The 565,811-nt window shown below is 40.7% G+C and overlaps 2 protein-coding genes and 2 long non-coding RNA genes across 5 annotated transcripts; 3 read left to right on the top strand and 1 right to left on the bottom strand.

Annotated features, from left to right (window-relative positions):
- The first annotated feature begins 137,225 nt into the window (after window positions 1-137,225).
- On the top strand, window positions 137,226-231,655 carry GATB (glutamyl-tRNA amidotransferase subunit B). 2 transcript variants are annotated; one of them, XM_002815216.5, is made up of 13 exons: window positions 137,226-137,458; window positions 139,340-139,490; window positions 183,428-183,541; window positions 185,866-186,064; window positions 186,807-186,929; window positions 194,815-194,928; window positions 197,643-197,727; window positions 198,716-198,760; window positions 201,088-201,277; window positions 213,792-213,925; window positions 222,659-222,737; window positions 229,618-229,752; window positions 231,208-231,655. In XM_002815216.5, exons 1-13 carry the CDS (start codon window positions 137,283-137,285, stop codon window positions 231,334-231,336), a joined length of 1,674 nt encoding a protein of 557 aa, XP_002815262.3. In that variant the 5' UTR covers window positions 137,226-137,282; the 3' UTR covers window positions 231,337-231,655. The 2 variants fall into 2 exon arrangements, with proteins under 2 accessions (XP_002815262.3, XP_009238647.3); XM_009240372.4 differs by lacking the exon at window positions 186,807-186,929 and having other exon boundaries at window positions 137,249-137,458.
- Window positions 174,197-181,005, top strand: LOC134761308 (uncharacterized). Its single transcript, XR_010139805.1, has 2 exons — window positions 174,197-179,826; window positions 180,745-181,005. It is a non-coding gene; the product is annotated as an uncharacterized LOC134761308 (long non-coding RNA).
- A 7,219-nt stretch (window positions 231,656-238,874) lies between the features above and the next one.
- Window positions 238,875-495,466, bottom strand: FHIP1A (FHF complex subunit HOOK interacting protein 1A). Its single transcript, XM_002815215.4, has 13 exons — window positions 495,130-495,466; window positions 423,097-423,221; window positions 341,451-341,677; window positions 329,763-330,389; window positions 320,984-321,142; window positions 318,895-318,981; window positions 277,815-277,982; window positions 262,874-262,953; window positions 255,741-255,931; window positions 251,898-253,034; window positions 246,068-246,246; window positions 245,580-245,718; window positions 238,875-239,999 (listed from the first exon to the last, which is right to left on the bottom strand). Exons 3-13 carry the CDS (start codon window positions 341,553-341,555, stop codon window positions 239,746-239,748), a joined length of 3,126 nt encoding a protein of 1,041 aa, XP_002815261.1. The 5' UTR covers window positions 341,556-341,677; window positions 423,097-423,221; window positions 495,130-495,466; the 3' UTR covers window positions 238,875-239,745.
- Window positions 495,467-550,137: 54,671 nt separating this feature from the next.
- Window positions 550,138-561,032, top strand: LOC129058830 (uncharacterized). The gene is made up of 3 exons (XR_008524242.2): window positions 550,138-550,719; window positions 555,176-555,413; window positions 557,487-561,032. It is a non-coding gene; the product is annotated as an uncharacterized LOC129058830 (long non-coding RNA).
- The last annotated feature ends 4,779 nt before the right edge of the window (window positions 561,033-565,811 follow it).

Raw genomic sequence — 565,811 nt, 5'->3', positions numbered from 1 at the left:
CCATTTTCTGTCTCTGATAATGTGTGTGTGTTTTGTTATATTAGCCCAACATTTGGCAAATGGTTTCCAAGTCCAAACATTTGGTATTATTTTATGCTAGGTGAACGTGGCGCTCTAGGCAGGCTCAGGCTTGATTCAGAAATCTGGCTATGAGTGTGCAATAATTTGTCTGGATCGTTTTATTTCACAGCCAGGCTGTCCTTGAAATGCTTAATTCATAAAGAGGGAGAGCTGCTATTTGTTTTAGTAGCCCACAGTCAAGGAGAGAAAGTGGGATTGAAAAAAGGCACATGTCTCTCTTGCCAAAGACCTGGATTGCCTAGCTTGGTTTCTCCCAGTTTTGGCCTGATAACCTCAGTCATATAAAAGTTGATAGGCATTGACTAATACCAAGAGATACAAAGTAGCCATAGAGTATAACTAAGGAAAGGTTGTTATTGTAACTAAGTCCAGTTACTATGTATAACTAGACTATACATAATAGACTAGTTAGAGAACTGAAGCATGTAAATAGGGTGCCATGAGGAATAGTACCAATATTTTAATCAGGCATGTAATTAATCAGCAACTATTGATAACATCAATCCATTATTTTTTCAAAAATGTGAATTGAATGTCTTCAGCACCATGCCAGGTGCTGGGAATACATCAGTGAATTAGACACTAGCCTGTCCTCAAGGAGGTCACAGTCCAATTGGAGAATCTTAGAAGTAAATCAACAATCACAGTACACAAAGACAAGGGCCATGATGGAAAGTCCAGGCAGCTGGAGGAGTACGAAGAAGGGTTCCTAACTCAGTTGTGGGGGAGAAGAATGGCAGAATCAGAGAACACTTCCCAGGCCAGACAATATCTACTGAGCACTGAAGGGCGGACGATAACCAGTTGGTAGCTAAGCACCAGGTATCAATTAGGTTCACGACCTACTCTGGTGCAAAGAACTAACTGGAAGCAAAAGATGAGCACAGGATGTGTGGTTTAGTGCTGTTGGAATTCAGAATTGAGCAAAAGTCAGAATTTCCAGAGGATTTGATGTGGGTCCAAGAAGATTGAAAAGTTTCACCCAGGTAGGCAGAAGAGAAGAAGGCCCTCTATGAAGGAAACAAATTTACAGGAATCAGAAATAGGATGCTTAGAGGTCAATAAATGTTCATTGAAGAGTACATGGTTCTGTAGGAAAAACCAAGTCATCTATGACATGCTTCTACCCCCAACAGCAAGAGTCAATAAACTTTTCCATAATGTGCCAGATAGTAAACATTTTAGCTTTATAGATCATACAGAATTGGTCCACAGGCTATGGTTTTCCAACCTCTGCTGTACAGGCTCACACTCTTATTGGGAACACAAAATAGAGATACAAAAAATTTATAAAGCCAAATGACCTTGCCCGGAGTCTTGGAAGATTAATCTAGTAACAAGGCCTGGGTCAGGCTGTGGAGAGCTTTGAACATCAAACTCAGTGTTTGGATGTCAGCTGGTAAGCAGTGAGGCACCATTGACGGCTTTCAGCAAGGGATTGTTTTTTGGAAGATCAATTTTGCAACAAGATGCAGAATGGATGAAAGCATAGAGAGCCTGGAGGCAGGGAAACTTGTAAGAACTCTGAAGTGGTACTCAAAGCACCAAGTGAGAACTCAGATTCTGCAGGTAGTGGGGGAATAGAATGGGAAGTACAGGGTGAGAGATATTTCATAGTTTGATGACCGGATATGAGGTCTGAAGGAAGGAAGGAAACACAGATTCTTTGGGTGGCTAAACGGTGGTGCTGAATGAACAGATACAAACATTTGGTAAAGGAACATGGTATGAAGGGACAATTCATTTATCTCAATGTATGTTACTTTAGAATTGACAGTGGTACATCCACATGAACCTGTTCATCTAAAATACTAGGAGAGCTCATCAGTGTGGCCAGTACTGCAAAGTAGAATTTTGGGCCATGCATGAAAAATCAGTAGCAACAAGAGGTAAGAAGTTTAGTAACAATGGACACTCATGGACAGTCGTTATCCTGCCAGGTATTGCTTTAGACATGTTACATGGATTATCTCCTTTAGTCACCCCTACAGTCCTCTGAGGCATATATTATTATCCTTATCTTACAGATATGGAGATTGAGCCTTAGAGAGGTTAAGGGATTTGCCCAAAGCCACACAGTTAATAAGGTGTCACACCACAACTAGAAGTCACGTGTCTCTGCCTTGGAAGGCTGTGCTCACAACATCAAACCTCAGCCTCTTGGTTCAGGGGATTTCCTTCCTGCATGCAGAAGTTTTCTTTCCTCTCCACTAGCTTGTCGAACTCAGAGCCTGTGTTCACTCTTGGTTTCCCAATGTATATGGAAAAATACCCTCTTTCTTCACTAAATTAAAACCCCTGATGGTGCTACTCACACACCTACTCATCCTTTGCAGGTCTGACTTCTCTCCTGGAGGCTCCCTCACTCTCTTCTGCCAGAAATGAGACCCGGGACAAACAGCGGTATCATCTATATCCCTGCTGTAGTTGAGGTCACTGAATTCCCCTGATCAGTCCCTCTCTCACAGCTTAATATCTAGACTTCACGGTCATGGCCTCTTCCCCTCACCTTGTCTGGCAGCAGGGCCGGTTCACACCTTGCATGTGTTCCTTCATGTTTTAGCTCCCAGAGGTAGATGGCAAAATAACCACAACCCTTCTTCTTCCTGCAACCATGCCCTTGAAACATGACTCTGAAGCCCCTTCCATCAAGAGGTAGAGTCTGTTTCCCTACACTTTGGGTTCAGGCTCACCTTGTGACCTGCTTTGACCATTAAAATATGATGTAGTCATATTTTGCCCATTCCAAGCCTAGGCTTTAAGATTTCTTACACACATTCACTCTCTTTTGAAACCCCTATCTCTGCCTGGGCTAGCCTGCTGTGGGAGAAGAAGCTATGCGGAGCAGAGAGGCATAGCTCATTGTCCCAGCCAAAGCCTGAGACATGAGACAGCCCAGCCAAGATGAACACAACCACCCATCCACCCAACACACCAACACCACTGACTGTGGGTGCCTGACGGGGCAAGCTGTGCCCAGACTAAATTGATGACTTACAGAATCTTGAGCTAAACAAATGGTTGTTCATTTTTTTTTAAACTACTAAGTTTAGAGATTTCATAGTGGTATCTAATATACTACCCTTTTCTCACTAAGATATCAACAATATCTACATTTGAGTAGCAATCAGCTAACCGCATTTTATTCTAGAACTTCCTGGACTGCACATGTTTGAGGACTCAGTCACCGACTTGCCTGTGGTTGCTACGAGTCGCCTACAGAACTGAAAATGGGAAGCAGAACTAGGCTGGCTGTACTCCTAACCACAAGGACACTCTCCTTCTCAAATGAAAAGGCTCTAATTAAAAGGCAGGAAAGATCAGGTATCTCTGGAGTTCACTGTTAAAATTGTCAAAAAAAACCTCAAAGTCGCTTTGCTTCTGACTATTCATACATTGGAAGACTAATTAACTATGACAAGCTGACCAGTGGAGACCATTTTCATAAGGATGACATGATGATGGATGGGTCCATGCTGTTACAATTTCATTGCTAAAAAAGACGTGATGAGTCCAAGTTCCAATTACTAAGATTCATATACAATACAGAGGTCTTTTTCAAGCCACAGAACCCCATTGCAACAGGCTGACATGTCATCTTTTCTGTATTTAAGAGCCACATTCATGGGCCGGTGACATACTGAGCTATGGATGCTAGGCCTTCTCTGCATCTGGCAGCTGGAATGAGACGCAACTAAGTCTTGTTGCTTCAGGGCTTTGGGTACCAAATGAGGCATTAGCACAATAGAAACACCCAACCCAGAGCAATGTTTTCCCATCTTCAGACTTGGAGGCCAAGAGGCCATAGCAAGGACATTATGTAGATATTTATACAACCATTTAAAACATAACCACTCAAAAATGTCAAAACCATTCTTAGCTTACTGGCTGTAAAAAGTAGGCAGCTGGCTGGATTGGGCCCACGGGCTATAGTTTGCCAACCCTTGCCTTAAATAAACAAACTTGTTAGATTTCTCACTAGTGTTATATTTCTGCAGCTAAAGTTCTCTTAGTTACAGAAAATTTCTCTTAGGTACAGAAAATCTGGTCACAAGAAGTTTGAAAAATAAATTAACATAAAATTATATACAGTCACATATTACTAAGATATGTAATGTATTATATTAGTATATGTTATTATAATATACAATTTTATATTATAATAACATATGATATATATTAATATATTACTTGTAGTAAATTAATATATGGATAGACTAACATATTAATATATAAATATGCTAATATATTTTACATCAACATAAAATATACTATAGTAATAAATTATATACAGTAATATATTAATTATTATTTGTTTCAGCTAAAGTTACAAACTGTTTTCTTTCCTTCACACAAAAGCTAAAGCTCCCTTATATGGTTCCGGATGTTTCTACTAACTCACAGCTTACCTAAACCTCTCAGTTTTGTAAAACAAAAAATACTCCCTTGTTTTACAAAACAGGGAGATTTGTCTAAAAAAAGCAGCAAACAAACACTGATTTCATTATTGGAGGTGGATGGAAGGAAGAATTTTGCAGTCTCCTATTTTTGTCATCTGTTGATCTAAATGTCTTTTCTGTAAGAAAGTTGAATACTCTGTGACACTAACAGTTCGAATTTAAAATTTTTACTTGGGAATACATACACATGATTCAAGAATCAAATCCATATAAAGAAATATCTTCTAAGAAATCCTGCTCTTCCTCCATTGCCATCCACCCTGTAGATAATCCGGTATGTGTTTCCAAGGCAGTTCCTGTTTGCCCCCTTTTATTTTCCAAAGGTAGCCTATTGTGCGTGCTGTGTTGTACTTTCCTCTTTTTTCCTTTAACTTAGGATCTGCCCTAGAAATCTTTCCATATCAGTACATAGAGATGTGGGGATGGATCTAAGATAATTGAAATTAAGCAGATTTATGTTATAAGCAGTTTACTGAGATATTTTAACTCTATAGGGGTACAGAATTGAAATAATGTTGTTTTCCAAACTGTCTCTAATTCTGCTGAATCCAGTCTCCTTTTTGCACTGGGTAGTGGCTCCCTCAACATTTCAACCTGACTCCAAAACTTGACAATTACTTCTGTTTATTAAAATGGTCATTTTCAGTTTTTAACAGTGGTTTAAACACTTATTCCACACACTGTCCCACGGGCCAGATTTAAGTCTCTTGAGGCTTGGTGTGGAGCAGTCATTGGGTGGCAGGGGTGGAGTGTCTGTACTCACACTCTCCCCCTTTCCCTTCAGTGTTGGGGTAAGAACGGGGACAGGGAGGGAGGACTTTCTCCTTCTGTTGTTGCTATTGAGAAGCTGAGGCTCTCTTTTGGGGCCAGTCACTAGCTGCTCATCTGGCTCACTACCTGTGGGCTTCACAGAGACAGGTGGTGGTGGCTCTAGCTCTTATAGGCAGTGGCGGTATGTAAGGGATAAAATGCTGTTATAAGTAGCAGAAAATCCAAACAATCATGGCTTAAGTAAGAAAGAGGTAATGAGAAGTCTGGGGCTATTACCATGGCTTCACAATGTTGTCATTGACTTAAGCTCGTTCTGGCTTATTGCTCTGTCATCCTAGGGTAGTGCTCTCATCCTCATTCTCACAAAATAGCTGCCAGAGCTCCAGCTATCTCATCCAAGTTACAAGGAAATAAGGAAGAGTGAAAAGAGCTAAAGGAGGAAAGAATATTGTCCATCACAGGAAAACAAACCTTCTAAGATATCCCCAGCAGACCTCCCCTCGTTGACCTATTTTACTTGAACAACCTGAGCTGCAACTAGGCAATGCAATTTTTAGCCAGGCATTTTAGCCAGCAATGTTTTCTCCAATAGAATTGGACTTCTCTTCATAAAGTAGAAGGTGAGAGTGGCTGTTCAGTACATAACACACCATCTTTGCCATATGGTTCCTTGCAAGGTTCAGCCACATTTTCCAGTGAACCACCAGCATGTGACCTCCCAGTACCCTGCTGGCCGTGCCTCTTGCAAAACTGTAACCAAGTTCATCCACCCTCTACTACCCCCACCTCCAGAATCTACTGGTGTGTGTGGTGTGTGCAGGATCTACCCTCAGTCCTCCTCAGACACCAGAAACTGCAGAGCGTGCCCTTGTCCCCTGTCTGCCTGGCCATCCTGCTATTCCAGCCCTCTCACCTGCCTCTTCCTCCAAGTGCCCCCTACAGTGCCAGGCACCCTACCCTTCTGGAGGTCGGCAGTTTGCAAACAACTTAATGAAGGGGGATAATTGGGGCAGCCCAATCTTTATGAGGGGTCCATTCAGGAATCACTCTCCTCTCAGCAGCACTGCACTTCCCCATCAAGGCACCTGCCTTCAACCCAAGTTCTCATAGATTACCAGAGGGCTGGATAGTAGTACTGTGACTAAAACCAGTCACAGTCGCAGGTGGTTTCCTGAACTTAGTTTGTCATCAATTTAGAGCCTTTTATTCCAAGTCTTAGGCTTTAGATGAAACTCTGGAGTGACCAGAAAATTCCCCTTGTCTCCCAAACGTGCCCTATTATACTTTGTGTGGACTTTTTCACACCCGTCTGCTCCCCACAAAAGATGCTCCCTCACCTCCCTAATGGTGCAGTTCTAGGGTTAATGGACTATTCCGACCTTCAAGCCCCATTATTTTTTTCACAAGTATTTATAACTACAGATGCATCAGCCATAAATGTACATCCCAACCACCTCAAATCAGAGGGAAGCTGCGTGGCGAAGCTCAAGTCCAGTTAATGGGTTTGAAACAGTTGTTGGACTTCGAGCCTCATTGCTTCTATCCTTTTAAAAAGCTTTAGGGTAGTAAGTCATACCAGAGGAGATGCTGTAATCCATGTCACAGATAAAATGCCTAGTTTATTTTTTCTTACATTCTGAACTTTATTTAATGCATCGGGGCTTTGGGAGCTTCGAGAGGGAACCAGGGTATATGTGTAAGTGCTGGGTGAAGCTAAGAGAAAAGAAAGAAGAATCTCAAGTAGTCTTTTCATCATCAAAACTCCTGCCTCTGCAGGCTCCCTCTTTCATCCTATTTGCTGTTACCTTCCCCCAACTTCCTCCAGGGACAGATCATTCCCTTAAGCTCAGACTTTCATTCTTCAACTACCATAGCAATTTGGGTTGTTTTTATCGTGAGTTCCACAAGTGAGCAACATTTGCAGCCTTGCCTAGGAGACCTAGGTAGTACCAGAAGGGACTGATTCTACAAAGCATGCTTGGCCAGAGGCCTTCACGGAGGCAAAGTCCCTTTGGAGAGCACATGAGGAGTTCCAGCAGAGGCCAGGCCTGGCTGACCCACCCCAGTTCCTGGGCCCTGGATCCTGGCCCAGTCCAGCTCAGCCCTGAGGAGACAGGTCCTGAGAAATGTCCTGCTCTCTTCCCTGATCCACTGCAGACCTAGAGACTCCGGGATCAAAACTTATGTCTTGTCTGTTACCCCTCCTAGAATGTAAGCTCCATGCATGCGGGGAATTTTGTTTGTTTAATTCCCTACTGTAGCCCCAGTGCCTAGAACAATGCTGTCACACAAAAGCACAATAAATAGTTGTCAGATGAATGACAAATCTAAAGTCTAGATTTATCTGTACACTTTGGGTAGTCTCCATTGTGCCTGCAAAATAACTGTTCTCTTCCATTGAGATCTTGCACAGGGTTCCACAGGCTGTCCCAAGTTGCTGGTTGAAGGGGCCAGGTGAGAGGCAGGCTAGACTCTCAACAATAGGGTAAGAGGGCACAAGAGGAAGCCAGGCCTGGGCAAAAAAGAGTGTGGGAACATGAAGTTCTGCAGCTGACTTAGGGCTTAGGCCTGGATCCTGGTCACAAGTGGATCAACTGGAGCAAGTTCAGATCTGATGGGTCCCATTCGGGTGTATGCACCAGAGGCATGTCCAGAATCCTACAGAAATTGTGGAGCTGGGTAATGCCCTCATTACTTTTCATCTCTGCAGCCAGTGGCCTGGGATGGAGCAGAGACACTGAATGAAGAGTGAAGGCCATTCCCCTCAATCCGACGACATTCACCTCCCTGGCGTGGCTGGGTCACTGTGTTGTTATTGCCTCTCAGAGCATTATACCAAGTCATCTCAGTGCACAGTTTCTTGTTCCAGACAAATAATTCATCTCCTTTTTAAAAAGTGAGGATAATTCAACTCACTGATCAGGCTTCCAGATGAGTCAGCTGGGCACTGAAGATAGTTTCACTATTACACAGAAAGAAAGAGAAGGTGGGGGAAAAAAGACAAGACTGAAAAGAAAGGCTTATGTGGTTTACAGTTTGAAGTATTTCTTTTCTGAACCCTTAGAAAATTTTCCATGTGAGGCTTAGTACAGCAAAGGCTAGAGTAGAAAATGTACTTATCTGAGATCTCGGATGCCAGGCAGCCTAATAAATCCAGGCCTAGGTTAAGATTAACATTGTCTGAAGCCATAGTGTCTTGGTCTAATCTATAGTCATAGGGGTAACCAAACATCTTTCATGTGGATCACTGCTTAGTTTTTAAAATCGCACAAGTAGGACCAAAGGAAAACTTTAAAGCTGATGTCATTGAACTTTATAAGCTGAAAATCACCTGTATCTGCTGAATGGAGAAAATGAAGATTTGCATGAACTACCAAAGCAGCACGCAGAGAAACCCCGAATTTTCCTAAGCAAGACTCATCCTGGGTCCCTAAAAAGCTTCTAGAGTTAGAGTCCAGGATGGGATTTGGGAAAACTGAGGCAGATAATTATTGATTTAATGGAGGGTAAAAGACTTTGGAATTGATTTTCTCAGTGCTTAAAACCCTGCACTAGCTCCCCGTTGTAAATGGAATGTCTGTGTACCCAGATTTCGTATGTTGAAAATCTAACCCCCAAGGTGATGGTATTAGGAGGCGGGGACTTTGGGAGGTGATTAGACTTAGATGAGGTCAGGAGGGTGAGGCCCTTGTGATGGAGTTAGCGTCCTTGTAAGAAGAAAAGACACCAGAGCTGCTTCTCTTTGCCACGTGAGGACACGGCAAGAGGGCAGCTGACTACAAAGCTGGGAAGAGGCTCCTCACCAGAACCTGACCATGCTGTCACCCCGATCTCAGACTCCCTGGCCTCCAGAACTATAAAAAATAAATGGCTGTTGTTTAAGCCACACAGACTACGGCATTTTGTTATGGCTGCTCGAGCTGACTAAAACAGTCCCCCATTCCAGAGGCCTAAACCCACCTACAGGTGCTGAATCCTCTCCCCACTTCAGCTCCCCCTCATTTTCTCTGTTCTAGCCAACTGACCAGGCATACACCTACCTCAGGGCCCTTGCACTGACTGCCCCTTCAACTAGAATACTCTCTTCCAGGTACTCATAAGGCCCAGCTCACTCCTTAACATCTCCTTGGTCTTTCCTCAATGTCATCTTCTCTGTAAAAGCTTCCCTCACTTTATTTAAAATCACAGCAGTTACCTCACATTGCCTGCCCTCTCCTCTGCTTTATTTCTTTCCATAGCATTTACATCTTTTTCTCACTTCATCGTTTTTATTGTCTATCTTCTCCCTACCAGATCATAATATTCATAAGAACAAGTATTTTTGTGTTTACTGCTATAACCCTAGCACTTAGAACAGTGCCTGGTACATAAGCCCTCAATAATCTTTTTTACTGAATGAATGAATCAATCAGTTCTAAACATACCTAAATCTAAGGTCTAGATTTATCTGTACACTTTGGGTAGTCTCCATTGTGCCCGCAAAGTAATTGTTCTCTTCCATTGAGATCTTGCACGGGGTTCCACAGGCTGTCCCAAGTTGCTGGTTGAAGGGGCCAGGTGAGAGGCAGGCTAGACTCTCAACAACAGGGCAAGTGGGCACAAGAGGAAGCCAGGCCTGGGCAAGAAAGAGTGTGGGGAAATGAATGGGGCCACGGAGATCACCTCCAGAGAGGACAGCAGGCATCTCAGAGGGCATCGCATTCCCGGTTATCCTGTGCATCCCAATAGGATTCCTCGCACAGCAGCAAGGAATTCAGATGCCAATCAAATAGGCAAGCTGTGGGCTTACTTCCAGAAAATCTGTCCATATTGGACAGGACTCTAGCCTGGGGCTCAAGGGCAGAATTCAGCCCTTAGGGGAGGAAATTGGCCAGAAGGATGGATGGTATCAAAGCCTTAGACAGACAGTCCTAGAAGAGTATAGACAGTGAAGAAATTAAGAGGCTCCAAAGTAGTTCACCCCAGGACCTAGGATGGAGCATGTCACCTGTGGGGAGGGCACCTAGGGATGGGGTAAGGACAGGAGAAGCCCCTTAGCTGGCCCTCTGGCCCATTGGTCTGAGAATGAGAAGTGGCCACTTCCTTTGATCTTGCTTGCTCAGGAAGTAAAATAGATCTGAGCCTGGGGGTACAGACAGCCCATGGATTTGGCTGTGAGAAGCTGGGTAAGGCAGAGGAAAGGAAAGGAACCGGGGCTGCTGATACCACTATGGTTGTTCTAATATTATTATCATCTTGTTCCTAAGGGGGGCTTAAGGAATTGCACTTCTGTTCTCAAGAGTTGCTTCCTAACAGTACTCTCGTCATTTAGCTTTTTTCTCCATTCCTGGTGCTCTATTCTGTTCGATGGATGAATTTAAATTCACTATTTTAAATACCGTTGCTTTAATGAAAGCTTACCCAGGGTCCAGAGGACTTAACCAGCCCCCCAGAGTCACAGCTAACATTCCATTCAGAGCTCAAGCCAGTGGTAGATTAATTAATTCTACCTTTAAACAAGAGAAAGAAAAACCCTCGCCTTTCTTTTAGAACCACGATAAACTACTTCTTTATTTTTTGTCGGTTTTATCAACCTTTTTTTTTTTTTAAGAGCTGGGCTCAGCTTTATTGGTTTTTTCTGTGCCCTTTCAAGTCAAAAGAACTTTTATTAACACTGTTCCTTGCCTGTTAAGCACCCGGGCTTCTAAATAGGATCTCCCTGGAAAGCCCTGAGTGATAGATAGCACCCCCGTGCTGTGCTGGATTTGCACTTGGCTGCCTCAGCTGGGGAGCCTGTTCTTACAGATGCCACAGGGCCCCAGAGACTTCTGTATTGATAAAGGTACAGATGTTTGGAAAGTGAGTGACAAAGGACAGAAGAGAAAACACTACCCAGAGCTCGGCTCCTTTCATACCACTTTGTGCTGCCCAGCTTGGATCTGCTTCCTAATTTGGGGCCAATCAGAAGAACAAACTGCTTTAATCAAATTTATTCCACTGCTTCCCGATGCCCTACTCCAATGAGCTCATCCTGAACGGCTTCTGCCCGAGGATCTCCAAGCTGCTCACAAATGCCAGGTCATTCTCATAATGCTCTTTCTCTCCCTGCCCTGCCCAGCTCCTCTCCTAAGGAGCTCTGTATTGTTTTCTGAGGAAGAAGACATAGTCTGCACCGATCATTGCTTTTCTTAAGTCACCAAAATGTAACAGGGCCTGGACATCAGTCCATATTCAACCCAGGTCCTGGGGACCAGCTAGGCCAGCTGCTCCTGCCCCTCCTTGGTGCCTTCACTGCAGCCAGAGCCAAATTCCCCTAGTGCAGGCCTGAGTCCCTCTAAGCCCCAATCCTAGGATGGACTCTTGATTTCTTGATTTCTTCTCTGTCCCTATTCTTCCAGAACTGCATATCTAAGGACTTGATACCTTCCAGGTGCTGGTCAATTTCCTTACCCAAGAACCAGATTCTGTCCTTAACCACAAAACACTGTGATTCTGGCCTCCCTGAAGCAACTGGCCTCATCGCAGCCCTCGCCCTTTGGCCAATCTGCAGCAGCCACGCTTGGGGTACATTGCCCAACTGTGCTTCTGCATCCAGCCCCCTTCCCCCGGCCATGGCAGAAAGAAACACTGAGCTGTGCAGCCTGGCACCCATTGTCTTCTTGGACCTGCCTGGCCACTGGGTCTCCTGGGTTGGCACCTGCTGGGAACAGCTCTTCCTGAAGAGATGTTTCTGCTACTTAGCCTCCCAGGACAGAATTCTTGTCTCTCTTAATTTTTTTTCTGAGCAAGCCAGAGCCAATTGCCAACCACCGTATCTCTGTTGCAACTCTGCACTGCTTTTCAAGGTGGATTTTATGGTTGTTCACAGCAGAGACTGCTCCCAGCTCTGTTTTCTGTCCTATCCCCCAAAGAGCCAGGCTTGACAAAGTAATTCTGAACAGCTCCCACCAGCAGGAAGAACATCAGCAGTTCAGACACAATACAATAAAAACCACCAGCTTGTTTTCTCACCAGTCGCCTTGTAACTAAGTGCTAATGGTGTCTTCTGTTGAATTGATTAGGTCTGTTGGCTGGGTTTCTAATACCCTGGCCGATCTGCAATTATAGAACACCCGCTGCTTTTTCTGTCTTCTTACCTAATCATAACATAGCTTCTTAAGGCAAGGTAGGACATTTCCACCCACTCTTCTGTTTGGAATGAAGAAACCAAGGCATTTCACGTAAAAAGCCCATGGCAGAATTGAGCCAATGACCTTCCAACGTTCACCGGAGCACTTTACCCACAGTCCTCTGCCATCAGCATACTTTAGTCAATTACACTAAACAAGCCAATTTCCCTGCCCCTTGCAGAGACCCCTCAGAGCATTGTATGACCTCACCATCATGCAGCCAGGGGGACCTCTTCCCTGCCCTCAAAGCTGGCCAGTAGCCGATGCAGTGGCCTGGAGTGAAAATTTTGCCAAGTAACAACAAGGAGTTTGAACTCAGAATATACAAAGGGGCCAGGTGCAGTAGCTCACACCTGTAACCCCAGTGCTTTGAGAGGCTGAGGCAGGAGGATTACTTGAGGCCAGGAGTTTGAGGCTGCAGTGAGCTATGATCAAGCCACTCCGCTCCAGCCTGGGTGACAGAGTGAGACTCTGTCTCTTAAAAAGAGAGACAGAGAGTAAAGAATATACGGACCATCCTGGCCAACATGGTGAAACCCCATCTCTAATAAAATACAAAAATTAGCTGGACATGGTGGTGCATGCCTATAGTCCCAGCTACTCAGGAAGCTAAGGCAGGAGAATCACTTGAACCCAGGAGGTGGAGGTTGCAGTGAGCCGAGATCACACCACTGCACTCCAGCCTGGCGACAGAGTGAAACTCTGTCTAAAAAAAAAATTTTTTTTTAAATTAAAAAAAAAAATATATATATATATATATATATACACACACAAAGGTAGGATCAGTTTTCTTCAGGAGCTGCAGAGACTGTGGAAGCAGGGACAGAGGAACTAAGCACTAAGACTTCATAAACCAGAGAGCCACTGCAGTGACCTGGCCTGCTGCTACTGCATCCCCTGATACACCTGGCGGCCGTGGGATGAACTTCCTGAATGTGCCTGCAGTTAAGTTATTGGTGCTTCCTTGAGGCCCCTGGAAGTTTCAGAATTCCTTATTTTTTCATGAATCCTTACCATCAGCCCTCATTATTAAGATAAAACAACCACTGTCACCTGAAAGAACCCAGCAAATATTGGCAATCATGGAAACAATTTGTAATGTCTGCATTTCATTTGCTGATATGCCTTTTTTTTTTTTTTTTTTTGAGATGGAGTTTTACTCTTGTTGCCCAGGCTGGAGTGCAGTGGCGTGATCTCGGCCCACCGCAACCTCCGCCTCCCCGGGTTCAAGTGATTCTCCTGCCTCAGCCTCCTGAGTAGCTGGGATTAGAGGCGCTTGCCACCACGCCCAGCTAATTTTTGTATTTTTAGTAGAGATGGGGTTTCACCATGTTGGCCAGGCTGGTCTTGAACTCCTGACCTCAGGTGATCTGCCCACCTCAGCCTCACAAAGTGCTGGGATTACAGTTGTGAGCCACTGCGCCCAGCCCATTTGCTGATATACATTTTATTAGAACCATGGAAGATGTTTGAGAATCATATCAGGGTTTATACTTTTAAAATGTGCAGGTGCAGGTCCTGCCAGCCTTCCTGAATTAAATCACAATTGAATAGGTTACTCTGGTTAATATTTGTGGGAGCAGCTAGTACAATGTCTGGAAGCTAGTTAGGAATCCAGTAAATGTGAAACTTTAATTTGGATATTGAAACTTATGATTGGCATATGACAGGAGAAATCTGAGTCACAGTTTCTGGAGGAAAAACGGTAGAATGGTCCCCGGGGAGCACCTGGCCCAGGTGCCTCAGGCCTCTGAGTGTGGGCACAGCCTCCAGGATGCTGTCAACCACAGGACAGGGCATTGGGAAGGGCTGAGGAGCCAGGTTCCAGGTCTTCAGGCAAGATTCATCTTTAGTCCCTATTGGCTCCTCTGATGATCTATTTTCTCTAGAGCAGGACTGAAACAGAAGCAAGGAAGTGGATGAAGGAGACAGAAACAGAGAACATTCAAGAGGTCTAGAGCCCAGGACAGGACATGCCAGAAAAAAGAAAAAAAAAAAAAAAAAGAGCTAGAAGGGGAACGAGGGATGAATGAAAGAAGGATAAGCTAAGCCAGATCTCTGAAGCTCAGTGGGGATAAAAATTCAGACTAGGTTTTAAAGTTGCTTTTGCTTCTTTAGTTCAGAACCAGCAAGCAATGAGTGCAAAGGCTACCCCAGTCATAAATACGTGTGATGGGGCTGAACTCTGGTTCCTCGGGGTTCAGTGGTCTCACTGGGTCGAGGAGCTCATTGCACAGGCTCTTTGCCTTTAAAGCATATGGCCAGCTACAGGACCACATTAGCCCTGTAGCCCATAATGTCTTCCTAATCCCACATAAACAAGTTCATACTCTGCCATGGTTACCTCCACGTCACACTGTTTTTATAGGTCATCAGGCCTATCTGGTGGTCATGGCCCTCCAACAGGTCACAGCTGCCAGAAAGTAACTTGGCCTCCAGCCGGGTCCTCTGTCTCCTGCACCCTGTCCCATCATCTCAGTGGGGGGTGGGGGAGCGGAGTGAGGGGGGCGGAATGTCCTGGAGATGACAGTCTCTGAAACTAAGCCTGTGCCAGGAACAGTTTCCCGGCCTTCTCTTCATTTTCCATCACCAACGCAGGTCTGGATGATTTATACAACCCCTTACAGGAAGGGAAGAGGATAATCAACAGTTCTAGGGCTGGGTAACTGGTATTTTATATGCATTACCTCATTTAATTTTCACAGACCCTGTAAGAGAAGCATTATTACATTATCACCCCATATGACAGACAAGGAAACTGAGGTGTTGGGAGATCAAGCGGCTTCCTCAAAATCACAGAGCAAGTAAATGCCTTTAAAACCCAAGATCATCTGACACCAAATCCCAGGCTCTTCCTACAGCACCCCGATGCCCTACAAAATTGCCCAGAGCTACACAAGTTTATAACCTGTAAGTGTCCCCGAACTACACTGGCATTCACATACGTGGCTTAATATTAGATGGTGAGTGTATTTGGTTTATTTCAGATTTTCTTTTTCCATCCTTCCAATTATTCCACTCTGTTTTTTCTTTCTCTCATGCCCCATATACAATCCACCAGGAAATCCTGTTGGGGCCAGTCTCAATGATTTATCTAGAAGCTCACTCTCTACTGCTACCACATTGGTCTAAGAAACCAGCCTCACTCTCCTGAATTCATGCCATAGGACCCCTGTCCCCAGTGCAGCTACAGATGGATTTGAAACCTAAGTCAGACATGCCACACTGCACTCTCAACCCTGCTGTGCCTCCCCTGTTCATGCAGAGTCAAGCAAAGTCTCTGATCTGGTCTACAAGGCCTTAGGTGGTCCAGCTCTGTTTCTCTCTCTGTTGTCTCTTTCTCCCTTGCTCTCTCTACTCCAGCCACACGGGCCTCCTCGGTGCTTCTCAGCACTTTCCCACCTTTGAGCCTTTGCCCTGAGTGCCCCTCCCCCTGCATATCCAGTTGGCCAATTCCTTCACCTCCTCCAGTCTTTGCTCACATGTCACCCTCTCCCCGAGGTCTCCCCTGCCTATCTTTCTTAATACATTTCCATTTCCACTTACCCTGCTCCAGTTCTTCTTTCTCACTTATAATCTTGTATCTTACTTATTTACTGTGTTTGTGATGTACATCTGCCTCCCTCCACTAGAATGAATGCTCCATAAAGAACAAAAATCTTTGTCTGTTTTGGTCACTGATAAATCCCAAGTGCCCAGAACAGAGCCTGACACTTGGTAGGTGTTCACTAACCATTGGTTGAAGGAATAAAATGGATACAAAGCTGACAGGATCCCAAAGTCTTTACATTCACCTCTCCCTGGGTCTGACTGGGCACAGCTGCAAATCCATAATCCCAAATGTTCACTTCTAGGGCAAGATGCTGGCACATCGTCGACTTCTCTGCTTCTCTGCTTAACTTCTTCTCTCTGGGAGGAAACTTCCTATTATGTATGTGTCTCGGTGAGCTATCTCAGCCCTCCAGTTCTGTTAGAAATGCAAAGCATTTTGCTCTCACACAAGCGCAGCTCTTAGTTCTCTCCATTCACAATGAATGAAGACTTGAGGCATCTGAAACTCCAATCAAGTGAAGACAAAACAGTGCAAATCCCAGTGTGCATTAATGAACAAAATCCCCCCTGCGATTCTTTTTATTGTAGTCAGAAATGGCTAATGGTGAACATCATTAGAATAACACAGGCTTAAAAACTGAATGTGGGTTAATGTTCATAACAAAAGGAATAATTAGTTTCTCCACAGACATTTACACTTAATTTCTAAAGCTTATTATTTATTATATTTTGTCTTGTTTAGGGCCGGCCCTTGGTAAACTGCTTGCATTTAACAAGTTGTTTGATTCTCACAAGTCTTGTATTTCATACTCGAGAAGTCAAAGCAACACCTTTGATCAAAGTAGAATGCTTTAATTAAATAATCATAAAATTCTCCTCAAGGAAACAATTACACCCAAAAGCGCGGTTAACATAATTTCTTGTTGTTCCTCTCAATTCTTGACATTGGCCTAGTCTCGTCACTATCCTACTGTAACATATTTATGTGAAGTTCAATGTTGTCTTTTTCACTCTAGTATGCTAGGGCAGTGATTGCCAAGGTCATCATCAAAACCTTGGGAGTTTCCCATGAATAAGGAGACTCTGGAGGCTCTGATCCAATATGCAGGTGATGGGGCCCTGGAATCTGCTCCCTGGAAAGCTTCCTGGGTGTTGCTGGTGGAAACCCAATGTGGGAACTTGTCCATTAGTGACTTACTCCAGAAGGGACTAAGCAAGGCACTTTGCACATTACAGTATTCACTCCAAAACATGCACTGACTCAGGTAGAAAGAAGCGAGCATTACCGAGAGTTATGGAGCATTCAACATGGAAGCTCCAGTGTTGTGGGAATCAGAGGACCGGAGAGACCAATATCAGTGAATAAAGGAGGATGTTTATTAAGGTGTGCACCGACTCAGTGGATTCACATCCAAAAAGCTGAGCATAGAGTGCTTGTACTCCAGGAGACCAAGAACGTTGCTAGTCCTATTCATAATTTTATCTCCAGTACTTTGCATAGTACTGAGAACACAGTAGGTATAATAAAAATCAGTTGGATAGGCGGAGCAAGGTGACTCACACCTGTAATCCTAGCACTTTGGGAGGCCAAGGTGGGCAGATCACCTGAGATCAGGAGTTCGAGACCAGCCTGGCCAATATGGTGAAGCCCCGTCTCTACTAAAAATACAGAAATTAGCCAGGTGTGGTGGTGCATGCCTGTAATTCCAGCTACTTAGGAGGCTGAGGCAGGAGAATTGCTTGAACCCAGGAGGTAGAGGTTGCAATGAGCCGAGATAGCACCACTGCCCTCCAGCCTGGGCAACAGAATGAGATTCCATCTAAAAAAAAAAAATCAGTTAGATAAATGAACCTACTCTATGCCAATCACTTTATATACAGTAATCATTTAACTTACACCTTATAAAATCAGGTAAGGTAGACCCTATCTGACAGGTGCACATGTTAATATTCCAACAAGTTAAGTCAGTTGCTCAATTACCCAGGAAGTGACTGAGAAAAGATTGGAACTTGGGTTTGTTTAGCTTCAAAGCCGTTACCTATTGCATACTCCGGGGTGGCCAGGTGGGCAGGTCGCAGTGGGTTCAAACTGTCCCAGTTATTGACTCTCCCAGGTCCACCTGCTGCTGTAGCTGAAGACCTCCACCCTGCAGGTTCAGTCCACTCACCTCCTCCAAGGCCCATCCTGAGCCCATGACCATCAGAATGTAGATTCTGGAGTACATCACACTGCCCTGAGTTCAGATTCTGTTGTACTCAGGATAGCCCCACCCGTCCAACATGTTCACAGAGCTGGGCAATCCCCATCTTGTCTGCTTTCTTCCCACTCCCTGCCAAGAGGGACCTGTCTATAAAATACAACTTCTCCTGGGTCCTTTCTTGGAATTCTCATCTCTAGTCGGGCAGCTTGACAATCTGTCTGGCCCTTATTAATTCCCTTCCCAAGCTCTCCAGCCCTGCACCTCTCTCCCCACCTTCTCCTGGTCAGATTCTACTCATGTTCAAGAGCTCCTTGGGCTTCCTTTGGCACATTGTCCCAGACTCCTTATTGGTCTCCTGGCTTCGAGAATTGTTCCACCCTCCAGACTCTCCCAGTCTGATTTATTAAAGTACACTTTAAGCCTGGGCACTGCCTTGTTTAAGATCTTTGAAGGGCTCTCTTCACTTACAGAGTATTGTCCCAGCTCCTTAGCAGGGCACATCCATCTTTCCATGATCTGGCTCCTGCTTCTCTGGCTTCATTTCTTGCAAGCCATGGTGTTTCCACATATCTTTGATGTCCTTGCTCTTTCCTCTGCCTAGGATGTCTTCCCTACTGTTGTACAATTATAACTCTGTTTGACTCATCTTCTAAACTTCAGCTCAAGTGTCATCTCCAGAAAGCCTTTCTTCCATTCCCATCCAGGCTTGGCTATCTGTCTTCCATGCACTCATAGCAACCTTAGCAGGTTATGTTGAAGCCATCTTGTAAGTTCCTCAAGGGAAGGATCAAGTTTAATTCATTGCTAAACCTAACATGGTGCCTGGCACATAACTGATATCCAAAAATGTGTGCAAATCTAATTACACTGAAGTCTAGTGGAAACCCCACCACCACCAGAGAGCTCAGCCCTCCCTCCTACAAGCCTGAACACCATTCTAGCTTTCTGGAGACTTCTGACCACCTGCCCACTAGATCAGTACCTCATGGTGTCAAAGAGAATCTGGAGCTAGTGCAACTTTTTGCACATGGAGACACAGACCTTAGGCTTTTGCTGTGTGGCGGCTTTGTGGGCAGAGGGTCCTGTCCACTCCCAGACTTTCCTCCATGTTAATTCCTGCCCTCAAACCAAGCCCAGCATAACCATGAGCTCCATCCTTCACACAGACCAGGGCAGAGGCCACCTCTAACCCAGGTCACACATCTAGCAAACAAACATCACTTTTAGCAAAGGACAAGGAAGGAAGGGCTGGTGGCTCAGCACACTCTCTACATGAATAACTTTAAAATGGATTATCTCCTGAGTGGAGGCCAGGAGCTTCCATTTTCTACAGGAGTAATAATACATCAATACGGTAACTCTGGGTCAGTATGGCCCAGTTTTCTTACATCACGGGAACAAGAGCTCCAAGGCACCCCTAAAGCTCCAACCCCCTCAGGTTCCTATCGCTTCTGTGCCAGGGTCCTGATGATGAAGGATGATGGTGATGGAGAGAGTTTCCACGCTGCTGAGATACTCACTCCACTCCAACACTAACATCTTAGAGCCATAAAGGCACACTGTATTTTCAAGGCTTGCCTGATCCTATTTCTTTGTAAATTGAATTAAGCTCTTTACTGTGTATTACCGATATTAAAAAAGAATGAATTCACATCTTGCAAACACAGCAAAAAGCAATCGCTCCCATGACAAGGAAGTCATTGGCCAGCATCCACAGAACTCAATTTTAACTTTCGAGCCCAGTCAGCAGGCAAACATGCCGGTGTATGGCAGGGTCAGCCCTAGGCAGCATCCCTAGCGGGGTAATGTGAGCTGTCAACATCCCAGGTCTCTTGTCTTTCCTCTTTTTCCTCACCTTCCCCTTTCAATGCCTCTTCAGCCCAAGCTCTCCACCCTATTATCCTTCCAGGTCTTTCCCATGTCTTGGAGAAAGGGGCCTGTACAGTTTCCACATGAAGGTGAGGTAGCTAAGGAGCATAACCCAGGTAAAAAATGACTTGTAAAGTGCTGGACAGGAATAATAATAATGCCTTCTTTGTGAGTTGTCTCTACACTTTGCAAAGCCTTCTTGTCATGGTGGTGTAGGAACTTCTATTAATGTTTTATCCCCACTCCTTTATACCCCCAGTTCCTCTGCATTTTAGAAGAGGATCCTTGTGGTAAAGAATGAAGAAACAAAGGCACAAAGAAATGAAGGTTAAAATCTCATAGCTTCAGGAGAGCAGTGATTTTGGGTACAGCCTAGAAAAGGGTCAGGTAGCTTTCTGCACTCCACAAGTTGCCAGAAGACAGTACCTCCCTATCTGTCTTTTGGCTTTTCTTTGAATATTTTAATGATTGGGATCAATAAAAGGGGGAAAGGAGCATGGCCTACTTTGGTATGAAATTTCCATAATCTAAACTTCCATGCCAAGAGAATGATTAAATAGTATGCATCCACTAAAGGAATAAGGTAGATGTATATGTACTGACATGGAAAATTCCCCCCCAAAAAAGCAAGTAACTGAATAATGTATCTAGTACAGTAGGATCTCATTCACACACACACACACACACACACACACGTATAAGCCATGTCTATATGTTACATATGTTACATATGTGATAATACATAAAATAGGTCAGGATGGATTCACCCCAAACTATCAGCAGTGGTCATGGATGGGGAGGGGAATGAGATTATAGGACTAAGGATTAAAGGGAATTTTTATTGTTTATTCTATATACTGCTGTATTGTTTGAATTTGGGCTTATAAGGAACATGCATTGATTTTGCAATTTTTTTACAAAAACAATAAGATATTTCCACACCAAAGGAAATTTAAAAACCGGTCCCCCAAGGTCAGGCATTTATGACAGCCATGTGAATGGCCCCAAAGCTGGTCTCATGGCTCCAGTGAGCTGAGCACTTACTTGGAACCTGTACACCTTCATTGTGCCCAGAAGAAGACCTGCAGATTTGGAGTCTGGATAGAAAATTCCAGAACTTGCTTGTACTATATCTAACTGGAATACCAGGCCCTAACCGTTCTTCCTGATAGAATTCATGTTGAGAATCAAGGAAAATATTTTGCACATCTTTCTGTGGCAACTGGTTAAACACATACACATACAGAGTTACCTGACTAATGATCTTGTTTTAGATTGTTTTTTCAAGGAGCTGGGAGGAGGGTAATCACAGAAATTGTACCTTCACTAGGAAAATGCTGTCAGGTTTTAATCAAATATGTGCAGAATATGCCAACTGTGGGGTGTGTGTATCTATTTCTTCCTTACATTGAATGCAAGTGAAAATTCTGATTGATGGCTCTCAAGTGTGTGCCCATCCATCCTGCTGCCTACATCACTAGAGACGGAGGGGACCTCCATCTCTAGCTCTCCCTGTGATGGCTTCTCCAGGCTGAGTCTCCAGGCATCTGCTTTTCTGGGATGGATATTTGGCCTAAGCTATGGCAGGGCCAGAATCTCCTGTTTTCTGTCTCCTGCCAGGCTTACTCAGGTAAATACCCATGATCTCTCTGCTTCCAGCTTTCCTTCTAAGAGGAGAGAACATATGGCTCTCCAGGCTACAATAGGGTCAGGCTGCTCAACCCCAATGTGACATAATTTCTAAAAAGGTCTATGTTTCCTTCCTGACAACCCTATAGAAGCTACCTATTGTTTCTCCTTGGGGCTCTGGGTAGCCACTGCCTGGAAACATCAGTGTCTATTGGCAGAACCTTGCCCAGGGCAGTTAGGAACCCAACAGTAAGAATCATTGCAATGAGATATCCAAAAAAGGTAGAGGGAAAGGTTTGCCCTGGCTGCAGGCAATCACAGCCTGAATTAGGGATGAATTATTTATGGAGATTGACAAACAATGATAGAACCAACTAAAAATTCGTCTGCTTTGTATTATCATTATGCAACTGGCAATTCCAAGCAATTTCAAAGAAAAAAATACTCATCCCTGTTTAGGTAGGCCACTGTCAAGTCCCACCCCTTCCCTGTTCAGCAATGCCCAGGAGCCTCATAGCATAGCCAGGTCAAGAACCTAATGTAAATGACGAGTTAATGGGTACAGCACACCAACATGGCACATGTATACATATGTAACAAATCTGCATGTTGTGCACATGTACCCTAGAACTTAAAGTATAATAATTAAAAAAAAAAAAAAAGAATGTGAGTTCTGGGATGGATGCAGTGGCTCATGCCTGTAATCCCAGCACCTTGGGAGGCCGAGAGGGGTGGATCACTTGAGGTCAGGAGTTTGAGCCCAGCCTGGCCAACATGGTGAAACCCCATCTCTATTAAAAATACAGAAAGTAGCTGGGCGTGGTAGAACACACCTGTAGTACCAGCTATTTGAGAGGCTGAGGCAGGAGAATCGCTTGAACCTGAGAGGTCGAGGTTACAGTGAGCCGAGATCATGCCACTGCACTCCAACCTGGGTGACACAGCAAGACTCCATCTCAAACAAACAAACAAAAAGAATGTGAGGTCTGAAGTTAGTCACCCTGGTTAGAATCCTAAGCCTATCACTTATTAACTCTTTGAGTTTGGCAAGTTACTTAACATCTCTGAGCCTCAGCGTCTTCTACCATCAAATGTTAATAAAATATCTCACAGGGTCATTGTGAAGACATAATAAGAGAAACTACGTAAAAAACTTTGGTAAACTGTTAAGTGATGTAAAATGTTATATAATTTGTAGTTAAAATTAGGTTTGAGCTTAATATGGCCAACATTTTTGCTCTTCTGTGCTTTTACACATGTCGTACCCTCTAACTGTTAAGCTCTCATCCTCTTTATCTATATAATCTGTATTGTCCAGATGTCCCCAGCCTGCCATTTCAAAATGAGGCCACACTTCCTTTTTAAACCAAAATTGAGTTGGCCAAAGCCCCTACATCACCAGGTAGGGTATAAGATCTGTCTTTACCTGGATTTTCCCTTTCAGGGATCCCAAAGGATCACCTTCACTAACTCATAAATCAGTTCCCCTTGCCACTTACCTACTGTCACCCTCCAGGAGCTCAGACACCCTCCAGGCTAGACTCTGCCACCATAGGTTATGGTCAGACCCCGGGCCCTGTGGCCAAGTGAAGTGCTGCTGAGGGCCTTGTTGGAGCACAGGTGATCCACACAGATGCTGCTTCCTTCAACCTGCATGAGCATGAGCAACCTGCATGAGCAAGAGCCAACAAAATGGCCTGGGCTCCAGGGGCACAGTTCTGAGCATTCCCTCTTCTAGGTGACATTCACTATCATTCCCCAAGGCTACCTCATGGTGCCAGGTGACTAAGCCAGAGGGGCTCAAGCATCATTTCCTTCCCCAATCTAGGACAAGTGGCTGAGTCCAGGTTATTCATCCACATCCCCTCCCTTATGTGGAATGCACTACCCAGCTCCATCTGTGCAACATTTGAAAGTGACCCCATTCTCTGAAATAATCCCCTATTGCACACTGCCTGTTATTTTACCTGAATGAATAAAAACCTGATCCACCTCTGACATGACTTGGGTGCAGCACTTAGGCCAGGTTTAATCAGGTTGACGCCCACAGTGCCAAGCCCCTGGGCGGTTCCATTGCCAACACTCCTGAGACATCCCTAGTGGCTTGATCAGGAATCTGGCAAAGCCTTAGGGCATTAGCAGGCCCCTACTTCTCCTCACACTGTGCAGCCCATCACTGAAGCGAAGGAAATTGGACTCTGGCTCAGCCTACAATGAACTATGAGAGGATGAGGAGTCAGATCATGTCCTTTTGAACTATCTTAGGCTGTTTTGCTTCTCCAAATGGGTATCCTTTATAGCTAGACTTAAGAAAGAAAACCTTCTTTGACCACTGTTAGAGGTTGAATTGTGTCCACTCCCAAAATTCATATGTGAAGTCTCAACCCTCAGTACACCTGAAAGTGACCGTATTTGGAGATAGGGTCCTTAAAGAGGTAATTAATATTAAATGAGGTCATTGGGCTGGGCCGTCATCCAATACATCTGTTGTTCCTTTAAGAAGAGGGAGTTTGGACATAGACAGGTACAGAGAAGTGACCATGAGAAGAGGCAGAGAGAAGACGGTCACCCAGAAGCCAAAGAGAGAGCCCTGGAACAGATGCTTCCCTCACAGCCCCCAGAAGAAACCAACCCTGCCAACACTTTGATCTCAGGCTCTAGTTTTCAGAACTGTGAGAAAAGAAATTCCTGTTATTTAAACCACCCAATCTGTGGTATTTTGTTACAACAGCCTTATCAAACTACACAACCACTTAGTCGGGGAGAAAGAACTCCATGAATCAAGCAAGCTTGGGGCCTGAGGCCCTCTTCTGGTCCACTGCTTCCCCATCTGGGTGGCCACAGTGCTCGCCAAGGTTATCCCAGGCTGCAGATCTGCATTTGATTCCCCCAAACACTCATAGTCTTAGCTCCTCATTTTTAACAATAGGTCTTCCTTGCAGCCACAGGAATTTGAAGCAAGACCGAAGTGCAGCAGATTGCAGGGTGGGGTCGTGGTTTGCTAGCAAGGCAGTGGAAGTGGTCACAATCTCTCCCTTCAATGACTGTTAAACCTTCGTCGGAGTCTGACTCCCTTGCACGAACTACTCAGGCAGATGCAAACAACCAACCAGCCTTAGAGACAAATGGACCAGCGAGGAGAAGAGAGTTGTGTGGAGACTGGAGAATGTGTGCTGCCAGCCTGTTTCTAAAAATGGAATAGAAGAATGGTGAGTATCCTTGAGGCAGAGAGAAAGAAAGAAGCTCTCCCGCGAATGCTGCTGTAAGGGAAGAGGCATCTGCAACTTGCCTTTCTAACCTACCCAGACTTGTGTTTCACAACTGGCCTGATACTTGCACAGGTAACTAGCCAAGAGAAAAAGGAATCATTTGGGTCTGGTGCTTCTTCCATGTTTTTTTTTTTTTCTTAAAAGAAACATTATAAAGCTGAACGTCTGAAATGATTTTGGATTCACACCCACTGTCTATGGAACAGCTTGAAGCTGACTAGTTTAGCTCGTTGAAACACTCAGATCCGCTCAGACACTGCCCACACACAAGAGCTTGGCACTAGCCAGGCTCCAAGAGATCTGATTCTTGCAATCAGCTCCTTTGGCTTTCTCTCCTTCTGTCAGATTGGGCTGCTCCTTGCCGTCTTTTTCTGGGTCTTGAGGGCAGCTCTTTCCATCCCTGTCCAAGCCCCTCATTTCCAGCTTCCAGGATATGCCAAAATTGACCACTCTACCTCCCTAGGCTAGTCCATAGTGCCATACTCCTATTCTCTCCCCTCCCCTTGATTAAACTTGTATTTCCACACATCTGAACAGGCTGCTACACAAGCTTCCTTCTCACTCACTTACTTCCCACTGGCCCTTGTTCTGCTTCCTCTTCTCTCTCCTATAACCAATTCACTCAGACAGAATGGATCTTAGGTAACACGCCTCCCTGTCACTCCCCCAAAAGGTGGCTTCCAAGCTCTGGTTGAACCAGAGACATCTGCATTTCCACTTGCAGAAACAAACACCATGTGGGGCTCCCTGGCACCTCTCCAGGGCTGTGAGATCAGGCACACGCTGAAAGAAGTGCTATCCTGCTTACAACCCACAGTCCCTCCCTGGGCTACCTGGTCACAGATTACACGAGCAATTGTCACATAATTGTCCTGTAATGTCTTCCCAGAGATTTCAACTGGCTCCAAATTGTTTTGGCTAACAAAAACTAAGGAGATTTGCAGGAAACTCCAGATGCATTCAAACACTTGGGGGGATTGAGCAGCCTGAAGGCAGATGAAACTTAACTCAAATAAACATAAGGTAATGTGCATTGGCAAAAGTAATCTAAGATGTGAGTGTACATCTGTGCACTCCAAATTTGCAGCCGCCTCTGAGGAAGGAAATCTGGGAATAGCTCGTAATGGATGAAGTGGGCAGAGCAGCCAAGGCTGTCCCAGAGTAACTACTCCTTGACAAGGAAAATCGGATCTCATTTTGTACAGACCCCATCAGTGGTCCAAACTGGACTGTGTGGCTTGGTTCTGCTACAGATTCCATAGTGTCACTCTTAGCTTTCAGTTGTGGGAAGACAACAAGAAGTGGTTTCCAGGCGCTAGCCTCTGAGGCCAGGAGGCTATGCGGTGTTCCTGATGGGGTAAGTTGAACTACGTGTCTGTGTTTATCCATTTTTACCATTGATCGCCAAATCCTGGAAGGTGCCGAGTTATCTGCACCTGCTGATTAACCCCCAGGACCGTGTTTAAATGAAGGGCCAGCTTCCAAATTACAGCACCCCCTGACTTCAGACAACTCTCTAATTTGCTACATAAAAATTACTGAAAAGCAGTGTTTTGGTGTGCTGTAAAGGGAGTTTAGTTCTTGGACTGGGGGAATATATACACACATACATATAAACACACATAATAAATATATACATATATGTGTGTCTGCACACAAACACACACATACATCTGCTAATTGTGATTTCTATGGGTATGACTCTGTGTGGTCCAAGAAACCCAGTAGACAGGTAAGTGACTTTACCGGCACTTTAGAGGTACCACTGTTTGCAGGGCAGGGGGAGGCCAGCACAGGCCTGCCAATCATGCCTTGTTCAGCCAAACCTCTCTCCTCCAAACCTCTGAGAGATAGGGGCAGATGGCCACCAGCCCCACATCTTCAGCCTCCTCAGAAAGGTGCTGATACCTGCAAACAGGAGAGGGAGCAATGGCCTGTCACTTCCCTCTTGCTGCAGCAACAGGAGCTGAATAGAGTCTCAAGTCAGCTTGGCTTACCTCCCTTCTCCCACAGTAACCATGCACAGAAAAGGTGCGATAGCACTGAGGAAGGCTGTGGATTGGGAGGAGAGGTGGGGTCTGGAATATTCTCCCTTCTAGAAAGTAGCAAAGGAGTTCCAGTGCCTGGCAGTCCAAAGGCCCCTAGTGGCATAGAGGAGAAAGGGAGACATGGCCACAGCCCCAGCACCAGGAACTAGGCAGGTCCATTTGGCCCACACATTGCGCATGGCTGTATGTCATTATTATCCAGCTGATCATACAAAAGTCCCACCTGGCACGTGGGAGCAGTTCACAGGTCGATGTATAATGTGCAGAGATTCCAGGTGTGTGAGAGCCAGTCACTGAGAGCTTTGGGCTTCTTCCTCGGTCCCCAAGAACTGAAGCCATTGCTCCTCTTCCTCAGTCAGCACCAGTGCTTCCTGGGGACTGTATCCTCAGGCCTGCTGGTAAGCAAAAGCCTCCTCAATTTCTCTGGTACCGTGATGCCACTGAAACAAGCATACCACCCCATTTGAGGACTTTAGGAGTCTTTTATTTTTAATAATATACGGAATGGATTCATTTTGTTTATGCATCAAATATTTTTCTTCTGCTCCATACAAAACACTACACTAAGAAGTGTAGAAGACAGTATAGATTTAGCAGCCAACTGGAAAAGAGAAACTGTACACAATTTGCGATGTCCGTAAGAGCAACAAAGCAAATAAAATGCTCTGAAGAGCAATTTGTCTTGGGACTAACAAAACAAAAATTTACCTGTGAAGTTCTAATAAAGAGGACACCAAGCAATGTCATAAATGAGAAATTGATCAGTTCTCAGATTTTGCTGTGATCACTGGAGAATCTGGTTTTAAATGTCTGAAATATGGCTTGAGATTTTGCATGTTTCTTTTTTTTTTCTTTTTCTTTTTCTTTTTTTTTTTTTTTTGAGACTGAGTTTCGCTCTTGTTGCTAAGGCTGGAGTGCAGTGGTACAGTCTCGGCTCACCGCAACCTCCACCTCCCGGGTTCAGGTGATTCTCCTGCCTCAGCCTCCAACATAGCTGGAACTACAGGCGCCCGCCACCATGCCCAGCTAATTTTTTTGTATTTTTATTAGAGACGAGGTTTCATCATGTTGGCCAGGCTAATCTCAAACTCCTGACCTCAGATGATTCACTTGCCTTGGCCTCCCAAAGTGCTGGGATTACAGAGATGAGCCACTGTGCCCAGCGGATTTTGTATGTTTCACAAGCTCCTCGGTGTTGGTGATGCTGCGATGGTACTGGTTGTCAGACACACTTGAGTAGCAAGGCTCTAGACCACGTGATATTTCACTAGGCTGTCTTATACAAACTCTCAGTACTGGCTAGTGGTGTAATTATACTGGGCAGTCTGGCCAAGGTAGCCCACACCTATAATGCCAGCACTTTCAGAGGCTGAGTCAGGAGGATTGCTTGAGGCCAAAAGTTCGAGACCAGCCTGGACAACATAGTGAGACTCCATCTCCCCAAAACAAAAATAAAAATTAACTGGGTGTGGTGGTGCCTGCCTGTAGTCCTAGATGCTTGGGAGGCTGAGATGAGAGGATCAATTGAGCCCAGGAGTTCAAGGCTGCAGTGACCTATGATCAAGCCACTGCACTCCAGCCTGGGTGACAGAGCAAGACTCTGTCTCTGAATAATAATAATACGGGGCATTGGCACTCAACTCCAGCAATGCATTGGAGGCTACTATGACACCCAGGTAATCAGCTCCCTACCAACCTGGTTGTACCCAGAAAAAGGTTCAGAATATTTAGAAGAATGGTAGAGTGAATAAGTTTTAAAACTCTTCCTAAATATCATTTTTCCCAGTCTAACTTCTTTATTCTTAGCGGGCTACGAACTCAAGATGGTCCTCCCCAACAGATAACTGGAGAGCTACCAGGGCACCCTGGGAACGTAGGCCAGGGGCAGACATCAATCTCCTAGGAAGCCGAGGGAACTGGAAGGGATTGGCCTCAATTCACAATGACAAGGATGTGGGTAGGATGAGGAGGGAAGAAAGGACTTTCCAGGTCCTTTGTATAAGCCACTAACGCAGGAAGAAAACCATAGAGTGCTTAGAAGACACTGTTTGCATGGAACACGCCCGGGCCCCTTGCCCCCACTGATATGTGTGGCTTGCTCCCTCACTCCCTCACCCTTTGAGTTCTCTGCTCAGATGTCCCCTCCTTGGGCCACCCCATCTAAAACAGCCTCCTCCTGCCCCCGCCGGGACTCACTAGCCCCTTATCCTGCTTCACCACAATTATCACCACCAGAGCTCCGATCAGGTAGTTGAAGAAAATAAAATTATAAGTGGAGGACACAGCAAGGGCAAAAGCCTGGGGCAGGAACACACTGTTGGAGTGCAATCCATGAGGGCGCGAGTGTATGAAAATGCTGTCAGAGAGGACGTCCAGGACCACGAGGTAAGGCTTTGGATTCTGGGTCAATCAGCTCTTGCTGCATGGCAACGACAGATGTTCAGTGGCACACAGCAGCAAGCGTCTCACTTACATCATCGGCTCAGCCCGGACAGGCCTCCTCCACGTGTTTCATTCTGGGACCCAAGCTGCAAAAGGCAGGGGCAACTGCTCTTGTTCTTGTCCTGGCAGTGGCAGACATGAGGAGCGTAAATCCAGCCGCACAGGCTCATGACAAGCACCTGCTGGCGTCAGGGCCACTGCCGTCCCAAGGACAAAGCACATGATGCGACTAAGTCAAATCAAGGGACCGGAAATACACCAGGGCCACAGTGAGGCTGCGGCAGAGTACGAGTTATCGAGTATCATGAAAATAGGGACAGGAATTCATTCTATCGCAGGGTAACGTGACAGGGGGGCCATTGTGTGTGGGAGGAAGGCATTGGGCAGAGCAGTGGCATGACTGGATGTGCATTTTTTGGCATCCTCTCTGGCTGTTGCATGAACAATCAACCCATTCCAGGGGGCCACAGTGGAGGCAGAGAGACCCTGCTGAAATATAGCCAATGATGAGCACCGAACATAGGCTCACTGAGGTCTTGCTGTGTGCCAAGAGGATGTCGACCTTGCCTTAGACACCCTGCATGAAACTAGGGGGCACCAGGAACCACAGCCTTGAGGAAAGGGATGACATGTTCGGTTTTTATTCCCATGGTACTCCCAGCCCTAGCACAGACCAACTAGATGGGAGACCGAATAAGAAAGCAGGAGGCCCCTGCTCCAGTGCCAAGGTGGCTGATAAAGGCCGCTGTGGACATCATGGGAGTGGAAACAGCCACGCGGTCTGGATGGGAACAGAAAGACCCCTGGCAGTACCCATGGGTGTGCAGTGCTCAAAACGAAGGCTGAAAGCGAGGAGGATGGCGTTTGCCTCCTTTTCGCTGTAAAAATAAGACAGCAGGATGGTGAGTCAAAAGAAGCCGGCTGGCTTCACACCTTCCAGAAAGATATGCAAGGGCTTCCCATCTCATCCCATCCCACTTCAACCCTGCGTATGTCACGGCTCAGATCTCCCAATAGAGATGGCAAAGTGAAATGCTCTGAGAAAGCAGCCTTTTGGAAAGCAGACCGTTTTTATAAAAGGAACACACTGTAACCAGGAATTTTTATCTGTGGAGAAATAAACAAGTTCTCTGTGAGAGGGTGGCGACAAGCAGAAGCTGTAGCAAATGTCAAGGCAGAGAGATTCCTGAACTGGGCAGGGTTGAGCAGAGGGGGTTGCTACCTTAGGCTCCTCTGGATCCTGGGTAGCAGAATCAAGCTGATCAGCAGCAGGTGGACAGGCAACAGCGTTGATGAGATAGCCTCTTTGTAGCACCACAGAGACTTGCAAAAGAAGGACAGCATTTTAAGGTCCAAAAAGAAAGCCACGTTATTCAAAATTTCAAATTAACAGAAATATCAAAAAAATAAGCACACACAACCAAAATGGAAACAGAAGCCATTCAATGTGTCAGATCAAGTCACAGAACTTCTTTCAACTTCAGCTTTTTTCATCTTTAGAATGGGGTGTTTGGACCAAACTACATTTTAACATTTCTTTTACTTCTGAAATTCTGTGATCTATTAAAGGGCACCTTGTAAGAAACTCCAAAGAATGTCAAAAACAAAAACAAGAAACTGAGGGTATTCATGGAATGCACAAAGGAATGAAAGAAAAGATAGAAGCGACAATGCATTAATGCTTTGCCTTGCCCTTTACCAAGGAAGATGCATGCCCTTGAAATGGACAAGTTGGAGCATCCAATAAAATCGTAGTAGATGCACAGAATGTTCTAGTCTTCTCTGACAAAACAGATATCAATAAATCACCCAGACAGGATGTGATCCACCTAGGAATTTCAAATGAATTCAAGGGCAGAACTGTGGTACTGTCGACTATGATGTGAGACCAGTTGTTGCAACAGCTGCGGTGCTGCAGGACAGTCGGGTTACCAGTGTTAAGCCTCAGCCTGCGTTTCCAGAGGGGACCCTGAGAAACCAACTGTTAGTTTCTCCCTTCCATACCAGCCAGGCTGCTGGAATAAAGTACAAATTTATCTTTAAATAAAGTACAAAATTGCAGAAAGCTTGAATCAACACACCCATGGAGACAAACGCAGGATGGGTTCTACACGGAGGAATCAGGTCTGATTTTCAAAGTTCCTTGGGGGTACACAGGGTAAGGGGAGTGAGTCATTTTGCGGGCTTTGAAAATGTCTTTGACAAGTGTCTACACTAAAACCCGATTATGGGTGAGTAAAGAATGAATGGATCACCATAGGAGCCACAGACTATTCGAAGTGGACAAATAATTAAATTTCAGCAAGGAAAACTGGGTAATAAAAAAGACTCATTTCTTTGTAAAAGGTAAGCGCTCTCAGAGGTCAAGAGGTGCCAACCTTTGGTGAATAATTTTATTAAGAGATTTGAAGAACTAGGTGTGCAGTGAAACTCTCAGAGTGGTAGATGACCCCGAGATATTCTAAGTGAAATGATAAGTCAATAGGAGAGAGAGTTTTCGAGGCTCAACAGAAAGTGGTACAGAAATTTCAACTTCAGGGCAAGTTCAAGTTAAAACACTTTAAGAATAAGCAGTTGTAGAACAATAGCCTAGAAATGACCTATAATGCCAGGAGAAGACCCTGGGAATTATTTGCTCTCCTGAGAACATTAAGCCTAACACAGGACAGTAGCATCCAAAACAATAAAATGCCAAGCACTCCATAAATATTTGTGAAATGTATGAAATGCTGAGCCATCAAAATGACACGCAATAGGAAATATGTCCCAAACCTGAACAAAACTATTTGTAACAGGATGTTAAAATGGAACTCTTCTTGCCTCCCCTTCGGTTGATGCACGAAAACAATGTTACCTTCCAAAGTGAGACCATTATTTTTTATGGGACTTGGAAAAAGGAGATGGCTGACAATCTCAAAAAGATACATACTGAATGATTCCGTAAAATAACAATTATAGAGATGGAGAACAGATCAGTGTTTGCCAGGTTAGGGACGAGAGGAGAAGGGAGTACGCTATAAAGTGGTAGAGTGAGGTCCTTGTGGTGATGGTACAGTTATGTATCTTGAACGTGGTGGTGTTTACATGAAACTACACATGTGAAATAATTGCACAGATTTGCAAACCACACACAATTGACTGCATGCATAACTTGTGGAATCTGAATAAGCTCTGTGGATTGTAACAATGTCAGTTTCCTGGTTCTGATATTGCTCTACAGTTATGCAAGATGTTAACACTGGAGGTGAAAATTACATGGGATGTCCCTGAATGTTTCTTTGCAATGCAGCTTCCTATAAGCCCACAATTATGTTAAAATACAACATTTTTTAAAAAGAGGTGGGGTATGAAAAATCAGTTTCAACCCTGAGCTGACCATCCACCTCTAGCCCATATAAGAGATTACAGAAGTCAAGAAAGGAGAAAGTGGAGGTTGAGAGAACATTTTTAGAGAATGCTCTATGTATATTATGATTCTGATCCTGTCCTTGAAGTAAGGACTAGAGTGCTGGTCCCTCATGTTAAAATTAGTGAAGAGCCTTCAATAGGAACACTCTGAAAGCATGGTCTGTGTCCCCTGCAGTTGAGGGACACATTAAACTGTGCCTAACCCCTAGCTGAGAAATTTCAAGAGCAAGAGTTGGTCTGGCCATCTGCTGACATACAATACAAGGAGAAGGGGCTGTGTTGGGGGCCTGCTCTCACAGTGTAAAAAAATACACTGTTGCTTTCCATGAGCCAGATGTGGACCATAGTCTTATCCAAGAGGGCTGCCTGAGAGATGAAGAGAGAGCAGCAGAGATAAGACAGAGATAATGCCAAATTCCAGGAAGCGGGGATAGAGTGTGCAATGAGCTGGAGAAGAGTGTCTTGCCCATGTTAATGGACTGCAGGTAAGAGAAAGGTCTCTGGTGATGGGAATGTCCTAAAACCCCACAGGATACAGATGAGAACGAGTCAGCTTTAAACACTTCCCAAGCCCAGAGAGGGCAACACCAAGCTCACAATAGTACTAGGCAAGATAAAACTTTTCTGGCCAACGTTATCTTTTCTCCCTTCCCATGATCCACTGAATAGGGGCCAGAAATCACAGTTAATGAGATGGAGGAGGGAGATGGGAAGCACGAGGTGAAGAAAAGTGAAAGTGAGGGTGTATTCCCGCTCCCAGCTGCCAGACTCCACTCGCAACGGGTCATGATCGGGAAAGGAAGGGAAAACAACATTGAACCAAGTCCAAAGTATTATCTGTTACATGAGACTGGATTTTTAAATTTATTGATTGGAGAATGCTGTGACTAGAAAAAACCTTCCTGAATTTTTATCCAGACACAAGAGAAGAACTAGGCCCACATAGCAGATTTAAAGGGACAGTGGGAGGCAAAACGTTAGTTCATGGTTATACGCCATAGTCTTGCCTATTCAATGTGATTGTTGCATAGAGTGCGTACCGAGGACTGTGTGCATTCCTATTTCATTAAGAAAGATGTCACACAACTGGAGGGGCAATGAAAAAAACCATAGCTTGAGGGGAGGGAGGAGGGCATACATGAAGAGATTTAAAAAGATGAAGACTTCAACATAAAGGCAAAGGTTGAAATGGAAAGTTTATTGAAATCAATACAATCATAAATGATATGAATAAGGTCAATAAAAATCTTTGCCAGACCCCAGAATACAGTAACAGGAGGGCATCACTCAAGGTAAAAGAAAGACCCAGCAAGGACAAATATTCTTAGGGAAAACATCACTCTTCAAGAAATGATATAGGTTAAACACACAAATGGATATCTTTAAATTTAAATTCAATTGAACTTGAAAAATAAATACATTTACAGTACTTTTAGAGAGAAGGAAGAATCCAAAATTATATAAACAAGATGAAAAGTACTGAAATGCAACTAGAAGTATCCATACTATACTGATATTTAATGTACTTTAATAATAAGCATTAATTTAAAAAATATATCCTGTGCAACTCTTTTATGGAACAAGAGATATCTATGAGTTACAACCACACCAACAAAGTTCACAGTAATAACCTGAAGTATCAATAACTACCATATTTACAAGAACATTTATTTCATGAATACATAAAACCACTAATGGAATGTCACTAACATTGTTCCTTTCATTGATGTGACCCAGATTATATTTCACCCCATCTGAACAGGCTACAGAAGACTTTTAAAAGTTTGGGATCAGTGGTTCTCCACCACAGTGTACATTGCATCAATCTGCCCCAAGGTCCTAGTGGGTACATCCTCTTTTCCTAGAATGCTTGCTCCCAACCTCTTGCATCAATCATGTTTCTGCTCAAATGTCCCCTTCTCAGAGGGACCCTCCCCTTTTTCAACCTATTTACAATTGCTACCATTACCCATCACCACCTGAAATTCTATTATTTATTTTTGCTTATTTATTGTCTGTCTCCTTGCTGGAACATAAGTGCCAGGAGGGCAGCAGCCTCGCCTTTTCTTCACTGTATCCCCAGGGCAGTGACTGGCACCTAGCAGGCTGTGGCAAAGGCTACCAGTTTCCCACCTAACGTCCATGCTCCCTTTCTTCCTTAGTAATGGAGTCCCTATATTGTCAGGTTCAGCAGTTGTGCCCAGCTATACAATTATATCTACAGCCTCTCTTGTCAACAGAAGTGGTCAAAACAGAAGACGTGGAGTGGAGCTTCTTGGAAAACACATTGAAGGAGGCTTACTCTTTAAAGAAAGTATACCCTTTTCCCCTTGCTCCTTTCTCCTTCCTACTGCCTAAAACATGAATGTAATGGCTGGAGCTGCAGCAGCCACAGTTGTAACCACGAGGTAAGCTCACTTAACGGGAATGATTCTAAGAGGGGTACCAGTCTTCGATGACCATACCAGGCCTAGGCTGCATACTTCTTGACTTCTTTCCCATGGTAAAATAAACTTCTACCTGTTTAAATCACATGATTAGTGTTGTTATATGTAGCCAAACCTAATTCTGATGTAAGAATGCTTAGTAAATATTTGTAGGATAAATGAATGTGTTTTTTTTCTTTTTTTTTTTTCGATGGAGTTTTGTTCTTGTCACTCAGGCTAGAATGCAGTGGTGAAATCTCAGCCTACTGCAACCTCCACCTCCCGGGTTCAAGCAATTCTCAGCCTCTGGAGTAGCTGGGATTATAGGTGCCTGCCACCATGCCCAGTTAATTTTTTGTATTTTTTGTAGAGACAGGGTTTCACCATGTTGGCCAGTCTGGTCTCAAACTCCTGACCTCAGGTGATCCACCTGCCTCAGCCTCCCAAAATGTTGGGATTACAGGCATGAGCCACAGCACCTGGCAGTGTTTTTTCTTTTAAACTCTTAAAAACTTTATTTAAAAATATACATTGCTACATTCCCCACTCCAGATCTCTGATTAAGCAGTTCTGGAAGTAGGAACTGGGTGATTGTGGTTACGAAATTAGTTTGCAAACCACTAGCTGGATGACTCTTCCATTAGGCTAGATCTACACAGAGGAGAATCAGAAAGAGTTCTGGGATCCTGGTGCAGTCACTTACCTGCTAGCTGTGTGACCTGAGGCCATCGCCTCTCACTAAACCTGTCTTACCATCAGTAAATCAGGTCAATGTTGTAAGTAGATGCTTCATAAATATTTATTGTTGTTGTTATACGAGCTCTAAGGCAAATGAGGATGTTATAAGAAAATGCCATGGCTTTCCCCAGATGGCTGTCTTTGAGACAATGCTGGGAAAACCACATGGGGAATCTAATCTATCATGACAATTCCCCTGCTCTAATGCTTGAAGGAAAAGAAGGTGAGTCATATATACAGAACTGTTTTACATGCAAGCTACAGAGACCCATTGGGACTAGCTAAGTTAAGTTGGGAAATTTTGCTGAGCCTTAGGAGCAAATGAACTAGGGATTGAACATCCTCAGTCTCTCTCCATCTCTGTTTCATATCCATAGGTCCTCTCTTTGTTTCTGCTTCATTCTTCTCTTCCTCTCTGTAAGCTTTCATCCTCTGCTTTCCTGGTAATTACTGGGGGTAATTGAGAGATTGACCTGAATTAAGGCATCCTGGATACTGCACAGACAATTGAAGGAGAGGTGACTGGTGAATAGAGGGCTTGCAGTGCTCAAATGTTTGGTTTGATAAATATTCAACCATAGTTTCCCTCAAACACCAAAGGCCTGTAATGGACTGAACATAAGAAAAAAAGGATGTTTCAGATCAGCCAATTTTAGCCTATCTTATCTTTGGAAATAAAAAGACTATTTATAGATCGTTCATCCTCTTCTGCAAGGGCTGCTTTGAAGATGATGTGCAGGCAGTCTCTGCGCCCCTCCTCTAATGCAGCTCCCACTGGGCAGGTGTCCTTCCCCACTGAGCTCCAGAACCCCGGCCCCTCCCCCGGCCCCATCAGGTCCAGGATTAGTAAGAGCACACCTGTCACTAGTCTCTGAGTCCTCAGTGTTTTTTGCTGGTTCCTCTAACTCTGCCCACACCTCCATAAGTCTCTTCCTTTGAGAACGAAAAAGATGATGTGTGTATTGTCCCTAGGCTATCAATGGACAAATGGCTTTCTTGCTTTCCATTTCACTGATGGTTTACTTTATGTATCCATCAGTGATATCTGGCTTGCATCACAATTCTGCCTCTCAAGGAAGGTTCCTTGGCAACAGTGCTCTGATGCCTGTACCAGGGTCTGGAGCTTCTTCAGTGGCCAGGAGCATCATCACCCATGAGTTCTCTGGGCCACATGGAAATAGCTGTTCCAGAAAAGACATTCTGTAAAGGTGGCTTAATCTCTTTCTAGATAGACCCCTCCAGGACTTTTTATTTTAACATTGATAGAAGCTTATAAGATCTAAATAGCCTAATTAAAATCAGGAGTAAGTCTCCCTGTGACATCCGCTTCCGAGGGAGTAGAATAGGAAACACTTTTGAAGTTAATGCCATCGACTCTGAGAGATGTTGGAGGCCTGAAATGCAGGTAAAAGGAAGAGGAAGTCCTATCTGGCCTTGCTTTTGTTGAAACATCTATTGATTCTCTTGCAGCTCATGAATATGCTTGGTTTTGAGGTTGCAGGCACCGGGACTTGCACTCTGACTCTAACTCTCAGCACTTGCAAGTCCTGAGGGAAATTTCATAATTTCTCTGGGTTTCTGCTTCCTCTTCTGTGAAATAGGATTAGTGTGAGGATTAAATGAGATATCACGTGAAGACTTGATACTGGGCCCAGCACAAAGTAGCATATCAAGTAAATCACATCTATAGTTGAGAATACAGTTGAAATAGCAAAAATACATCAGACTTTCAGAAGATCTTAAAGATCTTCTGCATCTCTGCGTTTCTTAAAATTTTCTCTTGCATATTAATAATGCCATGAGTCCTTGTCTCAGAGGGATGTTGCACTCACATCTACAGCTGAGTTTGTCTGATCATGGTGCTCACAGCTCTGACATCTGTTAGGCTTGTAAGACTGTAGAATCTGGGGTCCCACCCCAGGTCTCGAGAATGTGGGGTCCAAGACTCTGCAATTTAACAAACACTGTAGGTGAGTATAACATATGAAAGCTTGGGGACTTCTGTGCTATATGCAATGGATTTTTTAATTAGTGATTTTTTTTCTAAAGGCAGAATCAAAGAAGTGGCGGGCGGGGGCATGATGCTTTTAGCTGGTGAGGATTATCTTATGATGGCTGGGGGAGGTTCCCCAGGCCCTAGTCCCTGGCTGCTGGTTGGAGTGATAACCATACTCACATTCCCAAGAAAAGATGCTCTCCTCCCTAGAAAATGTGTCCAAACAGCCAGGAGCCCACCCCAGATCGGACTGTACTGTCAAAATTTCATAACATTTTGGAATTTCTTTTAATTCAAAACTACTTTCTCCTTAGCAAATTTCAAGGTTTATACTACACCAGCAAATTCTTATCAATAAGAGAAACAAGCCTGAGGACTCAGTAAAAGTGAATCCCCCTCCAAATGATCAGTCTAAAACTTTTAGATGCATAATAGGTAAAAAAGTACCCCTGACTGTTCCTTATCGAAAGGCAAATTGCCAGGAGACCTCCTGACTTACATTTGGGTACCAGTCAGGAAGCACAATAGTTTTGGTATTTTGTGGAGTTCCTTTTCCTTCTTTCCTTCCTTATTTTTTTCTTTATTTCCATTCATCAAAAAATGCTGTGCACCGTGGTCTAAATATTAGGAAGCAAATGCTGTCTGAGGCCATTTCAAACTAGCACGCCCGTGCACCCCCAGCTTCTGTGCATCTCCTCAGCCTTGATACCTGTTTGCTGATCTCTTGCTTCTAACTAATGAGGAACAAGCAGTTTTCTCTTCCAGATCTCTGTTGAATTGTCCTTGTCAAACAGATTGGATCACACTCAATACAAGAGGGTCTTTGTGATCAGAGCCACCAGGAATTAAAGACCCTATTTTTTTTTTGAAAGGATCAAATCTACAGTTAACATAAATAAAAATAAAAATAAAAATACTTTTTTTTACTGATAGTCCTGCTGCTATTTGCCAAAGTAGATCTGTAAATAATTAACTTCTATGTTATTTCCTAATGGCTGTCTAGGAATAACATTGTGAGGGAAGATGAGGATTATCTTGGGGCTTCTAAGATGCAGAACAGCATGAAGAGTACCCCAAGTTGGTGCTTGAGCAATATTACTCTACTGGTTCATAAAGTCTTCTTTTTGGGTGACTCCAGAACAATTGCTCCTTAATCAGCCCTCTTTTGTTGCCTCTAAAAAAGAAAAACTGAATGTGGTTAGGTCATAGGGGAGCCATGCCTACATCTAGTGATGAGCTTTGTAACACAGCTGATTATGCCAAAGTTTTCCATCTCACAATAGCTTGTGAGAAGGAGGCAGAGCCATTTATCTCAGGGATTTGTTCTCACCACGTGTATTTATCTGATGACAAAAGTGACCAGGAGAGAAGGATGGATAACTTATTCAATATTCAATAACTCATTCAACAAATATTCACTCTATTCTAAGACAGGCTCTGCACAAGGCACAGGGGTTAGAGTGATGGACAAGGTATATTTCTGCCCTCAAGAAGCTCACAGGCTAAGGGGGAGATGGACCAAGTATTACAGTGAAGTATGAGTACAGAGTGATCAAGATGCGATAGGAGTGAAGGAAGGGAACACCCAGCCCTGCCTGAGGCAGCTCAGACGATCAGCCAACTACCGAACGCAGAGCTCCAGACTCAGATCCATGGCAGTAGGGTTACTTTGTAGTCAAAGAAGGGCATCCTTAGCATAGTCATTTGAGTGGCAGGGGAAGAAAGAGTTGCCTGTTGCTCCTGTAAGCCCTGACTCTTTGCTCAACATTATGGAAAATTACAGCCTACTTGGTGGAGATCATTTCTCCCTGATATGGGAAATCATGTTCCTGTGAATCACTCCACACCCCACAGCCACTATTTTTCATCACATATGAGCTATTATTTCCAGCTGGGTGTTGACAAGACAAAACTGTTCCCTAATGCTTAAGTAATAGAGTGGAAAATAGTTGACAAAATATGAAAATGTTGATTTTGATTATACATAAAATCTCTTCTTTTAAGAACAAAATGTACTTGAGCAAGCATGAATCATTCCTTACAGGGCTATGAAGTGATTTATATATATTTAGATAGTTATTTAATTGGTTAGTTTTAAAATAACAACTTTATTGGTTTTTTGCATACCTATTATAAAAACTCAAGATATATACAAAAAATCAATGCATTACTCAAATCCCACTACCAACAATTCTGGTGTTAATATATGATGAGCACATATAGACATAATTCTATCTATAATTGGGTGAAGGAATGGATGAATGGATAAAAATAATTTTATAAGAATGTCATCATGTTATGTTTCTCTTCAAAATAAAAATACTAAATTTAGATTTGCATGAACTTATTAGGAGACAAAAGAAACTAAAATGAAAATAAAGGAAATACTAAAATTCATAGAATTAATTCATATTAATTCATTGAATCCACAAAAAAAAATGAAATATTGACTATTATTATCCCCATTTTACAGATGAGAAGACTGAGGCACAAAAAATGTTACTTAAGTAACTCGCCTAAATTACAGAGCTAGTAAGTGGCAAAGCCAGGATTCAAATTCAGGCAGTCTGACTTTAGAGTCTGTGGCCTTGAAAGCTTTCTTCAAGAAGGTTCTGGGTGCTATATTTCCTGAGCACTATTACATTTGCAAATGCTCTCCTTGTTGCCTTCACACATGGATAAAAATTTGACCAAATAAAAATATTCCAGGTCACAGTTCTTTTCCTGTGTTAGCTATTTTCCTAGTGTTCTCTGGTGCTAGGAGGTGATGGGGAGGAATCTGCAGCCCCCTTAATATTTTTCCCCTTTTACTTTTCCTGTTGGATGGCCAAAGAATTCTTTATCTTAGAGGCTGATTATCTTAATCATTGTGTGACTCAATGTTGTTCATTCTGCATCAATTATGCCTAGGATACAGTTTCATCTTTCAAGTGTGTATTAGTCTGTTCTTGCACTGCTGTAAAGAACAATCTGAGACTAGGTAATTTATAATTTGTAAAGAAAAGAGGTTTAATTGGCTCACAGTTCTGCAGGCTGTACAGGAAGCATGGCTGGGGCAGCCTCAGGAAACTTACAATCGTGGCAGAAGGCAAAGGGGAAGCAGGCTCATCTTTCAAGGCCAGAGCAGGAGAAAGAGGGAATGTGCTACACACCTTTAAACAACCATATCTCCTGAGAACTCTATCACTTCTCATGAAAACAGCACTAGGGGGATGGTGCTAAACCATTAGAAACCTCCTCTGTAATCCAATCACCTCCCACCAGGCCCCACCTCCTTGTAGTGGAGATTACATTTCAATATGAGGTTTGGGCAGGGACACAGATTCAAACCATATCAAAGTGCTGATTCAGTCCTGCCATCACTTCAGGAAAAGTTTCCTGTATTATGTTTTTCAATATTTTTCCTGTTTTATTTGTTGGGTTCTTATCATGAATATCAAATATCCTTATATTGAATTATCTTTGAGCTTCTTAATTAGTAGCTAATTCTTTTTCCTCTGTATTTGCTGTGATCCCAAGTGCTATAATTAATATGATTTTTAGTTATATCTACTATCTCTTTCTATTTTTAAGTTACTCAATTTTATTTTGTTCCTTTAGTTCTTTGGTATCCTGTTCCATCTCATTTTGTTGTTTTATCATCTTTATTTTGATATTTTGTTTTATTTAACTTGTGTTCTTATTAAGTTCTTATATAGCCCAATGCACTTACAAGGAATCTTCTTGCTGTTTTGGTTTTGGGTTCCTCCCAGACAGGATTTTTCATATGTTTTTAACAAATATTATTTTCTTAAAATATTTTATTGAGATTGTGTGATTTATTTTCATCTTACTTATGCCTAATATGGACAATTCTGAGTGATTATATATCGCTTCAGTGGAATACAGTGTGGGAGAATTTCCCTTGTCATCCCCCTGCCTTATATAGACTCTTTATCTTCCCCACCCTGACCCCATTTTCAAGTGTCCATCTGGCGGCATTTAGTACATTCACATTATTGTGTGACCATCACCTCTATTTAGTTCCAAAGTGTTTTCATCAACCGAGAGAAAGCCCTGTACCCACTGAGTAGTCACTCCCCATTCCCTGCCTCCCCACCAATCTGCTTTCCATTTCTATTGGGTCTTATTTCCAATCCCCTTCTCTGTAGCCTGAAAAGGTGGGGATAAGCAAGAATAGTTTAGCCAGGCCTGAGCACAGTCCTCGCTTAGAGCCCAGTTCCACTCCTTTTTGAGATGAAGCTAACTTTTTACTGGTACCCAATTGATCTAGCCGAGAGTACAGTCCACTCCTCTGGATCTCAGCTTGTTCCTGCAGCTCAACATATTGACCTGATAGCCCTTTCTGCCTCTAACAAAGCCCCCAGGGTCAATCACGGAGAGTTCTTTTCTCAAGGACTTTTCCCGGAATTTTCCCAGAATTGTTTACTCACTCCTTCAATCTGTTTCTCTTGAAGCTGGAGAGCATTGGTGAGAGTCATCCGGTTTCCATTAATTGGCCATCCTTCCTGTAAAGGGCTTGGCTTTGGGGAAAGGGAAGGAAAGGGGCTGTGAGGTCAGGAGCCCTGTTCAGCTCCAACAGCATCTTCTGTTTCTTTTTGTGGCTGCTTCTTCTTGACACTTATGGCATAAAGTTGCTCCTCCCTCCTTGTTTATTTGGTGCTGGGAAATCAATCAATTAATCTCTCACTCACTCATGCTACTTTCTGAGCATTTTATTAGATGGTAGGGAAAAGAGATTCTATGATTACTACTACATTTTGTCATCCTTGTTCGGATTTTTGAAACAGAGAAATTTTCTGCCCAGCTTACTTTATTTCTTAAAAGTAAGGTAAAATTCACATAGTAGTCATCATTTTAACCATTTTCAAGTGTCCATCTGGCGGAATTTAGTACATTCACATTGTTGTGTGACCATCACCTCTATCTAGTTCCAAACTGTTTCCATCAACTGAGAGAAAGCCCTGTACCCCACTGAGCAGTCACTCCCCATTCCCCGCCTCCCCACCAATCTGCTTCCCATTTCTATTGATTTGACTATTCTGGGTATTTCATACAAATGGAACCATGCAGTATGTGATTTTTTTTTTTTTTTGATCTGGCTTCTTCTGTTTAGCATAATATTTTCAAGGTCATCAATATTGTAGCATGTCTCAAAACTTCATTCCTTCTGTGGCCCAATAATAAAAACTAATTATAAGAATATAACACATTTTGTTTATTTAGATATCCATTGATGGACATGTGTATTGTTTTCATCTTTTGGTTTTTTTGAACAGTGCTGCTATAAACATGTGTGTACAACTTTTTGTTTGAATACTTGTTTTCAGTTGTTTTGGGTATATACCCAGGAGTGGAATTACTGGGTATACAAAATTGCACGTGGTAATTCTCTGTTTAACTTTTTGAGAAACTATCAAGTATTTTTCCATGGCATTGGCACCATTTTACATTTCTACCAGTAATGTACAAGGGTTCCAATTTCTCTACATCTTTGTCAGCATTTGTTATTTTCCTTTATTATTATTATATTATCCAGTTTGCTTTTTAATAATTTTGTTTTTAATATTATTAGACGAACATCCTGGTAAGGATTTATCAAACCTTGGTCCCCTATTTACCTCAGTATTTCCCATATTGGTCCCTCGGTTAGCCTGAGCAAAGCCATTTGTCATGCCTTACACAGACATTTGTTGACTAAGTCACTAAATATTTATTGAGTACCTACTGCATGCCAGATTCTGACTAGACACTGGGGATAAAGGAGTGAGGGATGCAGGGTCACCTTCAAGTTGCTCATTAGAGAACAGAAGAGACAGACATTTATTAGTTTCCTGTCACTGCCATAACAAATTACCACAAACCTAGTGACTTAAAACAACACAAATGTATTATCTTGAAGTCCTCTAGATTAGAAGTCCAACATAGGTCTCAAGGGGCTAAAAATCAACATGTCAGCAGGGCTGTTTTCCTTTCCAGACACCTTGGGAAAGAATCTCTTTCCTTGGCTTTTCCAGCTTCCAGAGGTTGCCTACTTCCCTCGACTCATGGGCTGTTTCTTCACCTGCAAAGTCAGCACTGAAGCTCCTTTCCATTGTCACATCTCTTTCCCTTACCACAGCTAAGGCAAATTCTCCCCTTTCAAGGATTCATGTGATTAGGTTAAGACTATTTGGAAAATCTGGGATAATCTCCCCTTCTAAAGGCCTTTAAAAATCCCTTTTGTTGGATTCCCTATTTAATAAATAGTGTTGGGAAAACTGGCTAGCCATATGCAGAAAACTGAAACTGGACTCCTTCCTTACACCTTATACAAAAATTAACTCAAAATGGATTAAAGACTTAAACATAAGACCTAAAACCATTAAAACCCTAGAAGAAAACGTAGGCAATACCATTCAGAACATAGGCATGGGCAAAGACTTCATGACTAAAACACCAAAAGCAATGGCAACAAAAGCCAAAATTGACAAATGGGTTCTAATTAAACTAACAAGCTTCTGCACAGTAAAAGAAACTATCGTCAGAGTGAACAGACAACCTACAGAATGGGAGAAAATTTTTCCAATCTATCCATCTGACAAACGACTAATATCCAGAATCTACAAAGAACTTAAACAAATTTACAAGAAAAAACAACCTCATCAAAAAGTGGGCAAAGGATATGAACAGACACTTCTCAAAATAAGACATTTATGCAGCCAACAAACATATGAAAAAAAAAAAGCTCATCATCACTGGTCATTAGAGAAATGCAAATCAAAACCACAATGAGATACCATCTCACGCCAGTTAGAATGGTGATCATTAAAAAGTCAGGAAACAACAGGTGCTGGAGAGGATGTGGAGAAATAGGAATGCTTTTACACTGTTGGTGGGAGTGTAAATTAGCTCAACCATTGTGGAAAACAGTGTGGCAATTCCTTAAGGATCTAGAACCAGAAATGCCATTTGACCCAGCAATCCCATTACTGGGTATATGCCCAAAGGATTATAAATCATTCTACTATAAAGATTTTTATAGTAGTTTATTGCATTCTGTTCACTAGTATGTTTATTGCACTCTGTTTGCAATAGCAAAGACTTGGAACCAACCCAAATGCCCATCAATGGTAGACTGGGTAAAGAAAATGTGGCACATATACACCATGGAATACTATGCAGCCATAAAAAAGGTTGAGTTCATGTCCTTTGCAGGGATATGGATGAAGCTGGAAATCATCATTCTCAGCAAACTAACACAGAAACAGAAAACCAAACACCGCATGTTCTTAACTCATAAGTGGGAGTTGAACAATGAGAACACATGGACACAGGGACGGGAACATCCCACACTGGTGCCTGTTATGGGGTGGGAAGATAGGGAAGGGATAGCATTAGGAGAAATATCTAATGCAGATGATGGGTTGATGGGTGCAGCAAACCACCATGACACGTGTATACCCATGTAACAAACCTGCATGTTCTGCACATGTATCCCAGATCTTAAAGTATAATTTTTTTTAAAAAAGTCCCTTTTGCCATGTATGCTAACATATTCTGGGGTTTGTTTCAGAATATTCTATTACAGGTTCCAGCGATTAGAGACTAGGGTGTGTACATCTTTGTGGGGCATTATTCTGCCTACCATAGACATGTAAACAAATAATGACAATAAAAACAGCTGACATTTATTAAGAGATTACTGTATGCCTGATACCCCTCTAAGGATTTTACCTGGATTAACTCATTTAGTCCCTACAATATTTCTATGAAATAGAAATTATTACTACTTGGATTCATAACTGAGGAGGACGCTGAAGTACAAAGAGGTAAAATGACTTGTCTGAGGCCCCACAACTGGTCAATAGCAGAGCAAGAATTTTAACCCAGCAATCTAGCTCCAGAGCCTGTGCAACTGAAAGGAGGTCCTCTACCTAATAACATTGGGAACGCTTGTCCTACAGTGTGGAGTCTTTCCTAATCAGGCTCCCGTCTTAGGTCCTGTCTGGCCCTCCCACTCCCTCAGGTGTGGCTGTGCACCAGTCAGGGAGGTGGTCCCATGAGCCAGGCTCCAGAGCCGAGCCAGGCTCCAGAGCCAAGCTAGGTTTGGGGCTCCCACCAAGGATAGCCAGGAGCCCTTAAAATGTTGTGAATTCTGACATATTTATTGTCTTTATGTCTAGCCATTGATTGAGAAAATATATAATGACAAAAAGACACATTAAATATTGACACTCATTTATTAATGTATCTCTTATTGATCAGTATAACCATACTTTTAAAATAAGACAAGATAGGTCTACCATCTCTTATCCACTATCTTGAACTTCACAAAGCACTGAAAACAGGATTTTCTTTTGGTAACTTTGTCACAAACTAGTTTTTTGGGACAAAAGCTGACCTGAACTAACATGAAGCTATTTATAGTCTTTCTTTATCCCATTAGTAGTGAACATTCCCATATTTAACTGCAGAACTATTCGTGTGTTGGATTATAGGGTACTGCTCAGACTCTGCTGGGAATATTATTAATATATGGTGTATGTATATTTATATATCCTATTACCTTTCTACAACTTGAACTGACTTCCAAAACACATTTGGTCCCCAAGGTTTGAAATAAATACTTGTGGACCTGTAGGAGGTATATGTGTAAGATATGTTATTTGTTTAGTCTATAATCAGTGCATAGTGCACACACGAATCCATTGACACCTTGCAATAAGTTCCCTCATGGGCACAACAAGCTTCCTGGCCTACTTTGCAGTTTTACCTAGGGTCTTTTGTCCTAATTTAAAATGCCTGACTACCTAATCCAGGAACTACCTCATCTCCTAAAGACTAGTACCCCTCCATTTAAAATAAATACTATATGACTCCAATGCATTTAAAGGAAACATTTCAATATAAGAAGAAGCTACCATGCTGCAACTACAGAATAACATAGAATGGCTTATAATCACCATGTGGAATTACAGAGAAGAGTAGGTCACTGCAGATTATTTATTATAGCATGACTTAAACAGCGACAAAGAGTCGAACTCCCTGGCGTAGAAGGCTCTGATCCTCTGATCCTATGGAGCACGGCAGAGAGAAGGAGCACTGGCTTGAGGAACACAGATCCCGGATTCTAATTCTGCCTCTGTCATCTCATGCTGAGTAATTGGTTCAGGGGTTGCTTTTCCATTCTGGGCCTCTATTTCCTCGCTTATGAAAGGAAAAGAAATGGGTTCGATTAACGCTGCAATGCTAGATCCTGTGATTCTAAGAAGCACCCTTCGGAGGGCATATATGCATTCAGGACCACAAATTCTAATAGCATTCCAGACCCTCATTTTTAACCCAAGTCAGCTGCCTGTAGAATGAAATGTATGTTTTACATAGATAAAGTTTTAAATTTCTACCAACTAATACAACATGTTCATTTATATGCATGTTATAACTCATAAATAACCAAAGGAATCAACAGTTTATCAAATGTTTATCTGAGGTCAGTGAGTGGACAACTCCTTCTTACTTTTTCTGGGACTGTTGTTGAGAAGTCATCCCAGCTCAGAGTTGCCCCCCAGTGATGAGCTCATTAATTCAGTACTTGCTGTGCATTGAACACTGTGCTTGGGGGAGGAGAAGGAACGGATGTTTTGCATTTATTGGCTTGGGGGACTGAGTAGCTATGTAGATATTACAGAATAATAGTAGCTGCTGTCCCCCTAGGTCTGATAATGATGGAAGGAGTTGTTGATTGGCATGTCAGTTGATTCCCACCCCTTTTTGATGTACCACAAATAATTATGGTATAATATTGATGGTAAGGGGATTATTCTGGAATCGGGTTTTGTTTGTTTGTTTTTAAATCAGAATACTGATTTTAAACTGACCCTCTGAATGTAGAAAAGCATCTCATTATAATTGCCTCTACCTAAAGCAGTGGGCTTCACTCAGGGGTGGCAGCGCTAACCATCAGACCCAATTGGTCATGCACCTGGCAGCAAGCTCAGGGCCTCTCAGCAAGCTGGGGGTGGCTGGGTTGTGGCCTCCTTGGCACTGTCTGTGCCCTGCCTAGAACAAGCAGAGGACATCAGCTGCCCCAGAACATGATTCATGGCCAACTCCAGCGCCCTCTTCACCCACTCCACAGCTGCAGAGGGACAATCGGGCACTAGTTTCAGCCACATCTGGCCAACAGACCTCCCTATGAGATTTGCCCACTCAGAGAAGCAGACGGCAGGTGAGACGGGCTGAGTTTTTGAGGCATATGGCACTCTTGGCTCTCTGAACCTTATGATGGCTGGCAAATGGGGACCTGGGCGTGCTTTGGGGAGTGAGAACCTACTGAGCAGAAGAGCTGCCTGCCATGGCCCTCGCTGAGAGTCCTGGCTGCTGCCTTACCTACTCTCATCTTTCCCATGTTCTGATTTCCCAGGTAGATGGACAGCACCGCTGGCTCCTGGTACCAGCCTTTTCTTGCTAAGAATCCATTCCTGGGATCTGTGCTAGAATTACCCATGAAGGTCAGGGATTGAGTGGATTTGAGAAGCTGGCACAGGGTACATCCGAAGCTTGCTGGTATGTTTGTTGAGAAACACTTTCAGTCCTCAATCCTAGGGCCTGATTCCTTTCTGCTCCTTGGGGACCAGGTAGAGGCAGTTCTCAAGTCTACGCTGTAAAGCTCCACTGTAGGCCTGGTTAATCCTCTACCTGTTACTATCACCCAAGACTGTTAACTTCCCTCTCTCTTCTTTTTTTTTTTCCTTGTTTCAGGCTCCCTCCTCCCTCAGATACCCAAGATTCTCTTTCCATTCTCTTCTTTTTCTGCCCCATGGGTGAGGCATTTGCTGGAGGACTCAGTCATTTCCTGGGAGGTTTAGGTGATTTGAGATGTTCTTCATCTGAGGAAGATTTACATTTGAAAAGAGACCCAGGAAGAAGGGCACCACTTACCTCTGAGGAATAAACCAAAACCAGTGACATTTCAGCCTCCAGAGATGGGCCAAAGAGAAATTACTTTCAGATTGGAGCTGCCATATCCTAAATCAAATCACAGAGACAGATCCTTCTTCTCTACACATAAGCCTGTACTGGTTCATCTGCAAAGTGGACTTGAAAAACTGGGAATGAAGCCCAGGCTCTTTATGCTCTGAGGCTGAAGCTAGATTGCAGTGGCTGGTGGAAGGCTTGGAGGGCAGGTGTCCTTGTGAACCTTTACCCCCTCTTTTTTCCCAGACATTCTCCTCTACTGGTTCCCTCTAAGAGGAGCGTAGGAGTACGTTTGCCTTCTGCCATGGCCACTGCAAACCTGGCTTCTTGCTCATGCTGGGCTGCAGTCGGGAGAGGGAGTGACACAGGCTGCTGTGGGGATGCTGCACAGGAGGCTGTCGCAGGAGAAAGAAAGGCGATGGAAACAGTGATCAATAAATTCCATTCATCATCTACCCTTGCCCACTGGCCCAGATGTTGAACTAAGTGGATAATCAAAGATAAACCCAAAAGGGGGTGGGGGTCTCCTGAGCTGCTTTTAAAGCTGAATCTGCCCCCTCCCCTTCCTCCCATGTAACATAGACCCCTCTGGGTGATCTGCTTTGACTGGAGAGGGAGCCATGGGCAATCCGGGGAGGCAGTGCGGCCACGTGGAACTCTCTTAACATCGCCGCATGCAGAGCAAGGAGGAGGACCTGAGGCCATCTGCCTTATCCTCCAGAAGCCCACTTGCTGTGTCTGTACCCAGCTTGTTACAGAAACAGCAGGTCATTTTCCTCACCAGGCTGGAGCTGGAGAAGGAGCTCAGTGGAAGGGGCAGGCAGTGCCCTCCCATGTGCTGTCAGGAGTAGAGGGCAGACTTCCTCGGGGTGCTTTCGATGGTTTGTTTTCTACATGATTCCTCCCCCTCTATCAGCCATTCTCTTTGTTAAAGCGAGTTACTTTCTGGGCTGGATTTATTGGCTATATCTAGAATCTATTTTCTCCGAAGGTGTTGTGGCAGATTCCCACTCTTACATTCTATCCTGGGGTGTAAAGAGATCTGAAACAGACAAGGAACTGGAAGAAATGTAAAACCTAAGAGAAAACTAAGCAGAATGATACAGGACAGCCAGGTTCTGCCTGAGTCAGATCATTCCCACTACTGGTGCGGCTGTTTGGCAGAAAGAAGGATTTCTCAAATCCATTCCCCTCACAATCCTGCAGAAAACCTGATGAGCGAGGCTCTCTTATGGGTTAAAAAAGTTTGTTTTTTTTTTTAATCTTCTCCATTTCCTTAATGTAACAGATTCAGCGCATTTGTGGGAAATCCCAGCCATGTGTATATCCAAGAGGCAAAGTCTGGATTTGTGGGATCCCACTCATTTATGCAGTAAACACTTTTATGTTTGGCCGTGGAGATATGATGTGTTGATGGATTGGATATGAGGGATTTTTGTTCAGTCACCCCATCGAATTGTGAACATCCCAAAAGTAGCAAAAAAAAACCTTCAAAGCTGTCCATTTCTCTCCATCTTTACTGATATCATCTCCGTCAAAGCCACCATTATCTCTTATTTGAGTTACAATATGGCCTCCTGTTGTACATTAGTTAGTACATAGAAATCTTTCCATGGATTTCCATGGCATCTAAAATGAAATCTGAGCTCCCTGACATGACTCCTGTTTGGGCCCTTGTTTTTTTCCTACCCTCCTCTCATTTCACTAGTTGTGTTCCAGTTTCCTGAAAGACGATTTTTCCACAGACTGGGGGTGGGGAGGATGGTTTAGGGATGATTCAAGCACATTACATTTATTGTGCACCTTATTTCTATTATTATTACATGGTAATAGATATAATATTACATTGTAATAGAAATAATTTTACAATTCACCATAATGTAGACTCAATGGGAACCCTGAGCTTGTTTTCCTATAACTAGATGGTCCCATCTGGGGGTGATGGGAGACAGTGACAGATCATCAGGCATTAGATTCTCGTAAGGAGTGTGCAGCCTAGATCCCTTGCAAGCACAGTTCACAATAGCATTCATGCTCCTATGAAAATCTAATGCGGCCACTGATCTGACAGGAGGCAGAGCTCAGGCAGAAATACGAGCGATGGGGTGTGGCTATAAATACAGATAAAGCTTCGCTCATTTGCCCGCTGCTCACCTACTGCTGTGTAGCCTGGTTCCTAACAGGCCATGGACCAGTACTAGTCCATGGGGTTGGGTTCCCCTGCCCTACTGCAGTGGTTTTTTTTCTTCTTTCTTTCTCAAATATCCTCTAATAGAATTTTGAAAAACTAATATATCCCTTATCTTAGTTCACTTTGTGCTGCTGTAACAGAATACCCTGGACTGGGTAATTTATAAAGAATAGAAATGTATTCTCTCACAGCTCTGGAGGCTGGGAAGCCCAAGATCAAGGCACAAGCATCCAATGAATAGAAGGATGGATGTTGTGTCCTCACATGGCAGAAGAGTGAAAAAGAGCAACCCCCTCCCAAAAGCTCTTTTTATAGAAGCCATAATCTATCTATGAAGTCAGAGCCCTCAGGACCTAAACATCTCCCAAAAGGTGACACCTCCCAACACTGCTGCACTGAGGAGTAAGTTCCCAACACATGAATTGTGGGGGCACATTCAAACCATAACACCCTTCAACACATTTATAACTTAGTATTTAAATTCTTCATTTGTAAGTTTAAATATTTGCAAAGGATGTACTATTTTGCATTATTATTTTAAATGCAGGCTTAAAAAATCATATCACTCTTACATTTATCTAATTGAACTTAAATACTATTTTGGTGCCCATCATTTTTTAAAGTATGTAGATGTGATCTTCCCTTACAGTTCCAAGTTTTACATCATTCTTATTTCTCTTTGAACTCATATTTTTATTCTATTTTGCCCACAGAATTTTATACTAGTATGAACTTCTTGGTAATAAAATATCAATATATTATAAATCTTGGTAAGTAATTGTTAAGAGGCAAATTTTATCCAAAATGCAGCTTGCAATGAGATAAATGAGGCTTCTTTTTTCAATTATTGATGAATCTATGGATTCACATTACTTTTTGCTAGAATAAGACAGTTTCAGAAACAATTTTACTTCTACTTACTTTGTTTTAAAATATAATTGCTGAGATACTTTCCTCATATAAATACAGATATTTATGCATTCATGAAAGGTATGTATGGAAGGCAAATATGCATGTTTTAGAGATACTAGTCAATTCTTTAAACCCTTTCTGATTTTCATTCCATGAATAACAAAGTTATTCTTTCATCATAAATTATTTTAATGTCTGAGAGCTGACAACTCCATTAAGTCCTCCCTTAATGTTATTGAAAGCAAAGAGTTGAAACCCACCCAACTAACCAAAGAATTTGGTACCCACTTACTAGAATCATCTGCTTTCTTAAATGCTGAGACATATACTAAAAAGTTTCTACCAAAACTTATCAAATTACTATCTTTTTTTAACTGTACAATTCCATTTACATAAATAACAAAAAAGAAGGGAGAATTAATCTGTACTGGTACTGATGAGGATTGTGGTTCACCTTAGAGGGTGGGTAGTGATTGGAAAGGATCACAAGGAAGGCTTCTGAACTGCTGACTTTGTTCTGTTTTCTGACCTGGCTGTTGTTACACAGGGGTGTTCAGGTTGTGGGAATTCATTGTGCTGTATGCTTGCAATCTGTGCACTTTTTTAAGCTTTTATTTCAAGTTCAGAAGTACATGTGCAGGTTTGTTACATAGGTTAATGTGTGTCATGGGAGTTTGTTGTACAGATTATTTTGTCACCCAGATATCAAACCCAGTACCCACAAGTTATTTTTTCTGATCCTCTCCCTCCTCCCACCCTCTACTCTCTGATAAGCCCCAGTGTGTGTTGTTCTCTTCTTTGTGTCCATGTGTTCCCATCATTTAGCTTCCACTTATAAGTGAGAACATGCAGTATTTGGTTTTCTGTTCCTGCATTAGTTTGCTAAGGATAATGGCCTCCAGCTCATTCACGTCCCTGCAAAGGACATGATCTCGTTCTTTTTTATGGCTGCATAGTATTCTGTGGTGTATGTGTACCACAGTTTCTTTATCCAGTCTATCATTGATGGAATCTATCAGTAGGTTGATTCCATGTTTTTGCTGTTGTGAACAGTGCTGCAATGAACACATGTGTGCATGAGTCTTTATAATAGAACGATTTATATTCCTTTGGGTATATACCCAGTAATGGGATTGCTGGGTCAAATGGTATTTCTGTCTTTAGGTCTTTCAGGAATCTCCACACTGTCTTCTTCAATGGTTGAACTAATTTACACTCCCACCAATAGCGTATAAGCATTCCTTTTTCTCCACAACCTTGCCAGCATCTGTTATTTTTTGACTTTTTCATAATAGTCATTCTCACTGGTGTGAGATGGTATCTCATCGTGGTTTTGACTTCCATTTCTCTAATGATCAGTGACATTGAATTTTTTTTCATATGACCATTTGCCACATGTACGAAATGACTGTCATTTGTACAGTCTACTCACTCACTGAGGAGTACCTTGTTTAACCTGATACACACATAAAGGATTGGGAAAACCAAATTATTGCTTATTTCACTAGGCCTTTTCTAATATTTATATTTCTTATTAAATGCCTTAGTATTATCACGTTTTAAATATTTTTAATTCAACTTAAGAGATACACGTTTACCTCGCTGATTAATAGAAAATGTCTGCCATATAAAAGGTCCTCATTGCCAAAGCAGTCGGCCAAATCAGGCTTACTTTTTGTCACACATATCTGGCTTCATTTATTAATCCAAATAAATGTGTTGAGACATATCTCTGTAACAGCCGCCTCTACAGATAGACAGGTAACCCTCCCAGCCTTACCATTGAAAAACATCGTGCCCCTGTTATTCCTTTTCGGAGTCACAGGGATCTCCTTCAGCAGGAAATGTTTCTTCAGCAATATGTGGATTATGGAAAATTCAAGGTCCTTTAAAAAAAAAATAGTGTACTCTATGCAGCCATAAAAAAAGGAATGAGATTATGTGCTTTACAGGAACGTGGATGGAACTGCAGGCCATTATCCTTAGCAAACTAACGCAGGAAAAGAAAACCAAATACTGCATGTTCTCACTTATAAGTGGGAGCTAAATGATGAGAATACGTGGACACAAAGAGGGGAACAACAGACATTGGGGCTTTTCACAGGGTGGAGGGTGGAAGGAGAGAGAGGATCAGACAAAAATAACTAATGGGTACTAGGCTTAGTACCTGGGTGATGAAATAATCTGTACAACAAACCCCTATGACATGAGTTAACCTATACAAACCTGCACATATATCCCTGAACTTAAGATAAAAGTTAAAAAAAAAAAAAAAAAAGTAGAGGTCTGGCTGAGGTGGGCAGATCACTTGAGCCCTGGAGTTAGATACCAGTCTGGGTAACATGGAGAAACCCCATCTCTACAAAAAGTACAAAAATTAGCCAGGCATGGTGGTACACACCTGTAATCCCAGCTACTCAGGAGGCTGAGGTTAGAGAATTACTTGAGCCTGGGAGATTGAGGCTGCAGTGAGCTGAGATTGCACCACTGCACTCCAGCCTGGGCAACAGAGTAAGACCTTGTCAAAAAACAAACAAACAAACAAACAAACAAAAAACAAACAAACAAAAGGTAGTACAAAAAAAGTAATGTATTTCTACTTGTCCCTTTGTTTGGAGTCACAGAGTTTTTGACATCCTGGGCAATGCACTGTGGTATGCTTTGAAATAGGTGACAGACACTTGCTTTTCTCTAGTGAAGTAGAAGGGAGACTATTAAAGGGAATATGGAAGAGAGAAACAGTCTTGTTTTCAGGTCACCTCTACTTAGTTTAGAAGAAGTACATATGAAAGTTGAGGAACTGGAAATAGAGTTCCTTAAATCTAAACATGCCTGTGTATCTCTTGGAAAGCCTTCATGGACCTCCAGATTTGAAGACCAGGGCCCTGTTGCTTCCCGGAGTGGTCTACTTTGGGCTGCAGACTGAGCCAAAATCCTCCCCTACGATAGATCCAGACAGCCTCGGATGATTAGGAACCACCAAAGGTTTTCCCCTTCCATCCTGCTCTGGACCTGCCTTTCTTCTCACCATGTCCAGAATATGAGCAGTGGCCACAGGGAGGGGACTGCTGTGGGACCAATTACTGCTGGATACTTTGGGTTTAGGAGCAGCCGTTCTGTTCACTGAGATGGCTCCATCTTCTTGGAATGGGTAAAATGGGGAATGTGCTGACCTCCTGGCATCTGTATTTTCAGCTCAATATCAACCCAAGGGACTTGCTAATTTTACATTCAATGACTAAGTCTAAATGAGTCAAAGCAGTTGGTTTCAGTAAATGAAAACTTTACCCAGAAACTAAGTCAAAGTAGGATACAAAATAGAAATGAGATTTTGCATTTATTATCCATTGGCTTGTTAATAGTACAGTTTCAAGATGCCAAACATTTTGCATAATTATACTTAATCCTCTCAATGACCCTGCAAGGAAGCTATTATTACTTCTATCTTAAAGCTGAGGAAATGGAGGCTCCGTGAGGATGGTTATCTTGCCCTTTGTCTCATGGCTAGCCAAGGGCAGACTCAGAGCCACAAAGCCTTGCAGTCTCCACCAGGCTCTGCTGCCCCTGCATCCTTTGCCCACCATGGCCACCACACACAGGAAATGCAGCTGCATCAATAATAAGCAGTTCATGAATCTTTCTTTTTGGCATTCTATGCCAATTATTTAGACTTATGAGTCATGTCCCAATTAACTATAGAAATTGAATAGCATGGAGAAATTCAAATCACATGTAATCCCCAAATCTCATTTTGGCCAACAATCTCAGCTTCCTATTCCATAAGGACTTTTAAAAGAGTTTCTAACAAGTGACAGTATTTGACAGATTCTATTTTCACCACCTTGCTTTTCCATCCCTACCCTTGGGTAGAGATAGTAGCATGCAGAGGGGATATTTGAAAGTTAAACAAGAAGAAGAAAGAGAGAGGAGAATCTAAGGATTTAAATTACATCTGTATAAGATGTAAGATGGCTATTGTGATGTTAGTCCTCACTTTGTTAACTTTAGGTTAATATCTATTTTAAATTATCTCCTTAGTTAAAAATGTACAATCAAATGCATTGATGGGCCAGGCGTGGTGGCTCACGCCTGTAATTCCAGCACTTTGGGAGGCTGAGGCGGGCGGATCACGAGGTCAAGAGATGAGACCATCCTGGCCAACATGGTGAAACCCTGTCTCTAATAAAAATACAAAACTTAGCTGGGTATGGTGGTGCGCGCCTATGGTCCCAGCTACTCAGGAGGCTGAGGCAGGAGAATCACTTGAACCCAGGAGGTGGAGGTTGCAGTGAGCTGAGATCACGCCACTGTACTCCAGCCTGGCAACAGAGCGAGACTCCATCTCAAAAAAAAAAAAAAAATGCATTGATGATAGCCATGAGGCCTAAATCAAACTGCTGAGCATTAACTGAGTTCCAGTTCACAGTCAGAGACTGCAGCAGACACCTCTGGTACCCACCTTCTCTCTCCCCATCATTCCACCTCAATCCACCTCTGACTTTAGCAGTAGCTGTAGCAGACAGCCCTGAGTAAATGCCAGACTCACCTTGTTCTGTCATTGTCCATCTCAAATCAAGGTTTCATGAGCCTTTCTGCAAGCCAGTAATGAGCAGGGTTCTCTGATGCCAAGGAGTACTCTGTCCACACAAGTGCACAGCCCCAAAGTCAGGGGCTCTATATGCTAATGCCCCTGGGGCAATGCAAAACCAATAGGAAGGGTGCCAGTGCAGAAATGCGCCAAATTCCCATACTTCAAAGTGACAATTCTGGGACATATTTGTACACTTTTCTGGGTCCTGGTATAATCAAGACCCTGTTGCCCATAGTGTGACCTCAATAACACACTCATATATTGGATTTTCCTCCTTCCCTGTCTTAATCTGTTTTCTCACTCCTCCTTCTGAGACCACCTCCCAGATAAACAATCTGCTTCCAAGTCCCTTAAACTTTGTTTTTGAAAGAATCCAAACTAAGACCCAGAATTACCAGATATTATTTACAAATGGGCCATTCTCCATGGATGCAGCTAAACAAGGCAAAAATTAAACAGCAACACAGATCATTCCAATAAGGCAGTAATTCCTGACTCACAAGTGGGTAAGTCGTGAGAGAGAGGGACACGTGCCCCAAAGGATGTGTATGAATCTTTAAGGGGGCTTTTTAAACCATACTCTGAAAATTCCAGTTTATCTTTGTGGAGAGTTGCAGAATTCCCTCCCTCTGAAAGAATCACAGCCTCATCAAGTCACTGTCTTGTCACCAAGACTGATGAAATGTGTTGTGTGGGGCACAAAAAGAAGGTTGCTGCAATGACAGCTTTTTAAAGACATCATTTTTTAGATGCAATTTGGTGCTTTACTCAATAGTCTTAGTTATTTTTAATTGTAGTTTAATTTAACTCTGGCCTTTTTGTCCCCATGCTTGGCTTGTTGGAGCTAAATAAAGAGAAAGCCTAAGCTTTTCTTTCTAGCATTTGTGTTGAACTTGAAAAGCCCTTATCACTCCTCTAGGCCCCTTCTTGCTTTCTAAATGAATCAGAAGATACCCATGTCATAGAGTTGCATCTCTGCTCTGACAGCATAAGACTCCTGACCTGTTTTTCCATTTTGTCTTCTAAAGAAAAGCAAAACTGTCTTTTCCCAGCAACTTTCTAGTAAGAATTTGCCAACTTGGAATTTGCACATAATTCCTTTAGCAACAGTCTGGAACCCTGCAAAATTTACAACTGCACAAGAGAGTTCCACGTAAGAAAAAAAACTTGCAGAGAATACTATCTTTAGTTAGAATAAAACACTGGACACAACAAATTTAAATAAGGCCTTTTGGCATATAGATTTAAACTGGCTTTATGGTAGGCATATATTTCTCAGCATTTTAGTTGCAAGCTTGTGGTTGTAGAGAATGCTTAAGCCAGGAATAGTAAAACCTGACACACATGCACACAACCTGACAATTCTGGGACATATTTGTACACTTTTCTGGGTCCTGTATAATCAAGACCCTGTTGCCTATAGTGTGACATCAATAACACACTCAATAACAAACCTGACACAAAGATAAACTGGACCACTGCAGAAAATATTAGTTGATCAAAGAACTCTTTCTCACTGAATCTGAATGCAGTGTCCGTATTCTTCTCAACACAGCAGTGTGGTTGATGTTCTTAAACTACTGGAAAAAAAGTCAGAGAAGGGAAATATAAAATAATATTAAGGCTACAACCATGAAGAAAACAAAGTCTTTGCCCGTGTGGAGCTAGTTTCCAGTGGCGGAAACACAAAATAAATTGATAAACACATACATATTTAATACTTGGAGCAGAGTTACCTAATGACATTCCTGTTCTCTGTTTCTCTCCCAAATTAACAGAATAATGATTTTTATCAGGGCACATGGCCTCCCAGCTAAAAGACCACATCTTCCAGCCTCTCCCGTAGGCTACGTATGGCATAGAAATAAATTCTGATTAATGAGATGTAAGCAGATATACTATGTAAAAGTATAAACTTTTGGAATTTCCTCTAGCAAGTTTTTTCTTAAAAAAAAAAAAAAAAAAGTGGCAAACTCTTCTTCTTTTCCACCCTGCTGCTGGGAAACTACTGGATTTTATGGCTGGAGAGACCCAGCAGTCGTCTTGAACGTAGAGGATGAGCACCACATTCTATACTCTGTGTTTGAAAATCTGGAAGAATCTTTAGTTCTCAATAACCATGGAGGCACTCTACTGGCCCGGGGCTGTCCAACTCCATACATTATTTTTTATTAAGAAATAAAAACATTTCTACCTTATTTAAGCTACTACTTTTCAAGTTTCTGTTATAACTTAACCTAATTCTAATGGATAATTTAAAAATACGTATACATACCATACATAATATTGAACTAGACACATAAGAGTGAAATAGATGTCCAAGAGCGGATATCAATTGATTATAGAAGAGAAGCAGGCTTCAGTGTTTCAAGTGGAACAAACAATTGTAGATTTAGATTTTGAAATTTGGCAGGAGTAAAAGCACAATTTTCTTTTGTGTTTTTTTCAATTTTTTGTGGTTGTAGATTGTATTTATGGGTAGCATCATCTCTGAAAGTTGCAGTGTTTGCACTGAGTAAATTAATGAATGGTTAAGCTGCTATATTAAATTGAGGTATTGTTTTATGTTTTAAAACAGTTTACAGAGCTATAAATTTCCCATTTGCATTGGGTAGTCCAAGGAAACATGTTTCATCTGCATTCTTAGCCCTCTTTGTCTTCGTTCATCAAAGCATCAGCACCATTGAAATGCCAGTGCTGCAATCCTATTCTCTTGTTTATAAGCACCAAAGCCAACTTGATTTGCATATTAGTTGGCATAAATTTGAATATTAATTTCAATAGGCATTGTCTCTAAATCCAGAAAATAAACACAGCCTGCTGCAATTATACAGATAACTGGTATTTAGGGCTCATGAGTGCCTAAAAGTTTTAAACCTTCTACATTTATACTCAGATTATTCTTATACATACTCACACAAACTCACTCACACAGTGGTCAAATTACAGGTTGTGAACTTTATAATGAATTTATTCTCTTCATTTATTTCCAGATTTCCAGATGTCAAAGTTTCTGGTTTGGAAGATCTGATGATCCAATTTCAGGAATATATTAGTCAGAACCACTTTTTTTTTAAGCTACAAATGACAAAAAACTAACCTAAAACTGCTTTAAGCTAAATTGAATTTACTGGCTCGCTCAACTCGGAAGTCCCAGGGTTGTCTGTCTTTGGGCACAACTGGTCTCAGGTGCTCAAATGATTTATCTGTCTCTACCTTTCTGCTCTGCCTGGCTCCTCTGGCTTCATTCTCAAGCAGATTTTCTCTACATATGGTAGCCAAGATATTCCTGCCAGTCCCAGTCCCAAGCCTATATTTTTCCTGCACCTTAGGATTTCAGAAGAATAAAGACCCTCTTCTCTAGATCAATCCCCAGGAGAAAAAAAAAATGTTTCTAGCCAGCCTCAATCAAATGCCCAGCCTGTATGGCTGACAGTCTTGCCAGAATCACATGCAGTGAGGAATTGTTCCCAAAAGGAAACAATGGGAGTGGTCAAAAAATTAAAGAAAAAAAAGCAATGAAGGAAAGCATAGTCATTCATTAGCTATTACTGAAATGAGAATGAGATCAACTTTTCACTGGGCTAGAAAATCTGTGTCCCTTCTTAGTAAGTTCAGGCTTCTCCCATGGGAAAACCACTAGGGAAATGGTGGTGTATACCAGTGCTTCTCAAATCTTCATGTGCAAGCAAATCACCTGGAGTTTTGAAAAATGCATATTTCTGATTCAGTAAGTTTGAGGTAGGGCTCAAGATTCTGTAGGTGGCACAAGTTTCCAGGTCATGCTGATTCTTCTTGTGCATGGGCCACACTTTGAGTGGCAAAGGTGGACCTTGATCATTGCTGAAATTCTGTCTGACCCCAAGAGTGCAGTTCCCTGGCTTCTTTTCTTCAGAATTGTTTCACCATCTTCACTTTGCCAGAGCCCATGGATAAAGCTGTCTTTACTGCCACCATCTGAGGGTTAACATGGCTAAGGTCCCGGCCTTTTTTAACCTCCTAGAGCAGTTTTACTGGCTTCTGCTTTGGGTATAAAAGAATCCCTAGTGGGCGAGAGCCTTCTCTGTGACTGGCACCTGTCGAAGCTGATACACTGTGCTGTGCAATTAGGCCTTGTGGCTGTTTGACTGCCTTTCAGTTTGCATTCTCCTAAATTACGGAGAGTTTAGAAAAACTGTACTACTGACAGCGCTACTTTCTGGACATACAAAATTACTTTTTGCATAATTTACACCAAATTCATAAGTCTTACTCAGCATCTGGGTGTTCTTGCTCATTTAGCATGCAGGTATATAAAAGATGTATAGACCTTCGCTGGGATGCTCTCCAGACATAATACCCATCAGCCGCATCCTGAACAACAAGAATTTCATCTAGGCTTTCACACAGGGACATGAGAATGTGAACAATGAGTGGAACAAAGCATTATTTGGCTGAACGTTACACTTCTGTGCCTCCCTCGCTGCTTTTTTGCAGGCATAACCTGACTTACTCCCCCACCACCTCCCCACAACTGAGCCCACATCAAACTTTCTGCTTGTTATCTCTGTGAAGGAGCAAGGAGTGAAGAAACAACCTAGCAGGATTGAGGAAAATCACATCATGTACTTTTCTCCAACATCTTTGATAGGTGAGTGACAATGAACTTCAAGGATGGTCTCAATGGGGGAGGAGAATTCTTGAATGGTACATGCGGAAGCAGAGAGGCAATCCCACTCTTACCTGGGAGATCTCAGGAGTTTATGGGCTGACTGTATGTAGAAGAGTATATGTAAATTTTACTTGGAGAAGTCATCTCCTCCTTCTCTGCTTTTCTCCCTCTCTGAGTCACTGCCCAAAAAGCAGCCATGCTGAAGAAGAAAGCAGGACATGTGGAGTTCAGGCAACACCAGCCGACTCCCTCACCGCACCCCATTCCCAGCCCTCCAGTTCAGAGTTGCATGCACCACCCTCTCACAAATATCTGTCCCGGAGTCATAGCTCAGTACACAGTGCCTAAGAAGACGAAAATGTCAGGCTAGTCAAGTGTTTGATTGCAGCCACTTGCTTGAGGTACAGGATTCAATTTCCTTTACGCAAAATAAGCCGTTCTTGGGAATCAAAAATTCATACCACATTTTGTGTAAATCTGATGGGAAATTTTGTCTGGGGAAATTCTTGCAACTTAAGATATGCAAATTCACTATTTGATTGTAATGCCAACCCACGATCCAGTGCTATTACCCTGCCTCTTATAAGATGAGAAACTATAAACACCAGTATATTAAAAATGTATCCACCAAAGTAAAATTAGTGCTCAGCAGACGCTTATTTTTCTAGAATTTTATTTCTCAGATGGTTTGGTATAATTTTTAGTGGTATGTATTGCCAGCCTATAATAAATATGTAAGCCTATCAAAACCTGATAGAAAACTCCATCAGATAATACACTGGGAACTGGGGATTAATTCTATACTAGCCCCGGGGGATGCACCTCGTGACCTAATAGAATGTTTCCAATTCTAATTTCTCTGGTTCTGTGAAATCAATTTTTCTACAAACTATAACCAGTACATGAGTATTCTGCAAAAACTAATCGTATTGGCATAATAAGCATGTCAGGTTACGGTGAAATGGACATTCTGTTGTTCTTTTATTGAAACTAATGGGCTACCATTAGAAGGAATAAAATACTGGAAATGATAACAGTTTATGGCTTTGATTTTTTTAGCTTTTTAAATTTGATGGTATAGCATATTGGCTCTCAATCTCCTTTTATGAGTATTTGAGTTTGACCCTGTTAAAAATGACAAAGAAATTGCTACGAAAAAGCATTTTCTCACTATCTTACCCTCAGCAGTGCAGTCGAGAAATAGCCATGCTATGGCATCTTCATCTGTGAGGTTCATATGTCAGCAGCTGCTGCTGGGAAGGTTCAGTGAGGGAGAAGAGTTACGAGGATAAGTCTCCTGCTTTGTAATGTTGACAAATTAGCCGATCTCAGCTCTTCGTCTCAAAAATACTTCTACCCAAGGAGAATCAGATGAAATTGAAGTTGGTCATGCCAACCCAGGATGACCTTGAATGAAATAGATCTCTCTGTTTACCAGGCATAGAGATTACAGTGGACTCATCAATCAGGAGGCCACCAGTGTCATAGATTTACCTTACTCATTTGAACTTCCCAGGCATTGGAAGCTAAATCCTGATTGTTAATTATGATTGTTGTTGTTATTTGATGGGATTCGGAAGCCTCTCCCAAAACGGATGGGCTTTCATGTTTGATACTTTCACAATTGTGGCTGATAAATAATTTGGGGACTATATATTTAATGTGTGACTCCCCCATGAGCCTATAAGTTCTATGAAGGTAGAACTACATTTGGCCTTTCTAACCATACAGCTCCAGTTGCTAGCCAGGTGCTCAGTAAGCAGAGGGTCCAGTTTGTTCAATAACAGTTTTCACATGTTGTCCTGACATAAAATATTATAACACTTGTTGTCCTGACATTAAAATATACAGTCACATTAAAATATCATATGTTGTCCTGACATTAAAATATACAGTCACTCTCTCAGTAAGTACGTGTTAGATGGACGAATGGATGAGCCAACACTGGGCCATGCTTGGAAATGACACTGGGTTTGGATCAAAAGAAACTGGATTGAGTCGTAGCTCTGCCCTGTATCAGTTATATGACTTGGACAAGTGACTTAAGCTCTTTTCTTCACAGTGAAATAGGAAAAAGAGAAATACGATGTCCATCACATTGTAACTTCTCAATAAATATTGATTTTCTTCTTTAATTAAGTCAGCACTATCCAATACAGGAATATTTCATTGTATTGCACTTTGCTTTATTGCATATTGCAGATATTGCTTTTTTTTTTTTTAACAAATTGTATGTTTATGGCAACGCTGCGTCAAGCATCTTTCAAGCATTTTTCCAGCAACGTGTACTCTCCTCATGTCTCTGTGTCACATTTTAGTAATTCTCATAAATATTTCAAACTTTTTCATTATTTTTAAACTTGTTATAATGATCTATGATCAGTCTTTGATGTTACTATTATAATTGTATTGGGGTGCCATGAAACATGCTCATATAAGATAGCAAAAATTCATAAATGTGTGTGCTCTGACTGCTCCAACTGACTATTTCCCATCTCACTCCCTCGCCTCAGGCATCTCTATTCCCTGAGACACAACAATATTGAAATTAGGTCAATTGATAACCCTACAACAGCCTCTAAGTGTTCAAGTGAAAAGAACAGTTGCATGTCTCTCACCTGAAATCAAAATCTAGAAGTGATTAAGCTTAGGGAGGAAGATATATTGAAAGCTGAGACAGGCCAAAAGCTAGGCCTTTTGTGCCAAACAGTTAGCCAAGCTGTGAATGCAAAGGAAATTAAAAGTGCTACTCCAGTGAATACATGAATGATAAGAAGATGAAACAGCCTCATTGCCAGTATGGAGAAAGTTTCAGTGGTCTGAATAGAAGATCAAACCTTACAACATTCTTTTGAGCCAAAGCCTAATCCAGACCAAGGCCCTAACTCTCTTTAACTCTGTGAAGGCTGAGAGAGGTTAGGAAGCTGCAGAAGAAAAGTGGGAAGCTAGCAGAGGTTGGTTCATGAGGTTTAAGAAAAGAAACCATCTCTATAATATAAAAGTGCAAGGTGAAACAGCAAGTGCTGATATACAAGCTGCAGCAAGTTATACAGAAAATCTATGTAAGATAATTGATGAAGGTGGCTACACTAAATAATAGATCTTCAATGTAGAGGAAGTAGCCTTTTATTGCAAGAAGATGTCATCTAGGACTTTCCTAGCTAGAGAGGAGAAATCAATGCCTGGTTTCAAAGCTTCAAAGGACAGGCTGACTCTCTTGTTAGGGGCTAATGCAGCTGGTGACTTAAAGTAGAACAGTGCTCATTTACTATTCCGAAAGTCCTAGGGCCCTTAAGAATTATGCTAAATCTACCCTGTCTGTGTTCTCTCAAAAGGACAACACAAGAGCACATTTGTTTACACCAAGATTTATTGAATATTTTAAGCCCACTGCTGAGACCTACTGCTCAGAAAAAAATGTATCTTTCAAAATATTACTGCTCATTGACAATGTTACTGATCAACCAAGAGCTCTGATCAGAAAAAAATATATCTTTCAAAATATTACTGCTCAGAAAAAAATATATCTTTCAAAATATTACTGCTCATTGACAATGTTACTGATCAACCAAGAACTCAGCATAGGTCTAAGGGACTCCATAGGTTTTAGAATCCCCTTGTTGGGAAATTACAGAAATGGCAAGTTATATAGAACTTTCAGTAACTGTTCTGGGATCTTCAGCCTCTAGGATTAATGAGTATATTTCAGTTCCTTTTGTGAATCATGTATTCTGGGGCTGACCAACGTGCATTATTTTAGTAAGTTATCACCATTTGGATGATTGTTAACTTCTTTAGAACCCAGAACAGTTATCTAAATAGCACACATCTGATATGAAATGACTTTTCCTTTTCACCCACGAGAGACAGACCCCTGGAGAACCTTCACCTTGTCAGAAGAACCATAATTTTACAACACCACTTGGCTACATTAAAAATTGTGAAGCCAGCAAATGCTTTTTTACTTATGACATAAGTAACTCATAGTTGCTTGGACTTTTTCCTAGTTTTGGTGAACAATATTTTAAGCAATTTTGGTCAACCTTTTTAAATTTTGGATTTACATTTAAATTTGGGGGAGATAAATATGTTTTGTTCAATTAAGATTACAGACTCTCACATTAGTCTTTGAGCAATGGATAATTTTTCCCTTAAGGTGGGAGGAAAATGGCATGGTACATTTTCACTGGAGTCTAGAAAAAATTAAGAAGAATAATTATTTTTGACACTTTACCTGGAAAGGGGTCATCATTTAAAAACTCGGATGAGTTTTCTCAGTATCTACCTACCATTTAAACTTGTAGTCATGAATCATTCACTCAAACCACAGTAGGAAACTGCATTGTGAGCTGATTTCTAAAGCATTTTGTATACATAGTAATATCAGAGCTCATGATCACTACAGGAATCACATGCGTACTGGTTACCAAATACTCAGTACTGAACATTTCAAAAAACTGAAAGGCGACCAAATCTGTATTTTTAATTTGTTTGAATCAGTAGTAAAACTAAGTTTCTCTAAAGATAAAGCAAGTTCTTTTTTCACTACAATATGTGTGAAAGGACCAATAATACCTAATTGGGCAGGCTGGCAGACTGCTGTTCAAAGACAGTTGAATTACAGCAGCTATAATTTTGTCCCTTTTAGGTTACCTTACGAGTTTTCTTCTTTATGGATGCCCAGAACTGGCCTTTCAGAATGTGCCTAGATGAGAAATTCATTTCTAGTCATTATCACCACAACTTTAGCTAGGAAACCAGCTCTGTTCCAAATCAGGACGAAGTAAAAGCATAGGTTTTCTATAGGCAGATGCAATTTTTGACTGGCTGTCCTCAGAAGCCATTGCCCCTGGTTGCCGGGTCTTTGCTGATGGAAAGCCAAGCCAGGCCACATTATTAGGTAGCTCAGTAGCAGTTAATTATTAATTCCAGTGGAGAGTGGTTCATGAGATTACTGTATATGCTGTTACAACATGATTAACTCTCTGCTCATCAATTCAATTTTTTTCAGAAGTGTTGCTGCAAATATGGCATAAATTTCCTGGGCACAGCATTCAGTTCCACCTTATTATGCAGCATAGCTTCAAAGATATGAGGTTCCATGTCTAATCTTAATTTAATTTTAGAAGTTAGCTCTCTGGCTTGCTACAAGCTGCATTCCATTTCTGATGTTATCCACAATTCTGAGACCGACTAGAAATACCTGTGTGGATTGTGGTAGAAAAGAATAACCCTGGATCTGGAATAAAAGTGTAACCTCAGAAATTTCCTAGCATTGAATCACAAGGTCAGGAAATCGAGACCATCCTGGCTAACATGGTGAAACCCCGTCTCTACTAAAAAATACAAAAAATTAGCCAGGCGTGGCGGCGGGCGCCTGTAGGCCCAGCTACTCGGGAGGCTGAGGCAGGAGAATGGCATGAACCCAGGAGGCAGAGCTTGCAGTGAGCCAAGATCACGCCACTGCACTCCAGCCTGGGCGACAGAGCGAGACTCGGTCTCAGAAAAAAAAAAAAAAAAAAAAATTCCTGGCATTGTTGAGTCTGTGCTGCAACAAAGGTAGCTGGATTCCACAGCACAGTTTACATGTGGGTATCAGCATTTGTACACCCTCAGAATCTCCTATGAAGAGCATCACGCCAATTGCTAACATCTCACAATTCCCAGAACCAAGCCACTGGCCTTTCAGGAGAGAACTCTGTGTTCAGAGAAGTCCCTCTCTATTAGAGGAAATAAGTAAGTTGATGCCTTTTTAATCTGAGCAGATGCATAGAATTTCCTATGGGGGATCCTCACAAGGATGTTTGTACTTGAATGTTTTTCTGCAAGAGAGAAGGAAGAGCCTGGTGTTCTTCTGGATCAAAAGTAGGGGCTTTTCATTAATTCGTGATGAACAGCTATGTATCAAATCTATATCCACTTAAAGAGGTGGAAATTACTCTCTTGGTTTATTGGACCAGACAAGGACTGTGGGTCTCATTGGTTCTTAACAGAGCCTCAACAAAGCCATAATTACAGAAATTCTTCCAGGACCATGGACATTATTTAGGCTTTCTATTACCTAGAATCCTCACCAGGAAAATTATGTGCAAACGCAAATCAGACATTTTCCTGGGATTTATTTGTCGAGTGTTGCTTGGAAAGAATTCCCACAGCATAAAAATTATGCTTGGAGAAAAGAATGGAAGAATCAAAGTGAACCATGCTGCTTTTCGCAGGAACAAAGCAATATAAAAAATAAAGCCTGCGAAGAACTATTTTCCTCCCCACTGCTACTCTCTTATCAAGGCATCTTCTTTCCATTTGTTGACCAGCCTCAACGTCCAACGGCTTCTTGGACCAATACTGCCACACTTCCTGCCTCTACAGAATTTGAAAATATGCTGAAGCTAACAAACAAGGAGTCTTTATATAAGTACCAAAAGTCTTTATATAGGTACATATTTGTGAGCGTGTGCGTGAATGTGTGCACACATACACATGTGGGAGCGATGAAGTTTACTTCATGTAACCTGTTAAGTGAAAATAACATTAAGCACCTCAAATTCAAGCTGCTAATTTGTTCCTCCATGATTTGGTGAAAACTTTGCAAAATTATCCAATTGCTCATTTAGAAAAAGAAACATTCAAGAAGAGGCAAGAAAAGGATTTAAAAGAATAAAGGAGAACTTACTCTACTCAACTTTAAAACTTATTATAAAGGTGCAATAAATCAAACAGTGGGATGGCAGCACTAGGCTATACCAATGGAGCATAATGAAAGCATACATCAAAAAATTACATGTAGTTTCTGCCTTGAGAGAAAGAGAAAGAGCACTCATATGTGTTTGTGTGTGTGTGTGTGTGTCATAGTTTATGATAATGTTGGAATTGTGTGATAGAGTAGAAAGAGTATGAACTTCAGAATCAGATAAATTCAAACCTGGATTTGAATTCCAGTCCATGCACTCTTGAGCAAGTTAATACTCTTACTGAATATTAATTACCTAAAATGGAATGGGGATGGTGATATGTATCTTTAAGGTGTGAGGATTTGAGAATCAAATGATATCCTACATGTATTACTCAAGGTTTTTAGTTACAAGTGGCAGAGACATACTCTGGCTAATCTGGGCAGATGAGGAATTTATTCAAGGCTCTTGTGTTGCTTACAAAATTTCTGAGAAGGGCAGAGAAACAGTCTTGGGAAAAGGGAAGAACAAGGAAGGCTAGACAGCAACCAGGACCACAGGAATTCATGCCCCCAAAGAGCATGTGAGGACTGCCAGCCCCACCACTGAATCCTGGGTGTCACTGCTGGCATGGCCACATATGCTCCAAGACAGCAGTTGTTGCTGGATCACTCATCAGAATGGCATTGGCTTGGTCCACCCTCTTTGAATCAATAGATCCAGTTGTAAATTCCAGAGAGGGTCTGTTGATTGGTTGCTCCTAACCTAAGTGCAGAGGAGTCTAGGAAAATAAGTTCTTGGCATTTTCAAGTTTTATAGTGAAGGCAAGCTCTCCTTCCCTAGCAAGATTCATAAGGTAGACAATTTATCAAATGCAGGAAGGAATTTCAGATTCTGAGTCACCTAGAAAAGGCACAAATCCATTACAAAACATATCAAAGCACCTGATACATAACAGATATTCAGGAAATGGTGACAACTGATATTTTCACAAATCAGTGGGGGAAAGGAACAATTCATTATTCAACAAATGGTGCTGGGACCATTTGTTATTTGGAACAAAAAAAATCTAAAATTCACCAAAATAAACTCCAATTGGATCAAAGATTAAAAAGAGATTTTTTAATCAAAGATTTAAATCTGTAAAAAATAACTTGACCCACTGTGCCCATCAATTCAGCCTCCAGATCCACCTGGAAAGGATGTTAATTTAAGCTCAGTGGGTTTTCTAATGGTGTCTCTTCCAGTTCTGGAAACACAGGAGAGGCCTACAGCCCATCACTTAGAACACATTCACATGCCCCACTCTTAATTTTGCATCTGACCTCCAGTTGAAACCCTTCTCTTTTATTTACTGAAAATAAAATGTTAAAATAGTTTCTCACATGCTTAACTTCTACAAGTCTTTCTTTGGGTCATTCAACCAGCGTTGTGGATAATGTTACCAAGAGTGCTTGGTGGCTTGGATTCTATGTCTCCACTAAACTATAGGTTTCAAAGGCAAGGGGCTTGTTTTACATATCTTTTTTTTTTCTATTATGCCTGGTACAATGCTTTCAACATAGGAGGTGCTCAATCCATGATTAAGGAAGAAAACGGAATTGCTGGTTAGCTGTTTCAAAATGTCTGGTAATGGTTTCAGCTTTGAGCACTAACTCAGATAAAGTACTAACATTTCTGATCCTCAATTTCCTTTTCTTTAGAACAAGAACACTTACATTGCCCTTACTCCCCCAAAACGTCACATAACAAATATTGATCATTTTGGGCTTGATGAAACAATTCATAGGTGACAGCTCTTAAGATCACAGATGGACAGCTTTCCAGAAGGTATACTACTCTTTCTCTTCTCTTATCTATAATCTTTACTGTTCCCAATTTCCATCTGCCACTTTTATGTCCAGTTCTGAAAAGCTAGTCAAGGATGAGTGAGGCTGGCCAAAAATTTTTCTTTTCTAGCTATGTTTCTTGGCGGTTACATTTTTCCTCTTAATTTATTGCTTTTCACTATTGTTAGAATAGATATGTGATCTCAAACATCAATTTCCTCATGACTTAGGTGAATCTTGCTTTCTTTTTTGCCATCTAAAAGATCCTAATATTATTTATTTAAAGTTGAGAGAGCACTTTGTGTCTCTTGGATGCAAATAACTGTGAGTGTGTATATTATTATTATTTCTATTGCCCAAAAGGAAAAACTTCATTTCTTATAGATACAGTATATTTATTTTTAAATGTTTAGAGAGAAAAAAAAACCATTAGCCATGATATATCCCTAAATAACACATGAGTAAGGGTTCACTGTGTCTGAAAAATTCTACTCTGCTCCAGATCTGAAAAAAGACCATTTGTCTGGCCTCTCTGATTCATCCCTGAGAATGAAAGGACCAAAAGTCAGTTCCTTTTGGTACAAACTCTCTTTCATGTTTTATTTTCTAATGCACAGCTAATTTCTAAATTAAGACCATGCTTACAAGAAAGGTTAGGAAGTTATTCACTTCAATCCATTAGTAAGTCTGTTTTTGATTGAACTTTTAAATAACTTTTGATAATTAGTACATCTTGTCTTTTGGATTTCAAATAAGATAAAATAATCAGTTTTCTTTTTGATTTAAAATTATGCCAGATTTAGCCCAGTCAAAAGATTCCAGAATTTCTCCCAGCAAGACAAACACTTTGGAGAATTTTTTAATTCCCCACATGCGTGCTGACCATATACCCCCATTACCAAACTTTAAGTGATCAAAGTGTTGAACTCTATTTGTGATTAGGTCAGGGGTCAGCAAACTTTTCCTCTAAAAAGGCAGAGGGTAAATATTTCCAGCTTTGCAGCCATTCGGTCTCTGTCCCAACACCTCAACTCTGCCATAATCATGCAAAAGCAGCCATTGATAATACATAAGTGACTGAGTGTGGCTGTGTTCCAATAAAACTTTATTTATAAACACTGAAATTTGAATTTCATATAATTTTTACATGACATGGCATACTATTCTTCTTTTGCCTTTTAAGGTAAAAATGCCATAGTTTGTGGGTCATATAAAAATAGGCAGTGGGCCAGATTTAGCTGGGGTGACAGTTTGCTGACCCCTGCTTTAGGTGAACTGGGGATGGGCTTCTTGAAAAGTTTTCACTAAATAGCATATAACATTTATTTCAGAAAAACTTAATCGTGCTTTTTCTCTGCTCTCACACCACAAAAAACAATCAACACAGAAGACTTCTGCGACCAAATGTGTGGGTTTTTTTCCCCACCACGAAGCAGTGGACACCAGCTGGGTGTCCTCCAAGTCAACTCTGACACTACCTGGAGATAGCTTCAGATTCCACAAATTGAAGGCTCCATCACTAAAACTGGCCCCCACCTTTCAGACACCAGTCGAACTTCTGACCCACTGGCTTCAACTTGGGGCTCCCATGACCCCTTCTTAGATTAATTTGTTGGAGGGGCTCACAGAACTCAGGGGAACACGTTTACCAATATACTATAAAGGATATTACAAAGGATACAGATGAAGAGGTGCACAAGACAGGCATGAGGGAAGTGGGCAGAGCTTCCATGCCCTCCCTGTGGGCACCACCCTCCAGGAACCTCAATGTGTTTGGCTATCCAGAAGCTCTCCAAACCCAGTCCTCGTGGATTTTTATGGAAGCTTCATGATGTCAGCATTCCTTCCCCAGGGTATGGGGCTGGACCCTCTCTAGAATGAGGGGCTTATAACTAGCAATCATAAAGGCAGGGAAGATTAGAGTCCTGCCTTGGGGAAAGTGAAAGGAGAGCAGGAGAAGTTCAGATAGATTCTGTCTTCTGAGGCTTAACACACCCATCATTATAACAAAAGCCTGTAACAGGGTTTATGGGAGTTATGAGCCAGAAACCATGGACAAAAACAGATAGATAGATAGATAGATAGATAGATAGATAGACAGATAGATAGAATATATATATGTAATATATAATACATGTAATAACACCACAATATTGAATTCCAAACTTTACCATATCTTCCATAATTCAAGCCCAAATTTCTTCCATTTATGCCGTGTACTCATTAAAAAGAAAGATGTAGCTGGGTATGAACTGAAATTTAATGTTCCCAAGTTACATGTGTGCAGTAGACCTTTGTTTGTGTTTATAAAGGAAAACTTTATATACATATATGCCTCTATATCAGAAATGTGTAACAGTAGTTGCATCCAAAGGGTCAATTAGAGGACAAGAGTGGGCAGGTGACTTACTTTTCACCATACACTATTTTGTACCTTTAGACTACTGCAGTACTTAAATGAAGCTATTTTTATATAATATATTCATTTTTTAATGTTTAAATGCTGAAAGAAATGACTAGAGAGGTCCTGAAATCAGTGCTTAATATTCTCCAAATTAAAAGAATTGCCAATTCTGAGCATATTTTATCAGATGACCTCTAGCTGATGAAAGGAGCTTGAACCAACAGCAGAATAACAGCCTGGACTAAAAAGGTAAACATCTTCATAAGTACAGGGGCATATGGACAAGAAACCACTTTAAATGGAGAGGAAATTTTGACCTTTTTATAACTTTTGCCTTAAATTTTTAAAATCGCCTCACAACCTAAAGATTTTTCAAAAGAGAAAATAAACAGATGAACACACGAAAGCAGGCCCAGCGACACTTCCTAAATTTTGTCATTAATTAGTGTTTCTATACCCGAGAACCACCAGATCAGCAGAGCATAGCATTACCTGCATGCACTTAGAATTGGGGTCATCCTAAACATCTGTGGGCCTCAGCAAGTGTGCAAACAGAGGCCTCAGCCTATGGCTCACACACTTCTCTTCCTATACCCACTCCCTGCAGCACCAGGAGAGCTGGCATGCCTGCATGTGGACATCACAGCCTGGGTGTTTGTCAGGCCTCTGAGCCCAAGCTAAGCCATCATATCCCCTGTGACCTGCACGTACACATCCAGATGGCCGGTTCCTGCCTTAACTGATGATATTCCACCACAAAAGAAGTGAAAATGGCCTGTTCCTGCCTTAACTGATGACATTGTCTTGTGAAATTCCTTCTCCTGGCTCATCCTGGCTCAAAAGCTCCCCCATTGAGTACCTTGTGACACCCCACTCCTGCCTGCCAGAGAACAACCCCCCTTTTTCCTTTACCTACCCTAATCCTATAAAACAGCCCCACCTTTATCTCTCTCCACTGACTTTCTTTTCGAACTCAGTCCACCTGCACCCAGGTGAAATAAACAGCTTTATTGTTCACACAAAGCCTGTTTGGTGGTCTCTTCACATGGACGCAAGTGAAATTTGGTGCCGTGACTCGGATTGCAGGACCTCCCTTGGGAGATCAATCCCCCCTCCTCCTGTTCTTTGCTCCATGAGAAAGATCCACCTATGAGCTCAGGTCCTCAGACCAACCAGCCCAAGAAACATCTCACCAATTTCAAATCCAGTAACTGGCCTCTTTTTGCTCTCTTCTCCAACCTCCCTCACTATCCCTCAACCTCTTTCTCCTTTCAATCTTGGCGCCACACTTCAATCTCTCCCTTCTTTTAATTTCAATTCCTTTCATTTTCTGATAGAGACAAAGGAGACACGTTTTATCCGTGGACCCAAAACTCCAGCGCCGGTCACGGACTGGGAAGGCAGACTTCCCTTGGTGTTTAATCATTGCAGGGACGCCTCTCTGATTATTCACCCACGTTTCAGAGGTGTGAGACCACGCTGGGACGCCTGCCTTGGTCCTTCACCCTTGGTGGCAAGTCCCGCTTTTCTGGGGGAGGGGCAAGGATCCCAACCCCTTCTCTCCGTGTCTCTACCCCTTCTCCGCCTTTCTGGGGGGCAAGAAACCCCCAACCCCTTCTCCTTCACCCTTAGTGGCAAGTCCTGCTTTTCTAGGGGAGGGGCAAGTACCCCAACCTCGTATCTCTGCACCCCAATCCCTTATTTCCATGCCCCAACCTCGTATCTCTGTGCCCCAACCCCTTCTCTGCTTTTCTGGAGGGCAAGAACCCCCCATCCCTTCTCCGTGTCTCTACTCTTTTCTCTGGGCTTGCCTCCTTCACTATGGGCAAATTTCCACCTTCCATTCCTCCTTCTTCTCCCTTAGCCTGTGTTCTTAAGAACTTAAAACCTCTTCAACTCTCACCTGACCTAAAATCTAAGCATCTTATTTTCTTCTGCAATGCTGCTTGACCCCAATACAAACTCGACAGTAGTTCCAAATAGCCAGAAAATGGCACTTTCCATTTTTCCATCCTGCAAGATCTAAATAATTCTTGTCGTAAAATGGGCAAATGGTCTGAGGTGCCTGACATCCATGCATTCTTTTATACATCGGTCCCTCTCTAGTCTCTGTTCCCAATGCAACTCATCCCACATCTTCCTTCTTTCCCTCCCACCTGTCCCCTCAGTCCCAACCCCAAGCATCGCTGTCTTTCTAATCTTCCTTTTCTGCAGATCTATCTGACCTCTCCCCTCCTCGCCAGGCCGAGCTAGGTCCCAATTCTTCCTCAGCCTCTGCTCCCACACCCTATAATCTTTTTATCACCTCCCTCCTCACACCTGGTTCGGCTTACAGTTTCGTTCCGTGACTAGCCCTCCCCCACCTGCCCAGCAATTTACTCTTAAAAAGCTGGCTGGAGCTAAAGGCATAGTCAAGGTTAATGCTCCTTCTTCTTTATCCCAAATCAGATAGCATTTAGGCTTTTTCATCAAATATAAAAATCCAGCCCAGTTCATGACTCGTTTGGCAGAAACCCTGAGACACTTTACAGCCCTAGACCCTAAAATGTCAAAAGGCCGTCTTATTCTCAAAATACATTTTATTACCCAATCTGCTCCTGACATTAAATAAAACTCCAAATATTAAATTCTGGCCCTCAAACCCCACAACAGGATTTAATTATCCTCGCCTTCAAGGTATACAATAATAGAAAAAAGTTGCAATTTCTTGCCTCCACAGTGAGACAAACCCCAGCCACATCTCCAGCACACAAGAACTTCCAAATGCCTGAACCTCAGCAGCCAGGTGTTCCTCCAGAACCTCCTCCCCCAGGAGCTTGCTACAAGTGCCAGAAATCTGACCACCAGGCCAAGGAATGCCTGCAGCCCAGGATTCCTCCTAAGCCATGTCCCATCTGTGTGGGACCCCACTGGAAATCGGACTGTCCAACTCACCTGGCAGCCACTCCCAGAGCCCCTGGAACTCTGGCCCAAGGTTCTCTGACTGACTCCTTCTTGGCTTAGTGGCTGAAGACTGATGCTGCCTGATCGCCTCAGAAGCTCCATAGACCATCACGGACACCGAGCTTCAGGTAACTCTCACAGTGGAAGGTAAGTCAGTCCCCTTAGTCAATACGGAGGCTACCCACTCCACATTACCTTCTTTTCAAAGGCCTGTTTCCCTTGCCTCCATAACTGTTGTGGGTATTGACAGCCAGGCTTCTAAACCTCTTAAAACTCCCCAACTCTGGTGCCAACTTAGACAATACTCTTTTAAACACTCCTTTTAGTTATCCCCACCTTCCCAGTTCCCTTATTAGGCTGAGACACTTTAACTAAATTAACTGCTTCCCTGACTATTCCTGGATTACAGCTACATCTCATTGCTGCCCTTCTTCCCAATCCAAAGCCTCCTTTGCATCCTCCTCTTGTATTCCCCCCACCTTAACCCACAAGTATAAGATACCTCTACTTCCTCCTTGGCAACCGATCATGCACCCCTTACCACCTCATTAAAACCTAATCACCCTTACCCCGCTCAATGCCAATATCCCATCCCAGAGCATGCTTTAAAAGGATTAAAGCCTGTTATCACTCGCCTGCCACAGCGTGGGCTTCTAAAACCTATAAACTCTCCTTACAATTCCCACATTTTACCTGTCCAAAAACTGGACAAGTTTTACAGATTAGTTCAGGATCTGTGCCTTATCAACCAAATTGTTTTGCCTATCCACCCTGTGGTGCCCAACCCGTACACTCTTTTGTCCTCAATACCTTCCTCCACAACTCACTATTCCATTCTTGATCTTAAAGATGCTTTTTTCACTATTCCCCTGCACCCCTCATCCCAGCCTCTCTTTGCTTTCACTTGGACTGACCCTGACACCCATCAGTCCCAGCAGCTTACCTGGGCTGTGCTGCTGCAAGTTTTCAGGGACAGCCCTCATTACTTCAGCCAAGCTCTTTCTCATGATTTACTTTCTTTCCACCCCTCCGCTTCCACGTTATTCAATATATTGATGACCTTCTTCTTTGTAGCCCCTCCTTTGAATCTTCTCAACAAGACACATTTCTGCTCCTTCAGCATTTATTCTCCAAAGGATATCGGGTATCCCCCTCCAAAGCTCAAATTTCTTCTCCATCCGTTACCTACCTCGGCACAATTCTCATAAAAACACACATGCTCTCCCTGCTGATCGTGTCCAATTAATCTCCTAAACCTCAATCCCTTACAAAACAACAACTCCTTTCCTTCCTAGGCATAGTTAGTGTGGTTAGAATTCTTACACAAGAGCCAGGACCGCACCCTGTAGCCTTTCTGTCCAAATAACTTGACCTTACTGTTTTAGTCTAGCCCTCATGTCTGCGTGCAGTGGCTGCCACTGCTTCAATACCTTTAGAGGCCCTAAAAATCACAAACTATGCTCAATTCACTCTCTACATTTCTCATAACTTCCAAAATCTATTTTCTTCCTCATACCTGACACATATACTTTCTGCTCCCCGGCTCCTTCAGCTGTATTCACTCTTTGTTAAGTCCCACAATTACCATTGTTCCTGGCCCGGACTTCAATCCGGCCTCCCACCTTATTCCTGATAGCACACCTGACTCCCATGACTGTATCTCTCTGATCCACCTGATATTCACCTCATTTCCCCATATTTCCTCCTTTCCTGTTCTTCACCCTGATCACGCTTGATTTATTGATGGCAGTTCCACCAGGCCTAATCGCCACTCACCAGCAAAGGCAGGCTATGCTATAGTGCAAGCCACTAGCCCGCCTCTCAGAACCTCTCATTTCCTTTCCATCGTGGAAATCTATCCTCAAGGAAATAACTTCTCAGTGTTCCATCTGCCATTCTACTACTCCTTAGGGATTATTCAGGCCCCCTTCCTTCCCTACACGTCAAGCTCAGGGATTTGCCCCCGCCCAGGACTGGCAAATTAGCTTTACTCAACATGCCCCGAGTCAGGAAACTAAAATACCTCTTAGTCTAGGTAGACACTTTCGCTGGATAGGTAGAGGCCTTTCCTACAGGGTCTGAGATAGCCACCATAGTCATTTCTTCCCTTCTGTCAGACATAATTCCTCAGTTTATCCTTCCCACCTCTATACAGTCTGATAACAGACCAGCCTTTATTAGTCAAATCAGCCAAGCAGTTTTTCAGGCTCTTAGTATTCAGTGAAACCTTTATATCCCTTATGGTCCTCCATCTTCAAGAAAAGTAGAACAGACTAAAGGTCTTTTAAAAACACACCTCACCAAGCTCAGCCACCAACTTAAAAAGGACTGGACAATTCTTTTACCACTTCCCCTTCTCAGAATTCAGGCCTGTCCTCAAAATGATATGAAGTACAGCCCATTTAAGCTCCTGTATAGATGCTCCTTTTTATTAGGCCCCAGTCTCATTCCAGATGCCAGACCAACTTGGATTGTGGCCCAAAAAACTTGTCATCCCTACTGTCTTCTGTCTAGTAATACTCCTATTCACCGTTCTCAACTACTCATACATGCCCTGCTTTTGTTTACACTGCCAGTTTACACTGTTTCTCCAAGCCATCACAGCTGATATCTCCTGGTGCTATCCCCAAACCACCACTCTTAACTCTTAAAGTAAATAAATAATCTTTACTGGCAAGGCTATGCTGAACCTCCTTAGGCACTCTCTAATTAGATGTCCTAGGTCCTCCCAATTCTTAGTCCTTTAATACCTGTTTTTCTCCTTCTCTTATTCCGTTTAGTTTTTCAATTCATACAAAACTGTATCCAGGCCATCACCAATAATTCTAAATGACAAATGTTTCCTCTAACAACCCCACAATATCACCCCTTACCACAGAATCTTCCTTCAGCTTAATGTCTCCCACTCTAGGTTCCCATGCCGCCCCTAATCCCGCTTGAAGCAGCCCTGAGAAACATCGCCCATTATCTCTCCATACCATCCCCCAAAATTTTCGCCATCCCAACACTTTACCACTATTTTGTTTTATTTTTCTTATTAATATAAGAAGACAGTGTTCAAACTCTCTCTGCCCTATTACCACCCTGTACAAAAAGCTGCCCCAGGCCACCTCATAAGGCTGGGATATGCACACTAGGTGAAGTTCAGGACAACAAATTCTGGATGCTCAAAGCCCAAGAATCTGGAGCTTGGTCTATAAGGAGAGAAACTGGACTCCAGTTGGGCAATTATCTTTGGTGGGACAGTTTTCTCTGAATAAGAGGACCCTGTGGATTGTACTGATTCTTATAATAAAACTGCTGCAAGCAAGACAGGAGGCCAAAAAGACTACATAAAACTCTAGCACCTGTGCAGTAGCTCATGCCTATAATCCCAGCACTTTGGGAGGCCGAGTGCAACATTTAAGTGTTGCAGTAGTCTAAAGGTACAGTCTAAAGGTGGAGCCAACATGGCAAAACCCCATCTCTACTAAAAATACAAAAATTAGCCTGGCATGATGCCTGTAATCCCAGCTACTCGGGAGACTGAGGCAGGAGAATCACTTGAACCTGAGAGGAAGAGGTTGCAATGAGCCAAGATCGGGCCACTGCACTCCAGCCTATGCGACAGCATGAGACTCCGTCTAAAAAAAAAAGGAAGGAGAAGAAGAAGGAAAAACGAGCTAGGTTTATTCAAGAGGCTCCATGAAAAAAGAACTCTGTAGACAATAAACTTGGATGCTATATTATAGATCAGCACTGGACAACAAAAATATAATACGCACCACAAATGCAAGTCATGCATATAATTTTAAATTTGCTAGTGGCCACATGAAAAAGAAGTAAAGAAAAATAAGTAAAATTAACTTTAATAATACATTTTATTTCACCCAGTATATCTAAAATATTCATTCAACATGTAATCAAATAAAAAATGTATTGAGCTCTTAAAAAAAAGAAACCTTTAACACCTGTGCTTTTGCAAAAAAAAAAAAAAAGAAAAAAGGAAGAAAGGAAGGAAGAGAGGGAGGGGGGAGGAAGGGAGGGAGAGGGGGAGGGAGGGAGGGAGGGAGATGTTTCTCTAACTTTCCTAACAATTTCCTAACAAAGTCCCTTAATAACAAAAAAGGGTTGAAAAGATAGTAATAGAGGCTTGGGCATGAGTCCAAAGCTAAAAATTCAAAATGTCTTTAAGTCTTATATTATCTTGAAACTTCATGTGATTTTCCTCCATTCTGTTAATAATGGCCTTTCATATTTTAAAACATTTGAAATTAACTTAACACTTATGTTAATTAAACTTTTTGCCACAAACCTTTCATTAAAAGTGGTGACCCAGGAAGACACATCCTGTTTACCCTTTCTTTTCAAGTGCTGCCAGCACCCTACTGAGTAGCCCAGCTTACAAATCACAATGTGACCAGCTTTATAGTCCAAAGTGAAAGTCAACAGAACCTCAAATCTGCCTCTGATTTCCAGGGTCGGTCTCACCTATAAAAGTGAGACACAGGTAATACTGAAGCACAGGCTATAGGTTCTTTGATGGGAGAAAAAAATTAGCTTGTGTCTGCCATAATTGTATTGAAGTCCCTTGTGCTTATTTTCTTGATGGGAAAGTAATCTTCACACAATAAAATAAGACAATGAATTTTAAAGTGCCTGGAAGAGTCCTGGCTTATAGTAGGCCCTCAATAAATAGATGGAATTCTGATTTGAATCTGAAGTCTAGATAAAAACCTTTACCAATGAGTATGTTTCTGGTGGTTTAGAATGGGAGTGGATAAATTATAATTCATGGGCCAAATCCAAACCAAAGCCTGGGGAGAAAAAAGAGAGAGAGCAAGCAAGAGAGAATGCAACAGAAACTGTATGTGGCCCACAAAACCTAGAATATTTGCTGTCTGAGCCTTTACAAAGTTTGCCAACCCTTGGTTTTGGAGCAACCATGAGGGCAAATAATGCCTTAGAGATCCAGTCCCAGAAAGAAATCAGGTAGCAAACTGAGACAGTATCAATGAGCTATTTTCACAGCAATGCTGCATAATAAACCATCTCAATTCTCCACATCTTAAAATAACAATGTTCATACATCTGTGGGTCAGCTGGGCTCAGCTGAAGCAGCTCTGCTGATCTTGGCTGACTCGCTCCTGCATCTGTGGGTTGGATGAGGGAGTTAACACAGGCTGCACTAGGCTGGGGAAGTTGGCTCTACACTGCAAGTTTGTGGGTCTGGATCCGGTCAAATCAAGCCACATATGGGATCCCAAAGTGGAGCAGTGGGGAGGTATTCTCCTCCAGTAGAGGAGCTGCCTGGTCGTACGGCAAAGATGTGAATAAGGGAGGGTGGAGAACCTGGGCCAATAATGTAAATTTAAACTCAATTCAATACTTAACTAAGCACCACACAGACCAAGCATTCTTCTAGGTCCTGGGGATTTGTCAGCAAGCAAGACTGTTTATCGTCCTTGCCATAGGAGCTTAGTTCTAATGGGATGTGGAGGGGGTTTAATATTCCATGCTACCCCTTCTTGCTCATTTGGCTCTGGTTCACTGGGGGGTTAGTTGTTGGCATATCTGTTGCTGGCCAGCAGGAATCATCTGGCCTTGACCAGCTTTCTGTCCCCCAGTATTCAGCACTGGGCTTTGGGCAAGGTAAGTGTTCAATAATAAATGAATGAGTGAGTGAATGAAGCATTTTTTTAAATCTCTCTTTTTTAGGAATCACTGAATCCCTGTCAACTCATCTACTGGTGGAAAGGAGGAAAACAACAGAAATTCAGATCTCCAGATTAGCAGACAATGCAAGGCTGGGATGCAGAGCAAATGACAAGTGACAGTGAAACTGGATTTAAGAGAATTTGAATCATTTGGGCAAGAGAGCCCGCAGATGGCGCATGCTGTTCGGTGTGGAAAAATGGGTCATTGCTCCCAGAGCAATTACCATAGCCTGAAAGAGCTGTGAGAAGAGCAGAGCATTTGTGCTGTAGGCTGATCAGGGAAGAATTAGGGGAGATTTGTAGGGACTCCAATGCTGTCACAACAGCACCCACGTGGCTCATGCCCACACAGGATGATAAACCAAGCTCAAGAGAGTGCCGTGCCCAATGAGGTCTGTGGCTGTGGCCTTCCCTGGATAAAATGAGGGCAGCCCCACCGCACAGCAGAGAACATTTGTCAAGGCTGGCCCGTGAGCACAGTGCTGCTGCCGTCATGGTGCCGGAAAGCTAGAGTCTGTGGAAAACCCAGTGTGCTGAGGTGGCCCTGGGGTGGCCACAAGTGCTCTGTACAGGAAGCTGGACATCTTCATTCTGGTCCCCGCTCTGCTCCCTGAAAAAGGCTTCCTGATCTTAGTTTCTCTATCTGTGAAATAGATACTGAGATACTTGCTCTGTTTAGGTTACAGGATTTTAGTGAGGATTGAGAGAACCAGCAAGTGCAAAAACAAACCAGAAACTGTCAGCCTTCAATGAAAATAAGGATGACTCAGGGAAGATGAGTAGGATTTGGTCTCATCTCAAGCAAGACAACGATGCTCTGGGTTTGGGGAAGGGATGGAATGTGTGAGGATAAAGAAATCTTCAGGATCATGAAAGAGACTCTTTTCAAAGTTAAAAGTAAGACATCCTTCATATTAGGAAAAAAATAACTGTAAGAAATTGTTGTTTGAAGCTTGAAGAGTGAAAGTTTCAGAGGCTCAACTCCTCTCAGGAGGATAAGTATGGAAAATAAGTTACTCTTGAGGGTAATTAATTGAAACAGAGGGTGAATGAGTCCAAAATGCACCTATATCCCTTTCAAATTGAAGGGAACAGAGAGCTTAAGAAAAGAGGGAAGGTGCAAGGAGGTAAAGATCAATGTTAAAAAGGCAAACATGCTCTTTTCTTTAAATGAGTGTGACCTCAGACATGGGGTTAGCACAGACAGGCGTGTCCCAGCCCCATAATTCCCTTTCTAACCTACTAGCTGTGTTTGCGCAGGCGCCTGCCATTGGGAAGTGCTCTGCGAGCTTTCCTGGGATTGCACCTCACGAGCCATCACCTGTCACTACTTGTATTTCAAGCCTACCTCTTCCTCTCCCTGACCTGTGAGATGCTAAGAGGAGGAGGGATGGGGTGTCATGCAATATGGAAACCACTTTAAACATCCACTGGGCTGATGGCAATAATAAAATTTATGTAATCCATGAAAGCACAGAATTGGGTAATAAAACTGGATAAATCATTTCTCTTTGTAAAGCAAATTCTCACCAACTGCCATCCAGATCATAACATATGAGGAGCACTGCTCTTCACCTGGATGCACCTGCCCCCACCAAAAATGAAGTGCCTTGATGCCTCTGAGGTTTATGCAGATGTGGGCATTATTATACATCTGTGTGATGCATCAAGTATCAGAAGGTGTCTCCGGGCATGAGTCACAAGGCCTCTAAAAGCAATGACTCTTTTACAGGGTTTTAGATTATGGTGATTTTCCGTAAATCCTGCCAGAGTCACACAACAGGCCAAGAGCAATTAACATTAATTAAATGATCCCCATAAAGAGGTTGCCTCGCTGACACATTGATAACCTCTAAATGCACTTAGCCTGCTACATTCTTGAGGGTGTTCCTTCAGCTGCTCCGGGGGCACTGGGCAGGCAGGCTCCTGCTGCCCTGGGCGGCTGCACACACACGTGGAACACCACTGTTCCTGTTGCGATGTGTGCATAAGAACTACCTGGAGATCATGCTAAAATGAGATTCTGATTCAGGAGGTCACAGATGGCACCTGGGATTCTGCATTTCTAACAAGCTCCTTGATGATGTTGACGCTGCTCGTCCCCAGACCACACTTTGAGAAACAACATTGTACAAAGCCCCGGACACAGACCGGGGGAGTTGGGGGAGGGGGTGGCCTGGGTTAGGTACAGGAGAGCAACTCTAAACATCCAGTGCATTGCTAATGTGCTGGCCTTTCCAGCCTGCTTTTCTTATCCCCTGGGAACTACCAGTGAAGAGAACTAAGCAAGCAAGACATTGTGCAGATGCTAGGGTTAACATCAAAGCTGATCAAAACCAGCTTCTGAGAAAAAAAAAAGGAGTCCAGGAATAGCTCCACCCTCAGCCCCTCTGCATTTTGCACCTGTCTTTTAGAGAAATCACCTGGGATTTTCTAGAGAAAGCCACACCCCACCATTATGAAGGACTTGGAGCTTTTTCCAAGATGGAAGGGTGGGGACCAGAAGACAACCTCTTTAGTGGCGCCAAGAACCCCTGTCCCTAGGCAGAGAGACACTTCTCTGTCTTTACACCGCAGGGCACGATGATGAAACTGGATTTAAAGGCTGGCCCCCGGCCAGTAATGAGGGCCAGGGTAGGGAGCTGGGGACTATGAAGGCCAAGAAATCAGTGTGTAGAGAGAGGAGGCAGGAAGAATGTGAGTAGTGGGTGCGTCAGGAATGGGCAAAGGTCAAACATTTGAAAAATAGCTGGAGAAGCTTTGGCAGGGACTTCCTGACTGTGGAGTGGTGACAGCCGTGAGGAGGTGACCCAAGTGTGGCACCCAAGTGTGGCAGCAGAAGGAAAGAGCACTCCGTCAGGGCTGGGATGGGGAATTTAGAGAAAATAGTACAGAGAGAAGTTAGGAAGCTACCAGGGCCCATCTCACGGAGCAGATGTGAGTTTGTTGCAGCCCCATAAAATTGTAGGCCAATCAGTTGTAAAATTATATCACAATGTTGTAAAGATGTGGCTGCAGAAAGCATCAGTAACAACTGGGAGTGGAAGGTTTCCATTTTAATTCAGTAATGACATGAATGAAGTTAGAAATGTCTCATGAGTCCACAGAAAGGGGTTTGGATACTTTTCTTAAAGTAACCTTGTAGCATTTCCTGATCAAAAATAAATTCATGCATGAAAATACTGGGGAAGGAAAAAGGGGAACGTTCACTTTGGTGGATGGGATCTTAGAAAAAGAAGTCACAGGAGAAGCGGAGGAAAAGGCCCAGGGATTTTACACAGAGAATGCTTGGGATTCCTCAGAGACTGGAGTCATCTGACCAAGAAATGTGCCCTTGGGTCTGTAGCCTTTTTCTTCTCTCTGACACCCTTCCTCCATGGATTTTCAGTGCAACAAGAGCCAAGTTGGCTATTAATAGACTAGCAAGAACAATTTTACCACGGGATGTGGTGTTTAATTTAAAGAGACGTCAAAGAGTGAGGGGCAGATGGCTGGGCAGGCAGTGCTTCCCAATGACCTTGGTGAGCCCCTGACTCATTCCCAAATCTTACAGATCCAGAAATATGCTCTGACGAATGAGCCCTGAGTTGATCAAGCTTTAGTGAAAAAACGAGAAATGGATAAGCCAGGGGCCTGTTTATTAATTTCTAGTAGATCTATGGGCAGCTTGAGAAATGAGAACCGTTATCAGTTCGGGTGATCATTTCTGGAAAGGTGTTCAACTCAAGGGACTCGATTATATATCTCAAGATCACCAGCATGTGGAAGATCCCAAACCTTAAAGTTCAAACAGAAAAATTAGCAAGTAATTCTCAAAACACTCCTTCCTCATGCCATAGTGAAAGAATGACCAATTCTTGTTTATCCCACTCTACGTTCCCATAAATTTAGTGCACCCCCCTCTCCTGCAAGCACAGCTTCACTCTTACTGGTTATTTGATTGGTTTCCTAGGGCTGCCTTAACAAGGTACTATGATTCAGCAGCTTAAAACCAGAAGTGTAGGGCTGGGCGCGGTGGCTCATGCCTGTAATCCCAGCACTTTGGGAGGCTGAGGCAGGCAGATCACGAGGTCAGGAGATGGAGACCATCCTGGCTAACACGGTGAAACCCCATCTCTACCAAAAATACAAAAAAATTAGCCGGACGTGGTGGCAGGCACCTGTAGTCCCAGCTACTCGGGAGGCTGAGGCAGGAGAATGGCGTGAACCTGGGAGGCAGAGCTGGCAGTGAGCCGAAATCCCGCCACTGCACTCCAGCCTGGGCGACAGAGCGAGACTCCATCTCAGAAAAAAAAAAAACCACCAGAAGTGTATTCTTTTCTTACAGTCTGGAGGCCAGAAGTCCTAGGTCAAGGTACCAGCAGGGCTGTGCTCCCTCTGAAACCCATAGGGTTTCCCCTTGCCTCTTCCTAGCTTCTACTGGCTTGCTGTCAACCTTTGGCTTTCCTTGGCTTATAGCTACCAACTCCAATCTCTGCCTTCATTGTCACATGGCATTCTCCCTTGTGTGTCTCAGTGTCTCTTCTCTTATAAGGACACTAGAAGTCTATCCTACTCCAGTATTTCATCTTTTATCTACATCCATTATCCTCATCTTAACTAATTACATCTGCAACAACCTTATTTCCAAACAAGGTCACATTCTGAGGCACTGGGGGTTAGGACTTCAACCTTTTGGGGGGACATAATTCAACCCATAACATAACCATAATCATAACCATAACTGTTATGCCACAGTGTGGTTCAATTTCCAGGCCGGTGTTGAGATAACCAGGGCTAAGTCCAGACCCTGCCTTTAAGGATTCCACACTCTATTGAAAGATATATATATATATATAAAATATATATATAGTAACATATATACATATATAGTTACATATATACACACATATATACATATAATTATATTACACATAATGTAATATATGTAATGTAATCATATATATATATATATATATATATATATATATATATATATATATATGAAAATTTAGTTGGCAATTTTCCCCTGGCTCCAGGAAAAATCCCCAGACCAATGAAACCACAAAAGCCCTGAGCTGGATCCCAGCAGAATCAGTGTATATTTTAAGTTTCCCTGGTGTAATGATTAATTGTATATCAACTTGACTGGACCACAGGGTACTCAGATACTTGGTCACACATTATTCTGAGTGTGTCTGTGTGAGTGTTTTGGGGTGAGATTAACACTCAAATCAATACACTGAGTGAAGCAGATTGCTCTCTCCAATGTGAGTGGATTTCTTCCAGTTAGTGAAAAGCCTGAATAGAACAAAAAGCCTGATCCTCCCCTGAATAAAGGGAATTCCTCCTGGCTATCGTCGAGCTGAGACGCTGGGTTTTTTTTGTTTTTTTTTTTTTTCCTGCCTTTGGACTTGAACTGAAACATTGGCTCTGTTTAGGTCTTGATCCTTCTGGCCTTTGGAATGGAACTTCACCATCAGCTCTCCTGTGTCTCCAGCTTGCCTACCGCATATTTTGGGACTTTTCAGCCTCCATAATTGCATGAGTCAATTCCTTATTATAAATATCTATCCTGTATATTCTTTTATATATACATTCTGTTGATTCTGTTTCTCTGGAGAACTCTAACTAATACACCAGATGGTTCTAATATGCAACCAATGTTAAGAACCACTGACCCATAAATCACAGATAAGAGAATGATTAATTCTGTCTGCAGAGGTGGCTTCATGAAAGCCATCACATTTGAGGTGGGCCAGAAAAAAAAATGAGTATCATCTGCCTTGCCAAACAGAAAGAGGCAGAGGAAAGAGTATTAGCAAGAGAAACAAAGAAGAGAGGGTGGGGCCAAAGGAAGGAATAATTGGAGATGAAATGGATGGGTTGGGCCTGATTCTGCCTTGCTGCAAATATCATGGTTAAATAATAGAGGGAGCTACTGAAAAGTTACCCAAGGGAGCAATGTGCCATTACTGTACTTTAGAAAAAAAAATCTGAAAGCTATGTAGATGAGGGGAGAAAAGATTGAAAGTGAGAGGGAAATTTAGGACAACAGGGTAAAAGCCTGTTATGGAATGAATGTTTGTATCTTCCCCAAACTCCTATGTTGAAGCCCCAACCCCCAATGTGATGGGACTAGGAGGCAGGACTTAGGAAGATAACTAGGTTTAGCAGAGGTCAAGAGGGTAAATGGGGCCTTCATGATGGGATTAATGCCCCTATAAGAAGAGGAAGAGGTACCAGAACATCCTGTCTCCTCCATGTGAGGACACAACGAGAAAGCAGCTGTCTGCAAGCCAGGAAGAAGGCCCTCACCAAGAACCAAGTCTTTCTGCATCTTCATCTTGGACCTCCCAGTCTCCAGAAGTGTAGAAATAAATGTCTATTATTTAAACCTCCCATTCTATGGTATTTTGTTATAGTAACCTGAGCTAAGCAAAGCCCAAGTAAGAGATGGTGTGGTCCTGGACTAGCTAAAAGCTTTTTCTGTATGTTTTAGAACCAGATTCAGCAGGATTTTGGTGACTAGGCTTGGGAAATGGGGAGGAGGGGTCAAATATATCTTCAAAGTTGTTAACATGGGTGACTGGGAAGATGGTTGTGTTAAGATTTGGAATAGAGGAGAAGAAGCAGATTTTGTGGAGAACATAATGAGTTCAGTTTTGGACACTTAACGTTGAGGTGCCGCCAAGTATTTGCTTAGACGTGTTCAGTCAGCTGATAAAAATAGATGAGTAAAAGCTCCCCAAGGCCTCCCCAGAAGCTGAGCAGATGCTGGCACATTCTTCTTGTACAGCCTGCAAAACTATAAGCAATTAAACCTCTTTTCTTATTAAATTACCCAGTCTCAGGCATTTCTTTATAGAAACACAAGAACGGCCTAGCACAAGTGTACTTACTCAAAGCTAGATGGTATAGCCCACTACATTGGGCTATATGAAGTAGCCCATTGCTCCTAGGCTTCAAACCTATACAGCACGATATTGTACTGAATACTGTAGGCAGTGGCAACACCATGCTAAGTACTGGGTGTCTACATATACCTAAACATGGAAAAGCTACAGTAAGGGTACACTATAAAAAATTTAAAATGGTGCACCTGTATAGGGCATTTATACCGTGAATGGAGCTTGCAGGACTGGAAGTTGCTCTGTGAGTCAGTGAGTGAGTGGTGAGTGAATGTGAAGGCCTGGGACATTACTGCACACTACTGTAATCTTTATAAACTTTGTAGACATCAGCTACATTACATTTATCTAGAAAATAATAAATTAACTTACAGCCTTCAATAATAAATTAACCTCAGCTTACTGTAACTTTTTTACTTTATAAATTTTAAAATTGTCAAAAACTTTTTGACTCTTTTGTAATAACACTTAAAACACTAACACATTGTACCAATGTCTGAGAAATATTTTTTCTTTATATCCTATTTTAAAAGCATTTTTCTATTTTTAAAATTATGTATTTTTTTTTACATTTTAAACTTTTTTGTTAAAAACTAAGATACAAACACAGACTAGCTTAGGCCTACACAGAGTAAGGACAATGAATCTCACTGTCTTCCACCTCCACATCTTGTCCCACTGGAAGGTCTTCAGGGGCAGCATGGAGCTGTCATCATCTATGCTAACAATGCCTTCTTCTAGAATGGCTCCTGAAGTAACTGCCTGAGGCTATTTTGCAGCCAACTTTTTTCTAAGTAGAAGGAGTACACTCTAAAATAACGATTAAAAGTATAGTGTAGTAAATATATAAACCAGTAACATAGTTTATTATCATGATCAAGTATTACATACTGTACATAATTGCATATGCTAGACTTTCATGTGGCTGGCAGCACAGCAGGTTTGTTTACACTAGCATCACCACAAACACGTGAGTAATGCGTTGTGCTACGACTTTCCCACGGCTACAACCCCTCTAGGTGATGGGAACGTTTTAGCTTCGTTATAATCTCATGGGACCACCATTCTATATGTGGTCTGTTGTTGACAGAAACGTTGTTATGTAGTAGTATACGACTGTATATTCGTCCCACGGAGGTCAAAGGGGAGGGACTTAAAATATTTGCCGAAAATAATATAATCTAAAATTTAAAAAATGATTGATTTTGTCAAGTGTTTCAAAGATGTCCAGTAATTAGAGGGAGGGGAGGGGAAAGGAGGGGAGGGGAGGGGAAAGGAGAGGAGTGGAGGGGAAGGAAGGGGAGGGGAGGGGAGGGAAGGGGAGGGGAGGGGAGGGGGAAACGGGGATAGCCTTGACTATCCCTGGAGTAAGTGATGAATAATCTAAAACATTATATTTTATTTTAAAACAATTATGAATATGTCATAGAGTAGAAGGAAAGGTTAACATAAATTTTAAAGATTAAGTGGAGAATTCAAGAAAAAGTATTTTCAGGTACATTTAGAACTAGAGCCTAGCAGCACGCATCCTTCTCTTCTGCCACTAGGGGCACTGTGCTGGGAAAGTCTGAGGCAGCAGCCATCTTCCTAAGAAGATGCTCAGGAACCTCAGCTGAAGAAACTACCCCGTGAGCCTAAATACCAACCCAGGAATTTAGAACAATCTTGGTCATCCAGCGACTTTTTTTTCTTTTTAGAAAAGGGAAATTGTTGAAGGAAATTTAGGATTTTGCAGGAGTCATGAATCTTGCTGGTTCCCAGGATTTCTTTTATTTCTTTAAAGGGAAATTATTCGGTGGTACAAAACACCTTTTAACAATAAGCCTATAAAGGAAAAGAAACATCCTCCCATTTGGCTAACTGAGAATTCAGATAAGTGGTACTCTGTTCCTCTTGTCAAGTCATTCCAGTGATTGTTTGATCGGTAGTGACCTATTATACTTTGTCTAAAAATACAGCATATCCACATTCTCTGGGATATGCTATATTTTTGAAATTTTTGAAAATTGGCCACTACCATTTCAAGACCTTTTTCTCTACAAAATATATATGGTTCCTTAACTTGTCTCTTCTTTAAGAGAAAACCCAGAGCATCCACACGGCCCCTGTGGACAGTAGTCATCAGGACCTCCGTTTCCTCAATGAGTTGGGCTAGATGATCTCTACAGTTCTGTCTCCAAGGGTCTCAGAGTCTGTAAAAGAATTGCTAGAATCAATGCTCTGCCTCACTTGCTATAACAGTTCATTACATTGATGGCCCCCAGTGAAACACCTCTCCTGGTGTACATGCCTCCTGGAAGTCAAGACCTCATATACTCCACTCTGGGTTGGGGATGTGACTTGCTTTAACCAAGAGAGTGCAGTGGAAGTGATGCTGCACCTGTTTCAGGACTCAGCCTTAATAAGACCTAGCAACTTCTACTTCTGCATTCTTAGGAGCCCTGAGGTGCTATAGAAGATGTCCAGCCTCTCTGCTGGAGAGATCATTTGGAGAAGTCCAGGCCCCTGAGTTCTCAAGACGAGAGACAGAGAGAAAGAGAGGGAGAGAGTGAGGTCCAGCCATGCCAGCATTCCCGCTGAGCCTAGGCCACTGCTGTCCAGCTAGCTAAATGCAGTCATATGAGTGACCACTGGCAAGGCCAGCAAAAGAACCACCAAGTTGAGCTCAGCTCTAATTGCAGAATCATGAGCAAATAAACTGGTTATTGTTTTAGGTCACTAAGTTTTGGGATGGTTTGTTACACAGAAAATAGATAGCCAAAAAAGAAATGCAAGTGTGATTCTATAAAACAGAGGTTGCAAGGATTGTATTATAGGTCAAAGGTCTGACCCTTTTCCTTGTGGGGATGACAAAAGGAGGTATAGCTAATTTACTCCCAACCTATAACTGTATTAATCATCTTTTTATTCTGTATTTTTGATATTTTGATATCTCGGGGCCTTGCTGACCCTGGAGGGACTGCTCCCCCAGAGACAGCCATGCTTAGAGATAGTAAACATGGGAACTTCCTTTTCAAATGCAGATCAACCAATCGGAGCCTATACCCCCAACCACCCCCTTTATTAGGCTCTCACACTCTGGGTCAGTGTCCACCTGCCCTAATCGCCCCAGGGCCAGGAGCCAAGCAACTAGAGACAGCTCCTGTGCCCTGGAGCCACTAAAATGGTTCAAACCAGCTAGTCCTAAGCCTGCTTACCCTGCATGCCTGTTCCTTCACAGAAACTACAATAAATACTCTCACCCACATCTTTCCCTCTCCCTCTGCCTCCTGACTGATCCCAGTGCCTCTCCAGGTGGCCCTCCATGGTGTGGGGTGCCCCTCCCGTTGGGATCTGTAAGTGTAACAAACTATCTTTTCAATGGCCAGTTGTTCCCTCATCTGTTAGCCTTGTCATTCGTGAATTATAATAGAATCTACATTTTAAAACAATAACCTTTGAGTATAATTAAGTGGGCAAATCCATAGCCAGTGTGACTCTCACAGGTAACTAAGATGGTCTAGGCAGAGGTGACTGGGAAGAATCCGAACATTGTGCCACTAAAAATAACAACTATTATTTTTTAACGTTCCCCATTGATCCTTTAGATAACTCCAGGAGGTGGATTTTATTGTCCGCAATCATCCAGAAGGGAAAATTAAGGCTTAGATTGAATAATATGCCACTAGCAAGTGGCAGAACTAGGATTCCAACCCAGTTTTCCTCTGATCCAAAACCAGAACTCTTTTCCTAAGCTGTCCCAAGGAATGAGTTTTCTATTTTTAATTACCTTTTTCTGATTATAAAAGTAATAATTCTCATTGACAATTTGAAATAGAAAGAAGAAATGTAAAATCACTCATTTAAGTACTCAGAGATAACCACTGTCAACATTTTGGTGTGTGTCTTTCCAGTCTTTCTTCCATGCGTATTGTATAGATTTTACAAAACTTAGATTAAACTCACTATCTCTTATCACCTACTTTTAAATCTATCAGTAGATTGTGAGCATTTTACCATGCCATTAAATGTTCTCCTAAGATGGGAACTTTAATGGCTAAATTTTAGTTTCCCAGTTTATAAATACAAGAGCCATTTATTAATCCTCCATTTGTTATCATGTGAATTATTTATAATATTTTGCTACTGAAAGTGCTTTGATGAGCATCATCATCTGTCCTGATACATAATATTTTGTGAGCATCTCTGATTAAAACTTTAGGATAAATTCCTCAATGTAGAATTGCTGAGTCAAAGGATATGCATTTTTGTTTGTTTTTTGTTTGTTTGTTTTAATTGAGACAGTCTCACTCTATTGCCCAGGCTGGAGTGCAGTGGTGCAATCTTGGCTCACTGCAGCCTCTGCCTCCCAGGTTCAAACGATTCTCATGCTTCAGCCTCCCAAGTAGCTGGGATTACAGGTGCTCACCACCACACCCAGCTAATTTTTGTATTTTTGTTAGAGGCAGGGTTTCACCATGTTGGCCAGGCTGATGGTGAACTCCTGACCTCAAGTGATCCACCCACCTCAGCCTCCCAAAGTGCTGGGATTACAGGTGTGAGCCACCACACCCAGCCCTGGATATGCATGTTTTTAAGACTTTTGATACTTGTTTGTCAAATTTCCCTCCAAATATGTGGTACCTCTTTCCACTTATCCCAGAGTTCTTGTTTTTAACATAATATGACTTCCTTCTAGGGACTGCTCTGTGTATAGTTTTGCATGTGTGTATGACTGAAACACACACAGGGTCCTTTGCATACTCAGTTCAAGCAGAGTGTAGTCTTCGATTAATATCTATAGTTGGTAAATAGAGAGGCCCCTTACACTTGAAATCTCTATTCCAAAAGAGAACTCGGTTTCTCAAAAGGGCTCACTAGCCTGGTAGTGGAGTAATTATTGTTATTCAGTCATACAGAATTATGACACATGACTGCCTATATTGCTTAAATAACAGTTGTATGTGCACTCCTCCAAGTATATTCAGATTATGTGTACTGTAGCTGTGTACAGTAAGTTCGGAGGGAAGGCCAGTAAGCAATGCATCCCATTTCCACAAAGGAAGGGTGTCTGGAAGAGGTGGCATTTTAACCGATTCTAAAGAACTGAAGAGACTCACAGAGTCCCAGAATTCAAATAGAAGGCTGTATCACTCCCCCTACATCTATAGGCAAAGGAATATGCTATTTACCTGGTATGACCTGAAGTGTCTCCCAAACAGACTCATTCTCCCAAATATCACTGCTGACACACACCTGCCTTCTGTGCCCTAAATTCTAAGTAGTAACACTTCGGCCTTCAAGCTGAAATTTGCCTGTTAAGATGCAAATAGATGAGTCAGAAGGGCACACCTTACACCATTAGGTGCATTAACAACCTAACTCAAATGAGCTTATCAAACAGCTGGAGTCCCCTACAGAGGCCCCAAGAAAATGAGATCAGAGTATGTGGTATTACTACTCAGTGTCCAAAGTCAAGGTAGAGTGGCAAAGAAGTTTCCTGGATGACCATGGAGAGAAGGACAGCTCTGGTGCAAAAGAGACAACATAGAGTGTTTTTGAGGACCCTGAAGAGAGTTTCCAGTGTGGTTCGGGCAATTAGTTGGACTCGTTGGACTGAAACTTTGATCCCATTACCTGCTGATAACCACACTAGTTTGTAGCTTCTATTTTCTGCCAACGACAGAACTTCCAGCAAACAAATTATTCTAGGTGGACACACCTTTTTCTTCTTCCTCCCACAGGTATATACAGGTAGGTATCTGAGACAGGCCCTGCAAAGATCAGGTCACATCTGTTAACAAGGCACTGGTTATATCAATGGCAACTCTGAGATGATTTCTCTGTGCTGAAGTAAGGCACTAAATATAATAGCCTCTTAACTGGCACATTGTTATCAGTATTATTATGGCTTTCTCTTCATGCCTGTCACTGGATTATGGTAATTTTTTTTAGTCATAGGTTTTAATCGGAGTTGAAGTCTCTGAGTTACTGACAGCTCGGGAGAGCTGTAAATGCTCTAAGAGTGACTTCCCACTGTCACAAAATCATAACACAAGCAAAAAGTAGAGATTCTCTCAAGCCTCCTCATGCCAATTAGAAACAAAGCAACTTTCTAAACAGCAGGCTTATTTTCCAGCGGGCTTCACATCAAAGGAGAGGGAGGCAGAAGGCACCTACCTCTCTCCTCGTCCTTCCTCCGAGGTTCAGTGCAAGAAACAATGACCCTGGCAAAGACGATAAGAGAAGCAGATACTGCAATTTAGCTAATGGTGTCTACAGGAAGCTAGAAATCATTCCTTTGACATGCTGTGATACTGAAACAGCATCAGGCCTTGGTGAGTTCTCCTGACCTTGCAGCAGCTGCTCACAGACATTGACTATGGTCACTTATTTGAATAACCACAGTAGAGCTGGGAAAATGAGTCATGCTAACTATCCCCTTTGGAGGTTATGAAACAGAGGCAGTGGCACCTCTGGCCTTGTCTTCTTGTCACCATGGAAGTTCCTTCCTGACCAAATGCCACCCCCAGCTGGGAGGCATCTAGGATTAGGCCAAGTGTTAGAGATTACTAAATCTCCTTTCTGTCACCACGGAGAAGTTGTATGAGACCACAGTACCAATCTTAGATAAACTCCATCTATTTTTTCATTTTGCCTTCAGGGTCCTTCTACTTCTTCCATTTGCAACCCTTTCCCCCCTTCTAGTACCATCATCCTTAGGCCTCCCATGACCAGAATAGACCATTCTGGCATCTAACTTAAGTTAGTCCTTTACATCCATCCAAATCCTTATTTGCCTGAGGTCCTGTTCTCGATTTAACAGGATTGAAAACTCAAGTAATTATCACAGAATGAGATGACCTGAATATATCAGCCAGGATAGGCTAGGTTATGCTGCAGTGATAAACAACACTAAAATATAAGTGGCAAAAATGAGGGTTTCTCATTCATATTGCATATCCACCACAGGTTGTCAAAAGACTCTGCTCCCCAGAGAAACTCAGTAACCCAGGACACCATCAGTGATCCAGATCACCATCTTAGAAGTCACCACCATCATCCCCAAGAGAGGAAAGGAACTAGAGTCTTATTCTGGCGATTAAATGCACTGGCTGAGAAACTGTATTACTTCCACTCACAAGTCATTGGCCAGAATTCATCACATGACTTCATCCAACCAAAAAGGGGCCAGGAAGTACAATCCTCTTTTGTGCATCAGAAGGCACACAGCCAGAAATATTTCATAGGTTGCATAAATGATGAACATGACAATTATTTTACACTAAGGAAAAAATGAAGATTTGCAGAGTAAAGAGTTACCCCTCCTAGTGCTGTTTGCTATTACAGTAAAGCTTACTGTGTTCATTTCTCTTGCACTAGGCAGGATTGACCAGACAATGGAAAAAAAGAAAAACCTCTCCCCAGTTCAGACCCTATGCTTGCTTTATTTGCTCACAGTTCTCAAAGTGGTTTGCCAGAGTGAATCCAAACTTATATAAATATGTGCTGAAGATGAAAATAATAAGGATGAGAATATGTGCTAATCAACTTAAATTTGGTGGGGAGGAGGGAGGTACAATGGAAGGAGAGTGAATTGGAAGCCTAGACAGAAAACTGAAAGGGATTTTGTACTTATCTGAGATGATAAAAACAAAGATGGATAAGGATAATTTTTGCTACTAGCTGCTAGCTTTCTGGAAGCATGAAAAAAAAAAAAAGCCAGGATGAAGATTGCATCAGTCTAAACACGAAGCAGTTCAGGCTTGGGCAGAATTTGAAGGAAAAAGACATCTGAGATGATGGTGGAGGAATAATGAATGCAAAGAGGTGATGGTGTGTGGAAGAATGGAGACGTTTGTTGTTCTTGTATCCAGGAGAACTGCTGAGCTTTAGTGGGAACGCCCTGCAGTGGCAGCACAAAGTTCAGTTTCAGAAAACAGAATTGGCAGCAGAATCATGTTCTTGTGCCCTAGCAAATGCTATATATGTGCCCAAGGCAAAAACAAGCAAAGGAAGACGCAAACCCCAAATATGACCAATATTTGAGCACCTATCATCAAGGCCAAAGCAGGTGGGAGGAGAAATCTCAAAGATCTTTGTGTACCTTGTAGCAATTCCAGGGAAATGAGACTGTGAAGTGATCCCACATCCAATCTGTCAGCAAATTCTGTTGGCTTTACCTTCAGTATATAACCAAAAGTAGAATCCACCTTAACACCTCCACCTGCCACCTTCTTCCAAGCCACTCTAATCTATTGCCTTGATTTGTACAGTAGCCTAACTACTCTCCTATTTAAACCCTTGCCTCCCAATTATGTGTTTTCTATGAAGCAGCTGAATGATCCTCTCAAAATGTAATTTCTCTGCTTGAAACTCTCTGATGGCTTCCCATTCTTCTCAGAGGATCCCAAAGCCTTCCCTTGACCTAGAAAGGCAATCTAAGATCCAGTCCCCCAAATATTCTGGGACCTCATGCCCCATCACTCCCTTTCTGCCCACTTGACTTTGGCCACATTAGCCTTGCCGCCCCCTCCGCCAAGCCTTCTGTCTCAGGGTTTTTGCATAGGCGGCCCTCTGTGCCTGGGGGGCTCTTCCCCCAGAGACCTGCATCAAGACTGTTCCCATGCTTCCTTGGGGTCTCTGCCCAAATACCGTTTGATCAGTGAAATCTTCCTTAACCATTCTATTTAAAAGAACACACTCCCACCCCCGCCCTGAAGGCCCTCCTAAACTATCTTTCCTTAGCTGGTTTTGTGTGAAATGGGTTGTCACACGTACTGATTTAGTTGTAGTTATAAGTACTCCAAAAGGGCAGGAAGGATTTTGCTTCATTTGTTCACTGCTGTAACCCCAGCATCTAGAACAGGACCTGCCAACACTGTGAGCTCAATAACTACAAGTTGATTGAACAGATTGAAATTCATCCCAACCCTCCCACTACAGGGATCTTGTGTCAAAGAGATATTCAAGGAACAAGGCATCTCTCTCTCTCTTTTATAATACCCTATGAGGATTCCTCCTACCTGATATCAGCTGCCATGGATACAGGTTTCTTAAAGGGGTCAAGGATGCGACAGATGCTTCGTATTAGCGTTTATGTCCTCAATAAAATTAACAACAAGCAAACCTTGAGTAACAAAGCTGTAATTCTGTCTTGCAATTGTGATTTGATATAGACTGTAAGAGCTTGGCTCTTGAGGCTAAAAGCTGTTTCCAGAACCCTCAATGGAATTATACCTCTGTAATTCATTTACTGTTATTCATTTTATGTATGTTTACAGATAGAGCCAAAACAATCATAGAGCCAGCAAAACCAAAGCAAAGAAGAAAAGATACCTAGTGGTTTTCATTTTTAAATTACAATCATTATGTAAGTTACAATATTTTGCCATACTACAGCACTTCTAGGCTAAATAAGAAATACACTTAACAGCAAGGTAAACATAATAAGATAGCTTTCTAAAAAATGAATATTTCCTTGCTCTGTCTTCAGGGATGTTATTTTCAATAGCAATATCAAGTCACAAAGAAAAGTCAAGAGAATAATTATGGATGTTTAGCCAATAGGGCTGGTACATGTAAACAAGATCAGAAAAAGTACTGGATAATACCCTTGAAAAGCCTCTAAAGCTATTGTCCCACTACAGCCATTTTCAACTACATGACCAAAAACAATCCAATAAGCTTTCATCGTTTATGTCCAAATTTCTAATGAAAGAAGCCTTTTGAAAAATAAACAAGTGTACAGATGGGCTTGGATAGATCTGGCATCAAATCTACATTTTATGTTTCTTTATTTTATTTCATTTTAAAATAATTTAGGATATTCAAAAGTGGTCTGTTAGAAAGAATTATTGGAGGGACAACAACATTTTTCTAGCACCAGACACAAACTAGATAATGATAAGATGTATACACTTTGCTCACCCAATGAGCTAAAACTCCATTTAAGAAGGAACATCAAGGACTTAGAAGGTTCTCTTGTGCAGATCTCTTTCTTCTTTAGACAGGGTCTCTCCTGTCACCCAGGTTGGAGTGTATTGGTGCGATCATAGCTCACTACTACAGGTTTAAACTCCTGGGCTCAAGTGGTCCTCCTACCTCAGCCTCCTAAGTAGTTAGGTTTACAGTTACATGCCCCCATGCCTGGCTAATTTTTTTTTTTTTTAATTTTTGTAGAGACAGTCTTGCTACATTGCCCAGGCTGGTCTCAAACTCCTGGCCTCAAGCAATCTTCCCCTCAGCCTCCCAAATCACTGAGATTACAGGCATGAGCCACCGTGGGTCACCTTGTGTGGATTTCTGTTTACAGGACACTTGGCTGCCACTTATAGCCTATTTCATATATAGACTGCTGAACAGCTTCCAGACAGGGTGTGTAAAATTTTACAAATGTTTTTCTTATTTCAATCAGGCATGACCTTTAAATATATAAAACTGTACATAAGAAAGGTGCCCACAAGACTTCCGGAAGAAATGAGCAAATTCAATTCACAAATATTTTTGAGCACCTACTAAATTTGAAGCACCTTTCTAGGTACTGAGGATACAATTGTGAACAACATAGACTTAAAACTCTTCAAGAAGCTTCTATTCTAGTGTATTGGGGGACATGGAGAGGAAGCAAAATAAGTAAATGATGTATTTTTCAAGTGAGAACTGCTAGGTGCTCTAGAGAAAAATCAAGTGAAGAAGAGCCAGGGAAGGTGGAGCAGGGGTGCAATTCTAAAGAGAATTAGGGGAGACCTTGCTGGAAAGGAGACATTTAAGCAAAGACTTGATGGGTGCCAATATCTAGATGAGAAACTGCAAAAGCAAAGATCCTGAGTGGAAATGTGCCTGGCTGTGACTGAGTGGAGAGCAGTGGTTGAGGTCAGAGAGGCTGGGGGGCCATATCCTACAATCACGCAGGGCACAGGTGACTTGACATGACCAATGTTTTCAAAGCATTACTGGCTGCTTTGTCTGGAATAGTTGGAGTGGGCTAGGGGGCAAAAGTAAAAGCAGGGAGACCAGTTAGAAGGCTTTAGAGTGAATGCAGGTGGGAAAGTTTGGCTGCTACCCATGGATCAAGGTGGTAGCCAGTGAGTGGTTGATATGATATAGTCAGATTCTGGATATCTTTTGCAAGTATGCAAAATAGGACAGGGACCACAGGATTAGGACACTTCCAAAGATTCATATGCCCAGTTTAGGTAGCTATGATCCTTTCCCCACTAGGGCCAGAGCAGTGTTATTTACAACATCACTCACACACCAAAACTTAACGGGCACCAATGAAAATCTTTTTTTTAAGAGACAGAGTCTCGCTCTGTTGCCCAGGCTGGAATGCAGTGGCATGATGCTAGCTCATTGGGCTCAAGCAATCCTTTCACCTCAGCCTCCTAAACAGCTGGGACAATAGGCACCTGCCACCACACCCAGATATTTTTTATTTTTTTAATATTTTTGTAGATACAGGGGCCTTGCTTTGTTGCCCAGGCTGGTCTTGAACTCCTAGGCTCAAGCGATGCTCCCACCTCAGCCTCCCAAAGGGCTGGGATTATAGGCATGAGCCACCATGCCTTGTCTATCAGTGAAAATCTTAAAAGATAGCTGAGAAATATGGGTACTTTGGGAAGATTAAGAACCCATGTTAGAATGAAAGGGTTCCTGAGTCAACAGAAGGTGTGATGTGTCTGCTGCTCAATGTGTACACATTGTTAGGGGGAAGTGTGTCGCCCTGTCTCTCTTCTTGTCACCCTTCCTCTCGCTGACCCACCATCATTCTGGGAGCTGTGAGCAGTAGAACCATAGAGCACTATTACTGTGCTCAACAATTCCCAGTTTACTTGGAGAGGCCTGTGAAACTCCCTCCTCCTTCCTTCTTTGATCCGCTTCCTCTGTTTTTCTTTTCCTCCTCTGCCTCTGTCGGATTTCCCTGGGAAGCTCAAGGCACCAAGATGCTGTCTCAGGCTCTTGGCGAGACTGACCTCCACGGAGACTGTGCTTGGGGTTTTTCCTGTGCTCTTGTCTGCAGTCTGACATCAATTTCAGTAGTGTCCTTCTCAGGAGGGGCACGGCCCTGCCTTGCACTTTCCTGTATTTCTTCTCTTGGCCCCTGGTTAAGGTAAAATCCCAAACCAAACAGGACCTGGCCTTAAAAACTCCAGGATCAACTCAAGACTATTGACAGTGTGGCCTTCCGCGGGGCCTTTAACTTAGATGCTCAGCGTGCCATGGGCCTGCTCCTACCGGGGAGGAGGGAGAAGTCAGGCATGCCGTTTCCAGCAGCCAGATTCCATCTTCCAGGTTGCTTGGACCTTTCAGTGAACAAACCCTCCTGGTGCCAGAGACCTGCAAAAAGTCGTCATTATTTTAGCTCCTGATGGCTTTAAAAATACAGCTAAGATTTTATACTGCGGATCATGTGGGCCACGGAAACCTGAATTTTACTATTTAGTTTGTAAACTGTGCCTTTTAAGCATATGCTGCGGCAGATGGTAGGTGATATTGTGGTGTGTTTAGTTAGATGGGATCCTTGCTAAAGCTCCCCCATCCCATCTGCATTCTCTAAAGGCCAGGATATTCTGTTACCTGAACTAAGAAATCCATCAGAACCAAGAAAACGTTTAAAATGATAAATAATAATAATGGATCTGTGCTGGGTGTGTGCTAATAAAAATGCAGAGTTTCTTCACCCTGAGTGGAAAAAAACCAAGGTAAACCCAGTATCAGCGATTCTTCCAGAAAGGCTGTCACTGTGATCTGTGAGGCACTATCAAGATGAAATTGGAACCAAGTGTACTTTATTCAGGACATCTTTGAGATAAAAAATATAATGCTCCTTTTCTATCTTTGTGACACTGTTCGCAAAGATGTGATTTGGCTGTTAAAGCCACTTGCACTGTATCTCAAGGCTAAGGCTGACAATTCAAATAAAAGCCTCTCTCTCTCTCTCTGGTTTGTTATCTGAGCCGCAGCTAGCTGTCATGGCCATCTACACAATGGGGCACCTGGGAAGGGGTGAGGCGTGTGCCTGGCCTGCCATCACATCCCACCTGACTCCATGCTTCTGAGCTCCATTTAACTTTCTGGAATTCTGGGAAATTTCTGTTTTGTTTTGTTGGATGACTTCAAAACCAGGTGCAGTGTTAAAAGGCAAACGATGGTGTTTAATTTTTAATAATTTTATTGTACATGCCTTGTAGAAAATTTAGAATACATATTGGTACAAAAAAGAAAATAGGATCCCATCATTTTAGATTAGCACTGTGAATATTTTAATGTATTTCCTTCTGATCTTTTCTTGATTCAATATGTGTATGTTTTGTTTGTTTGTTTTTGTTTATAAAAGGGGTGGGGGTGTTTGAATGAACAATTTTGTGAATTCCTCATTAACAATTTATGACAAACATTTTCCAACAGCATTTAATTCTCAACAGATGTGGGCACACTACTTTTTCCCATCATCATTAGTCTGCAGAGAACACCATTCCAGATGAGTATCTCTGAATTATCATAAATCACTTTAGAATCTTCATTAAAAGAAACACTGTGAAATGTCTCTCCCTACAAAGATGCAGTGTCACAAAGGCAGAATCTGATCTGAAATACTCAAATCCACTGACCCTTCTGACTAGCTGCAGCAAGCACTGTATTCTTGTTTGCCCAACCTCAAGTCCCCTCAGAACCTTGAGTCTGCCTAGTAGTGGGGCCATCCTGGCCTGCAAAGGGTCCCTCAAGATGCCCTACTTATTACCCCTTCTTACCTAAGAGTGCCTCTGGCTTTCTGCAAAGTGAGTCATCCTTACAGCTAAATTCAAAAAGACTATTTCCCTATACAAAGGCCACTTTCAGATAAATAAATGTGTACATTTCTCTTGGAGACACTAGGTTGTTGAATTGGTATTGAAAGGTATTGAGAACCCATTAAAGATCTGTGGCACTAGGAGGGTGGGGAAAGAGGAGCAGGTTAAATGTGAGAAAATGAGCACTCTAAAGTCACTCATTGGGATCTAGATTTGGCTCATAGCTATTCAGTCAGCCCCAATGTTTGATATTCACTGGCTTGTGACATTGTCTTTTAACTATGGCATGTTCCCAGTAAGACACTCTGAGGGAAAACTGTAGTGGATTGCAGTGGTTTGAGGAGGAGCAGTTTGGCCTCCTTGAAAGAAATTTCACTTTTGGAACAAAAAAAAATAGTGTGCGGTGCACTCACTTGTCTTTTGTCCTCTGAGCTGCCTTGCATTAAATTCAGGCCAACTGGAGCACTTGGCTGAGATTTCCATCTGGGAGGTGGAGTGGTTAGGACCAGCCAGAGGCTGCCAGGGTAAATGTAGGTGTCTGAGACCAATGTTCTCATTGAAATTTTAGGCGGAAAGGTGCCTGCTTATTTTCTTTTGTTCATAGTCAACATAGACATTCATTTTTAATCACATACAAATTTTTCACCATTTTGACGGGTGGAGGCAGAGAAATGAAGGCATCCGCATCAGGAGGAGATGAAGAAAACCTATCGTATTAAGTTGTTTTCTTCACCTTTCCTGGGTTGTGGAAAGGGAGGGAAAAGAGGGGTTCTCAACCTTCACTGGGACGTTGACAAAAAATCTTGTCTAAGATGCAGCTCAGTGATTGCTAATAGAAAAAGTTGCACATGTGTCGGATCTATAATAGATTTCTTATTTTAGGCAATCAGCAACCGGCTATGGCTCTTCCATCTCTATCTCTGATTGTTTGCTTCATTCCTTTCATCACTTTCAGCTATTCCGATGGGCAAATCCCAGGCTTCTAAACAACAGAGTTAATATACTACACTGGTACATGCGACCTGAACTAAACTCATTGATTGTATGGTTAAAAATCCACAATCCCTAACAGCAGTCTCTTAGCCAATTGATTATACTTTGTTATGTTAGTTTTCATGCTAAAGATAATGGACAATCGAAGTAAAAAAACTGTCAAAATGAGTTAGGGAAAAAAAACTAGAAAACACAGCTTTCAAAATAAATAAAATTGAGCTGAAGACCCAGCACAAAAATTAGGGAAAATAAAACAAAATTTTATTTTTACAGAACAGGTCAGGGTCAAGGGTACTTCCATTAAAAATAATATATAAGCAAGGAAATCAGCCAGTTGTTCTCAGGAAATGTTGCCAGAGCTAGGAAGAAACTTGCAGGTGTTGACATTTTCACTGGGTAACAAATTCTGACCAACAAGGAAATACATCAATAAATTCCTAACCTAGAAAAGAAAAAAAGGGAAATTTAGAAGAGAAAGACTCATCTTCAGAGAAAAACCTAAGCAGTTCTTAGAAACCAAGAAAGGGGGAGATGGTTGGGAAACTTTAGAAGAGAAGGAAATCTCAGATTAATCATGCCCATTTGGTGGTATGAGAACAGGAGAACTGTAAGAAATGGACAAGCTGATGAAACAGAACTTCCAACTAATGTATGTAATCAAAGTTGTTTAAAGTACAATTCATTGAGGGGAATTGCCTGAGTCAATAATGTAGGTGCCTCTGCCATTGCCTTGGGAAGAAGGCAGATTTTAAGCTACAGCTTGGAACAGTTGTTTTCATTTCATAAAGCCTGTATCACTGGAAAACTGGGTTCCTCAAATTGAGATTCTTTTGGTTACATTAAGCTTTACCACCAACTTTCCTGTAATTGTAGAGGGGTAATTTATTTGAACCATTCAGAAGTCAAGGACAAGCTTGCAAGGTAAAAATGAGTCAAAAGTTTGAAAATTAATTGAATAAATCAATTTGATAAGTAGTCAAACAGTCAAAAAAAAACACCACTGATTTTGTTTTCAGGAAAAGTAAATGGTGTATCAATGAACAGATTTGAGATTAAAAGTAGTCAATTTTCAATTATCAATGCTAATGGAGAACAGGCAGGAATCAGAAACAAGATCCACAGAGAAGCCTGAAGCCTCATTTCCATTTCAATCTTTTTATTGAACTAATTTGAGATTTAAAAGCCCTCTGTTTCCATTCGAGTAATTAAATAAACATGTATCAAGGGCCTACTGTGTGCCAGCCCCTTGACAAGTCATCCAGGAGAAAGTAACCTGGCCAAGAAGCTGACTAGGACCCTAACAATAACCAAGTTGGCTTCAGTTGTTTCTTTTTATCATCTCAGCAAAATGCAGAGCATAAATTAGAATTAATGAAAAGGAAAAAAGTGTCCTTACTAAATAAGGATATCTTTATCTCAATTCTTCTGTAAAATAAAGTTTTTCACTAGCTCTTATTTTTTTGTGTACGTGTTTAACTTCAGCTCCCACATTCTTAATCCTGATCTATGTATGAAGAAGAAAATGGCAACTAGGGAAAAATGGAGAAAGGACAGAAACTAAACAAAAAGGAAAAGAAAAATGTATAGAAAATAAGACAAAAAAATAGAAAAGTAGAGTATAACTTAGGAACAACATTAAAGTTGACCCCAATTTTTCCTATTAGATAAAAAAAGATACAAATGGATTTATGCATGTGAATGTTATGATTGACAAGCCAGAGGATAATGTGGAGATAATGTAGAAATGAGACAGAAATAATGTCCATTCCAGCAAATAGGAAGAAAGGCAGCTGCAGAGACCAGTAAGCAGGAGAATTTGGTCTGTATTTATTACAGAAGTGACTGGACAAGAATGTCTAGGAAACAAGAAGTCAATCAGGGAAATTAATGATGAGCTCCTTCTAGAAATCATTTTCTTATTTACTCATTCCACAAACATTGGAGGTGCACCTACTGTGAGACAGGCACCCACAGACCCTTTCCAACTCAATGGTGTACAATAAATGTGGTTTTTTCTGAACCAAGAAATAAAAGAAGAAAATAATGAATGAATAAGCCAATAAAATAATAGATGAATAAGCCAATACTTCAGAAAGTCCGCACATTGTTTTTCACCTGGAGCCTTCTGTTAGGTGCCTTTCCTTGGCTCCTGTTGGACTCTTTCTCACCTACTCATTAATAAGGAATCTGAAATCCCAGTTGTCATGATTTGAAACTCTCATGGGCCATGCCAACCAAGTGAACCCAAGTGAATCTGGTCTACTCATTTTAAGGAATCTGAATAAAGGGGAGGCTACAGAATTTCAAGAAATAAGATTAATGATTTTATGCTTAATTCTATCAGTCATGTGCAAAATGAAAATATAAGCATTAGGTTACCAAATACCACAGAGACAGCAGACGTCTTTGTTAGATAGTGCTAATCTCTTGTAAAGAGATGTGCCCTCCCTTGAGCCCTCATCCTCAGTACCCCACCTTTCTGCTGTAATAAGAAGGCATTATCCATGATATGATCTTGGGCAATGCATTAGTGCTCGCTCAGACATCACGACACTGGGCGACACGACATTGCAGGTTTTATGGTAACTCAGTTATCCCGAGCTTCTGATGGTGTAGCACATCCTCAGGCTAAAGTCAAATCTGTGATGCCAAGGGCTGAGACGAGAGGATGGGGAGGACCACAGGCTGAAGAATATCTCTCAAATGCAGGAACAGAATTAGCATGGACTCAATTTGATGACAGAAATCCAAAAGGAATCCTTCCAGAATTCAGCACCTGATCAGTGCTTTCCCAGAAACTAGGGCTTAAGTAATAATAAACTCTTACATACTGACATGTATATATGCCTTTTACATGCCCCAAGTGATTCTAATGTACAGCCAGGGTTGAGAACCACTGCCATGGTATGAGAGAGAAAAGTAATACCTTTTCCTCACCCATCACAAGGGTCATGGCTGACAACCCTATAACGAAAGACAGGTTGACAAGAGAAAAGCATAACACATTTATTTAACCAAAGTTTTATGTGACACAGGAGCCATCAGAAATAAAGACCCAAAGACCTAAGGAAAACTGTGTATTTTTATGCTACATCTGATGAAAAAAGTGACTAGTTATGGAGAGACATGAGTGGAAAAAAAGGAAGTATGGGCCGGGCGCAGTGGCTCACGCCTGTAATCCCAGCCCTGTGGGAGGCCGAGGTGGGCAGATCACGAGGTCAGGAGACGGAGACCATCCTGGCTAACACGGTGAAACCCCGTCTGTACTAAAAAATACAAAAAAATTAGCCGGGCGCAGTGGCGGGCGCCTGTAGTCCCAGCTACTCGGGAGGCTGAGGCAGGAGAATGGCGTGAACCCGGGAGGTGGAGCTTGCAGTGAGCCAAGATCGCGCCACTGCACTCCAGCCTGGGCGACAGAGCGAGACTCCGTCACAGAAAAAAAAAAAAAAAAAAAAAAGGAAATATGACCTAATGGTAATAAACTTAGGGGCATACAGAAAGCCCTGTTGGTTCAGATTGCTTGCTGTGTGTCTGTAAGACATGCCTTCCTCCCAACCCCTGGTGTGGGGCAGGACACAGGAGGGAGGGGGGAGGAGAATGTCCTAGGTCTTATAGCTTGATTTGGGGAGAAGAATTCTAGTTTATATGACCAGCTTAGGGGAAGAAAGCAAGATGGGAGATAGGAGGACAGAAGATCAGAGGGACCTTCTTGTTTCTGAGGCGCTCCTGTCTTCTTCAGCTCAAAAATACTCAACATGCCAAGGTGCCATACTTGGGGATATTGTGTTCTGATTCCTGACAATGACATCAAAATAAGATTCTAGTTCTTCCTCTTCCCTCCTCCAGGCTCCAACATGAAAATGATAGGTTTTTAGAACATTTTAAAAATCACTAGATAAGGGTCTCTGAGAATGTCACAAGCTTTACCCAAGACTAAATCACTTAGAAGATGCTTGTCAGTCTGAAGTAAATGGGGAAAACTGCAGAGTAAAATTAAATGGTTGGCTGGTCAAGGCAGTGGTAAAATGTGGTCCATGCCTTAATGAAGAGAATAATATGGTCTCTTTGGGGCCCTCCTGCTAACTTTTTCCCCCTCCAAGGCTGTTCAGTGGGCTGGAAAGCCCTCTGTAAACTCCCCACCAAGTTACTCATGCTGTCTCATCACCCAATTGATTTATTCTTTGGCACTTGTCACTGTGTAACTTGAAATTACTTAGTTTATTAGAAGAGTTATTTTGAAAATTACTTAATCAGTTTTTTTGTTAGTTTTTGTACTGGTAGGCCCAAGGTATCCATCTGCCTGGCGGAGATTAGAATTTATTGTAGAAGTAACAAAGAAAAAGGGGGAGGATGGTATTCACTTCTGACATGCAAAATAGGATTATGCAGCAAAACAACAGCTTTACAAGCCAGGCATTTGTATTGAGAGGATTTTCCAAATTCCTCTAATATCCATTTTATTAAGAGCCTATATGGAGCTCTTCTGTGGTAAGAAGCTATCCCTTTCCCCTAATACAGGTAAGCCAGCAAGGCTTGTCGCCCCATAAGAAGAGGATGTAAGGCAGGGGATGATAAAAAAAACAAAAGCCTGGGTAAGAGTGAGGGAGTGAGGAGGAAGAAGAGAAAAGGAGAGAGTCAGTGGGCCAGCTTTGGATCAGAGAAGGGTATTTGCTATAAATAAGTGAGGATGGTGAGAGCAACACCAAGGGCAAATTTGAGCACTTGCCCTCTGCTCAGTCCACCCTCTACTTAGTACTGCGTAAGAGACCACCCAGTGTAGGGCGTGGCTCCTTCAAACTGACCTTGCAATGCCATCAAGCAGAGAAGACTCTGAGCTTTTGCTTTTCTGAGCCACTCTCAATTCCCATTAATATAAATTCTGAGTTAAGTGCAAGGAAACTTGACATTTTGGTTAGCCTGTACAGCCTTTCTCTGTATACACATGCCATTTCTATCAGGTTTATTGAAATATTGGAACTAGTTTTATGAAGTGACATTGTAGTGTTTGTTTGTACCCACTGCAGTTAACATTCCAAAGGATAATGGATTATAGACACCCAAACAAGATCCTGGGGTCCTTCTTTCTATCAAACGTCAACATTTCCCCAAACCCCAACACAGTGATTATGAATAGGCATAGTATGCTTATTCATTAATCAGTCATTATTTACTGAGCACTATGATGTACCAGATGCTGAGATATATATAGACGATAGAGAACCGTCCCAAAGTGCTCGGAATTGAAAATGCCTTTGCAAAAATCATGACAGTGAAAGAAATCTGACATAGTTGACTCCACCTTGCTTCTAATCTTACAAGCTAACTGCCTTTGTTAACTTTAAAACAAAGATGATTATAGTCCTTTTCAGAAACTAACCCTTTTTGCTCAGGGACCAAAACCACCTTTGTAAGACTAATGAAAGGCCACAAGTTTATGTTTATGGACGGGGACTACATTCTGGAAGGCATAAGCATAGTTAAACAATAACCAGTCATTGTTCCCTATCTTGCCTTTCTAAAATCCCTTAGTGCTCACGAGTCATGGAGCTGAGGTCACAAGATTTGTGACTTCCACAATTGGCTCCTATAGATAACATCACTATTGTCAAAACCCAAGATAAGTATCTCACATAATTTTCAGACTTTTGCATCCTGACTGACTCCACCAGACCCATAACACATATCAAGGAATTGATTTAACCAGTGACCATCACACAGCCACTAACTCAGTAGGCATAGACAGTTTGGACACTGTTATGATTTCATCCCCAACCAATTAACAGAACCCATTCGAAAGCCCCCTGTTTGCCAAATTAACCTTAAAAATCCCGGCCTCCAAGCTCTCAGTGAGGCAGATTTGAGGAAGGTCTTCTCTTCTTCCACTTGGCTGGCCCTATGATAATTAAACTCTTTCTTTCCTGCAATACTTACTGTTCTCAGTGCATTTGCTTTTCTGGGCAGTGGGCAAGATGAACCCATCAGGCTATTACAAAATAAAGTAAAAAAGGTAACAATGTAAAGAAAGATTATAATACTTTTATGGATTAAATTGTGTCCCCCAAAATGATATGTTTAAGTTCTAACCCTCAATACCTGTAAATGTGACTTGTATGGAATGTGATCTGAGAGACCAGAATAGATGCCCATTTGTCAAGATGGACCCAAAGATTAAGGAAACAAAGTTAGCTATGGTCAAGGGTTCAGGTCCAGGGTTGCATGACTAATTTCTAAATTCCTATGGCTAAACTGCCTAACAACAGGTTCTATGGGCTCTGATTTATAACCCAGACCACTACAACTCTGATTGCACAGCAGGACCAGCCTTAAAAACATTCTTTTCTGATAAGCAATTGCAAACCTCACACCAGTTTCAGCCAGCTTATAAACACCGTGCACAAACTGTCATTGCATCCCATAGTTTACCTTTTGACATAAAGAGCCAAATTCTACCTCATTTTAATCTAAAATCCCTCCCCAAAGTGAACATGGAATGTATGTCACATATGCATTTACTCATTACAAATGTGCTCAGTTCCCCTCATAAATATATACAGCTTCTCTCCTGAACCTGCTGAATATGTATGACTCTATTGTCTAATACAGGCCCTAATGAAACCCAACGTGCCCCCCTTCCCCTCTTCAAAAAGAGAGCACCTTCGGTCTACACTGGAGACTTCCTCTGCCTGGCTTGCAAACTGATATCACCAATAAACGTCTCCTTTCTACCGTTTAGCCATCTTGGTGGTCTTTCGGACAACAGTAAATAGGGTCCTTGCAGATGTGATAAAGTTAAGATGAAGTCATACCAGATTAGGGCAGGGCCCTAATCCAACATGACTGTTGTCCTTATAAGAAGAGGATAAGGGACATAGATACAAACAGGGGAGGATGCAACATGAAGAAGTAGACAGAGGTGGGAGTTAAGCAGCCACAGGCCGAGGAAGGCCAAGGCTTCCTAGCAAACAGTAGAAGCCAGGAGAGACAAGAAATAGATTCTCCCTGGGAAACTCCAGCAGGAACCAATCCTGCCAATGCCTTGATGTTGGACTTCTGGCCTCCAGAACTGTACAAGAATAAATTTCTCTTGTTTCAGGCAACCCAGTTTGTGGCCGTTTTTGATGGTAGCCTGAAGAAATGAACAGCAATACTCTGCAAGGAAAAACTTCAATAGGGTATTCACCCAGGACAAGGAAGAACACAGAGGAAACAAAGCCCCTTGAACAGAAAGTGGGATATTCTCTGTCTCTTCACAGGTGCAGAAGTGGTTGGAGGGTGTAGCTGCAGGTGGGTTGTTAGCTCAGCCAGAACATGGGGGGTATCTAGAAAAGACTTCTCCATACTCAGAAACTGTGCTTAGTGGCTCCAAGAGGAAACAAATATAGGTGAACCAAGATGGAACTCAACCTTAAGCACAGGGCAAGAAGTTTTCCAACTGTATAGTTAAAGGTGATGAGGAATCAACGATAAAGCTGGAAACAGGGACTGGGACAATGATACTCCAAGCATGTGTGAGTTGCTTTTAGGGCCTTAAGTAAAGATGCCCAAGGAAATGAGGCATTGGGGAGCAATGTAAATTCAAGATCTGAAGATTCAGTACAGCTGGCCCCCGGTGCTCTGTGGAAAAAAGGGGATGAAATGTTGCTCAATCTGTTTTCCAAGGAGATATTATCATCTTTGTTATTATTACTTCCACCAAGTTGACACTTTATCTGCCAAGCTGATATTTCAAGAAAGGCTTTCTTAGTCAAATGGATTCCTATCTTTTTTTTTTTTTTACCAGATTCCGAAAATAAATGCATACCCCAGAGAATGTATATTTAGAATTCCAAGGAATTTCCTAGGTAAAATCTACTCTGCCATCTTTTAAAACAAATGAGTTCAGTTGCACAAATACATTCATGCCAAATCACTTCAAAAAGAAATACAGTCAAGCTCCATAGATCATATTTGAGTTTTTATTCCAATATTAGATGTCATTGTAAATTACAGAAAGAGTAGGGGTAGAAAAGCTAGAGCAATTATTTCACATTGCAGGAAATGTTAGTTTTTTTCTAGTTCCAGTTTAATTGAAATGATTGACCAAATTAAATATGTTTTCCTTGCAGGTAAGTGCAGGAAAATGTTTTAAGATAGAGGTAGGAGGAAACACACACATTTTTCTCAGTAAGACTATTAAGTAGTGTCTTTGTTAAGTCTTCTAGGAAAAAAATTAATTAACTCTCAAATTTTCAGAAACTGATGATCCACATCTGTCTTCCTTCCTTCTAGTGACTGAATGAAGTCAGAGAGAGAAGCTGGCTGGCTCAGGAGCTCCAGGTCCTTCTTGGTCCTTGCTTTTAGCATATTGGCATTTTACACTTTACCTCTGTTAAAGGGATTTCCTTCGGAAGAACTATTTTATGTGCCATGGCCTAAAACCTCAGCACCCAGTAAGCAACATTTTCCTCCTGTTATGGGTAAGGCCAGTTCTGCAAATCCAGGAATAAGTGATATTAGAATGAAAGAAGCAAGACAGAAAATCTACATGTAATTAAGGACCCTAAGTCCAAATGGCTGGTTTTGATTAACATGTACCCTTTTTCCTAATGCTAATTCATTTGTTCATTTGTTGGAGTTTAAAATTGCACCCTGTGCCCTCCAGCCTCAGCAAACAAAGACATAATTTAAAATACCAAGACACAAATGTTCTATTTGTTCCTGTGTAAAAGAGCCATTATTACAGTGACTTATTTTTTTTTCTTCAGGAAACTAGCTCTTTTCAAGTTGTTTATCATGTTGTCAATTATTACGATCATTAATAATGATAATGATAATCATTGAGAACTAGCAATGTGCTGAGAAATAAATGGAGCTCAGAGCTAGGCATGGTCCCAATCTAATGAAACAATGACGATTTTGTCTCATCCCCAATTTCACAAAGTGGGGATGGCAGATATCAGGAAAGTTCTTACCCAGTATACTCCCTCATTTTTTTTGTTTTTTGTTTTTTAAAGCTCCCATTTTGCAATTCCTTGTGCATATATAGGGTGTGAATTCACAGTCAGCCTCTTATGCATGACCTGGCATGCGAGGCCCCCAGCCCTTGCAGTCCTTTGGGCTGGCACTAATTGCCAGACTTCTCCCAGCTGAGAGGGACTGGATGTTAGTCCCAGTGGATACACTATTAATGGAATCTGTTATCAAGTCACAAGACAAGATGCCAGTCTGGCACTATTCCGTGAACTGGAAGTGCATGGGGGAAACACAGACACTCTGTCTGACGATGAATAGCTAAGCTGTGAAACCAATTGACTGGGCACCTACTAGAAATTAGCATGTCACAAATGATTGTACTGTATGAGATGGAGCATCAAGTGTGTGTGTCTGTTTGTCTATCTATTTGCATGCGTGTGCTTCCTTCAGCTTCATAAATGCATGTGTACATATATAAGGAAATAATAACTGAAGTTCTTGGGCAGTGTCTTGCTTGGATTAATGTGTTCTGATAACATTATGAATATAAATCTAAGTGAAACATTAGGGGCAAGTGTAGAAATTGTATAAAAGCTCTTTTCTGAGGAGAAATCACTTTGGAATAATTTATTCTCACACTATTTTCATGGATGCCTAGAATAAATATGTAATTTATTTTTATCATTTTATGGAATTTGACTTAAGACACACTTAAAGGTACACCCCTTAACCCAAATGTCAATGATTTTCATTCTGGGATTTTGAAGCTGAATTTTAAACATAAGGAATATGGCTATGGAAGAAAAGTAGAAGACCTTATTTTTCTTCTGCCCCACTACTTGGCTCAGGCATCTACAGAACAGGGATCAGAAAGAAAACCAAGCAATGCTAGTGGAGGGAAGCACTGGTAAGGTAGACCCTCATTGACAGTGTGTCTGTTTCTTGGCTTCAGTTGCTGTTTGTCCCATTTCCTGGCCACCAAAAGACTACTAACTAATCACAGAGGACCAGAAGTTCCCACCACTACCACCACCATCACAGGAACCCCTAAAACATAAGTTTTTGTGAAAGCCACAGGTGGAGACTATTACATGCATACGTGTTAAAGATCAACTTCTGCCCTTGGAAAAACACACATTATTCCGAGATCCAAATACCACCTTGGCTTTTGCATAATGATCACAGTGGGAGTTATCTATGTGCATCAGGGTGAAATTTGGTCTAGGCTAATTAAGTTTGTTTCCCTTTTTATCATGTGGACAATGTAGAACAGTATCTCCAAAATATGTTTATTATGTGTTTAAGAAAGAATTTTTCCTACCCACACCTACATGTTAAAAGTGCTGTGGCTACCTAAAGTAAGGACTTGGTTGTCAATAGCTCTCAATTTTTTCTTCACTGGGAATTATGGACCTAGATCAGATTATTTCTGACATATGTTTTCCTTCCATTTTTAGAAGATAGAAAAGATAGGAGTATTGAGCTTTTTTATTCAAATGACCTGAGATTTGTGCCTTTAAACTTTCAATTACAGGGCACAGATTTGCTGTGAACCTTCTGTAAACCTATCAGTTAAAAGCCTGTGCAGTTTTATGGCATGTCACCTCCAGCTTCTGATTAGCAAATTGCAGGCCAAGTTAAAACACTTAAGCAATGCTGCTGCTTGTCTCATTTTGGAGAACTAGATCATTACAGTTTAGTAATTTAGATAAATCCTTGCAGTCTATCCTTCTTTCCTCTGTAGAGATCTGTTGCACAGAGAAGGCACTCAGGGCCAAATTACATACTACATTTCCCTTATAGGAAAATTCCAAAAAGTTTGCATTGATAGAATTTATGAGGGTTTTTTTTTTGCACTCACTATTGAAATTTCCTTGTTCATTTATTCATTTATGGCTTGTTTCCCTCTATAAAATGTAAGCTCCATGAGCTCACAGATCTCATTTTTCTTGAGCACCGTTATATCTCCAGATCATTGCTTGGAGCTCAACAAATATTTGCCTAATGATAAATTCATTCATTCATCCATTCCTCAAATTACCCAGATAACAAATAAGTCCCCTGCCTTTGAGGGGTTCACAGTTTTTTAAAGGAGGCACAAACACAACACCCACTACAGTGCAAGTGCCATGAGCTTAGGGTAGGGGAGCAAACACTACATATTACCTTTAAAACCATAAGCTAGATATTGCCTTGATATAGCAGACATATGATATGCTAGGAACACATACATACTCAGTATATTACCTCCTAGGACCCCCACTGGTTATTCATTCAACAAAATAGTCATTGAGTGCTTAGGCAATGCTGCCATCCTTGTAAGTTGGAACCAAGCCACAGTGTAGAGCTGGCAGCCCAGTGCGGAGGCACTGAGTAGCTCTGCAGCCTGATGAAGCTTAGGGCAGCAGTCCCCAACCTTTTTGGCACCAGGGACCCATTTAGTGGAAGACAAATTTTCCATGGACTGGGCTGGAGGTGTGTCGGGGGGATGGTTTCAGGAGGAAACTTTTCCACCTCAGATCATCAGCCATTAGAGTCTCATAAGGAGCATGCAACCTAGATCCCTTGCATGTGCAGTTCACAATAGGGTTCATGTTCCTACGAGAACTTAATGCCACAGCTGATCTGACAGGAGGCGGAGCTCAGACAGTAATGGTCACTAGCCTCCTGCTGTGAGGCCTGATTCCTAATGGGCCATAGGCTGGTACCAGTCTGCGGCCTGGGAGTTGGGGACCCCTGGCTTAGGAGATCTCCATAGTCCATCCAGTCACTGGGTGGAGTGGCCAGCTGGTATTTGGATATCTGAAGTCAGGAAGGCAAGATTCAATCAGTTCTATAAGATCTCAGTTTTTGCATCATATGGAAAGGCCATCGTGTCTGAAGCTAATTGGTTATGCCCATGAAATCTGGAAGGCTGATTTGGAGATAGTTGATCTTTCTTCCCTTTGTTGTTTTTTCAATTTAGGGCCTTTTCTTTTCAGAATCAGAATCAGGACTTGGCTCAGAGCCCTGACACCAGAACGTCTTCAAATGTTCTCACCCCAGTCCTGGTTTAAGGACCTATGGGAGCAGGAATACAGAAGTGGAGACCCTTTAGATAATGAGCCGCACGACATTAGGACAAGTAACTTCTATTTATTTATTATGTGCAAATTTACTGCAGCACATGCTGATCTGAATAATTGCATCCCCCCCAAATCCACGTGTTGAAACCTAAACCCCAACGTGATGGTATTAACAGGTTAGGCCTTTGGGAGGCGATTAGGTCATAAGAGTTCCACCCTCATGAATGGGATTAGTGCCCTTATAAAAGGGGCCCAAAGGAGCTTGTTCATCCCCTCTACCATGTGAGGACACATAGAAGGCATCATCCATGAGGAATGGGTCCTCACCAGACACTAAATCTGCAGGTGCCTTGATCTTAGACTTCCCAGCCTCCAGAACTGTAAGCAATAAATCTTTGTTTATAAATTACCCAGTCTAAGGTATTTTGTTGTAGCAGCCCAAACAGACTAAGACAACACACAAATTAAATTGCAACTTTATTTGGACTCTGAATGATGACTCAATACATGGTTGAAATAATTGCCTTGCTTATAAGCTAACAACAATCATAATAGCTAATGTTTATTAAGCACTGATTTTTATGTACCAGGGCTCTATTATAGATACTTTCCATTAACTAACATATTTAATATTCACAACCACTAGATGAGGTGGCTAATGTTACTGTCCCATCTTACAGATGAAGAAAGAGATACAGGGAGGTTGAGCCATTTTTCCCCATATCACTTGACTCATAAATGACAGAATGGGACAGAACCCAGACAGCTTGACTCCAGAGCCAGTGAGCCTAACCACTGATAGTTGCTACTGTTTATTGGATGCCATCTATGCACCAAGGGCTTTACATTTATTTTTGTCTCTGTAAGTCTGTTCCTTAAAGCAATACCACAAGGTAGGTATTATTTTCCTCATTTTGCAGAAAAGGATATTTTATGGATGATCCAGAAAGTCCTGAAATCAGGGTGTGAATCTTGTCTGTCTGTCTGAAAGGCCTCCACTCCATCCACTGCCCAGAGCTTCCTCTGTGACCTTCCTTTCCACTGATCTTGCTACTATCTTACTGGATTCTTGCCTTATATTTTCCCTTGGCCAAAAAGAGCAACAGCATATTCTAATTGAGCATTCATCAGGAAGTCCTATGTTCCTTTTGGAGAATTATAATCTTTCACATTTATATGCCACTACACATCTTTCCAAAAATCTTCATTTACATGCCTTCATTTGTTCATCGAGACAAGCCTGAGCTATAAAAAGTGGGTATTATTGGCCTTCATCTCTGAAATGAGTAAACCTAGCAACAGCGAAGGTGGATAATGTGCCCAAGGGGCTTGCACCTGGTCCTGCTCTACTTTCATTTACTTGCCTTTGTTTCTATTTTGTGTAAATACCCTAAAGAAGAGTTTGATAAGTGGGAGAATCAGACCAGAAAAAAAAAAAACCTGGTGCTCATCTCAGACATGTCGTATGGATTTCTACAATAGTTTCCTTACCTGCAGTAAAGTATCTGAAAAGAAAGCAGAGGATTCCAGTTAAATGCAGAGGACTGGACATATGCATTTACCATTACTTCTTGAAATTATGTAAAAATGACAGAAATGCATAAAACAAAGCATAAAGCCACAGTATCAAAGATATTGAGAGAAAAGATCAGTCTAGGAGGCTCAACATCCAATTAGTAGGAGCTCTGGAAAGAGAACAGACAGGAAGAAATTACCAGGGAAATAATTCAAAATTTTTTTCCAGAACCGAAAGTTATAAATTTTCAGGTTGAGCTGATCAACAAAATGTCCAGCTCAGTACATGAAAACAAGACCCACATAAATTGACACTGTTATGAAATTCGAGAACACTACGAATAAAAAGAAGATTCTAAAAACATCCCAAGAAGAAAAAAAACCAGGTGACATAAAAGGACTGGGAAGCAGAGTGACATAGCACTTTTCAAAAGGAACACTATTGAGAAAAACTCGAATGGCTTAAAACATCTAGGAGAAAAAAAAAATCTGTTTTTAAGTCTGGGGAAAATTACTTCCAATCTAGAATTCTAAAACCATCCAAACTATCAATCAAGTATGAGGCTAGAATTAAGAGGTTTTCAGATATATATTTCAAAAATAGTTATGTTCAATGTGTCCATTCTCTGGAAGATACTAGAGAATGTGCCTTACCAAAACAAGAGAACAAACAAAGAACGAAGACATAAGATGGGAACAAGGAAATAGGAGACCCCAAACATGCAACGAGTGAAGGTAATTCCCAGGTTGAGGATGATGGGATTGCTCAGGAAGACAGTTATGTATCAAGACCAGACAGCAGATATTCCAGGTCAGAACTAAAAGAAACAAAGGGATCCAGAAGCATATCCCTCAAACAAAAATGAAACTGGTAGACAAGTTTGACGGTACTGAGAAGCAATGTATACTTAAATTAAAAGCTCAGGAATAAACTAGAGACATATCAAACTAAGCAAATAAAAAATAATTTAGTGAACTTTTTTTAAATTTAGGGATATGTAATTACAGTATACTACATGACTCAGCTTTGAATAATATTAACATTATCATAACAATATAAACTTTGAGTGAATAAAATTATGACAATTATTTTGGAAAAATGGGTGAAGGGAAGTGGAAGTGGTATGGGAATAATGGTACAAGAGAGGCAAAATCCTCATTTCATCCTATTTAAAATAAGGAAATAATGAATTAGCAGCACAATGTTGTTGTTGTCTGAATAGGAAATAAATTCCAGGAAAAACAGTCAAAAGAGCTAAAAGTAGTTGCCTCTAGGGAGTACAATTAGGGTAAGAAGGAAGATGGCTCAGGAGTCCTTCTTAGAAATGATGCCCACCACTCTTCCCTTTGTTCTTGGTAATAAAACCCCAATTTTACTCATAAATGCAGTAGGCTCAGATAAAAATCCATGCTTCTCAGGTGCTCTTGCAGCTGGATGTGGCAATGGGACTTTATTCTGGCCAGTGAGATGTAAGCAGGAGTTATCAGATAGACATGCCCCTTTGTTTTTCCCCCTTTTCACCTTTCTGCTACCTAGAATGCAGACATGAGTGACTGGAGCTTATCTGACTAAGGATGGAGAAACAGAAATATAGAAGGAGCCTACGGTTCCAATAACTTCAGGAACTGCCAAACAAGCCCTGGACTGACTAGCATGAAACAGCTTTTACTATGAGTGAGTAAGCTTTATATATTTAAGACCCTGTTATTTGGAGTTTCTGTTAAATACAGATGAACCTAATTCTAACTAACATATATACCTTAAGAAACTATCTAACTTATTAAACTATCTATGCATAACATGGATAAAAATTAATATTGAAAAAAGGGAAGGTCAGCAAATGCACAAAAAGAGTAAGTCCCAAACACCCACTTTGGAAAACTTATTTAGGATCCCTAATGCCCACCTCGTGAATGTGCTTCTTCCTTCACACACCTCACTGTGAAAGGCATATCTGAGATGAAAAATACACTGTATGGTACTCATGGCAGATGAAACATTGCAGAAAAAAAAAGATTAGTGAACTTGAAGATACAGCAACAGAAACTATTCAAATAAAAATGCACAGAAATTTTAAAAATTTAAAAAGCCTCATTAAGCTGTGAGATAACTTTAAGAAGCCTAATATATAAGAAATTGAAGTCCCTGAAGGGCATGAGGGAGGAGGAGGCCAGAAAAAATATTTGATAAAATAATCACTGAAAATTTTTCATATTAGCAGAAACCTATAAATCCATCAATATAAGAGCTAAACAAATCTCAAGCACAAGGCACAACAAACAAAATTGCTTAAAGCCAGTGATAAACAGAAGATCCTACAAGCAGCCAGAGAGAAAAGAAATTATATACAGGAGAACAATGATAAGGACTACAACTGATTTCTTGTCTGAAACAACGGAAGTAAGAAGACATTGGAGCAATGTCTTTTAAAGACATAAAAATAAACTAGCTGTCAATCTAGAATTCTACATATAGCCAAAACAAAAAAGTATTTAATAATGAAGGCAAAATGAAGACTTTTGTACACATACAAATGCTTCAATAATTCATCAGCAGCAGACTTGCATATAAGAAATGTTAGAATCCCAGCACTTTGGGAGGCCGAGGCGGGTGGATCACGAGGTCAGGAGATCGAGGCCATTCTGGCTAGCACTGTGCAGCCCCATCTCTACTAAAAATATAAAAAATTAGCTGGGCGTGGTAGCAGGTGCCTATAGTCCCGGCTACTCGCGAGGCTGAGGCAGGAGAATGGCGTGAACCCGGGAGGCGGATCTTGCAGTGAGCCGAGATCACGCCACTGCACTCCAGCCTGGGCGACAGAGTGAGACTCCGTCTCAAAAAAAAAATTCAGCTCTGCCTCTCCCTCTCCCTCTCCCTCCTCTCCCTCCTCTCCCTCCTCTCCCTCCTCTCCCTCTCCCTCTCCCTCTCCCTCTCCCTCTCCCTCTCCCTCTCCCTCTCCCTCTCCCTCTCCTTTCTTCGGTCTCCCTCTGTTGCCGAAGCTGCACTGTACTGCCGTGATCTCAGCTCGCTGCAACCTCCCTGCCTTGGGCTCCTGTGACTCTCCTGCCTCGGCCTGCCGAGTGCCTGGGATTGCAGGTGCGCACCACCACGCCTGAATGGTTTTTGTATTTTTGGTGGAGACGGGGTTTCGCCGTGTTGACCGGGCTGGTCTCCAGCTCCTGGCCTCGAGTGATCTGCCTGCCTCGGCCTCCCGAGGTGCTGGGATTGCAGACGGAGTCTCGCTCACTCAATGCTCAATGGTGCTCAGGCTGGAGTGCAGTGGGTTATCTCGGCTCGCTACAACCTCCACCTCCCAACCGCCTGCCTTGGCCTCCTAAACTGCTAAGATTACAGCCTCTGCCCCGCCGCCACCCCGTCTAGGAAGTGAGGAGCGTCTCTGCCTGGCCGCCCATTGTCTGGGATGTGAGGAGCCCCTCTGCCCAGCCGCCCCATCTGGGAAGTGAGGAGCGCCTCTGCCCGGCAGCCATCCCGTATAGGAAGTGAGGAACGTCTCTGCCCCGCCGCCCATCGTCTGGGATGTGAGGAGCGCCTCTGCCCGGCTGCCCCGTCTGGGAAGTGAGGAGCGCCTCTGTCCGGCCGCCCCGTCTGGGAGGTGAGGAGCGCCTCTGCCTGGCCGCCCTGTCTGGGAGGTGAGGAGTGCCTCTGCCTGGCCGCCACCCCGTCTGGGAGGAAGTGAGGAGCACCTCTGCCCGGCTGCCCCGTCTGGGAGGTGAGGAGCGCCTCTGCCCGGCCGCCACCCAGTCTGGGAGGAAGTGAGGAGCGCCTCTGCCCGGCCGCCCCGTCTGGGAGATGAGGAGCACCTTTCGCTGGCCGCCACCCCATCTGGGAGGAAGTGAGGAGCGCCTCTGCCCGGCCGCCACCCTGTATGGGAAGTGAGGAGTGCCTCTGCCTGGCCACCCCGTCTGGGAGGTGAGGAGCGCCTCTGCCCGGCCGCCACCTCGTCTGGGAGGAAGTGAGGAACACCTCTGCCCGGCCGCCCCGTCTGGGAAGTGAGGAGTGCCTCTGCCTGGCCGCCACCCTGTCTGGGAGGAAGTGAGGAGAGCCTCTGCCCGGCCGCCCCGTCTGGGAAGTGAGGAGCGCCTCTGCCCAGCCACCCCGTCTGGGAAGTGAGGAGTGCCTCTGCCTGGCCGCCACCCTGTCTGGGAGGAAGTGAGGAGCGTCTCTGCCCGGCCGCCCATCGTCTGGGATGTGAGGACTGCCTCTGCCCGACCGCCCCGTCTGGGAAGTGAGGAGCGCCTCTGCCCGGCCGCCCATCGTCTGGGATGTGAGGAGTGCCTCTGCCTGACCGCCCCGTCTGGGAAGTGAGGAGCGCCTCTGCCCGGCCGCCCCGTCTGGGAGGTGAGGAGTGCCTCTGCCCGGCTGCCACCCCGTCTGGGAGGAAGTGAGGAGCACCTCTGCCTGGCTGCCCTGACTGGGAGATGAGGAGCACCTCTGCCCAGCCGCCCCGTCTGGGAGGTGAGGAGAGCCTCTGCCCGGCCGCCACCCCGTCTGGGAGGAAGTGAGGAGCGCCTCTGCCCTGCTGCCCCATCTGGGAAGTGAGGAGCGCCTCTGCCCGGCTGCCACCCCGTATGGGAAGTGAGGAGCGCTTCTGCCTGGCCTCCCCGTCTGGGAAGTGAGGAGCACCTCTGCCCGGCCTCCCCGTCTGGGAGGTGAGGAGTGCCTCTGCCCGGCTGCCACCCCGTCTGGGAGGAAGTGAGGAGCACCTCTGCCCGGCTGCCCCGTCTGGGAGATGAGGAGCACCTCTGCCCGGCCGCCCCGTCTGGGAAGTGAGGAGCACCTCTGCCCGGCCGCCACCCCGTCTGGGAGGAAGTGAGGAGTGCCTCTGCCAGGCCGCCACCCCGTCTGGGAAGTGAGGAGCGCCTCTGCCTGGCCACCCCGTCTGGGAGGTGAGGAGCGCCTCTGCCTGGCCGCCACCCCGTCTGGGAGGAAGTGAGGAGCACCTCTGCCCGGCCGCCCCGTCTGGGAAGTGAGGAGCGCCTCTGCCCAGCCACCCCGTCTGGGAGGTGAGGAGTGCCTCTGCCTGGCCGCCACCCTGTCTGGGAGGAAGTGAGGAGCACCTCTGCCCGGCCGCCCCATCTGGGAAGTGAGGAGCGCCTCTGCCCGGCCGCCCTGTCTGGGAGGTGTACCCAACAGCTCCGAAGAGACAGCGACCATCTGGAGCGGGCCATGAGGACGATGGCGGTTTTGTTGAAAAGAAGAGGGGGAGGTGTGGGGAAAGGAAGGAGAGATCAGATTGTTGCTGTGTCTGTGTAGAAAGAGGTGGGCATAGGAGACTCCATTTTGTTCTGACTAGGAGAAATTCTTCTGTCTTGGGATGCTGTTGATCTATGGCCTTTCCTCCAGCCCCCTGCTCTCTGAAACTTGTGCTGTGTCAACTCAGGGTTAAATGGATTAAGGGCGGTGCAAGATGTGCTTTGTTAAACAGATGCTTGAAGGCAGCATGCTCTTTAAGAGTCATCACCACTCCCCAATCTCAAGTACCCAGGGGCACAAACACTGCAGAAGGCCGCAGGGACCTCTGCCTAGGAAAACCAGAGACCTTTGTTCATGTGTTTATCTCCTGACCTTCTCTCCACTATTATCCTATGACCCTGCCATATCCCCTCTCCGAGAAACACCCAAGAATGATCAATAAATACTTCATAAAAAAAAAAAAAAAAAGAAATGTTAAAGGAAGTTCTTGAGGCAAAAAGCTACTGATAACAAATGGAAATATATATATCTACACAAGTGAGCAAGGAGTGCCAGCACTGCAATTATAGAGGTAAGTATACAAAAACAAATTTTTCCCTTAAGATTAAGAATCAAGTAAGAATGTGCATTCTCACCATTTCTATTTAACCTTGTCCTGAATGCTCTAGTCAGTGCAATAAACCAAGAAAAAAATGCATCTAGACCTTAAAAGAATAAGTAAAACTCATTTTACTTGACGACAACATGATTGTCCATGCAAAAAATCTGATGGAATCTACCAAAAAACTCAAAGAATGAGTAAATGTTTTCAGCAAGGTTGCATAATGCATTTCAACATTAAAAATCAACTATATTTCTATGAACTCATAACAAACAATTAGAAATTGAAAATTTAAAGCAATGCCATTTATAATGGCACCAAAAATCATATAATTAGAGAAAAATCTGACAAAATTGTGTAAGACAAATACACTCAAAACTACAAAATATTGCTGAGAGAAATTAGAGAACTAAATGAAAAGAACTCAATAAATTAAACATGACTCAAATTGTTAAAATATCAGTTCTCCCCAAATTAATCTATAGATTCAATGTAATCTCAATCAAAATCCCAGCAAGGTTTTTTTGGTAGAAATTAGCAAGTTGATACTTAAATGTACATGGAAAAGCAAGGGATAGCCAAAATGAATTTGAAAATGAACAACGCAGTTAAAGAATGAATGCTAACCAATACCAAGGCTTATAATAAAGTTATAATAGTTAACACAGTATTGTATTGGTGGAAAGATAGACATATAAATCAATGGAACAAAGCAGAGAGCCCAGAAATAGATCTATGTAAACACAACTGACATTTTTTTGCAATGGTGCAAAGGCAATTCAGTGGAGACGTGATAGTCTTTTCTTCAAACGATGGTGAACAATTGAATATCTATTTTTTAAAAGAACATTGATCCATACCTCACACCACATATAAAAATTAACTCATGTATATTATAGACCAAAATGTAAAACCTAAAACTATAAGATGTCTAGGGGAAAACATAAAGGAAACTTTGTGACTGATTCCCAGATCCATAATTTTAGAATTCCTCTTCTATAATGAAAAAAATTTCTTTACATACATAGAGTGACATCTGGTCATCCCATTACCCTAAAATGGGAGAATGGGATGTGAGGAACCCACGTGGTTATAATAACTCTGCCTCTGATCCAGAAACCTCATGTTTGCTCCCAAGAAAAAAAAATAAATATATCTACTAAAAACTTTTAAAACATATTACACCTTCCACCCCTGATATGGGTAACCCCATCACTCCATCACTCTCACATCTTCACTACCACTGATCTGATGACTCTGAAACTTATCTTTTCAGTCCAGACTTCTTGGCTTTCAGACTGGTATTTTCCACTAGCCCTGCATACATCTCCTTAGATGTCTCACTGACATTTCAAAGCAATGTCCAAAATTGCAATTAATATCCTCTTCCACACATCTGCTTATTTTTCCATAGTGGCATCACCTCCACTTAGCCACCCATTCTAGAAACCTGGTGATCACCAAAAACATGTGACAACACCACTGAGTAATCAGATAGAATTTCAAAGTTTGAGGCTGGAATGACTGAGAGAGTGGTTTGTCATTAACAGAAAAAAAAAAAAAAGTCCAGGGAAGGAACATTTCTTTCAGGAGGGAAGATGCTAAGATTGTGGACCTGTCAATTTCAAGGTGCTGGCAGGGGATCAAGGTGGAGATTTCTAGCAGTCAGTTGGAAATGCCGCTGTACATGACAGAACGCTGATCTTGGTTACAGGAATGAAAGCTCAAGAGCTTTTCTGTAAAGTTTAAGCTGTGGTTTGACAGGAATCATACTGTTTATAAGAGTAAAAACATTCAGAAGCATTCAGCTGTAGAGGACAGACCATCAGGGAGGAAGATAAAGAGAGGGACATTGAGAAGAAGGAGGAGTGGCATTTAGAGTATGCTTTCTTGGCCAGTTAAGGGACAGGAGCACAAGCCAAATTTTTGTGGTAAGTCCTCTACTAAAGGGTTCCTGAAAACATGGCTTTTTCTCCTTTGTTGCTTGATAAAAACTCTTCCCTCTGTTTTCTCTTCCCTCCCTTGCTCCTTTTTTTTTCTTTTTTCTAGCCTGGGAGTGCCAGCATGGGGGCACACAGTGTGAAGGACAAGGGCCTGGCTGTAGGTTTTTCACTCCAGTGCATTAGGAAGGCGGATAGTAAGGAATAGGCTAGCAGAAAAAGTCTTCAGGCTCTGGCTGCCTTTTTTGATTTGTGCATTAATGCTGCAGAGTCGACAGCCTGCCTGAGAGAGGCTGAAGGGACGTGTGTTCTGTATGTCTGGAATTTATTCCTTTGGCTCTGTAAGATGTGACACTGCATAATGGCCACAAAGAAGTAATTTTGATCCTGTGACTATCTTGGCAAAAGTTCCAGAAAGACATATGGACATAATCTTCTGGACATTTGTAGAAGAGCCTTCCCTTGGGGACTGCAGGCTTGCTCTCACTTCCAGTCTTACGGCTCTTACCTTGGCTTTATCCTGTTTTCACTTAAGAGATAAAAGGCTAAAGTGTATTCAACTGAAAGGACAAAAAATATATTAATATAAGAGTAAGTCATCATTATGACACATATCAATTTCTTACCTCAGGCAGTGTACAAAAGCAGGGCTCTGGATATTAACCCAGCCAGGATTAGAGACAAAAAGGTCTGGATAGCTCTAGATACACACTGGGAAAATATGAATTTTCTCCATGCTGGGATCCAGCATCTTCATCTATAAATTGACAGAGAGGTGACATTTTTAAAAACAAAATCTTCCAGGAACAATGATTTGCCTAAATATTATTCTGCAACAAGTGCTCTGCATCTACGACCCTAAATTTTAGGTATATTTTGAGAAATTATTCATTTCTCATTGGAATAGATTTCTTTTTGTTTTGTTTTGCTTTTTGAGACAAGGTCTTGCTCTGTCATTTATGCTGGAGTGCAGTGGAGTGTTCTCAGCTCACAGTAACCTCTGCCTCCTGGGCTCAAGTGATTCTCCCACCTCAGCCTCCAGAGTAGCTGAGACCACAGGCCACCACACCCAGCTAATTTTTTAATTTTTTGTAGAGCTGGGGTTTTGCTAATGTTGCCCAGTCTGGACTCAAGCTCCTGAGCTCAAGTGATCCACCAGCCTCAGGCTCCCAAAGTGTTGGGATTACAGGTGTGAGCCACCACACCTGGCTAGAATAGATTTCCATCTGTACACATCTTTATTATAAAATACTTGACATAACACAATATCCAGCTAATTTCCTCCCAAGTTTCTGTGTATAACTGGGGAAGTAATCACTTATTAAATTTGAATTTCATCTAAGTCCTTCGATTTACCTTGATCCTTCTTTATTTCCTTGAAGAGTCTAATAGGGTAATAGAAACAAACTCAGAAAATACCAAAGCCCAGGTGCTGGTCTATGAACACTGACTGTGTCCTGCCCCTAAAGTTGCTCTTTAAAGCTGGCTCCCTGAAGAATGCCAGTCAAGAGGTCTGCCAGGAGCTGATCTTTACTCATTTACCAGTGTTTTGTAAATCCTCTTTGAGAAAATTACTGGGAGTCGTACTATTGGGAAAAGGAGAAAGAGACTGAAACTGTGAAGATGGAGGTTCCCTAGGATATGAGGTCCTCTTTACTTGGACCTTAAGCGGTTTTCCCCTAAAGAAGCACTCAGAATCATCTTGCAGTTGGAATGCTAACAAATTGCCTTGACTGATGGTTAGCTTTAAAAGGATAGTTTATTTGTGTTTTGTTGTTTCATTTTGTTGTTATCTCAGTGGTCACCACACTATCAAGATCTAAGCAAATGACTGTTCCATGAACCTTAACCAAGATAAATGAGTAATCAAGAACTCTTTTGCATTTTTACACATATATGGCTATAGATTAGGTTCGTTTTGTAGAATCTGGTCATAGGCTCAGAGAACTACAGAAATGGAAAATGCTCAAGAGGTTATCTGTTCTAGCTTCCAGAGCCTCAAAGCTAGTGGACAATAAGTTGCAGGTCAACAGAAAGACTAGCAAACTATTGGTACCTTAGCTGATACTTGGGCCATTGCCAGCACATGAGATACAATGAAACGATGTGTGTTCAGCCCATCAATGGCATTCATCACATGGCTGAAAGCAAGCCAGCTGATAGGTCCCCAGTTTTATCCAATTGGGACATTTTTTTTCTTAGTTTTGGTACAAACAAATCAACCAGAAATGTCTCAGGTTTTACCTGCGTTAGATATTCTCTTCCCCTAGGACTCGATAAACCATGGCTGGTGTGGGAGGTGGGAAAGTCAGCACAGCTGGGCATGAAACCTGTGTGGTTGCACAGGGACCTCTGCTTAGAAGGGTCTTATGTTTGGCATAATGCTTCTGCCATCTAGAAATTCTTAATAATTTTGAACATGTGATCTTGCATTTTAATTTTGCATTGAATTTCACAAATAATGTAGCCAGCCCTGGCACGGAGTACTAGATCAGCTTGGCAGTTCTTAACATAGCCATGTGGATGGGTTTCGGTGGGGATGGGAAAATAGTTCCGAGGAGTGGTGGGTAGATGGTGGCCAGCACAGCTGGTATAGCCCTGAGAACTGGAAGGACACTGATCATGGACGATATGGTTCTTGCCCTCCAAAAATCTCAGTCTGGTAGGATAAATTTTATTTTCAAAAAGTTGTTTCTCCAATCCCCACATATCCAAATGAATATATTATATTTCTACCAAGGAAGTGATTCAGGGAAGAAATTTATTTCTGTCTCCATCTTAATTGACAAAGATTAAATATCTATATATATATAATATATATTAATATATATTATATATATAATATATATTAATATATATTATATATATAATATATATTAATATATATTATATATATGATATATATGATATATTATATATGATATATGATATATTATATATTATATATGATATATATGATATATGATATATTATATATTATATATTATATATTATATATGATACATGATATATTGTATATGATATATTATATATTATATATGATATATGATATATGATATATTATATATTATATATATTTATATATTATATATATTTATATGTATTTATATATTATATATTTATATATTCTATATATATTTATATATTATATATATTTATATATTATATATATTTATATATAATATATATGTTTATATATATTATATATATTTATATATTATATATTTATATATATTATATATATTTATATATTATACATATATTTGTATATATTATATATATTTCTATATATTATACATATATTTGTATATATTATATATTTATATATTATACATATATTTATATATATTTCTATACATTATATATATTTTTATATATTAATATATTATATATTTATATATTATATATATTTATATATATAATATATATGTTTATATATAATATATATTTATATATTATATATTTTTATATATTATATATTTATGTGTTATACATATATTTGTATATATTATATATATTTCTATATATTATACATATATTTGTATATATTATATATTTATATATTATACATATATTTATATATAATATATATTTATATATAATATATATTTATATATTATATATATAATATATATTTATATATTATATATATAATATCTATATTTATATATCATACATATATTTATATATATTATATATTTATATAATATATATTTATATATATATTTTTATATATTTATATATCATATATTTATATATATTATACATATTTATATATATTATATATATTTATATATAAATATATATTTATATATTATATATATTTATATATCATATATATTTATATATTATATATATTTCTATATCATATATATTTATATATAATATATATTTATATCTATAATATATATTTATATATTATATATGTTTATATCTATTATAGATTTATAAAATATATATTTATATCTATTATAGATTTATAAATATATATTTATATCTATTATAGATTTATATAATATATATTTATATCTATTATAGATTTATATAATATATATTTATATCTATTATAGATTTATATAATATATATTTATATCTATTATAGATTTATATAATATATATTTATATCTATTATAGATTTATATAATATATATTTATATTATAGATTTATATAATATACATTTATATCTATTATAGATTTATATAATATATATTTATATCTATTATAGATTTATATAATATATATTTATATAATATAGATTTATATATAATATATATTTATATAATATAGATTTATATATTATATATTTATATAATATAGATTTATATATTATATATATTTATATAATATAGATTTATATATTATATATTTATATATTATATAGATTTATATATTATATAGATTTATATATTATATATATTTATATATTATATAGATTTATATATATTATATATTTGTATATATTATAGATTTATATATATTATATATTTGTATATATTATATAGTATATATTATATATTTATATATTATATATTATATATTACATATTTATATATATTATATATTTATATATTATATATATTATATACTATATATTTTTATATATATATTTATATATTATATACATTAGATATTATATATATTTATACACATTATATATATTAATATATTATATATTTATATATTATATATATATTTATATACATAATATATATTTATATATCATATATGTTTATATATAATATATATTTATATATCATATATATATTTATATATAATATATATTTATATATCATATATATTTATATATAATATATATTTATATATCATATATATTTATATATAATATATATTTATATATCATATATATTTATATACATAATATATATATCATATATATTTATATACATTATATATATTTACATATTATATATATTATATATTTATATATATTATATATATTTTTATATATTATATATATTTATATATATTCATACATATTCATATATATTATATACAATATATATTCATATATATTATATATATTATATATTCATATATATTATATATTATATATAGATATATATATTATATATTATATATATATTATATATATAGAGAGAGAGAGAGAGTGAATGGGAATATCCAACTACCATAGAAAAGTGATAAATAGGAAAAGATAATATAGGGAGAACATCCACCTTTGCTCTCAACATCACAAAGACTAGCTTTATCAAGTGCAAGCCAGTCTATGATTACAGATAGTATTAAGAGTCTCTTGTACAACAAGAGGGACCCCACTCTAGCGCCAGGACTTAATATTACAAACTGCTACAAATACTCTTTCTACCAAGGTCCATAAAGAATAGGACAACGTAAGCCCTGGAAGGGTGCCTGTAGCCTTGCAAGGACTCAATGAATAGAGTCCAAAAAAGAAAAGAAAGTTAAATGACAAAGAAATGGAAGGAATGCAAGGGAAGGAGGGAGGGAAGTTGACCAGTTAAGTTTTTCAAGGTACCGGCAGGTTATCTGGGAAGATATAAAACAAAGGGTAAGCCATATTTAGAGCAATAAATTTTGTGAAATGTTAATTGGGTTTACTCTCAGAACTCCCCTTTTCATTATTACGTTTAATACCAAACACTAAAAAATTAATCAGGAAATTCCATCTGGCCAACAATTTCAGTTTATGAAATTTCTTTTGCTTCAGACTAAAAGCAATCATCTGAGTGAATTGAGTATTCCAAGACAGCCCGTAACATCCCCAAACAAAGACTCAAGAGTATCATTTTCTTTTATATTGTAACATCTTTGAGTCACTTGCAATCTATAAATAAACTTGCATTTTACAGAAATCCCTCTACAGAAAAGCAGCAGCATGCTGGAATCCAATGCACGAGACTATTTTTAAAAGTGTTTTGATTTTTAAAAAATTAATTATAGGCCCTAGATAACACAAGTTATAACTTGGCTTATCACAAGTTTAATGTTTCTTAACAACACTTTGAAACAATCCTTCTACATCTGTGCTTTAAGTGCGAGTTTGGTACAAGTGCAATCTTTAATGTTAATTGAAGGTTTTCTTGATTATGGCTGCCCTGTTCTATAATGAGGAAAATGGAATCAGTAATATTGTGAAATCAGTAATATCCTGAAATCGGCAATTAATGTTGTTTATCTTTACAAAAAAAAACATGTTGCTGCTATTTTTAGATGTCTTGGGTTTCCCTAGGTGTAACTCAAGAAGTTATCTGACACCAAAATGAATCTTTGAAACAAAAGCCCTCCCTTTAAAAACATATAAAAGAGAAAAGCAAGGAAATGTGGGGGCAGTGTTTTCTTCCTAGAAGCCATGTGCAACTGTAAATCTATGAAACAGGAACATTATGAATAATAAAAACTTTGGACCTAGATATATTTGTTCAACTGAATTTGTTAGTTGATTCAGATCAAGAGAAGAGTTCATGACATAGATCAGATTTATGTGAAACCACGTGCTTGAGAAGCATTATGGTCTTTACCTTACACAAAAAGGCATAGATGGTATAATACAGAAGTAACATTTGGAAATTTTAGGCCTCAGAAACTAAATGATAACTTCTCTTTCAAGAGTATGTTGTTTAAAAGTACAGGAAGAGAGGAAGTGATTCAAGGAAGAAATTTATTTCTGTCTCTATCTTAATTGACAAAGATTCAATGTCTAGGTCCTATAGGTTTTTGCTCTAGTAAAAAAGTCTTTGGTTGATTTTCTCCTAAGAATTCCTTTGGAGAGAAGTGGACATTAGCTACAGTAACCGGAGACAGAACAAGACCTCAGATACATGACTCTTGTAACAGAAACTAATTGATTTTCTGTAATTTGGCCTGTCTGGCCACATTATATTTCAGACAGAGTGAAAATTACCATTTCTGTGCTCGCTGTTTCTTGACAGTTGAAAATGAGTAACAGCATTTTTTAAAAGAAAAAAGAGTAAACACATTTGATTAAATGGTGGCATAGAATTCCAACCCAAAACACATGCTCAATTTTATTTTTCAAGTTCATGGACAACTTCTATTAACTTACGCAGTGAGAACCACAGTTCATCTGTTCCATTGTACAATAAAACCAATGCAAAAGGATATTATCACTTCGAAATAAGTGATAACCTTATATCTCTGTGGGCTAAAGAGAACACAAGGGCATAAGGATAAGCCTAGTAGAAGTTTCTAGAAAGAGTTAATAAACAATGTAGGCCAGTTGCAAAATATTCTTGATCTTCCTTGGAGAAGTAACCAGAATTGCTATAAGAGGGATGGTTACAGAGCAGCTAATATCCTCTAGTCATAGATCCCAAGAAAAACGCCTCAGGTACCTAAGATGATGGCTGGCCTAGGGTAGGGGTCCCCAACCCCTGGACCACCGAATAATACTTGTCTGTAGCATGTTAGGAACTGGGCCACACAGCAGGAGGTGAGCGGCAGGTGAGCAAGAGAAGCTTCATCTGTATTTATAGCCACTCCCCATCACTCACATTACCACCTGAGCTGTGCCTCCTGTCAGACCAGCAGCAGTATTACATTCTCATAGGAGCACAAACCCTACTGTGAACTGCACACACAAGGGATCTAGGTTGCATGCTCCTTATGATAATCTAATGCCTAATGGTCTGTCACCATCTCCCATCAGATGGTGACAATCCCAGATGGGATTGTCTAGCTATAGAAAAAGAAGCTCAGGGCTTCCACTGATTCTACCTTATAGTGAGTTGTATAATTATTTCATTACATATTACAATGTAATAATAATAATAGAAATACAGTAGGCAATAAATGCAATGCACTTGAATCATCCCAAAACCATTCCCCCACCACCCCACCCCCGAGTCCTTGGAAAAATTGTCTTCCACAAAACTGGTCCCTGGTGACAAAAAGGTTGGGGACCACTAGAGAACTAAGCAAGGCAAATGTTTTCTTTCCTAAACTCAAGATTTTTCATTTTGACATTTGCTAAAGACACTAAATTCTAAGAAATTGTGAAATGTCAAACTGCCCTCATAAACGATGAGAACATTTCATGAGATTGTGTATTTCAATGCAATAAGTAGAAGATAATGCATTTATTTAATAAACCCATGTAAAATGTTAAAATTCGTTGTTCTCTGAAGTATTACAAAATGTTTCCCAAAGATATCATACCAGTATGCTACGGCAGCCAAAAGAAAGATAACAGCTATAGGGAATAAACACAAACAGAATATTGGGCTAGACAGGCTCCTGTTTGCTAGAGAGGCATTTTACATATTCTTACTTTCTTTTGCCTTTTGAAAAACACAGTATCCAGTCCCATTCTTAACACCATTTATCTTCATTCTTACTATACGTGAAGGAATGAAAATGCCTTTTAGTAGCCAAGCTGATGTAAGTGTGGAATTCACATCAACTGAAATCACTGCTAGGCCAAGTCATCAAAATCTTATTGTTGAATTAGAATCTAGACTCAGACTCTAAGGAGACATGAATAATGTGTGTGCTGGTCTTTCCCGAATTAGTATTCATGAATCCCTGGGAATTCTCTCTCTCTCTCTCTCTCTCTCTCTCTGCATTTATCTCAGTGGTTGTTTCATCTGATTGTTGCTTGATTTTAATTCAATCTGGCACTTCTTCATGGAGCACTAAATTTCTTCTCAACGGCTATACATTAAACTGTGGTGAGCGCTGAAGGCTCTGCCACCTACATGAGTTCAGCCTTTATTGCTTTGTGCAGTCCATCCATTCTTGGTTCAAAGGTGGCCTAGAAACAGAGATACCAGTTCAGATACGCACAGGTAATGACACCAATTACAGGGCAGGATGTGTAAGATAAGCTCTTCCATTCTCTTCTGTACCATGCTGATGGACTCTGATACATCTTCCCTTCAATTATAAAGTAGGAGTTCATTCACTGAAAGGTCTCATCAAAGTCCACGTGTCTTGGTGGTGGAGTTCTTTAACGCCATACTTTTCAACATCTTTAGGCTTAAAATCAGGAGAACCATCTGACATACAAAAACATCATCTGTTTTGAAACCTAAAAGTTCCTATTATTGGAGCTCCTGAATTAAGCTATTGCTTAGAAGTGTGTGTTTGGTTATGTGTGTGTGTGTGTGTGTGCACAAGCTCTCTAACTTTGAAGGCCAAATATCGAATTCCAAAACACAAAAGAGAGAATTTCTTGGTGCATAGAGGGATATGACCACATGCAAAAACATAGTTTATAGAAACATGGAGTTTAACGTGTTCTACCACCTATTACTTACAAATGAGGAGTATCTTCTTTCAAGTACGTCATGAAGCAAAGGATGTATGCAAGTGGAGCTTCTCTCTTATACATTATTCTTGTTGGCTCTGAGGGAGTTGCCAGATTTCTAGAAATTTCTAGAAAAAGCCTGGGGAAAGAGCAAACCATCCAAACCATCCCCTGAGATTAGATAGAAGAAGGGAGACCACAGAGAGCTTCCAGTTTATGGTCCAGTCATAATAGCAACAATGTGCCGGCCTCATCTTCCCCATATGGCCCTTCATCTCTCAAGGACATTGAACAGGGTGTTCTATTTCCTTGCACTGGAAAGGAAAAAGGAGTTATAGATTTCTTTGCTGCAAAGAAATCTTCTAGAGAAAGCAATTGTTCCCTCTGCATCAGTATTTTATCAGAATCAAGACTTTAATGGTAAAATAAAAGGAAATGAATCCTGTTTTCCCAATTGCTCAGCATGCATGTATTCCCAGTCTTTCTTTTTTCCCCTAATGACACCTAACTGGATTTTAAAATGTAGTTTTTCTAAGAAGGAACTTCATGTTTTCAGAATGCTTTCTCAAAAACAGGAGCTCTTCTAGTTACAACATAAATGATGCTATTAATTTCTGTTATATGTACATCATCTTATGTGGGTTTTGTTGTTGTTACTGCTGTGGTTTCTTTCTCTTTTTTTAAGAGAATATATACTGACCTAGCCATCTTCCGTCTCTACCATGTGGCATAAAGTTTCAAGACAGCAGGCTGAGTTCCATAGCCATAGAACACATAGAAACTCAGAGCCAAGACAGGGATCAAGCTCACAACTGTGCTAAGAAATACTAAGATAACCATCTGCTTCCAGCTCTGTTAGACTACAAGGGCCGTTTTGTTTATTAGCCTGCTAAATGCTTTTAAAGCATTGCCTTTGTTTCCACAGGACAAAAGTAGTTAATCAAAGACTACATTAGTTAATGCAATGCAATTTTAACTGGGAAGATGTATATAAATAGATTTCGAGATACATTGCCAGGATAGTGGAAACTGTCTCTTTTTCAGTTTACTTGCAATTTTAATGTTTCTATTGAAATTATTTATTTCATTTAAAAAGTGGAAACTTAGAACCACCTGTATTATCCCCTCACATTGTACCCACATTGCTGAAGAAGCTATCTATCCTAGGACATTGGGTTTTCATATTATTTCCCCCAACATGAACTAGTGAAAGGGAATGATTACAATTAAGCACAACTTAGATTTGAGAGAAAAATAATCTGTGTTCAGAAATCAATGTGGTTTTATTCATAGTTTTGAGTAAAATACAGAGGTGAGCCAGTTCATTCCAACTCTGACATTCAAAGACCCACTGAAGAGCACTAAACAAAACCAAGCATGTTATTTTAGACATATCTAACTACTGCCATTTATAAGTAACGACTCGAAATTCTGCTCTGCTTTACATAGCTTTTTAAAAACCTGTTCTAAATCTATTTGTACTGTGTATCAATTATATGGATAAAATAAGAGCCAAGAGGCTCTCCCTAAGAAAAATGTTGTTTTTGCTAGAAACTTTGCCCAGCTACCTTCTGAGTTCCTTGAAAATGAAAATCTCTGTGTCTCCCAGATGACAGCCACCTTGTCGGTGCAACCAAAATAGCTCTCGCAGCTAGAGAGCTGTCTGTCAGCAATAGTTCTGACGGATATCAGAGTTGGCATGCAGCAGGAAGGCTAGAAATGGTCCCACAGAAGGCGGTTTGGTGGGAGTATGACCAGCTAAGGAGCAAGGCAGGGGGAGCACTCAGAAAACAGTGCTCCTGTTTTCACAAGGAAAACTACAGGCATTTTGGGAAATGACAAATAGTCTTGAGGGAGAGGACAGCCAAAGAGATGGTTATTGACAAGTCTCTTTCCACGATTAGTTCCATGGGATTTTTGAAAGGGCAATGATTAGATAGAGACAAGATGCAGGAAACTGGTTGGTTTCCATTTGTGAAAGGAAGCAAATACACTTACATGCATAGGATTTTTATCTCCCTCTAGTGGTGGGGTGGGGCCTTTGAGGCGATAGCCTATTAATGAATAATACTGCTTCAGAAACAAAGATGAGCTTCCCTTACAGCGCATTTTACCCGTAAGATTAGGATTTTCATTAAATGTGTTACTTTCCCTTACGGTGGTTTTCAAAACATTCCCAGTCTTCCATTTGATGGAGTGAATTGCCTTTTAAGGGTGCTGATTACCAGCGATGAGGTAACAAGTGTCTCCCTCTCTTTTTAGCTACAGATACAAGATTCCATTCTCCTCTGTTGTCCTAACAAAAGTGAAGCCATTTTGTGCTCAGAGGCAACTCTCCTGACCCCTGGTCTGGGCCAGAAAAACCTGAGGAGCTAAATAAGTAAAAGAAAGCTAGCTTACCTAGAGTAAAGGCGGAAAACATGGAAACTCAGAGAGAAGACTCTAGTAAAAGATGTAGAGAATCATCTGAACCTTAAATAAAGGGCAATAATTGGAGAGAAATTTTGGAACAAGTCTCCACCACTCCCTTCCAGTCCCTGTCATTTTTGTCATTTTCATCCTTGGTCAAATGAACAATACTTCTGGTGTAGCAATTTAGAACAGTGATAGTGGATGAAAAAGTAGAAAAGATAGAAAAAATAAATGATGACAATTTTAAGGAGAGTAACTAAAGTTTCCTTCTTCCATATGAATATGCAATTTAAGTGTATTAAAGGAAAAGATCAAAGGTTACAGCCATCTAATCAATGGATTATTGATCAATAACTGAAAACCTATCAATGTGAAGTATACAAAATATGCAGCTTTTCCCCTTGCCCTGCTCTATACTCAGAATTAGGCATCACTGATGTCTACTTGATTTCTCCTCTTGAATGTCTCCAAGGCAACCAAACTCATATGTTTTCTTTGCAAACCTGTTCTTTTTCTGGTTTCTTTATCTCGGTGGATAACTTCATCAGCCAGTCGTGCAAGCCAGAAATCCAGGAATTATTTGTTCCTCCTAGCCTTCCACCATCATATCCAATCCATGAGTCCTTCAATTTTACTTCCTATATCTATCTCAAACAGATCCATTTCTCTTTGGCTCTGCCACCACCCTAACTCATCATCTCTCCCCTAAACAATTACTGCTCCAAAGGGCATCCACTCCATCCTTTGTCAAATGCATTCTCCACACTGCACTACTTTATTCAACAAATATTTTTAAGGAATCTACTTTGTACTGTAGTGAATAAGACAGACAAGGAATTTGTGGAAATAGAAGATAAACATCAGGTAGTCAAAAGCACTACGAGGACAATCAAAGTAGGATGATGAAATAGAGAGTGGCTAAATGACTGCTCTAGACTGTGTTCAAATACAAGAAATCGGTGGCAGTTTTAACAAGGGGTATTAGTTTTGACACAGGAAAATAAAGGAAGTCCTCTGGGACGATGGTATCTGCTCCTAGCATACAAGGACTGTGTTTCTGATACTGGCCAATAACAAAAAGGAGGTTAAAATGTACATGAACATTCAATCTAGGGCTGTTTGTCTCCAAATACCTCCGCTTAAACCTAGCACTTACTACCTATATGGAAGTATCTTATTTTTGTTAACTTCTGTATGTCTCCCTTCTTTAGAACGTAAGCTCCATGAACATACGGGCCATAACTGTCTTGATCTCTGCAGTAACTACAGTGCCTAAGAACTGAGCCTGGCATTACGGTAGGCATGCAAATAAGTATTTGTTGCATTAACGCACAAATTGCTGAGTGAAGCAGGAGAGTAGACAGAATATAACGGATTGGGTTTGGGGGCTGAGGAAGTCTCTGCTGAGATGTCAAGGTCATTTTCTTGCCCTTGCAAGGTTAACTGGGTTATAAAATCCCGGCCACGCTTCTTAGCACCGAGCACCAAGCGCTCACACTCGAACTTATACACACGCTCACAGCCACAAACCTCTCCAACTCCCCGCTAGGAGGAGTCACACCTCCCCACCCAGAAACCCTCCCACCCTCTCTTCTATTTCTCCTTCCCTCCCCTCTCCGCCGGGTTCCGGCAGGCTTCGAATCACAATGCTCGCCGGGAATAGTAGTCTTCCGGTCCGAGCCTATAGCGTTTTTAATGCATTTCCAGAACTACGCTTCCCAGGGAGCCTCGCGGCATAGTGAGGCTGAGTCACCTGACCAAGACTCTGGCGTTACAATGGCGGCGCCCATGATGCGCTGGGGCTGCCGTGGAAGACGTTGGGCTTTCGCCCGCGTTGACGGCGGTTCTTGCCACCGAAGAGGGGCTCCGACTGGGTCCACATCCAACCGGATTAGGGGACAGAGCTCAGTGGCTCAGCAGCCCCTCCACACGGCCCAGAAGCCGAGGAAAGGGTATTCTGTTTCATACATTTCTGCACACTTAACTGTGAGGTGGAACTGCAGGACTGGGGAAATAATGGCAATTACGGCCCAGCTTCTAGACGTTTTGGCTGACGGGAGGGCGTTGAGTTATAACGTGGAGCCCCGAAACCTAAATAAAAGCACAAAACAGACTCTCTATCAGCTCCGTCCCCATATAGAAACCACTGTTTTCAAATAGACGTAGTTGGGGAATTCGCGAGTGTGAAATAGCAAATATTTTCTTGAAAGGTGCACAGACAGAAGAGTGGATTCGGTCATCTTACTAATAGCACTAGTAGTGGGGACGGTGACACGAGAAGCGAGATCATTATTTAGCTGATTTTATTTAGCGCTAGTATAGGCCGGCACCTTCTAAAGGTAGAAAGGGAACCTTTACCCACAAGCTGTTGGTAGTGGTGGGTTATTGTCATTAGTCAGAAAACCCTAGCTATCTGTGCAGGCGTTTTATGTTGAATATGTGTGACTAGACCTAGGAGGACGCAGCCAAAAGAAGAGATACTCCCCCTGGTTATATGGAGAGTTTTGCTTATTTGGCCAGATATCCCCTGAACAGCTGTTTATGCTTCATTATGTAAGAATTAAATAGTTTCTCTTTAAATACAGAAACATATGGCAAGTTTCTAATATTTTGTTTATTCTTTGAGACTGGTTGGCATTATTTTTACTTTCAGTTGGAAGAACAGAGGGAAATTGTCCAGAAAGAAGTATTCAGTTTTGTATTCTTTTCGTGAATTAGATTGTTTCCTTGTGAATGGAAAGTACATTTTTTCTCTCATGTAATGGAAATGCAAAAATACTTTGAATGATGCTTTACTGCATGCAGAATTTCTAATGAGTTCTTACTTTAATTCCCCTCCCTTATGAGCTGTGTTTCCAAACTTTAAAAAGAAGGACTTATTCTTGCAGTACTTCAGATATAGAACTTTATGTGTTGAAATGATTGAAACAAAACGATGTAAAATATGTATATATATATATGTATATACACAAAATTGCTTGGGAGAAGAGCAGGATAGGAACATACATGGATTTCATAGGGAATAAGCACATTTATAAGGACCTGGAGAGGCGTATGTACAGACCCAACAGAGTAGGACTGACCAGATAAGAGAGATTATTATAGCATTTGACAGCTTCTTAGATTTGATAGCAAATAAGCATGAACAAACACAGTAACCTGAAATTAGGTCTCAGGAATTGAAAGTGATTTGGGGGACCAAAAATATGCCGCATCAGATGGTTTAGTGTGGTGGAGTTTTGCAAAATTTTTTCAAGAGTATCATTTAGTGGTGATTTATTTATCTGTGTCTCTCTGGTTATTATACATGCAAACCAAAACATGGTTGAGAATTTCCTTTTTAAATAAGAGACGTGGAACTATTTATCATTATTTCTCTAGTAGTAGAATGTTGCCATTTATGTTAATTCTAAATAATATGGGAAAGATCAGCTTTCATCATTTACTGAGTGATTACTTGATAAGGTACAGTTAATTTGTTAAATGCTGCTTTTCACTGAAGTCAGCCAAGCAGTTGTCACCTGATACCCATTTCTAAATTGTTTTAAGACGCCAAATTGTTCCATTCTCTATTGCCTTCATGTTTATATCATCAGCCTCCTGATGCCATGTTGTAAATGAATTTTAGTTTGCCAATCTCAGTGTAGGCGCTTATTCTGAATTGTTTTTTATTTAGTCACTGATAAAATATGACATATTTTTAATGTGAGGATATAACATTGTAGTAAGTTTAAAACACATGTAGGAAATTAACATTTGTGGTTTGGACTTATAGAAATTCATCCATGGTGACAAATATAATTACATCTTAACCATTATCTCTTTCTTCTTAGTGAACACAAATGGGCTGCTGTGGTAGGTTTGGAAATTCATGCCCAGATTTCCTCCAACTCTAAACTCTTCTCTGGATCTCAAGTTCGCTTTTCAGCACCTCCAAATTCTTTGGTTTCTTTTTTTGATGCATCTCTACCTGGAACTTTGCCGGTAAGATTCTTATTTAATCCTATTTTCATTAGAAAAATGTTTATTTTATATTGAACATGGAAAATTATTTTCTTGTTTTAATAATAACACAACTCTTTGGAAATACTTATTTAGGGAATTTTGGGTGAGGTGGGAGATATTAAATGTTTTCTGAAGACCCATCTCTGTGATGCTGTTTCTAAGTCTGAGTATATTCATACACGTATTCATCACTTCACAAACATTTTAGCATGCCTACTAATACCAGACATTGTGCTTTGAGCTGGGTCATAAAGATGATCCTTGCCTTTAAGGAGTTCAAAAACCAGTAGGGGAGATGTGTCTTATAAACAAATAGAGGACAGTGTGATTCCTTCTTTGAAGGTAATATGCAGAGGATGGTTTTGAAACCCAGAGGAGGGACAACTAATTCAATAAAAGAAAGGACTGTTGTGAGAAATTGAAGTAGGGGTACATTAGGTTAAGGAAGGGTTGCTGAAGAGGTGGTGGCCTGAGCTATTTGAGAAGCCCAATAAAATTTAGGCAGATAAATGAAGGAGGAGGAGGAGTCAACTCAAAGCAAGCAGCGTATATCACATGATTTTACAGTGTAAGGCCAGTAATGATTGTGGTTACTGCAAATTAAGAAACGCTCAATAATGTAGAAAACAGCCATAATGTGCAGTGAGTTAACTATTGTACTCACTTAACCACTCATTTTTACTTGATCCTGTGGAATGACTGGGCCCAGTATACTCATCAGCAAGACTTTTGGCATATATTTTTAGATAATTGGTTGAATTTTTAAGAAAAGTATGAAGGGAACAATGTAAATGTTTTAGCTAATAAATAGCATATGGTCTGTGCAGGACCTATAATATCAACTGTGTTTGGGGTTTCCTGCCATCTTTGGAGGAAATGTGTATCCATGGTGGTGACAAAGGTGGGGAGGGGCAGACATTGTCATGGGTGAATTCCATGCTCTCAAACATTTAAATAAGAGTGGAAGCTGGTTGAGGCCGGGCGCGGTGGCTCACGCCTGTAATCCCAGCACTTTGGGAGGCCAAGGTGGGCAGATCACAAGGTCAGGAGATCGAGACCATCCTGGCTAACATGGTGAAACCCCATCTCTACTAATAGTAAACTGCAAAAAATTAGCCGGGTGTGGTGGTGGGCTCCTGTAGTCCCAGCTACCCGGGAGGCTGAGGCAGGAGAATGGCGTGAACCTGGGAGGCAGAGCTTGCAGTGAGCCGAGATCACACCACTGCACTCCAGCCTGGGCGACAGAGCGAGACTCCATCTCAAAAAAAAAAAAAAAATCTGGAAGCTGGTTGAACTGAGCACTGGCAGGCTTGCAGAGGCAGAGGTATACTTTTCTCAGTCACTGACCAAAGTGGAAGATTCTGGGCAGTGCCTCCAGTATGCCTGCCTCACTCAGCTTTGGTTGTATTGGGGCAGCATCTTTGTCTTGGAACTTTTCTCTTACTCGCATTTTCTGTCATGGAGGACTCCCATCCCTGCAGACCATATCAAGGATCACCTTTGATTTGCTGCTGGGTCCCTCTGGGAGAAGATAGATGTGGAGGTGTGCCCTCTTTCTCTCTCTCTGACTTAGAGATCTATCTACGGAAAGATTTTTTGTTTATTTGAGAAGAGTGAATTTTTTGGTTATAAATATATTACATCTTTTTTGGGCAGAGATTCAGATATAGTAGAAATACAATAATATTTATTGTAAAATGGAAGGCAAGTTGTCATAACACCTCTACATTTTCCCTTCCAGATTCAAAACATTTTTTTCCCATGTGGTAGTTAATTATCAAGAGATTAGGCATAAGCTCTGAGTTCATCCTAGGTTTTTCCAGCTGTGAATGTGATGGCTATCAGGCCATACTTATAGTTCACTTTAGAAACAGATCCATTTGCAGATAAGCATGTTTTCTGTAAATAGACTCTCCAGCTGTACCTAAATTTGGTCAAAAATTAGACCAAATTAGAAAAATTCAAAATAATTAAAATGCCAACATTTTAATTGCTTTGTAAAACTTGTCATGCACCAAAAAAGAAGGTGCTTGTTCACTGATAAGCATATGAATAACACAGTGAAGGTGTTTGGGACATTTGAGTGTTGAGAGCTTGGCTTACATTAATTAAATGGCAGACAAAGTCTGGAAATACAGTTTTGTATGAGCTAGGATTTGTTTTCCTCTTCAGAGCCTACAATGCTTATGGTATAAGTAGCCTAAATGGGTTATTCTGTAGACAGAGCAGATCTACCTCTTCTTCAGAAATGTTTCTGCCTTTAAGGGACCTCATTTAGTACATGAGCAACATTATACCCAAACTCCTAGAATTAAGCATTGCCACTCAAAACATTTCAAAATCTTTTGATTTACCTCTAAATAGATTTAAAATATACTAAAACCTTTAGACAGTTGTCCTTCCCCTAAGCCCTATGGAGATGTATAAACATGCTCTGATAGCCAGACTCTGCTTATAACTCCATTTATAAGAAACCAATAATTTGAGAATATGTTTGTGCTTCCGAGGATTTTAGTAGAACATTATGTTATTGTTTCGGTCAAGTAAACCAAAGTGTAAGTGTGATTCATGATGATACTTGAAACTCTTTCTGCTCAGGGCTTATATTGCTCCCTTCTCTCCTGCTGCTTCCCCGCCCTCTACCTGGCTGATTGTGCCTTCTCACATGGCTGTGTTCTGCCACTCAGCCCTGAAATGTTAGTTTCCCATGCCCTGTTGTTTGGCTCTCAATTCTTTTGTTCCCTGTGTTCCCCTGAATAATCTTTTTACCCTCAAATAAAGCTCCCCTCTCTCTTTTAGGCAAGAAACCTATATCTATTGTGTCCTACTATACATTTCCAGCTGAATGATTCATAAACATCTTAAATTCAGCAGTTACAGTGTTAAGCCTGTTATCTTTTCTCCCCAAAGTTTCACTGCCTCCTGACGAAAGAATAAACCAACAAGGGAAAATATTTGTAAGAAGAAGCAAAAATCAGTGGGAAAAGGATAAGTTATTTAACTGATGGTTTTGGAATTGGTTAGCTATTTGGAGAAAAAGTATCGCTCATTTCACACGTCAAAACAAAGTTCATATATATATAATATAAGTTAAATGTCAAATTAAATCCAGAAATATCTAGGAGAATATTTGTTTGTCCTTGGGTTGGGGAGAAACTTTGTAGGCATAAAAGCAAGAAAAAACAGCTAATTAGGCAAGATGGCAATTTGACTACTTTATTCGCCCAACATATATTTATTGACCTAGTAGTTCTTTTAGGAATCTGTCCTTGGAAAATAAACATGTGGGCAAAGACTTACATGCAGAGATGTCTATAGCAGATCTATTTTTAAAGGTAGAAAATTGGAAGTAACCACAGTTTCTCAGTGATGGGGGAATCATTGAGTAAATTATAATACATCAGTAAATGCAACATTATGAAGCCACTGATAATGTTTATAATAGACTTTTAGTGACATAGGAAAATGCTAAAGATAAAAATTCTAGTGAGATGAATAGAATTTTCACGTAGATTACTTAATCTTCTTTGCATCAGTTTCTTATAAAATGGGGATAATTGACTCATTGGATTTGTGTGAGAATTAAATGAATCAGTACCTTCAAAACACTTAAAACAGTAATTGCATGTAATAAGTGCTCTTATTAATTAACAGGTAATTAACAAGTAATAACAGGTAATTAATTAAAAAGCTCTTAATAATAGGTAAGGTGAATCTTACCTACTAGCATACCCATAATGATTGGTGGCTTTTATCTTTACAAAGGCTCTCCTGAGTTATTGTGCACAGTTATGTTGCCAGTGAGAGCAAAAGTAAATGCTACATATAACAATTTGTCACTTAACCTTGATTTCACTAGTTAAGTGATCTGCCAACAAAAACTAACCTGGGGTTCTCATCACCTCAGAGATGTGTAGAGAGTTAAGTAAATAATAAAAGCCAGTAAAAACTAGTATATTGGATAAAATTATTTCTGAATTAGAAATAATTACTTTTATTGCAAAAAAGAAGGCTTATGAGCTTTTTTTTTTCCATCTGTAATTATTTGGAGTGTTTCTTTGGTTCAACATGGTATTGGCTCTTGATTTAGTAAAAAATTAGGATTGTCCCTTAAAACAATTGTGATAATGTATAGTCTTTCTGTAGACATTTCATTCTTCTTCTCTGTCGGTTGTGTCTTCACTCACTCAGCTGGCATACATTGGATGCCCATGTTGTGCTAGCCCTTGTGTAGCTCTAGTGACACAGTTTTGAACTTGGTAGAAGATAGATATGGGTGTTGCCCACATGGAGCATGAACAAGCAGGCAGTTGCACTACCTTTTAATAAACATGTTAGTCATGGAAATACAAGGTGCTTGAGGAGCACATAGGAAGAGTATTCAACACAGATATAAGGAATTGATGAAACTGGCCAAGTAACAAGTGAATAGGATGTACAAAGACCAGAAGAAAAACATGACTTGCTCTAGAAACAAACGTTTTTCATGTGTTGTAGCATAGAACTTGAATATGGGCATTGCAAGAGGTGAGGCTAGAGCAGAAAGCATAGCCTGTACCCTGATAAGGGGTGTGGATCCCATTTGCAAAGAGGTAAGAAGACGTAAGGAGAGTGCAAGGCCAGAAACTCCAAGGAAGTGAGTGTTTTGAGAAGGAGGGAGTACAAGAACGTTGGATGCTACTGAGAGGTCAAGTAAAGTGAGGACTAGGAAGTGCCCATTGGATTTATTAAGAAGGGTATCCTTTGCAAGAACAGAGTTGGGTGACGGAAACAGAAGGTAGGTGGCAGTGGATTGAGAAATGTCATGGCGTGGAGGAAGAAGTGAGTGTGGGCAACTGTTTCAAAAAGTTTTACTATGAAGGACAGCAGAATGCAGCAAGCGAAAGGAGACATGGAATCAAGAGAAAACATTTTTTGGTCATGTCTTTCTTAATATTGGAGAGACTTGGGAATGTTTAAATGCTGATGAGTTATATAGTCTATGATAATGTACACTTAAAATGTGTTTAAGAGGATCTCATGTTAAGTGTTCTTACTGCAATAAAACAAAATTTTTAAAAAATACTGATGAGAAGGAGCCCATGAAGAAGGGGTAAAGACAGGAGAGGCTTTTGATTAATATGGCCAACTGAACACACGCATTTTAATCCATCCTCTCTGTAACCCAAAGAAACCCCACTGAAATGATAGTGAAAGAATGCAAATATGATAAGCCTACAAAAGAACGGGAGAGGAGACAAGAGTGTGTGAGGGAGAGATGGTAGGTGGAGGAGGGCCTCACTTTGCAGAGGATGCACTGTGACCTAAGCTCCTGCAGGAAGGGACACTAGCGAGACCTGAGATGATGTGTCCTACACAAACTCAAAAACGCTCAGGATGTGGGGGTGTCAAGTATTGTGGAAGGCTGGCTGAGGTGAAAACAAAGGGGTTGAGTCAGAGTCTGAGTACAGTGCAGTGAGATCTGAGCTTCTCTACCTGACCCTGGGCAGCTGCCCTACCCCCACAGGAATGTATAGTCTTTGGAGAAATTCAGCTCATGACACACTTTCCCTGAGGCCACCAGTCAGAGCGAAAGGCAGTGTCAGACAGCATCTGTAGTGAACTCCAGGACCTACCCAGTTCTTTTCCCTACCCCAGTGCGGGGACTCAGGTGGCCTGGTATATCCATCTCTCCTCTTCCCCTCCTCCCCCGAGCAAGAATCTGCAGGAGCATCTTTGAAGACTGTGTGACCCTAGTGGGAAGAACATGAGACATTGACATGGTGGGAGGTCTCTCAATTTAAAATCTGTCTGGCCACCTGATTGCTTTAGAGTGAAGGCCACTGATGAATAAGTCCTGGGCATTTACATAGGACTTTTAATTGGCATTTTAGTATCTTACTTTAAAATATAGATTGAGAGCCAAAAATCACCAGGCACTTGAGGAGATTCTCCAACATGATAGACAAAGATCAAAATAAAAAAGAAAACTAAAGGAAATAGGAAGCTATAGATAATGCACGGGGTAAAAGAATACTTAAAAAATTAATAGCTTTTATAAATGTCCTCAGAGACATAAGGGAAGGTAGCTGCCTCTTTGAAACAAGAACACAATACTACTTTTAAAAAATGAACAAACAGGATAAAAACGAGCTCTTAGAAATTAAAATTATGGTGCCTCTCCTTCCCCTGGGAAAGTTAGAAAATAATGTCTAGAAAATCTTCCAGAGATCAAAATCAATGTGCAGTGCATTGGACAATAGAAGAAAAAAATAAGCAAATTAGAGAATCAGTCCAGGAAGTTCAGCATCTGATTAATAAGAGACCCGTGAAAAAATAGAAAACAGACTCGAGGAAACTCTCAAACAAAACACATGGATTAATTTCCCAGAATTGAAGGACATATATCTCTAAATGGAAAGGGCCTGCCAACTACCCAGCATGAGGAATAAAAATAGTCTCACATGAAGGCATGTCAAGAAATTTATTAACACTGGGAATAAAGTTAAGGTCCTAAAACTTACAGAGAAGAAAAAAATAATCAGGTCCACATACAAAGGATTGGGAGTCAGACATCAGACTTTTCAACAGCAGCATTTACACCTGTAAGAGAATGGAACCGTGCCTTAAACATTATTAGGGGAAAAAAATTATAATTCTAACCTAGAATTCTGTACCCAACAGTGTCAGTCAGGTGTGACAGTAGAAGAATGGTGTTTTCAGACAGACTCTCAAAAAGTTTGCCTTTCATTATCCCAGGAACCTGCTGGAATAATAGAGAAGTTTCAGGTTGCCAGCTCTACCATGAGACCTGTTGGAAGAGGAGGAAGGTGGCTCCACAATAAAGAATTCTAGGTAAAAATGAGAGTAGGGAATTAGCAGGTATCTGATTTGTGTGGAAAAAAGATTTCCATATAATCTAGCCTTTAGAGGAATGAGCAATAGGTACATAAAAAATGAAGCACATGAAAACAATGAAGGACTTAGCAAGTCTAGGGAAAACAAAATGTTCAAGAAAGGAAATGTAATCATAATGTTTTATTAGCTTAGGAGAGAAACATGTAAATAATAATAGAAGCACCGGCTACTGATTTCATAAAAACTGTGATATAACTTGGATATTGGGAAAGAAAAGAACTAAATTCTTACCTCCCATAATTGGAAGTCATGTTCTAAATTGGTAAAGCAAGAAAAAAGTAACCTAAGTATAGGCTGTAGGAACATTTTTGGCCACTGATTGCAGGCCTCTTTCTCCTTTTCAGGCCTTAAGCTAGTAGATGGGTTTTATTTTGTTGTGTTTTTCTTTGGTGGTGAGGTGGGATGTGGGATTGTTATTGTGTTTTGTTTTGTTTTTTAATTAGGTGATGGGTAAACGATTTGGAGCTCCCAAGAAACAGACTAGTAGTCAAAAGAATTTTTAAAAACAAGATTTATTTTTATTTTATATGCAAGATAACGTTAGGTAATAATCAAACATTAGCTGTACTGGTTTCTCAGCCTTCTGCTGGTGAAGTGCTTTTTGTTTTGTTTTGTTTTTTGTTCTCAATTCCCAAATAATGAATCCCCTACCACACCCCTGTTCTCACAACTCTTACCCTTACCCTGATTTTAGGAGAAATAGACTCATCCACATTCTAGATCCATCCATACTCAAGCTCATGCATGTAATGGCTCTGTCTGCTTCCCTGGGGGAGACGTGACCTACCATCCTTTTTTCTACCTGACTTTATGGACTTTTATGTTACCCAACTTATCATGGTAGGGCTTTTAGGGAGTGGGTATATTTTATTTTTGGATAGAAATATAATTTAGCAACTGGGCACAGTGGCTCACGCCTGTAATCCCAGCACTTTGGAAGGCTGAGGTGGTTGGATGGCTTGAGCACAGGAGTTGGAGACCAGCCTGGGCAACATGGTGAAACCCTGTCTCTACAGAAAAAAAAAATACAAAAATAAGCCGGGCGTGGTGGTGTATGCCTGTAGTCTGATACTTGTGGGGTTGAGGTGGGAGGATCACTTGAGTTTGGGAGGTGTACCATGGGCACTCCAGCCTGGGTGACAGAGTGAGACCCTGTTTCAAAAAAAAGAAAAGAAAAAAATACAATGTAGCAAGCTTGGGTAAATTCTGTGATAAAGTAAGATATAAAAATATTGCAAAATGTCTCATATTGTTATTCTCTTACCTTGTAACTTATCTCAGTTATCTCTCAGAAATGGAATGGGCCAAGTCTTAGGAGTCCACGTTCTTAAAACAAGTACACTGTGTCATTGTGACAGTTTATCAAATCTGTCTTTTTTCCAGATTAAGGAAGGATTGTCACATGGCAAATGGCCCGGAGCCTTGGCCAACAGGTGATGGATTTTCCAAAGGTCCCCTGGCACAGCATATTATTTAAAGATAGGAAGATAAATACCAGACAAGACAGCTCAAAGATCCGAAGGTGGTTGCTGCCAGGGAACAGGACGGGACCTAGGAAGAGGTGGGGCAGGGGACTGCTGCTTTTCATGATCAGTTATTTAAAAATACATGTCTGTGATATTTTGTTTAAAAAACTTAAGTTAGGGGCCGGGCGTGGTGGCTCACGCCTGTAATCCCAACACTTTGGGAGACCGAGGCAGGCAGATCACGAGGTCAGGAGATTGAGAACATCCTGGCTAGCACGGTGAAACCCCATCTCTACTAAAAGTATAAAAAATTAGCCAGGTGTGGTGGCGGGCACCTGTACTCCCAGCTACTCGGAGTAGCTGGAGTAGGCAGGAGAATGGTGTGAACTCGGGAGGCAGAGCTTGCAGTGAGCCGAGATAGCACCACTGCACTCCAGCCTGGCGCGAGAGCCAGACTGTCTCAAAAAAAAAAAACCCTGAGGTTTAAAGGAATAAAGATATAAGGGGGAGGGAATTCTTGATAGAATAAGGTTCCTAAGAAAGCAGACAGTGTCTCCAGAGCTGTGGAGAAAGAGCCCTCTCCTATTGTAACCCGAGGGGAAGATGTGTCCCTCTGCCCCCAGGTGTGAGGAAGTTTTGAGGTTTGGTTGTCAAAGGTTGAGGAAACACCTCTCTGATTTTTTTCTTTTTTCTTTTTTCTTATATATATATATATATATATAAATAATTATTATACTTTAAGTTCTAGGGTACATGTGCACAACGTGCAGGTTTGTTACATATGTATACATGTGCCATGTTGGTGTGCTGCACCCATTAACTCATCATTTACATTAGGTACATCTCCTAATGCTATCCCTCCCCACCTGCCACCCCACAACAGGCCCTGGTGTGTGATGTTCCCCTTCCTGTGTCCAGGTGTTCTCATTGTTCAATTCTTACCTATGAGTGAGAACATGCGGTGTTTGGTTTTTTGTCCTTGCAATAGTTTGCAGAGAATGATGGTTTCCAACTTCATCCGTGTCCTTACAAAGGACATGAACTTATCATTTTTTATGGCTGCATAGTATTCCATGATGTATATGTGCCACATTTTCTTAATCCAGTCTATCATTGTTGGACATTTGGGTTGGTTCCAAGTCTATGCTATCGTGAATAGTGCTGCAATAAACATACGTGTGCATGTGTCTTTATAACAGCATGATTTATAATCCTTTGGGTATATACCCAGTAATGAGATTGCTGGGTCAAATGGTATTTCTAGTTCTAGATCCCAGAGGAATTGCCACACTGTCTTCCACAATGGTTGAACTAGTTTACAGTCCCACCAATAGTGTAAAAGTGTTCCTGTTTCTCTACATCCTCTCCAGCACCTGTTGTTTCCTGACTTTTTAATGATTGCCATTCTAACTGGTGTGAGGTGATATCTCATTGTGGTTTTCATTTGCATTTCTCTTATGGCCAGTGATGATGAGCATTTTTTCATGTGTGTGTTGGCTGTATACATGTCTTCTTTTGAGAAGTGTCTATTCATATCCTTCGCCCACCTTTTGATGGGGTTGTTTTTTTCTTGTAAATTTGTTTGAGTTCTTTGTAGATTCTGGGTATTAGCCCTTTGTCAGATGGGTAGATTGCAAAAATTTTCTCCCATTCTGTAGGTTACCTATTCACTCTGATGGTAGTTTCTTTTGCTGTACAGAAGCTCTTTAGTTTAATTAGATCCCATTTGTCAATTTTGGCTTTTGTTGCCATTGCTTTTGGTGTTTTAGACATGAAGTCCTTGCCCATGCCTATGTCCTGAATGGTATTGCCTAGGTTTTCTTCCAGGTTTTTTATGGTTTTAGGTCTAACATTTAAGTCTTTAATCCATCTTGAATTAATTTTTGTATAAGGTGTAAGGAAGGGATCCAGTTTCAGCTTTCTACATATGGCTAGCCAGTTTTCCCAGCACCATTTGTTAAATATGGAATCCTTTCCCCATTTCTTGTTTTTGTCACGTTTGTCAAAGATCAGGTAGTTGTAGATGTGTGGTATTATTTCTGAGGCCTCTGTTCTGTTCCATTGGTCTATATCTCTGTTTTGGTACCAGTACCATGCTCTTCTGGTTACTGTAGCCTTGTAGTATAGTTTGAAGTCAGGTAGTGTGATGCCTCCAGCTTTGTTCTTTTGGGTTAGGATTGACTTGGCAATGCGGGCTCTTTTTTGGTTCCATATGAACTTTAAAGTAGTTTTTTCCAATTCTATGAAGAAAGTCATTAGTAGCTTGATGGGGATGGCATTGAATCTATAAATTACTTTGGGCAGTATGGCCATTTTCATGATATTGATTCTTCCTACCCATGAGCATGGAATGTTCTTCCATTTGTTCATGTCCTCTTTTATTTCCTTGAGCAGTGGTTTGTAGTTCTCCTTGAAGAGGTCCTTCACATCCCTTGATTTTTTTCATTTTCTAGCAAATATTGCTTCTTACATCTCACTCTGCTTTTGGGCACCGTGTTCTTCCTGTGTTGGTGGCTCTTGCTTTCCAGGTCTGTGGGTGATGAACTCTCTTAGTCTGTATGTGCCTCCAGCTGTTTCTGTTTCCCCCTCACTCTGGAATAGTAGTATAGAATTCCAACTTGACATTTATTTCCTGTTGACACTTGAAGACATTTTTCCATTGTCTTTAGGCATCTGTTATTGCTGATGAGAGGTCTGCATCCCTTGTCAGTAATCTGTTTTGTCTCTCTGATAGCTTTAGCCGGGTTGTGTCCAGATGTGAATTTGTTTTTATTTATTCTGCTCAGTGTGATTTTTAACTTAAGTACTGTACCCTGGACTATGGAGGTATCTCTATGGAATGAATTCCTGGTGGCCTCTACCAGGGCCCATTGGGCTTTGTTGAATGAACCGGTTTGTATGTTAATTTCTTGGCCCCCTAACTACCACACAGCTTAGATAGCGCCAACGTCAAGCTGCACACATCCAAGCCAGGTACAGGGACAAGGGCTCAGATTTCTCAAGACTCTTTTTCACCTATGGCCTAAGGTGGCTGGCCTCCTCCACAGCAACCCCTCCAGTTGGTGGCAAAAGATTTTCTAACTGGACTAGAATTTTTTGGCGCACAGCTTTATGCAGGAAGCCATCCCAGCTCCCTACCACATGGGCTCATGGCCTTGACTTCTGCCCCCAAGGTGCTTTAAAGCATTGACATCCGATGTCTCATCAGCCCAGTTAACAATAATAATGGTAGTAAAATCAACTACCAAGTACCAAGTGCTTACCATGTGGCAGGCACTGTTCTAGGTGCTTTATATGTATTAACTTATTTTAACCTCATAACAACCCTACCAGGCAGTTGCTGTCCTTATCACAGTTAGAAAGTGAGTAGAAAATGTGTTGTCCTGTCTCTTGTTGTTACCCCTGGTGTCACATGGCTTTAAACTACCATTACTTCTGTGGCCCCAGGGGATTTTCTTGCTTGCTTTAAGCTTGGCTCTGGGCATTGCACATCTGTGTATTTGTAAATTTATATGTATATATAAATGTATGTGTGTATAAATAGAATACTTCATTTCTGTCTCCTGCCTCCATCTCCCTGTTCCCCAGCATGTCTGGAGCACACCTGCTGTCTTGACCAACCCCCTCCCCTTTCTGATTAGTAACCCTTATTCTGAATGTGTTTTAGGATCTTTTTATTTTCTTATTTTCCCTCAGTTTTAGGATTTTATGGAAGCCCATCATAAATCTTGAGGATGAAAAGGTCAGCCAGCCCATTTCACTGCTTATAGGTAGGATTACAGCTACACTAAGGACAGCATTCTTTGTTTTTATTAGTAGGGATTCAGCTTCACTCATTATTTTGACCTAGTAAAATCTCTTTACTGTGGTGCAGAGTCTTCCTTAATTTATTAAGTAATTATTCACCTATAGGTCTATAGACAGGATCTTAGGTTGTTTGCTTAGTTATTTCCTATTTAACAATATCATTCCAATTTTTCTACTTGTAATACTTTGTATATGGATGTGAAATGGGAAGAAAAATAAGAAAGAAAATACATTTGTATGGTAAAATGTCATGGGATTTACAAGAATGTTTCATAATTGGCCAAATATTATTTCCAGTAATGGTGAGATTTCAGCAGTCAAGTTTGTTTGAAATTTTTGCATGTGCAAACCCATGTTTACACATACACACACACACACACACTCACTTTTTGTCATCGGAAATGCTTGCCCTCTCCTGGTGTCAGTTCCCGCGCAGGAGAAAGGGGAGAGGACACTGTCGCCTCTGCCGTAGCTGGCTGGTAGGAATGCTCAGTGTGGCACAGTGGATAACTCCTGATAATCAGGCTGCGCTACAATTCCATTAATAAGAAATGAGGAACTCTGCTCTTGTTTTGCTTGTCTGAAAGCTCTTATCTGTATGTAACACAGAACTCCCTAGCAACTATGAATGCCTCGTTCCAGAACTGGGGAAAAGACCATAAAAGCTGTTTTTCACACATGTATGCAAGAATATTCTCCTCTTTTCTCAGGATCAGCCTGTCTAAAAAAGCATTCAGGGCTTTCCATATCAAAGGTATTTAGAATTGGCCCTGGAAGCTATGGAATGAAAACAGGAATGTTGTTTACTACATTTTACAAAACTTTTATTTTATTCACAAGAGTGCATACTATTATTAGCCAGAATAAGGGGAATGAAGAGGGGAAGAAGTATGATGTGAATAAATATGATGTGATGCCTGCCCTCTGGGAACTAACAAACAATGCGAATGCTGTGCTTTCTGCTAGAGATTCCTTCTGGAACATATGTATGCACATTGCAGCAGAAGGGGTCTTGCCTCCCTGAAGAAATGGTGATGTGAACGCTTTTCTAAAGTACTTTGGAATTAATTTATTTTTTAGATTCCTTATGACAGATTTCGTTCAAGCTAGGTAAATGCAGCATTCTGACTCTGAACATAGAAGATATTGGTGCTAACTTTTGTTTTGAAGAACCTACTAGATTTAGAAACACTTGACTAGTCCAGGGAGCATCAGGCTTTCTGAAATGCTTTTCTGACTGTTAATTCTAAACATAATTATAAAAGTTGTTTTTAACTCAAAATGTAGAAATGAAACAGAAATTGAAGATAGCATCATTAGGGAAAAGTCTTTAAATACGTACATTTGTAATCAGATCTATATTTATCTCTCTGTCCATTCACACTTAGATGATGTCTAACTATTTAAGAAGACAAAATGTGACCATTTTCTATGAAATTTCTTTCCATTTCAATGATTTGCTTTAATGTAATCTGAAAGATTTATAATTATATTGTATGCTCAGACTTGCTTCTTGCCAGTCACTCTCCAAATCACTTCTATAGTTATCCTCCATGCTTTTGAGAGTGAGGTGTTGCAGGGATGAGGTGTTTTGTACAGTGACCCTTGTCACCCTAAAAGAGGTATGTGTCTGTGAGCTCATACCCACAAATGTGGAAGGTTCCTTTTCAGCTCTCACTCTGCTGATGGTCTAAACCTGCCTTATAACTTAGTTAACTGGATGTCTCCCATGAACTCAGTGACTCATGACAGTGATGACTTTCACATTCAGCAGGCAGCATGGTCTCACCTCCCTCCCTGTGAGAAGCATTTGACTCCTTCCCTGCCATATATCTTTTTCTAACTTTCAGTGGGTTCTTGAAACCCTCTCTCTTCACAGCCATTTTCACTTCCCCACCTCTCTACCAGTTTTGCATGCAATATTCCCCACCTGAAACCTAACCATATTAATAATAATGCTTCTACTATTTTTATTTTTATTATTTTTAGAGACAGGGCCTCACCATGTTGCTCAGGCTGGGTTCAAGGAGTCCTCCTGCCTGCGCCTCGCAAAATGCTGGGATTATAGGCATGAGCCACCATGCCTGGCCTCTTACTTTCTATCAATATGTATTTGTTTCATACAGTTGACTGAACATCTTTTTATGTTTTATGTATGTTATTTATAAGGATTTCTGTGTTTGATTATAAGCGTCTAAAGAGCAATTCATGGATCTTTCTTGGGCCACTTGACAGTATCTTGCATAGAACATGTGTATAGCACCCCTAATAAATATTTCCCTATATACTTGCATACACGTGCATACACACACGAGGCATCCATATGAAAGGATTTTCCTGTCTAAAACCCTTTAGCTATTTTTTAAACTTCTTTATGGGTCTCTTGTCCTGGCTGAACATAAGACAACCTTTTCTTGATTACCGAAGCTTATCGGCAACATCAGTTATTGCTCAGTGTTATAATGGTGCCTTCAAGGTCTATTGAGGTGTGTAAAGCTTTTTGATCCTACAGTAAATGGCTAAAGATAGCCATTGTTTTTAGGTTTCGTATTATAGTGTTTTTCCCTGCTGTTATAGTTATGTGTTCCTCACCAGGTTTTTAAATCTGCTGTCAGTATATTTGGCTCTAGGAATCCCTTCTTGCTCATTTTTCACTTCTCAATGATTATTTCTGATTAGTTCACAAGTCAGATTATCACTTTTGTAAATATAAATAAGAACAAAGCTCTGAGTAGAAACCTGTCTTGCAAAATAAAGTACATGGATGCTATGAAAGCTATTTAGCATCACCATGTGACACTAGAGTAGGAAGAGGTCCTGAAAATCATTCAGTTCAGTCCTTTTAATTTCCAGATGAGAGAACTGCTGTTGGGACTTGCCCATGGTCACACAATTTCTTAACATTCCATTCAGATTAGAACCAAAATTTCTCACTTCCCGTTCAGTGATTAGCTCCCAACCTGTTCCACTATAGTTGGAGTTGCTGGAAGTCAGATTTATGTAGGTGGCTGTTATTTTACAGACATGTATATATGAGTATACATCCAAAAACATTAATCTCATTAACAGATGTATGTGTAATATGTTTATAGATGTATGTCCACATGCTTATACACATACAGAGGCATTGACTACACAGCACTGATGCTGGTTGTATGCACCATGTATTATGATGCCCTCTAGGTGTGAGATCTAAACCTAGGGAGAGAGCAAAGACAAGAGTGCTGAGTCAGAAGAAGAAATGGATAAAGGAAATCTCACCTAATTAGCCTCCAATTCAGGGCCCTGTGTATCGGATTTCCCCAGACTCACCATGAAGAAAGCAGGCCTGTCTATGGGCAGCTCTTAGCTGTACATATCACCATGCAAATAGTGGTCACGGGAAAATTCTTTTAGGACCTTTTCCCTAGGCTTCATTCTGGCCAGTTTTCTCTACACTGACTTCTAGTTCACTAATTTTCTTTATGGTATTCACTCTTTTACATATCCATTGAGGTTTTTAGTTCACTAGATCTTTCAATTACAGAAATTTTGTTTTTCTGTTTTAAATTTCTGTAGCCTTTTGAAAATATCTTGTTCCTTTTTCATGTGTTCTGTTCTTTCTTTCATAATTTTACAGCTACTTATTTTATAGTCTGTATTCAGTAATTCCATTACCTGAAGTTCTTGGGTGATCTTATTATGCTTTTTGCTTGACTGCTGATTCTGGCTGGCAGTAGGTGATTTTCTGGTATATTTTGTAATTTTTTTATTATGAAGCCATATCTGACAGGGCTTAGTGGGATCTTGTTGAGAGTGCATCTCTTTAAAGCACTTTTGCATTGGCTTTTGCCTGATGCTGCAGGTCTAAGCCAGGGCCATTTTCCATATTTACCTCTTAGCTTGGGGGCTTCTGGACCACAGAGTTAGTACATCTGACCCCAAGCCTGTCTGAGAGCAGACTATCAATTCTTAGGGCAGACCCCCATACCCCCTGTCCCATTGCCACCCACCAAAATCTAAAATCTGGCTGAAACTTTATTAAGGTTGAAACCTTATAGAAGGGAGGGGATGAAACAAAGGCTGTGAATATGGGTGACTCAGAATGGGGCAGGGAAGGCACCTTTAACCTCTCTCTGGCCCCCTTGCCCTCTCCCATTAAGATATCCCTCCCAGCCGGGCGCGGTGGCTCACGCCTGTAATCCCAGCACTTTGGGAGGCCAAGGCGGGCGGATCACGAGGTCAGGAGATCGAGACCATCCTGATTAACATGGTGAAACCCCGTCTCTACTAAAAATACAAGAAATTAGCCAGGTGCGGTGGCGGGCGCCTGTAGTCCCAGCTACTCAAGAGGCTGAGGCAGAAGAATGGCATGGACCGGGGAGGTGGAGCTTGCAGTGAGCCGAGATAGTGCCACTGCACTCCGGCCTGGGCGAAAGAGCGAGACTCCATCTCAAAAAAAAAAACATATCCCTTGCTTCCCATTGTAATTCTTCTGTGTTGTTGTGTATGTATTGCAGTTCACACTAGTTAGGGCCAAGATTGGTGCACATCCCAGTACCTCTTATCTGTCCTCTCATCACAGACACGGATCAGGTGACTGAGCTCTTTCCAAATTCCCGCTAGATGTGCAAGGATGCACTCTCTCACCTGTTGCCTTTAAAGATGATCATTTTCCCAAAAAAAAAGCTTCATCCTTAATACAATGATTCCCTTAAACTTTGTGTAGAAATGATGATGCCATCTCACTCCTCATAAAGAACAACAAAAAGCAATATGATGGTGTTGACGGGAGCAGCTGGCTCTAGTGGGAGAAATCAATGAGGAAATTGAGAGTTCGCTTTCCTCTCCACCCCAGCCTTGGCGAACCTGAGGGACCTCGTCTGGCCTCCCCCTGGGTGAATCTTCTGGGTCTGCAGAGCATCTCCCTGACTCAGCAGTGTTTCTCAGGAGCTTGGTGTTCCTTTCCTAGTAATGGAAGTCTCCAGGCAGCTTGCTCAGCTCCCCACAGATTCATTCCTGAGCAAGAAACTGCCAGTATTGTTTGGGAAAGGTTTTTCTCCCATTTCCACATCCTTTTATTGGTTTGTTTTCCCTCAAAAATATGCACATGGATGAGATATGGAGCAAAATAATAAGCTCTTATTAGAGAAGACAGTGTTATACTTAGAATTATTAACTGTTCAAAATGAATTTTGTACTACTGCAACCAAAAATCCGTAATACAATAGTACTCCCTTATCTGTAGTTTCACTTTCTCTACTTTCAGTTACCCTCAGTACAGGAGAATAAGATATTTTGAGAGAAACCACATTCATATAACTTTGATTACAGTATATTGTTCTTTTTTATTATTGTTGTTAATCTCTTGCTGTGCATAATTTATAAATTAAACTTTATTATACATACCTATGGATAGGGAAAAAAATAGTCTATGTCGTACTTGGTACCATCTGAGATCTCAGGTGTCCCCCAGGGGTCTTGGAACCTAGCCCTCATGGATAAGGGGGCACTCCTGTACTGGAAAGAGAGGTAGGAGTGTGCAGAAAATAAAGTATGAACACATTACCAAAGATGCCTGGGAGTACAAAAGCTTAGGAGTCTTTTGGTGATATAAATATGTAGTAGTCCAAAAAAAAACCTAACAGTGTTCTGTGACACTATTTTTGTCTCTGCCATTCGAGTATCTCATACAGGCTTTGTTCTGGTGATTTATACTAGAAGCCTATAATAAAAACGCAGCCTGAAATCATGCAGCTGGGTACCATTCATTTTTCTTCCATGGACAGTTCCCGAACTTAACAGATTACAGCAGGCCTGGCAAAGCTCTTCCTGCAAAGGCAATACATGCCTGGCCATGACAGCTGCCCTCTTGGGTTTCTTCTGCTTTGTGGCATCATTGGTGATGCTGCAGGGATTGCTAGATGGTTTTTATGAGTACATCATGTACTGCATAATGACATTTTGGTAACAACAGACTACATATATGATGGTGGTCCCATAAAATTACAATGGAGCTGAAAAATTCCTATGGCCTGGTGATGTCATAGCCATCTTGTCATCATGGCATAATACATGACAATATGTTTAGATACACAAATAGTTACTGTTGTGTTACAGTTGCCTACAGTATTCCGTACATAACATGCTGTACAGGTTTGTAGCCTAGGAGCAATAGGCTATATCCTGTAGCCTAGGTGTGTAGAGGGCTATCCCATCCAGGTTTGTATGAGTACACTCTTACGATGTTCATACAACAGCAAAGTCGCCTAACAAGGCATTTCTCAGAACATATCTCCATCGGTAAGTGATGCACGACTGTACTAGGAAAGAGTTTCTAGGAAGATATTGTGTAGTTTTAGTGGGTCAATAAAAATAATACTCCCTTCCTGTCTTGAGTCAGAACCAACTGAGAAATCAGCACAGAAGTCAGACAGATGGAAATGAACATACCAGCTTTATTACAGATAATAGCTTGATTGAAAAATGCAACGTGATGTTTAGCCACATGCTTTTTAGTACTTGCTGCCTCTGTTGAACTCAGCTCTCCAAAACTGCAGGCTTTTCACTTGTAGAGGACGAACTTGCTTCTGCAGAAAGCTTATCACATGGCCAGAGTAGAGCCGACTGTCCTGTCATTGTGGGCATGTTGATTAGAAAGAACTCATGCAGGCTTTGTCCTGATAATTTATACTATAAGCTTCTGTAGGAATGCTCAGCCATGGGGCCAACCCACTCATGTGGTTCCATTTCCCAAAGTCACTTGTCAGAAAAGTCACTCTTTTGGGGACAAGAGAATACAGAGTAGAAAGCAAAGTCCTGTCACATGGAAACCTAGGAGCAGGGGAATGACTGTTGCCCAAATTGTGCCCTCAAAAGCATGAAGCCAGTGTCACATCATGTCTGGGAGTAGATGTGAGAAGCTCTTTTTGGATGAGTCTTGCGGAATTCTTTGTTTATACTGCAAGTAGATGCACTTGTCATCTGAGGCCATTGGCTTGGCTTTTCTTGGCAGTTTTTATGTGTGTTTGCGGCTTCACGTGTAACATTGTGGGGAGAGTTGGCTATTTTCTATGCTGCAGCATCTTGGGGAGTTTTTTTCCTCAGCTCTTTTAAAAATCTTGGCAAAGTTAGGAAGTCATTTTGCCATTGGCATACCAGAGATGACAAATGTAGGCTTGGTGATTCTGGCATGGGTAGGTAGTCAGGCTGGGCTCCTCCGAAGAGCATTCTGTTCCTCATGGCAGAGGGTTCTTGCTAGTGAGCCTTTGTGTTCCCCAGCCTTTTACCACTGGGTACATCACTGTAATAAGGACTGGAGCTGGGGCAGGGAGAATAACTGGGAATCAAAAGGCATTAGTGCTCCCGGGAGCCTTAAAATATTCTATTCTAAATTTTGATGCATGAATCTCCTTTTACAAGTATAGAAGCAAGAAGCGTAATCAATCAAGGGTCTTTGTCATGCTTTGCAGCTTTCTTAGGAAATGCAGACAGGCAATAATATGTGATTGTCAATAGCATTTTGAATTTTCAGTGATATTTGCCAACTCATAGGCCATCCCAATGAGCAAGGTCAGGGGCTCCAACCCCAGTTGATAGGAGAGGAAACTGATGGTCTTACTGACTTATCCAAGGACACAAAGAGGTCAGGAGCCCAGCTAAATATAGAAGTGAGAATTGCCTGGTCCCTATTCTTAGTATAAGCACCAGATTACATTCGCTTCTGCAATACTTGCTAATTGTTCATTTCCGGCAAAACATAGCAGGGAATTTTTCCTTTATAGCTGGTTGTAAACATTTAAGATGCCTGTAGTCACTGATAACCTCTGTTTACTTATCACAGCCAGTTAGCTATCTTATTTACCTTATCTCTGATTCTTTTTCATTTTCACATCTGTGCAGAGAAGTTAATATATGTGAAAGCACTTCATAGACTCTCAAGTGGCACATAAATTTTATTTGGTGTTATTATAATACTTGTATTAGTCATTTTTACACTGCTAATAAAAACATACCTGAGACTGGGCAATTTACAAAAGAAAGAGGTTTATTGGACCTGGCTGGGGAGGCCTCACAATCATGGTGGAAGGTGAAAGGCATGTCTCATATGGCAGCAGACAAGAGAAGACAGCTTGTGCAAGAAAATTCCCATCTTTAAAACCATCAGATCTCATGAAACTTACTCACTATCACGAGAATGGCACAGGAAAGACCTGCCCCCATGATTCAGTTACCTCCAACCAGGTCCGTCCCACAACATGTGGGAATTCAAGGTGAGATTTGGGTGGGGACACAGCCAAACCCTATCATTCCACCCCTGGCCCCTCCCAAATCTCATGTCCTCACATTTCTTTCTTTTTTTTATTTTAGTTTATTATTATTATACTTTAAGTTTTAGGGTACATGTGCACAATGTGCAGGTTAGTTACATATGTATACATGTGCCATACTGGTGTGCTGCACCCACCAACTCGTCATCTAGCATTAGGTATATCTCCCAATGCTATCCCTCCCCCCTCCCCCCACCCTTCAACAGTCCCCGAAGTGTGATGTTCCCCTTCCTGTGTCCATGTGTTCTCATTGTTCAATTCCCACCTATGAGTGAGAATATGCAGTGTTTGGTTTTTTGTTCTTGCGATAGTTTACTGAGAATGGTGATTTCCAATTTCATCCATGTCCCTACAAAGGACATGAACTCATCATTTTTTATGGCTGCATAGTATTCCATGGTGTATATGTGCCACATTTTCTTAACCCAGTCTATCATTGTTGGACATTTGGGTTGGTTCCAAGTCTTTGCTATTGTGAATAATGCCGCAATAAACATACGTGTGCATGTGTCTTTATAGCAGCATGATTTATAGTCCTTTGGGTATATATCCAGTAATGGGATGGCTGGGTCGAATGGAATTTCTAGTTCTAGATCCCTGAGGAATCGCCACACTGACTTCCACAAGGGTTGAACTAGTTTACAGTCCTACCAACAGTGTAAAAGTGTTCCTATTTCTCCACATCCTCTCCAGCACCTGTTGTTTCCTGACTTTTTAATGATTGCCATTCTAACTGGTGTGAGATGGTATCTCATTGTGGTTTTGATTTGCATTTCTCTGATGGCCAGTGATGGTGAGCATTTTTTCATGTGCTTTTTGGCTGCATAAATGTCTTCTTTTGAGAAGTGTCTGTTCATGTCCTTTGCCCACTTTTTGATGGGGTTGTTTGTTTTTTTCTTGTAGATTTGTTTGAGTTCATTGTAGATTCTGGATATTAGCCCTTTGTCAGATGAGTAGGTTGCGAAAATATTCTCCCATTTTGTAGGTTGCCTGTTCACTCTGATGGTAGTTTCTTTTGCTGTACAGAAGCTCTTTAGTTTAATTAGATCCCATTTGTCAATTTTGGCTTTTGTTGCCATTGCTTTTGGTGTTTTAGACATGAAGTCCTTGCCCATGCCTATGTCCTGAATGGTAATGCCTAGGTTTTCTTCTAGGGTTTTTATGGTTTTAGGTCTAACGTTTAAGTCTTTAATCCATCTTGAATTGATTTTTGTATAAGGTGTAAGGAAGGGATCCAGTTTCAGCTTTCTACATATGGCTAGCCAGTTTTCCCAGCACCATTTATTAAATAGGGAATCCTTTCCCCATTTCTTGTTTTTCTCAGGTTTGTCAAAGATCAGATAGTTGTAGATATGTGGCATTATTTCTGACGGCTCTGTTCTGTTCCATTGATCTATATCTCTGTTTTGGTACCAGTACCATGCTGTTTTTGTTACTGTAGCCTTGTAGTAGAGTTTGAAGTCAGGTAGTGTGATGCCTCCAGCTTTGTTCTTTTGGCTTAGGATTGACTTGGCGATGCGGGCTCTTTTTTGGTTCCATATGAACTTTAAAGTAGTTTTTTCCAATTCTGTGAAGAAAGTCATTGGTAGCTTGATGGGGATGGCATTGAATCTGTAAATTACCTTGGGAAGTATGGCCATTTTCACGATATTGATTCTTCCTACCCATGAGCATGGGGTGTTCTTCCATTTGTTTGTATCCTCTTTTATTTCATTGAGCAGTGGTTTATAGTTCTCCTTGAAGAGGTCCTTCACATCCCTTGTAAGTTGGATTCCTAGGTATTTTATTCTCTTTGAAGCAATTGTCAATGGGAGTTCACTCATGATTTGGCTCTCTGTTTGTCTGTTATTGGTGTATAGGAATGCTTGTGATTTTTGTACATTGATTTTGTATCCTGAGACTTTGCTGAAGTTGCGTATCAGCTTAAGGAGATTTTGGGCTGAGACAATGGGGTTTTCTAGATATACAATCATGTCATCTGCAAACAGGGACAATTTGACTTCCTCTTTTCCTAATTGAATACCCTTTATTTCCTTCTCCTGCCTAATTGCCCTGGCCAGAACTTCCAACACTATGTTGAATAGGAGTGGTGAGAGAGGGCATCCCTGTCTTGTGCCAGTTTTCAAAGGGAATGCTTCCAGTTTTTGCCCATTCAGTATGATATTGGCTGTGGGTTTGTCATAGATAGATCTTATTATTTTGAGATACGTCCCATCAATACCTAATTTATTGAGAGTTTTTAGCATGAAGCGTTGTTGAATTTTGTCAAAAGCCTTTTCTGCATCTATTGAGATAATCATGTGGTTTTTGCCTTTGGTTCTGTTTATATGCTGGATTACATTTATTGATTTGCGTATATTGAACCAGCCTTGCATCCCAGGGATGAAGCCCACTTGATCATGGTGGATAAGCTTTTTGATGTGCTGCTGGATTCGGTTTGCCAGTGTTTTATTGAGGATTTTTGCATCAATGTTCATCAAGGATATTGGTCTAAAATTCTCTTTTTTGGTTGTATCTCTGCCCGGCTTTGGTATCAGGATGATGCTGGCCTCATAAAATGAGTTAGGGAGGATTCCCTCTTTTTCTATTGATTGGAATAGTTTCAGAAGGAATGATACCAGTTCCTCCTTGTACCTCTGGTAGCATTCGTCTGTGAATCCATCTGGTCCTGGACTCTTTTTGGTTGGTAAGCTATTGATTATTGCCACAATTTCAGATCCTGTTATTGCTCTATTCAGAGATTCAACTTCTTCCTGGTTTAGTCTTGGGAGAGTGTATGTGTCGAGGAATTTATCCATTTCTTCTAGATTTTCTAGTTTATTTGCATAGAGGTGTTTGTAATATTCTCTGATGGTAGTTTGTATTTCTGTGGGATCGGTGGTGATATCCCCTTTATCATTTTTTATTGCATCTATTTGATTCTTCTCTCTTTTTTTCTTTATTAGTCTTGCTAGTGGTCTATCAATTTTGTCGATCCTTTCAAAAAACCAGCTCCTGGATTCATTAATTTTTTGAAGGGTTTTTTGTATCTCTATTTCCTTCAGTTCTGCTCTGATTTTAGTTATTTCTTGCCTTCTGCCAGCTTTTGAATGTGTTTGCTCTTGCTTTTCTAGTTCTTTTAATTGTGATGTTAGGGTGTCAATTTTGGATCTTTCCTGCTTTCTCTTGTGGGCATTTAGTGCTATAAATTTCCCTCTACACAGTGCTTTGAATGCATCCCAGAGATTCTGGTATGTTGTGTCTTGGTTCTCATTGGTTTCAAAGAACATCTTTATTTCTGCCTTCATTTCGTTATGTACCTGAATGAAATGAACATTTCATTCAGGAGCAGGTTGTTCAGTTTCCATGTAGTTGAGCGGTTTTGAGTGAGATTCTTAATCCTGAGTTCTAGCTTGATTGCACTGTGATCTGAGAGATAGCTTGTTATAATTTCTGTTCTTTTACATTTGCTGAGGAGAGCTTTACTTCCAAGTATGTGGTCAGTTTTGGAATAGGTGTGGTGTGGTGCTGAAAAAAATGTATATTCTGTTGATTTGGGGTGGAGAGTTCTGTAGATGTCTATTAGGTCCACTTGGTGCAGAGCTGAGTTCAATTCCTGGGTATCCTTGTTGACTTTCTGTCTCATTGATCTGTCTAATGTTGACAGTGGGGTGTTAAAGTCTCCCATTATTAATGTGTGGGAGTCTAAGTCTCTGTGTAGGTCACTCAGGACTTGCTTTATGAATCTGGGTGCTCCTGTATTGGGTGCATATATATTTAGGATAGTTAGCTCTTCTTGTTGAATTAATCCCTTTACCATTATGTAATGGCCTTCTTTGTCTCTTTTGATCTTTGTTAGTTTGAAGTCTGTTTTATCAGAGACTAGGATTGCAACCCCTGCCTTTTTTTGTTTTCCATTTGCTTGGTAGATCTTCCTCCATCCTTTTATTTTGAGCCTATGTGTGTCTCTGCACGTGAGATGGGTTTCCTGAATACAGCACACTGATGGGTCTTGAGTCTTTATCCAATTTGCCAGTCTGTGTCTTTTAATTGGAGCATTTAGTCCATTTACATTTAAAGTTAATATTGTTATGTGTGAATTTGATCCTGTCATTATGATGTTAGCTGGTTATTTTGCTCGTTAGTTGATGCAGTTTCTTCCTAGCCTCGATGGTCTTTACAATTTGGCATGATTTTGCAGTGGCTGATACCAGTTGTGCCTTTCCATGTTTAGTACTTCCTTCAGGAGCTCTTTTAGGGCAGGCCTGGTGGTGACAAAATCTCTCAGCATTTGCTTGTCTGTAAAGTATTTTATTTCTCCTTCACTTATGAAGCTTAGTTTGGCTGGATATGAAATTCTGGGTTGAAAATTCTTTTCTTTAAGAATGTTGAATATTGTCCCCCACTCTCTTCTGGCTTGTAGAGTTTCTGCCGAGAGATCTGCTGTTAGTCTGATGGGCTTCCCTTTGAGGGTAACCCGACCTTTCTCTCTGGCTGCCCTTAACATTTTTTCCTTCATTTCAACTTTGGTGAATCTGACAATTATATGTCTTGGAGTTGCTCATCTCGAGGAGTATCTTTGTGGTGTTCTCTGTATTTCCTGAATCTGAATGTTGGCCTGCCTTGCTAGATTGGGGAAGTTCTGGATAATATCCTGCAGAGTGTTTTCCAACTTGGTTACATTCTCCCTGTCACTTTCAGGTACAACAATCAGACGTAGATTTGGTCTTTTCACATAGTCCCATATTTCCTGGAGGCTTTGTTAGTTTCTTTTTATTCTTTTTTCTCTAAACTTCCCTTCTCGCTTCATTTCATTCATTTCATCTTCCATCACTGATCAACTTCCAGTTGATTGCATTGGCTCCTGAGGCTTCTGCATTCTTCACGTAGTTCTCGAGCCTTGGCTTTCCACTCTATCAGCTCCTTTAAGCACTTCTCTGTATTGGTTATCCTAGTTATACATTCGTCTAAATTTTTTTCAAAGTTTTTAACTTCTTTGCCTTTGGTTTGAATTTCCTCCTGTAGCTCAGAGTAGTTTGATCATCTGAAGCCTTCTTCTCTCAACTCGTCAAAGTCATTCTCTGTCCAGCTTTGTTCCGTTGCTGGTGAGGAACTGCGTTCCTTTGGAGGAGGAGAGGCGCTCTGCTTTTTAGAGTTTCCAGTTTTTCTGCTCTGTTTTTTCTCCATCTTTGTGGTATTATCTACTTTTGATCTTTGATGATGGTGATGTACAGTTGGGTTTTTGGTGTGGATGTCCTTTCTGTTTGTTAGTTTTCCTTCTAACAGACAGGACCCTCAGCTACAGGTCTGTTGGAGTTTCCTAGAGGTCCACTCCAGACCCTGTTTGCCTGGGTAACAGCAGCAGTGACTGCAGAACAGCAGATTTTCATGAACCGCGAATGCTGCTGTCTGATCGTTCCTCTGGAAGTGTTGTCTCAGAGGAGTACCCGGCCATGTGAGGTGTCAGTCTGCCCCTACTGGGGGGTGCCTCCCAGTTAGGCTGCTTGGGGGTCAGGGGTCAGGGACCCACTTGAGGAGGCAGTCTACCCGTTCTCAGATCTCCAGCTGCGTTCTCAGATCTCCAACTGCTCTCTTCAAAGCTGTCAGACAGGGACATTTAAGTCTGCAGAAGTTACTGCTGTCTTTTTGTTTGTCTGTGCCCTGCCCCCAGAGGTGGAGCCTACAGAGGCAGGCAGGCCTCCTTGAGCTGTGGTGGGCTCCACCCAGTTCGAGCTTCCTGGCTGCTTTGTTTACCTAAGGCTGCCTGGGCAATGGCGGGCGCCCCTCCCCCAGCCTTGCTGCCACCTTGCAGTTTGATCTCAGACTGTTGTGCTAGCAATCAGCGAGACTCCGTGGGCATAGGACCCTCCGAGCCAGGTGCGGGGTATAATCTCCTGGTGCGCCGTTTTTTAAGCCCATTGGAAAAGCACAGTATTAGGGTGGGAGTGATCCGATTTTCCAGGTGCTGTCTGTCACCCCTTTCTTTGACTAGGAAAGGGAACTCCCTGACCCCTTGCGCTTCCCGAGTGAGGCAATGCCTCGCCCTGCTTTGGCTCTCGCACAGTGTGCTGCACCCCACTGTCTTGCGCCCACTGTCTGGCACTCCCTAGTGAGATGAGCCCAGTACCTCAGATGGAAATGCAAAAATCACCCGTTTTCTGCGTCGCTCACGCTGGGAGCTGTAGACCAGAGCTGTTCCTATTCGGCCATCTTGGCTCCGCATCCTGTCCTCACATTTCAAAAGCAATCATGCCTTCCCAACAGTCCTTCAAAGTCTTAACTTATTTCAGCATTAACTCAGAAGTGCACAGTCCCAAGTCTCATCTGAGACAAGGCAAGTCCTTTCCACCTATGGCCTGTAAAATCGAAAGTAAGTTAGTTACTTCCTAGATACAATGGGGGTATGGCATTGGATAAATACAGCCATTCCAAATAGGAAAAATTGGCCAAAACAAAGGGACTACAAGCCCCATACAAATCCGAAATCCAGCATGGCAGTCAAATCTTAAATCTCCAAAATGATCTCCTTTGACTCCACGTCTCACATCCGGGTCACACTGGCTGATGCAAAAGGTGGGTTCCCATGGTCTTGGGCAGCTCCACTCCTGTTGCTTTGCAGGGTACAGTCTCCTTCATGATTGCTCTCACAGGCTGGCATTGAGTGTCTGCGGCTTTTCCAGGCACACAGTGCAAACTGTCAGTGGATCTACCTTTCTGGGGTCTGGAGGAAGGTGGCCCTCTTCTCACAGTGTGGTACCCCAGTAGGGACTGTGTCTGGGGGCTCTGGGGGCTCTGACTCCACATTTCCCTTCTGCACTGCCCAGCAGCAGAGGTTCTTCATTTTGACCCCGCCCCTGCAGCAAACTTTTGCCTGGACATCCAGGCGTTTCTGTACATCTTCTGAAATCTAGGTGGAGGTTCCCAAACCTCAGTTCTTGACTTCTGTGCACCCAGAGGCTCAACACCACGTGGAAGCTGCCAAGGCTTGGCAGCTTCCACCTTCTGAAGCAACAGTCCAAGCTGTACCTTTGCCCCTTTTAGTCACGCTGGAGTGGCTGGGATGCAGGGCACCAAGTCCCTAGACTGCACACAGCAGGGGCACCCAGGGCCTGGTCCACAAAACCATTTTCTCCTAGGCCTCCAGGCCTGTGATGAGAGGGGCTACTGTGAAGACCTCTGATATGCCTTGGAGACATTTTCCCCATCTTGGGGATTAACATTCTGCTTCTCATTACTTATGCAGATTTCTGCAGCTGGCTTCAATTTCTCCTCAGAAAATGGGTTTTTCTTTTCTACCACATTGTCAGGCTGCAAATTTTCCAAACTTTATGCTCTGCTTCTTTTATAAAACGGAGTGCCTTTAACAGCACCCAAGTCACCTCTTGAATGCTTTGCCGCTTAGAAATTTCTTCTGTCGGATAACCCTAAATTGTCTCTCTCAAGTTCAAAGTTCCACAAATCTCCAGGGCAGGGGCAAAGTGCCACCAGTCTCTTTGCTAAAACATAACAAGAGTCATCTTTGCTTCGGTTCCCAACAAGTTCCTCATCTCCATTTGAGACCACCTCAGCCTGGACCTTATTTTCCATATCGCTATCAGGCTTTTGGTCAGAGTCATTCAACAAGTCTCTAAGAAGTTCCAAACTTTCTCACATTTTCCTGTCTTCTTCTGAGTCCTCCAAACTGTTCCAGCCTCTGCCTGGTACCCAGATCCAAAGTCACTTCCACATTTTCAGGTATCTTTTCAGCAACACCCCACTCCTGGTACCAGTTTACTCTATTAGTCCATTTTTACACTGCTGATAAAGACATACCTGAGACTGGGCAATTTACAAAAGGAGAGGTTTACTGGACTTACAGTTCCACCTGGCTGAGGAGGCCTCACAATCATGGCAGAAGGTGAAAGGCATGCCTCACGTGGCAGCAGACAAGAGAGGAGAGCTTGTGCAAGGAAATTCCCAGTTTTAAAACCATCAGGTCTCGTGAGACTTATTCTCTATCACGAGAACAGCGCGGGAAAGACCTGCCCCCATGATTCAATTACTTCCCACCGGGTCCCTCCCACAACATGTGGGAATTCAAGATGAGATTTGGGTGGGGAACAGCCAAACCATATCAGTACTCGTGTTTTTAACTTTGCATCATTAAAATGTGAGCACAGATATTTCCACTTAATAGTGGCCAATAGAGTTGGGCTGGGAGTGGCAGTGGTAAACACTTACATCATACTCTCCTGACATAACTTAGGATGGCATGTATTCACAATAGTATGAGTAACAATTAATGAGAAGTTTTCGGTCACAGTTGTCTTTCAGAGAAGCACAAATTGACAAATATACATGTACATTTACATAGTGAGGCAACAGAATGGAAGCACTGATAGATAATAAGACACACATACAACTTTGGGGGAAGCTAAAAGTATTTTCAGCTAGAAAAGATATAATTGGGGAAAATTATTTTCCTACCAGTTAAAAGAACAAATCTTCCTTTCATACTCTCGATTATGCATGTATATGGTGTCTGTTTGCAGGGTTTATATACTTTTCTATAGATACTGTGGAATTCTCTTAACAGATTTTGGTTGCACCATACTTGATTACATACACAAGGGCCTTAATATATCCCATAGCTTAATTGAATCTATGGCATAGGAAAGTTTAGGTAGATAGCTTTAATATGTAATGTTTTCTTTCTAGAGCTGATTTTCAGCAGCAGTGAATGGAAGTGGCAGGATGTGGGGTTTACAAGTCAGCATTAGTTTCTTCTTTTTTTTTTCTATTAGTTATTGGGGTACAAGTGGTATTTGGTTACATGAATAAGTTCTTCAGTTGTGGTTTGTGAGATCCTGGTGCACCCATCACCCGAGCAGTATAGACTGCACCATGTATGTTGTCTTTTATCCCTTGCCCGCTCCCCACTCTTCCTCCGAGTCCCCAAAGTCCATTGTATCATTCTTACACCTTAGTCTCCAGTCCCATCCAGGTCATTGCAAATGCTGTTAATTTATTTATTTTTATGGCTGAGTAGTATTCCATCGTATATATATATATATATATATACACCACAGTTTCTTTATCCACTTGTTGATTGATGGGCATTTGGGTTGGTTCCACGATTTTGTGGTTGTGAATTGTGCTGCTATAAACATGCATGTGCAAGTATCTTTTTTTTCAAATAATGACTTCTTTACCTCTGGGTAGATACCCAGTAGTAGGATTGCTGGATCAAATGATAGTTCTACTTTTAGTTCTTTAAGGAATCTCCTTACTGTTTTCCATAGCAGCTGTACTAGTTTACATTCCCACCAGCAGTGTAGAAGTGTTCCCTGAGTGCTACATCCAGGCCAACATCTACTGTTTTTTGATTTTTTGATTATAGCCATTCTTGCAGGAGTAAGGTGGTATTGCACTGTGGTTTTGACTTGCATTTCCCTGATCATTAGTGATGTTGAGCATTTTTTCATATGTTTGTTGGCCATTTGTATATCTTCTTTTGAGAATTGTCTATTCATGTCCTTAGCCCACTTTCTGATGGGATTGTTTGTTTTTTTTTTTTCTTACTGATTTGTTTGAGTTTGTTGTAGATTCTGGTTATTAGTCCTTTGTCAGATGTATAGATTGTAAAGATTTTCTCCCACTTTGTGGGTTTTCTGTTTATTCTGCTGACTGTTCTTTTGCAGTGCAAAAGCTCCTTAGTTTAATTAGGTCCCAGCTGTTTATCTTTGCTTTTATTGCTTTTGCTTTTGGATTTTTGGTCATGAAATCCTTGCCTAAGCTAATGTCTAGAAGGATTTTTCAAATGTTGTCTTCTAGAATTTTTATAGTTTCAGGTCTTAGGTTTAAGTCCTTAATCCATCTTAAGTTGATTTTTGTATAAGGTGAGAGATGAGAATCCAGTATGATTCTGCTACATGTGGCTAACCAATTATCCCAGCACCATTTGTTGAAAAGGGTGTCCTTTCCCCGCTTTATGTTTTTGTTTGCTTTGTTGAAGATCAGTTGACTATAAGTATGTGGGTTTATTTCTGGATTCTCTATTCTGTTCCATTGGTCTATGCCTATTTTTATGCCAGTGCCAGGCTGTGTTGGTGACTGTGGCCTTACAGTATAGTTTAAAATCAGGTAATGTGATGCCTCCAGATTTGTTCCTTTTGCTTAGTCTTGCTTTGGTTATGTGGGCTCTTTTTTGGTTCCATATGAATTTTTCTAACTCTGTGAAGAATGATGGTGGTATTTTGATGGGGATTGTGTTGACTTTTTAGATTGCTTTTGGCACTATGGTCATTTTCACAATATTGATTCTACCCATCCATGAACATGGGATGTGTTTCTATTTGTTTGTGTCATTTGTGATTTCTTTCAGCAGTGTTTTGTAGTTTTCCTTGTAGAGGTCCTTCAACTCTTTTGTTAGGTGTATTCCTAAGTATTTTATTTTTTTTTTTGGCAGCTATTTTAAAAGGGGTTGAGTTCTTGATTTGGTTCTCCATTTGGTCACTGTTGCTATATAGAACAGCTACTGATTTGTGTATGTTAATTGTATCTGGAAACTTTGCTGAATTCTTTTATCAGTTCTAGGAGCTTTCTGGAGAAGTCTTTAGGGTTTTCAAGGTAAACGATCATATCGTCAGCAGACAGGGACAGTTTGACTTCCTCTTTACCAGTTTGGATACCTTCTATTTCTTTCTCTTGTCTGATTGCTCTGGCTAAGACGTCCAGTACTATATTGAAGAGGAGTGGTGAGAGTGGCATCCTTGTCTTGTTCCAGTTCTCAGAGGGAATGCTTTCAACTTTTCCCCATTCATTATTATGTTGGCTGTGGGTTTGTCATAGATGGGGCTTTTATTACGTTAAGTTATGTCCCTTGTGTGCCAGTTTTGCTGAGGGTTTAATGATAAAGGGATGCTGGATTTTGTCGAATGCCCTTTCTGCATCTATTGAGATGATCATGTGATTTTTGTTTTTAATTCTGTTTATGTGGTGTATCCCATTTATTGAATTGCATATGTTAAACCAGTTCTGCATCCCTGGTATGAAACCCACTTGATCATGGTGGATTATCTTTTTGATATGTTGTTGGATTTGGATAGCTAGTATTTTGTAAGGATTTTAGCATCTATCGTTCATCAAGGATATCTTCTTTTTTGTTTGTGTCCTTTCCTGATTTTGGTATTAGGGTGATGCTGGCTTCATAGAATGAATTAGGGAAGGTTCCTTCTTTATCTTGTGGAATAGTGTCAAAAGGATTGATACCAATTCTTTGAATATCTGGTAGAATTCTTCAGTGAATCATCTGGTCCTGGACTTTTTTTGGTTGGCAATTTTTAAATTACCGTTTCAATCTCGCTGCTTCTTATTGGTCTGTTCTGGGTATCTAGTTCTTCTTGATTTAAGTTAGGGGAGTTGTATTTTTCCAGGAATCTATTCATCTCTTCTAGGTTTTCTAGTTTATGTGCCTAAAGGTGTTCATAGTAGCCTTGAATGATCTTTTATATTTCAGTGGTGTCAGTTGTAATATCTCCTGTTTTGTTTCTCAGTGAGGTTATTGGGATTTTCTCTCTTCTTTTCTTGGTTAATCTTGTTAATGGTCTGTCAATTTTATAGATAGACCATTAACCAGTTTTTGGTTTCATTTATCTTTTGTATTTTTTTGTTTGTTTCAATTTCATTTAGTTCTGCTGTGATCTTGGTTATTTTTCTTTTGCTGGGTTTGGGTTTGGTTTGTTCTTATTTCCCTAGTTCCTTGAGGTGTGACCTTAGATTGTCTGTTTGTGCTCTTTCAGAATTTTTGATGCAGGTGTTTAGGGCTATGAACTTTCCTCCTAGCACCTTCTTAGCTGTATCCCAGAGGTTTTGATAGGTTGTGTCATTATTGTCATTCAGTTATAAAAGTGTGTCCAAAGTTTCCTGAATTTTTTATTGTTTTTTCTTTAAGCTATCTATTTCCTTGAATATTTCTCCCTTCACTTCTTGTATCATATTTTGGATTTCCTTGCATTGGGCTTTACCTTTCTCTGGTCCCTCCCTGATTAGCTTAATAGCTGACCTCCTGAATTCTTTTTCAGGTAAATCAGGGATTTCTTCATGATTTGGATTCATTGCTGGTAAACTAGTGTGATTTTTGGGGAGTGTTGAAAAGCCTTGTTTTGTCATATTACCAGCGTTGGTTTTCTGGTTCCTTCTCATTTGGATAGGCTCTGTCAGAGGGAAGGTCCAGGGCTGAAGGTTGTTATTCAGGTCTTTTTGTCCCATGGGGCGATCCCTTGATGTAATACTCTCTCCCTTTTCCTGTGGATGTGGCTTCCTTTGAGCTGAACTGCAGTGACGGTTGTCTGTCTTCTGGGTCTAGCCACCCAGTGAGTCTTCCTGGCTCCGGGCTGGCACTGGGGGCTGACTGCACAGAGTCCTGTGATGTGAACCATCCATTGGTCTCTCAGCCGTGGATACCAGCGCCTGTTCTGGTGAAGGTGGCAGAGGGTGCAGTGGACTCCGTGGGGGTCCTTAGCTTTGGTGGTTTAATGCTCTATTTTTGTGCTGGTTGGCCTCCTGCCAGGAGGTGGTGCTTTCCAGAGAGCATCAGCTGTAGTGTGGAGAGGGACCAGTGGTGGGCGGGGCCCTAGAACTCCCAAGATTATATGTCCTTCATCTTCCGTTACCAGGGTGAGTAGGGAAGGACCATCAGGTGGCAGCAGGGCTAGGCATGTCTGAGCTCAGACTCTCTTTGGGCAGGTCTTGCTGCGGCTGCTGTGGATGATGGGGATGAGATTCCCAGGTCACTGGAGTTGTGTGCCTAGGAGGATTTATGGCTGCCTCTGCTGAGTCATGCAGGTTGTCAGGGAAGTAGGCGAAAGCTGGCAGTCACAGGCCTCACCCAGCTCCCACACAAATCAAAGGACCAGTCTCACTCCCACCACACCCTGAGTCTGTTTCCAGGCAGAGGGCAAGTAGGGCTTGAAAACTTGCCTGAGGCTTTCCACCTCCCAGAGTATTTGGGGTGTCTCCCGGGTCCTGTAGGAGCAGTTTTCTCAGGATTGCTGGCCTGCTCTTGCAGCTGATCTGGAGGTAAAATTCACAATGCAAGCCTCCTCATGCTGCTCTGTCTGGAGCTGCAGTCTAGTCCTGCCTCCCGTCCACCATGATCCGACCAGCATCAGTTTCAATAGCTCCTGTCTCCTTTAGGGACTCTCCTTCTTCTCTTCATAGTTAATAGATTCCTTGAGTTTTGTGTGGGAGGCTTGTACCATCTCACCTAGATAGAAGAATTACCCAACCCTTCCACTCTCTTCAACATTTTTTATTTTGAAAAAATTAAAACTTACAGAAAAGTTGAAAGAATAGCACAATGAAATCCATCCTGCACCTAGATTTTTTTTTTTCTTCCTTTGGACGAGCCATTTGAGAGTAAGTTGCAGACATCATGGCACTTCCTCTCTAAATATCTTAGCAGCTATCTCCTAAGAATAAAAATGTTCACTTCCATGATCACAGTATGATTATCACACTCAGGAAAGCTAACGTTGATGGAATACTGTTATTTAAAACGTAGTTCATATTCAGGTTTGCACAGTTTTCTCAGTATTGTCCTTTATTTTTCCCCCAATAAAAGATCCAATCAAAGAGCACCCATTGCATTTAATTGTCATGTCTCTTTAGTCCTTTTTCTTTTTGTTTCTTTTCCTTTCCTTTCCTCTCTCTCTCTTCCTTCTTTCCTTTCTTCATGACATTGACAGTTTTGAAATGCCCAGGCCAGTTATTTTATCTTACTATCTACTCCTAAAGCAAACATAATTAAGGAAATAGGGAGTTTGCCCTATGAAAGTTTGCAGTTTTTTCTTTCTTTCTCTTACAAACCTCCATGATTTTATGACTTACTAAGAAGCCTCTAAGATGGTGCTATATGCATTCCTATTGGATGTATGAAATTAAAGGTAGCTTTTTCTTCCTAAAAGTCTCTGTCCTGATAGACTCTTCCAAAGACTCACTTCTCAGGACATTTGTGAGGCTGGTGAATATATAGCAGGTGCACTTTTGACAAAATGGCACATATCTCTAGGAATTTGTTTCTGATATTCACAGGCCTCGTTCATACCTGATCCTGTATTCATATCAATAGTGAATACTTAGCTGCATTTCTTACTTAGAGTTTGGTTGGTTCAAGACAGTTGTTTTGTTTCTTAGCAATAGTCGAATCTTTCAACTTAATGCTAATCTTATATATAAAGAAGAAAGTAAATCTCATTCTGATCATTAGAGCTTTTCAGTCATGAAGTTAATGTTTCTTGTTACTATCACTGATTCCTCTTGAGGTTGCAGTGATGTGAAATAGTTTGTCGTTGCATCAGATCTCTCCAGGTGTACAGTCTGTTGAGTAAATTTTAGGACACATCAGAAAAGACTTGACAGTTTCAGTATGGGGCAAATCTAAAATGAATGAGTTTGTGTTTTAGCTTTTTAAATATTAATATACTTTTTTTAAAAAAGTTATAAACAAGAGAAAGACAAATATTCAGCGTTGAAGTAGGAGAAATCTTTCTTCACTAAAGATCTTGGCCATATCCTAAAGTTGTATTCAAAAAGAACAGTATTTTTGATTGTTTGGTTTTGTGTTTTTACATGATTCCCATGTCCTTTATACATCTCTTCTTCATCAATTCTCATTGAATTTCAAAAGTAGTTACTAGCTTAGAAGACAGGAAGTTACAGATGTGTGGCAGGCAAGAATGAGATGGGAGTAAAAATTGGCTCAGTTAACTGGTTTGTAACTTCAGCCTGTTAGAAGCTCATTTCTTTTAGTGCACATGGGAGCTTTTTTTGGCCATGGGAAAGCATACAAGGTTATCCAGGAAATTTTTGCTTCATTATAAAACAGAGAAAATGAAGTCATAATAAGCTCCCTGAGACATTAAGAAATATGGTCTCCAGTCCACTGGAGATAACACAAGTAATTATCATAAAAGGTGTTGGTTATCATTCAAGGGGGAAATATTATGTTGACATAATACATAATTTCAGCATCTGTTGTGCCTTGTTTTGGATTATAAATCCAGACTAATGGATCTATGGAGCTGTTTAGCCCTTTTCACATCAAATTCCCATGCCTCCTGGAAAAGTTTACATATGAAAGATTCGATTGAGATAGGCACTTTGCATTTAATAACACTTTCATTCTGAAACTAATATTACTAAATGTCTGCTATGTGTGAAGTTATTTTATTTAATTCATAGAACAATACTGCCAAATAACTATTCTTCCCTAAACAGATAAGGAAAGTGAGGCCTAGAGAGGTAAGGTAATTTGTACAAGATAACATGGCTAGTGTGAGGAGTGAGATTCAGATTCTGTTCTTTCTGACTAAGTTTTACCCTAGTTCATCAATTAGTATAAGTTTTCTCAGAGATCAGGTTAATCACCAGTGAGTAATGCCAGATTAGTAACTGTTGAGAATGTTGTGGGAACAAGGAATAGAGACCAGTTAACCTACACACCCAGTCTTGTCTTTTACTGGCCGCCAACCACTGTAACCTCCCTATCGAACATGGCTAACTGGCCAAGTATGAGACTTCACAATTGTATGCCGTAGTAGTTGGGCCGTTGGCCTCCAATCCCAAAGTGAAATTCAAGCAAACCAAACTGTATCATGGGAGAGCTCTTTTCATCCAGGTTAGGGGTGGACCTAGGACTGATGTAGGCCAAAGATTTTTCTGTCCTTTTTCTAAAATCCCAGAGGTAAATCTCAGATCTTAGTATTCCAGTGATCCATGGAAAAGCAATAAAGGGCCAGGCATGGTGACTCAAGCCTGAAATCTCAGCACTTTGGGAGGCAGAGGCGGGCACATCGCTTGAGCCCAGGAGTTCAAGAGCAGCCTGGGCAACATAGCAAGACCTCGTCTCTTCAAAATATAAATTAAAAAATTAACCAGGCATGGTGGCTCACACCTGTGGTCCCAGCTATTCAGGAGGCGAAAGTGGGAGTATCCCCTGAGCCTGGAAGTTCTAGGTTGCCTTGAGCTATGATCGGGCCACTGCACTCCAACCTGGACGACAGAGTAAGACCTTGTCTCAAAAAGAAGAAAAGAAAAGAGAGATAGCCCCAGTGCCAAAAGCCGTGCTGACATCAAGTGCCTCATGGTGACCGTGGCCTCCTGAGCTTGCTAGGTAGGCAAAGGCAGGAAGAGGATGGAATCTCCGATGAGAAAAATGTGAATTTTGACACTCTGGACCAAGGAAAATTTCCTCCCCTTGTTCCTGACCACCCCTGGGGAATGGAATTAGTATAAGAGAGCTCAGAATAGGAGAAAACTGGGAGCTGAGGATAGTTGAACCTGCCAGACTACACTTCTCTTCTTTGGAATCAGAGTTGCTTCCTGTGCGATGGCTATTTGATTTTCTTTCCCCTTCGGGAAAGAGGGATTTAAACAAAAGAGGAAATGTAGCCTTCACATTCTTCTTGTCTCTAGGCAATGCCTGTGCTTAAGGATAAAGAACATATATATTTATGTGGTTCTGTTAATATAAATACTTAATACCTGCATAAAAGGAATACCTTTGGATGGTAAAATTCCACTTTAAAAAATTAACTGACCAGTTTCAGCAAGCTTAATTATTATAGCACAAGAGGTTTTGTATTTGTTTTAGGTGATGATAAAAGGGCTCAGTGGTGAGAAGCGGTGTAGGGGTGCGGAAACAGGGGAGCAATATTCTCAACTGTAATGAAAATTTATCCGTGTGGTAACTTTTGCTTTGAATATGAATCAGAGGGAGTTCATGCTTTGAGACAAATTTATGGTTAGCAGTAAGATAAAGGCCTATTTTACTGCCTTCTTTTTACTTAATAAATCTTAATTGCTTTCCCTCCATAAATTAAAGCATTTACCATGCTATATCCTAATTATCAGATTTGTCATGTATAGCATCAGTTTCACAGAGTAATTGCCTTGTGGGCTTTTTGGAAAACATCACCTTCTACTCTTTGACGTCTGAGAGGAATTGCCAGCTGGATTTTCAGTAAGGACTCTAGTCTTGCCATGTCGCCTCAATTTTTTAAGGATGTGCTGATACTTATTGGACTAACTTTGGGTGTTACAGCATCATGGGCTCACCAATTGAGGGCAAAGTAGGAAGGGGAGAGAAATGGTGTGAATTGAGGACTATTTAGAAAGACATTCAATTTTATTCCTTTGAAGTACATAACAAGATATTTCTCAGTATAGATCCTAGAGACTGGCTTTTGTGAGTAGATTTATTTGTAATTAGTGGAATTTCACATAAAAGTACTAAAATCCTAGAGAATATTTTATGGACTTAAGTAAGTTACATAATCTTCTTTATTCTGTTAATTTGCTTAGCAAAGCCTTTCCTGGTATTTAATGTAGATTTATAGTTGAGTTCAATCCAGATGAGTTATCACAAATGTTCCTTATAAATTAGTTGGATTTCATAATTCTTGGCTCCACGCATGTGAAAAGGGTGTCCACAAAATGTTCAGTTTCAAGTTGATTGGACAGACTAGAGAGTGGCATTGTTTTATTGAATAGCTGTTTATTTATCAAAAGAAAAAAGGACAGAAATGAACATAGAACTGTATGTATTTGCTGTGGTAGTCATGGCCTGTGTGTTCTCAGCTCTGTGCTACACCACTTTGCTGTTCCACTTGAATGGCAGGGAGGCTGCTTCTGCAGGCTACAGATCCTAGAGCTCCAGCTCTGCTGGCTTCTGGCTGGGTTAGGCCAGCAGGAGGCTCTGATAAAAGACTAGAGGTAGGAGGAAAGGAGCAAGAGGGTATTTCGCCTTCGCTCTGCCTCCAGCAACATCTCTGATAGAGGATGGGTCTTACCCATGGCTCCAGCTTCTAGTGTGTTTCCAGCATCCTCTGATGGCCCTAATACCCTGTGATAGGAGTGGCCTCCTGCTGTTGAGAATCTCTTAACTTGCCCAAATGTGCCCTCTTTGATGTTTCAGCTCTTCTCTCGTGTGTAATAAAGTGTCTGTGTTAAAAGAGTGGTTTCCTTTTCCCGATTCATACATTTTGTAGAACAATTTGCTTTTATGTCACAGCTTATAGTCTTTTGGATGTTGATAAAGGAAATGTTAAATTATTCATTATCTCATTTAATCAGCATGGTATTATATTTAGGTGATGGGGCAAAGAAGAATAAGACAAAATGACCTGATTGCCCTCAGGGAACTCAGTCTGTTTGGGGAGACAGTGTGTTCCCCAAGTGCCAGGGGAGCTAAATGGAAGAAAGACCTAGACTGTAGTAGTGGTGGGAAAGATGTCACAAAAGAGGTGACATCCGAAAGTCTTGCCAGATGCTAAGATCTTGCTCAAGCAGATGAGGATGAAGGGCATTCCCAGCGGAAGCAGCAGTTTGTATGAAAGCATGTGTCAACGTTTGGCTGTAGGAGCATGGTGGCCAGGGGGACTGGAGGAAGAGGAAGCTAGAGAGGTGGTCGGGGTAGACCGCCAAGAGCATTGAAGCCTCTGCCAGGCAATTGGACTTTATCCCGTTAGGACTGGGAAGCAGTGAAAAGGATTTTAAGCAGACGAATTACATGAACGGATTTATCCTTCAAAAAGGTCACCCTAGGAGAGGTGTGGAAGAGAGACTAGAGGGCTGAAAATGGAGGCAGAGAAACCTCCTGGCCAGGTGGTGAGTGGCAGAAGTCCTGGTGGGAGTGGGTGGTGTTTAAACAAAGACCTGAATTAAAACTGAAGGCAAGACGAGGAGGGGAAAAATCAAGAAATGTTAAGAAAGTAGAATGTGTAGAACTTGGTGATTTGTTTGAAAGTGTTGGGAGTTGTTGTTAAATGATGGTCTCAGGGATCATGGAATGTTTGTCTGGTTTAGCTAAATAAATGTTAATACTAGAAGCCTGTTTCTCAAATTGGGGTCGCCGTGTCCCCTTACAGGTCTCATGCAAACTCTGAGTTATTTATGCTGCCTTATGAGCTGGATGTATCTTAGGTTTCAAACAAGTTATGATTGCAGCACTACTCAGGTCTTACAATAAGCCAAACAAGCAATTCTTTATTAAAAATCATTTGCTACTCCCGCCACCCACCACCCCAAGATCTTTTTCCTGGCCATTATGTGCCTTATCTCTCTCTACTAGTCATAAAATTTGTTGGCCACCCACTGTGTATTTATCTCATCTCCTACCTCTACCCATCACAGCTTTCTCGTCTTCTGATTAAATAGAAGAATTAGCCTCTTATTTGATAAATCATTGTATGGGTACCTGTGTCTAAGGGTTTCTGAAGTCTAGCAATAGAACATCCTGTGCTCTTTGAGAAAACATGTAGGCTCACCCATCACCAAGCACTCCACATGCCAGAGACCGCACTGAAAGAACACTCAATTCTTTCATGTAGTTAAAAGAACACAATTCTTGCCTTCTGAGAGTTCAACATCTGGAAACAAATCTAAAGAGAGAGAAACTGGCAAGAAGAAACATATTAGAAATAGCATCTGCCTTAAATGATGTACAGTAGGATTTGGGTTGAGGTGCTGCTCTGGAGTTATGGCCTGGTGTTAGTAGTCTTGATAGCTAAAGCTAACATGTTTTTTTCTTGTTAAGATTTCAGATTGAATATAGTGGTTGAGAGCCTGGATTCTGGGGTCTGACTTCCTGGCTCTGCCACTTCCATGTGTCACCCTGGCCAAACTGTGTCATCTCTATGCTTCCCTTCATTGTAGGATGAGGATCATAATAGTATCTACCCTAGGAATGAGAGGATTCAATGGCATGTGTGTGTGATGTGCAGCACACCTCCTGACACAGTGTCAGTGCACAATAAATACTCGCTGCTGACCCTTCCTGAAGCCAAAAAGAATCCTCTGAAGGCTCAGCTGAGAAAGGTGTGCTGCGTGAGTACCAAAGATTGCTGCCTTCTTTCCAAACGAGAGCTGCTATGGCTAACCCTGAGATCCTTTGTAGTCATTTAATTACAAAGAAATTCTGGAACATACTTTCTTCAAGCCAAGTTAGTCTTTTTAGTTTTTAAATTACATCTTGATCGTATCACACACAATCAGTTGTCACTTCAGGGCACTTCCAGAAACAAGTTTGCAGGCCAGCATGTGGCAGGTAACACCTTAGAGGAGACTGGGGCATCACTGCCTCTCTGAAATCGTCCATTGATATCATCCCCTCCCTCCTCCTTTGAGTTCAACACACATTAATCAAGCACCACAATTTTTCAGGTTCTGTATTAGGCTCCAGGGATACAAGGGTGAACAGACAATTCCCGTCCTCATGAAATGTGCAATTGTGTGGAAATACATGTGAACAAATTCAATCCACTGTGATGGAAGCCCCAATGGGAGTGTGTAGAAGGTCAGAAGAGGTACATAGAAAGGACAACAAGGAAGGCTTCACAGAGGTGGTGACATCTCACTAGGATTTTGAAGGGAATAAGAATGGGGAGAATCAGATCAGCACGGTTTGCACAGAGGAACTACAGCAGAGGTGTTGTGGGGGGACGTGGTAGTAGATGAAATTGAAGACGTAGGCAGGAGTTTGACCATGTAAGAGCTTGGCCTTTGTCGTGGGAACATCAGGGGCCATTGAGGGACTTCAGGTAACAGAATGCCACAGATTCACAATTTTGGCAGGATCACCCTAGTATGAAAGACAAACTTGAAAAGGGTTTGCAGATGCTGGCAGGTTCATGTCACCACTGCGGATTCATTGAGGGCAGAGACAGAGTCCTATTTATCTCTGTACCCCTAAAGTTTAGTGCTTTATAGACATTTAAGAATTTTTTTTTTTTTCAGAGTGAAGACAGCCCAAGTTGAATTTTCCCATTCTGTATCCTATCCGCAGAACATGCTGACCTGGACCTCCATCTGTCACAAGCAGCTTGACTAAGATCCTAGGAAATTCCTTTTTTTCTTGGCATTCTTCTAACTGGCACTCTCTGTTTACTAGGCCCTCTGTGCAGCTGTAACGTGTGATGATTGATGCTGACCTTGAAGTACTTCATGGCTTCTAAACCATCAAAAAAAGATTAAAGCATATTCTCAGTATCATTGTAATGTTTGTGTGTTTTACTGCCTTCTTCTCTGGAAAGTGGTGGTTTATGAAGTGTCCGTGCACTTGTGTGCACACGGACAGTGAGAGTCTGTGATGGTCCTCAACTCTTCTCCCACAGGGAGGCTATGGTGCATGCTTGAAAATAAACAAACAAAATAACCTGGGCTCTCTTCATGCCTAGAAGGAGGAAGCAGCTTGGTCCCAGGGGCAAAGAGCCTTGAAATGAGAGGGAAAGCAGTGGTTAGGAAAGCAGAGGGAATGATGAGGCAGAACTGGTACAGACCAGGAGTCAGGCAGTTTACGAGCCAGCCCTGGCTGGCTGCATTCTGACCCCAGGAAGAACAAAGCCCGGGGTCGGGACTGCAGCTTCATGTCCTGTGTGCCTGAACCTGAATCATCAGGCTTGGATTTGGCGGGATTCTCCACCAGCTATATTAGTATCTCGGTAACAACCGCTCAGTAAAATGCCAAACATTAGGCAAGTGAAAACATCAATAATTAGAGCCTCCTGTTCCCCACATATCTTTTCTTGAAAACCTTTATTGCTGCAGAGCTGACATTATTAGGCACAGAATGAAGAACTCCAAATAGAAACTGTGAAATGGCTCCATCTTATAACCTGAGTCCTGAAAAATAAGGGTGAGATGTTGTCACTAGGCGGGAGATTTGCTTAGGTTTTCTTTTTTTCTTTTTTTTTTTGAGATGGAGTCTCGCTCTGTCGCCCAGGCTGGAGTGCAGTGGTGAGATCTTGGCTCACTGCAGCCTCCACCTCCCGGGTTCAAGTGATTCTCCTGCCTCAGCCTCCCAAGTAACTGGGACTACAGGCGCCCGCCACCACACCCAGCTAATTTTTTGTATTTTTAGTAGAGACGGGGTTTCACTGTGTTAGCCAGGATGGTCTCGATCTCCTGACCTCGTGATCCACCCGCCTTGGCCTCCCAAAGTGCTGGGATTACAGGCATGAGCCACCACGCCTGGCCCTTGTTTGGGTTTTCTCTGGGGACCGTATATTGCAGTAAATAGAAATGCCCCTTCCATTTTGTCATACAAATTTGTTTTTAAAATCTGTGTTTGGTCTACACTCGTCATCCCAGCCTAAAGAGCCAGTCCCTGAACCACAGAAGTTCTGTTTGCCGCCTCTTGGCCAGGGCATGTGTGGGCTTTACAGGCAGCTTTACCACTTGCCAGTTCTGTGAATTTGGGCCAATGTTTTAGACTCTTTGGGTCTTAGTTTTGTTTTTTTAATCTGAAATATTGGAATAATACAGATTCCTGATTTTACAGGGTTGCTGTGAGGCTGAAATAAAATGGTGGATGTGGAAATTCTCAACTAGAAAGCCCTATCTATATCAATAATAGTATATTAAATATGCTAAAGAACATCATAAATATCCTAACAAAAATAGAAATATATTTCATCTGCAAACATGACATCCTCCCAAATTGTCCCAAAGTAGAGTAGGGAAATGAACTATTTATTGAATCTCTACCTTAGGGGGAGGTGTTCCAGCTATCACTTTATCTGTTCTGCAAAGTAGATCTTAAATCCCACTTTTAGACACAAGGAAACTGAGACTCCTAGTCACAGCAGAAGTGGGATTTGAACCTGACTCGAGAACTTAATGCTCCTTCTCCTTGGCTACATTACCTCGTTGTCTGTCTAGTTCCAGACCCCCAGTGTTCTTAAAAGCTGTTCACATTCTTTGGTGCTGGGAAGTGTGCCAGCCATTTCTTGGTCATTCACTCCTGTAAGTGGGACAGGGTGGCACCCAGAGGGAACTGGAGCACCAGGTGCCCCCAGAGAGACCAGGTGCCCCCAGAGAGACCAGCAGCATGGAGTCGTCCGGTGTGTGGGACAGGCCCTCCGTCGGCGTTCCACTTTTAGGGAGTTGGCCTGGCATGGACAGAAAGCCAGGCAACAGCTGTGCCACATTTCCTAGCCCTTGAGAAAATGGCTATGGCCCTGTCATTTTCAGAAGTTCATTCTTTTTCTGTCAAAGTGAAGCCACCCTTCATCAGGACTCCTCTCAGGAATCAGCGCCTCTTGCGTATTCTGACCGGCCCCTTATTCTGTTTGTAGAGGGAGTGAGATTAGATTTATTCTACGTAGTAACCACTCCGCTAAGCTTTTCTGCGACTCTTCCTGTTAGCTTTGATGCCGGGCATTGGGGGAAAGGGTTCCCGATGTGGCAGTTCATTAAGTGCCTGGTGGGACCCACTGCTGCATGCATTTTCTTCTTTATATCCTTTCCCTGATTCCCAGGCAAACAGAGTCGGCTTGTGAACTGGAGCTGCCCACCCAGAGAACCAGAGATAATGCCTGTTGAAGGGCCAAGTTCCATATTCAGCGAGGATGTCAGTGTGTGGGAGAAGCATTTGTTCAGCCTGCGGTTCTGAGAGGAGCTGTGCGTTGTGTTCCCATAGGTTCTCAACAGGAGGTGTGTAGAAGCGGCGGTGATGACAGGCCTGGCTCTGAACTGCCACATAAACAAGAAGTCCTTGTTTGACAGGAAGCACTACTTCTATGCAGACCTCCCTGTAAGTACACTTTGTGATCCACCCCACTGCAAGTTCTCAGAGCTGGGCCAGCCCTGCTGTGGGGGGTCGGAGCGAGGGAAAGGGGCTGTGCCTCTCATGTTTTCAGCCAGCACTGTGTCCATCCCAGCAGGAAGTTCTGCCCAGCGCTGATGCAGGCAGGTGCCCGTGATGTTTACTAGATTGGATGCAATTGTCCTGATTGCTGACTTCTTGCTTACCTCATGCTTCTGGTGGCTCGCTCATAATTGCACAGGGAGTAGAAGCCAGTGTTCGCAGGCTCAGCCTGGCCATGGTATTTGGTGCTAATTGCCTGTTAGTACAAAAGCTAAGGCTCTGGCTGATGCAACAGTAAATGCATACTGTAGTTCTGTCAGCAGAGCGTCTCGCTTTTAAGTTGAAGTTCCTAATAATAGGGCTGTCTCCTTTGGAGACATTTCTGTCATCTCATAAGGAGCAAGTAAGTGGACAATAGTAAGCGGAAACATGAACCAGAAATCTGGACCAAGAACAGTAATTGGCTGAGCAGTAAACTCCATATTGACCCGCTTTTTTCTGAAAATTAAAAAGTTTTTTTCTTTAAGCCACACCATGTGAGTGAGAGCCAATTTTTCATACTGTTGAACTGGAACAAAACTGAAATGTTGAATGGGTTTCCCAAAATAATGTTTCTTTTGGTCTGATTTAGAAAAACAACAGTGATGATGTTGCTTCACCTCATTCTCCTTGAACTGAAGATTGGGGCGAGCTGTTTTTTAGTGGGTGACGACACAAGTAGAATTAAATAAAAAATACAAGTAAGACCTGCGTTCTCCAGTAGCTGCTGCTTTTCCCCTCTGGCCTCTAGCCTCTCAGCAAGTCTACTGTTTGGTAGCACGGAAAGAATTAAACCGCCTTTCTTTGTCTTTTAAGAGTGACAGTTTGGTTGAGGTGGGAGATTTAGTAATAATATGACTAAAATGAGATGTTTTGGTCATCTGTGGCTTTCTGGTCTTTCTGGCCCAGATAGTTCAAATAATCCAGAGTTTCATGGGACATACTCATATAATAAAGCATTTGTTGTTTTTTCTGAAGTTCAGATTTAACTGGGTGTCCTATATTTTATCCAACAACCCTACCCAGAGCTTAGTTTTACAAATTGAGACTTCCCGTCTCAGCATAGAAGACAGGTTAGCCTTTTGCGGGATTCTCAAAGTGTGGTCCCCAGGGCACTGACATCATCATCTCCCGGGAACTAGTAAGAAATATAAATCTTCAGGCCCCACCCTCGACCTACTGAATCGGAAACCTTTGAGGTCGGGCCAAGCAGTCTGTCTCTTGACAAGCACGGTAGTATTTCTGATGCAGTTAAAGTTCTTAAACTGCTGGCCTGCCAGGTGGTGAAAGACACGGATTTTGGAGCCTGACCATCTGAATTCAGACGTTGACATTGATGCTCACTAGCTCTGTATGTGGCTGTCAGCAAGGTCCTAATCCCTCCGTGCCTTGTTCCTCCTTCCGAGGGTTGTTGTGGAATTAACTGAGTGGAACACAGTGAGAGCAGCGCCTGGGACCTAGCAAGTGCCACAGATGCCTTTGCTTTTATTCTCTGTTCTTCTCCAATTCTCCCCATTGACCTGCTATCTCTTTAGTGCGTATCGGTGCCTCTGTGCGTTTAAAAGTAATTCTTCCTTTCCACTTAGAAGCAGGTGAGGGATCCTTGCAGGATCCATCAGTGCTTTAGTACCATGTGCCTTCCATTAACGGAGGGGGAGTGTCACAGCACTGTGTGACTGGAGGAGCTAGGGAAGTTGGGTCAGGGAGGGCAGCTGCCATGATTGATTCCTTTAAAAAGCAGAAACAAAACAAGCTTAAACACACACTAGCAACTGCTGTTGGCCGTGTGGAGAGTAGATGGCAAAACGCTTAGCCAGCATTCCGAATGAGGGTCTGCCAGGAGCCTGGTAATGAGATGCAGAGTTTAGGCTAATGAGCTGGATGGAAACAATAAATTCTTTTCTTAGGGGTCCCTGACAATGATATTATTGTTATTCCCCAATACAGCACTTTAGTGAGGGCGATGGGATGAATTCGTGTTGTTTATTGCATCGTTATCGGGGGTGGAGGATTTGGGGAGGGTGAAGGGGTGATGGCAGGGGCAGAAGAGACCAGGCTCAATGATGGCTGCAATGCAGCAACTAATTTTTTTCTCCTTTTCCTTTTTTTCTTGTTACTGTTTTTGCTTTAAGTAGGCCTGTCATTGTGTGACATTGTAAAAGGGATAGTAAACTGGATCCCAGCTTTTATGTGTGGACCAGTGACTATGTTTACCCTATGTTTGTGTGCAGGCAGGCTACCAAATTACCCAGCAGAGGCTCCCAATTGCTGTGAATGGGAGCTTGATATATGGCGTCTGTGCAGGGAAGAAGCAGAGTCAGGTGATCCCCAAGATGGTAAGGATCAAGCAGATCCAGTTGGAGCAAGACAGTGGCAAAAGCCTCCACGATGACCTGAGGTCTCAGACGCTCATTGATTTGAACAGGGCAGGTAGGCTTGAAGTGTTTTCATTACTTCTTCCTACTTCAGTTCTTGGATTGCAGTCCCTTCTTTTCACCACTAGAGTTTTCTTAAACAAATTGAGAAAGCAGTCACAGGAGCCTGACAGATGGAGACCAAAATATCGGCATTGGGATTGGCATAGCTGACTAGCGAACATGGCTTGAACTGTAATTATTAGGCTTGCTAATAACTCACCCTGAAGTTAGACAAACTTATCCACCTAGTCACCGACCCAGCAGCTGGATATTTTAAGCAGTCATTAAAAGAAGTGAAACATTTAAAAATCAAAACGTGGAGTCTAGGGGCCTACAGCTGTAATGCGACTCAGGAGGCTGTGGTGGGAAGATCACTGTACACAGAGTTTGAGATCAGGCTGGGCAACATAGCGAGACCTACTTGCCAGAAGATTAACAGCCAGGTGTGGTGCCATACACCTGTAGCCCCAGCTATTCAGGAGGCTGAGGTGGGAGGATCACTTGAGCCCAAAAGTTCAGGGCTGCAGTGAGCTATGATCATGCCACTGCACTCCAGCCTGGGCAGCAGAGCAAGATGATGCCTCTTTAAAAAAAAAAAAAAAAAAAAAAGGTGGGAGGGAAGAGAAATGATTGAGAGGCTAGAACCACTCTGAGAGTCCTTCAGTAAGACAGGGTTTTCCTGAAACTTAGGCCTAATTTTTCTGTTGGTGAAATTGGAGAGCTGCAGTGAGGCTGACTCTGCCCCTCTTTGGTAGGAGTGGGCCTTCTGGAGGTGGTCCTGGAGCCCGACATGTCCTGTGGAGAAGAGGCGGCAACAGCTGTCAGGGAGCTGCAGCTGATCCTTCAAGCCCTGGGGACCAGCCAGGCAAACATGGCAGGTAGAAGCCACAGAAGCAGCATTCTTCTTTCCCTCTCCCTTCCTGCCTTCTAGAACCTCTCTGACTTTAGTTTTATTTTCTGTCAGTTATATTGAGGTTGTTTGCAGCCATTTTTTCCCCAGCCTTTTGCAACCCTGGTTTTGTTTGTTTGTTTGTTTAGAATTTTCCTTGGATTCTTTGATGAGCCCCCAACCAAATATAAATATACGACCAACAACATTGCAGAGACACCAAACTCTTAATGAAATAATGGCTTTGAACAATTCAGTCTTTCTCAGGAAGAAGACACTGTGTTTATCAAGAACAGTTCTTAGTGAGTTCCGTATAGATAGCACTTCATAATTAGTTGCCTCTTTTCCTTTGAGTCTGTTTCTTTCCTTTTGTAGATTTTTCATCCATATACAGCGGAAGCCAAATTATATTGACTATAAGCCAAGATTATGAAAACTTTACCCTGAAATAAAATCTTAATTAAGTTCAGTGGAAATACAGTGGGAAACTAAAACAAATAAAAGAAACACCTGCACCCTTGGGACCAGACCACACATTATAAGCATTTGTAAATTACATATAAATATCATAGGTTTTGGTCACACCCAATTTCCTCATGGCTCTAGGTGTCCTTTGCCCTGGTCTGGTACTGCTTTGCTCTCCCGTGAGTCCGTAAAGGGTAGCCTCTGCTATCATTTTCTCCTGCACTCTGTTCCTAGGGACTTTTTGAAAACTTCTGCCACCCTCAGAGCACACCCTGATGGAGAGGAGACAAAATATAGTTTCTGAATCTACAATTGCATTTTTCCATAGCACGGTATAATGGTCACAGCAGGTGCCCAGGAAATCCCGTTGATGATGATGTTCGTCTCCGTGCTGGTTGATAATACTATTTACCAAGCTTAGCATGTCACATAATGTATTTGCATGTTACAGGGGGACTTCTGGATTTGTAATGCCACATTTGTCACATAGGATGTGTAATAAGCAACAAATTATAACATCAGAGCCCTGGTACATGTTGAATCTGAGGACAGAACTTGCTTATTTGCTATTTTCTTTAAAGACTGGAAAAACACAGCCACATGAGTTTGAGTGGCATAAAGGTTAGCTGCCTACAAGTTTCTTTACAGAGACAACGCTCTCTTTTAGAGTAAGAGAGTTCTCAATTTTAGATTTATCGCTCATGCCACTTTTTTTTTTAATCCACAGAACATAAATGAAATGTGGGCAAGTTGGATGGTTATCCATTTATGCTCCAAGTGTTGATTGCTTTAAGAAAGTTTTTATTATCCCATTCTTCTTCAAAATAACTGTGATTCCTACCAACCCTATGGGATCATAAATAGACCACCTGTTAGCTGAGAAATAGTCCCATCTGGGTCCTTGCCAAGAGATAAACCACAGTGGCAAGAACTCATCAGTCAGTGACAGCTGAGAGTGTTCATTAAATCTCATTTGTTGTGACACTTTTTGTTTCTTTTAAATACAAATCCAACAGCTTTTAGCACCGCAGCCGAGTGGCTTTGGTTGTTCTAAAGTTCTGTGGGAGCTGAGGTCTGCCCGGAGTCTGCAGGGAGTCAGCTCCTTTGGTGCTGTGAGCATTTTATCAGCCCCCTGTCCTTTGCTCACCCTTCTGTCCCTCCCCCAACCCCTTTAGGTCCACTGTGTTGGCCTTGGAGCCTGCAGCTTAGGAACTGAGGGCCACCCTGAAGAGGTGACACTGAAGACTAGTGGACACCCAGGGTGCTGTGGAATGAAGCCTAATTGCTTCTGGGCTGTGGTTCAGTGAGTTCCTGATAGTTTTGCTGTTGAGCACAGACCAGCTCAGCCCAGGTTCCAAGTCATTTCCTTCTCAGTAGACAGCCTTTTGCCCCTGTTGAGGAGATGCCCAAAGTATTAATAGTTTGGTAAGTTGAATGTGTGCAGAAGTAGACATGCTAAGTGTTTCAACGATAATAATATCTACCAGTTGGAACATTTAATATATGCTTCTCAGTTCACTAGGCATTTTTAAATTAATTTGACATCTCATTTAAATTTTATGACATTGCTGAGAAGTAGGTGGTAGTGTTTGCCTGTTGCAGGTGAGGAAACTGAGGCTTAGAGAGGTGGGAGTTATTTGCCTAAGGCTCACAAGAAGTGACAGAGCTGGGACTTGAGCCCAGGTGTGTCTGGGTCCAAGAGCCCTTTCTGTAAGCACAGCATTGTACCACTTTGCTAGTGGCAGCCATGGCAGTGTCATGACCGTCACAGGTGCTGACTTAAGAGAGGCAGGATAGCAAGGTGGGGGGTGCCAAGGGCTGCCAGGTCCCGGATCTGGCTTGGAATCCTGTCCTGCAACTTCTAGCTGTAGGTTCCCAGGCTTTGATTTATCTGAGCCTCACTTTCCACACTTAAAAAACATGCCCCCAAATAATTTTGTACCGAAGGGGAAAAGAAGAAACCAAAGAGGAAAGGAAGTCATCAGGGCCATCTGGTAGAGCTGATGGAGTTGCAGCAGCTGGCTGAGAGGGATGACTTCGTGGGAGAAAACATAGAATTCCAGTTTGGGCAGGTTAAGTTTGAAAGGCCTCGGGAATAGCTCAGTGGCTTTGTCACCAAAACCAGCAGTCCCCAACCGTTTTAGCTCCAGGGACCAGTTTCGTGGAAGACAATTTTTCCGTGGACTTGGGGGGCCGAAGGCAGGGTGGTTTCAGGATGATTCAAGTGCATTACATTGATCATCTACTTTATTTCCATTATTACATTGTAATATATGATGAAATAATACAACTCACTGTAATGTAGAATCAGTGGGAGCCCTCAGCTGGTTTTCCTGCAACTAGATGGTCCCATCTGGGGGTGATGGGAGACAGTGATGGATTATTAGACGTTAGATTCTTATAAGGAGCACAAAGCCTAGATCCCTCTCATGCACAGTTCACAATAGGGTTCGTGCTCCTATGAGAATCTATTGCCATGGCTGATCTGACAGGAGGCGGAGCTCCGATTGTAATGCGAGGGATAAGGAGCAGCTGTAAATACAGATGAAGCTTGTCTCTCTTGGCCACCACTCACCTCCTGCTGTGCCGCCTGGTTCCTAACAGGCCACAGACCAGTACCTGTCCATGGCCACCGGGCTGGGGACTTGTGACTAAAGCTGTGTTACAATGAATGTGCTAATGTCAAGAAATGTACTAATGAATGTACTAATGTCTAGAAAACTTAGGACAGGGCCTCGAAAACAGCCTGTGCTGGGTACATGTTCGGTGCTCTTATTAACAGTAATAAGTAGTAATACTTTCAGGGAATTGCCACTCATCTAGATGAATGAGCTTTGTAAAATACGTTCAGTAAAATTTGGTCACTTTTTTTTTTGGTCAAACCTTGTTATTTTCAGTGATCAGAACGAGATAGCTTAACAGACCTTACCCAGTGCATCTTTGGGCTCCTGCTGTTTGCAGAAACAGTTTTCTATCTTGATGTTATATTTCTGTTGTGTGAATGTGTTTTAGAGAAAAATATGAAACTGCACTTTATCACTATGCTTAGTGGTATAGTTTTTTTTAGTTTTGCTGTTATAAATCTCTACTTCTAGAAGATAGAAATTGAGCCGGATGCCATTCTCATGATGTGTGAATGAAGGCTGTCCCTCAGTGGTGCAGAATGCATTGAAGTAAACCTAACTAGTAAAGCTTTTGTGCACTTGAGGCAATTTAACTTAATTTGTTTAAAAGGTATTTTGTCTTCACTAGATAGCACGTCTTTTGTTAATGTTTGATACTGCATTTGAATCCAGGCTGGCGAACTCTCTTTCAACACTGCAGGATACTAAATGATTCCTCTCAGGTATTTATGGAGTGTAGTCTTCTCTGGGAGAGACCGAAACTCATGCTTTTATTCCTCTTCCAAATTAGAATTCTAAATTGTGAAAGATGCTTTCATTTTTAAAAGCAGGCGAGGTCCAATTCATGGTTCCCTGAGTTCAAAAAAAGTTGTCTCCCAAGTATTGCAATTTGGTTCGATGGAGCTCAGCACACTTTGGAAGTTTTCCTTTGAGCTTAATGGGCCTTTCAGAGGTTTCTAACTGCAGATTAGTCCCATTCAGACGGAACTGTAGAACTTACCGGGAACCTACTGTGAGACAGAAACCAGTCTGCTTACTCATTGCTCAGGAAAATGCCAGCATTCTGGCATTCATTGCTCAATAAGATTTCATTTATTGAACAGTCACCAAGTGCCAGACCCAACTCTAGGTTCCACAAAAGACATTGTTCCTGCCACATGGACCTTATGTTCAGGAGGGTGACAAATACATTAACAAATAAAACAAAATAATTACAGCAACAAATGCTTCAAGGAAATAAATGGGGTGCCATGCTACAGAGTAACATTGGAAGGCGACAATGTTGTTTTTTAAAGGCCCTCAGGGGAGGTGACATTTATTTAAAACCTGAAGAATGATTCAAGGCCCAGGCAGCATAGAGCCAGGAGACAAGCATTCCAGAAAACAGCTAAGGCCAAGGCCCTGAGGTGAGAAAGAGCTAGGAATGGGCCCCGAGGTAAGCGAGGTAACACAAGGCCACTGTGCCAGAAGCAGAAGGAGCAGTGGCATCAGGTGACACTGTAAAGGCAGGCAAGGGGTAGATCGGAGATAATGGCAAGAAGTTTAGCTCTCAACCCAGGTGCAGTGGTAATCACTGAAAGGCTTTTAAGCAAGGGAAAGACATAGTCTGATAAATGTTTTAGAAAACCGCTGTGGCTGCTCTATGGGAAGTGGATTTCAGATGGGTAAGAGTAGAAGCCAGGAGACCAGTTAAGAAGCTTTTGCAATAGTTCAGATGGAAGATGATGCTGTTTTGGACAGCACTGGTGGCAGTGAAGATGAAGATGGAGAGACAGGAGAGACATACAAGATGGTTTTTAGAAATAGGCTGGTGTGGAAGATAAGAGACAGGGAGGAAGCACAAATGCCTTTAGGGAAGTTGGAGGAGCTAGATGGTGCTGTTTACTGAAATTGGAAGATGAGATCAAGAATATCTTTGTGCAGGGGCAAATCAGGATTTCCTTTTGGAAATTGAGATGCTTGTGAAACCTCCAAGTGGAGGTGTCAAATAGATACCAGAGCTGTAAGTGTGGAGCTCAGAGAGGTCTGGGCTGGAGAGAGAAACGTAGGCATCCTCAGCATGAGGTGGCATTCAAAACTGTATCCGTCCACCCAGAGAGTCTAGATAAGGAAGAGGGCTTGGGTTTGGATGGGAAGGAAGGCATCAGCAAATGAAATGGAAACAAAGCATCCAGAGGAGGAAAACTGGGAGCAAAAGGTGGCAGAAGCTGAGCTAGGAAGATAATTCACGAAGGAAGGATTGGTTGGTGTGTCAAATGCTGCTGAGGTGTCCAGTAGGTGAAGACAAGCGTGTCCTGTGTCCACTGGATGTGGCAGCCAGGAGACTGTTGGTGACTCTGACAAGGGCATTTTTAGAGAGATGGGGAGAGAAGCCAGGCTGACATGGGTTAAGGAATAAATGGGAAGTGAAATAGCAGAGACAGTGTATGCAACAAACAAACAAAACTTGTTTAAGAGGCTTTGCTGAAAAGGAAACCAGAGAAATGATAGCAGAGTGACTGATAGAGTAAGAATTGGGTTCAAGGGAATAGGTTTTGGTGTTCTTGTTTGTTCATTTAATAAGAAATACTATTGCATATGTATACGTCAGATGGAATGCTGAGAAAGAGTAATGACTGGTATGGGAGAGAAGGGATAACTGAAAGTGATGCCCTTGAGAAGGCAAGTAGGGGTTAAAATCCGGCTCAGTCCTCAGGGGCCTTCCATTCTGGTCTTAAAGATGGAGGCCAGTGCACAGTAGACTATGGTCATGTACTGAATTCTGTGGTATAGATTATAAGTACTCCGATAGTTTGGGGGACCCACCAGTGCAGGCCAGCTTGCTGAGGAGGGCTTCCAGGAGGAGGCGGTAACACTCAAGTGAGGCCTTGAGGGATGAGGAGAGGGACAGTAGCTCTGATAAAGAGAGCGTGCTGGTGGAGCAGACAGGGTTGTGTATGCAGAAGGCTGCCTGATTGGAGGGGAGCTTTCTCCCGGAATGAGCCGTGGGAACATACAGGTTGTGTCAACCGAATCCAGATGAGAGCTGTGGAACACCAAGCAGAGGAGCCCAGATGATCCGGTAGGAGCTGTCTGTGCTGTTGAGTAAACAGCAGGAATGATGAACCCAGACTGTAGCAGGATGAAAGTCACAGCCACATTGCCAGTCCCTGGACAAGGAGGGAACTGTGTTGAGTCAGGATGTGATCTTATCACCTAAGCCTAAAGTTCGGAGACCTCGGGTGAGGGACCTTGGGCAAGGGTGGTAGCCACGGAAATGGAAAGGCCGTGACAGACATGAGGGATATTTGGCAGCTTCCAAACTGGTAGGGGCTAGTTGCCAGTTTGCATATAAGGGGCAAAGAAAACAGAAAAGTAGAAGATGACCTCAGGGTTCCTAGACCGAGAGTCTCATGATGTCAGGAATAGCTGGGACTTCCTGAGATGCAGATACACACAACTTGTCAAAAAAGGGATTAAAAATCAGGGGTTAGAAAATTCTTGTAAAAATGTTGAGAAGTCAGTGCTGGAGAGAGTAATGTCTGAGCTAAGAGACATCTTTTCTCTGTCAGCATGGGTGGCAATTGGGCGAGCCCTTCCCTTTCTCTGAGGGTGAGTGGTGAGGTGTCAGGCACAGGCCGCCGGCAACCTCCAGCTTGGTATAGGCCCCACAGCCCAGCACTGGGAGAATGACAGAGAACCAGTTCCAAGGGTCTCCTTTTCTTGACATGGAATTCATTTTGACTACTTTATTATTTTAATATGCTTTTGCTTTGGAATCTTGGGAAATGAATTTATTCAGCCCATCAAGACACTCAGGTTTGACAGATTACTTTTAATTTAAAAATGTAACTAGGAAAATAAAATCCAACATTTTGTCTTCTCACTCTGTTCTCTTTTAAATGTTGTAAATGAAACGAGGAACAGAGAATCTGAGCTTTACTTTGTAGGGTGCCACATGTGATTCTTTCTTACCTACATCTATTTGTCTTGGGATTTTTCTCTCTCTCTCTTCCTCAAGAGCCTTTTAGTCCTCCCCACACATTGCCTGCTTCTTTAGGGCTGGTTGCTCCTAATCTGAGGGGCCTCCAGGGTCAAAGAAGGTCCACCCAGCATGGGGTCAGCACCTCTCTGAGTCCCACCACAGACTCCCGACTTCGTGACAGCGCTGTCTGTCTGCTGTAGCAAATCGTTACAGCAGTCAGGAAGGATTCGCAGTCATGTTTGTGGAAGAAAGAGATTAGTACAGTACCTGGAGGAAGGAGGAGGGGGGAAAGCCCAGGTTTCAGTTCTTGCCCTTGAGCTGCAAATTCTCAAGGACTCTCCTCTAAATCTCCTGGAATCACTGTTAGAAATCCACATTCCAATGGAGAGCAGTGTAGGGTTATCAGATATATGAGGCCTTTCCTCCAACTCAGCTCTGACACTTTGAAAAAAAACTTCCGTATAAAACTGCAGAGTCAATCTCCATTTTAATGGTTTTGTTTTTCTTATTTAGCACAAAAAAATTAGATCTCTCCAGCTGGCGAATCTAAAACTTCTCTTCCGTATGTGCATAAGCACACACATCTGTGTATGCTCACATGTACAGGCACACACCATAGATGCCTCAGGACTGTAACCCCTCTTGAGTGGCCAAAAGTAGCAGCCATGTACTTCAGAACCAACCGTGCCTTCTCTGAAGTTAGGCTGCTGTAACTAAACAGCAGGTAGAGTTAGATGCTGCTTCCTTTGACACTCCCTGCTTTTAAAAGACCATGTCACCTCAAAGAATTTCTAAGGAGTTGTTTTTTTCTCTCCTTCCAGAGGGCCAGTTGAGAGTGGATGCCAATATATCTGTGCATCACCCTGGGGAGCCTTTGGGCGTTCGAACGGAAGTGAAGAATCTCAACAGCATCAGGTTCCTGGCCAAAGCCATAGGTGAATGCCAGCTGCCGCTTCTAGTGTCCTTCTTCCTATTGTTTGTCTCTTGCTGGGTATCAAACAACCCAGAAACTTAGTGGCTTACACAAGAACTACTTTCGTTTTCACTTGTCCATTCTGCTTGTCCTGCGTTGGCTTACTCATGTGGCTATGGGAAACCGGCAGGCCAGCTGAAGCAGAGGGTCCGTGGTAGTCTCTCTCACACCTTGGGGCCTTGATGCTGATGTCTGCTGGGCTTCTCCATCCATGTGATCTTTCTTCATGCACTTGCCTAACCTTGGCTTTCTTATGAGGCAGTGGGAGCATTTCGGGAGGATGAAGGCAGAAGTGAGTCCTAAGCTGTAGACCTCACACAGTGTCACTTCCAATGTGTTCTATTCAAACTAGATTGAGGCCAGGCACAGTGGCTCATGCCTATAATCCCAGCACTTTGGGAAGCCAAGGTGGGTGGATTGCTTGAGGCCAGGAGTTCAAGACCACCTGGGCAACATAGCAAGACCCCATCTCTATAAAAAATTAAAAATTTAGCCAGGTATGGTGGTGTGCACCTGTAGTCCCAGCTACTCAGGAGGCTGAGGTGGGAGGATCACTTGAGTCCAGGAGTTTGAGGTCGTAGTGAGCTGTGATCATGCCACTGCCCTCTAGCCTGGGTGACAGAGCAAGACTCTGTCTCTAAGACAAAAAAAGAAAATTACATTGAATTCAAAGTAGACTTGAGGGGAAATTAGACTCCACCTCTTTATCAGAGGATCCACAAAAGACTGTGGCTATGTTTTACCATTTACTACCTTCTTTCTGACCAGCTTGAGATTTACTAGGTCATGGTTATTGATTTTAGATTGACCATGGCTTGACCTAAATGGTCATTATGTTTTCCTGCTTTTTATATTCTTTTTAACTGCTAGATTATGTGCCCATGCAGTGAAGTAGTAGTCTTTCTGGAGCACACACTATGGGTATTTCATTGATGATAAATGTATAATAACTAAAATAGTTTAGCAAGATAAATATCTGGGCAGTTCCGTAGATATAGGTAACTGTGAATTCAAGGGGAGGACCTCAGAGGACTAAAAAGATTTTTTAAGACCAAAGCTATCTAGAGAGGAAGAGGGAGGGATAGAGTTTGAAGTGCACCCCTTCAAGAGTGCACAAAGACCAAGACAACTGAATCTGTTGCCAAAGTTTTGCTGTAGCCAAAATGTTTAATAGAGCCCTGGTCTTGTCAGGAAAAGTATTAGAAACAGTACAGAAAACATGATTCTAGTCTTGTATTAGACCTTATTGTCCTGAACCTGAAGTGAATCAACCAGCCTCAATGAAGACAGTCTTCAGGAAAAAGGCATTAAAGTGGTCAAAGGGTTAGCTTATGGGAGCAGAGAGGGAAGGGGTAGGCTCCCATATGAAGGGAGACTAAAGATGGTGAACTGTTCTGCCTCTGGAAAGGGACATAACCCATGTTCCCAAAGCCGTGAAAGGTTTGAGTCAGGGAAAACCCTTATAAGCCAAGTTGGTGAGGAGGAAGCCTGGAACAAATGGAGGAAGTTCCACCTCCCCCTGTAGGTAGTAGTGGGCTGGGACCCATTATTTTAAGAGGTGGGGATGGTAACCTTAAAAAAGCAGCCTGATTTTAGATAGAGTCATCCACGAGTTCTGAAGGAGACCCCTAACCTCCTGTCCTATGAAGAACTCTTTGGAGGATCAGTCTGAGGGAGAACTCTCCCTGTGGTCTGACTCAGAGTGGAAGAGCCAAAGCTTTACTACTGTGGGTTCAATTCTCCAAGCCTGTGATTTTTTCCACCACGTTTTTCTCCCTATGTCAGGCGATTTAGCCATCATCTCGTGTCAACCAAAGAGATCACTGGAGTTGGGGAGAGATGGGGAGCAAAAACTAACACGTTTTGCTGTTGCTGCCTCTTAGCAGCTCAGATAAAAGGGTTTAGGTTTGGTCAAGGGAAGGTAGTACATGGTGGGAGGGAGAGTTAAGGTGGAGGCTCAAGATACCTTCATAAAGCAGCTTAGCAGGCCGGGCTCAGTGGCTCATGCCTGTAATCCCAGCACTTTGGGAGGCCAAGGCAAGAGGATTGTTTGAGACCAGGAGATTGAGACTAGCCTGGAAAACATAGTGAGACCCCATCTCTCAAAAAAAAAAGCAGCAGCAGCTTAGCAATTCTGGTTGTGTTTTGATTCCCACAGCCTCCCTCATTTGATGGTGAGGTGTGGATCCATGGATCTTAATCATTCGGGGCCGTGGGTCCCTCTGAAAAGATAATGCAAACTCTGGATCCTCTCTCCAAAACCTGCACATATGCACATAACTCACACTTTGTATATAATTTTGGGGATACCAGAGCCTTTGAAGCCCATCCCAGGCTCCCAGGGTAAGAACCCTGGGTAGGCAGCAATCTCAGACCGAGATATTGGGCCCAGCCCCACTTCTGCCAAGTCATGTCATCTGCATGGGGTTGCTTAATCTCTCTGAACCTGAATTGTCTCAACACGGAGTGAGCCTGCCTTCCTAAGGCCCTTTCCAACACCAATATTCTACGATGGCAGTGAGAAGGAAATATAGTGTATAAGGGAAGGATTATTATAAACAATCTTCTTGATTTTTTTTTTTTACTTAAAGATTGAGAAGGGTTGTTTCTAATTATTGCTTGACTGGATGAAAGGTATAATCAAAATATGATGCTAAATTAGTGTGTTTTTCCTAGACTATGAAATTCAGAGGCAAATCAATGAACTTGAGAATGGAGGTGAAATTCTGAATGAAACGCGCTCATTTCATCAGAAGCTGGGGTGAGTTCGCATTGCTGAGCATCCTGACCACAGCCAGGTGGGGTGCGAGAGGGCTGGGCTCAGCCGCTGACCAGACATGTGACCTTGAAGGAGGCACTTAGCATCTCCACTCTTAGGTTTCCTCATTAGTACAATTAGAAAAGTACTGTACCCTTCACGCCTGTAATCCCAGCACTTTGGGAGGCCGAGGCGGGCAGATCACGAGGTCAGGAGATCGAGACCATCCTGGCTAACATGGTGAAACCCCGTCTCTCCTAAAAAAATACAAAAAATTAGCCAGGCATGGTGGCAGGTGCCTGTAGTCCCAGCTACTCGGGAGGCTGAGGCAGGAGAATGTCGTGAACCCAGGAGGCGGAGCTTGCAGTGAGCTGAGATGTCGCCACTGTACTCTAGGCTGGGCAACAGAGCAAGACTCCGTCTCAAAAAAAAAAAAAAAAAGAAAAGAAAAGTACTGTACCCTATAGGGATATAATACACCCTAGGGCTGCTAGGAGACTTGAAGTGACCCAGACTGTGCCCAAGGCCCTTTCCTTCTCTGCTTCCAGCTTACCTGCCTTGTGGCAAGAATTTTTACTTCCTTAATAATCTATCAGACCTTTCCCAGCTGAAGCTAGAGGCAGAACAGAGTGAAGACCTGGTTGTAGAGATGCCTTATTTTTGTTTAGATAACTTGGGCCTTAATTTTCTCACTCAGAATTTTGAGCACTGTATACTTAAAGCAGAATACTGAAAAAAGCTCAAAAGCCGAGTTTGAGCTGGCTGAAAGCTGGATATATTGAAGTCATTTCTTTTTGAAAAAAAACGATCATTCTGTACATTTCGCTTTCTTTATCATTATTTTTTGAATGTATTCATTTATGGTTTCCCCATGGAAGGCCACAGAGTTTGATTTTGCCTGTGTCCCTTATTGGTAGGGGAGCCCTTCCCCGCGTATAGGCTGGCCAGTGCTGCTTGCAATGTTTAATGTTTTCTTATTTAACTATTGCAGGTGCACCATGTCAATGAGAGACAAAGAAGGAAAACAGGACTACAGGTGGTTACTCCTTATAGCAAAATACCGCTATATATCGGGGTCTGGGGCGTATTTCAAGTTCATTTAAAGTTCAACATAATGATCCTGAACAATTTTTAGAAACCACTTTTTGTCATTGTTGTAACATGATGGGACATCTAGACTTCCTCTTTGATATGCATACCGAGAGAAGTACTAGTTTCTTGATTTGGTAGCCTCAGAGTGCCTTGTTTGACTGATTCAGCTTTTGGAAGAACTTGTTCATCCACTTCTGTGTCAAAGCTGTCATAGTTGAGCTAGGAGGATGGCTGTAGAAGTTGGGGCCTAGGCTGTTCTTATTCTAATGTTCGATAACCGATTCAGTAATACGCTGAATGAAGCTCCTTGAGAAGAAATGAGAAAAGAGATGTTGATAGTGTATGTTGATGGTAGTTCCCTTGAACCTCACATGATGCTATTTCATGATAAATTAAGTTGAACTACTTAATATGAGACCCACAAATAAAGCAAATACTAAGAACAGGCATAAGATAACTTGAAACTTTTATTTTTTTCTCATTGAGTTTAGCAGGTTGAAGTTTTAAGTAACAAAGTTGTGAGATCAGCCACCTTTCCTCTGTGAAGGGCAGAAAGATGCAATGTAGCTATTATCAATGAGGATCAAAATTTGCATGTTTATGTGGGAAAGAAGAAACTCATAAACGCTTAGCGTGAACCTCATCCCAAGAACTCCCATTGTGTGTCTGCTAGAGTCAAAATTATTTTAATTAACCGTGAACTTCCCGGGTGAGTCTGTTCTCCCAGGGGCCCACTTTATTCCTGAGCGTTGCTCCCTGCCCTGTTGGTGCGCCTTCCCCTGAATGTGGAGTCCGGCTTTCCATCCGCCCGTGGCTTCAGCGTGATGCCTCAAATGATAGTGAGCTGCAGGAAGCTTCCCCTGGGTTTCCTCTTGCTCTCAGAAGCCAGACTAACTCACAGAAGAGATCTGGCAGTGAGCCGATGGGTAGCATGTGCTTCGAATCCATTCCCTCCGAACCACCACTTCTTCTGAATACCCTGCTTTTTCTACATAAGCCCTTTGACAAAAATGGGCAGAGAGAAACCATTAGTGCTGGACGAGAACAGAGGGAGGGACATCTTGTTTCATAAGATTACGTGCAATGGTGCAGCTTCGACACTTAAAAAAATTAATTCCCTTCATTTTTTAGAGCAGTTTTAGCTTTACAATAAAATTGAATGTAACGTCCAGAATTCTCACGTACTCCCCCTCCCCACTGTCCCCACAGAGTCTCCTGTTAATGTGCCACAGTAATGCAAGATGTTCATTTGTTACAATGATGAAACCAATCACACTTCCTTATTGGGTAGAGTCCATGGTTTACACTAGGGTTCCTTGTTTGTGTGGTACATTGTGTGGGTTTTGACATATGCACAATGACATGCATCCACCATCGTGTCACACTGAGAAGTTCCACTGCATGCCCTGTGCTCCACCTCTTCATCCCTCCCTCCCTCTCCTCCAGCTGTCACATTTTATTTAGGCAAAATCTATTCATTTCTTCTGTTTCTCAAGGGTAAATTTTTTTCCTTTCATTTTTTGTTTATGTAAATGCTGCTAAAAATAGTAGAAATGTTGAAATGGGGGGAAAGTCATCTTTCCTTCTGATAAGCAAATTGTTCTCATTTGGTCCTGTTTTTTCCAGCCTGTGTCTTTATGAGACATAGTCCTGCATGCATATGGATGTTTCTGTCAACAGTGGATCACGTATGCTACAGGAGTCTCATTAGATTATCATATGGCATTTTTACCATCCCTTTCTTGTTCAGACATGCTTAGATACAGCAATGCCACTGTGTTACAGTTGCCTGCAGGATTTGGGACACTCAGCAGCCTTGGAGCAGTAGGCTACTCCACATGGCCTATGTGTAGTAGGCTGTACCATCCAGGTTCATGTGAGTGCACTCTGTGATGGTCCCATTATGAAATCACCTAACGACACATCTCTACGAACATATCCCCATCATGAAGCAACACACAACTGTGGACACAATTCCTGATGAACTGTGGAATGAATGATCCACAGTTACAAATCCCAGTGTGACTTCAAGCCTGTGTTGTGCTTCTTTCACTCATCTTATTTATAAGCATGGAGAGGGGTGGGTTTGGAGGTTTTGACACTTATGCAATGGCTTCCCTGGGAAACAGAATTGACATAATAGGACATTTGAAAATATTTGCAAGTAACATGGCCTCTAAACACAGAAACATTCATATTACTGGGGGAGGTTTTGTTTTCTCATTAATCCAAGTACTCCAGATTCAGGTCCCGTCTCCTCTGTCTGCCCAGGTTCATGCCAGAACCCAACCTGCCTCCCCTGGTGCTCTACGACACCACATCTCTGCCCGCAGGTGCAGACCCACAGCAAGTGATCAATATTGACCAGATTCGGGAGACACTTCCGGAGCTCCCCAGTGTGACCCGAGAGAAGCTTGTCCAACAGTATGGGATGCTGCTGGAACACAGCTTCACTTTGCTGGTAGGTATTGATCAGATGCCAAGAGCATCCCGGCTCAGCAGATGGGGCAGTTCCCTTCAGAGACCCCACCACACGCAGGCTGCCATGGGCTCTGAGTGGGGTGGGCGTGTTTCTTGGGTTGTACTATAGATGCTACTGAGAAGAATAAGATGTAGTAACCTTTGCTCACTACCCTTTATGGTAAATGCTCCTCATCCAACCAGAAGATGAAACATAATCTTGTGTTAGTCATTTCTTCTGTGTAGAAATGAACGCCTGACCACAGCAGCTGTGGAGACTTCTTAAAGACTGTCCAAATGTTATGGATGAGTTTTTCCCATGTGTCTGAAGCACAAAAGAAAATCAATGTATAGGGTTTCTGGATGTCTAGCTGTATCGAGCCATGACAGGGCTGGCAGGATGTTGCGTTCTCAAAAGCCAGCCAGTTGTTTTGCCAATTTCAGAAGAAAACATTTATTCCACATGAAATACTAAAAACTCTGACTAAAAGTATCAGTCCTTTGAGGCTTGAGGCTGCCTCTGACGTGGCTGGTAGAGAACCTGACACTGTCGAGATCTGCTTAGGGATTTTCCATCCTTTTCAAAGCTGCCTGGGGCTTTGTGGTTTTCTTTGTCATGGCAGCATTAAAGTGATGCGGCATCAGTGAGGGTAGCATTTTGTCACAGTTGTTGTCGTCTTGTCTGTTAGGAAGGAAGTGGGAAGTTTTGTTGCTGCATCTTCCAGGGAATCAGTATATGCCACACCTATCTTTTGGGGCAGCAGGATCTGTGGAAACTGGATTTTTGCTTTTTGGATGGCCAGTCATAACTACATTGGGATGCTGGAGTATACCTATTTATATGTCTATTTATACACTTCCAATAACAACATCCTAGCATTTACAGTACAACATAGGCAGTCAGATGCATGTGATTCTCTCTTCATCATCCATAAATCAGCTACTTGGAGAAGCAGAGTTGGTCACTGCCTCCTGTGGGCTGCTGTTTGATCTTCTTACCTCTCTGGCAATTATATCACTGTCTTTTAAGTACTTATTAGTGTATGTTGTTCAGCATCTTGAAGGCAAGGACTGCTTCATCCTCTCTGCTACTCAGCACAGATGAGCACAACATTAGCAGTGCTTAATGCCACACTTTGACTATGACTGAGTCAGTCAGCATTCCGTACAGAGCACCTCTTAACCCAAAGCCTCTTACAATTCATGTATTTTTCCTAGGTTGACGTAACAAAACTACGTTTTAGTCTTATACATCTTCCCCACCAGCTTGACCACTTGAGTTTCCAACCTACTTGAAATAAACACTGAATTCTAGTCCTACCTTTTATTACTATTTGTGAAATTACACAGGAGATGGGAGGAAGGGACCAAGACTATCCAGCCTCAAAGATTTAAGTTACCTCCCTCCACTCAGCAGGAGCCCAAGCCAACCCTTTGAGGTAGTGTATGATGAACCAAGAAATGGCCAAGGTTTCTTTGCTCAAAATGTGATTTCATAGAGAAATTGACTATATATAACATTAATTTGTGTGTGTGTGTGTGTATTAGCTGTCTCCATAAGAGAGTGAAAGAAACTTTCAGAATCTCTCCTCAAGAATACAGCTGTTTCTGTTCAAGGCACTGTATGAGAATCTGTGCCCCCTTCAGAGGGCATTTCCATAGGATTGTTACTCTCGGCCGTTGATGAGGGGTGATGGGGACAGTGCCTGCCTCACCTCACTAAGCATAAGCTCCATGAGGGCAGGGACATTTTTGTATTTGTGTTTGTGTCCTTGTCTTTATTCATGGGTCCTGCATGGTGCCCAAACCTAGTAGGCCTTAAATAGGTGTTTGCTAGGGGCTGGCAAATGAGTGAGTCTATATTTTAATAGTTTAAAGGCCTGTATAGGGAAACCTACCTTCAGTTATTTAGTTCAGCACTTTTTTTTTTTTTTTTTTTTTTGAGACAGGGTCTCAACTCTCGCCCAGGCTGGAGTGCAGTGGCATGATCTCGGCTTACTGCAACCTCTGCCTCCCAGATTCAAGACATCCTCCCATCTCAGCCTCCTGAGTAGCTGGGATTCCAGGCATGCACCACCACTCCTGGCTAATTTTTTGTATTTTTAGTAGAGACAGGATTTTGCCATGTTGGCCAGGCTGGTTGAACTCCTGGCCTCAAGTGATCCGCTTGCCTCTGCCTCCCAAAGTGCTGGGATTACAGGTGTGAGCCACCACGCCTGGCCTGGTTCAGCACTTTTATTAGCATCTTCTGTATAGCACGTACTGAGACAGAAACAAAAGATTTTTTTTTTTTTTGCCTTCCAAGAATTTATACACACACATGCACACACACACACACACACACACCCCACTACAATAACCAGCCCCCAGGACAGATTACACTAGATAGATGGATAATGTAGGATCAGGGCCCACAAGAGGTAGTGGTTAACTTGATTGGAAAAAAAAAAGAGTGAATTTTTTGGCCATTTTTGAAAGGACTTTTTTTGATACCTTAAAAACGTCCTTATTTTTATGGCTTGCAGATAATGTATTGGGTGATTAGTATTTTTCCTTTAAAGGGCTAGTACTTGAAATTTCCAAGATGAGTGAGATTAGAATGAGATAGGAATGGAAAGAGAATGATTCAGACAAATTGTTTTCCTGAAATTAGGCAGCCTGAGCCCTTTATGACTTTGTAATCATTGGAAGCTGCGTTACTCATAACATACCCGAAAATGATATGTTCATGTTTTTTCCTGCGTTCATCAGAAACACAGCAGATTGCTGAGAAGGGCAGATGCACAAATCTAATGAACCATCTTTCAATTTAAAGAGCGCCCAGGAGTATTCATTAAATAAATAGCAGTGGTGGAGGTGTGCTTCGCAGAGCTGCAACTCTGTGCTCCGTGTCTTTGGATTGCTTATTAAATTAAGCGTTATGCGCATGCCCACCCCCACGCATACCTCACCCACAAATGATGAAAAACTTCAGAATTTAACTCTAGTCTTTAATTTATCTTGTCATTTTATTGTGCAGTGAGCACCAAATTATTCTTAATATTTACAGAACTCTAATGTTATACTTTAGCGTCTACCACACACAATACCTGACACAGTAGGTACTCCATGACTGGGTGGACAGACGGGTGAGTGAATGGGATGTTATCACAGCACACAGGAACATCCTGGGAGAAGCAGTGTTCCTGATAAAAGCATCCCTGTTTCCAAAGGTCAGGTATATAAACCATGCTTTGACGACCCAGAGAATCATGGGGTATCTTGCCCCACCTAAAACTTCAGCCTATTTAGCTAACCTTGCTTCTCTAGCTTATGTCAAGTTGCCTCAATTTCATATATATATATATGAAATCGATTTTTTTTGTTTGTTTGTTTTTGAGACGGAGTCTCGCTTTGTCGCCTAGACTGGAGTGCAGTGGCGCGATCTCGGCTCACTGCAAGCTCCGCCTCCCGGGTTCACGCCATTCTCCTCCTCAGCCTCCCGAGTAGCTGGGACAGAAATCAAGGCAACTTGATTTTGTGTGTGTGTATGTATATAAACATATATGTCAAGGCAACTTGACATAAGCTAGAGAAGCAAGGTTAGCTTTTCTCTATATATAAATTCATATATATTATAAAACACATATACAGAAATATTTATGATTATAAAATTTATTATAAATGTAGGGGCTACAAGTGCAATTTTGATACACAGATATATTGCATAGTGTAAGTCTGGACTTACAGTGTAACCATCACCCAAATCATGTACATTGTACCCAGTAATTATTTGTCATCCTTTATTCCCCTCCTACCCTTCCAAGTCTTCAGTGTCTGTTATTCCACACTCTGTGTCCCTGGGTACACGTTTAGCTGCCACTTATCAGTGAGAACATGTGGTATTTGATTTTCTGTTTCAGTGTCGTTTCACTTAAAATAGTGGCCTCCAGTTCATCCATGTTGTTGCAAAAGACATGATTCCATTCTTTTTTATAGCTGAATAATATTTCATTGTGTAGTTATACCACAACTTCTTTATCCAGTCATCCTTTGATGGACGCTTACGTTGATTCCATATCTCTACTATTGTGAATAGTGCTGTGATAAACATTTGCTTGCAGGTATCTTTTTTAAATGATGATTTCTTTTCCTTTGGCTAGATGCCCAGTAGTGGGATTGCTGGATTGAATGGTAGCTCTATTTGTAGTTCTTTAGGGAACCTCCATACTGTTTTCCATAGAGGCTGTACTAATTTACATTCCCAGCAACCGTATATAAGTGTTTCCTTTTCTCTACGTGACCTCATTTGTACAGATTAAAGAATAGAAATGTTGAAGCTGAAATCCAGGCATTAGGATTCTGAAAAAACGAGAGATTCTAATAGCATAACAAGTTTTTCTCTGAGTCAGTATATCAGTAGTAGTTATTATAATAGAATGATCAGAATTATATGCATGTGCATTTTTCTTAGCAAAATCCTCCCCGGCTGATTTCTGTGGGTCATCTCTTCCTAAACTCTGTGCTTTACTTCACTCAGAGAACATAAAAGCATTGTAGCCATTTGCCTAAGCAGCCTAGAAAAGGCTGCCTGCTTCTAGCATGCTCTGCAATTCACATTGTACGACTTTTTAATCTATTCTTACAGCAACCCTCTGAGGCAGGGACTGCTGCTCTCCCCATTTACAGGTAGGGAAATGTAACCTCTTTGGTTCAGTAACTTCCCCAAGCCCGTATTGGAGTCACATTCAGATCATGCTGACTTCAAGGCCCACGCTCTTCATTCCTAAGCTCTGGTGCCCGCTTGCATATATAATGTGCTATAATGTCAAACAGAAATAATGTTTTTAGTTAATTGCTGTTTGGGGTCACTTTTGTTTCATTAGTGGAGAAAACAGTTTTTACTTATGTTAACATTCATGCCACTAGCCTTTTGTGCAGCACAATCACAGAACATAGATTCATTTAAAAGTTTTTACCACTCCTATTGGTTTTTAAGATGCCAGACTGCCCTATAAATAAACATAAAGTGCCATCCACTAAATTTAGTGAAAATCAGTCAACGCCAATGAAAAGCAGAAATCATGTCTATTTTCTAAGTGAAAAAATAAAGTTAGAAGAAAAGTAATATAAGCTGTCCTCTGCAGCTTTATTTATTTTGTTTCTTAAACCTTCTGCTGGAGGCCCTTGAGTCCTGTCTGGATCATTGGGAAGTTCCAGGCACGGTGACTCACACCTGTAATCCCAGCACTCTGGGAGGCCAAGGTGAGAGGATCACTTTTGGCCAGGATTTTGAGACCAGTTTGGGCAACAACATAGTGAGACCCCTGTCTCTACAAAAAAAAAAAAAAAAAAAAAAATTTAAATTAGCCGGGCGTGGTGGCACACACCTGTAGTCCCAGCTACTCGAGAGGCTGAGGTGGGAGGATTGCTTGAGCCCAGGAATTCGAGGCTATAGCGAGCTGTGGTCGTGCCACTGCAGTCCAGCCTGGGCAACAGAGAGAGACCCTATCTCTAAACTTTAAAAAAAGAAAAAAGAAACTGAGAAGTGTCTCCACGTAGGGCAGAGTTTGTGGCATTTGTGGCTTGATTTTGCCTGGTGCCTCCTGTCCTTCAAGACTGGCACTTAATAGGAACTTGGTAGGAAGCAGAGATGAGCTTGCAGGGCCCTGGCTGTGCATGAAGTCAGTAGATGGGAAGATTTGAAGCTCATCAGTGAGAGATTTCAGCGAAGGAAGCCAGAGCATCCCGAGTTGAGTCTTTCTTGAGGGCCTGCCACCCTGACTGCAGTGCCGGATGCTAGTTCCAAATGTCAGTGCTTCAGCTTTTCCATGTCTCTCCAGAGCAGTCCTACAGGGCATTGAGCTAAAACACTGACTCGGGGACAGACACCCTTGATTCCACATCTGACCTCTGACACTTCAGAGCTAGGAGGGCTCTGCAGGGTAACCAGAGCTGTTTCCCTCCCCAGCTGAAAGAGAGGGCGATGACTCACTTACCCCAAAGATGACAGACACAGCCAAATCTTCATTGAATCTAAAAAAGCCTAAATATAGCCAAGCAGACTCCCAAGAATATGCCACCAGGGAGAAGAGTGTTGACACCAAGCAACGCGCTAAAACAGTTCATTGAGAGCCACGAAAGGCAGGGCTGTAGAAACATCCCACATGGCCCCAGTGAGACTGTAGGAAGATGTACTTGCGAGCCCTCGAATCAGCACCCTGGGCTGCCGTATGCTTGTGTTTGTCTTTATAGTCAGCCTCAGGATGTGTCATCTTACTTACACAACTTCATTCTCTCCAGCTGGTTCTTCCACTTTTAAAATCATAATCCTTTGTTTCTGACATCATGGAAAAGGTTAAGGTGTCTCCAAGGGACAAAGAAACAGAAAAGATATCATGACTACAGCTGGTTGTTAAGTGGATTGTTTTTCAAGAATTTTCCTTTAAGTGGCTAGTAAGCCAGAAATGACCAGGTTTGCTTTCTGGATGAATTGCCTATAAAATAATTTCCCATGATAAATATCTGTATATCCCATATGTAATACTACTTTAAAGCTAATAGTATCTAAAAACATATTGACTGGTTTTAGACTGGCCAGACTTACTGAGGTGCAGAGTACTCACCTTCTAACTACTGTTGAAGGAAAATCTATTTGGTCAACATCGTCAGGCACCGTATTTCAGCTCCGTGCAATTTTCAAAATTGATTTCATTCTTCATTTTATAAAAATTGCATCCAGTGCTTGCTAGCTTAAGGGTGCTTTTATAGTGACTCTATACACTAGAAAAATAACCAATGTTTTGTTCTGGTGAAGTTGAATAAAAGGTGTATCATCTAACTGTACTTCTGTAACACCAGCAGTTCATTTCTTTCGGATGCAAGGGATGAGGAGCTTTCAGAGGGGAAGATGCTCTGGGCTCAGAGCCGTGTGACACCTCAGGATCCTGCCCAGTAGGGAGACAGTGCAGGGAGGAGTAAAGTCCTGAGTGCCAGCCTTGGGGACCCACAGGGATTCTGTCCCCAACCCATCCCAAAGCCCAATTTCCTGTGGAATAATTTCCTTTTCAGGATAAATAAATATTATTTCAGGTTTCAGGCAGATCTTGGAGGAAAGGAGCAAATCCTCACTGCCTCTGTTGCTGTTTTTAAGCTCCAGCCAGAAAGCTCCTATTGAGAAACTCAGGTTCCTTCCGTGTGGGGACGATTTGACAGTGGTGGTGTTAGGTGTGTTGGAATGTGACTACAATTGGAATTGATTTCTTGACAACACACTGCCTGTGTCCCATTCGTGCAGATAGTCTCTTAGCGGTGCCAGTCTGCTGTCAGTTTGTAGTACCTGAATTATTTGGATTTTGATTTTTCGGGGGAAATTGTTATTCCCAAATTGGTTTCCTTCAGCATCTCCCCTGGAGTTACTGCATCTCAGAGGATGTAAAGTCATTTTCACGTTAGTCTGAATATCCCCTGAATGGAACTGGTGCCTGAGTTGAACTCAAGATCTGTCTACTTTCTAGCTTTGCTGGGAACATAGCACAAGTGAAATGGTTGGGACCAAAGTTTTGCTCAGATTTTAGGGGCTCCCAAGCCCTGCTGGGGAAATGACCCAGGAATGAAAATTATGGTCACCAAAACAGGGCCCTGGACCCCTAGTTCTGTGTTCCTTGGGAGAACACACCCGTGGTGTTTGTGGGTCCATTTCAGAGCCTCTGCAGATCCCTGTATTCTTGCCAGCAGCAGAGGAGGTTCTGCATTGTTCTAGCTTTCTCCTGACACTCTTAAGGAGGGGGGGTTGTGTTTCCTGTGCCAGCCTCACACCACCAATTAACTTCCATTTGTTTTCTCCACTGACGAGGCCTCTCTAAATGAGTAATTTTTCTGTTCACAGGAGCACTTGCTGAAAGATTTTTGCAGCAGCTTCTTGTTTCTGTGAAAAGCAGAAGGGGCACCGATTCCCCTGAACCCACCCAAGCCACCACCCCACTGAACATTCCAGTCCTTAGCCTTGCCCTGACGCCTGCTTTCTGGCTGAGAGCTTTCGCTGTCCTGGGCCTCTTTGCTTCATTGCCATCCCCAGCACTAGCATTTGGTGTTATTTTCAGGGCCATTTTTTTTACATAGCTGTTGTATTTGAGTTTTGTTTTTCTCACTTTATAAGAATGACCAAATCCACAGGAATAATAAAACAGCAGAGCCTGCGTTGATACGCAGGTGATGAGCCTTCTCCAGCATCTGCACAAATGCTCAGCAGCTGCTCACCCCAGCACCCCCGCTGCAAAGGGGACGGATGCAATTCCAGTGTGTGCCTCTGTAAAATGACGCATTGTGACATGGGAGAGCCTTGTCCAGTGGAAACCCCGTGGTTCCATCTGCAGATGTAGAGCCTCTGTATAGTCAGCAGTTCCCATCACAGGCATGACCTGCCCAGTTAGGTAGGAGTTACCCTATTAGAGGAATTAGAATGCAATAATAAATAAAATACAATATGCTTAATTGGTATGAGAAATAACAAGATTTGTCTTGTTCAGGATTGTGCAGTGTCCAGGTCTGGGTGTGCTCGCAGGAACTTTTCTGGGGCAGCAGTAGTGTGGGGAGGGGATGCAGAGGCAAGGCAGGGGGCAGGAGAGGGGCAGAGGAGCTCTGGCCACCCTCCATCCCCAGAGCCCAGTATGGCCTGTGCAGCGGGTGTGCAGCTGTCTTCCTTCCTGGTCTGGGAACAGGTGTGTGTCATGCCACAGCTGAGTGCCACGTGGCCTAGGTGTACACTGGCAAAGGCAGAAAGTAAACCTGCCATTTTCACCTTCTGATTTCAAAGTTAATTTCCTTGCAACATTTTTAATATGTTAAGAACCTTTGAACAGCTGGCAGCTCTCAAATAAAATAATGGAAGTGTGGGAAAGCGCTTTCTTCAGATGAGCTGGCTGCCTCCCATTGTGCCTGGCACTCCTAGGTGCTCAGTTTCGGTCCCAGGCAGGCAAAGACCATGACCTTTTCTTCCTCAAAGGCAGTGCCATGCAGAGGTTAAAAGCACAAACTGCAGAGGTTTGGTCCTAGTTCTAGTGCTCTCTTGCTGTGGGACCTCAAGTTAGTGCCTCGTGTCCTCATCTGTAAAAGTCCTGAGAGCGCTGAGCTCAGAGGGTTGTTTTTGGGATGAATTGAGGTAATGTGGAGAGAGTGCGTAGACGGTGCCTGGTGCCCATCACCGCTGCTGCTGTAACTGGTTATCACTGTCCTCAGCAGCAGCAGTAGCCTCACGCAGCCACCCCACAGGGCCTGGTTCTGAGCTCTGTGTCTAGCAGATATTTAGCAGATACTCTTGAGCACCTTTGACTAGCCCAGAATGGCTCATCTGGAGTCCCTTGTAGCTGTTGGAACGCTCCCTGTCACATAACCAGCTGTTCCTCAACTTGCATTCTTCTGGGCTGCTTTTCCTTCTCTGAGTCTGCCACTGGGCAGCTGGCTCTATCAGGTTTCCTTCTCGTAAATCTTCTCGTAAATAAATATAGTCCACCTCGTTTCTGGCCTATCATCAGCTTCACAGGGTGTGTGACTTAGAACAAGAAATGCAGTTGAGAAATCAGCCTTCGTCCTATTCCAACTGGAGAGTCTTCCAGCATTTGCATTCGATCATCTCTGAAGGTGGGATACAGAAGACCGCTTCGAGGCAGGTTGCTCCCAGGGCCTAGTGCAAGGTAGACTGAGGTTCCTTCCCTGAGCAGGCAGTGGCGGTGAGCAGGTCCCTCTGCTTTGCCTCACACCAGCATTGATCACCTGACAAATCATTAGTAATCAAGGGTTCCTGTTAACGTCTGAGAGGCGGAGCCAGTACTGGCTCTGGGTGTAATTCATTGCTTTGGGAAATTTGATTAAAATGTGAAAAAGATGCTTCCCAGTCATAGAGCTGTAGAGACTGTCAGGTATTATACAAAAGACAGGACTGCTCATGCCTGCTGCTTTAGCCATCTCTGAAGGAACAATTAGAGTCGCAGTCAGCCAGGTGACTTGACTCTCTGTGTCGCTGAAGTTGCAGTTCTGTTGCATGTAGGGTAGGTTCATCCTGAGTCGAATGCTTGCTTGTTGCTTTTGAGGAGGACATTAAAGGTCCCCTAATGCTGTGGCCTTTCTGCATTGCTCTTCATATGATTTTTATGTAAGGGAATTACCAGCTCACTGTTTTTCTGAGAAAACCAGATGGCTGCACTGACATGTTCACCAGAGACTCTGAGATTCGTGCCAAGCTTATTAGCATTTGCCAATCTCATGGAAAAACTAAGAAGACGAGGAAACCAGAATGTGTGTGTTTCTTCCCTGAGAAGCGGCTTCTGCTATGAAGAGCAGAGCGGGCAGCCCATGTGCAGCTTTTATTGATCCATCATTCCCTGGGTGGCTGCAGCTCAGCCTCCTTCAGCCTCACTCGCTATAGCTCACCCCATCACCACCACAGATTTTCCTGTCTGCTTTAAATTGTGAACTGAAACTATGTATCCCCTAGTGAAGTACAGTTCCAGCTCAGAGAGGCTTCATCACAGCACTGACATGAAAAGACAAACAGAAATCTGACTTGCCGTGTTATCCATCCAATAAAAAAACCACTCAAGGGTAGAGGAATAGATATTCATCACGTCCCAGCAACTCAGCCAAGCCTGTGAGTTTAAGTGCAATATTTCTAGGTGGATTTAGAAAACCCTTTCCCTGGCAAAGCAAAGAGTTCTCCTGACAGCTCATTTTACCAGTGGGCCAGCCTGTCTGGGTTAGAACAAAGGGAATTCTGCCCGTCTGATTTGGGCCAGATAGCAGTTTTCTGCTTCCCCAGTGATTTGTGTACTATTGTGGAAGTTTGAATACTTTTCCATAAGTTAAGCAGAATTTCCTCTTCAAGTTGCCTGGCTCTGCCTTTATCTGTAGTCAAGCTTGGGCTGCCGAGGTGGCCTCTGCCCTGATTTAGCATGAGCAGAATAATAGCACTGGCTTGAAAAGAGATTCAAGAGATGATTACAGGATTATTCAGTAGGCTTGTCACCAGAGAATTTATTTGTTACAAAGAACATGTAGGGTTTTTTATTATTATGGAATTTCTGCTGTGCCTGTGTGTGTATTCCAGCAGCTACAATAGCTACACTTGGAGAGCACTTTTGTTAGTATATCTTGCTTGTTCCCAGTATCTCATTTTTTCCAGAAAATTCTTTTGGTTAATGAAGGGTCTCTGAAAGGAGCAGGGGTAGGAGCTTTAGGTGCAGTGTGACCTTAAAAGGATTATTTCAAGAAAAGTGTACTTTGATTTGAATTTCTGTGGGTAAGGGAAATCTACTGCTTAAAATGTATACCCTCTGAATTTGGAAATTTCAGCCTTCCCTTTCTGAGCAGCACAGTTTTTATTTTTCTTATTGAAATAGTAGGGGTGGACTTAGCTAAATTTCTTGATTGTGTCGAAACTATCTGAGCTGGCAGCAAGCTGTAGTATAGAACCTGGTAAGTGCCTCAGGGCTGGTCATATGCATAGTTGTGGCAGTTGCAGTATTTAAAGGTGAACATGGTATGATAAGAATGTGCGCTCGTGTGTGATTTCCAACACATACGTGCTGATGGGAGACATCAATTCTGTCTGCTGATATTAGGTTGGTGCAAAAGTAATTGCAGTTCTTGCCATTGAAAGATGGCGAAACTGCAGTTACTTTTGCACCAACCTAATACTGAGCAGCTGCCATGGCCCAGCATGGACTTAGCTGTAGCTATATCGTGAACAGGGAGGGCACAGCCCTGACTCGTGGGGCTGAGAGTTCAGAGGGGGAGAAGTGGAGTGGTACAGTCTTGATGAAACAAGTCTCTGGCTGATCATTTTCCCAGAACACAATGAGAGGCAGGGCCTCTTGTACCTGGCCCAGCTCAGAGGCTGGGAGGCTGCTGCCTCCTCCACCTGTTATTAAGTGGCCTAAGTGGGTCACACATGTGCCCATGTTCTCCCTCATTTTGAAAACATTTCAGAACCATTCCTGCCTACTTCTTGTCATGATATGAAAATCAGTACAGGTATGGTCCACTTTTGATTTTTCAGAGGTAGAATATTCTGTTTGTTCTTTCTTGATTTTGCTTTGTTTTTTACCCTCTTTTCCAGCAATTACTGGGACTTCAGCAGAGGACAGGCCTGGAAAGAAAAGGGGCATTAAAGTCAGGCCAAACATTTTAGGCCCAGTTTACAGCTCAGGGATGGAGATTGCAGGTTACACACAGCAAACACGGAGAAAGCAAGTGGGTTTGGGGATGTGGAATTTCACCGTCCCTCTGGTCTGCAAAGTCAGGGCTCTCTAAAACGTGTTTATCCTTTTGAGAAAATGCTGTGAAAATGCACAGTGACAGTAGTAGAGTAGTTGTCCTTAGCTGAAAGTGATCAGAATTTTCTGGTGACATCTCAGGGTTTAGCAAAGAAAAAGTGGCTGTCTCAGAGGAGGCAAAGGGTGACAGTTTCAGATTTGCCTTCAGAATGCTGATCTTTCATTTTTGGGGAGGCTTTATGTAATTTTCTTTTTTTTTTTTAACAGAACGAAGTCGGCCTACTGGAGTTCTTCCAAAATGTGATAAAAGAAACTAGGGCAGAGCCAAAAAAGGTGACTAGTTGGGTCCTCAACACTTTTCTGGGCTATTTAAAGCAACAGAACCTCGCTGTCAGTGAGAGGTGAGTGAGGTCTGGGATTTCTTTCTTCCTTTGTGATGAGCTCTGTCCAGAAGTGCTGGAAATAGGGCAGGTCCATTTTTTGGCTTCCTCTGTTCTCCCTCAGGATATCCTGACATGACACAAACATCCCCTGTGGATTCCACATTCTAAATATGTTCTCTAGCCCATGTAAAAATGTGTTTATTCCTTCAAATCTGTGACTGCGCACTGTGTCCTCTGCACTGTGTCAGAGGCTGGGGGCACGAAGATGAATGAGACAGACATTTACAAACTTGTGGAGGATACAGATCTGTAAGGAAATAGCCACCCCAGGGTGATCCTGTCATGCCAGAAGCATGCACGGGGTGCTGGGAATGCACAAAAAGGGAAGTTGAACAGAGGCTGGGGAACCAACCAGGGCTCCCCTCGGGAGGGGACGTTTGAGCCATGCCCTGAAGCACTAGGGGAGAGTCGCCCCACAGTGGGAGGGACAGATCATGCAGACAAAGCAGAGTGCAAAGCTCAGAGAGCAGCAGCACAGCAGGCTCAGGAACGCCAGAAGCTGCAGGGGCCGGAGGCAGGCAGGTGGGAATGGTGCGGACAGAGCCGCGGAGGTGACCAAGGGCCACCTGGAGAACTGTGTCTGCCTTTATCACCAGCTCTTGACAGCCATAGACTACAAGCTCATGCCAGTTTCACACTGAGGAAATGCAGTGTGTTTCACTCAGCTCAGGCCACTAGAACAACATTCCACAGACTGGGTGGCTTCAGCAACATGTCTTTCCCATGATTTTGGAGGTGGGGAAGGTCCAGGATCCGGGTGCCAGCTGATGCATTCCTGGGTGAAGCCCTCTGCCTGGCTCGCAGATGTCCTCACATGACAGGCAGGAGTTGAGGGGTGAAACAGGAGGCGGGGAGGGAGAGAAGGCCCTCCAGTCACTTCTTATAGGATCCCCATTCCCACTATGGGGACCACACCCTCGTGACCTCTTCTAGACCTCATTACTCCTCCAGGGCCCCATCCCCTAAAACCATCGCGCTTCAATGCAGGAATTTGGGGTGGGACACAAATACTCAGCATCTGAGAGCAGACTAGAAGCAGGAATTCCATTTGGGAACCTCTTTCAGGAATGCGGATGAGAAATGCCCCAGGCCTGAGCCAAGGTGGCAGCGGCTGGGCTGAAGTGAGCTAGGCCAAGTTGAGAGCAATGATCTCAATTGGCACAACTTCCAGATTTCTTGCTTGGGCAGAGGTGAAACAGAGGGCAGACTTTTTCAATGTAGGAGGAGCTAAAGGAAAAGGAATAAACTTTATAGGCCAGGGGTGAGGGAAGATGCCATATTCCATTTCAGATGTGCTGACTTCGAGCTGCCTGCAGGACAGACGTCACCCCCACGGGGCTAACCAGTAGGCAAGATCTATGAGTCTGCAGCTGATAAGATCTTGGGGAGGTTTGCAGTTGAGAGTTCTCTCGTTGGTTCATTATTCAGCTCATGTTCACTTAGCCTCTGCTGTGTGCTAAGGTCTGTGCCCAGCATGAGAAGCGCAGTTCCTGGGACAGACACTGGCCCTGAATCAAAGAACAGGCAGCCTTGAAGCTGGTGGCTACAGTCAGTGACAGGGGTGCTCTGAGAGGGGAAGAAGGTGGCAGCTAAACTAAGACCTGAGGAGAGGATGAGCAGGGACAGGCCAAGGTTGACAGGGAAAAGTGTTCCAGGCGTGGAGAAAAGCACGTGGAGAAATCTGAGGTGAGTCTGAGAGTTTGGGGAATCCAGGGACACAGCACAGCGTAAGTGGAACATGGACTCAGCAGCATCTGTACTTAAAGCTGTTGGACAGATGAGAACTTTCAGGGAGGGTGCAGCATGCCAGGGTGGCTGGGGAACGAACCTGAAGCTCTCTAGCCTTTAACTGGGAAGCGTGGGCAGAGAAGGAAATGGAGGCACGATGGCACAGAAGTAGAAGGAAAACCAGGAAACCGGGGGGAACTGGTGACACAGAAGCCAAGGGAAAGGCAAGTTTCAAGAAGGAAAGAATGGGCAGTAGGTGTCACTGTGGGGCATCAGGAAGAGAGTTCCTGGGGGTACATAGGCAGGCAGGTAGCAGGGCCCTTGCAAGGTCCCGGGGCAGGGGGAGCCCAGGCTGGGTGGGTGTGTCGTCTCAGCAGCATCCTGGGGAGTGAAGACAGACAGATATTGACAAATAACTCCCAACAGTTGTTTGCTCAAATAAGTTAACTCTAGATGGTGTCAACTCCATGTTCAGCCGCTGGATATGAATGCACACATCCATGTGTTAGTGTGGCCCGGGTGTTAGTTCCCTTCCTGACTCGGCTGCTTGACTTGAATGAGTTCCCCTCTGACCCTCAGTTTCCTCACTGTAAAATGAAAATGGCAGGACGTGCCTCAGAGAGCTTTTGAGGGGAAAATTCACAGTGCCCGGCACGTTGTGGGCCTCGGTGTTAGCCACCTTCTCTTTGCCAGGGTGGTGTGCTAAATACCAAAGCACCTGCCACCCTCCTGAACTCCTGTGGCATCTGCTGCCTCTTTGTCTTTGTTTTGTTTTGTTTTTTAGACAGAGTCTCACCCTGTCACCCAGGCTAGAGTGCAGTGGCACGATCTCTGCTCACTGCAACCTCCGCCTCCCAGTTTCAAGCAATTCTCCAGTCTCAGCCTCCTGAGTAGCTGAGATTACAAGCATCTGCCACCAAACCCAGCTAATTTTCGTATTTTTTCAGTAGAGACAGGGTTTCACCATGTTGGCCAGACTGGTCTTGAACTCCTGACCTCAAGTGATCCGCCCGCCTTGGCCTCCCAAAGTGCTGGGATTACAGGCGTGAGCCACCGCACACGGCCTGCCTCTTGGTCTTTCATCCCTGTCCTCTCGGGCTTGGCCTCTCCATTCACAAATTCTGCTGTTGGTGCTGAAAATGCTGTGGTCGCTCTGTGGAGGCAGGAGCTGTGCTGAAGAGTTTATGGATGGGATACAGCTCTACCAGAGCCTTCAAGGCTGGACAGGATTTGGTGAGGGAGAGGGCAGTACCTACCTGGAGCCCAGGTGCAGGAATGGCAAAGAACTGGCATGATTGGGAAGGAGAGGAGCGTAGCTGGCAGGAGCAGAGGGTGGAAAGCAGCCAAGAGGTGTGGCTGTGTGCAGAGCCAGAGCTGAGCCGGAATAGGGAGCCTCCGGAACATCAGGAGGATTCAGCCGTGAACCCATCAGGTGCAGAGCCCCACTCTGCGGTGTGTGGGGGATGACGAGGTCCTGGTTCTAGCCCCACAGGTGCTGTCAGCCTCCTGGGTAGGACTAGAACTTACGCATCAGAATTTTAATTCAAGGCAGAATGGGATGCTTCCAGTGTTAGAAGTAGACACAGTGCAGTGGGAACAGAGAGGAGGGAGATTCACACCAGGCAGAAGATTCCAGGAAAGCTCCAAGAAGATGAGGTGTTTGTGCTTCTGGAGGAAATAGAAATTTCTTAACTTTAAACTTACATTTTTTCTATGTTGTTAGTTAAAATGTATGGAATTGCTGAACTTTAGTCCTGGAAGAGACCTTAGGGATCTTCAGCTCTTTCATTTAGCAGATGAGGTAACAGAGGCCCTAGGAGATAAAGGTGACTTGCCTCAGATGGCACAGCCACAAAGACTGGAGGCCAAGTCGCCCGGCTTGTGATCGGCTTCTTTATATGTTGGTCTGTGAAGTTAGGGGTTTAACAGTCATTTTGGTGGCCTCTAAAGGAGCTGACAGATAAATTAGCCTGTTGAGTGGAACTGGAGCCCCTGGTATTTACCCAAGCAGTTCACAAGCAGTGAAGTTTTAAGAACTGAAGGGTACCCAATTCTAAATAAAAGTAGGCTTGGTTGTTCCAAAATCAAGTAAAGAGGAGGCAGGCAACAGTTCTGTTTTACAGTTTAAATGGAACAAGGACTGAGAAGCCAAAACCAAACCATAGCAGCTCTTTTCCTACACAGTTCCAAGAACGTTTAGCTGGACTAATATGCTAGGCTACCCATAGAGCAAACATTAATTAATGAACAGCCTCGGCTACTAGGGCTAATGTTTCCAGAGCTTAGAAGGGCAGTAGTTGCAAAACTAGCTATAGTCTCATAGTTCCTTACCCAGGCAAGGAACCCAGGTAGAGAATGATTATGTGAATTAGCATTCATCTTTAAAGACCTCTCAGAAGACTGATGTTTGAAGGGTCCAACCTCTTGTTGAACTTGGCTTTTTAATTGAGTATATTGCTTGAAAGGTTGGTTTATTTGGCTAACAGCTTCTGAATTATGAGTAACAGATTTGGTTAGTTAAGAAAGTGGACATTGTGAATTTCCTGAGCAAGTATTTTGTGGTAAAATTAGGCAGGTACAGCTATCCAGTTGTCCAAGCCAGTTGAGTGCCCCAATGTTTCAGGTGAGCTGCGGGCAATAATTCCTGAGCACTGGAGCAGGGAAAGATTTTAAACCAAGAAGGGACTGGAGACAAGAGGAAGATGTGTCCCACAGCATGAAATGTAGGATAGCATCCAAGGATGGGCTGCAAGCATTGGAAACCTGTTGAGCTCACTGTGGCCAGACCCACAGCAAGTCAGAAGTGGTGGTGTTGGGAATGCAGAGGGAAGGATGGCTGTAATAATGTTTGGAAGGATCACTAGGATCTGGTAATAAGGTACTAGATTTTTCAGGGAGTAGGTGATGAATAAAGCAAAGACAACATGATAATCTGCACTCTGGTACCTAGAAGCATGGTGCTGTCATCATTGGAGACAGCAGATGGGTGGTGGGAAATGCAGAGGAGCTGGTCTGTGAGGAAGACAAGTTTGGCTTAGGATAAGGATTGGGAAACTATAGCATGTCAGCCTCTGGCCTGTTTCTGTAGAGCCTGTGACTAAGAATTGCTTTTACCTTTGTTAAAACAAAGAAGTGTATGTGACAGAGGGCACTCACCAAGCCTCAAATATGCGCACCCTAGCTCTTTCCAGAAGTTTGCCGTCCTGGTTTAGAGCACATTGTCTGGGTGTGAACGGGGCCTCTCAGGAGGTGGTTGACGTCAGCCAGGGAGAGAAACGGGACCTGAGGCAGCAGCGGCAGCCCTGAGCATCCTCCTCACGGCTAGGGGTCAAGTCAGAGGACCCAGCAAGAGGGCACCGGAGCCACCTGGCATGAACTGGCAAGGAGCAGCAGAGGGACAGGCAAGGAAGAGGAGGAGATTCCAGAGGCCCAAGAAGGGGGTTTCACAAGAAGCTTATGGTGCAGCCCCAGGAGTCAGGGTGCAGCGGGATGGGGAGAAGCTGAATGTTTGGCCACAAGCGAGGGGGGTGATTTTTAAGAGAAGAGCTTCTATAGAGGGGTAGGCACGGAATCCAGATGGCATGTGCTTACACAGGGTGGGTAGTAGCCACTGGTGCTGGATTGTTATTGTTAAAATAAGGCAAGAAACTGGGCAGACGCAAGTGACTGCAAGGTCAGCCAAAGGCATTGTCAAGACAGGGAAGATCAGAGCATTTGTGAAGCTGTGTGAGACTGAAGCCACAGGACACGGGAAACCAGCATCTTTGGTTCGGAGGAGTGGAAAGAGTGGGGTTCTGAGCAGGGGTGGAGGGGTTGTTTGATGGAAGAGGAGGAGAGTGCCCTAGAAAATTCTCGACCGTGGCTCAGCTGATATCCTTGTGAAATGGGAGGTGAGGGCATGTGCAGAGGAGGGGAGCAGAAGGGGGCTGCCTGGAACAGGCGCTTGGTGGGATGCCAGCTAGGGGCACTGCGAAATCCATGAGGTGAACACAGAATCCTTGTGCGCAGCAGGTACCACCTGGAGGCGCCAGGTACCACCTGGAGGCCCAAGTCCCAATGTCTTCCTTCTTCTTGCATCCTGTTTTAACAGAAGCAGAGAAGGTGGACTTTGGGCCTGAGATAAGCTTGGGGATTGGGACAGGCAGCACGGTTCACGGGGGGTTGGGGGTGGTTGTAGAAGCATCAGCGTTGTCTGCTCTTATCCAAGCAGGAGATGGAGCTGTGATCCTGAATGAGCTCTGAGGGACTGGACAAATTTTGGAGCTTTGAAAGAGCCCCTTTCCCCTCCTCTGTCGAACCGCAGCCTCAGAGAATGGGAGGGAAAAGAGCAGCACACAGAGCTGAAGGCCGCGGTATCAGTTTCTTCTTCAGCGGAGATGCATTCACTGTCCGGAACCAGTATTACCTGACAGCAGCAAATTAGTAGCCTGTGCTGCTGCTGCCATTGCGTGTCGAGTCTGAGGGTTTATTTATTTAGCCGATGAGTAGGGTCTTTCAGGGTCTGTGTGACAGGTACTGATCTTTGTCATCATCTGACTCAAGTTTAGCCCTGGCATATGTGGAATTAACATGTGCAGTCTGCCAGACATCCCTATGGGTATGAGGAAGCCTGTGACACAAATATGATGACCTACTGTGTGACAGGCATTGTAGGGACAGAAAAGTGTTGGAGAAATCCCAAGTGTGATTATGTCAGTGGAAAGATTTTGTAGTCTAAATTTATGACCCAACTGATGAATTAAGGTTCTTAGATGAATTTCTCAAAGGCGATGTTATTTTTAGTTATTTTGTGTTCCTTTTCTGTCCCTCTCCACCCCTACATCTTTTATGTCATTGCTGCGGTCTGAATCTTCAGATCCTCCCCCAAATTCCTGTGTTGAAATCCTGACCCCTAAGGTGACGGTGTGAGGAAATAGGACCTTTGGTGGACGATTAGGTCGTGAGGGAGGGGCCTTTATGAATGGGATTAGCACCCTCATCAGAGAAACTTCTGAGAGCTCCCTCGCTCCTTCCACCACGTGCGGACACAGCAAGAAGGTGCCACCAGTGAGAAAGTGGACCCTCACTAGACATGGAATCTGCCAGCACCTTTATCTTGGACTTCCCAGCTTCCAGAGCAGAAATAAAGTTTCCATGGTTTATAAGCCACGTCGTCTTTGGTAGTAACCTGTTAGAGCAGCCCAAACAGACCAAGGCAATCATCAACTCGTATGGGGCTAGGGACCTTATCTTTTGCACACTGAAGAAATCCAGTTCCACCTCAGTGCTTATTATGGGTTCTACACACAGTCTGCATTCTAAGATAATGGGCCATTGTATTTTCTAGGATTGCAGAACATCCAGGCAACCCACGCTTTTAGAAAAACCAGCCTGCCTTTTACTTGTTAGTAAAGGTGGGAGGTTTATTAGTTTGTTTAGCAGCCCGCTGCCCCTCTTCCTTTTGAGGTTTAATCAGGGTGGTTCACAGATGTTCTGAATGCCAATTTAGTAGCACCAGGTATTCTCCAAACCTAAGTTTCACTTGGAATTGCCTTTTAGTCATACTTTGGGATAAACAGACACTTAAAGGATGATGGGCTGCCTCAGTACATCAGCTGTTTTAAGTGGACAGCCCCTATAGGGTTTCACTGCACTTGAATTAGAGTACAGTAAGTCACCTGGTTAACACGCACTCCATTGGTTTGGAGCCCGGGAAATCGGCATAGGGACTAAGCTGCAGTTTCCTTTGTATTTTCTAAGCACATCCAAAGAAATTAATTGTGCATGATGGGAACCAAGACTTAAATAGAAGATGTTTTCAAGTGGCATGAAGCATTTCAGAAGCCCTCATTTACACAGTGTAACACTAATGTGCTACTGATGCCATTCCTACCTTTTTAAAACCAGTCCCCAAATGATCTCAGATAGACAGCATTTCATGAGCCTAGTTGCTGTAAATACAGGTTGAGTATCCCTAACCTGGAAATCCAAAATGCTTCAAAATCTAAAACATTTTGAGCATTGACGATGATGCGCAAAGGAAATGCTCATTGGAGCATTTCAGATTTTAGACTTTCGGATTAGGGATGCTAAACTGGTAAGTATAATGCAAATATTCCAAAATCCAAAAATATCCAAAATTGGAAACGCTGCTGGTCCCAAGCATTTCAGATAAGGTATACTTAACCTGTATTTAGAAGTCAGAAAACCATACATTTTAAAAGAAATAGTTTGTAATTCACTGTTGTCTTTTGCATAATTTAGGCACTCACCCCTACCATTAATTCACCTTCAAGTGAATTAATGACACTTCACTGTTTCACTATGCTTGGATGCCCCTGACCTTTTATATCATGGGATATTGGCAAATAAGTCACATCCTAGAAATATAGGTATAGTGGATTCTAGGCCCTTCTGTGTCCAGAAAGCTGTGTGAGCCTGGAGAAGAGAGTTATGTATCAGGTTCCTGAGGATGGATGAAAATGTGGCTGGTAGTCATTGTGTTCCCTTGCAGAAAATCTTTTACAATTTAAAGGAATTTATATTTGCACAGAAACAGTCAGAAACGTGACTTTGTTAGCTGGTTGTTTTTTTTTTAGGTAATTTTTAGGCTGATCTTTCAGTTGAAAATATTTAATTACTGGAGTTTGTTTTCCCTTTCCTGTTGTGGTTCATGAATTTTGCAGCCACCTCCTTTTCTTGACTAATTACACTGAGCAGTTGTCTGTTGCTACAACTTCTGCCAAACAGCTGTTATTGTTGGGTGATGAAAGAAAGAACACTAGTCACAAAAATTTGTTATATCCTAAGATATAAAATAAATAAATAAAATAAAAGAGAGCCCAGTTGGCCTGCTGTTTTCATCCCTAGGCATGGGTCTGATATTTACCCCCATGAGAGCAAGTGTTCTGATTCTGAACAGCCATTCATGGATGCCCTGACAGTGTGCAATGTGAATGTGTTTTCTCTTTTGGTGGCCACCAGTCCTGTCACACCCTCTGCACTCGCTGAGCTTCTTGACCTGCTGGACAGCAGAACGATTTCTTCATCAGCAGCTAAACAGGTATGTCCACACTCCCAACAGCTTCTGACTGTGCCACTGTCCCAAGAAATGTTTTCTGTGACACCCAAATGCCATCACTGAGTGACTTTCATCATGGAAGTATTAAATGCTGGTAGTGGTGTTTTTAATGCTGAAAGGTAGGAACATTTTATTTAGCAAGGATATGAAGCCAGTATGTGCAATACAGGCAGTTTGCTTCTCGTCATCATCGCTAACCTGGGGAAATAGTTATTGTCTGGTCTTGCCCTGAACATCTCCGCCTGACATGTCTCCCCTAGCCCTTTTACACCTGAGAACTTTCCCTCATGCCCAAGGCAGCCTCAGCTCAGCTCTCAGCCTGCTGGGGCTCTTCTTCCGCCCCCACACCGCCTCCCAGCCAGTCCCAGGGCTTCCTTGTCCCTGCTGCATGGTTGCCCTTGGACAGTCTGTCCTCAGCAAGGAGGGTGAAGTCAGACTGTGCACTTTGTAGGTAAAATGTTACAGACATGCCCAGTGTGTGAAAACTCGAAAAATAGCATCATCCTAAGCAGCCTTTTGTCTGTCTGTACCTCTGCCTAAGTGCTGGGCAGGTGAAAGACTCGTGGAATTCAGAATATTCTTACAAATACATACCCAGAGGGCCGGGCACAGTGGCTCACGCCTGTCATCCCAGCACTTTGGGAGGCTGAGGTGAGTGGATCATGATGTCAGGAGTTTGAGACCAGCCTGGTCAACATGGCCAAACCATCTCTACTAAAAATACAAAAATTAGCTGAGTGTGGTGGCGGGCACCTGTAATCCCAGCTACTTGGGAGGCTGATACAGGAGAATCACTTCAACTAGGGAGGTGGAGATTGCAGTAAGCCAAGATCATCGCGCCACTGCACTCCAGCCTGAGTGACAGAGCGAGACTCCATCTCAAAAAACAAAAACAAAAACAAAAAAACACACATAACCAGAAACATCAAGAACACCAAGGCGGCTGCCTCATCTCAGCTTCAGAGATCGCAGCTGTCAATGCTTCAGCCAGAAGTTTAATGTTATTTTAATGGTGCCTTTTGCATGTAATGTTTATCTGCACCGACAGTAGTGGCAGGTTACAAAGGGAGGCCTGGAGAAAGTGGCTGCTTTGGGATAATTATGAGGCACCATAGCGCACGCACCGGGCTGGGTGCTGTGGAACTGGAGACGGGACTAATAAAAGCTCTGTTTACCCACCTCGAGTGAGGCTGTCAACTACAGGGACCTCACCACGTTTAGGAAAGGCTCTTGCTTGTCTGGATGTCAGGGGAATACAAATGTTTTTGACAATGCTGAGCAGTTGCAGGAAGATTAGATGGCCTGAGGGCAGAAAAAAAACACTATATATATATAGAGAGAGAAGAACACATGAGTTATTGCACATGAAATGAAAGAAGGGAAAAACCTTCCCCTTTTCCTACTCATCCTGCCCCACAACACAACAGAACAAAACACCTAGTGCGGTGAATAAGATAGTTCCAGTAAGAAGAAATGAAAAATGTTGGAAGACGCTGACAGCTGGGTTCAGATGTAGGGACGCTTTCAGATTTTATCAGCTTCCAGCATGTTTAAAGGAGGTGACTTCTGTGAGGCAGTCAAGTGAAAATACAAGCCTGGCTAGAAGGGTGTCTAGCGTGTGTTGCTTAAGGGGGCCCCGTTATGTATCATTGCCTTGGGGTTTTTTTGTTTCTCTACCTTTTGTTTTCTGTTTTTAGGAAATTACTGATTTTCTGGGGGAAAGTAATATATGTTGATTATACAAAATATAAGTAATGTAGAAAAACAAAGATTCTCAGGTTCTACCACCTTGAAATAACTACCTTTAATATTAGATGAACATCATGAAGGAACAAGGGGGAGGAGGGAGGAAGGATAGCAATAAAGACTTTCAAAAACTGAACTTGCAGTGTACTTTTTTTTAGTTTATTTCTTATTAATTATATAGTGTCAAACATTTTATCTGGATATTTTATGTATTTATTGACTTTGTATTATTTATTTATTTTTATTTTATCTGGACATTTTATGAAAAGTACATCTGTGTTGCGGCACGCATCAGTCCTTCACCCCTTTTTAGGGCTAAATGGGGCTGCTCGTCTGCCGAGCCCCTCCACCATTGTATGGACACACTCCATTTTGTCTGTCCATTCGTCAGTTGATGGACATTTGAGTTGTTTCCACAGTTTGGCTGTTAGGAATAATGCAGCCTTAAACATTCATGTACAAGTGTTTGCACATAGGCTGGGTGTATACCTATAGGAATGGAATTTCTGGGTCATATGGTAATGCTGTGTTTCATTCATATAATGAGGAAGTGCCAGACTGTATTCTAAAATGGCCACACCATCTTACAGTCTCACCTGCAGTGTGTGAGGGTTCCAGTTGCTCCATGTCCTCACCAGCACTTGTTATTGTCCATCTTTTTGATTCTATAGCCATCCTAGTGGGTGTGAAGTCGTATCAGGGAGGATTTGATTTGCATTTCCATAATCTGTTGAGAATATTTTTGTATCTTATTTATAGTGTACTTTTTTAAAAAAGAAAAAATGTGTTACAGATATTTTTTTCCAAATTTAATAGAAGAGTCCAAGCATGGCTTGGGTTTTAGAAAGCTGTGGGCCAGAACAGAGACTCTCTGATCCTACTGGTTATTGGTGTTGCCTCTGGCAGAACTGGAAGAGGCTCCATTAAGTGATTAGATAGATGACCAGGGGATAAGGAAGAAAGGTGACTGAGTGACTTACTCCTAGGGATGACAGACACACAGAAAGAAGAATCCTGTCCTGAGAGCAGAATTCCGAATTCCAAAGAACCTCCCGCTTTGTGCTCTAATTGGTTATGAATCTGCCCTTCTCTGCCTGTCTCTCACCCACTTCCTTGTGCATTATCTTCATTCCTTCTGCCTTTCACTGCACCCTCCTCCCAGGTGTCCTGCCAGTGCTCCCGACATTTACAAACCTCATCCCTTCCACACCCCAGAGCCAGGGGAGTTAAGAGGTTGCTGCCACAAAGCAGCCCTGTTCTTCAGAATCAGAAATAGAAGCTGGGAAATTATATATCATCATGAGCAGCTATCTCCTGGGAACTGTAGACAAAAGCATCCCGTGTGCCCCTCACAAGACCCAGGCTGTGTATTGAAGTGGCAGGTGGCACCCCGTCTCCTCCCCTCACTAAAGACAGGCTCAGCTTGGACACATCAGACTCCCAAACTGTCAGAGTTACAGCTAACCTGAAAACAGCCTTCCAGGATTCCCAAGCCTCTTGTGACTCGCCCTGGATGTTGTCCAGACAGCTGGTCAGTCATGGTTCAAGGGAAATTGCATGGGGTGTAGGTGTACGAAGGAGATCCTTCATACACGTCTGGAAACAGATGCAGATGATCCACCATCCCCTGAGGATCGTCCAGTTAACGTTTCTGGAATTGGGTGCCGCAGAGATGGAAATCGCGTTTAACACACAAGCGTTCCATAATAACCAATCTCTTGTCTACTTTGTGGTCTGCTTTAAAGAGAAATCGCCAGAAACCTTTTAATGTACAAAATGTTATATATCATGCACCAAAGCTGTATTACAAATGACTAGATGTCTTTTTCTTTTAGTGCTTCAGTTATCTGCAGTTTACTGGGCCCCGCTTTCTTACGGGCTTGGGTTGATGTGGGTGCCTTTCTAGAACAGTAAACTTTCACAATACTTGCCTTTGACCAAAAAAGGGACTCCCTTCTCTGTAACTGTCACAGCTCCCTCCCTGCCATGTCCCTTGAACAGGTCTTTCCTCCATATCCTGACCTTGGAAACCCAGGACAGGCAGGGAGAGGCTAGAGGCTTGTGTGCTTTCCTTCAGGATACTTCAAAAATAGCTTCAGCTAGAAACAGTTGGGTGGCAGCTAAGAGGGTATGTAAATTAGTCCTCAGGGAACCAAAGGCCGAGTCTCTGCCCCATGTGTCAGAGCCGGCTCCAGTGTGTGTGTGTGATGGGGAGTTCCCAGCTTGCATTACCCAGTACTCCTGGTCAGCCATTTATTAACACAGAGGCCCAGCACTGTGCTAGAAATTCCTTGTTACGTCTGTTTGTCTTGGGTAGGCAGCAGCAGGGCCTGGGAGCTGCACTCCTGGCTGGAAACAGTTGCACTTGGATATCACTTCTCAGGGTGTGATTAAACACAGACAAAAGCTGCGGATTTATGCTGCAGCACGGGGCTCGGCAGCCACAGAGGCCACTCTGTGAGCGTCAAGAGGGCCAGGAGCAGGAGAGTCTGGCCTGGAGACAGGGCCGTGCCACTACCACCCGGTGGCTCCCACCCTCCTGGACTCCAGCCAGGAGTGCACAATCCTTGTCTTAAATAGGATTGAGCAGAGGATGGGACAACCAGCGTCTGTTGTATAAGCCTAGGGGGCTGGGGACTGGGGGCCTCGACTGTCACGGCCACTGCACTAATTTGTGGAGTTAACTAACATTATGTATTCTAACTCTGGGAGGAAAGGACATTTCAGCCACCGGGCTCCCATGTGTTCCAGGAGGCTGCTGAATGATGTTTCTCTAGCATCACTGCTTGGTACCACCCCGCCTGGCCCTCCTTCTCGGGGAGCAGCCAGCCTCTGCGTTTGAAGGCATCTGTCCTAGAGGTGCACTGCTTCTCCTTGTGAATGGTGTGATTGGAAGTGATCTCCAAGCACTCCGCCACTCTTCCGCTTATTTTGGCCCAGGCAAATCCAGCCAGCATTTGAGCTGTGGGTCCCGTCAGGCAGAGGCTGGCTCTCTGGCCAGCCTGCTCAGGGTCTGCCGTGTGCTTCCCGCCGCAGCAGCTACCACAGGGGCAGAGAAATCACTCCCTGGTCTGTGTCTGCAGAGGCAGACCCAGGAGTGGCCCCGCCTACTTCCAGGCACAGGCTGCTCGTCCGCCTGGTTTTCCTGGAGGGAACTGCCGTGTAGATTTTTCATGAGCAAGTCCTTACAGGTGGTTTCTGTTTTGAGTCAGGTTTTCAGCTAGAAGCTTTTTTGGGAGTCTGTGCAGATGAACAAAATCAACACTGGTCAAAGTGTAGATATCTACGAGGAGGGGATAATTAAATTATGATAAATACATCTGATGGATACTAGATCTTTTTATTAAGAAAGTACTTCTGTGATAAATGAAAAAAAGCAGGACACAAACTGAATATACGTTATGATCACAAGTATGTTACAAAACAGAAAGAAAAAGATGGGAAGGAAAAACACCAAAATACTAACATTGGTTTTCTTGAGAAAATGGGAATTCCGGTGATCTCTTTTGATCTCTCCTGTATTTCCTTATATTTTCTGCAGTGAATGTGTATTAACTTTTATCATTAGAAAATGATTTTTAAAATTTAAGTCCTAGTTCAAAAAATAAACGTGTCAGAGAAAGGGGGCAGACGGACTCCTCAGACTTACAGGGCAGCTCCATGGAACGCCATCCAGGTCCCCAGTGCTTCTGCTGCCAGCACTCCACTCATAAGCATGTTGAGAGTGAGGAAGTTTCTTCCTGCTTCTGTGCCCCGCTTTCTCCCAATGGTTTCCTCATTGTCAGGCCACGTACACATCTGCTGAACTGAGTTGGAGGCATGTGCGTTCTGTATTTTTCTAAGCGTAGGGCCAGGCTTTTCCTGAGCAGTCGGGCAGCGGCAGAGGGGTGTCCTGTAGGGAGCTTACCCAGGACCTGCCAAGCACACCTCCTTGGCCACAGTCACGGCGCACGTTCTGAGGCACCAGGTTGAAGGCGCAGTGCCTGTCCCAGCAGTGATAAGTATTTGTAGTTTGTTTTGATTCAGATTGGGGAAGTCTTTGAGCCCTGCTGAGACTCAGAGCATCTGCCTTTTATTTGCTTTGCTGTTCTTGCTAATTATGGAAGAGCTCTGTTTTTCCAGGAGGAATGGTTCCTAGTTGGCCCGTTCTCGGCCACCAAGGTAACAGGGAATGTTCAGTGTTCAGTCATGACTGTGGGCTGGACGGAGGTGGCGCTGGCGGGAGACCAACAGAGGAAGCCCTCCTCCCCGCCCCCAATTCTGCTTTTCGCTAGAAGACAAGAGGAATGAGGAAAACAGCTACCATAGGAAATGCCTTCCTTGAAAATGGTTTCCTTTTTCTCGGGTTTGATGAGTTTGGGGATTTGTTGTTGTCATTATTGAAGTAAAAAAATACACCAACCATTAGCGTTCATTATCCTAGTCTGATTTGGGTCCAGCTCTACCTGTAGGAGATGAATGTGGTAGGCCAGGGGGCCCCTGTGGATTCTAATTTATGTTTTCAGTTGTTTGCCATTTTGTATCTTCATTACGGGGCTACTTTCCTGCCCCCCTAAAGTCATCTTTCCCAGCATGCTGTTTCTGGACTTTATTTAGTACCATGGTTACCTCCTGCAGGCTGTGTGGTCCCATCCTTCACCAAAATGTCACCTCAATTAATTCGGTGGCCATGAGACAGATCCATCACTGGCCCTCCGACTCCTGTCAGCAGGCGCCCATGAGTGATGGGCATCTCCACGCCTCCTACGGCCCCCCCTCCCGTGTGGAATCAGCCAGGCAGGACTCACCATCCCTCTGGGCACGGGGGCACCTGGCTGGCCCGAGTCCTCTCACACCCTATGCTGAGGGAGACTTCAGCCTCAGGAGGAGACCCCGGGCACATTCATTCCACCTAGCTGGCCTTGTTCCCCAGCCCTGCATTCAGGGATGCCTCAGGAGAGCCAACGCTCTGGCAGGGCAGCCAGGTGCCCTTTCCCTTTGGGCCAGGCCCAGGCAGTGGGGTCTTAATTGAATCTGCTCATTCCCACCCCAGCTTCGCACAGCACAGCAGTGCAAATGGAGCTGGCAGAAGAGCTGACTTCTCATTTCTCTTTCCTCTCCCTTCTCTGGCCCATAGGTGTTTAAGGAACTGTGGAAGAGGGAAGGCAAGACTCCAGGGCAGATTGTTTCAGAAAAGCAGCTTGAACTGATGCAGGACCAGGGGGCACTGGAGCAGCTCTGCCACTCTGTGATGGAGGCCCATCCTCAAGTGGTGAGTATCTCGGGCAGGGGAGAGGGCCAGAACCAGCCCTAGGACACGCCCAAGAGCCTCGCCATCGCTCCCTGTGGCAGCCCAGAGGCTCTTCCTAAGAATGGCTGGCCCAGTTTCATCAACAATTCCCTCATTGTCATCTTTTTAGTTAAGGTCAGAAGAGATGAAATAGGTGGATATTGGAAACACACAACTTCTTTTCCTATAAGGAGGATGCCACCCCTGGAGTTTACTCTCCGTGGAGGTGTAGTTTAAAAGGGTGTCAGCAAGCTCACGAAATCCAAGCTGTGACCTCCCGGGTGTGTCGCCCTCTCCCAGGGTTGGCATTTTGAATCCGTTGTGGTTAGCGCTACTTCCTAAGGACCTCCCAGTAAGGAACCAGCAGGTGTGCCTGCAGAGCAGGGAGAGTACAGGAACTTCAGCTTCATGCTTCTAAGAGGTGGGAAGAAAGGCAGAAGGGAAAAGTATTTATAAATTGTGGAGAAAATCCCTGACAGGAGCATGGCTGAAAACCAGGTCATTTTGTGTTCTTAGCACAGCACAAGACATAAAAGCTAAAATGAGTGGCATCCCTCCCTCCCCAAGTCTAATCATATTGTCTAGAGATATTTTTCAGTGGGGAAAAAAAATTGTCAGCGTCTTTTTCAGAATAATACCCACCCACCCATCAGCTTGCCGGAGACACTCACAGCTCTGTAAAGAGCTCTCGATAAGGAAAATTAGCCTGCACCGGGCCTTCACAGCCTCGTCTTCCTGCCTCATCTGTGGTGACTGATAAAGACGTGCTAGTAGTTTCAGGCTTGTTCTGTGGCACTTGAGTGCAGATCCTCATGTCATTGCCCTTGGAGACACTGCAGAGCAGGAGGTCACGTGGTGGCCCTAACAGTCAGTGGCTATTTGATAGGAATTCAGCGCCTCCTGGCTTCCTCACTCCCCCTGCCCACACAGCACACTCCCCCCACCCAGCGCTCCGGAAGACTCGGCCAGTGTGTAGATCTGCTTTCTGATAAAGGGATCTTCTTGATGGGGAGCAGGGGGAGAAGGAAAGCCGCACATTTCAGCTGAACGTCACTGAGAATCAGAGAGGTGTCCTCACTGATTAGACTCAGTGATTCATCTCAGAGAGATTATCCCTCCCCAGACTCAGTGTCCTCGGTCCTTGTGGTGTCCCAGAGGAGAGGGCCCTGGATCCGGATCACGTGCCAGCTTCTCTGGCTTTCGGCAATCACTTCTTGCTCATTTTAATCAGAAAGCAGAGTAGCAAAAATCTCCTTTGACAGGAGCCTAGAAACCTGCTCAGAAGTTAGGCCCCTCCCCTTTTTCTGTTCTTCATTTTATGTCTAATACTAGTGGAAGTAAGCAGAATTTAATTTTCAGTAAACTTAAGCCTTAGTTTGGGATTTGGGGGCATGAGTCTCTTCATTTTCTCCTCTTAAGTAATTTCTGTCTTTCTAGGTAATGGATGTGAAGAAGGGAAACCCCAGAGCTGTAAATAAACTGATTGGGTTGGTCCGGAAAGCGACACAAAGCCGAGCAGATCCAGTCATGATAAAGGAGATCCTGGAGAAGAAGATGTCATTGTGAGATGTTTGGGGTCCCCTTGCCCAAGGGAGAACAGTGCAGCCTGACTGGGAACAGGATCCCGTGAAAGCTGATGCTCATGTGCCCTGCGAGCTGCCTCTCAATCCCTGTCCCGAGCCACAGCTATGGCGTTAATGTCACCAGTGTTCTCACCCTCTAGGCCCTGTGCCTGGAGGTGCCTCCACAGCTGACCAGCAGCCACCCCGCCTGCTTCATCCACATCAGGAGGGTCCGGTGATGGCTGCAGCAGTGGTTAAGGAGTAACACCTTCTTGTATTAAGGAATTTTAAACTAAATAAAATGTATGTTAGAGATACTGTTACCCATTCTAAGAAAACTTTTCATTCTGCAGTTCCTTCCACAAATATTTTTGAGCAGCTCCTAAGGGCCAGCCATTGTTGTAGGCGATGGGCATTAGCAGTGGTCAAGAGAGACTGTAATTTGGATGTATTGTTTTCAGACCTTAACACAGGTTAACAAAGATGAAAACACAACCAAATAAACTGGCACAGGATAAACACAACATTTGTTTAAGGAGGTCTCAAGAGGGTGGGGAAGGAAGATATTATTAGAATTAATCAACCTATCGACTGAGTGGAAGTGATATTGCCTGTTCAACTCCCTACCCATCCCAGAAGGCACAGTCTGAGAATAAATGAATTAAAAAAATAAGTTTTCCAATAAATTTAATCAATAAAATATATACTGAAATATCACATAAAAATTAACTTACACTTCAAAGATTGTGCAGTTGACAACTCCCCCAAATCCCCCAACCCTCAGGCCAAACAAGATAAAAAGAAACAAGAAAAAAGTTGTTGTAACATGAAATTGACTTGTTTTGCTTGGAAATAAGATTATAAATTAGTAAATCAAAATCTTGACCTCTCATGATAATCGTGGTGTGCTGCAGGCATCACGATGAAGGCGGGGCTGTCTGCACTCCTGTGCTTGTGACACTAATACTGTTCTCTCCACTGCACTGGAGCACCCCTTTGTTCGGTATATATGCCTTTGTTACCTCTGACTCATGTGGCTTAAAGACCAGTTTTGCAAATGATGTTTTTTAAAAGCATACTTGTCAAAACTGTGATGTAAGAGAATAAAATCCTTGGAGGCCTTGATTTGAAGCTGTGAACCTGTAGCCTGCCAAGGACAGTAAAAACATTCCCGTTGTGAATGCTGCTCCAGAAGCAGCTGAGGAACTAGAAAAAAGTGGACACCCCTCCATCACCAGTTCAGTGACTCATGCTTCCTGGCTTGCACAGTTGCTCAGGACTTTCCTGAGAGTGATGAGAAAGGTGCCTGTCTTCCCCAGCCCAAAAGGTAGACAGAGAAAGGTAACCAGTTGTGTGGTTCATTTTGGACAGGCATGAGGAGGTGGCTTTTTAAAAAAATATCTTTTAAAAAAATTAGTGACAGAATTTTAAGAGACTATGTGACCTTACCCAGGAAGCGCCAGGTGCCCCGCATCCTGTTGCGGTTCTGAAAACTACTGGGTCTAAAGTAACATGATTTTCACTAAACCTCTCTACAAGACAGTAAGGCTGAAGCAGTTCTGTCCTCACTCTGCAAGTCTGAATTACAAATGGGCAAAGGTGGTCTGAGACTGGAGTCTGACAGGATCTTTATTTTGTAAGAAAGGATAAGGTTCAGTTTCGTTTTATAAATTCCATTTTCACCAAAAGTTCTGGCTTCTTGGTGAGTAAACCTTACAGAAAGCATTGAAGATCTTTCCAGACCATTTAAAATTAAGGGCTTACTTAAAAGGGGGTGCAGCCAGATAAAGACAGTTTACCAAAACTATTATGTCAAGTGAAAACTGTATTAAGGACTGATTATTCCCAGAGGAAGATGCCATCGTTAAAGCACTTGATTTGTCCAGGCTGATTCTCATTCAGCTCTGACAACTGCCTGTTGTCTTGAATGCCAGCTTCTGAAATCCTGAAAGCCAAACCTTGTAAGTTGATATCACTGCTGCTAGGAAAAAACCAAAGCATGGCTCTGACTGAAACCCGATGAGATATTCTAAAGATATGTTTACATTAACACCCCAAGAAATTCACAAAGATGGCTCTGCTTGTAAAGGAGCCTCAGTGAAATACAATTTTACATTCTTGCATGAGTGTGTGTTTAGTCTGGTCTACTGGTTCACTCTTGAGGGAGAAATCTCATTAAAATGTATGAGTTGGCGCCACAGGTGATGCCATTGCCATCTGTCTCAGGAATCCACACACCTGTAGGCTGGGTGTATAATGCTGAGGCTCTGACTAGAAGTTGGGAGTGTGCTGGAAAACTGGCTCTGCCCCAGGCTGGCTTGAACCAGCTCTGCCTGGTCAGGCCCAAACCCTGTGTTCTGTTGCCTGGGGAAGAGGTTGGAGGGTTCTGGTGGGAAGGCAGGAATGTGCCAGCCCTAGCACTCTGCATGCTACCTAACAGAGGGAGTATTCAGTAAAAGCTCGCTTACTGTATGAAACAAATTAATGGACAACCTTTTGTGGGGCTCTTTTGAAGAGACACTGGTGATACCAACTACTAGGCGTCTACATTCTGGGTCGTCTGGGTGTAGAAAAGAGCTGTTTAATCTCTGTCCAGGGTTACACATCAAAGTGAACTTCTGTTCCTTTCAAGGTGCAGGCCTAGGCCTAGGAAAAAGAACCTAGATCATTATTGCACCACAGTAAGGATATTTTAGCTGAGCTCCCCCACCCCACGTACATTTTAGTAATTATTGCTAAAATAATTACTAAGATGGCCACGAAGTTTCAGAAAGTACACACCCTCCTTCAGCTTGGAGTTGGTTAGTTCAGGACACAGCTTATGGCCATGACCCGCTATTTTATATTCTATCTTTCATTTCCATTGAATTTAGTTGCATAGTCTCTACATAGTGACTATTGGGGAAAAGCCACCAGATCTATCTGAAAGGCCATATTCTTTACCCATTACCAAAAGCAGCATGGAAGTGGCTGCCATGCCTCTTCAGCAGGTTTTAGACAAACATATTCATGGATTATTTGCAAATAGAGCTGACCCTTGCTTGTGAGGTGGGAAGCATCTGATTGAAACCCTTAGTCAAATAGCTTAGCAAGAGTCGTGTAAATAAGATTGTCAACACCAAATTCCCTCTTTTAAAATATCCACAGGGCAATAAGGGGCCTTGTTACAGGTGGGCCTTTCATAGACTTGTCCCAATAAAAAGTCAGCTGACACACTAAGCAGCACAGACTTCTGCAGCCTCTGCTCCATGAAATTTAATCTGGCCTAAGAGCTTCCATCACCTTTGTTGGGTTCTGAAATGATAAGGTAAATCTAAACTCCCCAAAAGATGCCTGGAATGCATGTCGAAGTCATGCTGACAGGTCCTATTGGTGGCCGTCTTGTTACTTGTATAGGTAACAGTGACCTAGGTTAACTTAAACCTTTTAAGACAGGAACAAAATTCACAGTGACCCTACAAGCTAGGAAAGGTCGGTCCTAGCTAAAATCATGATCAGTTTTAGGATTCTAGGTGCAAGAGGTCAAAGAACTGAAGGCTTCCACCCACCTTGTCCTGGTCCTTTTTTACCTAAAGAACCTCTGAAAATCTTTCACTAAAGTCCTATTTATCCAGTTAATGAGCTGCCAGGATAATCTGTCATCCCAAAACAAGTAATGGCCTAATAAATGCCTGAATGTAGAGAGGATTTACTGAGGCAAAATTATCCTAAAAACCATTCTCAGTCTTCTGAGAGCTCTTTCTAAAGCATTAGGTTTACGATGTTCATTCAAAAAGAAGGGGGGGAAAGAGTCAACTTCATTCTCTTACACTGTTTCCTCAGTGATGTGATTTAAGGGTGGAACATAAACTGGTTTGACAGTGTTCTGTTTTAAGCTGTTACTTGATGGAGAATTAGTGTTGTGTGATTTATAGACTGATGGCTGAAGTAACAAGGGGCCTAGAATATCTTCTTAATGACTTAAAGCTGATGTGGCATCAGCTACAAGAGACTGCTGTTCCCAGGAAGAGCTCACACTGCAAAGCAGGCTGCCGTTTGCAGCAAACCACACATGACACCAGCCTGAGCCAGTGACTTGAAGTAGCACGTGCAATAATAGCTGACCTGCAATAAAGTGTTTCATAAAAATGGCAAGCATGACAGACAGCCATTTCTGTAAATACAGGGCTGGTAATTAAGCAGTTACATTGAACTGCCCTTAAATGAGAACGGGGGCATATGCAGATACTAAACACCACGCCGGGACCATTTAAAATTAAGGGCTTACTTAAAAGGGGGTGCAGCCAGATAAAGACCGTTTACCAAAACTATTATGTCAAGTGAAAACTGTATTAAGGACTGATTATTCCCAGAGGATGATGCCATCGTTAAAGCACTTGATTTGTCCTGACTGCTGCGGCTGTGCTTCCCTCCTGAAGATAACCTAGACACGCTGATCCAGATTCAGAAGAGCAGCCTATCCACAACCCTAAACCTCAAACAGACCTGGGAATCAGTCCACATGATGGCCACAGCCAAGCTGATTGGGAGACACTGGAAACAACTTTCAACCCTGAGTACCCACTGGCTGCCCAAATTAAACAGGCAACCCCAATATTCATGTAGCCTGTTTCTAGATTCTGTTCATAAGAGGATGCTTTCCTGACAAGACCCTGGCCCCATGATATCTTATCCTGGACAGAAACTAACTATATCTGACCTAAATAAAAGCCACCTGCTAAGGAAAGGGTACTCCTGATGACCTATAAAAATACTGAATGCATCCTACCTAACACCTGACAGACATCCACTGCAACCCAAGCACATCAAAGTATTTTCCAAAATAATACTCCACAAACTGGGGACCACTTCACAATTCCTCTAAATACCAGGGAAAGGAGGTATCTAACGGTAAAGAAAAATCACATCTATAACTGGCTATTCCAGCACTCCCATTTGATGGTTGGAAAATTGTATTTTACCAGCCATGAAATTATGTTTTAGGTTGAACCTAACTTGGAATTTCTTTGTGTAAAACTTTAAAAAACATTTACTCGGCCATTTCCAAAAAATCAATTTTAAATATCCCAGTGCTCTCATACATTTTGAACCACAGAAGTCACTCAGTCTGGAACTTTAAGTCAGGCCCTGAATTATGAATTGAGGTTAATGTTGTGACACTCCAGGAACCCTTGGCTCCCTCACCTTTCCTGCCCAGGCCAGACGCAGTGACGCCAGCTCAGGGGCTGCGCCAGGGGGCGGTACCCACGGTTTCTCTTCCCCTACATTCTTCCAGCAAGGAGCACAGTGATTGGTGTAGGAGCCTGTCACACAGAGAAGTGTCCACACTCTCGGACCGTATCTTTAAGCATGCCAAATATATTTAAGATTTTCCCCCCAACTCATTATAAAAAAAGATATTTCTAAGGGCTTGCCGATTTACTTTAGGACCGGAATATTCTACTTCATTGCCAGTGATTTTTTTCCCAACAAGGAGTTCCCAATCTCACCCACCCACTCCCTGGTTTCTTCATATCCGCCTAGATCAATGTTCACTCCCCCGAATCGTGCAGGATTTGCTCTTCTCCCGTGGATAGACTCAGTTCTCTGCTGTTTTTCTTTTGGCATGTCCACGTCACTCCCTAAATAACCCACTCTCAGTTATTTCACTCAGCCACATGGGTTTTCCTATTCTCTCTACATCCAGCTCCATTTTCTGACTTCATTTTGCAAAACCTTGGACAAAAACCTCTGAGGACTGTAATGGATTCAGAAACATGAACCAGTTTCCATATCCAAATAGGAAGTTAGCATTATCGTGTGAGTTTGCTGCCAGCACCCGAGCGTGGGAAGTTACATTCTCCTGCCTGTCACTGCACACACCAGTCATCTCTGTCCTCATTTAAAGTAAGTCTACTTCAGGCTGGGCCCAGTGGCTCACACCTGTAATCCCAGCACTTCGGGAGGCCAAGACGGGACAATCACTTGAGCCCAGGACTTTAAGACCAGCCTGGGCAACATGGTGAAACCCCATCTCTACAAACTATACCAAAAAGTTAGCTGGATGTGGTGGCATGTTCCTATATTCCCAGCTACTCAGGAGGCTGAGGTGGGAGGATCACTTGAGCCCAGGAGGTTGAGGCTACAATGAGCTGTGATCACACCACTCCACTCTAGCCCAGGCAGCGCAAGACCCTGTCTCAAAAAAACAAAATAATAAAGTAAGTTTATTTCACTACCTATTGAAAAAAAAACAGTAAGAGGCACAAAATCAATCTTTTCCTAAAGGAAACTTTCCACAAAGGGGACCATGGTATTCTACAATGCAGAAATATGGATTCAAGAAGAATCAACACCACCACCAGATAATGGAGAAAGGTGTAAATCAAACTACAAAGCTAAAGAATTCCATTTCCAGATGTGGCGTTAGCATTTTATGACTTTGTAAGTCCAAACAAGAAGATAAATACTTGTGCAAAAACAAACTTAAGAGTATAATAAATTACAGCCGAACTTCCATCTTCAACTGTTCCTCTTTCTCTATCTTAAGCTACCTTCTTTTCTAATGGAGACTTGTGGACTGTGCAAATATAACCAGACATCAGGAAGCCAGGAGCAGGCCAGTCTGCTGTGCCTCATCCCTTCTGGCTGCTGCACCACAGCTGAGCAAACCATTTGTCAAGACAAACAGAAATGTACAGTGAGTAGGAATCTTTGGTGTCTTGCTTGGACTATGAAACACGAAAGCAAGGCTGGCTCCTAACAGCTCACCCTGCCCAAGCCGGGTCTCCTGTTGTCATTTCACAGGCGCCAGCTCTCAATTTCTCATTCACTCAATAGAAAGCTGCTTCAAGATTCCTGAAGCACAAAAGGGCCTCCACTGCCCCACAGCATTGCAGGTGTGGTTCTTCCGCCACTGCCCTGCCTGTGCATGAGGGGCCTGATTAAGACCAAACCAGTGCTCCTGAGGCACAACCACCAGACCTGTGGCTGCCCTCAGGGCTCCACAGAGATGCCCACAAAGAACAGAGAGAGACGAGCCTTCCAATTTCCCTCCAAATAGGCAGGCTCAAGCTCGTTACTTGCTTCGCACCTGCAGAACTGGGCCCAAAATAGAGGGGAGTGGAATTTAATATCCATAAAAATCAGTTGTTTATGGTCTCATTTTCAGCTCACGATTATTCTGTTTTCCCCTCTTGGTGATGGTCTAACATGGCTGTGGCTCTAAGTATAATCCTGCCTCTTGGAGGAGGCTGCACAGCAGCAGAGGGACACTCATACAGCACGGTGGGCCTTCTAATGAACCCCATTACTTGGAAGGCAGCATTTCCATGCAGAGTGAGTCGCCAGCAGGCACTTGGCTTCGCAGGGCTCCAGGTGACCTGTTTGCATTTACATCCAAGATCCCGAAGTGGGCTGTACAGTTCCTGTTTCTCTACAAAGTGCAGCTTATTAGCAAAAGGGAATAGAATTTTAAATAACGACCAGTGTTTTTACAGGCTGCATTTAGTTTATCTCTCCATCCCACCCAGCATACCCTCCCTGAAAAAACCCACTATGAAATGGCTTCACAAGTTAATCAGTTTGTTTTTATAAAACACTTACAAAAATAATGATGGTTGTCTTCTTACATATATATGTGATACCATTACTTCATCTGATCAAACTCCTAAAAACCAAAGTAACAGTTTGCATAGGTATACTTAATTTTGTGCAAATCTTACTAATATAAGGCCATCTTCAGTGTTTAGGTAGTGTCATGCTGATTAAGCTCTCAAGAAATAAGAAAAATTATCTGCATTCCAAATTATCTCCAAGGACATCCGACTTCCCAGGCAGATAGCTGAGGCTCTGCTGGCACCATAAGGCAACACACGCTGGAGACGACACACGTCCTGGAAGTAAAATCCAAAGGGACAGATGATATGTGCTTTCGTGATGGAGGCAGGAGGAGCTCCATCTTTACTCTTCCTTTATAGAACAGAGGCCAAAATGCAGGAGGCAACAGGACCATTCACACAGTTGCAGGTGTACAATCTTCCTGTGCTGCTGAACAGCTGGAATTCTGTCATGGGGCACTTCCAGACATCACTGAACCCCAATATTTGCTTGGTGTGATTTGAGCTGGAAGATGAGTAACTCAAAGGGATAGGAGAATGACAACCAAAAAAATATAAGGAGGAAAAACAGAGCAAAGAAAACTGCCAAGGGAGCAACCAGCTTATGAGACTTACATTCTATATATAACATAAGGTGGAAAGGCCCGGCTAGAGAGAGAGAGGAAAGATACAGAAAATTCCCCTCCCCACAAATCAAGTATTGTCAGGAAATATTAAAGTAGAAATCTTTGTAAGCAGCTTTGCATTTAACATTCAGTCAAGACACTAAAACCTTACAAAACAAGAACCTCTATTTAAAAAAAAAAACAAAAAAACTAACAGCAGGAATCCTCAAAGTCACCCAAGATCTTGTAGCACAGAATGGAGTGTTCCTGGGCCAAGGCCGCCAGCTCCTTCAGGAACTCTGGGAAGAGGGCAGCAGCCAGCATGGGGTTCCTCACCGGCAAGGGCAGGTTGGGGGGTACCTCAGCCACCTTGGTTCTGTGGGTCAGGAAGGGCTGAAGCACTCTTGGAGGTCCATCCAAAAGGTTCTTGCCACTTCCTGTCCTGGAAGCCTCCTGAATGGGATCTGAAAGCAGAAAGAAGACCATCATGGCGTCCCTCCATAGCCTTCCCATCCACCCTCTTCAGTGGAGCATGTGTTTGGGGGCAGAGTTGCTGGAGAGTATCTAGTTATGAGTGCAGTTCCTACAACGGACTAAATCCTGAAGATGCAGCCCTTGTGCACTCCATGACACACATATTTTGCCCAACAGATATCCTCCACCATATAGCATGTGATATGAGACTTTCACCCAAAATTCCTTCTAAGGAGCTTCATGCAGAAATCATGGCAAGAATATAGGTTTGTCAAGAATCCTCCATGCCAGAATGTGGAAATGGGGGAAACTGACAAAGGCATCTCCTGTCGTTGGCTTATTAAGGGGCGATGAGTAGTCTTGCCTGCTCTGCCAGCCTCCCATGCTGGGATGACTGTTCTCCCTTTGCCAGTGAAGCCCTGACAGCACAGCATAGCTCCAGCAGGGAGGCTGGATGAAATGGGTCACTCCAAGCCCTCTGCAGCAGGTGCTCCAGCCTCTCAGGCTCCCCGGTGACCTCAAGTCTTCTTCTGGCCAGGACCTCCAATGTTTTACATAAAAGGAGAGCGGAAGATTCCTTGAGATCAGCAGAAATAATGGAAGGGAAGTTGGGTGCTGGTAAGACCAGACTAAGAACTTCCTGCAACCATGGGGAATTAGTAGCAGCAAATGGCTTAGAAGCCTACATTGAAGGAGGGTTCCCATCTCAATTTCAATAACATAGACTTAAGATGAGTTCAAATTTTAACATATCCAAGTGATTTGCATTTTCCTATCAAATCAATTTTTAGTAATTGAAATGGTTCAACTTCCCTATTTGATTCCTGAACATCATCAGCCCTCGTATATTTGTAGGAATTATTTATGCCTTCCTCTTCCCCCTACACAAACAATCTCATTACTCCTTATAAATCATTATATTCAAGTTCTTCGTTATTTTGGCTGCTTCTTAGAATTCAGTACCATTTTTCAACACTCTTCTCAGAGTGTTGCTTAACTACAGTACTAAAAATTCTTGACATTTATAGTACTTTCCACATCTCACTACTATAGTCTTTAGTGTTAGAAAAAAAAAAAAAAAAACTTCCACTTGACTGCTTTAAATATCCTTTTAGATTAAGGCTTATCACAGCTTTAATGCCATAAAGAACTGGGAAAGTTGCTGAGAATCTGTCTTCTGCTACCTTTCAGCAGAAATTCATGCCCCGGCAACAGAGTAAGCACAAAAGTGTTGATGTCACTGAGGTACATGTCAACCTTGGAGAGCACACCTTCTCATCCCCAACCCTAGCTCAGGCCCTGTCACTCTCTGAAGTGCCCAGCAAAGCTCACAAAGGAAGCTGGCCTGCATTCCCGTGGGGACTGGGACACCGTGGACCTACTCCCAGACCGAGACCTGCACTGTTCATGCTTGTTCCTCCACCTGGAATTCCCTGCCCCATTCTCTGCTCACCTAAATCTTACTAGCCTTAGAGGCATTATTAGCACAGCGGTTAAGACCACAGAGTCTGCCACTCGCTGGCTGACCTCAGGCAAGTTGCTTTACCTCTCTGTACTTGTATTTCCTCACCTGTCAAAAGCTATTCATAGAGTTGTTATAAGGATTAATGAGTCAATAGGTATAAAGTACACAGGGACCTCTGAATGGGTGTCAGCTACCACATCATCCTCATCAGTACAGTTGCCACCAACTTCACAATGAATTTCCAGTTTCCTGCCCCCATAAGTCATTGCTATAGTCTTTATGCCTTCCTCTGCCCTCTACCCAAACAGTCTCATTCTAGCCTCCTCTCCATGTTATTGACCAACTAAGGCCTGCATTGCCCTTCAGCCTCACATTGTTTATGTTTTATCACCTCTACTAGACCCCAACCTTTCTCAGGGCTGAGCCCTATCTGATAACATGTCTTTAGCAACCCCTAACACACTTCTGTATTCATAGAAGCTAATAAACATTGCTGAATAAATGAGTGAAGGAACTGATCTCATCAGTCTTCCCTACTCCTGATTCTCCCTGCAGCTGCTTGTATTCCTGTCCCCCATTCTCCCTCAAATTCATTCATTCTCTTCCAAATTCGTTCATTCTCTTCTCTCCTAAAAAGGGGTTTTGTGACTCATTTGTCTAGCTTGATCTGTGAATAGAAAGTGTCATTGCTAAGGCTCATTTACCCAGTATGAATCCAAGAATCAGAACTGTCTTCACTAATGAAGGCAGGAGAACACCCAGTAAGGGAGACCAGGGGCTGGCTGGGAGATCCACAGCACGATTACATCAGCGGTGGCAGCACATTGACCCGGGCTCCCCTCCGGGGTCTTGGCCTTTCAGTGTGTCACCAAGCACCATCAAATTCTCCATTCAAAAGCAAGTAGACCTGAGTTATGGTCCCTACCTGGCCACCAGCTCATCATAAAATGTCTGTTTCCATCTCTGTAAACTGGGGACATTACCTACCTGATCTCCCTTCTAGAATCAGTGCCCAGTAAAAGGGCTCTGAATATAAGTAAATACAGTGAAGTGTTACTCTGTGGTTTGGAAAGTATTTGAGTAGAAAGAGAAAGGCATGGCAAGTGGCTGAATCTCAGAGACCAACAGCCTCAAGAATAATAATGTGGAACTGGGAACAGGACGTCCGCTTGCTCTGGAGCAGCAGCCACACAGACTTTTACTGCTGTTGGAAGCATTAGTGAGGAGGCTCGTTTTTCACCGGGGCTGCCAGGAGGTGAAGGGAATGCAGGGCCTGCATGATGGAGCAGCTCTGGCTGCAGACGCCTGAGTTACGCCCCTCATAAAAGGGTCCAACAAGCATGCACGAGCACCTGAAGAAAAAGGCAGGGTGGAGGGAAGTATAAATAAATGTCAATTAGGAATGGCTTCTGAAATGTTGCCCTGGGTCTGAAAAGCTGCAACAGAAGGTTTTCAAGACTAATACTGAGAAGATTTCAGAAGTGAGGAGAGAGATACATTACGTGTTCATCTCCCTGGCAGCAGCATTAGGCAAAGGGCAGAGCACACAGACACTTGGAAACCCAAATATTTGGCCCATTACCATAATTCTTCATTGCAAATTGCTCTGTATCCCAGTGAGAACAGGCCTCCCAGATTTGACTCATTTACAGGAAATCACGTCACAGTAAATGCTTCAGAAGTCAGCTTTGTACAAGGGGACAGGAAACTCTCATTTTGTCAGTTAAAGATGCTTTAAGTGGGGGAAGAGTATGACTTGGCTAACCTGGAAAAGTTAGAAAGTTAATCTAAAAAAACTCAAGTAAAAGAAAAATGTTATATCCAGAGAGAAGATTCTTACAGGTCAGAGCCCTGGAGTGTCACAGACCTTACTTAAGGAGCATGGAACCCAGCTAACTAATTTGACAACCTTAGGCAGTGAGAACAAGTTCCCTGGGCACATATTTTGCAATCATGGCCTCCAGACATTCTGAAACCAGGACAAGCCCAAGGTGTGAGTGACCCCCACCCTTTCCCTGAATGTAGGGGTTAAGGCTCAGTGTACACTGAGTATCTAGTGTACCTCAGTATATCGAGGTTGCTCAGTGTGTACACTCGTCTCCTTGAATTAGCCAAGATGGGCTCAGGCACTTGAGTTTCATGATCCTGGCTGAATACCCTGGACCTCTAATTTTGGCTTCCTTAATGAAAATGAAGCTAATAGTGCCTTTTTTGCCCTATTCAGAGCGCTGTTTGATAATGAAAATTGACCGCCTGAAAAAGCACCTTATAAACTGTAAAATACAATGAAGACCAGGCCTTGTCTAGGAGACTGCAGAATGCCCACAACTTGTTGCAGCTCTTCCCATCAAGAGGTGGGGTTTTTGCTCCATTCTTCAATCTGTGCTGGCCCTCTGTCTTGCTTTGGCCAACAGAATGCTGCAGAATGGACCTTATGTGAGCTCTGAGTCTGAGCCTCAAAAGATTTTCTATGCTTCTGCTCTCACTCTTGGAACCCTATTAACTGTGACACGGACCAGCCTGGGCTAATCTGCTGGATGGTGAGAAACACCCCCATCACCTCCATCACTCCAGCCAACAGCCACAGATGTGAGTGAGGCCATCCTAGACATCCAGCCACCCACTGATGGCAGACACACAAGCGAGTCCAGGCAAAATCAGCCTGGCCCAGATCAGCAAAACACCCAGATGACCACACAGATTCATAAGCAATCATAAATGGCCTTGTGTTAAGCCAATGAGTTTTTGCAGTGGTTTATTATACTGGTAATTGGTGCACCTTCTCTCGCAGGGTGGGTGGCAGCAGCATGCGCCCTGTTCAGGAGGAACACAGCTCACAAGCTGACCACCCATGTGTCTAAGGAGGCCACATGGCACCCGAAGTCTACCTTCCCACGGAGATGCCAGGCTTCTTTCCCTCCATGAATGCCTTTGCCTGCTCTTCTCAAAGCCTGACTCCTCACTTTACCAGTGGCACATGGCCTACCTTTCTTTCAAACCCTACCTTGCAGTACCCTAAGGGCTCATCACAACCCAAGTTCTGGCTTCAGCTAGAAAGCACCTAAGAGATGGAGAACAAATCCTTCATTTAAAAGTCAAGGGACCTTGGGCCTGTGAGGTAAAGCAACCAAGATCAAATAGCTGCAGAGAGGCAGCATCAGGCCTTCAGAGTTCTGGGTTCTTTTCAGCTTCTTTGAAAGGTGGAACAATTGCCCTGAGTTTCATTTCGCCGCTCACTGCCAATCTTGTTTCTGATCACTTGCCTTTGGCCCAGGACTGAGAGCCTTACTCTCTCCATTGTTCATCTGCCACAAAGAAGCCTGATTGGTCTGTGTGTGGAAAAGTAAAAGCCAGTGCAATATGGGGCATTCCTACTTTGCTCCTACCAAGGCCTAAGTCACAGCTCAGGGGACAATGGTCAGCAAATCGGTCCAACCAGAGCTTAAATAAGGTAAAGCAGCAGTGGTGCTCCCGGATGGCCTCAGCGCTCCTACTAGCACCGACCCATGTCCCTGCCCCCACTCCTCACTCCGCCAGGGCCCTGGCCTAACACCTCCTCTAGAGGCCATAAAAGGGCACTCTCAGAGATTTCAGACTGAGCATAAACTTTACTTCTCCCAGTCCAAACCGTTTTTTTGTTTTGTTTTTTGTTTTACCTCCTAGGGCCCTAAAGCACACTTATTTTTGGCCCAAGAGCCTCTGAAAACATAATAAAGAGAACACATGCCCTCCTCACGACAGGCTGCCCAAAAAAATGGCTCGGAGAGTGCATATAATGCCTCTTTCTGGCCCATGTGTGCCGTGTGATTTATTCTAGCCTGACAATACCCTACACGTCAGCTCCTTGCAGGCACCACTCTGAGTTAAAAAAACAAAATCCCTTCTAGACCCTCCACAGAGGAAACAGGCCAGGTGTGAGCAAGGCAGACCTTTCTTTAGGTTTAAGAACGCTAATAGGTGGTTCTTCCCTGGTGCATAAAAATGAAAATATCTCTGAATGCTTCTAGGATCCAGAAGCCAGTGCAGCATCTGTGAACTGAGGCCAGTAGGCTAGGGACATGGAGGAGGAATTTAAGGAGGGGCGCTGTGGAGAAACCTGGCTTACCTTTGGTTAGTGCCGCAGGGGTCATATCAGACATGTCCACACGGAAGAGCAGGTATTGCTGGGCTTGAATGAGGAGCCCTGGGAAGTCTCTCTCCACAGAAGCAAACTGTTCAATCTTGTTTTTCACAGATGCAAGGACCTGTCAAAAACAGCATTAGTGATGTTAATGCCTCACCATGAAATTCCACTCCCAGTTATCAATATATCTTGCAGGTACCACCCTCATTATGGGAACTATTATGATGTTAGACATTTGTTCATTTTTAACTGCCTGGGTGTTCTGCGTAGGGCACCGTCAAAACATCAAACTAAATGAAGCTCTACAGTTTGTCTAGAATAAACTACACAGTAAGCTTAATAAGACAGGGAAGGAAAGCAAATGAATTAGAGCAGAGGAATTTTTGAGAAACAAAATAAAGAGAAAGAGATGCCCTGCAAATTAGCACCCACAAAATCAACAGGTGTGGATGTGGGTTCAGCTAACATACCTGATAGAGAGAGCGGACGCTTGGCTGGAAGACCATGTTGGTGTTGAGCAGAAAGGAGCGCAGGAGTGGCTGGGGGTAGCTGGCTAGCTGAGTAATGATCCCAATAAGCAGCAAATTAACATGTAAAGAGTTCTCCAGCATGTTCTCCAGCTTTGACAGGACTACGCTGATGAATGGGCCTGCAGGAAGAACACAAGGCTTCAGGGCTGGCTGAGCTCACAGGGATGCCTTTCCCTGACAACTGCAGAACCATCGGTGCCACATCTCCCAAACCACCACGGGCCCACAGGTGCAAGCCAGACACAGCAAATACGGCCGCGTTTTCTCCTGCCTCGAGACCAAAACAGAAAACAAACCACCACAGCAAAAATAAAACAGAAAAATAGGCATGGCTACTGACATTTTGACTCCATGAGCAGTTTTGATACTTATTAAAATTATCACAGACCTCGGAAAAAAAAACAATTTAACTTCTTAAAATTAAAGTATGCTTTTCTACATCATTCCTGTATTTCTTGGGGCTGCCAATGCTTAAAATGATAGCCATCATCTCATGATGCACGGACTGTATGGACGGTAGGGTTTCATGTAAGCATCAGAGGCCATTAAAAGTCTTAGTAATGAAAAATCTCCGTAAAGAACACCAAAAATGCGCAAACTATGTTTATCAAATAGCAACACTGTGAACAGGGGTTGCCTATCCTGAACAAGCACACTGAGAAAAATTTGGTTTTGTCAAGTGTCGTAATGTGGAACAATAAAAAAAATAGGTGAGAGGTGGAGGAGCCCCTGCTTATAACCTTAGTAGCCTTGGCAACTCGGTAACCACACCTGAACTTTCAGAGGAGAGAGAAAAGGGTGTCAGTTTTGGGAGATACATTTCAGCATGTCATAGATTTCTTAAAAAAGAAAATCCGTATGACTACAAAAGCAGTCATTTAAAAAAAGCAGTTAAAAAATTAGTCATACAAAAGCGGTCCATTAAGAAAAAATAGGCAAAAAGAAGTTTCTGCTACTTTGGGTCACTAGAAAATTAATATGCTTTGAGTTCATTGAGGGCAGGGAAAACCAAAAATAAACCTGGCATTAATAAACTTACTTGAAGATACTTTGAATTTTTACCATAAAAGTGTTCTGTTAAACACAATCAATGAGAATTTTGCATTTCCCTTGGTGGAGCTATTGATGATGCTACTAAACCATGGCATGTTTATAATGAAAGCACACATCCCTTGATAAATAAGCCATGCCTTATGAAGATGTCACCAACATTAATACGAGTTTAACAAAAACATACTTCATCACAAGATGCTTCATTCAGAAGCCCTGGTAGCATAAAAGAGTGAAACCCTTTGCAAGGAACAGAAGCTCTGTGTGTGGAATGGGAACACCAAACCGAAACCTTTACCACACAGGGGAGGAACAGGGTAACTGCAATATCCCTGTCTCCGGGAACACTAAGGATGTCTCTAAGGGATCTCAACACAAGAGGCACCATCCCCTCATGTGTGGCATTTAGCCTCAACTTCCCCATCCTTGGGACGGGAGGCAGAGGTCTTTGGTCACTTTCCATGACATAAGAGGTCAATGAACTCTTCAGATAGAGACTCTTTGGAGATGCTTACAAACAACTGGGAGACTTGCCAAACACATTTGGAAACTCTGGATAGGGACCCCAGTTTGAAAGCAACTAATGGTTTTCCCATAAAGAACCCCAGAAATGTCAATGGTAACTCTTAATGCATCGCAACACAATTCGGCCTTCAAGGTAGATCTAGAGGGGAAGGCTGCTGTCCTCAGCTTCCTCTCACCTGTTCCCTGCAGTCCCCGGCTTAGCATCTATTTCCTTCCAGATGGAGCAAAAGCAGATGGATTAAGACATACTTAGGCGGGCAGAGTCTTCTGTAAAACATATGACCCTAAAATGATCCCTCAACTTCTCTTCCCCAGTCCCAGACTGTGCCTGGCCACATCTAGCCATCCTACAAACTCTAAACTGCTGACCATGCAGTGACCAGGGGAGACCATCCACAGGACATCACGACTATAAGGGGTGAGGTGGGGGGGCACATGAGCTTGAATCCCACGCCCTGTGGAGAGGAAGAGTATGTCATCGTTGACCTATGTGAACGACGGAATATCATTAGGTCAAGGCCAGTAGACTGTAATGATACAAATGGAGTCCACTTTGACATTGTAATTAGCATCTGCTAATGAAATGACTCATCACTCCTTGGGCATGTGCAATTAAAAATGTATTAAAACTTTCAAATTCCTACTTTATTCTTAGTTTCTAGCACTAAAAAAAAAAACAAAAAAAAAAAACCCTGCTTAACAAAAAGTGTGAAGGGGATCTGGTAAGCAGCTAAAAATCAAAAGGCTTAGCACAATTCAGGAAGCCGCAGGTGTTTATGGAGGACAGCAGTTTTATTTTCTTCCCACATCTCCCAGAAGGACAGATAGACTCCCCGCCTCACAAAGTATTACATTCTTCACAATCACTGAGACTATCTCCACTGCCTCTCCTGTCATCCACTCACCGCTCTCCCCTGTCCCCCTGCCTCCATGGAGCCTGCACCCTCTTCCTGCACTTCCCCTGTCCAAGAATGGAGCAGCCATCGATTCTGTGCCTCCCTCGGCAAATTCTACCCTGGACATATCTCTGATGTGGACCTGAAGCTCCACCTCCCCTGCTCCACTGCCTAAGGTCAGTCTCATTTCCGGCCTGGACTCCAGCAACAGCATTTCTATGTTAATAGAGATTTAATTTAATTATTACTGAAAACATTTATCAATAACATCCTACCTGCCAGGCAATGTGCTAAGCGCTTTTCATGTATCAACTCACTCAAGATTCAAAACAACCCTAGGAAGTATATTTATTATTTATCCCCATTTAAAGAGGAGGCAGAATGCTAAGTGAACCCAGCTTGTGAATAATAGAATTTTAATTCATACCACCTGTTCCAGTGCTCTTACCCAACACATTATCTTGCCTGCCAAGGAGAGAGAGGGAGAGGGAGGGGGAGAGAGAGAGAGAGAGAAAGAGAGAGAGAGACAGAGAGAGACACAGAGAGAGACCTAGTATTTTTGACAATACACCCTGGAGACCACACCTCGTGTCAACACATACAGAGCTGTCTCATCTCAGGACCACAAAATATCAGATTGCTAGGGTGTTGCACAAGCAAGTCAGTCTCCTACTGGTGGGCATTTGGGTTGGTTCCAGTCTTTTTCTATTCTAAACAATGCTGCAATGAACATCCTTGTATGTACACCTCAGCACACAGTGTGAATACAGCTCTGAAGACATTCCTAGAAACAAAATTACTAGATAAAAGCACTGGCACATTCTGAATTCTGACATGGCAATAAGGGTGTCTCACTTGTTTTTCCTGGCACCAACCTCTCCCCACTCCAGTGCTCTCCCCACACTCTTACCAAAGCTGGCCTTTTCAGATCCAGTCACATCATTCCTCAACTTTAAACTCCAGGGGCTTCTTCAGTGCCAGGGCACAAGGTTTCCATTCCTCAGCTTGGCCCAAAGGCTCTCCATAAGCTGGCACCAACCAAGCTTTCTGCCCTTCTCTCCCACCTCCCCGCCCCATGCGGTCATACCCCACAGGCTGGCAGGCTCTTCAGTCTCCTCCTGCTGTCTCCTCTGCCTGGACTATCATTCTCACCTGCTTTCACCTGGGGACTCCCCTGCACTGTCCATACCCCTCCTCTGTGAGGCCATTCCCACTCCCCTCACTGGGTTCCCACTGGTCTTGGCATATGACAACTAATCATGCATTTCCCACTAAGAGTACACTTCTTTGTTGGGGTCTCCTCTGAAAGTCTGTGAAGTCCTTTAATGTTGTGTCCTTATTTCCTAGCATAGAACCTGCCAAACACATCAGGGGATCAATAAAAGATTGCTGAACACATGAATAAATAAAATTAGACAAATGGAATGCTTTGATTTTGCTGGGAAGTGAACTCATTTCAGTAGAAATCAGATGCCCTGGAGAGAAGTAGTTAAGCCTAATGCTACAGAACACACTCAGAAGTTTGGAAACTATAAAGCACACATACGTGGAAAGAGAGATGTTTCCTAAAGCTGTGTACAAGGTTCAAAAGAGGAAAAACGAAGGTTTTAGTGACAATTACCTGTATGTATCAAAGAGCTTGCAGTATGTTTTGTCAGTTCTCAGGTGTATTATATGTAAAATATTGATGTTATTTAATAAGGTGTTGGATTAGCTTTTTTTTTCCTCGCCCTGAGCTATACTTTCTTTCTTCTATTTACACATTTCCCAGGAATGAAACTCCTCTGTAAGAAAGCTGCCATTCTAAAGAATAATCTTCAGGCCATGGGTAGCCCAGATGTCCTACGAGAAGGCAAGCTGTGACATGCTAAGTTACTGCTGCCCTTTTCCCTCCAAGTGAACTCTTCCAGCTCCCCCTTCCCTGTCCCCCTTATCAACTGGGAAAAGTGAGATTATCTAATCCATTTTACTTATGATTGACTGACTGATTGAATTTTAATTAAAACTCATTCACACTGAAACGTTATCTCAACTAAAACCGAAAGCCTCTAATTGTGGAATTAAAAGCTTTCTTCCTGTATATACAAATCTTCAGGCATCAGTAAATAGATGAATAAATATTGGAGGAGGAGGCTGGAAGAGCTCCTTGAAATCACATAAGCCTACTTGGCTGACTGGACCAGAAGGCAATCTGTTTTCATCTATTTTGGGTTACTCCAAGAGGTAGGAGCACAGTCCCTCCTCACCAGGCTTCTCCTGGGTGCTACCTGCCATAAAATGTATGATGACCTCCCAGTATCTCATTCAGTCCTCACAGGAGCAAATGGAGGGCCTGGGATGCTAAGGCCACATGCTGCGAAATGCTAGAGCCAGGACTCAATCCCTGGCCTGGCTCCAAGGCCACTGTCACCCTCCATTGCTACTATCTTCCAGCCCCTCTCCTTGCTACCTGAACACCATCCAGTGGTCCCACCCTGGCCTTCCCTGAGCTTAGTGAGCCCTCTCATCTATGGCGATTCCCTCTGCACCATGATTTGCAAATGCAGATTTTGTTGGCTAATAGTTAATGATGTTTTCTATCATAATTCCTCACCCTAATCTGCCTATCTTTAAATCCTATCCTATCCCTTTACCTCTTGCAAGATTTCTACTTATGGCTGGTGGTGTATCATTGAACACACCCACTTTTTCAAAGAGCTATTAGTTGATGTGGATCCACTCCACTTATTTTTGGATAAAGATTTTGTGATTCTCTGAAATGAGCTCCCAGGCAAAGGCACAGCTAACCCCAATGCCTCTGATGTGTGCACAGCTACTGTCACCCAACAAGGACTCTGAGCACCTATTCCGTGCTCTGTTCACTCTTCTAGTGCTAGGGAAAGAGCTGCACCCTGACAGAGCATACATTCTACTGGGGGAGACAGTCATTTGTCAAAAATAAATGTAAATAAGTGCTAAGGAGAAAAATAAGTTAGTTACACTAGAATAAATGAAGTCATTAAATAAGAAGTCTGGATTCTTGTGTGGTTTAATCAGCCCTACTATTTTAACACTGACATATCAAAAGAAGTTACTAAGTAATAAAATCTAACCTCTAGCTTGAGAAATAAATAAGATAATCATTGCAAGAATGGCAAAATAAAAATAAAGCCACCCCTCTTTGGTCTTTACAAAAATATTTGCAGCCCTCTATTAGACAAACTGATAATATCCCTTACCTTTTCCTACCTTCCTTTCCTGTTCCAATACATACAAGTACTTTCAAAAGCAGAAACCACAAAGCAATTTAAGATGGTCACCTGTGAATGGGGTGCTTTGAGTCCTCACGGGATGGTGACTGGCAAAGGCAGCCTCATCTCTCCCCACAAAGGGGGAAGGCACAGTCTCTACAGCAGGCATCTCCACTATAAAAGAATCAAAGTCATCCTCCTCATCTTCTAGCTCCTTCTTCCCCTCCTCCTCCTTTTCTCCTTTGCTCTCTTCTTCCTTCCCTTCTTCCTCCTTAGTGAGAAGCAAGGGATCAGGTGTGGGGTAATTCTGTTCCATCAAGCCCTCGGCACCGGAATCCAGCTCTTTAATGATTTGGTCATACTGGGCAATGAGATCCTCGCTCTCCGGGTGGGCGGCCATCAGGTTAGAGCTGTGCTCTGCCTCAGGGGCAGGGGATGCTAACTCTGAGTTGGATTCTGGGGCTGCTTCAGGTTCCCTCTCTTGCTTTGGCTCCTTGGGCTTACTGTGAAACAGGTCTGAATTGTCCCTATTGCACTCCTCCTCTGAATCCATCTCTGGCTGGGTGCTGAGGAGGGGGCCGTTGTTGATGGGGACACTCTGAACTTCAGCCTGGGCTTCAGCTGGTGGCCTAGCAGCTTCCTCCTGAGAATCCTTCACGTCCTCGGAGTCCTTCTCAGCACACAGCCTGTACACCATCACATCATCCTGAAAATCCGACTCTTCTATGTAGGACCCTTTGAAGAGCAGGAGGGCATTCTTCTTCATCTCCTGGATGTGTTTGGGGGGATCGATGGGTGCCGGGGGGCCTGAAACCTCCAGATCATCATAAGGCCCTGGGGAGCCCACGTCAGCCCCTGAGGAGATTCCAGTGTCATAGCTGTCATCCCATTCCAGCTCTGTCTGGCTCTTGTCCTTTCTGGGAGCCAGCTGAGGTCCCGTCTTCCTGGGGAGTTGTTGCGGGAGCCGGAACACAGGGCAGGCTGAGGTCACACTGCCCTCCTCCGTCAGACTCTGGAGAAACGTCTCAGGGTCGGGGGAGTCGCCATCATACAGGGCGGACCAGACACGGCAGTCCCTCATGCAGCGGAGGATGTTGGTGTGGGCCTCCCACAGGTACTGCAGGTAGCTGATGTCCAGGGCTTTCCCATACTCCACAATGCAGGCTGACTGGGAGAACGCTTCGGGGAATGGCCGCTCCACAGGCCCTGCACAGGAGGCAGAGGCCGGTTAGAACAAGGGAGGTGTGGGGACAAAGGTAGTGGATGGGGTTGTGACCCATTCGGGCTAAGACTGTGTCTTGCCAGCTACTTTGGGTCTAATTATGTCTGATTAAAATGACCTCTGAATAATATGGTTAGATTGTAAGAAGGAAAGATTAATAATACAAACTCTACCCTCACAGAGATAGAAAACCAATATAGCCAGTCAGATAGTGGCTATAGCCAATGGAAATCTATTATCTGGTACGAGTCATTAGAGAAAGAAGAGCTGATGATCGCAATCTCTCAGGTTGTTGAGAGGATTAAATTAGGTAATATACCTGATATAGTACCTGCCACAGAGTAATAACCTTAAAGTTTTTTACTTTGAATCTAAAGCAGAAGGCTGGTAATCCATGAATTTGAGAACCAGACTTTTTGTAGAAAAATCCTGGGTTTTTAGAAAAGCCTATTAACTCCTTCTGTCTTCCCTGGGGACTATCAGGGATGTTGATATTATCAAATGGTCTCTTAGAGTAAAATCATATTCACTACAAAAGTCATTTTAACCTAAGAATGCTGCTTATGTTACCATGACTGCCTCTGATGTTAAAAGTTCCAACTTCACTACTCAAATAGCTGCGAAAATATCTTCCTATGAGTTTACATTTTCCCTCAAAAGAAAAAGACTGAGGGAAAAATATATAGTCTATCATTTCTTAAACATCTAGTAGGCTGCAGGTGCTTTATCAATGCTATCTAAGTTAATTCTCCCAATGATTCTATATGGTAGATATTATTTTCTCCATTTTCAGATAAAGAAATTGAGGCTTAGAGATGAAAGAACACCCAACCCAAATTGTGGAAGAGCCACAGTTCAAGCACAGGCAATTTCACACCAACCTCCGTTCTTACTTCAGTGCCACATCTTTGCAAGCCTCACGTCTCTTCATGCTCTAAATCTCTACCAGACTGGGTCAGAATTGAGCCTTTAAGGATACCCATTTCCAGGGCATTAGGGTAGACATAATTCATATTTTATAGCTCTACTGCTAAGCTAAAACGTTAGTGTTTATCTCTTATCTATGTTATGTAAAAAGACATCAAATACTACTACTAGCAGTATTTATTGCACACTTACTACATGCCAGGCAGTCTTCTAAGAGCTTTACATGTCTTCACTTGCTTTCCTGAGAATAACCCTTTGAAGTAGGTACTATTTTACAGATAAGAAAAAAAGTTTAGAAAACTTAAGTAATTTGCCCAAGAAAGTAGTAGAACCAAGACATAGAACCAAGATGCAGAACCTAAGTCTTGGCTCTGCTACTTTCTTAGGCAAATTATTTACCCCTGGACAGTGATTACTCTGGCTAGCTAGCTAGCTATGTCACCACCCATCCATTAGGGCATTTAGCTGCTGTAAGGCAACCCCAGAGGCAGGAGAGTGGAAAGAACATGGAATCTGGAACCAGAGAACCTACTTAGCTGCATAACCATGAATAAGTCAATTCCTCTCTCTGAGTTTGTTTATCCATCTGTAAAATGGGAATACTACCTTCTTCGAAGCATTAAAAGTGATCACACAGGGAAAGAAGTTGGCAAGTTATGGAGAATCATAGGTTTAACTTGAATTTTGAATTCTGAGGCAAGGTTAGCCACAGAATCATTCTTGAAAAAACTTTCATAGTAAATTTAGAAAGACATCAATTTTTAAATATGTTTTAAAAAATAACTTTTAGGTATGAAAATATAAGATAGCCATACTAATTTGCCTAATAGGAAAATACAATTAAATTACATAAATTGCTGATTTCCATGCATCTTTATATAAAGACCAAGAATCTGTAAGACAACCTTAATTTCTACAAATTACATTAATATCAAACATACTGACATTTTCTTAGTCAAGTAACCCAGCTTTTAAATACACTTTAAGAAAATTATAGCTGGGTGGACAGAATGACATTGTTGGGGTGGATATCAGAATACAAACTGGAAACACTTGACTCGACACCAGGACTGGGCATTTCCTAGTGGTCACAGGACACACAGATTGTTCCTGAATTGAAACAGCCATATGACCATCAAAGGCACACAAATGCCCCCTTGCTCCAGCTGCCTGCCAGAGGGCCAAGGTTGACAGAGATGGCCATTTCAGTTTTGCTTGTATGAGGTGAACTGCAGCTGGCAAATAGCACCGAGTATCATAATCCCTGTAAAGTATTTATGGCAGCCTTCCTCATTTGGTCAATCAAATGCATGCAATTTTGCTGTCATATCACAAATTTCGAGTTTTATAGTGATATATAATAATATGTAAATCCTTATGATAGATTTCTATAAGTGGCTCATTTTAGAAATTAAAATAAGGGCTGATTCTGTCTCAGCAATAGCCATCTCCACACCTCTCACCCCTGTCTTGTTTCCGAAGACGTGCTAGCACACGTTTTCACATTTTGAGTCTGAGGATCCCACTAGAAAGTCCATGTAAAATAAAGATCTGGCAACACTACATAACATCTGGGCACGTCAATGACACTGATTACAACGTGTCCATAACTCCTTACAAAGCAGAAAAGGATCCTAACTTGTCATTCATAAGAGAAATGGGACCCACCACATAATTCCCTGTCTACCCAAAGGGACACATATCCCAAGGCGAGATGGAATTGGCATCCTTTTGTTTAAAGATCATCACTAGCGAGTTCCTACCTGAAGTGTCATGCATACACTTTGACCAGAGAATATAATCCCTCTCTTGGTTCCCCAGCGTCAGAGTGATCCCACTGGAGCAGCAGACAGGAGTCAAGGCAAGCAGCTTGGCCGCAGAAACGGAGTAACAGTCTCTCTCCTTCACAGCCCACCTCTGACTCAGCATCATGTGATTGCAGGGGATCAGATACCTAGAATGACAAAGAACCAGCGTTTGGTCTCTGCAATGTCTTGAACCATTACTGGGACTAACTAAACCATAACAGGGACTCCTTGTGGCCAGGGGCAGACTCATCCTCTCCCAGCTCTCAACTGATCATCTTACCAGCCACCAGGGTTCACTCCCTAGATTAATTTCTTCTGAAAGAACAACCTCTTTGCAAAGCACTTAATGGTCTTTATAATTCAGTCTCCAGGAACTTCTTCATCTCTTAAATGATCCCTCTTCAACTCCATGCCTTTGTGCCCACTGTCACCTTTACCTGGCCTATGCTTTCCCCTTTTCTCTGCCTGACCAATGCCTTTCATTCTACAAAGTCCAGCTTCAGTGTCACCTTCTTTGAGAGGGAGCTAATCCCTCCCTCCACTATGCTCATGGGCCTCTATTAAGCACTATTATCTTGTATCACAATTACTTCAGTGTCTACCTCTTGAATATAATGTGCTACCACAGCAAGGAGCTGCTCCAGTCATTTCTCTTATAATCCCGGAAACTCTGGCTCATTGCAGGCACTGAATGGCAGCAGCAAACAACCACTCCATAGTGTAAACCTTTTCTTATGTTCTTAGGGGTGGCCAGGAGAAAACATAATGGAAAATGACTCACTGAGGATCACTGGGCCCCATTTCACACAAAACACTTTTGGTTGGTGATCAAAAGCATCTGAGTATCATTTTGAACCCGGGGACAAGAAAACCTGAGCAACTATTTCTGACACACCTGGAGCACATCAGTGGGCTTCATGGCTAGAATAAAGTGTGTTTAAATGACTTACTTTCTTAACAGGGAAAAAAAAACATACTGCTTATTTAAACAAAAATGGAGCAAATGGGATAAAGAACTTATAGCCAGAGCCAAGCATCACATATGTGTGCAGGAGCCAATTACAAATGAGCCCAAGCCCTTATGTGAACGATCACAGCCTTTCAATCAGCCAGAATGTTTTTGCTTCTGTATTTGGCATTTGAGAAAGAAGCAGTGCAGAGAAAAACAAGCTAAGATTAAGGTTTTCGTAAAAAAAAGATAAAAAGTACGACTTTCAGGACATGTCTTCAGGCCTGTAAACATTCAACCATCTCCCACACCTCCTGTTGATCCAAATGAGGAAAACCTAAGTTGATATTCACAACTGATCCACTGCAAGAGCCAGAGTCAGAGAGGGAAGAAAGATTCCACTCTCTGTGTGGTACTTGATGCTGAAGGTTTTAATAATACTTTCCAGGTATGATATGGCAAACTTGCCACTTAACCTTCAGTTCTCAGAAAAAGCAAACCATCTAGGTAAGGCGGTCCTCATCCCCTCCTCCTGCTGTCTCCATGGGCAGATATATATTTTGAACCTGCTGTCAGTAAGAACCAGACACACCCTGCAGGTCTGATGTGGTGGCATCTGTTTTCATAAGTGCAGTTTCATGAAAGTAGAACGTTACAAGGACAAAAAGGAAAGTATGGAACAGGGGGCAAGCCTGTTCTGATTCTTGGCTTAGTTTTGGGGACTTTAGCAATGAGGAAAAATGAAAGTTGCAGGCAGAAAATAAAGGAGCTCTTTTCCACAAGGATATCTGTGAGTAGAGATGCTCTGGTAACCAGAAATAACACATGAGAGAGAAGCATTCTCGCACCTCTGTATGAACCCACCAGCTGTGAACAAAGCATAACTGGACCCCAGTGGGCACCCAGAGAAGGCAATGCTGCTCTAGCACCACAGGAGGGCGCCAGGGTGCACAGCAGGAACAGGAGCAGCAGGTTGCAGGGTGGGAAGGGAAGGCAGCAGCAACAAAAGGGATCGGAGCAGGAGAGGGGACCATGGCTGATGCTGCTGTGGCAAACGTGGTGGGAGATTTGTTCATGCATATATGTAAGACTCCTTATTTGGGGGTTGGGTACAGTGCCTCATGCCTGCAATCACAGCATTTTGGGAAGCTAAGGTGGGAGGACTGTTTGAGGCCAAGAGTTCAAAACCAGCCTGAGCAACACAGCAAGATCCTGTTTCTATAAAACATAGAAGAGTTAGCTGGGTGTAGTGGTGTGTACTTGTCCCAGCTAGTCGGGAGGCTGAGGTGGGAGGATCTGTTGAGCCCAGGACATAGAGGCTGCACTGTGCTATGACTACACTACTGCACTCCAGCCTGGAGAACAGAGTGAAAGCCTGTCTCTCAAAAACAAAAACAGATAAACAAAAATGATTTCTCACTTGGTGATCCCTAGAAGTGATGGGTGATACTTTTTGTGTTGGGTGGGGGGTTTGGGGACGGGTCCAAGGTTTTCCATGAGGTGGCTGGGGTGAGAGCTGGGAAAATCTGTCCTGTAGCCATTGATGTGAACTCTTCCTATAGGCTGGTGAGGCCTAGAGAAATTCAGATTACACAGGATTTATGGTATCCTTATTTTGGTCATTAATTATTTAAGAAATAAACTGCTTCAATGCTTTTATATACTGCTGGAACAGCAATGACTGCTTACAGCTTAAACTAAGCATATTGCATGATTTAAGTTGATATTCATAATTTTTATTCTTTGAAGTATTAAAAATGGAACACTGGATCAAAGCTAATAAAGCTATTTATCAAATATCACCAGTGGGTAGCTTTAAACTATATTGGAATAAAGACTTATTGGGAATTTGCAACTTTGCAAATACATGCTTTCAGTAGAAACTAAAAATTTTCTTCTGAATAAATCAAATAAAGGGAGATCCCCTATTGGCTGAAAGAGTCTACAAAACTGGAAATGGGGAGTCTATTCAAATGAATAGCCCGCCAGTATTCTGAATGGTGGTTCTCAGAGGTCACTATGTTAAGTGAAATAAGCCAGGCACAAAAAGACAAATATCTCATGTTCTCACTCATACGCGGGAGCTACAAAAGTGAATCTCATGGAAGTAGAGAGTAGAATCGTGGTTACAGAGGCTGGGAAGGGAAGGGGTAAGAAGTTAGTTAAGGGGTACAAAAATACAGCTAGATAGAGTGCTAGTATTTAATAGTACAGTAGAGAAATTACAGTTGACAATAATTTATTGTATATTTCAAAATAGCTAGAAGAAAATAATTGTAATGTTCCCAACACAAAGATAAATGCTTGACATGACAGATATCCTAATGATCCCGATTTGATTATTACACAGTGCATGCATGCATCAAAATATCATGTGTACCCCAAAAATATGTGCAACTATTATACATCAATTTTCAAAAGAAAAGAAAAAAAGAAAACAAGCAGTGGTTCTGCTGTATCTTTAAAATGAAGGATCATCCCAGAAGAAAGAATAGGAAAAACAGACTGTGCTCCTCTGTCTCTGTCTTTTCATCACTCACAGGAAAAGATTAGAAATAGAATGAATGCCAGAATGTCCCCAAATTTCAAATATTAAAATGAATTGGCTGTCAATAGCAGAAAAATCACTTATGAATTTAGTATAGGTATTTATCATCAAACTATCTTTTCATTTATATTATATGTATTTTATTTGAGAATTTAAATTCATGAAACTATAAAAATAATCAGAGACTAATAAATATCTGACTTCAGAGGTCCAGATTTTGCAAAGCCATCCCCCAACACAGAAGGAAAAAAAGAAAAAATATATATAATATATAAATAAAGTATGTATCATATATATCATACATATTGTCCAAAATATGATATCATATGATATATATCATACATATTGTCCAAAATATATCATATATGATATATATCATACATATTGTCCAAAATATGATATATGATATATATATATCATATATATTGTCCTCCCTGATTTTCACTATTTCCCCAACCCTTTATAACCCTGGGCCTATTTCTTATTTTCTTGGATATCGGTCATTAAATTAAACCGTCATCACTTCTAAAATAATTCAGTGACAATCAATTGATAACAAAGCATACATATTGCCCTATGCTACACTGACCATAAACACAAGCAAAACAAGGCAGTGAAGTACAACAAGCTAAGTGAAGTGCCTCTTCTGGGATGATAACCCCAACAATGCACCAATAGACAAAAATCTACAAAGCAATGTTAGTGAATTCAAAAAGATCATTTGTGATTCAAAGAAGTTCTGGCCATATTTCTCCTATTCATTTTCCCCTAGGCTGGCAGGCTTTACAGGGTTTTTTGTTGTTGTTGTTGTTGTTTTCCTTTCCTCCAGACCCCTAGCTCCTATGCAAGATGAAAATGTTCCTGAAGTATACACACAGCTTCTCTTCAGGCAAAACAACCTCTATCTGAACACAACAGGTAAGGCAGTTCATAAACCTGACAATGGACCAGTACTTCTGAAAAAAAACTCTCTAACCAGAATATTCAGAAATAGCATTCAATGTATTAAGCAATTAAATTTTGTCTCAACTGGGAGGTTCCAGGAGCATGGCAGAGATTTGTTACCTCACTGCTTGTCAGCATTTCCTGCCTGCCTTTGGCCTATCATATGTCATATCCGTGGAGGTGGACAATTTCTCCTTGGTTTTCTGTTCACTAAAATATCCTGTCTTTGGGGGTACCTTATTTCAACTTACATTTCGCCAAATGAAAGAAACTAGTATCTGTTACAAATGGATCATCATTTTGAAATGTTGGTATTTATTAGTATTTGGGTTGTAACAAAAATTGACATATAGTCATTATTTATTTATCACATAACAAATACCTTCATTAAACGCAGTCACATAATCTTCACTGCTCTGCTGCCTCTCAGATCTGCAAGTTTATCATGTATATTCAAATGACTGCAGTGGCAGCAACAAACAAAAAGGACAGATTATAAATCTATTTTTTATGTCCCTTAAAATAATGTTTAAATGACTTGAAGAATAAAGATTTTTTTATTGGCTTTGCTTTTTGCACAGCTTCTAAATCAGGAAAGAATTATTTTCATTAGTTTAAAATGTCCTTTCTAGAAAATTCCCTCCCTTAAAATGAGTGTTATACTTTACAGCAGGTGTGTCTAATTTTTTGGCTTCCCTGGGCCACACTGGAAGAAGAATTGTCTTGGGCCACACATAAAATACACTAGCACTAATGATAGCTAAAAGAAAAAAAAATTGCAAAAAAATCTCATAATGTTTTAAGAATGTTTACAAATTTGCGTTGGGCCCCATTCAAAGCTGTCCTGGGCCACATGTGGCCCGCAGGCCACAGGTTACACAACCTTGCTTTACAGCATTTCAAAACATTTTCATAGACATCACCACATTTGATCCTCCCAGTAACCTTATGAGGTGGCATACTCCAAAACCAAAACAGGCCAAGTCACATCAGCAGTGCAGAAGAAGGATACCAGGAGCCGATGGCTTCTTGTATGCCTATTATGTGCCCAACTGACTTCTGTGTATGTCCTCTCAGTTTCTCTCCTGGTGGAATCCCTCAAGCAGTACAGCAGAATTACAAACAGAGGAAGTATTCAATTAAGAGCAACTATATTATTATTATTATCACTATCATCCTCATTAAAGAAACGTGGGCCCAGAGAGTCTAGGACCAGGCAGTCAAGCCCATTTCCTAACGTCAGGTCTGGCATTTTTTTTTTTTTTCATTATTCCATTCAGAACTTGTGATAACATAACATTCAGGCACTTTCCTGGTATATTTGTCCTCACCCACCCTAGAAATGACTAGCCCTGACTTGAACATTTATGTATTTCAACCATGAGCTGATCTCTTCATCTTTATAAGGGGCAAGTCTGGGTCTCCAGAGAAGCCATTACCGATGCCATCTCTGAGGACACTTTTTTAACACAACAAACACCACTATATGAGCAGTAAAAGGGTGATCAGCACTCACCTTCTAAAGGCCACTGAACAGCCAGCAAGCAAGAGCTTCCATCACCTAGACTAAATCTGACTTGGTGACTCAGAGCTGGGAAGCTCTGCACTGCACCTCCAGATCAAGGCCAGGCTTCCAAGTACACTGAAAAAGACAGCTGGTTTTCCTACCATCAAAGAAGCAGTATTTAAGAATTTAACATTAAAATACCATCAGGCTTTACCCACTTTGGAGTAAAAGCCTGGTTTTTTTGGCACTAAAAACGGCTTTGCCAAGTTGTTCTGGATTTCATTCAGGCCTTGCTAATGCATTCTGTCATATATCAGTAGAGGCTTGATGAGGAGCTAACATAATCCTTTTAGGACAGATAAATAATGCTCTACCCAGACTACCCAGGGTGTTTCTTTTTTCTGCTAATCCTTAAGATTAGCTACTGATGACCTAATCTAAAACCATAACAAGTTCAAAAGCTCTTTTAAACTTGAAAAACTAATAGGTGATACTCTCCTGACAATTCTATAAGGCCCTCCACAATAGGCCACCACCAGCTTTTTCAGACTCATTTTGTAATCGCTCTCTTTTGCAAGATGTTATGCCTGCACAGTATCACTCCTCAAAGTGGTTCTCAAACTTAGTAGTGCATCAGAATCCCCCGGAATTTGTTAAAACATGGCTTGCTGGGCCCTAACCCCAGAGTTTCTGATTCAGTAGGTCTGAGAGGAGACCAAGAATTTGCATTTCTAACTAGTTTCCAGCATCACACTTTGACAATATTTGGAACACTTGCTTTTAATAGCAAAAGTCCCCTATAAATGCACTTCAGGAGAAAGACATTCAGCCACAGACCAGAATAGCTTTTATAATACTTCTGAACATTTTCAAGCATTCTATCTATAATTTCCAGGAGCACATTTACAATATAATGCATATGGCCCTCTAAAAACTTTTAATAGTACAAATAAAATTAACCTTGGGAAACAATGCAAAAAATAAATTAATGTTCTTGATAATTTTCTTCCTTAGACGCTTGGCCCCTTTTTAGCTTATATGACCAAAGTAATATAAAGTATATAAATATTATAAAGTATATGAATATAAAGTAATATAAAGTGAATTTTTCTTTAAAGGAAACAAAAAAGGCAACTCACCTTAGAACTAGCTGTAACATCACATCTTCACAATGTAAACCAATGAGAGTTCTGAATAATGCCAGGGACACCACACAAAGCTGGGAAGCAAGAGACACACATTCTAGTTCAGATGTTGGAACGATAACTCTACTCCCCACAGATGGTAAATAAATCAGAATCACAAAATAAAATGGCCTCTTTTTTTTTTTTTTAGCAGTTTTGATAAAAAGCATGCTGCTGCCAGGGAGAATGTGTATTCAGGATATCAATTCTCCTATAGGATTTGATTAGAGAAAGCCAGTGTCTGGAATTATGCCACTGTGCAGAATTATCTTCCTACAAAAATGTCTGGGCTCATATTTCCAACTTTTAAAGATCCAGATAGATAAACATTCTACCTACAATTCTCCAATTCTCTCTCTCTCTCTCACATACACACACACACACACACACACACACACACACACACACACACAATCTCCTATTTAGGTAATTTGTTTTCCTGAGTTATTTTCAAATATGACATTAGTTATTTACAAGACAGGGCTCACAGAAAATTGCATATAACCTAGCCAAGTCTCCCTTCAGAGTTCTTAGCCTCAAGCTCAGCTCCTCTCTTGGCTTTGGGGCATCTTCCTTGGTTCCATTTCCCATTGTGCTGAGGGTGAGATAATGTTCTTTTCTAAAAAGTTCTTTAAAAAACAAGAATTCTATCAATCACTGATTTCCAGAAAGAGAAGGTAAGCTGCCAAATAGGGGAGATACCCAAAGGTGTATTGTAGAATCTTTGTACCCTTTTGAGAGTAAGCTTTTAACAATCATACTGGCCCATTTAAGTAATTTTAAGCTCTCATTCTTTGTACAGGAGAATAAATGCTAGTCTGTCTTCTAGGCAGGTTGGGCTTAAAATCTGGCCAATGAAATCCACAACAATGCTATAAAGAAAGAGCTGTACTTAGCCTAACCCAAAACATCTCTTATCCTCAGGGCAGGTCATATACTTGTAGTTAGCTAGAAGCAACATACTCTGCTCCGATTCCAAGTCTTTGCACATGTGGTTCCATTAAATGCAATGCCTTTTCCTGACTCCCCCCACAGGCTAACTCCTATCTATTCTCAAAGTCTTAGCTTAGGCATCACCTCCCTTAAGAAATCTTTCTGTTCTGTCTCACAATATTACCATCCAACACCTCCTTTCCCCAGCTCAGTTTGCTTTCCTTTATTATTATTATTATTATTATTATTATACTTTAGGTTTTATGGTACATGTGCGCAATGTGCAGGTAAGTTACATATGTATACATGTGCCATGCTGGTGCGCTGCACCCACCAACTCGTCATCTAGCATTAGGTATATCTCCCAATGCTATCCCTCCCCCCTCCCGCCACCCTTCAACAGTCCCCGAAGTGTGATGTTCCCCTTCCTGTGTCCATGTGTTCTCATTGTTCAATTCCCACCTATGAGTGAGAATATGCGGTGTTTGGTTTTTTGTTCTTGCGATAGTTTACTGAGAATGATGATTTCCAATTTCATCCATGTCCCTACAAAGGACATGAACTCATCATTTTTTATGGCTGCATAGTATTCCATGGTGTATATGTGCCACATTTTCTTAACCCAGTCTATCATTGTTGGACATTTGGGTTGGTTCCAAGTCTTTGCTATTGTGAATAATGCCGCAATAAACATACGTGTGCATGTGTCTTTATAGCAGCATGATTTATAGTCCTTTGGGTATATACCCAGTAATGGGATGGCTGGGTCGAATGGAATTTCTAGTTCTAGATCCCTGAGGAATCACCACACTGACTTCCACAAGGGTTGAACTAGTTTACAGTCCCACCAACAGTGTAAAAGTGTTCCTATTTCTCCACATCCTCTCCAGCACCTGTTGTTTCCTGACTTTTTAATGATTGCCATTCTAACTGGTGTGAGATGGTATCTCATTGTGGTTTTGATTTGCATTTCTCTGATGGCCAGTGATGGTGAGCATTTTTTCATGTGCTTTTTGGCTGCATAAATGTCTTCTTTTGAGAAATGTCTGTTCATGTCCTTCGCCCACTTTTTGATGGGGTTGTTTGTTTTTTTCTTGTAGATTTGTTTGAGTTCATTGTAGATTCTGGATATTAGCCCTTTGTCAGATGAGTAGGTTGCGAAAATTTTCTCCCATTTTGTAGGTTGCCTGTTCACTCTGATGGTAGTTTCTTTTGCTGTGCAGAAGCTCTTTAGTTTAATTAGATCCCATTTGTCAATTTTGGCTTTTGTTGCCATTGCTTTTGGTGTTTTAGACATGAAGTCCTTGCCCATGCCTATGTCCTGAATGGTAATGCCTAGGTTTTCTTCTAGGGTTTTTATGGTTTTAGGTCTAACGTTTAAGTCTTTAATCCATCTTGAATTGATTTTTGTATAAGGTGTAAGGAAGGGATCCAGTTTCAGCTTTCTACATATGGCTAGCCAGTTTTCCCAGCACCATTTATTAAATAGGGAATCCTTTCCCCATTTCTTCTTTTTCTCAGGTTTGTCAAAGATCAGATAGTTGTAGATATGTGGCATTATTTCTGAGGGCTCTGTTCTGTTCCATTGATCTATATCTCTGTTTTGGTACCAGTACCATGCTGTTTTGGTTACTGTAGCCTTGTAGTAGAGTTTGAAGTCAGGTAGTGTGATGCCTCCAGCTTTGTTCTTTTGGCTTAGGATTGACTTGGCGATGCGGGCTCTTTTTTGGTTCCATATGAACTTTAAAGTAGTTTTTTTCCAATTCTGTGAAGAAAGTCATTGGTAGCTTGATGGGGATGGCATTGAATCTGTAAATTACCTTGGGAAGTATGGCCATTTTCACGATATTGATTCTTCCTACCCATGAGCATGGAATGTTCTTCCATTTGTTTGTATCCTCTTTTATTTCCTTGAGCAGTGGTTTGTAGTTCTCCTTGAAGAGGTCCTTCACATCCCTTGTAAGTTGGATTCCTAGGTATTTTATTCTCTTTGAAGCAATTGTCAATGGGAGTTCACTCATGATTTGGCTCTCTGTTTGTCTGTTATTGGTGTATAAGAATGCTTGTGATTTTTGTACATTGATTTTGTATCCTGAGACTTTGCTGAAGTTGCTTATCAGCTTAAGGAGATTTTGGGCTGAGACAATGGGGTTTTCTAGATATACAATCATGTCGTCTGCAAACAGGGACAATTTGACTTCCTCTTTTCCTCATTGAATACCCTTTATTTCCTTCTCTTGCCTAATTGCCCTGGCCAGAACTTCCAACACTATGTTGAATAGAAGTGGTGAGAGAGGGCATCCCTGTCTTGTGCCAGTTTTCAAAGGGAATGCTTCCAGTTTTTGCCCATTCAGTATGATATTGGCTGTGGGTTTGTCATAAATAGCTCTTATTATTTTGAGATATGACCCATCAATACCTAATTTATTGAGAGTTTTTAGCATGAAGGGCTGTTGAATTTTGTCAAAGGCCTTTTCTGCATCTATTGAGATAATCATGTGGTTTTTGTCTTTGGTTCTGTTTATATGCTGGATTACATTTATTGATTTGCGTATATTGAACCAGCCTTGCATCCCAGGGATGAAGCCCACTTGATCATGGTGGATAAGCTTTTTGATGTGCTGCTGGATTCTGTTTGCCAGTATTTTATTGAGGATTTTTGCATCAATGTTCATCAAGGATATTGGTCTAAAATTCTCTTTTTTGGTTGTATGTCTGCCCGGCTTTGGTATCAGGATGATGCTGGCCTCATAAAATGAGTTAGGGAGGATTCCCTCTTTTTCTATTGATTGGAATAGTTTCAAAAGGAATGGTACCAGTTCCTCCTTGTACCTCTGGTAGAATTCGGCTGTGAATCCATCTGGTCCTGGACTTTTTTGGTTGGTAAGCTATTGATTATTGCCACAATTTCAGCTCCTGTTATTGGTCTATTCAGAGATTCAACTTCCTCCTGGTTTAGTCTTGGGAGGGTGTATGTGTCGAGGAATTTATCCATTTCTTCTAGATTTTCTAGTTTATTTGCGTAGAGGTGTTTGTAGTATTCTCTGATGGTAGTTTGTATTTCTGTGGGATCGGTGGTGATATCCCCTTTATCATTTTTTATTGCATCTATTTGATTCTTCTTTTTTTCTTTATTAATCTTGCTAGCGGTCTATCAATTTTGTTGATCCTTTCAAAAAACCAGCTCCTGGATTCATTAATTTTTTGAAGGGTTTTTTGTGTCTCTATTTCCTTCAGTTCTGCTCTGATTTTAGTTATTTCTTGCCTTCTGCTAGCTTTAGAATGTGTTTGCTCTTGCTTTTCTAGTTCTTTTAATTGTGATGTTAGGGTGTCAATTTTGGATCTTTCCTGCTTTCTCTTATGGGCGTTTAGTGCTATAAATTTCCCTCTACACACTGCTTTGAATGTGTCCCAGAGATTCTGGTATGTTGTGTCTTGGTTCTCGTTGGTTTCAAAGAACATCTTTATTTCTGCCTTCATTTTGTTATGTACCCAGTAGTCATTCAGGAGCAGGTTGTTCAGTTTCCATGTAGTTGAGTGGTTTTGAGTGAGATTCTTAATCCTGAGTTCTAGCTTGACTGCACTGTGATCTGAGAGATAGTTTGTTATAATTTCTGTTCTTTTACATTTATTGAGGAGAGCTTTACTTCCAAGTATGTGGTCAATTTTGGAATAGGTGTGGTGTGGTGCTGAAAAAAATGTATATTCTGTTGATTTGGGGTGGAGAGTTCTGTAGATGTCTATTAGGTCCGCTTGGTGCAGAGCTGAGTTCAATTCCTGGGTATCCTTGTTGACTTTCTGTCTCGTTGATCTGTCTAATATTGACAGTGGGGTGTTAAAGTCTCCCATTATTAATGTGTGGGAGTCTAAGTCTCTTCGTAGGTCACTCAGGACTTGCTTTATGAATCTGGGTGCTCCTGTATTGGGTGCATATATATTTAGGATAGTTAGCTCTTCTTGTTGAATTAATCCCTTTACCATTATGTAATGGCCTTCTTTGTCTCTTTTGATCTTTGTTGGTTTAAAGTCTGTTTTATCAGAGACTAGGATTGCAACCCCTGCCTTTTTTGTTTTCCATTTGCTTGGTAGATCTTCCTCCATCCTTTTATTTTGAGCCTATGTGTGTCTCTGCATGTGAGACGGGTTTCCTGAATACAGCACACTGATGGGTCTTGAGTCTTTATCCAATTTGCCAGTCTGTGTCTTTTAATTGGAACATTTAGTCCATTTACATTTAAAGTTAATACTGTTATGTGTGAATTTGATCCTGTCATTATGATGTTAGCTGGTTATTTTGCTCGTTAGTTGATGCAGTCTCTTCCTAATCTCGATGGTCTTTACATTTTGGCATGATTTTGCAGTGGCTGGTACCGGTTGTGCCTTTCCATGTTTAGCGCTTCCTTCAGGAGCTCTTTTAGGGCAGGCCTGGTGGTGACAACATCTCTCAGCATTTGCTTGTCTGTAAATTATTTTATTTCTCCTTCACTTATGAAGCTTAGTTTGGCTGGATATGAAATTCTGGGTTGAAAATTCTTTTCTTTAAGAATGTTGGATATTGGCCCCCACTCTCTTCTGGCTTGTAGGGTTTCTGCTGAGAGATCTGCTGTTAGTCTGATGGGCTTCCCTTTGTGGGTAACCCGACCTTTCTCTCTGGCTGCCCTTAACATTTTTTCCTTCATTTCAACTTTGGTGAATCTGACAATTATGTGTCTTGGAGTTGCTCTTCTCGAGGAGTATCTTTGTGGCGTTCTCTGTATTTCCTGAATCTGAATGTTGGCCTGCCTTGCTAGATTGGGGAAGTTCTCCTGGATAATATCCTGCAGAGTGTTTTCCAACTTGTTTCCATTCTCCCCGTCACTTTCAGGTACACCAATCAGACGTAGATTTGGTCTTTTCACATAGTCCCACACTTCTTGGAGGCTTTGCGCGTTTCTTTTTATTCTTTTTTCTCTAAACTTCCCTTCTCGCTTCATTTCATTCATTTCATCTTCCAGGGCTGATACCCTTTCTTCCATTTGATCGCATCGGCTCCTGAGGCTTCTGCATTCTTCACGTAGTTCTCGAGCCTTGGTTTTCAGCTCCATCAGCTCCTTTAAGCACTTCTCTGTATTGGTTATTCCAGTTATACATTCTTCTAAATTTTTTTCAAAGTTTTCAACTTCTTTGCCTTTGGTTTGAATATCCTCCCATAGCTCGGAGTAATTTGATCGTCTGAAGCCTTCTTCTCTCAGCTCATCAAAGTCATTCTCCGTCCAGCTTTGTTCCATTGCTGGTGAGGAACTGTACTCCTTTGGAGGAGGAGAGGCACTCTGCTTTTTAGAGTTTCCAGTTTTTCTGCTCTGTTTTTTCCTCATCTTTGTGGTTTTATCTACTTTTGGTCTTTGATGATGGTGATGTACAGATGGGTTTTTGGTGTGGATGTCCTTTCTGTTAGTTTTCCTTCTAACAGACAGGACCCTCAGCTGCAGGTCTGTTGGAGTACCTGGCTGGCCGTGTGAGGTGTCAGTCTGCCCCTGCTGGGGGGTGCCTCCCAGTTAGGCTGCTTGGGGGTCAGAGGTCAGGGACCCACTTGAGGAGGCAGTCTGCCCGTTCTCAGATCTCCAGCTGCGTGCTGGGAGAACCACTGCTCTCCTCAAAGCTGTCAGACAGGGACATTTAAGTCTGCAGAGGTTACTGCTTTTTGTTTGTCTGTGCCCTGCCCCCAGAGGTGGAGCCTACAGAGGCAGGCAGGCCTCCTTGAGCTGTGGTGGGCTCCACCCAGTTTAAGCTTCCAGGCTGCTTTGTTTACCTAAGCGAACCTGGGCAATGGCGGGCGCCCCTCCCCTAGCCTCGCTGCCGACTTGCTGTTTGATCTCAGACTGCTGTGCTAGCAATCAGCGAGACTCCGTGGGCTTAGGACCCTCTGAGCCAGGTGCGGGCTATAATCTCCTGGGGCACCGTTTCCTAAGCTCGTCGCAAAAGCACAGTATTCAGGTGGGAGTGGCCCGATTTTCCAGGTGCCGTCTGTCACCCCTGGAAAGGGAACTCCCTGACGCCTTGCGCTTCCCGAGTGAGGCAATGCCTTGCCCCTGCTTCGGCTGGCGCACGGTGCACTCACCCACTGACCTGCGCCCACTGTCTGGCACTCCCTAGTGAGATGAACACAGTACCTCAGATGGAAATGCAGAAATCACCCGACTTCTGCGTCGCTCACGCTGGGAGCTGTAGACCGGAGCTGTTCCTATTCGGCCATCTTGGCTCCTCCCCCTAGGTTTCCTTCTTATCCATTGCCACAGTAAACCCTGCAAATCACTGTTAATTTATCAGACTGCATAGTAACCCCTACAGCTCACTGTTAACGGTGAGCAGCAGGGTGTATTTGTCTTTATATTATTGAGTTGTAGGAGTTGTTTATTCTGTATACAAGTACCTTATCAGATATATGATTTGCAAAACTTTCCTACCATTGTGTGAATTGTCTTTTCAAGTTCCTGCTGTTGTCCCTTGAAGGCAAAAGTTTTTAATTTTGATAATTTCCAATTTATCAATTTTTTCATTTGTTGTTGTTCATGCTTTTGGTGTCATATCTAAGAAAACACGGTCAAGACTACAAGGATTTACTCCTATGATTTCTTCTAAGAGTTTTATAGTTTTAGCTCTTACATTTAGGTCTTTGGTCCATTTTGAGTTAATTTTTATATATGGCATGAGGTGTGGATTCAGCCTTATTATTTTGCACATGGATATCCAATTGTCTCAGCACCATTTGTTAAAAAGACTATTCTTTCTCTCACTGAGTGGTCTTGAAATCTTGTTGAAAACTAATTGACCATGGATATATGAGTTTATTTCTGGATTTTCAATTCTCTTCCACTGATCTGTATGTCTATCCTGCACCACACTGCTTTGATTACTGTAGCTTTGTAGAAAGTTTTGAAACCAGGTACGGTGAGTTCTCCAACTTGTTTCTTCAAGTTTGTTGGGTCCACTGCATTTCCATATGAATTTTAGAGTCAGCTTATCTATTTCAACAAATAGGCGAGATAGGAGTTTTATAGAAAAGCACTGAAACTATAGATCGATTTGTGGAGTATTCCTATATTAACAATATTAAGTCTTCTGGTCTATGAACACTGGGTGTTTTCCCTTTTATTTAGGTCTTCTTTAATTTAAACAATGTTTTATAGTTTTTGCAGCATAAGTTTTGCCCTTCTTTTGTAAAATTTATTCATATTTTATTCTTTTGATGTTATTGTAAATTGATTTTTGTACATTAATCTTGTATCTGCAACCTTACTAGATTCATTCATTCTAACAATTTTAGTGCATTCCTTAGTTTTTTACATACAAGAGCATGTCATCTACAAATACTGATTATTTTACTTTTAATATAAATGTGTTTATTTCATTTTCTTATTTAATTGCCCTGGCTAGAATGAAGTACCATCTTGAATAGAATTGAGGAGAGAAGATATCTTCTTCTTTATCTTAGTGAAAAACATTCTTCACTATTAAGTATAATGTTAGCTCTGACTTTTTCATAGATGCCCTTTATCAGATTGCTAGGAAGTTCCCCTCTATTTCTAGTTTGTTGAGTATGCTGTTGATAATCATGATGTTTTCCTTTATCTTGATACAATGTATTACATTAATTGATTTTCAGACTTTAAACCAGCTTTACGATCCTAGTTTGATATATCCCACTTGATCATAGTGTATAATCCTTTCTATTTATTCTAGATTTCATTTGCTAGTGTTTTATTGAGAACTGGGGAGCCCATATTCATAGTAGATGTTAGTGTAGAGTTTTCCTGTGGTGTCTTTGTTTAGTTTTGGAATCAGAATAACACTGGCTTCATGGAATGAGTTTAGATGTATTTCCTCCTCTTCTAATTTTTGAAAGAGTCTGTGAAGAATTTGTATTAATTATTCATTTTTTAAATTGATAAAGAACACATAACATAAAATTTAACATCTCAATGATTTTTAAGCATACAAATCACTAGTGGTGACTATATTCACATTGCTGTGCAACAGATCTCTAAAACATTTACATTTTGCAAAACTGAAACTCAGTAACCACCGAACAACTCCCCATTTTCCCTACCACCCAGCTCCTGGAAACCATTATTTTACCCTCTGTTTCTTTAAGTCTGACTATTTTAGATCCCTTACATGAGTGGAATCCTACAGTTTGTCTTTTTGTGACTGGCTTACTTCACTTCGCATAATACCCTCAAAGATCATCCGTGTTGTAGCATGTGACAAGATTTCCTTCTTTTTTTTAAGGGTGAATAACATTCCATTCCATTGTATATATATAACATACTCTCTTATCCATTCATCCATCAATGGACAATCTAGGTTGCTTCAACCTCTTGGCTATTGTGAATGATGCTGCAATGAACATGGGTGTACAAATATCTGTTCAAGATCGTGCTTTAAATTCTTTTAGATATATACCCAGAAGTGGGATTGCTGGATAATGTACTAATCCTATGTTTAATTTCTTGAGAAACCTCCATGCTGTTTTCCATAATGGCTGTACCACTTTACATTCCCATAAACAAGGCACAAAGGTTCCAGTATTTCCACATTCTCACAAACACTTACTTTTTCTGTTTTTTGGATAGTGGCCACCCTAATGAATATGAGATAATATCTCATTGTGGTTTTGATTTGCACTTCTCTAATCTTTTCATATGTTTTTTGGTCCTTTGTAAGTCTTCTTCATAGAAATATTCAAGTACTTTATTTTTAAGTTAGATTATTTGGGTTTTTGGTTGGTGGTGAGTTACAGAACTTTTTATATATTCTGGATACTACCCCTTATCAGATATATGACTCATAAATATTTTCTCCCATTCTGTAGGTTGCCCTTTCATCTTGTTGATTATTTCATTTGATATGCCTAAATTGTTAAGTTTGATGTACTCCCATCTGTCTATTTTTCCCTACGCTTCTGGTGTCATATCCAAGAAATTATTACAAAATCCATTGCTATGAAGTTTTCCTCCATGTTTTCTTCTAGGAGTTTTGTAGTTTCAGATCTCATGTTTAGGTCTTTGATACATTTTGAGTTAATTTTTTTATATGGTGTAAAGTAAGGGTTCAACTTCATTCTTTTGCATGTGGATATCCAGTTTTACCATTACCATTTGTTGATGAAACCATCCTTTCCTATTGTGCAGTCTTGGCACCCCTGTCAAAGATCATTTGACCATAATACAACGGTTCATTTCTGTTTCATTCTGTTTCCTATTCTGTTTCATTGGTCTTTATGCTAGTCCCACACTGTTTTTTATTACTATAGCTTTGTAATCTGTTTTAAGGAAATGTGAGCTCTCCAACTTTTTCCTTCTTTTTCAATATTATTTCAGCTATTCAGGGTCCCTTGAGATTTCATATAAATTTTGTCTATTTCTGCCCAAAAAATGCCACTGGGATTTTGTTACAAATTGCATGGAATCTGTAGATTGCTTTTGAGTAATATGGCCATTTTAATGAAAATAAGTTTTTCAACCCATGAACATGGAATGTCTTTCCATTTGTTCTTCTTTCATTTCTTTCAATGTTTTGTAGTTTTCAGTGCACAAGTCTTTCACCTCCTCAGTTAAGTTTATTCCTAAGTATTTTATTCTTTTTGATGCTATTATAAAGAACTTTTTAAAATTTCCTTTTCGAATTGTTCATAGTTAATATATAGAAGTTATTTATGTGCGTTGACTTTGTATCCTGTAACTTTACTGAACTCGCTTGTTAGTTCTAACAGTTTTTTGGTGACATCTTTAGGGTTTTCTATATATATGATTATGTTGTCTACAAACAGACACAATTTAACTTCTTTCTATCCAATTTAAATGCCTTCTATTTCTTTCTCTTGCCTAATTGCTCTGGCTAGGACCTCTAAGTGGGCATCCTTGCCTTGTTCCTGATTTCGGAGAAAAAGCTTTTAGTCTTTCACCATTGAGTAAGATGTTAGCTGCAGGCTTTTCATATAAGGCCTTTAATATGTTGTAGTTGTTTCTTTATATTTCTAGTTTGTTGAGTGCTTTTATCATGAAAGGGTGTTGAATTTGTCAAGCGCTTTTTCTGTATCAATTGAGATGACCCTGTGGGTTTTGTCCTTCATTCTGTTAATGTGGTATATTACACTGACTGACTTTCATATGGTGAAGCATCATTGCATTCTAGGAATAAGTCACACTTGGTCATGTTATACAATCCTTATCATGTGCTGTTTAATGCTTTTTGCTAGTATTTTGTTAAAGATGTTTGCATCAATAGTCATCAGGGATACTGGCCTCTAGTTTTCTTGAAGTATCTTTGTCTAGCTTTGGTATCAGGGCAATACCGGACTCATAAAATTAGTTTGAAAATGTTCCTGGATCTTCAAGTTTTTAGGAGTTCAAGGAGGACTGATGTTAATTCTTCTTTATATGTTTGGTAGACCACTAGAGTGAAGCCATCTGGTCCTAGGTTTTTCTTTAAGATTTTTCAATTATCATTACAGCTTTGATCTCCTTACTTGAGGCAAGTCTGTTCAGATTTTTTTTTTTATTTCTTCATGATTCAGCCTTGATACGCTATGTGTTTCTAAGAATGTATCTAGGTCTTCTAGGTCATCCAGTTTGTTGGTGTATAATTGTTTGTGGTAGGCTCTTTTTTATTTGTGTGGCATAAGGTGTAATGTCGCCTCTCTCATTTCTGATTTCAGTTATTTGAGTCATCTCTTTTTTCTTAGTTAATCCAGCTAATGGTCAATCAATATTGTTGCTGTTGTTTTAAAAAACCAAGTCTTGGTTTCATTGGTTTTTCTATTCTTTATTTCATTGATTTTTTGCTCTGATCTTTATCATTTCCTTCCTTCTGCTAACTTTGAGTTTAGTTCATTCTTCTTTGTCTAGTTCCTGAAGATGCATAGTTAGGCTGTTGCTTCAAGATTTTCTTTTTTAACCTAAGTGTTTACAGCTTTAAAATTCCCTCTTAGTACTGCTTTCACTGCATCTCATAAGTTTTGGTATACTGTGCTTTCATTTTCACTTGTCTCCAGATATTTTCTAAATTCCCTTGTGATTTCTTCTCTGGCCCAAGAATGTGTTGTTTAAGTTGTATGTATTCATAATTTTTTCCACTTTTCCTTCTGCTATTTATTTCTAGTTTCATTCCATTGCAGTCAGAAAAAAATTATTTGTGTGCTTTCAATTTTTGTAAACGTGTTAAACTTTGTTTTGTGACCTAACAAGTGGTCTGTCCTGGAGAATGTTCCACGTGCACTTGAGGAGAACGTATGTCCTGCCATTGCTGGGTGGAGTATTTGGTATATGTCTGTCAGGTCCAATTGGTTTATAGTGTTGTTCAAATCCTGTTTCCTTCTTTATCTTCTGTCTGATATTTTTATCCACTATTTAAGTAGGGCATTGAAGTCTCCTACTATTATTGTGCAGCTGTCTATTTCTTTCTGTAATTCTGTCAATGTTTGCTTCATATATCTGGGAATTCTGATGTTACATGCATATATATACAGATATATAATTTTTACATGCATATATTACGTATAATATTTATATCTTACTAGTGAATTGACCCTTTTATCATTACATAATGTCATTCCTTATCTCTTGTGTCCTTTTTGTCTCTTTATCTTAAAGTCTAATTTTTAAATATAAGTACAACCACCTCTGCTTTCTTTTAGTTACCATTTGTATAGGATATATTTTTCCATCTTTTGACTTTCAGCTCATGCATGTTCTTAGATCGAAAGTGAGTGTCTTTTAGACAGTATATGCTTGGATCTTGTTTTTTATCTATTTAGCCAGTTTATATCTTTTGATTGGAGTGTTTAATCCATCTACATTTAAAATAATTACTGAGGTGGAAGGACTTACTATTTCCGTTTTGTTGTTTTCTGTGTGTCTTACAGCTATTTTATTCCTCTTTTCCCAATAAACAGACAGAACCTAAGAAGCAATGTGAAGCAAGCAATTCACTCTTTTCTTTCCCTCACAAGGTAAAAGTCAGTAGTTGGAGTTTTCTCTGGATCTTGCCACACTGTGTTGGGGAGGGGCACAGCTAGAGCAGGTAATAATGCCACCAATTTTCCTGCACACTTCAATATGTCTCTTCTTGGCTTTGTGCTACAACCTCTTAACTGGTGTTCTTACAAAGTTTCTGAAGTTCTTACAAAGGTAGTTTGGTCCATAAATTTTTGTTAAGTGGGTTTCTCTGTGAAGGAATAAGGGCCTGGGTCTTCCTATTCCACCATTTTGCTGACATTACTTTTTAACTAGTGCCTAAATGTTTGATAGAATTCACCAGTGAGGCCATCTGGGTCTGGGCTTTTCTTTGTGAGCAGTTTTTTTAAATTTCTATTTTAATCTTATTTTGATATAAATTTATTTAGATTTTCCATTTCATAAGTTTGTGTCTTTCTAGAATTTGTCTATTTCATCTAAGTCATCCTTTGGCATACAGTTGCTCATAGTAGTCATTGTTTTTATTTCTGTAAGGTTGATAGTAATATCCTCCTCTTTCATTTCTCATTTTAGTAATTTGAGACTTCCCTCTTTTTTTCTCAGCCTAGCTAAAGGTTTGTGAATCTTGTCAAAGAACCAACTTTTTATTTCACCTATTTTCTCCATTTTTAAAATTTTCCATTTCATTAATTTCTGCTCTAATCCTTATTGTTTTCTTTCTGCCTGCTTTGTTTGCTCTTCTTTTTCCAGTGTGTTAAAGCAGAAGCTTAGGTTACTGCTTTGAGCTCTTTCTTTTTAACATATGTGTTCACAACTATATATTTCCCTTTAAACAATGCTTTCACTGTATCTCGTAAGTCTGGGTATATTTTGTCTTCATTCTCATTTATCTCAAAGTAAATTCTCATTTCCCTTGTGATTTCTTCTTTGACCCACTGATTAGAAGTGTGTTAATTTCCATGTATTTGTGAACTTCCCAAATTTCTTTCTGTCAATAATTTTTTAATTTCCATCCATCATGATCAGAGAACATGCTTTGCATGATTTCAATCCTCTTAAATTCACTGAGGCTTGTTATATGGCCTAGCACATGATCTGTCTTGGAGAATATTCCATGTACAGTTGAGGAGAATGTGTATTATGTTGCTGTTAAGTGTAGTGCTAATTGAATATTTTCCCTAGTATAACATTTTAATTCCTTTAAATGATTTTTCCACTATTTTTTAAGTTATTTTCTTAGTGGTTGCTCTAGGGCTTCCAGTATACATTTTAACTTATCAGAATTTACTTCAAATTTATATTAAATTAGCTCTACTGAAATATAGAAATATTACTCCTATATAAGTCTATTCCCTCTTCCCCCTCTTTGTGCAATTATTGTTATATATTATCTCTATATATGTTACAAACCAAATGATATATACATTCTCATTCTTTTGCTTTTAAAACAAGAATTGCAATTAAACAGAGACAGCCTTTGGGGAGGAATATTTTTCAAGTTAATCAGAGCTTCAAAATGAAGAATGACCACCCAAATTCACAACTTTACAAACTTCCATTTCAAGAAAACTCATAGACAGGAACATGATCTCTAACACCTAGACTTGATGCACTCTGGTTCCTTGGCTTTATCTGTGCTTAAGCCCACATGTTCCCCTGCATCTTGCTCCTACAGAAGTGCATTCTGCTAGTTCTACAGAAGAAAGTGCTAAAACAGGGAAATAGCGAAAGATGTCCTAGGAAAGGCAGTAAGTGTCACCTCTTGACAGAAGGATCCCTGAGAGCAAAATGCATTATTCCATTCATCTCTACCCAAATAGAAAGAAGGTAATGGCCACAAAACAACAACAACCAAAAATAGAAAGAAAGAGAAAGAAAGGAAGGAAGGAAGGAAGGAAGCAAGGAAGGAAGGGAGAGCAAAAGAGAATATTCATAATTTCATTCCCAAAACAAACTCTCCTGAAATCTGTTCTGAGTTGTAAGTTCCCTTCCTCTGGCACTCTCCTTACCCGAAACGGGGTGTTGATTCGACTCGTGAGAGTATCTAGGATGTGGACATTCTCGTGCTGGTGCAATAGGATAAAACGGAGGAAGATCTCAAGTAGTGCTGGCTCAGAGATGCTACGCAGGAAAAGGTCCAGATATGCAGTCGTGGTCATGACCTCTTCCACAGTCACCTAGGACCAACAACAGAGTGAGCACAGGTGAGCATCCTCTTGATGCTGTGATACACACCTCTCCCATGGCCCCAGCCTCACCACAGTGACCTCATCAAGGCAAGAACACACCTGCCCACGAAAACACACTTCAGAGCTTTATTGAAGCCCATAACCTATTCACATTCCACTATACCTCATGCTGTTTCCACCCTTTAATTCAATAAGGAAAAAGAAAGGCATAAAGAATCAATTCAAGTGTTCTGGTAACTCTAATCATCAAATGCAGTTCAAATACCATAAAGATTTTAGAGTGTAATCAAAAATGAAGAAAAAAGATAATGGAAAGTATTTACATGGTTAGTAAAGGATTAATTAGAAAGCTCGGAATAACTTGTTTCATTATTAGTCATTCAATAAACATTTACTGGGACCTGTTATGTACGGGGAGCTGAAAACATAAGAACATTCTTTATGCCCAGAAAGATGAGCTATAACAAGCAAAATGATCATATAAATTGCAAAGGAGCAGTACAGACACAAAGTGCTACAGATGTTCAGATGTGTTTCTGGAGAGCTGCATGTCAAATTTTTTATAACTGAATAATACACATAAAATGTTATTTATAAAGTACTAGAAAAACTTAGTGCTTATAAAGTAACTGTGACTTTTTTATAATACAAATTAATATATGCTACCTGGTGTAATTTTCTCATGCAGTAAAGTGTCAATTTTTCAGTGAATAAGACTCTGAAGAGCCAAGTTTTTCAAGAAGCCGAGGATTTGATGCTTCAAGTATCAAAATTCTAACCTTAAACATTTTTATTGGGAGTATTTTAAGAGCTAGCATATACATCTTTGTCCTCCTAAGATGAGAATATACCATCTCTTGATGAATAGAGGTCATTCCCAGGGTCATCAATTGCCCCGCAGAAGCATAAAGAAACAGCCACACCTGAATGCGTGAAAACCACCAGAGAAATAGTTCGAACTTTCAGATTCTAATACCACACACCCTAGAAATCTTAGTAATCCCTCCACCATGAGTCAAATGCATGCGATTCTAAACAAAACAGATGGCAATACTTTTTGAGTGATTTTTATTTTCCCTTTTCCATTTTTTAAAATCCTCTTTCATTCTCTTTCTTTAAAAGTGTTAGGTGTCACATTATCTTACGGTTACTGCGCCATTCCTTTTATATTCCATTCCTCTTCCCCTTTTAATTTTAGGCTTTTAAAATCCACAGATTAGTTTAGAAACCAGATGTCCAGATCTGCTACATAAGTGTAGATGAGCCCTGAGTGGATGCATCTGTGCACAAAGGCTTGGCGCCATCTATTTTGGCTGTTTAAATTACTTTTAAAAAGTTCTTGGTGCTCAGCTATCTTCTGGATAAATGAGCCCAGGTGGATAAGATATTACCAAGTCAGTGTGTCTGTTTTCTTTATCTAAGCAAGGCATGCTTATCCAGTGCATTAGTATCTAACGAGAAGTCAATCCACAGTGGTCTGAGTACATATCATAGCGCAAATCCCCTTCCCCTAGCTCGGTGCCAACAACGCAAGCTCTCAGACATTCAATACACCACTATGTCATCTGACCAACTGTAAAAAGCTCTCTGTGGCCCAAATATAGCAACAGAAATAGGTAACCATCAAACATTTAACAAATAAATTGCATTGGGAAGAGTGCTTTTCATGGTCTGCCCCTGCTTCTGAAACAAACTACTTTCATCTTTGTGTTTCCCAGTGTTTTCTAGTCCCATATATGAAGCACTCCTAATGCCGCCCTGGGATGCACACTGTGTCTTTTCTTTATTACCTCAATGCAATGCACAAAGCCTGGCACATGGAACGTACTTCTCCCTGAGTGAATGATAGCCCCAAAGATCTAGTGATTTATATTTGCCAGAGTTTAGTTTAACTTTTAATTATCCTTTATCCTCTACATGTGTCCTGAAGGCCCCAGAGAGTAGAAACATTTTTTATAAAGATCTCTGTAATAACTGATGTCATCAATCATAGCTGAGGGGGAAATGACTCACAACAACCCTACATTAGCTCACATCCACTTCACTACTGCAAACTTGGGATCCTTTAGCAGAAACTTAATCCTAAATGATTTAGGCAAAAATCTAATTCCCCAACAACCTTGATCACTAGAAAAAAGTTGCATAATCATTCCAAACAGGCCATGTATGTAGTTTCTGTAACACAATATTTTCAGCTTATCTATGGAACACTGCTGAACTGACATGTTATACAGAATTCCAGCCTTTGTACCAATAATGTAGCATCAGCTTTTCCCCCCCCTTAAGTTACACATGACCTCAGTAAGCTTGAAAGCACAGCAATCAACTCCTTAGACTACAAGTCTCAGTCTTTGTGGGCTAACATGAAAGGAGGGCATTAAGTATCTATTGTTTACTACTGTTAGGCTGGATAAATGAAAAGATTTCATTTCTTTTTAGAAATCAAAGCTGTCATTTATAAGCTAAGAGGATTTAAGAAAGTACTTGGAGGGACAGCATTTATATAACATGCTATAAATATTAAAAACCCGAGTCCATTAAACATTAAGTTGCATATTTTTATAAACTGAGATCATACTCACCTTAAACTAATACCCAAACCAGGAAAATCTGGCTCCCTTCTTCCATCTTTTCCTTCTACCATATCCTCAGAGCCTTTAGGAGCTTTTTATACCAGAAAATCTTTTCCTGTCCCATTATCTTGCTTTCAGAAACTTCCTCTAATCCCCCCAAATAGGCAACCTCCTTAACGAGGATGAGACCAGAGCCTAAGTGTGATCACTGGAAAGCTAACAATAAACCACCAGGGAAAAGATGCTCTGCTGTGCAGAATGTAAAACAAAATCTTCTGCTAATGCCCCAAAGAAGTGTTAGCAAGACTGGAAAGTAGCATCTTCTTCATGCACCCATGATGGACAATCAGCTGCTAATACAAGTAAGACCTCTGTCTTAGAGATGACTATCAATATTTATTTAACTTGTTCTATAAAGAATTGCAGGTAGCTACAAATTTACATAGAAATACTAATAGAAACAGTAAATGATGTTCTACCTTACTGCCATATCATACGCAATAATAAAGTTTAGGGATACTAAAGCTTAAGAATGTTATTTCATACTAAAGGTGGGCCACAATGACTGAAATAACCTAAAGAAAACTCAGTGTCCACAAACGAGTAATTATCCCTGATAAGATAAGAACAGTTGTTACTCTAAAGAATGTATCTGCTTAAGCACTATTATGTGATTACTTTTCAACCCAAGTTCCAGAATAGAGGCCTGACTTAGGTACCTGACTTTACTGCTATTGAGTCCCATTTAGTCCATCCTTGGAAATAAATCTCTGCCCATCTTCTCCACACTCCTATAGCCCTTGTCCGGGTCCTTCTTCATGCCAAGAATCTTCACCAATCTCTTAAGCTGGTGTTTTTGAAACTACAGTTTGAGATCCAACAGTGGGTAGTGAATTCAGTCTATTATTTCATTAATGGTTTAGACCAGATTCCAATAGAAAATATTAGAGTGCCCTGCATGTAGTAAGGGCAAGTCCTGTTTTGTCAAACTTGTGTATACATATTTTGTTGAAAATATACATAATACGATACATTAAATATATGTGCTTTGCTTGCAAATTCAGTAAATATACATATATATGCAAACATACAAAATATTATTTCTGACTGTGAGCTGCAGCCAAAAACATCTGAAAAACACCACAGGAGCACAGTTCACAATCATCTATGCCATGCTTTCACCCACCAGTTCTCATCACCAGTTCCCTATGCTCCAGGCTATAACCCAGCATGGTCTGGCCTGGAAGAAGTGCACACATAGGTGAGATCAGTTTTCTGAACAGGATGGCAACTGAATTTACAGTCAATCTACTCTTTTTTGTCTTAGGCTAAGAGCTCCAAAAGTGTGTTTTTATTTTTTATTAGAATTCAAGCTTCTCAGAAATAGGCAAAATGGACGGTGTGTTTTCTTTTAAAAAGGAGGTGGGTGGGAAGGGAGGAGGTGACACCACGCATCACATGCTACTTCTATAAAACCAAAGCTCTCTAAAAAAAATTAAAGCCAGAACCAAACCCAGCCATCATGCCCACAACTGCAGCAGCACATTAACTTATTGCACGGCGTAGGAGTGAAATTGAGCATATAGACATCCTGACCTTTCTGTAATCAGCTCTAGTTGGGCGATCCCATTTGCATCTAAATTAGCACCAGAATCCTCCCTATAATGGCAGGTTTATGTGTGTCCTGAAAAATACATTTCCAAGCTGCTAATTGTTTTTTTGTGATCTAGTCACATTGGAACAAACAGATGGATCCTACCTTCTGTCACTCAGGCAGGTGGCAGGCAGTGGGGTCAGGTGACTGTGGCACCCTCTCCAAGTTAGAAGCCACCCTTCCTTGGCTTTTCCTTTGATAACAGAGGAAAAAACTAGCTAACTGCTGGTTCACCTGGGTTATCAGTGAGTCATCAGCCCCAGTGGGTCCAACCAGAGTGAAGCTCCCACTGAAATCAGCAGAGGGGAAAAGAATGACAAGGCTGGATCACACGAAACAGGAGTGAAAGGGTCTTAACAGGGAACACAGGCTACGAGCCTACCCGCTGCTGCCAGAGAGAGCCAAGCCAACGGAAAGGTGGGAGGCACATCCACCCACCTACAGCCAAGGGCAGCAGCTGGAAAGGCTCCTTGCAGCCATCTTCTCCCCTCCAAGGACACGAAGCGCCAAGAAGAACATTTAAGTACAAAAGGGAAGACAGACGCCCTGGTTCTCAGCAAGCAGCTCTACTGTTTCAGCCAAAAATTCAGGACAGAAAATGTTCAATGACTCCAGATCTGAAAATAGTCTGCAGTTGATGATTCCAGCTCCCTCCCGTCGGCTCCCCTATGCCTCCCTTCTGCTCCACGACCTCTAGGCCACACGCTACACTGCTAGCACCGCCAGAGGCCAGCTGGGGAGGTGAATGGAGGTGACAGCCAAAGTCAGCAAGTTTGCTGATTTATTCCTAAAATATTTGAGGAAGGAGGAAACAGAGTGGCTACAATGAGGATTTCAGTAACATATTTTGAGGAAAGTGTATTAAAATAAAAGCCAATCTCTGCCCTTTTTCTCCCAGCATTTCTTCAATGGATCTGTAATACATTAAATATATTGGTATAATAAATTTATACCTTCTGGGAGAAAAGGGAAGCAGTGAACAAATGGCTTTTCAGGGTCCTTCCAGGCCCTGAATAGTGAAACACCACTCATCTCCCCAATGGAATTTGGAGCTGGGGTCTGTCTGCCTGGGGAAAAACCAGGCACAAGAGGCACATGTGGGAGGCAGTGCCACTCACACCACAGGCAGTGGTGGTGTTCCCAAGGCCATGTGGCTTCCTCACTAAGCACTGCTTCCCTGGAGCTGCTCTCAATGCATTTAACTGGCCCAAATTTGAGGTACCTGAATAAACACTGACTACCCGTCCCCGAAGTACAAACTTTAGTATCTGGGATTTGGTTGTTTTTCTGCATTTCCCATTTTGTTCTCAGTGTTCAGATTACCTTGTCATGAATACTGTCAACTGCTATGGATGCTGCTCCTTTGGGGTTCCTAACTTTTCCTACACCTCCTCGCAATGGGAACATATCAGGAATGGCCCTATTCAACAAACATTTATGCAGGTGTGAAAGCTCTGTACTGAGTGCTAGGGACAGAAAGATGAACAAAACACAGTTCTGAGTGTTTTGCTGTTGTAAGCAGAGGGCAAATGCATTAGGAAGTTCTACTTAAGACCTGAACCTATGTGAGGTCTATACCAGAAGTTATGTTAGCCTTGCAGAGAATATGGTTGCCAGCTCTGAGTAGAAAATGAGGTTTTGAGGAAAACAGCGAGAGGAAGATAATAGAGAGTGGTTTTCAGAAAAAGGAGAGGCTTTGGAGCTACACAAACTAGAGTTCAAATCCTAACATTTATTACCTGTATAACCTTGATTGTGTTATTTAAACTAAGCCTGTTTCCTCCTCTGCAAAATTGGGATAATCAATATCTTTGAAAGTATTAAGAGGATTAAAGAGAATGTGCATAAATCTCAACACATAGAAGGGACTCAGTAAAGGATGGCTATTATTTCCTGACTCGGGTCATCAGTTTAAAATAAGCCAAATTGAGGCCAAAAAAAAGGACCAGGAAGTTGGCAGGAGTGTTGGTGGCAAAAGAACAAAATTTGCCTGTCTATACATATTTTCGGGGGTGGAGGGGGAAGGTACAACCCCCCCTTATAGAAAATGAACACCTCATCCATTTCCACTCCCTCCCCATTCCCTCCCAGGCATTTTATAGAATCAGAAGATTTTGAGGTGGTCACAAGGGATGGGCTACCTCAGCCCCAAAGATTCAGTGTGTCCTAGAACAGGCTGTGGTTAAGAGGGGACACAGAAACTCCCTAAAACATATTTTCATCGGTATTTGCCAATGTTAGCCAATCTAAACCTGATTCTAATCCCACAGGACAAGCTGACCAATACTGACAGAACACGAATAAAGCTGTCATTGCCAATAAAAATGGTCCTATGTCCAATGGGCCGATGCTGCAACTAGGGTTGGCCAAGTTGAAGGGTTACTGCTTTCATCACATCCAAAGTTATTTTTGCTTGCTTATCATAAACCTCTCTCCTTGGAGGATTCAGCAAATGGCTATGTCTATAGCCTCCTTTCCTATACTATGTGTGTATAATTTGTACCCTACAGCTTCATTATGATATAATTTATTAGAGTATAATGCAGTATATGATCCATTATACTTGAACCTCATCTAATAAAGTTTAACTATTGAATACCCAAATACCCCATAAGAAAGGTAATTCATAGCATGGTCCTGAGGTAATAATTAACAAGGAAATATGGGGGCATTTTGGCTCAGAAACAAAGATCTGAGGGGTATTCCAAAGATCACCTGGTTCTTCTCTTTCCTGTTTACTAATTGTTCCACAAAGAGTCCCTTTTTGATTCAAACTTCTTGGTTACAATTTGAGAAACAATAAAAACAACATCACTGACCAGTTATTGAGCACCTAGTATGTAACTAAGGACTATTCTAAGCATACTGTTTCAGTTATTTGAGTCCCAACAATCTTATGAGAACTAACTCCAGATGGTCCAAGCAGAAAAGATATTTACTGAAGAGGTGTCTCACAGAATCACCAGAAGGCTGGAGAGACAGGCTTAGAAAGAAAAAGAGGTCTGGTGCTGGGCTGCCAAAACACAAACACCCACGACACCCTTCTTTCAAACTCAAACAGAGATTACACGGCTTCTTTCGGCAACACAGCTTAGTCAAGGCTCATAATCTTTTGCATCAGAAGAAAGTACTCCTCATTATAAAGGGAAATTCCACCTGCTGTAATTTAAATCGTACCTTACCCTGCCCTCATCTTAATAAGTGGTGATGGAGAAATGCTGTCCCCCTAAAACTCAACTTTGCTATTCCAGAATTCTTATTAAACCTCTCAGACTCCCCTTTTCTAGGCTGTCAGTTCCCCTTCTCGGTTTTCATAATACACATATTCATCCTTTAAGATTGCAAACTTACTGCAGAAATGACTACAACTGACCTGCAACATGAATTCTCAAAGGACCTGATGCACCGCCAGATACTCAGAGTAATCAATAAGTGTGTCAAGATGGAAATCAGCAGCCCTGTTACTAATAAAAACACTGGATTTTCACAGCCCATGTTGGGGATGCCTTCCTTAGCAGGATAGTTATATTAATTTTACAATGTCTGAACAGCAGGGGAAATTTTCCATTTATAGTGAATAACATTTCATTGAAAATACAGAGCGTAACTCATTCCATGCTCTTGAATTATGGCAACCTCGAAAAGTGATCCACTGGAAAAAAAAAAAAAGAAATACTTCCTCAGGCTTCTCCCTATTTATCTTCCTGATTAATAAGACAATACTACTGAATGCTGATGAGACTGACTTTAAAACCCACAGTAGAGGGGAAATGGTTCATGGGCCGGAACCCCAACCAGCAGCTTCTCTAGAATGAAGTATCTGAGAACCACTGCAAAAAGGAAGCATCTAATGCCTGCCATTCCATTCCACGCAACCCCCCCAACTCCTCCCCCACCCCACCCCCCACCCCCTGCCACACACACACAATCTCCCTGATGGGTTAAATGTATCATTTGGGAGTGGAATTTAAGTTTAGACCAATTTTCCTAGACACTAAAACTGTAACAAAGCAAACTCTGATGACAAAAGACAGATTTCACTCCTAGCTTATTTTCCATGAGCACTGGAAAGACCTCAATACAATGGGAAGGCAGAAAACACACATACATCTGCCCAAACAAATTCAATAATTGCAGTTATTCTGGTCGTTTCTCTCTGTTGTCTCAGACCTGCACGTCATCTGGCACTGGATAATCACAGAGGAGCATCCCATCAGAATGATTCCTGCTTTACCTCACCTGAAACACAAGTCACACAAAAATGAGGGGACAGCAAGCCCTCAAAAAGAACTTAGTGTGGGGTGAGAGAAAATTATAGCAAGAAGATAAAATAAACAGACTAAACTCCTTCTCTGTTGTCCTTGCTTTTTGGTTTTCTTACTTGAAGAAAAGCTTGCAGGGCCTTTGTTGCTGATAAATTTTTAATGTTCTCTTAGGAGAGTGCAGGGAAAGAATAAAAGATTCACACCAACTTTCAGACCAGATCTTCCCTCCACTCTCTGCATTTGTTTCCAAGATGAATACCACCTGGCTGCCTTTGATAAGGTGGGGTTTGGTGTGGGTTTTTTTTTTTTAATTCTCTGTGTGTAAGGAGGGTGGTACCCTTTCTATCTTTTCATAATTCTGATGCTTAAGAACCCAATTGTTTGGTACCATTATCTCCCTCATGCACTTGTTGAAGTTGAAAAAAGAAAGATATCTAATTTTCCATTACAAATCAGAGATCAATGTAAGCTTAATTTATAACACTAATTTCCTTTCCCACAATGGAAGACAAGTGACGTGAGGTGCTACAGAGAGGTCAGGGATGAGGAAACTCTGCAGGGCCTGTAGACCTTCTCAACCTCTGAAAATTTACTCTGTGCCTATCTGTGATAAGACACTGCACACAGTTTTGTCAGCTAACTTCTATTATTTTAAAAATATAAAACCAAGCAAGAAGAGCTATACTAGAAGAAGGGGTAGAATCAGGTATGTCAGGGTCAAATGCATAAGATGACCTCTAGGCTAGTTAAGACTGGCCTCTGAGCCACAGCCAGCCCATATAGGGCATTTCTGCAAATTAGAAATAGATCTCTTTGGGCAAAGTAGCCCCCCAGGCCCACAGTTTGGTAAGCAGATGGCTTGGCCAGAGAAGAAGGTGTCTTCTGCCAATTAGATAAGGGTGCCTCTTCCTGTGGGTGGACACAGCCCCATGCCGGGACACAAAGTCTGGCAAACGGAACATGAACACCATCTCTCCTATCTGCACCCTCAGCAGGCTGCCCTTGTGCAGTAGACAACCTGCCCAACTCTATGCAGTGGCCCTGCCAAGCCTGTGCCTTTCCAATAATTATAATAATAGAAATTTCCAGTTTCCCATCAATGGAAATGAAATTTTGTTTACATGTAAGAAGCTTTGAGGTTTATGGCAGGCACTACTAAATGTCTCCCCAATATTTATTCTCCCTCTCTTCCTTGGGAATAAACCCTGACCTTATAATAAAAAACCACACTTCCCTGCTTCCTTTGCATCTAGATGTTACTATGTATGTCTTGACTAGTGAGTTGTAAATAGAAGTGGTGTGCAGAATATGAAAGGATCATTAAAGGGAGTTTTCTGTAATATAAAAGGGAGTTTTCTGTTATCCACAGCTAAACCTTAGGCACACCGATTCAGTGTTTTCTCTGAGTAAGAGAAATAAGATATGCTTTGTAAGTAAATTGCTATAGATATCTCAACCCCAGCAAACACTTAGAACAGTGCCTGGCATATACTGGGTGCTTAAAATATATATGTTGAATGAAATAATTAACGAATGAATGTTTTAGAACTAAAGAATACCAACTAACATTTATTTGCAGCCCATGATAAAGCAGAAATGTAACATCAAGTAACAAGTAATCTAATAACATTCTCCCATTCAGTGTTTTCAAACTTTTTAACACCATGACTCATCAAAATAAAAATATTTTACAATAATATCTAGTATTCACCATTACTAAGTGCAATGCACTCTGATATTTTCTATTTTATGCAACTTTAAGAGCTAATTGTGACCTACCAAATTGACTTCATGACTTACTCATGCAACAACTCAGTGTTTGAAATCTGTTTAAAAATATACACTAGACAGACTAACTTCTCTATTAGCTTTTCTGTTAACTAACCAATAAGAGACAACACTAACATTTTTTTTTAAGTTAAAAACCAAAAATTTTTTTAAATTTACTGGAAAAAAACAGTGGCACAAATGACCAAAACACTACTTATATTTTGTTTGCTATTTTTGTACAACAGTTAAATATGATCATGGATGTCTTGAGAAGTCTACAACATAAAGCAAGTAATGAGGCTGTCCTGGAAACCCCTCCCTGAGAGCTGGCTAGCTGACCTGTCCTTCTCAGGTATCAGCTCCCACTTCCTGTTCCACTCTGGCACAGGGCAGTGTCCTCTCTCAGCACTCATCAAAGCCAGGCCATCCTTTCTCCAACCTGGGGTTCATAACCTTCTACCCTGGGTGCTTAAGGTACTTGCATTAACCGATCTCTTTGCTGATCAGGGAATCACAAATGTGCTTCCTTTCTCAGCCAGGATTCTCTCAGGGTCTCCAGATGATAATTTAAAGAAGAGAAAAACATCATGGAGTAGTAGAAAATGGTCTGCAATGGGAATGAATATAAGACACTTGCATTTTAATTCTTAGCATCTGGTGACCACGGGCAAGTGAAGTAATATTCTGGTGTCCCAACTGCTACAAATGGAAAACAAGCCTGATGTCTCAGGCCTGCATACTATGTAATCTACCGCAGTGAGTTGACATGTGTCAATGAAGAAGGTTAACGATGAGATGTGAAGGCTTCTGTGAAAAGTGCCTTCCTCCACAGATTCTGGCGAGCACATAAAGAAGTGAGGATCTACAGGATAATAGAAAAGCACTTTGGAACACTTAGAGGACTCTCTAATGCAAACATAAAGCTACCACACAAACCTTGTAAACATAATCAAATATTAAAGAACTGAAAGATCATCTGCTTCATATCCTCTATTCCTCTCACAAATATTAAGCTCACAGACTCTGAACATTTCTTTCCAAATCATGAGCCTTTGTTTTCTCTGCTGTAAAATGATGAAATAGATGATCTACCCTCTCTGTTACAAAAGTCTGTTCCAAAGCATTCTTTGATTCCATGTCAGTGACATAAAACTAAGTGCTAATCTCAATTCTTTGCCCTGGTATTTTATTTTCCAGCATAACCAACACATCACTCTATTCTAATATAGTGATAAGAGTGCTAGCCACTTTCTTTTGACACATCTATTTAACCAACTGCATATATATTGAGTGTTTTCCAGGTGTACAATATCCTAGCAGCCGAGGATACACAAAAGAAGTATAAGAAACATTTATCCCTCAAAAAACTTACAACAATTGGCAGATAAAGCTCATTTGATGAACAAGTACTAAGCAGTGCAGTCCTATGTGAAAGTTCATTGGTAGTTTGGAGATGAGAGAAGTCAGCATATGCTTCAGTGCAAGGCTTCTGCCCACAGCAGTGCTTGTATTGAGACCTAACAGATGAATACACATTTTTTTTTTTTTTTAAAGACAGAGTCTCGCTCTGTCACCCCAGGCTGGAGTGCAATGGCGCAATCTCAGCTCACTGCAACCTCCGCCTCCCGGGTTCAAGTGATTCTTGTGCCTCAGCCTCCCAAATAGCTGGGATTACAGGCACACGCCACCATGCCTGGCTAATTTTTGTATTTTTAGTAGAGATGGGGTTTCACCATGTCAGCCAGGCTAGTCTTGAACTCCTGACCTCAAGTGATCCCCCCACCTCAGCCTCCCAAAGTGCTGGGATTACAGGCATGAGCCACCGCGCCTGGCCCAGATGAGTACACTTTGGATGAACAGGCAAGAAGTGGAAAGGATAATCCAGCAGGAACGTGGGAGCAAGAATGAACTGTTCAGAGGATGATGAGGGCACTGATTAGACTTTACATCTGCATTTGAACATCATGAAGGGAAGGAAGGCTCATAGGCAGGATGGGGCCACATCAGGAGAGGTTTTCAAAACCAGGTTAAGGACTCTGGATTATTTTCTGCAGGTCACGGGGACCATGATAGGTTCTTGGTGATCGGAGTGACATTTAAACCACTCCAATTTGTTTTTTTTAAGTATGAATTACTACTTCCAAATTTGCTAGAACTTAGGTTTAATTTATGCAGACATGATACAGTAAAATGAAGTCTCCAATCCTCATGTGTCCTTCCACATGCAGGATCTCCTAGCAGCGTACTTCTGGCCTCTCTCTGACTCCCCATGTAATTTTTCTCCAAGAGAGGAGGAGTAACTTGTCATTTTGTTGAACTTGGGATCGAGCCTGTCCCTTCCTCTCTTCGCCTGGGAGCCAGGCTTCTAGCAGAAAGTACATATTCAGGGGAGGGCACAGAGGCTCACGCCTGTAATCACAGCACTTTGGGAGGCTGAGACGGGCGGAGTACTTGAGGTCAGGAGTTCAAGGCTAGCCTGGCCTACATGGTGAAACTCCGTCCCTACTAAAAATACAAAAATTAGCTGGGCGTGGTGGCCCATGTCTATAGTCCCAGCTACTAGGGAGGCTGAAGCAGAATGATCACTGGAACCCAGGAGATGGAGGTTGCAGTGAGCCAAGATTGTGCCACTGCACTCCAGCCTGGGCAACAGAGTGAGACTCTGTCTCAAAAAAAGAAAGTACTGGCCGAGCGCAGTGGCTCACGCCTGTAATCCCAGCACTTTGGGAGGCCAAGGTGGGCGGATCACGAGGTCAGGAGATTGAGACCATCCTGGCTAACACGGTGAAACCCTGCCTCCACTAAAAATACAAAAAAAAATTAGCCAGGCATGGTGGCAGGCACCTGTAGTCTGTAGTCCCAGCTACTCGAGAGGCTGAGGCAGGAGAATGGCGTGAACCCGGGAGGCGGAGCTTGCAGTGAGCCGAGATTGCACCACTACACTCCAGCCTGGGTGACAGAGCGAGACTCCATCTCAAAAAAAAAAAAAAAGAAAGAAAGACATATTTGTCTCTGCTCTTTCCCACCACAGGTTCTATAATGTGTCTGGGTGAGTGTCTGTCTAATTCTAGGGTTAAATATTGGGAATGTTTGCCTACAGGGGTAAACCCTATTCTCTGGCATCAGTTTTACTGGTAATAAAGATGGTGTTTTAATCTTCCATCTGCCTCATTTTTTGTATTTCTCAACTTGTCACAAGTCAAATGGGGAGGAGAGCCCTTTATACCTCAATTAAACTATACTGACTTTTCTGAAACTGCAGTACAGATCCTCAGCCATGCAAATTCAGTTTCCACTGATTCACATAAATGTTTTATACTCTAGACTGAGTGCTTCAATGAAATGGAACTGTACTCTAGACACTGCCAATTGATGGCAAATTACAGAAGGGACACCAAGACAAACTCAAGGCAACACACAGGCAAACCTAACAGAGAACCCTGCACAGGAAATTCTAAATTGTAGTTGGGTCCCTACCACCCTCCTGTCACCCATTCTGGCATCTCCTCTTCCCAACTTCCCAATAATCTAACCTTTCCTTTTCCGGGTGTCCAAACTCCACACCAAACCATGACACCAGGTGTGACTTATGGCCAAAGTAATCCCCAAATTATATTTTCCCCTCTCCTCTACTAACCCCCTGTCCATACTGTTTACATAAAAAATCTGTATTCTAGGCCCTCTGAGTTAAACAGCAGGATGTACACAAAATGAGTAATCAGTGAAATGAACTCTTCTAGAGAGTGACTGCATTTTAAAGGATTAATATGTGATGAGACTCTAAATTATAACAGGTTGACTACGTGAGGATGAAAATTCTGAGTATACCCTTCCCGGATGAGCCTCTTTCAACACCCCCTTGCCATCCCCACCAAAGGCTAAGTGGACATACAGGCCATTATCATTAATTACTACCACTATTATAGTAGTTCCAGAAATAGCTACCATTTATGAAGTACCAGCTCTGTGCCAAGCATTGTATTAGATGTTTTCCATGTATTATATGAATTAATTCACCTTGATAAGAGTAAAATGGTAGGTAGGTATTAGGATTCTCATCTTACAGCTAAGAAAAGTGAGGCTCAAAATTTTGCCCTAGAAGCACACAGTAAGTGGCAGAAGCCAAATTCAAACCTAAGTCTACCTGATAATAAATTTCATGTTTTTTACACTATTTTGAGAACATCAAAGACATCAAGGCAAGAATTCTAACAATTTCCTGGCATTTTTGTCCCCTGCCCTCTGAAAACACAGCAGAAATCCTTTGAAATTGAATATTTGTATCAACCATTTGGAACATGTCGTCAAAGACACTGTCTCCCATTGTAAGAGTTCAATTGATGGCGTTTTAGAGGATTTATAACCACTCCCTGCCCTTTTACCTCCCTGCCATCCTTCTGCCAACCAATTCAGCTACATTTGTCAGAAGAAAGCTGTTCCCAGTGACAGATCAGGACTTTACTGCAGACAACAGCTTCTGCAGAGAACTCACAGAGCACCCTACTCCTGGAAACCACAGAAAGAGGTGAAATTCATTATTAAAATGATAAGAGGGGGAAAAAAGCTTTATGTGAAAGATACCCACTTTCCTACTGTCACTGGGACAAGGGCCAACAATATAGAATCAATGCTCTCAGATGCGTACAATTATGACAATACATTAAGCTGCCACTCAGAGAAGCATTAACTTCTGGCCCTCACCGCTCCTGGCAATCCCTGAAAGTACTCACATTCCTCAAACCTGGGTCATGCATAGGGACTGACTCCACCAGCACCTCTAAGAGATGTAAAAATGGAGTCGTTTAGACACAATAATAACTTCATTACTCTAATCACAAAACAGTGCAATTCCTGCTCCCTGGGCCCCAGGAGAATACTAGTTATCGAATATGGAACTCCAATATTCCAATAATTTAATAGCCAGAAAATATACACCAGACTGCCAAACTTGATTTGAAATTCAAGGTTCAGAAAATTTTTTTTTTTTTTGAGACAGAGTCTCACACTGTGGCTCAGGCTGGAGTACAGTGGCGTGATCACCGCTTACTGTAGCCTCAACGTCCCAGGGTCAAGCAATTTTCTCACGTCAGCCTCCCGAGTAGCTGGGACTACAGGTGCATGCCACCACACCTGGGTGATTTTTGTATCTTTTGTAGAGACAGGGTTTCACCATGTTGCCCAGGATGGTCTTAAACTCCTAGGCTCAAGCAATCCTCCTGCCTCGGCCACCCAAAGTGCTGGGATTAGAGGCATGAGACAGTGTGCCTGGCCTTACAAAACTTTTTTTTTTTTTTTTTTTTTTTTTTGAGATGGAGTCTTGCTCTGTCACCCAGGCTAGAGTGCAATGGCGCAATCTCAGCTCACGGCAACCTCCGCCTCCTACGTTCAAGTGATTCTCGTGCCTCATCCTCCCGAGTAGCTCAGACTACAGGTGTGCGCCACCACACCCGGCTAATTGTATTTTTAGTAGGGACAGGGTTTCATCATATTAGCCAGGCTGGTCTCGAACTCCTGACCTCAGGTGATCCACCCACCTCAGCCTCCCAAAGTTGTGGGATTACAAGCATGAGCCACCGCATCCAGCCTGCAAAACATTTTTAAGAATATCTTGTGGCAGTGATTCTCAACCCAGGTTCCATGTTAGAATCACCTGGGGAGTTAGTTAAAAATACCCATGCTCACGCCCTATCCTGATGCAGTTAAATAATTATCTCCAGGTCTAGTGCCAGGCATCCCTTGTTGCTTCTGACATGCACCAGGCTGTGGACCACTATCACAAAGCCTCCTGGTCATTATGACCATCAAGTACAACTACACTACACAGGTGCTAAGGTGCCACTTAAGATATTTCAGTGATGGAGAAACAAAAGCCTTTTTTTGTAACCTATTTTTTTGCTGAGCAGTACTCTGTAAATAGAAAGATGACCAATCACACTCTTCAAAGAAAATTCAAGCCCAGGAGGTTAACGGGCATTTCAGATCACAGGGCAATGTCAGTGATGACAGCCCTCGGCCTGCACTGCCCATTCAGTCATCAAGTTATCCCGCTTGACAGATCTTGTCTTCTACCACCTGCCACATGAGATAAATATTTTCCAGAGCATGTTAAAAGATTTAAAATCTCCATTGAAGGAAAACAAAGGAGTAATTTGAAAGCTTCTAAAACTTCATTATCCATTGGATAGCAGAATGCTGTACATTCTTGAATAAGTTAATTGTCCAAATGAGCACTAGTGGGTTTCCCAGGAATAATAGGATTTGACTAATTCCCAACTAGGATGGAAAGACCCATTACAGAAGAGCCAGTGTTTTAAATTAATGAATACAAGAATCTAAGCACTGGTTGAAAAACCAAGATTGTAATACAGCAGCGGTTCTCAGCCCTGGTTCTATGTTAGAATCACCTGGAGAGTTACCTAAAAATACCCATGCTCATGCCTTTCCTGATCCAGTTAAATCAGTTAAATCCAGTTACCCACTTTGTGACCTGCCTTCCACCACTAAAAAGAAGTACAGTCAGTAAGGTGTCGCGTCTCTAGCACTATGAAATACACAGTGACCCTAACTTCATTCTGTGCTACTGCCACTCTCATGATAAAAAGGATTCCATGTGAGAATGTGCAGATTCATTAAATAAAAATATTGTTCCTTTCTTCTTTTTAAAGTAAGGCCACCCAAAATTTAACCCTGAGAGCCTCTTCTTAGATCCACTAGATGGTGCAAGCTCTCTTTTTCCAGCAGACTTAACAGGAGGAAAGGACATTAAAAAATTAATATGGGAGACTGAGTGCGGTGGCTCACGCCTGTAATCCCAAGACTTTGGGAGGCCAAGATGGGTATATCATTTGAGGTAAGGAGTTTGAGACCAGCCTGGTCAACAAGGTGAAACCTCATTTCTACTAAAAACACAAAAAGTTAGCCAGGCGTGGTGGTGCACACTTGTAATCTCAGCTACTTGGGAGGCTGAGGCAGGAGAATTGCATGAACCCGGAAGGCAGAGGTTGCAGTGAGCCGAGATTGTGCCATTGCACTCCAGCCTGAGCAACAGAGGGAGACTCCATCTCAAAACAAAAACAAAAACATATGGGTACCCCCAAGCAGCCCACGCATTGCACAGGATCCTTGAGAGGAAGGGGAGTTGCTGTCTCAGAAATCTTTCTATTTTGCAATTAACAAAAACATAATAAAAGTTTTCCTAAATTCTTCTTTGGGAGCTCAGGAGTTAAACCTAGGCCATGAAAGGTATAATGAAACTAAGATTCACTTCCAAGGTGCCTAATGGAAAGAGATGATACTGAAGCCTGGAGATCTGGAGATCTGGGTTAGGTCCAAGCTTGACATGATGTGAGCATAAGAAAGTCACTTAACCTCTCTCGTCCTCAATGCCTTTGTCTGAAAAATGAGGAGCTGGAACTAGATAATCTCTGGAATTATGTCTAGTACTAAAGTTCTACAAATGTACATAACAATCATTTTTCTATCTCCAATTTAATCTCTCCACTTAGATTTGGCAAGAACCTTAAACACAAAGGACATGTTTCATGAAATCAATCCATCCAATCTGTGAAGTTTTTAAAACTGAGATGTTATTAATTCATTTAGAGAAAAACTGATATATTATTAATTCATTTACTGAAAAACACTTATACATAGAGCACCTACTGCTGCCAAGCATTGGGCTAACACTGTGTCAGGCAAAAAGGACATAGGGACAGATGAGTGCCTCACCTTTGCTCCTCCATGAAACTGAAATGGACTCTAATTTCAGACAAACAGAATGTTATCTTCAAAGAAAAAAACTGGACGGTTAAAATCTACTAGTTGTATTAAAGCATTTAACATAAATATAAATATTACACATGCTTAGTCAGAAAGTTTGATGTCTTGATAAATAACCATAGCAATGATATATTGCCAATTATTTTACCTCGGTATCTCATAAGCAACTCAAATGAAAAACAGTATAGAAAAGTTTCACGCCCTTATACAATTTCATTTCTACATATAGAGAGCACATTTCAAACATCATTCTTGGAGCCATCACTCATTCTTCAGAAATATTTTTTGGTTCATTTTTCATAAAATATCTATATCTTCCTTTAAATTTTTCCAGCAGTATCTGTCTCAACTCTGGTTCTCTTTTGGACTTCCACGACATTTAAGAGTTGCTTACATAGAGCACCTACTGGGTACCAAGCAACAGCCGTCTCTAGCCAATCCTAAACACCACCACCCACCCCTGTGCAAGTGCCTCATTTTTCTCCCACTCCATGCCACCTCACAATGCTAACTAAACATCAGTTCATCAACCTAACCTGACCACTACAGTTCTCATTAGCTTTCTCTCTCATAGCTACATACACACACACACATACACACACACACACAGGCTCCTTCCTAGTTACCATATCTACATTCACATGTTCATTTATTCAAGAGATGTCATAATACCTATTACATACTTGGCAATGTACTATAAATGCTGCTATAACATTTGCTCAATGAACGAATGAATAAACAAATGTGTATGGTTCCCTACTCTCATGGTGTTTACCACCTGCTCTGAGAGGTACAATATAACAAATCTATAATGATCATACCAGGTAATCTTCAAGTGCCACTTGGGTGATGCCAGCAAACTCTAGAGAAGTGAAGAGTTATTGCCTATGCCTGGACTGATCAGGAAGAATCTTGGAGGTGGCATGCAGTCTGGACATTGGAGGATGAGAAGATATGGATAAATATAGTTGGAATAGATGCTAAATATAGTTGGCATCTCAAGTGGAGGAAAGGCATAAGCATGGGCATTTAACTAGAAGGCTGGAATCACACTCAGGCTATAGCAAATGGCCGAGAATAGCTGGAGAAGTGAGTCTACAGAGAAGGAGGTAGAAGGAGCTTTGGGATTAGCCTAGGAAAAGATTCAAATGGTTGGGTTCTACCAAGTCTACATCTCTGAGTTATTTCTCCTAATAAACCTGATTTCTACAATTCTCTACCTATTTCCTCCTGGAAATATGCCAAATTTGATAAATTACAGTGGAAAGATGATATACACAGAGTCTCTTCTTAGATCCACTAGATGGTGGCATTGTGGGGTGGCATGGAGTGGGAACAAAAGAGCTGTTTAATCATCTAAATCTATTATTTTCCCAACAAGTATATAACAATAAAAACAAAAACAGTAATAAGAGTTAACTCATACACATTGTTCCAGGCACCATTTTAAAGTATCAACTCATTTACTCTTCACCAATCCTATAAGGTAAAGCATTATTATTATCGCCCCTATTTTACAAATGAAGAACATGGCTCAGAAAGATTAAGTGTTCTCCCAAAGGCACAGAGCTAGCAAGTGGCAGAGCTGGGAAACCAACCCTGGTAGTGTGACTCTAAAATCCACATCATATTAAATCCTTCACAAAGAACTTATTCACTAGATACCACTACATCTAGGTTCATGTCAATGAATAAATGTGCCTTCCTCTTTGCTCTCTATTTTAAGCTTACTTACTTAAGCCAGCATTTTTATTTATTTTAGTTTTTTGGAGTTTTTTGTGGTTTTTTTTTGGCACAGCATTAGATACAGCATTAAAGTGATGGGGTGCCTCAAGATACTATGAAGTTGGCTGTAGGCCAAGGTAATATAGATCCTATGGCCAATTAGTTCACTACTTGTTGTGTGATTATGCAAAAGGAGAGGAAAGATCTGGTCTTCCATTCTCATAACAATATGCCCAGGTATCAACTGAACACATGCCACATGCCTTACAGGGAGCCTCCTTGTCTACAAAACATTCAAAGACACAGTGCTTAACTACACTGGAAACTCAGCACAAGACTTCAGATAGTAATTACAGATATTCTTTAAAAAAAAAAGAAGCAAATGTTCCAATTGCATCTATTACATTTCCACATTCTCAGAGGCTTTCCACCATAAACATTTGTCATTTCTTTATGTTCCACAGTTGGTCCACAGTATAGCTCTGAGATAAATAAAGGATTCTTGTAGGTTTTTCTACATGTGGATGAAGAGAAAGCATATTTGTATATAGATCTAAATGTCTGGGTACATCATCTTTCCACTTAATAACACAGAAAATGGGAAGTGAAAAAAAGGAATAATGGTTATACTCAGCTGAAGAAAATCTTCCCATCACATCTTTATTATGTAACTTCAAATTATAAGGAGCACTCTTTTCCCTCCTGCCCATAGCACCAAGGCATTTGGCAGGACTGGGTCAGAGGTAGAACAGTGGTATCTTATAATATTCTGTGATATACATGACATCACTGAGTGGCCAGTATTGCCATCCCAAGCTGATAACATTTCCATTCGAAAAAAGTTTTATGGTATCGAAATCAATGTCCACATATCTTAACAGCACCACACAGGACAGCAGGGTTGATTTCATAGTAATAAATAATGCCACCTGGCCAGCATCCTGAACAATGGGAGGTACCTCGCTCAATCAAACACTACTCACACATTAGAGGCCGAAACACATTCTTGGAACCCCTAATATTTAAGAACCCAACAATCTCCTTTCACTACTCACCTTCAGATACTACTACTAAGTCTTAAGTTATATGAAATATTTTGAGATTCCTTATCTCCACTTTAATACCTTGCTCATTTGGAAAAGGCTTCACCAAAGTGCTTTTATCTACCTTCTCATCTGATGTTCACCACAGTCTTGGGAGGCTGACAAGGTGGGGATTACCACAGAAGACAAAACTGAATCCTTAACTGGGTTAAGACCCTTGACAGCACACATAACTAGAACCTCTGTCTTCTGAATCCTAGTTCAGCGAAGAAGCATAAATAGCAGAAGTGCCGGCACAAGGGCATAGATCAGTGCTCTTCCAAGTGTGGTCACTGGAGCACCTGGGTGCCGGCTCATGTGCAAATTCCTGGGCCTCAACCATACCTATTAAAGCAGAATCTCTGGAACTCAGGAGTTTGCAATGAAGAAGTTCCCCAGTAACTAGCTGTACATTCAAGTTTGAGAACATGTGACACTGAGAATTAGAATAAATAGGAAAACAATTATATAAGTAACTGAGTTGATACCACATTCTGAGAGAAATAAGAGAAAATCAAAAGTTAGGGGTCGGGCATGGTGGCTCATGCCTGCAATCCCAGCACTTTGGGAGGCCGAGGTGGGTGGATCACTTGAGGTCAGGAGTTTGAGACCAGCCTGGCCAACATGGTGAAACTCTGTCTTCACTAAAAATACAAAAATTAACTGGGCATTGTGGCATGTGCTTGTAATCCCAGCTAGTTGGGAGGCTGAGGCAGGAGAATCGCTTGAATCTGGGAGGCGGAGGTTGCAGTGAACCGAGATCATGCCACTGCACTCCAGCCTTGGCAACAGAGCGAGACGCCATCTCAAAAAAAAAAAGAAAAAAAGAAAAAGAAAATCAAAAGTGATGCTGGCTGTGAAATAATATAAAAGTAAGTTAAGGTGCAACAAGCATATTATCTAAAATCAAAACACTATAGTGACCAAAAATGGTATAAAATTTATTGGCTAGTAACACACTGTGTCATGTGAAGGATGTCTCACTTTAGAGATTCAGCTGGTTACATAAATAAGTAATAATAGGTAGTATGTATTTAGCACTAAGTGCCAGAAACAATGATAAGCACTTTAAATGCATAATCTTACTTAGTCTTTACAAAAGCCCAATAAGGTAGGTATTATTATCCCTAGATTATACATATACACCAATGAGAATACCTGCCACAGGCACATAAAGTAGCAAAGAACTAGACTCAAACCAAGGTCTTGCTAACCTCAAAACCCATTTCTTGAAATGTCAAGCTAGGCAGCTTCCCAGAATTGTATCAGTTGAATATAATGCATTAATTGAATATATTAGATGGTACACACTTTTAGTTTTCCATTAATCAAGAATTTCCAAGTCAAAGCCTCTTACACTTGTCACTAAAATTTTCTAGATCTACTTAATAACTGGCTCTCACTGGATAGAGAAATTATTAATTTAGTCTGTCTAAAACTGGCCTGCTTAATATGATTTTTTCAATCCAGATTTAATAGTGCTACCGTCACTCCATGTTACCTAGTTGCAGCAACAGGACTGGGCCTTTTAATTACCTCGTTCAATTGCATTTACTGACTGATTATAGTGATGGTTACATCTGGCCCTCTGCTTCCACGGTACTCTTCCGTTTAAGTTCAGGGGAACTGAGTAGACAGAATGATTGCTTGGGCTCCACCCCTCCCATCCCAGCTGAGCCAGGCTCCTTAATTATGGCTCCCTTGGTTACAACTGGATCTTGGACAGCATCTGATAATGTAAGTGTGAGATGGCACCAGGGGCACTGAGCTTTCCTGCCAAGTTTAAGAATCCCCAACTTCCCCAACTGCTGGGTGGCTCTAAATGGAATACCTGTCTGTCCCAGAACCAGCTGGAGCCTACCTGTAAAGCTGTGGAGACAATAGCAGCACCTTCTAAGAAGAACCACCTCATTTCTGCAGGACATTGTTGGAATCCCCCTAACTTCTTACCAGACCAGCAGTCTGTGGGCTGAGGTGGGCACACAGGTATGCTTTCAGCGCAGTGGAGAACAGAATCTAAGTCACTGGTTTACTCCAGGCATGGTAAGAAACAGGCAAAGTTCCATATGAACAAATACAGCTCAAGATTATTACAAGAAGAGGAATAAGCAGCTAGCAAAAATAGAACAAGACAATGTTCAGGAGCCTTCAGTGATTAAAAACCATGGGTCAATAAGGTTGACAATGTTTTGTGGGGTTTTCTGCAAATTATTGAAATATATAAGTAGAAATATGAAATGCAGAGATCAAAAAAAGTATTCCTCTGTATCTTTTAGTTTGGTTCACCCCAGAGATGGTGCCTCGTTTGGGGCTCAACTAAGTCAAGGGAAGCTACAAAAGATTTAGCAAAGAACCACCAAATTAAAAAAAAAAATCTCAAAATTCCAAAGCCAAGGTGGCATCTTACGTTCCGTGCTTTTGATTCCTTCTTCCCATTTTCCACTGAAAGGAATGACATGATCAATGAAATTCCACAGCATTATAGGAAACCAGGCATAAAACTTCAAGACGTTTTTCCTCAGGAAGTGGCACAGATGACAAGTGACAAAGAGCAGAGACCTGCTGAAGCATCCAAAAATCCAACGGGAAGTCTGCCAGAGAACAAGGAAGAGGACTTGTGTCTACCCTTCTCCTACTCCAGAACCCCCGTTACTATCTCCCAGACTAGAGAGGCACGAGGAAGAACGGACAGGAGAAATGAAATTAAATCATGGTTGAACAGCATGCTGTCCTGCCCACTCCTCACTATGACATAAGCGATCAGTGTATTCCTCCTGCAAACTCAGCACCCAATTATAGCCCACTGATATTTTATAATGGTGATAATAATTTGAAGATGGTACTTAATTACTCTTAAAATCTTCAGTCACTATTTTCACTGGGCATGAAAGTACAAAATATGCCTAGCCAGTAAGAGCCAAACTGGGCTCTACCGGAGTTCCAGCCTGCCCGCCCACACACACACTTATAGCAAGTAGACAACTCGCAAGTGTGGCTGCTCTCAGCCTCTCAAAATTTCCATCTTTACTTCTCTAATCCCCAAAAGACTTCCATCCATCAGCCTAAGTCAATAAGCCATGAATTATTGAGCTTGCAGGATGCAGATCATGAATATGTATGTGCGTGTTTGGAAGACAAGCTTGTAAAACAAATGGGCTCCATAGCGGCTTATATGAACCCAGCACACATGCCTTTAAGGAAATGGCTGAAATTATTCTACCCATGTATGTTGTTCAAGCATGGTTTCAGCATACAAGAGATGGTGGAAAAATCAGTTTTTCTGGTAGATTTTTTGCTTCTGTCTTTCAAGTGCTCTTGAATGGAATAATTTGTTGAATGAAACACAGCTGGCTGCTCTTTGCAAAAACCAAAGGTGCAGGCTTTCTTTGAGGTCACAGTTATCATTGCTAATGCCTGTGAGCTGCCTGCAGAAAGGATGGTATGTAATTATCTTTCCTTCCATCTACCTCTTACTTCAGCACATTCACCTCGAGGTCTCTACCTCTATCCACCAGAGATAGTCCCAAACTTTTGCCATAATTTGGTAACAATCTCTTTTTAAAAAGGAGCAAAACGACCCACTAAACAAAAGACTACCCTACCCTAGTTCACAAGACATTTGACAGAAATCATGTGACTGAGCCTGAGGTGCTACTTATACAACCTTTTCCCATGCAAACAACCTACCAGTCCCCTCTTTCCAATCCTGCCAGATCCAGGACAAGCACTGAAGCCATCTTTGGCTGCAACTGCCAACTCTCTACGGGTCTCCCACTAGCCCAGGACCCTGAAACAACACATCTGGATGGAGATTTTCCCAAGCTAATGACAAAACCAATTAGACTGCTTCACTTGTTTTTGTCTGCTACAAACCTCATTTCCTGTTCCACATCAATTTTTATATGATACTTGTTCTTAAACACAGAACCCACCAAAAACTCATTTTTATTTATTATTATTATTATTATTATTATTATTATTTTAGATGGAGTCTCACTCTGTCGCCCAGGCTGGAGTACAGTGGCGCGATCTCAGCTCACTGCAACCTCCGCCTCCTGGGTTCAAGCAATTCTCCTGCCGCAGCCTCCTGAGTAGCTGGGTCTACAGGCGCCCACCACCATGCCCAGCTAATTTTTGTATCTTTAGTAGAGACAGGGTTTCACCATGTTGGCCAAGCTGGTCTCAAACTCCTGACCTCAGGTGATGTGCCCTCCTCGGCCTCCCAAAGTGCTGGGATTACAGGCGTGAGCCACCATGCCCGGCCCAAAAACTCATTTTTAAATTGGTAAGACCAAATTGAAAGTAATGAATATGATTTCATGCCAAAACTGCAAATTATTTTGAGCTGGTAGTTAATGTGGTGTCCAACAGATGTCACTGTGTTTCCCTCACAAACTGAAAATATCTCCTAGTACCCCTGTGAATTATTTGAAAAGCCCCAGGGCTCCTTGGTGCACTGTTTGAGAACCACAGATGCAGGCCCTTCCAGGGGTTTCAGGAAAGAGCAGGGAAGCAGGGTCAAATGCAAAATCACCTAACAATAGAAAGGAGCACGTGCTCAGAATAACACGGGCACTGAGAGCTGCCAACTCTAGGGAACAGAGAAGCCTAGAACCTCCAACGTCAGGGTCAGCTGCAGGAGGCTGTGGGATTTAGGCTGGTCCTTGAAGAAAGAGTAAGACTTCACCACAGAGAGGGAAGGAAGAGAATGTTCCAAGCAGAGAAAACGGACTGAGTATAGGAGAGAGGCCTTGAACCAAGAATGAGGATGATAAGGAGTCGGGACTGTGACACAACATGTAGACTAAGAACACTGTAGGAAGTGGAGCCACTTAAGGTTTCAGAGGAAGGATGATGTGTTTAGAAAATTTAATCCAGCAGTTATGTGTGAGATAATCTGAAGAAAGAAGTTGCAGTAATGAGACCATAAGTGAAAACTAACCCTGGTCAAGATATATGGAGATGAAGACCCAGAGTGGACACTATTGGGAGAAGAAACAAAAAAAACAGACTCAAGAACCTTGCAGGAAAAGGTTGGCACTATATTTGGGAAGATTAAGAGAAAAAATTCAAGGATGATTACGAGTTCTATGCCAGGTAAGTGGGAAAAGTGATATTATTCACAAAAAGAAGGTATGCAGAGGATGAATTAAGCTAGCCTCGGGAGAAAGACATTATGAGTTTGCCTCCTGATATTTTAAGTTTGAGGAAGCAACAGGTCATTGAGATGAAGAGATCTAGCCAGTGGTCGAATACTCAGCCCCCGCAGCTTTTTAGGCCATCTGTGCAGAGCAAGGATAGCGATCATGAGGGTCAATCAGTGCAGGAATAGTCCCTGAGGCATGCCCACATTTAGGGAAAGACAACATCCAGTCAGCAGAGCAGACAGACCCTAAGGAGAACTAAGAGAGTTCAGAGTGTGGCATCAAAGGGGGGAAAGAGGAAACCCAGGTCCAGGGAGTCAGAAGCCCAAGGGGTTGTTAATAAAGTGATTCTTTACAATCTCTTTTTTTTTTTTTTTTTTTCCAGACGGAGTCTCGCTCTGTCACCCAGGCTGGAGTGCAGTGGTGCGATTTCAGCTCACTGCAACCTCCGCCTCCCAGGTTCAAACAACTCTCCTGCCTCAGCCTCCTGAGTAGCTGGGACTACAGGCACATACCACCACATCTGGCTAATTTTTTGTATTTTTTAGCAGAAACAAGGTTTCACCATATTGGCCAGGCTGGTCTCTAACTCCCGACCTCGTGATCCGCCCACCTTGGCCTCCCAAAGTGCTGGGATTACAGGCGTGAGCCACGGCGCCCGGCCACAATCCCAATATTTTTAAGCAAATGCTAAGTGCATTTATTAGCCTGGTGAGGAAAAAGTTGGGTGCAGTCCTTAAGGGAGAAGCAGTCATCTCTTTAAGGTAGTGTGGAAAGGTTTCACAGCTAGGGAGCAGGACAATCCCTTCTCTCTTAAATCTTGAATCACTTGTGTCTGTCTTTTTCTCCACAACTTTCCCTTCTCTTGAATCCCCTGCCTGTTTTCTTCTGTTCATCACCACACTATCCAGAATGCCAGTCCACACTAGCGGCCTTATTTTGTCACCACCAGATGGTTCCTGAGCCCCTTATCTGACTCCTTCTGCACTGCTTACTATGGATATCAACATTCACCTGCCTCACAAATCACATTAGGGTCTTTTCTCAGTCCTCACGGTCCCTGACCTCTTTTGCACATCACAGCTCTCCTGGTGTACTTCCATCCAAACACACTCCTCCACGCCCTCCCTACCTGCTCACCTTCAAGGTTCGGCACAATGTCACTCTCTCCCTCCCCACCCGCCCTGGTTACTTTCTCTGTCACAGCACTTAGTTTTTCTTGCTTAAATTAACATGTCAGTCTCCTGGGTCCCAGATTATAAACTCCATGGAGATGACAGAGTTTTTCAGCCACCTTTATTTCCCCATGGAGTCTGGCAGTACTTTGCACCTGGTGCACACTGACTAAATGGTCTTTGAACAAACAATATTATCCTTTTACTGCATATGAGATGGCAGAATCTGTCCTGCAATAGTTATAATACCTTTGCATATAACAGTATATGATTTTTCAGAACACACTTATATTTGATTTTCATACCCTGTAAGGAGGAAAGAGGAAGTCTACTATCCTCATTGTATGGCTATGGAAATGTGATACGATTTGCCCAAATCTCATCTTGAATTGTAGCTCCCACAATTCCCACATGTCGTGGGAAGGACACAGTGGGAGGTAAATGAATCATGGGGGCGGGTCTTTCCCACGCTGTTCTGGTGACATTGAATAAGTCTCATGAGATCTGATGGTTTTATAAATAGGAGTTTCTCTGCACAAGCTCTCTCTCTATGCCTGCCGCCATCCATGTAAGATGTAACTTGCTCCTGCTGGCCTTCCACCATGATTGTGCGGCCTCCCCACCCATGTAAAACTGTGAGTCCATTAAACTTCTTTTTCTTCTCAGTCTCAGGTATGTCTTTATCAGCAGCGTGAAAATGGACTAATATAAAATGTGACTCAAGGAGGTTGGAAGCTTTGCACAAGTTCACACAGCAGTAGTAAATAAAAGAGCCAGGACTAGAACTCAGATCTCTGACTCACAGTCTAGTGCTCTTCCACTGCACACCCTGACTCTATTATTATATTCATGTAATAATAAGCCGGATTTGGTGATGGCTACCTGTGCCTCAGATATTCCTTCATTTATTCATATCTAGTATGTTGTTAGCATTTCTACCCAACACATTGGAGTCCAACTCTGATTTTAGGTTCCAGAGGACAAGGATCAATAAACAGAATGAGGCAGTAACTATAAGCTATAAAAAGTGGATTCACTAATGTGTCTCTAGAAAATTTTAAGCTGCAGATTTACTTATGCATTAAACCCAAACACACTCTACAGGAACCATATCTACCTGCCAATTATTGCTCTAAGATGCTGATACTGGTAAACGAGCATGCTGATGGCTTCCAACGGCCCCTCTAAATCTACTCTCCACCTTTTCCACCTTGCCCTATGCCCCAGTAGACCTGTATGGACCTTTTTCCCATGGTTCCCTTCCATATGCTTTCCACTTGGGTTCACCCAATGGGGTTCCAGCAGGAGACTGGAAGGAAGAAGAAGGAAACTTGGCTATTTATTCCCCTGACTACCCTCTGAAGGGCTGCCTCAGGCAGGTTGTAACCCCTGACTGAAGTTCATGGCTCTTATCAGGTGGGCTCTCCACATATGTCTCTTTGACCCTTTACAGCACATTCAGACTTAGGGGTGGCAACTGTGGTAAACCTGCCCAGAATATGGCCACAAATTCTTTAATACTGCTACTATAAAGAGGTGGGGTCTATGTACTCTCCCCTTGAAAGTGAGTGGTCTCTGTGCAACTATGAACAATGAAATATGGCATAAGGGATACTCTTCCAGGTTCCAAACCCCAGCCTTAGGAAACTAGCAGCTTCTATCTCTTGCCTCTTCGCCACACTCACTCTCGGAGCCCTTGGAGTTCAATCAGTACAGGAATCCAATTACCGGAGGCTGCCATCCTGTGAAGATGCCCAAGCAGCCCTGTGGAGAGGCTGTGTGGAAGGAGGGAAAGAAGGAGAGAGAGATCTAGTCAGCCCCAAGCTGTTCAGGCCCCAGCCAGCTGAAGCCCCAGACATCGCAGAGCAGTGATGAGCTGTCCCCACCATGTCCTGACTGCACTCCTGAACCAGAAAATCGTGATTTATACTAATAATCAATGGCTGTTTTAAGTCACTAAGTTTGAGAATAGTGTATTATACAGTGCTAGATCACTGAAACACCACACTGTTGTAACTAGTCCACTTATTAAGCTCCCCTCACTACCCAGTCTGAATGCCATCTATTCCTTCTGGGGCCCTGACTAAATACATAACATATGACAAACATTAGGGCTGATAATCATATTCTAGACTTCTCTGCTTCTGAAAAAATGGCAGAACTGCACTTCCCCTGAGGTCAGATGTGGCCTGGTGACTTGCTTTGCTTTAGACAATGAAATGTCAATAGAAATGATATGTGTTACTTCCAGATAAAAGCTTCAAGAGCCAGTGGGCCATTCACAAGGTTCTCTTCTCCCTGACATCACCTTGAGACCAGTGATACCAGTTCCGGATAGTGGAGGCTCTATCAACTTGGATCCCTGAGTGAGGATAACATGGAGAAAAGCTAGCTACAAATTGCTCAACCCACAATCAAGATGCAGTGATGATGCAATGCAAAGATGCAGTGTGAACAAGAGACAAACATCTGTTATTTCAGCCCCTGAGATTTCAGTGTTGTTTGTCACTACAGCATAATCATCATGACTGCTACTATAAGCTCCTCCGTCAAGCTAATCCTGACCGAAATGCCCCCATGCATTAGGGGTCCATTTGAACTTCTAAATATTCTGTACACCAGGAAAGAGGTCTCTATATTAAGCAAATATATATAACCATCTTGTACACATCTATAATCAGAAAAACCATGGAAATCCATCAACCATGGCAGTGGCCTTGGAAATGCACCTTGCAGACTTCCAACTACAGGGAGCATTACTGAGCTGGGGCCCCTGCTGCTAAACTCTGGAATCTTCTCCACATTTGCTCTGAGGCTACACTTCCTACAGGTTGTTCCCAGCCAGTGACTGGGAGCACTGAGTATAGTAAGTATACTAAGGCAGGCCTGTTCTGGGAGATGCAGGCCTCTAATAGCCTTTCTCAGACTTTTCAACAGTCTAGGACACTTCCAGCCAGCCTTCTCTGCCTCTCTCATCACTTGGGGTCAATTGGTGTTGCAATCTGAAAGCTCTCCCAGCCTTCCCCCATCTTGCTCCTATTTTCTCTCACACAGGCATTTCCCCAAATAAAATCCTTGCACATCTAATCCTATCTTGGCATCTGCTTCTCTGAGAACCCAGACTAATAGAACTATACCAATGAATATTCAGCCTTGAAAATTTAGCTTTGACAAATTAAACATACAGAGACAACAAAACTAGCTCTTGTTGAATAAGGGCTGTCCCATTAATCTGAAGTCATAAATAACCAGTTTTGCACAAAATCATATCCATATCTATAGCTGGATCTAATTCCTATATTACCTATGTTAACATAGTATCATTTTATTTAATATGACTTTTACAAAGTATGATTTTGACCTTAAATTAAAAATTTATCCTTTCCCATATGTCCAAAATAGGCTTCCAATCCCTTATCCCAAACCCTGGAGACCATGTGTATTTTGGAATGCAAAACTTTAAGAAAAGTAATGTACATCTGCCATATTTGACAGAACCTCCCCCAGTGGGGCTGGGGGCAGCACCTTATAATCAAATACATTACTGTTTTTTCTATGAAACATACAAACATTAACACAAGTGAGATAAAAGTAAATAGCCTCGAGGTGGTTCAAGTAAGGTTCAATACCAAATGAGTTCATCAAAAGTTAGGTTGTGAACCAAGTGAATTGTAAGAAAACATTCAGTTTCCAGAGCTTTTGAAGTTTACGTTGTGAATAAGGAACTGTGAACCTATTCACACTATAGAAAACTATGCAGCCCCTTAAAAAATCAGAAATGCCATTTTACTGACAGAAAAATAAATGGCCATCTGGATGAGGAAAGCACATAACACAAGAACTTATGAGAACAACTTGCAAAGGCTAAGTATTGTATTATCCTTACATAGAGTGGGAAGAAGAAAGCGGAGACAATCTTCACTTGTCAAGGACTCCCACTCCTCACCTTTTATTACCCACAACAGTTTGTGATGACTTCATCTCTGGTTCAGAAATGCTGCAGAAATATTGTTCAAGCATGAAATTATTTATATTATTTATGAGACAGAGAGAATAGGTTCACCTCTGTAAACTGCCTATGCTGATGGCAGGTAACTAAAATGTTATGCATAAGTTGGTGGCTGAGAGAGTGCACAAAGAAAATTTATTTAGGATACTAAATAAGCCTCACAGAATAACTAGAGGTGGCTGGCAAGATGGCCAAATAGGAACTACTCCAGTCTGTAGTGCCCAGCAAGATCAACGCAGAAGGTGGGTGATTTCTGCATTTCCCATTGAGGTACCCGGTTCACCTCATTGGGACTGGTTAGACAGTGGGTGCAGCCTACCGACGGCAAGCCAAAGCAGGGTGGGGCATTGCCTCACCGGAAAGCTCGAGGAGTTGGGGAACTCCCTCCCCTAGCCAAGGGAAACCATGAGGGACTGTGCCATGAGGAACAGTGCATTCCAGCCCAGATACTACACATTTCCCACGGTCCACGACCCGCACACCAGGAGATTCCCTCAGGTGACTACACCACCAAGGCCATGGGTTTCCAGCACAAAACTGGCCAGCCATTTGGGCAGACACTGAGCTAGCTGCAAGAGTTTTTTTTTTTTTTTTTTTTTTCTTTTTTTCATACCCCAGTGGCACCTGGAAGGCCAGCGAGACATAACCATTCACTCCCATAAAAGCGGGGCTGAAGCCAGGGATCCAAGTGATCTAGCTCAGCAGATCCCACCCCTACGGAGGCCAGCAAGCTAAGATCCACTGGCTTGAAATTCTCGCTGCCAGCACAACAGTCTGAAGTCGACCTGGGACACTTGAGCTTGGTGCGGGGAGGGGCATCTGCCATTACTGAGGCTTAAGAAGGCAGTTTTCCCCTCACAGTATAAACAAAGTCACCTGGAAGTTCGAACTGGACAGAGCCCTCCACAGCTCAGCAAATCCACTGTAGCCAGACTGCCTCTCTAGATTCCTCCTCTCTGGGCAGGGCATCTCTGAAAGAAAGGCAGCAGCCCCAGTCAGGGGCTTAGAGATAAAACTCCCATCTCCCTGGGAAAGAGCACCTGGGGAAAGGGGCAGCTATGGGCACAGCCTCAGCAGACTTAAACGTTCCTGCCTGCCAGCTCTGAAGAGAGCAGCAGATCTCCTAGCACAGCGCTCAAGCTCTGCCAAGGGACAGAATGCCTCCTCAAGTGGGTCCCTGACCCCTGTGCCTCCTGACAGGGAGACACGTCCCAGCAGGGGTCGACAGACACCTCATACAGGAGAGCTCCAGCTGGCATCTGGCAGGTGACCCTCTGTGACGAAGCTTCCAGAGGAAGGAACAGGCAGCAATCTTTGCTGTTCTGCAGCCTCCACTAGTGATACCTACGCAAACAGGGTCTGGAGAGGACCTCCAGCAAACTCCAGCAGACCTGCAGCAGAAGGGCCTGACTGTTAGAAGGAAAACTAACAAACAGAAAGGAATGGAATCAACATCAACAAAAAGGACGTCCACTCAAAAACCCCATCTGAAGGTCACCAACATCAAAGACCAAAGGTAGATAAATCCACAAAGATGAAGAAAAATCAGCACAAAAAGGCTGAAAATCCAAAAACCAGAATGCCTCTTCTCCTCCAAAGGATCACAACACCTCGCCAGCAAGGGAACAAAACTGGATGGAGAATGAGTTTGACAAATTGGCAGAAGTAGGCTTCAGAAGGTGGGTAATAACAAACTCCTCCGAGCTAAAGAAGCACGTTCTAACCCACTGCAAGGAGGCTAAGAACCTTGAAAAAAGGGTAGAGGAATTGCTACCTAGAATAACCAGTTCAGAAAAGAATGTAAATGACCTGATGGAGCTGAAAAACACAACATGAGCACTTCATGAAGCATACACAAGCATCAATAGCTGCATCAATCAAGTGGAAGAAAGCATATCAGAGATTGAAGATCAACTTAATGAAATAAAGCGTGAAGACAAGATTAGAGAAAAAAAGAATGAAAAGGAATGAACAAAGCCTGCAAGAAATATGAGACTATGTGAAAAGACCAAACCTATGTTTAATTGGTGTACCTGAAAGTGATGGGGATAATGAAACCAACTTGGAAAACACTCTTCAGGATATTATCCAGGTGAACATCCCCAGCCTAGCAAGACAGGCCAACATTCAAATTCAGAAAACACAGAGAACACCACAAAGATACATCTCAAGAAGAGCAACCCCAAGACATAATTGTCAGATTCACCAAGGTTGAAATGAAGGAAAAAATGTTAAGGGCAGCCAGAGAGAAAGGTCAAGCTACCCACAAAGCGAAGCCCATCAGACTAATAGGGGATCTCTCTGCAGAAACCCTAGAAGCCAGAAGAGACTGGGGGCCAACATTCAACATTCTTAAAGAAGAGAATTTTCAAGCCAGAATTTCATATCCAGCCAAACTAAGCTTCCTAAGCGAAGGAGAAATAAAATCCTTTACAGACAAGCAAATGCTGAGAGATTTTGTCACCACCAGGCCTGCCTTACAAGAGCTCCTGAAGGAAGCACTAAACATGAAAAAGAAAAACCAAAACCAGCCACTGCAGAAACATACCAAATTGTAAAGACCACTGACACTATGAAGAAACTGCATCAACTAATGGGCAAAATAACCAGCTAGCATCATAACAACAGGATCAAATTCACACATAACAAATATTAACCTTAAATGTAAATGGGCTAAATGCCCCCAACTAAAAGACACAGACTTGCAAATTGGATAAAGAGTTAAGACCCACCAGTGTGCTATATTCAGCAGACCCATCTCATGTGCAAAGACACACATAGGCTCAAAATAAAGGGATGGAAGAATATTTACCAAGCTAATGGAAAGCAAAAAAAAAGCAGTGTTGCAATCCTAGTCTCTGATAAAACATCTTTTAAACCAACAAAGATTGAAAGAGACAAAGAAGGGCATTACATAATGGTAAAGGGATCAATGCAACAAGAAGAGCTAATTATCCTAAATATATATGCACGCAATAAAGTAGCACCCAGATTCACAAAACAAGTTCTTAGACACCTACAAAGAGACTTAGACTCCCACACAATAATAGCAGGAGACTTTAACACCCCACTGTCAATATTAGACAGGTCAATGAGACAGAAAATTAACAAAGATATTCAGGACTTCAACTCAGCTCTGGACCAAGCAGACCTAATAGACATCTACAGGATTCTCCACCCCAAATCAACAGAATGTACATTCCTCTCAGCACCGCACTTATTCTAAAATTGACCACACAATTGGAGGTAAAACACTCCTCAGCAAATGCAAAAGAACGGAAATCATAACAAACAGTCTCACAGACCAACCACAGTGCAATCAAATTAGAACTCAGGATTAAGAAACTCACTCAAAACCACACAACTACATGGAAACTGAACAACCTGCTCCTGAATAACTACTGGGTAAATAATGAAATTAAGGCAGAAATAAATAAGTTCTTTGAAACCAATGGGAATAAAGACACAACATACCAAAATCTCTGGGACACAGCTAAAGCAGTGTTTAGAGGGAAATTTATAGTACTAAATGCCCACAGGAAAAGGTGGGAAAGATCTAAAATTGACACCCTAATATCACAATGAAAAGAACTAGAGAAGCAAGAGCAAACAAATTCAAAAGCTAGCAGAAGACAAGAAACACCTAAGATCAGAGCAGAACTGAAGGAGATCGAGACATGAAAAACTCTTCAAAAAATCAATGAATCCAAGAGGTGGTTTTTTGAAAAGATTAACAAAATAGATAGACTGCTAGCCAGGCTAATAAGAAAAGAGAGAAGAATCAAATAGACACAATAAAAAAATGGCAAAGGTGGCCAGGCGCGGTGGCTGTTACCTGTAATCCCAGCACTTTGGGAGGCCGAGGCAGGCGGATCACGAGGTCAGGAGATCGAGACCATCCTGGCTAACATGGTGAAACCCTGTCTCTACTAAAAATACAAAAAATTAGCCAGGCATGGTGGCGGGCGCCTGTAGTCCCAGCTACTCGGGAGGCTGAGGCAGGAGAATGGCGTGAATCTGGGAGGCAGAGCTTGCAGTGAGCCGAGATCGCGCCACTGCACTCCAGCCTGGGTGACAGAGCAAGATTCTGTCTTCAAAAAAAAAAAAAAGACAAAGGGGATATCACCACTCATCCCACAGAAATACAATCAGAGAATACTATAAACACCTCTATGCAAATAAACTAGAAAATCTAGAAGAAATGGATAAATTCCTGGACACATACACCCTCCCAAGACTAAACCAGGAAGAAGTCGAATCCCTGAATAGACCAATAACAAATTAACTAATGCCTACCAACCAAAAAAAAGCCCAGGACCAGACAGATTCACAGCCAAATTCTACCAGAGGTACAAAGATGAGCTGGTACCATTCCTTCTGAAACTATTCCAAACAATAGAAAAAGAGGGACTCCTCCCTAACTCATTTTATGAAGTCAGCATCATCCTGATACCAAAACCTGGCAGAGACACCACAAAAAAAAGAAAATTTCAGACCAATGTCCCCGATAAACATCGATCTGGCAATGCCGAATCCAGCAGCACATCAAAAAGCTTATCCACCACGATCAAGTCAGCTTCATCCCTGGGATGCAAGGCTGGTTCAACATATGCAAATCAATAAACCTAATCCATCGCATAAACAGAACCAATTACAAAAACCACATGACTATCTCAATAGATGCAGAAAAGGCCTTCAATAAAATTCAACACCCCTTCACGCTAAAGACTCTCAATAAACTAAGTACTGATGGAATGTATCTCAAAATAATAAGAGCTATTTATGACAAACCCACAGCCAATATCATACTGAATGGGCAAAAGCTGGAAGCATTCTCTTTGAAGACAAGGATGCCCTCTCTCACCACTCCTATTCAACCTAATAGTGGAAGTTCTGGCCAGGGCAATCAGGCAAAAGAAAGAAATAAAGGATATTCAAACAGGAAGACAGGAAGTCAAATTGTCTCTGTTTGCAGATGACATGATTGTATATTTAGAAAACCCCATGGTCTCAGCCAAAAATCTCCTTAAACTGATAAGCAACTTCAGCAGTCTCAGGATACAAAATTAATGTGCAAAATCACAAGCATTCCTATACATAAATAATAGAAAAACAGAGAGCCAAATCATGAGTGAACTCCCACTCACAATTGCTACAAAGAAAATAAAATACCTAGGAATACAAGTTACAAGGGATGTGAAGGACCTCCTCAAGGAGAACTACAAACCACTGCTCAAGGAAATAAGAGAGGACACAAACAAATGGAAAAACATTCTATGCTCATGGATAGGAAGAACCAATATCGTGAAAATGGCCATACTGCCCAAAGTAATTTATAGATTCAATGCTATCCCCATCAAGCTACCATTGACTTTCTTCACAGAATTAGAAAAAACTACTTTAAATTTCATATGGACCCAAAAAAGAGCTTGTATAGCCAAGACAATCTTAAGCAAAAAGAACAAAGCTGGAGGCATCACACTACCTGACTTCAAACTATACTACAAGGCTACAGTAACAAAAACAGCAGGGTACTGGTACCAAAACAGATATATAGACCAGTGGAACATAACAGAGACCTCAGAAATAATGCTACACATCTACAACCAACTGATCTTCAACAAACCTGACTAAAACAAGCAATGGGGAAAGGATTCCCTATGTAATAAATGGTGCTGGGAAAACTGGCTAGCCATATGCAGAAAACTGAAACTGGACCCCTTCCTTACACCTTATACAAAAATTAACTCACGATGAATTAAAGACTTAAATGTAAGACCTAAAACCATAAAAACCCTATAAGAAAACCTAGGCAATACCATTCAGGACATATAGACATGGGCAAAGACTCCAGGACTAAAACATCAAAAGCAATGGCAACAAAAGCCAAAATTGATAAATGGGATCTAATTAAACCAAAGAGCTTCTGCACAGCAAAAGAAACTAGCATCAGAGTGAACACACAACCTACAGAATGGGAGAAAATTTTTGCAATCTATCCATCTGACAAAGGGCTAATATCCAGAATCTACAAGGAACTTAAACAAATTTACAAGAAAAAACTCCACCAAAAAGTGGGCAAAGATTATGAACAGACATTTCTCAAAAGAAGACATTTATGCAGCCAATGAACATATGAATAAAAGCTCACCATAATTGGTCATTAGAGAAATGCAAATCAAAGCCACAATGAGATACCATCTCACGCCAGTTAGAATGGCAATCATTAAAAAGTCAGGGAACAGCCGGGCACGGCGGCTCACGCCTGTAATCTCAGCACTTTGGGAGGCTGAGGCAGGTGAATCACGAGGTCAGGAGATCAAGACCATCCTGGCTAACACAGTGAAACCCCGTCTCTACTAAAAATACAAAAAATAAGCCAGGCATGGTGGCAGGTGCCTGTGGTCCCAGATACTCGGGAGGCTGAGAAAGGAGAATGGCGTGAACCTGGGAGGCGGAGTTTGCAGTGAGTCAAGATCACGCCACTGCATTCCAGCCTGGGCGACAGAGCAAGACTCGGTCTCAAAAAAAAAAAAAAGTCAGAAACAACAGATGCTGGAGAGGATGTGCAGAAATAGGAGGACTTTCATACTGTTGGTGGGAGTGTAAATTAGTTCAACCATTGTGGAAGACAGTGTGGAAATTCCTCAAGGATCTAGAACCAGAAATACCATTTGACCCAGCAATACCATTACTGGGTATATACCCAAAGGATTATAAATCATTCTACTATAAAGACACATGCATACGTATATATATTACAGCACTATTAACAATAGCAAAGACTTGGAACCAACCCAAATGCCCATCAATGATAGACTATAGAAAATGTGGCACATATACACCATGGACTACACCATGGAATATGCAGCCATAAAAAAGGATGAGTTCATTCTGGAACCCATCATTTGCAGCAAACTAACACAGGAACAGAAAACCAAACACCGCATATTCTCACTCATAAGTGGGAGGTGAACAACAAGAACACATGGACACAGAAAGGGGAACATCACACCCCGGGGCCTGTCAGGGGGTCGGGGGCTAGGGGAGGGATAGCATTAGGAGAAATACCTAATGTAGATCATGGGTTGATGGGTGCAGCAAACCACCATGGCACGTGTATACATACGTAACAAACCTGCACATTCTGCATGTGAATCCCAGAACTTAAAGTATAATAAAAATACAATAAAAATAAATAAAGAATTTAAAAAAAATAATGCTCATGTCAAGCCCGTGGACATGGAGTATAGAAAACACAGACAGGAGTCCCTCCAGTGGACCTGAGCCCAGACTTCTCGGTATCACTCCCCATACCAAAGGGGGAAACATAGGAAATAGGATATGACTGCTCTCACCGGGAACCCCTCAAGAAACATCCACTTCTAGACTTCTTTGTTCATGTGCTTCTGATTTCCTGTCCTGCCACTTGTGAAATGGCTCCTTTCTTCATCAACCACATAAGGAGCCAAGAGCCAGAGGAGAGGCTGTTCACCTTCCCTGGCCTGCTCCGTCCCTAATCCTGTTCATTCTAAATGATAAAAAAGCAAACAAACAAAAAACAGATGGAGAACAGGGAGAAAATTAATTAAGAAGGAAAAAAATCCATCTTTGTTCTCCCTAGTTGCTATATAGCCCTGAGACAAATTGTCTGCAATGGATACAAGTTAAGGAATCTTAATTAGGGGTTGGAAATTCAAACCTAATACAGTAACATTTGCTTCTCATTTTACATATTCAGCATTGACTCTTTTTTATTTTTACAATAAGCACGTATTATTAACTTTATGGGTTTAAACTTTAAAGGTATTAACTTTATGTTTTCAAAACTCTCATATTTTAATTATGGGCACAACTGAGGATACTACATAATATATGTAAAGAGCTAGATCAAATGTTAGCAACTATTCTCTTACAAACCACTGTCTGGGAAGGTACTACGTGCCAGCACTCTGTTGGCACTTTAACAAGCTTTCCATTTGTGTGTTGTTTCTTCAGCCTCCTAAGTCTAAGGTACTGTGCTCAGCATTGGAGATATCCCAGTGAATAAAACACATGTGATAATATGCCATATCTGAAAGCACGCATACCACTGTGGAGAAGACATTAAGCAAGTAATAGCACATGTAATGATTTAACTCTACCTGTACTAAGTGCTATGAAGAAGTAGTGTGGGGTCACCAGTAAGATCCTCGTAACAGCTCTCTGAGGTGGCTTTCATCCTCAATTATGGATAAAGAGCTATCACTAATGTCTGTAACACTAAAGTGTGCTAATCATAATAACATAAAATTTCCTGAACAAATAGTAATTATAATAATTACCACTATTATAATAATGACAGGAAATGTTTATGTCAATAGGTCAACGAGGAAAAGGATGGAAATAAATGAAGAAGAAAGTCTAAATGTGTGACAGCGTATATGGATAATTACTGCCAAAGAATTTCTATAGCACTCTTCTGTTTCTCCGAAGAGGAAAATTCTTCCATGCAGAGGCTTAGAGTTCTTCAATGCAAGATACCCATTCCATCCCTGGAACAACAAAATACTGACAAACATAAAGTTAACCTAGAAACAAACACAAGTTCTGTATTTTCCAAAGTTAATCCCTTATTTTCCAAGACAGATCTAATTTCACAGACTTGGTTCCTTTGTGCCCATAAACTACTAAAATAACATGGAAACCTCAGTAATTTTATGTTTAAACCACATCAAAGATGACCTCTTGAACCTAGAAATAACATAAAAATCCAATTCAAACCAAGTACACTGTTTGGCTTGAAAAACATGGCCACTATGCTGGAGAGGCACTAAATAGTAAAGGATGAACATCTTCCGTCAAGATCTGCTCTAAACCAGAAACCTCATCAGCTTGGATGGCAAGGTTTCAAAGTTGCCATAATCAAGTATTTTTGGATTCTGTAAAATAAAAGTCCATAGAAATTGAACTTCAGGATGCAGAATGGTGGGCATTCCATCAAAGCAACATACGATAAAGTTGCTCTTTGCTTCTGTCTCTGCTAGAGGTGTGATTCCAAAATCTTGACAAAGATCCCCTGAACTAAATACTGCACAAGTCTCTTTATTTAGTGAAGGAAAAACAGAAAATCAGAATTCTAGACCCAGGGGTGTCTCCTGACAGCTCACAATGGAAAAGATACCAGTTGATTTATTATACAAAATGAGAGAGTCATAAGAAATTCAGAGTTGTGCTAATGAGACAGCCAACCTTTGATGGGACCTTAACTTGGCTTCACTTTAATTTTTGCTGTCACAAAATTGTTACAATAAAAAATTATGTTTTATTAAGTAGATGGCAAATCTATGGCATTTGTGCTACCACTGCTCCTCTCCATGCCCACGGCAGACCTTGCATTCTCTGTGACAGACTCAGCCTTGGAGGACAGCTTGACAGTTCCAAGTAGCCACTGCCCACGAAGTGAAACAGGCACAGAGTCAGAGTCTATCTGCCAATGTTCCTTTAGGCTGACTATCCTACTTGACACTCACAATACTGTATTCTATGACACCAGATAGAACCATCAGTTTAAGCTGTGGCCATTTTAAGACCTGTGTTTGATATTGTGATATTTGAAATATAGATGGAATGAGAAGAAAAATCAGGCTAAAATCACCATCAAATCAATTACACTGTGTTTACCCTCCTCAGTGTCCATCACTTGTATTATAGAGACAGAAGATTACATGAGCCAATCACTGACCTTATGGAGAGCAGGAGCCAAGACTGGTACCAAAAATCCATTGTAAATGTAATTGACAAGCTGATTTCGAATCAAGGGGTGAGCCACCTAAGAGAGAGGCACATAGGCATGAAAGAGGCAAAGAGTTCAATCTTCAGTTCTTAAAATAAAACAATTTTGTGTACATCCTGAACTCAAAAAGGAAATCCACATTTTGGCCATTTATTCTGTGATTAAAGAACAAATCAGACCTCATACTGTCATATAAGCCTTTCAAATAGCTTATTCCAGTATAAACAGCTTGGTTAAAATCTGCAGAAGTTGAACTTTCAAACATAATATTGGTAATTTTAAACTGTGTGTTTGGAAAAAAGATAATAAATAGACTGAGTATGTATAAGGATTCATAAGTTAAAGTTAACAAACTGGAAAGTATAATTTTTGCCCCTTATTTCTTCTAAATCACATCTCAACCTGTAACTAATTTTAAAAACTGAGTATAACTGTCAAAACGAACAATTAAATACATTTATTTTGCTAGCAGAAAACATTTTCTCATTTTAAATATGTATTTCCTGATAGTCATTTATATTAAAGAGAAAAGCATTTAAAAATATTTTCAGAAAAACAGATAATATTCAAAAGCAGAAAACATTATCAGAGGTACAATACTTCTCATATTTGATTTCCAAAATATATTTAGTGTGGATAACCCTCTACTAATAATATCTTTTATAAGTAACCTTTTCAGTAGTCTTCCCCAAACAAAAAAATCTTAAAAGTATATGGTTTCAATGTCAAAATACAGTATGAAATATATAATTTCCCTGTTCTTACCATGCCCATTAGCTTTATTTCTCTTTCTTAAAAAAAGAAGAAAATGAAAAAGAGAAAGTCAAAAAATAAAGTAAAAGCAATTTCTAGGAAAATGAGGCTAGATCTTTAAATTACTGATAATCTCTCTGTGTGTATATATTTTTGGGGAAGAACTAATAGTAGTTCCATCTTTTTTATTTCCACAAACTTCTGCAAGAAAATGTTGATAGGTTGATAGACTGCAATATTAAAGGAAAAAATAAGATGTAATCCATTTTTCTTATATATAAATAAAACTTCCATTGACTTAGCAATAAAAATGAGATGGAACTAAAATAATTTACTTGAATTTTCTTCCAGAAGCTATTTCTTTATTTGGTAGATAAACAGATTATAACTAACATTTTTCATCCTACAATCACTATAAAGAAAACTTGATTTCTCAGGAGATATACCTAACGTTAAATGACAAGTTAATGGGTGAAGCACACCGGCATGGCACATGTATACATATGTAACAAACCTGCACGCTGTGCACATGTATCCTAAAACTTAAAGTATAATAATAAAAAAAAAGGCCGAGAAAAAAAAAAGAAAACTTGATTTCTTAATAAATCTAATATTAAGGTAATATTTATGCTATTTGGAACTAAAACATTCTTTATGAAAACTTACCACATCCTTAAATATATATAAAATCTGATTTTTATTGAAAACAGTAACAAGAAATCTAAAGGTAAAAATCTAATCAAGAAGCCAAATATACAAGAGTTCAGTGGTTGTTTTTTGCCCCCCTCAAACAGGACAATTTCAAAGCGAATTTAATTTGTGTTGCAATGAAAATGCTTAACTTCTTCTAAATTCAATCGGGATAACAATACTCTTTATGTAGTATGCGCCATTAAGCAAAATAAAGTGTTCTCCTTTGTAAATTCCCAAGAAGACCTTGAAGTAAAAGTGGTATAATCTGGATACTTAGAAACCTAAAAATATCTATTTAATGAGTCAGGCATTGAACTTATTTTTGATGGTTAAGTAGATAATCAAAACAGAATTAATTTATAAAGAAGATAAAGAAAATCTACTCATTTTTTTTTCTCAGTTAAAACTTCCAGAAACCTACAAACTAACATTTTCACTCATTCAAGGACATTCAATTGGCTTAAAGTAAAGCACCAATATTCCATAAACATTTATTAACATTTCAAAAAGTGAATGTTTTAAAATTAATCCTTTGCAATGCTTGTGCTCTGAATGAAGCCATAGCAAAGGGATCCTTTATGTGCTCTGGTACCTGTATGACTGCATTGCAAAACTCCAGGGAGTTCATGAACTGGACAAGAGAAGGAAGTAGAAGCCAGTCATCTTTCAGAAGGCAGTGCCATTCCTCGCCTTTCTCTTCTAGCTTTGTAGGCAGGGAAGAGTAGAGACCACTGAGCCCAGTTGCAAGTACCTGTATTCAGAAATAAAAACAAAATAAACGCTTTTCCAAAGTTCTCAACCTGCAATTAACAGCTCACAGGTTATGTCAATGCTGCTGGTCCCAAAACTATATCTTTAAGTAGCAAGGTATTAAAGGTATAAGAGCCCATCAGCCAGCTAAAAACTATGCAAACAGGTGAAGACAGTAGAGAAGGACAACTCAGGCAGAAGGAACAGCAATATCAGAACTATCTGGCTAATGTACACATGGTTGGTATGGGTTGCTCATCTCTCATGTGCCAGGCACTATGCTGGGCTAGGTGTAGGAGGAATACACACAAAGATGAATAAAATATTATTCTGGCCTCAAGAAGTTCAGGAGAGGAACAAATTCATAAACAGTATCCTACAGTACAATCCATCAAGTGCAAATACAGAGAAGGCACATACCCCAGTCTAGAGGAGAAACTCCTGTTTTGAGGTGGTCCAGGACAGAAAGTCACATACATTGGAACCATGAGCTTTATGAGAAAGATTCCATGCAATTCCTTGCATGCTTGAGGTCACAACTGACAGCTGCATGATTGCAGTTTAGAAAGCACTTCCACGTATATTTTCTCATTTGATCTTCACAAGCAATAGCAAGGAGAAAGAATTGGGGGTCAGCAATCAGTTAGTTAGATGTGATGACAAGATTCAAGCAGAGATAAAGTGAGTCTACACGGAGGCATCAGCACTAGGAAAAAGAGAGGAGGAAATAAAATTTGAGCATTACATGGAAGGTGGATATGAGGGTGATCTAACCATGACATCTATCGGTCTGGCATTAATCCAAAACTCTTAGGGCTTGCTTCCTCCCTTAGTGTTCTGGTCCTTAATTTAAATTGACAGCCTTTGGGCTTGGTAAGTGGGGTAAGAACACAAAACTGTCAACTTACCCAACTTGGTCACCAAGAAAATGGTGATGCCTTTAATAGAGACAGAAATGTAGGAAGATAACACACTTAATGCTGAGTGCTTGTTGATTTTACCTTGTGGAATATCAAACCAGGGATGCAATGAATTTCATAGTACTGGAGGCCTCCCAGCTGGGAAGTGATACTGACTAAGCAGCAACTTGGAGATCCTGACTTGCTAGATATGTATAGGATGGCCAGGGATGGCACAGACTGAATGCAAAGGAGTCAGCTATGGGGCCAGGGGTGGTGGCTCACACCTGTAATCCCAGCATTTTAGGGGGCTGAGGTGAGTGGATCACTTGAACCAGGAGTTTGAGACCAGTCCGGCCAACATGGCAAAACCCAGTTTTTACTACAAATACAAAAATTAGCTGGGTGTGGTGGCACGAGCCTGTAATCCCAGCTACTCAGGAAGCTGAGGCAAGAGAGAATCCCTTGAGCCTGGGAGGCGGAGGTTGCAGTGAGCCGAGATTGGACCTACTACACTCCAGCCTGGCCGACAGAGCTGGAGTGCCTCAAAAGAAAAAAAAATAAAGGCCAGCTACAAAAGGCTTTGCTCTAGCACAAACCCTGAGGTGACAATGGCCTCGAATGAGATGGAAACATTCAAGAAAACATAATGAGGCAGGCCCAGAAAAGAAATAGTGACATACTCATTGATCTCACTGTCTAATGAGAGATTAACGGGCAATTAAAACAGTGTTAGAAATGCTCAGAATACATAATAGAAAATATATGGTGCTGTGGGTGTACAAAAGACTCTTAACTCAGATTTGGAGGGTTGGCAGCAGGAAATATTCTCAGAAAAAGTGATATCTAAGCTGGTGAAGAGTACGTAGGAGTTAGCCAGAAAAAGAGTAGGGGGAAGAATATTCCAAGCAGAGAAAACAGCATATACAAAAGCTCAAAGGAGAAAGAAAAGATGGTATTTTCCAGGAACTAAGAGAAGCGCAGTATTGTTAGAGTGCAGAATTACAGGTAGAAAGAGGCTGGCAACGAAACGGGAATCAGATCCTGCAGGGTTTTATAGCACAACATGAGGAGCGTGTGGGGCATCCAAATGGAGAGCCCAGTATTCAGATACGTGGGGGTGATGCTTAAAAGAGAGCTCTGGGCTAGAGACGGAGCCGTCAACATGTAGATGGGACCTCAAGCCATACGAACCAGACAGAGAAGGAAAGGGAGATTTAGACAGATGAGATATGACAAAATAATCCACAGTGCCTGGCATCACAAACAGAAAGTCAAAAGGAGGTGTGGGCCTAGGTATGTTAAACTTGGAAAAAAATTATCTGTAGACCTATTGTTGCCTTCCTTTTCCCGTTGTCCTGTTCCCACAGCACTCTCTGTATCCCTTTGTGTAGCAATCATCTTTCTTGCATGTATTAGCATATTGCCTATCTTCTCCATCTCTCCTGGTCTGACTTGTTCATTCCAGTCCACACTGGAGGTATGGATGATTTGTCCAGTCAGGTATGTTGAGTTTCAGATGTTAACATGGACAGACCATATGAAGTCATGGGAGGGCCTAAGAGGGGTGGGGGAGATGGTATAGGAGCCCCCAGTGGAGTATAAAGGACAGGGAGACAAACAGATGAACCATTTCAGCACTAGAGAAATCAAAAAAATTATATACATTTCTCTGTTCTATTTCCTGGCAACCTTTAATCATTCATTCATTTACTCACTCGTTAAAAAAATACCGAACACTTACTTCAGGCCAGGTACTATGTTAAGTACGGAAAATACAACCATAAACAAGACAGTACATTTATCTCTTTTTAAAAAATCAGGGCATCTTTGGTCCCAAAGGAGAATGTCCCCTATTTAAAGTGAACATACCCATACAAATCACTTTAATTCCAGTTTTGAATGTGACCCAAATGAGTTGCTTCTTATAAATTAGAAACCTCTGGCAAAAGAGAACAGAGACCAAAAGTTCTCCTCGAAGAGAAATCTAATCTTGATGCCACATTTTTTTAAATCAATTACATTTGCTAACTCATGCTAAATTAACCACAGAACAAAGGCTTTAATTCTGCATACTCCTGATTTCTTAACCACTTTGAGGCTTTGAAGATGAATTCATAAAGATAGGCTTAATTTGTCTGACTAAAAAGCTGGGAATAACTATTCAGTATATCAATATAATTACAGCAACATTAATTTTCAAATTACATACATCAGTGACAGTAATTAAAAATAACACATATATAATATTCACTTTTTAAAATGAATATGGTGAAAGGGCATGGCTGAGATGTGAACAGAAGCCTGCCCATCCAGAAGGTAGTCCCTGTACAGAAGGATACTCTCTATGCATAAGGATACTCCCAGAACAGAAGGACATTGTCTGTACAGAAGTGACAGCTGAATAGGAAGTCCTGCCATGTTCCTGCCACTACAAAAAGTGCCTCTGCTATGTCCTTCAGAATGGCAAAGAAACAGGGGAGAAAATATTCTGCAGACTAAAGAGTATTACATAGTCTTAGAAACAAGATTCTAAATCTTTATGGTATTTATATCCTCCCTTCCTAGACTGTGCTCAGAGTTCAGATTCATTCACCCAGACTGCACATATTTCTAGAACACAGACTGTGGGCCAGACATATGCAAGATTGGTCCTGGGGAAAGAGTAGTGAACAAGTTGGACCAGGAAAGATGGAGAACATGGCTGATAAACCAATACATGCAAGAAAGATAATTACTTCCCAAGGGGATATGGAGTGCTGTGGGAAAAGGACAAGGAAAAAGAAAGATACCAACAGGTCTGTAGCTAACTTTTCTAGGTTAAGAGATGAGTAGCACATTCTATTTACTTTTAAATTTCATTTTTAACTTAGAATTAAATTATAAAAAGTTTAAATATAGATGTATTCAACAGCTCATTTAAAATAAAATTCCCATCCACTATTTTAGCCTTTCATTGATCCTTGGATTCCCATCTACACACACACAAAAATTGTAAAACATTCTATTTATTCCCAACACATTAAGCATTAAACCATTTTTCACTTATTTGCACTTATTTTTCACTTATTTTCCCTCAAGAATCTCTTTAAAAGAAACTAATCACCATGTAAAACTATAAGGATAACAACAGACAAAAAAGCAAACAACTTCCCTGGCAGCAGTATAGTGTGGCAGTTGCTGAGACCAAGGACTTTAGTATCAGACAAATGCGGTTTTGAACCAGAATCTGCCACTGACAGGCAGTTATTAAAGTTCTCTAAATTTCCATTTCTTCACTAAGTTGTTGCCAGGATTAAAGAAAATAATGCATCTACCAAGATTAGCATAATGTTTTACACATAGAAATGTTTCCAGTGAAGGAAAGAAAGATGACATACAAAAAAAAAAAAGAAAGATGACATGCACAGAGCAGTGAACAAGTAATATTTAACTTTAAACATCTAATGATATCTGGTTAATTTTAGCAAACACAAAGATTTTTGGCAGATGACTTTAGTCTGAAGCTCGCAGCATAACACCTGGTAGGGACTATTTGATACAACTTGCTAAAATAAAAAGCCTCATAAATTTTGGATATGGGATAAATAACATTCTACCTGCAGCTGTGTACCTAAAGGGCGCTTGCTTTAATTTGCCTTACTTGATTTAGGTATACACTGTTTTCTACATTTGCCAATATATAACAGTGGCATGAGCTTAACCATCAATATTTGGTTTAAAAAAAAAAAGTGACAGGGTCATTTAGTCCCCATCCTTTTGTTGGCACCAAATTGTTCCCTAGAGTATCTTCATTCTCCTTCTTTTCCTGGGAAAGCACATCTTGAGCTATGAGGCAGCAGAACCAGCAAGCTCTTCCTATCAACTATAACAGTAAAGGTTTCCAAAAGTGGTCCGATTTCCTGAAAGAGTCATTACTGTTCCAACAGCCTGATGCTAACACACTTTGACAATCATACTAATTAGAGAAACCTTTTTCTCAATTGTGGTCCTTAGCTGGATGGGTAATAGAGCATGCTTTTATCTTCAACATAAAGAGGACTTTTTTTTTAATTATGTTGTCAGATGTAATTATAGAAAACTGGGTACAAATGAGATTATGGGATCTATCCTGAGGGGCAACTTAACACAATGAAGCTTGTGTTCCATTCTAGCAAACAAGGTCAGCTGGAGATGTTGTTTTCCCTCCAACTTTAATGATCTGTACAGTGTTTTAAAATATGTTTTTATAAAAGCAACACTCAACTAAAACCTGCTTATGACACAGTTAAATGGAAATCTAAACATTAAAAATGGTCCATTCTTGTCATATTTCAATTTTTAAATTATGAAATATGAAAAATATATGAAACATAATAGAAACCCATCACCAAGACTTAACAGATTTTAACATTCTGCCAAAATTTCTTCAGAACACTCTGATTTTTTCAAACAATAAAAATTACAAACAGAACTGCACCCTACTCCAATCTCATTACCATCCCTTCTCCTTCGTTCACCCCCAAAAAGCCACAGTCTTGAATTTAGCATATATTATTATCCTTGTGGTTATTTTGTACTTCTACTGTATACATATGTATCCAAAAAACAGCATACACTAAGATTCTGTGTTTTAAAATTTCATGTAAACTCTGGACGGGCACAGTGGCTCATGCCTGTAATCCCAGAATTTTGGGAGGCTGGAAAGGCAGATCACTTGAGGTTAGGAGTTCGAGACCAGCCTGGTCAACATGGGGAAACTCTGTCTCTATTAAAAATACAAAAAATTACCTGGGCGTGGTGGCACACGCCTGTAGTCCCAGCTATTCAGGAGGCTGAGGCATGAGAATCACTTGAACCTGGGAGGTGGAGGTTGCAGTGAGCCGAGATCGCACCACTGCACTCCAGCCTGGGTGACAGAGTGAGACTCTGTCTCAATAAATAAATAAATAAATAAATAAACAAACATGTTTTTTGATTTACTGCTGTTCACACACATATATATTACATGATAATACACATGATTCATACACTTTGAATGCTGAAAAGTATTCCACTGATGTATGAATAAACCAGTTTATCTTTCAATTCACGTACTTATATTTTTCTGTTTTTCAAATCACTGTTTTATTGAACATCATTGTATATGTATCCTTGTAAATAAGTGCCAGATTTCTCCAAGCCAGATATCCAGAAGGGAAGCTGCAGGATCACACAGTAGGCAAATATTCGGTTTTACCAAACATTGCCATACTGCTTTCCTGAGTTACTATACCAATTTATATTCTCAAAAGTTCTTGTTTTTTTCACACTCTTGACAACACAGTTACCACTTAATACTTACTACTCTGATAAGTATTAACTGGTGTCTCATTGCATCACCAATAGTGGGACAACTTAACACAGGCCCCTTGCTGTAATGCAATAAGTACATCGCATCTCTTGTAAAGTAACCTTGCCAAAAATATTTAACCTAAATTTAACTAGGCATGTAGATCTAAGTCCAATTTGCAGGAAATGCAGGGTTAGGGACAAGTCACACTACAAAAGAAACAATCAAACCCAGAATGTGGGGGTGTTTTATAAGACAACGGCTTGGTCTCTTAAAAAGTCAATGTCATGGGGAAGAAAAGTGGCAGGTTGTTATTATATTAACGGAGACTAAAGAGACCTGATAGCTAGATGGATATCTTTTATTGGACTCTACAAAAGGGGAGAAAAAAACTATGAAAGTAATTTGGGGCACAGTAGGAGAACTGGATACTAGATCGTATTAAGGAATTATTGTATAATGTTCTTAGGTACAATAACAGTATTGTGGTTATGTGGGAGAATGTCCCCATTCATAGGAAACACAGACTAAAGTATCTAATGTCTGTAACTTAATTTCAAATGGTAAAACAAAAACAAATAAAAGCATAAAATACCAAAGGATGGCAAAATATTAACAACTTTGAATCTAGGTGGTGTGCATACAGTGTTCATCTTAGTGTTTTAAATTTTCTGTATTTTACTTTTTCTCATAATAAAAACTTTTTAAAACATAAATTGCATCAACTTTATAGATCAATTTGCAGGAATGTCTCATCTATACACTATCTACAAGCTGTAGAGCTCTCCATTTATTTAGATCTTTTATGCCCTTTACAATTTTCTCCATAAAGGCCTTTCATGTATTTGTTGGATTTATTTCAAGATATCTTATGATTATGTTGCTTTTGTAAATGGTATTTTCTAAATTGCCTTTTGCATATTGATCAAGTGAACCACCTGAATATTTTGATTTGTTACAATACCTGCTCTCCTTTAAGCAGAATTACACAATTGAATTAAACAATTCAAATAAGCTAAAACCCAAACCTCGTATAGCTCCCTCTCAAAACTGCCGTTTTTAAGAGGTTTTCTTTAGAGCAGTTTAAGGTTCATGACAAAACTGAGAGGAAGGTACAGAGATATCCCACATACCTGCTGCCCCAACACATGCACGGCCTCCCGGATTATCAAAATCCCCTACCAGAATGCTACATTTGTTACAACTGATGAACTCACAGTGACACATTATAGTCACCCCAGAAACCATAGTTTACATGAGCGCTCACTCAGTGTTTTACATTCTATGGGTTTGGACAAATGTATATTGACATGTACTCACCATTCTAGTATCATACAAAGTAATTTGACTGCCATAAAACTCCTCTGTGCTTTGCTTATTCATCCCTCACCCTGCCCCAATGCTCAGGGGAAAAAAATGATCTTTTTACTGTCTCCATAGTTTTACCTTTTCCAGAATGTCATATAGTTGGAATCATACAGTAGGTAGCCTTTTCAGATTGGCTTCTTTCACTTAGTAATAAGCACTTAGGTTCCACCATATCTATTCATGGCTTACCAGCTCATTTCTTTTCAGCTGAAAAATATTCCATTATCTGCATATATCCCCACTTTATTTGTCTATTCACCTGCTAAAGGACATCTTGGTTGCTTCCAAGTTTTTGGCAATTATAAATAAAGCTTCTATAAACATCCGTGTGCAGGATTTTGGGTGGACATGTTTTCAGCTCCTTTAGGTAAATATCAAGGAGTGCAATTGCTGGACCACATGGCAAGAGTATGTTTAGTTTTGTAAGAAACTGCCAAACTGTCTTCCAAAGTAACTGTACCATTTTGCACTCCCATCAGCAACGAATGAGAGTCTCTACTCCTCCAAATCTTGCCAGCATTTGGTGTTGTCAGCGTGGCCCCTGCACACTAACTGATTGGTGAACTCCCACTCCACCACCCCATGTTCCTATGACAACAAAATACACTAAAACTAGTGGTCATTTTCTTGCTGAGACACAAATGAATTTGTGAAACTAGCAATGGAGGTCTTATCACATGCCATGATTCCTTGGAGCAAAACCAACCTGAAAAGCTAAGAATCAGAAAGCACAGGTTTTACCAATCTCTCAGGATATGCTCCTAGAACAACTAAAATCATTCTTAATGCAGTAAAAATTAACCAAAAATGGTAACACATCTAGCTTCCTTTGTTGGCTTATGATGAGCTGATGCTGCTCAGCCAAATAGCATCTCAACTTAGATTTGTCTGCTCCCTCCAAAAGATTTCCTCTAAACATCTTTCCATAGGAAGTGCCAAGTACAACTTACTGTGAGAAAAAAGGGAGTAAGAAAGTATTCATCATTAGCAACAGAAGAGAAAAAAGGGAGTGAGTGGAAAACGTGCCAAGGAGAAAGACTTACTGGACAAAAGTAGGTGTTCTCCACGATGTGATGGGCCACCATGGTGTTCTCAGCAGAGAGAGACATGATGAAGAGCAATGCATCCCGAGCTTGCTGCCCTACTGACCCCTCTCGGTGAATGAAGGGAATCAGAAGGGAGAAGATGAGGAAGTTGGCAGCGCCTTGGTCTTCACTAGTGTGGAAGAAGAGTTCTAAAATGGATGGATCTTTGGCAAGAATGGAACAGAGCTGATTAAGTAGGACAACCAGCTTCTCCTCCACAGTGGGGGTGGTTGTTCCTGAACAAGAGCTCAGCAACATCATCAGAGGCTTCAGAATGGGTTTGTGGTGCAGCAGAGGCTGGTGCGACTGGGTGACCAACATCTCATACATCTTTAGCTGCTCAATTTTAGTCTCATCAGTAAATTCCCTTCTCAGGCTCCAAAGGAAAAGTTTCTCCATGATGTTCTCAGAGACCACAAATTCCAGAATCGGCCCCATTGCAGCATCCTTGGCTTGCTCTTCAATCAACAAGAAGAGCATGTGTTCTACATAATTCTGCACGGCACTGGCCTCATCTGGAGGGATAGACCCATATTTTGCCTGGGTGTTCTTCAAGGGGTCATGCTTCTCCAAGATTTTCACAACCTGTAACCAAATCAAGCATTTGTCATCCGTCTGATGTTTATCATAATTACAAAAACACATCACCACTGATTTTACCAAATCATCACCAAAAATGCAGGAGCCACTGCCCACAAGACATGTGTGGGCATTGTGTGTGTGTGTGTGTCTCCCTCTCAAACACTAAAATGAAGGAAAACTATAGAAAGAAGATGTCTGAAGATGTTTACTTACACAGTTATAAATTTCAACAATCTAAATATTGAAGAAAATAGTATGGTTATATAAATTAAGCTACATGTATTCTTTGGATTATTTATTATGAACATAATTGAGGAAAATGAGAAACTGTAAGTGATATGTTAGATGAAAAAAGCAAGCTATTCATAGATGTTAGACGCATAATAATTATGTCAAAGCCATATGTGAAAAATATGCAAAAAGAATCATTTTGATGTTCAAAGTCATGACAAATTCTTAAATTTTTTTCTAGATTGTTGATGTATAATATTGCTTTTTAATTTTAAAATACATTAAATAAGCAAAAGGAAACCATACTACCCATGTTCTTCTACAAATAGAATTGCTTTGGAGATCTCAGCAGAGGAACACAGCTCCTCATATGTCCTTGACAGAAAAATATCCTCCCTTCCCTACTTGGATGGATGCCCTCTTCAACCAAACATGCAGCAACAGAAAAGATTAAAGGAAACTGATAAACAAGAGACATACAACTAGTAGAATCAACCCTAACATATGGCATGTACTGAAACTAAAAAATGAAGGGTTTGAATGCTGTATTCCTTTAAGCTTAAAAATTCTGAGACAACCAATTATGAAACAAATTCCTAAAGTTTGGAGTGATTAAAAAGTTTTGGAAATAGAGCTGATAATTAAGCACTTTGGGAGGCCAAGGTGGGAGGATCACTCGAGCCTAGGACTTCAAGACCAGCCTAAGCAAAATAGTGAGACCCTGTCTCTACAAAATAACTTTAAAAATTAGCTGGGTGTGGTGGTGCATGCCTTGAGACTCTGAGGTATTAGGATCATTTGAGCCCCAGGAGGTTGAGGCTGCAGTGAGCCTTGATCGTGCCATTGCACTCCAGCCTGGGCAACAGAGAAAGACCCTGTCTCAAACAAAACAAAAAACAAAATTGGTTAAGGTGGCCTATTTTGTTATATATACTTTACCACAAAAAACTCAATTAACAATTTTAAATAAAAATCCCTAAATAGGTCACCTCACAGCCCTGGTCAGCTTCTCTCCTTTCCCACTGCTAGCATCTGAAGGTTTCTCACCTTTCTCTGCCAACAGATACTTACTTCCACTTTGCGACCTGGAAACTAAAACAATCTGTTATCTCAACTTCCATTTAACTTCATGACTTAGAATTTCTGGTATAATATTCATTCCATTTACTCCCTTGAAAATATACACATACGATAATTTTTAAACAACCAAACATTTATCAATGACTTTATCTTTGTCCATTTTTGCCTTTCTGAATTGCATGGAATCTATGTGTCTTTTGCAGTACCCTCCAGGTCCAGTCCTATCATGTACTGTTACGCGTTCTGTGCGAGTACTTAGGTTATGGAATTTTTGCAAGTCATTGGGGAAGCTGGCAAAGGGATAATGCTATGTCAGCATGCATGAGCAATGAGGGAAATTTATTTCTCAGGGAAATGTCTAAGTCTCTCCCTTGTCAAAAACACGGAAAAAAATCGTTATAGACCAGGCAAGTCCATCCTTACAGAATAAAAGAATTTCCACAAAATCTATAATCTCTATTGACTTCCAATATAAAGTTGATAATGCTGTGTCACAAAGGCAAAAAATCACCCTAACACCCTTGAGTTGACATTTTTAATAAAGAAGGCCTTTGGCTAGCCCCTACCCAGGGAGTACCCGGCCCACTGACTAGTGGCCACAAGCCAGCCACTAGACATCCTCTTCTTTGCTGCACGCCTGACTCCAAAGTGCACCCACTATCCTACAACCTCCATCAAGCCCTCCAGGATTCCTTGCACCTGGTGACCTTCCTAGCAGCAGCAACACTGGGACCTGGTTCTCTCCCACCCCTTTGTTCTGGGCCTTACCAACATCTCAATAGAATGCAATCACAGTACCACACTGGTCCAAAGGGACCCTCTACCTCCACACCACACATGGTCCAGCCCCAAAAGTCCCTAACTTCAAGCCTCCACATTCTGAAGAACAAAATTCATGTCTTATCAGTTCTGTAATTTCAAAGTCCATATATTGAGTTTACTTATGAGAGCTATCTTTACAGCTAGGCCTCAGGGTAAAAGTGTAATTATACTTTTCATGTGTGCCCAGACTGTCTAAACTATCTAAAACTGGGGCTGTGCTTATACATGGATGGTGGAGTGGCAAATTAGCTCAATCTTTCTGGAAAACAATCTGGCAATATGTAATAGAAGCTATAAAATTGTTCCTGCCCTTTGACTTGTTAATCTGACTTTGGGGAAAATGCCCCAAGGAAACAACCCATAAATAATTTGCTAAAAAATGTTCAATTTTCCAATAACGAAAAAAATACTATTGACTCAAATGGTCAAGAATAAGAGAATTAGAATCAAAATATGTTATATCACCATACAATAGACCCATCAAAAACAAACACTAAGTAAATTCATTTTATATCATTAAAATGTAAGTTAAAAAGCAAATACATTGCCAAGTAGATATATGATTGAGTCTAAAGAGATATAAATGAGATTTTAAGGTTAATTAGTTATTCTTTCCTGTAAGTTTATCTAATTTCATAATTCAAATAAAAACAAAGGTAGACAACGTAATCATGTACTAATGCCCAAAAAAGACCAAACCAATGAGTTTAAAACAATTAACAATTAGAGATCTCTTAAGTCTCAGCAATTTCTAAGCAATATAAATTTATAAATATGCATATGTATTTATATTTTATATATACAATATATGTGCATGCAAATATGAAAGATACAGCAAAAGTCTTTATTTACATAACCATAAATTGTATTTTTCTCATTAACTTTCATTTATATTATTTATTCCAATTCATTCCTTTACAAACAGACCTCCTTTTTTTGCTGTGAAAAACTTTAAAAAGAGAACTAAGATTTTTATATAGAATGCAAACTGTTTAGCAGCTTTTAAACTGAAACATCTTTACCCTCTTTATAGTAGTTCCCTTATACTGCCTTCAGATGGAGCAGATACATTGAAGAACCAGCCCTAACCCACTGGTTTTACTGCCTGGAAGATGGGTGTGTTATAACCAATGTACGTGAGTCATGGAACACACAATGCTCAGCAAAGTGCTGATTATGCTTGTGTTGCCACATGTCCTTAACGTCTCTCCTTAGGACCTTCCCAGGCTACCTCCTTTTCCTTTCCAGGCAGACACACCCATGACCTGCTTTTAAAAGTGCGCTCTGGTGGCCCAACCTTGGGACTGGTTCCTATGTTGGCAGAGAATGCCTAAGAAGCTTCTTGACTAGAGCACAATTTGCACCGAAATGCCAAAGAACTTCTATCCCAATGTCCCAAGTTTGTCACTCCAATGGTGTCATAGTTCTTTCAGTTTCTATAAACTGATCTCTGATGTGACCTGGACTTTTCCTTATTTTTTCCTTTTGTGCCCTCTTTTCATATCACTCCCATCAAACTCCAATATTTCGGTGCCCCTGATTTCTGCTTGCTGAGAGTTCCACCCACATACCAACTTTTACCTTCCAGTGCTATGGATGCCACAATTTCATGCTGCTCACAGTGGCTCCCCCAGCCTGGTCTACTCCTGATTATCAGCTGTCTTATACTCTCAACCTTGCCTCATTTCCTATACCTGGCTTCTTCTCAGCTATCTAGACTCAGTCTCAGGGATTCAGCTCAGGGGGAAAAAAACACAATTAATGGGGCCGGAGGGATCTCAGTAGGTCAAAGAATGAAGGCAAGCAAAATATACTTTGCAAATATTTCCAAATTATAAAACAAATTTACCTTGTTAGGCTGAAAATACCATTTAAAAAACTAATCAACACCTTATAAAGCCCACGCTCATTAATTAAGTAAACCAGCTGAGATCAGAAATAGCAACTTAAACGTTTTGCGGATCATAGCTAGACATTTGTTGATCTACAAACTTTAAGAAACACAGACGTGTGTGTGTGTGTGTGTGTGTGTGTGTTTGGGTGCATCGTTAGCCTTGATCACATATAGATCCTAAATGTAAAGTATCACAATTCCAAAAAGAAGGAGACACATACAAATCAACAGTGTGAACAATGCTGTTAAAAATATCAAATTTATAGAGCTAAATTTAACCTAATTTCAAAGCCATTTGACTTAAAAATGTGAGAATTACTGGGGCTAAATAAGATTAATAAATAGCATATTTCTTTCATTAAGTAGTATCAGATACTCCTATCTTTACCCCTGATGATGGCCCCTGTGACCCAATAATAATTGGCCTGGATTTCAAATGGGCACAAACTCTAAACAGGAAGTGCAAATGCTTTCAAAATGAAGGCTCTACATAAATCACTTAATCGTACCTCAGCTACAAATGATTACCCTTCAGGATAAACACAAGTGTTTCTTTCTCAGGAGACTAGCTTTGATTCCACTTAATATTGTTCTATGTCTTACATACATGCATGCATCAGTAGGTAATTATTTATGCTACCAAAGTTAGAGCCTAGTTATTTTAAGAAAGTCATATGTGTAAAATCCATACTTCCAAATCCTTTGGAATGCTAAAATAAGGTGGCATTGTGGAAAAAAACAAGTTACTATGCAATATTTTCCAACATACTGAAGGGCAAGATTTAGCCATCTAAAGCCAAATTCCACTTAATGTACCAAATAACTACACAAAAGTTTCCATACAGTCCTTGTTCATTACTTAACAGCTGTGTCTTTCAGTATGAAGTGTTCCTTGTGCATCCATTTCCACAGGGAGACCTCTACCAAGTCACTTCTTTTTATATTAAGATAACAGCTTTATATTACGTATTCACTTAACACCAGTTTTTTAATGTCAGCTCCAGTCCTGAGCTCCAGAGGCTTGCTTAAATCTTGGATAAAACAGTTATGGAAAGGCCTTATGAGTAATGATTCAAATAATAACATTTCAAAGAACACTAATTTCAACCACAGCAAAAATCAAACTTACCACCAAGCACACAGTAGGAGAGCTGCTGACATTTCAACATGCTCAAGCATTGTATTTCTAATTTTTATTTTTTGAGATGGAGTCTCGCTCTGTCACCCAGGTTGGAGTGCAATGGTGCAATCTCAGCTCACTGCAACCTCTGCCTCCTGGGTTCAAGCAAGTCTCCTGCCTCAGCTTCCCAAGTAGCTGGGATTACAGGCATGTCCCACCACACCTGGCTAACTTTTGTATTTTAGTAGAGATGGTGTTTCACCATGTTGGCCAGGCTGGTCTCAAACTCCTGACCTTTGGTGATCCACCCACCTCAGCTTCCCAAAGTGCTGGGATTACAGGCAAGAGCCACTGCACCCGGCCATGCTCAACCACTTTAGAGTCTAATAGAAGTGCAAGTTAATGCCTCGGCCATCTAACTTAAGAAGTATAGCTTTGGTTCACTTTACCTTCTACTGTCAAGGCTAGAGCTACCTGTAAAGCTTGGAAGAGAGAGAGAACTTTTTGAAATGTTAACAAACATCAATTTACTAAGATATTTAGAAAATTAATCAGAGTTCTCTAATACGTCCCAACTGTTCATCTCTCAAAGGCTTTACTTAATTTTTCTCTGTCATTTAGTCTACTACAAGGCACAGAGCAAAAGAGTGGAGATGAGCAGAGCAAGGGAATGAGACTCAAATACAGTACACATGTCAAATCCATGCACGGATGCTCTAGACTTTAGATTCGGGCTACTTGGAGCTCTACACAAAATACCATACCTCAAGTATATCATCTGTTTTTCATTATTGTGGGAAGACATTTGCCTTAATTAACCAATCTAGATGGTTCTGTTTTTTTCCCATCCCTACCCCTCTCCAAGATGAAAAAGGTTACTAAACCCACTGACTTTTCCTCATCCATCACTGTTACTCTATTTGAGCTCTGATATTTTCTTAGCCTAAAAAAAATTTCAAACAGCTTATTTTTAAAGGCTGAAGGTAGAAAGAAGTCATTCTGGGCTATTAACTAACTAGAAGCAAAGACAGAAATGTGCATTTCCAATTGATTTGTTTTAACCCACCTCCTCTGTTCTCCTGGCTCTAAGAGCAGAGACCTTTCGGAATTCAACGCTTGAAAGGAACAGATAGAAAATGAATAGAGCAAGGTCCATGAAGCTTCAGAAAGTACAACTGTGCCATCAAAAATAACTAGTGTAGGGAATTTAATTCACATGGCAGTCTAGCTGAATAGTTTATTGCCTGGTGGGCTAATGCTTCTTACTATTTCTGTCCTCTTTTCCGTTCAGATAAAAACAAAGACACAAAGGCAAGAGATTAAAAACAACAGTCTACTAGAGAATAAACTGTTCTTATAGACTACTATAAAAATTAAGTATATACACACACTCTTCCAGATCATTTAATGCAAGTCCAAAGATCTTGCTGGTGACAAATTATACAATGTTTTAAAATTAGTGTACGTTGAAAGCTGTTTCCTAAGTTGCCTAGGTCTTTTAAACTTGTATTTCATACTGACTGCCTTTCAGTTCAATCATTTATTGAACATCTACTATATGTCACACTCTGTTCTGGGCAATGGGGATGTAAGTTACAAATGGCCTCTGATCTTGAGGAGCCCGTAATGAGTGTGAAGAAGATACTGTATATGTGATTTTAATAAAAAGTTGTTGGGCTACACGCAGTGGCACATCTCTGCAGTCCCAGCTGTTTGGGAGACTGAGGGAGCAGGATCTCTTGAGCCAGGAGTTCAAGGCTGTACTGTGCCATGATCACACCTGTGAATAGCCACTGCACTCCAGTGCAACATAGCGAGACTCTGTCTTTAAAAATATAAGCAATTAAATTAAAAGATGGTTGGTGTGAGAGTGATAGAATACTCAGGTTAATGCTTGAACATGGGGTGGGAGCATGAAAGAGGACAGGGAAGGTTTCTTAGAGCAAATGATGCCTCAAATGAGGCCTGTAGAAGGACAGGCATTTAACCAGTGGGAGGACTATTTCAGGCAGAAAGAAGAACGAGTGCCTAAGGCACAGAGGGATGAAATAGCATGATGGACACTGCCAGGAGAGGGGGTGGCTAGGAACCCCAAGCAACTTTGCATTTTTGGAGATTAAATGAGAGGCAGAGAGTAACAGAAGCCAGGACATAACAAATTCTGTGTGTCATCCTCGCCTGTAGGTGGCCAGATGCCACTGAAAGGTTCAACCAGAGGAACGAACCAGACAGATCTGTGTTTGAGATTCACTGCTCTGGCAACTTACGGCACAAGATTGCATCTCAGAAGGTGACAGGAAGTCACGGGCTACTTTCTACAGCCCAGACTCTTCAGTGTCACTATTTGGAATGCAGCCGTTCCTGAAAGTCTACTCTAGAATGATTCTGGGGATGCCATGAGATCACTGGACCCAGAAACAGTTGGGAACCTCAAGTGCACCACTGGGCCATTTAAGGTCTCTCCCCTGGCAACTCCCCGGAATCACAGACTGCTTGGATGATGGCTGGTTGTATAACTAGCTGCCTCTGACAGGCTCTAAGGTGTAAGTGGGCAAGCAGATCTCCTCCATCAATGTTTGCTTTTTAACTCAAGCTCTGGAATAGAAGCTATTAACAAATAGCAGAACAGAACCTGTCAAATAAAGTTAATTATGTTGAATTTGTACTTAAGTCTCCTAACAAACAGAACTTGGGATACCACAGGCTTTTGTTGCCTTCATTTTTTCCTTTTTTTTCTTTTTTAAGACATTGTCTTGCTCTGCCACCCAGGCTGGAGTGCAATGGCGCGATTTCGGCTCACTGCAACCCCACCTCCTGGGTTCAAGCGATTCTTCTGCCTCAGCCTCCTGAGTAGCTGGGATTACAGGCACCCGCCACCATGCCTGGCTAATTTTTGTATTTTTAGTAGAGATGGGGTTTCTCTATGTTGGCCAGGTTGGTCTCAAACTCCTGACCTCGTGATCTGCCTGCCTCATCCTCCCAAAGTGCTGGGATTACAGGCGTGAGCCAAAGCACCCGGCCAACACTTTTTCCTAATTTAACATTTAAAAAAGCATTACACTGGGCAGGTAACAGGGCACCTCGGCAAATAAAATGCTTCCCAGCTTTGTCTATGCCTCATTCCCTACCAGCCTTACAGGTTTTTCTTGGGTTGCCTCAGGGGAACCCAGGGGCTGCAGTCACAGTAGGCCTAGGAGCTTATGTCAGACTTGAGCTCTTTTCCCAATCCTCTGCAACTGCTCTTCACCCACCCCAGGCCAACAACTCACAGCCAAGAGCTAATGTATGAAACTCCAAAACGACAAATAAGTAGCATTTATTCCCACCAACTGAAGATCTCATTCCTTATCTTACTCTTGGTCCCACATGTCTGCCTGGCTCTGATTTTTTTGCCTTCCCTTCCTTTATATGTACCATCCAAAAAAGCTAAAATTGAGCATTTGTTCCTAGTATCCATTCTCTGAAATATTATTTTCCTGTCTGTCATCAAAACCTTCCTTTTCCATAGCCAACCTAGCAAAATCTCACTTTCTCCATTCCCAGGCCATTTCCAGCCATAATAGCCCCTTCTCTTGACTTAATTCCTGTAATCATAGTTATTCATTTTGTAATAATGTATCTTGCATTGTCATCTGAATTAGCTCATACATTTTTTAAAGCCCAGACCAAGGCTTATACATTCTCAAGTCCCACCTATGATGCCTACAGCAACATGCCTGGAGTGTGGGCTCAGTAAATCTCCATTGAACAATAACACTTTGATACTCATATAAATTTCTTCAACCAGCATTTTCATTCATAAAGATAACAGAAAGGCCCTCAAGAGCCTCTGTAGGCAGAGACAGAGCATTTTCTGGATTTATTTAAAAGGAAACGTCAAGCCTAAAAAAGATTAAAAACACCTGCCCAAAGGTAGAGAAATGGCTGAGCCAACAATAAGACCATGAGTGTCCCAACTTTATAAAAGAAAATATTTAACAACAGTATCCCCTCTGACAAAGTTATCCTTACCTTCAACTCAAGACCTGTCTGCACTGAGAGTACTATGTATCTGTACTATGCTTCAGAGAACCCAAAGTGTCCAATAATACTGAAGTCATTCGTATTGTTATGGAAATGAATAATATGATTCTGGGACCAATAGTCTTTCAACAATGTGACACAATGTACTGACACATTCCTCACATTTGGAGTGGGCCTGCCTGGAACAGAATCTGACAGGGCAGATGACCCACCTACATATAATCAAGAAGTTGATGATATATCATGTCTTTGGAAAGTGGCACAGAATACTAAAGGGATCATATCACAGTTACTCCAGCAGAAATGGTTATAATCCAAGGTATTATGCACAAACAAATAAACAAAATGGGGCTGGGAGTGAAGATTATGTAGTAGGATAGACTTCCTCAGCCTAATGAAATGACGTATGATTATGCAATTAAAAACGTATGATTATGCACTAATAGATTTTTTAAATGAGCACAAATAAATAAATTAGTAACCATACAGGTACTAATATACAAATGTATAACGTACATTTTAAACACAAAACAGAAATTTGTAAAAGGTAAAGATAGAAACAGACCTTCTAAAATACTCTTCCTACACCCAGTGGACTACTGGGCTCATTCCTTAGGATTCACCACCTCGCCTTGGAGATACTGCTTTAAAATATTTATAAAAGTGCAAAGCCAAAGGTTATTACTCTAATTATCTGGAAAACTCCTAAATTACTTTCTTCCCTTAACTAAAGCATATGTGCCCTAATGTCCATAGCAAATCCATTAAAATTCTAATGGTAAAAAGTCAGAGAATGCACAAAAAATCGGAGAAGGTTTATACTAGATAGTAACAAGAAGCTACAAAGTATAAACGGCTCAGAAGCAGATTTGATTTTGCTTGGTTTTGATTTAAACTGTGTCCCCTATAATTGCTGTGATTTACAGGCTCAGTGCTTTAACCCCTGTGCTGTTTCTGGCCACAGGAAGGAACTGGGTAGTCGTTAAAAAACTGTCACATAAATAGGCATTTACCAGCTCACCTGGGGAGTGCAATGTTGGGCAAGTAGTAAAGAATGACAATTTTATTTATTTTACTACTTGTAAACTCCCTAAGGAAAGGGGCGGGATAGTAAATTTTCTGAACATTCAACCCTTAATTATCCACACAGCAGATCAGAGAAGTCAAAGTAAATAATCAAAAAGAATTTTATAATCACTTTGTAATGAAGACATATATTCAGGTATACTCAGGCATTTTTCATTAAATTACACAGGGACCACCAGCCCCAAAACTGTAGAGCACAGAGATCAAACACATGAGCTTTGGAGTCAAGGCACCAAAGCCTAAGTAACGGGCTTAGTAACTTACTAGTTGTATAACCTTAAGCAAGTTATTTAACCTCGGTAATTTTCTATTCCCTCTTCTGTAAAATGAGGAAACTAACATTAGCTACCTTACAGGTTTGTGGAGAAGATTAAATGACATAAGGCATTTGAAGTACTCAGCAGAGTACTTGGTAAATGTTTAATAAATGTGTATTTTAGTATTATTAGAGCTTAAGAACTGGATGGAAATCAGCAGGGAAGAGAGAAAGAGAGAGGATGTAATTATGGTCAAGTATATTGCAAAGCGATATAAAAGTCACTTTAAGGAACAACTGCTGTTCTTCTAAAAATATCCAAGGAACATGCATGTACCCTAATTGCTTTTGTGAAAACCACGGTTTTTGACCAGATACCTATTCTAGGAAAGCAAGGAGAAAAAGTTATTTTTCTTCCTATCTGAAAGAGTTTCCCTCCCTGTGTTTCTAGCAATCTAGTTACCTATCACAGAGGTAGAAAACCCTGATTCAGTGTGATGGAGGCCCCTGGGGTTACTGAGACCAGCAAAAAAAGTGGAATTCATACATTACCTGTGCCCAGTGGTTTTTAAATACAATCATGCATGTTTCTGGGTCAACTCCCTGTAGGCTCACAGCCTGCTGGAGTTTGCTTTCTGTCGAAACCGATGACATCATAAGCCTTCATAAATCAATGCTTCTAAGTCATATTTAATTTTCATTAAAATTTGGTAAGCAGTCACTAACTTTCGAGTTTGAGAAATGTAACTTCTTCACATTTCATTGTCACCTTCCAAAACCTGTAATGGCAATAACAAAAAAATGAATTTTATTATGTTCATAAATTAAATAGGAAACTGACTATTAAATTTAAATCAAAGCTTAGACATTCTCAAAGTCCAACACAGAAAAAAATCTACAAAACAGGTATTATACTCAATCTAAAGGCTCTCCTGTTTTCTCCCACTTTGCTACTAAAAATACAAAATAATAATGCTACCTAAGATACATGAATAAATGAAACAATTATTGGGTTTCTTCTCTCCACTACAACCAGCCACAACCCCCCAAAATTACTATTCTAAAGCACTCAAGCTCAAGTCTAGTTCCTAGAATCAAGTAAGAAACTATTAGGTTGGTGCAAAAGTAATTGTGGTTTTTGCCATTACTTTCAAGGGCAAAAACCGCAATTATTTTTGCACCAACCTATTATGATACCAGTGTTTGCAGAGTTTAAAAACACCCGGTAATAGGAAAACCATGAGTTAACAGCAAGAGAAATAAACAGCTTGATGCAACTTGGGGGAGGTATTATAAAACAGCACCCAGATTCCTGGGTCTAATTTGATTGAATATTTTTTTAAATCAATGGCTGTCAGAATTGAAAGGATTCTCAATCATTTTATGGCTATAAACTAGGTTAAAGTTTCTAGCCTTTCTGAAAAATAATGGAATTCCAAGTAACCTTGACAAATCAGAGATAGAAATGATCCATCAAAAACAAGATAGTGTTTATTAGGTGTGAGTGCAAGGTAGCACACTTACAAATGAAAAATGAAACATGGAAAAAAATACAAAGAAATCCTGACTACCAGACAGCAAGTAGGGGAAAAAAGAAATTGAGGTCATAGAGTGTACGGTGAATATGATCCATTTGTGTGGCACTGACGAAAGCAGTAAGGCAGTGGTATTGTCTCACTAGTTTGATCAGCCCATAAAAGGACTGGGTATAATTCAAAATATTATTTTTTTCGTGTACAGATGGGGAAGCGTTCAGAAAAAAGTAATTACAATTACCAGAACCCTGGAAAACAAAAGCCATAATAAAAGTTTGTAGACTTGTAATGTCAAAAGAAAACAGGGGGTAGCCATTATCAACACAGTAATAGGAAGGGTATTACGAGGAGAACACCGATCGGCTGTTCCTCCCTACAAACAGTAAGATGGGAGAAAGTGGGCTTCAGAGGAGACTCAGGGGTTAAGTTCCTTGTGGGGAGTAGAATTAGACACTGGTAAATAGTTAAGGAGTATTTAAAACAAGCACTTCTGTTATTAGGAGGGCAACCATTCAACATGAAAAGGTCTTATAAAGAATTTTTGGGACATAAGAACAGAACACTTGCAAGCATAGTACTGAGGAAAGAAACATTTTTGAAAAAGAATGGAGGAGGGTTAAGGTATATAGAAAGGACGACCTGTTAGAAGAAGTACACAAATCACATACTCCAGGAAAACTGCCTGTGTGTTTCTTCTATAGCTGTATTTTATTATGAAAATCGAATTCCCCAAACTAAAATTCCAAATACTACAAACTTGTTTTCAATGGACATTGTCCACTGGCAACCATAGCTCTTTGCTACTATTGGGTCCATCTGGTGTTTCAAACATCAAGAGTGGCTATCCCACATTTGCAGGGTGCGCATTCTCCCGTCCCCACAGTCCCTGCCACTCCCTGTGATCTTACTGCCAGAACCTTCACCTCATTCAGGTTACCTCACTAGCCCTTATAAACATTTACGTTTACAGCCTTGTTTTAAATGGTAAGAGATAAAACAAGATTCTGAATCAACTTCCTCGTTATTCTACACACTACATTTCTGTGAAAATGTCAAGGCCTTTTATTTAGGTTACATAGTGATAATAATCAAGAAAATCAAAGTTTTGGGTTATCCCAGAGATCGAAAAACTATAAGACTCAGATCCTTCCAGCTCCAGAATTCAAAGATTCTTCTTCAAAGGTATGAAAGGAACATACATCATGCCAATTGCTTCTAAATCAAAAACAGAAACATATGCTAAGATCCTTCAAGTTAGTTTTCAGAAGGAATTTACATGCAATCTTCTCAGAAATGGTGAGAATGCAGTATAGACAGGATAAATAGCCAATGTCATGAGCTTACTAGTTTGCTGTTGTTGTTGTTGGTTGGTTGTTGTGGTTGTTGTTGTTTTATTAGAGACAGGGTCTCAATCCGTCACCCAGGCTGGAATGCAGAAGCCATCATACATAGCTCACTGCAGCCTTGAACTCCTGAGCACAAGCAATCCTCCCGCCTCAGCCTCCCAACTAGCTGGGACTACAGGCATGTGCTACCACACCTGTCCAATTTTTTTTTCATTTTTTGTACAGACAGGGTCTCCCTATGTTGCCCAGGCTGGTCTCGAACTCCTGAGCTCAAGCAGTCCTTCCGTTTTGGCTTCCCAAAGGGCTAGGATTACAGGCATGAGCCACCATGCCCAGCACAAGTTAGTTTTGATAGAAATAGAATATAAATCTCTATATTCCCAGTCCAATGCTAAAACTCCCAAGAGAAGAACAGAGGACAGAATGAAGGCAAAAGCTATAAGTAGGTAAAGCGTCTGCAGTCACTAAAATGTGAGTCTGTCATGAATATGGCATCATTAGACGTTTCTCCTTTCTTTCCCTCTGCACTCTTCAGTCTAAGGTATGTGATGTCGAAAATGTTTCAAGTAAACCTTGCCACTCTTGGCACACATCCAGTCTGTTCTTCCCGTAAAGACACACATGCACACTGACTCAAATTTCATGCCTGAGAGAGAGCTCTACAAACCATTTAGATGCCAAGGAGTGATTTTTTTTTATCTTTCTTCAAAAAAACCACCAACACAAAAAAAATACTCAAAGAACTCTGTAACAGTGGGTGCATGTAGGTGTGTGGTGTGGTTGAGTTTTCTGGTTGGGGTAATGGGCAAGAAAGAGATGAGCTGTCAAAATATATATACAATAGCTTGATATTTCAGCATAAATTCTACACTGCAAAGACAGAACTGACTATAGACATTATTGAGTGGCCATATTTATATCTCATTAATATTATATATAAAAATACTTTCCATCGACAAGGAAAGAAAAATTATATTAAATATTGTTAGAGACAGGGATAACTGGCCAAAGAATTATATCTATTTTTATTTGCTGTTTTTCAAAAATATATTTTTTATTTGACTATGCAAAAAGCAAAACATATGCTTCCACCTTACAGAATTATAAAATATATAATCATAAAAGCTCAGATTCTAGCCATCTAAATCACACCTCTTTTCCAATGTAAAAATGTCTTCACTTTTTCCAATGTAAAAACTTCATTCCCAGACAGATATCTTACCCAACTTCAGACTCTTTGGACAGCTACAATAATTAGAAAAGCTAAAAATATGTCAAAATTGCATTTTCTCCTGAACTTTCAATAACTATATTTTGATATATCCCTTTCTCACTATCAGACTAAAATTATAAACATTTTGGCATTTAAATATTATCTCATACAATCCTTCAATTCTTTTATCTATTTAAATAAATATCCTCTAATGATGAACTATTTTTAAAAATTCTTAAGGGAAAGAAACATAATAGCCACCTTAACGGGAGACAGAGCCAGAGAAACATTTTTATTCCAGGAAAAGTGATTATATTTGCAGGCTTAATGGGAATGAACCAATGAACATGGATAATTTGAAGATATAAGAAAAAGATTTTTGATGGAGCAAAAGGAGCAGAAGAAATGTGAGATCAAGAACACAGGTAGGAGAGTGCTAGAGATAAAAGGGAGGCAAAGCCAAGTCTTTCACAGTGAGTTTCCAAACCAAAACCACTACCTTATACTTGATGGGAAGCACAGCCGGCTCCCTTCCTACCCATCCCTCCTTCTTCCTCCCTCTTGATATCACTCTGGTTGGTTTGTGGAAATGGCTAGAGAATTTAGGTAGATTTAAAGTAGGGAACAAAGGGTAATGGCTAAGAGTTGTTGGCTCAGTCCAAGCCTGAAAGTCTAAAAATTTTAAGTCCCAACCGGGAACCTGAGCTTTTAGCTAGGAGGCAGGGATCCAAAACTCTAGTTCTAGCTCTAACCAGCTGTGAAACCTTGAATGAAAAATGGGACTCTTCTTTTGGAATGTCACTTAAGTAAGCAGTTGCAACTAAAGTAGGATTTCTTAGGTCTCTTACAGCTTGAGTCATTATTTTATGTACTTTATCACAACTGTTATACCAATTGGAGAGGGGTAATCAGATAATCTTTAAAGAAGGATGATGGCCTTTGTACAAAAATCTTTATAAGAATTCTAGTTGCAGATGGGATTCTTTTTACTACTAAGGCATATGTGACTTAAGGAACGTACAGCACAGGAATCAGCCACAGTAAATATAATTCCATGGTTGAGGTTTTGTTTATTTCCTGAGCAACTGCCAATAGAAAAATTCATTGTTTGAGAATGTACTTTGGAATGCCCTGAATTGGCTGCTACTAAATACATAAAAAGTTTATTACTGTATATGTGCTTATCATGTAAAATTCCATCTAAGGATGAAGACTCATCAAATATTGGGAACACCTTAAGAGAGGTGAACCTTGTGCCCTCAATGATAACTAATAGCAGTATTGAGGAGGGTGTTTCATTTTGGGTCAAATTACCTCAGACAACCTCTTCTTAGAGCCTCATAAAACCCTATTAAACCTAAATCCTCCCTGTGCTCTAATCTTCTGGCCCAGTTCTCTTTTCTCTCTCACCACAATATCACAGGGCAATGCTGGACTGTGAAAAATAAAGCAAGCATCTAATAGCCCCCTATTCTTCTGGACCTCGTGCTTAAGTCTCCCTCAACTTGCCATAGTTTAACTCCAGCTCATTCACTGTAAAACGTCCATCATTTCAGTAAATCAGAATCTTATTTCATTCCACCAACTTCTAGGTCACCAGTTAACGCACAAAATGTGCACAAAGAAAATTCTCTCAATACACACATTCCAAATGGTTTCCAGCTTTGGAAAATACATGCTTCAAAATAGTAACAAGATGCCTAAAACTTAATAATCCCACGAAACAATCCTACCTCGTTTTACACCTTAATTTCACAAGAACAGGCTACCAACTATGTCATACCCAAGTGCCATGCAACTGACTGATGAGCAGAATAAATGTGAAAAGAAAAATTAAAATTAATATTCAAATTCCTATCTGAAATTTGGTTTTGGACTTAATTTTAAAGCTATTTAAGAAACTAAGTAGATCAATTATACCTCGATAAAGCTTAAAATTAAAAAAAAAATTTAAAGAAGAAACTAAACCCCTACAGGCAAGGATTTAGAATGAAAAAATTATGTATTTTGAAATTTATAGCAAGTATTGAGACATCAGCTCATTGGTGATTGAACAGAAAAGTTTCTTATACACATAGGGTGATTTGTTGAAACCTAAAAATTGGACCATTCTTGGGGAAAGTCTCCCCACCAACCCAACTGATCACTGTACTCTTGATAGTATACACCATCCTTTCACATCACTATTTTGTTGAAAGCTATTAAGAAACAATTTGTTTAAGATTTCTGCCACAAAACCCTAAAAGTTGACTAAGGTAAACACAGAAAAAAATGATTTGACAACTTCTATAGGGTAGAACTTGAAAGGAGAGACTTGAAGTAGATGCTCTGAATCTTTCTAAGAAGAACCCTCTCACTTCATAAAGTTATTTTCAAAAAATGTTCCTGGAAAAAAAAAGAAATGTAAGCTTTTGTCTTGGTCATGTTCTCTGGAAAAGTAGGTACCTTTGGCAAGTGATGCTGTTTAATCTAATACCTGTATCTACAGTTTTATCAATCAGAATTAGTTCCCCACCCAGTGCTTTAAATCCCTTCATGTGAACATGTGCAGCTTTGCAACCTGTAGTGTTATCCAGATGATGTGATGCTTACCTTTTGAAACATGAAAACCAACCTTTCAAAAAGGTTCTTTATCCACACATGACATAAAAGTACTAAGTGTAATTAGTGAAATAACAATAAAATCCCATACACATCCATGACTCTCATAAACTGGGCATATTTTTCTGAAGAGAGGTGGCTGTAGTTTTCAGCCAATTCTAAAAAGGGTCCATGAGGTGTCCCGCTTCAATGAAGTTTAAAACCCACTTTAAAGATGCATTCATGGTAAAACCATTGAGAATCGAGTCCCAAAACAGGCTAATAGCCAGTTCACATTCTAATGGTATTACTGAAGATGTAGTTGTGGAATTTTGTGACCTCTGTGATAACAAAAAGTTCTGCTATGAACAGAGCAGAAGTAAAAAGAACTCATCTCATGAAAGTCACACAGATATCATGGAGTCTGACTCAGACTATCAAGTCAGAGTCAGACACATTCTCTTAGCCACCAATAATTCTCTATCTATAGCTACTAATTACACTAGTACCTTGCAGCATTGTTTAAATGGTAAATGATTGAAAAGACCCTACATATCCATCAATACTGGTTTGGTTATATAAACGATGGTACTTCTATGTAATGGAATACTATGTTACAATTATAAAAAAGATACAGCTCTTAATGTACTGATAGAAGAAGGCTGCCAAAATATATACAGAACAGCAAATATAGTATGCCACCATTTGTGTAAGAAGAAAAGCAATGTATTAGCCCATATGACTGTAAATGCATAGAAGATTTCTAAGAAGATACACAAGAACTCTTAAGGTGGCTGAGTCAGCGCAGGGCAATGGGGGCTGGGGGACAGCTGAAGGAGGAAGACTCACTTTTCAAACTGTACCTTCTTTGACTTTTTGAACTTTGTACCATATTTATGTACTACTTAGCAAAAACATTTTTTATTTAACAAAATAAAAGCAAAAGAACAACTTTAATAAAAGGAAAAGTACTTGCTATGTCTACCATAGGCATAGCAATGACAACATATTTGAAGTCTCTTCTGAGTCTCAGTATGAAAGGAAAGTACCTGCACGATGAGTATAGCCTGATGGGTGTGAGTAGGGATAAAAGAGTAGCTTAATACAATATGCTATTTGACTGCATCATAATGACTACCAAATGTCTGAAAGATATTTAACGGAAAACATATAAAGGAAAACCAACTACATCTGTACCTAGAAGAGTTGTTAACTTCCAATGGAATAAATATATACAAAAATAACATATCAGGAAAATGTAAATAATTCACAGAAGAGTGGTAGTCTTATTTTTAGAAGCACTTTTTAAGTGGTTGTCTTAATATTATTGTTGCACAATACTCAGTGAATTAAATTTATGCAATTTACCTTCAGTCTAAGTGATTAGCTCTAGGAATTTGTAAAATTAATCTTCTGCCAAAGTTTTTGTCAGTCTAGATCAGTGGTTCCCCAAATGTGGTCTGAGGGACCCTAGGGTTCCCCAAAACCCTTTCAGCGAGCCTCAATGGTTCTCAACAATTTTTTCTAGGACCTCTTTTTAAGGAACAACGAAATCGGTCAAAGTAAATGTAGCTCATACAAAGATTTCTCATATCCAGAAAAGCTTCCTGCACTCAGCTTACTGTAACTTCACTTGAGCAGTTTGACCACTGTTCACTACAACTTTTTTTTTTTTTTTTTTTTTGAGACAGGATGTCACTCTGTCATCAGGCTGGAGTACAGTGACGCATCTTGGTTCACTGCAACCCCCGCCTCCTGAGTTCAAGCGATTCTCATGCCTCAGCCTCCGAGTAGCTGGGAATACAGGCGTGCACCACCACGCCTGGCTAATTTTTGTATTTTTAGTAGAAATACGGTTTCACTAAGTTGGCCAAGCCGGGCTCGAACTCCTAAGCTCTAGTGATCTGCCCACAGCCTCCCAAAGTGCTTGGATTACAGGTATGCGCCACTGCGCCTGGCTACACCACAACTCTTAAATTGGCTTTTCTTATGAGATTGTTTTTTTACTCGTACAAAACCTATTCTCTCAGACTAAGATTTATTCTGAAAACTAAATATCATTATGCACCTGTAAATAAGTTTCTTAAACTTCCTCTTTAAAATATTGCACTCATTAACGGCAGATCTAACTGCTTTGAAGCTTTCGTTTTGTCCCCAGCATCATTTTGTGAAATTTTGACAAGATTGTTTACCCTTGAATAAAGCAGTACTGTATCTCACTCAACAAAGAGGACATCTCAATGTCTCTCCCTTGTACATAGAACAACATACACTGTAGCACACGTACATACACGTGTAAGTCTAGCTCAGCATACAGATATAAATAATAATCAATAGCTGTTGCCTTTTCAGAGACCCTAAAATAGAAAAAGCTTCGTGTCACCTTCAATTAGCAAAGGGTAAAGGAGGCTCTAATTTCTGCTTGGAGGTCCAGAATTTAGGCTTACCATGCTGTACTTCCAAGAAATAAAAGTAAAAGCTGAAACAACTTATACTGAGCAACTTCTCTGCCACAGCAAAGATGGCTTATTGACTGGATGGCGGCCACCCCTCCAAGCAGAGAAGCTGTCTCTATGGGGAGGAATGCATTAATTTATCCATAAGCCTCCAGAAGCAAGTGGGTAGATCAGAACTCTCCCATATTCTGCTTCAATTCATCTACACTTGCCTCTAGAGTGACTGACATAGACTTGAATGGTTTCAGGCTACCTATGCTTCTTTAATTAAAAGTCTTCTCCACTAAATTAGCATGTGTGTATCAATGTCTTTTGTACAGGGGGAAAAAAGAGAAAGCAAAAGCAAGAAAAGAAAAATCAAAGACTATTCTAAATTAAGTTTTACTTCAGATAGATTTTGCATTTGGTGCTATTTCTCCCTAGAGTTGGTGCTTCAGGTAGAAAACAATGAGCAAGAATAGACAAGGTTCCTACTTCCCCCTTGAAAGCATCCTGCACTTTGGAGTTAATTGACTTCTAAAATCAAAGGAGTTGTGAAGAGGGTATGGAAGCAAAAGAGGAACCTAGGTAGTTCCTTTTTTGTAAAAATAATTTTATATGTTATTAACACATATATTCACAATAATTCACTTCCATTCTATGCATTAGGGAATTACCAAAAATTGATTATCTGACCCAATACTATTAGAGTGAAATTGCAATACCTGGGGACTAGATTCTGATGTTACTGAATAAGGCAAAACATGAAAATACCAAAAATTACCAGCAAACATCCCTTAGCGAGGCATTTGTTGGAAACCAACACATTTTTTTTTTTCTCATTAAGTTGGAGAAACAGCTGAATATCCAACAAAGCAGTAGGCATTTGGGGTCAGGTTGTACAAAAAATAATATATGTCTTCAAATGCAAGAACTACTTTCAGCACAGTGAGACACCCACACTATGAGAGGCTGGTGGAAACAGCAGGTATACATCTATAATTCCTGAAGAATAAACTCAAAATTATCCTAACCTTGTAAATGATTGTCCTCCCTGTCTCCATCTCTCCCTTTCAATCTCTGGTTTTAAGGGGGCAGATAATGCCAAGAACATATACAATGAATGAAATGACTATACAAAACTGGAGCTCTCTTCAGAATAACTACCCAGGAGGGGCTTCACAAACGTTGCTAATTATACACTGAAATCTGCACGGAGTTCCAAGTAAATTATATTTCCTGCTTTCATAGAAAAGGAATGTAATACAGGTAAGCCATCCAAGAGACAACTCAAGTAAAATTAAAGACAGATTTTTCCATTAAGTAAAGATGTCTGTGTTTCTAAAATGTTTTGAAAACCCACAAATACAGTACACAAACACTGCTAATTAGAATTCAATAATAAACATCATCCTCTGTAGAAAGAATTTTCAAAAGTGAAGGAAAGGAATATGATAGAATAGAAACCAAACAAATACAAGCATTTGGATTTTAGGTAGACCTGATCATACTAATATTAATAACTATATAATGAACTGGTAAGGAAATTAGCAGCAGTAACTTCCAGCTCTCCCATATAAGTTGCTCCTTTCTAGAGAACTTTCAGCTTTAAAAATCTGACCATATTTAGTTCTGAAGGCTCCCAAAAATATGCATATTATAATTAAAGTACACTTAAAATATAAGATTATTTACCTTAGCACCTGAGAATCATTCACATTTATACATTGTTTACTGAGAGAATAAAATTATTCTCTCCAAAAAGCTGCCACAACCTTTTCTATTATTTGTTCTGAGAATGTAAACTTTAGAGTAAGAAAAAAATAAAAGGGACACTATGGTGCTTGCATTAAATATTTTATATGATTATATCACAATGACATCTTCTTTAGTCTAACATAATCAGTATTCTATATTTGTTGCTTGCACAAAACCATAATTACTCGTTGATTTGATCAAAATTACTAGCTGACTTGAGCAATTCAGTCAGCCAGCCAGCCTTCAGGGTAATTAGTCAAATCAACAGTCTATCAAAGTGACTAATATATCTCTGAATCATGGGTTAAACTATCTACAACATCAAGGCAATTCTTAGATTTGTTCCAAAACCTCAGTTCATCTTGTTTAACTCCATAGGTTATTTTTCTCATAATTTAATTTGCTCTGTACACAGTTGAGAGTTTTTCCTCCCCTTCAAGGAAGAAAATAAAAGTGACAATAAAAACCTTTTAAGAACTTTCTTATTTCAAAAAAGTAAAATAAAAAAGTACAGAATTCAATGAAATCAGATACTCTTGTTTCAAAAAATAAGAGGAGGAGGAGGAGAGTTGTTTTTGTTATTGTGTAAGTGGGGGCATAGTCAAGGAGAAAGAAACAAAAATGGATTCTTACCAATCAAACCACTTCACAGTGCCTCAAATTCCATTAAAGGCCACAATTCTGTTGATTTGATGCCAGATGCCTCTAAAATGTTCTTACCCAAGAAAAGTATGTTTTTTGAAAGAACAAGGAAAGCAATACATTTAAAGGCTAGAGAAAATTTTCTTCCATTTACTTGGGTCAGTGAAACATCCATCATACAGAGATACAAACACCTTACAGAATAAAAGATCAGAGGAGCTACACTAGTAGAAGATCAAAGAGCCAATGCCTCTGGGGGAATCAAACAAGTAACTGCCTGAACAGAGCCCCCTATGATTTCTCTCATAAATCTAGTTTATGTGATTGGGGGGAGAACCATAAAGCAGAACATGCTATCCCAAAAAAGTGATTAAAAAATAATTAATTCCAGTTTGGCTCTCTCTCTCTGGAGAAAGAATCTTTTCAAAGTCATTAAGTAGAATAACTATATAATGGAAGTCTTAAAAAAGCAAAAATGTTTGAATTATCTACACACACTAACTACAAGGCATATGAAATTATCATACATATTCAGTCTAATAGCAAACCAGAAGAAATGAAAACATATTTAGTAAATGGTTGAAAAAGTATAAAAAGAAACTGGATGTTTTTAACAGATGCCCTCAGATTTAATTCCACCTGCGTGGGCTAAAAGGGAGCACTCTGTCCATCCCCGTCATATGTGCAGTTAAAAGAACAAGTTGTCACTAAAATTGAAGGGTGTAAAATTCACAGTAGAAATAGAACATGTCCAAAAATTTTCAGCATCCCAAAACCTTTGGCTACCAACATCAAAAACACTATGCTGAACAAAGTGCCTACTAAGTACCTGCCTTAAACCTGCCCATTAATATCTTTCTCCTCTAAACCTTTTAGTTTAACTACATCTCCCTATGGTGATGTAGTTTCTGCTTTGTGCTGTGATTATTTCAGAACCAGAGTCTGGTCTCCTTGAAGGTAGGGATCACATTTTTATGTTATTCATGTATTGATTTAGTAAGCATTTAATCCAAGAGCCCAAGATGTGCAGTGTGGGGATGTGAATAAAATCTAGTCCCAGGAGTCAGGGAATAAGCAGCTTACTATGGAGAGGTGTTTGCATCAGCAGATAACAGTAACAGCCACCAGTGAGAAAAGCCACTGCTTATTGGGCACTTACTCTGTGCCAGGCACCACACTAAATTGTCTATTCAATTCTTACAACCACTCACTGAGGTAGGGGATCATCCCCATTTACAGATGAAGAAACTGAAGCCTAGAGAAAAGTGACTGGTCACATGGGTAATAAGAAGAAAAGTCAGAGGACTGGGAAGACTGGATGGGAGCCAAGAGTCAATGGGCAGCTGTGATCACAAGAGGGGGTTAGGAATGGCTTTACCAGGAAGGAGGTCCTGCATAAATACCTTGCTTGCATAGGAATAGATCCGAGGGTGATACAAGGAAGCAATTCACCTAAGCAAACAAAAAGAGTGCTGATAAAAACATGATGTGATCTCCTGCAGTTCAGTCTCTAATGAAACCTCTACATTTGTTTTTCGTTTGTTTGCTTGGCCATAAGGTCAACAGAACAGTGTCCTGGAACTTTCACCTATCACAAATCCAACTTTTAGAGAGATTAAAAGATTGGAAATAGGCAAAACAATGACTTGAAGAAGCTGTAACAACTGGTTTGCTACCACCACAGTGTATCACTCAAACAGTCTAGAAACTTGGCATTTCAGCCACTACAGATATTCCATTTCCCTGGTTAAGTCAAGTCTAGCTATACAAATCAAGTCCAACTGGTTAGTAATTCTAATACATGTTAGAAATATAAACAAAACTGATTATCCTACCAGTAAAAAGAAAAAAACACTAAGTATTAATCACTTAAAGTATCTCAATTAATTACTTTATTCTAAAGGAAAGGATACATTAACTGTATTGAGAGATAAATTACCCAAAATGCAGACTCAAAACATTTTTGTTTCTTCCCTTTCATATGGCAGATACTGATCAATAATACAAGGAATTAATTGTATTATAATTAATGTATACAACCCACAAATTCAGTTGTATACATTCCCTGTTTTTATACAATTTAAATTACCAAATTAAGATTTAATTATATGTACTTTTCTTGAAACTGTTTAAGAAATATAAAACCATGTGATATTATAAATAAAAATGCAGGTCATTAATCACTGATCTTCATATTAAATCTCCCACTGTGGATCAGATTCTGCAATTTGACTCCTGGCTTTATAAAATTTCTGTAGATCATGTTCATCTTCTCCATGCAGCATAGTCCCAGATTTTTCCTCAAATAATTATAATACAAAGCACATTCCTGTATGTGCAATTTAAAGACCTGTGGCTTAGCCAGGTTTGGAATTAAACACTAGAACAAATCACATCATGAATCAAATAAATTGTGTAAGAAAGGTGGTTCTATTTTTACAGGGTTATGTACCAAACCTCCTTAACATAAACATACACATACACACACACCCGGGAGAAATGGATCTGTTAACGGATTACATCTTTTTGTTTCTGTTTTTTCTTTTTTTTTTTTTTTTAAATTATACTTTAAGTTCTAGGGTACATGTGCACAACGTGCAGGTTTGTTACATATGTATACATGTGCCGTGTTGGTTTGCTGCACCCATTAATTCGTCATTTACGTTAGGTATTTCTCCTAATGCTATCCCTTCCCCATCCCTCCACCCCACGACAGGCCCCAGGGTGTGATGTTCCCCACCCTGTGTCCAAGTGTTCTCATTGTTCAATTCCCACCTATGAGTGAGAACATGCGGTGTTTGGTTTTCTGTCCTTGTGATAGTTTGCTCCAAATGATAGTTTCCAGCTTCATCCATGTCCCTGCAAAGAACATGAACTCATCCTTTTTTATGGCTGCATAGTATTCCATGGTGTATATGTGCCACATTTTCTTAATCCAGTCTATCATTGATGGACATTTGGGTTGGTTCCAAGTCTTTGCTATTGTGAATAGTGCTGCAATAAACATACGTGTACATGTGTCTTTATAGCAGCATGATTTATAATCCTTTGGGTATATACCCAGTAATGGAATAGCTGGGTCAAATGGTATTTCTAGTTCTAGATCCCTGAGGAATCGCCACACTGACTTCCACAATGGTTGAACTAGTTTACAGTCCCACCAACAGTGTAAAAGCATTCCTATTTCTCCACATCCTCTCCAGCACCTGTTGTTTCCTGACCTTTTAATGATCGCCATTCTAACTGGTGTGAGATGGTATCTCACTGTGGTTTTGATTTGCATTTCTCTGATGACCAGTGATGATGAGCACTTTTTCATGTGTCTTTTGGCTACATAAATGTCTTCTTTTGAAAAGCGTCTGTTCATATCCTTTGCCCACTTTTTGATGGGGTTGTTTGATTTTTTTCTTGTAAATTTGTTTAAGGTCTTTGTAGATTCTGGATATTAGCCCTTTGTCAGATGGGTAGGTGCAAAAATTTTCTCCAATTCTGTAGGTTGCCTATTCACTCTGACGGTAGCTTCTTTTGCTGTGCAGAAGCTCTTTAGTTTAGTTAGATCCCATTTGTCAATTTTGGCTTTTGTTGCCATTGTTTTTGGTGTTTTAGTCATGAAGTCCTTGCCCATGCCTACGTGCTGAATGGTATTGCCTAGGTTTTCTTCTAGAGTTTTTATGGTTTTAGGTCTAACATTTAAGTCTTTAATCCATCTTGAATTAATTTTTGTATAAGGTGTAAAGAAGGGATCCAGTTTCAGCTTTCTACATATGGCTAGCCAGTTTTTCCAGCATCATTTATTAAATAGGGAATCTTTTCCCCATTTCTTGTTTTTGTCAGGTTTGTCAAAGATCAGATGGTTGTAGATGTGTGGTGTTATTTCTGACAGCTCTGTTCTGTTCCATTGGTCTATAACTCTGTTTTGGTACCAGTACCATGCTGTTTTGGTTACTGTAGCCTTATAGTATAGTTTGAAGTCAGGTAGTGTGATGCCTCCAGATTTATTCTTTTGGCTTAGGATTGTCTTGGCAATGCAGGCTCTTTTTTGGTTCCATATGAACTTTAAAGTAGTTTTTTCCTATTCTGTGAAGAAAGTCATTGGTATCTCGATGGGGACGGCAGTGAATCTTAGTTGTACTTGTACAATTACCTATCTACCTTAACACTATGTTCATCACACAGAGATTATCTGATGACCTTTTGTCCACTTCCCTTACCCTTTTACTAAATTTCAAGCTTTAATAGCACTGTAATGGATGCTCTCAGGTCCCCCTAAATCCCTCCAGGACCAAAAAATTTATTCTCCCAGCTGCCAGGAGTGCTGTTGGCTGTCAGCCCTCTCCAGAATTTTCCCTCTGCCAAAGAGAGCTGCTTTGCCCATGATTAAGCCCTCCCCCTTAAGAGTAGTTCATATCCATGACTAAAGGAGGATGTTGCCCCCATCCCCAATTCAGGACAACTCTGAGGGAGTCAACCCAGTTTCAGAGCTTCCTGTAGGGTCAGCCTAGGCCTCAGAAAGGACTTGATGGCAGTCCACCATCATCCTCTGCACAGTCCTGCTTCTCTCCCTGACAGGTGCTGATTCAGAGAACATACCCTAACAAACTCCTGCATGCAAATCTCCACCTCAGAGTCTGCATCCCAGGATGTCAAGCAACTAGAACCACCAGTATCCATCAACTAAGAAACTACATATCTAAAGTTATTAAAGACACTTAGAGAGAGGGAAAATATTAGTTTTTTAAATTCAGAAATGTTTTAAATGGTACAAACCTTCAAACCAGGAAAGAATATTACCTTTGCTAGGCAAACTAACAAAAACACACCAAAGCTGTTTCAGTAAGTTCAATCACTATTTTCTAATATTCCACCTTTAATAATTCTAAATGACCCCAAACCAATCTTAAGAATTAACACAAAAACTGGCTTTTACTCTACATACTTACATTACCATTTTAAAACTATTTACCCTTCATGTGAGGCTACTAGGTAATTTGGCTAATTTAAAAATACACACATAGGGGTTGGGGGGAGGTGGGGATGGCTAATGGGTACAAAAAATAGAAAGAATGAATAAGACCTACTCTTTGATAGCATAGCAGGGTGATTACAGTCAATAATAACTTAATTGTGCGTGTTAAAATCAGAGTGCAATTGGATTGTTTGTAACATGAAGGATGAATGTTTGAGGGATGGATACCCCATTATCTATTATGTGATTATTTTACATTGCATGCCTGTAACAAAGCAGCTCATGTACCCCATAAATACATACACCTACTATGTACCCACAAAAATTAAAAATAAAAAACTTAAAAATATAAACAGGCAAACAAATAAATACCAACAACCTGGAGAACAAGAAAATCATCCTGTCACTCACTTGTTCTTTCAAAAATAAACTCTTTTTAAAGATTTTTCAAGTCTTCTGATTACAAAAGGTAGAGAGTAAGGGAGAAAAGAGAAGGAAGGAGAAATTTTCCCCTTTACTTTAACACATACTCATCTCTCTTTCAAAGACTACAGGCTAGTCTTTTTTAAGCTACATTTAAAAAAGAACATGTGTCCCATACTACATTTATTTTTAAGGAAACTTACCAGAAAGGGGTCCCGATTCAGACCCCAAGAGAGGGCTCTTGGATCTCATGCAAGAATTCAAGGTGAGTCCATAGAGTAAAGTGTAAGCAAGTTTACTAAGAAAGTAAAGGAATAAAGAATGGCTACTTCATAGGCAGAGCAGCCCTGAGGGTGGCTGATTGACCATTTTTATGCTTATTTTTTGATTATATACTAAACAAAAGGTGGATTATTCATGAGTTTCCTGGGAAAGGCATGGGTAATTCCCAGAGCTGAGGGTTCCTCCCTCCCCTTTTCTCACCATATAAGGTAATTTATTTATTTTTTTTTTTATTTATTTTATTTATTTTTTTTTTGACAGAGTGTCGCTCTGTCGCCCAGGCTGGAGCACAGTGGTGTGATCTTGGCTCACTGCAACCTCCGCCTCCCAGGTTCAAGCGATTCTCCAGCCTCAGCCTCCCAATGTTAAATATAGTGAACCCCAAGTTTCCCTTCAAAGAATCAATATGTCAGCATGTTCAGCTCTTTTATTCTTTGATTCTCCATTTTAAACTTCCTGGTTCTCTTTGCCCACTTGAGTCTAAACAACTTTCCCACCAGTCCATATCAGTAGTTCACATCTGTTCCCCTAGTCACCTGCTCTGTCCTGACTCATCCCGGTCACCTGCTGTGACCTAAGTCACCTTTAATTACCTGTTCCTAACTGTCCTTCCTGCCAAACTACTCACACCGCCACTCTGGCTCATACCCCTGCCCTCTTTAAAATAGCCAATCGTAATTAGTTTAGACTGTGCAGTCCAACCCTGGCCAATAGGGGAATGACACAACAGTAGGGGCTACCTGCGTCAGGAATAAGAACTCCTGCCCCTCCCCTGTCCAGGTGTGCTCTCACCATTGTTCCATCTGCGAGGGGCACCCTTTCTGCAGAAAGTAAAAGTTGCCTTGCTGAGAAAATTAAATTTATGTTCGAGTGCTATTTCTTTACAGCACTGGGGAACAAGTATTTTGTATTTCTAACACCAAGTAGCTGGGATTACAGGCATGTGCCACCACGCCTGGCTAATTTTTGCATTTTTAGTAGAGATGGGATGGTGCCATATTGGCCAGCTGGTCTCGAACTCCTGACCTCAGGTGATCTATCCACCTCAGCCTCCCAAAGTGCTAGGATTACAGGCATGAGCCACTGTGCCTGGCCATATAGGGTAACTTTCTGACATTGCCATTTCATTTGTAAACTGTCATGGTGCTGATGGGAGTGTAGCAGTGAGGACGACCAGAGGTCACTTTCATTGCCATCGTGGTTTTGCTTGGTTTTGGTGGGTTTTAGCTGGCTTTTTCACTGCAACCTGTTTTATCAGCAAGGTCTTTACAACCTATAACTTGTGCTGACCTCCTATCTTATCCTGTGACTTAGAATGCCTAACTTACTAGAAATGCAGCTCAGCAGGTCTCAGCCTTATTTTACCCAGCCCCTATTCAAAATGGAGTCACTCTGGTTCAAAGGCCTCTGATAAAACTGTTTCCATGGAACTAGCTCACTTATTAAATATTACTCTGATATTTCCAAAGCAGTTATCTATTTTGGTGTAGCACCAACAACACTAGACCAAGGGTTTGAATTCCTGGGTCCCAGTGCTGGTGCTGGCATGAACCTGTGGCATCTAGTGATAAGAGTCCACTAGATTATTAATTAAAGGCATTGAGTGGTTAGTCACGGAGACCTAGATTCAAGCACAAGTTCTATCACTTACTAGCCATGTAACCTTCAGCAGGACATTAAACCACTCTAAGCTTAATGCCTCATCTGTAAAATAGAGGTGATCATAATGGTGCCTACCTCATGGGACTACAGGGGAGATTCAAAGTGACACTGCAGATAAGTGCTCAGCACAATCTTTTTTTTTTTTTTTTCTTTTTCTTTTGAGAGGGAGTCTCACTCTGTGGCCCAGGCTGGAGTGCAGTGATGCAATTTCGGCTCACTGCAACCTCTGCCTCCCAGGTTCAAGTGATTCTCCTGCCTTAGCTTCCCGAGTAGCTGGGATTACAAGCACCCGCCACCATGCCCAGCTAATTTTTATGTTTTTAGTAGAGACGGGGTTTTGCCATGTTGGCCAGGCTGGTCTCAAACTCCTGAACTCAGGTGATCTGCCCACCTCAGCCTCCAAAAGTGCTGGGATTACAGGCATGAGCCACCACGCCCGGCCCAGCACAGAGTCCTTCTCACTGCAAATACTAACAAAAGTGAGCTATTACTATGAGCTATCTTTCCATCTGTGCCTATCAGAATCCAAGAGCTTTGGGGAGGAGTGGTGCTTCACATATTTTAAAAAATGGTGAATATTAAAACTCTCTAAGGTGTCAATTCACTGCTTTTTATCAAATTTATATTCTGGATTTCCACAGAAGGTTTTTTTTGGGGGAAAAAAAGAGTGTTTAAGAAAGTTCTAAGAACATTAGAGTAGATGATCTTATAGCTTAAGCCTAACCTTTCTGTGAGCCTATGGCCTCTCTGCAGGGTGGCTCTTCTCTTGGAGCTACCATTTACACACTAAAATAGAGAAGTGTGTCTTGACTGTTTCAGACATAACTTCTTTCTAACATATCACCAGCACGGTATCTGCAGGTACTTCTGCCACTGCTCACACATACAGGATGCAATTGATGGCCTACTGTCCTTTATGACAACTCTTCAGAGGACAAGATACAGCCAATCAAGGGTACCACTGCACAAAAGCATGTCACACTATTCTCTCCTGGTTTCCGAGTAGCAGTAATACACTCTAATCATAGTTGCCAACCTAGAGAAAAAACTGCCATGCAGTTTTCAAACTAAGGAACAAGTAGCAAGGCAGGGGGTGGCGGGTGCTGCTGGAACTGATGAAGTGGGGACCAAGGAGAATGTCTTTGTGATTGGAACCTGGGACCTTCAATCTCCCCCTACCTCTTGAGGCCAGCCCACCTGAAGAAACAAGATTTAGGCTCTAAAGTAGCAGAAAACATTTTTTGAAATAAAGACTCTGTTATTAAACCTAAATATTCTCATGGTTCTCCTTCTTTAACATGTTGCATGTATACATCCACATTAACAGTTAAGCCAAATATTGAATCCCCACTTTCCCATTTCCAGATCCAATCATGGTAGGCATATTCTTTAGTCCTAGGTAACTGAGATTTCTCACTCCTCAGGTCTCAGCCTAGATGTCTCCACTACTAGGAAGAATTCCCAAAAGAACTTGTCTTTTTGCTCCTCAAGACTACAAACTCTGTGAAAGCAAGGTCTACATTTTGTTCACTGCTATATCTCCAATGCCTTACAGAATGAGTATCACATAATAGTCTGTATCAGTGAGAGTTCTCCAGACAGACAGATAGATAGATGGCAGAGTATTTACTAGGGGAATTAGCTCACACAATTATGGAGGCCAAGAAGTCCCACAGGAGCCCATCTGCAAGCTGGAGACCTTGGATGCCAGTAGTGTGGCTCAGTCCAAGTCCGAAAGCCTCAGAACCAGGAAGCCAACGTTATAATTCTTAGTCTAAGGCCAAAGGCCTGAGAACCTGAGAGTGGGGTAGTGGGGGGCTGCTGGTATAAATCCTGGAGTCCAAAGGCTGGAGAGCCTGGAGTTTGATGTCAAAGAGCAGGAAAAGAAGGGTGTCTCAGCTTCAGGAGAGAGAGAGAGAGAGACAGAGAGAGGAAATCACCTTTTCTCTGCCTTTTCTGTCTATCTGGGCCTCCAGCAGATTGGATGTTCCACACCCACACTCAGGGCAGATCTACCCCACTGGTCTGTCCACCCACCCACATACTGATCTCCTCTGGGAACACCGCACAGACACACCCAGAAGTGACACTTTACTAACTATCTAGGTATCTCTTAATCCAGTCAAGTTGACACTTATAATTAACCATCACATGGGCCCTTAAGAAATATTTGAGTGAATAAAGTTTCTCATCCAAAAGCATAATAAACAGCATAACAGCATTCAGGCATTCACCTTTCCCTGATGGTGAGACATTTTTCAAAGCAGGTTTCTTTTTCAATTTTTTTAATAGGGAAATTTTAATTCAAAATAATTCTTATAATCAACTAGTTACATCCTTTTCTTCTTTGTTAAGGACAGGAGGAGTGATATAGGTAGGTTATTCTGAAAACTAAGAAGGATAAGGAGGCCGGGGCGGTGGCTCACGCCTGTAATCCCAGCACTTTGGGAGGCCGAGGCAGGCGGATCACGAGGTCAGGAGATCAAGACCATCCTGGCTAACACAGTGAAACCCCATCTCTACTAAAAATACAAAAAATTAGCCGGGCGTGGTGGCAGGTGCGTGTAGTCCCAGCTACTCAGGAGGATGAGGCAGGAGAATTGCTTGAACCCGGGAGGCAGAGGTTGCAGTGAGCCGAGATCATGCCATTGCACTCCAGCCTGGGAGATAGAGCGAGACTCTGTCTCAACAAAAAAAGAAGGATAAGGAAATATTTTGCCTTGGAAATTTTGCTCAATCTTATTAGCAATATGGGTGGATATGAATTTAACATGTATGTTCTGCCTTGAAACTACTAACTTTTTTGTGGCTTAATTAACACAATATAAAAGAAAGATTAAACTGCAAAAAGTCATTGCATTTACTTTTCATTCCACATTATCAATACATAGAAATATTAATCCATGCTACCCAGACCTTTCTGGGAAACCAACTGCTCTTTGGGGAAATCCAAAAATAGTGAGGGCAGTGAGGACTTCCACACTCTTTGTTTTTAGACAGAGTCCCACTATGTTGCCCAGGCTGGAGTACAGTGGCATGATCACAGCTCACTGCAGCTTTGCCCTCCAGGGCTCAAGTGGTCCTCCCACCTCAGCCTCTCCAAGTAGTTTTACAGGTGCACACTACCACACCCGGCTAATTTTTGTATTTTTTTGTAGATGGGGTCTCCCTATGTTACCCAGGCTGGTCTCAAACTCCTGGGCTCAAGACAAACTCCTGCCTCAGCCTCCCAACTTCCACACCTCTGAACCTGCAGAGCAAGGCTGTACTAAGATGACAGCTCAGAGAACTGGTTCCAGACGCAAGATTAAGTCAAGCTGAGCCAGCTTTCATGGATTTCCTTTTCTCAATACCATGGTAGAAGAGGGGAAAGGCCACACAGCCAGACATTGCAACTACCACCTAAACCCATAACCCCTAAGAATCCTATTTCCAAGCACAAAGCACTAAACAGCATCATAGAGTCTGAGGTCTCAGTCTGTGAGGGACAGGCCATATTTCAGGTCCCCATCTTCACATTCCCTCCATTTGATCTTAAACATTGGCACCTGGGAAGCTCTAAGCAGGAAAAGGAGAAATTAAATAATGATAAAGTTGGACGGTTTGGTGAGGTTAATCAGAATTCCTGTATCTTAGACCCAAAGTGTTGAAAACATTGATTATTTTGATATATGGTCATAAGCTGCAGCTCCAAGTTTGGGCAGCTATGTCTCACTGTAAGTGAAGCCAGATCGGGGTCAATGGGTTAAGGTAAGTGAAAAACAATGTGACATAGTGAAAACAATCAGAGCTCGAAAACTAGAAACATAATACTTATTCTGCTCCCAACCAGCTATACAAACTTGGACAGTTACTTCACTACTCTGTCTCACTTTATCTTCAAAATATGGAGCTTTAGTAAATGATTTTGTCCCATGTCCTCCAGTTTCTGAATCTTAGAATTCTACAAATCCCACCACATCACTATTGAAAATTAACCAAATAAGTATTCATGGAGTACCATGTGCTTATTACCCTCAGCACTTTGGTTCAATGCAATTTGAGTCATGACACTTGTCCTAGATCATCTATCACATTAGCAAAGATGCATCAAAATTTTCACAATCAGTGGGTGCCTTGAAACACCCTAGAGTTTTCCACTACAGAAGAAGTAATAAATAGATACAATCTGTTGAAAGGCAATTTTGCAAACATACCAGAAGTCTTTTTTAAGCCACAATCTTTGATCCATTTAATTGTAGAAACGTTTGTAGTTATAAAACATTAGAAGGAAACAATATGTCCACTACAGACAAACTAAATAACAAATTAAATTGTTTGCATTCATTATAATGGTGACTTAGAATATTTAATGACAGGCAAATGCTCACACTATAATATTCAGCAAAAAAAGCAAGATACAAAATTATATACATGGTATGACCATAATTATGTATAATGTGTGTATGTATAATGCCCTATATTGTGAAAGATATATGTATAATATTTACAAATAAGTTTAGGAACACAGATAACCTGTGAATAGTACTTATCTCCAGGTGTATTGTATTTTATTCTTTGGTGTCTCCATATTCCAAATTCTCTATTATAGCATGCAATAATTATAATCAAATAATTTTTTCATATATATACAGGACTGCAGGATACAAAACAATGAAGGCTTTAGCTTTTCTATGCCTATTAAATGCATTAGGAGTTCAGAAAGCCATCCTATGGGCTGGCAGTGGGGGGTTAAGCATACAGTTTTGGAAGGGGTTCACTTGACAGGATGCTTGTCACACAAGGAGAATTCAGGTTTCTAGTACAGTGCTTAAGAGCACAGACTCTAGAGCTGGATTTCCTAGGTTCAAATCTTAGCCCTGCCACATCTGCTGGATGAGGTTAGGCAAGTCACTCCAACTCTGTGCCTCAGTTTTCTCATCTATAAAATGGGGTACCAGTTCTTTCCTCATGGAGTTATTGTAAGAGCTAAACAAATTCACATAGGAAAGAGTTTCAGGACAGTGCCTATCTGACACATAGTAGCAATATATAAGTGCTAACATAATTATTAGAAGGGCATTTTAGGCAACATAATAACAACAGTAGTTCACCCTTTTGCTAAATTCTTACTATGTGTCAGATATATAATACAAGTCACACCTCAGAAGTATATGAAGGATGGACTAGCATTATGCCCAATTTATAGATGAGAAATCTAAGACACAGAGAGGTTGGCTTCCTGAGGTAAGTGGCTGAACCAGCATTTGATCTCAAGCAAATCCGCTCCCCCATGCTCTTAACCATGGTGCCATGCTGTAGGGAGCGGAAAACAAGCTTATTGCCCCCGGGGAAGACAACTGACTTTTGAGGAGCAGGAACTGCCACTGACAGAGTGCATGGAACCAAGTGATGACAGCCAGGCAGGGGAGTCAGGGGCTAGTTCATGAAGCAACTGGGAGCTCATAAAGAATTCTGAGCAAAGTCGTCATAGGACAAAAGAGGGATGTAAGGAAATGAGTCTGGCAGATAAACATGGGGTAAGTTGGCATGAGGCAAAAGAGGCTGTTGAGAGAGAGAGAATACCGCAGGTAAAGCAGGTAGTACAGTGATGAGGGACTAAGCCAGGTGATAGCAAAGAGAATATAGAGTTGGACAAATCAAAACCACTTTGAAGGGAAAATTAAGGGAGCTTACAAATACTTAACACTGGGAATAAAAAAAAGGGGGGGATGTGGAGGGGACAAGTCACATTCCACCAACAGCTGGACAAAAATATGTTTCCATGTATTTTGATTTCCTTAAATGTTGTTTTGTGCAATTACTTATTTTTAAAGCATTGTTTAAAAACCTAACCAAGAGCAGCACAAAACAGAGCACCACACACACAACACTGTTGTAGAAAAAACTGGGTTCTTGTCACACAACCAGGAAAAGTTAGCCACACACATACTTTGAAGGGTGAAGGGGAACGGAATTTATTGGGCAAAAAAGAAAAAAAAGAAAACTCTCAACAAAGTGAGAGAGGTTCCTCTTAACAGGAAAGGAGAGACCAGGCTCCTCCCCACTGCAAATGGTGTGAACTTCCCAAGGCTCCACCCCATCCTCCCAGTGCACATGCCAGTCAAAGATCCTCCAGGGACCCCTTTTTACTTGGCTGTCTCAATTGTACTCTGCATAAGCAATGCTTGATGACCAAAAAGGCGTACTGTAGTAAGTGACAAAAGTGTAATTAGCAAGGAATCATGGAGCATAAACATCTATTGTGTAAAGGAGCAACTATTTACAAAATCAAGATAAAAGAACCCACTAATGGCTACTACCAACAGAGCCCAGGTCTGATAACATCTCTCAGCAAAAAGGCACGCTGATTTACCCCTTGTTTTAAAGAGGCAGCCAGAGCTTGCCAACAAAAATATGTGATTGATCTAATTAGCTCACTGAACTGAGGAAAACAGTGTGCCAAAATCATGTGTTCTCACAGATTACTCCTTCCAGGACAAAGCAGTGTTGCATAAAAGCCTATCCTTCAATAAACGTCACACTCATTAAAAGAGACGAAACCCAGCAGTACTCAGCATGCAGGAGCTTAATGAATATTATTGGATGATGATGACACAGACATGAGTCTCAAAAGAATGAGCTCTCGTGATGGAAAAGAGAAAGAAACATAAAGGACTGTAAAAATGTATATGCAGTGGCTAAACTCCAATTACCAGCTCAGGCCAGGCAATTTTACTACATTATGCCTGCATTAACATTCCCACTCTCAACTTAATGCTTTATTAACCTCTTCACTCTGAGTGAATGTCCCTCTTCACTCAGGGTTATTAGCAAATACAAATCTGTTGAGATTGGCAAACCAATTCATTCATTCAACAAATATTCCTGGGGACTTACCATCACAGGTAATAAATAATGATCTCTAGTCTTTTTGTTACTAATGCAAGAGAGGGTCTAAAAACCAGTGTAGCATATCTTTAAAAAAATCCTTAATGGGAAGAGATGAACACCCTAGAGAAAAGTAACAACACTAGCTTCATCAGGTAGTCTGCTGATGACTCACTGGTTAGCTTTAGGGGGTATGTACATACTCAAAAAGGACGAGGATATTATTCTACTGTGTCTCACTCATGGACTGGAGCCAAAGTGAAGATAAGGAAAATTTTTATGTAGTTGTTTATCCAAATTGTCTTGTCTGTTCTACCTTCAACATCACTGCCGGGGGGGAACATTGGACCAGGAAGCCATAGAAGCTCATGCTCCTGGAGCCCTGAGAAGTCTGGGAACAACCTAAGCAGCAAAGCAGCCTGCCTGACTCAGGAGAGCAAAACACACCCAGAAAATACAATGGGAGCAGAACAAAGATTTGGCCATATAAGCTGACTGTTAATATTTTTTATTTTCTAAACTTATTTTTACCACTAGGATTTTATATAAGAAATTCTTTATCAGTTCATGTCTAAAGTAAGGATAGTTTATTATACCCAATTTTACTGCTTGGAGCTTAAAAATGAATCACTTTATATTGAATAAGCACCATTTAATGAGAAATTTTTCACAGGAAGATAAAATGTCGATTTTACCATTTTATGAAATGTATACTTATTTATATTTAAGTATTTGAAAAGCTAAAACTAGGTAGAACTAAGGTATAAAGTGAAAGGATCAAACTTAGAAAAATATATAAGGTATTTCTGGATACTCTGCTTTTGAAAGCACTGTTTTCTGTAAAAAGAGATCCTCTTCCCAAGTTGGCTGCAGGCTAGTCTTGGTCAACTACTCTATTTTATTAGCAATATAGCTCTGTGGGATGGAACTACAGAAATCCTATTGCAACTGGGATGATGGTTTGTAGATTAAGAGAAAATACCATTTAGGGTACACAATCATTTTAAAAAATGACACATATGTTCCTATCTTAAATATTTAATCATGAAACTTAAAAAAGCAAATTTATTTGCCAACATTTTCACATAGTCCAAGGCTATTTCTTTAAGTACAGGTCTACTGATTGAAGATGTCTTTCTTGCATAAACCTAACTTCCCATTTAGGTTACTTGAAGTTGAGAAAAACCTCAGTATGAATCAATTCAGTGTAGAATCTTTCCATATTTTAAACATCTTTCCCAATCATTTAGAGTTCTCTCTTCCACATTCAATTTGACACCAATATCTTATGGCAATTTGCCTTTAGTCTTTCCAAAGAATTCAACTTCATCAAAATAACAATTTCCTTTACACACACATATTTCATCAGTATACATGTTATTTAATGAAACTATGTAATTACCATAACAATGCACACAACTCAGCAGTGGGAAAAGTTTGGAACCTTGAGCACACACGGGAAATAGCCTACCAGACAGGGCACTCAGCAGGGAGTGGGCATGAGTCAATGTACTTTCCAGAGAGAATGGAAAGCACTGGTAAACCAGGGAACCACAAAGATTGGTTAAGAGAATGTCCACTGTATTTTTTTTTTTTTTTGACAGTCTCCCTCTGCCGCCCAGGCTGGAGTGCAATGGTGCGATCTCAGCTCACTGCAACCTCCGCCTCCCAGGTTCAAGCTATTCTCCCGCCCCAGCCTTCCTAATAGCTGGGATTAGAGGCACCCACCATCATGCCTGGCTAATTTTTTATTTTCACCATGTTGGCCAGGCTAGTCTTGAACTCCTGACCTCAGATGATCCGCCCGCCTCAGCCTCCCAAAGCGCTGGAATTACAGGTGTGAGCCACTGTGCATGGCCACGTCTACTGTACTATAAAAAGAAGTCAGTTGTATTCTCAAAAGCTATCCTCTAACTTAGTAACTTTAATCAAGGTCATTCTTGCTTAAAGAAAGTATCAGTTAAGTCTCTCAGAGAGGGAATATCTGTGCCTTTCTGCCACATCCTTTGTGGGAGAAGTGCTACAGAGTCATTGTTTTTGAAAAAGGAAGCATATACTGCTATCTATATAGCCTAAGGTTATCCCCAGAGTTTAATTTGCAATATTTACACTGGACAATAATCCCTAATAGAAAGGCTGGTAGAAAAAATACTGGCCTTGAGCAGCACACTTACAAGAAAATTGACAAAGAGATTTGCAAATTTATATTCTCCCTCCCAACCTCACCTAAAGACACTGCTCCATACCTATGTAAAACTATTACAAATTGGCAGCCAGAATACTGAATCCAGCCCACAGGTTTATGTTTTATTTTCATCTGGAGGCCTTTGAATATAACATTCATGCTCTAGTTTGTCACAGAACCCGTCACATTCTATGGTTTCACATCCGCCTGATCCCAGTGTGCATGCCACTGAGCCAGCCGGATACACAGTTCCGCCATAACTTGACTCTGTATAGAAAGTCTGGTTAGTTTCTGGCAACACCAGAAGTGTTCTTAGAGAGGAGGTATGCGCTTTTGCAGAAGTACCCAACCACATCTCTAAAGAAAGACTAGAGAGCTCACTTACCATGGAGAAATAGTAATGGCTCAAGGTAACTATCCAAAAACTTTAGCATTCCTAAGAACCATGTAGGAATCTTTCTGAAATGCAATTCCTAAGGCCCTATCCCTTCAGATTCTGATTCGGAAGGTCTGGGAATGGAAATCCAGGAATCTGCATTTTAAAAAGCACTTCAGGTGACAGGACAGATGCAAGAGGTGAAATAATAAAAATGTTAACAACTATGAGCAGTTACCAGGCCCTATACTAAGCACTTTACATGTAACAACTTAATCCTGGAACAACGCTATGAGATAGATACTATTATTATTATCCTCATTTTACAACTGAAGAAATTGATGAAAGGAGAGGTTAAGAAACATGCCTGCGCTTATACAACTAATAAGGGGAAGAGCCAGGATGAAAAACCAGGCCATCAGGTTAAAGAGTTCACCCTCAACCATCTCCTTATACTTCTATGGTTAAAGGAACGTTCTCAACATGAAATACAAACCCCTCAAAGTTTGCTGCTTCTGATTCAGTTAAAGCCATTTATCCTTTACCCATGAATCCCCACTGTCACATTCACCACCATCCTTCCTGGTCAGGATGAAGAGTTCTTTTACATGTTACAATTACAGAAATTATGGAAGAATTGGCAAAAGAGGCTATGACTGGGATGAATGCCAAGACTCAGATGCCCCCATTCTGAAGCAGGATTGCAACATTTCAGAAAAGCTCTGACAGCCTGAAATAAAAGAGAGCTGTACCATTCTCCAACTAAAGATATGAGAAAGGAAAAAACAATAGTCTAGTTGTTAACAAAGCAAAGGATATTCCAACCCAATTCCTAACACAGTTACCTTAAGCTGCAAAATTATGACCAATGTTAGAGGGTCTCTAAGGGATGAGTCAAAAGTCCATACCAGCTAGGAAAAGAGTTCTTAGACTTGACACCACAAGCACAATCTGTAAAAGGAAAAACTGATGAATTGAACATCATCAAAATTTAAAACTTTTGCTCTGTGAAAGCCCATGTGAAGAAGATGAAAAGGTAAACTACAGACTGGCAGAAAATATCTGCAAACCACATACTTGAAAAAGGACTAGTGTCTAAAGTATCAAACTCTCAAAACTCAACAGTAAAAAATTAGAAAAGGGGCAAAAGACATGAACAGAGATTATTCTGAGGAAATACAGAAGGCAAACAAGTACATGAAAAATGTTCAACATTACTAGCTATTAAGGAAATGCAAATTAAAACCACAAAGATATATTACTGCATATCTATCAGAATGGCTTAAATTAAAAATAGTGAAAATAGTAAATGTCAGAAAAGATGCAGAGATACTAGATGACTTGCTGGTAAGAGTATAAAATGGTATAGTCACTCCAGAAAACATTTGGCAGTTTCTTAACTAAACATGGGCCCGGGACAATGGCTCACACCTGTGATCCCAGCACTTTGGGAGGCTGAGGAGGGAGGATCACATAAGCCCAGGAGTTCAAGGCCAGCCTGGGAAAAATGGTGAAACTCTGTCTCTACCAGAAAAAATAAAAATAATTAGCTGGGTTAGTGGTGACCACCTGTAGTCCCAGCTATTCAGGAAGCTGAAGTGGGAGGATCGCTTGAGACTGGGAAGTTAAAGCTGCAGTGAGCAGTGTTCATGCCACTGTACTCCAGCCTGGGCAACGGAGTAAGACATTGTCAAAAAACAAACAAAAAAAAGAATAAAAAAGCAAACGTGTAACTACTGTTCAATCCAGCAACTCACCTGCTGGGCATTAATCCCAGAGAAAGGAAAACTTACATTAACACAAAAACCCGTACACAAATGTTCATAGTAGTTTTATTTCTAAGAGCCAAAAACCAGAATCAGCTCAGATATCCTTTAATAGGTAAATGGTTAAACAAACTGTGGTACATCCATACCATGAAATACCACTCAGCAATAAGAAGTAATGAACTACTGATACCAACAACAGCTTGAATGACTCTCCAGGGAATTATGCTGAGCAAAAAAAGCCAGTCTCAAATAGTTTCATGCTGTATGATTCCACCTATATAACATTTTTTAACGATAAAATTTTAGAAATGGAGGATAGATTTGTGGTTGCTAGGGATGATGTATGGGAAAATGGGGGCAGGGAGGGCAGGAGGGAAGTGGTGTGATTATAAGAGGGCAACAGAAGGGACCCACATAGTGTTGGAACTATTCAGTATGTTGACTTTGGTGGTAGATATACAAACCTACACAGATGGCAAACTTTATAGAATGTAATGTGGGCACACACAAAGAGCACAAGTAAAACTAAGGAAGATGTGTGAACTGTATCAATGTCAATAGCCTGGTTATGGTATTATGCCATAGTTTTGTAAAATGTTACCATTGGGGGAAACTGGGCAAAGTGTAGGAAGGATCCCTCTGTATAATTATTACAACGGCATGTGAATCTACAATTATCTCAATAAACATTTTTATCGGGGGAAAAAAAAGTTCATGTTCTCAAGTGTGAACTCAGACAGTGCATTCTTTCACCGGGAATATAAAATGGCCCACTCTTTCCAGAAGGCATTTGGCAATGCTACCAAAAGTGAGAAACTCACATAACCTTTTATCCAACAATTCAATTTTTAGAGTATTAACTGTAATGAACAAATTGTAATGTGTTGACAATTAAGGGACAAAAGCATTTATTTCAGCAATGGTTTTTATGCTTAAAGACTAGAAACAACTAAATGTGGTACATACACACTATGAAGTTCTACCTAGTCATCAAAATAATCTCTTGGAATTAAACAGTGAACCGGGAGTGATGGTCAAGATATACTCAGTTGTTCCACAAATATTTATTCAATTCCTTCTACATGCCAGGCACTATTCTTGCACTGGGAATTTTAACAAATGCCAAATAAGGTATGATCCCTATGTTTCATTAAACTGTACAGTCTGAATGATTGTTAGTAAGTAAATAGGTGAGAAAGGACTAAACACATATTTCTGTGTGTGTAGTTACAAATACACATATAAATATGGACATATATACACATATGCACATAGATATACACATAGATATGTACATATAGTGTAAACTCCAGAAGGACATAACTGGAAATGCCAATAACGGTTCCTTCTGGAAAGTGGGATTGTGTGTGTTTAGTTTTGTTTATCTGTATATTCTAAATTCCTATAATTCTAAGTATAACTAGATTAATTTTTTTAATTATTGGAGGAAAAAAGGCTGGTCCCCAGAGAGTGCCATTTTATGACATATTTGGCATTAAATAGGTTTATTTAACCAATCTGCTCATGGCTGGGTATTTAGTTTGCTTTCAGGTTTTCAGTGTCATAAACACTGTGCAAGGAACTTCTTTTTTTTTTTTCCTTTGAGACAGGGTCTCACTCTGTTGCCCAGGCTGGAGTGCAGTGGCACAATCACAGCTCACTGCAGCCTCGATTTCCGGGGCTCAAGCAATCCTTTCCACCTCAGCCTTCCATATAGCTGGGACTACAGGTGGGCACCACCACACCTGGCTGATTTTTTTACTTTTTGTAGAGATAGTCTCCTTACGCTGCCCAGGCTGGTCTTGAACTCCTAGGCTCAAGAGATCCTCCTGCCTCAGCCTCCCAAATGCTGGAATTACAGGTGTGAGCCATGATGCCCAGCCTAGGAACATTCTTTTAACCAAGCATTTGAACATACCCATGATTTTGTCCTTCAATTAGAATCCTAGAAGTGGAAACATCAGCTCAAAGAGTATGAATATCTGAAGGCTTTTGATGTAAACGGGCTCCTCAAAAGTTGTACTGCTTTATACTCCAATAATTAGTGATCCATTTTCTCTATGCTCACTAATGCTGCTAATCAACACTGAGGATTAACTTGTTCTTGGATTCTCTAGAATTTTACTTTTGGGGGAAAAATTATTTTAACAGCAGATAAATACACTATAATTACTTGGTTGTCAGTTAAATTTGAAAATATAATGTCAATTTTACTTTAATTACAGAATTTTGACAGACCCACTAAGATAAACAAAAAAAAATCATCTCTGTAGAACTCTATATTTAATTCAATGATCTTTATTTACATAATCATTGTGGATTCATATCTGACATCTCTAAATCTTTAGCTTACAGAGATCAGCCTCCCCAACGAGAACTCCCAAGCTAAGGACAGAGGTGGCCTTTTTATAGTAACTACCTCATAGGAGCAATATGGGGAAAGGTGACACAATAGAAGCTCCATGTGCCTCCACGGACATATTAAATGGTTCCCAGATGTTGTTTACTATTAGTGTTTCTATTATAAGTAACATAACTTTAACATAACATAGTGAGAACTTAAATAGCAGCTATTTCAATCCTCTTTTCATTTTACAGATGAGAAAACTGGAGTTTGCAAAGGTGGGCCTCGAATTCAGGTTTCCTTAACGCCAGTCTGATACTCTTTATCTAACACTATTTTGTCTTTTGGTAGGTTTCCTATGGACAGACTGAAAGCTAGAGACACCTTAATTCTCACAATTACACTTAATCAGAGCAATCTGCAATTTGAGATTTAAGTCTACATGCTCAAAATATACTTCGTTTACAGATATCTGCCTGGTTAATAATAATTCTCTAAAGCAGATATTTTAAGTTGCAGGCTAAAAGCAAATGGGTTTATATCTGCCTCAAAAGATGATGAATGATTGATTACAAATCTCTATTCTGATACAGGGTTTCTGATTGCATTAGACACAGGGCATGAAGACTAATTAAAAATGCTCATATATTCATCACCGTTGATTGTGCATAATCCACTGCTGAAAGTACAAGTGCAGCACCTTCTCTAAAATGACAGAGGAAGGAGATGAATTTCCACTCAGAACTCCCAGAGGCTATCTGTCTTGATTTCAGGGTAAATGGGCTTTCCCTAATAACCTAAATCACAAACAGAATGACAGTTTAAAAACCCTAGACCAAATTTTACTTTTCTATCTGAACAGGGGCTGGCTAGGCCTGGTCACATGTTATGTGATCAATAAATAATTACAGACGGATTGGTAAACAGATCTATAGGCATACTCTACAAATTTTCAAAACTAATTTTTCTAGATGCCTACAAAATTGGGAAGTCACAATTATGTGTTACAATGAGCCAAAGGAAATATATCCTTTGTTTGTTTGTTTGTTTGTTTGTTTTGAGACAGGGCCTCGATCTGTTTCCTAGGCTGGAGTGTAGTGGCACAACCACAACTCACTGCAGCCACAACCTCCTGGACTCAAGCAATCCTCCTGCCTAGGAGCCCCCCAACCCCGACCACCAGCCCAGTAGCTGGGACCACAGGCATGCACCACCATGCTCAGCTAATTTTTTAAAATTTTTGTAAAGACAGGGTCTTGCCATGTCAACCAGGCTGGGGAAATAAATCCTATATACCACCGAAAACACTCCTTAAACTGACTCCCTTATATACATGCTCCAGCCCTAGAGTGGGTAGCTAGTACAGATCTCTCTCCACAACTAAAGGGCTACAATTATTATCTGACAGTCAAGTGTTGCACTCACCTGCAAAAACATCAACAAGGTTGATATGGTTTGGCTGTGCCCCCAAACTTCAACTTGAATTGTATTTCCCAGAATTCCCATGTGTTGTGGGAGGGACCCAGGGAGAGGTAATTGAATCATGGGGGCCAGGCTTTCCCATGCTATTCTCGTGACAGTGAATAAGTCTCACAAGATCTGGTGGGTTTATCAGGGGTTTCCGCTTTTGCTTCTTCATTTCCTCTTGCTGCTGCCATGTAAGAAGTCCCTTTCACCTCCCGCCATGAGTCTAAGGCCTCCCCAGCCATGTGGAACTCTAAGTCCAATTAAACCTCTTTTTCTTCCCAGTCTCAGTATGTCTTCTCCTATTATCTGTTCTCCTATTATCTGTGTTCTCCTATTCCTCAGGAAATGTCTGTCCTCTCCCTGACTCCACTGCCATCCCAGAAAGCACCCCCCACCAGGTTCCTCTTTGATCTGATTCAGGAGTTAGAATCCTTACCTAGCCCTAGGACATAAGGATGGCACTCACTGTGTTGCCTGAAAGTGCCCCAGTACTAAAGGAGCATATACTAACCTTCCTCCAGGAGGCTCTTGTGGCACCTCTGGATGTCTGTAATGAGAGTGGCCATGAGGGTAGAGAGAGTATCTTGTCCATGAAAACTGCACAACAGAGTGTGTGTTTGGAGGACTGGCTTAAAACTCAAAATCCTGTTGAATGAAGATACTTGAGGTACTAGCTTTTGACCCACTTAATGTACAAAGGATCTGGCAAATGAAAGTAGATTAGAAATTACACAATCTGTGTAAATAGCAAGAAAAAGATTTATGAAATTCAACACAGCAACTATAAACCTAAGGTGGAAAGGGGAAAAAATAATGAAGACTCTGAGCTTGAAAATCATCCCAGTTTAGCAATGACAAAACCAAAAAAACGATATAGACCAAACAATAGCAGAGTTGTCATGTAGCAACTCAACTTCTGCTTTTAAAAAAAAATCAAACAGCAGCATTGAAATATGCGATGCCACATATCCACATACTCTACATTTCTTCCATATAAAATGCTACTGAGCAAAACTTACCTTTTTTATTTTGTAACTTTCTTTTACATTCCTTATATATTTCTGTGTTGATTTTTTAAATTCTTGCCTTCTTTACCTCATTCTCTTCTTCATATACTTCTTTTTGGGCCCTGGAGATCCAGATTCTGACCTAGACTCTGTCCTTGTAGATACCAATGTAATTTACGTAAGCGGCGTGCATTGCACATCAATTTATTCAATAAATTCTACTCTGTACTAGGACCAGTGCTAGGTACAAGGAAGACAACAGTGAACAAGTCAAACATGGTTCTTCTCTTTACGGAGCTTAGATATGAAATCAACGGTCTCTTTCAGTTCTCAAAGAACTCTTCTTCTCCCTCCCTCATGGAATGAACTTTATCTTTTTCGTTTCCATTATTTTTTTTTTTTTTTTTTTTTTTTTTTTTTTTTTCTTTTATTGTAATTATTATTATTATTATTATTATTATTATACTTTAGGTTTTATGGTACATGTACCCAATGTGCAGTTAGTTACATATGTATACATGTGCCATGCTGGTGCACTGCACCCACCAACTCGTCATCTAGCATTAGGTATATCTCCCAATGTTATCCCTCCCCCCTCCCCCCAACCCACAACAGTCCCTGAAGTGTGATGTTCCCCTTCCTGTGTCCATGTGTTCTCATTGTTCAATTCCCACCTATGAGTGAGAATATGCGGTGTTTGGTTTTTTGTTCTTGCGATAGTTTACTGAGAATGATGATTTCCAATTTCATCCATGTCCCTACAAAGGACATGAACTCATCATTTCTTATGGCTGCATAGTATTCCATGGTGTAGATGTGCCACATTTTCTTAATCCAGTCTATCATTGTTGGACATTTGGGTTGGTTCCAAGTCTTTGCTATTGTGAATAATGCCGCAATAAACATACGTGTGCATGTGTCTTTATAGCAGCATGATTTATAGTCCTTTGGGTATATACCCAGTAATGGGATGGCTGGGTCGAATGGAATTTCTAGTTCTAGATCCCTGAGGAATCGCCACACTGACTTCCACAATGGTTGAACTAGTTTACAGTCCCACCAACAGTGTAAAAGTGTTCCTATTTCTCCACATCCTCTCCAGCACCTGTTGTTTCCTGACTTTTTAATGATTGCCATTCTAACTGGTGTGAGATGGTATCTCATTGTGGTTTTGATTTGCATTTCTCTGATGGCCAGTGATGGTGAGCATTTTTTCATGTGTCTTTTGGCTGCATAAATGTCTTCTTTTGAGAAGTGTCTGTTCATGTCCTTTGCCCACTTTTTGATGGGGTTGTTTGTTTTTTTCTTGTAAATTTGTTTGAGTTCATTGTAGATTCTGGATATTAGCCCTTTGTCAGATGAGTAGGTTGCGAAAATGTTCTCCCATTTTGTAGGTTGCCTGTTCACTCTGATGGTAGTTTCCTTTGCTGTGCAGAAGCTCTTTAGTTTAATTAGATCCCATTTGTCAATTTTGGCTTTTGTTGCCATTGCTTTTGGTGTTTTAGACATGAAGTACTTGCCCATGCCTATGTCCTGAATGGTATTGCCTAGGTTTTCTTCTAGGGTTTTTATGGTTTTAGGTCTAACATTTAAGTCTTTAATCCATCTTGAATTGATTTTTGTATAAGGTGTAAGGAAGGGATCCAGTTTCAGCTTTCTCCATATGGCTAGCCAGTTTTCCCAGCACCATTTATTAAATAGGGAATCCTTTCCCCATTTCTTGTTTTTCTCAGGTTTGTCAAAGATCAGATGGTTGTAGATATGTGGCATTATTTCTGACGGCTCTGTTCTGTTCCATTGATCTATATCTCTGTTTTGGTACCAGTACCATGCTGTTTTGGTTACTGTAGCCTTGTAGTATAGTTTGAAGTCAGGTAGCGTGATGCCTCCAGCTTTGTTCTTTTGGCTTAGGATTGACTTGGCGATGCGGGCTCTTTTTTGGTTCCATATGAACTTTAAAGTAGTTTTTTCCAATTCTGTGAAGAAAGTCATTGGTAGCTTGATGGGGATGGCATTGAATCTGTAAATTACCTTGGGAAGGATGGCCATTTTCATGATATTGATTCTTCCTACCCATGAGCATGGAATGTTCTTCCATTTGTTTGTATCCTCTTTTATTTCCTTGAGCAGTGGTTTGTAGTTCTCCTTGAAGAGGTCTTTCACATCCCTTGTAAGTTGGATTCCTAGGTATTTTATTCTCTTTGAAGCAATTGTGAATGGGAGTTCACTCATGATTTGGCTCTCTGTTTGTCTGTTATTGATGTATAAGAATGCTTGTGATTTTTGCACATTGATTTTGTATCCTGAGACTTTGCTGAAGTTGCTTATCAGCTTAAGGAGATTTTGGGCTGAGACAATGGGGTTTTCTAGATATACTATCATGTCATCTGCAAACAGGGACAATTTGACTTCCTCTTTTCCTAATTGAATACCCTTGATTTCCTTCTCCTGCCTAATTGCCCTGGCCAGAACTTCCAACACTATGTTGAATAGAAGTGGCGAGAGAGGGCATCCCTGTCTTGTGCCAGTTTTCAAAGGGAATGCTTCCAATTTTTGCCCATTCAGTATGATATTGGCTGTGGGTTTGTCATAAATAGCTCTTATTATTTTGAGATACGTCCCATCAATTCCTAATTTATTGAGAGTTTTTAGCATGAAGGGCTGTTGAATTTTGTCAAAGGCCTTTTCTGCATCTATTGAGATAATCATGTGGTTTTTGTCTTTGGTTCTGTTTATATGCTGGATTACATTTATTGATTTGCATATATTGAACCAGCCTTGCATCCCAGGGATGAAGCCCACTTGATCATGGTGGATAAGCTTTTTGATGTGCTGCTGGATTCTGTTTGCCAGTATTTTATTGAGGATTTTTGCATCAATGTTCATCAAGGATATTGGTCTAAAATTCTCTTTTTTTGTTGTGTCTCTGCCAGGCTTTGGTATCAGGATGATGCTGGCCTCATAAAATGAGTTAGGGAGGATTCCCTCTTTTTCTATTGATTGGAATAGTTTCAGAAGGAATGGTACCAGCTCCTCCTTGTACCTCTGGTAGAATTCGGCTGTGAACCCATCTGGTCCTGGACTTTTTTTGGTTGGTAAGCTATTGATTATTGCCATAATTTCAGCTCCTGTTATTGGTCTATTCAGAGATTGAACTTCTTCTTGGTTTAGTCTTGGGAGGGTGTATGTGTTGAGGAATTTATCCATTTCTTCTAGATTTTCTAGTTTATTTGCATAGAGGTGTTTGTAATATTCTCTGATGGTAGTTTGTATTTCTGTGGGATCGGTGGTGATATCCCCTTTATCATTTTTTATTGCATCTATTTGATTCTTCTCTCTTTTTTTCTTTATTAATCTTGCTAGCGGTCTATCAATTTTGTTGATCCTTTCAAAAAACCAGCTCCTGGATTCATTAATTTTTTGAAGGGTTTTTTGTGTCTCTATTTCCTTCAGTTCTGCTCTGATTTTAGTTATTTCTTGCCTTCTGCTAGCTTTTGAATGTGTTTGCTCTTGCTTTTCTAGTTCTTTTAATTGTGATGTTAGGGTGTCAATTTTGGATCTTTCCTGCTTTCTCTTGTGGGCATTTAGTGCTATAAATTTCCCTCTACACACTGCTTTGAATGCATCCCAGAGATTCTGGTATGTTGTGTCTTGGTTCTCGTTGGTTTCAAAGAACATCTTTATTTCTGCCTTCATTTCGTTATGTACCCAGTAGTCATTCAGGAGCAGGTTGTTCAGTTTCCACGTAGTTGAGCGGTTTTGAGTGAGATTCTTAATCCTGAGTTCTAGCTTGATTGCACTGTGATCTGAGAGACAGTTTGTTACAATTTCTGTTCTTTTACATTTATTGAGGAGAGCTTTACTTCCAAGGATATGGTCAATTTTGGAATAGGTGTGGTGTGGTGCTGAAAAAAATGTATATTCTGTTGATTTGGGGTGGAGAGTTCTGTAGATGTCTATTAGGTCTGCTTGGTGCAGAGCTGAGTTCAATTCCTGGGTATCCTTGTTGACTTTCTGTCTCGTTGATCTGTCTAATGTTGACAGTGGGGTGTTAAAGTCTCCCATTATTAATGTGTGGGAGTCTAAGTCTCTTTGTAGGTCACTCAGGACTTGCTTTATGAATCTGGGTGCTCCTGTATTGGGTGCATATATATTTAGGATAGTTAGCTCTTCTTGTTGAATTAATCCCTTTACCATTATGTAATGGCCTTCTTTGTCTCTTTTGATCTTTGTTGGTTTAAAGTCTGTTTTATCAGAGACTAGGATTGCAACCCCTGCCTTTTTTTGTTTTCCATTTGCTTGGTAGATCTTCCTCCATCCTTTTATTTTGAGCCTATGTGTGTCTCTGCACGTGAGATGGGTTTCCTGAATACAGCACACTGATGGGCCTTGAGTCTTTATCCAATTTGCCAGTCTGTGTCTTTTAATTGGACCATTTAGTCCATTTACATTTAAAGTTAATATTGTTATGTGTGAATTTGATCCTGTCATTATGATGTTAGCTCGATGTTTTGCTCGTTAGTTGATGCAGTCGCTTCCTAGTCTCAATGGTCTTTACATTTCGGTATGATTTTGCAGTGGCTGGTACCGGTTGTGCCTTTCCATGTTTAGCGCTTCCTTCAAGAGCTCTTTTAGGGCAGGCCTGGTGGTGACAAAATCTCTCAGCATTTGCTTGTCTGTAAAGTATTTTATTTCTCCTTCACTTATGAAGCTTAGTTTGGCAGGATATGAAATTCTGGGTTGAAAATTCTTTTCTTTAAGAATGTTGAATATTGGCCCCCACTCTCTTCTGGCTTGTAGGGTTTCTGCCGAGAGATCCGCTGTTAGTCTGATGGGCTTCCCTTTGATGGTAACCCGTCCTTTCTCTCTGGCTGCCCTTAACATTTTTTCCTTCATTTCAACTTTGGTGAATCTGACAATTATGTGTCTTGGAGTTGCTCTTCTCGAAGAGTATCTTTGTGGCGTTCTCTGTATTTCCTGAATCTGAATGTTGGCCTGCCTTGCTAGATTGGGGAAGTTCTCCTGGATAATATCCTGCAGAGTGTTTTCCAACTTGTTTCCATTCTCCCCATCACTTTCAGGTACACCAATCAGACGTAGATTTGGTCTTTTCACATAGTCCCACATTTCTTGGAGGCTTTGCTCGTTTCTTTTTATTCTTTTTTCTCTAAACTTCCCTTCTCGCTTCATTTCATTCATTTCATCTTCCAGGGCTGATACCCTTTCTTCCATTTGATCGCATCGGCTCCTGAGGCTTCTGCATTCTTCACGTAGTTCTCGAGCCTTGGTTTTCAGCTCCATCAGCTCCTTTAAGCACTTCTCTGTATTGGTTATTCTAGTTATACATTCTTCTAAATTTTTTTCAAAGTTTTCAACTTCTTTGCCTTTGGATTGAATATCCTCCCGTAGCTCGGAGTAATTTGATCGTCTGAAGCCTTCTTCTCTCAGCTCGTCAAAGTCATTCTCCGTCCAGCTTTGTTCCGTTGCTGGTGAGGAACTGCGTTCCTTTGGAGGAGGAGAGGTACTCTGGTTTTTAGAGTTTCCAGTTTTTCTGCTCTGTTTTTTCCCCATCTTTGTGGTTTTATCTACTTTTGGTCTTTTATGATGGTGATGTACAGATGGGTTTTTGGTGTGGATGTCCTTTCTGTTAGTTTTCCTTCTAACAGACAGAACCCTCAGCTGCAGGTCTGTTGGAGTACCTGGCCGGCCGTGTGAGGTGTCAGTCTGCCCCTGCTGGGGGGTGCCTCCCAGTTAGGCTGCTCAGGGGTCAGGGGTCAGGGACCCACTTGAGGAGGCAGTCAGCCCGTTCTCAGATCTCCAGCTGCGTGCTGGGAGAACCACTGCTCTCCTCAAAGCTGTCAGACAGGGACATTTAAGTCTGCAGAGGTTACTGCTGTCTTTTTGTTTGTCTGTGCCCTGCCCCCAGAGGTGGAGCCTACAGAGGCAGGCAGGCCTCCTTGAGCTGTGGTGGGCTCCACCCAGTTCAAGCTTCCAGGCTGCTTTGTTTACCTAAGCGAGCCTGGGCAATGGCGGGCGCCCCTCCCCCAGCCTCGCTGCCGACTTGCTGCTTGATCTCAGACTGCTGTGCTAGCAATCAGCGAGACTCCGTGGGCGTAGGACCCTCTGAGCCAGGTGCGGGCTATACTCTCCTGGGGCACCGTTTCCTAAGCCCGTCGGAAAAGCACAGTATTCGGGTGGGAGTGGCCCGATTTTCCAGGTGCCGTCTGTCACCTCTGGAAGGGGAACTCCCTGACCCCTTGTGCTTCCCGAGTGAGGCAATGCCTCACCCCTGCTTCGGCTGGCGCACGGTGCGCTCACCCACTGACCTGCGCCCACTGTCTGGCACTCCCTAGTGAGATGAACACGGTACCTCAGATGGAAATGCAGAAATCACCCGTCTTCTGCGTCGCTCGCGCTGGGAGCTGTAGACCGGAGCTGTTCCTATTCGGCCATCTTGGCTCCTCCTCCTCGTTTCCATTATTAATCACTTTTAACACTCCCATAACAGTCTGTCTCATATGAAAATTTTACTTTCTAACAGAGATTGGGCCAGACTGGTTCATAAGGCAAAAAAAAAAAGAAAAAAGAAAATGCAGTACAGGGATTCTACAAAAATCAAGGCCTTGAAAAAACACGCACAGTAGTGTTGTTTTAGATGAACACAAAATGTGAGTAAATGTTATAGGAAAAACTGGGCAGGGGAGAGGAGGAGAAAGCACAGAAGGCCCCTCCGCCTCAACAATTGGAACCTGATCCAATGAAAGTGTGGTCACCGGGTCATTCAGTCCTGATTGCTTAATGAAAGTGTGCAAATCAGCAGATATTATGCCTGAGCGTTCCAAATGTCCCTAATTATGACCAAGCAGATGAAGGCCTTAAAAATCACACTTCACCCTATTTGAAAGGGTTGCTGGCACATCATTAATTAAAATACCTCAGCTCCCAAATACATTAGAAGCATGATAATTATCTTCATACAAAATTTGCTTTAAAACACTTGAAATGCTTCAAACCCTAGGGTGACAACAGAATATAAACAAAAAGACCATGCATTAAGGCTCCTGTCCATTACTGTGATGCTGCAGACAAAAGTTAACAGCTCCCCGCTTTGGGAATAAGAAGTGTTGACAGCCCTGAGAAAGAAATGTGGCAATTATCCTGATTATTATTATAATAATATTAGCACCACGTAACTTTTCTTGAGACATTACCACATGCCATGCACTATGCTAAGTGTTTTTGTACATGCCCCAAGCTCAGAGAGACTGAGTAACTTGCCAAAGGTCACCCAGCCAGAATGTTTCAGAGCAGAGAATTAAATTCAGGTCTGTCTGGCTGCTCCAAAATCTATACTGTTTGTTAGTCACTATAACGCCACCAAAGAGGCCATGTCAAAAGAGGGGAGGAGGTAGGAAGGAGAAGGAGTTGACAATTGCAAACGTTTTCCCAGAGTTCATTTACAAGATTAAAAATGGTCAAAACCACAGAAGTTGAATATTGAACCACTAGAGAAGCCCAAACAGAATTCCAAACATTCCCTAAACAGGTTACAGAAAACTTTCCTTCTCTTCCAGGACTGGTAAAATTTGAACAAAGAGAAATGGTAAATCTGTAGCATGAGGAAAGAGTGATTCATCAGGAAGGTGCCTAACTGAGGAGAGGCAGTGGAGCCACATGGGTACCCACCCAGTTTCATCCAGTTACCCAACCAATATGAATCGTATGCCTACCATGTGCCAGGTGCCCACCTACTGCCCTGGTCTCGGGCCTCCATGTGCTAGAGGGTAACCATAAAACCCTAAAGGAGGAAAACAACCTGTGTACAGAACCTGTGAAGGGGAAATGAGCAGGACTGACAGGATCTACTTCAGGAATGCTCGGTTCTAGTGTTCTCCAACTCAGGAGGAGACTTCTCAATTGAAGAACCACCCCCACTCCAATCCTGAATTTAGTTGTACTATAGTGAGGATAGTATTGACTACAGAGCATTGAATTCTAATGACTTATTTTCAATAAATGCAAACTCAGAATCTTTCTTAGAAGGCATTTTCCTAAATATGAAAACATAGGAAGCTACTCTGGTTGTGTAACACCAGCGAAAACAGTTCTGAAATCTTACAGTCTCTCCAAGAATAAGAAAGGGCCAGTACTGTTCGTGAAGTTTCAATATGGCCCCACCTCATCTTTGAAAAACTCAAAATTGAAAAACATGCCATGGCCTAGTGGAGTCAAATAAATCCGGCTTCAAATCACAGTTCTGCTACCTACTAAGTCTGTAACTTTAAGCAAAGTACTTAACCTCTTTTGGCTCCAATTTCCTCAGTTTCAAAATGGGGATAACCTCCATCCTCCTGGAATCTTATGGACATGAGTGTACTCTTCACCCCAGCTGTGATGTATTCCCTCCCCACAGCCCCCACAAAGGGCACTGGTTATGTTGCCAACCACTGCTCGGGGGCAGCCTTAGACAATGATTTTCTATACCAAAACATACGCACTCCATCAACCTGCTAGTCACAGGGAATGGAACCTGACAGAATGAGGGATGGGAACCTGATTTAGAAGCAACCAATCCCTAGGCTGGCCTTTAACCTATGATGTGCTCTAATGTCAGAGATAATCATGAATTAGCTCAGCCCTTCAAATTATCCTGGGGATTTGAACTAGGAGGTAAAGCTAGATGGCAGCAGGCAGCAAAGCAGGTAAATCTGAGACACAAAGGCAACTCAGAGAGTAGCAGGCTACGATAACGGCGGACTCCCAGAATGACAGTCCACAATCCCTCAGCCTTTTGATTCCAGCCTTTTAGGTGCCTAGCTCTCCTCAGCCCTTGCCCTTCCTGAAGCCTGGCTATTCCTTTTTCCTAGGATCTAACAGTAAGCCTCCTGCTACCTGGGGTCACAGGAAGGTATCTCTATTCTTTGCAACCAGAGATAAAGCAGGTGGGGAGCCTATACCCACCTGTGAAAGAGGCCATGAGGAGGCAGAAAGCCATTCACCAAGCTGCTTTGTTGAACTTCACTGAACAGACTGGGAGGGAGAAATGACATGACCCATCTAACTGAGAAGGGCTCAAGATGCCTCTCACAGAGACAGGCTACCAGAGGAAGCAACCAGAGGGCAGGTGGAGGGTAGAACACTCCAGTTACAATAAGTATAGGATAACTTTAAGAAGTTCCATGAAGTGAAACACCAAATAAAGTCCAGAAGCTCTCATACTTTTGCCACAATTTGTAGCCTCAGCTGATGGGGGGGGAAATATTACTCTAACACTTCTTAAGACTGAAACAAAGCCAAATATTGCTGGTTTTCTCCTTGAGATAAGGTTTCATTAAGGAATGAAAAAACAAAGACTATTCAACACCCTCCAAACAAAAACCAAACAACGACAGTGAAAAAACCTAAAAGCAAAGTTTCCCTCTGCTCCCTCATCCAAATACATAATTTTAAAAATGACAGTCAAAATAACAAGCGGTATCAATCCCACAGGAACCATTACATGAAGCCTTACCCAATGCTCACCTCCTCCTAGCCTGGCCTCCAATCCTATGCCAGCTTTTCTGGAGCACCTTTGGGGTCCCTTTCCATGTATCATTTATTTTATTACCTAGCTTCCAATCAAAATTTGTCCCACTTCGTGTTTTCTGGTTTAAATATGTGAGTTCTATATTTCAACAGAACAGACAATGGGTTTCAGCAGATACCCTTGATGTACATTTCATAGCTATCTACTTCAGCGCCTTTCTCAAATTTGCATATAACAGAAAATTTGTTTACCATAGATTTTAAAGAGGCAGTAGAGGAGCACTACTGCATAAATCAAAGTTGGGAGTGAAACAGGGGTACTCTAACAGGCCAAGGCATAATTTATCCAGATTTATTTTTCGTCAGACCACTACTCAACTGGCCATGAAAATTATTGTTCCTATTAGCTCTTCCTTCAGTCACCAAAAGAACCAAGGAGCTGCTGTATTGACAAAGTATTCACTTCTCACAGAGGTGGGGAGAAGCAGAAAAAATCAGATCTGAAGCCACTGGCCTGGGTCCATTCAATAAGCTACCAGAAATACCTGAGATAACGCTTGGGCTTCTGTTTGGAGCTACACGGTTTTTATTCTACTCTCTCACTGTACAAAATTCAATACCTTCCTGGCATTGAGTGGCAATAGCCCAAGGTGATAAGCAGTGAATCACAACCAACTTGAGTGGTTTTTTGCAGCCTATAAATAAAATCAGAATCTTTGAAGCTAGTAAACCTTGTGGGCTCTGAGTATCTCAAGGTTATTCATTTCTGAACCTCTCTGGAAAGAGTATAAACACAATCAAAAGAACTATGGTTTATGATACACAGAATTTCTTCATGCACAGAAATTCACCTTTTAATTATCAGAGCATTATACTGAAGCATTGCAGACCTTTAACTTCTCAGCCCCTGTGTTACCAATAAAAATAATAACAATAATAAAGTCAATTCTCCAGCAGTTAAGAAGTACAGAGGTGAGCAGCAAAACATTCGCTTCAGGAAAACACTACAGATCTAAACTGTTTTTAATATGATTAAATTGATTAAATGGAAAGAATAAATGTAATTCCTCATTATGCCACAATGAAATTTCAAAACAGTTATTCAACAAATGGCAAACACCTCTTTAGAAATCTGGGTAACTTGAAGTGGGGATTTTCAATTTGTTGGGGGCATCTGCCAAGACCCCCTTCTCTGTCCCCCAATACTTCCAATTCAAGGATGAGATCTGGCACTGCCATTTTGGCATTAGATGAGCCTGGCTGCTCTACCTCCCACCTTTGCTGGGCAAAAAATGGGCTGAGCCAATCCGATTTTTCCTCTCAGGAATTGAAAATACAATTGGAAAATGCTAAATGTGTTTCTCAAGTTGCTTCAATAACTGAGACATAAACTCAGAAGCTATAGTGCAGCCTGGTTTAGCCATGTGGAGTGAAAGCCAGTTTAGAGAGAGAAAGAAAGAAAGCAAACAGAATAGGGTGCTGAGCTGGCATTCTAATTCCTGATGTAAGTCCTTCCTTAGGCCCAGCTGAGCCTGAGTTCCATAACCTATCAGAATTCTTTCAGTAAATTTTCCTTTTTGTTTAATTTAGAAGATTTCTCTTAATTTCAATCTATTTTAATCAGGGCTGGAGTCACATAAGTATGGGATGAGAGGTAAGCAATGCTAGAATGATCTTTCTGCAAGTGAAAATAAAATAAGATAATCATCAAAATTCAGAGCCAGAAAGCCCTTTGATCAAAAGAGATGGAGCTGACGCACCATTTGAGAATTTGATTCCTATTTCTGTCATGTATTTATTATAGTATCTTAGTTCAAAACCAAAGAGCCTCAAGTTTCTACATGTCAAACAGGCAACACTTCCTTTCCAAAGGCATTTCCTGCTGTCCTCCCAGCCCCCAACCATACCGATACTCAGCAAGTGTCTCTTGCATCTTCCCTCAAGTGTTAATTTGCTCATGTTTAGCTTCTTCTCAGAAGCCTACAATGGTTTCCAACGCTTCATATGTCAAATTAAAACTCCTGATAAAGTGCTGCATCCTTTAGTTCTGCATTATCTAACCAATGTTGTAACCCATTATGCCTAGTTCAGTCCTAGCATCAGCCCTCTGTTCACCACCCACGGCTACAAGACTCCCACTTTAAGTTGAGAGCACAGCCGCTGCTGGTGTCTCCTCTCAGAAATGGCCCACGAAGAGTAAAGAAGAGGAATCTTGGAGTCTAGACACTTCGATACCAGTCCTGATTCTTTTATTAACCTGTCATCATTTAATTTCTACAGGCCTGACTTCTCTATAAAATGAAGATGCTGAGGTTTGACCACTGGATTTCAGCTTTTTTCCTGCCCCAAATCATCTAAGAGGGATGGCAAGGACACATGAAAGATTAAGTAACAACTTTTTTTTTTTTTTTTTTTTTGAGACAGAGTCTCACTCTATCACCCAGGCTGGAGAGCAGTGGCACGATCTTGGCTCACTGCAACCTCCGCCTCCCAGGTTCAAGTGATTCTCCTGCCTCAGCCTCCCAAGTAGCTGGGATTACAGGCACATGCCACCACGCCCAGCTAATTTTTTGTAGAGCCAGGGTTTCACTGTGTTAGCCAGGATGGTCTCGATCTCCTGACCTCGTGATCTGCCCGCCTCGGCCTCCCAAAGTGCTGGGATTACAGGTGTGAGCCACCATGCCTGGCTAGTAATAACATTTTTAAAAAACAGAACAAAATATGTCACATCAACTGAGTAAAAAAATAGCCAGAAAGACATTGCTGTTGGCTTGGATGGCATCACAGCAGAGGTAGAACTTGGCTAAACTATGAAGGAAAAGAAGGACATGGATCAATGGAAGGGCTGCACTTATGTCAATTAAGCTTTCGTTTACTTTTGTGTTGGTTGTTCGCAAATAGTATTAATAGATCATTGGAAGAAACATATATTAAGAGACTGGACTGGAAAGGAAGAAACTGTTCTAAACACTTACCAAACACATATTGAGAAGATTCTTGATAAGGCTAAGGATAGGGCTAAAGGAGAAACCCAAAGACAAATGGACATAATCCACCACAGTCTAACATCTGAGGGCAAGGACCATATCTGCTTTGCTCACACTGTGCTCCCAACCCTTAAGAGCACCTTGCAACAAATAAATATTTGTTGAAAGAATACAAAAACATGGCCCCTACCTTTAAAAACTTATGATTGTTAAAAAAAAAAAAAACAGAGAACAAAAGAGAGTATGTTGTCCTTTCCCTTCGGGATCCCTAATAAACACGGCATCAATTTTACTTATGGGGAGCCCTCCAGGGGATAATAGAGGGAGGAATGTAAACTTCACACAATAACCATTTTATACAATAAATGAACAAATCCCACTGTGTCAGCAAGTAAACAAATCTGTCACTTGACTCATTCTCTATGCTTACCATTAGCTGAGAATGAGGCCTTTAATAGAAAAGAATAAGTCACTCCACAATGTTAAGCCCAAAAAAAACCCTGAAATATACATTAATTTACTTCAAAATGCCACCTCTTCTTAAGTTGATTTTCTCCTGCAACCGCCTCAACCACAGGCAATTATGTCACATGTGCCAGATCCATGTGGTCCAAATGACAAACAGCCCCCCTAACCAAACGTATTACCATAGCAACAAAGGGACTGCATTTGCCATTCTCTACCTGCCAGGGCCTGATCAATTATTTAACATGCCTATACTGCAGTGACAGTGTATAAATGATCATGTTCATTAGCACCAAGAGTCAGCTCTCAGAAAATCACAAACCCCTGACAGCTAAATTGATCACAAAACCAAACACACTCTCCTTGACGGTGATGTTAAAGATCACAGCATAAAGGGATGGAAGGAGAACAAACTGTTCTTAGTTTTAAGCTTCCACTTTAGAACTGCATTAGCATTCACTCTCCCAAGCTCTTATTGTGAAAAAAGGAAGAAAGAATGAAAGAAAAAAGACACACATATTGATTTTATACAAGCAACACGTTATCAAAAGTTGCTGAAAATAATATGATTAGATGAAAAGATTGGAAAGCCAAAGGACAAAATTTGTCTTAAGCTTGTTTGATGGTCTTGGGTTTTGTTTTTCTTCTGTTCCACTTCTGGGTTATTTCTCACTAGAAGAATAGGCAGGGAAGTGAAAAATTGGATACTGAAGGGAATTCACAGTAGGCAGCAGCCAGCAGTGACTGTCCTCTCTCCCAACCTGGTTAAACCTCCACCGACTTTCCACAGGGAGATTCCTGAACAGAGAACAACTGAGGATGTCCATTTGGTTCTGTAAGAAAGGAGAAATCATTTCATCAAGAATTAACCAGAGATTGAGTTCAGTCCAGGACTCTGGCAATTCACTACACAAAACTTTAAAGCCAATACAACTAAAACAAACAATTTTATTTCCCGAGCTGAATCCAGGTAGGGATTAAAGTCGGTTAGAGTGGCCCCCATACCCTGTATCCACAGTGATCCAGAAACTGGATCAGCACTGAAGGCTGGAATCAGCACTAGAGCTAGAAGGAAGGGCAAATAAATGACTTTTTTACTCACTCCATTGTGTTCTTTCATGGAGGAAAGACAGAAAAAGGGGACATCCTGCCTAAAGATTCTTATTGATTTATAATAGATCATAGTGTGATAGTGAAAGTTTCAGACAGATAAGAGTTTTTATTTCGCTAAAAATAACCAACATCAGCCAGGCATGGTAGCTCACACCTGTAATCCCAGCACTTTGGGAGGTCGAAGTGGGAGGGTCACTTGAGCCTAGGAGTTTGAGACCAGACTGGGCAACATGGGGAGACCCCATCTCCACAAAAAATTCTAAAAATTAGCCGGGCATGGTGGCACATGTGTGTGGTCCCAGCTACTTGGGAGGGTGAGGTGGGAGGATCACTTGAACCTGGGAGGCCAAGGCTGCAGTGAGCTGTGATCATGCCACTGCACTCCAGTCTGTGTGACAGAGCAAGACCCTGTCTTGAATAAATAAATAAATACATACATACATACATACATACATACAAACTGACATACCCGGAAAGGAAGCCTCTAATTTACTGACAAATTAGAAGGCAGATATAACAGTCTGAATAACCCATTCTTATACAAGGTTCCTATGATACTGTTCTAGGTATAGTCCTTGGTCTTTGTGCTTTATCAAGATCTAGCTTCCTACAAGCTACAGCTATCAGACCCTGATTAGACCACAGAGACGACTAAATAATTTATGAAAAGTGTAGTTTTCCAGTACAGTAGTCCTTCCATCACAGATATTAATTGTTGTTATGGTAAATGCAAGAAAATCTCTTAAAAGGTTATGATATACATTTATTTCACTGCTCATATGGAAAAGAATATGAAAAAAATTATTAAATATTCATCCAAAATGACTGTTCCTCCCTTAAAATCCACCTTACCCAAGAAAAGAATCACAAACACTTAAAATAAAATCTAGGGTGGCCTATCTACCACAAATTGCTCCTCTAAGTGGATAAATTGTTACATAAAGAAGCTAAGCATTTACAAACACTTCATGCGGTGGTATAATTTCATTTATACACACATAAAATAGAAACATGCACCTCAGGGATCATTTACACAACTAAATGTCTTTCTGATTACCATATACAAAAGCTCAAGACAGATAACCTCTCACATCTGACAATACATAGGGCATGAGTTACGACCACTGTTCTGTTTCCATAATTGAGTGAGTACCTTTAAACAATCGGTCAAATACCTGACTCCAATTTTCAATCTTGCGACATGCATGCAAATACATGTTTACAATATATGACGGAACCCATGGAGAACACTAAGTTCTAAGAAAGTCTTTTTGAAGTTTTTGTTCTTTATACTTCTCTACTCTGATAATTTTAGTTGCCAGTATAATAGTAACAATCCATGAATGACATTTAGAAGCAAAGTGAATTTTCTTCTGCCAGCTGACGAGGACTTCTTGGCTGCTGGTCACAGTACTCATTCTACCTTCTTGTTAGTAGTAGGTACTCTCATTTGTCACTGAACTAAAAATTAGAATATATTACGTAAAGCTAAAAGTAATGTTATACTTGTACATATTTGTCTTGAATTTTGTTTATAAATTATTTCTACCACTTGCACTCAAGTAAAGATTAAACAACAGAAGTAATATACATCACAGTACAGTTTTTAATAATAAAAAATTATAAACTTAAAAATGTCCAACAATGGCAAAGTGATTCCATACGATTTATGGAACATTCATAGAATATACCACTACTAAAAATGGCACAAGACCAAAATAATCAAAGTAGATCAATAGAACAGAAAGAGTCACAGAAACAGACTCCCACATATACAATCAGGATTTTCAATAAAGGCACCAACACAATACAACAAGGGAAGAAAAATCCTCTCAACAAATGGAGCTGGAATAACTAGATATCCATATGGAGTGATATTAACCTTGACTTCTGGCTAACATCACTCAAAAAAACTGACTTGAGATATAATATAGATAACATAAAAGCTAAAACCATAATGCTTTCAGAGGAAAACACAGGAGAATATCATCTTGACATGTGGCAACAGGCCACAGAAAGCAATAATATAAGAAAAACAGTAAAGATTACTTTATCAAAATTAAAAACTTCTCATTAAAGACATAGTTAGTAAAGAGAATAGGCAAGTCACAAAATGGGAATAAAGATCCGCAAAACATACATCTGACAAAGAACTGGTATCCGAATTTAGAACTCTAACAGCTCAACCCAGTTTATAAATAGAAAAAAGATGTAACTAGACACTTCAAAAAAGAAGATATACGAATGGCCACTAAGTGCTTGAAATAGGCTCAATATCATTATGCCACTACCCACCAACCAGAATGACCAAAGTTTAAAAACTGACAACCCCAGGATATGGAGCAACAGAATTCTTATACATTATGAGCGGGAATGTAAAATAAAAAAACCACTTTGAAAACAGGTCTGCCAGTTTCTTACAAAGGTAAACATAAACCTCCTCTATGATCAAGCTATTCCATTCCTGGGTATTTACCCAAAAGAAACAGATATAGAAATACAAACACACATATATGAATGTGGATGTGTATATATACATATTCACATATACACTTACTATACACACACACACACATATATCCACAAAGACTTGTAGAAGAATGTTCATAGCAGCTTTTTTCTTAATAGCTAAAAGATGAAAATACCCCCAGATGTCTATCAATAAAATAAGGAAACTGTGATTCATACAATGAAATAGTACTCAGCAATAAAAAACAAGCTACTAAAACACAACCTCAATGAATCTCAAAAACATTATGATGAGTGAAAGAACCACCACATAAAGAAGTACATATTGTATGATTTCAATTACATAAAATCATAGAACAAGCAAAACTAACCTATGGTGGAAGAAATTGGAATAGCGGTTGTCTTTGGAAGGGTGGGAGGTAGGGATTGACTGGGAAGGGTCAGAAGGGAACCTTCCAGGGTGATGATGATGTTATATAATCTATATTATGACAGACTTTGGGTTATGCAGGTGTATGTGTTTATTAAAACTCAGCAAATATATAATTAAGATGTATGCCTTTCATTTGAGTACAAATTTTGTATCAAAAGAAAAACTAAATAAATATTGAGTTCATGTTAATGATAGATATGCTGAAGAACTTAGAGGATATTTGCAATTTACTTTGAAAGGTATCAAAAAATTAAGATGCAGCTAGGTGCAGTGGCTCAAGCCTTTGGGAGGATAAAGTGGGAGAACTGGAGGCCAGGAGTTTGAGACCTCGAGACCAGCCTGGACAACACATCGATGTTTTGCAGATTGACAATTTTTTGTCATAATAAAAAAAGTTTTAAAAAATTAGCTGGGCATGGTGGCGCACGCCTTTAGTCCCAGGTATTCGGGAGGCTAAGGTATGAGGATCACTTGAGCTCAGGAGTTGAAGGTGGCAGTGAGCCATGATTGCATCACCGCATTCAAACGAAAGAAAGGGGAGGGGAGGAGAGAGAAGAAGGAAGGAAGGAAGGAAGGAAGGGAGGGAGGGAGGGAGGGAGGGAGGGAAATGGATAGTTATGTGACAAAGCAAGTATAGAACAATTTTAATGGTAGAATTTGGATGATGGGTTAGGTCTTTCTTTACTATAAAATTCCTTCAACTTTGCTCTATGTTTGAAATTTTTCATGATAAAATATTGAAAAACATAGTATGAGAAGAATATCTGCTGAAATGTAAAGAGTATATGAAAACATATAGTCATACGTTGTTTAACAATGGGATACATTCTGAGAAATGCATCCTTACATGATTTTGTCATTGTGAAAATATCATAGAGTATACTTTCATAAACCTAGATAGTACAGTATACTACATACCTAGACTATGTGGTATAGCCTATTGCTCCCAGGCTACAAACCTGTACAGCATGGTAGTAACGAATATTGCAGGCAACTGTAACATAATGGCAAATATTTGTGTATCTAAATCTATCTAAACATAGAAAAGGTACAAACACAGTATGAAAAATAAAAAATCGTACACCTGCTTAGGGCACTTACCATGAATGGAGCTTGCAGAACTGAAAGTTGCTCTGGGTGTGTCAGTGAGTGGTGAGTGAATGTGAAGGCCTAGGACATGACTGTACACTGCTGTAGACTTTATAAATACTGTACACCTAGGCTACACTAAATTTATTCTTAAAATATTTTATTTCTTCAATAATAAATTAACCTTAGCTTACTATAACTTTTTTACTGTATAAACTTTTCTATTTTTTTAACTTTTTGACTCTCTGTATTAACACTTTGCCTAAAACACAGATTGTACAGCTGTACAAAAATATTTTCTTTATTTATATCCTTGTTCTATAAGCTTTTTTGGATTTTTAATGTTTTTTATTTATTTTAATTTTAAAACTTTTTTGTTAAAAGCTAAGACACAAACACACACATTAGCCTAGGCTTGCACGTGGTCAGAATCATCAGAATATCACTAGAAGGTAGGAATTTTTCAGGTCCATTATAATCTTAGGGGACCACAGTTCTACATTCCATCTATCATTGACCAAGGCATCTTTATGCAGTGTATGAATATATATATGGCAGGATATAAAACAGCACCTACAAAATAACCACATTTAAGTTTTATAAAGGTAAAAATATGCACAGAAAAAGGGCTGGGAAGACAACCAAAGTCACCATATTGGTGCATTTCATGAATATTTTAACTCTACCCCATGGAGGAATAATATATTACCCATTTGTAAGATACCAAAGGACTGATAGTCCCCTGAATTTACCTAGGCCATCTTAATTACAATTTTAGATTGAATAACACATATTATTTCACAGTCTCCAAAGAGCTCTCTGTCTAGTTGGAGCAGCCTAATGGGGATTTGTCATATCAGGCTGGGATTCAGGGTGTCCTTCCATGTTTTCCAGAGCAGCCTGTAAGTACCTCTACCACAGCATTTCCATATTGTTTTGCAATTGTATACTTCCCCAAAAGATCATACAGTCTTTAAAGGCAAGAGCTACATCTTGAAATTCAACTTAGTTATCTCTAGAGATTAGTATGGTATCTGTCACATATGGGACAGCCAATAAATGCTAAATGAATAGAAAAATCAATAAATAAACAGCCATTTCAAGAGTCCCAGCAAAGACTCTCAATTCAAAAATGTCTCCTTCATCCAGATTCTACTGTAGCTGAAATTTGATCACTAGAAACTGTTACCTTTAGATTCTTTACTGCTGTTACCAGAAAAACATTTTTAAATGTAAAAGTGAGAAGATAAAACATTAAGTCACTAAAACCCACTGCTAGATTGCTAGCTCCTTGAAGGCAAGAGAAAGGAACCATGTCAACGCTGAATCCTGACTACAGTAAGATCCCTAGAACAGATGAGGTTCAAAAAATGCACTCAGTAGAAATCACACATCAAACTGCTAACAGGTTAAGTAAGAGGCTAACATTAAGGGAAGCTGGGTGAAGGGTCTACAAGAACTCTCCATACTATTTTTGCAACTTTTCTGTAAATCTAAAATTATTTCAAAACAAAAAAATCTCTTTTAAAATGCTGATAGGGCCAGGCACGGTAGCTCATGCTTATAAATTCCAGCACTTTGAGAGGCCAAGGTGGGAGGACAGCTTGAGGCCAGGAGTTTGAGACCAGCCTGGGCAACAAAGTAAGACCCCCATCTCTACAAAAAATTAAAAAAATATATTAGTGGGCACAGGGGCATGCACCTGTGGTACCAGCTACTCAGGAAGCTGAGGCGGAAGGATCACCTGAACCCAGGAGCTTGAGGCTGCAGTGAGCCATGACTGCACCACTGCACTCCAGCCTGGATGACAGAGTGAGACCATGACTCCAAAAAAAGAAAAAAAATGCTGGCAGGGAGGGTCCCAGGCCATGTGTAAAGCGAGGGAGCTAAAAGCAGCAGGAAGTTTGCAGGCACATGGAAAAGGAAAGGGCCAGAGTAGGGACAGCAATCTCTCCTTCCAGTTTCTAACGCTGTCCAGGACCTGCCATGTTTTAAAGATACTTTAGATTGCAGGAAAATTATTGGGCCTCCCAAAAGGTTCCTGCCCAACAAAGAAAGATAAATCATTCCTTGACCAAGCTGATGTTTCCAATCCAGATCATAATATTCCAGAAAGATATATAGTGGGGGGAACTTAATTTCTTTAAATGTATATATACCTACACACACACACACACACACACACACACACACAAACACAGAGACAGTATTTTTAATGTACTTCCAGCAGCTCAATGGGAAAGGAATGTGGAATGAACAAAGGAGGCACCTGAGGTTCAGTCTACCTGAATGCTAGCCTTCTATTGGTCACCATTATTCCCTGCCCTGACCACTGTTTACTTGCGTGTCAGCTGAGAATGACAACAGAGGTACATTTCACACAAAAATGAGCTCACAAATGGTGCCCTCAGTCTCCAAGGGCAGAAGTCATATCTGCTAATGTAGTCTGTACCATCCCTGGCTCACTACCCCAGGAAGGTAAAGAACTTGGCCAGGCGAGGTGGCTCATGCCTGTAATCCCAGCACTTTGGGAGGCTGAGGCAGGCGGATCATGAGGTCAGGAGATCGAGACCATCCTGGCTAATGTGATGAAACCCCATCTCTACTAAAAATACAAAAAAAAAATTAACCAGGCGTGGTGGCGGGGGCCTGTAGTCCCAGCTACTTGGAAGGCTGAGGCAGGAGAATGGCGTGAACCCAGAAGGCAGAGGTTGCAGTGAGCCAAGATCACACCACTGCACTCCAGCCTGGGTGACAGAGTGAAACTCTGTCTCAAAAAAAAAAAAAAAAAAAAAAAAAAAAAAAAAAAAAAACCACTTAATAAATGCTTCCAGTGATGCCAGTGACTGAAAAAGTCAGTTTGCTTCCTAGCTCATTTACTCTCCTTGAGTAATATTTATTTAGTATTTATTTGTACATGGGAAGCCCCATCCTAGCGCTGCAGCACTGTTTATATTCTTCTTTAAGAATATCTAACACCTGCTGAAAGAGAGGAATTTCATCCAAACCCAAAAGGAGGAAAAACTGTTGTTTTAAGGGTTTCCTATATTTTTTGGGAGGGGACAGAAGTTTTAAGAGGAGTGTTCTTTCAACATTGTGGGTAGCTTTTAGGGAGGGCTGGCTGGGGAGAAAGAGAGTTACGTAAGAGCTGACTGGCAGGGAAATGGACTTTTCCAATATTTGAGCAGGGTGTTTGCTCTGCTCTGTCTCTGACAGGGTCAAGCCAATCCCAAGAAACCAGCATTACCTGGTTCCAGGACTCAGTGGGTTCCAAATCCAAGTTACCTATTTTTGGTAAGCCCATGATTCTAAGCCTTCCAAGAGTAAAAGTGTCAAACCTTGATTCTGAGAGCCTTTCTATGCAAGTATACTGCTGAATTTTTTGGTTTAAACAATGGTTAGGGATGGAGGGTGTGCTACTGTTCACCTACAGGGCGAGAACAAGGCAGCCTGTTCTTTCTCACCACTCATCATTTACCTATAGCGTCAGCCCGGGACCACCTACAGCCACGTATTCCTAATGGGAAACTTCTAGATGGGCCAGATCTCAGCTCAAGGCAAGAGACTAACAATTCCAGAACCAGCAACCAAAGGAGACAACCCTGGCCAGTGGTCAGACCTCAGTACACCTTACATTATTAGGCTGCACATGAAGGCAGGTCCCACGAATCTTTCTCCCCAAATTATTGTGCCTGCTTTGTTCTTTCCCAGATCTTAAGTTCCAAAAGAGGTTGTTTTCCATTTGTAAATATTGCATCTCTCTCAGATATTCTAAGATTAAATAAAAATTGAGTTACTCAAAAGCACAGAGCCACGTAAAATTCTGCAATCCTGTTATATAAGTCCTGCTTTATCTACCTAGTTCCATCTCTGTGCCTCTTCCAAACCTTTTATAAACCTGCTGGGTAAGGCCTGCCTGATTTCTTGGTCTTCCTGTACCACTTCCTCCAGTCTTTACCTCAAAATAGCCTCTTCAGTTTTCATTCTATATTCTATCTTCTTCAGAATCCTTCAGATTCAAAATGCCTCAAGAAAGAGACACTAAGTTCAGCACTGCTCCCACTTCCAGGATCAGAAACATTTACCTCCCCCGTTTAAATAATATATAACACAATCTCGCTGGTAAGCACTAGCCTTTACCATTCTTTTCAGCTCCTGATCCCTTCTATCCCTGTAAATATCTCCATCTCTCTCTCAGGGGACAGAACTGTGGTTCTCAACATGTTTAAACCATAAGGAGGTGGGGGATGAGGAGAGCAGTGGGGATTTTTCTATAGGTCATTACAATTTTGAAAATAAATATCGAAAACATCATAGATGCCCCTGTTCACTTAATAGCCAAGAAAGCATATCCTACAACATACAATATGCATCTAAGATCATCTGCCACAGCACTTGGCAATGTATAATGATATGAAAATTAAAATCCACTAGATAATCCTTAACTATCAAATACTAATAAATACACATATTAAATGGAAGGAGGGAAAAAATAAATAATCTAGGTTAAAAATAATAAATAACATGTTCTAACTTTTTACATTTTTTCTTATTTTCTCATTTTTTCCTCACTCATTCCTTATTGTAATCCTAGCACTTTGGGAGGCCAAGGCAGGAGGACTGCTTGAGCCTTGGCCTCCCAAAGTGCTAGGATTACAATAAGGAATGAGTGAGGAAAAAATTGCTATATTGCCCAGGGGTTGGAGACTAGCCTGGGCAATATAGCAAGACCCCATCACTACAAAAAATTTAAAAATTAGCCAGATGTGGTGGTGCAAGCCTGTGGTCCCTGATACTTGGGAGGCTGAGCTGGGAGGATCACTTGAGCCTGGGAGATCAAGGCTGCAGTGAGCTGTGGTCATGCCACTGCACTACGTCCTGGGTGACAGAGTGAGACCCTGTCTCAAAACAAAGTGGGGGGGCAGGGGAAAGGCTTTCATAGCATAAATAGAGGTAGTGGAATGAATCACTTAATGAAGCAGTGCTATTCTGTGTAGGAAATCTCAACTAGAAACAAGTACCTTGTGTTCAAGACTATGGAAGTCTCATTTTTGCCTTACGTGCTAATGGAATGTCATATTTGATTTATTTTTTGTTGAAAAGGGAAGACCTGTCTTCTGTCCCAGGAAGCAAAGTTGTTTGTAAATAAATTTAAAAATTACCACAATTCTAAATCTCTTCCCGTATTACATAACTGGTTTCATATTTTTATGTTAATTCAGCACTCTTTGAAGGTATGTGATATAGTTTAGATACGTGTCCCCTCCAAGTCTCATGTTGAAATTTGATTCCCAATATTGGAGGTGGGGCCTGGTGGGAGGTGCTTGGATCATGAGGGTGGATCCCTGATGAAGGGCTTGGTGCCATTTTCTTAGGAGTGAATAACTTCTCACTCTTAGTTCCCACAAGAACTGATTGTTAAAAAGAGCCTGGTACTCTCTCCCCTCTCTCTCTTGCTTCTGCTCTCTTACCATGTGACCTCCACATACACCAGCTTCCCTTCACCTTCCGCATTGAGTAGAGGTTTCCCAAAGCCCTCACCAGAAGCAGATGCTGGTGCCATGCTTCTTTTACACCCTACAGAACCATGAGCCAAACCAACCTCATGTCTTTATAAATAACCCGGCCTCAGGTATTTCTTTATAGCAACATAAATAGACTAAGACAGTATACTGCAATATACTTTTTTTTTACTTAGTGAAAATACTTCCTTAACAAAGTTCATAGAAAATTCAGTGTAGCCTTGCAGTCACTGTAAATATTTTATTAACTATCTTGTTCCAAAAATGGCCCTTCTCTACCTACTCACCACCAAGGTCAATTTCTTTCCCCTATTTAGGCCAGGCACAGTGGCTCACACCTGTAATACTAGCACTTTGAGAGGCCAAGACAGGGGGAATATTAGAGGACAGCCTGAGCAACGCGGTGAGACACCCAACTCTACAAAAATGAAAAAATTAGCCACGCATGGTGGCATGTGCTGCAGATCCAGCTACTCAGGAGGCTGAGGTGGGAGGATCACTTGAGCTCAGGAGTTCAAAACTCCAGTGAGCCCTGATCATGTCACTGTACTCCAGCTTGGGTGACAGAGCAAGACCCTATCTCAAGAAAAAAATTCCTTTATCCCATTTCCCACAACATCATTCAACAAAAAAAGAAGGGTAAACTGGCTGTTGGAAAGTAACCAGTAGTTATAGATGGACAGCAAATCTTTCGTGTAATCTTCCTTCAATTTTTAAAAAATTTTCACTGTGTTGCCAAGGCTGGTCTTGAACTCCTGGTCTCAAGTGATCCTTTCTTCTCAGCCTCCTGAGTAGGTGGGACTACGGGCTCACATCACGCCCACTTGAATGTTATTTATTAAAACTAAGCTTTTGATAAAGACTCAACAGCAGAGAATTAAAGATTTTTCTCTTTTTGTGAACATTCAGGGTTCAATTATTCAAAATTACTGATCAAGAATATATTCATATGCTTCACAGTGGTCATCTGAGTGGCAGATTGCTGTCCCCTTCTGAAAAATGTTAAGAAGTCTAGCAATGACACTGGAATAAATGGCCACTTCACCTCTGCATGGAAGGGGTTGATGGTAGACTGTAATAGGTAATGATTATGGGTGTCCTGAATGTTTTTCTCTCATTGCCATTTGGTAATAGCAGCCCCTTCCATTTGGGGACTCCTTTCTTATTTCATGTAGTTTTGTAAGGATAATAATTTTGTTTGTCTATAGCCTCCCCAATTCCTATCTTCCATTCCTCATCACAAAAGTAGGCAAAGTGACCCAGGCCTAGCTAATCAGAGACCCCCATCTTCCAGGCTACAGTGATGTGTTCAGGAAGAAGCAAATGATCTCATTAGACAAGTGAGAACCCTCCCTAGAACTTCTGTGATACAATCTAGTGGGTAAGACATTTATGTTTTTAGGATAGAAGTACAGGACAATTGATAGCCTGGAGCTTATTTCCTGTGTCACATGGAGGACACATATACAGTAGAAGAAAGGGAAGCACGGAGACACAGAGACAGAGACTGAGTGGAGGGGTAATGGGCAAGAGCAAATGAATTTCTCTGATAGTAGAGTCCTGACAGTTTTCTTCTATTTTATGAGTTAAAATTTCTTCCCAGGCTGGGCACGGCGGCTCCCTCCTATAATCCTAGCACACTGGGAGGCCGAGGCGCGTGGATCACCTGCAGTCAGGAGTTTGAGACCAGCCTGGCCAACATGGTGAAACCCCGTCTCTCCTAAAAATACAAAAATTAGGCATGGTGACACATGCCTGTAATCCCAGGCTGAGGCAAGAGAATCGCTGGAACCCAGGAGGCAGAGGTTGCAGTGAGCCGAGATCACACCACTGCACTTCTGCCCGGGCGACAGAGCAAGACTCCGTCTCAAAATAAAATAAAATAAATTTTTTTCCCAGCTAGATGAGCTAATAAATTTCTTGTTCTGCTTAAACAGGTTTGAGTTGAGTTTCTATCATGTATAACTTCAAACATCCTGATCAATATACTGTCTGAGGAAGTATCCGGGGATACAGTCCTGATTTTCTTTTCTATTCACTTAAATACCTGACTTAATAAACCACTGAGGGCCCAGTGTTCCATGCTGAAGGGGATACTCACGTTAAGTCTAACCTAGAATTTTTCCGAAGCTGGTATTACTAAATCACGGCCAGAGGAAAAAAAATCTCAGTGTGGAAATGATCAGTAGCCAACTGTACAGGCATTGTAGCTTGTTCCTGATAAATGTTTGAGGAAAAGTAAGTTGCAAACATTTTCCCTGAGAGATGCTATTCCAGTTAAATGTAGGGAGATATATGCTTTAATATGTAATTGAGGAGAATCACCAGCCTAAAGGGAATAGGTTTAGAATAGCTGATCTCGAGTTACTGTTGGTAAGGCTAATTTGGTAAGGAAGTTTTCTCTTTGGGCTATTGTTTGTACAAATATGACCATATAACAAGTTGGAGAACATTTACCTTTAGGTTTTGTGCAGTTAGGATTCATGCACCCAGGCGACATTCCTATTGTTCTGCATTCAAAGTAAATCTGAGTGGAATTCTGATTCCTAAGGATGGGAACAGAATTGATAGAGGATCTAAGAACAAAGGATTTGAGGTTAAGATCTGCCCACAGGGAGTCTATGCTATAGAGAAAGTCTGGTGTTGCTACAATAAAGTAGGCCTTTGGAACCTAGTATGTCCTAAGACACTTGGGAAGAAGCAATGAACTAAATGGAACCTGAAAGAAATAAGCATGCCAGAAGAATTCAGCATTTTTTTCATTTGTGGGATTGTAACCAAGTATCCCCATTTTTCTAAGAGAAAGAGAATCAGTTGGGGTTTTTTTCATTTTTTTCTCTTCTTTTCTCTTTCCTCCTTTCCCCCTGTTCCCTACTTCCTACTTGGCTCTTTAGAAATGCAATTAGAACCTCTATCTTCCCTTTACCAGACACTTTCTACAGAGCAAGCTTATCTAACTGTATGCTTGGAAGCTCCAGAGCCAGAAACCTCTCCCACCAGGAGACTGCCTCAAGAGATGATAGTCAATTTACAACCTAAAGTATGCCCACTACAAAACTCTTTCCTACCTGGAGAGTATCCTGAGACAAAGACCACTTTAAAAACTAGTTCTGCCCATGATGGCGCCAGCTCAACCATCTGGTAGATAAGGTACCAAAGTGAGTCACATAGACCCTCACCTGTTCACTCCCTCCCCTGTATGCCATTCATGCCAAGCCCCCCTTTAAAAGCCCCTGCTTTCTGCTCCCAAAGCAAAGCAGTATCCATAAGGTAGGAGCCTGTACTTCTTCCCTAACCTACCTTTGGAATAAAAAGTCACTTTCTTTATACTAGACCTCACTCTTGTTAATTAGACTCTGCAAATGGTGAGCAACTGAACGTGTAATTTGGTTACAGAATTTCGGTGAAACTTTTATTTGTTTCCTCAAAGACAAATAAGGTGCAAATGTGGAGAAACATAATGGGCCCATTCCAATTTCAGAAGAAGAATATGAAGTTAATGTAGTAAACCGGATGTTTCAGTATAACGGTCATTAAATTTCTTTACCTATATTGAAAATATGGGCCAACACCAACAATGTAAGGACTGCATGAAGACAGAGAAATGTCACCTCTCTCTCTAGCATTCTCTGGTCTGCACCCAGTAGAGTGTTTTTAGTTCTCCTCGCCTGCTACGAATTGAACACAAAATTGTATATTGTTCAAGAACATTAATAATAAACTGAATGGCCACAAATGAAACTCTCCTTCTGTACTCAATGTCTAGCACATTGCCCCTTTCTCTTCTCCTTTTAGGATTCCCATAATGCATGTTTTAGGTTTGATGGTATCCCATAGGTCCCTTAGGCTCTGCTCATTTTTCTTCATTCTTTTTGCTTTCTACTCCTCAGATTGGGTGATTCCCGTTGCCCAATCTGAAAGTTTCCTAATTCTTTCTTCCACCTGCTCAAATCTTCTTTTGAACCCCTCTACTGAATTTTTCACTTCAGTTCTTGTATCTTTCAGCTCCTGAATTTCTACATGGTTTCACTTTATAATTTCTATTTTTTTTACTGATATGACCTATTTGGTCATGAATTGTTCTCCTGATTTCCTTTAGTTTTGTTTGTTTGTGTGTTTGTTTTTTGAGATGCGGTCTTGTTCTATCATTCAGGCTAGAACACAGTGGCACGATTACAGGTCACTGCAGCCTTGATCTTCTAGGCTCAAGCAATCCTCCCACCTCAGCCTCCCCAGTAGTTGAGACTACCTGGCTAATGTTTTCTTTTTTTTTTTTTTTTTTTTTTTTGTAGAGACAGATTCTCCCTATGTTGCCCAGACTGGTCTCAAATTCCTGGGCTCAAGTGATTCTCCCACATTGACCTACCAAAGTGCTGGGATTACAGGCATGAGCCACTGTGCCTGGCCCCTTTAGTTCTTTATCCATGGTTTCTTTCAGCTCTCTCAGCATACATAATTTAAAGTCTTTGTCTAGTAAGTCTAATATTTGGACTTCCTCATAGATAGTTTCTGTCCATTTCTGTTTTTCCGATGAATGGCCATACTTTTATGTTTCTTTGTAGGCTTTGTAGTTTTTGTTGAGAACCAGGTTTTCTAATAAAAGTTTAGTGTCCAGAAAATATTTAAAAAAAAAAACAACTCTTACAACTCAACAACAAAATGACCAACAATTCAATTCAAAAATAAGCAAAGGACCTTGAATAGACATTTCCCCACAGTAGATATACAAATGACCAACATAAAAAACATGAAAAAATGTTCAAAATCTTTGATTATCAAAGAAATACAAATGAAAACCATGAGATAACACTTTATACCCACTACAATGGCCATAATTTAAAAATTAAAATTTTAAATTAAAGAAAACAGAAAATAACAAGTGTTAGTGAGGATATGGAGAAATAGAAACACCTGTACATCGGTGTTTCTATTAAATAATGTATTAAGTATTAAAATAGTGTAGCCATTGTGAAAAAGTTTGGTGGTTCCTCAAAAAGCTAAATATAGAATTACCACATAACCCAGCAATTTCAGTACTAGCTATATATCCGAAAGAACTGAAGACAGTCACTCAAGCAAATACTTGTTTGTGAACGTTCATAGCAGCATGATTCACAACCGAAAAGTTGTTGATCCAAATGTCCCAAATTGCCCCCTCCATATATGGCAAGTTTATTTTATAAAATAACCTAAATGTGGGTGTTTATATTGCCTTTATTACTGCTGATATCACCAAAATTCAAACAGAGTATTTTGTTATCTATGCCCAATCTAAATCCCACAGGGAGCTTCACTTCAATGCTTTTCAGAAAATCAATATTCGTACAGTGAAACTTGAATTTAAACGAGTGCCATTTTAACCAACACAGCAGTACGTTTCAGTGCATCGGCAATTTTTGTCAGCTAAAAATACTTTAAACATAAAAGTATATGCTGTTGTGTCTGTGGTGAGTAACCTATCTGAAAAATATATAATTTTAACACCTCCAACAATTTCATGTATCTTTCTGATTTAAGGTATTTCAAAGAATTAGGATTAGGCTTTTTTCCTGGAAATGTCTGAACATATTTCCTGGAATGATCTAAAAACATCTTTGGCTAGATTAGGGCCTTAACTCTAAGACCACAATGAATACTATTAACAGTACCTTAGGCTTCAATAGCAGTTACAATGTGGCCTGCACTGCTTAAATCACTTGACATATAAATAAATATAGTCCTCACAACAACCCTATGAGGTATGTAGACTATTATTTTCCCAACTTTATCACTGAAGAAACTGAGGCAGGGAGAAGATAAGTAACTTGCCCCAAGTGACATGGGGCAGGCCTCAGGATTCAAACCCAGGCAGGCTGTCCAAAGTCTTTCTCTTTTTTTTTTTTGAGAATAGCTGACCTCAATACAATCGAAGAATAAAAAAGAGAATTCTCTTTATCTATGAACTTAATAAGAAATAGTAAATTAGTAGATTCTACCTAGTTACTTAACAGATAGTTGCCTTCTTTTATTGAGTTGCCAGGACACCTAAATGGTCTTTTTGAGGCCTAGAAAATTAAAGAGTGGCCATAAAGTCCCCTATTCTGCTAAGTACAAATCTCCTTCCTTTTTCCGCCCAAATTTTAAGATTTCCCCATGTCCTCTGAACATTTTCTATATTGTCAATTACACGTCATCAAAACAGTCTCTAATAAAGGCCTGATAGTTGCCATAATATCCATACGCAAATATTCTACCTGACAATAGTCAAAGACCTATAAACAGTAGCAGGGTCTGCTCTAATGACTTCCAATTATTAAAATGAAAGACTTCCAAAAGAAAATGAGAAAAAAGTAGAATCTATGTGGAGAATGGAGGGGGACTCATATGGTTTGGCCGCGTCACCACCCAAATCTTATCTTGAATTGTAGTTCCCATAATCTCCACATGTCATGGGAGCGACCTGGTGAAAGGTAATCTCATCACGGGAGGCAGTTACTCTCATGCTGTTCTTATGATAGTGAGTGAGTTCTCACGATATCTGATGGTTTTATAAAAGGCTTTTCCCCCTTTTGCACTTCTCCTTCCTGCCATCATGTGAAGAAGGATGTGTTTGCTTCCCCTTCCACAACGATTGTAAGTTACCTGAGGCCTCCCCAGCCATGCTGAACTGTAAGTTAATTAAACCTCTTTCCTTTACAAATTACCCAGTCTCAGGTATGTCTTCATTAGCAGCATGAGAATGGACTAATACAAGGATGCAGACATAAGTTCAACTGGCATGCACAAGGACTTTGTGGCCAGCGTGTAACTATGCTTACTTCACGAAATCGTATTTCAGAATCTGGTCAGGAATAACATGGTCAAGGAAAGTTCAAGATGTACAACAACTGGAATCATCAGGTAGAGTGGTTCAGATCACCAGGCTGAACTTGCACTGGGCAGATCTGGCTTCACGTAAAAATAAGAGAAATTAAGACCAATAGGTAGGCCACAGGATCTAGTTTTTAGCCCAAAGAAGAAAGCTTTAGTTAATTTCAAAGTCACATAGAATAGACTTCAGAGCTCCAATTTTTAGGAAACAAGTAGGCAAAAAAAAAGAGGTTCTGGGACTCAGGTATATAAGAAGGGTGAGTCAAGTCACAGCTTTGAAATTTTTCCTTTGTCTCTAGCTTTCTCTTGACTCTCACCCACTAATGAAGATCTCTAACCTCCCTAATTTCTAGCCCAAAATATAGATACACATTTTCAGACTCCATGTGCTCTCTTGTTCTCTTCAACCGCACCTCTAAATGAGAACCAGGGCAGATATAATCACTTCTATTCATTGCTTAATAACTGTTTAAATCTGTCTTAACAAGCTCATACATTTGCCTTTCTGTATTTTACCTTAAATTGAAGACTGCAAGGCTTCATCTTTTAATGAAGATACCAACAGGCAGAAAAACAATAAGGAGGAAGGGAAGTTGATGATGAAATCCCCCTAGACAGAGAATCAACCGTATTTCATATATATTTTTTTCTTTTTTGAGATGGAGTCTTGCTCTGTCGCCCAGGCTGGAGTGCAGTGGTGCGATCTTGGCTCACTGCAAGCTATGCCTCCAGGGTTCATGCCATTCTCCTGCCTCAGCCTCCCAAGTAGCTGGGACTACAGGCGCCTGCTACCACACCTGGCTAATTTTTTGTATTTTTAGTAGAGACGGGGTTTCACCATGTTAGCCAGGATGGTCTCGATCTCCTGACCTCATGATCCGCCCACCTCGGCCTCCCAAAGTGCTGGGATTACAGGCGTGAGACACCATGCCTGGCCCATATTTCATTTTTAAGGATACCAAGGGAGTAGAGTGAGGGTCAAACACAGCACAGCTACCCCTATCCAAACCGCCCTCCCCTATCCTGGAGATGTTGGGGTAAAATATCTTTACAACTCGCCTCTTCCAAGGCCTTAAGATAAATGTTCCCTAGTACATGTTTGTGTTGGTCAGTTCTCCTTCCCTAACACTGGAACCCCAGAAGGGAAGAAATTTGCTGCAGTCATTTGTAGAGGTAGTCCCTGAATTCATACGGGTACCAAACATTACTTTAGCCCAGGGTTCTTCAATCTCTACACTAATGACATTCTTAAAGAAAAAATTACTCTGACAATTGTTAAAAGAGTAAGAAAGATTTTATTTAGGACTACTGCAACAGGTATCAAGAGTACCACAACAGATCAGAGAGATCAGGGGCTCAACTCTGAATACAAAAAACATAGATGGGAATTACAGTCAATGAGCAGAGAGAGGGGGTCAGTGGATGGAATACTACTAAGAGGAGACATTGAGGGTAGGGGGATTCTAGAGATAACCTGACAAACAGGATTCTTGCTGAAGGCAGGCCAGAGTGATCAGATACCAACTTTGGGGGATGAATAATTTGATCTGATATCAAATCTGATCAGGTATCAACAGTTGGAGGATTTTCACCAAACCGATTTAGCAGAATTCTCGCTAAAACTTAGCTAGACAGACTAAAGACAGGATAGGGCCACAAGTCATGGCTGAGTCGAGAAGAGGGCTCAGAGGAGCCTAAATAAAGCATGGTCAAGGACAATGCTTGTCAATATTTTGGCTCAGATAATTCTTTGTTGCTGGGGGCCTTTCTATGCATGGTCAGCAGCATCTCTGGCTTCTACCTACTGATTGCCACTAGCCTGTGTGTGCGTGTGCACACACACAAGTTGTGACAATCAAAAATAACACATTGCTAAATATCCTCTGGAGGCAAAAATCACCCCTGGTTGTGACAACTGCTTTAGACTACAAGTTGATAAACTTTTCCTATAAGAGGCCAGAGAGTAAATATTTTAAGTTTTGCAAGATACATACATTCAATATGCCTATTCCTTGTCTTTTTTTCCCAACTATTTAAAAATCTAAAAACTATTCTTAGCTAGTGGGCCATAAAAAAAACAGGTGACTGGCCAAATTTGGTTAATGGGCCATAGATAGTTTGGGGAAATCTACATTAGACTGATTCCCACTCTTCAAATAGATACAGATGGCATATAGATAATGTCATATTTAGCAAAATACGGATTTATTTAAAAGTATGATTAGAGTTTAAGTAACTTTCTATCAATATTATTTTCTCAGTTAAGAGATAACAGAATTAGAGGCAGAATCTTGTAGCATTCTAAAGTATGTTTTTACATTAGAAAGGTTTGCTTATTCTCAAACAGCCTAAGGAAAACCACTCTAAAATGTTTACATGAATCTGCCTTTTTCCCGCTAAACATAATCTAAACCTTGCATTCCCATCCCCAGGTCCCAAAATTCCCAGCTATATATTGTTGCTTTCAGGATTTGTTTGTTTTTATTGTTTCTTTTGGTTTATATTTATATTATATTTATATGTTTCTTTTGGTTTACATTTAACATGTTTTTCATACTTGCTCTCTTTATCTAGCATTCTGGAATACAGCTCTATAATTAATCTATTCCTGGCCAAGTGCAGTGGCTCACGCCTGTAATCCCAGCACTTTGGGGGGCCAAAGTGGGCAGACAGCTTGAGCTCAGGAGTTCAGAACCAGCTTGGGCAACATGGTGAGACTTCATCTCTACCAAAAATACAAAAAAAAAAAAAACAGGTGGACATGGTGGTATGCTCCTGTGGTCCCAGCTACTAGAGTGACTGAGATGGGAAAATCAATCACTTGAGCCAGGGGAACGGAGAATGCAGTGAGCTGAGATTGTGCCACTGCACCCTAGCCTGAGTGATAGAGTGAGACTCTATCTCAAATAATAAATAAATAAATAAATAAATAAATTTAATCTATTCCTGACTATAGGTCTGTGAATATGAAATAGGGCAGTGGGACACTTTATCTTTCTTAAGGGTCAACTACATGAGAGCACAAATGTGCCACAATCTTCTCAGCTTTTCCCTCCAAAAACAAATATATATTCATATCAGGATTACCCTGGAAATGGTGATGCTAAAAGCAGCCACAGGACTACAAAGGGTATACCACAATCCAGCTACCAAATATGAGTATTTAAGCTTTTAAGCTTTGTGGTGCTTTTGTTTTCAACAGCTACAACAAATGCCACAGAAAGAAAAAAATATATATATATAAAAATATATATATACACAATCTTTTGTTTATTTAATTTACTAGATTCTATTAGGTGAGATCTAAATTACTACAATAAAAAGGAGGAAATATCTCTAAACAAATGCAGGAAAACATGTCCAATGTGTAAATCCCAAATCCTATAGGATATATATGCCATGGGCTTATTCTTCCTTGATTAAAACATCAATATTAAAATTTCAGCTTTGATGCTGAGACCCTAAATAGCAAAGCAGCAGCTGATCATCAAAACAGTAGACATATTCTTTATTTTTAACAGTATTTTTAAATCATAAAACAATATATAATCATTGTAAGAAAAGAATATATAGGCCAGGCACAGTGGCTCATGCCTGTAATCTCAGCACTTTGGGAGGCCAATGCAGGCGGATCATCTGAGGTCAAGAGTTCAACACCAGCCTGGCCAACATGGCAAAACCCTGTCTCTACTAAAAATAGAAAAATTAGTCAGGCATGGTGGCACATGCCTGTAATCCCTGGTACTTGGGAAGCTGAAGCAGGATAATCGCTGGAACCTGGGAGGTGGAGGTTGCAGTGAGCCGAGATCACACCATTGCACTCCAGCCTGGGTAACAAGAGAGAAACTCCCAACTCAAAAAAAAAAAAAAGAATATATAGCAAACAAAAAGATAATAAAAATCACTCATAGCACCAACATGAGAGACAAACCACTTTTAAAACTTCAATCTCTTTCTTTCCAGTCTCTTTTCTTTTCTTTACTTTTTTTTTTTTTTTTTTTTTGAAACAGCCTCACTCTGTCGCCCAGGCTGCAGTGCAGTGGCACAATCTCGGCTCACTGCAACCTCTGCCTCCCGGGTTCAAGCGATTCTTGTGCCTCAGCCTCCTGAGTAGCTGGGACTATCGGCGTGTGCTACCATATCCAGCTAATTTTTTATTTTTAGTACAGACAGAGTTTCGCCATGTTGGCCAGGCTGATCTCGAACTCCTGACCTCAGATGATCTGCCCACCTTGGCCTCCCAAAGTTCTGGGATTACAGGGGTGAGCCACCGCACTCGGCCCCTTTCCATTCTTTTTTCTATACTTTCTAATAATTTGATCAATTTTGTAAAATCAGGAGCATAATCCAAGGAGAGAGGAAGTCAAACTATCTCTGTTTGCACACAATATGATTCTATACCCAAAGAATCCCACAGTCTCTGCCCAAAAGCTCCTAAATCTGATAAACAACTTCAGCAAAGTTTTAGGATACAAAATTAATGTACAAAAAACTGTAGCATTTCCACACGCCAACAACATCCAAGCTGAAAGCCAAAGCAAGAATACAATGCCATTCACAATAGCCACAAAAAGAAAAATACCTAGGAATACAGCTAACCAGGAAGGTGAAAGATCTCTACAATGAGAAGTCCAAAATCGTCATTGTAAATTTCTCAGAGAAATCAGAGATGACACAAACAAATGGAAAAACATTCCATGCTCATGGAGAGGAAGAATAAATATTGTTAAAATGGCCATACTGTCCAAAGCAATTTACAGATTCAATGCTATTCCTGTCAAACTACCAATGACATTCTTCATAAAATTAGAAAAAAGTATTTCAAAATTCATATGAAACCTCAAAAAAGCCCAAATGGCCAAGGAAATTCTAAGCAAAAAGAACAAAGTTGGAGCATCATGTTACCAGACTTTAAACCATACTACAAGGCTACAATGACCAAAACAGCAAGGTACTAGTACAAAAACAGACCATAGACCAATGGAACAGAATAGAGAGCCTAGAAATAAAGCCACACATATACAACCATCTGATCTTCAATGAAGTTGACAAAAACAAGCAATGGGGAAAGGACTCCCTATTCAATAAATGGTGCTGGCATAACTAGCTAGCCATATACAGAAGATTGAAGCTGGACTTCTTCCTTATACCATATACAAAAATCAACTCAAGGTGAATTAAAGACTTAAATGTAAAACCTAAAACTATAAAAACCCTAGAAGATAACCCAGGAAATATTCTGGATATAGGCCCTGGCAAAGATTTCATGACAAAGGCACCAAAAGCGATTGCAACTGCACAGCAAAAAAACTATCAACAGAGTAAATAGACAAACTACAGAATGGACGAAAATATTTGCAAACTATGCATCCAACAAAGATCTAATATCCAGAATCTATAAGGAGCTTTTTGGATGAGTTTTTAGGGTTTTCTAAGTATTCAACTCTGTCATCAGTAAACAGGGACAATTTGACTTCCTCTTTACCAATTTGGATGCCCTTTATTTCTTTGTCTTGTCTGATTGCTCTGGTTAAGACTTCCAGTACTATGATGAGTAGAAGTGGTGAAAGTGGGCTTCCTTGTCTTGTTCCGGTTCTCAGGGGGAATGCTTTCAACTTTTCCCCATTCAGTATAATGTTGACTGTGGGTTTGTTATAGACGGCTTTTATTACCTTAAGGTATGTCCCTTCCATGTTTATTTTGCTAAGGGTTTTAATCATAAAGCAATGCTGGATTTTGTCAAATGCATTTTCTGCATCTATTGAGATGATCATATGATTTTTGTTTTTAATTCTGTTTATGTGGTATATCACATTCATTGACTTGTGTATGTTAAACCAATCCTGCATCCCTGGTATGAAATCCATTTGATCATGGTACATTATCTTTTTGATATGCTGTTGGATTCAGTTAGCTAGTATTTTGTTAAGGATTTTTGCATCTATGTTAATCAGGGATATTGATCTGTAGTTTTCTTTTTTTTGGTATGTCCTTTCCTGGTTTTGGTATTAGGGAATACTGGCTTCAGAGAATGATTTAGGGAGGATTCCCTCTTTCTCTGTTGGAATCATTTTAGTAGGATTGGTAGCAATTCTTCTTTGAAAGTCTAATAGAATTCAGCTGTAAATCCATCTGTTCCTGGACTTTATTTGTTGGCAATTTTTTTATTACTGTTTCAATCTCACTACTTGTTATTGGTCTGTTCAGAGTTTCTATTTCTTCCTTGTTTAATACAGGAAGGTTGCATATGTTCAGGAATTTATCCATTTCCTCTAGGTTTTCTAGTCTGTAGCCATAAAGGTGTTCATAGTAGCCTTGAATAATCTCTTGTATTTCTGTGGTATTGGTTGTAATATCTCCCATTTCATTTCAGATTAAGCTTATTTGCATCTTCTCTCTTCTTTTCTTGGTTAATCTAATGATCTATCAATTTTGTTTATCTTTTTAAAGAATCAAGTTTTGTTTCATCTATCTTTTGCCTTTGTGTTTGTTTCAGTTTCATTTAGTTCTGCTCCAATCTTTGTTATTTCTTTTCTTCTGCTGGGTTTTGGTTTGGTTTGTTCTTGTTTCTCCAGTTCCTTGAGGTGACCTTAGATTATCTATTTGTGCTCTTTCACACTTTTTGATGTAGACATTTAGTTGCTATGAACTTTCCTCTTAGCATCACTTTTGCTGTATCCCAAAGGTTTTGATCAGTTGTCATTATTATCATTCAGTTCAAAGAATTTGTTAATGTCCATGTTGATTTCATTGTTGACCCAAAGATCATTCAGGAGCAGATTATTTCATTTCCATGTATTTGTATAGTGTTAAAGGTTCCTGTTGGAATTAATTTCCAATTTTATTCCACTGAGGTCTGAGAGAGGAGTACTTGGTATAATTGCAATTTTCTTTTTTTTTTTTTTTTTTTTTTTTTTTTGAGACGGAGTCTCGCTCTGTCAGCCAGGCTGGAGTGCAATGGCACGATCTCAGCTCACTGCAACCTATGTCGCCCAGATTCAAGCAATTCTCCTGTCTCAACATCCCAAGTAGCTGGGACTACAGGCGCACACCACAACACCCAGCTAATTTTTTATTTTTAGTAGAGATGGGGTTTCACCATATTGATCAGGCTGTTATCGAACTCCTGACCTCAGGTGATGCACCCACCTCAGCCTCCCAAAGTGCTGGGATTACAGGAATGTAATCCCAAAGTGGCTGGGATTACGCAACCGCACCCAGCTCAATTTTCTTAAATTTATCGAGACTTGTTTTGTGGCCTATCTTATAGTCTATCTTGGAGAATGTTCCATGGGCTGATGAAAAGAATGTATATTCTGCAGTTGCTGGGTGGAATGTTCTGTAAATATCTGTTAAGTCCATTTGTTCTAGGGTATAGTTTAAGACCACTGTTTTTCTGTTGACTTTCTGTCTTGATGATCTGTCTAGTGCTGTCAGTGGAGTACTGAAGTCCCTCACTATTATTGTGTTGCCATCTATCTCGCTTCTTAGGTGTAGTAGTAATTTTTTTTATACATTTGGGAGCTCCAGTGTTAGGTGCATATATATTTAGAATTGTGTTATTTTCCTGCTGGACTGATTCTTTCAACATTATATAATATTCCCCTTTGTCCTTTTTAACTGTTGTTGCTTTAAAGTCTGTTTTGTCTGATATGAGAATAGCTACTCCTGCTTGCTTTTGGTTTCTATGTTTCCATTTTCATGGAATATCTTTTTCTAACCCTTTACCTTAAGTTTATGTGAGTCCTATGTGTTAGGTGAGTCTCTTGAAGATAGCAGATACTTGGTTGGTGGATTTTTATCCATTCTGCCATTCTGTATTTTTTAAATGGAGCATTTAGATCATTTACATTCAACGTTAGTATTGAGATGCGAGGTACTGCTCTATTCATCATGCTAGTTGTTGCCTGAATACCTTGTGTTTTTTTCATTGTTATTGTTTTATAGGCCCTGTGAGATTTATGCTTTAAGGAAGTTCTATTTTGGTGTATGTTGAGGTTTTGCATCAAGATTTAGAACTCCTCTTAGCATTTCTTGTAGTGCTTGCTTGGTAGTGGCAAGTTCTCTCAGCATTTGTCTGAAAAAGAGTTTATCTCTCCTTCATTTTTGAAGCTTAGTTTCACTGGATACAAAATTCTTGGATGATGATTATTCTGTTTAAGGAAGCTAAAGATAGGATCCCAATCCCTTCTGGCTTGTAGGGTTTCTGCTGAGAAATCTGCTGTTAATCTGATAGGTTTTCCTTTATAGGTCACCAGATGTTTTTGCCTCACAGCTCTTAAGATTCTTTTCTTTGTCTTGACTTTAGATAACCTGATGACTATGTGCCTAGATCATGATCTTTTTGCAATGAATTTCCCAGATGTTCTTTGAGCTTCTTACATTTGGATGTCTAGATCTCTAGCAAGACCAGGGAAGTTTTCCTTGATTATTCCCTCAAATAAGTTTTCCAAACTTTTAGATTTTTCTTCTTCCTTAGGAATACCAATTATTATGTTTGGTCATTTAACATAATCTCAAATTTCTTGGAGGCTTTGTTCATTTTTTTAATTCTTTTTTTCTTAGTCTTTGTCAGATGGTTAATTCAAAAGCCTTGTCTTCAAGGTCTGAAGTTCTTTCTACTTGTTCGATTCTACTGCTGAAACTTTCCAGTGTATTTTGCATTTCTCAAAGTGCGTCTTTCATTTCCAGAAGTTGTGATTATCTTTTCTTTATGATAACTATTTCTCTGGAGACTTTTTCATCCATATCCTGTATTGTTTTTTTAATTTCTTTAATTTGGTTTTCACCTTTCTCTGGTGCCTCCTTGACTAGATTAATAATCAACCTTCTGAATTCTTCATCTAGCAATTCAGAGATTCCTTCTTGGTTGGATTCATTGCTGGGTAGCTTGTGATCTTTTGGGGATCACATTCAGTCATATTACCAGAATTCCTTTTCTGTTTCCTTCTTATTTGGGGAGATTGTTTCAGTGGAAAGAGCTGCTGTTCAGATTTTTTTGTCCCACAGGGTGATCCCTTGATGTGGTGCTTTCCCCCTTCCCCTAGACATGGGGCTTCCTGAGAGACAGACTGCAGTGATTGTTACTGCCTTTCTGGGTCTAGCCACCCAGTAGGCCTACTAGGCTCTGGGCTGGTGCTGCGGAATGTCTGCAAAGAGTCCTGTGATGTGATCCATCTCCAGGTATCCTAGCCATGGATACCAGCACCTGCTCTGGTGGAAGTGGGAGGGGAGTAAAGTGGACTCTCTGGGAGTCCTTGGTTTTAGTTTTGTTTAGTGCACTGGTTTTCTCAAATGCTGGTTATGCTAGCTGTGAAGCTGTCACATAGACAGACTCACGACCTCTGGTTAGCCAGGGTGTTGCAGGTGGTGGAATCAGCTGTTGTTTTCTCCTTCTTCGGAGCAGGGTTCTGTTATGAGTTGCTATCATAACTTCAGGTGGTTGGCCTCCAGCCAGGAAGTGGTGCTTTCAAGAGAGCACTTGCTGCAGTAGTAGAAGGGGGATATAATCTTGCCCTACATAGGCAAGGATAAGTGCTCTGGTTTCTCAGGTGATGGGTGGGGCCGTAGTACTCCCAAGAGTTTATGTCTTTTTGGCTACCAGGGCGGGTAGAGGAAAAACATCAGGTGGGGACAGGGTTAGGCGGGTCTGAACTCAAGACTCTCCTTGAGTAGGATTTGCTGCAGCCACTGAGGAGGATGGAGGGTAGTTCTCAGCCCAATAGACCTATGTTCCCAGGGGGATTATGCATGCCTCTGCTGCACCCTACAGGTCATCAGGGAAGCGGGGAAAGTCGGCAATGACAGGTCTCACCCAGCTCCCAGCAAGGCCAGTCTCACTCCCGCTATGCCTCGATAACAGCACTGAGTTTATATCCAGCAGCTGGCAAGCAGGGCTGAGATCTTTCCCCAGGCTACAAGCCTCCCTGCTGAGAAAGCAAGCAGGGCTGTCAGGCCTTGCCCCTCCCCACCTGCCTGCACCTTTGGCTGTAGCTTCTGCACTCGTATCCGCGCTTCCTGTTCACTCCCCAACCCTACATCCTACTCAGGAAAATTCGTGCTCAGTCAAAATTATTACAAAGTTCAGCTAGGAGTTTCCTTCACTCTGTGGCCCCTCCCCAATTCCGCTGGCTGCCTTCCCTTCCCCAAAGACCCCTGTGATATAAGGCCAGGAATGGCTTCCCTGGACTCCAGCTGGGGACCTGGAGTGCCTACAGGGCTCTTCCCACTACTTCTTCTACTTTTGCATTTCACTCAGCTCCCTAAATCCGTTTCAGCTCTAGGTGAGGTTAAATCCTTCTCCTGTGACCTGGATTTTCAGGACTTTCAGGTTCCCAGTGGGATGTGGGTGCAGAGGCAGACTTCTCCTCCTCTCACACCTTGGGAACTCACACAGAGTTTGCAGCAGTAAGCTGCTTCTTTCAAAGGGTCTGTGAATTCTTTCAGTTTTCCTGGTATGCTCCTGTGGTGGTTCTTGGAGCAAAAGTTCACAATGTGAGTCTCCATATGCTGTTCTGTCTAAGTGGGAGCTGCCTGTTAATCCTGTCTCCTTTCTGCCATTTTCCCACTCTCTCTCCACCAGCTCGAGTTATTTTACAAAAGTAGGAAGCACGTAAAATTGGTAGAAATCAGTTGGCTCATTTAAATATTCATCTGTCCTTTCATATAATCAATATTGAATACTTACGTTGGGTGATAGACGCACAGAAATAAATAAGATGCTGCTCACAGTCTAAAAGAGGTAACTGAACAAACAACTAAAACAGTTTGATGAGTCAGATGAAAGGAAAAGAATGGAATACTATGGCAGCATTTGCAATCCCATTACTGGGTATACACCCAAAGGAAAATAAGTTGTTCTGCCAAAAAGACACATGCGCTCACATGCTAATCACAGCACTACTCACAATAGTAAAGACATAGAGTCACCCTAGGTGCTCATCAACAGTGGACTGGATAAAGAAAATGTGGTATATGTACATGATGGAATATTATGCAGCCATTAGAAAAGAATGAAATCACATCCTTTGCAACAACATGGATGCAGCTGGAGGTCATTATCCTAAGAGAATTAATGCAGGAACAGAAAACCAAATGCCACATGTTCTCACTTATAAGTGGGAGCTAAATATTGTGTACACAGGGACAAAAAGATGGGAACAATAGACACTGGAGACTATTAGAGTGGAGAGAGAGGGAGGGGGGAAAGAGCTGAAAAATTACCTATTGGGTACTATGCTCACTACCTAGGTGACAGGACCATTTATACCCCAAACCTCAGCATCACACAATATACCCATATAATAAACCTGCACATATGGATAAAAGAGAAGCATTGCCCACAATGGATGACTGATTGTGGAGGAGCTACACTGGTGAATGCAGAGGAGTGTCATGATCAGAATACACCAGCCATAATATAAATGAATGGAAAGAAAATACCAATTATAGTAGTTGAGAAGAGAGATGATGAAGGTCTAGACCAGAACCCTTACAATGGAATGTAGAGAAGCAGAAGTGTAGTTTTAAGAGAGATTTAGTAGGTGAACTCAAGAGTCCCAAGCAGATATGCAGAGGGAAGAGAATGAAGTAAAGGATAATCCTAGATTTCTGGCTTGAGCTACCGAAAAAGAAAGGCAGCAAAGCACAGTAATTAGGACTACATGCTCTAGAACCAGACAGCCTGGCTTGAATTCCATCTCCATTAATTAATACTTTTGTGACCTTGAGATAATTTCTTAAACTCTATGTGGTTAGATTTCCTTATTTGTACAATGAGAAAAATAATAGAATGTATCTCAAAGGATTTTGTAAGGAATTACATGGAAGATCTCAGAATAGTACTGGGCACACAAGAAACACCTGATAAATGTTAGCTACATTTGGTTGATGGTTGATGGTGATGCCATTCACCAACACAGGGAATATGAAAGAAAGCACGGATTTCAGGTGTGAAGAACAATGAGTTCAATGCCAGACACGATAACCTGACCTGACTGTGGGACATCCGGGTCTAAAGCTTAGGAGAGAGTTGTGGGAGTCAGATGCTACTTTACAAGGTGGATGCTAAGGTGATGTCTGAGCAAGTTCCTAGCCAACATGAAAAAGCAGGCCCTGAGGGAAGAACATGTGGGTGAGATGTGGAAAGAAGAAAAAGCTTGGAAATTTCCTAAATCCAAGGGATGAACAGAGAAAAAAAAGACTGAAGAGGAAGACTCATAAATGATTCTTCTAATAAAGAAGTACCATAAAACTAAAGAAAAAAACAAAAATATGAATGACATTGAGATGAGGAAAATATACTATCATCCACAGGGAACAGGCTTAAAGATAAGAAATAAAGGGCAGGGACAAAAAGATACATCTCAATAAAAAGTGGCATTCCCTAGAATAGTGTTTTAAGGTTTACTATTTGAAAGAATTACATAAAAGAACTGCATAATGAAATCTCCAAGTTTATAAGGGCCAAACGCTCTTTTCCTTACCAAGAAGGAGAAGCCTCAGAAAAATATTATATAGTAGGCAAGAAAATATTTTTCTTTTTTTTTTTTTTTTTAAATGGAGTTTTGTTCTTGTTGCCTAGGCTGGAGTGCAGTGGCGCAGTCTCGGCTCACTGCAACCTCTGCCTCCCAGGTTCAAGTGATTCTCCTGCCTCAGCCTCCCGAGTAGCTTGGGATTACAGGTGCCTGACACCACGCCCGGCTAATTTTTGTATTTTTAGTAAAGATGGGGTTTCACCATGTTGGTCAGGCTGGTCTCAAACTCCCGACCTCAGGTGATCCACCCACCTCAGCCTCCCAAAGTGCTAGGATTACAGACGTGAGCCACCACGCCTGGCAAGAAAATATTTTTCAAGGAAAGAAATCAGAACATAATCTGGCTTCAGCAAAAAATAATCCAAACTGCATTTTACAAATAAATTTCTGGCCCCAAGTTTTCAGTTGCTAAACCCAAAGAGCCATTTAAAATCACATTAATTTTGGGCTTGAAGAAAGTAAGAGACATCCATTTAATCCAGATCATAGATATGAGAACTACTTTGGAGAGCTCGTTAAAATGCACATAAACTGAGTTATCCAAGACATATTGAATCAAAATCTCTTGGTATGCGGTCAGGAAAAATTCTCTGCTTCTTGAAATGTCTAAAATAAGCTTACCGGATGATTCATGTGCACACAGTTTGAGAACCCATAATGTATCTGCTCAGGAGACCAAGGACAAGAAAAAATAAATGGCTTGCACAATAGCACATACCAGAATCACCTAGAGCAGGGGTCCCCAACCTCCGAAACCCAGACTGGTACCAGTCTCTAGCCTGTTAGGAACCAAGCCACCAAGCAGGAGGTGAGCAGTGGGTAAGCTTTACTTCCTGAGCTCCACCTCCTGTTAGATCAGCAGTGGCATTAGATTCTCATAGGAGCGCAAACCTTATCGTGAAGTGCACATGTGAGGGATCTAGGTTGCACACTCCTTATGAGAATCTAACTAACGCCTGATGATCTCAGGTGAAAGTTTCATTCTCAAGCCACGCCATCCCCGTCATCCATGGAAAAACTGTCTTCCACAAAACCAGTCCCTGGTGCCAAAAGGTTGGAGACTGCTGACCTAGAGGGCTTATTAAATATAAACTTCAGCCAGGCACAGTGGCCCACGCCTGTAATCCCAACACTTTGGGAGGCTAAGGCAGGCAGATTGCTTGAACTCAGGAGTTCAAGAAGGTGGGGCAACATGGTGAAACCCGTCTCTACAAAAAATTAAAAAATTAGCCAGGCATGGTGACTGGTGCCTGTCATCCCAGCTACTCAGGAAGCTGAGGTGGGAGGATCGTTTGAGCCCGGGAGGTCAAAGCTTCAGTGAGCCAAGAATGTGCCACTGCACTCTAGTCTGGGCAACCAAAGTGAGGATCTGTCTCAAAAAAAAAAAAAAACTCTGAGCTCCACCCTCTGGGCTTCTGATTCAGCCCAAGAATTTACATTTCCAACAAGTTCCCAGGTGAAGTTTGCACTGTTCATCTGGGGACCGCACTTTGAGAACCTCTAGTCTAGACTAGAGTTGTTAGAGACTTTTCTCTGAGTACATCAGTTCAGTGTGGCACTATACACTTAAAGACCAAGACAAGGGTATTTCAGAAATGATGTTAAAAATGAAATGGAAAACATGACCAAACATAAATTATACATATTTATTTTAAGCCATTCTGGTCAATTAGAACAGACAAAAAAAAAAAAAAAAACTGGAAAAGATCCAAACTATGCTAGAAAGAAATTGTAAGGGTCATAGAATATGTGAAGAGACCAAAATGGATGAATTAATTAAAAAGACTAAATTTACAAAAGAAGGCAGAGATAGATTATAATTTAAAAATCAAAAAAATTATGAAAAGATATGTGCAAAATGAACAAATTTCAGATTTACAGCATTATGTAGGTGGTTTGATTATTTGACCCTAATAAGTCACTTTTTAGGTATATTTTTGTGTTATTTACTAAAACAGTTTTGGGGCTAGATTTTTATTCAAAACCACTTTTGAAAATGGCTTCCCACTGGCTCCCCACATAAAGTCAGGGAAGCCACAGAGAAACATTCCTCACTCGCCATCTCAATTCTGCATGACTCAGACATTCTCGGCATTACATTAGAAAGGAGAGCCTTCTAATGCTGCCATAACTGCTCTTCTTTTCTCATGTAGACGACTTTTAACCCTGAAATAGCATATTCAAATATACAATTATCTCAACAGCTCAGAATATCTGTAATTGCCTCTATCCACCTGCTATTTGTCTCACTGTTCTGAGAACACAACCAAATTTCATAACAGATGAATTCTACTGACGGCCTCTCCTGAGGACTATCATACACATTTTGCATCATACTGTCTTCAAGCTTTCAGAGTCCATCTTCAAACCCATTTTCCACTTGGGTGGTCCTTGTTATGCTACCTTTAGTATTCACCATCATTTCCTCGGAAGAAACCAATACACCCAAGTGTTACATTCTTTCATTATCCAACTCAGTCCTACAACCACCTAAGCTACTCCCTCTACCTTCTTAGTATCCTTGCCAGGCCTTCCCTTTTACATATATTTGCTTTTGTACTCTTCACACCCCACTCCCAAAGTCTCCTGCACAACTCAAAATAACCTCACATCTCAGGCAACAATATTTGGTTTCTGACCTTTTCCAAACCAGTATAAATACCATTCTATCACTCATGCTGCTTTCTAGAGCTTACAGGCAAGAACATGTTCCAAACAACTTCTGCTCTACAGACAGGTGAATGGTTGTAAACGACTATAGATTATCCCCAGGATTCATGAGTGACTAATTCTTTATCATAAGAATGTTCATTCTGCTAAGGACCTTGAAATTAAAGCTCCCTAAAACATCAGAGGAGCTCTCATTGGTTGGAGTTAACTGGGAAAAGCCCTGTAACAGAGGATACACACACACATTCCAACCCTAAGACCAAAACTCAGAGTTCATAGGAGTCAAATCCCAAATTTAAGAAGTCATTACCCAACAAATGACTAACATAAAACTTAAACACAGGCTCAATGCCTATTAACAATTATTAAATCTTAGTCTAAAATGAGCTCCAAATTTATGCAATACCACTTTGTTCCTGAAATACCTTAATTAGAAACAGAACTTCATAAGAATTCCTACATGGACATAAAACAGCTATTTATGATTATCAGCTTTTCTTTTCCTTATCTTAAACTGTCTCTAAAATGATAGACTTGGAAGACTAGGGGGAAGGGAAGGTTAGGGAGAGATTTCTTAAAGGATACAAAATTACAGCTAGATAGTTAACTATAGTCATCCTACCATGGTATAGAACAGGAGAACTTATTTCTCCTATCTAGCTGTAATTCCGGATCCTTTAACAAATCTCTCCCTAAGCCTCCCTTCACCCCACTCTTCCCAGAAAAGCACACAATCATAAATAGCTGTTTTGTGTCTACACAATAAGTTGCACTAAATTTTTTAAAATACAAAGATCCTAGGTAGAGGTCTGATTTTACTGGACCAGGGTGTCAATCTCTGTTGACATTCACTTGCAATATGCAGATTCCCAAGTCCTGCCCCTACCATTCTGATTCTGATTTTGATACACTAGTTTCAAGCCTACTAATATGAAATTTTTAATGTGTATTTTTAGCCAGCACTCTAGTAACACTTTGGGAAATATTGCAAAACACCACCCCCACCCCCACAAGAAGATCATTTATAGAGGCAAATTATAAAGCATTAGAGGTATATCTAATAAGGAAGTTTCTGATTAACATAGGAACTCTTCTACAATACTAACAGATTGACTTATTGATTTTAATGAGAAAGAATATAAACATTTACAGTCAAATAAATAGTACATGCCTCTGTAAATTATGAAGCCTGAACAATTATTTTAACAATACTACCATTGCTTGAAACTCAGAATCACTTCTTAGAATTTATTTTCAATATAGTGTATGAGTCTTCAAATTACAAATTACAAAAAGAAAAATTGGTTTCCTTATGTTATTGCTCCTTCTTGGTTTTGATCAAAATTAGAGAACCCCAGGTATGATCATCACCCAAGCTCTAAATGAATTTAGACTATTTCCTAAGTATATCCTTACAAGGTTGATATTTGCCACCAGAGAAAACAGGATGCTTAGAAGAATGCTACCAGAGGGTCAAGATGCAGTTCTTAAGAAAAGATTTTTTAAATGCTTCACATAGAGGATAGAGTACAACCTCTCCCTAAGACATTTTAAACAAGATAATGTTCACTTGGATGTGTAAGTTCAAGTAGACTTGCTTTAAAAAAAAAAAAAAAAGTATAACATATTATTGAGCATTGCTGAACACATGTCAATAATAATGAGAAAAGAAGACATTACCTGGGGCTGCTGTCTTCAATAACCTACTGCTGGGTTGTATTTGCTCACTTCACTCTTCAGAGGAGCGGAAAGATTTCTCTAACATTTGGCTCTGCTGGAAACCCCTAGAAGATGACTTTAAAAATCTATGAAGAGGAATAAAAATAATAATTAATAAACTGCAAAATCCAATCTGAGTATCTCTATTTTTTCTCCGCTCCCATTTACCACTACATGTTGTACACTGAGTGGGTTCTCCCAGTGTGCATTTGTCTTCACCATAAAAAAATAAATAAATAAGCAAAAAGCAAATCTTTATTTAGAAATCTGAATGCTAGCCAAAAATGAGAAACTCCTGCTGGGTAACAGAAAATAGAAAAGGATTCTTCCATCTTATAAGAGATGTCAAACAATTATATGCTTCTTTTAGGAGAGAAAAAAAGTGTGAAAGTAAATCCATATCCATGGGTCAACAGCATCATACTAAGATAATAATGATAGCATAATATAAAATAGCAAAGAAAGGAGCACAAAAAACTTTTTATAAACAATTTCAAAAAATGTACACATTCCCAAATATTTCTGAGTAACTTTGACCTCTTTAGATACTGACAATTCAAAGTTCAGGTTTTCGCCATCCAATGGGCAAAGTCTACTTTGGTCTTAGACACACATCTCCTATCATCGGGCCTAACTGGCAAGATAATTTTCATTAACACAAATGTGTCGCTTAATGCCTACCTTACAACCAGAAAAACATGAGCTTGAAGAGAATCTGGCAAGGAAATTATCCTACCTGGGAGAAACACAGAGAACAAAACCTAGAGGTGTCCAAGACAGCAATAAGAACATCTAGAGAGACTAACCCTTAGCAGTTAGCCAGAAGCTAACATAGATACTAAACAAAACCACAAGATGCCACTATCTGATATCACAATAAGTGGAAGCCAGAGAAAATGTCCAAGAGAGTACATTTTTTAAGGAAATAATAAATACTATACTTAAATTTAAAACATGGAAACAAACTGCTCTGCCTATGGAGTAGCCATTCTTTTCATTCCTTTACTTTCTTAATAAACTTGCCTTCACTTTACTCTATGGATTTGCCCTCAATTTTTTCTTGCGTAGGTGCAAGAAGCCTCTCTTAGGGTTTTAAAAAAATAAAAAATAAACATGGAAACGATTTAAATGCCAATAACTGAGGAAGTCAGTTTGTCACAAACTGTAAATTTGCCACAACCACATAATTTACTTAATCACAATTCTGTTGGCCATTAAAAACTTTTCATTCCATAATATGTATATATAAATATACTTCAAAACATCAAGCTGTACATAATACATACAATTTTATGTCAATTTTTTAAAGTAATTTTTAAATAAAAAAGAAAGATGTTATGAGTTACAATAAAATGGGAATATGTAGTTTATAATACAAAGTGGAAAGAAAAAGTAGGGTACAATGTTGTAATTACATATGATCACAACTACTTATGCAAAAGAAAAAAACAAGATGCAATTTCTTCTGATATAGTTATAAATAATAGGTAAAATAGTTCCTATCTTTAGATGGGTTGACGGGAGCAATTCAAGTCAGAGTTCTGTAAAACAAATATGTCTTTTTGAAATCTCTATATAGCCATGATTTCTCAAGCCCCAAAGGGTAAGCCACTCATTCACATAATAATTTTTCTGCAATAGTCCAATATAATCAAAGATGGCCCTGGAAGTCTCTACAAAAGGTGTTGTGTATGTGTGTTTAACCTATGTGTGTATGTGTGTCAAAGGCTTAGAATGTACCTTTTCTTATAACAAATATTTCGTGAAAAGAAAAAAATGGGAGTGGGGGGACACAATGTGGCCTAAATCTTCAAAACTAGGCACAGGAGTAGCAGTGGCAAGGCATGAGAAGAATGGAGTATGAAAAGTAAAGGATAACATTTTGCAAGCAAAAAACAGATTCTTCATATTCAAATTTCCTCAATACCCTCAAATCAGCCTTCTTCAATCTAATCAATTAATCATTTATTAACCACCTGGGAACTACTAGTATCACCTCATAACCAAATCTCTGGTCATTTAATCGCAAGGGGTTTTACAAGTAACAGAATTCTCCTTCTTCCATATCCCACATGAACAGTTTTCTCATCATGTGCTGGAGAGATACAGGCTCTTTTACCTCCTCTTAAGAATTACAGATTGCTGCCAGATGCTTTTCAGGTGATTTCAAGCCTTTTCTCATCTTGCAATTTGTGAATTATGAAAGGGCATCCCTAATTCATGAGAAATACTTCTCCCATCTCAATGTCCATTATCATATATCCTCCCCTTACACTCTACAATTTTAGGCACTCGCACACATATGCCTTTACTTAGGTAATAAGGCATTGCTGGGTATCAGTTAAGGGCTTTACTAAGAACCACTCATATTTTACCATCATGATCCCGCCAGCAGCAACGCTTCATGACTTCAAAGGAAGCCGAGTCCTTTGACAGTAATGCACAGAATGACATCGAAAGCAAGGTTAAACGGAATTCAAGTAAATTGAAAGAACTCTCTTAAAATTCACTGGTTCTCGATAATTCTCTTGATTGTCAACTCATTTAAAAACAACACATGTCTCCTGCCAAAAAGGGGGGAAGCTGGCAGTTAACAATTCAGTCACACTCAAATCTCTCCCCAGGCAAATGCTTTCCTTCTAACAAAACATTCTACCTCCACATAATAAAATCAAATTCAGGCTCACAGTCCTTCTGTGTAATAGCTATATCATATCCCTAATTTCAACAGAGGAACAAAATTTAAAGCTCATTTCCAGATGGCATAAATTCAGTGAATTTAGACCTCTGCTATGTCAAGTTCAGAAATATGCTAATAGGCAGAGAGTACACAAAAGCACAGCAAAACCACCAAATGAACACTTTGTTGGGGTGGGGAGAGAGAATTAATATCCACATCATGGATTTCTCCATACACCAGAGAAACAACTGTGGGTGGGGTGCACATTTATACAGGAGGTGTGGATTATCCATAGCATTGTATTAATTGATCTGTAATATAATCAAATGCTTTCCTGGAGGATAACCAACCAACCAATGAAGACAGAAGTTTCAAACAATTCAATAAGTGTTCAAATACATGAAGCTGACTATGAGCTAATTATTGAATAATTTCATTCTCAAACAGGATTGAACTGGGACAGGTAATACATTATATTCACATGTGGAAACTCCCATAGTAGAACAAAATATTCTACACAGGTCCACAAACTTCACTGATTCCATTAAGCACGCTAATAATAACTTAAAGTCTTAAAATGGATGGACCCATACTTATCACTTAAATGCAACCCCTGAGTTTTACAGAGGATAAAACTGAGGCACAGAGAGGATGAGTGACCTGTTCAAAATTAAGTTGTGGTAAAAGATGAAGACAGCGGTAGAAGCCATGTCTTCTAAGCCCCACAGTAATACTGTCTTCTCCACATTAAGCTCACAATTCCTCAACAGTGTATCCATTAAGTTGATTTTATTCCTCCTCTCAACAGCAAACCTTCTAAAGCTTTAGGAAAAGTTGAACCAAATGAAGCTTCAATCTTCAATTTCTATTCAATCAATCCCTAAGATTTCACATTAATTTCATACAATTCTTTTTCACCCAAGAAACTGAGCGTAATTTGGGTGACTTTGGGAGGGTCTCAACTACAAAACAAATTCGTGAATTGGAGCACACCACAAGGGAAGGGAAAGGAAGCAGGCAGAGACCACAAGTATCTTAGAAATACACCAAGAATACTGACTTATTAAAATGAATAATGAAGGTGAATGAAACCAAATTCTAGTATTAAAGTGATGTTTCCCAATGTGACAACTACTCATAAGGTGTTTTTTTTTCAAGTAGTCATTGTCCAATGTTCTGTAGTTAAATAAATTTGGGGAAATGACACATTCTAAATGTTCTTCTTGAATATTCACAAAGCACAGTATGTATATTAAGGCTCTAAGAAGGCCTTGTAGAAAAGAAGTCTGCTTAGTTTTGTTTAGCCCAATATTATTTGACATCTTTGGTTTGCACAGCTAGTATTGATAACCTCCAAGAAACATACTTCAGGAAGTATATACAGCATTCTTGGTGAAAAACCCAAATCTGACACTCATTAAGCAGTATTTATAATGAGATGACCGCCCTCTTCCAGACTCAGCTGTTAAAAATCAACTTGTGAGGCAAAGGAATCTTGTTTTTACAACGAAAATCACCACCACCACTAGCATGTAATAAGAGCTAAGAGCAAGGCATGTGCTACGTGTAGATTTTTTTTGAAATGAGGCTAGGCATGTCTTCAGCCACCAAGTTAGCTTTCCCAGAAATTGTATCTTTTCATATATAAACAAAACATCTTGTATAAGTGTTTTTTACACAAATAAACATATTACACTATTTTATACATTGGCAATGTTTCCAAATTGGTACCTAAAGAGAATTCACTGGTGTGGATTTTTATGACCTGAAATTTTTGAGTGTACAGCTGTAACATAATGCATTGATTCAGTACTCCATTATGAACATTAGGTTGTTCCCAACCTTTAGCCATTATAAACACTACTACAATGAGTACCTTTGTACATAATTTTCTCATGCATGTAATATGTACAGTATATGCAGAATACATTCATAGTGTGTATGAATGTATGTCTAGGACTGTGTTTTCGTATCTAGGATAAATTTCTAAAACTGAAATTCCTAGATAAAGCAATATGAAATTTTCATATTACAGATTTTGCCAATTGCCCACTCAATAGACTAATGTTTTGCACCTATACTCTCTACAGAATAGTTATAAGACTTTGCAATCTTTGTCCATCTAACAGTGATAAATGGTACCTCAGTGTAGTTGTAATGTGCATATCTGTGATAATGGGTGAAGTTAAGCATCTTTCCACATGTTTAAAAGCCACTGTTATTTCCCTTCCTTTAGACTATTTGTAGCCTTAGTCCATTTTTCTTCTGGTTTTTGGACTTTTTCTTATGGATTTTAGGAGCTTTATATTAAGAAAATTAGTCCCTTCATGATTTGAGAAGCAAATATTTTCCCCAATTTTCTTGTTCCTTGAAGTATGCAGAAGCTATTCAGGTTTTTTAAAAAATGTAATGAAATATATCAATCTCTTCTTTCATGGCTTCTCAGTTTTCTGTCTTACTTAGAAGGGCCGTATGTACATACTCCAAGATTATAAAATAATTTTCCCATGTTATTCTACAATCTAGTTTATATTTTAAATTTGTTTATCATAGATTGATTTTTGGCTTAACATTTCAGATACTGCTGCAAATAGTACCTTTTCAGCCAGACAGCTACCTGGTTATCCCTCAGTTATGGAACTAAGCAACTTTACCCAACTAATTTGAAATACCACCTTTATCGTATGCTAAATATGGTATCTGGCAATACCAATGTTTCAATTGTTGTAGACTTACTAAGCTAGATTTTATTCTCTTTTTCAGAATTGTCCTATTTGTGGTTGTTTACTTTTCCAAATGACCATAGAACCAGCTTGTTTAGAGCCCCCAAAAATCCTGTTGTTATTTTTACTGGAATTCCATAAAAATACAGATTAATTGACAGAGAATTGGCATCTTCACATCCAAGAATATGATGGGACCTTTCCATTTTTTCCTATCTTTTTTTACACTTCAGGAGCATTTTTAAATGCTTTCACATACAGCATCCATATTATTTTCTTAAGTTTATTCTTAGATATTTCATCCTTTTTATGCTAATGGCCTTTTTTCCCAATATATCTTCTAACTGGTTATTGTTAGCATATATGGAAGTTATGAATGTTGACACATTACTTTGGTATCCAGGCACATTTATAGATTATCATATTCTTTGTAATTAGTTTTTCATTTTATTCTCTTGGATATTCGAGTCACATATTCCCATTATTTGCAAACAACATTCATTTACCTCCTTTCTGATTTTCTTGATAACTTCATTTTTTTCTCTCATCCAGCAGCACTGGTTTATGATTCCAAATAACATTAACAATTAGTGAAAATAGTAAACGTTCTTATTTTGAGTTCTGATGTTAATGGAAATGCTCTCAAATTTCCTATTTAGGCTTAGATGGTTTTGGGTTGAGATGAAAATACTTTACTTTGCTAAGGGTATTTTCCTATTATATTTTAAGGGGTTTTTACAAAATCAATAATAGGGCCAGGTGCAATGGCTCACAACTGTAATCCCAGCACTTTTGGAGGCTGAGGTGAGAGGATTTCTTAAGGCCAGGAGTTCAAGACCAGCCTGGGCAACATAGTAAGACTTCGTTTTGACAAAAAAAATGAAATAAAAAAATTAGCCAGGCATAGTGGTGCACACCTGTAATCCCAGCTACTCAGGAGGCTGAGGTGGGAGGACTGCTTGAGCCCAGGAGTTTGAGGCCGCAGTGAGCCATGATCGTGCCACTGCACTCCAGCCTAGGCAAAAAAAAAAAAAAAATCAGCCGGGCATGGTGTCTCATGCCTGTAATCCCAGCAGTTTGGGAGGCCAAGGCAGGCGAATCACGAGGTCAAAAGATCGAGACCATCCTGGCCAACACGGTGAAACCCCGTCTCTACTAAAAATACAAAAATTAGCCAGGCGCAATGGTGGGCACCTGTAGTCCCAGGTACTCAGGAGGCTAAAGCAGGAGAATTGCTTGAACCCAGGAGGTGGAGGTTGCAGTGAGCCGAGACTGTGCCATTGCACTCCGGCCTGGCAACAAAGGGAGACTCTGTCTCAAAAAAAAAAAAAAATCAATAATAGAGATTGAATTTTATTAAATGCCTTTTCTATAAAAAAAACCAGATGACTTTCTTCTATTTATATTTAATAAGATGATGAACCCTTCTTGCATTCCCGAAATAAACCTCAATTGTTATAGTGTTTTATTCTTTTAATATGTACGAAGTTCATGTTAAGCTTGTTATTTCCTAAGCAGCCCTACAAGCTGGGCACTACTACCATCCTGCTCTGCCCTTCCCTCACTCTACTTCAGCCACTTCAGCCACAATGGCCTCTCCTCACTGCCCCTCTGACACACCAAGCTTGTTCTCACCTCAGGAATGTGCAACGCCTGCCAGACTTGCTGTTCCCTGGAGCCTCTATCCCCAGATATCCTCATATATCATCCTCCTCTTCATTTGTGTCTCTGCTTACATATGACCTATTTACAGAAGCCTTTCCTGTCTACCCCACATGAAATAGAAATCGCATTCCAATCTTGTCTCTACCCCGATGCTGTTTCATTTTGTCTGTAGCAATTGTCATCATCTCATATATATTCACATGTGGAAAATACACGAAATGTTTAACTTCTTTTAATTTACATTCCACTTCCCCATGAATTGAAGCTCCATGACAGCGGAGATTTCTCTCTGCTTTCCCCGTTGCTCACTTCTCAGCACCAAGAGCAGGCCTGGCACATGGGAAGTACTTACTATTTATTGAATGGATGAATGAACAAATGAATGAATGGATATTTATTTTACACATAAGAAAACTGAAGCTTACAGAAATTAAGTAACTAAAATCACACAGAAGCACAGCTGAGACTAAAACCTAAGTCTAACTTTCAATTCCTGACCCTTAACCATTAAAACAAATGACAGGTGACTTTAGGCCACTGAAAATGCTCATATAATCTTATGAATTCTAAAGCACAAGTTAATGACACCATTGATTGAAAGTCTGAGGAATATTGTATAGACAGCCCCCGTACAAGGTAAGCAAAAGAATCAGAGGATGGCCTCCAAAGAATTCCTTGGACATTATGGGAATTACATTGTTGGCTTTCCTACTGATACCCATAAGCCTCACAGCATCATGAAACTGTGACCTTCGTCTGCACATGCCCTTGTATACCCGAAAGATAAAACTGGATGCTTCAGGGCCGAATGGCCAAGAAACACGTGTTTATTACTGGCATGGGCAGACACACATACTAAAAGTACCATTTCCCAGGGAACTAGCCATATTACAATCAGTACAGACACTAAGGATTTAGCTTTGAAAAAACTATTTGCTCTTCCAAAGTCGAAGAATCTTCTGTGATTTCAACAGGCAAGCTACAATCAGGTATTCTTAATGTTCTTTTCCTCCTCTATCACTGGGATACTTTCTTTCCTTCAGACAACATCAAGCTAAAAACAAAATTTCACAAATCTCCATTTCTGACACTAAACAGTACAGTATCTTTATTTTTTATATAATTTAATCAAACCCTGTATTTTAGAACTGTGGGGCTGATCCAACATTGCAATGTGTCACATTTAATTCCATCAATGTAAAGCATAATGAGCAAAGATTGAGGTAGTGAGGCATAACTAAATGTTTTGAACCTGTGAATTTCAAAAGCAAGGCCCATTTGTGTTATTTCTAAATAGTAAATAAAATCATTTTCCAACATTTCACTATCAAATTACAGTAATTTTTCCATCAGTACACACTTGAGGAAAGCCACAAAAGGACTTTTCCAACAGTTCATTCTGTTATTGCTCATAACCTTTTAAATACTTCTCCTCATTGGCTTCTATTCAAAGGTAAATGGAAAGCAGTAAAATTTGTGGAAAATATATTCAACTGCTTAAAATACAACAACCAAAAAAAAGATTTTAGAGCTGTATTATGAGTTGTGAAATTGCATTGCCTTCACTTACCTTTCAGTTTCACTGGTAGGTAACAAAACTGACAGACTGGTCAAGTTTCAAAACATCCCCTATATAGAGTCTGACTCTTCCATCTCAAATTCTCACCTTGGTCAAGGCCAGAGTAAACACCTGTCCTTCACATTTTTACACATCACTTTGTATGCTACAAATATAAGCTTTCATACCAGGGAGGAAGCAAATTCCAGGACACTGGAAACATTTCTGCTCTCTTAAACCAAGTCTGTTGATTGTTCCCTTGACTTTCTCAGCTGTCAGGATGGTGAAAGGAGGAAAACTGTAAAACTGTAAAGTATAACCTGATAAGTTTGCCCTTTAAGCTTTTCACACAGAGAGAGGTAAAATAAAACTCAAGTCTAAGGTTTAAAATTGAGCTACGAAAATTATATTCTAGCACTAGACAAAAATGTTGCAAGATTTTAATAAAATAAGATTATTGAAATCAATTTTTACATTTCATGGGCCACGGAGAGACATCAAAGAATGTTTAAGTAACATTTTAAAGATACTATACTTTATAAAGTTAAGAAGAAAAATGACAATTGCACCAGTTCAGAAATGCCTTAGAGTAGGGAAATGAAGGAGCATTAACTATTAATAAAGCTAGAGTCTTAAAATAAATTTAAAAAAAAAGATTAGCATCGAGAAAAAATTCACCTTAATAAAACTCGGCTTAATACAGGAAAGTAGTTTATTCATCTTGCATAATACTATTTCCTTTTATTTAGTCCTCTCTCTAAGGATTCTAGAGATCTTTATGAACATTATCCAGCCAAGCCTTCATTTACCAGTATAAAAGGAAAAGGCACTGACTGCTATTACATTTACAAACATGCAAGAGATAACAGCAACAACAACGACAAAAAACAGAGAGAGAGATAAAATTTCAGGAAACTTCAAAGCAAAGAAGACAGTAAGGAGACCCTTTCCTGGCTTGGGTTTTTGGAAGGGAGAAAGGTGAAATGTACAATAAAAACAAATATGTGAATATTAAGACTGGCTTAAGTAAGCAAGCAGATTTGGAGTTTATTGTGCAATGGTCTTGCCACAGACTTGCAGGAAAAATAAGCTTGGTATAAACCCAGTCTACATTTCAGCATTCAAAAATAGCTTTTTTATACCAAGTCCTAAATGTGCTGCATGTTTTATAATCCCAACAAATACACTAACTTCAGGCGTCACCACTTGCATTTCTGCCTTTTGAATGTTGGAAGCAAGAGATGTTCAGCAGAACAGAGTGGCTGACAAAATTCTAACTTTCATATGAAATGCCTGACAGAGTAAACATTAAGACAATGAAGTAGTTGCTACAAAAAAAAACAAAAAAAAAAACAAAAAAAAAAAAAACAGCAAGGCAAGAGGAAAAGATTCCACTATTTTCAGAGGCAGGCTCAAAGAGGAAAGTGTAATAAACATCTTTGGCAATCACAGGGCACCTTGTAACATGTTTCTATTAATATTTGTTTACATGTTTTTATCCCCACAGGAGGCTGTGATCTCCTTGAAGGCAAGGACTTGGCTTTATAGCACCCAGCCTATCAGCCATCAAAGTCAAAAAAATGGACCAAGTGTTGAGTCAATTAACTTTTCTTAAATTCTCTTGACCAGAAATACTCATAGTGTTTGTATTATGTGAATTTTATCTCACATTTTTTAAAGTACAAAAAAAAAAAAAAATCATGGTCTGAATACACGTTAAAAGCCAACTGACAGGAAAAAAGCTGTTTTAAGTTATTAGGGCAAAGCTATTTTGAAATCAGATCATAAGTCACCAGACTCTAATTTAATGGTAATGTTTTTCAATAAACAATAAGCCCTCTAATCACATATGTATTTCTTAACCCTACATATGTCCAGTGCCTGTCCAGACAAAGGAGTATACAACTGCAAAACACCCATCAAGTTATGGCTTCTCACAATTCGCAATTGCAAAAATGTGGAACCAACCCAAATGCCCATCAATCAATGAGAAGATAAAGAAACTGTGGTATATATGCCATGGACTACTACACAGCCATAAAAACGAATGAATGAATGGCATTCGCAGCAATCTGGATAAGACTGGAGAATATTATTCTAAGTTAAGTAACCCAGGAATGGAAAAACAAACGTTGTATGTTCTCAATCATAAGTAGGAGCTAAGCTATGATAATGCAAAGGCATGAGAATGAAACAACGGACTTTGGGGACTCAGGGGGAATGGGTGGGAAAAGGGTAAGGGATAAAAGACTACAAATTGGGTGCAGTATCTGCTGAGGTGATGGGTGCACCAAAATCTCACAAATCACCACTAAAGAACTTACTCATGTAACCAAACACCACCTGTTCCCCAATAACGTATGGAAATGAAAAAAAAAAAAGAAATCTCCCATGTGTTTACCATATTGTGAGCACTCATTTGGACTAACAAACATTTCTAAAAAGATCTTAGATTAAAAATTATGAAACATAGGCAACAAATAAAAATTAGAATATAAATTTTCTTTTAGAGGTTATGGCTTCTAGGTCTGTTGATTGGCATGCTGTTGAAATTATAATTTACCTTCCTTATTTAGATGTAAACAGATTCCATAATACTAGGTTCCACCATAGGAAGAAGACATTCAGAGTGCTGTTTTGGTGGGTTTTTTTTTTTTTAGCTTATTGGAAAAAACACGCTAAAGTTTAAAAAAAAAAAAAAAGGAACAATTCCAAGACAGATCCAGAGTTAAAAGGAACTTTGAGGAAATCTAGGGAACTGCTTTGCTTCAGGCTCCCTCCTGTCCTCAAATCTTGAATCTATTGTGTTTCCAAGAAATGTAAAGACCACCACACAGGTTGGAGGACTGATTGGTAAATGGCCCTGGAGTTCCTGAACCAAGCACTTGTCCCTCATCCATATGCATTCGCTGATAGATTCCCCTCAGATTGAAACAACAAAGAATCTCATTCAACTAAAAATGTGATCTTTGGTATTGTGCTCCAATTTTGAAAGGTCAAGTCCACGCCAGCCAGCATAGTAGGCAATTAGCTAACATCGCACCTACTATCTCTGCCCCACAAATTAAAATCCTGGAGCAAAAATACAATAAGGCCACAGGCTAAAGAAAGGAAAATGAAAACTTCAGTAGAAGGATGCAAAGGGCAAAGATATTATTATTGATTACCCAGTCTAAACTCATAATACTGACATCAATGACTGGAAGAATATAGAGCTTCCACATGATCTGTCAGGTTTCACTAGCTAGACTGCAAGATGGCAGGGCAGGAACCTTCTTCTCTTTATTCTCATTGTATTATACAAACCCTAAAATTAATACCGATATTTTGTATGTCCCCAAGAAACTGTCTGAATGACATTAATATGTATATTCCTCATAAAAAGATAAAGTCATTTGTTCAGAGTTCACTGTCACAATCAAACCTCTAACTTGGCAGCAGAAAGAAAAACCACCCACACTCCACTAATACCTTTTTTACTGACCCGATAGCAGGGAACTGAAATAAACGACCGACATCTATTCAGTGACCCCACTGAAGTAAAAGGGGAATTCATGTCTGAACAAGAATATTTATAAGAAGTTTTCTAAGCACAAATATTCCCTTTGGAAAATGCTCTGGCCCCAAGCCTCAACACAAACTCCTTTTCTATGACAGCCTGCCTTAACACACAGCATCTGTTTATCGACTAAATCAAAGACATAACACATTTGCAAAGTAAAAATAAATTAAATATCTATACACACAGCTTTCTTTTCTACACTATTAGTCAAAAAGCACAAGTGCAATATGCTGAGGCACTAACCTCTGGCTTAAAGACAAATGGAATTACCCTACTACTCTACCACACATTGTTTAAAAATGCAGAGCACAATTCTTGAGTTAATTTGTCACTTGGAAAAATCACTGTGCTTTTATGATGAGAATTCATTTATGAGAAGCACTTAGCACAGTTTTCCCCTTAACCTTCTCAATTTATCTTACATTTGCTACTCTTCCACAGCAAACTTTTATGTGCAATTTTAAGGCTGTGTAATGTAAGTTACAAGGGCACTAGTCTTTGAAACTCAAAGAACAATCTAATGAAAATGAGGTGATGCCACCAGCTGGCAATGATTTGCCACCTCCTGACCCGACATCCTAAAATATATGATTGAACAGGATTTTGAAAGGTATCTGTGGAAGGCAAAAGAAGAGGGGTTTTATTTGACTGTGAAATGGGGAAATTATATCTATATCTAAGTTCTGTTTTAAAGAAAATTAAATAAGGAAAAGCAAAAAAGAAATCCACAATTTTAAAATGATCCATTTCCTTTAGAGACAATAATGATTTAATGTGCCAGTAAACAGTCTTTTAGACATAATGAACTTTTGGGAATTTTCTAGGCATCATTCAAGCATATTTGGAAGCAACCAGACCGTGAGTGTAGTGGGAGTGTCCAAAGCTTTTATGTGATGGGTAAACCTAGTTTTTAGTGATGTCATCGCCTGTAAGCCTCAGTGTTATCACCTGTAAAAATAGGGCTAATATCCTCCTGCTCTATATGTCTCACAGTATCAAATTTTAAAAAGAAGCTATACCTGAAATTACTGGATAAGCTGGAAAGCACTATCCAAATGCATTACTATTGTTGACGGCAACAAGTATGCACTGTTCTCAAACACCAAAAACAGAAAAGCAAGATTGCACAAGTATAGAACCAGTCTTACTTGACTTAATGTATACAGTAACGCCTGAGTAGACAAGACAGGCTAAAATAGGATTGTGAAATTTAAACCAAAAGGTCTTCCAGTTCAAATGGCTGCAAATCTTGTGAACACTTCTTAAAACTATTATCCAAAAGCAACTAAAGCAATGGTAAATCAGCTTTTTTGAAGGAAGAGGGTGAAAGGCAATAGAGCCTTTTCAGAATCTCATGAAGACTATTGACCTTCCACTCACAAAAAGTATAACCACATATTCAAGCAAAGCTTATTTTTCTATCAGGGGTGGTTCTTGGGATCCCAGGCTAGGAATCCCTCACTGCAGCATACTGAATAACTGCCTAGTGAATCATAAAGACACAGAGAACAGGAACAGGTTTATAATGATAACAAAATACCCCAGATGAGATGATCATGATTACATAGGTGCTGCCCTTAGGAAACCCTCCACCAGACCTTCACAGTAGACATGCGGCTGAAAGGTCTATAATTCCCAAGTTACCTTAGCAGTATTCAGACAAATGAGGCCCTGGTAAGTTAAGCAGAAAATCACTTCCTTTGATAAATGACCAGGCTTCCAACTAAGGTAACATCTAAAAATTAGTGTACATACACATCCAGTGGCTACTTTAGAATGTCTACAGAAATGGGGCGTGGGGTGGCAATCTAATTGGAAGTCCAACCTAGGGTATTAGTTTTGAAGCTAAAGTTGCCTGAGACTTCACGTAAGAGTGAAAAAAATACTGAGTTTCCATAGCAAAGCAAGAAGAATGCTAATAGAAAGGGGATGCAGGGTTAAGGCACTCCAGGCCAGCCTTTGGCATTGCCACTGGATTCACTGACACCAGTGGTTCTCAAACCGTAACATGCAACAGAATCACCCAAAAAGTTTATTAAATACAAATTGCTTGGGCTCCAGCCTCAAAGTTTCTGATTCAGGAGATCTAGTCACAAATTTGTACTCTTTTTTTTTTTTTTTTTTTTTTTTTTTTTTTGAGATGGAGTCTCGCTCTGTCACCTAGGCTGGTGTGCAGTGGCGCAATCTCGGCTCACTGAAAGCTCTACCTCCTGGGTTCACGCCATTCTCCTGCCTCAGCCGCCCGACTAGCTGGGACTACAGGTGCCTGCCACCAGGCCCAGCTAATTTTTTTTGTATTTTTAGTAGAGACGGGGTTTCACTGTGTTAGCCAGGATGGTCTCAATCTCCTGACCTTGTGATCCGCCCACCTCGGCCTCCCAAAGTGCTGGGATTACAGGCATGAGCCAACGTGCCCGGCCTTTTTTTTTTTTTTTAAGTTCCAGGATACATGTGCAGAACGTGAGGGTTTGTTACATAGGTATACATGTGCCATGATGGTTTGCTGCACCTATCAACCCATCATCCTGGTTTTAAGCCCTGCATGCATTAGGTATTTGTCCTAATGCTCTCCCTCCCCTTGCCCTCCACCCCCTGACAGGTCCTGGTGTGTGTTGTTCCCCTCCCTGTGTCCATGTGTTCTCATTGTTCAACACCCACTTATAATTGAGAACACGTGGTGTTTGATTTTCTGTTCCTGTGTTAGTTTGCTGAGGATAATGGCTTCCAGCTTCATCCATGTCCCTGCAAAGGACATGATCTCATTCTTTTTATGGTTGCATAGTATTCCATGGTGTATATGTACTACATTTTCTTTTCTTTATCCAGTCCATCATTGATGGGTGTTTGGGTTAGTTCCATGTCTTTGCTATTGTAAACAGTGCTGCAGTAAACATATGTGTGCATGTATCTTTACAGTAGAGTGATTTATAATCCTTTGAGTATATACCCAGTAATGGGATTGCTGGGTCAAATGGTATTTCTGGTTCTAGATCCTTGAGGAATCGCCACACTGTCTTCCACAATGGTTGAACTAATTTACATTCCAATCAACAGTGTAAAAGTGTTCCTATTTCTCCACAGCCTCACCAGCAACTGTTGTTTCTTGACTTTTTAATAATCGCCATTCTGACTGGCATGAGATGGTATCTCATTGTGGTTTTGATTTGCATTTCTCTAATGATCAGTGATGTTGAGCTTTTTTCATATGCTTCTTGGCCACATAAATGTCTTCTTTTGAGAAGTGTCTGTTCATATCCTTTGCCCACTTTTTGATAGGGCTGTTTTTTCTTGTAAATTTATTTAAGTTCCTTTTAGATTCTGAATATTAGACCTTTGTCAGATGAGTAGACTGCAAAAATTTTCTCCCATTCTGTAGGTTCCTGTTCACTCTGATGCTAGTTTCTTTTGCTTCGCAGAAGCTCTTTAGTTTAATTACATTCCATTTCTCAATTTTGGCTTTTGTTGCAATTGCTTTTGGTGTTTTCGTCATGAAGTCTGCCCAGGCCTATGTTCTGAATGGTATTGCCTAGGTTTTCTTCTAGGGTTTTTATGGTTTTGGGGTTTACATTTAAGTCTTTAATCCATCTTGAGTTAATTTTTTTATAAGGTGTAAGGAAAGGGTGCAGTTTCAGTTTTCTGCATATGGCTAGCCAGTTTTCCCAGCACCATTTATTAAGTAGGGGATCTTTTCCCCATTGCTTGTTTTAGTCAGATTTGTCAAAGATCAGATTGTTGTAGATGTGTGGCATCTTTTCTGAGGTCTCTGTTCTGTTCCATTGGTCTATATGTCTGTTTTGGTACCAGTACTGTGCTGTTTTGGTTACTGTAGCCTTGTAGTATACTTTGAGGTCAGGTAGTGTGATGCCTCCAGTTTCGTTCTTTTTGCTTAGGACTGTCTTGGATATATGAGCTCATTTTTGGTTCTATATGAAATTTAAAGTAGTTTGTCTAATTCTGTGAAGAAAGTCAAGGGTAGTTTGATGGGAATAGCACTGAATCTATAAATTACTTTGGGCAGTATGGTCATTTTCATGATATTGATTCTTCCTACCCATGAGCATGCAACGTTTTTCCATTTGTTTGTGTCCTCTCTTATTTCCATGAGCAGTGGTTTGTAGTTCTCCTTGAAGAGTTCCTTCATGTCCCTTGTAAGTTGTATTCCTAGGTATTTTATTCTCTTTGTAGCAATTGTGAATGGGAGTTCACTCATGATTTGGCTCTCCGCTTGTCTATTATTGGTGTTTACAAATGCTTGTGATTTTTGCATAATGATTTTGTATCCTGAAACTCTGCTGAAGTTGCTTACCAGCTTAAGGAGTTTTTGGGCTGAGATGATGGGGTCTTCTAAATATAGAATCATGTCATCTGCAAACAGAGACAATTTGACTTCCTCTCTTTCTATATGAATACCCTTTATTTCTTTCTCTTACCTAATTGCCCTGGCCAGAACTTCCAATACTATGTTGAATAGGAGTGGTGAGAGAGGCCATCCTTGTCTTGTGCCAGTTTTCAAAGGGAATGCTTCCAGCTTTTTGCCCATTCAGTATAATATTGGATGGGTTTGTCATAGATAGCTCTTATTATTTTGAGATATGTTCCATCAATACCTAGTTTATTGAGAGTTTTTAACATGAAGGGATGTTGAATTTTATCAAAGGCCTTTTCTGCATCTACTGTGATAATCACGTGGTTTTCGCCATTGGTTCTGTGTATATGATGGGTTACTTTTATTGATTTGTGTTTGTTGAACCAGCTTTGCATCCCAAGGATGAAGCCTACTTGATCGTGGTGGACAAGCTTTTTGATGTGCTGCTGGATTTGGTTTGCCAGTATTTTATTGAAGATTTTCGTATGGATATTGATCAGTGATATTAGCCTGAAGTTTTTTGTTGTTGTTGTTGTCTCTGCCAGGTTTTGGTATCAGGATGATGCTGGCCTCATAAAATGAGTTAGGGAAGAGTCCCTCCTTTTTCAATTGTTTGGAATAGTTTCAGAAGGATTGGTATCAGCTCCTCTTTGTACCTCTGGTAGAATTCAGCTACGAATCTGTCTGATCCTGGGCTTTTTTTGGTTGGTAGGCTATTAATTACTGCCTCAATTTCAGAATTTGTTACTGGTCTCTTCAGGGATTCGATCCTGCTGGTTTAGTCTTGGGGGTGTATGTGTTCAGGAATTTATCCATTTCTTCTAGATTTTCTAGTTTATTTGCGTAGAGGTGTTTATAGTATTCTCTGATGGTAGTTTTTGTTTTTGTTTTTCTTTTAAAGACACAGGGCCTCACTTTGTCACCCAGGCTCCAGTGCAATGGTGCGATCACAGCTCACTGCAGCCTCGGACTTCTGGGCTCAAGGGATCCTCTCTAGTAGCTGAGACTACAGGTGTACACCACCATGCCTGGCTAATTTTTAAAACATTTTGCAGAGGCAGAGTCTCACTATGTTGCCCAGGGTGGTCTCAAATTCCCGGCCTCAAATGATCCTCACCTCAGCCTCCCAAAGTGCTGGGATTACAGCCATAAGCCATGGCACCCAACCCCCATGAATTTGTATTCTAACAAGTTTTGGAAGATGCCTATGCTGCTAGTCAGGGGACCACACTTTGACAATCACTGATCTATACAATTAGAGCATATCTCTTCTAGTACTTCCCAATCTCTTAAGTGCTATCCAGATGCCATACTCATCATCAAATAAAAAAGTGAGTACCACTCTGTCACTCAGGTCAGCCTCTCACCTGTGGTACCTACAGTGTATGCTGGTTGGGCTGAACATTCAAGATACACAATAAGCTTCCTGATGACTGGTGAGTGTCTGTAGGTAATACACACTACAGACAAATGCAGAGGAAGAACTTGGAGCCGTTTTGTTTTAAAATTTTACCCTCAGGAAGCAATATACAAGCAAACTGGTGCTAAATGGTGCTAGAAGGATTTACTTAATATAGTAGTCCTTCCATTCCTCCAGAACTATGGTCTTCAAAGTGAGGTCCACAGAGCCCCCAGATACCTTGAAGGTTGGGTTGGGTGGAGAGTGGAGAAATGATGGAGGCATTTGGCCTTTCATCTGTGTTCCTCTCTAAACCAGAAGTTCAGCTTTCTCTGACTTACATATTAGGATAAATTATATTTTTAATGGTTTGACTATCCCTTTAGAGGGAATAAAAGGCTTAAAAACCACCAGATTTGATTACTTCTAGGAGTCCCTCCATTTCTGTGATTCTATTATAATACAACAATCACTGACTAAATGACACATTACAGAAATAAAAATATTGCTGGGCATGGTGGTGTGTACTTATAGCCCCAGCTACTTGGAAAGGTGAGGCAGGAGGACTGCTTGAGCCCAGGAGTGGGAGTTCAAGTCCAGCCTGGGCAATACTGTGAGACCCCATTTCTTGAAAAAAGGGTAAAAAATAAGTAAATAACAATAAAAATATCAAACTGGCTAAGGAGGCTGACAGAAGGCTATATCAGAATGAGAGGTTAGAAGTCAGATCATATTCATGTCTGGTAGGAAGATCTGGATGTCATACATAGGAGCTTCCAAATTCACCAAGGGCAGTAACCAAACCTCTCTAAACGGAATGTAAAAAATAGAAAAACTCAGTGGTAATTATCTTTACTTAACCTTGCCTGGTCTAGCAGACACCTTGCAGAAACCAGGGTATTTTCAGTCAGTGTCATGGTGATACTGTGAGACACAGAACAAAATGCCACATGCTCAGTATTGTCATCAGACAAGGCCACCTACCAAACAGTTAAAACTTTTCTTTGTGACACATAATTGGAAGCTACTGGGCAAGTTGTGCATAAAATACTAGGATCATTACTGTAGAGCACAACTGGACCACATTTAAAAGGAAAGAACAGAAGGCTGGGGGCATATCTTTTATGAACAGCTTTAATTTATGTCACCCATAATTCTAGAGTTCAAAACCATCTGCAAGGGGCAAAGGAGGAAGTGTAACCTTCTAATTGGAAGGTCATCCATTCCTGGAATGCCAAAACTGTCTGTGATGATCAAGGTGCCCTGTCATGACACAGAAGATATGGATTCAGTATAAAACAGAAAGGATAATAAGAACCTCTTCAAAGCCACTGGCATCTCCGACATACCACCATTCTACTTTCAACCATCCCCACTGCCACCTTCTTTGGCTAGGGCAGCACCAGAGGTAGGAAGAAAAGATGGTCTCAACAAGTCTATGACTTGCGATCCAGTTCCAACAGATGGCCTAAATCACTCAGCAAAACCCATCTCTTCTAAATCAAAACAGCCAGAACGTGCCCATGCTCTAGGTACCATGGCAGGGTGTTAAGTATTCATTATTTCATTCAACAAAAACATTTTCTGAGTTGCTTTGCCAATGATGAATAACACACAGTCCCAAATCTCAAGGAGCTCACAGGAGCTCTAAAACACCTACCCCCAACCGGCCAACACTGTGAAGTCATACCTAATAATGCAGGGAACTGGATTAGAGTCCAAAGTCAAACCAAGGCAGCAATTACAAATAGTAAAACTACCCTTGAAAACTCTATGTAATTCCTCATAAAATACAATACTAAGCCATCTCTCAGTAAGTCCACAATGAGCCATCCAGAAAAGACTATTTTGTCTGTTCAGGTAAACATCAGAGAAAGTAACTGGCTTGCATTTTATGGGCCATGCTGTTCAGACCAAAATGCTCTCACTCTGAGAGGAAATTAAATCTCCCCTATAAACAGCAGGCTCACAACTCCCATCTTATGCTCACTCCAGGACTATGCTCATCATATTTCAATTGCTATTTCCTGCCCTTCTTTCTTCTTTTGGCCAGGTGCGTTAGTTGAATTCCCATGAGTGAAATATGCATATATGACTCCACTGTAATATCATCATCTTAATATTTATGCAAAGGCATGCCAAAAATTCCACCATTTCTTTGAGTTATGTAACATACTATGAATCCTTCTTTTGAATGTAAATATATAACACAGAAAGGGTTATAAATTAACCCTACACAAGAGAATGAATGATTTTACCAATTAGCTCCAGTTATCTGAAGACTCTAGTGAAACTATCTGAAGAAACTGTTCAGACAGTGAACAGGTAAGTATTGGCATGTAGAAAGGAAACCAAGAAAGACACAGAACATGAAGTACACCCCCAGCACACTGGGTCCTGTCAGGGAACAATGTGAACCCATGGTGCATCTCAGGAAGAGGCTTAGAGGGAGCAAAATAAGGACCTTAATGATACATATTAGAATATGGTCAGTCTTACCCTCAAAATACATTTATTTTACTTTATTTTTTAGAGACAGGGTCTCACTCTGTTGCCCAGGCTGGAGTACAGTGATATAATCACAGCTCACGGCAACCTCAACTTCTCAGCTCAAGAGGTCCTACCAACTCAGCCTCCCAAGTAGCTGGGACTATAGGCATGCGCCACCATGCCTGGCTAATTTTTTAATATTCTGTAGGGACAGAGTCTCCCTTGTTGCCCAGACTGGTCTCGAACTTCTGGCCTCAAACAATACTCCCGCCTCAGCCTCCAAAAGTGTGGGATTACAGGCATGAGCCACTGTGCCTGACCTACCCTCAATATATTACAGAGTCGATCCCATGCCCAAAGTCCTTCAGGTCAGGGATAATCCAAGAAAAAGAAATGAGTCTGTTAGGTTACTCTGATCTGACTCATTTAGGTTATCCAATCACTTACATAGTCCCAACTGCTACAGTCTTCCACTTCCTTCAATGTCACACATCACATTTCCCTGGAAGCTAATTTAGCCCCTACATTCTTTTCCATTTTTAAAATTTTAAAATTTTATTTTTAATTGGCATATGATAATTATACATATCCATGGGGTACCTAGCGATGTTTTGATACGTATAATGTATAGTGATCAGATCAGTGTAATTAGCATATCCATCACCTCAAACATTTATCATTTCTTTGTGTTGGGAACATTCAATATCCACCTTCTAGCTATTTGAAACTATATTTTATTATTAACTATAATCATCCTACCATGGTATTGTCACAAGAATGGGTGCCATGCCCACCACACCTCATCTCACACAGGTAGGCAGCATCAACAAAATAAGCCTGACCATTTGCTGGGAAACCTGGCCCTCTCAGGTTTTACCCTCCCATCCCACCATCCCAGAGATGCATGTATGTATTATTTCATCCAACAAGTTTTCTCAAAAAACATCCTGCTTCTTCCTAAACATCTCTTCACCTCCCTTTTTTTCAGTCCTCTTTCCTTTATATGGCAGAACATAGGTTCTGCTGGCTTTGCCTATGAGGAGGCTGCACACCTAACCCTTGTTTGTTCTCCATCACGCTATCATTATTTTCAGCTAGCTGGGCACACTTTCCTATTTGTCCTCTCCAGATTCCACCTTATCTTCATCTAGTTTTCTTCAACCTTCAAATTATCTCATGCTTAGCCTCTAGTTCCCTAGAAGAATAGATGGCATACTTAAATGCAAAAAGGCACAAAAGAAAATAATTTATACCAGTCAAATAAACTTCATATCCATTGCCATACAACTACATAATTTAAGCCCTATTCCATTTTCCTAAACACAAATGCTTCAGAAATCCTCCACTCTTCCACAACAGCCTTAAAATCCTTCATCTCTTCATTTCCTTCCTTCAGTGAATTCCTAATCTGCTCAGAACTTTTACCTGACCTCGGTCCATACTTACCACAATTTTAAATTCTTCAGCTGATTTTGGAAATGAAAAATTTTAAGCAGGCAATTAAAAAAGACTAGTAAATCTGTTCTTGACAGGACTAGACTTAACTCTAACGAGACAAAATGACAACTACATGGCCTGCTGCCAAGGTATCAGGAGCAGTTTAAGAATTAGACTCAAAATAGCTGATACAATCTGAAAGACAGAGAGTGACTCTCTCTATACACTTAATCTTTGCTTGGTTTGCACTGTGTGCAAGATATGAAACTTAAAATATTAAGACAGCAGTTAAGGAAGAGACCATCAAGTCAAGACTCAGGAAAAGGTGGTGGTGGTGGTAGGTACAACAGCAGAAACCCACTAACTAGATGTGAGTAGCTATTTTTATCTGCAGGGTATATGAAATATGTAATACATAGTTTTCCCAAATGTTATGCTCTGAAACACTTCATTCATTTTTTTGTCCAGCCATGGGAAATAAAATGATCACTTATTTGCTAAAATGTTTACCTGTCTCACACAAATTTAAACCTAATAACAGGAAGACCTTTAATACAGGGCCTCTAAAAGCTAATTTAAATGTAGAACATATTAAAAATTTACCCACATTTTAAATAAACAATATGTTGGTACTCACATTATCATAATAATGTATCCTCAAATATCAAAAAGTGTCATTTTTCAATAGGTAGCCACAAATTCAAAAATAAATGTTTTCCTACATTGCAAGAAAATTAAACTCTTAAAAACATAAACAATCATAAGCATTCAAAATAGCAATCTAAAGATTCCCTTTATTTCATTTGTCCATAAAATTAAGAGCATCTGTCATATGATAAAAAATATATATACAAAAAGCTGAATTCCAAGTGTATGCAAAAGGTCTTTCTCATTCTCGCTCTCTCTCCCATCAACCTTAATAAATAGTTGTTGTTTTTGGTAGCTCTACGACAAGGGTATTAACACTTAAAGCCATTCTAGCTTCAGCCACTGTTCTGGTTTCTTGCTTCTGTCGCAAACCAACACTGAAGATAAATAACAAAGATTAATGCAGTACTACCTTGAAGAAGCAATTAAAAAGAGACTGAAAAGCAGCAACCAAACCCCAAACCATTTGCTCTTCCCCAATAGGAAGCTGAAGATAATCTCATTTGCTAAACATAAATCACTTGAGATCTGGCCAAATTCTTAAATGATATTACAGATGGAAATGCTGCAAAGTCAGGAGCTGCTTACATAAGTATTTACTTCCAACTTTGAAAAAAAACTGGACCAGTTTTTCTTGTTCCTTTTAGGAAAGTGATCATTTTAAACCAATGAAACAGTTAACAGAAGGGATTCCCTAGACCCACTCTTGCTGGACTTTTGGTCCCACCCGTACTCACTTTGAGACGTATTAGGTTTCTTGTAACTAAATTTGCTTCCTTCTCCTTCAGTATCTATTTAAAAGTCTTTAGGCAGCAGAAAGTAAACTCCATCAATCAATCTTACCTTCTTATATATTTTTGTAGTACATTCACTTTTTTTCAGGAACAAAAGTCAAGATATACTCCTGTAATAACTTTTTGTGCACGTGTGTGTATATACATACTTTAAAAAAAAAAAATCCTCTTTAGGGCTGTGTGAGGTTTACGCAAGCAGCCCTCTCACAGAGGCCGCTGTGTTTCCCAGGGTTTATGTTCACATGCAGCTGGTTATACGAACAGATTGGCTTTACTTTTCATTTCCTTGTGTTAAAGTCACTTAGAGAAGGTTTGAGAACTACAAGGCATAACAAGTCACTTGTTCATTTAAAGGTGCTATGTTAACAGAAAATATTTTAGTGGTGCTGGTTGGTTCAACAACCAAAAGTTTGTGAGGATACTTTCTCAATGACCCTTTTTCTGCTAAATATCACGGGAAATGCCAGTGATCCTGATAGAGATCCACTATGCCCAAGAAAAGTGACTCTGTGGTGTGAGAGTAAGAGCCGACTAAGATAAGCCAAACAAAAGACAGTCCCTTGCGCCCAGACTAAAACCTCATTCAGTTTTAAAGTGTACTGCAACAAGAAGCCCTGGATTAAATGTCAACCCCATACATTTTAGTTATTTATTCTACAGTTCTAGATATTCCCACATACACAGTTAAGGAGCACCAGGGTACAAAATATTCCAGTACACCTTACTCAAATCTGCCAAAACCTACATTACAAGCTCCTACTAAACTTCCATTTAGTCTGATTTTCCCCTCCTATATGCTGCACAGACACCCCCACCCCCAAACCCACACACATCTTCTGCACCTCACAGGAACTATTACTTTCTTTACCCTCTACCAAAGAAATCCCTTCCCAAAGTACCTGGTGAAGACTTTCGTAGAGCCTGTTCACACCACCGCAGACCTGGCTAGGCTGTTTCCTCCTCCTTATAGGACCAAGAACACTGCCCCTTTTTCCAGGCCTGGCTTCTTCCCCTAAGGCCACAAAACTGGTTGGTGCCAACACTCTGAGTAGCTTAACCACTGACTATTTTCTTCCAAGTGCAATTCAAAGTTCTGTGGCCTAAAATCAAAACACATCACAGAGCTCATGATTCTGAGTTAGACAAACCTGGCTTTCACTCTGCTACTTATGATCTCTGTGACATGGGCAAAGAATCTCTCTAAGCCTCAGTTTCATCTCTAAGGTGGGGATAATAATAACATTTACCTTTACTGTGAAGACAGAATGAGATAGCACATGTGCCTGGCATATAGTAAGTGCTCAATAAATGTTAGCTATTTTTACAATCATTAGCATTACATGACTACTCTACTACCATTATTACTACAGGGACCATAAACTGGTAGGCTTCAAGCCAAATCTGGATTTCCTGTTTGGCCATCAAAATATATTTCTGTTTTTGTTTTATTTTAATTACCTTTGGAGAGATAAGTATTTTCCAGTCTGTCATAGTTCTTACTATTCCTCCCTAGAAACTATATTCATATTATACTACCTGCCTGGCCTCTGAGTTTGTGATCCCCACCCCTCCAAAAAAGGTCTCAGAGATACCTAAAAAAGGGGCGGAAGGGGAGTTAAATCAAAGACATTATAGAACTAGGGCAGCCAGACAGTACTAAAAAACACCTTTTTAAAAACCACAGCAAGGAGCCACTAATTTCCAAAAAGGTTAAGATTTCTCAATCAGTCAAAAGACATATATGTGACAGGTGGAGGGAAAAGGAATAAACTCTACTTTGCAGTTTTACAGTCAGTAATAAGTTCTGGAACATGGAGAATTTTTGAGGTTCTTCTAAAACACAAAACCCCTCTCTCCCTTTCCTGGTAGGGCACAAAACGGATAGACCAAATAGAATAATTTCAGATTCAGAAAGCACACTTCCAGGGCCAGGGCTCTTCCCTACATGCGAAGGCCACTGCTCATGCAATTTCCTGTTCCAAATGCACCTGTCAGTGGTCAAGGGCTTAAATTCACCTAATAGCTTCACACATATCAGAAACTTTAAGTTGTCCGACATTTCATATTTTTCTATTCTTACTTAGCCCACACAGGTTTTCCATTAATGATAAAAGGACATAACTAATAATTCAGAAACACATATCTTCTTAACATACATCATTTATGGGAAAAAAACTGTTAAAAGTACCAAAAAAAAGCCCCACTGTAAGACCATAAAGATATTTACCTATTACAGAGATTTATTGATATGATAAAATTAAACAACTATAACTCTCTAATTTATTAGAAAATCTCCTTCTGTCATTCCCAGAAGTCTATCCATTGAAAAGATCCTCTTTAAAATAATGTCATTAGCTTTCAAATACTCCAAAATAATCACAATAATACTGTAAAATAAAAACAAATAGGTTTTTTTCAAGCTATACAAAAATTTTTCGAAATAACTGCAAAGTAAAAGGTAGACAGGACCAAAATTATTGTCACAATAACCAATACAACAATCTCATATGAATCCAACTCATTATTTTTATGGAATCTGTTTACCCTCTGCTCTGGGAATCCAATGTAAATGCAATCAAAATCATTTACATTGGAAAAAAAGTAAGGGCATAACAATAGTTATTTCTAAGTGGCCAGATTATAGATGATTTATTTTTCTTTTGTGTGTTATGTGTATGTTTTCTAAGTCTTCTGCTCTATAAAAGTTATACTTTCATTATGAGATTTTAAATGTTTATATATTTTAACAATACTGTATGTAACCATGATTGGTGGATCAGGGTGCATTTCCAAAGTGACCTTAAGAAGTCCCATAAGGAGTCAGAAGTAAATGTGCAGAAAGTAGCTCTCTACCTGGTTTTCCTCATTTGCTTTCCCTTCATTTCATCTTCCGAGAGGTTTAATGCCCAACTCTCCTCACTTGAGTTCCACAGCACTCCAGCTCTGTACCACACAATGAAATCCTTAGTCCTTTCCACCACCAGCTGGCCCTGTCTTTTACTTTGCATTTATTTTGAAAAAATTTTGTAAACCTTGAAAAAAGCCCATTTGTTTTCATTTTAGAGTACTGAAAGCTGATGTTATTTTAAAGAGAACCTTTACAATGGATAGACTTTTGGGAATGTCAGAAGGTGATGGAGATTTTCTAATAAATTAGAGAGTTATGGTTGTTTAATTTTATCATGTCAATAAATCTCTGTAATAGGTAAATATCTTTACAGTCCTACAGTGGGTTTTTTTTGGTACCTTAACGGCTTTGTTTTCCATAGATGATGTATGTTAAGAAGGTATGTGTTTCTGAATTATCAGTTATGTCCTTTTATCACTAATGGAAAACCTGTGTGGGCAAAGTTAGAACAGGAAAATATTAAATTTTTCTATTCTGTTCTCTAGTGCTCAGTGCTTCCATCTAATATTCCAGACTGCTTTCAATAGGAACTGTGTTTTATATGTTTTATATACTTCCACAGAGCTTAATGCAGCTCTCAACAAACAGCAGACTCCTGGTATCTATTTGTTAAACATAAACGAAACAACTAATCAATTAATTAACAGAAAAGTAAACCCAGCTCTCTGCCTTTTTGCCTTTAGAAGCAGTGCTGTATTCTGTGTAATAACAAAGACTGAAATGTGGTCCCACTGACCAAGATCAGGACCACTGATGGAAGGCTTTCAGAAAATACCCACAGCACTGAAGGAAAAAGTGGCATCTCCCTGAACCAGCTCTGAACTTCCAAAATATGAGGAAAAGACCTGGAAGGGGCCACACCTCAAGGAAGTAATGAAATTGACTCCTAGTCCTTCCATGGTTCCTTTGGAAAGGCATGCAGTGCTAGCTCTAGACTCCTAATCCAGCCTCACTATTACAAAGAGAATTAAACCAGCAAACAGTAGGAGGCAGGAGTAGCTGATCCCTGCTGAGGGATGACCTGCCCTCCTTTAATGACAGCAGTGGTTATCTCAGTTTACAAAGCCTATAAAGCATTGTCAAGGTTTTCAGAGTTCTTACACAAGGTGCTATTATTACAGTGACAATGAAGACTGGCTAACAATAGAGGAAACATCCTTATATTCTTTGGCTTCGATAGCTTCAATTATATTTTCTGTGAATTCTCAAACCAGTAAGTGTACAAATTGCATGAAGAAAAATATAAGTTGTGTGTGTAAAATTAATTTTACTAAGCCTCGTGATGCTACTGTTGGTCCTTAACATTGTGAACTTGTAATTGTTAAACTGAGCAGCTTCAGAGTCAAATCATCATCTATACAAATCAGAGTTCAGAATGGCAAAATGCGGGGAAGGGTTCCTGGATCTGCCCTCCCAATAAGATCTGGTAGCTCTGTTCCAAACCATAGTGAAGAATGATTTTTGTTTTGCCAGCGTAAGCCACCAAGAATTACAACTGGGGTATGGGGAAATCCACATAAGGGGCCAAGGCAAATTAACAATAAGCCACATAATCTTTTCCATTTTCACACACAAGCTAAAAGTTAAGGAACGTATTTATAAATATTCCTACCTCAACTTCTTTGACGCTAACCTTCCAGGCAGTTATAATGAAACATTCATAGTCAAACATTGAGTTCTCATGATTTCAAAAATGTCCTTCAACACCCAAGTGTATCACCTGGAAAAAAAAAAAGGCCTTCAGAGAAACACCTGTGCATCTCCCAGACTTTTTGTGTTTTACTGTAATCTCTGCCTCAGATTTCTAAGGCCTAATTTGCCTCAAGCTTGCTCTGTTTTCTTCATTGGACTGGAAGTTTTAGGGACATGTGTGTTTTAAACAAACACAGCTATAAACACTTAAGAATATAAAAATTTTACATTGAGGGAAAAAGGTAACAAACTTACTAGCCTCTTTAGTTCTGCAAAAGAGCTATTTCAGAGTCTCTGTAGTGGTAAATGCCTGCATTTTGGCATAGCTTGTTCTGTGTCATACAAGCAGACCCAAAGTTACCTATAGGAAGAGTCTTTGGCCCAAACAGGGAGGAAAAGAAATGGCTGCCTGTCTTTCACACCAATAACTCCAGTGGCTCCTGATGTGCCTCCAATGTGATATGTCTAAATCAATAGGTATATGAATGCCATATCACAACCTTTAAGAATCAACTCTGTCTTAATCCAGTGATAATTAAAAACCCATATTTTAACACCACTTTTCCATAATAAAATCAAAAGGACACTGTATTATACCTGAAAGCTGTGACGCCCAATAATATCACTTCTAGGAAACATATATTATGTACATTCCTATGGGAAAAAATTATGTACAAAAATGTTTATTCATCACAGCATTACCTGTAATAATGAATATTTGGTTTTTAAAAAGTGTCCCATAAGGAAGTGGCTAAATATATTATTATATATTCATAGGATGAAATAGTATGAAAAATTATAAATCATGGTTTTTGGTGGGTTTTTTTTGGTTTTTTTGTTTGTTTGTTTTGAGACGGAGTTTCGCTCTTGTTGCCCTGGCTGGAGTGCAATGGTGCTATCTCGGCTCACTGCAACCTCCACCTCCCAGTTCAAGTGATTCTCCTGCCTCAGCCTCCCAAGTAGCTGGGATTACAGACATGCACCACCACGCCTCGCTAATTTTTGTATTTTTAGTAGAGACGGGGTTTCTCCATGTTGGTCGGGCTGGTCTCAAACTCCCAACCTCAGGTGATCCGAAATCATGTTTTTAAAATAAGAATAATATCAACTCAGCATTTATAACATCTCAGGCCTGTTCTGAATACTTTACATGCACTAATAAGTTTGTTGTATGTGTTACATGAATTTAATGCATACAATAAACTTGTACAGTGAGTATATTATCATTATCTCCATTATTATCCTTATTGTAGATGACAAAATAAGGCACTGAGAGGTTAAATGACTTGTCCAAGATTGCATAGCTAAGTGGCAAACCTTGTAGAATATTTAATGGCATGGAAAAATGCTTATATCATAATAGCAAATGAAAAATTAAAACTATGGGCCAGGTGCAGTGGCTCACACCTGTAATCCCAGCATTTTGGGAGGCCAAGGCGGGCAGATCACTTGAGGTCAGGAGATCGAGATCATCCTGGCCAACATGGTGAAATGCTATCTCTACTAAAAATACAAAAATTAGCCAGGCATGGTCGAAGGCGCCTGTAATCCAGCTACTCAGGAAGCTGAGGCAAGAGAATCGCTCGAACCCAGGAGGTGGAGGTTGCAGTGAACCGAGGTCGCGCCACTGTACTCCAGCCTGGGCAACAGAGCAAGACTCCATTTCAAAAAAAAAAACTATGTCCAGTATAGGCCTAATTTTATAAAATATCAATGTATGTTTGTATATAAATACATGTTTCAATGTCTGCAGACATAGGAAAAGGTAAATACTAGAAATAAATATGCCAAAATTTAATGGTGGCTATCTCTAGATGATGGCATTACAGTGTTTAATATATACTTTCTATATATCCAAGATGTTCTAGAATATAAATATATCTTTTTTTTTTTTGAGACAGTCTCATTCTGTCACCCAGGCTGGAGTACAGTGGCGCCAATCTCTGCTCACTGTAACCTCCGCCTCCTGGGTTCAAGCAACTCTCATGCCTCATCCTCCCAAGTAGCTGGGACTACAGGCATGAGCCATCACACCCAGCTAGTTTATATATATATCCATATAGATAGACAGATAGATACAGATATAGATATAGATGTTTATTTATTTATTTGAGTAGAGATAGGGTTTCACCATCTTGGCCAGGCTGCTCTCATACTTTTGGCCTCAAGTGATCCACCCACCTCAGCCTCCCAAAGTGCTGGGATTACAGGCGTGAACCACCACGCCAGCCTGATGTATCACTTTTATAACCAGAAAAATTTACATTTAAAAAACTAAATGCTTAATTAAACTCTGGAGGTAAAGTGTTCATATCGCCTTTCACTAAGGTGTCCATATTTTCCAAGCACAGACATTTTTATCTGCCAGAATACAGAGCACTAAAAACCAGTGCATTTTTCAAATGAGCATTGACAAGAAGGTAACATCTTCAAGTTTTACATTTAATAAAATCTCCTTTGAGAACCATGTTAATGAGTCTAATCTACTAATTTTCAGAAAGCTTACTAATAACAGAATCCTTGTTGAGGTTTAACTTGAAAAATACATCTAATTACAGCCAGGCGTGATGGCTCATGTCTGTAATTCTAGCACTTTGGGAGGCCAAGGCAAGAGGATCGCTTGAACTCCAGAGTTTAAGACCAGCCTAGGCAGCGTAAGGAGACCATGTCTCTACAAAAAAATTTTAAAAATTAGCTGAGCATGGTGGTGTGTGTGCGGTCCCAGCTACTTGGGAGGCTGAGGTGGGAAGATCTCTTGGGCCCACGAGGTCAAGGCTGTAATGAGCCACGAGAGCACCATGGCACTTCAGCCTGGGCAACAGATAGAGCAAAACCCTGTTTCAAAAAAAAAAAAAAGAAAAGAAAAGAAAAATAAATACGACTGAAAAAAAGCACTTTATTATAAAAATGTCATCAAATACTATTTGAAAAAAATTTATTGGAAATAGAGCTTTAAATACATGTGTCCCTTGCTAATTTCAGAAAATAATCGTTCAACCATGGGTTGGTCAAAGGATCAGTAGGAAGAAATTGACCTCTTAGCATCTACTTCCATAGTTCTTGGTGTGCTTTCACAGTTCAATACACAAAGATATGGGGGAAGTAGAACATTTTAGAAAGAAGGAATAGCATAGCAAAGACCCAAAGGCCAGGAAGCACAGATAATTCATTAGATTCTGTCTTTCATGTAGAACTGTATTTAAAACTTCTCAGCATTCCTTATACCAAAATGAACTCCTGCTTGCTCAAGATTTGAGTGTTAAAATAAAAGGAATCATAAAAACATTAGAAAACATAGATGACCCAATCACCAGGAACCATAAAAGGCTAATGCATTTGACTAAGTAAAAATTTAAAGCAAAAATAAAGTTGAAAGGTAACCTGGGAAAAATATCTATAGTACATAATGAAAGTTTTATTAACCTAAAAAGAGCATTTAAAAATCAATAAGAAAAAGATGAAAACCCAAAAAAAATAGGCAAAGAGTACAAATACAGAAAAAGAAAGACAGCCAATAATTATATAAAAAGACACTGAGTCTCATTCTTAATTTAAAGTAATGAAGATTGGCCGGGTGCAGTGGCTCACACCTGTAATTCCAACACTTTGGGAGGCCGAGCAGGGTGGATCACTTGAGGCCAGGAGTTAGAGACCAGCCTAGCCAACACGATGAAACACCATCTCCACTAAGAATATAAAAATTAGCCAAGCATAGTGGCACATACTTGTAATCCCAACTACTTGGGAGGCTGAGGTGGGAGGATCGTTTGAACCCGGGAATCGGAAGTTGCAGTGAGCTGAGATCGCACCACTGCACTCCAGCCTGGGGGACAGAGCAAAACTCTGTCTCAAAAAAAAAAAAAAAGATGAGAAAAAGAAAGAAGAAAATTAACGAAGATCAAAACACCACTGAAACATTTGTCATTCATATGTACAAATATTAAAAGTTGTTGAAGGTGTGCATAAAGAGAAAAATCTTAAAGACATTTGATGCAACAATTTTGGAGGGCAAATTGGCCTATCAGAGTATTGGTCTAAAAGTGGTATTACTCAGCAATATCACTGATAGTAATTTACCCTATATATATAGTCGTGTAAGCATACCAAGATATACGGACAAGAATGTTCACTGCACCACGGTTTACAGAAGTCAAATAAACAAATACACAATCCAAATTTACATTAGAAGAGGACAGATTAAATAAATAATGGTATATCCATATAATAGAACACAATTCACCCCTTAAAAAGTATATAGCCTATACTTTTTAGTCTATAGTGTATATGTGCTAAGAAAAAATATCCAAAAGATATTATTAAATGGAAACAGCATTATAGTATAATCTTATTTGAGTAAAATAAACAGTGTAAATAAGAATGTAAAAAAACTATTAGGCTGAGGCTAGACATTTCAATTTTACTTTTTATTTTATACATTTCTTTACGTTTGACCTTTTTGCAATGTATAAGCATTGCTTTTATTAAAATAAGTTTTTTCAAATGATACTTCTTGGATTCCATATCACCAGTCAACAAACTTACATTTTAAACTTTTATGAAATGTGTGCGCATGATAATCCCTGTCAACACCATCAAAGTACATCTTATTTGTAAAATTTTAAATTTGAGGGAATTTTTTAGTAAAGATGTCAAGGTACTCAATATTTCGGGCTGATAAAACTTAAGATTTCTAAACTCAGAGAAAAAAAGGAACATGCAAATGTATTATTTAAAAAATCATCACAGAAAAACTCAAGTTTAAAAAAAACGTATTGTAAACCTTCACAGACTGTCATTTCATCAAAAGCAAAATATGAGTTTGCGGCATTATTTAACACCATCCCAACACACCCCACAACACATGCTACCTCTAGAGTTAAGAATGATTAGAAGCATAAACCTTGTATAGACAGACAAGTACTAAGATGCCACCTCCTTGGGGAAAGGATGGGAGCGGGGAGGATGGGGAAAAGTTGGTAGAGGGGAAAAAAGTTACAGTTAGGAGGAATAAGTTCTGTGTTCTATTGCACAGTGCGGCGACTATGGTTAACGGCAAGGTATTTCATATTGCAAAATAGTTAGGAAAGAGGTTTTTGAATGTTCTCACCACAAAGAAATGATAATGCATGAAGTGATGAATATGCTAACTACCCTAATTTGAACATTATACAATGTATACATGTATTGAAATATCAAGTTGTACCCCATATATATGTATAATTATAATGTGTCAATTAAAAAAATCTTTAATTTTAAGATTCCACCTCCAACACTCACTAACTTGCTTAATTCTGAGCAAGCTACTTTACTTCTCCATACCTCAGTTTCCTCATGTGTAAGTGAGGTTACAAATACTGCCTGCCTCAAAGGATTGTAGTGAAAATAAAATAACATATAAAACATGCTCAATACTGTACCAGGCACAAAATAAGCACATCATGTATTCATTCATTCAGTTAGTTATGCAATCATTATTTTTGAGCTTATTATGTGTCAGGTATCACACTAGAATGCTATGGAGATACTGAAAAAACCACCATCATCCCTGCTCACGTTTACAGTCTAGTTGAAAAGATAGACACTAAAAACATACAAAATGTATCATTAGAAACTGCGGTAAATGTTATGAAAGAATATAACCGGGCACCATGAGACAGACTAACCAGAAAGACCTAACTGACAAACTGAGAAACTGGAACTCCTGTGCACTGTTGAAAGGAATATAAAATGGTACAGCCGGTAAGGAAAACAGTATGGCAGTTCCTCAAAAAATTAAAGATAGAACTCCCATATGATCCAGCAATTCTAAACTCCTAGGTATTAAATATATACCCAAAAGAAGTGAAAGTGGGGACTCAAAAAGATATTTGTGCACCCATGTTCATAGCATTCGCAACACCCAAAAACTAGAAGAAACCCAAGGGCCCATCGATGGATGATAAACAAAATATGGAATATACACATACACTGGAGTATTCAGCATCAAGAAGGAAAAATTCTGACACATGTTAAACCATGGATGACCTTTGAGGATGTTATGCTAAGTGAAATAAGCCAGTCACAAAAGGACAAATACTGTATGATTCTGGTCTAGAGGTACCTAGAATAGTCTAATTCATGGAGAAGTAGAATTGTGGTTGCCAGGAGCTGGGGGCCAAGGGGGATAATGGGGAATTACTGTTTAACAGGTAGAGTTTCAGATTAGCAAGATGAAAACAGTTCTGGAGATGGATGGTGGTAATGGTTGTAAAACAATGTGAACCTACTTTATGCGACTGAACTGTACGCTTAAAAAGTGTTAAAATGCTAATTTGTGTTATGTATTATATTAGTTTCTCAGGCTGCCATAACAAAAAAACATAGACTGGGTGGCTTAAACAACATAAATTTATTTTCTCAAAATTCTGGAGACTAGGCCAGGTGCGGAGGTTCACACCTGTAATCCCAACACTTTCGGAGGCTCAGACGGGAGGGTCACTTGAGGCCAGGAGCTCAAGAGCAGCCTGGCCAACACGGTGAAATGCCATCTCTACTAAAAAAAAAAAAAAAAAAATCAAAAAAATTAGCCAGGTGTGGTGGTGTACACCTGTAGTCCCAGCTACTCCAGAGGCTGAGGCATGAGAATTGCTTGAACCTGGGAGGTGGAGGTTGCAGTGAGCTGAGATTGTGCCATTGCACTCCAGCCTGGGCTACAGAGCAAGACTCTGTCTCAAAAACAAACAAACAAACAAAATTCTGGAAGCTAGAAGTCCAAGATCGAGGTGCAGGCAAGGTTAGTTTCTCCTGAGGTTTCTCTCCTTGGCTTGCAGATGGCTCTCTTCTCACTATAACTTCCCATGGTCTTCCTTTGTACCTGTCTGTGTCTGTTATTTCCTCTTCTTATAAGGATACCAGTTGTATCAAATGAAAGGCCACCCTTATGACCTCCTTTTAACTTAATTACCTCTTTAAATAACCCCCATTTTCAAATACAATCACATTCTGAGGTATTGGGGGTTAGGCCTTCAACATACGAATTTTGAGTGGGCACAATTCAGCCCATAAAATGTATATTTCACTACAATTTTTTAAAAATAAACAATACAAATGGTAGTGGGCAGAGGGTGAAGATCAACATATGGGAAGGTTCTAAGTCAGGAAAAGTATGGTGATTCGAGGAAATGAAAGAAGACCCGTGTGGCTGCAGCACAGGGGAAGTGATAGCTAATACTTTGAGCAGAAGTGAAATGAAAATGCATTCCTTGAAAAGCATTCCAAATGTTTACAAAAACTCTAAGAACACGTAAGCCTTTCAAAAAGAACAGTCATGAGAAGGACCAAGCACTTATGCAAAAGACATATTGCTAGTTACCATACATCAATACCTTGAATTAACATTTGGAAGACCTCTCTGCATTCAAAAACAGACAAACTATTTCAGAGTTCATTTTTGCACTTTTGTTACAGTCCTAAGAAGTCTTCCAAAAAGCATCTTTTAAAATAAGCTACTAATGTGGTGAAATATGCAAAGATTTGCCATTTTAGCCATTTTATTAAGTTTTTACCCATAGAAATATCACCACTTAACAGAAAATATCCCTTAAGTTAACTTCAGGGTAAATCATTAAATGGAAAAAAGAATGGTTACTAATTAATGTTATAATTTTATTAAAGCCAACTTACTTTTCCATTAAATTTCATAAATGTGTTAACTACAGAATCAAGAAAAACACTAGAGCTCTCATATTATAAGTCTGGATCAGCATTCACAACCCATCTCCTCAAGTGCTGGCCAGCCTGTGGACTGATACCACCAAAACAGCTATATCTATCAGCAGAGCCAGCCTCACAAGCACCAAGCACCACAAGCATCTTAAGCGTCACACTCCAACTTTCATAGTGTGCACTCTAAGGAAAACATTCTGAGTTACTGAATGTCAAGGATACATTCTCAATCACAAAGTTTCACAACAGAGTATAGATTAGGAAGGTGAAGGAAAAAAAGACTCTAAACTTTTTAAAGTACCAAAACTTCCCAATTTTGTCAAAGATTAAACCACAACCAACAAAAAAGAAAAAGAACACATTCATATTTACAGAAAACTGACTACTGGATATAAGCACTGCCTTTTTCTCCTGGTAAAATGAATCCTGCAAAAAAAAAAAAAAAAAAGGAAAAGGAAAAGGAAAGGGAAAAGGAAAAGGAGTGAAAGGAAAAGGAAAGGAAGAAAGAAATCCCATGACATTATGTGTGTATATGTACAGTATATCCAGAATATATAAGGCACATCCACCAGTCTAAAAGAGGAACTAATTGGAAAGATATGGCAAAAATTTATAGAAGAGAAAACATGAAAGGTTAGTAGCCATATGAAAATAAATCCTTAAAAATGAAAGTTAAGGCCACAATAAGGTAAATTTTAGTACATATAAATCACATCTCAATTTTAAAAACACGCAGTAAGAAATGATTCCACAACCACAGGCAAAAGATTTAAAAAGTCTGATCATACCAAGTGTTGTCCAAGATGGGGAGCCACAGACAATTTCATACACTGATATACTGTATCCTGGTACAACCACTCAGGCAAGCAGTTGTCATCACCCAGTAAAACTAAACACACATATACTCTAGGAAGCAGCAATTCCACTCCTAGGTTTATATCCTAGAGAACTCTTGCACATGTGCAACAGCACTACCTTCACAGCAATCTTTCTCATGATTATATGATTACACAAACACAAATGTTCAACAGCATTAGAAAGTGTGATATTGCAATATAATAACATATCATATGAAATATATATATATATTTTTTTTAAGAGATGAGGTCTCTCAGGCTGGTGTGCAGAGGTGTGATCATAGGTCACCGCAGCCTCAAACCCCTGGACTCAAGCAATCCTCCTGCCTTAGCCTCCTAAATAGCTAGAACTGAAAGTGCTCATGTATTTCATAATGTAGAAGACCTACATATATATTTAGTCTTTGTCCCCTAATTCCTGGCACAGGGTTTCTAAAGCCCTTAAAATTTCCTGAGTGATGGGATAAGAGGGATATCTTTTATTATTCATAATAAGCCCTTTTCAAACACACCTGAATTTATGTTAATGAGGTGACTCTTGGAGGATAGGGGTTGGTTGTCATCAGAATCAATCATTTAATTGAAGGGTTGGAATTTTCATCCCCACTCCTCCACCTCCCCACCCTACCTCGCGGAGGCTGCAAATTGAGTTCAATCATCAATGGCCAATGATTTCATCAATCATATCTACTACATAAATGGAATCTTCATAAAATCCCTAAACTGTGGGGTTCAGAGAGCTTCCTGGTTGATGTACAAGAACACGTTCATATGCTGAGAGAGTGGCATATCCCAAACTCCACCAAGACAGAGGTTCCTATGCTCGGACCCTTCTAGACCTCACCCTATTTATCTCTTCACCTGGTTGTTCATTTGTATCCTTTAATATATACTTTGTAGTAAATTAGTAACAGTAAGTAAACTTTCCTTGGGTTCTACAGGCCTTTGTAGCAAATTATCAAACCTGAGGAAGGGATCATGAGAACCTCCAATTTGTAGCCAAGTCAGATAGAAGTTGTAGGAAACCTGGGGACCCCCTACTTTTTGTGGCATCTGAGGTAGGGGGCAATCTTGGACTGAGCCCTTAACCTGTGGGCTCTCTGCTAACTCCAGGCAGTTAGTGTCAGAATTAAATTGGAGGATAAGCAGACAATGTCTGCCAAGAATTAAAGAATTTATTGGTGTGGGAAATATCCACACACATTTGGTATCAGAAGTGTTCTATGAGTATACAGTAAAAAATTTTAATCCCCTTTTAAAAAGATAATTAAATTGTAGTATATCTTACAATGCAGTGCTACACCGTAGTAAAAACAAGGAAAATATGGCTTCATGAATAAACATGGATAAATCTCAAAAACAAGCTTGAGTAAAAGAGCAAGGTACAGAAGTGTACATGTTATGGAATTCCATTTGTAGAAAGAACAAAAGCAGCTAAAATTAAATAATATATTGTCTAGATATAAATACATAAAAGACAAATGCATTTTTTTAAAAAGCAAAGGAGTGACTAAGAAATGAAGGATAATGGTCACCATAGCAGAAAAGTGGGGGGTGGGTGGGGGACAAAAGGGATACAATGAAGGGAGGACGAACTGGTTTCTAAGGTACTGTTCATATGACATTCAATTTCTTAAGATATATAGTAGGTATCAATGTTCATTTTATTAATTTTCTTTAAATTATACATGTACTTATGTATATTCTTTTATATGTATATGTCTCATTTTAAAAAGCAAAATAAAAGCCAAGAAGCAAATGTTATTTTTTAAAAGAACAACCTGATGTGGCTTCCGTTTCAAGATGCCTGACCGCCTGGATGTCCCTCCTGAGTCCCTAATGCAGGGAAAAACATCAAAGAACAAAATGGGAGAATTCCATACTATTGAAAAGAGCTCACTGGAAGGAAACTTTAAATGGGTAAGAGATTTCAACAAATTCCTGGAACACAGAACGGGTAAGGAGTATGCGCTCACAGATGAAACAGGAGGGAAAGCTGTTCTCCAAGGCCACCAAGGAGGCAATCTGCTCAATAGAGCCTGGGGAGGCTCTGGGCTCAGAGTCAACAGGTACCACAGAGTGGGGAGAGGATCTGCAGCAGGAAATAGGGGGTAAAGTGATGACAGTTAGCACTCCCATCTCTCCCTCTGCCTCTAGCACAGCCTTCACGCAGCCTGGCCAAGTGTATTGACAGACAACACATCTCAGGGTTCATTTCTAAAGAAACTGAACCAACTGTGGCAGCAGGGAGTAAGAGATGGCTTGTGAAGGCTTCTGATGTGAATTTTGATACCTCAGAGTAAATACTTCCTCACGGCATTTTGGGGGTGAAGAAAAGCTGGCCAGCAGACAACCCAGTACTAAACACACACACACACACACACACACACACACACACACACACACACACACACACACGCAAGCACACAGTGCTTCATTTAGAATTCTCACTCAGGGAAGAGGGATAGCTGAGGAAAAAGAAGGAAAAAGAAAAAAAAAAAGCTCTACATATAGATCTTCTTAAAAGAGCAGAGGAAACTTCCCCCAGTCCTTCTTTCCTTATTATGAATAGGGAACCAAGCCTACAAGGAAGACCAGTAACATGAGGGGAAAACTGACCCTGAAAGCAAAGTGTTAATTTGGGAAACAAAAGAGTACTGTACTTCAATGAGTGGCCAGGCATGCATGGTAGCCGAGGCTGAGGCCGGAGGATCCCTTAAATCCAGGAGTTCTAGACAGCAGTGAGCTACGATCATACGGTTGCGATCCAGCCTGGGTGACAGAGCAAGACCAATACTCAAAAAATGGTTGTAGTATCTTCTTGAATCTTTTTTTTTGTTAAGACAGTCTCGCTCTGTCACCCAGGCTGGAGTGTAGTGGTGCGATCATAGCTCATAGCAAGCTCGAACTCCTGGGCTCAAGCGATCCTCCTATCTCAGCCTCCTGCATAGCTGGGACTACAGAAGCACACCACCACACCCAACTGATTTGCTCCACCACACCTGACTAATTTTTATACCAATTTTTTGTAGAAACAGGGTCTTGCTATGTTATCTAGGCTGGTCTTAAACTCCTGGCCTCAAGCAGGAGCTGAACTTGGACTCCCACCTTGCCCTCCCAAAGTGCCAGGGCTATAGGCATGCACTGCACCCCACATCCAGTCAACTACAATAATTAAAGAATAAGACACAATGAAAATAAAGTGATTATAGAGAACAATAAAAAACTTTTTAAATATTTCTGAAAATGTGATTGCCAAAATAGAAATTTAATAAAATTACCATAACAGTAAGGAAATCTCTCAAAGTATATAACAAAAAGACACAAGGATAGAACATATGGAAGAACAGATTAGAAACAAAGGACCAATGCAGGAGATGCAATATCCAACTAACAGGTTCCCAATTTGTACCACGTAAATCCTCCCCTACTCCAAACCCTGAAGAACACTGAACCCAGGGTAGCAACCTCATCCAGCAGGAATGACTCCACAGGCTAAATGAAGCCGATCAAATGGTCTCTTTTGGGAATATGACTTATGAAAAATGCAGGGTCTAATATGGGCCTAAAACCAAAAGGTCATGTCAATGTTGGCATGTATAAATATGCTGACCCATGTGAGAGAAAAGTAAATAGAGAGCAGAGAAAGGAAGAACAAGAGAGGAGGCAATGACCATGATTCTTGACTTTCTATTTCTAGCCCATGCCATAGTCCTTAATGGGTCTACCAGTGCCATATAGATTGGCTAAGAGATTCTACATTTTTAAGGTTTGGGGGGTTTTTTTGTTGATTTTTTTTAAATTAATTTGAGTGGGCTTCTGTTCTTTGCAACCAACAAACTCTTACTAAAATACCAGGTATCTATTGTCTGGAACTGCACAGTAACCAAGAGACGCTGCATTATAACATGGGAACACCCTGCCTTCCCCTGCACCAATCAGCCACACGGCACATAATCTTGGCTCCCACTGCCTGTCACTCTGTCAGCATTCTGCATAAATGTGAGCAGTGTGGTATTGTCGAACATTACTAAGATTATATGTGATCAAATGTTCCTAATAATTAAAATGTCAAAATCCAAGAGTAAACATATAGTGAATTCAATGAAACATTCAATGAAAACTTGAGATTATGGAACAATTACAAAAAGGAGGCAAATGTTAACTTCCCTTACAATATGGAACAAGAGAACAAATCGTTCAAGATTTGGAAAGAAAATGAACAAATTAATGTCTTTTGTGTCCTCAGTTCTTTCATCAGCCTGAAAAATTAGAAAGCCACATAAAATTTCTCTTTTGATGACCTTAACAAAGCTGATTTACTTAAAAAAGGAATGGACGGCCATTGTCTAGATTAATCTGCACAGAACAAGAAAAAATACTCTTTGAAGTTCAAGAAATGGAAGGAGGGTGTTTTTACATACATGGAAAGTAACTTTCACACATCTCCTGGCTGGATAACCAGAATCAAACCACAACATGAGAATCTTAAGCCAATGTCTGAGACCCTGAAGAATGAATATTTTGAGCTTGAGCAGAGGAAAGAACAGCCAACATAAAGAGATAGAGTATGTATGTATACTTGTGTGATTAGCAACCATCTTTCCCAGAATCTGACCTCAGCAATCCATAAAATTACTTTTAAAAATATATAATATGTATGTACATATGTATACACACACACAATCAATTCAATTGCCAATGTTCTATTTTTGCAAGTAAAGATAATTCATTTGAAGCCATTACTATTACTAGGTATTATCACTATCATCCAGTTTTTTTTTAAAGGTCATCTTAATACAAAAAAAAAAAAAGTAGAAAGGACTTGATCTCAGAATTTTCTAAACCCCCTGAAAACTTCATCACAGGCCAGTAAATGCACTTACTTTAAGTCAATTTTGTACCATGGTTTTGTGGGTTTTGCTTTAGCTAGGATTTGTGATTCATTCACGAATCCCTACCTCTATTATTCCACTAGTCTCTTTCCTCAAAAGGTTATCATAAGCGAGGAAAGCAGGAGATAAGCAAATGAAATATTTAAGAATAATAGTGTTTGGGAGCCCAGAAACATGATAGGGGGGCTTCATGCAAGCGAGGGCTGAGAAGCTGGCATAGTCAATTAGAAAAGTTGGATTTGAATGGGTGAAGAACAACAGCATAGTGAACAGAGGGGCTTTAAAGCAGAAGCAGGACTGCATTGGAGACACTAAGGAGGAGGCCTCAGCTGAGCAGATAACTGACAAGCGGCACTAGTGTGAGATGGAACTGGATGCCAAGCTGTAAAAATTGGGAATTTGCTTGGAAGCAATAAGGAATCTCCAATGGAACTAACATGACAAAGGAAGCATATCAGGCATACCCAACAGAAGCTATGATTTTGTAATAAATTTTGGTAACTTGAAGCAATTTCCTGGGCAGTTGGCCAGTTACCCTCAGTTCTCTGTTTGAGAAGATTCAGCCCCATCTACCTTGTGTGAGACTGTACTGCTACTGTTTCTGTACCCAGGGCCATGATGGTGGTGACTATCCTAAATCCCCTTGAAAATCACTGAATTTTTCTGTTCTAGGTGTGGCTGCCAACTTCTCTAGAAGTTTAGGAGTTTGCTCTTGACAACATGGAGGTAGTGTCATTGGTGGAGATAAGAAAAATCATGAAAGATAGTTGCTTCAGAAAAGAACTGGAGATGACTAACTACTAGAAATTGTCCAGTAGACAATTGAAAATCTATTTGTCTGTTCATCCAACAATATTTTTGAGCCCCTACTTGGCACCTATTATGTGTCAGGCACCTGAATAAAAAAGACAAAGATCCCTGCTTTCATGAAGCTTACTGATATGGCTTGGTTGTGTCCTCACCCAAATCTCATCTTGAATTGTAACACTCGTAATCCCCACGTGTCATGAGAGGGACCCAGTGGGAGGTAATAGAATCATGGGGGCAGTTCCCCCCATGCTGTTCTCATGATAGTGAGTAAGTTCTCACGAGATCTCATGGTTTTATAAGTGTCTGACACTTCCCCTGCCGGCACTCATTCTCTCTCCTGCTGCCCTGTGAAGAGGTGCCTTCTGCCATGACTGTAAATTTCCTGAAGCCTCCCCAGCCATGCAGAACTGTGAGTCAATTAAACCTCTTTTCTTTATAAATGACCCAGTCTTGGGTATTTCTTCATAGCAATGTGAGAATGGACTAATACACTTACATTCAACATGGAGATAGAGACAATAAACATAATAACTAAATACGTTATACAGTATGTAAAAAGTGCTTTAGAAAAATATATAAAAGGAAGAACAAAGATTGCTAGTAATTTTTAAGAAAACAACAACAAACACTAAATGAAGCTAGGAGAAGTGATGAGTTCCCCAGAGAGTGGAGTGTTTGGTTAATGCCTTTTCCAGTTCTAAAATTCGAAAGGAATAACCCTAACATTCTTGCTTAAGCAGAAGGTAAGATCAAAGAGTCACAGAATTGTTGTGGCTTGAAAAGATATCAGAACTTGGAACTGTCATCTTACAGATGTCAACTTAGACCCTCATGTTACAGAGGAGAAAATGTAGAACCACCAAATTTAAGAAACTTCATCTTAGAAGAAAAGACGGCTGGGGCAGAAGGGGGAGTTCCAAAACTCTAGCTTTTCATTAACTTCTACTAAAAGCAGAAGCCCTTTCAGTTGCTTTGGAAGAGGCTCAAATCCTTCTAGGGGTAAGGCAATAAAAAAAAAAACTTTTTAAAATTATACAAATAAATGGCTTAAGCCACATAATACCAATAATAAAAACAGCAAACACTTATATAGCACTTACTTTGTGTCAGACACTATTCTAAATACTTGTCATAAATAATAAACTCCTTTAGTCCCCACAACAACCCTTCCCCAAGGCAGACTCTGGAGTCAGTCCTTTTCATGCCAAGCCATCCTCTTTTAATTATTTATGCATAACTTCATACAGCACGATCTTTATCGTTAATTAGGAAACTAGGTTCTAGATTTTTCATTTGAGTCTACCAGAATTGAAACATATTTGTACATGGAAAATGCAACCGTTTAAGCTTCATTTGAAGAAAACATACTTTAAAATAAAAGAAAACTTGAAACTATATAATATAATCAGTATTATGCTGAGTACACGGGTGTTTCATTAATTCAATAAAGAGTCCTTAAAGACAGGTTTTCAACTACATACTACTTCAAAAGACACTTTCAAGACCCTAATGTAACCTTTCTTTTTTAAACAAAATTCCAGAGGCTGAGGTGGGAGTATCACTTGAGAACAGAAGCTCACGCCCAGCCTAAGCAACACAGCAAGACCCCATTCTCTACAAAGAATTTTAAAAATTAGCCAGGTGTGGTGGTGTGTACTTGCAATCACAGCTACTAGGGAGGCTGAGGTGGGAGGATCACTTGAGCCCAGAAATTGGGGGCTGCAATGAGCTATGATCATGCCACCGCACTCTAGCCTGGGCAACAGGGCCAGATTCTTGTCTATTAGGTTGGTGAAAAGTAATTGCAATTTTTGCCTTTAAAAAAAAAAAAAAAAAGGGCAAAAACCGCAATTACTTTTGCACCAATCTAATATAAATAAATAAATAATTCTGGTGAAGTAGATTTTTTTGTTTTGTTTTGTTTTTTGTTTTCTAGTTAAATAAATCCTATACTTTTGGTTTTCAGATGAGGGAAAGGGAGAGAGAAATACAATGAAAAGAATTAAATCCTTTTTCTGGTTAGTGTAGTGTGACAGGTGCCCCGCTAGGTTACTAGTATGTCCATTGCCTGAATCCTGCAGGCCAGGCAGTGAGCCAAGGCCATGGTGCCCGAACCAGGAACAGGTATTCCTGAGAACCTAAACATCTCGGAGAGTATCTAAGAACCTACCAAGGAAAATAGTCCCATTACACACACGTAGTAGGCAAAAAGCCAGAAAATTAGCTTAAAAGCACCTTAGAGATGGGAGGCAGCACGGATCTCCAGAGCTGTTCTTCTGCCACCCAGGAGTGACCCATATGTAAATCTTAATAAACACATCTACTAACCAAGCTGGACTTGTCTGCATCATTCTTTGGTCTCTCAGCACTTTCCCAGTTTGGGGGGCAGGGGGTGGGGACAATACAGTCCCAAGGTTTTCTCTTTACAGTTAATATTTTTCTAAGCATGTGATATTTAAGATTTTACTATTAGAATCATGACTTGAATAACATACAACACATACTGATAAAATATAATAACATATTTTTAAACTAATAAAAGAAGTTTCCTTTTCTATATAACTGAACATAGATTTTTGTGGAATGCATTATAAAAAGTTACCAACTGTATGTCTAAAGTTGATGTGCCTTTAGTTAATGAGGTTCATCTTCATTTCAATACGCTTTCTCAGTATTATTAGAAGGTTTGACTATGTGTCACATGCCATTACGATTCACTCTACGGGTGTGTCCACCCATGGGTCTGTCCAGTTGTACTGGAATTTAATCACATGGAATAATAGTTGAATACATGGATCATCAGCTATGGCATTTTATTACCATGTTAGAGGTAATGTAACCTGCTTTACACAGTAGGAATGGTCTATACTATTTATATGCGCAGACCTCAAAGCAACTTCGAAACCCTCATGGATTAACTTGTTCAGCTCCAAAAAAGCCCTTTATCTTTTTTCTATGAAAGAAGAGAGGTGATTTTTCTTCCTGGAGCAATGGTGGGAGATCCCAGCTTCCCTACTTCAACAAAGCAATACATTTAGATATGATACAGAGGAAAATAGCCTATGTTGGCTCTTATATTCAACATTTTTGGTCATCCTTGGGAGGATCTCATTTCATTATGCTATATTTTCAAACACACAACCCCTAGAACCCCCAGCGAATTTCAAAAGCTTCACTGGCATACTATACCCATATATCTTTCTCCTTAACATGATCACCACGGTTTTGAATGGCTTACTAATACTCAATTCAGCCATTATTTTGCATGCAAAACATATGCAGGCCAATATTATCGCACTGTAAAGAATATAAAGAGTACTACACTCAACCCTCCATATCCATATCCATGAGTTCCACATCCACGGATTCAACTAATCAAGGATAAAAAATATTCAAAATATTCATGTCTGTACTGAACATATGCAGACTTTTTTACTTGCCATTATTCCCTAAACAAGACAGTATAACAACTATTTGCATAGTATTTAGATTGTATTAGGTATTATAAGTAATCTGGAGATTATTCAAAATACATGGGAAGACATGTGTAGGTTATATGCAAATACTATGTCATTTTATATCAGGGGCTTGAACATCCCATGGATGTTGGTATTACTACTGGATGCTGGTATTTCTACTGGATGTTAGAATTACTATTTTTAAAACAAAATTCCAAAAAAAATCTTATTTGATATTCATATGATTCTACAAAGATTTCTTACACCATTTAGATTTAGACCAGCACCGGTTTATATTCTTCCACTTCATAAGAACTGAGAGGGTGATTTGAGACAAAGATGACACTTTGTCAAGTTTAAAACTGGAAAAGTCCTGGAACCAGTTCCTCACAGATACCGAGGGATGACCGCAATAGAATCTTTGCCTTCAAGCAACTTTTAAATGAGTAAGATAAGATATGCGTACCAGTAACTGTAGCCACAAGGTAGAATGAGAGCCAGAAAAGAAGTGTTGTAGATGTTCAGCTTAGAGGGACTCTAAGCTTTGCTGCAGCCAACATGCAGACAGAAATATGATCTGTTTTAAGATTCAGTGTCCACAGGGTAAAAATAAACCAGTTGCTCAGAGAAAGAAGTATTTTTGATACTGAGTCAGAAAGAAATTTATCCTATGGTTCCTGATAAAAGATTCTGTTTAATGTAATAAAAACCCTTATGTTTTTGTTTGTTTGTTTGTTTTACAATGAACAGTGCTAGGTTGAGTGGGGCTGAGAAACTCTAATGAAAACCAAGAAATGTAACATGAACACCAGGCAGAAGAGCAGGGATTGGCTCAACCATGTTAGTCAGGTCCATACCTGCAACTTCCAGAGAAGATATTGAAGCATCGCTGCCATATTTAAGATAGCTGCATTTCTTTTTGGGGAATAAAATGCAGATAGGATCTAAATAAGTAAACATCAATGTGTCATTTAACTGAACTAACTTTTGTCTTATACAAATTAAATCACAAAAGCATTGCGATGTCATCTTTTGATATTCCATAAAAATGGAAAATATGTCATCAGTCTGAAACAAACAAAAGTGATTTACAGCTACGAATTACTATTTTTAAAACAAAATTCCAAAAAATCTTACTTGATATTCATATGATTCTACAAAGATTTTTTATACCACTTAGAATTTTTTTTTTTTTTTTTTTTTTTGACACAGAGTTTTACTCTGTCACCCAGGCTGGAGTACAGTGGCACAATCTCGGCTCACTGTAACCTCAGCGTCCTGGGTTCAAGCAATTCTCCTGCTTCAGCCTCCCGAGTAGCTGGGATTATAGGCATGTGCCACCACACCTGGCTAGTTTTTGCATTTTTAGTAGAGATGGGGTTTCCCCATGTTGGCCAGGCTGGTCCTGAACTCCTGACCTCAGGTGATCCAGCCGCCTTAGCCTCCCAAAGTGCTGGGATTACAGGTGTGAACCACCACACCCAAACCCATTTAGATTTATACCAACGCAGGTTTAGGAAAATTTTTTACTGGAGGTTAAATAGGGCAAATCCAGTCATCACAGATACCCCTTTAATTATTTGACAATTTTAATTTAAAAGATTTTTATTTATAAGATTTATATACCACACGTTCTCACTCAGGTGGGAGCTTAAAAAGTGAATCTCATGAGGTAGAGAGTTGATTGGTATTTACCAGAGGCTGAGAAAGGGTGGAGGGAGGAGAGAATGAAGAGAAGTTGGTTAATGAGTAGGAAAATAGTTAGCTAAAAGGAGTAAGTTCCAATGTTCCACAGCACAGTAAGATGACTATAGTTAGCAACAATGTATTGTATAGTTCAAAATAGAAAGACTAGAATAATTGGAATGTTCCCAACATAAAGAAAAGATAAATGTTTGAGGTGATAAATATCCCAATTACTCCAATTTAATCATTATATATTGTATGCATGTATCAAAATATCACATTACCCCCAAAATACGTAAAACTATTACGTATCAATTTTTTTAAAAGACGTGTGTCATAAAGGAGTCCAATTCCTCATCTGGCCACCAAGAGCAAGGGTTTCCTTGCACAGTGTGAAAAAGAAAAGATATTTTCTTAGACAACAGAATCAAGGAATGATTGGCAGTAGGAGGTCAATTATTTTTACCTAACCAGTGACCTAACTCATTACTCAATAGTAAACAACCAACTAACACTACACAGTGTTCTGAGGCAAGATCTGCATACACTGATTGGAACTAAAATCATTACCAGATCAGATTAGCTCAAATTCCAATGATTAGTCCCATGTCACTAATAATATAAACTCTAAGTTCCAAATGAGCCAACTGGTAACATTTATGAATGACTGGGAAAAAAAATCCAATTCTTATTGCAATGATTCATACAACTGGGAATGAATAATTGACCAAGAGGCAGAGTAAACTGAAGTCAATGTGCAAATATTTACTCCTGAATTTGGCTCTCCCTGTTAAATCATTTTTCACGTAGTTTTACATTCTGTGATTATATGTACCACTTGCCTAAAGCTATGGAAGAAAAGTTTCATAGAAAAGAAAAAATATGTAAATTTAAAATATGTTGAGTCCTTATATTTATATACTGATCTATAACAGTCTAAGAATATCTCATTCATATAGTAAGTAACATAGTGACATTATTTATTGATTCCCATCTAATCCTACGAAGAATTTGAGATAGCTTATGAGAAATGCATGTTAAAGAAGAAAACTAGAACTTATGGCCAAGGAGTATAAATTAGGGTAGTAAATGAAGAATGTGGCCAGGATAAAAGAAAATGGAATAGAATTCAAAATGGAGACATGAAATCTTATACAGTAACTACAGTTCAACAGAGAATTTGATTTTGTGCTTTATAGCAGCAAAGGTGAAAACGTAAACATGATTAGTTATATAATTTTCCATCAGGAACAAACATTTGCACTTCTTCAGGGAAGCAAAGTTCTTTCCTATCACTTACTATGAAAAAGTTGCTCTTGGAAACACTAAAAGATATGATGGAAAAATTTCCCAATAGCATCCCTATAGCAAAAAAGGGCATAAAGCTGTTTTATATGCTGTCCCTAATTAAATCTGAACTTTGCAATAGAATCAAGATAATATGGCCCAGGCATGCAATTTTTCAAGAGACATAGTAGATTGAGCAACAGATTCTAAAGGGCTATGAGTCTAATAGTGTAGTTTGATTCAGAGATTATGAGCAGTAAACTACAAAAACAAAAATAAAAATAGCCACAACTGTGATGTTTCTAAGTTTCCACCTCACCTCCCTTCTCTCTTTGAGCAAGTCCCTGGCCACTGTCACCTATCTCACAGCCTCCACTCCCATGCCCTTAGTTAACACCTCTTCTAACTCAGAGCTAAAATCCCATTTTCATTTACTTATCTGACACTCACACTTCAGTGTCTCACCAGCGCCATTAACTCCGCAAGTTTCAAACTAATCTAAGTCGTCTGTCCTCCTGAATCTATTTTTTTTCTGCTATCCCAAGTTTGTCACAGAAATCCCATCTTCCCAGTCATCTGCGCTTACATTCTTGAAATCATATTCTTCCCCTTCTTCTCCCTAACTTCCCACATCTGATCAGTAGACTGCCTTACTATTCCTACCTCCACAGGGACCCATCACATTTTCTCTAGCCCCAGGGTCACCATCCTAGATTAGAAGGCCATTACCTACGGGCCTTCACAATAGCCTCCTCAATGCTCTCTCAGCCACCTCTCTCCTCATTCCAACTTATCTTATATACTGCTGTAAGAATAATATTCCTAAGGCTGTGACTGTGTCAGTTTAGTCAAAAACCTTCATCGCATTTCCTCTGCTCACCTGAAGCAAGCTGGTATTTCAGGCCTAACCCGAAAGGCTTTCTCCCTCATACACACGCTTGAACTTGCCAATAAGTCTAACTACTCCCAAAATAAGCTGTATCTTTCCACTTTTGCTCATTAGTAATACAACCATACAATACCCTTCCCTTCATCTCTGCATGTTAAAAGACCAGGTTTAAATGGTACCTCACCCAGGAAGCACTTTCTAGTCCTCTCAGCAAAAAGTAAGCACTTCCTCCTCTCTCCCTCCCCCTGCACTTGACTAGGGCTGTAATTCCAGAGAGTAATCATCACATCTTATCAATCTCTCTCCTGTCTAGCCTAGACTTCTGACTGCTTCAACCTTACTTTCCTAAACACACTTCTGATCCTGTCAGCACAGTGCCTAGTCATCCCTCAGTTTCCTCATGAGGATATGCAAGGCTCTCCACAGTTGGATTTACCCAGTACACTTTGTTCATACATTGATCACTGCACAAAGGGAATCACACTGGAGTTACAAGTCCATCTCCTCCAGAGCAAAGACCAAGTCTTAACTAATTTTTGCAATCTAATACAGCCACTCAGTCACTCTCTGCAGACCATCTGACTTTAACTCTCTGCAAAGCAGGTCTTTTCCTGCTTACATATTTATTGTCTGTCTCTTACTCACACAGTGAGAATAGGAACCTTGCTTGCTTTGTTCACAACTATATTCTCAGCACCTAGAACAGTGCCTGGCACACAGCAGATCATCAAAAGTTCAGGATGAATTTATGAATTCATGACTAGATGAATGATTCCCAGTGTCTACCTCAGTCCTAGCACAACATAGGTGCCAAGTAAATATTTGCTCAATGAATGAATCTTGTCTTATATGCAAGTTATTTTCACACATATTTTAAAAGCTCTGTGAGTTGGTGATCTTGATAACCTGTCTGGCACCTAACATAATGCTTTACACATACTAGGCCCTTGAAAAATTTCTATTAAATTGGATTGCTAGTTCAATAAAGGCTCAAGTAATTTACTAACTTATCTTCTAAATCTGAATTTGTCTCATATTTTCAATGAAGAGGAGTTTGCATTATTTCTTATGGCACATAACGCCTCTCTCCCAGAGCAAAGGCTGTACTACAGAGTAGTTAAGGTCACCAGCTTTGCTTTAGAGATCTGGATTCAGAACCCAGCTCTGTCACTGATTACCCAAATGACTTTGGGCAACTATTTAATCTCTCTTCACTTCGGCTTCCTCCTTAAAAGATTAGTAAACCTGTCACACAAGGCAGCCAATTTCCTTCAAAGCTAAATGATCCATCCTAAATCCTTTATTACCCTTTCTTTAACCAGTTTTAAATTGTTCAACTCACGTCAGAATATTTCAATATATTTTGCTTGAACTTCAATGGGTCATTATTTAAAATAGTAGGGGATTATGTTTAGAAAGTATTAATTCTCATTAACTTTTCATGACCTTACAGCATTGCAGTGCTCATCCAGTGAACACAAGTGACTTTAGAACATTACTGCCCTCATGCCTAAGACTTCCTGAAGCCACAGCAAAATAATGTCCCAAAGTGGCACTATCTCACACAGAAAAGTAATTCTCTTTCCCTTAACACTTGACACAGGAAACGGCATGACAGTCAGGTAAGTGAGAAGAACATGAACTGTACCTATTAAATACATTACAAAATAACATGACCCCAGCTTAAGAATGATTTTTTTAAAAACAATAATAATAAAGGGCTTAATGCAAATGTAAGCACATCATCTCAGTCAAAATGCATTTGACATTATTCAAATCCCTCTGGGGGACAACTGCATTTGGAGGTAGGCAGTGGCTGGCCAGGGCTCACAAGGATTAACTCACTGATTCAGGTTAGAGCTTGTGACTCAACCACACTCAGGACTGACTGAGATTCACACAGATGGGCAGAGAACATAGTGAGTCTCCTGCACAAACACTGAAAGGCCTTTTCCACCAGGCTTATTTACCAAAAAAGCAGTGGCCTGCTAAAGAAGATATTTATCCTAGAAGCAGTCTTTAAAAGATCAAATTCAAAAGATCGTTCTCTCACAAATCTTGTTATTATTGCTAGGCACAAAAAAATGTATTTGCATAAGTAAATACAGTCAGCACTGAAGCAGTATGAAAATATAAGCTTTTACTGGCAAGTAGTCAACAAAACAAAAAGCAAATGAAAGCTAAACCTCTGTTGCTCAGGTGAAAACAAGAATACTAGAATAAAAGGTCAATAGAACTTTTGTTACTCCCTGTGTAACTAAGGCTTCCTACCAAAATGTTAGGCTTACAGAGCCGTCTACTATTCTGAAAGCATCTGTATCATGTTGATTTGAGTGCATTTTCTCAAAGATAAGCAAGTGAAAAGTATAGTCCTGAGGGTCAGCTGAACGGAGCTGTAACAAATATCCTGCTGGAAGGTAATCTTCAATAGCTGCTGTTATCAGTTCAGTATATCCAAAAGTGTTCCCACAGATTAAAAGGCAAAAACATATATGTGTTACTTTAGACTCAATTACTCCTGCTTAAAATCAATGCCAATTTAAGCTATTGGAGAAAGGTATAACACACAGTAAATTTCTTCCAAAATCAGAAAGTAAAAGGGCAGTACCTAGTACAAAAAAGGATAAGTGCTGGCAGCTAAGTCAATGAAAATATTGAATAAATAATCTTGAATAGTAGAACTTGGCAAGAATCCCTGATGCTTTTCAATGAAAGAATGTGGTCCCAGTTCTGTGATCTTTCACACTAACAGGGACTGTTCTTAAGCATAGAACTCAACACCTGGGAATGTAAGGCACTTTATAAGTGTTAACTCAACTCCCTGTTACATTCCTTTCTAGTAAAAAACAAATTCTGCAAGATTTATTTCGACCATGGAGGACGAAAAGCACAAAGATGAAGTGAATGACTTCAGAAGGTAAAACACATCCCTCCACCTCATAACCAGAAGCAAAACTGAAACATCCTTACTTCATGAAGAGAGGCTTTGTGAAAGATCTTAAGAGAAACAGCAAAACCCACACATCCAGAGGAGCATTAGCCTCTTCAAAGACAACACACTTCTTATTAAAAAAATGCCCACCAATGCTGTAAACGTTTTAGGAACAACTCTTTTAGGACTGCCTTCATGCATATAACATTCCTTTGAAATTTTCAACTGTGGCAAATTTGGTTATTTGAAAGTGGAATTTGATATCTGTAAGTTGGAAAGTACATTTAGAAAATGAAGAGAATCATCAAACTGACTTTTTTTTTTTTTTTTTTTTTTTTGAGATAGAGTCTCACTCTGTCACCCAGGCTGGAGCGCAGTGGTGCGATCTCGGCTCACTGCAACCTCTACCTGCCGTGTTCAAGCAATTCTCATGCCTCAGACTCCTGAATTGCTGGGACCACAGGCACATGCCACTAAACCTGGCTAATTTTTGTATTTTTTGTAGAGACACAGTTTCGCCATGTTGGCCAGGCTGGTCTCGAACTCCTGGCCCCAAGTGATCCACCCACCTTGGCCTCCCAAAGTCCTGGGATTACGGGCATGAGCCACCCTGGATATTATTTTTAATCAAAAGGATAAGTGCTTTCATTCTTTATGTGGCTTGTAAACTACTTCTAAAGACAATTCTTTAGAGTTGCTCCAAAATTCCTTTCTAACAACAGCAGCTATGAAATAAGGAGGTAACCTCCCTAGATGATTTCTTTGAAGGGCACGTTTCACTTTTTACAATGTCTTTGGTATTGGTATTGTGTGTGCGCTTAATTAACCAGATGATGGCCATATCTAATTCCATTCTTTCATGTTATTCATTCTTCAACAAATATTTATGGTGTACCTCATCTGTACTAGTACTGAGCTAAGTGTTAGGGAAACAATGGTGAGCAAAAACAGGCGAACTGCCTGCCTTCATGAAGTGTACAGCCAGGTGGGAAAACGATTTATGTAAGCATATAAATTATAACCAGTAAGTCCAACGGGAAAAAAAGATACATAGTGATGTAAATGCCTATAATAGTGAGACCCAACTAGGATAAAGACCTCCCTAAGGAAATGGAGCCTGAGCTAAAGATAAATTGGTGGCTGAGGTGGAGATGTATAAAGATGATGTGGGAGGGGGAGGAATGGTCTTCCAAGTATGGTAAACAGTGTGTGCAAAGGCTCTGCAGCTTTTTAAAAGAGAAAAACACATTAAAAGAAATGAAAGAATGACAGTGGTCCTCAAGTATTGAGAGTTAGTGAGAGAGTATCATGAGATGAGGCTGGAAAGATAGTTGGGGAGCCTTGCACATATTAAGGATCTTTATTTACCCTTACAGTGATTAAACAAAAAAGCCCCAAAAGGATTTTAAAATGGGAAGGAGGGTGGTGGAGGGAGAATGACATGATGAAATCTACATTGTTTAAATATTACTAAGGGTGAGGTAGAAGAGAGTGGCCTGGGGAGAAGCAGGAAGACCAGTTAAGAGACAAATGTAGTAACACAGAAGAGAAGGTAGTATTAGTAAAGATGGAGAGAAATCAATGAATTTGAGCAATATTAAGGATATAAAATCAGTTTCATTATTTATTTAGAGATAATGCTTTGGTTTTGCCAAAGAGTTCCTTAATTATTTGCAAACTGAAAACCATCATACAAATGTTAGGGTTCTTTTTCAATCAGCCTTCCGCATCATATTTATGGTATTTCTATAGCATATTTTTGATAAAAATGAAAAAGCAGCAAAGAGAAAAATGAAACTCAAGACATATCTCATTTTATGTAAAAATGTGTGTTCCTGAAAAATTGTGTTATACCTGGGCAATAAAACAACATATACCTTCGGAAATATTTCTGAATAAACATTACTTCTTTGCACAAAAGCATATACTATAAAATGCAAAACAGATTACCATGATACTATATCAAGTGAAATACAAACCACTATCTTGATTATTTCCATACATCATTTCTCCTTTATTATAGGGTACATAAATTGGGTGATTTTATAACTCTAAAAGGATGGCATGGCTCAGAAATTTAATAATCACCATCGAGTTTCATAACAAACCATTTAGTAAGCAACTAGAATGCCCAAGAGGCTTGCAATGATTTAGATCTATTCCTTCACCAATGATTTTACTCACATGGAAAAGTCATTTTATATCTGTATTACCAAGATATGCTATCTGTAGTTCACATCCTCCAGAAAATATAGCTTACCCATAAGTCTGGGTTACAATGTCATGACAATGTAATAATAAGTTCAAAATGTTCTCCTCCTGGTCCTTCTCAGAATTAGGAAAATGGGGTTGAGAGGGTAAAAAAATTCAAATTAAAATTAAAATTTTAAAGTACAAAGTGTAGTCAGCCTTACAGATTGTATGAACACATATACCACAAAAAATCTAATTTTATACTGACTTGCCCACATGTTTTTGTGTCTGACTTATAGAGAACAATTTGTACCACAGCTCAGCGCAAACATAAAGAAGGAGCTGGGTTTTACTAGTCTCATATATCAACAACAAATGTCCCATCTAAATTCTAATTCCATGAGCTAAAAAAAGACAGTCTAATTTTAAGCTTTTGCAACTACAGTTTATATCACTCCTACAAAATGAAGCTTTTGATTTGAAAAGAAACAAACTCAATACAAAAATCACTGATGAAAAAATACAAAACCATAATAAGTCAATAAACTGACTTCTAAAGGCTAAGTAAGTGCACTTTTAAACATGTTGCTTTTGGTGATCTAAGTCACAACCTAAGCATTATTTAAACAGAGATCCTGCATATGAATTGTTTTCTTTCCTTAAAAAAAAAATCATTAAGGTACTAAAGTTTATGTGAAGTAACTTGAATAGCCTATAACAGGATCTTGATAGTCACCATCATTTATAACACATATGCTGAAGCATGAATTGGGCATGTGTGTTTTAAGAAATATTACACTTCTGATATAACACAATAGCTTTTTAAAAAAATGCTGTGCTCTGCTTTCTGTGATTATATTTTAAATGCACCTTGAAACCTTTCCAGCACAGGGGTGAGGAGGGGAAATCACAAAAACTCTCATTATTTTTGGTTTTTAAAGAAAAATACAATAATTTAGGTTTAGGAATTAAAATCTTAAGCCTTATAACACCGTAAGGCTACCTAAACAAAATTCACAGGAAAATATTACCACCAGCCTATGCCAGGAAGTGCTCTCTGTATGCCAAGTTGCAGCTCACTAGGACATTTTATGATTACATTACAACAGCTGAAAGATGGGGCCCTCCCTATAATAAAAATGTTGGCCCTTTCTTGATTTCATCTGCCTGGCAAGATATTATAAGTTACTTTGCCAATGAGTCTTCAAATACAACCACGCCACTTCATTCATTCACCAATAGTTCAGTAAGAAGAAAAATTGATTATCCTATTTAAGCCTCAGGTCATTTTATAATTTCTGAATTTCAAGTGAAGAGATTTTCATTCACCCTTTACTTTTCTTGAGAAGCACAAAGAAATATGTCTGAAATGGTGGTAAGAAATGGAAGGATTAGCCAGGATATCTGAAGTCTCATACCTAATTTTTATGAACAGAAAAAAAAATTAAGCGTTGCATTTATCAATGTTAATATGGTACTTTCTAGGTTCTGAGAGGAAGTGATTACTAAAGAATCTTGGTGTGAGAGTTTACCTTTTTTGTTGTTTTTTATTATGGAAATTTTCAAACATATACAAAGTAAAGAGACTCATACAATGAACTGTCATCACCCAGCTCAGAGTTAACAATGAATGGATTGCCAATTTTGATTCAGCCAACTATAATCTTCCATTTCCTCTCTTCGCCCCGCTTGTTTTTTTAAAAGCAAATCTCACATATCATATTAAAGAGAGGCAGGAAAAAAAAATTACCTCCCAAAGAGATATTCACTTCCTAATCCCCAGAACCTGTGACTATTACCGTGTATGGCAAAAGATGTGACTAAGTTAAGGATTCCGGGGAAGAGTTTATCTTGGATTATCCAGGCAGGCCCTAAATGCAATAACATGTCCCTCCAATTTTAGTATATGTGTTGCTGAAGCGAGCACACATGTATCTTTGTAAGAGCAAGGCAGAAAGAAATTAGACAGGGACACATGTAGAGGAGAATGATGCAAACACAGAGCAGAGAGATGCAGCCACAAGCCAAGGACAACCACCAGAAGTTGGAAAAGGCAAGGATTCTCCCCTAGAGTCTTTGGAGGAAATGGGGTCTGCCTATACCTTGATTTTAGACTTCTGGCCTCCAAAACTATGACAGAATAAATTACTATTTTTCTAATCCACATAATTTGTGTGATAGCAGCTGTAAGAAACTAATACAGTATCATATAATCTAAAAAAAGTCTATGTGAATCTTTAAGACATAAGAACTCTTTTTAAAATAATACCATTATTATTTCCTTAACAAAAAATAGTCCCTTAATTTATCTACCATCCAGAGTTTAAATTTCTCATACTATTCCTGATTTTATAATATATAACTTTAGGGTTGATTTATCTAAATCAAGATCCAAACATGGTTAATATGTCTCTTAAGTCTGTTAATAATAGTTCCTCTTCCCTCTGTTTTTCTTGTCATTTATTTATTGAAAAAACTGAGTAATCTGTCCTGTAGAAATTTCTACACTCTGAATTTGGCTGATTACATCTTTATGGTAAGGTCTGACATAGTCCTCCTTTTCCTGTGCTTCTTATAAATGAGTAGTGAGATCTAAAGTCTTGATCAGAATCATGTTCAGCTTTCTGGCAAGAAACTTCACAGATGGTTCTGTGTATTTCCTATACAGAACCTATTGTATCCAATTAAGAGGCATGTAACATCTATCTCTTCCTCTTTTGTAATGATAAGATTGACCAGAAGGTTCAGGGGTTATCAGTCCAATCCATCAGCTATAAAGTTCCCCATCAACCTCTGACTTAATAATTTTAGCAGCTACTGATGTCCACTCTCTAAATCTATTATTTCACTGGAGGTAACAAAATGGTAGTATTTTATTTGTATCACTCATTTTGCATTTATTAACTGGAATTTTTCTAAAAGCAAGATTTTATCTGAATCATCTATACGGTTATTCTGAAATACAACATTTTTTGTTTTTTTTTTTTTTTACAGGAAAGATAAGACAAATGCTTGATAGCATCTAGTTTTTAAGATAGTACCAGGATGGGAATCTGCCTCTTGACTACAAAGATCACCTTGTCTGCAATCAATGAGTATAACTTCTCAACTGTACTCACGTTGGTTCTCAAGTTACCGATTTAAATACTTGGCATGTAACATGAAACCTATTTTTAAAAGATCCAATATGACTATGTCGATCTGATGTAGTCCTTAGGGTTTATACTCTATCGGATGAGTCCAAACTCCTAAACCAACTACTTCAAAGCATCCACTCTGAGTCTACCTTATCCTATTTCACTAACACAAATCTTCTCATTCTAGATTCCATGCCTTTGGTTCACTGCTCTAAGGTCCTGCCCTTCTCCCTACAGCCAGCTCAAGCCCTCCTCTTCCCCCCTCGGGAGTAAACAACACCTCCTGCTCTTGCCATCAAGCACCCCTCCTTTTTTCTAAGAATGGTAGAATCCTTTTTAAAAGAAAATGTTCATCTTTCCCAGACCAACTATGTAATTCTAGATGGGGCTGCCAGTTACCTGGTAATCTGTGTCCCTGGCCAAAAGGATGGGGACATCTCACAAGCTAGGCCAACCAGAACCATTCCTGGGACTTTGAAAATTTAAATGAAGGGAAGAAGGTCAGACATTCTTTCTGGGTGATCTCTGGCTTGCTGCAGCCAAAGCCCAAGATGTGGAGAAAACTGACACAAAAAAACAGGCACAGAGATATAAAACAGAAAGTGTAGGTGGTGTGGAGTTCCCCATTCTGGCTTCCCTGAGAACTACCTCACTTCTCCCACACTTTAGCCATGTAAGCCAATAAATCCCCCTTCTATATGGTTTAGATTTATATAATTTGTGACCAAAGGAATTGTAATACAACCCCCATAATGGTTCTTGAAGACTGACCACAGTGACTTCTACCTTTCCAGTTTCTTGAACTTCCTTTCTGTACAATTAACACTTTATTATATATTGTTCTGATTTTCTGTATGTCAGGTACACATTTGTCACTACCTTTTGTGGCTTTGCAGACATACATGTTGCACACCTTTTGAACCTCCCCCACAGTCCCTAGAAGAGTGCTAATACAGCTTCAGTGCATAGGTGGCAATTACCATGTATTGATTATTAATTCTATGTTAAGTACTTTGCATGTGTTATCTTATTTAACCCTCATAGAAACTCCCTGTATGGGCATTATTATCTCTATTTATAGACGAGGAAGCTAAGGTTAATCAAAGAAAAGTAATTTGTGCAAGGTCACATATTTACCAATTGGTAGATCAGAGATTTGAAACATATTTGCACCCAAATAGCATTCTCTTTCCACTAGGCACATACAGCCTCACACAATGTTAAACACTTGTTAATTTAACTTGAAAGCATAATTGATCAAAGACCTCCATGTAACCCCTAAATTTTCACTAACCTCAAAGTGAGTGTTCTTCCATAATTAAAAATAGTAAAATTAATATATTAATATATACATAAATTAGCTACACGAAAATCAGCATCTTGACAAAGTTATAATATAATTTCTCCAAAATTACTACTGGCAGCCTGAAGACTAAATGCTGGCATTTCTCTTAAAGCAATGGGTAAAAGGAATGAATATTTAAGACTACTCTGTCAGAATTAGTTGTATACAACTCCCCTGGCAGTGATATTTCAAAACAGCAAAAAGAGATTTGTGAACACCTGTCAATGGGTGACACGCCTAGAGCTCTCCAATTGCTCAGAGGAATATTCCTGTGTCATCATTAGACACTAATAGTTATTGATCACTCTCATGGCTAGAAAGCAAGAACAGAAGGCCTTTAGGAAGAAAATGATTCCCTCTTCACATTAATAGCTTAGAAAGAGAGGGGCTAGAAAGACAGTGATCGCGATTCACTGGCAGAGAACCTAAAAGTCACCAGCTCTCATCTCTACACAATTAGCATCATTCAGATCAGCCTTCTCAATTCCAGCCTTCTCAATTCCACGCGTGTATCTCCAATTCCAGTTGGGCAGATCTACATGGAGCTCCTGCTATCAAATTAACTTTGGGGCAACCAGTTTTTCAGGATCTAGTGAAATACCTCCATTGAAAAGTGTCTCAGACCAGGCGCGGTGGCTCACACCTGTAATCCCAACACTTTGGGAGGCCGAGGCAGGTGAATCACTTGAGGCCAGGAGTTTGAGACCAGCCTGGCCAACATGGCAAAACGCCATCTCTACTAAAAAGAAATATTAAAATTAGCTGGGCGTGGTGGCTTGTGCCTGTAGTCCCAGCTACTCAGGAGGCTGAGGCACAAGAATCCTGTGAACCCAGGAGACGGAGGTTGCAGTGGGCTGAGACTGCACCACTGCACTCCAGCCTGGACAATGGAGCAAGACTCTATCTCTCTCTCATTAAAAAATATATATATTTTTTTTTTGGGGGAGGCAAACCCCAACTCAATTCAACAAATATTTATTGAATGGCATGCACTGGTCTATGTATTGGGATATATCGCCAAGACTATCAAATATCACAAAGCTTTATATTCTTATGTGGGGAAAGAGTTAATATATTTTTTTTAATGTCTCATAAATATTTGTTAATGGTCAACTGCTTCTTTTTTTTTTCTTTCCCATTTTCATCACTTTACTTGAGGATCTTATTACCATACAGGTAATCTTCGAGGAATATAATGAATGTTCCTAGTGGGTCAGAAGACTTTGTCAAAGCAGCATACCCCTCATATATAATTTGACAACAGTGCAGCCAAGGAAAAAATAGGCCTGGAACATCGTTAAAAATGGTTGCATCCCCTAGTAGAACAAGATTTTGCTAACTTGCATACTTTGGTAAGAGGCAGGCCCTAAAGAGTACCATCACTGTCAAGACTCAAGAATACCTCAAATGAGATCATATATGTGAAAGTTCCTTGCAAACCATGAACTACCAAGGAAACTGCCACTTCTGTTATTGGTGTGGCTATTACAAAGGCACAGACCTAGGAAGGAGATAGCTGTATGGTTTGAAGGAACTAGCTAGGTCTAGATAGAGGGGTCTTCAGCAACAAGAAGAAAAAAAGTAAGAGAGGTCCCAGAGGATGCAACAGGAAGCCTCAATTAACAAAGAGATTCGGGGGAGGGAAGGGTTCCAGGTTAGCAAACCCCAACTCAATTCAACAAATATTTATTGAATGTCATACACTGGTCTACGTATTGGGATATATAGCCAAGACTATCAAATATTACAAAGCTTTACATTCTTATGTGGGGAAAGAGTTAATAAACAAAAGACACTAACCAACCAGGGAACCATTGAAAAAATTTTTTTAAATTTTAAAAAGACATAAGTAAACTAAAATATGTTAAAAGACAAGTGCAGGAGAGCAGAGTAAGGGGGATGAAAACTACAGAGGATTTGCAATACTTTGAGCTTAGAAGACTAGCCAAAGAGGAGAATGAGGTCAGATTTCAAATGGTGCCCCTCAAAAATTACATTCAATTGCAGGAAAAAGAAGAAGAGTCACATTGTGCTTATATGAAATTTGTGTAAAATTTGACAAATCCAAATTTCCTAGGAACACACAGCTCATTTTCCATATTGATCTCCTTCACCATCGTTCAAAATTATTGACCCAAATGTGCTATACAGAATATATAAAAAGATATAAAATGACTTAGCCAGAGGCAGAACAAAGGGAACTACAAGGGACAAAGCAAAACAGATGACAGCAAAAATCGTTGCAAATCAATCCCTTAGGAAAGGACAAATTCAAGAGGACTTTAAATACGACTCAATTTTTTTTCTTAGAAAAGTTGGCTCTAGGTCAAGGATGATATAAAAGTTTCATTTCTAGTAACAACCTCAAACAACTGGCAAGGCCTCTCTGGAGCACTGCACTGAGAGAGCTCTGGGTCCTGTGGGGAATTAATTAGACATTTCTGCCAGAGGCTCAAGATGGGGCACTGCAGGCATGCAAGCCCCTCATTTGCCTTTCCTTCCCTAGGTTGATCTTAGTGCTTTAAAAATATCAGTAACCACTCACTGGCAACCCACTAAGCAAAAGAAAGGCAACACCAGGAACAGTGGAGGGATGCGGAAATACAGAGTTAGGCTCCAGTCCTAAAGGAGTTTATAATCTAATTGGGAAGAAGGACAAATGTATAAAAGATAACACTGGATGGCAGCAAATGACTAAATTCCTAAAATTTCAGTATGGAGATTCAGGTGCCATGAAATCACTACAGGAAAAGACAGCCAAGGAAGATTTTATGGAGGACACAGCTCTGAACTGGGCTTGGAAGAATGCACATCACTAAAATAACTGGAAAGAGGAAGGACTGGTCTCAACAAAGATGGGGAAAAAGGAAGAGGTAGGGTGTGTTCAAGAATGAGGAACAGACCAGTATGGCAGTCAAAGCAAAGGATTTGCACAGAGCACCAGATCATAAATGCCCTGAGAATCAGCCAAGGGTTCTCCAGAGAAACAGAACCAGTTGGAGATGTATGTGTGTGTTTATAAAGAGACTTATTATAAGGAAGTGGCTTATGCAATTATAGAGGCCAAGAAGTCTCAAGATCTGCAGTCAGCAAGCTGGAGACCCAGGAGAGACAATAACATAAGTTATAGTTTGAGTCTGAATCTGAAGGCAGGAGGAGACAGATGTCCCAGGTTGAAAACAGTCAAACAGAGAGAGAGAGAGAAGAGTGAATTCTCCTTTACTCAGTCTTTTTGTACTACTGAAGCCTTCAATAGACTAAATAAGGCCCATCCACATTGGGGAGGGCAGTCTGCTTTACTGAGTTTACCAATTCTAATGTTAATCTCATCCAGAAATCCTCTCACAGACATACCCAGAACGTTTAACTAAATACCTGGACACCCTGTGGCCCAGGCAAGTTGATACATAAAATTAATTAACCATCACACCTTGAGTTGAGTCATTACCCAGTAGGCAACAGAGACCATGATAGGTGACACGAGCACAGCTATAGTTTGGAAAATCAATTGACTATGGAATGAAAAAAGAGCAAGAAAAACTGGAAACAGAAACAAAATGAAAAATATTATAATTGGCCATATAATAATAAGAGGCAGATCATAAACAACAAACATTTATAGGATTCTATTCAATACAAGGTGCTCTGGTAGGCGATTAAGATGCAGAGTTACTCTCATCTCCTTATAGTTTACTTTGATGTCAGGATCTAAACATAGACCTATCCAGCAGGAACTGGTTAGAAACAAGCCTAGGGTCCAAAGGTCAGCAATGAGGGTATGGATTTAGGAATTATCTGTATACCCAAGACAACCAAGTCAAGAGTTTGCTCCTGGTATGTCAATATTGACAGAAACTCAGAACAGCAGGTTGAGTTAGCCAGACTGAGTCAGGAAATCCTGTCAAACCTACTCATTTTGTGATTCACTGTGAAGGAACGACCACTTCTCTGTGAAACCAATCGTAAGACATAATCAAGAGGTAGAATTACTTTAAGGACAAAAAAAACAGTCTCCAACTGTTGCAAGCTGGTTCTTACTATCTATAGCAACTCCAGGGTGTACTTTTCAAATAGGACATGCAAGGTCTTAAACACTTGGAGAAGTATAAGGAGAAAATTCAGAGGTCAAACTTAATCAAGCTGATAAGAAATTAACATTAACCATTAAGTTTAATCAGTAGGTAAATATCAAGTCAGTTGGTGTTTCCTGAAACAGATCAAAGTCAATGAATTCCTGTTGTCAGAGTTTCTCTTGTGTTTTTTTTTTTTTTTTAGAGATAGGTTCCTACTCTGTCACCAAGGCTGGAATGCAGTGACATCATCCTATGTCACTGCAGCCTCAAACTCCTGAGCTGAAGTGATCCTCCCGCCTCAGCCTCCCAAGTAGCTGGGACTTCTGGGGTGTGATACCACGCCGCCTAATTTTTTGTTGTTATTGTTGTTAAGACGGGTCTCGCTATGTTGCCCAGGCTGGTGTCAAACTTCTGGCCTCAAGTAATCTTCCTACCTCTGCCTCCCAAAATGCCCAGGATTACAGGCATGAGCCATTGGGCCTGGCAGATTTTTTACAAGCAGTTAAACTACAACATCTTGCTTAAAATAAGCCAAAAGTACAAATGTTTTGTAGTATACACAAATTAGAGAGATTTAAAAATTCAACTTATCAAATAGTGACTTAGTGTTAGAGAATAAGCAATAATCAAGACTAATACATGGTCAGGTGTGGTGGTTCACACCTGTAATCCTACTGAGGCAGAAGAATAGGGTCTGGAGCCAGGGAACCTAAGGCTGATTCACGCTGACTTCCTAGAACTAAATCAAAAGGAAAACCCCAACTTTCCACACCCAAGTAACAAAAGGACCAGAGGCTATTCCCTTTGCAACCCCCATCTCCTTGTTCCGCATGACAGATAAAAATCTGAAAGTACCTCGTATTGGTCCCCTCCCAAAACCAATCAGGCTGGTCACAAGCCAAGTCTTCCTTTGCATAGAAATATAATTTTGTAACTTCACTTCAGCCTCCGATTGGTCACTTTCCACAACCAATCAAATGTTTGCATAGGGTGTAACTCTGTAACTTCACTTTAGCCTCTGCTTGGTGCTTGGTCGCTTTCTGCAACCAATCAGACAGATCTTGGGCCACTACTTCATTTACATAGGGTGTATATCAAGTAACAAATGGGAAGCCTCTAGAGGGCATTGAAACCCCAGAAAATTCTGAAACCAAGCCCGTGAGCTGCTTGCTCGGGCCTGCTCCCACCCTGTGAAGTGTGCTTTCACTTTCAATAAATCTCTGCCTTTGTTGCTTCATTCTTTCCTTGCTTTGTTTGTGCATTTAGTCCAATTCTTTGTTCAAAGCACCAAGAACCTGGACACCCACCACTGGTAACACTAGCACTTTGGGAGGCCAAGACAGGGGGATCTCTTGGGTTGGGGACTTTAAGACCAGCCTGGGCAACATGCCAAAACCTTGTCTCTACAAAAAAATACAAAAATTAGCCAGGCATGGTGGCATGCACCTGTAGTCCCAGATACTCAGAAGGCTGAGGTGGGAGATTCGCTTGAGCCTAGAAAGTTGAGGCTGCAATGAGCCCAAACTGCACTAGTGCACTCCAGCCTGGATGACAGAGTGAGATCCTGTTTCAAAAAAAAAGGATAGTACATTAGACATGTTGTATTTCCCCACAGAAAAGATCAAAATATGAATATATACAAACTATAAGTTTCCCGTGTCCTAAGAAATTCTTATTTTATTAAGAAAAATTTTTATACCAAGAAAATCAAGAAACATTTTTTCTAATAAATAAATATGGAGACATCATCCTTATTTTGAGGATGTACAAAGTTTTCTATTAAATGACCTGAAGAAGATCATACTTTTAAAACATTCCTTATATCACTATATACTTGGGCATAAATATACAAATGTGTACAATACATATGTGCATATATAAATATAGGGGGTATGTATGTGTGTATAGAAATTATATTTGTAAACATATTTTTCTATACTCATTCTAGTACATTATAAAGAAAATCAACCTAAAATGAATGGAATCCAAATAAAAGTTCCATGAACACAAACTAAATAGAAGATATTCATTTTGAGGAATAAGACACACTCCTCTAACGAAATGGTTATGAAAAAAAGCTTGGACTAAATAAAAATATTAATCAACTCTTTTAGACGGTCAATAAAAACTTTGCCACAGGAATTCCTGAAATGTTCCCACCTCAATGAGCCTGAGTCATGAAATTTAGCCAAAGTATCTTATTTCACATTTTCCATGCACAGAGGGAAATCAGTTCCTAGAACCTTCTACAAGCCAAAAGATCCTAAAATGGACCCACGACTAATACTTCAACAGAGGTAAACTTTAACAATTTAAGGAGAAGAGCTAAAATACACTCTGCATTCTGCAAAACCTAGTGGATTTTCTGAACTCCTTAATGGCATGTCCTAAAATAATGTTCTCAGGAAAATGTTAAAAAAAAGAAAAAACACTATGCTCCATAAAAGCTAATTAGCAGTTCAACCAACAGCTGCAGAGTATTTTTATAGCTGTTACCAATTACCATCTTCTCTTGGGGAAAACATTAAAACCAAAAAGAACCTGAAATGTGAGGAAATGAGGTGAACCCTACCTAAAAGCTCAGCACCTTTTGCTGTTATGACCTCTTATTTCAGTGGCTGGTCATCTGTTAATAATTTCTGTCTTCAGTCTTGTGCATTCAGAAAGAAAGAATATGTTCATATAACTAAAAATGAAGGGACGCTACTAGAGGAAATGTAAATTAAAGAAATTTAACATTTTCATAACAGTGACTCACAAACCTTTCCTACAGAAAACACAAGTGTACAATGATAACACTTTCAAGGATGTTCTCTGAAGCACTGCTCTTAATATAGAAAAATGGAAAACAACCCAAATTCCCAACAAAAGGAAACTGTTTAAATAAACCATGTTATAGGGCCAGGCGTGGTGGCTCACGCCTGTAATCCCAACACTTTGGGAGGCCAAGGCAGGTGGATCACCTGAGGTCAGGAGTTTGAGACCAACCTGGCCAAACCCTGGCTCTCCTAAAAATACAAGAATTAGCCAGGCATGGTGATGCACACCTGTAGTCCTAGCTACTCAGGAGGCTGAGGCAGGAGAATTGCTCGAACCTGGGAGGGAGAGGTTGCAGTGAGCTGACATTGCACCATCGCACTCCAGCCTGGGTGACAGACCAAGACTCCATCTCAAAAAAAACACAAGAACAAACAAACAAAACTATATCTATTCAATGCATTACTATACAGCCAGTAAAAAATACAAAATGAGAATGATGTGCATGTATGGTCATAAAAACATTTTCAAGGTATATTATTGAGTTAAAAATAAAAACCAAGTTGAAAGTTGCATAGGATTACCCCAGGAGTTATTAACAACCACGTTAATAATAAACATTTTTAAATAGAGGAAAAAATGAAGGGAAATATATCTATTTATAGCAGTTTCTCCAGAATATAAAATTACAGTGTACTTTAACTTTTAACATTATATATTTCTATTTGTTTAGAATTTAAATAATATGTATTATGTATGTAATAAGAAAATTAACTCTAAGTTAGTGATATAATTGGAAAGGAAGTAGGAGAAAATCATATTTATAAAGAAAAGGATAAACTTAAGGGTGTTAACTTTTTATAATAGCTCTAAAATATCATTTGTCTCTACCTGTCTTTTAGAAGGCAGTAGTATCCTCACTCTCAGAACTTCAAAATTAAGCAAAACACATAGATACTGGAAAAGTCCCCTTAGCATCTCCCCTTAGTAATGCCTTCTGAGAATAAAAGTTTAGCCCAAATTCCAGTATTTATCAAATTCAACTGGGCAAGAATGCCAGCTTCTAAACATTGCAGACAAACCGCACATCTCTACTTCTAAGTAGAAGTAATTACAGAATTAACAACAAAGAGCTACAGATTCTGCAGACTCTAAAACCATTTGAAGCATTTTCAAAATGGAAATTTAAGGAATTAGGTAAAAATACTTTTGAATCTATAGTCCAGTAACCTGTTCAAAGATTGTAAAAACTAGATAGAGGCCAGACACAGTGGCTCACACCTGTAATCCCAGCCCTTTGGGAGGCCGAGGCGGGCAGATCACCCAAGGTCAGGAGTTTGAGACCAGCCTGGCCAACATGGTGAAACCCCGTCTCTACTAAAAAAAAACAAAACTTAGCTGGGCGTGGTAGCGCATGCCTGTAGTCTCAGCTACTCGGGAGGCTAAGGCAAGAGAATCACTTGGACCCGGAAGGCGGAGGTTGCAGTGAGCCGAGATTGCACCACTGCACTCCAGCCTGGGCGACAGACTGAGACTCTGTCTCAAAAAAAAAAAAAAAAAAAAAAACCTAACTAGATAGAAGGCGAAAGAATTGCCTAGAAAGGAAACTGAAGAATCACTAGCAAGGTAAAACTTTCTACCTGCCTGGGAAAGGCTTGTCTCTACAGTTGACCTTGTCTGGGAGAGGTTTGTCTCTACAGTTATGTGACCATGAGCATAACATTTAAACTCCTACACCTTAATTTCCTCACCTGTAAAATGGAAGAACTGGGAATAAATAATTTTGGCTCTAAAATTCTGACAAAAGACCTTCGCTCTATCCTTGCCAAAGGGCTTTTTTTAAAGTAATACATATGAGGCCAGGCGCGGTGGCTCACGTCTGTAATCACAGCACTTTGGGAGACTGAGGCAGGCGGATCACTTGAGGCCAGGAATTCGAGACCAGCCTGGCCAACATGGTGAAACCCTATCTCCACTAAAAATACAAAAATTAGCCGAGCATGGTGGTGCGTGCCTATAGTCCCAGCTACTGGGGAGGCTGAGGCAGGAGAATGGCTTGAACCCAGTAGGCGAAGGTTGCAATGAGCTAAGGTTGTGCCACTGCACTCCAGCCTGGGCAACAGAGCGAGACTCTGCCTCAAAAAATAAATAAAGTAAAATAAAGTAATACATATGTACACAGTATAAAATATTATCTAATATTATAAGGTACATAGCCAAAAACAGCAGATTCCTGCCTGGATCCTCCTCACCCCTGAGTTTCATTCCCCAAAAGAAGGTCCTTCAACTCTTTTAGCTATTTCTTCTGGTAATTACTTCTATATTTGTAAATCATGCACTTATACTGCTATTTACAGAGTTTTTCAATTTTACACATTGCCAAAATTCCTTATTCAATCTATTAAGGTATTTATTCACCTATGCCACTTCCCAAGATCTCCCTCCCAAATTTAATGGAGGTTACTTCAATTTTATTGTACAGCTATACTGTTGAGATGCCAAGGCTATACAGACTATATGTTACATGTGTACACACACTTATACATACACATATATGTACATATTCATATATAGTCCTGTCATCCTGTCTCCACATGAGCTCATATTTTGGTTAATAAGAAATAAGAGGGCCGGGCGCGGTGGCTCACGTCTGTAATCCCAGCACTTTGGGAGGCCAAGGCAAGTGGATCACCTGAGGTCAGGAGTTCGAGACCAGCCTGACCAACATGGAGGAACCCCATCTCTACTTAAAATACAAAATTAGCCAGGTGTGGTGGTGCATGCCTGTAATCCTAGCTACTCGGGAGGCTGAGGCAGAAGAATCCCTTGAACCCGGGAGGCAGAGGTTGCAGTGAGCTGAGATCGCGCCATTGCACTCCGTCCTAGGCAACAAGAGCAAAACTCCGTCAAAAAAAAAGAAAGAAAGAGAGAGAGAAAGAAAGAAAGGAAGGAAGGAAAGAAGGAAGGAAGGAAGAAAGAAAAGCCCATTTCACATCCAATGACTTCACAAAATGCAAGAAGGAAAAAAGTGAAAGCATGGCCTGTAAATCAGAAATCCTGAATTCAGGTCTGAGTCCACAACATACAGGAGCAAAGTATGCCCATAAAAGTCCCTTACTATTGGCCGAACACAGTGGCTCACGCCTGTAATCCCAGCACTTTGGGAGGCCGAGGTGGGCAGATCACCTGAGGTCAGGAGTTTGAGACCACCCTAGCCAACATGGCGAAACCCCATCTCTACTAAAAATACAAAAAAAATTAGGCGAGCATGTTGGTGGGCACCTGTAATCCCAGCTACTCAGGAGGCTGAGGTAGGAGAATCGCTGGAACTGGGAGGCGGAGGTTGCAGTGAGCCGAGATCACGCCATTGCACTCCAGCCTGGGCAACAAGAGCAAAACTCCATCTCAAAGAAGTCCCTTATTATCTCTGAACCTCATCTGCTTTCCTCCCGTGTAATCTAAATACAATGGCATCTACTACAAAATGGTTAAATCACAAGGCACAAACATGGTACATGAAAGCACTCTGTGAAACATAAAGCACTACAGAACTGTTCACTTCTGTTACTGTTTTCATTAAGAGATCCCTAGAATTGAAGTTCCTGGAGTTTCTTGTCACTCTTGAGCACTGTTTCCATACCTGGGCTAAGAACCAAGGGTTGGAAGTTGCTAAAAATAAGGATGAAGTAGATCTAAATTATGTTTCAATGCAGAATCTGATCCAGATCTTCACTGGGCCTATGTATCACCCTAGGAGACAAATGTACACAGAATAAAGATCAAGCGTCTAAACAGATTAAATAAAGCAATTTTTCTTTATATTTGCAGGGAGAAAGGAGGTTCCTTATTAAATTTTCTTTATGAAAGTAATACAAGAGGCCAGGCATGGTGGCTCACACCTGTAATCCCAGAACTTTGGGAGACCAAGGTAGGCGGATTGCTTGAGTCCAGGAGCTCAAGGGCAGCCTGGGCAATGTGGCAAAACCCTGTCTGTATGAAAAATACAAAAAATTAACAGAGTGTGGTGGCATGAACCTGTGGTCCCAGCTATTCAGGAGGCTAAGGTGGGAGGATTGCTTGAGCCCAGGAGATCAAGGCTGCAGTGAGCCGAGATCATGCCACTCAACTCTACCCTGGGCCAGAGAGACCCTAACTTTAAAAAAAAAAAAAAGAATATAATTTCACTCCTCAGAGGCGATTCTTGTTTTTTCTCATTTTACCTCCATATCTCTACATAATATATTTGTACACCTGCTTCTTGTTTGCAGCCATTATCTATCAAGTTCCTATTAAAGAAACAACTTAGCAGAGAAAGTATTTTGAACCAATCTTGGGAGGCAGAGTACAGAACTGTCCAGCAATGCATTACTCTGACTATGTAAAAATAAAACACTCCTTTTATTTCTAGTCTTCAAGTCCTCCACTAAAAGTCCTACATAATGTCTCTATGTAAGAGCCAAGAAAAAAGGTAGCTGGGCAGTTGGACCTAAATTTTTAGACCACTCTCATCACTCTCTGAATCCACTTCAGTGATGTCCAGTTTCTCTGACCCTTTCCAGCCACCCCACACAGTTTAATCCTGTTCCTTGTCCTATAGGACAAATGATAAATAGGACCCCAAACTTAATTTATTTCAAGACAGGCATGGACATAATTCTTATGAGCTCTGCGGAAAGGGATTAACTGGAACTAAAAAGATATCAACCTTTAATTATGCGAAAAGTTACCTAAAGCCAACAAGTATACTGTATTAAAGAGTAAATTTATGGACTAAATATCCTGCTCAATTTCTGTCCAAAGAAGACCTTTGAAGTTCTCCAAACGTGGACTTCAGCTGTGGTTCACTACATGCGGACAGCTTCGGGGACAGCATCCTGCCTAGTGCCAGGTGTACAAGTGAACTTGAGGTCAGGCAGGGGACCCTGAAAAGCAGGCATAATACATTAAGGAGAGGAAATCTTTCTTCTCATTAATCAACAGGATAAAGGTGATTAAGTAGGAATTATTTTTCAATGACCTATATAATTTCCTCAGGGCTGCTATGACTATTAGCAGGGAGCAGCTGACTTCCTAATGAGATGACTTTGATAGCACAGCCCTTCCAGAGAAGCCAAGGGAGCAAGCCCAATCTATAGGGAAGCAACAATTGGTAGGCATTGTTTACTCCTCCTCCTGAGAGCTGTCTCTCCTTCTCAATATTTGGCTCTTTCCCTTCAGGGGGATTTCCCTGTCCCTGGATGGCTGGGGCTGCAGCATCTGCTGAACAGTGGAAGCTAGATCTGCTGTGAATGGGTGGGTCCAGGAGGCTGGGACACTAATTCACTAGACCTGCTCATGTGATTCCCAAAGTCCCAAGCCAACAAGGCTACCGCCGCCTGTACCAACACCTCGCTCTGACCAGGCCTGAAACAAGACAGCAAGGTAGTTCCTCCCACTCCCTAGCAGAAGCGGAGTTAACAAGGGAACTTTGTTGAGCCAGAGGAAATACAAACGCACACACTATCAATAATAACCACGACTTGAACGCAGTTTCATCACAGAATTTACGAAATTGAGCAACAGCTACCCAACAAGTAAGTCCTTACACCAGGAAAGGGCTGCAAACCTCAGAGGGGCACCGCCTCTGTCTCCTGTGTAAGCAAGTTGATTTACAGGGGAAACCTGAACTCCACATCTCTTTGCCTTTTCCTGTGTCTCCCAGAGGACCCAGGGACCAAGGAATGGGATGGAGGGCCCTGATGACATCTTCCTTCGTCAAAACAAGCTGGCTCTCTCTATCCCAGCGTCAGTCACCGTGTAACGCCCCGTCCTGGAGCCCGAAACCCTAGAAGTCACCTCCTCCCCCCTGCGCCTCCGCCCGACGCAGCGACCTCGTTTGGAACATCCCTAGCCGGCCCCCAGCCCAATGCCTGCTCCCCCAGCCCAATGCCCGCACCCTCTGCCCAGCTGGCGGATGCAGAGAAGGGACATTTCGGCTCTCCCTCCTCCTTCAACCCTCTAAAATAAAAGAATCCCCCAAGCGCAAATCTCCGGCCAGCACAGCACCTACCTGTCCCCGGCCGTGGCTCCTCCTCCCCGAGCAGTGGGGCTCGCTGGACAAGTGTCCTCAGACAGTCCAGAAAGTTTGCTCTGCGGTCCCGGGGACGCCTGCGCGGGACCCAGTGAGGAAAGCGGGGCCGGCTCCTCGCCCCGCGGACGGCCGCCGCTCGAAAGTCTTGGCCCAGGTCCTCCAGGCCCGGCTCAAACTCAGGAGTGCCCGGGAAGAATGTAGGTCGTGAGAAGGTCGGAGCGCAACTTTTCGAAGGTGCGTCAGCCGCGGGCTGAGCCGCGTGGGTCCGGGCCTCCCCCCCGCCTCTCCCTAGTGAGCGCGGGAGGGGCGGGGGCGGGGGCCGGGGCGGGGCAGGGGCGGGGGTGGGGCCCAACCTGCCTGGAGGCCTCGGGGAGCGCGCCCCGGCCCCGCCCCCGCCGCCGCCGGCCCCGCCCCTGCCGCTGGGCCGCGCCGCCGCCAGGTGCGCTGGAGACTCAGGCAGCGCCGCGCCGCACGGCCCTCGCCGGTTTCCAAGGTGAAGGAGGAGGAGCCTCTGAGGGAAAGTTTCCACCGAAACTTGAGCTGGGCGCAGTGAAGCACTCGCGCCCTTGGGGGCTAGCGTTTGGCCGGAGCTACACACTCTTTACTCACGCACGCACACCGCCGTACACAGCACAATCGTTCACCGTCCCGCCAGAGGTTCGTCTCTCGGGTTCTGCCGAGTGGAAGGAGTCGGACAACGCCGCACGTCACGGGCGTTTCGGATTTCTTGCTTCCCAAAGGTTTGACGGCGGCCACCGGCGCCCCGGCCCAGCTCTGCTTTCCTTTGCTGACTCCTTCCTTGAGGTGTGAATTTTAAAGTGCTGATACCGCCCCAAGAGAGCTGAGTCAAGTGAGGCAAACGTTCGCCTGTGGTTCTCCTGACAGACTCCCTGCAGTGGGCAGGGGAAATGTGGCCTTGGCCAACGTTAATGAAGTGCCAGAATGGAGGAAGGGGGCCTGCTGATTTGTTCTGTTTTACTTTTTAAGGGTAACTAGAGCGTTACTGGAGTCGTCTGTGGGTTTGGGGAGTATGTGGCGCGTGTGTGTGTCACACGTTCACTGGTCCCGCCAACCCCTTCCCAAGAAATGAAGGCTCTAATGTGGGCAGTTCCACAACAAAGGTGAAACTTCCCCAAATGACGATTCCCCGCAAGATGAGAGAGCAGGTGCAGCATCCATTTCTCCACTACCACGCTTGAGATGGTGGCTTTGGGCACTGCCCGGTGCCCCGACATCCTTCCCAGAGCCCAGCCTTCCCACCTGGGCCTGGCCCTGCGCGGCCGCCTGCCTTTGCATCAGAGACCGCGGCTGTGCCATTGCCAAGCTGGGCAGCGCCGCCTCGCTTCCCCATTCCTCCGTCTCCCACGCCTCTTGCGTGCCTGGGTCGCGAAGTGATAGACTTTAAATCCCAGAGGAGGAATGAGAAACTTGGTTAGTGCCTCTCTTGGCATGTTCGTAGCCCTGTGGTTGAAGTGGCTGAAACCTGCGGTGAGCCTCAGTCCAAGCAGCTGGGGCCACACCAGTTTGCAAAGGCGGATGTGGCAGTTTTCCACCGCAGCAGCAGCCTGCTGGCGCCTCATCAGATTCTCCTTTGGAGGAAGTATCTTCTTCCCTTCATTCTCGGTGAATGGCATCCAGAGATAACCAAAATCAGGTGTATCTAGTTTCAAGTTCTGTCTTGCAACCGTGATAATTGGAGGATGCAAACTTTACACTTTCTTCTCTGTCTACCACCACTGCTGCGCTTGTGGATGACTGCAGGAACACGGGGTACTTGCCACAGGTATCTCTCCAGATTCATCAGCCTTTCACCTGTGACAAGCTCAGTCAAGAAGTGGCTCCTAAGTAAAAGCTGGGGAAGAACAAGGAAGATAGAGCTCAGAGTAGAAAGCTGTGAAGTTCTGCACAACAGGTCCCCTTGGCCTGCTCTAACAGTTGGAACGTGGGGGAAGCATTCATTTACTCAACAAATATATACTGAGTGCCTTTTGCATGCTAGGCACGCTTCTAGGGGTTGAGGACACAGCAGAGAGCACAAACAACAATTCAGCCTTCGTGGAGCTTACCTCTTCCAGATGGGAAAGACAGATGGTAAATGTATAAGGACAATATATGGACTGCTGTATGATTAGAAATGCTACAGAGAGGCTAGGAGTGGTGTCTCATGCCTGTAATCCCGCAGTTTGGGAGGCCAAAGGAGGAGGATCGCTTGAGGCCAGAAGTTGGAGACTCAACCTGGGCAACACAGTAAGACCCCCTATCTACAAAAAGTTTAAAAATTAGCCAGGCATGGTGGCGTGCACCTGTGGTCCTAGCTATCCAGGAGGCTGAGGTGGGAGGATCGCTTGAGCCCACTGCATTCCAGCCTGGTGACAGAGTGAGACCCTGTCTTGAAATAAATGCTGTGGATAAAAATTAAGCAGAGAGGGTACATAGAAAGTATGAGGGGTGCTATGTTCGGAGGAGGGTGGTGATCAAGGAAAGCTTCTGGAGGAGGTAACATTTGAGGAAAGACTTGAAGGAGGTTAGGGATATCTGAGCAGACAACTTCCCAGGCAGAAAGCATAGCGAATGTAAAGGCCCTGAGGCAGGAGTATGCCTGAGTGTACTAGGAACAATCCAGAAGGCACCATGAAAGAATGGAGAAGATGAAGTCAGAGAAGTGAAAGGTGTGGGTGATGCAGATCAGGTAAGGCTTTTACTCTGAGTGAGTTTGGTGGAGCCATTGGAGGATTTTCTGTAGAAAAGTGACATTTTCTGACATTGTAATTGGATCACTTTGACTGCTGGGTTAAGAATAAACAGTAGGGTGTAAGGGTAGAAGCACAGAGACTGGTTAATAGGCTACTGAAATAATCTAGGGTCAGCCGGGTGCGGTGGCTCACGCCTGTAATTCCAGCACTTTGGGAGGCTAAGGTGGGTGGGTCACGAGGTCGGGAGATCAAGACCATCCTGGCCAACATGGTGAAACCCCACCTCTAGTAAAAATACAAAAAATTAGCCAGGTGTGGTGGCACGCGCCTGTAGTCCCAGCTACTCAGGAGGCTAAGGCAGGAGAATCACTTGAACTCGGGAGGCGGAGGTTGCAGTGAGTGGAGGTTGCAGTGAGCTGAAATCGCACCACTGCACTCCAGCCTGGGTGACAGAGCGAGACTCTGTCTCAAAAAAAGATAATAACTGAAGGGCAAGAAGATAGAGATGTGGACCAAAGAAATAGTGGTAGAGATGATAAGCTGATGGTTTCCTCACATTGGATGTGGGGTGTAAAGGAAATGAGATGAGAAGGACTCTGAGGCTTTTGTCCTGGGCAGCGTAAGGATGGAACTGCTATAACAAAGTTGGAGAAGACTTCAAAAGGAGGTTAGGGTAAAATCAAGGCAGGAAAGGAGAGGCGCATAATTTGAATGGTCTTCAGTTTCTTCAACTTATAAAATGAAGAAAATAATACCTACTTTGTTAAGGTTGTTTTAGGATGACATAAATTAGCATAGTGAAGTGTATAACACAATGCCTAATACATGATAGGCACTTAAGAATGTTAGTTCCCTCTCTACAAATATGAATTTCATTCATATCCATTATGCCCTCTGGGAGTGAAACAGACTCATTCTTTTGAGGAAATAAGTCTTGCTAAAGGTAAAGGGTCTGTCTCCTTCTCCCACTCTTGCCGTATGACACTGTCTGCTCTCTCTTTGTCTTCCACCATGAAGACAGGCATGGTAGCTCATGTGGAAGCTTCCCGAGGCCCTCACCCAAAAGCAGATGCTGGAGCCATGCTTGTACAGCTTGCAGAACTGTAAGCCAATTAAAACTCTTTTCTTTATAAATTAAAATAGGTAAATAAAAATAAAGGATAAGCAGATATGGTGGTACGGGCCTATAGTCCCAACTGCTTAGGAGGCCGAGGCAGGAGGATCAGTTGAGCCCAGGAGGTCGAGGTTGCAGTGAGCTTTGAGTGCCACTGCACGCCAGCCTGGGCAACAGAGTGAGACTCTGTCTCTTCTAAAAAAAAAAGTTGAAAAATATCTATTACATGGAAATATATTTATAATATATTATTGTATAAAGTAAGCCTATTATAAAAGTAAGCGTGTAAAGTAAGATTCTCTTTACAAACATTAATAATGATTATCTCAGCCAGGCATGGTAGCTCATGCCTGTAATCCCAGAACTTTGGGAGGCCGAGGCAGATGGATCACCTGAGGTCAGGAGTTCGAGACCAGCCTGACCAACATGGTGAAACCCCGTCTCTACTAAAAATACAACAATTAGCTGGGTGTGGTGGCAGGCGCCTGTAATCCCAGCCACTCAGGAGTCCGAAGCAAGAGAATCACTTGAACCTGGGAGGCGGAGGTTGCCATGAGCCAAGATCCAAGATCGCACCATTGCACTTCAGCCTGGGCAACAAGAGTGAAACTCCATCTCAAAAAAATCATAATAATAATAATGACTATCTCAATACTAGAATGACAGTTTATTTTTATTCTCTGTGCTTTTCTCTGCTTCCAAGTTTTCTGCCATAGGAAGGTATCACTTTCTCTTAGGAGTGGAATTGCTGGATGATAGGCTGTATATACAATGAGATTTAGTTGATACTGCCAAACAGTTTTCCAAAGTGATTATACCAATTTATGCTCCCACTGACAATATATAAGAATTCCAATTTGGAGCAATGTGTGTTCTAACAGCATCATCCAGTTAAACAGCAATTAATTTGAACCTACTGCTTTAGAAGTTATAATAATTAAGCAAAAGTTAAAAATAAGTATATTGGTTGTAAATGCATATATTAGTAACAGTAGCCTTTTCTAAATCATGTGTTTTATTAATGTATTTCATTTTATTCTTTTTGTTTTGTTTTGTTTGAGACGGAGTTTCACTCTTTGGCCCAGGCTAGAGTGCAGTGGTGCGATCTCGGCTCACTGCAACCTCTGCCTTCCAGTTTCAAGCGATTCTCCTGCCTCAGCCTCCTGAGTAGCTGGGATTGCAGGCGCCCACCATCATGCCCAGCTAATTGTTGTATTTTTAGTAGAGACGGGGTTTCACCATGTTGACCAGGCTGGTCTTAAAACTCCTGACCTTGTGATCCGCCTGCCTCGCCCTCCCAAAGTGCTGGGATTACAGGCATGAGCCACCATGCCTGGCCCCACTTTATTCATTTTTTATACTCTTCAGCTCTGTTATTATAGTACTTTAAAGCACTGAAATTATATTTCTTTATTGTAGAAGCCAGTCAAGACTTCTCCCTCTTTTTCTTACCACCTTTATTTCCACTTTAAAATGTAATTATATTTGAAATTACATATTTCTCAAATTATTAAACATGTTAAATACTAGATATTCAGGATTACATGAACAAAGGAGAGAAGTATTTCATCATTCACACACACACACATACATACACAAATTCTTCTTTCACAGAGCTCATAGGACTATAGATCTTAACACTCCTATGAGGAAGTGGACAAAGTGCATCATCTGTGTTTAAGAAAAGCAGAAGCTAAAATGCAACATAGGGAAGTTGTCCCAGATACCTTGGAATTGAAAGTAAAAAGTACATGAAGACATTATCATTTGTAGTCAGATTAAATCTAAGTTTAAATTATCTTCTGTAGTTGCTTCTCTTAAAAAAAGAGCTCCAAAATGAACAATGTGTATTCTGTTATAATAATAATCATGCTGTCAAGAAATTCTTTTTTCTTTTTTTTTTTTTTTTTTTTGAGATGGAGTCTTGCTCTGTCACCCAGGCTGGAGTGCAGTCGCGCGATCTCGGCTCACTGCAAGCTCTACCTCCTGGGTTCACGCCATTCTCCTGCCTTAGCCTCCCAAGTAGCTGGGATACAGGCGCCCGCCACCACACCCAGCTAATTTTGTGTATTTTTAGTAGAGATGGGGTTTCACTGTGTTAGCCAGGATGGTCTCCTGACCTTGTGATCCGCCCACCTCGGCCTCCCAAAGTGCTGGGATTACAGGCATGAGCCACAGTGCCCAGCCAAGAAATTCTTTTTTCTAACAAGTACAATTAATAAAAATATGTTAGCAGAGAGGGTAGTGGCAGAGATTCCCACAATAGTACCCAGTGCTCAGTCTGATGGAGTTGGCAGTACATGCTGCAGCATTTTTGCCAAATAGTGGTAATAATGGCATGTCCATTGTAGTAGATCTATAATATGATTTGGATGTTGTTCCTAGTTATATAGCTGTCAAGTTTACATAACCTCTGTGGACAACTTTATAGATTCAGTAAGCTACTTAATATTGTAATAAGTTATTTTCTTTTTAATCAGCTGCATATGTTTTCTGCAGTTTGTAGCAGAACTCTTGACAGATCTGTACGTTACATTTATTTTTGTCTGTTTTCAATGGCCAAGACATCAAGTACTATTTTGCAAGGTAGTGGTCATAGTGGGTGTATTAGTCCGTTCTCACACTGCTATAAAGATACTACCTGAGACTGAGTGATTTATAAAGGAAAGGGGTTTAATTGACTTACAGTTCCACATGGCTGAGGAAGCCTCAGGAAACTTACAATCATGGTAGAAGGTGAAGGGGAAGCAAGCACCTTCTTCACAAGGCAGCAGGAGAATGACAGTGTGAGCATCAGATAATGTGAGAACTCACTCACTACCAGGAAAACAGCATGGGTGAAACCGCCCGCATGATCCAGTCACCTCCCACCAGGTCTCTCCCTTGATACATGGGGATTACAATTCGAGATGAGATTTGGGTCGGGACACAGAGCCAAACCATATCAGTGGGGATCATTGTGTTGTTATCAAACCTAAAGGGAATACAAGGTAGACACTACTAGTTGCCTATTCAATTTCAAGTCTCTGTTTTTATCTTTCTACCAGAACACCCTCCCCCTTTTTTTATAGCAGCAAAATGCAACCACCTTTGCAACTACAGGTAGTTATGTGACACAGTCCAAGCCAATGGAATGTAAGAGGATGTCCTTGCATGTACTTTCAGAAAGCCCAGCTGGCTTGGTTCCATGAATCTTTGCCCTTCTTTCCATCCACTTCTTCCTGCTTAGACATTGGTTACCTGGAGAAGCAGAAGCCATTTTGAGATGATGAAAGCAAAAGTTAAATGTATGAGATGATGGTGCAGAAAGCCAGAAGGGGCCTCCAGAACACTGAGCTTTGTGGAGTCGTGTACCATAGCTGTATTGCCCACCTCTGAACTTCCTGCTGAGATAAAAAACAATCCTTATGTGTTTATACTACTGTTATTTCAGTTTCAAGTATAGCAAACACATTCCAAATAATACGTATCTGAAGTTTTGGGTTTCGTTTTTAAATTTTTTTTTTTAGGGATGGGTTCTGGCTGCATAGTGGCTAGAGTGTAGTGGCTATTCTTAGGTGCAATCATAGCTCACTACAGCCTCTAACTGGCCTCAAGCAATCCTCCCACCTCAGCTTCCAGAGTAGCTGGGATTACAGGAGAGCACCACGCTAAAGTTTCTGTTAAATAGAATGTTTGCTGTAGATTTTTAGTTGATGTCCTCTGTTAGATTGAAAACCCTCCTTTATTTTCTTGTGAAATTTCTAAGAGATTTTTAAATCATTAACTGGTATTGAACTTTATAAAATGATTTTTCTGTGTCTGAGATGATCATGTGATTATTTTTCCTGTTTATGTCCCTTGATGTGATGATTTTTATTGTAGATCTTCCTTTATTGAACCAAATTTACGTTACTTATATTAACCCTATTTGATTGTAATATATTTTTAGTAGGGTATTAGACTCTGTTACCTAACATTTTACTTAGCATTATTTTGCATCTATGTTCATAAGTAAAATAGGCCTTTTTTTCTTTATGTGACTAGGTATCAACATTATATTGGCCTTATAAATTATGTTGAACACCGCCTATTTTTTCTGTTTTTCTAGAGCAACTTGTATCATAGGAATCATCAGGCAATAAGATGCAGGGGAAACTCTGGATACTGCGTACCCAAAGTTGAATACATTTTTCTTCTTTTTGAAACTTTTAATACACATAAAGACAAGTGCACATATTATAAGTATATAGTTCAGTTTATTTCCACAAACTGAATAAACCCATGTAATCAGCACCCAGATCAGGAAACAGAATCTGGAAGCTTCCTTGTGTCCCCTTCCAATCACTATCTCCCCACAAGGTTAATCCTGACTTCTAACTGCATAGATTTGTCTTGTCTATTTTTGTACTTTATATAACTAGAATAATAGAATAGATACTCTTTTGTATCTGTCTCTCTGGTTCTTATTTGTAAGATTCATCCATATTGTTGATGTTGATGTGCTTATGGGTGGTTTATTATTTGCTGTATATAATATTTCACTGGGTAAATACTCCATGAATTAGTTATCCATTACTACTTATAAGTGTACAGTTCAGCTTATTTCCACAAGCCGAATAGACCCATGTAATTGATGGTTGTTTGGTGACAGAGAGAAGGATTTTTTTAAAAATCTTTTAAAATGCATGACAGGAAAGTAGAATTACTTAAGTACTAAAAAACAATAAGAAGGGGGAAATTAAAATGGTGTAGCTACTTTGGAAAACAGTCTGATAGTTCCTGAAATAATTAAACATAGGGTTACTGTATGACCCAGCAATTGCACTCATAGGCATATATGCAAGACAAAACATATGTCCACACAAAAACTTGTACATAAATATTCATAACAGCATTAGCCACAATATCTAAAGGGTGAAAATAATCCAGATGTCCAACAACTGATGAATGGTTAAACAAAATGTGGTATATCCATATAATGGAATATTATTTGGCCATAAAAAGGAATGAAGTGGCTGGGCGCCGTGGCTCACACCTATAATCTAGCACTTTGGGAGGCCGAGGCGAGTGGATCACTTGAGGTCAGGAGTTCAAAACTAGCCTGGCCAACATGGTAAAATGCCGTCTCTACTAAAAATACAAAAAAAATTAGCCAGGTGTGGTGGCAGGTCCCTGTAATCCCAGCTACTTGGGAGGCTGAAGCAGGAGAATTGCTTGAACCCGGGAAGCAAAGGTTGCAGTGAGCCAAGATTGCACCACTATACTCCATCCTGGGTGACACAGCGAGACTCCATCTCAAAAAAAAAAGGAATGAAATATTAATAGGATATACACTGCAATATGGATGAAGCTTGAAAATATTATGTTACATAAAAAGCCAGGTATGAAAGATATTATTGTATGGTTCCATTTATATGAAATATCCAGAATCAAAATAGACAAATTCATACAGGCAGAAAGAGGCTTGGGGAGTTAGAGTTAAAGAGGGGAATAGGGCATGACTGCTAATGGATACAGGGTTTCTTTCTGGTGTCATGAAAATGCTCTGGAATTAGATAGTAATGATGGTTCTACATGTAAATATACTAAAACCACTCAATGCATACTTTTAAAAAGATGACTTTTACAGTGTATGAAATATCTGTCCCTTTTTTTTAAAGGGAAGTAGAATAAAAGAGTGCCAGAGCCGGCACTTGTCTGGAAATTATCCACTGATCGCTGGTGGCCTACAGCCTGGGTTACAATGGGTTATAAATGAAGGGACAGGAGATAAACCTTTAGAGGAAGACACTAGGAGAAGGGGGGTGGCAGTGGAATCCACAGAGGAAGACAGTGAAGATATGTGCCTTTTTGAGCCTTGGCCCTGGGTGGAATGATTTAAAAAAAAACGTTTCCCCTGAAAATCACTAACTCCACACCTAATTTGGAGCCAAAATTACTATTATCTATGTGGTCCAAAAATACTCCAAAAGTTTAGATCAGATGGGTCCTGGGTTGGTTGTACCTCTAGGTGGCCAGCCGGCACAACAAACACAAATCGTGTTGAGGAATGCATTTTAAATCCAGGCTTCAAAGCATTGCCACAGATAAATATGCAAAGAAATTGAATATTATAATTTCCCTTTGGATTTCAGTTTAATCCTGGGTGTTTTAGGAATTTTTTATTGACAGAGCTGTTTAAATCTACTTTTTTGTTATTAACTATTCTAGTGTTTTTAGTTGTTTTTTTTTTTTGAGATGGAGTCTAGCTCTGTTGCCCAGGCTGGAGTGCAGTGGCGCTATCTCGGCTCACTGCAGGCTCTGCCCCCCAGGGTTCACGCCATTCTCCTGCCTCAGCCTCCCGAGTAGCTGGGACTACAGGCGCCCGCCACCTTGCCCAGCTAATTTTTTTATATTTTTAGTAGAGACAGGGTTTCACTGTGTTAGCCAGGATGGTCTCGATCTCCTGACCTCGTGATCTGCCCACCTCGGCCTCCCAAAGTGCTGGGATTACAGGCGTGAGCCACCGCGCCCGGCCAGCTATTCTAGTGTTTTGTTGTCAGAGAACATACTCTGTGTGATGCTAATTATTTGGAGTTTATAGAGGCTCTTTTGTAACCTAGTCCATAATCAATCAATATAAATGTTCCATGGGTGCTTTAAAAATAGATATTTTTTAAAAATTGATATTTTTAAAGTACCCATGGAACATTTATATTAATTGATTATGCATTTATATTATGGATTTATATTATGCATTTATATTAATTGATTATGCATTTATAATTATTGATTACAGGTGTGAGCACAGTGAGATTACACCTGTAATCTTGGCACTTTGGGAGGCCAAGGCGGTTGAATCACTTGAGCCCAGGAGTTTAAGACCAGCCTAGACAACATGGCAAACCCCATTTCTACCAAAAAAAAATACAAAAATTTTCTGGGCATGGTGGCATAACCTGTAGTCCTAGCTACTTAGGAGGCTGAGGTGGGAGGATTGCTTGAGCCCAGGAAATCGAGGCTGCACACTGTGACTGTGCCACAGCGCTCCAGCCTGGGTCACAGAGCAAGATACTGTCTCTTTAAAAAAAAAAAAATTAGCTTTTCAGGCATGCAAAGTTCAACATATAGAACAATAGAAGATGAAATGTACTAATCTTGTACATTTTGTGTCTTATTTTGTATCTGCCTTATCAAAAATTTTTAAAGGTGTCTTGTTAGATATTACCATGTATTATTGTTGATTTTCAAAAATTTTCCCCAGTAGTCTACTGGTCGTTGCTCCCTGTACTTTGAATGTATATTTGATATAATTTGGATGTTTGTCCCTTCCACATCTCATGTTGAAATGTAATCCCCGATGTTGGAGGTGGAACCTGGTGGGAGGTGTTTGGGTTATGGGGGTGAATCCCTCATTAATGGTTTGGTGCTGTCCTCGCAGTAATGAATGAGTTCTCGCTCTGTAAGTTCACATGAGATCTGATTCTTTAAAAGAGCCTGACACTTCCTCCTTCTCTCGCTCCTTCTCTCACCATGCAACACACTGGTTCCCCTTCACCTTCTGCCTTGATTGTAAGCTTCCTGAGGCCCTCACCAAAAGCAAATGCTAGCTATGCTTTATGTACAGCCTGAAGAACCACAGGCTAATTAAACCTCTTCTCTTTATAAGTTACCCAGCCTCAGGTATTTCTTTATAGCAACACAATTGGACTAATACAATGTTGTTTAGTGCATATTTCTTCCATCATTAGTGGCACATATGTTTATGGTATATTTTCTTGACCTATTTTTTTTTTTACCAATATGCAGTAACCCACTTTATTCCTTGTATTACTGCTCTCCGTGAAAACAGAACCAATTGGATGTGCATATACATAGAAAGAGATGTATTATAAGGAATTGGCTCATGCGATTATGGAGACTGTCAAGTCCAAATCTACTGTATAAGCCAGAAGTCTATAGCTAGGGGATCAGATAAAGTCCAGCAGGCAGAGAGTTTCCTCTCACTTGGAAAGGCTGGTCTTTTTGTGCTATCCAGGCCTGCAACTGATTAGATGAGGTTCACCCACATTATGGAGGGCAATCTGCCCCACCCAAAGTTTACTGATTTAAATGTTCATCTCATCCAAAACACCCTCCAAGTTGAAACATAAAATTAAGTATCACATCCCTTGTAACTTTTTTTTTTGCCTTAAATTCAAACTGTATATTAAAATTATTACCCCAGTTCTCTTCCGGTTCATATTTTACTGGTTTGCATTTTCTATGCTTATTTTTTACCTCTCTTGAACTGTTTATTTTATGTCTATCCTCTGTAAATGACATATTGCTACATCTAATTTTTAAAAATACATTCTGAGATTCTCAGGTTATGATTTAGAAGTTTAATCTACTCATATATATTCTAATTTCTGATATATTGGCACTCCATTTGCCATCTTTTTCAAGTTTTATTTTTGCCATACTTTCTTTTTTGCCTACATTTTGATAGATCAGATTTTCTTCTGCTTGTTTAAAATGTATGTATTTTATTTTTATTCTGCAGGTAGTAATCCCTAAGTTTTTTTTTTTTTTTTTTTTTTTTTTAGACAAGGTGTCACTCTGTCACCCAGGCTGGAGTACAGTGGCACAATCATGGCTCACTGCAGCCTCAAACTCCTAGGCTCAAGCAATCTTCCCACCTCAGCCTCCTGAGTAGCTGGGACTACAGACATGTGCCACCACACCCAACTAAACTTTTTGAAGTTTTTCGTAGAGATGGGGCAGTAGCCCAGGCTGGTCTCAAACTCCTGGGCTCAAGTGAACCCCTCGACTCAGCCTCCCAAACTGCAGTGCTGGGATTACAGGTGTGAGCCACCACATCTGGCCCTAACTTACTGAGGACCATATTTACACTTATTTTTCCTTGTCAATGTCTAAAGTTTAGCAACTCTTACCACTCTCTAGATTCTCTATTCATACCTCATCTTCCACCATCAGTGGGTTTTTTTCAATTTTATTTTTTAATGTTACATAATAATTGTACATATTTGTGGGATACATGGGATGTTTTGATACATGCATACAATGCGTAATGATCAAATCAGAATAATTAGGATATCCATCACCTCAAATATTTATCATTTCTTTGTGTTGAGAACATTTCAAATCTTCTAGGTTTTTGAAATATATAATAAGTTACTGTTAGCTATAGTCACCCTACTATGATATTGAACACTAGAACTTATTCCTTATATCTAACTATATTTTTGTACCCATTAACTAATCTCTCTTCATCCCCCATACCCCATTTCCCTCATAGCCTCTGGTATTGGTCATTCTACTCTCTATCTTCATGGGATCAACATTGTTAGCTCCCACATATAAGTGAGAACATGCAGTATTTCTCTCTGTGCCTGGCTTATTTCACTTAATGTATGTCCTCTAGTTCTATCCTTGTTGAAGCAAATCACATAATTTATTCTTTTTTATTGCTGAGTCATATTCTATTATGTATATAAACCACATTTTCCTTATTCATTCAACCACTGATGGATGCTTAGGTTGATTCCATATCTTGGCATATCTTGGCTATTGTGAATAGTGCTGCAATGACCATGTAGTGCAGATATCTCTTTGATATATTGATTTTCTTTCTTTGGAATATATATGCAGCAGTAGGATTGCTAGGTCATATGGTAGGCCTATTTTTAGTTTTTTGAGGCACCTCCATACTGTTTTTCATAGTGGCCATACTAGCTTACATTCCCATCAACAATGTACTAGTGTTCCCCTTTCTCTGTAACCTCATCAGCAATTTTTTTTTTTTTTTTTTTTTTTTGAGACAGCCTCACTCTGTCGCCCAGGCTGGAGTGCAGTGGCACAATCTCAGCCCACTGCAACCTCTGCCTCCTGGGCTCAAGCCATTCTTGTGCCTCAGCCTCCCGAGTAGCTGGAATTACAGGCATGCGCCACCACACCCAGCTTATTTTTGTAATTTTACTAGAAACGGGGTTTCACCTTATTGGCCAGGCTGGTCTTGAACTCTGACCTCAAGGGATCCGCCTGCCTTGGTCTCCTAAAGTCCTGGGATTACAGGCATGAGCCACCACGCCCAGAAGGATTTGGTTTTTCAATAAATATAATTTCCATTTTTATTCAGAATTAGATTAGATTTAGATTCAGAGAGCACATGTGCAGGTTTGTTACTTGGGTATATTGTGTGATGTTGAGGTTTGGAATATGAATGATCCCATCACTCAGGTGGTGAGCATGGTAACCAATGGTTAGTGTTTGAACCCTTCTGCCTCCTTCCTCTAGAAGTCTCCAGTGTCTATTGTTGCCATCTTTATGTCCATGAGTACCCAGTGTTTTGCTGTGACTTACAAGTGAGAACATGCTGTGTTTGGTTTTCTGTTCCTGCATTAATTTGCTTAGGATGTGGCCTCCAGCTCCATCCATGTTGCCACAAAGGACATAATTTTATTCTTTTTATGGCTGCATAGTATTCCATGGTGTATATGTGCCACATTTCCTTTATCCAATCCGCCACTGATAGGCACCATGGTTGATTCCATGTCTTTGCTATTGTGAATAGTGCTGCAGCGAACATATGAGTGCATGTGTCTTTTTGGAAAAATGGTTTATTTTCTTTTGGATATGTACCCAGTAATGGGATTGCTGGATCAAATGGTAGTTCTGTTTTAAGTTCTTTGATGACTCTCCAAACTGCTTTCCACAGTAGCTGAACTAATTTACATTCCCACCAACAGTGGGAACAGCTTATAAGCATTCTCTTTTCTCTGCAGCCTTGCCAACATCTGTCGTTTTTTGACTTTTTAATAATTGCCATTATGACTGGTGTGAGATGGTATCTCATTATGGGTTTGATTTGCATTTATCTTATGATTGGTTACTTTGAGCATTTTTTCATGTTTATTGACCACTTTTATGTCTTCTTTTGAGAAGTGTCTGTTCATGTCTTTTGCCCACTTTTTAATGGGGTTGTTTCTTGCTTTTTGAATTATTTAAGTTCCTTATAGATTCTAGATATTAGATCTTTGTCAGATGTATGTTTGTGAATATTTTCTCTCATTCTGGAGGTTGTTTAGTGTATTGACAATTTATTTTGCTGAACAGAAGCTTTTTAGCTTAACTAGTTCTCACTTGTCAATTTTTGCTTTTGTTGCAATTGCTTTTGGGGACTTAGTCATAAATTGTTTCCCAAGGTTGCTATCCAGAATGGAGTTTCCTAGGTTTTCTTCTAGAATTCTTATAGTTTGACATTCTTACATTTAAATCTTTAATCCAATTTGAGTTAATTTTTATATATTGTGAAAGTTAGGGGTCCAGTTTCATTCTTCTGCACATGGCTACCACCTAACCCAGCACCATTTATTGAATAGAGAGGCTTTTCTCCATTTTTTTTTTCTTTTGAGACAGGATCCCACTCTGTCACCCAAGCCACAGTGCAGTGGCATGATCACAGCACACTGCAAGATCAGCCTCCTGGGCTCAAGCAATCTATCAACCTCAACCTCTCAAGTAGCTGGGACCCTAGGCAAGTGCCACTACACCTGGCTTTTTTTTTTTTTTTTTTTTTTAGAGTAAAGGTCCACTCGCTACACATTGCCATTGCCCAGGCTGGTCTTGAATTCCTGATGTCAAGCCATCCTTCTGCCTCAGTCTCCCAAAGTACTGAGATTACAGGTGAGAGCCACCACACCTGGCCCCTATTGCTTATTTTTGTCAACATTGTGGAAGACCAGAAGGCTGTAGGTGTGCAGCTTGATTTCTGGGTTCTCTGTTCCATTCTATTGGCCTGTGTGTCTGTTTTACTACCAGTACCTTGCTGTTTAGGTTACTATAGCCTTATAGTATAGTTTGAAGTCAGGTAATGTGATGCCTCAAGCCTGGTTCTTTTTGCTTAGGATTGATTTGCTATTCAGGCTCTTTTTTGGTTCCATATGAATTGTAGAATAGTTTTTCCTAATTCTATGAAAAATGACATTCATAATTTGGTAGGAATCATGTTGAATCTGTAGACTGCTTTGGGCAGCATGGCCATTTTAGTGATATTGATTCTTCCAATCCATGAGCATGACATGTTTTTTCCATTTGCTTGTGTCATCTATTATTTCTTTTGACAGTGTTTTGTAGTTCTCCTTATAGAGATCTTTCATCTCCTTGGTTCGTTGTATTCCTAGGTATTTTTTTTTTTGTGGCTAATGTAAATGGGATTGCATTCTTGATTTGGCTCTCAGCTTGAACATTATTGGTGTATGGAAATGCTACTGGTTTTTATAGATTGATTTTGTGTACTGAAACTTTGCTGAAGTCATTTTTTTTTTATCAGTTCCAGGAGCCTTTTGGTGGAGTCTTTACAGAATCATATCATCACTGAAGACAAATAGTTTGATTTCTTCTTGTTGTATTCGAATGTTTTTTTCTTTTTTCTTTAACCTGGTTGCTCTGGCTAGGACTTCCAGTACTATATTGAATAGGAGTGGTAAAAATGGGCATCCTTGTCTTGTTCCAGGTCTTAAGGGGAATGCTTCCAGCTTTTGCCCATTCGGTATGATGTTGGCTATGGGTTTGTCATATTATTTTGAGGTATGTTTCTTTGATTCCTAGTTTGTTGAGGGTTTTTTTCATGAAGGGATGTTGGATTTTATCATAGGCTTTTTCCCACACCTATTGAGATGATCACATGGATTTTGTTTTTAATTCTGTTTTATGTGGTGAATCACACATTGATTTGCATATGTTGAACCCACCTTGCATCCCAGCAATGAAGCCTACTTGATCATAGTAAATTAACTTTTTCATATGCTGCTGGATTTGTTTTATTGGATTTTGTTGAACAATTTAGTGTCTGTGTTCATTAGGGATATTGGCATGTAGTTTTCTTTTTTCATTGTGTCTTTTTGATAATATTTTAATTGGGGTGAGATAATATCTCACTGTGGTTTTGATTTGCATTTCCCTGATCATTAGTGATGTTGAGCATTTTTTAATATACCTGTTGGCCATTTTATGTCCTCTTTTGTAAAAATATCTATTCAGATAATTTGCTTATTTTTAAATGAGATTATTATTACTATTTGTTATTGAGTTGTTTGAGCTCCTTATATATTCTGGTTATTAATCCCCTGTCAGATGAATAGTTTATAAATACTTTCTCTTATTCTGCACATTGTCTCTTCACTCTGTTGATTATTTCCTTTGTTGTGCAGAAGCATTTTAACTTGATATAATCTTATTTGTCTATTTTTGCTTTTGTTGCCTATAGTTTTGATGTCTTACCCAAACAATCTTTGTGCAGACCAATATCCTGAAAGATTTCTCCAATGTTTTCTTCTAGTGGCTTCATAGTTTCAGACCTTACATTTAAGTCTTTAATCCATCTTTATTTGATTTTTGTATATGGTAAAAGATAGGGGTCTAGTTCATTCTTCTGCATAGAGATGTTCAGTTTTCCAGGCACCATTACTGAAGAGAGTATCGTTTCCTCAATGTGTATTTTTGGCATCTTTCTCAAAAATGAGTTGGCTATAAATGCACGGATTTATTTCTGAGTTCTCTATTCTGTTCCATTGGTTTATGTGTCTGTTTTTATGCCAGTACCATGCTGTTTTTGTTTCTATAGCTTTTTAGTATATTTTGAAGTTTCATAGTGTGATACCTCCAACTTTGTTCCTTTTTTGCTCAGGAACAACTTTGTTTCTTTTTGCTCGGGGTCTTTTGTGGTTTCATACAAATTTTAGAATTGCCTTTTCTATTTCTGTGAAAAATGTCATTGGTGTTTTGATAGGGATTTCATTGAATCTGTAGGTTGCTTTGGGTAGTATGGACATTTTAACAATATTAGTACTTCCAATCCATGAGCATGAAATATCTGTCCTTTTTGTGTGTGTGTGTCCTCTTTAATGTTTTTCATCAGTGTTTTATAGTTTGCCTTGTAGAGATCTTTTACTTCTTTGGTTAAATTTATTCCTAGATTTTTTTTGTAGCTATTGTAAATAGGATTGCTTTGTTGATTTCTTTTTTAGATTGTTCACTGTTGATGTAGATAAATGCTACTGATTTTTGTTGATTTATCTTTGTTGATTCGCATCTTTCCTGAATTCATTTATCAGTTAATTCCAGGTTGTTTTGCCAGTCCTTTCTGGCATCTCCAAATTTTTTTGTGCATGAGCAGGAGCCAGAGCCATGCTTATTTCACCATCTTACTTGGAACCAGAAGTCTCTGGTGTAATGCATGAAACATTCATGCAAAGACATTTACATAATTATGAACACATGCCTTAAGAATAAGTGGTACGCCATATATTTGTGTGTGCATGTGTGATATGTGTATGTATATGTATATATATACGTTTATTTTATTCTTCTTTCGTTTTTCCTTTTTTTTTTGACATGGGGTCTCACTCTGTCATCCAGGCTGTGGCACAATCTTGGCTCACCTCCACCTCCCGGGCTCAAGCAATCCTCCCACCTCGGCCTCCCTAATAGCTGGGACCCCAGGTGCATGCCACCACACCCAGCTACTTTTTGTATTTTTGGTAGAGATGGGATTTCACCATGTTGCTCAGGCTGGCCTCGAGCTCCTGAGCTCAAGCAATCCGCCTGCCTTGGCTCCCAAAGTGCTGGGATTACAGGCATGAGCCATTGTGCCCAACCATTTATTTATTTATTTATTTATTTATTTATTTATTTTTATTTTCTTCCTTCCTTTCTTCTTTCCTCCCTTTTGTTTCCAAACATTCCATTAGGCCTTAAGAGAGCCATAAAAATGAACACAATATTATCTTTACCATCATAATCCAGTAAGGAAAATAAACTGTCTAATCACTATAAACAAGGAATAATATGAATTACAGTTATAAGGAATTTTTAGAAGGGGAGAAATTTATCTGGGGCTAAGAGTGTGAAGACCTAATAGAATAGTATTTGACCAAAATCTGATGGACTTTATAGATTTTCAACAGGTCAAGATTGGAAAAGAAGGTATTTCCTGTTTAAAAGAAATATCAACAGTGACATGAAGCTAAAAGCCATATTCAGGGAATGGGAAATAGAATCCAATTGGACAAAAAAGGAGTAAACAAATAGATTTGCAAGAGTTAGTATAAATTAGGAGTACTCGGATACATATATGATATTGACTCCATGTCCTTGGCTGGATATATGTAAAGCTCTAAATTGATAAGATTGGTTTTTATGTTTAATTCATAGAGTACCTCATTGTTTTATGGTCACAGTTCTTACATGATAGCCACAAAGCCCTATGACCTCTTTCTCATTGAAACATCCGTGAATGTTTGGTTCATTATCCCAGATGATATCTTTAAGACCCTTTATCCAGCTGGCTGGCAGGATATGATCTCTGTTGAAAATGGAAAAATTCAAATACCCTAAAATGGCTATTTAGATGTTCCCTTTCTCTAATCATCCCATTATTATTATAGAAAAAGTTAGTCCTACCCAATTTTCTCTTTAGGAAGCTAATCAGATAAGTACACTGTTTCTCTGTGCCTTGCACATTTCTTGGTGATTGAGCAATTATTGAGGCTAATTAAATTATCTTTCTAAGCTTTTAATATATTACCCTAAAGTCACAAGGCAAATTCTTTCCCCCACCTTTAAAAAAGATGAATGTTATATTTGCTCTTCCCTAGGAATGCTTTTATCCTATTGTTATTGGTGCTATTGGTGAATCTGCTGTCATGTAGTCCCATTTTTTAAAGTTTCCCTGCTCTTAGCCTTTCCTGATATGGTCCAGTTTTTACTTTAACATATTACTCAAGCTTTCACGACATCTGAGGGTATTTTTTTTTTCTTTTCATGGAAGGCACCTACTCTAACCAATCGGTGATAAACTTTTTCTTAAAAATAGTCGTGAAAAACTCTAGCATTTTCCAAATCATCTACCCTTCCTTTTGTTCTTTATTTTGTCTGTTGTTATAGTCTAAAGCAATGGTCCCCAACCCATGGGCCATGGACTGGTAGTGGTGGCATTAGATTCTCATAGGAGTGCAAACCCTGTTGTGAAGTGCACGTGCAAAGGATCTAGGTTGCACACTCCTTATGAGAATCTAATGCCTGATGATCTGAGGTGGAGCTGAGGCAGTGATGCTAGCACTGGGAAGTGGCTGCAAATACAGATTAACATTGGCAGAAAGGTTTGACTGCACAAAGATCACAATAAATCAATTGCTTGCAGACTCATATCAAAACCTTATCAGTGAGTGGCAAGTGACAATTAAGCTGCATCTGATGGCAAGCTTTATAGAGGCAAGTGAGTTGATGTGCTTCAATTGTACAGGTGCATCTGGTGGCAAGTTTTAAGTCAGAATCCAACACTTATTTTAGTCTGTGTGTGGCCCACCCATTTTATTTACCACTTCCATCTATTATTTTATTTATTTATGATATTATTTTATTTACCACTTCCACACTGTGCACTTGTCTCAGTCGCAGTTTTAGTAAGCCCACAAGCTAACCCTAGCCAGAAATGAGTAAAAACAAACATCACTGGAGAACTTCCTTGAAAAGGGGGAAAGACCCAATCATGAGACAGCAGAAGACTCTAAGACTACCAACAAAAAAGAAAGCTGCATTTAAAAGAAAGTATCAAGAGTGCTACTTAAATTACAGGTGCATTGCAACAGGTGATTCACATTCTCCAAGCCTACTTTGTATAATATGTGACCAAAGCCATTAAACCTTCAAAACTGCTTTGCCACATGGAGACCATGCACCCTGCATTAAAAGACAAGCCTTTGGAGTTTTTCAAAAGAAAAAAATGTGAACACAAAGAACCGGAGGAATTATTGAAGGCCACCCCTTCATCAAATGTGTCTGCACTGAAAGCATCATTCTTTGTGGCTAACTACGTTGCTAAAGCTAAGAACCCCTTTACTATTGGCGAAGAGTTGATCCTGTCTGCTGCTAAGGATATTTGTCATGAACTTGTAGGAGAGGCTTCAGTTCAAATGTATTCCTCTTTTGGCTAGCACCATAACTGGATGAATCGATTAAATAGCAGAGGATATTGAGGCACAATTGTTAGACAGTATTAATGAGTCACCATGGCACACAATCCAAGTTGACTAGTCTACCAATGTTAACAAGGCAACAATGCTTGTTTTTATGCCATATATTTTTCAGCAGGATGTACATGAGGATATATTATGTGCACTTCTGTTGCCAACAAACAGCACAACTGCAGAACTATTCAAATCTTTGATAACATATCAGGAAAACTGAATTGGTCATTTTATGTCCATATACGCATGGATGGAGCAACTGTCATGGCTGGACGGCTTTCTGGTTTCACTATTCAGGTCAAACAGGCCGCTTCTGAATGTGAGTCTATACACCGTGTCATCCATAGAAAAATGCTGGCTAGGTGAAAAGTGTCACCTGAACTTAACAACATTTTGCAGGATGTGATTAAAATTATCAGCCACATTAAAGTATATGACCTTAGTTCATGTCCATTTACACAGCTCTGTGAGGAGATGGAGACAGAGCACACACATCTTCTCTTGTAACAGAAGTTAGATGGCTTTCTAATGGTAGCTCACTGGCCAGAGTTTTTGAGTTTCAAGAGCCACTCCAGAGATTTCTTTTAGAAAAACAGTCACCACTGGCAGAACATTCCAGCGACACAGAATGGGTCACAAAACTTGCTTATTTGTGAAACATATTTAACCTGCTCAACGAACTCAATCTGTCACTTCAGCGGAGAATGCAAACTTTGTTAAAGTTGACAGATAAAGTGGCTGCATTCAACACCAAACTGGAATTATAAGGGCGATGAGTGAACATTGGGCTTTCTAACATGTTTTTAACATTAGCAGAGATTTTTGAGGGAGACTGAGCCAGGGCCTTCTTTTTCCCAGCTGGTGCATGATCACCTATCTCAACTTTTAAAAGAGGTTGAGCATTACTTTCCAACCACAAACGACTCCCTAACTGGGAAAGAATAGATCCATGCCCCATTTGTGAATACGTCAGGTAAATCAACTTTGTCCGTCCTGGAAGAGGATCAACTCCTTGAGACTGCAAATGTTGGTGGCCTCAAAAGTATGTTTGAGATTACTTCAAATTTCCATACGTTCTGGATTAAAGTGAAAGCAGAATATACTGAGATTGCCACAAAAGCACTAAAAAGCCTGCTTCTATTCCCAACATCCTATCTTTGTGAAGCAGGGTTTTCTGCTGTGACAGCAACCAAAACGAGATTGCGGACTGGACATAAGCAACACACTTCGGGTGTCACGGTCTCCCATCACCCGTGGATGGGACCGTCTAGTTGCAGGAAAACAAGCTCAGGGCTTCCACTGCTTCTACATTATGGTGAGTTGTATAATTATTTCATTATATAGTACAATGTATTAATAATAGAAATAAAGTACACAATAAATGTAATGCACTTGAATCATCCCGAAACCATCCCCCCACCTCCACCCCCGTCCATGGAAAAATTGTCTTCCACAAAACCTGTCCCTGGTGCCAAAAAGGTTGGGGACCACTGATCTAAAGAATGCTTGTCAGTTATCTTTTAAGTTTCTCACGTATTGCATCCTCTGTGTGCCTTACTACATACATTTCATACTGGATGCTTTATTTTCAGTCCTCAGCTACAAAATGACACATTAAACTCAGATAGTTAGGAAACCGACAGCCAGTTTCAAGATGTTTCTCTGAGTAGGCAGTGAGAGATTATAATTAAGCTGCTATGTGCTTTTATAAAGGAGATTTTCAACAGAAAATTATAGCCACAGTGAACTATTGATTACTCACAGGATAAAACTGTATGAATAATTAAAATCTACAGGTTATCCTAATAAAATCTGTTTCCCTCTATGCCACTAGCCCGTATTTCCTACCAACCATTCCCATCACCATAATTCACAACTCTGATCATCCAAAATTTAAAAATGTGGCAGAATTATAAAATTCACTGTTGTAGATAGAAAAGGAAATACAGTTTATAAATCAAATGTATCCATATGAAGGTTTATGGGAACTCATATAAAAACACATCCACATATCCAAATATGTGCATGCTGGGAATCATTCAGTAGGACATTTTATTCAATTGAAAAATAAAAACAGATACCAGACTGAAACCATGTTAAAAGGAAAACATTTAAAAAAGGTCCTATCAAATCAAAAATCAGTTTGAAAGTGTGCTGACAATTTAAGAATAAGGAATAATAGGAAACACCTGTGATCTGTGGGAGTCAGTGTTTAAAAGATAGTATAAAAGAGTGGTTCACAAAGTGTGCATTATCCTCTCTACCCATAACAGCATACTATCATCTGTGAACTTGCTAGAAATGGAAGTTCTTGTGCCCTGTTCTAGACCTACCAATTAGAAACTTCAAGGGTAGGTCCCAGCAATTAATGTTTTAACAAGTGAGGTGACTCTGATGCACTGTAAAGTTTGGGAACCGCTGGTGTAAAATCCAGGGGAAAAATATTTAAAGGGCACCTCTTTATCATATCCAATCTATATTCCTCTAAATCTAAATAGCCATGGGATTTGGCTACCCATAGCTTATCTATGACCTTGTAAAGTGAAAACTATAAGATCTGCCACAAAAAAACAAGCATGATGTCCTGTTATCAAAATAATTCCTGAACTAAACATATCAGGTTTGCTGCTCTATATCTCAGTCATCAGGGCTTAATTCTATAACATAAACAAGCAGCTCTTCTTATTCCTCTCACCCCCTCGACAGGTTTCTCTGTGTCTACAGTCTTTGACAGTGAATTTCAGTCTCTAATTGTTTTACTGGCCAGAGTTCATGAAATTGTAATTGTTGAACAGTGATATTTCCAAATCTAAGTAGTTTAAGAAAGAAATAGGGAGCCTTATGTATGGCATGGATAATCAGTTCTGAAATATAAAGTTATATTTTTTTAAATTCTAAACGTTTTTACAGTTCTTTAACATACTTCTTTTGCCAATACATTTTACTTTTGAATGTTTCATGGAGTCAGAAGAGGATACCATTAAGATAAAACACTTGCCATAGGGTTGAAAAACTAACTATTGGATAGTATGCTCAGTACGTGGATGATGGGATCAATCATACCCCAAACCTCAGCATCACACACTATTCCCGTGTAACAAACTGTACATGTGCCCCCGGATCTAAAATAAAAGGTTTTTTTTTGTTTGTTGGTTTTTTTTTTGTTTTGTTTTGTTTTTTGAGAGAGAGTCTTGCTCTGTCACCCAGGCTGGAGTGCAGTGGTGCAATCTTGGCTCACTGCAACCTCCACCTCCTGGGTTCAAGCAATTCTCCTGCCTCAGCCTCCTGAGTAGCTGGGATTACAGGCGTGCGCCAGCACACCCAGCTAATTTTTGTATTTTTAGTAAAGACAGAGTTTCACCACATTGGCCAGGTTGGTCCCGAACTCCCGACCTCAAGTGATCCACCCGCCTCAGCCTCCCAAAGTGCTGGGATTACAGGCGTGAGCCACTGTGCCCAGCCAAAAATAAAAGTGTTTTAATTAAAAAACAAACAAATACACACTTGCCATTATGTATCAAAGGGGAATGTGATATAGTTATAAAAATAATACCATAGGCAGTTTATAATTTAAGAGTTCTTCAAAAATATATAAATCTTCCTTGAAGTCAGATTCCCTCTAATATTTTGAAATATTGGAGAAGGCAATACATTGAATTAGAAACATATTGGAATGCATGCTTTTTCTGCTCTTAAATCTATAAGCTGCCTTTACAACAATAAGTAAAGCAAATAAAAAGCAACATCTGTGATCATTACACAGTAAACTCTTGCTTAATTTTGTAATGGTGGGAGTCTCTCTAATACAATGAATCTCATCTTTGGTTGCATGTCAGAATCATCCAGAGAGCCTGTAAAAGCACCAGTGCTCAGGCAGTACCCCAAAACAATTAAATGAAAATCTCTGGGGGCAAAACCTAGATATCAGTATCTTTTAAAGCTTCCCCAGGAATGCTAGGGCAGCCAAAGTTGAGAACCAGTGCTCAAGTTGATCACAGCTCTTTCACAGAGAGGATTATATTTAATGCAGTTAACATATAGAATCTGAGGATGTGAATTAAGCATCTGTTGATTATTATTATTGGCAACTACATCCTTAGCTCACAATCATTTTATGTCACTTCATTTACTCAAAAACTTAAGTGGTTATAGAAAATAACTCAAAATGGATCAAAGATTTAACCATAAAAGCTAAAACAATAAAACTCTTAGAAAAAAAACATAGGACAAAACTTCATGACATTGCATTTGGTAATGATTTCTTGGCTATGACATGGAAAGCATATGCAACAAAAGTAAAAATAGATAAATTGGACTCTATAAAAATTAAAAACTTCTGCACATCAAAGGACATAATCAACACGGTGAAAAAACAACCAATTGATGAAAATAGTATAAACTATATATCTGATAAGAGATTAATACCCAAAATATAAAAAGAATTCTTACAACTCAACAACAACAACAACAACAAACTGATTACAAAATGGGCAAAAGACTTGATTAGGCATTCTCCAAAGAATATATATATAAACGGTCAATAAAATGAAAAAATGCTCAACTCCAGTAATCATCAGGGAAGTGCAAGTCAAAACTACAATGAGATAGCACTTCACACCCATTAGGATGGCTACTATCAAAAAAACAGAAAATAACAAATATTGTCAAGGATATAAAGAAATTGGTACCCTTATGCACTATTTGGGCATATATAAAATGGTGTAGATACTATGGAAAACAATATGGTGGTTTCTCAAAAAATTAAAAATAGAATTAGCATGTGATCCAGAAATTCTAACTCTGGGTATATACCCCCCAAAATTAATAGCAGTATCTCAAAGAGATATTTATACACTGATGTTTACAGCAACATTATTCACAATAGGCAAAAGGTGAAAGGAATCCAAGTGTCCATCAACAGATGAATGGATGAACAAAATGTGTACAGACATACAATGGAATATTATTCAGCCTTAAAAAGGAAGAAAACTCTGACACATGTTATGATATGGATGAACCTTCAAAACATTATTCTGAGTGAAATCAACTGGTCACAAATAGACAAATGCTATATGATTCCATGTATATGAGGTCAAATTCATAGAGACAGAAAGTAGAATAGTGGTTGGCAAGTGCTGGGGAGAGGGAATGAAGAGTTGTTTATTTTTTTATTATTACTTGTATAAATTTAAGTGCAGTTTTTGTTACATGGATATATTGCATAGTGTTAAAATCTGGGCTTTTAGTGTATCCATCAGGTGAATAATATACATTGTACCCATTTGAGTTATTTTTCATTATCCACACCCTTCCAACCCCTATACCCTTCTGAGTCTCCAATGTCTAGTTCTTTTTGAGTTGTTTCACCTAAGATAACGGCCTCCAGTTCTACCCATATTGCTGCAAAAGACATGATTTCATTCCTTTTCTTTCTTTTCTTTTCTTTTTTTTTTTTAAGGCAAGGTCTTGCTCTGTCCCCCAGGCTGGAGTGCAGTGGCACAATCACAGCTTACTGCAGTCTTGACCTCCTGGGCTCAAGCAATCCACCCACCTTGGCCTCCCAAGAAGCTGGAACTACAGGTGGGTGCCATCATGCCCAGCTTTTTTATATTTTTTGTAGAGATGGGGTTTGTTGCCCAGGCTCGTCTGTAATGCCTGGACTCAAGCAATCTTCCTGCGTCAGCCTCCCAAAGTACTGGGATTATAGGCGTGAGCCACTGCATCCAACCTCCTTCCTTTGTATGGCTGAATAGTATTCCATTGTGTATACATACCACATTTTCTGTATCCAGTCATCTGTTGATGGACACTTAGGTTGATTCCATATCTTTGCTATTGTGAATAGTGCTGCAATAAACATGTAAGTGCAAGTATCTTTTTTGTATAATGATTTCTTTTCCTTAGGGTAGATACCCAGTAGTGTGATTTCTGGGTTAAATGGTAGTTCTATTTGTAGTTCTTTGAGAAACCTCCATACTGTTTTCCATAGAGGCTGTACTAACTTACATTCCCACCAATAGTGTATAAGTGCTCCCTTTTCTCTATATCCTTGCCAACATCTGTTATTTTTTGTCTTTTTAATAATAGCCATTCTGACTGGTGTAAGATGATATCTCATTGTGATTTTAATTTGCACTTTTCTGCTGATTAGTGATGTTAAGTATTTTTTGGAGTTGAGATTTTCGTTGAGTTGTTTGAGTTCCTTATAAATTCTGGATATTAGTCCCCTGTCAAATGGATCGTTTGTAAATATTTTCTCCCATTCCACAGGCTCTCTGTTCATTCTGTTGATTATTTCTTTTGCCATACAGAAGCTTTTTAGTTTAATTAAGTCCCATTTATCTATTTTTGGTTTTGTTGCTTGTGCTTTTTAGGTCTTAGTCATGAACTTTTTGCCTAGGCCAATATACAGAATTTTCTTTAGTATTTTTATCATTTCAGGTCTTACATTTAAGTTTTTAACCTACCTTGAGTTGATTTTTGTATATGGTGAAAGATAGGGATCCAGTTTCATTCTTTTGCATATGGCAATCCAATTTTCCCAGCATCATATATTGAAAAAGGTGTCTTTTGCCAGTGTGTCTTCTTGTCAACTTTGTCAAAGATCAGTTGTAGATATGTAGCTTGATTTCTGGGTTCTCTATTCTGTTCCATTGATCTATTTTTATACCAATGCCTTGCTGTTTGAGTTACTATACCCTTGTAGTAGAATTTGAAGTCAGGTAATGTGATACCTCCAGCTTTTTTTTTTTTTTTTTCTCTTCGGAGTTTTGTTCTTCTTGCCCAGGCTGGAGTGCAATGGCGTGATCTCTGCTCACTGCAACCTCCGCCTCCTGGGTACAAGCGATTCTCCTGCCTCAGCCTCCCAAGTAGCTAGGATTACAGGCGCTGGCAACCACACCAGGCTAATTTTGTTGTACATTTAGTAGAGACGGGGTTTCATCATGTTGGCCAGGCTGGTATTGAACTCCTGACCTCAGGTGATCACCCACCTCGGCCTCCCAAAGTGCTGGGATTACAGGCATGAGCCACCATGCCCAGCCTACCTCCAGCTTTGCTCTTTTTACTTAGGATTGCTTCAGTTATTTGGGCTCTTTTTTGGTGCCATATGAATTTTAGGATTGTTTATTTCTAATTCTGTGAAAAAAATGACATTGGTTTTTTGTGGAGACTGCATAGAATCTGTAGATTTCTCTGGGCAGTAGGTCATTTTAATGATATTAAATTCTTCTGATCCATGAGCATGGGATGTTTTTTCATTTGTTTGTGTCACTTACAATTTCACCAGTGTTTTATAGTTTTTTTTGTGGAGATATTTCACCTCCTTAAATATATTTCTAGGTAGTTTTTGTAGTTATTGTAAATGTGATTGCCTTTTGGATTTGGCTCTCAGCGTGAACATTATTGGTGTATAGAAATGCTATTGATTTTGGTGCACTGATTTTGTATCCTGAAACTTTATTGAATCCATTTATCAAATCTACCAGTTTTTTGGTGATGTCTTTAGGGTTTTCTAGATCATAACATCAGTAAACAGAGATAATTCGACTTTCTCTTTTCCAATCTTGATACCTCTTATTTCTTTCTTTTGACTGATTGCTCTGGCTGGGACTTGCAGTACTATGTTGAGTCGGAGTGGTAAAAGCAGGCATCCTTGTCTTGTTCCAGTCTTAGAGAGAATGTTTTCAACTTTTCTTTGTTGAGCCTGTTGTTGGCTGTGGGTTTGTTGTACATAGCCTTTTCTGTTTTGAGATATGTTTCTTCTATGCCTAGTTGGTTGACTGTTTTTATCATGAAGGAATGTTGCCTTTTATAAAATTCTTTTTCTGCATATACTGAGGTGATCATATGGTTTTAGCCATTCGTTCCATTTATATGATAAATCACAATTGTTTATTTGTGTATGTTGACCCATCTTTGCATCCGAGGTATAAAACCCACTTGATCATGGTGTATTACCTTTTGTTGTACTATTGGATTTGGTTTTCTAGTATTTTGTTGAGGATGTTTGCATCTATATACATCAGGGTAATTGGGCTGTCGTATTTTGTGTTGTGTCCTTGTCTGGTTTTGGTATCAGGGTGATACTGGCTTTGTAGAATGAATTAGGGATAATTCCCTCCTCCTCAGATTTTGGAACAGTTTCAGGAAGATTGGTACCACTTCTTCTTTGTACATTTGGTAGAATTTGGCTATGAATTCATTTGGTCCTGGATTTTTTTTGTTGGGAGATTTTTTATTACTGATTCAATTTTTCTACTCATCGTTAGTCTGTTAGGGTCTCTGTTTCTTCCTAGTTCAATCTTGGTAGGTTGTGTGTTTCCAGGAATTTATCAATTTCCTCTAGGTTTTCTAGGGCATGAGTGTATGGTTCTTAAGAGTCTCTGATGATCTTTTGTATTTCTGTGGTGTCAGTTGTATTATCTCCTTTTTCATTTCTGATTTTATTTGAATCTTCTCTCTTCTTTTTCCGGTTAGTCTAGCTAGTGGTTTATCAATTTCGCTTATCTTTTCGAAAAGCCAACTTTTTGTTTTGTTGATACTTAGTGTTGTTTTGGGGTCTCTATTTTACTTAGTTCTACTCTGATCTTTGTTATTTCTTTTCTTCCGCTAACTTTAGGTTTGATTTGTTCTTATTTTTTTTAGTTCCTTGAGGTACAATGTTAGATTGTTAGTTTATGATCTGTCGATTGTTTTGATATACGTATTTAATTCTACAAACTACCCTCTTAGCACTGCTTTTGCTGTATCTCAAAGGTTTTGGTATGTTGTTTCCATTTTCATTCATTTCAAAAAAAGGGTTTCCATCTTAATTTATTTCTTTTTTTTCCATCTGAATTTCTTCATTGACTCAATGATTGTTCAGAAGCATGTTAATTTCCACATATTTTTATAGTTGCTGAAGTTCCTCTTGGTATGGATTTCTAGTTTTATTCAGCTGTGATCTGAAAAGATGCATGATATTTTTTCAAAAAAAATTCTTTTTTTTTTTTTTTTGAGACAGAGTCTCACTCTGTCGCCCAGGCTGGAGTGCAGTGGTGCGATCTCGGCTCACTGCAAACTCCGCCTCCCGGGTTCACGCCATTCTCCTGCCTCAGCCTCCGGAGTAGCTGGGACTACAGGCGCCCGCCACCATGCCCGGCCAATTTTTTGTATTTTTAATAGAGACGGGGTTTCACCGTGTTAGCCAGGATGGTCTCAATCTCCTGACCTCATGATCCTCCTGCCTCGGCCTCCCAAAGTGCTGGGATTACAGGCGTGAGCCACCGATATTATTTCAACTTTTTAAAATTTGTTGAGACTTGTATTGTGACCTAATATATGGTTTATCTTGGAGACTATCCCATGTGTTGATGACAGGAATGTATATTCTGTAGTTGTTGGGTAAAATGTTCTGTAAATGTCTCTTAGGTCCATTTGGTCTAAAGTGCAATTTAAGTTCAATGTTTCTTTGTTGATTTCCTGTCTCATGATCTGCCTGTTGCTGTGAGTGGGGTGTTGATGTCTCCAAGTTTTATTGTATTGCTGCCTGTCTCTTTTTTAGATCTAGTAATATTTGTTTTATGAATCTGGGTACTCTGGTTTTGCTTGCATATATATTTAAGATTGTTATATCCTCTTGTTGAATCGATCCCTTTATCTTTGTATAATAACCTTTTTTTTTTTTAACTGTTTTTGATTTAAAGTCTGTTTTATCTGATTTAAGTATAGCTACTCCTGCTTGCTTTTGGCTTCCATTGCATAGGATATCTTTTTCCACTCTTTTACTTTCATTCTAAATGTGTCTTTACAGGGAAGGCAAGTGTTTTGTAAGCAGCATATAGTTCAATCATGTTTTCTAAGCTATTCTACCAGTCTGTGTCTTTTAAATGGAGCACATTTCTGAAAAATGAAGCTGATATTCAATGAGATGAAGAATCAAATGGGAGAATCAAATGTGATTTTAATCACAATTGGAACTGCATTACAAAATGCTTAGCATCTCTAGTCTGATCATTATTGTGCATGCCTTCTGATGTATATATGGAAGAATTTCCCTAGGAAAATAGTTTTCAACCAAGCGGCCCCACCCTGCTTCTCAAACTTTTAATATGTTTACAAATCACCTGAGATTTTGTTAAAATGCAGTTTCTGATTCTCTAGGTTTGGGGTGGGGACCTACCTTTTATATTTCCTTTTTTTTTTTTTTTTCTTTGAGACAGGGTCTCGTCCTGCTGTGCAGTGGAGTGATCACGACTCACTGCAGCCTCATCCTCCCAGGCTCAAGTGATCCTCCCACTTCAGCTCCCCCCGTAGCTGGGCCTATAGGTCGCCACCACGACTGGCTAATTTTTTTTTTTTCATTTTTTGTAGAGACAGAGTTTTGCCATGTTTCCCAGGCTGCTCTCCAACTCCTGGTCCCAAGTGATCCACACGCCTGAACCTCCCTAAGTGCTGGGATTCCAGGTGTGAGCCACCGCACTCAGCCTACCTTTTACATTTCTAACAAGCTCCCAGGTGACACTGATGCTCCTGGTCCAAGGACCACATTTTGAATATCAAGACATTAGGGCACCTTATGACTGGGGGCGGTGGCTCATGCCTGTCATCCCAGCACTTTGAGAGGCCAAAGGGGGTGGGTAACTTGAGGCCAGAAGTTTGGGACCAGCCAACATGGTTGGCCAACATGGTGAAACCTCGTCTCTACTAAAAATAACAAAATTAGCTGGGTGTGGTGGTGTGCACCTGTAATCTCTTCTACTCTAGTGGATGAAGCATGAGAATCGCTTGAACCCGGGAGGCAGAGGTTGCAGTGAGCTGAGACCATGCCACTGCACTGCAGCCTGGGTGACAGAGCAAGACCATCTTTAAAAAAAAAAAAAGACATTAGGGCATGTTAAAATTTGTGGGAGGATTTTTCACTGTTACAATGACAGGGAACACTCCTGGCAACTAGTGGTGAAGAGCCTGGATGTTAAACTTCCCTCAATATGCTGGAAAGTTCTACATAATGAAGAATTGTACCATGCAAAAATACCAAAAGCTTCTTTCTTAAGAAATAGTGCCCTTATTCCTAGTGACATCCAAGAATGTGAGGGCACTGAGAAGTAAAAAAGTAAGGAAGTAGCTATCCAGAGGCACATCAGCAAGAACACAAGAGACTGGAGAGGCAGAGAGTGGAGTTGGCAGGCAGAAAGGACAGCCAGTGTGTTGGCAATTGGTTATATTGAGCAAATCAGTAAATCAATTAAGTGAATAAGTAAATACATTGAAAAAGTTGGAGAAAGTACTTAAAAACATGGAAAGAAGGAACCCTAGAAAGAAGCCTATTGGATTAAAACTGCGGGGATCATATAAACTCATGTTTTTATATGTATATAGAAAGATTTAGAAATAGTTTTAGGTGTGTGTGTGTGTGTGTATGTGTGTGTGTACACACGCATATATTTACTAGCTTTGTCCACTAAGAAGGCCTAAAAGCAATGCCCCTCTCCATCTCCCAGTGGCAATGAGCACACCAAGACCCAGTTCTTGGTTTCTAAATACTATCCTTCACTGAAAGAAACTTAGGACTTCTTGGAGAAATGGATGATTCTAGGCTGGGGCAGGAAAGGCAGAATAAGCCTAGAATATCTTGTGTCAAAAAGTTAGGAAGATGAGCCTAGAATATCTTGTGCTCAAAAAATAATTGAAATATGTCAAGAAGACACAGGAGCCACCTTGAAGGTGTTCCCACTCAGTAAATTTGGTACAATTTGAACATCAAAGAAAAAAACAAGGAACAAATACATTTTTAAAAATAGAAACAAGTGAGTCCATACATATAATAAATAAGTGGAAAACTCTTCCTTACAATAGAATGCTAAATGATAAATATACAAGGAATGGTAGAGATATAAAATCACCATTTGGCAACCATCACAATGGTGGTTGATTTAAATATGCTAATGCTGGTAGGTAGCGGTTTGATAAAGAACAAGGTATTGACATAATCTCAGAATATCTACCCATAAAATACTAATCAATTAGAAAGGAGAAAATGATGATGTTACAAGTAAGAAACCTAACAGACACCAACATGAGTAGGTCATCAAGGTTAACACAATGGGTTGATATTATGTGCCTCCTGAGATGATACACTGTAAAGAGAACAGCATCAGTTTTATGGTGTTTCTGCCAAGAAAACATGACCTGATTCTCATCATGCATGAGGAAACATTGGACACAGGTTGAGGATCATCTATGGAATGTGAGGTCTGTACTTTTTAAAACTGTTGAGGACATGAAAGGGAGGGAAAGACTGAAGAACTGTTGCAGATTATAGGAGACAAAAAAAAAATGACTAAATGCAATGCATATTTTTGGGTGAGATTCTGGACCAGAAAGTAAAATGAGATATTTTATGGATAGTTGATGAAATTTTAATGGGGTTTGTAGAATGGATGGTAGTGTAAAATCAATGTTGATATCCTGACCTGGAGAGTTAGAGAATGGCTATGTTTTAAAGAAACATGTACTGGACAGTTTAGCAATGATGGGGTTTTATGTCCATACTTTGCTCTCAAATAGTTCAGAAAAATATAAACTAATGATAATGGATATGTATACACACACACACACACACACACATATAATGGAGAAAATGGGTGATAGAGCAAGGAGAGTATCTGGGTGAAGATAATACGGAGTTTCTTTTAATATGGGGCTATAGGAATGTAGAGAAGCAGGAGAAGGAAGTATCAGGACTGGATGGAAATTCCTCAAGAAGGAGGTTGACTTAAGCTTGAGTAATAGATATTTAGAAAAAAGGAAAGGAAGAGTAATATTCTAGTAGAGACGAACAACATGAGCAAAGACTTAGTCTTAAAGTCCGGGACAAACATGGGATGATCAGGAGACAATAAAGAGACTGACTTGGGCAAGAGAATCATGGAGGGCTTCATATTAGGGAGGAGTCGCAGACTGATAGGGTTTGGAAATTTGACCCTCCAAATCTCATGTTGAAATGTGACCCCCAATGTTTGGAGCTAGGCCTAGTGGGAAGTGTTTGGGTCTTGGTAGATGGGCAGATCCTTTGTGAATGGCTTAGTGCTGTCTTGGTGGTAATGAGTGAGTTATCATTCTATTAGTTCAGACAAGAGCTGGTTGTTAAAAGGAACCTGGCACCTGTTCCCTTCTTTCTTGCTTCCTCTCTCACCATGTAACATACCTGCTCTCCCTTCACCTTCCCCCATGAGTAAAATCTTCCTGAGACCTCACCAGAAGCCAAACAGATGCTGTGCCATACTTGTACAGCCCACAAAACCATAAGCCAAATAAACCTCTTTTCTTTATAAATTACTCAGTCTCAGGTATTCCTTTATAGCAGTGCAAAATGGAATAACACAGAAATAACATTGATATTAAGGTAAAGTAGATTGCTGTCATTTTTGAGTGTCCATGACCCCTATTTTCCTTGAGGAACTGCATGTTCTCTATTCCATGTGGTCGCTGGATTAAGTACAAGATCTATACCTGGCCTATCATAGCAGCTTATCTTTTTGGGAAAAGTGATTAGGCCAGGGACGGTCACATGTCCTGAACAGGAAAATTAGAATACGTCCCTGGATTGCCATAAGGATGCTGGAAGCAGATATGAATCTTTCTCCTGGGACTACTAGGTTGGAATAATGTAAATCTGAAGCTGCCAGAAGTTGTTTTGCCCATCACTGAGAGTACTGTTAGTTTTTAAAATGTCAAACTTGCTTGGCCAGGAGCGGTGGCTCATGCCTGTAATGCCATCATTTTGGGAGGCTGAGACGGGTGGATCACCTGAGGTCAGGAGTTTGAGAACAGCCTGGCCAACATGGCAAAGCCCCATCTTTACTAAAAATACAAAAAAATTAGCCAGGCATGGTGGTACGCGCCTGTATTCCCAGCTTACTCTGGAGGCTGAGGCATGAGAATCACTTGAACCCAAGTGGCAGAGGTTGGCAGTGAGCTGAGATCGCATCACTGCACTCCAGCCTGGGTGACAGAGTGAGACTCCATCTCAAAAAAAAAACAAAAAAAAACCCAAACTTACATAAAGTACCTTCCTTCTTTCATAATAATATCCATTCTTCTCACTTAATGCAAATTGACCTCCTTCATAAAAAATTTCCAGCCAATTCAGATATTTTCACTCTTCTATGAGTTTCTATAACCTTTGTTCTCTTTGTATCTGCTACATTTTAAGCTTAACCTCTTAAGGTTAAGCTTTGTATCTGCTATATTATAACCTTACCTCTTAAGGTTACCTGGACTTGTATTACTATTTAACTGCTTTGCATGTGTATGCTTTATCTTCCTAACAACATTGTAGATTTCTAGAAAGTGATCAGAAAATATCTCTGGATGTAAGTCACTAAACCTTTCATACCACATGAAAATGTAAAGTGACACTCAAGAAAAATTAAACCACGGTAAATGTTTAAAGGCCACAATTTTTTTTATTTTTTGTTTTTTTAATACCATTAAAGTTTTAGCATCTATTTTTGATGTGCTTAAATGAAAACCTGATTCTAAATCCTGTATTTAATCTTTTTAAAAATATGTATAGTGTTGAGTAGCAAGATTATTTCTCCAAATTTCATGTAAAGGTTCATGTCTTAGTGATATAAATATAAGTGCCTGTGTATATGGCTGGAGCAGGTGCTTTGAGGCATTTTAGAGAAAATGTGAATTCTGTGCTTGGTAGAAGCATGCCAAATTTAGATTAGACTCCACTGTCTGCACCCTTTCTCTCATTTCCACTTTTTTTTTTTTTTTTGAGAAGGAGTCTTTGCTCTGTCACCTAGGCTGGAGTGCAGTGGCACAATCTCGGCTCACTGCAACCTCTGCCTCCTGGGTTCAAGTGATTCTCCTGCCTCAGCCTCCTGAGTAGCTGGGATTACAGGCACACACCACCACGCCTGGCTAATTTTTGTATTTTTAGTAGAGGCAGGGTTTTACCATGTTGGCAAGGCTGGTCTCGAACTCCTGACCTCAAGTGATCTGCCTGTCTCGGCCTCCCAAAGTGCTGGGATTACAGGCATGAGCCACCGCGCCCAGGCTCCACATCATTTTTTGTTAGACATTTGGATGCATAATCTATTATACTAGGCTCTGAACATTAAGCCAAAATGGTACAGTCTGTGTTTCTGGGAATGTGTGTAATGTTAAAGAAACAGGCTCTAGTCCCAAACAGTCTGGGTTCAAATCTTGGCTTAGTCAGACACTTATTAGTTGTGTAACCTTGAACAAATTACTTTACTACTTAGATTCTCATCTGTGAAATTGGATAGTAATGGCATCTACTTCCTTGGGTTGTTACGGGTAATTAATAGATAAAAAACCTAGAATAATGCCAAGGAAATAGTAAGCATTCCAACAGATGTTTATTATTACTAAAATGTCCATTTTAATGTCTTAAGGGGTATGTTGTATGGTGTAGTGTAGGAGGACAAAGGAGCCTCATAGTATAGAGAACATCATCTTACATGATAAACGTGAAATGGTCAATAATATAAATGCAGTGGGGTGTTTCCATACAATTGAAAACAATTCAATAGTTTAGCTCAGTGCTTCTCACTTTAGTGTGCACCAGAATCACCTGGAGGGTTTGTAGAACCTTAGATTTCTGTGCTCTCCCCCATAAATTCTGATTCATTGGGTCAGGGACAGAGCCAAAGAATTTGTATTCTAACAAGTTCTAAGGGGATACTGATGCTGCTGGTCAGGACCACATTTTGAGAATCACTTGTTTAGATCAGGATTTCTCAACTTCGGTGTACTGACATTTTGGACCAGACCGTTCTTTGTTGCAGGGACCTATCCTCTGCATTGTAGGATGTTAAGCAGTATCACTGACCTCTCTACCCGCTAGATGCCAATAGCACCTCCCTCCCCACCACCCACCGTGACAACCAAAAATATCTCCAGATATTGCCAAAGGTCCACTGGGAAGGCAAAACTGTTGGCCAGGCACGGTGGCTCATGCCTGTAATCCAGCACTTTGGGAGGTTGAGGCAGGTGGATCATCTGAAGTCAGGAGTTCGAGACCAGCCTGGCTAACATGGTGAAACCTGTCCCTCTCTACTAAAAATACAAAATTAGCAGGGCGTGGTGGCAGGTGCTATAATCCCAGCTACTCAGGAGGCTGAGGCAGGAGAATCAATTGAACCTACGAGGTGGAGGTTGCAGTGAGCCAAGATAGTGCCATTGTACTCCAGCCTGGGTGACAGAGCAAGACTCCGTTTCAAAAAAAAAAAAAAAAAAAAAAACTGTCAAGAGCCACTGGCTTAGAGGAATGAACTAGTAACATGAATCTATCTTTAAAAGTATAGTTTTAGGCCAGGTGCAGTGGCTCACGCATGTAATCCCAACACTTTGGGAGGCTGAGGCAGGAGGATTGCTTGAGCTCAGGAGTTATAAACTAGTCTAGGCAACATAGCGAGACGTCATCTCTACTAAACATTTTAAAAATCAGTTGGGCATGGTAGTGTGTGCCTGTAGTCCCAGCTACTAGGAAGGCTGAGGTAGGAGGATTGCTTGAGCCTGGGAGATCAAGAGATCAAGGCTGCAGAGGGCCGTGATCGTGCCACTGCACTCCAGCCTGGGTGATAGAGCAAGACCCTGTCTTACACACACACACCCACACACACACACAAAATATAGCTTTTAGTTTAAAAAGCAAGCTACAAAAAAAGAGATACAGACAGCATACATCCATTAATGTAAATTTTAGAAACACACAAAACAATGTACTTTTTATGAATAATGTATATGTATTAAACTTATCAAAAATGTGGACTGGAAGGACACACAGCAAAACCATGAAACTGAAAGAGGTTGGAAAAGAAGAAAGGCAATGGGCCTGGGGCAGGGAACTCTTATCTGTCATGTTTCAGTGTAGGGTTTTATTACTTAAATATTTGGGCTCATTCGACTACATGATAATCTTTGTTAATTCTGAGTGATGGGTATGTGGATGTTTATTATACTATCCTCTGTATTTTTCCATATTCAGAATATTTTTTCCAAAGTAAAAAAACACACACACACACACACACACACAAATATTTAATGAGTAAAGGAACTACCCACATTACCATTTGTGTTATTCATGTTTCTGTTGAAAGTGTTTTCTTTAGAACTTTGTCTTGAATGTTGTGTTAATTTTGGTTTTATATATATGCTTCTGCCTAAACCTTATTGTCCAATTCCCACGACAAGCATTCTGAAATTTCTAGGTCAAGCCACTGGCCACTAACTACTCTGACCAGATGATTTGGTCACCATTGGCCTCTTCGCTCAAGTGAAAAATATAGCTTTCTTACTACATTCTGATAATCTTTTCTAATACAGCCTGCAGTTTCTTTCTAAGGGCAACGACCTTCTCCTCTTAAATAAAGTAGCATAAGAAATGTCAAACTAGGCCATATACGGTGGCTCATGCCTGTAATCCCAGCACCTTGGGAGGCCAAGGCAGGTGGATCACTTGAGGCCAGGAGTTCAAGACCAGCCTAGCCAACAGAGCAAAACCCCATTTCAACTAAAGATACAAAAGCTAGTCAGGTGTGGTGGCACACACCTGTAATCCCAGCTACTTGGGAGGCTGAGGCACAAAAATCACTTGTACCCAGGAGGCAGAGGCTACAGTGAGCTGAGATTATATCACTGCACTCCAGCCTGGGCGACAGAGTGAGACTCTGTCTCAAAAAAAAGCAAAAGAAATGTCAAACTCATCACCAACATTCTCTCTCCAGCTTCACAGTCCCAAAAACAGGCCATGTTATAAAATAAATTATCTCCCACACACACAAACATACATTTGTATACAACAAAATAACTTAGAAAATTATAAAGTAAAACTAGCAATGGCTAACTCTAGAATTTTTATTTCTTTTTTATTATCTGTACTGTATTTTCTATAATGGACATGTATTTTATAATTTTGTAATAGGAAATTTTATAATTTTATAATAAAAGGAATAATAAGAGCTATTATAAGTTTTTGTTTTTTGTTTTTTAAGGTGGTAAAGTATATATAAGATAAAATTTACAATTTTAACCATTTCTTATTTTACAGTTCTGTGGCATTAAGTACATTCACATTGTTGTACAACTATCACCACCTCCATCTCTAGAACTTCGTCAACTTCCCCAGTGGAAATTTTATACCAATGAAGCCCCAACTCCCTTTTCCTCTTTCCCCTCGGGCCCTGGCAAACACCATGCTATTTTCTGTCTCTATGAATATAACTATTCTAGGAAACTCATATAAGTGGAATATACAATTTTTGTCCTTTTGTGGCTCATTTACTTTATTTAGCATAGTGCCTTCAAGGTTCACCCGTGAAGATACTATGCTGTAGCATGTGGCAGAGCTATTATGATTGTTTTTAATAAGGAAAGGATTGAATTTTCCCTCCTAAAAAAAAAAAAATTCACAGTGGCCTGCAGCCTCATATTTACAGTAGGATGTATTTGTTTGAAAGAAGCAGAGGAATTCTACATCTCAGGTAATGCATTTCCCATGGGGAATATACCTTGCTTGTTTTCATTGAAACCAAGGGTCTCCAAACTGCTACAGTAGTAAGTAATCATTTTTTCTTACAAGAAACTCAGTCTGGTAGTTCTGTTCAAGTCAAGTAGAAATTTCCTAATAGCTTCAGTGAAGGTAGCTGTAAAAATTGCTTAACTAGAAAGCTGTTGGGTGTCCAATTTATCCTCCTCACTGCTTTCTGTATTTGATAGGACGTGGTAACTGTATGATTCAAAACGGAGTGACTCAAAATACAGAATAGGGTTTCATTCAGAATCTGAGCTCCCTTATTCTATTCGATTGATTTTGTTTAGGACAATTGACAACCCTACCCTTTTAAAATATGTATTAAATTTGCACTCATCAGAAAGCCAGTTTTATTTCCCCTTTCATCATTAAGAAAATAGAATTTTCTCAAGTAAGGATTCAGTTATTTCATTTATCTCTAGAGCCTTGGAGACACAGCACTGTGAATACTAATGAGGTGGTCTTGAAAGAATTGGTTGCAGCTGGGTGAAGTGGCTCATGCCTGTAATCCTAGCACTTTGGGTGGCTGAGGTGGGTGGATTGCTTGAGGTCAGGAGTTCAAGACCAGCCTGGCCAACATGGTGAAACCTCATCTCTACTAAAAATACAAAAAAAAAATAGTTGGGCATGGTGGCACGTGCCTGTAATCCCAGTTACTCAGGAGGCTGAGGCAGGAGAATCATTTGAACCTGGGGAGTGGAGGTTGCTGTGAGCCGAGATTGCACCACTGCAATCCAGCCTGGGTGACAGAGCGAGACTCCATCTCAAAAAAAAAAAAAATTGGTTGGATGTTTTGTTTTGTTTGTCTGATTGGTTGGTTGGTTGTTACTCTGCCATACAGTGGCAGAATAAGGAAATCCATATCTCTGGAAAAAGAAATTGTTCCCATTGGCTTAATTTTTACCTTCAGGCTATCTTATGTTTACTCTTCTTCCTATTTATATGATACATTATTATATCTATCATGGATGAAAAAAGTTTTAAGAAACAGCTTACTAAATTACTAAGTTATTACCAATTATTTTTTAAAATCATCTGAACAGAATTCAATGCTCTAAAAGCACTTACTGCAATTCCTGCCATCTTTTTTGGAAACTTACATTTATAATTTATAAAATCTTTGAATTTGATATATTTATTTGATATATTTGATATATTTCTGTGTGCAGTAGGGCATATTCAAGTCAAACCATGATGAGAGATACAGTTTAACATTTGCAGCTTTAAGTGGGTATTTTAACTTTTGTCCTTAATGTTCGTTAATTACTACAATTTTTGCTACCTTTCCTTTCACCTAAACATTTCCTAAAGTTCTAGATAAAGTCAAGATGTTGAGAGAAAGCCTTCTCTAATATAAACTTTTAAAATAGCCCTATCCAGGTTATTTGTATTTAATGACTCATTAAACTAGACATTTTAACTTATTGAATATAATTGATAAACCAAAATTAAGCATTTCATATACTGTTTCTCCAAGTTTCATTAGTCAGCCTCTTCTAAATATTATGTGAAAGTAGGAACACATTGTAAGCCTAAAGTATATATAAAGCTTTTGTACTACATGGAAAACACAACAAAAATAATATTTAATAATTGCATAGAGCTTTACAGTTTAGTGTTTTCAGAGTAAAGAGGACCTGTCAGAAATTCTCAAAATACTTACTAAATTATTTGCTGTTCAAAGCTATGTAGCATTTTCCAAATGTATATTTATAATTTTGAAGCTGATAAAAAATTTGCTATGAAAATATAGAAACATATAAAGCACTTCTGTTTCCACACAACATGGAATAACAAAAACCAGATTTATTGTCCTTCCTGAAGCAGCCAAAAAAGGAAAAAGACCAAACATAAGAAACCATAGTTTTCAAGGCAACAGACTTCAGGCAATGTAGAAGAATGAGGTCTGGACGATAGGACACAAGCGAGGGGAGCCTTATTACTATTAACAAAATTAAATGTGTAGTTAAAAACCTTCCCACAAAGAAAACTCCAGGGCCAGATGGCTTTACTGGTGAATTCTAGCAAACATTTGAGAAAAAAATTCTACCAATTATCAACAAATTTTCCTAAAAATTTAAAGGGAGCAATACTTTTCGGTTCACTCAAGGCCAGCATTTCCCTGATACCAAAACCAAACGTGTTACAAGAAAACTATAGACTAATTATCATCCATTAACGAGATCCAAAATTCTAAACAAAATCTCCCAATATATAGAAAGAATAATATGTCATGACCAAGTGGAATTTATCCCAGGAATGAAAAGTTGGCTTAAAATTAGAAAATGAATCAATATGGAGCTGGAAGCCATTATTATAATTATCATTTTTTTTTTTTTTTGAGATGGAGTATCACTCTGTCGCCCAGGCTGGAGTGCAATGGTGCGATCTCAGTGTGCAATGGTGCAATCTCAGCTCACTGCAACCTCCACTTCCTAGGTTCAAATGATTCTCTCACCTCAGCCTCCTGAGTAGCTGGGATTACAGGTGTGCACCACCACGCCCAGCTAATTTTTGTATTTTTAGTAGAGATGGGATTTCACCATGTCAGTCAGGCTGGTCTCAAACTCTGGACCTCATGTGATCCACCCGCCTAGGCCCCTCAAAGTGCTGGGATTACAGGCGTGAGCCACCGCGCCCGGCCTGGAAGCCGTTATTCTAAGTGAAGTAAATCAGGAATGGAAAACCAAATACTGCATATTTTCACTTCTAAGTGGGAGCTAAGCTATGGATGTGCAAAGTCACACAGAGTGGTATAATGAATACTGGAGACTCAGAATGGGGGAGGGTGGGAAGGGATAGGTGAAGAAAAGCTACATATACATCCATTTTCTCAACAAGCTAAGGAATTCATCAACCTGATAAAGGGCATCCATAAAAATCTACACCTAATACTTAATCGTGAAAGATTTAATGGGTTACCCCTAAAATCAGGAGCAAGTCAAGGATGTACACTACTTGGGACTGGTATGCTGAAATCTCAAACTTCACCACTATACACTTCATCTATGTAACCAGAAGCCTCTTGTACTCCAAAAGCTATTGGAATTAAAATATATATGTATTTTGTGTGTGTGTGTGCATGTGTGTGTGTGTGTGTGTGTGTGTGTTTGTATCTATAGTAAATCAATATAATTCACCATCTTTTTTTTTTTTTTTTTATTGAGACGGAGTCTCGCTTTGTCGCCCAGGCTGGAGTGCAGTGGTGCGATCTCAGCTCACTGCAAGCTCCACTCACTGCAAGCTCCGCCTCCTGGGTTCACGCCATTCTCCTGCCTCAGCCTCCTGAGTAGCTGGGACTACAGGCGCCCACCACCGCGCCCGGTTAATTTTTTGTATTTTTTAGTAGAGACGGGGTTTCACTGTGTTAGCCAGGATGGTCTCGATCTCCTGACCTCATGATCTGCCCACCTCGGCCTCCCAAAGTGCTGGGATTACAGGTGTGAGCCACTGTGCCTGGCCTATAATTCATCATCTTAACAAACTGAAAAAGAAAACCACAAGATCATCTCAGTAGATGCAGAAAAGGCATTTGACAAAAATCCAACGTCCATTTTCTCAACAAGCTAAGGAATTCATCAACCTGATAAAGGGCATCCATAAAAACCTACACCTAATACTTAATTGTGAAGGATTTAATGGGTTACCCCTAAAATCAGGAGCAAGTCATGGATGTCTTTCCTCTCTCAATACTTCTTTTCAACTTTGTACTGAAAGCTCTGGAAAGAAAGAAGTAAAACTGTTCTTATTTGCAGACAATATGACCATCTATGTAGAAAATCAAATGGAACCTACAAAAAGCCACTCCAACAACTGAGTTTAGCAAGGTTGTAGGCTATAAGATCAACATACAAAAACAGATAATAATAAACTAACCTATGATATTGTAATGGTGGATACATGACATTATATCATTTGTCAAAACTCACAGAATGTACAACACAAAGATGAACCATGAATATTGGTATAACAAATATACCACAATAATTCAAGATTTAAGTAACAGGGAAAACTGAGAGGTGAAGAGTGTATGGGGAACTCTGTACTTTCTGATCAGTTTTTCTGCCTACCTAACACTGATCTAAATAAAAACCTGTATTAATTTTTTTTTTGAGACAGAGTCTTGCTCTGTTGCCCAGGCTGGAGTATAGTGGTGCAATCTCAGCTCACTGCAACCTCCGCCTCCCAGGTTCAAGCAATTCTCCGTCTCAGCCTCCCAGGTAGCTGGGATTACAGGTGCACACCAACATGCCTGGCTACGTTTTATACTTTTAGTAGGGACAGAGTTTCACCATGTTGGCCAGGCTGGTCTCGAACTCCTGACCTCAATTGATACACCAGCCTCAGCCTCCCAAAGTGCTGGGATTACAGGCATGAGCCACTGCGCCTGGCCAATTTTTAAGAATAAGTCAATTCTCCCCAAATTGATTTCTAGTTTCAGTGACATCCCAGTCCAAATTTGGTTTTGTTTTAGTATTTTCCTAGAAACAGGCTGGCCTCAAACTCCTGAGTCAAGAGATCCTCCTCCCTCAACCTCCCAAGTAGCTGGGACTACAGGTGCACACAATGGCACCCGGCTAAAATTTCACAGATTTTTTTGTAGAAACTGATAAGGTGATTCTAAAACTCATATGGAAATATAAAAGAACTAGAATAGCCAAAACAACTTTGGAAAATAAGAACAAAGTTGAATGACTAACCCTATCGTGTTTCAAGACTTATCATAATGCTATGATATTCCAAAAGATACTACTGAGGAGAGTGTAAATTGCAGTACCCTTTCACTTGGCAAATGGATGAAATGTCTTTGATCCAACAATTCAGTTCTAACAATTAATACTAAGAAAATAATCAAAGAGACACAAAAGCAAATGGATATTAATCTCATTCTTACCAGCTAAAAACTAGGAAATAAAAGAGATATTTAACAATAGGAGATGGGCTGAATAAGTTATAGTTCACACTTATATTAAAATAAGTATTCAGCCCAGTCATAAAAAATCATGTACTTAATGACATGGGAAAAGTTCAGGATATATAGTTATGTGAATTTAGCAAGTCACAAAACAATAGGTTTCTATTTTGTTACAAGTATCTGTTCTGCGGAAACAAGAGGACCACTTGAGGCCAGGAATTAGAGACCAGCCGGGGAGCAAAGCAAGACTCTTATCTCCATAAAAGTAAAAATAAAAATAATTAGCCAGTTGTGGTGGCAGGCGCCCCTATTCCTAGATACTTGGGAGACTGAGATGGGAGGATCATTTGAGCCCAGGAGTTCGAGACCAGCTTGGGCAACATAGAGAGACCCTGTCTCAAGCAAGCAAGCAAGCAAGCAGTCTGGGATCTCACTGCATATTGTTCGGATTTTGCTTTTTTTTTTCACTTTTTTCTCTTTATCATTTTCTCTATCTTTAAATAATCTGCAGAACAGGTTTTTTTTTTTTTTTTAATGGAGGCATTGTATTTCTTTGTATAAACATACCACAAGTCATTTAGTCAGCCTCTGATCATTGGACCTTTTCATTATTTCCAATTTTTTTTTTTTTTTTTTTACAAAGAAAGCCCACTGTTTACTGAGATGGGGGGCATGTAGCAAGTCCTGTAGGGATCATTGTTTTACAAACATGTTTGTACTCCGCATGAATTTATGCTAGACTTGATAGATGTGGGGATAGATGATAGAGGAAGGAAGTGTGGAGGTGTAGAAATGGGGCTAATGTGTTCCACCTAGTTCAAGGCGAGCCCTATTTGCTGCTTTGGGGAGGGATTCCTTGGAATCCCGCCCCTCAACTATTCTGCTTTCCGCTTCCCACTGTCTGCTGAGCTGCACTGCTACCCTGTGGCCGAGTGGTGGCACTGCAGCCCAAGAACGCCAAATCACAGTGGCCTTATGGAAGCCATTTGGGTTCATTTCTTGACTGATTTTTTTAAACCCAACTTAAAACTAATTTTTTCTTCAGTCCACAAATAGAAATGTACATGCTCAAAAATGACAGAATGTGTGAGAATTCTGTCTGGAATAAACGCTCCTTTAGAGCCCTGAGTATTTAAATAAAGATAAACATACCACTCAAGTCCTGGGCTCTATCCCCAGCTTCAGCCCTGCTCACCTTGCCCTCAGGCACTATCCTCTAGCCATAACTGAAGCAAGTCTTCAAATAGGCCGGCTTTCTTGCTTACTGGACTTTAACCATGTTCAGCACACCCAATACCCCCTCTATCTGCCTGACTTATTTTATTTTATTTTGAGACGGAGTCTCGCTCTGTCTCCCAGGCTGGAGTGCAGTGGCGCCATCTCGGCTCACTGCAAGCTCCGCCTCCCGGGTTCACGCCATTCTCCTGCCTCAGCCTCCCGAGTAGCTGGGACTACAGGCGCCAGCCACTACGCCCGGCTAATTTTTTTGTATTTTTAATAGAGATGGGGTTTCACCGTGTTAGCCAGGATGATCTCGATTTCCTGACCTCGTGATCCGCCCGCCTTGGCCTCCCAAAGTGCCGTGATTACAGGCGTGAGCCACCGCGTCCGGCCCTGACTTCTAAATCTCACTTAAGACTTAGACTTATTTGGATTCTTTAACATGGAGTTAGCTGTGCCTTCCATGTGCTCATCAAATTCCAGTCATTCCGGGAAACTCACCTCTTTCTCCCGCTGGATTGGAGGGTCCTTGAGCACATACATGACTCCTCCTCACTTTGTCCATCACTTTTTTTTATCTTGTCGACAATAAGTCCCAAACCGAAAGTAGGAATGTAGTATGTTCAAAGGAGGAAAACACAGGAACACGGATAGTATAGTATATTCTCTCATTTCAGTTCCATTATATTCAGTTCTGCCAATATTTATGGGATGCCTACTCTGTGACAGTCCTCACTGATAGCATTGGAGGTGAAAAGAGAGAGGAGAGAAGATATGGGATGAGAAACTGATAACTGCTACTCATTTTGCACAATTTGTTGTTCCTTTCAAAATGTACTGCGTGGACAAAGTTTGGGGTGTCCACTGGACCCCACTTGAGAGGTTAGGCTCAGTCATCCATATATTTTTGAAACCTTTTCTGGCTACCCACATGACTCTAATATACAGCCAACATTGAGAACATTTGCCCCAGAGTAGTCGATTAACTGCAGGAAACTCCTGAGACCCAAAGTCTTAAAGAAATAGTTCTGACAGTGAGAATTTCAGGTAAGTTGGTGAACACTGAGGATAGTAATTTTGGAGATCTACGGTTTTGCCTGCCCAGCATCCATTCTTCTTTCTTCTACTGGAAGCACCTTAATTTTCTTTCTGAAGACCATTCCTTCCCCACTTTAAATCCTTGAAATTGAGGTAGGGCTTTGTCTCATCTCCCCCACTCCCCCTCAAACACACACACACACTCTCAGCCCATCTGAACTCTGCATTTGCTCTTTTCCAGCTAGAATTGTGCTTGAATTCAGTCACATCTGAACCTTTAGACTGAACTTTAACTCTTAGTCTGTTCAATTATTGAGCAATCAATCCCCCTGCTACTATTTTTCCTAAATGAGTTTGAGGTGGGTCTTGTTATTTGCAACCAAAACATTTTTAACTAGCAGAAATTTATGAGACTTTCAAATGGGATAAGCAACTCCATATTCTGTCTTCTTAGAGAAAGGGGAAAGATTAATTGATGTGTCCTAGTATTTTGTTTCTTGTTCTATAATAAAAATTTCCTTCATTGTTCTTAGCAGGGCTTTAAGTTTATTAAACATAAAAAGCCCATTTATTTGGTCTAGTTTAGCCCTGTTTAATGTATCTGTTTGGAGCATGGATTTTTAAAAGCTGCCCACACATATAAAATGGAGATAATGAGATTTATTTCACTGAGCTGTTGAAGGTAAAATGAAATAACATATGTGAAATCATTTCATGCTATATAAATGTTGGGTATTATTACTGTGGGTATCATAATTGTCATCATCTTTCATTTTCTGTCACAAAGTTCCTGGATAGTTATTTATTGTTAGTATTGATAGTTGTACAATGCAAAACTGTAATTGAGCAACTAAATGATCAAAACAGGAAATGTGATTCCTTTTAGGTTATAATCATCCCAGGAATGTAATAAAAGATCAGTTGAAATAATGTATTCTGAGGTACTTTAAAAACCAAAGGGCTATATGACTGTAAGGCACTCTTAACTCAGTCCTGCAGGTCACTGAATCTTTGATGTTCATTTGCATGTATGTTTTATTTCAGAGCCTATTAATATCATATACTTTTTATTTATTTTTAAAACAAAAAACCCACAGACTGCCTTATAGAGTGCAGTTTTATACGATGAATGGCTTTCTCTTGGTTTTCATTCTCTTCAGCCTCTCTGACAACCCACTCCTTGAAATTCTTTCCTCCCTTAGATTCAGTGACACTACATTCTCCTTCTTCTTGACCTTTCAACTGCTTTTGACTCCCTTCCCCTCCTACCTCCTTACTCTCTGGGTGCCCCTGCTAAGACTCTGATTTCTCTCGCTATTCAGCTCCTGGAGAATTCATCCAGCCTCATCTATCCTGCATCAGTCCATAGTTCCATCTTCTTAGTATTTATTTCAGTGTGTATGTCCTGCCATGAGCTCACTTTCAGTATCTTTTAAAAATTCATAATCTCTGCTACTGTAGTTTGGCGGCCTTTACAAGTGCCCTATTTCAGTTGGTGGCAACCCTACTGTCCCTTCCTGCCCTCCTTATTGCTTCCCTCTTTTCCAACCCTCCTTTTGCAGGCTGCAAGCACTTCCGTACCTGCAGGTTCACTCTTCTCTGCTCTCCCAAGACCTCTACATTAGCCCAGGCCCTCATTTTCTCACTGGCCATCCTCATAGCTGGTCTCTTTAGCTCTCAATTCACCCCATTCCTGTCTGTCCTGTGGACTTCAGCCAAATCAATTTCCTAAAATGCCTCTTTGTGAGCTCCATAAGAGCAAGAACTGTACACTGGTCATCTTGGTGTCCTTAGCAACTGGCACAGTGCCCAGCACATATTATAGCCCTTGAATGGCTGTCATTCCCTTATTCGAGAGAGTTGCTTCTGTGTCTGTGTGTGTGTGTGTGTGTGATCAATTTCAGACTTTCTAGCTTGACTAGCTCTATGATATGAATTATTCTGGATAATTCATATCCATCTTATTTCTGACTACTTTACCAAGTAAACCATTTATTCAAGCCAATCTGGTTTTTCCTTTTATAAACTAACATTACACTGATAATGAAGACCAAACTATTTAACACTCATTAATTCTCTACTATCAATGTAATTTGTCTTCCTAACTAGATTATGATATCCTTGAAGCCTGAAACTCTATTAACTAGCTGCCATAGAATAGTCTTTTGATTTACCCCCGACCAGAACACTCCTTCACCACAAATACTGTCTCTGACTCAGTAAAAACATTTGATATGTTTTCTTTCTATATTTATATTTGCTTTTATATTTATAGATCAATAACATATATTTACATGTCTCATTGCACCTAACACTGGTGGTCCTGAGTAACAGTGATCACTCATTAAATATTTGTTGTTTAATATATAATATATATAACATATATTATATAATATATAAAACATATATTATATAATATATAAAACATATATTATATAATATATAAAACATATATTATATAATATATAATATATATAACATATATTATATAATATATAATATATATAACATATATTATATAATATATAATATAAGACTGAGTAGCATTTTACTTTGAATCACTCCATGACGTCTAAGCCCAACATAAAATAGCATCTTAGTGGTCTGACATTGTTCCATATCTTTCTTTGGAGATACAATAACTTAACTTGTCAAAGAGCAAGTGTCTTTTGATACTGACACCATAGAACCCCAAATTTTTTTTTAGCTAAAAACAAAATTAGATGGAAACGCAATAAGAACAGCAGTTGATGAACAGAACTGAATAAAATATGGGACTTATGTTGAAAGGCTGCCTCTGAGCTGCTGCCACATAAATAAGGAGATGGTGGGGTGGACCGAGGGACATTTACCAGTCCAGGCTGTGTCATTTCTGATTTTTTTTTCTTTTTTCCCCCCACAACAGGAATGACCAAATTTTCACCTGGTACCCCAAAAGAATTAATGGGTGTCTTTTAAATCCCAACTCAAAGCAAGGGAGTTATTTTGAGTTCTTGGTAGAATCTAACACATTGTGTCGATGCAGGAAGGAGCCTCAGAAATAGTCTTTAAGGCTGTTAAATTCTGCGTGTATTTGAATAATTAAAATGTATGTATCCCCTCCCCCCAGCCATCCTTTTATTCCTAGCACACTGCAGACATTAATAACATGAAGCAATAGTGCACTCGCACACTTTCAGAAACAATTGCGCTAATTGTGAACTTGCCAACTCCTAACAAGAATGCTAGTGTGCATTACTCTGCAGTTGTGCCCAGTTCTATGAAGAGATAGCAGCACTTTTGTCTCCAGTAGCCAAGGCTTACAGATGGGTCACTCGGCTGAGGCAGAATTGGGCTGAGCTCTTGGCAGATGGATTGGAAAGTTGGCTGATTTGTTTAGAAACCTGACATCTTGATCATCTCTAGTCTCCACAGACAGACTCTTCTGACATGCCATTCACCTCAGTACCTCTCTTACCACTCATTCACATTTTCCTTGGAAAAGTCCTGTTTTTACTGTAGATCACTTTCAGTCTGTTTCTTTCATGACTGTACTTTTGCATATATATATAATATATATATTATATATATACACACTATATATATTATATATACATATATTATATATACACATATATAATATATACATATATTATATATACATATATAATATATATACATATTATATATATACATATATAATATATATACATATTATATATATACATATAATATATATACATATTATATATATACATATATAATATATATACGTATATATTATATATATATACATATATATATATTATAGAGAGAGAGAGAGAGAGAGGAGAATAGTCCTTCACAGTCCTTCTCAACCTCAGCATTCTTAACATTTGGGGCTTTGTTGTAAGAGTGTAAAGGGCTGTCCTGTCCTGACAAGCAAAAATGTCTCCAGACGTTGACAAATGTATTCGGTGGGGGAGAAATCATTCCTGGTTGAGAACAAGTGGTGTAGAGTCATTTGGGGTAAATTATTTGAATTCAGGTCTTGACTGACTATATATACATAGGCATAATCCACTATAAAGTACAAATGTATAAAAATTCACTAGAACAAAAGCATTTCCAACTGAAAGTCATTTTATTTCAAGAAATATCAAGTATAATGTAATTAGAGTATTAAAAATTGAATGGACCCTTAGATTTGATGCAACCTGTCTTTTTTTTTTCTGAGACAGAGTCTCGCCCTGCCCAGGCTGAAGTGTGGTGCAATCATGGCTCACTGTAGCCTCTACCTCCTGGACTCAGGTGATTCTCTCCCACCTCAGCCCCCTGGGTAGGTGGGACTACAGGCACACACCACCATGCTAATTTTTGTATTTTTTGTAGAGACAGGGTTTTGCCATGTTGCCTTGGCTTGTCTTGAACTCCTGGTCTCAAGTGATTCTCCAGCCTCAGCCTCCAAAAATGCTGGGATGATAGGCATGAGCCATGGTGCCTGGCTAACTTGTCCTTCTTAATCAGGATATTTAATATACTAGGCTTTTATTCAAGACATCTGAATAAGGAAGAAAATTGTTTCTGGGGATTGCCACCTCTCCTATTCTGCCCTACTACAAGTGTTGACTATATTCCCAGATCCTGTTCTAAATGCTTAAAAACATTTTAAGGGCTGGGCACAGTGGTTCATGCCTGTAATCCCAGCACTTTGGGATGCCAAGACAATTTTTAATACTCTAACTGAGTATTTAACACCTGAGGTCAGGACTTCAAGACCAGCCTGACCAATATGGTGAAACCCCGTCTCTACTAAAAATACAAAAATTAGTTGGGCATGGTGGCGTGCACCTGTAGTCCCAGCTACTTGGGAGGCTGAGACAGGAGAATTGCTTGTACCTGGAAGGCGGAGGCTGCAGTGAGCTGAGATTTCACCACTGCACTCAAGCCTGGGTGACAGAGTGAGACTCCATCTAAAAAAACCAACATTTTAAGGACTGGGTACCATAGCTGACTCCTATAATCTCAGCACTTTGGGAAGTTGAGATGGGAGGATTGCTTGAGGCCAGAAGTTTGAGACCAGCCTGGGCAACCTAGCGAGATCCTGTCTCTATGAAACATAAAATAAAAAAGAATAAGCCGTTCCTTTGGCCGTTTTGCTGGAGACCCTCTCTTCCCTTCCCTCTTCAGCTCTGACCCAGCAGGGGCAGCACCAGTGCTCCCACTGCAGGTTCAGACACTGGAAGGGTTATTACAGATCAGCAGCTGGTGAGTCATGACCAAGTCACTGCCTGGTCCTTAGGGGACACAACTCACAAAAGCTACTATGAGTGTCTTTTAATGCATACATTTGGCTTTTAGACATAGAAAATTCCATGTCTAAGTAAGAAAATTAAAAGATGTCTTTCAAGATAAACAGAGATTGAAGGTAAAAAGAAATACCTTTTAAATTAAACAATTTGAAGGACTTAAGCCAGTGTCAGTGACTCTGAAGTAATTAAGACATAATTAAGGTACACTGAAGTATGGGGACATCATTGATTCATACTCAGTTGAGTGGAACCCAGTCAAAAATTTAAGTCTTTGGAATATGAATCAGGAAATCCTCATAATTCCAGCCAAAGTCAACTGAGCACCTACACGGGACTTTTTGCCTTTGCATAGTAGTTGTTGTCTTTGTGTACCTGCTCTCTTCCCCATTCCTCTGGCAGAGTCCCAGACTCCCTAACCACAGGGGAGGGCATATAACCCACGCCGAGTTGATCATGATGCTCTGTCCCCATCACCCCACCCACCCCACTTCAGTGTGAGGGCAGGAGGCACACAGATGAAACCAAGGAGTTCCAAGCCTTTATCCAGAATTGTCTACTGGAGCTATAGAGAGGAGGCTTATTCCTGCCTCTTAGGTCACGATGCAGGAAGGACGTGAATCTGGGGCTGCCAGAAGTCCTGCTCCCCACTGGCAGAGGGAATGGTAAATAGACAATCTGGGCAGCCTTAGCCCAGCTATCATCTCCAAGCACCCAGAGCTGCCTACTTCTGGCTTTTCTTTCAGTTCTGTGAGCTACTTCAGTATCTCTCCAATAAATCTAATTCTAGGAATAAGTGGTTTTGGCTATCACTTAGAACCAATGGAATTGTGAAAAATACACTTGTATTCTGTTCTAAGACTACAGAACATGAAATGTTTTTCCCATATGTAAGTACAGCCATACCTGGGCTAACAGTAACTGAGGTTTAATATGTGCCAAGTACTGATAAACTGAAAGTTTTCATAGTACATTTCCTAGAGGCTTCACTGACCCCATGATCAAGGGTGTCCTAACTAGGCGGGGGAGAACCTACCATGTTCTAGGTCTATGGTTATCTGTCTCAGCTGAGGTCTGTCTTCAAACACTACGCAATGATAATGACAGTATCTGGTGCCATGAAAGGGCAACCTGAGAAGAACGAGTTTTTATACAAAAACCTCAGAAACCACCTCAGCATTTGACACTTAATTATACAGTAAAAAAAATTCAAAACCTTAGGTAAGCCTGTCAAAAAGATTTACGTCGCCTTTGTATCCAGGGCTGGGCTGACAGCTCTCAGTGCCTATAGTAATTAGCCCTACCCAAACCTGCAGCAAGTCACCACACGCTCCCCAGCTCCTCCTGAAATAAGTGCACTCAGCTTAGCCTGACAAACACCCTGCAAGGCTCACCTAACCTCCCGTTACATCTTTTTTGTTTGTTTGTTTGTTTTGAGACAGGGTCTTGCTCTGTCTCAGCTCTGTCACTGATGGAAAGCAGTGGCATGATCACGGCTCACTGCAGCCTCCAACTCCTGGGCTCAAGTGATCCTCCCACCTCAGCCTCACCAGTAGCTGGGACTACAGGCATGTACCACCATAACCGGCTAATTTTTGAAAAATTTTTGTAGAGACAGAATCTCACTATGTTGCCCAGGCTGGTCTCCTACTTCTGGGCTCAAGCAATCCTCTTGCCTTGGCCTCAAAAGTATTGGGATTGGATAGACTGGATAAAGAAAATGTGGCACATACACGCCATGGAATACTATGCAGCCATGAAAAAATATTAGTTTATATCCTTCGCAGGGACGTGGATGAAGCTGGAAACCATCATCCTCAGCAAACTAACACAGGCACAGAAAACCAAACACCACATGTTCTCACTCATAAGTGGGAGCTGAACAGTAAGAACACATGGACACAGGGAGGGGAACGTCACACACCAGGGCCTGTCAGGGGATGGGGGGCAAGGGGAGGGAGAGCATTAGGACAAATACTTAATGCAAGTGGGGCTTAAAACCTAGATGACAGGTTGATAGGTGCAGCAAAGCACCATGGCACATGTATACCTATGTAACAAACCTGCACATTCAGCACATGTATCCTAGAACTTAAAGTAAAAAAAAAAGTATTGGGATTACAGGCATGAACCACCTCTCCTTACATTTTTATCTTCTTTATCTTCTATCTTGCCCCTCTGATTCTTGATTTGCTTTAACCATGGTGCGCCATTCTCAGCCTCCCTACATTCCTTGCACAATCCCACCTCTGCTACCCTGCTGATGCCGTGCCCTCTGCTGGTCCTCTTACCCTTGAAGTCCAATTCAAATGCTTCTCTGTCAGCACAACCAAAAGTGACTTATTGATCCTTGAACCTCCACAGCCCCTTAGTTGTGCCTCTCTGATTACCTTTGCCACCATCTTCCTTTGAATGTAGCTGTAGTGAGGGCGTCCTCTCCTCCTTAGTTCCGTACTCTCTAAGGATAGAGACAAAACTTAAAAAAGTTAACAACATATTTTGGGGGAATGAATGAATAAACAAAGGAACGTTTATTGGCACTCAAGGCCTTTAATTACCTGGCCTTCTATTAATCCACTTTCTTTTGATTCTTTTCACACAGGCTTCGTGCAGGTCATTCTTAGCATTGTTCCCTGGGTACAGTGTTGACTTGAACTCTTTGCTCACATTAATTTTCCATGCACCCTTTTATTTATTTGATCATTTATCATTCATTCATTTATTCACTCATTCACTCACTCACTCATCCGGTCATTCAAATATTGACTGAGCATCTGCTAAGTGCCAAGCACTGTGCAGGGGCACCAAGAACACAAAAATGTTTAGGATTTGCTCCTTGTCTTCCAATATGGTAGGAGAGACAGATGTGTAAACCAAGCATTACAAATACTGTGTGGTATTGAGAGGTGAAGCCAGCTGGGCTTCTGGGTCGGGTGGGGACTTGGAGAACTTTTCTGTCTAGCTAAAGGATTGTAAACACACCAATCAGTGCTCTGTGTCTAGCTAAAGGTTTGTAAGTGCACCAATCAGCACTCTGTAAAAATGCACCGATCAGCGCTCTGTCTAGCTAAAGGTTTGTAAATGCACCAATCAGCACTCTGTAAAAACGCACCAGTCAGCACTCTGTGTCTAGCTAAAGGTTTGTAAATGCACCAATCAGCACTCTGTAAAAACGCACCAATCAGCACTCTGTGTCTAGCTAAAGGTTTGTAAGTGCACCAATCAGCACTCTGTAAAAACGGACTAATCAGCACTCTGTAAAATGGACCAATCAGTGCTCTGTAAAATGGACCAATCAGCAGGATGTGGGCGGGGCCAAATGAGGGAATAAAAGCTAACTTTATGAGCTGTAACACTCACTGTGAAGGTCTGCAGCTTAACTCCTGAAGCCAGTGAGACCATGAACCCACCAGGAGGAACAAACAACTCCTGACGCGCCACCTTTAAGAGCCCTAACACTCACTGCAAAGGAGTAAGCGAGACCACGAACCCACCGGGAGGAACAAACAACTCCGGACGCACCACCTTTAAGAGCTGTAACACTCACTGCGAAGGTCTGCGGCTTCACTCCTGAAGTCAAGCAAGACCACAAACCCACAAGAAGGAAAAAACTCCAGACACATCTGAACATCTGAAGGTACAAACTCCAGACACACCATCTGTAAGAACTGTAACACTCACCACGAGGGTCCGTGGCTTCATTCTTGAAGTCAGCCAGACCAAGAACCCACCGGAAGGAACCGATTCCAGACACAGTATGGTTGGTCCACAAGAGAGGTATGTACACAATAAATGTGGAGACAGAGAAGGGAGTGGTTAATGCTACCCAGGAGGTGGAAATGCTACCGAGGAAAACTTCACAGAGATGTACCTGCAACACCAGATCATGCAGAAGGTGTTGCTAAGAGTGGGCTCACAGCAGAGGATGGCAGGCAGTCCTGGTTGTGGCACCTGCAGGCCCCTGTGAGGCCGTCTCCACAACTGGGAACTCCTCTGAAGCCAGTGTTTGGGTCTCTCCTCAGAATGGGATTAGGAATCCAAGAGACCCTCAGACTTGCTTTTTTGGTCCTAACTTGCAACCAGTTGGTCCCCTCCAACTGGTGACCAAACTTTTTTTGTGTGTGTGAGACGGACTGTTGCTCTGTCACCACGCTGGAGTAGTGGTGAGATCTCGGCTCACTGCAACCTCTGCCTCCTGGGTTCAAGCAATTCTCCTGCCTCAGCCTACCGAGTAGCTGGCACTACAGGTGCGCGCCACCACCAGTGGCTAATTTTTGTATTTTTAATAGAGACAAGGTTTTACCATGTTGGCCAGGCTGGTCTTGAACTCCTGGCCTCAAGCAATCTGTCTGCCTTGGCCTCCCAAAATGCTGGTATTACAAGCGTGAGCCACGCACCTGGCCCGAACTCTTTATGTAGATAAGTTAACATCTCCCAATTCTGCTCTGAACAAATCATGTGCTTGGCCTGAGAGTTGTTTGGTCCCTTTAAAGTACCTGTATCTGAGAGTATCTGTATCCAGTATAATCTGATTTGCCTTTATTTTACTAGTCCAGTTCTCAGAGTTTACCGGTGACTCACTGGCACATTCTAAATTTAACTGCTTCATGCAAGAGGTTCTTCCCTCCACACCAAGCTGTAAACTCCCTGAATGCTGAGTCTATTTTCTCTCTCTATATCTCCACATCACCAGCTCTGCTTGGTCCATGGTGAGGGGGGTCAGTGTCCCCTGAAAAACATACAGGCATACCTCAGAGATTGTGGGTTCTTTTCCAGATCACCACAATAAAGTGTGTCACACAATTGTTGGGGCTTCTCAGCACATATAAAAGTCATGTTTATAGTACATTGTAGTCTAACTGTGCAATAACATTATGTCTGAAAAAATCTACATACCTTAATTTTAAAATACTTTATTGCTAAAATATGCTAATGATCACCTGATACTTTAGTGAGACATACTCTTTTCACTGGTGTAGGGTCTTGCCTTTAGATTGATGGCTGTTGACAGATCAGGATGATGGTTGCAGAAGATTTGGGTGGCTGTGGTAATTTCTTAAGATAACCACAAAGTTTGCCACATCGATTGACTCTTTCTTTCACAAAAGAATTCTCTGTAGTATGCAATGCTGTTTGGTAGCATCTTCCCCACAGTAGAACTTCTTTCAAAATTGGAGTCAATCCTATCAAACTCTGCCACTGCTTTATCAACTGAATTTATGTAATATTCTCAATACTTTGTTATCATTTCAACAATATTCACATTATTTTCACCAGGAGTAAGTTTTATCTCAAAAAACCACTTCCTTTGCTTATGCAGAAGAAACAATTCCTCATCCATTCAAGTTTTATCCTGAGATTCCAGCAATTCGGTCACATCTTTGGACGCCAGTTATTCTAATCCTCTTACTATTTCCACCATATTTGCAATGACTTTCTCCACTGAAGTCTTGAACCCCTCAAAGTCATCCATGAGGGTTGGAATCAAATTCTTCCAAACTCAGTGTTGATGTGGTGACCTCATCCTTTGAATCATGAATATTCTTAATGGCATTTAGAATGGCAAATCATTTCCAGAAGGTTTTCCATTTACTTTGCCCAGATCTATCAGAGGAATCACTATCTATGGCAGTAATAGCCTTACAAAATGTATTTCTCAGGTAATAAGACTTGAAAGTCAAAATGACCCTTTGATCCATGGGCTACAGAATGGATGTTGTGTTAGCAGGCATGAAAACAGCATGAATCTCCTTGTATGTCTCCATCAGAGCTCTTGGGTGACTAGGTGCATTGTAAATGAGCAGTAATATTTTGAAAGGAATCTTTTTTTTCTGAGCAGTACATTTTAATAGTAGAGTTAAAATATTCAGTAAACCATATAGTAAACAGATGTGCTGTCATCCAGGCTTTATTGTTCCATTGACAGAGCACAGGCCAAGCAGATTTAGCATAATTCTTTTTCTTTTCTTTTTTTTTTTGAGTCTACTCTGAGTCTACTTTTGAGTCACTGCAGCCCAGGCTGCAGTGCAATGGTGCAATCACAGCCCCAGGCTCAATCAGTTCTCCCACCTCAGCCTCCCAAGTAGGTTGGACTGCAGGTGCATGCCACCATGCCCAGCTAATTTATTTTTATTTTTGTAAAGACAGGGTTTTGCAATGTTGCCCAATCCACTTGCCTCAGCCTCCCGAAGTGCTAGGATTACAGATGTGAGCCACTGTGCTCAGCTGCATAATTCTTAAGGGGCCTAGAATTCTAGAAATGGTAAATGATTATTGGTTTCAACTTAAAGTCACCAGCTGTTTTAGCCCCTTACAAGGCAGCCAGCCTGTCCTTTGGAGCCAGGCATTGACTTCTTTCTAGCTAGTAAAATCCTAGATGGCATCTTCTTCCAATATAAGGCTGTCTCATCTACACTGAAAATCTGTTGGCTGGGCGCAGTGGCTCATGCCTGTAATCCCAGCACTTTGGGAGGCCAAGGTGGGCAGATCACAAGGTCAAGAGATGGAGACCATCCTGGCCAACTTGGTGAAACCTGGTCTCTACTCAAAATACAAAAATTAGCCAGGCGTGGTGGCAGGTGCCTGTAAGACCAGTTAATCAGGAGGCTGAGGCACGAAAATCACTTGAACCCGGGAGGTGGAGGTTGCAGTGAGCTGAAATCGCGCCACTGCACTCCAACCTGGCAACAGGATGAGACTCTGTCTCAAAAAAAAAACAACAACAACAACAAAAAAAAAACAGAAAATCTGTTGTTTAGTGTAGCCACCTTCATCAGTTATCTTAGCTGGATCTTCTGGATCACTTGCTGCAGCTTCTCCATAAGCACTTGGTTCACTTTGCACTTTTATATTACAGAGATGGCGTCTTTCCTTAAATCTCAGGAAAAAGTAGCTTCCTACTTTTGTCCTGCAGCTTCCTTACCTCTCTTAGCCTTCATAGAATTAAAGACAGTTAGGACCTTGCTCTGGATTAGGCTTTGGCTTAAAGGAATGTTGTGGCTGTTTTGATCTTCTATCAGACTCTCTCCATGTCAGTAATAAGGCTGTTTCACTTTTTTTATCCTTTGTGTGTTCACTGAAGTAGCACATTTAATTTCCTTCAAGAACTTTTCCTTTAAATTCACAACTTGACTGGTGCAAGAAGCCTAGCTTTTGGCCTATCTTAGCTTTTTTTTTTTTTTTTTTTGAGGCAGAGTCTCACTCTGTCACCCTGGCTGGAGTGCAGTAGTGCAGTCACAGCACACTGCAACCCCAACCTCCCGGGCCCAAGTAATCCTCCCACCTCAGCCTCCCACATAGCTGGAACCACAGGCAACAGGCACATGCCACCATGCCTGGCTAATTAAAAAACAAATTTTTTTTTTAGAGACAGGGTCTCACTGTATTGCCCAGTCTTGTCTTGAACTCCTGTCTTCAAGTGATCCTCCTGCCTTGGCCTCCCAAAGTGCGGGGATTATAGGCATGAGCCACTGTGCCCAGCCTATCTTTTGACATGCTTTCCTTAATAAGCATAATCATTTGTAGCTTTTTATTTAAGGTGAGAGACATAATCCCTACAAAAACAAATGAATAAATAAATAAAGTGAGAGACATGCAATTTTTCCTTTCACTTGACACTTAGAGACCATTGTAGGGGTTTGTTGTTGTTGTTTGTTTGTTTGTTTGGGGGACGGGGTCGCACTTTGTCAGCCAGGCTGGAGTGCAGTGGTGTGAACACGGCTCACTGCGGCCTTGACCTCCTCCTGAGTTCAAGTGATCCTTCCACCTCAGCTTCCCAAGTAGTTGGGTCTACAGGTGCTCACCACAAAGCCCAGCTAATTTTTTTTTTTTTTTTCAGATAGTGTTTCACCCTTGTTGCCCTCACTGGAGTGCAATGGTGCAATCTCAGCTCACTGCAACCTCCACCTTCTGGGTTTAAGCGATTCTCTTGTCTCAGCCTCCTGAGTAGCTGGAATTACAGGTGCCCACCACCACGCCCAGCTGATTTTTGTATTTTTAGTAGAAACAGGGTTTCACCATGTTGGCCAGTCTTATCTCAAACTCCTGACCTCAGGTGATCTGCCCGCCTCGGCCTCCCAAAGTGCTGGGATTACAGGTGTGAGCCACCGCGCCTGGCCTAGCCCAGTTAATAATATTAAATGTTTTCTAGAGACAGGGTCTCACTATGTCACCCAAGATTATTGTAGGGTTATTCACTGGTCTAATTTCAGTATTGTTGTGTCTTGGGGAACAGGGAGGACTGAGAAGACAGAAAGAGAAGTGGGAATGGCTGGTCAGTGGAGCAGTCAGAACACACACAATATTTATCAATTAAGTTTGCTGTCTTATGTGGGCATGGTTTGTGGAGCCCTCCAAAGAGTTACGATAGTAGCACCAAAGATTGCTGACCACAGATCATCCTAACAGATATACAAACCGGGAACGAGTCTGAAATATTGCGAGAATACCAGAATGTGACACAGAGACACAAAGTGAGTATGTGCTGTTGGGAAAATGGCATGGATAGACTTGCTCCAACCTTCCATTTGTAAAAAATGTAGTATCTGCGAAGTGCAATAAAGTGAAGCTCAATAAAACGAGTGTGCCTGTAAACTTTCCACTCTTCTCTCCCTAAGGCAGTTTCCATTTCTCTCCCTTCCTCTTCTCCTTTTCTAATTCCTTATTATCCACTGCCCCCAATTCTCCCTCCTACTCATGTGAACCCACTGGCTTAGAGGGATAATCCACTATCTAGGAAATGCAAAATGCTTTTAGGAGCATTTAGAGCCTTCCCCTGGGGAAGAATATTTGAATGTAGAGCAGTATTTAGGTAGAGTTTTGACCTTCAGCGTTTCTTCCCTCACTGAGATTTTATGTTTCTGTCTTAAGGTACTGCTTCTAAGGCTCAAACAGCTTATTTGCTACAATTCCTTGTTCTCATGATTTTTGAGGTGGTTCTTACGGGGGTGGGGAATTTTCAACATAAACCATACCTTTAAACTGAGATTAGAAAATCATTAGTTGATGTTTATTGTGTTAGTCTTTAATGATTTTACAGTATAATCTTTGACTCACACAGTTGTAAATCAAAGAATACCAAGTTCAAGGATATTGATGGGAACTAGTTTGCATAATATTGCTTTGTAACCTTCACAAAAATAAAATGTAATGATTAATGTCATTATTACTGATAGTTGCTCCAAATGTGTGATTTTCCTGACTCATGTAAAAGATGAAGAACTCCAGAAATCTTTCAGTTCTTTGCTAATGTAAGATACCAGTAACAAGCAGAGATAATTTTCTCTTTGCCAATTCATCATAGACTCTGATCAATAGTCAGGGCCAGAAATTTAAAATGACACAATTCATTAAAAAACAAAACAAAACTGTGCATCCTCTCAATGTCAGGACAAAGTTTGGAGGCCACAAGAAAGTTTTCTCAAAGTAAAACCTTACCACCAGTGGACACTGGTGTTTCAGGCAAAAGATGGCAGCCACTGTAGCTCATGCGGGTTGGTCCTGATGGGAGCCTGCCTGGCCTCTTTCTGTTCCATGAGTGCACCAAACCTGCCACCAGAGCAACCAGGCCATGCTGCTAGGTGTATGCGGTTTATCTGTTGGAATATAAAAACAGGGTAGAGTAGGGTTATCAACATTTCTGAGAGCACACCCTCATATGCATGTGATTTGTACAAATATGTCTGTTTGGCATCGAGATTTTATACAACAGAATACAAAAATGTAGAACTGGAGTTTGAATTCTGAGTGAAAAGAACATTGAAAAGAAAGTGACATATGCTTGAACTATTTGCTTTGTTCCAGGAGGATTTTGCTATGCTCATGAATTTATTAAAGAATAACGTTAAATGAGTTACTAACTGTGAAGTATCAAGGCCACTGCTTGATACATAGTAGGCACTTAATAAATGTTAAACCTCCCTCCTGTTATCATATCATTGTGATTGCCAAACTTTGAAGACAAGATCTAGAATAAATTGCCACCAGAACCAGAGACACAATCAAGGGTATATAAAAATTTTGTTAAGACAGCTGCATACTCACCCTTCAGTCAGAGCTTGAGGTGTTTGATCTTGCTTATGCAGAGTTCAGAATGAATGGCCTTTAAAATAAGTTGGCATACACTCTTGGAATTAGGTATTAGACCAGTTCACTCACTGACACTCAGAAATACATCCAGGTTGGACGGGTGGGTGGGTGATATCAGAAATGATCCAAATCTTCTAGATGTTGTTTCAAATCAGTATAAGTTATGAAGCTGCCCTAGCCCAAAATAGCCCCAGCATTTACCAATCTTCACAAAATAGAATTTCAGGGTGGTAGTGAGGAAAGGCACATTTTTCTTTTCAAAACACTATGTTAGAGCATCAGTTATCACTATGAAGATAAATCATAGTTCATCTCCTGCATTTATCAAAGTGCCAGAAACATCACAGACACTCAGTATTTAGTAGATAAATAAATCTCAGTTTTTTTGGAATGTTTGACAGTTGATTCCAGGTAGAGATGATGGATTAAACAAATGCATATAATTTGATTCCCTCCAGAACCCCACTAAAACCCTCAAGAACGAGGAGAGAATGAGATGAAGCAATAGCAACAGAATTTTGGAGGCCAGAGAATAGTGATAAAGGACTTAGCAGACCTGAGAAAACCAAATGCTAAGTTAGTGGCATTGCAAAATCCTCAGGATATAGAGTGAAGATGAAGAAGGAATAAAATAAGGGAACTGGTTGGAGGCTGGGAACTACTTAAAAAGTAGTAGTACTTCTTAAATGCGCGCTCTCTACTCCTTTCTACTGGGTGACTGCCCCTCCTCCGTCCTAACAGATGCAGAGGTTTGTCCACTTCTTAGCCATAGCTGAAGGGGTTAGGGACTCTAGAGAGAAAACTGGGATTAATTAATTAATGCAGGCATGCTAAATGCTCAGATCCTCTCCACTTCCTAAAATGCTGGAAATCAAGCCTTACCTTCCAAGTGGAAGATTGGAAAAGCCTTCTTAAAGGAATATGACCAGCCCAAGAGGAAAAAAAAAAATCCCTAAAGATAGTGATAAGAGGTGATATGGAGGAGGATAGGGTGTGGTTAGAATTCCCCAACAAAGAGCCTACCCATTTCATCTTACAGTAAAGTTCCTGGGCAACAGGTCTTCCCCAAAGCACAGGGCTTCTACTATGCAGCTTTTTGCTTTCTCACCCTTGAATACGAGCAGACAACCAGGATTACCAAACATCTTAAGAAATCCTCTAACATGAAAGATAACAGAAAGACCTAAATTGCCAGATTGAAAGGGCCCACTAAGTACTCAGCTCAGTGAAGGGAAGCAGACCCATACAAAGCATATTATCATGAAGGTTTAGAATGCCAGGCACAAAGACAAAATACCCAAAACTTCCAAAGAGAAAAAGCACATCCAAAGAAGCAGAAATCCAGATGGCATCAGACTTCTCAACAACAACCCTGAAGCTAGAGGCAGTGGAGCAATGCCTCCAAATTTCTAAAGGAAAATTATTTTCTGGGTAGAATTCTATACACAGCCAAATGGTTCATCAAGAATAAAGGTAGAATCCAGGCATGGTGGCATGTACCAGCTGTCCTAGCCACTTGGGAGGCTGAGGTGGGAGGGTCACTTGAGTCCAGGAATTCAAGGCTGCAGTGAGCTATAATTGCACAACTGTGCTCCAGCCTGGGCAATAGAGCAAGAGTCTGTCTCTAAAAAAAGTTTCTTAAAAAAGAATAAAGGTGAAATATACATAAATTCTCAAGAATCTTTTCCTTTCTTAAGAAGCTAAGGTAAGATGTGCTAAATTAAAAAGACAGAGAAAATCAAGAAAGAAGAAGGTATGGATTATAGGAAAATAGAAGATCTTGCTAAGGAAATAGAAGGGAGTCCTGAGGATGATGGTCTACTAGCTGTATATCAGATGTAGAGGGCAACAACTCCAAATTAGAACAATGCAATGCCAGAAAGAAGATGCATCGGCAGAGGCTATCACTAAGATGTCAACTACCATTTTAGTACTTTTTAAAACCTGCAGATCAAATGCCTGTATGAGCCTATTCCAGGTTGCTGTTTGTATTTGATTTGCCTTATTCATGTTTTGATGGCGTTTCTCTTCTCCTACCCATCTGTCGCCCACTATGACCTACTGCCTGGATAAGCTGAGGACACTCATTAAATCCCACAGAAGTTTTCTTCTTTGATCTACTCCAGAACTGGAGATGGGCTTGGTGAACTTAGAAGCAGAAAATATAGAACAACCCTCTCTCTGACTATAGTCTTGCCAGATGTCCTGCACCCAGGCCACCTTCCAGTTGCTCCAACCTTAGTTAAGTTCTGTTTCCCAGATCTCATCCATGACCTTGCCCACTGATTTCCCCAGAAGTGGCTCTCATACACTTTCATGGAAGCTGAAGCCAGTTTATGGCCCAGAAATTCTACTCAGCTTATCTTCTACAAGATCTTGTTTAAAAGTACCTTCATGTCTTTTTCATATGCATCTGGCTTTGTGCTTGCTGTTGAGTTTCTATATTAACCACATACAGTGATCAATAAAAGATCTGAGAAGAAAAGAACAATTTGTGGAGATGTTCCTTACATATTTCAATTATGTCCTCTCCTGGAACTATGGAGATGGCATCCTCAGGGTTGAGCTGATGAGTAGTGGATTGAAATGGAAGGAGTCTGTGTTGTAGAAAAGCAGCCTTGATGGGCCATGAGCAGCCAGATAAAGCATCCGTGTTCTCTGCCTCTATTTCATGCCCAACTCCATCTCCATTTGGCTGCTAAAATCTCCAATCCAAATTTTCCTTGACTGCCAGCTCCCAGACCTTTTCCAAGGAAGCAAATGACCTAAGTGATAGCAGCAATGCTGCCCAGAAATGGAGGGTTTGATAAAAACAGAAAGATGAATTCAAAATACTGGCCCTGGCCAGGCGCAGTGGCTCACGCCTGTAATCCCAGCACTTTGGGAGGCCGAGGCGGGCAGGTCAGTTGAGGCCAGGAGTTCGAAACCACAGCCTGGCCAACCATGGCGAAACCCCATCTCTACTAAAAAATACAAAAATTAGCTGGGTGTGCTGGCGTGTGCCTGTATTCCCAGCTACTTCGGAGGCTGAGGCATGAGAATTGCTTGAACCTGGGAGGTGGAGGTTGCAGTGAGCTGAGATTGCACCACTGCTCTCCAGCCTGGGTGACAGTGTGAGGCTCTGTCTCAAGAAAAAAACAAAACAAAACAAACAAACAAACAAATACTAGCCCTTCTCATTGCTCTTCCTGGCCACCCGTTCACTCTGCTGCTTAAAACCCTTCCTTGGAAGGCCAGGCATGGTGGCTCACACCTGTAATCCCAGCACTTTGGGAGGCTGAGGCGGGCGGATCACAAGGTCACAAGTTTGAGACCAGCCTGACCAACATGGTGAAACCCCGTCTCTACTAAAAATACAAAAATTAGCCAGGCATGGTGGCACATGCCTATAATCTCAGCTACTCAGGAGGCTGGGGCAGGAGAATCGCTTGAACCCAGGAGGCGGAGGTTGCAGCGAGCCAAGATTGCACCACTGCATTCCAGCCTAGACAACAGAGCGAGCCTCCATCTCAAAACAAAAACAAAAAACAAAAAACAAAAACAAAAGACCTTTCCATGGATCTTTATGCCCCGTCAGTGGGTCTCTTGGCGTGGTACACCCACAGACTATTTATAATTTCACCTCTGCTTATCTCACCAGCTTCACCTGTTGCCCATACAATCCTTTTCTCTCGGCCACAGCAATATTCCACTATTTGTAAGTCACTGAATACTGTGTTCATAACTCTCTTTTTTGATCATGCCTAGAAATCTCTTCTTAGACCCTCCTCTCTTCTTTGCCTGGTTAATGCCCGCTTGTTTTTAAGGCTCAGTTCAGGCAGAACCTCCTCCAGCAAGAATTCCCTGCCCTAGCCACAGCTCCTTCTCAGCCTGGATTAGATGTGCTTCCTCTGTGCATACCTGAGCCTGTCACAGTGTATTGGAAATTCTCTCTTTATCTCTCTGTTTCGCATGGGACTGAAATCCCCTGAAGAGACAAGGTCTTCCATTTACGTGACTCCACTACCTAGCACCAAGCCCAGCGCAGAATAGACAGTAAATAAATATTTGCTGGATGTAATTATTATAGAGCCTGTCATCTACTTTAAAGCTATTATGTTCATATTATTCCAATTTTTTATTTAAAAATAATTTATAGGCTTTATTATTTATTTATTTATTTACGTCAATTTTTGAGACAGGGTCTTGCTCTGTTGCCCAAGCTGAAGTGCAGTGGCACCAACATGGCTCACTGCAGCTTTGACCTCCTGGACTCAAGTGATCCTCCTGACTCAGCCTCCCAAGTAGCTGGGATCACAGGCATGCAATGCTGTGCCCAGCTAATTTTGAAAATTTTTTTATTTTGAGCTGGGCGCGGTGGCTCACGCCTATAATCCCAGCACTTTGGGAGGCCGAGGCAGGCGGATCACAAGGTCAGGAGTTTGAGACCAGCCTGGCCAACATGGTGAAATTCTGTCTCTACTAAAAGTACAAAAAATAGCTAGTCATTGTGGCCGGCGCCTGTAATCCCAGCTACTCAGGAGGCTGAGGCAGGAGAATCGTTTGAACCCAGGAGGCGGAGGTTGCAGTGAGCCGAGATCACGCCATTGCACTCCAGCCTGGGCAAAAGAGTGAAACTCCGTCTCAAAAAAAAATTTTCTTTTATTATGTAGAGACGGGATCTCGCCATGTTGCCCAGGCTGCTCTCAAACTCCTGGACTCAAGGGATCCTCCTGCCTTGGCCTCCCAAAGTGCTGGGATTACAGGAGTGAGCCACCACTTGAGGTCAGGAATTCGAGACCAGCCTGGCCAACATGGTGAAACCCTGTCTCTACTAAAAATACAAAAATTAGTTGGGCATGGTGGTGCATGCCTATAGTCCCAGCTAATGTGGAGCTGAGGCAGGAGAATGCCTTGAACCCGGGAGGTGGAGGTTGCAGTGAACCAAGATCGCACCATTGCACTCCAGCCTGGGCAACAGAGTGAGACTCTGTTTAAAAAAAAAAAAAAAAAGAATTCCGAATATTGGGCATTTGGCACAATCATCGAACATAAGTGCCCATTAAGTGCTAACCATTATTACTTCACTTAGTCCTTACAACAGCTCTGAATGCTAGATGTTGCAATTTCTTTCTTTTTTCTTTTTTTTCTTGTTTTTTTTTTGAGACTGAGTTTCTCTCTTTTTGCCCAGGCTGGAGTGCAATGGCACGATCTTGGCTCACTGCAACCTCCGCCTCCCGGGTTCAAGCAATTCTCCTGCCTCAGCCTCCCGAGTAGCTAGGAGTACATGCACATGCCACCACGCCAGGCTAATTTTTTGTATTTTTAGTAGAAACGGGGTTTCACCATGTTAGCCAGGTTAGTCTCGAATTCTTGACCTCAGGTGATCTGCCCACCTCAGCCTCCTAAAGTGCTGGGATTACAGGTGTGAGCCACCGCACCTGGCCTAGATATTGCTATCTCTTACTTTACTGATCAGTAAACAGTTCAGAGCAGTTAAAATTACAGGATGAGGAAGTGAACCTGAGTTTGTCCAAAGTCCATCTTTTCTCTTCATTCCTGCTGTCTTAGCCCAGGTGGAGACATTAAAGAGAAGGCTGTGTTGAAGACAGTGACCAGCAGAGGGTGGGGAGGGGACCAGTGGGCAGTGGATGCTGGTCATGGCCAGGCTATGAAGGGCCTCCAAGTACTAACGCTCATAAAATGTGTCAGTCCCGCTACTTTGCTCATGATATTTAGCTCTAAGAATTGCTGAAGCTGAACATTCCCTTTGGAATGCACAGAATAAGACAAGCTCTGTGTAAGACATTTTTGGTCTTGCTAAGGTCAATGTGGTGGGTTTGTTGCTGAGGAAGAGTTCTGACAATTACTATGGAGACACTACATAAGCAAAGGTAAGCAAAAATGTTTGTCTTTCAGAAGCAAAATTAGAGGGAAGCACAGTAATCAAGATTCCATACATAACAAGTTTTGTGAATAAACACCAATTCAAACAGGTTAAGAAAATTATGTTGAAATTGAACAAGTCCTTAAAGAAGACCCACTCACTCTTTTCCCCAGATTGTTGGATTGCTTGCAAATGAGGACATTTACTTTCATCATCCTGTGGCCTCTTTATTTTGAGAAATATAAATAAATAGAAAATTTACCTTTGATCTCTATTACACCGTTGAAAACATCATATGATTTAAAGTGAAGGAGCAGGGTGCTATTTGTACTCTACTGGGGGAAGAAGAATATTATTTCCATCTAGCTTTTTAAATAATACATTTGGTATTGATTTTAATATAACAGAAAATGCATTAGCATTGAGTTTCAATTAAGAACAATTCAAGAACATTATCAATACCTATTTAATCTGATATATTTTAAAGTATTAACTTAGATGAAAGCAAACCAAAAGAGGTCTTTTTTTTTTTTTCATGCAGTCTTGCTCTGTCACCCAGGCTGGATTGCAGTGACAGGATCTTGGCTCACTGCACCCTCTGACTCCTGGGTTCAAGCCATTCTCCTGCCAAAGGCTCCCGAGTAGCTGGGATTATAGGCGTGCACCACCACACCCGGCTAATTTTTGCATTTTTAGTAGAGACAGTTTCACCATGTTGGCAAGGCTCATCTTGAACTCCTGACCTCAAGTGATCCACCCGCCTCGGCCTCTCAAAGTGCTGGGATTACAGGCATGAGCCACCGTGCCCAGCCAAAAGAGGTCATTTTAATAGCATATCTTCTTGTTCCCATAATAAAAACGTACACGTTTTCTGCCAATATTATTTACTTATTTAATCAGTTTTTATTGAGGATTTACTCTGTACCTAGCTTGGTGTCAGGCACTAAGAATGCAGTCATGATAAAGGCAAACACAGTCCCTGCACTGGTGCAGTTTACAGTCTGATAATACCAGAAAATTATACCAGAGTGTTCAAGTTAGACATTTTAATCATTACATTGCAATAGGTTTGCACTGGTGAGTGCACAGAGCAGTGCTTCTCAAAGTTTACTGTGCACGTGAATCACCTGGGGATCTTATTAAAATGTAGAGTCTGATGCAATGGGTCTGGGGTGGAGCTGATATTCTGTATTTAAATAAGCTGTCAGGTAATGCTGATGCTGCTGGTCCATGGACCACACTTTGTAGCAAGGGCATACAATATTAATATGAAAGGTGGTAAGATGTAATACTAAGATGTAAGGCATAGAGTAAGATTAGTAATTTTTCTTTTCTGGAGGTATAGAGCACTTGGTAATATTTCAGTGAATGACATGCATCTACGGACAATTATATCAGACAAGTGTGAAATGTTCACAAGGGGAGGTAGAAAGTGGCATAGGGGCTAAAGAGAGGAGAAACAGGATTTAGGTTGGGGAGAAGAGGGGGTTCAGGAGATGCTTCCTAAGGAAGGCAGAGTCTCTAATTGAGCCAGGAAGATGTGGAGGATGTTTACTAGTGGAGCAGAGCAGGATGGTGCTCCAGGCTGAGGGCTGAGCACTGGTGTTGGTGTTTTTTGTTTTTGTTTTTGGGATTTTTTTTTTGAGACGGAGTCTCGCTCTGTCGCCAGGCTGGAGTGCAGTAGCAAGATCTCGGCTCACTGCAACCTCTGCCTCCCGAGTTCAAGCGATTCTCCTGCCTCAGCCTTCCGAGTAGCTGGGAATACAGGCGTGCGCCACCACGCCCAGTTAATTTTTGTATTTTTAGTAGAGATGGGGTTTCACTATGTTGGCCAGGATGGTCTCGATCTCCTGACCTTGTGATCTGCCTGCCTTGACCTCCCAAAGTGCTAGGATTACAGGCGTGAGCCACCGCTCCCGGCTGGTGTTGGAGTTTTTGTAGGTCAGCACAGAGAACGGCTAGTGGTCCTGTTTGGCAGCTCTTCCATTCAGGGAAGCAGGAAAGATAAGGCCATAAAGTAGAGAACCCCCAGCAAGGTCAACCTCAGCATTCCTAAGCATGAACCCAAAACCCGTCATTTTCTCTGAATACATAACAGGCAATACCTTGCTTTATTGCTCAGTGCTCTGTGTGGTGTCCAGTTCAGGCATCCCTGTGTTTCAGCTCCTCTGGCTACTGTCTGATACCTGCGTACCCCTATTATTTCCCAGTACAGCGCTTTTCTCCTTTTTTCTATCATGGCACTTTTTGGGGCAGGATATCTGCTAATAGACTTATTTGCATTGGCCCCAAGAACCCTTTTGTGACCTGTTGCTTTGGGTACTCTGTTGAGTTCTGCTGTCATCAGCAGAATTCTCGTCAAGACTGGTCCCAGGCCAGGTGTGGTGGTTCATACCTGTGATCCCAATACCTTGGGAGGCAGAGGTGGGAGGATCACTTAAGCCCAGGAGCTCAAGGCTGCGGTGAGCTATGATCATGCCACTGCCCTCCAACCTGAGCAACAAAGCAAGACCTTGTCTGTAAAAAAAAGAAAGAAAGAAAATTGAAAAGAAAAAACTGGTTCCACATTCCTGCAGCAACTGACTTGCTGCTGCCCTTCTCAAATGAGCGTCAGCTCTCCTGTTCACCTGATCTTCCCAGTTCCTCATTGTCTTGCTCAGTTATATTACCTTGGTCCTTGAAGGCATTTGAGGTTGCAGTCTGATTGAAATGGGGGACAAAGCCAACAAGGAGTCAAAGATAGAGTAGTAAGGAGGAGCAATTAGGAGCTATGTCTGCTTTATTCACTTCTGTATTCCCGGTGCCTCAGACGGTACCTAATCCATAACATGAGTTCAACAAATCTTGGCTGGCTTTTAAATACAGACTTTGGATAATTGTATTTCACTGATTTTTAAGACATTATGAATTCAGAAAA

This window comes from Pongo abelii, chromosome 3 (assembly GCF_028885655.2).
Source record: "Pongo abelii isolate AG06213 chromosome 3, NHGRI_mPonAbe1-v2.0_pri, whole genome shotgun sequence".
Taxonomy (NCBI): Eukaryota; Metazoa; Chordata; class Mammalia; order Primates; family Hominidae; genus Pongo; species Pongo abelii.
This window is presented reverse-complemented; position numbering and strand designations above follow the sequence as displayed.

What these genes read in the sequence shown, in the direction of transcription:
- GATB (XM_002815216.5), top strand. Translation starts at nt 137,283, where the DNA reads ATGGCGGCGCCCATGATGCGCTGGGGCTGCCGTGGAAGACGTTGGGCT. An exon ending in GCCCAGAAGCCGAGGAAAGG is followed by an intron (nt 137,459 to 139,339) that starts GTATTCTGTTTC and finishes CTTTCTTCTTAG; the next exon opens with TGAACACAAATGGGCTGCTG. An exon ending in GAAGGAAAACAGGACTACAG is followed by an intron (nt 198,761 to 201,087) that starts GTGGTTACTCCT and finishes CTGTCTGCCCAG; the next exon opens with GTTCATGCCAGAACCCAACC.
- FHIP1A (XM_002815215.4), bottom strand. Translation starts at nt 341,555, where the DNA reads ATGATGTCATCGGTTTCGACAGAAAGCAAACTCCAGCAGGCTGTGAGC. An exon ending in TTAAAAACCACTGGGCACAG is followed by an intron (nt 330,390 to 341,450) that starts GTAATGTATGAA and finishes ATTTGGTTACAG; the next exon opens with GTTGTGAAAATCTTGGAGAA. An exon ending in ATGTTACAGCTAGTTCTAAG is followed by an intron (nt 255,932 to 262,873) that starts GTGAGTTGCCTT and finishes TTGTCATTCTAG; the next exon opens with GTATCTGATCCCCTGCAATC.